Below are 491,867 nucleotides of genomic sequence, written 5' to 3' on the forward strand. Positions count from 1 at the left end.
TATGGTCATATACGCTCATCATATCATTCATTCTATGCACATTGGCTGTTCTCAGCCTCATGTGAATATTCATCATGATTTATAGAAACACAATCAAGGGAAGGGCAGAAAAGTTATTTTTGCATTTAATAATTATCATGATAAAACTTTAAGTACAATAAATGTAAAGATTCAGTCTTTATATGCCTCAACATTGCCTTCTCATATGCTGTCCTCTTTTCACTTTTCAAGAATATATATTGACTTTTGCATGCATAACCTTGCCAGATATTGGCATCAGCAGCAAAAATATTTGTACTCCATGTAAACAGAAAGAAAATTCTTGTGTTTAAGAAATAAATCCATGTAGAAAAGCTGAGGGACATTTTTGGTTTATGTTTATTCAGAGCTTTGTTGAAAAGCTAATGAAAGTGTATAAATTATTGTAGTCTTGTTCACAGTAATTTAAGCAATTAAATATCCTTTGTGCTTTTAAATTCTTTTGTGTTTCTCCTCTTTTTTTTTTCTTTTACTCTTTATTTTCTATTTTTAAAAATCCAGTAGATATTTCATAGCAAAAGTAAAGTCTGTTTTCCTGTTTGGTTTGGATAATGGACTTTGTGTGGGATAATGTGAAAAATTTGCATGGTATGGGTGAACATATCATTGAATAAAGAGGTCTTTTGTTCAAAAGACTCAGTATTGTAGCATGAACTTCATACTTACAAATAGTTTCAGTTGTGCCAGGTTTGATGTGAAGATGGATGCGTGGTGCTCTAATTATTACACATAATTTTAACATATGTTTCACATTATATCACAGAGCGATCTGTTCTTTAATGATGCTTCTTCTTGTGTTACTTTTCCTGTGATACCAATTATTTTAAACATGTATGACAGGTAGCTGGCATCTTCATAGCATCTCAGCAGGTTTCACCAGTAGCACTGTGAATATGAAAATAATATGTTAAGAATCTGTTCTGTGGAAAAGGCTATCATAGACATAGAAAAAGCACTAAGCAACCTTTAAGAAACCCAGCAGTCATTCATGAGTGAAGTGCATCGTTTCTAAGTAATTATATGTTAAGGTTAAGATGTTGCATATTCCAAGGCTCTCTTTCAAAACTGTTCAAATTTAGTGTCATGAGCTCTAGTCAATGCACATCACTGTTAATAACCAAATTAATTAACAGCATGTTGAAGTTCCATAGAGATCATATAGATATACTTCTGTTGCAATTAAATAAAAAATGTGGTTTTGTGTAGAAGGTGGTAAATCATAATTACTAATATACTGTTCTGTTACTGGGTTTTACTGTGACATGGTTATAAAAAAATATGTGGCTACAGAGTGTTTGGATTTTTTTGCACAAGCATCAATGTAAGAATTTTGTACAGAACAATCCTGAGTGTATATAACTGAAGAGGTATAAAACTAGATTTATATAAACATAGACATAAATATCTAGTTATACATAACTATAGTATTTTATACATATTTTTCCATTTATGTTTGTTGTATAAACTATATGTATTATTATAGTCTTATACATGCATGGATGGATGGATAGGTAGATAGATAGATAGATAGATAGATAGATAGATAGATAGATAGATATGACTGAGTCCCAGAATGGGTAAGGTTGGAAGAAGCTGCAGTGAGCCATGTGGTCCCTGTTTAAGCAGGGTCATCCTAGAGCACCTTGCACAGAACTATAACTGTATTTTTTCATTTTTGATGTATTTTTTTGTAATTTCTACATGAATTTTACCTGGGTGGATTTTCCTAGATCTCAGGTTATGACTCAGTCTTTCAGTTTTAGACAGTCCACTACATCAGAGTCCTTTACATCAGAGCTTCTCTTACCGCTGTGGTCCCTGGTTCCTGGCACTGCTGGGATTATGGCAACAGATTATTGCTTACCACAACGTGCTGTAAGGGCCATCCATTCATACTGCATGAGGCTGGTTCTGAGAGCCTGGTGTTATTTATTCTCCACAGAACTGCAGTTTTTGGATATTTATAATTAGTTTGTTACTAAGAACTTTGGATCAATTTGCCAATGATTCACCTCAATAAATTAGTAAATAAAAATGCTCTACATTATCTTTGGCTCAGGACTTTTTCCAGGTGCATCTAGGAATGTAGCTTAAATACAACTTAGAAAAGAGGACTAGTCACAGAACTAGTCAGGGTGCTTCTTTGGTTTGGTGCTCAGTGTCTAGCCCTATCTATTCTGTGCTGTATAACTTGTTCTATGTGGAGGGCCCCATATTGTGAGAAGGTACTTACCTGCTTAGTTTCTGTGCCATAGATTGTTAGGTAAATAATCAACATCAACTCTACATAATGCTAACTCCTCAATGTACAAAAACTTGAGTTGTTGTTGCCTTGGGTTTTTAAGAGTCCTTACCATCAAAAGCAGAGAAATAATGTATATATGGGAAAACTCAGTACCCATTTTTACCATCTCAACCTATAACTGAGCGAAACACAATGAAATTGCAGTTCAGTGTCCTGACACTGAAAACTATTTTTCTGATGTGCTAGGTATTCTTCCCCAGTTCAAAACAATATATCTTTCTTTTAGATGTTAACATAGCAATATAATCACTCAAGTTCCAAGCTGGTAGATCTTTAAAGTTGATAGTCAAAAGATAGGATGTGCTGGATCATTTCAGTGTTTTATCTGACAGGCAGCAGTAAAGTTTTATGAGCTTTTTTGAGTCATTTTTTTTTTACATGAAATAGAATTGATGTTTTCCATCTCTTCTATTTTCCATTTTCTCCCTGGGATGAAAGATTCCATCTGAGAATGTGTAATAAATATTCCACTGACGAGTGGTAAGCAAGAATCACTGTCTGGTTGTCTGTAGAAACCAATGCCATTGCCTAACTCCATGTGTTCCATATGTATTGAGACCTGCTGCCTTCTGGAAAGCCATCTGAGGGGAGGCAACTCTATTGCTGCCCTGTTGCCTGAACCAGAGTCATCATATATTATTTTCTGTTGTCTTCTTCCAGACCCTAGTTAGGAAAAATTGTTTGCAATTTTAATTTTCTTGTTGAAGATTGGCTGCTTACAGATTTTGATACATCAACTTCATTTTCTTACACACCAATACCCTCCACAATGCTTGGGAGACTTTTCCCAGGTCTGTTGTGAGAGCTCTGCTTGCATGAGCTGAGCTACTATAGATTAACTGCCAAAGAGTACATTTTCTTTTAAAACCAGCACACTGCTTATTTGGACTGATTCAGGTGCAACTGATGAATTCCACATCTGAGCACCTTAGAGCTGATCAGGGATGAGCTTGTGTTGCTATTTGTTGCATTTTGGCTGCTATTTTCAGTTTTCCTTCCCGTGTTTCTGAGGGCAGCACTCTTTGATCACGCTCCAGTAAATGAAGATCAGAGCATCAAAGGGAGTTAAATACATTGGCAGTGAGTGTCACCAAGCTTGACTTTCAAGTGTGCAATTCTAAGAATATATTCAGAAATGCTCATTAAGGGAATCAGGACAGTTAAGCACCTAAGAAATGGAATCATGAAGGGAAGAATTTTGAACACAAGATGATTTAAATCTAGAAAAAGGAAATATTCAAGAGAAAGTTTTCTGCATTTTCTTAAATTAAAATACTTTTATTGACAGTTCTAAAGCCATATCTTAGAACTTATTCCTGCAAGCGATAACATAAATAGAAAACACAAGGATGAATATTTCCGGTTTGCATTCAAGCTCTTTTCTGTCTGGGCTTCAAGTGCAGGATTTGTTAAGGTTTATGGTGCAGGTACTCTGATGACACGGATAAGAATGCTTAGGCACTTGGTAGGGAAGTTTGTTTTGTAGTTTGGTAGTTGTGTTTATACCAAACACAAAGTTTATCACATGTGTGACTCAATGGTGTGGTAACCATTCGCCATGCATTAGAACATTTTTAGTATTAAGCCTTTATATTTTCAGTACCTTGCCCTTACATTGCTACAATTATATTTTTAGTATTTATTTTCTTTTACATTTATATTGTCTGTACAGTCAAGCTGTGTATTCATTTGCATGTATGTCTGCACATATATTTGAAAAAAATATATTTACCATCTGGGATTTAAACTTAGGAAGACATATGTTGTGCCTCAATAACATGGGGGAGAGTTTTCACTGATTTTTATTACCCAGTTTTGTATTTACAGATACCATAGGAAATGCTTTTCATGATTCAGATAGAACATGGATGCACAAATCCAGTATCCACACACTTTTCAGGCTGTTGAGCAAATCAGTCTTATGATCTGATGTAGTATTTACCTTGTTTTCCAGAAGTTAAAAATAGGATGCTTCTCATCTTAATCTCTGCTTGTCAGAAGTTTGGAGACAATATTTAGAATTCCTTTGCTGCTTGTTCTGGGTTAACCCAGGTAGGCAGACAAGTTCCATGCAGTCACTCACTGTCCCCAGGCGAGACAGGAAGGAGAATCAGAAGGGTAAAAGTGAAGCATCTCATGACGTAGAGACAGTTTAATAGGTAAAGCAGGAACTGTGAGGGCAAACAAAGCCAAGTATGAGATTTATTCATTACTTCTCATCAGCAGGTAGATGTTTAGCCATTTGCAAGAAATCCAGGCTTCATTATGCATAACAGTTATCTGGGAAGAGAGTACCATACTCTGATCATCCTTTCCTCCTTCTCCTTCCCCAGCTTTTTTGGCTAGCCAAAATCTCATATGGTGTGGAATGTCCTTTTGGTCAGCTGTCATCTTCCAAATCCTTGTGTACAGCCAGCTGGCTCACTGCTAGCTACTATGAAGAAAATTATTTCCAGAAAACTCTTCCAGACAAAACAAGTACACTACTGTTATATGGATCGTATTGATACCCCTTCTAATTCCTGGGTCAGTCAGTTGAATGCATACCTTTAAACAGAAATAAATCCCAGAAAATGCTCAGCTTTTACACTTGACCTATTTTGCTAGAAATAAAAAAAAAAATTGTAGGTGAAATGCAGCTTCATACCACCTTTGTGAAATGCTGACAGCACAATGAAATGAAAACATTTTGTCATGGGGGAAAAGTATTTACACAAATATAGGAAGTGTGCATTTTTTTCACATTCCAACCGTCATCATAACTTATTCTTATCACTTGCGCAATCACAGCTTCATTAAAGGCTCAGAGAAAAATTTTGTAGTCTGTTTAGATTCTTGTTTGAAGAGGAGTTATAGAAACAAAAAGTTGTGTTTGTTCATTTCAAGATATACTGTATCTTTTTCTCCTTCCCTTTTTGGCAGATGTTACAATGTGAACTTTATTGGAATGTGAGAAAGATAAGAATGAAACAAGATTTTCAGATCCTTTTGTTAGCAGCAAGAGCTTTATTCCATGTATCCATTTAATTTACAAAAGCTCTATCTTTATATGTGAAATGCTCCCAACTTTCTGATTATTAAAATCGAAAATAATTTTATAGTTTACTCCAGAACACTGTAAGTTGCAATGCTTATGAAAAATACTGCTTGAAAATAGCTCTGTGTATATATTCTAAGTGCCATTATGTTTGTTTTTCTTTAAAAAATAATCATTATCTTTTCCAAATGTTTTATGTTTATTACTGGTAAATACATTGGCTTTGCAAAGCTATAGCAGTGGGATTTATAGGACATTTGCTGTTTCATACATCAAAAAAATTGCAATTGAAAATTCATGTCAGCTGTGCTGAAGTTAGGTAGACCTTTCTCTTAATTCTCAGAATACATGATCTGTTTTCCACAGTGGCAGAACGTTTTCATGTGTAACCTGAAGGAATCATATGTGAAAGTAAATGAGGTATAATGAACATGGCTCTCCAAAATGCCATTTTTACATTTAGTACTCAACATGCAATCAACACTTCCATATGGTTCAAAGAAATAATATTGCATTTTACAAGTGTAGTAACATGTCAGTCCAGCAGTAGTTATAATAAATATTTTATTACATATAATCTGCATCTCATTTAGACTTTAGGAAAGACACACAGTGTATGACCATACCATATATCACAATGCAAATATGAAAATAATATTGAAGAATAAAAAAATCATCTGTCATATCCTGTCTTGATTTTGTAGTCTACTGAGGTATGCTGTAATGATCATTAAACAATTACAAAATAAAAATATTTGACCAAGGTATTCATAATGTGTTCTCATTGCAGATTCGTGGCTCATTAGAGATCCACTCATATGGAAAGCTGAAGGTAAGATCAAACATCCTATAGTCTCAAGCTCTGGTGGGACCTATGTATTGCATTGTTGTTTTTAAAATGGCACACCACTGTCTAACTGATGGAAGTATATACACTTGTCTACTGGCTTGTCCATTATCCATAGTTTGTGCTGCTGTATCTAATTTATTGTTGCTGCTATAGCAGTGTACACTAAAACTAGTAGCAGGGAGAAATTCACAGAGCACAAACTTTAGGAGCTATAAATGCCTTGTTCATGAAGGAATATCCAGGATGATAAATTCTCTATCTTGTTACCACACTCATCAAGGATAGAATATAATTGAATAAATTATAAAATTCTCAAAATTACTTATTCAATCTCTTGTGAGCATTCTCAAGTTTCCACAAGAAACTACTATTGCCTATGTGTGCCATATTGTGATGCTTTTTGATAATACCCCTCTTTAGGTTAATAATCTGAAAATGTAATTTTTAGCCATGATCTCAACTCAGCTGAAAGCAAATAAGGTCCCAGAACTCTGAAATGGTGTCCAATCAAAAATGTTTGAATTTGCCAGCAATCTGGCTGTGAGCAAACCTTAATATGTCTGATCAGTATGTACCTAGCAACTGCACTGTATTGAGCAAGTACATGGAGTTTGGGTTTTCTTCCTTTGGTTTAACTCAGTGATTTTTCTCAATGGTAACCAAAGTCAAGTAATTTATGGCTTGTGAACCTCACAAAAAGGGTTCATTTGCAACCATATTCTGCATCTTGTGACACCAAATGGAGTGTGTGTTCTTCTATATGACTACAAAAGATTTTAGAACAGCGATCAGAAACGTGTTCTGCTCATTAATGTTTTTACAGTAGCTGCCCTAAAAGAGCTACAGTTTCCTAGAGCAAGTCATTCAGAATTCAGCTACGCTCTTCAAGTTTAATAGGTTGAGCTCTTTGAGTTCCCCTACCTCCTCCTGATTGATGGTTTGTTTCTTCTTTTAATACAAAATTCAGTAAAATTTCCCACAGTGAAAAGGGTCTTTTAATTATAAAACATCAGCGTGTGGGAATGATTCAATTTACACATCAGAAAAGCTCAGTTACTTGACCATAATTTATTTTTTGTGCTGATCATTTACAGACCACAGATTCTTCTTCCTTTGGCCCCCTCTCCTTCTCACTTTCATTCTATGTAAAAGAATAAAAATCTCAATACCCTGTAAAAGACTATATATTGTATCACTTAGTCATCAGAACTAGAGGCTTCATTATCAGACTTTTTTCTACCAGCTTTTATTCCTTTCTCATTTCCTAGTTATGTTGTCATATTTAATTTAAGTGTGTTCTGTAATTGCTGAGTAATAAAGTTTTTTCTGTATCTGGAAAAAGGATGGCATAAGTAAGGAGGGGTATGGTATCTTACTCATGAAACTGTGAGATAGGTGATATTGCCAAGAAAAGATATTTGCAGGTCTAATGTTGCATATTGAACAACCTACCGGCTTTTTTTTTTTAAGTATTAACTAATTAATATTGAAATAAAGGTTTGCAAGGGATGGAGAATTTTCATGTTTCCATGTAGTTTCTCTATGCAGTATTAATCGTCCTTATTTATTGTCAGAATGTAGGACTTGTATTGGTAGGTAAAACAGCTTTTACTAACAAAGCTTTGTAGGTTCTAAGTGTGTTTTTCCTAGAAAAATCAATAAAATTAATCTTACTTTGTGCTTACTATGGCCATAAGAGAAATAAGCACTAAAAATGTCCAGAACACCATTTATACAAATATTTTTAAATCTACTTACAGATATGTTCTTAAATTTGTTTTGGTTTGAATCAAATGTGGTTTGTGACCACATATTATTAGATTAGATTTTGCTCATTTCAAAATGAAAAGTATATATAGAAAACTGCAGGTATGCACCATTTGTTCTAAGTTGTATATATAATTCTGGTTCAGCTGAATACTTAAGAATATTTGTTGGTTGGCTATTTGTTGCTGTAGACATATGATCACAATATCTACACTACTGAAACACATTGCTTTAATTGTTTGCTTTTTTAGCATTTAATTTAGTCTGTTTTCCACTTTGGAAGTGATTAAAAAATATGTGAAACTTGGGAGCAGAGGTCATATCTTCTAATTCTTTTCAGACATTTGAAGATGCTTCTCCTTTACGCTGGAATATGTACTTAAACTAAAATAACCAACACAAATTCGTGTTTTGTAATGTTCCTATGAAAGAGAAACTAAAAGACAATTTTCATAATATCTGTACCTGCTGCTGTTCGGAATTGCTTTTATGTAGAAGCACAAATATCCCTGGATTAGACCTGAAAGCCAAACTAGCATGTTTTTGTAAAATGGACCAGTGTAAGATGTTCTCTTCCATTGTCCATTTGGCCATTACAGGTTAAAGGAATCCAGTTTGGTTTTTAAAATCTAAATCTCCCCTACTGCAGCTTTTTCTAATTCATCTGTAACTTACTGTATCCTTCCTGCTCAGTAAAGGGAATAATCTTGACCACATGAGAACAGTGATACAGGCATGCATCTTAACACTAAGTAAACTCACTCTTTATTTCCAGAAGATAATTTAAAAAATTTTTATGATCCCCCAAGAAGTACCAGGCCATTGTATCTTCCATCTAACTGGCATACCCTGCTGAGTGAATCTCACAAATACTTATATGGAGGATGGGTTGTTCTTCTCTTACACAAAGCTAGCATCAGATATATACAGATATGCTGTGATTTAGCTAATTCTTTTGTTTGTTTGTTTGGATACAATTGAACTCCTTTCTTCTTCTACATCAGTACACCTGAAGCCATGAATAGGTAATGGCTTCAAATGGTTTCCAAGGATGGTACACTATTGAAACCTCATGTGTCCTGAATGATGTGACCAACCCCTCAGTACTCCTGCTGCTGGTGCAGCAGCTGTCCTGTGGTGATGCACCTGGTTCTTCTTGGGGTTCTTTTGGTACTCCCCATAATAACTTCCAGCTCTGTCTCATTGGCCAGGTAGGCCCTGTAGCATTATTCCCAGTAAGTCTGTGTTTCTGCAGTTGTCAGCAGTTCCCAATAGTGTAAGTCCTCAGCAGAAACCTCAACTATGTGGATTTTAAAAAAGTCCTGCAATTTTTAGTATGTTTGAATACATGTTCTTCCAGACCATTCTTATGAGCATTTACTACAGTATATAGTAAGCTAAAATTAATAACTCTGTACAAAACATTACTTTCAATGAAAGTCTTTGCTCACAGTTTTTATCATTACTTTTTTTGTGATCATTTATTTTCAACTTCTCTTTGGCTTAAATATTAGCATTTTGTATTAATTGTATTTAGGACAGTCAATTGGTGTATGCTGTGTTAAAGTTTGCATTTTTAGTAGAGGTTTCAATATTTAATAGGTGTTGCAATGATAAAGTTTTATGGCAGAAGTTATTATTGCCACAGCCTTTCTTTCTTTATTTTCCTTTCATGACAATGAACATGAGTGTTGAGTGTCTGTTAAGATTGCAATGTTCTCACCCCAATACAAAGAGCTTATGGTTTCCACCATGTTGTACAAATTTTTGGGCATCCATGTAATTTTTCCTTTAGTAGGTAAGGATTACAGTGACTTACTCTCTCCTGTTGTAACTTAACTTTGTCTGTGCACTAAATATTACAGCATCCCAATCCTTGCATTGTTGATAGGAGAACCAGAGGTGAATTCCCACCTGAGAATAGGCCTATCCTCCTGGTGATACTATTTTATTTTTTTGTTTTGTGGTTTGCTTTAGTTCTTTTTTCTACAGTTAACCATCTCTGTGACTACTGTTTAAATGTAGATATGATTCCTGAGCATTGCTATCAAGTTTTTGCCAAGCTACCTATATTTATGAGCTGTAGAAAGGCATGCCCAGAGAAATAATTTTTTCAAGTTGTCCTCAAAAAAAAAAAAAAAAAACAAACAAACAGGTATCATGCTCAATCTTTTGAACTGTCATCTTCTCACAGCAATCAGTCAGTCACCATGTCACTGGATGGATGTTGTTATATTTTTACACATTTATATCATCTTTGCACAAAACTGAACTGTTTGATATATTAGTTGCAAATGTGAGGAATTATTTGTCAAAGAAAGAAGTCTTAGCCGTGGTTAAGAAGAAATGGTTGAACAAGAGTTTGAAATCTCTGCCATCAATGCTGAGGTCCCCCGCTGAAGGCCTGAGATGCAAATCAAGTTCAGCCTGGGAGTCTCACAAACCTGAATTCCTGGACATAATTGCCTTTCTAAACACACTATTTCTCATTCTTCCCATTCAAAATCCAAGATGGGATTAGTGATGGTGCTAGTTTCTATCTTTATAAAAGTATTTCCTTGAAAGTGGAAAAACTTGTATATCCTCAAACTCTGAGCTGTAGGAGGAAGGATCATGATTTAGCCTAGTGCTTTGTGTAAATACTTTAGGAAATGTGGATTGGAGCCAGGATTCTCCTCTCCTGGTCAGATTCCACCATATTAAGGGAAATTCTTCTAACATTCTTAGTCATGGGGAATTTTGTGTACCTCCAGTGCACAGCCCCTGTTGAAAATCTCTCCTTGAGATATATTAATTTATTAATTCAATCTCTCAAGACAAAGAAGATGTTAAAGCTATTACATTTTAGTCCGTTATCATTACAATCAACATCATATTTTTAATCAGAAGTGGCCAGAGATGTTTGATCAGTAACAAGCTTAATTTTTTCAGGTTATTAAGCAGTTCCTCAGCATGTCTAACTTAACCTGTTTAATAGCAGAATAAATAGATGCCTCCTTTGTAAAACTCAGGTGGAAATGAGCTGCTAAAGCACATTTTGCCATAAAATCAAGATCCTGAACCTCTTTGGATTGGAGCAGAAAGTGGATATTAGCCCTTACTCTTGAGACTCAGCACAACCTGCTGGCATAGCCACAAGCAAGAGACAGTAGCTGCAGAGATAGTGCTGTTTCACCAGGACAGGATGCCCTAGTGCATACAGGCCATCAAGTGACTCACTATGAAGTATTCTGGGAACTCTATCCATTGCAGATGTGGTGCTTGAGGTTTAGTGGTGGGCTTGGCAGTGCTGGGTTAACAGCTGGGCTTGAAGATCCTAAAGGTCTTTTTCAGCCTAAATGATACTGTGATTCTTTTTTTTTTTTTTTTTTTTTTTTTCCTCTTAAAACATGAAAACTTGTTTTTCTCCTGAGGAATAATTTCTGTCTTTATTGGTAGGATTCTCCGTATTGTGAGGTGCAATTAGCAGAGATTACAGACGAAACCATGGGTTCCCTTCCAGAGTACAGAGCAGTGGGGAAAAACACCAGGGAAGTGCTGCACCAGCACAATCCAGGACTTTCAGTACTATCTTTTAGGACCTATTACCATTTGGCAAAACTTGATTTTTATTCTATTGCTTGTTGGCATTAATAGCGATGTTATTCAGTCCAGGATCAGAGAGTAAATATCCCAGGTGCTAAAATCTAGAAAAAGAAAATAATGTCATTGCCCTTCTATAAAAAATTTATACTAACTGGATAGTAGAATAGTAATGTTTTACTTTCTGTGTATAATATTCTGCATTTCTTTCAGGAAAAATATTTACAGTCAAATAGAACTTGGGGTTTGTCATATGTTATGAATGCAGTTGAACTAGTTAGGCATGGACGTTTTGAAGAGTGTACTAAATAAAAAAGAACAATTCTTTTCAAGCCAATGAACTATTGTTTCAAAAAAGCATTTTATTTTCCTTCAAGAGACTAAAATCTTTCTTGTGGTTTGTTATGGTTCTTTGAACAACCTTTTAAGGCAAATTTGTGATAGATTCTGTACTGTGATTTTTTGTATTTAGTCTATTGAAATAGACTTGAATAGCCCAAGGAAGCTAAGTCAGGAAGCATAGAAATCAAGAAAACTTGAAGTTGGTACTTCAAGCTGAACCAGAAGCTAGTAGAATTCAATTTTGGTTGAAAGAATGAAGTGAGTATTTTTCTTGAAAGAACAAAAGACTTTTTTCCCCCCAGAATTCTGCTTCTATCTTAATAAATTCTAGTTTCTGTATATTTTGTGTAAAATACGAAACAACATTTGAATTTTTGATTTTTCAATGTAGTTTAATAATCTCTATAGGAAGGTGTAGAGTTTTCTGAAAGGGAAATTTGGCCTCCAGACAAACTCAGAAGAAGTTTGAGCCATATTCTTCATTTAACAGTGATAGGGAAGGACATTTTCACGCATGCTACACTTCTGAGTTGATGGCAAACTGGTCTCAGGTTCAGATATCAGTCCAGATATTGAGAAGAGACTTCGCACTAGCTCAGCATGCTTGAGGCTACTGCACAAATTATGTTGTTCACAAAATTCATTTTAACATTACAGTAAGACAAGCAGAAAGGTGAACAGAAGCTTTATGGGTGTCAGCAAGGTGGTGACTGATCTGATTTTCCCTGTAATAGAGAAAAACCAATAAGGAGAGATCATTTCAATGACACAAGTCAATGAACCAGGTGAAACTCACTAGAAATTAGGGAAATGGTTGGTTGTATTTAGACTCCCTAAGAATTTTTCAGCAGTATATAAATTAAGTACCAAAATTTGGATGTACAAAATCCCATGTTAAAATTGTAATGCACTTGGTAATAGCTGTGTCAGACACTACAAAACAGTGCACAATATATGCTAATTTATTAATTTGTTATGTACCAGTCATATGGGTAATGCCTTTTTGTATAAAATTAGGGATCTTCAACAGGGTCCTACTGAGTTTTGGGGAAGTCCCCAAAAATTACAGCTCCAGCACATGTGAAGCTCAGTGTGACTGCACAGTTCAATTACAATTTGGGTTTTTTAAGTGGAACTTTGATACATAGTGTTTCACACCCCAATAGTCAGCAAGAACATTAACTATGCTGTTTTTAAAAGAAAAAAAAAATTAAGTGTAGGATTGTATTCCCCTGCTCTGCTCACTGTGCAGTTGATGAAAGTAGTTATGAATTTAGTGACTGAGGCTGAACCTGCTGTTAGAGGCAATACAAGCTACATTCCACAAATATCTAAAAATAGGGTAACCATGCCTGAGTATGGAAGCTCCAGGTGTGATTTTGGAGACTTCACACGTATTTCTGTTACCGAATACATATCATGTGGAAAAAGTGGTCTAATCTCAGCTGTAAATGCTGACAATTACATGTCACTTCCCTTCAAGCAATAAATGCTCTTTTGTCTATTTAGATTTTGTTATATGTTTTTCATAATAATTCCTAACAGTGCGCTATGTCATTAAAATATCCAGTAAGTCAGCTGGCAATAAATGGAAAAATAGAGATCCATAGCAAAGATTAGTGGTATCTAAAAGTGGTTTATGGGTCCTAGTGGGATTCCTCCTTTTTTAACAACAAAGTGCAGAGTGAAAGAATATGCACAGCTTACTTTGTCTTCCTATTTCTTTTGATCTGAAAGAACAATCAGATAAGGCTGATTTCTGAAGACAGTTCAGAATGAACAGATCTCAGTTGCCCCCAGTGATAACCATCATTGTCAACAGGAGGCATTCCAGGTACTGACACTAGAGCCTTAAATGTTCAGATACTGAACATTTTATCTTTTATTTTAAAAACTACTGCTGGGAACTCTCTTTATAGAATGCAATGGATGATGAGTATTTAGAAGAAGAATGAACCCTGAAGGAGAATAAAGCTCAAGCCTCAGAGACCATCACTGAACACCAGAAGGACAGAATAATTTAAGGTTACGGTGGGGAATTTCATGCACACAGAAAACCTGAAGCTGTGAAAAATGGAATGATAGAACTCAGGAGTTACAGTCTACAAAATGAAAATTAAAATTATTTAAAGGCCGTGGCCCTAATGGGCTTTTGTCCAGGTTGGTGAACATTCTGTCAGAGTTCAGCAACACTAAGTGCTTTTTCATAGGGAAGACTCAGAACTGCAATATTTTGCAAAGATGATAATCAAAGTTGAGGAGTCTGGATTACACCAGTATGCAGAAATGCTAATAGGTGCCTTCTGTAAGCCATATCACTTAAAAGTGCTACCAGTCTCTCTACACACAATCTTCAGCTCTCAATCTTTGAAGAAAATATTGATTTTTGGCAGGGTGTGACAACTTGGTTTTACATGACTGAGGTACACTGTACAAAGCTCACTGAGCAAGGCAAAATGCCAGGCAGTTGCTATGAGAACCGATTGTTTACAAATGTAAGAATTATAATATTTTTTCTAGTTTAAGGGTAATAACACCTCACCTGTTGTACAGTACTGCTGATTTTTTTTAAATTAGTAGTTAACTACCTTTGTGATCATCTAAGTTAGTACTGATAGTTTAACAAACTTCAAAAATATAAAAAATACTATTATCATTAATCAAGGATAACTAGCTTTGAAAGAGCAGATGCTAATGAATTAATGGTCAGAGGTTTTTCTATGTGCTTATCATTGCTACTGCAAAATACTTTTTATTCCTCATCTATTCCTCCTTGCTCTGCCTACTAAACCTGGATACTGAATCTAAACACATTGGCTCCTATCCCCCTGCTGGTGCCATTGTTGCTTTCATGGGTTTTGGATGAAGGCCTTTGTCTGTTTTTACTCTCATAACTGGAGCAGAGTTTAGTTTCAGAGAGTTTCTAAATAGGAGCTCTGTTAACATATTTGTCCCCCCAGCAGAGAAGAGAAATATGGAATTGCTATAGATTGAGTCAAACCATACTGTTATTTCTGAGCATGTGGGCAAAGTTTCTTTTGTTTAAATCTAAGAATATCTTAAAGTTATACAGCTTTTACTAGTGTCTGACCAGACTTCAGTAGAAGGTAGTGAATCTTGTAGTCCAGTAGAATTTATCAGTCAAATTCAGGTGCTGATGAGTTGATGACCAGGTTTGTTATTATGGATGTCTGTGAGTAATAAAGAAGATAAATCAAAACGTATGTTTGAAAGTCACAGTCATTGACAAGTAGAACTAAAGGTCTCTCCTCTTCTTCCTCCCTCCAATACCTGGATTTGTCCCTTCATCCTTGCATCAATTTCTACTGTGTGAGAAGTGCATGGCTTTTAGAACACATTCAGTGTGTCTCCTTGGGTTGGCTCTACCTATAGGCACTCTTGAGGCTACACTGCCCGGTTTCCTAAGCACCCAGGAATGCCTGTTTCTTCCCCAGATTTCCTTTGTTGGTAAGTTACTGCCAGTTCTGACCTGCAAGGAAAATGCAGTTCTGTAACTTCCACATATATCCCTCAAAGTTGATGAAAGTCTTTCTGCAAGCAGATCAGAGCAAGTCAAGTTAGGAAGCACCAGATTATTTTTGGGAATTCCATGTGTGTCTCTCTGGCATTCATTTTTTCTTCACCCAGCAGTGATAGCTGTCAGGTAATGTTCCAGGAACACAGGTGTAAGCAAAGAGTTGTACGCAACGGGAACGTAATTACTTGGCACACTGCACAAAAAAGGTTGCAATGATGGCAGGTGTGGAGTATGATTTCTCATTTATGTATCTTGAAACAATTTTTTCAAATGCAAATATAATGTACCAGGTGCAAAACTAAAATAATTGCTTTGGCTCGTTGTGTTTTGCAGAACAGTTTCTAAATAGATGTATGTGAAGGCAATTGAAAATACTGTATAGAAAACATTTAGGGAATGCCTGTGCACTTTAAGACAGGTTCTAGGTTACATAGAATTCAATTTGTGATGGTGAAGTGCATTTTAAAGAGAAGCACCTTACCTGTAAACCTGAAGAGACTGTTCTCTTTAAATAAGCATTATCAAAACCAGCTGGGACTTTTTGAATTTTGACAAGATTTGTGTTTATTGAGCAGATAAACCATTATGCTGGTGTTCTCTACTACTAGCAAACATGCACCATTAGGTAACTGGAGATTGAAACTGCACTGTGGGCCTCTTTAAAACCAGAGAGCATCTTGCACTTAGAATACATAGAGCAAAAACCTGCTGCAAAAACACCTCCATATTTCCCCTGACCCAAAATGCCAAAAATCTCATAATGTAGTGAGTTTTTATCAATGGCACTGGTCTGAAAGCCCACCTTGCTGATCTTTTTTCATAACTGCAAAGCCTGTATATTGCTTTAATTTTTATGTTAAGTTGTACAGTGTTGACATATTCTGTAGCCCTCCTATGACAGGGCAATATGAAAACCTTTCTTTCCATGCCTACCAAAGAAATCACTGGGGTTAAATGACAGGGCTCTACCAGTGATTTGCCTGTCACAGAGAACTGTAAATTGCAGCCTGTCTCCAGGACAGTGTTTAGACACATTCTGAGATTAATGGTTTTGCATAGACACTTTGGACTTCAAATGATTTTGAGATAAGCTCCATCAAGAAGATTCTTCCAGTTAGAACTCAACTGAAAGTGGTTTGCATTTCAGCTGTGTTTATATGTAACTTTGTTGGTACAGAACAGACAGAATCTGATGCAAAACCGAAATGGTGTATCATATGCTCCAGACTACATAAAATTTTTCACCTCCAGTTTAACTCTTTGTGACAGATTTCTTTTTTATGGTAGTTCTTAACACTTTCAGATAACAGCACTGAGACATCTTATTTACTTGACTGAGCAAGTCATATCTTTTCTCTTGAAGGAGCACAGCTAGGAAGGAAGGTCTGTATCCTAAATTTAGGGAAGAGGAAACTAAAGTGTATTAATCTCCTGGGAAATCCATTTAAGAATGTGATAATTCATTCACTTTTCAGAATCTGAATTAGTAATTGATATGTGTTCTGCAGCAAATGAGATATTATAATTCAGGAACTCTAGACGAAGGTAATAATAAAGTTTCTTTTTTGTTTAATGGGGAAATGAGAAAATGTTTTTCAGAAAAATGTAATGAAAGCAGGCATTCCTTTTTCATGTATTCTATGGTCTCCTGATCAAAAGAAAAAAAAAAAAGAAAAACCCCCCACTCTTTATTACTTTTAATTGGTTTTCAGCTCTTCTAATCTTCTAATAGGTACTAAATGTTGTATGGTTTCAATAGAATAGTAGAGAGACTGATGCCACAGCAGTGGTGGAGCCATGGCAGAATGAGCATTATGGACTAAATATTTGTGTCTTAAGTAACCTGAAGTTCCTCTATACTACCTCTACCCCTGAACTAATACAATCCCTTATTACTTAAGCAGGCTTTTATAAAAGATATATTGTATTATTGACCAGATATACACCAGCAAACTCTGACAGTGTGCAGACCCCTTGTATTACATGGAGTAGCAATTTTCCTGTTGGATGGCACCATGTGACTGCCCTGTTCACCTTAGGATCAATGCAGTTATATAACATCAGGTTTCTTAGTCATATCATGTGATTAGCGCAGAATTAGAAGGTCTTTTCAGGAAAAAAATTTAAAAAGCTCTTCATTGCAAAAAGGCATGCAGATTTATTCCAACATTTATAGAAATGTCATGATTTTTTCATTTCAGTGTTTAAGTTTTTACGTATAATATCTGTGATTCTTGTTTAAAATATTTGTGTGAAACATTGATTAAGATATGCAGAAGACTGAGTTGAAAACAGATGGATTTGAATAGCAGATTGGAAGTTTATTAATTTAATATACCAAATATTAGAGGAGGTCTGTGCAGGAAGTTGCAGGACTCCTTCCATAAAATCTCACTGCAATTATGTACTGTCTTCAGCCAGCCTGCCAATAATTAGGATGCTCTTTCTCCCTTGTGTCAGGTAAATAACCTAGAAGCTGGTCACTACAAGTAGCAAAGACCTCACATTACTGAAGGACCAGTATCCACTAGGAGAATGCATGAAAATTCCCATGTGTGGGAGCAAAACCACTGGAATTTTTTTGTAGTGGGCACAGGCCCCAGCCTCCTAGTGACTGATTAGCACCATACTCTTTAAAAGCCATTAAAAATTTTTTAAAAATTTCTTCCATCCCTGTGTAAGACAACTAGATCCAAACCATGCCAATCAGAAATCAATTTGGGTGTGACAACTGGATAGAGCTACAAGGCTCAGGGGCAGAGCTCCCGTAGCAGCATTATAGTTCAGAGTTCATGTGACAACTAGAAGTGAGGGGTTTCTGAAGCCCTGGGGTGAAGGTGAATTTATTTAGATTATGAATGCAGGAAATTAATGTATAAGCCTCTATTTCCCTTTGTCAGAGAGGAGAAGCCATCTTTCAGGAGAAGTCAGTTTTGTGTTGCTCAGTAACATGCATGATTTCTCCTTTAGAGATTGAGTTGCTCAGATAATGAGGTAACCTGCAATTGCCTTCACTTGCTGAAAACTGGATAGGCAAGTGAATATTTCAGTTTAAAAAAAACCAGCTCAGAACTCCAACATGTCATATTAGTGTCAAAATAATTCAACTGTAATAGCTTAACTTGTTTGTTTTAATGCAGCTATGGAATGTCTTTACACCTTTTTTTTTTTTTTAACAACCAGAGCTGAAGTTCACAAAAATTATAAAGCACTAATAAGTGTACGTAAAAAATCCTATTCTGAATGTGATTAGTGCATGCCCCTTGCTAATGTCGGCAGCTATTTTTAGTGGAGAGCATTTGTAAGACCTGGCAGAGAACTCTTGAAATGTCAGGAGGGTAAAAGGAAGCATAGCAGAAGCCAAATACATAGATAAATATGTTAGAGGATTTTAATACTAAGTCCATCATTTTTTAAAAGACAAAATGCAGCTGTCTTGAAACTGACATGGTAGATCATAGTTCCCCTCTCAAGTCATAGGTATTGTGCAGACGTGAAGTAATGACTTGAATTTTAGAGAGAAGCTTGATTTCCTTATAAAAGAGCTTGTTCTCCCTTTCCCATCTTGTTTACAGAGAGGTGATTGTTAAGCAGCGTGTTTCACTCTACTTCTAAGTGTGTGTTACCCTTATGTAATTTCTTTCTGACAGAAAAATCATCAAGATTTGCCTCAAAATACTTAAGGTTTATATTCTGTCTTACATACCAAAAAATGTACCCATTCAAACCCTCCTGGCAGCTGTAAAGGGAAGGGCAGTTATTTTATAGCATTGTTCGAAAGCTCAGGAACATTTTATCATTTTATTTGATACAGTAATACCTGCTCCTTGCAAGGTATAATTTAGTAACAATATTTTCACAGTAAAATATGGGTCAGATTTGTATGTGGCAGCATTTCAAGCACATCTTTCATCTCATGAGGATTCCTATTTTCTGTGTTGTTTCTAATAACTGATTATATATCTCTATTTGCATAAAGCCAGGAAAGCTGCTGAGTCATTATTGGTGCAAAACTTGATACCTCTTAAGATTAAATAATTTAGCTTTTCAGTAGTGCAGGAATAGCACTTACCTCTTTGATAAACATTGTGCTCACATATTTCATGTCATCCAAGCTCATTTTCACTTACACATTATGCAGAGTTTTTTGTTTGCTGGATAGGTGTTTTCTAAAAGTCCCCTATGTAGTTCCCATTGTAAAGTGGGTCCTGTGTCCTCTGCACTTAATCAGTTCTGGTGTCTTTGCATCAGAACTCTGTCCTCAGAAATTACTCTGAATCCCTACAATTGCTAAGGTCTCTTTAGACAGACTCCAGGCATCAGGGTCACCAGGAACAGAAAGCCTCCAAATACCTTCCTAATATCCTTTTCTCATTGGCTATTGAAAAACTGCAGGAACTATACCATTTTACAGATGTTACATGCTTCATTGGTTTAGTAATGAAAGTAATTTTCATCCTTTGAAAGTAGATCAGGTTATGGAAAATTACATTCAGAGTTGAAGGTACAATGGACCATCCAGGTAAACAAATGACATAGTAATGACCAAAAAAACCAACTCTAAGTCCTCTTCAATTGCAGTGCATGTTCTGAGAATTAAAATATAAGATTTATTGATAGTCTGATTTATTTCTGCTTAAAATAGAAATGACAGGACCGTGGTGGAAAATGGAAAAGAATACCTTAAGTTTATGAATGCAGTCAGCAATTTTAAATGTGATGCATTTTATTGTTTTAAAGCAATTTTTAGAGTGATTTTTTTAAGGTCCCTTAAAAATATACAGCAATTAAAAATTCTGCTTGCTGCCAAAACTTGGAGAATTTGAATAAAAATAAATAGATAAGTTAGGTCAGTAAAAAAGCTGAAAGAACACTATCAAATTTTAGCACATCCAGAATTTGACCTAATATATTTAAAAATATCTATTTTTATATATGCTCTGAGCCTGACAATCCTGCCAAAACTAAAATTCCCATGCAAATAAAAATTATCATCTATGCACCCAGATCACATTAATGCAATTTCTTTTTTGTGTTTGTTGGTAAATTGCCTTTTTCTGTTACTTCCTCCTTGTGCTAAATACTTCAATACATAAATACAATGTTCTGAAGCCTTTTTAAAGCCTGACTTTCTTTTGGTCTACTACAGTAATACAGCAGGCAGACAGTTAGAAGACTTGTATGTTCCCAGAGTCTACTATTATGAAAATTTATGTGCAAATTCCTTTCGATGTTGTGAATTATTTTAGTGATTTATTTCAAAATAGTGTTTCTTTTGTTTATATAATTACTCTGTGAAATTTCAGCTACTTAATATCAAAATCTTTGGATAAATACTGGTTTGGGTTTAAAGCTGTATGAGCTAAAAAGGGGGGGGGAAGACAAAACACAAGACCATTTCTTTTTGTTGCATTTTATTCATACAGAATATTACGAATTTTATTGTTGATGAAGCTAAGAATGAGAGAAGATAGATGTCAGAAGGCAGATCCTTTTGTATTGGTGTGAAAGAAAAATGGCTCACATAAAAATAAATAAGCTTGGAACTATAAAAATATTGAATATAAAAACATTTTTTGTGAGAGGATAGGAATTTATATTTTTTAATGGGGAATGGATAATGGTATAAGAGTGATTGAGAAATTGCTGATGTCAAAGTACTTTTTCAAAAGAAATTACCACGAGGCAAAACTAGGGCAGGGTTCTGAAAATTTTAGAAAAAAAAAAGGCAACCTGAGTTTAGGCTCTATGACCAGATTGAAACCACTTTTATAGTAGTGCTGATATTTGAAAAGTGCTTAACACTCAAGTTTTCCCATTGAGGTCAGTGTTTTAGAGCAATAGGGTCCTAGAAACCAAGTGTGAACATAGGCACTGGAGGCTCCTATTTTTGTGATGCTTCATTAATACCTTGATAAATAGCATAATACAAAAGAAGCTAAGACAACCTGTAGAGGAAAGATTTGTTGCAGGGGAGAGCTGTGCTCTCCATTTGAATCCATGGAGAACCCAGAACAAGAGGCTTAAGAAGATTTCAAGTTGGTATTAGCAAGATCTAGTTACCAGGAAGGAAACTCACTTTTCAAAATGAGTTGTCTTGAAAAATAAATCAGAGATTAATTAAGAGGACCACAAGTGTTGAAATGAGGCAGAAAATCAGATCAAGGTGTACTGGAGTTTGGAGAAAGAAGACTAGAGAGAGAGGGAGCCAAAATAGAATGAAAGAAAAAGTCATAGTGGGAAAAACCTCACCAATATTCGGAGTTCCTATGAAGGCAGAATTTGATCTCAAAAAATGCTGGTTTAGCACAACACTATTTGCCTACACAGTCTGTGCGCTCTGTGGGCCATGATTGCAAAATACAGATATTTTTGATATACACATCTATGATACGAATACATAGTATGATACGGAAGTGAGAGACTTAGGGCTATGAATCTCCTCTTTTTCTGTTCCATATGGCATTCCTGATCTTTACTTATCCAAGTAAGTAATGAATATATCTTACAATAACTTGAATAAATTTTAAAAAGACAGAAAAGCCTTTGGAAATTTTTATACATAAATTTGCAGAGTTTGTCGTGTGCCATTTTGCAGTTCAGCAGATTGTCTTTCAAGGCACTTGGCCCACACTAATCTTTGAACCCAACAGAAGAAGAACACTGATGTTGCAGTTGTATTGCAGAACAGTGAATTATTGCCAACAAGCTGGATATTTTGGATATTTTCTGAGGAAGTTCAGAAATTGCTAATAACTTGGTAACAAAACAATTAAATACTATTATAATGTTGTATAGCTTGTCAAACAAAAGGCATGCCATATCATTTTGATTTTCCAAAAGATTCAAAATTATGCGACTCTGGGAATGTACTTGTCCACGTCATCTACCTGCTCTGCTACTCATTACAATCTTTAGTATAACTATACTTCTGTTGATTTTGTGGAACTAGAAAAATATGCTTCAAGAAAATGTAATAGGTAGTAGTCAGGTTTCTTCTGAGATGTCAAATACCTACTTTATTATAGCGAGAAAGTGACAGTCAATTTAAACCAGAATTTATTGAGAACATTAAGAGCTGGAAGGGCTTTGGCTAATCACTGTAATGTCCTCACAAATGGTAAATGAAAGCATGAGGAAATTGAGTTAACACAAGTTAAAAGTTCACATACTTACTGAATTATATTAAAAACCCTATAACCTAATTAAATTATCTAAAACTACTCATTTCAGTCTGTCCTGTTATTCTAGTGAATGCATATGATGATGTTTTCTTAGATGTGTAACAGTTGACAGCTTCAGCATGAGTCAGATAAAAAGCCAATGAACAAGATCAAAGAATTTATTATTTACAAATCTGCAATATTCTGAATATATTTTTAACTTAAAAGATCACTATTGCCCAAACTTAAATACTTGGATAAAATGCATCCATTTATCTTCCTCTATGGAATTTTCTGGGGGAATTGCAAGAGAGGGTAAAAGTAATACGCAGGATGTATTTGTCTATAGTCATGTGTTTCAGGTATGCTGACTGCAAAAGCTGTATTTTAGCTGGTTTGTGCACTGTCACAATGCTTAACAAAGATCCTCTAAAGGCCTAGATTTTACAGTAAGGTACAACATTAAAGATCATGTTATCTGAGTTTTTATGTTAACTTACTGGAGATAAACCTTTCAATTCCTTTGCTTTGGTTTTAAAATAAAGGAAGAAAATTCCTTCACTAGTATATCTGGCGAATTTTCTGCAGTTCCTCTCACAGACTCAAGTTTTATTGAAAGTAATGGGCATATAAACTTTTTTTTTTGTGCTTTCAGCTTATGGATTAGGAATTTGTACTTAAAAACAGTCGGCAGATCTTCGTCTATGAGAAATTTGACTCATTAGTCAAACAACACATACGTGAAGTATCATTCTCTATGCTAGCAGCACAGAGGACTGTTTTGAGAGAAAAAAATGGATAGTGAATAGCAGATTTTTTTTTTAATTTGTAGAGTTTTTCACTGTATATATTTCCTGGCACTGCTTCCCTGAAATGAGGAAAATCATGCAGGATACAGCTCATCCTTTGGCTAACCACAGAGAGCAGAACCACCATTTGAATACCTTTTCCTTGTAAAACTCAGGCACTGCAGGGGAGTCACTTCTGTCACCTAACACGCAAGTGTGTAAGGACAGTCACTGAGGATAGCACAAGAAAGAGACAGTTCTCACCTCTAGGGGAAAAAATAAGAGATAGTGCGCCTGTAATAAAATATCAAGGTGGCATTCCAACAACATTCAAATTGGATGTGTCCCACAGGAAGTTCCACATTTTATTTTTCCTTGAGATATGTTCTTCTCAGCGAAGAATGTTTGCTAAAAGAGAAAAGCAAATGTACGAATGACATTTTTCCCCCACCATTACATAAATAATTATTTTATTAAGTGAGAGGAGCTGTCCACTCCTATTCTAAGTGCTTGTCTACCAAAAAGAAAGGATATAATTGATTGTTTATTGCCGACACCAAGATAAAAGAAATTTTGTCCGTTTGGCTCCCTGATAATTAGTTTAACGTTATGGCTTACTAAAAAAGAAATAAAAAGCACTATCTTTTTTTTTCCACCCTTAAATTTTTCATACTTTTTCTCCATTAAAAACAAAGAAACATGGTGTATTAAATGTAATACATAATATGTATTTGGAATAAATAATAATTTTTTTCTGTTTAGCAGAGACCTGCTAGTTTTAAAACTGTTTTTCACACAAAAATATACCACCACCAAATAGACAAATACATGAAAAGAAAACAAACTACACTATAAATAGGATACTTCAGCATTTCTGGGTAACCTGCTGAAAGCAGCTTTAGAGAAACCTACAAAAATACGGATAAGTTCACCTCTAGTAAATACAGAAAGAGCTTTATTTAAACTTGAGATATTTATATATATATGAAACAGAAAAAACCCATCAATTTATTAGTCAGAAGTGAATGAAAAGGAAAAGTCTCTTGGCGACCAGCTCAGAAAGCCTGCTACAGTCTGAGATGATGACCAAGCCCAGAGCAATTTTCCAGTCTGTAGTGTAATCTAAAGGCATGAAGAATTATTCCAGTGAATGATTGCTTTGGAGTGCTTTTTTTTTTTTTCTTTCAATATGAAATGCAAAGAGTTGTTTTTAACAAACGAGAAGAAGGAAAGGATAATATGTTATAGCTCTGAAGTGCTTTCTGAAATTCCAGCATTTGTAATAGGTAATCAAATTGCCTTCACTTTGGTGGTGAGCTGCCCACCCTTGGTGATGAATGCCGTGTATCTTTCAGTCCTGAGCCGTCTCTGCGCTAAGGTTCAGGATCCCAGTGAAATCAATGTGCTTATACTGATGTAAGCTAACGGGCTGACGCCTAGTGCCACGAAGGAAAATTCAAAAACTCAAAATTCCTCATGTGGCTCTCAAATAAAAATAGAAACTGCTTTTAAAACTGTTTCACGAAAGACATTTGTAGATATTTTTTAGTGGGATTTCCCAAGGTTTTTTGTCGTAGTACTTTTTCTTTAGGTTGTCCAAGTGTAGGTCAAAAATCCTTTCACTTTGCCCACAGTGGCACATGTGCTCTACCTCTTCGTGCTTTCACAGTGTTATGCAATGGCTTTTGCTGCTGCAAATACCATGCAACACAGAGAAAAACATATTTTCTAATACATAGCTTATATTAAAGCAATAGGACATAGTATGTCAGACTTCTTTGAAGTAAATTCTAATAATGGCTTACATAAAAATGAAAGTATTTGTTTCTCTTAGCTCTGAATTTAAGTGTTGCAGGATCTATAAGTATCTCTGATTGCTGCATAGGCATCCATCATGCTGAAATGATTTGCCATGCCCAAACAAGCTTAAACAATATGAAATTTTAAAGATACTTCTGTAAGCTCATTCTTTAATTTTAGTAAAATAATGAAAATCATATATTATTTTGGTCTGCAAAGCGCTGAAATGCAATTCAGATGAAATGTTTATTTTCTACACATGTGTGGTAAGGTTGTACATGGAATTAAAAGCTTATTTTTTCCTTTTTTTTCCAATTTTGCATATTTTTCAATAAGATGCATGAAGGTGTTAAAATTTTACCAAACTTGCTAGACTTTATCAACATTTTAGGCCATCTAATATACGAATATTGGATATTGCATATACTCAACATGAGTTTAATACAAATATTTGTTGTCGACAGGCAACAGTGAAATAAGTAAAAATTTGAATATACATCTGTGTATGTTCAGATAACAGATGAAATTAGAATAAGAAAATTACACAACAAACTAGAGAGAGGACCAAAATGTTAGTAGGTAAATGGAAAATTTTAGCATAATGAGAACAAAGTAAACATAAATTAATTTTTTTAAATGGCTATACTCTAAAAGGAAAACTATTCCACGATTATTTATTAAAAGTTACACCAAACTGAGTTTTATTTATTAATTTTCTAACTGCCTTTTAGGCACCTTTTTACTATCCAAAATTAAAGAACCTGTTTTGCAGGCACTATCAGGTTGCTCTTGGTGGGTTTCCATTCAGATAACATGTGGTTTCCAAAATCACCATCTCATCAAATTGCTTTTTCTTTTTTTGTTTTAACTAAGATAGTTTTATATTTTTCTCTTTCTTTTCTCTGGCACTTCTCTCATCCCTAGAGTGCTCCTCTCCTCCCACTTGCCTATATGCAGTTACTAGGATTAAGAGTTTATTCTCTGTTGATGTGGAGTTATTCAGGTATATGAGATCCCTGATTTTTTTTTTCCTTTTTTTAAATTAATAGATATTCAAGGGAAAATGTTTTGAGTCTGAGGAGTTTTTGGCTTTTTTTTTTTTCCCTGAAAGTACATCTAACATTGAAACACATAATTTATATGGATTTACACTGGGAATTAAATGATGAACTACCACTTCTGCTTTGGGAATTTCTGTAAGAACATTCTAGGGGTTTGGCTAGTAAATTCAATTACCTAGCTGTAGTGACAGGAATGCAGAGCACTGCATATGCAAAGATTCCTCTGATTTATAAAAATAAGTATTCAGTCTGAGATCTTTATCTGCACAGATTTACCTGACAGATCTATATATTTCTGCTGCTTGTAACGGGCCTTCTTGTGGGACTCAGGATTCTGCAGCGCTTAGGTAACAAACTGGAAGCTTTTTAAGCATAGGGACTTGCATCACTGATATCTAAACATATTTTCTTTTTGTTCTAAATATACCACTGTTTTTTAAAATAAACCTGTTTTTCATGTAGTCAACATCTGTCCTTATGTTGTCACTTTGAGATGACAGAGTCTGAAGAGATGTTACTGAAATAAGTTCTTTGTTAACACACAATGCCACAGCTGATATCTGTGAGCAGTAACACATTGCAGAGTGTGTTGGATTCTCAAAATGAATGCATGTGCCTGTTAAGCACTGGAGCCCTTTGTCCTGTAAGTTCTGAGTGTTTACTGTACCAGTATGCTGTAGCTGCAGACGATACTAATGAAGAATGGAAGCTGAGAAATAGCAACTCTCATTCTTTGCCCAGCCCCCTACAAGCTAAATCCATTAGTATGGCTAGATCAGCATTAATAAACAAGGAGGACAAAACAGCTCTCAATGCAGGGATAGTTTTGTGTGACCTTGGCTACGATGAACTTGTACTTGGTCATTGTGATGCTCCGAGCTGACCTCTGCTGCACTGCTCAATCTGATGGAAGCATAGAGAAACACCACCAGTGCTCCACGCACAACTTCACCAGCTGAGCTGTAGGGGAAAGAAATGTTGAGTTTCTCTGTTTGTATATCATTGTGCTGATTGCAAAAGAGTTTCATCCAGGGATCTCAAGTGTAAATCTATAGAAAATTACTTGTCAGGGTCATTAGGGAAAAGGTGCCGTTTATTGCTTTGTGATAAAAATGAGTACTTTTGTGCTGTGATATGCATAAAGACAATACTGAGTCAGGATCCAAACTCTTTCTGGACATCCACCAGAAGAATTATTTTTAATTCTTAAGGCTCAATGTAGTCCCAACAGATTTCAGCATCTAAAGAATTATTCATCTCCTGATCAAGTTTATACTCCAAGACACTGAGAAATTGCTTGGAGATTGAACACTATACTCCTGATGCATTACAGGTCTGCTGAGAACAGTGTTTTCATGAGTTTTGAGAGCTGCAAAACTTTCAGAACTCTTTTTCTTTCCTCAGTCTGTGGACTGGGGTGGGGTGGGAGGGAGGGCATAGAAAGTGTTATTGGTTTAATTAATTTCGAAGATTGCACAAATGAAACTTTAAATGTAGCTTCCACATCTACCATTTTACCAAGCTTCTGTATGATACTCCACAGCCACACAGAGGGATTATGAATGTCCCACAAAAGTGACAGAAGCATTCTTGCATTTTGTTGTGTGTACAGCAGTAGAAATGACCGTAGTTATAGTGTCTTAATGCTTCAAATCACAGATGGTTCTTGAACCTCATGAAGTAATTGATGCTGTAGAAGAAGGCAGTAAAGGAGGCAAGTACTAATTTTTAAGTAATGTTTAAATAGTCTTTGTGCAAAGGGGCAGGCAGTGTATAGTGAGCCTAAAAAACAGGGCTGAGTGTGATCCTCTAAGGCTGAAATTCGAGTGCTAGCCTCACTTCTTCCCCAAACCTGTTTCATATATAGAGCTACTCTAGCAATTTAAAAACCCTATATTTCTAGTTATGCTTCTCTTAGTACGTGCTTTTTGTGTACAGCTGAAGAGGGCTTGTTTGTGGTTAAAGAGTCTTTGACAATCCTGCACTCCAGAGACTCCTGGGTTTTCCAGGAATTGCATTTCCAGTTTCACCCATGTCCTAGCCTGTAGTTTTTGGGTGTTTTTTTTATTTTGTTTTTTTTGGTTTTTTTTTTTTTTTTTTTTTTTTTTTTTGGTTTTTGTGGGTTTTGTTTGCTTGTTTGTTTGTTTTTTGGGGGTTTTTTGTTTTTTGTTTTTTGTTTTTTTTTTCCCACAACAGCTGAATTTGCCTTTGGTTTTGCCACAACCCCTCTGTGTTCCCAGTGTTGCTATTGTTGGCTGATGTGGGGAAATATGGACATAGTCCTACTTCAGATTGTAGTGAAATCTTAAACTATGACCTTCTTGGAGCAGGGGGGAAATCCTGCTGTATTGGTAACAATGAGTCTGTCACTAGGCAATATAGCTGGGCTCTGAAGAAATTTCCCTGTGTGTGTTTTCCCTCTTATGCATTATTAATACTGCTTTTTAGATCCAATCTAGTTTCCCCTGCTTTTTTTTTTTGCTTTTTTTTTTTTTCCCCCAATAATTCTGTTTACTTTCCTATCTGGACTCTAGCTAGCTGCTTTGGCTGGCTGATGGAGATTTCTGTTCAGAAACTCATCATCTCAGCAGGATAATTCACTGTTCCTGAAGCACCATCTCTGCTGCAGGAGGAAGGGCAGTGCCCCTCCCTGGGTTGAGTCAGCAACAGCTGAGATAAATACTTTTAAAATGAAAATATTTTTTATATATCTAAAAATTGCATTATATTCCTTCTTATGATACAGAACAAATAATTTCAACTAGCTGTTAGCCTTTCACAAAACTAGGGAACATGTGGGAGCCACCAAGTCGAAGTTCTCTTGTTTTACTGTGGGAATGAGATGTTACTGTATGTAAATCACCAAAGAGTTTTGACTCTCCATTTTCAGTATTCTGAAGGAAAGGGTAGGAACTACAGAAGCTTTTTTTTAAGAAAAACTGTACTGATGATTTTATGTGATAGGGCAATTACAGTGCTGGTTTCTAATTTCAATCAAGGGTGATATTAGTTCTTGGCAAGTATTGACTTTTTATTAGTAGAGATTTAAAACTGCATATACAAAAAGTTCTCTTCAGATCAGCATCATTGTGTGAGAAAAGGGGTTGTATTTCACACTCTGTGAAAGTTGTTTTCTGATCCTGAGAGATAACATGGGCTCTGAAATTTGAATCTCTTGCATCTAACTTACAGATTCACTAATGACACCCATTTTACAAAAAGAAATAATTATAAATATATGACTGCATGATTATAACAAAAAAGTAGTAATATCAGAAAGGCAAATACATCTGGCAGACTCAAATATCAGCAAGAGACAAAGATGAAAACAATAAAATGCTTTTGGTGCCTATGCTGCTGTATGCTTTGATTTATGTAAAGATTTACATTTGATACGTAGAATAATGACTGATATTTTTAACCTTCTTTTTTATTTAAAAAATACTTTTATTCACAATGTGCTGAAAGGATGTTGAAGACTATAATACAATTGATCTGAGATGTGCATTACATTATTTTTCTTATCTGCAATCTTAAAAAACATAAGATGTATGAATAATGATCTTATTAAAAAAAAAGTTTATCTTTGCATAATTATACCTTAAACTTTAATGGTTAATAAAAACTTCAACTGGCATGAATTGTGAAGTATTCCTATAAACAAAAAGTAAATGAGCTTTTACATTGGTAAAACTGCTAGCAATCCCATTTATCCATAAAATTCAGGGGAAAAACCCCTAATTTTTCCAGGGATCTGTAACTGAATCAAAATCTTTAAATCCTGAACTTATACTACACCTCCATTCCCTTAAAAATAAGTAAATAAATGGAAGAAGTGGGAAAGGACAGAGAGAAAAACTTGCCTAAATCTCCCAGGATTAGTTTAGGATTATTACTACTCTGACATTTAGGAGCTGATAAACAAATTTAAAGGTACAAATCCCCTGAAAATAAAATGTTTGTCCTTTGTCATTTTTTTCTAAATTCAGGCTCATGTTTTGGTTTTGCCTTATTTCAAATATAATAGAAAGGATTGGTTTCCCTATTTTGAAGTGGGCAATCCAATACAAAAGAGAATTGAAAATAATCATTAGAACAGTCTAAATTCTTATTTTAAAATGGCAAAATTCCCCAGTCCATGTTTTCATTAAAACCAGTGTACTTTTATTTTATGCTGCTCCCTCTCAAAAAAGAAAAAAGTCCTTGGTTTTCTTTTCATGTTTTTTTTTCCACTTCAGAGTGACCAATGTGAAACTAAGAACATACTTTAAGCGACTGTACTACTGAACTACTTAAACATTAAGAACTACCAAACCCAGGTAGTCCTTAAAAAGCAAGCACCTTTCATGTCCTCCCTTAGGAGCTGTTGGCTCTCCTGGGTGAATGAATTAAAACCAAATGTTTCCAGATTTTAAAAATATTGCTAATCTAGACTGATATTCAACTATCATGCACAAGTTATGTGCATTTCTTAAATGAGCTTTTAAAAATAATCACTCTGGGAGAACATTGGGTTTGTGTGACAGCAGCACTGGACATGGTTTCACTGCAGTCCATGCTTCCAGGTGCTGCCTGCCTGAGCTAGACACCTTTTGTCCCCGACTTTGAGTGAGTCTTTTACCTACTCTGTACCTTAATTGGCTCCTCAGTGAAATAAAGATAGTAATATTCTAGCTGTTAAGCCTGTTTTTAAAAGCATGTTTTCTCAAACAATTCTAAAATAGGCTTTGCTATATTCACACTTGATAGTAGTACTGGTAATAATCATAGGGAAGAGAATGTTATTGTGTGAAGATGCTTATTTTGATTTTATTTTTCTGGTCTGATAAAGGATATTCACACTGTATAGTATTTCAGTGACTGGTTTTACTGAATCTGTATTTATTGTGATCTTTGGAAAGTAAGTAATGGGAAGTCTTCTTGTGTATTTGAATCTCTGTATTAAAAAAGAGGCACAACTCATTGTTCATTGTAAATAGTAATCAGCATCACTTAGTCTCGGGTGTGAATCTTAAAACTTGAAAGAATTTTTCTGGGACATCATCTCTTTTTCACATGTGCTAAGCACAGCTGCAAAACCTTCAATCTTGTCTCGTGGAGAAACACAGTCAATTTTGTGATGTGGGCTCAAAATTTTATTTCCTGTCACTGCAATGATAGGTAAGCAATGATAATAAAAAGCACTTGAAATTCCTAGCAACTGGTCAAATTTGCTTGCAATTAAATATATTCTACTTTTTTTTTTTAATGTTTAGGTGTGAATCTAATTTTTATGGAATGATTTTTAGGCCAGAAAAATTAAATTTTTCACTGGAAATACTGTCAGGCCTTTAATCATAATAGCATAAATGCAGGATGGTAAAAGATAAATCAAAGGAGTTTGCAAATTCCTGTGAGAGCTATGCTATGCACAGGACAGAGGGATAAATAGATAGACAGACAGGTAGCTAGGTGCGTATCAAACATTTTAAAGTGTAATTGCCATAGAGCAAAGGAATGTGTGATATGAAATTAGATGCATGTGTTAATGAAGTAAGGAAATCGTATACATTTAGGAGCTGTTCATCTTTCATTCACTTGGATGTGTAAACACACAGAAAATAGTACCTGACAAAGAGCTAAGGGGAGGGTTAACATCCAGTGTGAGGTGGAGTGTTTAATGGATGAACTTAAAAGCAGATAACAATATAGCATCCCATGTATACTTTCATAATTGCGCGTTCCCCCAGAGATAATGGATATCATTATCAGCGGCGCCTGTCCTAAGAAACTTGGCAAGGTTATGATTGTTTGTTACAGCTTTGGTTATATTAACATACACATTAATATTTATAAATATTTGATGTCATGTTAATTTTTCATATAAGATGATTTATGTAATGCTGCTGTGCCCTGTTAGAGGGCATTTGCAGTGTGCTTCATAAGGGAAGAGAATTGATGCATGTTCTTTAAGAGGACTTGCCTGTGTATTACAGTGCTCACAGTGCATTATTCTGGAGAAGAGTGATTTAAGGATAAATTATCTGAATTGCAGATACACTCCATTAACATTTTAAATAAAACATAAAGAAAAGACCACTATAGGAAATAAAATGATAATATCATCATGGGGTTTAGGGGGAAGGGGGGGATGTGTTCTCCTAAATAGTGAGACTCCTTGGTTTGACCTATATTCCAAGACCTTTTTTTGTATATAAGGAAAAATTAATAATTACATTCATTACATAGTTGTACACATTTGGGCAGAAATTCTGCATCAACTTTGCAAATAGTTGTTGAAGAAATAATAATTATAGATTATGTAGATACAGATATCTCCATCCTTTGATGACAGAGATAGGTTACTATAAATCCAACTGCTAGGAAACACAAAATTCAGCTATGTCTAAAGCAGTAAGTATTACTTCAGAAGTGACAGAGATGTAAGTAATTGTGCTGTTCAACTGGACTATTTCTCACTAATAACTTGAAGCACAATCACAAATTATTGAATCTGTGAATTAGTGGATATACAAACAAGTGCAATGAAGGGATAGTGTATTGCAAAATGTAGGGGGTTTCTTTTGGCAAATGTAGCTTCATTTGTTAAATGCAGTTCAGTTGGCTTGTTCGTAATACTTCACACTTACAGAAAAAGTCTTACAGGATATTTATATAAACAATTAAATGTGCATAACCTCACTGCAGCACATTACCTGCTAAGCCTTTGGGAAATGGACAAAATCCCTTTTTGTGCAGTCCCGTGGACTTGGAAGTTTAGTGCAATAGTATTGCATAAATGTTTTTGTTCATATATGTGTTCTTCTGCAGAGAGTCACATTTTTGATCAATTTATTTTACTTTTTAATACTTGGATCATGAAACAAAAAGAATAAGCAAAGGGTTTAAAAGAAATAAAGCTCACAAGAGTTGTTTATATTATTTTTTATTAATTTTTTAACCATGTATTTAAAGTCACTTGCAACTTCCAGAACTGCTTTATACTGATGTGATATTTTTTAAGGTTGTAGATTATTAAAAAAAACCCTAAGAATAACTCCCAAAATATACATGGAATATATTAGTGAGCTCTCTTTGCAGAAGTTTAGATGATAAGAAACTTATGACCATCTTTGATTTGATAATTCCATCACAATGGCTGTCATTATTTGTCTTAAACTTGAGGTGTTTTGATTTTGTCTTTGGAGTGGTAGTATGTGCAGTTACAATGTGGTTGGTAGGGAGCAGTGACTCCAGATTTTGGCTCTGCCTCTCAGATTTTCTGTGTTATATCAGGCCAGTTATTTAGGGTGGTTGTCTCTAACTTCATGTCCTGTTTTACATATGTCTACTCATAATTAATCTGTTTCAATCTGGTTGTGTGAACAGCTTCTGTAGCTTTTACAGAGGCAGCAATCAGAGAAAGCAGCTCATCCCTTCTGAAATAGCTAACAGTGCTGGGACAGAGTGCCCATTTCTTTCTAGTCCTTGAGTGGAAGTTAAGTACAAAAACTTCCAGCTTCACTATGAAGTTATTTTGTGATAATAAAAATGAACTTTTGGAAGTCAGGATATAAAGAGAATCCCTTAGCTCTGCCATCATTGAATACCAATCCGTTCTTTTCACGTACAATGATCCCACAAAAGTACCATCTTTTTTCCTGCTGCTTCTGAGGGGTTTCCTGACTGAGGAGCTTGTTTCTCAACATCTGTCACTAGGACACTTTGAAATCAAGATAGAAATAATCGGGAAAATATAAAGTATTATTTCAGAACTCAGAAATTACAAAACTGGATCTTTCAAAAGGTAGGCATGATCAATGACTCATTTGTTTCTGAGATATGACCTACAGTCTTTTTTACTAGATAATTTTTTTTTACATTATCATTCTATTTTCAGTCTTTATTATTACATCTATAAAGTAGGTTTTTAACACAGGTAGTGCTGCTTTAGTTGCATGTCAGCATTTAACAGTTGGTAATCTGTTCCAAGTTAGTTAATCTGAACCAATAAGAATGTTTTTTATCTTGTAGTCAGCACGGTCAAAGTAACAGCAGTATACAGGACCATTTGCCCAGGGGGAAAGAAAAAAAACTAAAGATTTTATCTCAGTATGGATGTTTCAAAAACCATGTCTTTATAGCTTCAGATTGAATTGTTAAAATATGTTATCTGAGGAACTTCTCTGGAAGATATTTTACAAGTAGTGTCAAAAGAAAGACTTGTTATCAGTCTTAACAACAGAAAGCCAATGCATTTTTTTCACACCAATCTGACTGCACGTCGTGTGTCCGTGCTTTGGTGTAAATCTCTGGAATCTCTATAACCTGCACCACAATTACCCAAACACCCACCTTGACAACTGCAAAGTCTTTTGGCTTTTGAAGTCAGATGACGGGATTTCACTTTAAATCATAGATTTGAATGAGCAGTATCTCTTGATTTTGGGGGCATCTGTTTTTAAGGTATTGCCTCTGCTTGTCCTATGAAATATGAGCACATCTTCAAAACCACATCTATACTATTACATACAATTTTGCCTTTGAGAATAATATTGGATGAATTTGTGATTGGATTTGGTCAACAAAATTATAATATTTTAAAATAAAAGTACAATAAAAATCTGGCAGCACTTTGACCCAGAACTGGATTAGACAATGTCATGATGAGTGTTGTGTGAGATCCTATGCTGAGAGTACTGCATTTAGGCTACAATTGCTTAAGTCCTCTTTTCAATACTAAATGAGAATTTCATCAGAGTTAACTACCATGGAAGGGGAGGGTAAGAAGAAATTATAGAGAATCTCTGGGCTGGAACATGATTAAGTAGTTGTACAATACAATAACTGAAATGACAGTGGACATTAATTGGTCTTCTCTGTGGGAAATGCCAGTGTGGGCAGAGGATGCTGACAGTGAGAAGAAACTGCACATTTGTACAAAATATAAGCACATATTATCTAATGAAAGTCTTGGAATAAATGTGATCATTTCTAAAGTTAAGATTAATTTATGCAGCATTTAAAAATATATTTATATTAGGACAAATGTTGATAGTATTATTAGAAGAGGATTTCACAAAAAGGCAAATGTAAGGAAAAATTAACAAAAATATTGTCATCAGGTTTTTTGGACCACTAAAAACTCTTGTTCTTAATCATGTTTTTAGTGATGAAATCCTAATTTTTGCTACAAAGAATGTGCAAGGGCAGTGGTTTATTAATTTTCATTATTCAAGTTGTGAAAAATTCAAACAGTAGACAAAAATCATATCTAATGACAAGTACATTGAACAATTAGAGGGGCAAAATTGTAAGTAGATTTTGAGTTTTGTTAATACCAAAGTGTGGCATTTGCAATATATGTTTGCATGGCTTCTAGCCTTTTAAGTTTCTAAGTGCTGAAAGCCTGCCTGATGGGTGATTGTAGCTGTGTTGGCAGGAAGAGGAACCAAGTAGGCACACTCCATATTTTAGCTATGAGCATGGAAGCAAGCATCCTATGTTCTGTGTAATGTGAAGTACAACAGCTAATTTCAGATTTTAAAAATTCACACATGTCAAGTGAAGTGATTCAGTAACACTTCTTGTGTGTATAATTTTTCTTTTCTTTTCAGTTGTAATAATGGGTAGTAGGTAGAATTTAAGATATCCAGGTAAGAACAGATGTAGCAGCGTGCACTGGAGAAAATAATGCAATAATACTATTGTTGAGAAGTTACTATCAAAGTGGTTATTCTGTAAGAGAGAAGTTCACCAAGTGATGATACAGTTAGAATGGAGATGATTTCCAACAAAGAGATGTCTGGAACCTGTTCTTAATTTACAAAATAAAAGGTGGATTAAAGTCCTACACTATCCATGATATTATACTATAACAGACTAATGTTGGTCACCATAACGAAAGGAAGACAATAAGTATACAAAATAGCACTACAGTTTTAAAGCAATGATTTTAAAAATTCATTTAAATAAAATATTCTAGTGACTAGAAACTCTTCAAATGCTCAGTACAAATCACAGTAAAATACAAATACCAGTAAAATATTTAACATTTCATTATAAAATGGTAATATATACTGTAAAAATACACAAGCATGAGTTATTAATGCATTGATGGAAAGGCATGCAGCTGTAACTGACATTCTATATAATGGCAACAAAGAAAGGTGACTAATTCCTTCCCATAAACTTAGGAAAAATGTTTTGAAGTAGGAAAAATAGTTAGTGGACCCATAGCAAGGTAAAATTAAATGCTGGTTCTTTCCACAGCACAACTTTTGGATAGGTTTTTATTAAGTATTTTTTAAAGCTGCTGCTAGTACAAGTGAAGTAACTGGTAACTGGTACAAAGTGAAGTTAGTAAAGCCATGCTATTTTATTCTAACCTAAGTGTTTGAAATTCTCAACTAATTTATATTAGTTTTCTCTTAGGCTGAATTGGTTCATTCATTTATTTATTTATTCTAGATTTTTTTTTCCTGCTTAGGAAGTGTTTGGTTTGGGGTTGTCTTTTGGGGTTTTTTTTGTAAAAAATATTAAATATTAAGATTCATGCTTGTTATCCTGGTATCTATTTGTCTTACTATAAGCTGTACCACAAATAATGTGAAAATTCAGACATAAGTGGAGGGAGGCCAAGTTTAAGCAGCATTCAATCTAGTGTGAAAATCAGCCAGTGTGTTGGTTATGACAAGGAATGCTTCCTCTAATTTCATCAATGATTGTGCTCAGACTCACAAGTCAGCACAGCTAATCAAAGAAAGCCCCATAATAAAACATAGATTTCTCTCCCTTGACAAGCACAGGGCAAAGCAACAATCTGGCCAAACAAAACCAGGAAGGAGGATCAGGAGAATGAGAAGCAGAGAGAAGGGTATAGCGTTTTGAACACTACCATTTTGATCATGTGGTTAGATACATTGTTTTCAGGATTGTAAGCACCGCTGATACTTTTCCTCTTGTTCATTCAGGTCTTCCTCTAGACATTTTCACCACGATATATAGAATATATATTATTCTATTTTTTATTTTCTACCACTTGTAGAAACATAGCTAGGAGTATTGTATCTCATATAATATACAATATATTCTATTGAGAGCTTGTGTCAGAAAAGTGAGAGATTCTACATAAAATATTCAAAAGAGTAACTTATTTTATCCTTTGGTGAGCTAAGTTACAAAGCATCTTTTAGAAAAGGTGTAAGATGCACCAAACTAAGCAGTCTCAAATCTATCAGCTCAGTACTAAATGTTTGGCACAGCTGAATGAGAAAATAGCCTAAAAAGGTTTAAAACCAACTGGTTTTGAATACAACATTTCAAAAAATTGACTGTTTTCCTAAAATGTTTCTTTTCCTTTTCTTGAGAATTACATTTAAAAATTAAACCAACTTTCTGCTAGCCTCCTCCTCCCATTTTGCAACGTTCAGAGTTAGTGCAGAAGAGAGATTTTTAGTCACTTCTGTGCAGTTAAGTGAAGGCTAAAATGGTCAGAGAAAATCTTCCACTCATTTTCTCATTATTTTAAATTAAATGGGTTAGAATGATGCCACAAGGTCTACTCAAAGAGTCAAGGTTAAATTGAATCACTTCACTGATACTGGTACACTGTAGAAACTTCTTTTAATGCAAACCTAACCAGCTGACAACCAGCACCAGTGAAGAGGTACAGTGGAGCTGAGGACTGGATAATGTCCCCTGCTGGGAAGGAAATGTCTTCTTTGGAAGGTGAGGTTTCTGAAGATACTGTCTGAACTAAGTATTTCTTATTTGAAAAATTGAAAAAATTTCATCTCAGATATTCTGTCTAGTTTCTGAAAGGACACTTGGTGATGAGCAGTGGAATTTAAAATAAAAAGAGATTTCTTTTTCAACTGTAGTCTGTCTGCTGGTCCCAGCACAGTCATATTTTAGTGAGCCAATGCCCACACATCTCCTGTGGTCAATTAAAGTGTAAAACTGAAGAGAAAGTATTGCAAGTATGAGAGAGCATTAAGAGGAATTTGAGGTGGACAAAGCTGTGGAAAAAAGTCCGGAGCTTAAGTAAGGTGGATTTGTGTCTGACATGTGTGAACTGAGTGGATGTACTTGGGGAGACCTAATGGATGTCCTCAGAGAAGCTCACTGAGTGATCACTGATTTAGTCTGATGTCCAAACAGAAAAAATAAAGAGAGAAGAGTACTATTTCAAGTAGAACTGAAACAGAATAATGGAGAGGTTTAAAGTTGCCAGGGAAAGAGAGTGTGAATCAGTTTGCTAATGCAAACTTTTTTTTCCCCAAGTCAAAAATGAAAAGTCATCCTTCAATTTGATTCTTTAACTTTGGTTGGGGTTTTACTTTCAGATTTGTTTCTTTTTTACCCCTAAGAATGGCATTTCAAACTGAAATTTGGTATTTATTTTATTGTAACATATTCCAAAGCTAAGCATTTAAAAAAACCTGACAGCTGAGATTGAATAGAAAAAGAATAGAGAGATGGTTCTTTTCATTAGTCTACCATCATATCAATTTCTTCGTTGATTTGTTGACCAAAGGTTAACATTTATTAGTACTTGCTGTGAGAGCTAATGTTTATCCATCAAATAAGTTTTTCATTTTTATGATTTTTTTTGCTCATAAGTTATAAGCATAAAATAAATTAATTTTAAAATTTGCAAAACTATATTCTACAAGTAAGAAACAGCAAACTGTGGGTGCCTGTGGTGGTGTTACATGATTTAATTAAACAATTGCCTCATGCACAGAGTGACTCTGCTACAGAATGAAGCACCAGTTTGTGACAAATGGGGTTTCCTTAGAATATTTTTTCCTTAAGTTGAAAAGTATTACTGTATGTTTGTGATGGATTGTAAGGCAAAAGGTGATTTCCTGGTTAGGGAACATAACATGTCACCTGAAGAACACAGCAATCAGTTTGCATCTGCTAAAAGTTTTTCTGTGGTTAGGGGTGAGTAGCTCAAGCCCACCATTCCCAGGTGGTTCTGCTGGGCTAGGTATTTTCTAGAAGCATTGCCAGTGCTGTGCAGCACACTGCTTTCTGTCTCAGGCCTACTTGTGGATTTCAAATTAGGCACACAAAATTTCTATGCTATTCAAAGAATTCTAGAGTTTGAATTTTGTACCCAGTAGGTTTCTTTTCTATGTAACATACTAAAACATTATGTCCACAGTAGTACAGAACTGCCTGTGACAGAACTGATAATGTTTCCATAGAATTATAGAATGCCCTGAGTTGGAAGGAACCCACAAGAATCATCAAAGTCCAACTGCTTTTTATTCAGTGCATAATTCTGGGGACATGTAGTAAGGAAGATCTGGCAAAATCTATTGATTGTAGGACATAAAACTAAATAGTGATTAACTACCTTTCCTCTAAATAAGACTGGCCTCTACAAAAGCCAAGTATTTGATCATTAGAATATCCTTATATCTAAAAGCAGGATACAGAGTTACAGTTACATGGGCAGCCTTGATTATTAATGTCATTGGTTGATTGCTGATGTAGAAATCTCATTGCTCTTTGCATATCGCATCTTATTTTAGGGTGTGCTAAGTATATGTGTCAAAATAGCTTGGAATTTACATGAGGATTAGCACATCCCAGATGCACTTCCTGAAGCCAAAGTAGTCCTTAGTACTTAGTAGTCCTTACACATATAGAAAGCAGAAAAATGAGGAATATTATCAGCAGAGACAATGAACCTATTATCAAATTACCAAAGGAAGTGGTGTGTGAATTTGATTATTGGCAGTGCTGTTACTTATTTCTATTGCCATGGCTTCCATGAGCACTCAGGCTGTGAGAGCTCTCAGACACCCTGCATTAGATGTAGCATAAATGGAAAAAGACTTTTCCGTCTTCCAGGGAACTTTACTATCTAAGCATTAAACAAAAGCAACAAGGCAGTGCAGCTAATGGCAGCACAGCAGCACAAGGAGTACTGGTCAGCACAACCAGAAATACTGTCCAAGCTTTTTGAGCTTACCCTGGGAAACAACATCCCTAAGAACAATTTCTCCCAAGTATGAGAGGAATTGGGGGTGGGGGGGAAAGGAAAAAAAAAGGAGAGAGAAGCATTTCAAATTTTAGGAGTTGGCAACAGCTACTGGTATCATATGCCAGGTTGACATGGGTGTTGAGCTCTTGACAGGAAGAAAGCGGTGACTGGCAGGATGGAAAAGGGCAATTGGAGGATTCTGAAAATGAAGATGAGTAGCTTAAGTTTGGTGCTAGAGAAGAGGCTGCCAGAGGAAGAAAGTGCTATTGCCACACAGTACCCAAAATGGCCAAAGTGGCAGGCTGTACAAATACAGCCTTTGCAGCTATACTCAAGAAAGTCATAAACCACGTAAAAACTGAATCAATAGGTGCTTTTATATATTTTTTTTTAATTTTCCATTATATTATTCTTTCTGACAGACACTACATGTGTATTGTTCTGAGATTATTTTGAGCACTATTTATTTTATAATGGAAAAAATAAAAATGCAGAGCTTAAGTGTTGCCAGCACATGAACTATAGATTTCTTCTGCTGCTTCTTTATCATTTTCCATTTCTTTATGACTGGTGCAAGAACAGAAAAGCTGTATTTTTATAATGTGCATATGCAAAGGGTTTCACTAGTTTTCTACAAGTACTGAATATTTAAGAAATATGAACTATAGCTGTGTGCTTTAGAAAGCTTCCAAGAAGATTTATGTTGTGAAATGAAGCTACTTAGAGCTATTTCCTTTTCCATTTTGCCTTGTTGCAAGTCCTGTTCACAGAATGGTGGAGCAGCTTTTCTCCAAGTTGGCAAACTTTAGAATTGGCATTAGTGCTGAACTGGGATTTAGGTTTTCTAAGATTCAACCTTTTTGTCTGAATTCAGGGACTTGCTGTGATATCATCAACACATCATAGGTGTTCAGTGGTCTGATGAAAATCAGCAGCACAGATATTGCACTGCTATGATAGGAACTGAGAGGTGAAAATATGAAGCTGGAGAAAGCAAAATTGTGGTCTCTGTTGTCATCCTCCATTCTACTTTATTCTTCTATATTTAAATTCTGGAAAAAAGGGAACTCATACATACATACATTTCTTTCAAAATAAAGAACTTATACATCCAGAAGTTGTGGGTGTTTCAGCATCACCTCAACTAACACAGGTTGTGTTTAACAGACAACTGAAAGACAACACAAACAGAAGGTTGAAGGCATATGATGGGAGGGACTACAGAAGTCAAAATTTGTATCAGTCTCAAAACTGTATCAACTGTTGGTGGTACTCTAATGCTGAGGTGAAATATGTAAAAGACTACAGAGACCTAGTCAAACTGTGATATTTGTGCATATGGAAGTCATGTTCTGAATCTGAGATGAATATCATGGAATCCAGGTTTACATCACTTTAAGTGGCTGAAATCAATTCTGTTCTGAACTGCTGTTCGAGGTCAGAATTATATTGTAGACAATTTTTGTTTATTTTTTGTACTTTTGTTTAATTTTTGTATTACTGAAGACATTTGGAGTTTCCATATTTAGTTTCCTGTGTTTTAAGAACTTTATATATTCAATTTATTTATCAACTCTATATATTCCATTTATTTCAGTTTTTAAAACAAACAAGCAAAAAAACATGTATTTTTAAAGTGTTGCGAACTTTTCTTAAGCAATAAAATTAAACACAGCTGAGAAAAAATATTTGGAAATCCAGAATGAGGATAATTTGTACATCCTGATATAGCATAAATTTTTAAAAATTGAGTTCTGGTCTAGCAAAGTTGGTACAAAGGCATCAATATTGATATCTGTGCCAAAGTTTTTGATTACAGTCTGTATTTATCAATGCTTTCCTGTGTCACTTCCTTGGTTTTCCTAAAAGGAAATCTCTTGAGAGAATTGGCTTTCTGTATTAGATTTCTAGTGACTTTTTAAAAGCTAAGGCTGATAGGCTGTGATGCAGTGAACATGCCATATTGACAGAAGTCTTGGTTATAGCTGCCATAATATCACTGGTCTTGCAACAGAGGGAAGGATTGAAACAAGATCTCTACCTAGTAAATTAGGAGTCAGCGTACTCTACCATCTCCACAGGTGGTACCTGGGTAGGGCTGTGGTTCTAGAGCTGACCTACCCTATATCTGTGCCCTTGCTCCACAAAATTGTAGGTAAGAAGGAGCCATGAAGCCTGGAGGATGGGCAGCTTACATCTTGCTTTCTGACTAGCACTCCTCCTTTTCCTAAGTTCTTCCATCATCAGATTGCCCTACTTTTCACAAATGGAAGACCCCATAGTTGCTAACAGCCTGTGGGGCACTACAGGTGATTATACCAACATGTCTAGCATAATACCATATCAACACTGGAAGTCAGCATTTTCAGCCCATTCTCTTTTCTTTCCCACAAGACTCTTGTTTTGAATGCCTAGGGGTACAAGCCATTTCAACCACAACAAATCATTAAAAAATAATCTTTCAATAAGAAGTTACATTCCATTGCTATGGAAATATATAATAAAACCTACAAACAATGTTCAAATAGGAAATAATGCTGATGAACGCAGATCCAAACCCATATGTACTTGCATATATTAATCCTTAATAATATTAATAATAATAAAAAATACACCATTTATATTGCCATAAGTGAGATGTTCTGAGAATATATGAGAAGTGGTTATGTAAAAAAAGAAAACCACAGTTATTTTCTCTGATTAGCTCATATAGTTGGAAAAAGGACACAAGCTTTCAGACACAGAGTTCCTGCATCAGCATCCTCCATAAGTTATGATAGGAAAGTGTTTCCATTACAAAGTAAGACAACACTTGGCAGGGAAAGTGAATATATATGTTTATATTTTTTAATTTTATAAAGAAGCATTGAAACATCCAAAGGTTTTGTGAAATCAAGGGGAAAAAAAGGGTTCTGTCTTGAAGCTGAAAAGACCCAGAAAATTGTGAACTTAACTGGTATTTTTTTATAGTATAAAGTTCCATAGGGTCTGTATGTACACAGAGAGGTTGTAGCCCCATGGTAAATGTGTGATGTGCCTGTGTAAGGCTCAATAATCCAGCTCTTCTGAGGCAACTCCTGTGATTCCAAACCTCTGAGCCACTTCAAAGAACTCCTGTTTTAAAAAGTATCAAAGACATGCTGGGGGAAAAAAAAATTATCCTCTGAATAGAGGACAGTACCTGTCCAGTGGTCCCAAAGAAAAGTAACTGTCATTGTATGGAGTAGGCAATATTTAGGCCACAACAAGTTCTCAGTATTTGCAGTCCCATGACATTCCAAGGGCTTTGTACTATTAGAAAAAGAAAGGGAGAATTCCCTCTGCCAGATGCGAATCAGTGTTTATTTTTGGTGCTGAACATAAACATTGCTATTCAAGAAACAAGAAAACCTCTTTCCAACAATCTATAAACACAAGAATCCAACACAAAAGTATCTTTACTCTTTCAGACAAGTATCAGAAAACAAAAACAAAATTAAAAAGAACACATTATTTTTAGGTTTGAGGGGTTTTTTTTTATTTTGGAAGATATATGCATGAGCCCTTTACAAGCAGAGTACATGTAATAGTCCAAATACAAAAGATGCTGTAACAGCACTCACTTGGAGCACTCTGCCCCACCTCTGTCATGACTTTAATGTTTTGTGTGTATCAATAAAACCAATGAGCCATAGTATTGTGTGCTTTCCTTTCTGGAAGACAAGGCACCAGCATGAGGTTTTAATATATGTACATGTTTTTTATAAACAACACATACATTAGCGAAGATATTTCAGGATCTTGTGGTGCAGCCTTTCTGAGCTAGGGCAAAATTATTAGACTTCAAATTTCCATTAGACTATTTCCATTTGTAGGAAAGTCCTGTAAACACCTTCAGCTACTATTTATTTGTAGGCTGCTACAATTATGCCATATATGATTTGATTATTAGGGTTAGCAGGACCATGGCTAATGGAATCAGTATCATGGCTTCAGCAAGCTTTGTGAATTCTCCCTGCCAGTTTTCTGCATAACTACACTTGTGTCACTCACATGGCACAGGGGTACTCTAAAAATTAATTGTAAACCAGAGAGAAACTTTTAATGGACGTCTTCTTGAGATCTCATGTTAAAAAAAGAAAAGTTCCCATGAGTGAAGTATAAGTTAGCTTTTCCAGGGGGAAAAAAGGAATGAATTACATTTCTCTTCTTGTCCTTTAAATGAATAGCATAGTTTGGGTGAAATTATCAGGCAATTGCATGCCTTTTATGCAGATAATGCTATTTGATGAAAGCGGTGTTTTGATCTGCTGAGGATAATACAGATCCAGGGTTGGATTCATTGGTAAGAGTAAAGCTGTCTTCTGTGATAACTTCATCTCAGCATGAGGTCAGACGGGGAAAACTGGGATGGGGGATTAAAAAATGACACAGTCGGAGCAGTATTCAGTTCCCTGCTGTGCTCCTGGCTGCACACTATAGCTTATGTTTCTGATCTGTTATGGTATTGTCTGCTTTTCTCTCCCAGAGCAGAAAGAGATTGCTTAAAACTTTTCTTTTTTCAGCTAGAGGGATTAGTTCAGTGCAGCTTTTTTAATTAAAGAAACTGTATCTTTTTCAATGTAATTTAAGGCTGTACAAGAAGGCTATCAGCATTCATAACTTAGTAGTTACCTGCAACAAAGCCTAGCCATTCATTTTACATTCAGAAGAAGAAATCACTATGAAGATTTTTGAGGGTTAAAATATGATGATTGTCCCTGCAATTGAAAGAATCATAGTTACCCATTTTTTCCTGAGAGTTTTCTGTGAAAGAACTTCAGTTTTCCTCTTATTTATCTGGGATTTCCTAATTAAATCTCTGTGACATCAGAATGGTGGTTAAAAAATATTCTGATGTGCCAAAATAGATCTAAGCATATCTTTTTCACAAAAAAAATAATGCAAAAATACTCCCAAATATTAAAATGGCATCTACAGAAAAAGGCTCTGTAACATCAGCCACATCTGTATCAGAACAATATTTTCACTCAACAGATTTTCTAAATATGTAACTAGTACCTTTATTAATAAGCAATAATATGCAAATAACTGACACATGTTCATGATACCTAAAATGGTCAGTTTGTATGTATGGCTGTAGATGTAGATGTGTGGTTTTGCATATATGTGAGTGTATGTATCTCTGTATTCATGTAGACACATATAGATTTATATATCGATAGATCTACACACAGTTACATATATTTTTAAGCTCAGAGAGTTGAATTTACAGCACAATTTAAACAAGGTTAATAGCTAAAACCTTCAAATGTTTCAAATAAGGCCCATATGGTGATCACTTTACAAAGCATACAGGGACTGTGCTTAGGTTGCAACATACACATTTCCAAGTAAATTCCATGCCAGATCAATTAGAAACAGTTCTCCTGAGCAGACAGGAACAAACACAGATTGTTACCACTCCACTGCCTGAACTCTGCTCTTCCAGGAATGAAAGCAGTCATCTTGAATACAACATATTTTACTACTAACCGCCTAAGATTTTTATTTTTTTTTAACTAGTGGTATTGTAATAAAATCTCTGTTTAGGTGCATCTGAGCAATTAACATCCAAATTATCACAATAAAATAGCAGATTGCTATTAGAGCTTTTGTTTAGAGAGGTATTTTTCCCAAACTGCATTTGTTAGTGATGTCTTCTGCTAGAAGGAGTACATGGCACAGAAGAAGAAGAAAAGGAAAGAACCAGACAACAGAAAAGCACTTTTGGTTTCTTTTTCCTCACACAATGTGCTTTTCTTTAAATCATCTTTTCTGTACATTTCCTAAATCTGAACATTTTTCTGGTGGGATTTCTTGTTATTTTTTAAATATGTCTTTTAGCTAGAAAGCTAGAAAAGAAAACAAAAATGTTAATTATGACTATGAAGCTTAGGTAAAACAAGGCCTCTTCCTTCTTGTAAATATAATAAATTCTGAATGTGACTTAATTACATAAACTTCTGTATGTACATATGAGGTCTGTGTGTTGACTTCCAAATTGCTATAAATATTCTGCATTCCTCCTGCTAAAGGAAAATATAGATAGTTACACCCAGCTATAGTTGCTGGGAAAGTGTTATACCAGCAAACAAATCTTACATTTTTCATGGCCTTGTGTAGTAACTCACACAATGATGGCAACAACGGCGCTTTGTGATGGCTCCTAACTATGAATACAAGGTGATTAAAGTGATTATGTGCTTCGGTTTAGGGCCATAAGTTTAGCTCAGGCAGTAGTTCCTAATGCAGTGTTAACACAATATGAAAGGCATTTTTGTATTCCAAATCGTATGCAAACTCCTTCAGGTTCTTTCCTGAGGACCCAATGAAGAGGGTCAGCAGTTTTGTGCAGCTGAAGTGCATCATTTTCACCAGAGGTCAGCTTCCCATATAGCTTTGTTTTATGCAGTGGAACACAAACTAATGTAGTGGAAAAGCATGACCCCCATTTAAAGGTTGATTTGTATGATAATCAGTACATTTAGTGGCTTCAAAATGAACGTGTGTAAGGCCCTATCTTGCTTTAATTAAGGTAATTAAGACATATTTCCCTCTGCAGACAGCTATTTAATTTTATGGCTTTGTCAGTGATCAGATTAGAATATTTGTTTTACAATTTTACCGCAACTCGATACTCGGGGAAAAAGTGCCTCTCGATCTGCTGCTGGCGGTGAGACGGGCGAGACAGCGCAGCCCTTCCCGCGGAGGGAGAGAGCCCAGCGCAGCTCCGCGTGTCCGCGGCCGCCCCGCTCCGTCACTCTGCGCCCCCGCGCACTGGGGCTTCCCCGTGACGCCGGGCCGGCACCGGCTGCCCCTTCTTCCCAAAGTTTCCCCGTTCCCACAGAGGAGCGCTGCGGTTCCCTCCGGGGCTTAGGGCAGAGCGTGGGCAAGGCGGGTCCGTCACCTTCTGACCTGGCCCCGGCGCGGTGCGCGCTCGGCGCGGCGCGGGAGCTGCGCGGGCTCAGCCGTCCCGCCCGGGCAGCCGGGGAGGGAAGCGAGGCGGCTCCGCCGACAGCTCGAAAGCGGCCGCTCGAGCGGCTGCGAGCTCGGTCCCTTCGCGGGGCTTGCACAGGAGCGGGAGCCGCAGAGCTGGCCCCGCGAACTGACGGGGACAGTTGTTTCCATGTGATGACCAACCAGCAAGACTGAGTCGAAATAATTTTTTTTTTTTTTTTTTTTAATTAGAGTTCTGATTATGAAGTATTCTGACACAGGACGATGCTGCTAGTTGTTTCCGTTACCTAGGGGCAATCCCTGCCTAGCTGCATTAAAGCGCATCTTGACTCTTACCCCGAAGGAAAATGGATGGTTAGAAACTATTTCTTCCTCCATGAGCTGTAGATCCAGCACCGTTAACAACGCAGAGATCTTGAGATCCGTTTTTTTCAGACTTGCGAATATCCTAAAGAGCGTGGAGTCCTGGAACCAGAAAGTGCCGAAAAGCCAGGCAAAGCCCGAGTTATCGTTTAAGTAGGAAGGACACGTTAAGAACAGTTTAGGGAGTTTGCAAAGAACGTGACGATGTCTTGAATGTGTGTCGTCTTTTGGAGTTACCGGTAGATTAGTGCAGGAGCCGGCATGTCTCGCATCGGAGGACGTCCTGCCCTTTCCCCTCAGTAGCACCTACCGTCCAAAAAGATTTACTGATAGTCCCATCTGAAAAAAAAAAAAATCTCTAAGTCGATGAGGAACGCATACCCTTTTGTTCTTTCAGTATTGAAACAGTGAGCTTACTGGAAATCCAAAAAATCCAAATGAGTAAGGAATAGCTGCCGTGTGATTTTAGAGAGTTTAGTCACATTTAATAGTTGACATTAGGAAGATAGTTTCCTACAAAGCTCTAACTCAGATGTGCCTGCACACTTATCAAATTAACTTAAACTCTGAAGGCTGAAATTTAATTGAATTTTGGTAAGCCTTGTAAGCTGCTTCAGTGATGTCCAAGTTAAGAGTGCGAAAATAACTTGGTCTTGCTCAAGAACTTCAAATGTGTATCAATAAGTAGTTGACTTTTGTTGTCTATCCAGTAGGCTTTGCACAAGGAAAGCATGATGTTATCTTTCTATTTATAATAAAGCAGGATCTTAACTCAGTGTATTTGAGGGCAGTAAAAAGTTCAAAATAGTACTAGATGAACGGATTTAGCAAAGATATTGCAAATAGATGAAGCAGTCATGCAAAATACAGTGCTTTAAATTTGCATTTGCAAAACATAGCTTTAAATATTGTGTTAGCACTGTAAGCCAAAAGAAAAAATAATGTAAGTAAAACCCTGAGTCTACAAGATTGGCTTGTAGTCTAGCAGAAATGCTATTTTGTATAATATGCAACAACAATTACAGCATTTGGTGTAAGTTCAGGGTTGATTGTTCCTGTGTGCCTACCTATAGGCGTTTTGTAACAATGAATTTTGTGCAATTCACATTTTCACACTTCGAGTGCTTTCTTGTAAGGACTAAACTCTTTGTAGTATATTTTATTTGAAAGACAAGGTCATGATGATTCCAGTTCTACCTGTATTGTCTGTGCACTTACCTGCACAGAACTCTCTCTCGTGGTCTCTGGGGCTCCTACTTTTTGAAATTAAATGCCGCCACTTCAGAGCCAGCCACAAAGTCAGTAGAGAGTATTCATTTAAATCCATTGGTTTAGTTGTTGTGTCTTTAAAATACTTTTGCAAACCTCTATTTAAAAGTAGTTACTTTTATTACAACTTTTCTGGGGATGAAGACACCTCATTGCCATTATAAAATACTTTTTTTCCCCCTCTTCTTCCTTTCTGTATGCCCAATATTATGAATTACACATTGACTGTTGACTTAAAAAGGCTTGAAACATTTGTGGTTTTCTGTTGCACTTGCTGTATAACGGTGCTGTGTGATGCTGGCTCTGTGTGTGTGGTACCTGCTGTCATTCCAACATGCTGACCTCAGCACTGTCGAATCAGTTTATATACCCAGGCAACTTGTCTCTCGGGTCGAGCCCAGCAAAGTACAAATGCAAAGAAAAACACTGAAATAAAACACGGGCATGGGAGAAAAAGCTGCTGGACTGATCATAGACAGTTCCCTCGCAATGCCCGTTGGTTACATCTGCAGTAACATTTCCGTGATTAGGAGGTATTTCCAGTTATTTCAGGACAGAGGAATATAGGGATTTTCCTTGGGAACGTTTAAGATAACAAAGTCGTGCATCTTTCATTACAGAGTCGGAGATGTGGTGGATAAAGTTAGGAAAATCAAAGTACTGCAGCGGGTAGCCAGCTAAACGTTCAAAGCTGCTCATCTGTCTACCTTCTCCGCGTGTTTCGCATCTCGTGTGTGAAACGCCTTTGAGTTTAAAAGAGAAGGATAAAGGCGTAAAAAGAGAGCGGTCCTAGATAGGTAGGTAGGTAACATCTCAGTGTGCGAAAAGTTACAGCTACTACTTTGAGCCGAGAGGTTGCTGAGGAGTCAGGCAGGAAAATAAGCAGAAGCGCCTTTGTACACCACGGAGAAATGGCTTTAAAAGCAGATGTTTAAGCTGTAATCAGGTCACTCGGCACCCGGCTCCCGCCCAACTCCGAAAATTGCTGGGGTGCGGCGGAAAGGCCGGGCGGGGGGGCTGCGGGTACCCGTGCGAGGGGCGGGCTGCCGGGCCGGGGAGCGCCGCCGGCACCCTCCGGCCTTGCCGGGCGGCCCCGCCGCGCCGCGCCGCGCCCGGGCTGCCGGCAGCGCCAAAGAGCCTCGGCGGGCGGGCGGCCCGCGGCGCCGGCTCTGCTTGGCCGGGCGCGGTGCGGTGCTGCGGGGGAGCTGCGGATTATTTCCCAATGTTTTTCCCCTCCCCTGATAAAAATAAATAGGTCCCCGCGGAAAACAAAATGCAGCGGAGGGATGCTTCATGCCCTGCCGGGTGGAGGGAACGCGCAGCGGAGCCGTGTAAGTTCATTAGTGTTTGCAATCAGGAGCACGCAGCCACCCTCATCAGGGCAGACAGCGGCCAAGAGCCATTCATCAGCCTGAAGTGCCGCTCGCGGATGACCCCTAAATCACCGCCGGCGTCGTGGATGCGCTGATTAGGCTCAGCGTGGGAGCCGCGCCACGGCACTCCATGCGAGCGGCGGGGACGGGAGGGGGCAGCAGGCTGAGAGTCCGCAGCCCGGTGGGTCGTGTCCCGGCCTAGGGCAGCGCAGGGAAACACCGGGGCCCTCGGCCGGGTCCCCCGCGTTACGGCGAAAGTAGGTGCTGGCGGCGGCCCCCCGGCACGTCGCTGTGCGCGTACCTTCGCCCTCCCCTCCTGCATGAAGAGGGGCCAAACTCCCAGCCCGCCCGGCGGGGGAGGAGGCGGGGAAAGTGAGCTCCGCGGGACGCGTAAGCTCCCGCGGCGCGGGGCGCGGGCAGCAACTCGTGGCCCTCCCCCCGCCCGGCCCCCGGCCCTCCCCTCGCTCTCGCCCGCCCTCCGCTCCCGCCCGCCCGGCCTGACAAAGTGCCGGCGTGCGCCGCTCTCCCCCGCGCTGCTGCCGGGGCGCGGAGGCGGCGAGGCTCGCGGCGTGCCCGCGGTAAGTGGCGCGCTGCGCTCCGCGGCTGTCTGGCCGGCAGCGGGAGCCGGGAGCCGCTGCCCTCCGCCTGGACGAGAGCGGGCTGGGGGCTGGTGCGCGGGGGCCGGAGGAGGTTTTTGCGGCCCTCCGTCTCTCCCTTCCCCACCTCCCCCACGGCGGCACCGTTGGCGGCGGGACTTTCGCCGGGCGGTGGGCGGGAGTCGCGGGGCGTCCCGGGACGCGCGGCTGCGGCAGGAGCGCGGCCCCAGGTAGGGCTGCGCGGGCGCGGGGGAGCAGGAGGATGAGGCCGGGGATGCAACTTAATGTGGAAACTCCGCGGTGCCGGGCGGAAAGCTGAGCGGGGGGTTGGGAGGGGTTTGGGTCTGGCAGCAGCGCTGTGCGGCCTCGGCGGCCTCGGAGCGGAGTCGGGGGCTGCTGGTGTGCGCGCTCCCGGGGGGGCTGAGCGCGCTCCCGGCGGTGCGGAGCGGCGGCGGGACTGGGCATAGCAGCAGTTTCGGTGCTTTCCCAAGTCGGCATCCTCACTTTTGGAAGAAAAACGGAAGTGTCCGCACTCCTGTCTGGTGAGCGTCGCGGCGCGGGCGGAGGCGCGAGAGCTCGTCCGAGCAAGTTTATGGTGGGTTTGGAACTTGGTGTTTGGTACCTCGGCTGTGCGGGCGCGGGGCGCTCCCGCCGGGTCCGGCGTCCTCGGGCGGCGCGTTTGTCAAGCGGCGGCGGGCGGTGACAGGCTGCCGGGTGGTCTGTGCTCCAGAGCTGCTACCGGGGCTATACCTGCTCTCCTGCTAAAGGACGGGGTTTCTGAGGCTCGCATCTGGAATGGTCTAGTCAGTAAACTGTAGTGAAAATCGTGTTACTGTGCAGAGAAAACACATGGCGACCAAAGAAATCGTGTGTCACTGTGGTTTGGGGAAAGGGGTGGTCTCCCCCGCGAAATTCCAAACATTGCTGGTGTCTGGTGGGGTTTTTCTTCACGTGTATGTAGGAAGCAGATCCACTGGTCTGTGGACTTAAAGTTTTATGTTATAAAGTTGCTTTTAAGCAAAGTAATGTAAAAAGAGAGCATACCAAAACTCCCATCTTGATGTGCTCACAGTGTTAAAAGTTTCTGTTAAAAGGAGCAGCTTCCATAATGTGTCATGTAGATGTAGTCTCCTTTAAATATTTACATATAAAATATTTTTATATGAAAACTTTGGCAGTTTTATTTTTCTACTTTCTGAATATCATGTGTCTCTTAAGCTAAGCCTTAGTTCAATGCTTGTTTGGTTTTATTTGACTGCTACCCTTGCATTTTATATATACTTCCTCAGGCAAAGTATTTTGCTTCATACCACTGAAGAGTTGTAGCGATATTCTGTGGCTGTGTGGATCCTAAAATTCTGTCTAGTAAATAATAAATTGAAGTATAAATGTTGTTCATCTATGGTCTTACAGAAAAGTTAATTGTAAAACACTTGAAGACACTCTCTGAAAAATACCACTGCTCTTCCCTTCTAAAATAATCCAAGTGCTATTTGGAATTATTATTGCATTCCCATTTAGGAGGTTAGTTTAATATTGTATGCAGGGAAAAATTCATGAAATGCACTTTGGTATAATATAAAAATAGTTTGGAAGAAGGGCCCCTTTGTAAGTGTGAATATACATGAAAATTGTATCACTCAAATTTTGGAAAAATAGAAGAAGTTGAGAAAAAATATTAGCTTACAATTCTGAAGTTTTGCTACTATGAACTTGCTGGGTTATTTTCAATGGTCTAGTAAATTAGAGGAGGGGAAAAAGCCAACAGTACAGAAATATTAGATGCATACATCTGATTAAAAATGGAAAGGGGTTCAGTCGAGTGAACACTGAGATAAAAGATGCTGTTTGGTATAAGAAATACTTGACCCCGCTGAGATTCTTTTGTTTAAGATGTTTTGAGGAAAAACAATCCAAAATAACATTCATAATCCAGTTAGCAGGTTAAGACTGGTACTTCAGTCAAATCTCTTAGAGCTGGGAGTAATTATTCTCTGTTTAAATGAAAAAATAGAAGAAAAGGATATATTAATAGAAACTAGATTTAAAGTTACAAATGAGCGCACAATGGCTGCTGTAATAAACATCTGTTTTATAGAAGCTCTGTAAGATATTAGAAAATGAAATAATAGCCTGGAAGTATTTTTTGTCATCTCCTAGCCCCAACAATTAACAGTTTATAGTCTTGGCTCAGTAAGATACTCAGAACCTTTACCTTCAGTTAAAATCAGTGAGCATTGTGCAGACTGATGCCCCTGTAGATTGATGCAAAAACTCCCACTAACTTGCATCAGTTTTGGATTAGGCCCAATAAAAGCTGAGAGTGCCCAGCAACTCGGAGGATCAGGTGCTGTTTGTGAAGGGGCATTGTGCTATATAGACATAAAAGACCAGAGATGCTAAGGCTTCAGGTCAGAGCTGCTCTTATATTTATAGTAATACTGTACTTAATGCTGTGTTTCTATTATAGAAAACTCATCTCTCTGTCAGTGCGCAAGAGAAACTATAAAATTCTTATAGAGCAAAATTTTTATAGAGAAATCTTAAAAAATTTTTTTCAAAATGTTATGCAAGTAAATTGCGCTTGTGTAAGATTTAGAGGCTGATTTGAGCTATACTGATACTACATATTAGAGATTCTTAATAAGATTAATATATCTATATAATATTATTTTCTTTTAAGAATAACTTTACTATAGAGAATACATTCTATTAAATGAAGACATATAAACTTATTAGGTTTACTGTTTTAGTAAATGTAGTGATAATGTGACTATCATCTGCAAGTTTGTGCTGTATCAAGGGCAAAAACTCTTATCAGAAATAATTTTAGAGTGTTTATTAGAAAATTCATGGTTTGATTAAATAATTTTTTTACCCCACGCTAACTAGTTAAATAAGTCCTTCCAGGATACCTGCATGCAATTCTTCTTAGACTGAAGAGTGTCTTAAAAGAAAGCATTCATTTTTCTAACAGAGTAGTATTATTTGCAGAATTTTAGCTTGTAGAAAACATTTCAGGGACCCAGAGTTAGGGTTGGGGTTCACACTGTCAGATGGACAATTAAAAGAAAGCCCTAAACATTTAATTTTTTAGATATAAAAGAGGCTTTTTAAAGAATTTACCATTGTAAAAATGTGCCGCTTTAACAGCCTTTCCTTAGTTCTAAAACTGATTAATTGCTGTGTCTTATAAAACCTGATTTATTTCATACTTTTTTCATACCAAGCATTACCATTATGAAGCTCTCCTTATAAGTGAGATTAATGTTTCTGAGCAAAGAAGTGGTTTGGAGGGCTGCATTCATTTTGAGTGCTATTCCAATCAATTTTAGATACAGCATTTCACAATGTATCAGTCTGCATCCGAACCTGCCTTATTATGTGGAATTAACTTGTTAGTGATTGATAGGAAGCCTGCTCCATCTCCAGAGGTGATTTGTTAGAAAACAAGTGTTACAGGTTCCAGGAGTTTGAGTACAGGGTCAGGCGACTCCGGTGCCCATTCTGTGGCCTGACTGAAGCTCGACAGGGATGTTCGAAAAAAATGCTGTGCTGGTTTTTTTTTTTTTTTTTTTTTAAAGCTAAAAAACCCAACACACTCCAAAAATCCTAAAACGAAAACCTAAAACCATTTATATTAAATGGTGTTCCTTACTGTGGTACTGGGCTTCACAGACAGTCTGAAGTGACAGGTATGAGGCACAGACAGTGTCTTTGTGCATCACTACGTGCTGTTACAATGCATGTCTCCTGGATTGTTTGGAGGAATCGCCTTAGCATTTGAAATCAAGACTCAGAAGGCTAGTTTCAAATGACAAGGTGCACACCTACTGCATATTGCGTGCATAGTTACTGAAATACATGCCAATGCTATTTTTTCTCTTTTAAAAGGAGCAAGGATTGTGCTTGTTTCAATAGCTAGTGAGATATTTGCACATTCTGTCTGTGCACCCTTTGGTCTCAGCTTCACCACTGTTTAATTCTTTACCACTAGGCTATGGTCACACACTGCTGCTGAGTGTGATGAATAAACATTTAAAGTCCAGGAAAAAAATAAAAAGCTTCCTCAATATTGAGAGAAAAATAAGTTTAAAAAGGCCAAATTTAAAAAACACACATGAGAAACCTCTAAAAATTGTAAACAATTCTAAGATATAGGTGTATGCATCTGTTATGAGGATAGTACTTTAAATGTAAATTTTAGTTATTTACGTGTTTCTTGCAAGATGTACTAATTGCATTCAGTAAATATTTTAAGTTTGCATATTGGACTAATTACATTAGTCTTTTAGTTCAAGTGTGCATGCAAACAGTAACAGAATGTTGCGACTGAAGCATTGCAACATAAAAGTATTTCTGGTCTTATGCAGATCAGAAGTAATAAAATTGCAAAATGTTTATGACCATCAGGCTCTAAGTGCTCCTCACCTTTTAGTTCAGTCTGGCTTTATGGAATAAACATTATTTGTACAGGTTCATTTTAATATTGCAACTGAAATAGCTGCTACTGAACAAATATGAAGGGAATAGTATCTTAAACATAATAAAATGGAGAGTACAACACAAACTCTATCTCTGATTGCCTTCTTAGATGCAAGTCTGTCTGCGTGTTCCATACTTTCGACTTGTGGGCAGTTTACTCTTGTTTTAAAATACATTTTATGCCAAGCTGATACTTAGATGACACAAGGTTGAAAAGTAGTTTAAGTCTGGAACTGTTTTGTGCTGATATATGCTGTGAGTCTTGCAAAGAAATGGGAGTGCTTTTATAGTTTAGACTGAAATTCGACATGTAAGCTCAAACCTAGGTGACCTAATTATTTTAAATTTTCCAAATTAAGTCTGTAACGGGTTGAGGTTGTTGATACTTGGTGTGTATTTTTGTGTCTACAAAAAAAGTTAATTGCAAACATTAGTGCCTAGATGTATTGAAAGCAAAACAGTAAACTAGAAAAACTGCAAGGTGCTGTACTGAATTCAGCACTGATTAACATACTCTGCAAATCCACTAAAATCAGCAAATTACCTGGATTGTTATGTACTCGTGAACTGGGAGGCTGTAGTAAAACTTTGTGTCAAAATATCTTAATAACTGAAATGTGTGTTAAAGGTTATAGTAACTTTGGTTCACTTTTACATTAGGAGTTCATTAATGCAAGTTCAATCTTTGTATATAAAGGAAAACTTTTCAACTTGAGAAAAGATGTTTTAAATTATTTCTGGTCACTTTCCTGACTTTTATATTTTTATCACACTGCTAGTAAATCTTTAAAATGAAAATCTTAACATGAACTAGCTATGGATTATAATTAAGTGATAATAGAGTCTCCATGCCTCTTTTTCTATTCTCCCCCAACATCCCTCTATTCCATCCCTGGCAAAATCCTGGAATGATTGCAGAAATTTTTACTGCAAAACAGGTTTGCCAACTTGGTTTATTCTTTCAAGTAATTAATTTTGAAAGAAAGGAGAATATTTTCTATAATGATGGTCTAAAATCTGTATTCTGTAAACCTTTAAATTTCATGAGTTAATATCTACATGTGTCTTTTGCATCTGAATTACAGAAGTGTAAAATTGCAGCTTGCAAAAATCTTAAGATATTATTACTTCAATTTTTCCTGTAACAACATTGAAAAACATTCAGAAAGCCAGCAGTTATTATTGTAAAAGCTATCTTGGTGTGGAACTTAGAAAGTGTTGTGCTGAAATCAGTTGTGTTGGTGGTGTTATTTTTCAACATTGTATTGAATTTCTGATAGTATTCTTGACAGCGGTTAAGCCAACATACAAAGGAACTAATGTGTCTTATTTCCTTATTTGAGTCTTGACAATTTTTAGTGTCTTAAGAAAACCGTCAAGGGTAAAATTGGTAAAATACAGATTTAAAACATTTTTCTTGGCAGGAGTTGAATAGAAAGTTGCGTGTGAGAATTTTTAGAGGAGGGGGGAAAATTAATCACCTCTGTGATTTATTGTAATAAAGCAATAGATTCCTAAATCATAAAAGTCCTTGATACACTTTGACTGGTTCATGGAGGGGGGTGGCTATGTAGTGGTTGAAGAAATCATCATTGCTAATAAGTGTTACTTTAGATTAGCAAATGAAAGACTGCATAGTCCTTCAAAGGCCTCATCCATTCTCATTATAATCCTTTGAACATTTGTCTGACCTTTCTAAAGAAATTCTACAGAAACTTTATGCTTGGGGCTCCACATAAATAAACTGACCAGCACTTATCTCAAGAAGTTTGTACTCTAATGACAGGAGCAATAATACATCTTTTTAACAAAAATATATCAAATGTTACTTGCCACAGCAAATTGTTAATTTATTTTCAAATATCACAATGTAATACTTGAGACTAATGAGTGTAAAGCAGCTTATTAAAAGCAAATAATATCACAGTTCTCTAACAAAAATCTAAAACCAAATTGTATTGCTAATATTTTTTCTCTCAGCTTTGTTGTGGTTTATACCTATAGAAAGCTGGGGTAGGTGGGGTAATTTTGTTTTGAAGGCTGAACATGTGAAGGTTTGTGCAGCTAGGACATGCCCAGCTAAAGCAAACCAGCCTAGCTCTGCTCACCTCAGGGAAGACATTGCCATTTGCCTTCTGGGTCATGACATGTAGGGCTATGCTCATTAAACACTTTCAATTTCGATTTTGCTTTAACTCTTACCTTTCTTTCTTTTTTTTTTTTTTTTTTTTTTTTTTTTTTTTTTAATAAGCAGTTTACTTCTTTCATTTTGTAAAATACATGGCTTATTTGAATAGACTTTAGTGCCTCTCAAAAGCATCATGGCTCAGATGGGTTTTTTCCATTATAAGAAAAAACCTCTTATTCTGTTAGTAAACTTGGCAAAGCAGAAAATAATTAATTTTATTAAATCAGTTTTTTAAGAAAGACATTCTTTATTGATACTACTGAATATATTCAAGTATTTGAGGTTTCCCTATTCCTTTTAAGAGAGATTTTTGATTTCAGTGTCAAAAGGTTGAGTGGCAGCATCCAAATCTATGCAACTGGAACTGAGGAAAGATACTATATTCCAACAAATGAGCTGGTTGAAATCTCGGTTACAAGTTGGGAGTGTTTGTGTATTACTTTAGCAACAAAGGCAGAGTCGCAGGAAGTCTTAACATTGAGGCAGCAGTTACTAAATTACCGTTTGTTCACCATTGTTCCCATGCTGGAAGGCAGAAATGTTGTATTTTTAAACCAATGAAGGAACTGGAGAAATGCTGGACCTCTGCAAATGTGAGTGAGCTTAGTCCAGACAAATAAACAGGTAATTGAGAGTGCTAAGGAGTTCTAGGTTATGTTTGGTATATCAGACTGATAAATGTGAAATCCTTGAATTTGATTTTCTTTCATCCATAACTAGTTAGAAAATTAAAAATTTAGGCAGAAAGGAGCCCTTTCATATCGTGTGGTAGGAAGTCTTCTTTTTCAGATCTTGGTAATATGTGTACATGCACACATGTTTTGGATTGTCTAATCTTCAATATTATTACTTTCGTTTTAGTGTAAATTGGTGGCAGATGAATGAAAAGCTTTCCTGGCAGACTTTTTTTTAAATATAGATGTGTATCTGCACATGTACTTTGGCCATTCAATACTGACTTAGTAAACGTACAGTACAAAATTACAGGAGGACTTGTCCTTTTCCCCTCATTTATCTGTCAGTTGCTGAAGTTTGTGATTTCAACACAGGCCAATATGTTGGGAAGTGTCAAAAAAACTTAGGGTCTGAAGTCCACAGTGACATCTCAGTGAGTGCTGGGAGCAGAAATGCTCATCACCTATCAGGAAGTTTTCCAGTCATTTGTGTATTGATAGAGTATGAAAAAAGACCCACCTAGTAATCCAATCTATCTAAAGCTATGGTACCTCAGAAATACAACTATGACTGACTGTGCTCTACAGGAAACCTGGAAGTAATAAGTGATTAGGAAAGCTGGGGTTTTATTTTCTGTCTTGAGTGAAGAGTATCTTAGCATGAAAATGAAATATCAGCTCTCACTTAGCATGAAATAGTTATAATTACATTTAGAAATGTTTTAAGTAGCTTAAAAATTCATAGCTGCTCTTATTAGTCTTTTGATAATTTCGTGTTAATTGTGGATTGATACAGGGTTAATGATATAAAATGTTAGCACTTCTAATGATATGTTTAAGAACAGTGCAGACATTAAATTCAGTAAACTGAATATGTGGCCTCATAAATAAATGCTGAATTATAATACAAAGCACACCATGACCAAATTAATTAGTATGTTTAATCTAGTGAATTCCAGCTAGGCTGCATATAATATGGACATGTATTTAATTTCTAAATTTAATATTAGCTGCATAAGTCAGCTCTTACTTAATCAGTGCAGATCAGTAATAGAAATGTAATATATCTGGGGTTTTGCATAAGCTTTTCTCTTTAAATGAGAAGTTTTAATATGGCTTGATACTTTAAATATTGTAATTAAAAAAGGTATGTGGGTAGGAGTTTTTCCTGTGTTCTCCCCATAATTTGTCGTCATCAGGAGGTAGAATTCCTGAGGTCCAAAATAAAATATTCATTCAGTCAAAATGGCGGCGCTCATTAAAATTCATTCAAGGATCTAGGGCAGAATATTTTGTATTTGCTTATTTGATGCAAAATTTACTGTTGGTTGCTTTGCTGTCATTATTGTTATATCAGATTTTTTTTTATTTGGTTAGAGTTAAAATGCGAGTAGAATAATCTTGATTTTTCATTTGAAAACCTTACTTTTCAAAGAAAGTGCAGAATAAAAGACTGTTTAATTTTTTAATAACCTGTGAGTACTTTAGATTTTTCCTCTTGTGAATTACAAGTATTCGATTTTTATCACGTGAGCCATAGGGCATACAGATTTTCTTGAACTCGTCTTCTGAATTCTTAAATGTGAGTTTAAGAAATAGGAAATTGGGTGGTATTGAGTCCAGTTTTGAAAACCTCTAAATAATCTGTTCAGTTGGTAGTTTCAGGGACTTCAATGAGATTGTGTAGTGAATAGGCATTGTCCCTGTGATCAGTGCTCTATAGGCTTAGGCTCATTGCTTTCAGAGGAAAGTCTGAGAATAATCAGCATGCGTTTTCTTCTTTTTTTTTCTTGATACAGGATTACACACTCTGCCTGTAACCTTTGATATAAATCTACCTTTGCTTTGTGTTCTTTTTCTGGTAAATATTTGAGTAGGAATGAGTTGATGAACTGCTCAGTTTTTATGGAGAGCCCATAAAGCACAGAATGGGCTGGCTGCACTCTGGTCCTCAGTCAAACCTTATTGTTAAATGTGTTTGGGATGGTTTTCACCCCCATTCCCAGCATTTGGAACAAGCAAATCCAATAACTGTTTATTTGCTGAACCTCACAAAGGAGTGCACTTGTCCGAAAGGGGGCACGCCTGTGCTGCCGTGTTAAACACAGCACTGTCACTTTCCCACGTGCTGGGACACCATCATCTATGTGCTTCATTCTTAAAGAGCTCCCTTATGGCTTTTTGATCTGTACTCATTCATGGCACTCCCAAACAATTCTTGGGCATGGTTTAGCAGTTAAGACCAGAGATGTATTTGTTCTGGGGACCATTCCCATTAAGCCCTTTGCTTTCAGCTTCCTAATTTAGAGGTTAAGACTCGTTGCTAGCACAGACCTGATTTAATTATACTGGCTTTAAGTGCGGTTTTGGACAAGATGACCTCTAGAAGTCTTTTCCAACCTAAATTGTTGTGTGATTCCAAGCCTTTTGGTTGCACTCCTTGCAGTCCTTGGGGGTGTTGATTTTAATATTTGGGTGTCACACCTGAATTCATTGTTCATTGCCAATGGTAATTCTATTACTACACTTCCAAAAATAATTGTTTATGAGGCTCAGAATTAAAGCATCATATTTGTGTTTTAATCAGTTTAAATGAACAAATGTTAGTGTTTTGTAAGCTGATGTAGGAGTAATATTTTTTCCACCCTGCTTGTGTAAGATTGTTCCTATTAGCTTAACAAGAGGATTTTTGGGAGTGCACAAGCATAAAAGAGGACTCTCCATGTTAGAATCATTGTTAAGTGCAGTACGTTTTCCTACGCTAGAAACTTGATACAATTAATTTAGATATTAAGTAAAAACTAGCTTCATTTTAGTCTATACACCTGGTAATTATTACATACTGCTCACATGACAGAATTTAAGTTTGCTGGTTTATAATAAGTGCAAAATAGCTAGCTGTTTATTGGCAGTGTCGTGCAAGAAAACCAGATTAACAGCTTTTTTGTTAAGGTTTTTTTTGTGACACTGGATTAAAGATGATATTAACTGATTTATTATGAGAATCAAATCTGTAGGGGTTTTTACAAGTTTTTATTTTCCTTTGGTTGGTTAAAAAATATACAAGAGTAACAAGTTACAATGCTAGTTTTTTTAATATTAACGAAAAAAAAAAATAAAGTCCACTACCCCATCACTTTTTGTCTGTGAAGAGGCTTTGCTTACATCTAGCCTAAACGACAGCTACATCACCAGATATCACATTGAACTATCGTAAACCCACTTGCAATCCCGCGTGGGCTGTGAGCCCAAGAGGCTGAGTGAAACCTAAAGGAGGTTTCTTTGCAGAACCTTCTTGGCAGTGCTTCAGTGTCGTACCCACTCCATGGAGGAAAAGGAACGAGGCAGCCCATAAGGGATCTTCTCTGCCTAGGATTAGGCATCCAAATGAGCTGTCTTTGTGAAGGTCTAAGGCATGTCGTGACCTTCTCCCCACTGCTTTGAAAGCCGGACACTTTCTGCAGTAGCTCTGCTTTGAGATGCCTGAAGCGTAGTCTCACTTTAGTGATTTAAGCTAAACAGACGGCATTTCATACGTGCTGCCTCAATCAAAACTGCATCAACAGCTATGGAAGCATGTAAAAACAGTGTGGAAGCTAAGGGTTTCTTTGACTGGAACTACAGTTATTTTCAGGTTTTCTTTTTTAATAATAATGTTAATTAAAATTTTAGTATTATAACTGAAATCACATTATAGGTGTTTGAAAACTGTAGTTTCATCAATGATTTGTAGGTTGAATATTGTCCGCAGGTTAAAATCGGACCTTGAGTTCTACATTAAAGTACAGGAACTGCATATTAGAAGCAAATGTTGCTTCAAATATGTAGAATGTTTCCTGGTTTTAATATGGATTGCATTGATACTGTTTCAGGGGAAAAGGATTTATACATTATTTGCTTATAAACAGATAAGCACTGTACGTATTTGTATTTTGAATATTTTTGTTAAATGCAATTCGAACAATTTTAAATTAGAAAATGTGCAAAAATAGGGTTAACTGCATATAACGGTTAAAACTGTCCTAGCTCATTGATATTTTCAAAAATGTAAATGGACAGTAGATTGGACTATTTTCCTTCTCATAATATTACCAATATATTTAGTTTAGTTTCATATCCTACAAACCAAAAGTACCAGGGTTTCTAAAAGCTTGGTCTTAATATTTCTTTTTCCTGCTCTCCTGTGCCATTCACACAACTGCTTCACTCAGCCCTGTTCCGTTTCTCCCTGATGGCTGAAAATGACTGTTGGATATCAATTTCAACTTGCAGAAGATGGGTTATATGATTTTTGGGCGACAAGGGCAGGAGCTGCTTTTTCTTTCATCTCCTCTGTGGTGGTTCATAATTGTCTTTAAAAAACAATAAGGTGGTGGCTTGATTAACATTTGAAGGTTTTATAAGCTGTCAGTGCATCCTTTAGAAATAAAAAATTGCCATATTGCATCCTATCCTCTCTGTTGCCCTCTCCATTGTTGTAAAATAAGCTGTTTGCTTATCTGTATAGCGAATTCAGAGCAGCAGAATAGTTAAAAGCAATTTTGAATGCTTAATTTTCAATTTTTATAATTTTCATTTATTTTTTGCTAGGTTGGTAGTAGCACTGACTCAGTTCGACAGACAGCCACAGCATAGTGGTAGGTGTAGGGCTGGAATACAAGGACAGGACTGCATTTTTAGTTTGTTTTAAGAAAGGGAGTAGCACAACACCCACATTTTCCTTACTTATTAAATAGAAACACCTACAGGAGGAAAGTAGGTCCTAGAAATGAGTTGGCAATGTCTGTTTTTGACTCTCTGTGTGTTGCTCTGTTTCGTGCTCAGCATCACAGCAGAAAACCTTTGGGACTAACCTGACCAAGAGAAACCATAAATAAAAGAGAGGAAATTGAAATACAAGACTGCCTTTTATCTTCCCCCCTCCAATAACTGTCTGTGCATTCATGTAGTAGGACCGCATGGTTACTTGGTGGGGTTGTTTTTCCCCATATACACCATTTTATAAAAGGAACAGCAATGATATTGAGAGTCCACAGAGGAGGGTCACCAAGATGATCAGAGAGATGGGCCACCTTTCCTATGAGGAAAGGCTGAGAGAATTTGGGTTGTTCAGCCAGGGAAAGAGAAGGCTTTGGGGTGACCTAATTGTCACCTTCCAGTGCCTGAAGGGATCTTGCAAGACAGTTGGAGAGGGACGTTTTACGTGAGCATGTAGTGACAGAACAAGGAGGAATGACGTCAAACTGAGAGTAGGTTTAGACTGGATGATAGGAAGAAATTCTTGACTGTGAGGGTGACAACACAGCTGAACGGATTGCCCTGGGAAGTTGTGTATGCTCCATCCCTGGAAGTCTTTAGTGTCAGTCTGGATGATGCAGCTCTGAACAACCAGGTCTAGTGGAAGGCGTCCCTGTCAATCACAAGTGGGCAGGAACAGGAAGTTCTTTTACGTTTCCTTCCCACCCAAGCCATTCTGTGATAAGTGATTCTATGCTTCCCTTGCTCTGTATTCAAATTGCATTAATTCTCCAGCAGCAGGAGGGATGTCTTAGCAATCACCACTTGTTTACAGAGGATGTAACAGGGCTGATTTCTTTAGCCTATGCATTTTGGTATTTTGTGTTTTTTGAAATAGCAGACGTTGTCAGTAGTGTCAGCACTATCAGTGCTTATGTTGGTGGTTTGTGCTTTTAGAAGTTTTCAAGGAAAGACTAACCTGGAATTGATTGCCTTGTCTGACAAACAAACCTGAAAGAGAGGAGATGCAGCTATTTATACAGCTTTTGCCTCTGCCCACCTATTTCTCTTTCCAGACATGGATATATAAAGGGATCATAGGGGTTTTCACACTTTAACCCTTCCCTTTAGTACCAGCTGATGTGACAGCAGGTAATTCTGCATTCTGTGATGGACTTATGGTTATGCCTTGTGCAGCCTTGCTGTTTGGAGGCAGCACAATTCAGTTTCCTGGAGAAGGTCATCATCACTTAGCTATAGGTTATGATGCTGATGCTTTTATTTTTCCTGTTGGGGCTGGTCTGTTACCCATGAACAACAGATTCATTGGATCAGAAGAGGGCAAAGAAGGGGGGATGTGTCATTGCAGCCTGATGCTTAGGGCATGCATCTGAGAATAGGAAAACTTACAGCTTCTTTTAATCTTCCAGAAGTGTCCTTTTCCTTCATTCCTGGTGCTGACATGAGAGTTGGTATGACTTTGGGCTGAGCCAGAATTTATCTGTATTAAAGAGCCACATAGATACATACATATATACACACACACAAATATATATTTTCCCCCTGACGTTAATTTTCCTTTTCCTTTTTTGAGTTAGTCTTTGCTAGCTCATTTTGCAAAGTGTCTCTTGGTGCCACAGTGCAGTTGCTAGAGCTGGCATGCAAGAGGAAGGAATCGGTAGCTGAAGCTGGGAATAAGAAATTGCAAAGGGGCCTGGAAATGCACTTTTAAAAGGGATTATGTGGTATTAAAGCATGTGTCTACAGCATGAATACATAGATACTGAAAAACTAGGATGGAAAAACATGACCACTTTCTGCTTTTAAGAGTTGTTACCTCTTTTATAGTCCAAATCTGAAGCCAAAGGTGTGTGTGCCTTTTTGGAGTAGACTTCTGTTTTTCTCTAGAGAAACAATTACCAGTTTGGCCTTTGGGTCAGATTGTGGTCCACATGGGACTAGTTTTGCACATGCAAAGGGAAGAACTATAAAATGAAAATCATGTGGCAAAGTAAACAGTTCCAAAATTAAATAGAATAGATTTTAAAAATTCTTTATTTCTCATGCTGTAAGTGGCACAGTGTTTCTGATGTAATTCAGCAGACTATTCCTGTGTGCATGGGTACCTGCGCCCACCCTCTCATGACTTGCATGCTTGTCCCCTCAGTGAGAACAGAACTGCTGTCAGTACAGGTTGAAACACAACTGATGCTCCAAACCTTTTTCAGTTGTTCATGAATAGAAGTTACAAGTGGTGTTTATTGCATGTCACAAAACCTGTGGAGTTTACCCTTATTTTACAGACCTGAGCACTGAGGCAATGAAAGACAATTTGCTTGTAGGACCACAAAAACTTAAGAGCAGGACCCTCATATAACCTGACTCCTCCTTAGGTGGCATGGAGGATGGTTCATCTTCTTTACAGGCTTATTTTTGGCTTGACCTTAGTTTCAACTTGGTGCATTAATTTGTCTTACAGTTTGCTGGAAGCCTATACTTCTGCATAAAGTGAAGTGTGTCAAGCTGTGGTTTTGAGTTGCCTGTCCTCAAATATGGCCGTGTTTCAAAGGGGAAGACATTTTCACTTCATTCCTTCTGTTTGAAAATCATCACCACTGTTGCTTCCTAGTTCCAGTGTGATTAAATTTCTTTGCAAAACTTTGCTGGGTATATACGAAGAAACAAGGTGCTGACTAACCATGTTTTTAATAATTTTAGGTGACAGGCTCAGCAGCTCACACCTTTTAATACCATCAATTCCTTGCTGCTGCCATCAGTGAAAACAGAGATTGTTCTAAAGTGTACATGGTAGCGCAGGCATGGCCTTAAATTAAGTAGCCTCAAAAATATTCCCATGATGGTGTACAGTATGCCTTGTGAATGTAGATTCACTGCTTTTTTTTTCTCAGCTGCACCTTACCCTGTAAAGCTGTGAATCAAAGATGAAGAAGTCATTGAGGAGAAATGTTTAATATCTAAGGACTGATGCTCATGTTCTTTAGCTAGGGTGGTAGAAGTCTGTTGTTTTGGTGTTATAGAACTGTTATTAGGTAGTTGACTTCACTGATTTGTATAGATCACAGTTAAAATGAGTAGAAAATTTTCTTATTCCATTTTCTCAAGAGTGTAAAAATATGCATTAACAGCAATATGAATGTGTTTTACCAAATTCTATAGTCTGGTAAAGACCTTATATGACTTGGGTTACCTTTTTGGATCACAAGCTTACTTCCCTATGTATAGTTGCTACTTAGGAGAATTTTGATGTTTTTTCAGAGGTGAGGTAGTTACCAAGAAAGAGAAGTATTTGAAAGATAAAGATACGGACAGTATTTGGAGCTTGACCATGCTTCTCTAGAAGGGAGCATTGAAAGAAAAGATGATGACATAGAATAGTGTGTTTCACCCACAAACCAGTCCAAATAACCTTTACAAAAGAAGACCAGACAGTGATAATTCTGGCATTTTTCTGTTTAGTCTCGTGAATCCAAGCTAAGACATATTCTGGTCCAGGTGTGTATTATTGAGACCTAATGTGTTTTTACCCTTACCAGTTTACACACCGGAGTAGTTAATGTTAACCTGATTTCAAACAGTGTGAGCTGAGCTGCGCTGGGTTCAAAGAGGTGGAGTGGAGGTGGCTGAGCTCCTGCTTGAACAGTCCTGGAGCAGGAGGAAGATGGTGTGCAGTGCTCGGCCGCTTCAGGTCTGTACTCTGCATCTGTTGAAAAGTCATGGGGTGGAGGATGCAGCTCACCAAACAGGATTATTATTCCAAAGGGGGAAAACACCTCTAGAGAATTCCCAATAAGGTGATGTTTTCATTGTATGTTTAGAAAGTTCTTGGATGACAACTGAGATGAAAAAGTCATACTCAAGTAGTGTGTAAAACATTTAGATTCCAAAGTCTTTTGTGTTTGTGAGATTAAGGACCATTTACTTGAAAAGAGAGACTGTTTCATCCATCACCTTTCCTCTGATCCAATGTCATTGGATCAGCTCGGAAAAGTAAGGTTAGGGAAGTGAGATTTTTTAAGCTGTCTTTAGAAAGAGAATCATTTGCCCATAGTGAACTGTGAATCATGAACTGCATCTTTGCCTACTGCTTGGTCTGGGGGTCATTGTTAAGAAGGCCCTGGAATGAATGCAGTGTCCTCCAGAAAAGAGAACATTGAGTTTTGGTTCTAAGAGATGTCCTTTATCTTTTGCTGTCAGCTCATCATGAACAATTTGTGGACTGAGATGGCTGGCTTTCATTTGTCCATAAGGATGGCTAGAATATTTTGTGGCTCTTTCAGTTTAACTTTTGTAGGCTACTCTGACTCAGCGCCAGTTTGATTTTAATCCTTATTACTTTCTCCACTTTTCAGTGTAATTTTTAGCAGCTTTCTGATTTCCATGTGCCTTTCTTATTTTGAAGTGGTGAACAAAGCATCTGTCTGACTAGAGAGTTTTTGAGTGTTTAGCTTTACTGAAATATTTAATGCAATACTTTATTCCTTGAAAACACATGATATCTAGTGACCCTGTTTATCTGTTGTCATTATTTATTGTTTTACACTTTGCCTAGCAGGGCTTTGTGCTCTGCACAATGAACTCCCAAGAGCTGGAGTTCCTTACTGCTATTGCACAAGGAGTATGTGTGTTCAGGACAGAATAAAAGCTTGCTCAGTCGGTGTGGGGTTAACAAATGCAGTGGGCAGGAGAAGAACTCATACTGTTCTGGTGCTGATGCCAAGCAATTATATTGGATAGCTTTACAGACTTATTTCACCAGATTTGAGGACCAGATAATTGAATCTGCTGACATCCATGTGAATTGTAATGATGCAGCTCAGTCCCCATGTTTTTTCTGAAACCAGAAGACTTTCTCCTGAGCTGAGGAATTGAGGTGTTTGGCTAGATGGTCTAGTAAAGCAAAAGTCTGACCGTGAGACTCTATGCCTACTGAAATTAATATTGCACAGATATGTACATATTGGGGTGTCAGTGTGGGATGCTGTGACCTTCCTAAGCAATAGAGACATTTTAGTTAAGCTGTCTGGTGTGAAGGTAGGCTCGTGCCTGGGAGGTCTGTGTCACGGCAGCAAGCATGCTTGGAGTAATACGTCTTCAACAGCTGACCTAGTCTGAACAGTGACGGGAGAGTGACCTTGCAATTGTGCATCTGCTCTAACTTTGATACAGGGGTCGTGTTATATGTTGTTTTCTTTGTAAATCAGGTTGCCTGTGCCTTCTGCAGAGTCTACATTTTTCTGTTTCAAAATACTTTGTGCAAACATCATTTTTTACCTTAGATTGCAGAAATACATGAGATATAGGGGTATACTGGATTTGAAAGAAACTAGCTAGTCTTTGTAATTCATCAGCCTATTCTTTTTAGAGTATTATGTCACTAAGAAAATGTTTTACTTATTCATATAGCATGCAAGTATGTAAACATTTACAAGAAAAAATAATAATTTTACAGATACCTGTTCTACCATTTTGTTCTTGTGTTTCTTCCTCCAAATTGTTACTGTGTGTTACAGTTAGGGTGGGATATGTCAGATGTGCAAAAACCCCTAAAATATCAAGTAAGATGGGGTTTTTTTATCATACTGTATATAGCATTTTGCCACAGGACAACTTTCTCCCAATGGCAGGGCACTGAACAGCTTGCATCTGTGGGAAAGTGGTAGCAAAATTGATGGAACAGTCTGTTCCTGCCGATGTTCATTTCAATGCCCCAGAATACAGCTTTCAGCCTCTCTGCTGCCAAGGCATACCCTAAATTGATGGGACAAAAGGAACAACCTGGATTTTCCATGTGTTAAAGTGAGGAAATGAAATTCTTAAATCTCATTTAGGTTTGGAATTAGGTGGATTGGCAATGCCTGTGGAGTTCAAATGGGGAAAAAGATGAGTCTCTTACTCCTCCCTATCACGCAGCTCTCTGAAAGGGGTTGGAAGTATTTAGTGGAGGGTAGAAGCAGACAAGCAGGAGAGCTTTTCTTGCAATAGCCAAAACTGAGTTGAAAATGAAGGGAAAAGGGGAAGACATGAAAGTCTAATAAAAAAACATGTTGAATTTAAAATGTACCTTAGGAAATATTTAAGAGAAAAAAATTCTATGTTATCTTGACAGGAAAATATCTCTGGTGTTACTTCAAACTCTCCATGTGATCTGCTGAAGTGCTGAACTCTCTAGGGCAGCCCTAATTTATCATCTCATTCTTTTGCAAGGCTTTGCAAAATTTCCAATAAAGTACCAAAAATCATGTTGCTTGTATGCATTTTTTTCTTCTGCTTCCCATTTTTTCCCCACAGCAATGGCACCTACCTCTGCTTCCATTCAGGCTGGAGAGATGCCTCCCATCGGTGTAGACAATTTATTTAGGATCTGGTACTTTTTATAAAAGAGGTTATTTTAAACAAGTGTAGGCAAGGAAATTGCAACATTACTTAGAAACATCCTCTCCTACTCACCTTAATGTGAAAATGCCATGGAATAGTAGGCTCAGGAATGTGTATGGAACAGGGCTTTGAGACTTATATGTGCTCAGTGAGGAAAAAGTGTGTGGAGTGCGTGTACTTTCCTTCCTGGCTTTATCACAATGCTTGGGGTTTTTCCTACTGGTCATGAGCTGTTGCTCTGTTCTTCAACCCTATAACAAGGAAATTCAAGTACACAGCTTTGCAGTTGATTGCTGACCTTTGCCCTGTCTGACTTAGGTGAAGACATCAGCACAGTTTTGATTTCAGTCATGTGCGTGGGGCATTCAGTCATATGAAGGACCCTTCCCAAGGAAGATTGTTCACAAGTATACACTTGGATTTACTAAGGTTATACATCATTTGTATAAACTGTTTTTACATAAACCCACACAAAACTGGAACATAAAGGTTTCTTCTATTTTTTCTGATTGTAGAATCATATGACACAATTAAAAAATATTTTAAGAAATTGATAAAAATAAAGCTATCTAAAAATATTTTCTGTATATAGATAGTAAGCTTAAATGTCCCACAAGCCATTTGATATTTTAAAATACCAGTATATGTGAAATTCCAGCTATCTCCCCAGAATTTCTCCAGAGAAAGACCAAATACATTATCTTTGACTTCTTTTGTTGATCAGTGAACTAATAAGACATTCCTATTGTAGCACTGGTCTCGGATGTACCTTATACTGTGTCTTGCTAATAGAGCAGGTTTGTTCCATCGGGGGTTAAGAATATTTAATCCTTTAACGCTGACATATACAACACGCAGCCATGTCAGCTACAGCTGTTTCCAAACATCAGTAACAAAATTATAGATGGTTTTGAAGCTTCTGTGTTGGAAATGAATACATTTGAGGATTCAACTTGCTGACAGTGTTTATGTAATTTAATCTTGCCATCTGGAAGAAAGTAAACATTTTTTAGGAAATTGAAGTTAAGGTAGCAAGCCCCTTGTGGTTTCTGGCTGTTGCAAATAAGTTAAGTTGTACCAAGTTGATGAAAATCTTCAATGGTGGGGGGGATCATGGTTATATTTTAAAGATTGTTATGCAAGTGCAGTGATGCATAAAATTGTTTCAGAATATCTGCATTATTAACTTCCCTGCTTATTCAATAGTTAGATGCCTTTCTTCTCAGATAAAACCAGCATGTTTTTTTTCAGTGAAATGTGATAAAACATGAGAACCATATGCATGCAGAATGAATAGGTGTAACTGAAGCACTTAGATGATTGCTTTTCATCTTACATTTTTCTGATTTTTTTCTTATTCTTCCTTTTGTTTGTTTTTTTTTTTTATTCTGTATTGCATTTTGCTTTTCAAATATCTACTCTTTTTTTCTTTATTTGTGTGCTTTGTTATTTGTTTTTAATTATTTGAATAATTTTTCAAGGTTTTTACTTAGTTTTCTAAAGGAACTGTTTACACAGTCATGTGTGTATCAGTCCCCCTGTGATAATTTTGAACCTGTTAGTCACTTTCGAATAAACGGAGAGCCAGAAGAAGATTCCAAAGGCATTGGATTTGCATAATGTACAAGTCCAGGTGTCTTGGTGGAGAGGAGAAACCGTGCCCTGCAGCATGAGTTATGTGGAGAAAGAAGGAAAGACTAGAGATATCTTTGCGAACCAGAGCTAATTACGTTGTTCATAAAATTGCTTAAGTGCTAGCCCATTCCCTTCTGTTTTCTGATTGAGCAGTCTGATGAGACGTTTTACATGATGGGGAGAAGTCAAGATGCTTTTATACTTGTCATGGACTAGAACATTTATATAAATAAAATATATTTGTAGTGGGAATCAGATTTTAGATATGCATGATTTGAAGGGATGGACAGTTTCAGCCATTTTACACATGGAACATATGACAGTTTAGTTTGCCTTTAGGTTTTGAGCCTTTAACATCATCTTATCTTTTTGAAGGATATTTGCTACTTTGTTATTATTATTTAATGAAATCTTTACATTAAGATCTCTGAATTATACAACATCTGTTCAAAATTATAGGATATTGTGAAAAGACCTCTGAGCACGTGAGCCAATAGTATGGTGGTCGTGCCCTTGGCTCCTAAGAGTAGAAGGACAGGAAAAAATTAGCAGAGGTATGGACTCAGCAGAAATAGCTTGATAATTGTAACAAGAAAAAATAGTTTTCAGCATTCTGGAAAGGGTCAGTAAAACCAGAAGAATGATACAGTCTGTTCCTGCTTAACTTTGGTGTCTGGTGGTTTCAGCTGGTTCTTTCAAACTCTGCTTTCTCTGCTCTTTGAAATTTTATTCACCCTTCGTTCTTGATGTCTGCATCCTCTTGCTTTGCTCTGTTCTGCTAAAGCACTGATTATTTACTTAGGCTTGTGCAAGCATGCTAATGTTCTACTAAAGTTAAAAGTACTGTTGCCATATAGTAGCTGGTCAAATAATGGGATTTTAAACTGAAATATCTAACTTCATATTCAGAGGAAACTGCCCGTCAGCATTTTTATAGGTCTGAATAGGCTTTTTAAAAGGATCTAGCTCTAAGCCTTGATAATTGAACTTAAGCTCGTAAGTTACTTATCTGCTCCTGAAATTTAAACCTGATCCATGTTGTAAAACTGCAATGAAGAACTACATGAAAATGAAATAGGATGTTAATGGAGAATTTCTCATTTAGAATTGCTTCTTAGCAATATAAGCAACAATTTTAGGAATGTTGATCTGATTTTTATTGTCTTGTATATGAATTACTTTATTCAGTGAGCTATTTGGTGTCCAAATCATGGCACATTCCAACTTTATCAGTGTGATCTAGGCATTGTACTGGAAATAAATACACAGACTGGTGAGTTCGTAAACAGTTATGGCTGTGCCCTGTGTTAAATAAGGACTATGCTTTATTTTCATGCAATAAAATTTAATTAGTTGTAAGTCAGGTTTTGCTTTAGTTGTAATTAGTTTAGCATATAATTATTCTGTCTAATAGCAATCTGAAATCTGCAAGCATTTTGATCTTATTCCAAGTTAAAAAAAAGAAACCCTCTTAGAAGTATTCAATCAGTAGCTATAATAGAATCTTATTAGTCAACCATATTATAGACTGTGTAAATCTTTAAGTGACTGAAGCAGAGTTCTCACTGATGCTTGTTATGTATTGCATTAAGAAGATATATAAAAATGCTTTATATTGGACTTGCAACTTCTATAAGATTTGGAAAAAATCAGCAATCTCTGCTTTTTTGATGAGCTTAGTATTTGCTAGTTAGACTTTTAGCTTTTTTCAATTTTTATTTTCAAATTAATTTTAAAGGTCTAGCTTTTGTAAGATATAACTGGGAACTGTTTGTGTGAAAATAATAATATTTCAGTTTTAACAAACATATATATATATATATTAAATCTCATAATTTGCACACAAATATTACTGCTGATTAAAGAGTATTATAATGATTAATGAGTACTTTTTGAAGAATATCTTGTGTCTTCTATCTTTTGGATGTGGCTGGCTGCCATTTCTAAAGCAGTTGCCCTGCCAGGGACTGTTCTGACAGCTCTTCCTATGGATTTCCTTATGGGAACAGCATTAAAGCAAGAGATAAATGCAGAGTCTGGCATGTTATTAGCTGCAGTGGAGTGATGGGGAGCAGAGCTTCTGTTCTCATTTCCACCCTAACCAGCTTATTTTTTGCTAGCAGTGGTTTACAATCTTGCTTGCTAGTAATGTTGTTCTAAATTAAATTTCACCTGTATTATTAATTTTAAGGTTCTTATGTTTCCTCCGTAAAAGGGCTGTCTCTGAGCTGCTCATCATTTCATCAACCTATAGGTCAGGAAATTATGACTAATCAGAGCATAATGAATGGCACTTTTTAAGGAATTGAGCAGTCAACAGCCTTTTATTTGATGATATTTGTCTTTTTGAAACTCTGTGGTCTGATTGGGAGGGATAAATGACTTCACAACTAGAAGAGAGAGACTCAAACATTTACATTTAAAAAGGAATATGTACTTTAGCTTGAGAAGAAATTGCCTCATCTTTAAGGAATAGGATTTTCAGTTACTTCTCTGCTTTTCCAATTACCTACCCTATAAATCTCAAAAAAGGTAGGTATTTCTGTTAACGCATATGATATGCCTGCTAACTTTAACTTGTCACTTTCCCTTCTAGGGTTTCTATTTTACAGGAATGATTAGGGTACAGTTCTTAATTCTGTTTCAGTTTAGATTTTTTTTTTTTTCCCAGAGCATTCATACTGAAATGATCTCACATATTTTAAAAGTGTCTTATAAGAACAAGTATGTATTTGTTGAAGTATTATCACATGCATAATTGTGTGTGTATAAATGCTTATGTATGCAGGTATCATGTAATTATAGAGCTCAACACTGTATGTGTAAGTGTGAATGTGTGCATAATGTAGAATTAAAAGCTTAAAACAGAACACAGTTGTGTAGCATCTTGAAATTGTTTTGTTTGCACGTGCCAACTTGTTAAATAGCATTATATTGGGGCCTCAGTGAAAGGCTATTGTAAGCTCTAATAACAATAAGTTAATCTCTAGGTTAACAGTATGGAAAATACAACTTTTCTTTGTGGTTTGCCTTTTTTTTTTTTCCTTCCCAAATGAAACTAGTTTGAATTATCAAAACAAAAGGGAAAAATAATCTTCCTGATAATAAAGTGGTATATATGTATTTATTTTTTGCTTCTAGTCTACTTTAAACCTTGTTTTAAAACAACACTCTTTAGGCATCAGTGTGTTGAAGTTCATTTGCAACTCAAATGTAATAATAAAACAAAGTCAAATATATTCCCATTATCACTCAAGATGCTGTACTTAGAAGATGGATATAGAAATGGCACAAAATATCCAGCTGCTCTACATCAAAAACTAGTCCAAGTGCAAATAAATACTTGGAAATGTTTTGTCTTTAAATTGAAAGGAGTCCTGAAATAAAAAGTGATTCAATTCAATGTGACAAATGAAGTATGAATTCCATTTTGCAATAAGTAATAGGGAGGGTTTTATTTTTGTTCCTTTAACTATGTTTCACCCAGACATATGAATATTGTATTTAGTACTAAACAGTTTCAGAAGATGAAAGTTGCCAATTGTTGGAGCCTGTGCACATTTTCCAGGCTGCAGCCACTGAACTGACGAGGAAAGCAGAGATGTGAAAATCTAGAATAATAGAAAGCATTCACATTTCATGAAGCTGAATTTCAGCTGAGTGCTTTAAATAAGAAAAGGGCAAATATATATCTCTTCTCCAACTCAGAGACAGTCTCAGAGGGTCTTCCAGCCAGTTAAGGCACTCCCTTTAAGATTTTTATTCACTGCAAATACACACCCCACAAAAAAACAAGAGCAAACAAACAAAAAACCCCAACAACAAAAAAACCCCACCAACTCTGCAAACTCTACTTTAGATTCAGTATGATCCTTATATTTTATGTAGTTTAAGTATCCTGTACAGAAAAGCAAGTATTAAATATCTAAATCAGAATATAACTGCCTTTGCTTTCATTTGTGTTGAGGTAGCTGTGAGCAGCACCATGGGAAATAAAATGATGGTTTAGCTGGGTGTAGTGTAGTAGAGATCAGGAGCAAAGTAATGGGGAAAATCCTTAATTTTTTAACAGGTTTTCTAGAGCAAAGATGTAGTGATTTTATTTCCTCTTGTCCTATCCTGTGAGGATCCTGGCCTGCTGTTAATTATTAGTTAATTATTGAGCAAGAAGTATCAGGTTGATTTATATGGGACCCCTGTTGGAGAACGAGTGTGGGCATTTCCTACTTGGTGACTTGTTTAGGCGTATGGATTGGGTTTGGGACATTACTTGCATTTTTTTTTCTTCCTTTCAGTGTCTAATAAGTTGGAAAATGTTTCAAAATCTGTTAAAATTTGCATGAGATGAAGAGATTATAGGAATATGTTAAGTTTTGAGGACTCATAGTAGAAAAGTAGGTGACCTTCTAGAGAGCAATGGCCAGAAAAGCCAGAGGAGCAGGTTAAGTTATTTGCTAGAGGAGGGTGGAGTGGGCACCAGGTGGCACCCTCTTCCCATAGCAAGCTGGGAGTTGATGGATGGCAGTGCACCAGATCTGATAGGTTTCCAAAAGCTTCGTTTTATTGCCATCACTGGCCTCTCCTCACAGTAGCTTCCCACTTATCCTTTCTTTGGTTTTGGAATTGTTGGCTTTGGGTCAGCAATCTGGGAGGCAGCAGATGCTGTGGTGGATGTAGAGCTGCCAGGGTGCTGGATGGCTTGTTGGTCATGAGCTGACAGGGATGGCCACTGGCCACTTCCCCAGAGCTGCCAGAGGGCAGAGCCAGGCAGGCAAGCAAATGTCTGAATCAGATGGAGAATATGTAGGAAACTAAGTGAGAGGATAACAGCAAAAGGATAGGGAGAAAGGAGGAGTCAGGATTCTATCAAAAAGGAGTAAGTAACTGAAAATCAATTCTGTGGAAGGGGAGTAACATGGAGAAACGTATAGATAAGGATACAATACAATAAATTGGAGGCAAAGAAAATAATGTAAAGAAAAAAAGGCAAGTGTTCTGTCCCTATTTACTTGAGGTCCAGGAAAAGCACCTAAAAAAAATACATTACAAAGAAAGCAAATAGCCAAAAAGAGAAGAAAAAATAAGATTGAACAGATTTTCTCTTGAAATTTTTTTATGGGCAGTTTCTGGACAACCTGCTTTAGGGTGTAGTGTGGGAAGAGAGAAGATACAGTTGAATGAAACAGAGTATTCGATAGCTGATTATACTGATGGCTTTTCATTTGCCCAGCCTAGCTTAAACCCCTGGTTGTTCATGATTATAGAGCAGTAGCTTTTCCATCATGGCCAAGTCTGTGCTCTTCAGATTTGCATCGCCCCAATTTGAATGGCACAGTTGTATTTGACACTTTTCCAGAGAGACTGTAAACATTGAAGCTGCCAAGACAAAATGCGTCCTGAACCTATAGTTAAAAACATCTTGTTTCCTGTTAGTGCTTCTTGCTGAATTCTGAAGCATGTAATATGAATTGCTTTGGAAAGCATTTTGTATCCTTAAGATAGAAAAGCATATTTCAGCATCTGATAACTATAAAGAAACTTTCAAGGCTGCTGATCCAGATGCTTTAAAATAGGCTTGAATTTAGTTAAATTTTATTTCAGGCTGCTTTTACTGACCTTCACTCCCCTTCTCCCCTCGCATATTCCCTTGGTGGTCTTTCAAAAGCCAGGTGTCTGGGATTGTCTCCAGCCTACTCTGAAAACACCCCAGGCCTTGGATTAATACATTAGGGCTGCCTTCTATTGAAGTGCATCCATTTACATAAGGCCTGCTCCGTCAAACCCACTTGCAATGTACAGCCAAGTTGAACCGAAACCTCAGCGGGTCACTAGTGCATGGTCCTGGATTTTACTGACTTTAACTTAGTGTTGCACCTGCTTGCAATGAAAACTGAAGAATATTGCAGGGGTGGTTTGTATTTCTGATTCACAGAGGGATGGATGTTGGAGAAATCTTTGATCTTTGTGTGAAAGAACTGAAGAAAGAACAGTATTTGTAAAAATGTGTTCCTGCTTAAAGGGTGTGAGTATAGATCTAATATCAGAGTGAACATTTCATTATGTATACATGGCATGACAGTACATTGTTAAAATTAAAAATACTTCCTTCAGCATATAGAACAGACTTACCTGGACTGAACCAATGTAGTTCTGTTATACCAGCTTTTCACTCTGAAAGCATTGCCATTAAATGAAAACACTTTGGGTCTCATTTTCTAAATGTAGTTCAGGACTACTGATGTCAAAATCTAAACAAATTTATTGTTATCTTTTTCAAGTATATCAAACTATAGATTTTTTTTTTTTTTTTTTTTTTTTTTTTGTGTGGTTGGTTTGGCCTTTTCTGATGATTCAAATTGTCAGCTTTTACAACTTGGTATTGTTTTTTACTAGAGTCCTTCTCAATCTTGTTGAAAGTGGGTCACAGGACCTGGTTAGCTTAGGAGTGAATGGAACAGCTACAAAAATAGTGAGCCCTGCTTAGACTGTCTGTTCAAAATATTCTCACTGCATTTTGCAAACAGGAAGTATTATTAGTGATTTTTTTCTGCTAGAGGTGATAGCCAAGTTCTCCTCCCTGATTAGCACTTGAATAGTGTGTAAACAAAGTACAGACCTTTATGAAAATAAAAATGATCAGGTAAAAGAGATATTTTAGAATCCCTTTTTTATCACAAGTTTCTCTGAATGAGTGTATTAGAACAGCATTATTTTTCCAGTATTGTTATCTGTTACCTTTTGGTTTTTTTACATGGAAACACATAATTTGTGTGATCTGAACAGTTTGACTCCAGAACTTAGATGTGTGATATTCTTGGTACTTACACAATATATCACTGCTTGATTCCCCTGAGGAGCAAATCGTTGTTCCCTCTACTTTATGTAAGTAATTCACATCTTTATATATTTATTTAGACTAGAATACTGTATTAATAAACTCTTGATATGAGATTATTCTTGGTCTTAGTATACCATGCTATTGTGTATAGTCCTTCAGTGACTTAAAAAATTATAGTGATTACTTTTATGACCATTTTCAGATTTTCCTGTTGATACAGGTTATCTGACTTGCAGTTTTTAATTTTATAGATATTTCAGATATCTATAAAATCACAATTTTCTGTTGCTGTCCTTTGACCCTGAGTTATATTTCTCATTTTGTAAGTTACAGAGTTTTTCCATGAAATTCAGAAACATTTGCTATGTTTTGTTTAGAATTTCAAGATTTTATTTGTACCTGGCACACATGAATTAAGAAGAGACTCATTAGGAATACCTTAAGAACACTCTATTTGTTCTAAAATTTTTTATCTACATTTTATTGTAAAATCTGGAATATGTAAACAGTGGAGTTATGCTGAAAGTTTTCAAAAAGAAGGGAGTATATAAATTATTTGATTTAACAGTTAATCAGATCTAATATGGGGAAGATAATTGCATAAAATTGGTGACAGATTGAGTGTTGTTTCTGTCTTACAGTAAGTGGTTAGGCTAGGAAGAAAAAACTTCAAATCTTAAGATTGATTATGAAAAGACATGAATGTTTCTAAATAAATACGGATGTGTGAAGGTTGTAAATACTAAAAGCGATATTTGAAAGGTTGTATAATAGTGACAAGGAAATAACAGAAATAAAAATAATTTGTAGATTGGAATAAAAATTCAGTGTTTATTGTGAAATAGAAATATTTATTAGGGGAATTGTTATAACAGGACATCATGTTGCTCACTGATTTATGGTTCAGCATGGTGTAGAGTGGAAAGCATAGATGATATTGGAGTCCCCGATGGTATTCTGTAGATTTGTTTTTTTTCTTGTTTAACCACACCAAAGATATCTCAAAATATTATCTCAAAGGTAAATACTAAGAAATTTCTGTGCTCTTTGCTAGATTTTAAAGTTACTGAAAGGGAAAGCCCTTTAGTATGGAGGTACTTCCTCTCTAAAATGTTCTGTCAATACCAAAAATGACTGAATGACAAAATAAACATCTTAATATTTTCATTATAGTTAACAAGCAAAGAGCAAGCAGTGATCTTTTTAAGAGCAAGAGTTGAATTAATCGTGTAGGTCAAGATTTGATGGTGATGCACCTCTTGTGTCCAAGGCAGGAGGAATGCTTTGCCTTTCAAACACACCACTTGGCCCACAGTTTGGTGCTGGCTGTATCAGTACTTTGGGCAGTCAGGAGCCTGGTGTGTCCAAATAATTCCCCTTTGCCAGTGGCTTCTGAAAAGAGTTGTCTAGAGCTATTGGCATGGAGTGTGGTGGACGTCTTCCAGTGCATGATGGTGATGGCTTTCCACCAGCTTTGGCCAGCATCTTCGGCACAAATGCTCTGTGAAGTTTCCCATTACCTTCTGTAAACGCTGAGGCCCTATTTCACTGCCACCTGCCAATCACAATGTCACCATCTGTCATGAGAATTGGTTATGACCTGCAGTGTTTTATACAATACGCTGACACTTTACTCTTCTTATCATTTCTGCCACTTTTTCCTTCTCTGAATAGGCTGGTTGAAGCTTATCTGATGCATCTTGGTTTGCAAGCCTTCTCTAAAAAAACCCCAATTACAAGTAGATCTGATAGTGTGTTAGCAGAAGGTGGGTGCTAAGAACACAGTGCCATTTCAGAAAACTTAGAGAATAACTGACCAAAACAAAAAGGGAGTTGTTTTAATACACTTAGAAATTTAGTTGTGCAACCTTATTTTGCTGCTGCTGCTGAAACCCATCACAGTCCTGGTTTCAAAATGAACTTTAAAGAGATGCGCTTTTTCATTGTATTTCACTAAAGTAAAAAGTCCTGAGTTCAATTAGGTGAAAATAACTGCTATAGAGTGTTCAAGGAAAGGTTGAACTTGTGAAGATTAGCCTGAGGGAAAGGACTTGGACAAAAGTTTGGTCATTTAAAATGTATTGATCAGACAGAAAATGATAAACCATTTTGACTAAAGGTAAAAAGAAGGGAAATACTAGTAATAAATGGATCATTGATATTTGAGGAGAAAGGGAGGTTTTTGTTGCTCATCTGGTGCAGATTTCTAGCTGCCTTTAGCCTGATTTCATGAAGTGGAGAGGTCTTCAGTCAGAACCTCAAGAGAAGGACACTTGTGACTCAAAAAATAAATGTGTTTGACCAAGTGTTTTGTGATTTGAGTTTAGCAGAAAGAATCAAATCTGACAGTCAGACCTTCTCTCTAAATATTTGGGATTTGACAGAAGTATCTTAAACCTCAGAAACTAATTCCTTTGTTTATTATTGTTTGATTTTTTAGCATGTAAAGTTTAAGAGATGATGGTTTGGGTTTGTTTGTTTTTTGGTTTTTTTTTTTTTTTTTTTATAAGTAATGAAATATAAATAATAAGGGGTTTTTTTTTTTTTTTGTTTTTTTTTTTTTTTTTTTTTATAAGTAATGCAATATAAATAATAAGGGAAGGGGCTATTGAAGTATTCTATTTTCTGGGTTTTTTTAATTCTGTGTGTGGGGTTTTTCGGTTTTTTGGGGTTTTTTTGTTGATGTTTGTTTCTTTTTTCTTTTTTTTTTTTTAAATATGTTAGCACTAATATTAAGAATAATGAAACTGTTTTAAGTGTGAGTACTGTAAAGCAGGATCCCCAGTTTAGCCACTTGAAAGGACATATATGCATTGTAAGCAGAAAGCTTATATATAGAACTGACAACAGCCAGTTATGACTGCAGTACAAAAATGATCTATTTCAAAGGGCTGAAATGTGCACAAAATGAAGTATACAGCTTTAAACATTTTAAGTGGTTGTTTTTCAATCTGTAAAACCAATTTTGTTTCCAACGTATGAATTCTTGATAAAAGGTAGGTTTTGTGATTTATTGGATTTAAATTAGTAACATTCAAAATGTTCTGCATTTACTTCTTATCTGTCAAAAAAAATTGTCTTCAAATAAAATTTATTGTAGCATGTTGCACTTTTGGTGATATAAAAATTGCTTAGCAGACTGTGCAACAATATTTAATTCTTCCTTTGTGCTGCACAAAACTCAGTAATTACAAGGGGTTTTTTTTAATAAGTATTAATAAGGCATGAAAACTTCCTCCCCCTGCCCTTTTTTAAAAATCTTTGAGTCATACTGTCAGTTTTGACATTTTCTTAAGCCTGCTTATGGAGGAGATTTTTGTCGTGTTTTGGGTAAGACAGGAAAGTCCTAGGGATACTTGGGAACTGAAAAAGTGCCAGTCTGTATCAAGAGCAGACTCAACAATGTGACAATGGAAGAAAATTGAGCTTATATTATTTTGAGAATAAGTATTTTGAGATGAAGAAAATGTATGGAACTTCCTAACAGAGAAATCCTAGAAGAAGCCAAGCTCAAGGAGGTTGGGTTGTTACTGTTTTTCGTGGCTGGTGTTTTGTAGCAAGCACCAAGGGATGGGTGAAGCTGAAAGTCATGGCACCCAAGTAGAAACTTGAGGTCAATCTGGTTTTTGAAGGATAAAATAGAAGAAATTGATATTTCAGTGTCAGCCTCACACATTCTGCCATGGAAAAAAATCATCACGCTGACAATAGACTGCATATTTTAAATATCAATGAAACAGTGATACCGTTTTGCAAGAGAGTGGAAAACTGCCTTCAAGAAATAGACTTTTAAAATTGGGTAGCTATGTTAAATGTTCTTTTCAAACAATTGAGTTATTTTCTATGTCTTGTTTTGCATGGGCTAAGTTTATGGGTAGTACTGATCTCAGATTAAAAACTGAATCTAATGGATGACTCACACAGCAAAAAATGGCTGGATTTTTCTCTCTGCTGCACAAAAGTCTGGGTTTTATTTTACTTTAAGGTAAAATATTTTTTCAGTTGTAGTGAAAGTACATATTGGATATCAACCCCTTGCAGCTGAAAAGATTTGAGCAGCTAGTAGGAGGAAAGTATTTGATATCCCCTGTTTCAGCCTTTGGTCCTTTAGAATCACAGCCATGCATGACAAGAGAGCTCAGCTATTAAACAAGGTTTGTGCAGGAGCAGGTGGGAGGATGCAAGAAGTGACCAGAAAAAGTATCAAGTGAGTGAAAAAATATGCTGTCATTGGTTTGGATAGAGAGTGTTGAGTGATATGGGCATAGTGCTTAGCTCCAACCTTTTACTGTTTACCTTTGCTAGGCAAGACTTTTAAAGAGCTTTTTGAAGAGACTCAAATTCTTTGTGACAGGTTGTTTAGTGTCTAGGTGTGTAGCTTTGTTTTTGTTTATTTTTTAGGGGGACTGGGGATGAAATTGTTTCTATGTGTGCCTGTATGTTTTTCTGGGGGTCAAAGAGGTGCCTTTATTGTATTCCTTCAAAATTGTTTTAGAACCAACTGACTTATTTATTATCTATAGAATTCATAACTTTATACAAATAATACCACTATATTCATAGTATTTTTATGCTATTAAAAAAAAACCTCTTATACCATCTCAAGATTTTCTATCAGTGCTTAATTTTGATGTATTTAGCACTGCTGTACATTAAGACATTTCTGCTCTGTTTTCTATAGACAGAATTTCACAATGCTAATAATCACATATGGTTATAGGTAACTAAGGCAGGTTTGCAGCTTAGACTGTGGAATATCTGGCTATAAGAGCTTTTTAGCTGTTTCTAGTTCTTAAACATTTCTGTTCTCTACTCTTTCTATTTTAGTTTTTGTTCTTATTGTAAAACTGTGTATCTGAATTGATTAACATCTGAACGGCGCTTTTGTACCAAAGATTAGCCAATTGTGTGGAATAAAGCAGACTGCTGTGTGCACTTTTTTTTTTGTTATCCTGTATGTATTCTGTAAAAACCTACTTTCATTTCTTTCATGAAAATGAATACTAAAAGGTTTAGAAATGAAACCAAAGTGCATGCCACAATGATTTGTTTAATTCAGTGACATTGTTTAAATGGTTACTTGAGCCAAGTAGTTGCTTGAGCCACACAGTACATTCATATTAATGTATGTGCATATGTATAGATGCATGTAGTCATATTCAGCTGTTAATTGAAGGTAATAAGGTTTAAATTGATGGTGCAGCAGAATAAACAGCACAGTCCACAAACACTTGAGTTTTTGACCAGAAAGTGTTTTCCATCGTTGCAGTGATCCACTGTAGAGGCTGTGTCATGAATCTGACCAAAGCTACTGAGTCATGCACATGGCTCTGACTTTCTGATCATAAGATCAGAGTTTGAGTGAAATCACAGATTGCAAAAATACTTTCATTTTTACTGAGACAACAAGGACCTCTTAGCCATTGCTGTGTAGTTAATGTTTTCTGAGTGGTCTCCCAAAGTACTTCTTGGTTACAAATCCATTATTGCTCTTCCCCATGGTCTGACAGCTCTGTGCCCTTCAAATGGAGGAGGGCAATGAAATACATCACGTGCTGTAAGTGTCCAGTTGTATTCTCTGACCAAGTGAAAAAGTGATGTGGAAGATCTTAAAGCAAAATCCTTTTCAGAAAATTTCCTGCTTCTGTTTACCAAATTCATCTGTGAGTGAAACATGCACTGTGTGTACAATTTACAGTCCAAGATCAGATTGTCCGGAAGAAAATACTATTTGCCTGTGGCAAATGCACAAAAATATTCTGTATGGCTTATCCTTTAAAAATAGCAATGTTTTCAGTATGTACTGCTGCAAGAGGAGATTTCATCAGGAGTTAAGAATCGGTCTGAGCTGTAAACCCTAACATAATTAGAATAATTGGTCTCTAGCCTAACATGTTGCTACTATGTAGCTAGATAATGTGAGGTAGTCATGTTTCTTTGGTAAGTAGGTGACTTAGAAATAAAATGTGTCAATTAATTTGGGATAGTCTAGAAAAACTATGGGTATGAAATTCCAAATATATAGATATCAAAGAAAATGATCCAGCTGTTCAAAAACATTTTCAGATGCTTTAAAAGAAAAAACTACAAATAAGAAAAAAAACAAGAATAGCATATTGATGATGTAAATAAACATTATTTCTAATTTTAAATTGTTTTCATCGTGATGGAAACATACCCCAAGATGTACTGGGCAGCTTCTTTATTCAGTACTTTCATTGAACTAGTAACAGATGTTAGGCCTTTCAGGTACAGATGTTAGATTTATATAAAACTAATTCTATTTAAGTCTTCCATATTTTGAAAAGCAGATTACACAATTTCAAGGTATTGTATTTCTTGCATCTAGCACATTCTTGGTTTTGAGGTGCATGGAAAGGAATGTTAAATATCAGCTCGTTCAATGTTTACAAGTTACTTGGGTAAAATTAAGCATGCTTCACTGGAAATCTTTATTAATATTAAAAATCAAACAATTAGCATTTAAAGATATTGCATTTTCTCTGTAGAATGCAGTAAAAGTATTGTAATTATGGACTTTGATTCTTTTCATGCCTGCCACTGAGTTTATGAAAATAACCTTTCACCCTGTTTTTTCCATTTATGAAAAAGGAATAATCCCAGTCCTAGTCAAGTGCTCTGATGCTTGTGGAAAATAAATCTCCTTTGTGTGTGTGTGTGTTCAGTGTTATCTCTATGATGTCGAGAATTCCTTCAGGAGAATATATTTGCAATGGCAATTTTTAAAAAATTTTGGTTACGTGGTTATTTTGCTCCTTTGAATAGAAATTTAAGGCTAAAATGGAGCTCATGTCGAGAGAATATTTGATCAGCAGAATGCCCTCTGCTGAATAATAGTGTGATGTATATAGCACAATTCAATAAAATTAATAGGAATTAGTTGTTTGCTAATGTAGTTTGCTAATTAGTTGTTTTGAATGTAGTTCATGTAGCTTTATGTTTAACACCTCAGTCCTTGCAATCAGAAATTTGTCTTTCATTTGCTTCTTATTGATGCTTTATTTTCATAAGTGGAAATACAAATAACTTTTGTGTTTGATCGCAGTCAGTATCAACCTTCTGAAACAACATACTAAGCTTAAACCAACTTCTATTAAGTATGTGTATGTTAGATTACTTTTAGATTTCTACTTTTTGATGCATTGTGGGAACAGGTATATTGGGGGGAAAGAAATATTCACTGACATGCCCCAGAGATGAAAAATAGGCATTTATAGGAAAAATTATATTACAAATAATAATGTAAGAGATTAAAAGAGATTTCCAAATGGGATGGAAAAAATACAGCTATGCTTAAACGATTATTTTTATCTGTAAAGGAAAAGGTTTTAATTAGAAACAAAACACTAAAAAAAACCAAACTGAAAAAATCCCTCACCTACCTCTCCCCCATCAAAAAACCCAGCAAAAACAAAACACCCAAGGAAAAAAAAAAACAAAAAAACAAAAACAAAAGAACCCCAACAAACCCAAGCTTCACATGCTCTCACATGGCCTCCCAGGAATCAGTTACTGAAAACATAGATCAGGACAACTAAGAAATATCCTTGTTTCTATTGCTTAGCTGGAACGTAGAGTAACCAGTATCCAAGTTGAGGAGTGGGTTTTGGAATTCTTAGGTAGAAAAATCTAGTACTTGATATCACAGTAATTGGTTTGGGCTACTGCTCTTGTATACATTGAGTCTTTAAGCTGTATAAAGCTGTGTGATAAGGAACTGTAGCTCTGAGCTGGAGATGTGAGCAGATCAACTACGTGGTTTTATCTTTCTGGCAGTAAATTATACAGTAGGCTAATAGATAAGACCCAAGGTTTGGGTGTTTTCTGGTAGAGGAAAAATAAACAGTGATAAGTTGCAAATCAGAAAATATGATAACCACTAATAAAAAGTTGTTTTCAGACTTCTGACAGAACTACTTTATCTGAAGGGTTCTTGGGATGTGAGGATCACTCTGGGTTGCAAACAAATGTTTTTGGTCATTAAGTAACTGTCTTTAGATTTTGGAAAACAGTAAAATAAGGACAGTCTGTTTGATTCCTTAAAATACTGATAACGCTGTCAAATGGGAACAGAAATGGGAAAAGTTAATATCTTTGTTAGCTAAAATGTTTTATAATATAATTGCATTTTTGCTAAATGTCCTAGCATGTTGTATTTTGTGTCAAGAGTTGAAATTGATTCCTGTCCTGGTAGGACAGCTACCACCATAGGGTCTCTTGGGTGGTTTAACTATGTAGTTAGGAGAAAAATACTTAAAGAAAATCTGGCATTTGTATATGTGGTTTCTACAGCACAGAAACTACCTGAACATTCTAAGATTACTTTTTTTCCCTGCTAGTTTGTCTTAATTTGCTTCCTTCTTTTTTATATATGTAATTGACAAAAATAGAATGTGCCATTTGGGTCAAGAAAATGCTCAAAAATTTTAGTTAGGCCTTGATGAGATATGGTACTTATATAAATGCTGTCAATTCAGATGAGGATTGCACTAGTTAATGTTGAGTGGGCTGCATGGTATTTAACAAACAGAATACTTTGTTAATGCATCACTACCAAAAAAAAAATAATTTTCCATCCTCCGTAACTGAGTGTGCATAAGCAAGCCATGTTTGTTGTTCTGGACCGCAGGTTTGCCTTTTCAGTCTTGCTAAGTTACAAATCCTGTTAATTAGCTGTACCAGTATCATGTATGTATGACAAACGGCTTGGGCACCAGCATTCAAAAATCTCTCAAATGGGCTAAACTATATTAATGTCTTAACAGCGGTATGTTCTTGTGGATTTCTGTGCACAAAGTGTCCCACACTGGTACTTGCAGCAAGTGTTTAATCTAAAGCAGTGTTAGGTGTGCTTCTGAAGGGGTTTGCAGCTGAATGTGCCCTACTGCTTGTCCATCTGAACAGCATAAACATGGAAAAATCAGCTGCAAGTGCAGAATAGGAGAAAGTAATGTCTTGCCTGCTGTGATGCTCATGAATGAAGAGATAGTTTATGTTAATGATTCCTGTACTGGAGATGAGTATTGTAAGCCTAGACTTTTGATTTGAAAGGTTGCTGGAATAAAAGTTGCTGGAATACTGAGTTGTTTCCTTCTTCATGAACAGATGTGGACTGACAGGTTTAATTTTGTGGAAAGAAAAATTTGTCATGTTAGTGCTAAATTTAAGGGATTGTCTCCTAGATGCATATTTCTTTTGCTCTGCCATTGTAGTCTAGATTAACAGTGGATATTGATAGAAAATCTACTTATGAATTAAGATTTGCAGCAGGATTACATGCTACATAGAGATTCATACAGGAGGGAAGAAAAAAGAAATTTTTCACGGGGGTGCCTAAAATATGGAAACATTCTCTGGAGTGGTATTTCATAACACTCTAAAATTTATAATTAGACAAAGCAATCAATCTGCTTTTATACTAGCTTGTAAATTTCCTGGATAATGTGACAGAACAAAAATTATTTCTTTTCTACTATTTAAAAAATAAATGAGAAATAATTGTTATATCACACACACACACAAAAAAAGGTTAAAAAAGTATTCTCTGATTGTATATGAATAATTATTTAGGTTTGGAGGGACCTCCAGAGGTTTCCTCATTCATCTTCTAGATGAGCTCCAAGCAGGCCTGGTTAGGTTGGGTTTCTCAGTGCTGGGTCCAGCTGATTCTCGAATCCCGTGACCTGTCTGAGCATCCTGTGCCAGTGTTTGCCCATGCCTGTGCTAAATGCTTACCGGTTTTTGGATGAACTAGCAAGCAGGAACTGACTGCTTCATCTTTCTGTTGCTGGCCACTGAATCCTTATCCTCTTTTCTCTTTATGTTGAACCTGAGCATAAACCAAAGAAACTGCTTTCATCCTGCAGCTCTTGCTGGACTGCTTTCTTCTCCCCGTAGAGGAGAACACTTCTTACACTGAAATATTTAAAAGAAATATGTAGTCTGATTGTAATTTTGTGTTAGAGAGAAAGAGCACACTTCTGGTTGTTTCTGCTTCAATAATTGGCTTTCCATTTTCCATAGGAGTCTATTGCAAGGTGAAAGAAAGTCTGTGAGACATTGGCAACAATCAGGCAACTATTTCTTTATCTTTTGAGGTAAGCTGTCATTAAGTGTGTTGTTTGGTATCGTATTGGAAGGGAAGTGAAAGGAAACTGGAAAAATAAGAGTGGTGTTTAAGAAACCTGACATTATCATGTATAAAACAGTTTGCCTGTTTCTGTGGATGTTTATACCCAGTAATATTTGTGCTTATCTTTTACCAATATTGCATACCTTTTACCCTTCATCCATTGGACTGCAGAACTTCCTACTTCCCCCATCTCTAGCTGGCAAATATTTTAAATAGTTGTTTCTTCCCTCTCACTGGCAGCAGAAAAAGTACTTTAACTATTTGTTCAGTTATACAACCACGATGATAGTGGATTTTATAGGAGTGTATATCTGGGAATCTAGTTTTTGGTTGGGGTGGCAAGGTCAATCACATTTTTTGCCAGGACAGTATTTCTCTGAAGTTTCTTGCTGTGAAAAAACTTTATTGACTGAAGATGGGTTTTGCCTGCTTTCAAAATACTGGAGCACCAGCCCCTGTACCTCAGTTTTGAAGGTCGGGCACTCATCAGTTATAGAAGGGTGGTAGTAACTCTCTCCTTACTGGGGAAGGTAGGACTTACCAAGAGAATGAAGTATTGATTTTGTTTTTTTACATCTTAATTACATAATTTATTAAGTAAATCTGTTTAAATTAAATCTGATCTGTTATTCTAGAAATTAAGGAATATGCTGAAATATAAATTTTAGTAAGATTCTTTTCAGAGAGGAACTGCGTAATATGTTACCGCACTGTGGAATGCTATCATTTACTAAGGATAAAGGATATACCAAGAGGTTAATTGTGTAGTATCTTTTTCTGTGGCGTTTTCTTCTAGGAATAGCTGGTTTTAAGCTTTTCATTCCAATTTCTATCAACTAGATTTCTACAATGAGCAGCCCAAAGGAGCATAAACAGGAGCTTCTGTTGTGGAATACAATTCCTTTTAATTTTAAAGCGTTGATTAACCCTGTTAAAATCTTTCTTTTGATGTGACCGGACAAAGAGACACTCATATATCCCTTTGGGATTTGCCTGCAATGAACCTTCTTCAAAAATCATGACCCTGGCTGTCCAAGTGACAAGGCTCTCAAGTTGTTAAAGTAGATTTAAATGAGAAGAAAGCAGGATGCTAAATATGCATTGCTGTAGCTGTATGAAGCAGTACTTTGTACTAGCTGAAGCACAAGTGAGTGCATCAACCACACAGGTTGTTGCTGACAGGATGGAAACCAAATCCACCAGCATGCAGTGAGACACATACAGCAATGTTCTCATATCTGAACATGCGAGCATTTAATACATAAAAATGAATACACATTATGCTTTTCTTTGTCTGGAGTTAGGAATATCGACAAAGTCTTTCTTGGTAACAAGGACATTCTTTGTAATGTAGATATATGTATACCTTTGTCTTTACAGTTATAACAACTTCTTGTCAAATGAACCAAAAAGTCCCAAGTGAGACTTTCCCATCATGATAGAACAAGAACTCAATAACTTGTTATTCAAAACCCTGTGATAGAATACATTTCTGTCTTCAGAAATTGGGTTCTTTGCGCATTTCCCTGGGAAAAAATGCACTCCAGTGATTGTTTCAATGTATGCACTGGGTTATAAAGGGAGTTTCAGAGATACTGTACTTATCAGCTGCACATGAACAGTTTGTGGTTTGAAGAGGGAACCTGGGATGGAGAAATCCAACCTTCTGTATCCAATTTTACCCAGTGGAATATGGCATTAAACAATCCTATTGTGTTTAAAAATTCATTTTGTCTGTTGGAACACTAGACCATATGGTTTATTTGGAGAAGCTTATGGATGGTTTGTTCATCTTTGTTTCCTTATTTTCTACTTTATATATCAATAATGTGAGGAAATGTATTGTGAATATCAAAGGTAACCCTTGAAGTTCAGCATGGTGTTAAACTGTACCTCATGTCTTATTTATTGTATTAGAATACAAAAGTTGTGTCTTTTTTATTTAGGTTGCACATTTGAACTAAAGTCAGATTAAGCTGATGTATAAAAATCCAGTAATTGTAAAATATTTAATTAGAAAAGTGTATGGATCTTGTGTTTCACAAGAACTACTTGAAGAATTGAACAACCTCAGGAAAGACACTTTGTGAACCAGAGTTGAGCGATATTTTCTGACATCAGCCAGTCTTTTTGAAATTTTTAGAAAATCCTGGTGGTGGTGTTTTGGGTTGGGTTCATTTTTTTGGTTTTTTTTTTTCTTTTCACTGTAGCCAACAGTTATTTACTTGTCTTATTTTATACACTTGTTTCATACAATAGTGTACAAATGGAAAATTTTCTTAAGATATGTATTTAGGATATAGCATAGTTAACCTGTAGAAGTGCTTAAGTTATGCAAATGTATATGCTGTGTGAGACACACTAGAAGGCTGTGTATCTCTGGTTATTTATATAGCTTTTAGCATTCCTGTGTATTGAAATTTATTTAGATCCATTTTTGAGCATGTTGCATTGTTTCTTGCTTCTGAGAGTTAGTGGAACAGCCTCACAAAGAAATGACCTTTGATGGTAAGATTGCAAAGTAGGAGTGAATGAGCAGAAGAGGAGTATGCCAGACTATAATAATGTTTGTAACATTAATTAAACTGTTTGTTAAGTAATATATTCAGACAGACGAGTGTTTCCCAGCTTCTACATAGCGCATTATGTGTTCTATTAAATTAAAACTAGGAAACCTTTGTTGGAGTTATAGTGCTCAAACTGACATCTAATTCCCCCAGACAATAGGTACAAGCCTGCAAGCCTCTCTAATTCTTTCCAGTCTTTACATTTATTGATTCTTTTGTAAACGTGTTTCATCCAATCTATTACAAACAGCACTGGTTAGAAGTGTGAAGTTTACCACGTCTGACCTAAGGCACATTAAAACCAGCAGCTATCTGCCAGACAACCATACAGTTGGGCATCCCAGATTTACTTCCAATCACTAGAAAATTTGGACCTTTAATGGCTGGTTTGGTTCTTGCTTTGTGTAGAGGGACTGACATGTTAATTCTTTGATCTGTCTAGTTTGCAACTGAATTTAGTTCAGCTATCATTTGTATTCTAGGTTCTAAATGTTTTATTACTTGAGTTGGCTTATATAAGTAGTTTATTTTGATTCAGGACTTCATTTTCCCTAGTCCTGAGTAATGTTTTGCATATACAGATGTACGTTGCTTACTGCAAAGTATGCATTTAATCCCTTTTTTCCTTAACTTGTCAGGTTTTCTATGTCTTATTATTACAAAATTACCAAATAATTAATACATAATCTCTAAATGGATATAGTAAATTTTAGTGAAATGGAAGAGTAAATTTTAGTGAAATGAGCACAATGCATTTTTATTATTTTCTTCCATCTTATACTGTAAAACATATGTAATAAATAATTGATAGTAAACAAACATATCTTATTTTTTCCTACCATATTCATCACCAGTTTCAAAGCTTTGAAGTTCAGTAAATAATTTATGATAGTTGTTAGTGTAAGGAAATCTAACTCTACTCCTCATCCTGCTTGCTTTTTGTCCTTGTTCTTCTCAAGCATAACTTTGATTGGTAGCCAAACTGAATGATAAAGAATGTATGAATAACTGATGGGATTAATTAAAAGGCTGAAAATTAAATCAGCTATTTTTAATTTTAAAAAAATAGAAATGCATAATGAAATTTTTGTGTATCTTAAATTTATTTTGTTTTTATTTGATATGAAACACATAAGACAATGAAGAAGTGAATGTTTTTAATACAAAGTGGAACATGTTTTCAGCCTGCCTTTGTTCTCAAAACTTCAATCAGGTTGTCTTTTAGCCTTGTTAAATATCTTGCTGAGATCTGCTGTATTTGCTGAGAATGTAACAAAAGGTGTGAGAGTACAAAAACGAAGAAATACATGCTTTTGACCTTAACTGAAATGTTCCATAAAATGTTTTAATTCTTTTGTTTTCCCTTGCTTGCATGGAAAACTCAAAGATTTTGGAGAGATTTTTAAGTATTGAAGAGATTTTTTTTCCAGGTCATTCAAGCTCAAAAGGTTAGCTTTTATTTGTGTCGTTATAAAAGCTCTTAAATAATCCAGTAATATATTGTGAGTCTTCAAATATATTCTGACTTATCTAAAACTTGAAATAAAGCAGGAAAAAAAAATACATGACTTCAGGCAGAAAGGTACAAATACTGTGTAATTCTGTAATTTCCAGGTACTGGTTTATGGCATGTCCAGTTTAACCCTCAAAACAGAGTGAGATCAGGTCATAGTAAAGTAGTTTGAATCCATCCTCATTTGCAAAAAGCAACGCAGTGCAAAACCTCTTATGGAGTTTTGTCAGACTGAGTGGGGAACTGTGGTAGAAGTTTGATGTACCTAATGTTTTAAAAAAATTAATTAAATAAATTCTTGTGTGCATATCAATGGAGCTGCGTGCTCAAGGCGACAGGACTGCGTGGGAATCTCTGGCCATTCTCTCCCTGGCAGGCTGCAACCCGCAGTGCTTGTCTTGCTGTGTAGTTGTGCATATGTGGAGCCCCAGGCCTTTGTTCCTGACACGGGTGGTCTGGAGAGCACGGGGTGTAAATGGGTTCTGTTTTGTACAGCTGTAATTACAATGACGCATCACAGTGAAGCTTTAAAGAATATTTTCAATGCAGGGCTGAATATATAAGGCACTAACAGGAGGAGGCTGTTATTCCGTGGTCTGGGGTCTTCTGGGTCTGAGGTTTAGGCTGGTTCGTGAGGCTTTCCACTTAAAGGTGATTTATAGGTATCATGAGCCAGATGTTGTCAAAATTACCAAGAATAGCAAGAACCTGTTACTGGCTTTCAGAAATTTATTGTCTCTCAAGGTTTCCTGTACACCACTGTTATTTCCCTTGAAATCAGTGTGGGACTTGCCTTGTGTTGGCAAGACCACATTAAGCTATTATTGTCATTAGTTCACTAATTTTTCTGGTGTGGCAGATGACAGAAGAGGAATGTTTTGGGAAGTTTCTGACTTTGACCAATATGGTGATAATTTCACTTGGCAAAGGCATGTTACTACTTTCTCCCTATTGAGTAATAAAAACCTTCTCCAGAAAATGAATCTGTTAGATTATTTCAGGGACCAGAAAAAAAGGCCACCATCTTTTATAATTAAAAGAGTTAGCCTAAATATAGATGTTACCATCGACTGCTTAGTGTTGTTTGACAGTGGCAATTTTTTTTTCCTTTAGAGGTCTGTAAATGATGTGATGAGCAAGTATTCAATCTTCACTTGGTAGCTTTAGCTGCTTCTTGAAAAGTGCTTTGGTTTGGTTTTGTTCTAAAAGCTCTTCTTTTTCTTTCCTCCCATGGTTTTTCATGTTTGTTTTGTCTCTTTTTAACTGCTACACTGCAAAACCAGTGATAATGATAAGGCTAATGATGAACACCCGTATTCTTTTGGAAGCTTTCAAATTGTTAAAGGATTATCAGCAAATAACTTTACATGAAACGTGTGACTACAGTGTGATCTCATGCATGTTAATTTTTCACTGCAACCTGTATCTCTGGCTTCATAGATCACCTTGAAGGATTGGGGCTTGCTTTTTGTAAGGAGCATGGTTTGCAACAATACATCACCTTCGTTTCTTTGCTCCTAGAGAGAATCTGCTGACAGCAGGGCTATGATAGAACAGGCCACATCCACCATTGACTTTTTCCTTTCAGTGTCACCTTGGGACATCATGTCTGGTTTCCAAGTGATGATAATTTTGTAACAGTGTTTTAGTACTTCGGCTTTTTTGTCGTCTTGTGCAGCTTACTGGCTCTTTAGGGGCTAAGTTCATGTGTTGCATAAAGTGGGTGCAAAAATGCCGTAGAAGAGGAAAAATCTCAGTCATTTTCAAGCTGCCTTATTTTTTTTTCAGTCAAGCTTTGTAAACACTTAAAAATTGTGCAAACTTTTATTAAATTGTAATTTGGTTTTGTAAACATCTGGATTTCTTGGCAAGGATGATGAAGAGAAAAGGTGGAGAAAAGATAGACTTCAAGGATAACAGCAGTCTTAACTAAAGGAAGCAGGTTAGCAATTATGTGTGCACTGCCAATGTTCAAGATAGAATACTACTCACACACAGAGCTCAGTTATCTGCAGAACAAAGGAATAGCTTATGTAACTCTCAGAGAGACCAGGTAGTAATTTTCATGACCTCTTGTAATCTTGTAAAATTGTGAGGTATTCACAAATTCAGTGTTTGGTTCTGCTTGTTGAAAATCTTTGGAATTAAATTAATAAAACAAACTTGTGTAGCTATCAGTGAATGTCTTTGTGAACAAAGTGTTCCTTTTCAGGTCACTAGAATTGCCAGTTAAACCATCAAAAGCAGTGTGCTTTAATTAAAATAATTATTTTTTGTGCAAATCTACTTGAAGAAATAAGTAATTCCTGGTAAAAGATATGAAAATTGGAATCTGACAGATGTGTATTTGTACATAACCTTCCCATAAGTACTGAACTCTGTCTTTAATGTGTATTAGTTGCTAAATCAAGTCAGATGTCTGAGGCGAGAGCTGGAGAGCTGATAGCAAATATTCATAGTGGAAGCTGATAACAGCCTTAATTAAGCTGCTGCTATCTTTCCATGATAAATTTAGAACTTCTCCATAAGTCATCTGACTTTAATGCTCCATTTGCATCCAGGAGTGTTTGATTTAGATCAGTGTCTCTGTTAAGAAATCTGCAGATGTCTCTTTGATAGCCCTAGCTGTCTCTCAAGAAGAGCCTGGGAGCTTTGTTTTCCTGTGTTGCAGTGTAGAGATTGAGGTGTACATTGACCTAAAGCTGACCTTCCAGCATTTAGCTTTTTCAAGGTTGGCATACCCTGATAAATACTTATTTCTTTAATGACTAATGCTTTCTCATACCATTTCCTGAACCCAGAATTCCTTAACCTTTTTGCTACTGTACTTGCTTAATTCGAAGAAGCTTTACCAGGAAAACTGGGTAAAACCATAATTTTAGAATAATTCTAAAAGCTTGGGGGGGGGCACAGTTCAAGACAGCTCTATTCATGTAGTTAATTGCAATTAAACAGAAAGGTTCTAAGATAACAAATGATGTGGTGAGTTTTTATTGTAGCAATTTCGTATTTTGTCACCAGATTGTTTGGATGGATTTGTTGTCTCTGCCGATTTTGCTTTCAGCATTTGTGTACATTGTAAATGCCTTAATCATCAATGACTGAACTGTCTGAGACACTTCTTTTTTATTTTAATAATTTTCACGGCAGGGAAGAATAACTTGATTTGAAAGTTAATACTTGTATTAGAATTTTGTGATCAAAAAATAAAGTGTGACCTTTTTTACCTGTCTAGAAATTCTGCCATTATTTGTGAGCCAGACATTTTAACAGGATTCTTCTTTGTAGTTAGAAAAAATAATGGGAGAGTGAATAGACAGTATTCAGAAATGGTAATTCTTACAGTTGTCTAAACTTGAGATAAAGTAGATCATTAAGTTGATGTAAATTATAAAAGTCATCTGCATGTTTGTCTAGAAGTCCAGTGTTCATGTATTTTGTGTGAAAACAGACACAAAACAGGGGAGTTATTTTACCAGAACCTGAGAAGTGGTGTGAGAAAAAGGAGCTCTGCATGAGAGATGTGGAGGTTCTGATGTTTATGAGCACTTAGAACAGTCAAAAGAAATCAAGTGTATTCTGCTGTATTCCTGCTGCCTGTACTTGTATATGCTAGCATTTTTTCCTAGCTCTTATCTGGTTTTCATTTTCTCCTTTTTAATTTTTTTTTAACATGGTATGCCTCTGGATGAATTTTTACAATTTTTTTAAGAGGACCTTGAAAATTCATTTAAATGTAGTTCTTTTCCTGCATGTGTGCACTTAGGCATCTCTGTTACTCTGTGGTGCTGCTAATTTAGCAGTATTTCATAACTTCTGGGGTGTTAGGATTTCTTGGTGTCATACCTTGGGGACAGGAGGCAGAAACAGTCAAGAAATATGAGCCAATGTGCATAATTGTGACGTGCTTAAAGTTACAAAAGTTGTTCTTTGGGCAATTGCCGTTTGTGAGAAACTGATGGGTAAATATAATATTGGTAGTTTTCTTATCTATCAGTCACTAAGACAGTGGCCAGTTGAGTGGAATTTGTACCTGGAATCATAAATTTTTGAAATTACATCTCTGGATAGTTAGTATAGTTAGATAGTTACACATTTTTACATATTTTTAAATAGTTTTATATATACCTGTAGTTATATTGATTGATAGCACATGTAATGAATTAGCTGATAATCTGTCACAAAAGTAGCTGAAAAATACTTTTCCAAAAAACTAAGAAGCTAGTGTTTACACTTCTGTAGTCTATTCTGTTGTATTTGTCTGCTTGTAATCACATTAGTTGTATTTTAAGGAAATTAAAACCAAAATTGTAGATGCTTCTCTGTGCAGGGTTACATTACTCTGAAGTACTAGGAATGTTTCTGGACAAAATAAATATTCTGTGTGGGTAGTTCTGCATATCAGCAAGTGTAGGAGCATCAAGCTGGCGAGTGCAGATCCAGAACACACATCTGGGGGCTTACATTATCTGAAGACATTCTCTACTTTGTGATTAGAAAGGTGACACATGTAAAAACCTCCTACAGATGAGTGGATATCAGTGTTGCTTTGTTGCCTCACTCCCCTCAGTTTACATACTGCCCTCTTTGCTGCAGTATTTGCAAAACACTTCACTGTAGTAGCTATGTTTCCAAAGTGCTGCTGAGTACAGAAGGAGATGGCAGCTCAGTCATTTATCCATCTTGCACTATTTATTTCTATTATTTCTCTGGAAACAAATTAATTGATGTTAAGCTGTTGCTTCCTATCTCCTGCTTCTCCTGTTTGCTCACTTTTTATATTTTAAGAGGAGAATATAGAAATTATGTCGGGTTTCTGTTGATGGTTTTCTTTTGTCCTTCTAGTCACAAATATTTACATGCTGTAATGGAAGGTGACATACCAAAAGACTAAAAATTAACTAAGACAAATTAGTTTCTTCTGTTTCTAGAAGCACACATGTCAAGATGATGATAAGAGGATGTCTAAAATACAAATTAGGGTTGAAGGTTTGTGTGGGTTTTCTGTGGTCATAGGGAGACACCACCAGTCCAACTTCCTTCCATTTTGTGTCCTTTTGGATGGTGTGGGTTTTCAAAGACTTCTGATGACTCCTCATGTGAAATAAACAGCTACTTTCCTCTCCAGCAGAAACGGTGCCAGGTGGATTTGGCACTGCTTGGAGAACTCTGCTTACAAAGGTAACTATCAGTTATTCATTGCCTGCATGGAAGCTTGTATCAGGTTAGGTCTTGTATGGTGACCTCAAACTCCACTGAATCTTTTTCTATTTGTTTGTTTTTATGAGATTGTGGAAAAGACTGTAACATTTTTTTGTACTTAGTTGTCAATCCTTTAGAATATGGTCAGAATGAAATAATTTTAACAAAATCAATTGACAGTCTGTTCAAAGAGAAGACTTTGCTCTTCAGAAGACACCTGTTGGAAGTACTAGACCATCATTCTGTGTGGACACGTTTAATTGGGTATATTTAAATTACTGCTGATGGGCTGGAGGAATAAACTAAATAAAACCAGGGTGGTGAGCATGCATTGACCATGACTGTCATTTCACTAAAGAAAAATATGTAAGGCTAGAGTAGATCCCATTGCCTTAGAGCTGAGAGAGAGGAGTTTAAAAAAATATAAGCAACCCCAAGGCTGAGCTGAAGTTTATGTTGCAAGCTCTATAAGCTCATCAGTACTGCAGAGACTTGAGCTAGAGTTGTGTGTCCTCTGTTGGAGGACTCTACTTTCTTTAAGAAAAAATATGATCACGCAAGAGCCATGTAGGTAGACTTAATTTATATGGATTGTTAAGTGTGGAGAAGATGGTGAGGAAGAGAGACCATTAAAATGGGTTCCTGCCCTTACCTCTCTGTTTGTGTGATGGTCACACATTGCCCTCATACAAGTTTGTGGAAAAGGTAGAGTGGGAGAGCCGGGAACGGTGTTGATCCATTGGTTTAAATAGTCCCTGCAATCTTCTGGATATGTCTGATTTCAGCTAGCACACTGCCTTACATTGGTGCTTCCTGCTGTTTGGAATGCTTAGCTGGTGGTGCTACAGAGGGAGGCAGAGCTGACAATTAGCTGAGCTGTTACTCAGGTGTCTGCATGGTGCTCCAGTTCCCAGACAGACACAGTAATCTGGGGTAAGGAAAATGCATTTTCTGAAACGTGGCTGCGTATTTTGTTTGGGTGTTGCAAACAGTGTGAATTTCACCATGGGTTTATGTGAATGGGACTACATTTTATTACTTTTTCCACTGTCTTTCTTCAAACCCAAATCCTGGTCTGGAAAAGGAAAGGGCACAATCCTGGACTGGTTTCCCATAGCACAATCGTGAGGAAGAGGATGGTACTGTGAGACTTGTGTATGCCTCTGGGAAACTGAGATTCTTTCTTGGATCAGATATGCAAAGAACTGTGAATCTCAGAATAATATTACTTATAAATTGCCCTACATTAATTTCAATTCTGTGTAGCACATGTAAATGAAAATCTTGGAAACACGTTTGCTAAATCATGTGGTAAATGGTCCTGTTGATGACTGCAGAGTTGCTCTGGGGTTGGAGCTATTAAGCCCTTATTATGGGAATCCAACAGGGCAAATTAAGAGAAACCTGTGTGTGTGCTTGTTATTTTAGGACTTTTATGCTTTCTTCTGAGAGACCTCATGTAGGATCCCATGACCTAAAAAGACTTGATATCTTTTAGTCAGAGGTTAAGTTTTGAAATCTCAGTTACTGATCTATCAACAGTGGAAACAATCACCTTCAAGGGAGGGTTTAGTGTTCTTATTCTTTAATGCTAAAAAGCTGAATATTGCTATTAATAATACCTGTAAAATAGTTTTCTAGCATTCTGCCTAGTTGCATGTGGTGTTTTCACTTATAACTGTGTCTTTTTGTAAATTGGGGGGGATAATTTATGTTTCATTGTAAGTAACTGCCCAGTGGGTTTCTTATTTGTTTGTAACACCATTGTGTAAGCATTCTTTAATTTGGGAGAGTTCACATGCTATACATGAGTGTTCCTTGGAAATACTATTGCAAGTACACAAAACCATTGTGCATGGTAGAATTTGCCATTATAATAAATTCTATCATAAAAGAACTAATGCATGGCATTTTTTGCAGGCTTTAACTTTTACATTTCAAGGCTTAAATGTGCAATCCATTGAAAACAAGTATTGCTCCTGTTTATAATGCTTGCTGGATACCTCCCCAGAGGCAGGATTTTAGAGATTTAACAATTTTTAATGCCAGTATATGAATGTATGCTTTTACATAAATTTCAAATTTCACTTTGAATCAGGTGAATCATCTTTCTCACTATTTCTTTTCCTAACTTCACTCAGCTTTTTCTGGAATATTACCTATCTGAAAAACTGTCATAATCTTCTAATGCCATTTTTGCCAGGATCATAAGTGTTTTCAGTAATGTTTGTGAGCAGCATTACTGACAGAGCTTGAGTTCCAGCTGAATCAGTTTAGTCTTTTGATGGCATAATTATTTTGCCAGCCGTCGCTCTTGTAGCAGTGGAACTCCCCTTTGAGGAAAAATGAGGTCATTCATCTTTTGTAAGATTCATACATGAGCTTTATCACTATAGTAATAAAATTCATTGCTTGGTCGGTAACCACAAAGGACTCATACGACTGGAAATTGTAACTAGGCTTACATACATTGCCATGTGCGCAGTTAGGTTGCTGTTAGAATAAGCACATCATAATGCACCTGTAAATAAAGAGGGAATGCGTGCTTTGGATTAATTTATGGAATGTTGGGCAGTTTGAGCAAAATCGTAAAAATACCTGAAACAATATTCTGTCCTTCCTGCATTATCTCAGATTTCTTTGGTAAGGTTCATAAACCTTTTTTTTCTACTTATTATATGCATTTACAACTAATAATCTGGGATCCTCTGTTGTCTTTAAATAGTATTTTCCCACCATCCTTGCCAGTTTGTTTATAAGGCTATGTTATCTGCAATTTGCACAGGCTGTGCTTAGATGTCTTCTCTGTAAACTATATTCTAACTATATATATTCACTAGTGTTCACTTTTTTTTTTCATTTTCATCTTTGTGTTTCATTTGAAATATTATTAAAATGATCCAAAATTATTCTTACCTGTGGTTACAGAATGATTTAATAATTACACCATGTAGTATCGGGTCTGACTGACTGCATTGCCATTAAGGAATGATATTGTCATTCAGTGATATTTTGGGAAGTTTCTAATGCTGTGAATGAATGTGTTGGGCTGGGGACTGTGGTAGCTTTGCTTTGGTGCATCTGCTTGTGTTGCTACTGTGAATAATTGTTATTGAGCACAGGGGAGGGCTGTAGAGGCTGGGCAGTGGTGCTGCTTTACCTGCAGCTGCCAGCCTGCCCAGACCTGTCTGCTGCACAAACCACAACGTCCTCATGGCTTGCAAATCACACTGCCTGTAAAGCCTGACAGTGCAGACAGATGAAAAGAATAACTGGAGTCTAAAAAAGGTGTGTTTAGGCTTTTTTTTTGCCGTGGTGCCAAGCGCTTCCAGTTTGTATTTAAGGAAAAGGGTGCATAGCATTTTGGAGGTGGCATGCAACAGCATGCAGGGATGCCTGGTAACAGCAATATAGAACTTTCCACTCCAGAGGACTCCTGAAAGGAATTTCAAAGGCAGCCATAGAAAGGATGAGTGAATGGGCTGGAGCAGAAACAATTTCCTTTGTTGTATGAGTACATAAAAAGTACTTTTTAAATGAAGATTTTTAATTAATCCATTCTTGTTAATGTATCACACGGAGGTTCTGCTAGGCTCATCTTTTTTAAAAAAATCAAGGCATTTGAACACATGCATCCAATGTGCACTGAATGCTAAAGCGAATGCAAGTCATTGACTGCTCTTCTTAATGAAGAAAGTGCTGGTGGTGGGAAGCCTAACAGACAATGCTTTTAATGAAATTAAGTTTGCACATAGTCCCAAGCATACTAATATCTCTAGGTGATACCCATCTCCTTAACTCCAAGATTTCTATTATTTTAAGAGCTATAGGTATCTAAAAAGAAACCATAACATTAATTTTGTACACCTTCATTTTTAACTGTTTGTTTTCCATCTCTTTCCCTCTTGGATAGAAGCTGATTTTTCAGGAACCTGTTACCCTTATAACTGGATCTTCTGCTAAGGTTTTTAAAGCATCCCTGAGATCATAATAAGTAATGCAAAAAGGAGAAAGCTTATATTCCTGCAGACTACAGCTGCAGTGTATTTCAGAATATTGTGTAACAAATTACTGCAAGCTATTCTGTACAAATGATGAAACTGGATAAAATACCATATGGTGCTGTACAGTACTTCAAAGAATTATTTCAATATTATGAATGGGCTAAAATATCACATGCAGATTTATTCAGTCTAATTGGGACTTCACAGTTGTACTGTTGTAAAGGAGAATATCTGTGCAAGCTAACTTGTGGGCAGGGGAGGTGGAATCAGAATATAGTACAATATAAACTGTATGAGAATTAACTTTTCCTAAAATGCATAACAAACATGATCATCTAGCATGCTGTTAGCAGCAGCACAGTAGGTTTTATGGTGCTTTTGTAATTTGGATACTCTGATTTGGAGTCTGATTGGGTTCCTGGGCAACACTGAATGGCAACATTCTTAAGTTGTGTAAAGACTATTTGAAATAATGTGATTGACATTAACCTTTTAAAGTTTCTTTTTAAAAAATCTGTTTGAAAAGATTAAAAAATAAGCTGCAGAAGAAGCTTAGAGATTTCAGGAAAAACTACTCTTGTGTTATAGACTACAGACATTGATTCTGATTGGCTCTGTAATGGATAAAATAAATTTGTTTGGGTTTTTTTCCTGACCTCCAACTACAAGTATAAACCAAGGGGTTAAAGAACATAAAATTCAACCTGAAAAAAAACAGCTGGCTTGAAATACAGCAAAAAAAATTTGTCATTTAGGAATTCAATAAATACTTACAGAAAAACTAAAAATCAGGGAGGCGCCATATATTCAATGATTTTGTGTTTCACAGAGGAGATACTGATATAGATGCACTGAATACTTCTAGTTTTGGGGAAAAAAATGTGTATTTGGCTTTTTTTTGACTATAACTCACATTTGTGAGGCTGGTGTTCTGTTGTTGTTTAAGCAAAAGTAAGGCAGGGGTGCACTCTTTTCTTGTGTCCTTGCCTGTGCTTATATAAAACAAATCAAGGCTGGTTCAGGATGCTGTGCAAAGCAAATATTAACCTTAAGCTGCTTTTATTTCCTTCAGCATTATTACTTCTTTCTGAAACTGTGCACCTTACAATCATTAAAATGTCAGTGCAAAGGAGGAATTCTGTGGATATGGCAAGGGGATGAACAGAAGTAGTAGCAACTTTGATTTAAATTGTTACAAAGTTCATTAACTTCATTAGACTCTGTGATACTTGTAAGTCTCATCAGTGTGTGGCTGAAAGGATGCTGTGTCAGGTAATCTCATGTCTTCTGCACATTGATTCTGTTTTCTGCAAGGCTGTGGAAAATGGACAAATGTTGGGCTGAAAACATGACAAGAAATAAAACCCACCAGTGATGGGGTGCAAAAATTTTTACCTGGCATAGCCCTAATGACGATGTCAATGTTTGCCTTTTAAAAAATTATTATTAAAAGGAGCATCTTTTACAAAGCTGCTGGCTAAACTGATTTTTCACATTTGAACTCAGAAGCAGTTAATCATCTTTTAAGAGGTTTAGAAGACATTTCTGAGTCTGATCTACAGGTCATCATACAAAGTGAACTAGGAATTCTAATAGGAGCAGTATTTCCTAAAGCACTGGGAAATACCTGGAGGAAGGAGACATTTGTTTAATATGGCCTCAGGGGAGCTGAGGAATTCCCTTAGGACAAGAAAAAGCTATGTTAAGAGAAGCTTGGATGTGCAAAATAGCTTTGGCTTGAGCAGTTTGTTCCTGCTATTGCAGAAACTGAGGCAGGGAGATGAGTGTGCCTGTACAGTTTTGTTTGTGTGTGCATAGATTTGCTTTAACATTATCAGAAGTAAAGACCCTGTTCTGGAATCACTGTGTTTTAGTGGTATCCTTTTCACTCATTTTCCTTGTGGTATGACTGATTAATCTAGAATGCCTTCAAGTTTTGGAGCCATGTGAAACAGTGCCGACACAGTGAACAGGATTTTATGAGGTCAGGCTCTTGCTAGGAGGCTTAATCCTCTCTGCTGCAATGCCTAATTTAAGGGAGGAATGGGGACGTTTGCCACTGCGGACAAGGAGAGGGACTGTGCCAAAGTCTCTTCAGAGCCTTGAGCTCCTGGGACCCGCAGTCCTTTCTTGGTAACCCTGTCAAAATAGTGCATCTCTATTAGTTCACTGAAAGATATTCCATCTGACTTTTGACCAGTAATCACCTTTCCAGGGTACTATATAATTTTACTTTATTTTTTTCTTGTTTGGGAAACTCATGATTCGGGTCATTAATGTGTATTTTGTAGTTCTATCAGTTCTTATTAGTGTCTCATTAAAGGGCTCTCCAGTGTGTCTCTGGTAAATTGGGGAATAATTACAGTTGTAGGGGTATTCTTCAGGTCATGTAGTTCAGCCCCTTGCTCAAAGGAGGGCTTCCTTCAAAGTGGAGTCAGGTGGTTGAGGGTGTTTTTAAGTCAAACTCAGAAATCCCCAAGGATGAAGATTTCACAGCATCTCTTGGCAGGCAGTTCCAGCCCTTAACCATTCTCATTATGAAGCTGTGGGGGTGCAGGCTGGGGTGTCTCATGTTTTACTTCTGGGTAAGATGCAGATTAACTGAACACACCAAGCCTGTTTGTTTTTGATCTAGAGCTCTTAAACTGATGCACTCTAAGAATACTGAATTGCTTTTAAATCAGTGTTGGGATTTTACTTGTTGGCATCTGTTTTGATATATTGGAGCTGCGAGGGAGTGTTTTGTAACTCATGAGGTGTTGAGTTCTGTTACCTTATAACACAGTTTACATACATTTATGTTTTGTTTCTCCTGTTTGTAATCGGAGTCTGCATTCTTGGCTGAGATGAGGAGCTTGCATCTCTCTGGTTTTTCCACCTATCTCTATAAAGGGCTATTATTTTCAGCTGTCTTCAGAAAAAAAAGAAACCAACTGTTGTAATGTGTGCATCAAGTTGCATAGCTTGAGAATTGTATTATTCATAAGGGAATACATACTCTATAGAATATAGCGTCTGAAAGTAGTTGATAATCTAGTTAAAACATGAAAGTGCTGTTATGTGTGTTCTTGAATGGAAAATAAAAGTGGGAAGGTGTAGGGTTTTTCTCATGTAACCCTCTAGCTAATCAGGAGCTTCTAAAATTACATAGGTCATTGAAGATGAAGTTATCCAAAAGATTATATCACTTTTCATGTCTCTGAAAATTATTTTTCTTTCTGTATGAACACTACTATCTTTTGAAGAAAGGGACTTGACTGCAGTGCTAATGAAGTGTAAAGAACTAAAGCTGTCACCGCTGCAAATGGTATTTTCAGGAACAAGAAGTTAGTTTACTTGATACCTCATAGCAAATGTCTTCGAAAGTCTAAGGTGCTGTCTGTGTAAGTTAGGATGAAAGTGTTGAGAGAGGAGGTGTTTATGTAGTCTGTCTGGTATGTCTTTTCCAAAATATATCTTTGGGTATGTACTTTGGGAAGGTATTTTTAAAGCAAAACCAATGTGATTGGTATACTTCCCTGACTTAGAGGAACTTGCAACTGGTCAATTACACCAGTCATTCCAAACACGTGTCAGAAAAACCCATCCATGTACTGTGCTCTACAAGTTTTGACCAATTGACTGAGAAACTGGTTTTAAAATATTGTAAGAAATATTCTAACATTACTGTTACTAATTTTATATATTTTAGAGAAAATTTTGTGGTGTATTTTTCTATCACTTCTCTTTTTTTTAAATATCCTTTAATACCTGTTCATAGTAGAAGTAGAAATTAAGTCTTCTCCGTAAACTAAACCTAGAAGTTGGAATGGATTGTGATTTAGTGAAATATTACAGCATTTCTGTTCACCTAAGGTTAACTTGGTAGGTCACTGGATCACCATTAAAAGGGACAAAACAAACAACAGCTATGTACCTGGTATACTTAGATTTTTTTTGTTGGTCTCTGATCCTGTTAAAAGCCACTTGAACTCAAAGTGCTTGAACTGAATTGCCAAGCATGGACCTTGCCTTGTAAAAAGGGAGCACAGCCCCTGTTCTGAGTTTCAGTAATCTCTTGTCAAGAGAAAAGGGTTAAGATCCTGTTAGGTAGGAATCAGGCATTTGGACTTTTGAGAATCCCTGGATACACCCTTCTGATATCTGCAGGACCCTGTGTGTTTGTAACAAGTGTGCTGCTAATTGTCTATTGATTCTTGTCTTTTTGTCAAGTATGTGAGTATCTATCTGTTCATATATAGTGTTAAAAGGAAATCTAGTACATGAGGAACTCCAGCCAGCTTTGTGAGCCCAGGCTGAGAAAGGTGGAATATAGGTTGTTAACAAAACCAGTTGATGATTTAAAGATTTAGCTGTATGAGAAAAATTTTCCTTTAGATGGTCCTAGTAAGTACACTATTACCCTAAACTTTTACTAAATATTTAATTGAATCTGAAATGCTGAATAGAAATACTTTTTTCCTGATAATATAGTATTATTTGTATCTTAAAGGATATGCAAGTAAATCTTTAATTTATGCATGTTGGTTTTATAATGATGTTTCTTGAAAATATGAATAGATGTCCTGATCTTTTATCCAAGACTCTTCAATATTCCTCTTCTTTATTTAGTCATCTAAAGCTAGGGAAGATACTTTACACTTGTATTCACAGTCATTTGTTATCAGTTGTTAAAATGCGACATAGTCATTTGTTAGAGGGTTAAAATCTTGTTTGGCCATTTGTTCTGGAGAGTTAAAATATTGGCTGCAATGTAAGAAATTGAACTCTGCTTGGATTATTAATATTCCCCCCTAACTGATGTCTCAAGTGAGAGCATTGTCACTTAAAAGTAGTGAGCTTCTTTAGCTACTTCTCATGAACTCCTATCCACAACAGAATTGCATATAATGAATAACATCAGAAATTTGGGTGGGGAATTAATAGCTGTAATTTGCTTTCTGGTTATGCTGCCTTTTCTTTCTGAGAAAATACATGTGCTTTGATATTTATTGCAGATACACATTCTCAAGCGGCAATTAAGTTATGTTTTCTTTTAGTGTGTAAAAAGTAATAAATTTAGTGGAGATTCACTTGGCAGTGTGAGAGGAAGAAAGTGGAGTTCTAGTTCTACATTTACTTCACCTTACCCCATCTCCTTGCCACCTGCTCTTCAGCCATGGCATTGAGAGCTTGCCCTCCAATTTGCTGCTGTGGCTTCTCCATAGCTCCAGCCCTGCGTGCCAGCTAGGCTCTGCACATCACATCCCACTTTCCATCTCTTCAGTCAAATACCTCTGTTTCCTTGTCTTCAAAATATCTTATGGTTTAAGAGTACAATAAATCACTCACTGGAGTATCCAGTACCCCAGTACAAGATCAAAATACAATTCTGAGTTGATAGCAATTCACTCCTCTGGGTTTCTTCTTTTTTACTTCCCAGAAGCAGTTTTATGTTGACATGCATGTCTCTTATCCATACTGTTCTGACATGGTGCAGGACAGGGTGGTCTTGCTTGCACTTGCCTAAGCTCACTCTGGCCAGTTTGGCAGAGGTAGCAGTCATTTTTGTTGAAGTCAAGTTTGTACCATTAGACAATAGAGCAGTGCTCCTCTCTGCTGCCACTGTACAGAGAATCACTGCCTTGTTAGCCTAGTAAACATTTTTAGTTTGAGTGCTGGCAGCTTATTGTGTCAACCATTGACAGAGGTAAATTTCCCTCCGTATAAATGCAGCAGGAAAGTAGCCAAGCAGGCATTTTTCTGCATTCTTTTTTACAGCCACCAGCAACAGCTACAAACTCAGCCTTTTGGGTGTGATTCTGTGGAGTTGGTGTTAGAATTTCTGAAGTAATCAGAAGTTATGAATTCTAAAAACAAATAGACTAAATAAGAGGTATTGTAACAAATTCATTTTTTTTCTGTAAAAGTATAGAATTGATGACAGCAAACTGTTTTATGACTTTACTGTACAGCGTATGGTTAACGTAAGTCAGCTTCTCTGATTGAAGATATCCATTGTGTGTTCTTCTCTTGGGACATTCCCTTTACCTTACATGTTATAGGGCATGTGGCTTTACTGTTTAGGGAAAGAGCCTGTTTTAAAATTTTGCAGAGGGAATTTGAATTGGCATAGTCCAGAAGGTTTGGTTTGTCATTGGGATGTTGGGGTTTTTGGTTTGTTTGTGGTTTTTTGTTTCATTTTTGTTTTTTTCATTTCCCCCCTTGTCCTTCCTCTGCACACTTATTTCTCTCTTTGTGCCTGTGTCTAATTGAAAAATACTGTGCAGTCATTTAATGAAGTCTTACATTTCTGTGAATTGCTATATTCCCTTATTTGTGTCATATACTATATGGCATAATTGTAGAATTGATCCAGGAAAAAAAGAAAATGCCTTTGCTTTTGGAGACTTCCTTTAGATTTTCAGTCACTGATGTAAAGATTGGCATTAGTGGTCAAGTTGGATAGACTTAGAAGATACATCCTAAGAAATGAAACCTCTGGTAGACTGAAAACCACCTTAAAATCACTATCTCATTTCTGTTATTTATGTACACTTTTTTACGACAGCATTAATTTTTAAATTTCATAAATCCTGTATATAATACATTTAGATATCAAAATCAAATACAATAGACATGAAGTTTAGGAAGTGAGAAAATGAGAGAGTGATGCTGGCAGATACAATCTTGCTACTGTTTTCCTGTTGTATCAGTCATGGACTTTGTAGGAAACACATAATTAAAGATTGCATCAAAATGCATGAAACTTAAATAATGTTTCTCATTTTATGTATTAATATTTAGCCTTAAATGGGAAATCCACTTTCCATCATACACATTTCATTCCATAATTTTTAATGGTTACCTTGCAGCGTGGATAATGTAGTTTTTAAATATGGGTTTTGGACTCTTAAATCCTCTCCATTGCGGAAGAGTCTGCCATACAGAGTCTGCCATGCAGAAATATTTAACAAACACCTGGAAAAGGATAACAAGTTTAGATTCAGGAGACAGATGTGTTTGAGAGATCTGGTTAAGTCTACTCCTTATTTCAGTAGTTTGGATGACCTCTATTACTTGAAGGGCTCAAAAACTGGATTGGCAGCACCCTATGCCAGACTGAGTTTCCTCAAAGAAAATCCTGATTGCTGCAGGTGTTTACCCCAAGATGAAAAGAAGATTCCTCTTTCCACTGGTGCAGACTTCATACATACTTGCGTTTTAAGAAGCATAATCTCTCTCCTGTACCTGCAGCTGTGTTATTACACTGTTAATTGATTTGGGATCCCGGACGGTATCTTTAAGGTGTACTGATAGTATTTGTGGAATATGACAGAATTTTACTGATCAAGGCATGAAAGAAAATCAAGGTTTCTGACAGGTTATGTGGAAATTAGCTCTGAAACAGCTGATCTGAAGAAAGAAAAGATATTTCTGCAGCTTGAGAGACTTATCCATTCAGAGTTTCAAAGTGACTCTTAGCCCTGTGGATCTATCTTCAAAAAGTTGCCATTTTAATTTACTGTGACACCTGGTAGGCCACCAACACTCCAGGTATTCCCCAGGTCTGCTGTTCCACTTGGTTCTGTCACTGCAGGAGCAGATTCTTGCCCTCAATTTGGCAGAGGATCACCTTCAGGAACAAATGGGAGTCATGTACAGCTGAAATAATGGTCTCTGTGTCACTTACACTATTACCTTTGGTTTTGACATTTACCTGGTGAGAAAAAGAATATGCTTAAGTAGAGTCTTCCCTGCCATAAAATATTTGGTTTTCTGCCATAAATTAAAAGTAGTTAATAGGGAATAAGTGTCTTAGCTCTAGCCAGCTGAGCCGCCTGTTGCTATTGGTCTGATGGTGTAATAACTCTGGCAAGTTCTGTGAGCTGGTAAAAATAGTGAATGTCCCTTTATGTGAAGATTTCTCAGTTTATTGAGAAATTTCTAGGAACAAGATCAAGTTCCATTCTTTAAACATATTTTAGTAGTACATATCACTGAAAAAATTTTCAGTATGATTTTTTAGTCTTGCTGCAGAGTTTCTTACTAATGTGTTTGCTTTCTAATGGATAGTTTTGGTTGGAAATCTGTGGAAAAAAAAGCACTGTTACTCTGACTTAAGCATTTTAGAACAGCTATTTCTACCTTTAAAAGAGGTAATTTGAGAAAACTGTAACTTTCCTAGTGCTCTTTCCCATGGAAATATGTTTAAAGATAAATATCAAGGGTAACTAGAATATGGTACAGAAAAAAAATAATGTGAGAACTGAGAATTCTGTTCTTTCTTGGCAGCATCTAAGCCAGTCTGACCAAGAGCAAGACTACTCCCATAGCCATTGCTGTTAAACTGTTCAGGCCCTTGGCAGCTGGATCATTTACTGGCCCTTCTCTTCATGTGATTTCTTCTGGGATCAAACACAGCAGTGCCATGCTGAGCATTTCCCAAATGCAGGAGGACTGAACAAGAGGCAGACTTATCTTAGATTGACGACTAGATTGATGGTAAGCAGCGCAGAAGGTTCAAGCCTCATGCTAGTATAAAATCATTTGACAGATAGAAATATTTGCTTATAAATTGAAAGAGTAGGTAATAATAGTGGTTTTTTATGATTACATTACATGATATTTTGTGATTACATAGACTAATAGCTAGCAGATGGCAGAGTATACATTTTACTTGTTTACCAAGTTGATGGATGGCAGTGATTGAAAAACATTTTTTTCCTTGTTGCATTACTCTAAAAGCTTGTAGCGGACAGGCAATTTACAATATGAGTCAACAATAATTTGTATCTGCTCTAGATTTTGGGGGGCATCAGTTATTCTCTTTATTTTATTTGACTTCTCTCAATGATATTTTCTTCTTAGAGGAATAGGGAAAAAATGAAATCTGCTTTGAAAGCTAGGTCTTTAAAGAGATGCATGTGTGCTTGCAGCCTACATATACAAATAGTACCTATTTGTATGAAGAATAAATGGTGGGAGGTTTTCTCCACTGTTCTATTTCAATGTTTATCATATTACTTGGACATTTTAATGTAGAGAGATATGCTCTGCCTTTTGTTTAGGCACTTCAGCACAAATCTACATTGCTATATTGCATGTTACCAAGAGAGTTAAAACTATCCAGTCACAAATACAATTGCAGTGGTTTTCATCCCTTCTTTTTAATTGGTATTGACTTACTCATATTATCTATGTGTATATTTTAGATGTATCTCCTCTTCAAGTGTTGTTTGTTTGGTTTTCTTTCTTAGGTGCAATGACTTGGGAATACTCCATAACTGTGCAGTTGTTTAATGAGTAGCAGACCTAAAACCTGACTTTCTTTCTAGGTTCATTCCTTATGTATTTCAGTCCCCGCTGTTAGGTGCCCTAGCTCCCTGCCATGTTCCTCAACTGCGCCATTAATTTTAGTCTCTTCCAGTGTTTTTTGGGGGTGTTAGGAATGTCGTGATTGTGGTTTCAATAAATAGAACATGAATTTTGATTAGTAGTAGATTGCCTTTTCTTCAGTGGAAAAGGGGCAAAGCTGCGGTTGCTCTTCCTTCAAGAGTCACTGTTGGGTCCTGCTTTTTTCTGTGAGGTTTCTGTCTTCTGTGAAATTCATATTTGAGACATCTAGTGTCTTGCAAAATTTGATTGGACTTGGACAACATGGTTCAAATTTTATGATTTTGTGTTTAGTCATCTCATAATAACATTTTTTTCTGGAAAAATCAAGCTAAAACACTCAGATGGAGCCAGAATGTCATTTCTGCTGAAAGAATCCAATAAGACCGTGGATTTCTTCCCCTTGGTAAAAGAGGAAAGGAAATCATTGCAAGAATTACTTTGACTGGACAGGATAAAACATAACTTGAGATACTATTTTCAAATAACGAAACTTTTGCCTTTCAGCCACAAGACACCTCACAATGTATATACCTGTTTGTAAAAGAAATATTGAATCTGTTTAAAACTGTCCCTTGAGTTCCCTTTATGAATTTACACGCATGATAAGACCTGAAAATACATTATTATTACTATGTTCAGTTTTACATCAATCATGGATAGATCCACTAAGCCTTTGTAATTCTGCCTTACAACTACTGTCTGTCAAAGGGTTTTCATTACACCAGACTGCTAGTGGCCTTTCAGCAGGAGAAAGGCTACGATATTGTCTTATCTTGTGTAATGTGGGGGGAAAAAAATATATTCAGATAGTTGCTGGTTTAGTGAGCTTGTTTGTCATAGGTCCTATTCCCAAGGTACCCTTTTTTCCTGGGCAGTAATTGATCCATTTTTTATTTCCTTCATCTTCTGCTTTTCACCACTGCATTCAGATTTTTGTGGGAAATATATATGTATATGTGTGTCAACAATTACTGTCTTGTTCAGTTTCCTGAATTTTTATTTTGCATTCTCCATGAGATCCAAGTTTCAGACCAGTATGATAATGTGACATTTTCGAGCTTGTATCAGTAAAGATGAAATGCCTTTGGTAGTGTTGCCTAACTCTGGTTGCAAAGAGGAGAATAAGAAATAAACAGTAGAAATCTAGCTACCAAGGCTCCAAATTGATTTTTGTATGGATGCCTGACTTATGTTCTGAATGTCACTGGTAAATGCTTGAGGTCACCAGTGCAGGAGAAGAGCAGGAATAGACAAGAAAGAGCAATGCTTGTCTGTCCTCTGTACATTTGTATGGTGCTCTTGTTGGGAGAAGATGAGTGCTTCAGCAAGAAGTGACTTTTGCATCAGAAACAGTTTCCAGGTCTGGATTCACTGTGTAATGCTTCCTGGATTCAGATGATGAAGCCAGATTATAAAGTGAGGGTCATGGTTTCATGAACGCTGTCAGAGTCCCTCCTGTGCCTACACCTGCCTGCCTGAGTGTTAGAGGGGATGAATACAGATACAGGCAGGGGAATGGACCCACCTTAAAACTGACTTTATGAAAGTAAATATTTAGCTTAGGTGAGCCTTGGTAACAGGGACACCCCAAACTTTGGGATGGGACAAGGAGCTGGGCACAGTCCTGGCTAGAAATAGCAGAACATAGGGTTGCTGCCCTTGTGTAAAGTTTCTTGAATACTAATCTTAATCCTATTGTGGAAATACATATACACCTTTTTGGTTAGAAGATGACAGTGATTGACATGCAAGTCCTGTTAATGTGCAAATTCCAGAGTTTTGCCAGGATTATAGATGATAAAGTAAGGGATGGGTCCTAATTAAAGAATATATAAAACGTACAATTTACTTCAGTTGTCTTTGCTCACATTTTTGCTTGTAACATTGATTCTTACTTATGCATGTAGTCTGCAGACTCTTCTAACAATGCAATTCTTCCATTAACCATCCTCAGTATTTGCAAACAGGAGATTCATTCACATTGGGTAACAAATAATTAATTTGTTCCTTAGAACTGTCTCAAAGAATATGTTGTAGCTTTTTGTACCAATTAATCTGATTTGTAAGATGATGTAAGTATTGACCAAATTTCAAAACTAAACCTCTGTAATTGGGGAATGTAGTGAAAGTTAACTGCAGACTGTCATAACTGATGTGCTATGTATTTAGTTACTGAAGTGTGAAGGCTTCTAAAAAGGCTATGAACTTTTACCTGGTGATTTTCCAGAACCATCAGTAGATGGTTCCAGGTAAATCTTTCTTCAAAAAACCTTAAGAGCCAAGGGAAGCTCTCAGACAGGAGGAAAGCACTGTTGTCTGTTCAAAGCTTAAGCTACTGTGCATGCTTACTCTCAGATTTGCAAGCATTGGTTCAAGTACCTGCATCTGCTGATTTGTGTGCTGCTACCGTGTGTGTGTCCAAGGAAGGTGGTTCAAGTGTATCTCAAAATTAGAACAAAAAGATTCAGGTTTTCTGACAAAAACTTTCTACTATTCATGATTTAGCAATAGATTTTTCTTCGGTGTGGGAAACAAAATACATAGCAGTGATTTTCACCTCTTAACTGTTTACTAAATGATACAAGGAAAATTTGTTACTTTTTTCTTAATTTCTGATTTTGCTTTGGTTTTTAGAGAAGACTGTTTCATTACTGCCTATTTAATTACTGCCTCTGTGCCAAGGAGCATGCTTTAGCTTCTAACCAAAACCATAACTGACGGTATTTTAAATGGGGCACTGCTCCATCACTGTTTTCATACGTCACTGTATCAGTCTCTTCTAGTTGATTTAGGATGATTGCTCTTCAGATTTGTAAATCACTGCTTCATAAGCCACAACAGTTTTGAGGAGGTCATGGAATGGGTGGGGTTTATTCTGTTTTGATTTAAAAAAGCAAAAACCTATTGGCTCTCTTTAGCAATTAAAAAAATATTTACTGCCTGGCATATGACAGTGTTTAAGCACCTGATTCAGTTTAGAAGAAATAATTTGCAAATAGCTTAATGTTATGAAATTTGGAATAGAAATTACTCATATTTTGTTTCGTAGTCAAAAAGCACTACGTTCAATAGCAAGGCTAACACAAGGCTTTGAGATGGTATTTATGAAGGTTTGAGGGAAAACAAAAACCAATATGACAGAAAAGTAGTTCATATCTCCAGGAGACATATTTTTAGGAACAAAAAGACTAGAAGACTTTGTTCTTTCAAGCATTGCTTTTTTAGTCACTTTTCAAAATTGGGCACTGCTATTTGTGGTAGATTTTAGTGGAATTGGCATATTGCATGCAGAAAATATAGTATATATGAAGCAGCGTAGGTATATTAATTTATTACAGCAAATCACTTTAAAAGTATGAAAATTGTACAAATAACACTCAGCCCTGTACTTAAAAAAAAACATAAATAAAAAAAAAATATTAGAAGATTCTACTTTTGTAGATCCCCAAGAGTGACTAGAAAGAAGGAAGGAAAAAAATTATTTTTGTTTCCCCTCTGTTTGTGTCATCTGCGGACTCCAATGCCCTCTCCCCTTGCCAAATGACACTGATTTGTTTACATGTTCTGATTTGGAGCCCAGGCTTGATATGGTTCATGTTCTAGATGCTATTGTTTGTCAGATAGGAGCAGACATCTTGCTCCAGGTCACATGAAGCAAAATCTTTTTCACCATGCTGAATATAAATTTTTTTCTCTCCTCTTAGTTCCATCTTTACCCTGTAAAAAGCTTGTTTGGAAAATTGAGTAGTATCCATTTGTACTGTCAGTTTTCTGTGAGAAAAAATTCTTAGAATGAAAAGTAGGATATTGATCTGGATAACATCCCTATACATAAAACATTCACTGACATATCTTCTGTATTTCCAGACTATCCTTACAGGGAAGATCACACTTCTTCCCTTTATTTAAGAATAAATAATAATTTTAAAAAGCACTCCTTCCCCACATACACACTCTCACAAATGATTGACTGTATTTGTTTAGATCAGTTGCACTGTCTTGGGGAAGCTAGAGGGAAAATTGGAAACGCATCTACTGTATCTCTTGTGTAAATTAGTTTCTTGATCGTTTTGATAGAAGATAATTGCTTAAACATGACAGTTAATTTGTGTTGTGTTCCAGTGTAGAAGCTTCAGAGAAAGTGTGTTACAGCATGTACAGCTGACTTTACTTTCAATTTTCTTGACTTTATACCAGAGGCATTTTTATCTCTGCTAGAAGTACAGTACATGTTTTTTGCAGTATGCTAATATAGCAATCTGTGCAAGGAGTAGAATCTTGGTTTTAATCTTACTTTAGAAGTTACTGGCAGTGACCATGTCTTAGCTATAAAATATTACAAAATTGGGAAAATGTAATATTTCATGCCTGACCCTCAGGGTCTTAAAATCTAGCTGAAATCAGTTTTTCCAAGCAATGAAAAATACACTTTAATCTATTTTTTATCAATAGTTTATAGGAAGGTTAGGTTAAAAGGCTTATTTTTAACATATTGAATATATATTTATATTTATTTGTTATAGTACATGGATAATTTAAAAAATATATATATATTTTTTGCTTCATAAGAAAGCCCCTAGTATTCTAACTTGAGATTATAAACAGGCATTGGCTTTTGATGAAATAGTAAGTGATTGAATAATCATATTGACAGTTCTGGCTATAAAAGAAGAAATCCAGAGACTAATCAGAGAACTGATTAGTCTGTCCAAATCAGTTCTCAAATTCTGGTGTCTGACGTAAATTGAAGCGATTGAATTGTAACATAATGCTGTGTTCATTACACCTCAGTCTTAAATTGTGCTTGTACTCCAAGTCATTTGAATAAACTGGGAAATCCCCACGGAATTGATGCTGTTATTAATGAGAAAGTAACGAATCACTGTATGTTTGATCACACTACAGTGTTGCAGAAGAAATGGAGCAGGAAAGAAGCTGTCTGAAGGAAACAAAACAAGCAAGGAGCTGCTATGGTATTGGTTTGTTGTAGAGGCTCTGCGTCCCTGCCTTGGTGTGTCTTGCTAGACAAGGAATGCTAGTGGCATTTCATAACAGCAAAAATCTGAGAGGATGATAATATGCTGATGACTAGACACTTGCTCAAAAGGAACACTTTCACTGCTGCTTTGTTAGGAGAAACATAGCCAGCCTTAATTGTTCTTAAAGCCTGAAGCAATTGCATGAAGAACAAGTGTAAGGAGAAGTGTTAGGCTTGAGAAAGCACTGATAACTTATGTCCCGTGTTTAATGTTCGTCATTTTGGATTTCTGATTTATATACCGTTGTCCATAACGCAGCCAGTGGCTGTGATGGGGCAGGCTGTGCTGCTTAACCCCGCTTGGGCTCCTGGTACCTCATGGTCCTGGGGTGAGCCTGGTGGCTCTTCCTTCTCTCCCCTGCCCACAGTGAGCGTGCAGTCAGCAGGACACGCTGACGAAGGGCAGAGCACTTCAGCATTTGGAGAATAAGCATTACTTACCCTTGCTGTGCATATCTTGACATTGCTGCACTTGTGAGCAAAAGCCTCAGTAGTGGATATAATGGTATTTTATATTATCATAAAAAGTGTGTTTAATGGTGATTTGTTTGCTGCTGTGGCAGAGTTAGTGAAGCACCACTTCTGCTTCTTTTCCTGAAGAAATTTATTCTCAGGTAGGCTTTGGTTCCTGGCCTTGAATACTCCATGCAAATATCAGAGTGGTGCTGTCAATTAAAATACATCATTATTTCTCTTGCTACCATAACATGATAAATATGAAGTTAAAGATTTTTAAAGGTACACATATATCTTCCCAAGAGACAGATTTTTGCAAATCTGTCTCCATTTACTCTCATTAGTATTAAATCAGTACAATTGATAACAAATGTCAGACTGTAATGTTTCTGGTGAAGCAGACCATCTGCCTGTTTTGTAATATGAACATTTATGCTTACAATCAGTATACTTCAACAACTGGGCTGGAAATGCCAGGTAGTAATGTCTGTTACTTGAGGTCTCTGAATGCATTATGTGTATTGGAACCATAATTAGTTCTGTGCGTTCTGGCAAATGTAGTTATTAAAGCAGATTTCTTTCTGTGGATTGCTTGCCTCCCTTGAAAGTACCATCCTCCTCTTAGCCTCTGTTTTACTTCTCTGTGATTGATTTTTTCTTACTAATGTATTTACTTCTCAAGCTAGTTTTGTCTCTTTGAATAACTGGAGTTTTTGAAGGCTGACTACCAGCTAAAGTAATATGATATTCAAACAGAATTATCTTGCCATCAGCTTACCACATTGGAAAGTTTTTGATTAAAAACAAACAGTAAACAAACTAAAAATACAAATATCTGTTAAATTCCTCAATTAAAGCTTTCAGGAGTGAAGAATAGCTTGCTTTTCTTCTTCAGGGAGCAATGGAAAGTGAAAGATGACTTATATTGCAGATGACTGTTTAGTTGTCCTTCCCGTGAGGATGGAGCTGCTTTTATTGGGTTGGGTGGATGATAATGGGCTTCAGTCTCTTTAGTTTTCCATAAGTCTGATTTCTTGGTCAGCAGTTGAAATCCGTGTTTGTAGTCTGACATTAGCAGTTCTTGGTTCACATGGCCACTCTGTGTCTGTGTGTTGTGAGAGTGGAGTGAAGCCACCACGTTAAGGAGAGCTGGGCTGAGAATGTTCCTGTGCCCTTTGGGTCCTGCAGCATGGATGGCACAGTGCACCCACAGAAGCTGCTGTGGAGGAAGCAGGAAGGGCTTCAGCACTGGCCATTATGGTGCTAAGCTGCCCAGAAAATGGAATGCCCATCTGGACAGTCCATTTAATTAGTAGCATAGCTTCATGAAAATCACTGGCAGAGATGAAGAGAAGATGGGAGAGGGATATCTCTGCAGTTCCAATTTTTTTCTCATGCCTTTTTCATTGAAGAAGAGAGTCTTTGATGTCTTTGACTGTGGAACCTATTGAGATCCTGGTACAAAGTAGGGAGATTGGGTTTTTGAGACAAGCATTACTTTTTCTGAAAGGAAACTGCAGAATTGTGGTATATTAATAGCAAAGCTCTATATGTTATGCATACATTTTTTCAGCAAGAAACACTGTAAATAAAATCAGTGAAAAGATGTTAGATGCATTCTTTATTCTGTTTTACAGTAACCATTTCAATTTGAATATGGAACTGATGTTAGTGTTATACACTTATAACAGAGAAGATTTGCTGATTTATTGCATGCATAAACTGATACCTGTACTTATTCCATTGTGATTTGAGAATGAAAGATAATTGAGTTATTCTTTTGTTTTTCAAGATCAGCTGACTTGAAATAATGTTTGATAGAAAGAAACTTGGGTTTTTATTTGTCGTTGTGCTGCTGGTTTTCAAACACTGGCAAAGCTACTTTCCTACTTGTGGCATATGATGCAATCTGTGTTTTTAACAAACTTTCCCTGTTTTGCTGGTTTATTCAGTGTTTTCAGAGCAATATGTTACATTCCCAGCTTTCATGTTTGGCTTGGAAACCTGCACTGTTTAAAACTTGAAAATAAGGAATATTCATTCTTTCATCTTGGTTTTTTAATCTAGTACTGCAAGATTATTCTTAGAGTATTATGTCTGAGCAGCTACACATGTAACTTGTAGGTACATATATGGTGTATATTCTTGAACATTTATTCATGTTAGGTTTTTACATAAGTACTTAGCATATGTTTGTCTTTACCAGTTGCGGCAGGATTGAAAATCTGTCCTGTAAAATACAAATATCTGTGTTCTGTAAGATATTTGTATTTCTGATTTTTGTATTTCTGATTTATCCACAGAGTCTTGGTCTGACAATACAGCAGAGATGTCTTGTGTACTGAACATTAACAATTTTAGATGCTTCAAAGCATCGAGATTTTTAAGCAGAGGAGTTCAGAAGTGAGAAAAATCAATTGAACAAAAACTTTGCTTGAGATTTCTGTAGTATTTGATGCCATGATTCTAAGCAGAAGGTCTGGTAATGTGTATATAGAGTTACAATCCTACAATAAAATCAGAGCCTGCATGTTCTCCCAAGGCTCTTAGTAAGTATTCTGCAGAATCTGTCACTTCGTGTTGAGGAATGCAAGAGGCAGCAGCCATGCAAAATTGCAGCAGGTTTTAGAGCTATAGAACTTCTTCACAGGAATTAAAATGTTTTTAAGTCACAATGTATCATACACATATCTTTATAGAACACTAAAATGTAGTAATATTAGGATGTTATGTATTTATGTGCTCTGTAATTATGTGCATATTATGCATCATTGTGATTTAAAACCTTTAAATCTTCATTTAATTTTTTGTCGTTTTTTTAATTGTTGTTTCAGTTCTCCTGATCTCAGTAATAAAAGACAGCTTCTAGTATTCCACTTTGATGTGGGTTTTTTGGAAGGCAAAGTTTTGGCAAAAGGATGCAGGAGTTTCCAGGTTTACAGGCATGCTTGTTTAGATGGCCTCTGCTTAATTCAATAAGAATGCAAGACTGAAGAGACCTCTCCCTTTTTCACCTCTAACCTGTGTGTACAACATACCAAACAAACATAGACCATAAATGTGTGTCTGTTTTCCAGGCAGTAAAGCATCCCCTAATATTCAACCAATATCTGCATAGTAAAAAAACAAAACAAAACAAAACAAAAAAAAAAACAAACAAAAAAAAAAACACCACAAAACAAAACCCCCAAAAGTGTTTTTACCAAAATGTGCTGTTAGTTAAGACTTCTTTCTTAAAACAGGTACTATTTTCTTACTGTTTAAGTAGGTTTGAGCAAGTTGGTAGTCATTCCATTTTCTCATAAACTGTTTTTTACTATTATGTGATTATATTGTATATAATAATTAACTGTTACATGTTTCCTGTGATGACAACTTAGTTGCTTCAGATATTATGCATATTCTATCAAATCTTTAGTTTCAGAGAAGCTGAAGAAGGTAATCTAGAAACTGTTCAGGCTCTGAGCAGAACCCTAGGCATAGACTGAGTTGCTAGTTAGTCAGATGTTTAGACAGTCTTCTAGTTTGTTCCTGAAATGTGCAGCACCATTTGTAGCTGATATGTGCTGACAAGTGATATTCTTGCATTACAATTTCTCTCCAGTTAGGTAATTCAGATAAATAGGTAAATGTACCCAGTATCTGGAGTGAGCTATTCTGCCTGCTGCTCTTCTTTCTAAGAATTGGCTTAGATTGCTCAGTTAATAAAAGTTTTAGATGTCATGTCTCTAGAAAGCCCAATTTTATACTATAAAATTCCTCCAGCTAAGGAACATTTTTGTCATGAATTGTTTCATAGTAAAAGGAGAAGTCAGTGTTAGTCTTTATTCATATTCTTTTCTATAATAGTTGTTAAGAAATTACATTTGAGATTGACCTAACTCAGGATAATGATGACTGCTCTGAGAAACTATGTGCAGTCTCTGTGCAGGTATTATTTCTTTCATTTTCTTCTCCTTATATAACTGCTGTATTTCTGCAAATCTCTCATCCAATTGCCTGCCCTATCCTTTCATTGTTGACATTTTTCTACACATCTCTTAAAAAATAAAAGGTGTGTATTTGTTCATTTCTTAAGTGACAAGACCCTTGCTCTCTCGAGTCCATCTCACAAGGGTCACTGCTTGGCCATTTGCTATTACTTACACACAGGATCTAAATTATGCTGCTAGCTGACAATTCTGTGCTTGTGATTTTCAGCTGTACATATTCCTTGACACCTTTAATGACTCTTCTCTGTTCTCTTTGCCTGCTGGTTCTGACTTTCCTTCTAAATAGTTCCCATGAATGTGTTTCTCCTGGGGACAAATCAACTGTTCTTCTTGTGTAGTTGCTATTTAGACTTTCCATGAATAACCTTGCTAGTGTGTTTGATCCTGAACTTCTCAACTGATACTTTTCCTCTACCTGGAAGTGTCATTTACTATATATAACGTTGGCATTTTTTTAGTACCCTGTGGTCTGAACTTCCTGTCTTGACAGTTTCGTTTCTCTCCATCGCTTCTTTGTCTCTGTATTTGCAGTGTAAGAAGCATTCATTCTTTTTCTGACTGTTCTATAACTTGGCTGGTTTCCAATTAATTTCAGGAATCAATATGAAACCATTCTCTCTTGCCCATAATCTGAATATGCTGTCTCATATATTTTACTTTCAGCATTTTCATTTTAGCACATCATGAGTCAGTGACTGAGTTACATGAGTCAAGTGAATTTTAATAGGAGCTCTTGTGTCATGCATATGCTTAAAAATATTTTTTAGGCTGTTTTATTGCAGCTACTCTATCATCTTATTTGGGTGAATAATTTTCTTAAAACTTCATTTTAAGTTGTTTGTGGTTGTTCTCATTTGTTAGATTTTAAAGTGCAAGTAATTTATCATGATTAATACATGACATTTCATACAGTCCTTCAGCATTTGGATCTTGCAGCAGGGTGGGAGCTGCCAGTTTGCACCACGAGCAAGGGGCAAGAGACAAGGGAGCAAGCCCCGAGCTGTGGTGCTGTGGTACCCCTAGAGCTGAGCAGCCACAACAGCTCTAGCTCTGAATTGAATCTTACCTGTATTGACCCTGTGTCAGTTGTCACATCTGTAGAGCTGATATAATGTTCCTACCATCAAATTCCAGCCAAAGAAAGTGTGGGGCTTTTTTTTAAGTGTCAAGGGTTGAGGCATTTTGGAGATTGTTGAATACAGGCGAATGGGTCATTAGTGTGTTGTTGCTAGCTACAGCTGCAGAACTTGGGAAGAGGTGATCAGCTCTGCAAAGGTCAGAGCCTATTTGGAGGCTTGTGTTTGTTTCAGTCAAAATGTTTTAGCTTCAAATGTGAACTAAGGAAAACCAGTTCCTTCCAAAATGGTGTTTACGTGTCATGACAAATTCACTTAGACGTCACTGACTGACCAGAGAGCAGCTCTGAAAGCTATTATGTTTTGAAGTTAATTCTGTCTAAACCTTTACAAAGTGTTAGCAAATTTTCAAGTACAAGTGACAAATTTTATCCAGAAGCTTTTGAGAGACATTAAAGTCTCTTACTTTGTTTGAAAGTTGAAAATTTTGGATTTTGTTGGAACATTTTTCCACTTTAATGTTTTGTCTATCGTATATAGTATTTCAATATTTTATGAGTATGCAGAGATCTGGATGGTTTTTTTCAGATGTAATTTAGTATCTCCTTACATAGCATATCCATAGTGCAGGCATATAATTAGTAAGAGAAGTTATTGTTGGGATTAGTCTTCTAATTTGCAGAATGAATGTTCTCCTTTTAAACAGAAAAGTAGTTTAAGCCTTCTTAACACAGACCCTGCAAGGCTCTGACAGTGATTTCTTTATTATTTAGATATAAAGGCAAGAATGATAAGCTATCTTTAAGACCTGTCTTGGAATAGTTGGGGGTCAAAAATTATTGTCATAATAGGAGTATGAAATTGTGATATCTCTGTCAGCACATGCATGCACTTAGTATTTTCATGAAGCTTACCTGAATACTGACTTACTTTGAAATAAAATTTTAGGTTTAATATATGACAAAGATTAAATTAGTTTGTATTGTCATCTGGAATATTGGTTTATGTTGACTTTACATTTTGGGGTAAAGAAAAAGCAATTCATTTTATTCTGTTTTCATTATTGGTCTAGAATGGGATATTCTACATGTGAATACTGGCCTAGAGGAAGCAGACAGTGGATAGCTGAACCTCCCTTATTCTTTTCTGGAAATTGGTATCTCTTGCTCAGTGACAGCCCTTTTTTTTTTCTGAGTTAGGGTTTTTTCCCTCCCCTTTGCTGAATTTCTGACTTGTTCATGTTTTTTTCTCACCTTTTTCTTTCTTCATGCTGTTTCCCTAAGAGGGTTGTTCTGACAGTCAAGGTAGCCCATCATACACACCAAGGTAGCCCCTCTCACTGTGGGGCTTGGATACAGTGGTGGATGCTCAGCTTCCCTGGCTGCTTGCATTGCTCCTGCCCAGTGTCTGTGCTGTCCTTGGGAACACGTTCTCCCTCCTCCTGGTGTGTAAGTGGCATATTGTCGGTGGCAGGGCTGCAGACACCAGTCTTTGCTCCTTGCCATCACTTTGTCATCAACAGTGTAAGCATCTTCTCAGCTCTAGAGAAGCTGCTGTTGCCCTCTTTCTACTCCCCATAGGAGAGCTGCTCCTACAGCGAGCAGCTGTGTGCATTGCCTGTGTTCCCATCTGCTGGCAGATGCTGTCACAGGCAGGATCACTGGAGAATCTCCAGCAGCTGTGCTCAGAACAGTGCTCTGCCTTCGGCAGGTGTGACTTGCAGCGCTCCTGGCTAAAGACACCTCGGTATTTTTCACATCCACAAAGTTAAAGGTGCTAAATGACTGTGACATGCTGGTGTGGCTGGCATCCACACCTGGGCATCTGGGATCTGCAAGTAAGCAAGAGGAATAAGCTTCCTCCAGTCTGGACAAAAGGATGTCAGTAATCTTAAGTGTTCTTGCTGCCTTCTTGTGACCAGGATCAATGACTACCAAACAATTTGTGTTGATATTGATAACTAGATTTACAAAATATGTATATATATGTATATATTTATGGAAGACATAAAACTTTTATTATGGGAAAGAATCTGGGATGATATTTGTATTTGGTTGTTATGCTATTAGACATCCATAAGCAGTTTTTGTTTTCTTTAAAAAAGTCTTTTGAAGTCTTAATGCAAGAGACTCACACAGACTCCTCAGCAGGCATCATACAGAACATAAATATAGAAGTATTTCTAGTATGGAATATTTCTAGTGTATTTATTAATAAAGAACAGCAAAATACTTTTATTAAAGCAATCATTAAGCTTGGGGAAATTAAAAAAAATAAATATGCAGTGTTTTTCACCTAGTCTGTCTAGGCATCCTTTGCCTGAAGGCTGTGCTAATGCAAGTGTTTTGCTAGATTTTTCATACAAAACAGACAACTCTGAGTGAGTGTTGCTTCAGATGTGTGTTCTTCTGAATATTCATGAAATGAAGAAATTAGAACTGACACTTTTCATGCTGCTGAAATTCTACTTGGCCCCCCAAATCTAAGAATTATTAATTTCAGGAGGACTGAACACAAGTATTTCTTTTAAACCATAGTATTTTGTTTGTCCATTTCAATGGCATTTCTCCTTGAAATGTATTTAGGAGGTTCAAAGGAGGTAGAGCAGTCCTTTGTCCTTTGTTTATCTTGTACTGAATTTTTCCTTTAAGCTTAAAGGTTTGTTTTTTAAACTCCGAGTTCAAGATGCACTTTGCAGAATATTGTTAAATAGATTAAATCCAAATACAAATAGATTTTTGCAATTGCTTAATTTTTTATTTCATTTTCTTTTAATGTGTGCAGTTTTCCTATTAATAGTAAAAATAGTACAATACTGGAAAAAATATTGGCGCTAGAGTAGATGTGGAGACAGAAAATATCTGAGTAAAAAGATAACCTTGCTGCAAACAGACTTTTCACAACACAATTTTCTATCCTACAAGTAGGAATTAGTACAGTGAATTCATCAAAATATCTTAATTAGAGCTACAGGTATGATTTGCTCTTTCAAGCTAGGTATTGATAAGAATCCAGCACTTAGAAATTGAACTTTTTTTTAATCTTACAGCATTCTCAAAATGAAGACTGATTTGATCTGCCAGCATGTGACCTTTACAAATCACAACACTACTTTATCACTTGATCCTATTTCTGAGGAAAATCTACGTAGATAACACAGCTTCCATTTATTATTATCTCAAAATCAATACATTCCTTGTAAAATTCTCTGCTTTACAGAAGTTGCTGTAAATAAAAATGTTTAATATGGAAGTGATTTCTTTAGTACAATATTTGTGAACATAAGATTTGATAAATGTACAATATTTGAAGCAAAAAATTAGATTTGAAGAGTCATCTGTTACAAAGAAGTTACAAGCAGTAGATTTTACTTTGGAAGTGTGGAGATGGAAATATTTTTTTCAGTGGATACCTATTTTTATCCTGTATGTCTCAAATAATGAGCAGTACACAACTGTAAACCAGCAACATTGCATGTTAGATAAATATGCTTTTCAAGCTAAACAAAATACTTTCTGCAAGTGAATAATTTTAATTTACTTTTGAGTTTTTAAATTTTCTTCAGTTGTATTCTAGTCTTCATTAATTTTCCTGACTTTATACAGAAAAGTTAGTGGTTTGTGACTATTATGAATAATTTTAATAGAGTATTTAACCATGTTCTTTCTTTTATATATGCTGGTGTGTAAGCAACCAAACTTGTCCACCACCAAAAGAGACCTTTCCATGAGCTGTGCCATTTCCCTCACTCCTCACACCAGCTCTGGTATTGAGCATGGGGAAATTCCTCAGCTCAGTGACCCACTGTGAACCTGTGTTAGTTGAGGAGCTTGTAATAAATATATTTATAATCTCCTTACCAGAAGGTCAAAGTTATGAGATTTTCCATTTTTCAACTGTTTTTTCCCAACCACCTGCTTGCTAATTGCATCTCTTGGAATTTTTCACAGGACAGAACTTATTCTAAGTGAAGGTGTGAACCCAGGTTCTCCCCCACCTCATATGCTGCTTCTGTGGACTCACAAAAGACAAAGCCAGCAAAATCAGCTGGCTGATTTTCTCTCTCATCCTGGTGTACAGCTGCTACATAAAGCACTGCAAATGTGTGGCTTGGGTAGAAGGGAAAAAGGGTACCACATTTGGCAGTGGCCTCTTTGCAGTTTGAATTAAGAAACGCTGTAGATTGTGCTGCTGCAAAAGCATAAAGAAGAAAGGTACTGGTTGGACCAAGCATTCAGCTAGTTTACTATTCTGCTTCCTTCTGTACTCAGTGTGAACAGGAATGAAGAAACTGCTGTTTCTTTAGTTGTAAGAGACAGTGAATCGTTACATCTTCAGTCTCTGGTTGGTGTTTTTTAGCACAACTCTGTGGGACCTTTCTCCACAGAGAAAATGTTTATTTGTACCTTATTTAGCTATCATCTGTCTATTGCTTTCTCTCTAAGAATATTTCTCCCATTACACCACAGCAACTTAGATTTTTGGAGTCTGTCTTTAAAGAAACTTTATCAAATGTCTGCTTTGTCACATCATTTTACTTGTCTAAAAAAATGTTCTAGAAATTTGAAAGATCTAGAAGAGAGAGAACTGTACAATTGTGTAAAACCAGAAGTTTGGATATTCTCCACTGCATCAGCAGAGTATTCTTCTTTTCTGTATGGTACTTCTATAATTTCGTGGCAACTACCGCTACTTTTTAAAAATCTGAATTTGATAATTTTAATTCAGGGAGCTACAGAGCTAGTTAGGAGTCTAAGATCTGAACATCTTTTCTCTAAGGCAGCTGTCTGACAGAAGTCTCCAGAACATGATTCTCAAATATTATCAAATTTTTTTGAGTCAATGGGAAAAAATAAAATCCTTCCATCAGGTGAATTCTGATTTTCCCATTAGATGGTCTCTATGCTTGTGCTTTATTGTATTTACAGTCTTATGACTTCCTAATATTCTCAAATAGTTTTCATTTTGGAAGGGTTAGAAGATAATCAGGCATAAAAAAAATTTCTGTGCCTCCTTTCAATTATGTTATTGTTCCTGTTGGTGATTTTTTTTTTTTTTTGAGGAATCTTGCTGCGTGTAAGGAAGAAGTTGATTTTCCTAAGGTAATAGTATTATCTTAGAAGATCTTCTAATATAAATATTGTAAAATATTTGTTGTTTTGCTGATCAAAACATTCTGAAGGAAGTTTTAATTTTTTCCAGTTACCCAGAATGCTCAGGGCCAGGTGATTGGTCTCGTCTTCAACTTTATTATCAAGAAGCTGATAGAAAATCTTAAAAGTCACCTTTTCTCCCCCCAAGATGAGACACGGTAGCTATACCCAGAATATTCTGGGTATACTCAGAGTATGATCAAAATGGGATCATCCAGACCATTTGCCTGGGAGGGAAAGGGAAAGTTTGGAGATCACTAATGAGAAGGCATACATTTTTGTAAACTGAGCAAGATTTATATAGCAAGTAGTGAGGGATATTGATCTCAGCAACTCCTAAACAGAAACCACCTTCTTAACAAATCCATTGGGTTCTGTGTCTGTAACGTATGCCTGAAATCTTTGTGCTCTTTACCCGAGTTAAATTCAGTAGTTAGTAATGAAACCTGGAGACTACATGGAGCTGGAAGAGCTGTAGGAAGAGAGAGTGCTGGCAGCCCCTTTTCTGTGAACTTGGCTTTTGGGCTTCTGGCTTGTAGCAAACCTTGACCTATTCTTTCTTTGACCTTGCTATGGAGGAAGGGAGGCAAACTCTGCTTCCTCCAGCTGCTGTTGCTGGCTCCTGCTGGGAGAAAAATCAGTGAAGATGGTATATAAATTGGTAAAGATTCCAAGACTGGAAAAGAAAGGCTTCTTTTGGCACATAAAGGTAAATTTTTATATATTTAAATAGTGCACATTTCCCAAGAGAGTGCTTCAAGTCATATTTTACATGTTGCTTCTTTTAGTGAAGGTGATTGTTCTCTCTGTTTGAAACATGGGTTTCAAACCCATGCACCAGTGGAGCTTCACTGACAAGTATTTTTTACACTAAATAAGCTAGCTATTATGTATTCTTTATACAGTTTGTAATAGAACTTCTAAAAATAAAAAAAAAATGCCATAAATCCTAATCTGTGTTGTCTACTAGGTTTGCTTTGTTGTCATGAAGAAGTATGTTTGGAAAACTCTTGAGAGCACCTTATGAACCTGAGCAGCTAGATATAAAAATATTAGGGGGGATTGAACATTTTCCTACAATCATGTTCAAGATTTTTTTTGTAAAGAACGCATAGTTGCATGTGGATTGAAAATTATTATAGGAGACAATTATGAAAGAAACAGCTTTGGTAATTATAGATAGTTTCCATAAAGTATGTTACAACAGTGGGGTTTTTTTAATACTTATCACAGATTCTGAGATTCTGACTAATCACTCTAAGGTGATGCCAAAGCTTGCTTAAAATTGGAATACTGGAATGTAAATCATTCAACAAGAAAAACAAATTTTTCATAGTGATAGGCTGACTCACACATGTGTCTGACCTTGAAAAATGTATGTGTAATTTTGTTCCAGACATTAGACCCTTCAAAGTAGTAAGATTAAGTGTATATGTAAGTGTTAGCAGGTTTAGTGGCATATGGCTGTGTAGACACTCCAAAAAATGCATTTGGTTTCATTTTTTATTTAATACTTGTTTTCTTCTGAACCTGGACCCTAGTACCCTCTTCCTGCCTCCTCCACCCTCCAATAAAAATTAATGAACAGTGTTTTTTACTGCTACCAGTAATGTTTAATGATCTTAGTAGAAAGAGGCAAGCAATTAATTTGTGGAAATTCTTCCGGGTTTTAGCACACAATTCAGAGTATGAACATATTAGGAGGAGACAATGGGAATCTCATAAATAACAAATGCAAATACATTTTCAAGACTTTATGTTGATAATGCATTCACAGAGCTTACAAACTTTAGAGCAAGTAACAATGCAAATCTCTCATGTAGGTATTTTCCATCATTCATCAGTGTTTTCAAGTTACTTTTCTACTTAGGAATGACCCTTAAACTGAGATGATTTAATTGGTTTGATTTGTTACAGACAGTTGTGTGATGTTTCCTAGATGTTTCTCACAGTCAGGCAATAATTTAAATACAAAAATTTAAAAAATATATCAAAATGGATAGTGTCTTACATTAATGTTTCTGTTGTATGCTTTGGATGTGTTTTAACAACAATTTAGAAATATTGAGTTGATTTTTTTTTTCTTAGTATAATTTGCATTGGTGCTTGTTGTGCAGCATATGACACAATAAATGTATTGTACATGGCAGTCATTATGCCGGTTGGTATTTCTTGTTTACAGATGAAGATAAATTCTTAGCTCTCCATTTTTGTTTGCCTTCCTTTTCAATATGGTGTGCCTTGAAGATTAGTGCTGGTAAGAAATTCCAGTAAAAAAAATCCATGTTCCTAAGCACTGGTTATCTGTGTTCATCACAGCAGCCCAGAGAACAGGAGTCTGAACTGGACAGGTAAACCTAATGGTATCAATTAATTTGAATTAATTGCCCTGAATGAATTGTCTTTTTTGCTCTGATCCTCAGGTTTTTTTCATTCATCACTAGCAGAAGTGTAAGAACCCCAAATTTTTGACTTCCTTTCCAGCATGAAAAATCATCAGCAATTTTACAGAGCACAGTGATGTTATTGGTTGTTATTGCCTTGAGACAAAACACTTGAATAAGAGAGTTATTTCCTTTTCTTAGTTAAAAGTTTTGGTCTAAATAGGAGTTGCTATGCCTAATGATAAGTTGGATATAATCTATATTGAGCTTTATATAATGTTTTTTTGGTCTTTTTTGTTTCTATCATGTTTTTTGTTGTTTATAAAGCAACAAAAATAGCTGCAGTAATTTGTTGCACTTCTGGTATGAATTTCTAGATATATCTTCTGTATGCTGGTCATTTTACTCTGCTGTGGCCTTTGGGGAAGTATTTTGTCCTGAAGAGTCAGGCTGGCTTCTAGGGCTGAAGTATTTGTTGAAGATGAGAATCAACAGCCTCAAGTTTTAAGCTGTGCTGGGGGAAGGGAGTGTTTAGATTGGTTATTAGGACAAATACATTACCAAAAGGGTTGTCAAGAACTGGAAGAAGCTGCTCATTCAAGTGGTTGAGTCACCATCCCTGGGAGTATTTAAAAAAATGCAGATGTGGCACTTGGGGGACACATCTTTATTGTGGGCTTGACTTTGGACTCAACGCTCTTAGAGGTTTTCTTCAACCTTAATGATTTTTTGATTCTGTAGGTTGTGTGGCTAAGGAGAGCCTGCAGCTGCTTTTGTGATCAGCAGCTTACCTGATTCCCATTTGCAGGTGCAGTACCTGCTCTGTTAATTGATAGAAGAGCAGCCTAACAGTCCCCAGTATTCTCTCTGTATGTGGGATGTTCAGGCAGGATGCCTGAAGGGAAAAAAAATCCTTTTCTTAAAATTGCTGTATCATTTAGAATAAATGGATATGTAAATTTCAGCAAAATAACAGAACAGATATTTGAATTGCTCTCTTTACCAAACAAAATAATATCTTTTTTTTCCTGGAGTTGTGCAAAGGAGCTTAGGTGTTTATTAGAATATTTTAGTACCTGACATAATCCAAAACTTCACGTGGTAGTAATGTAATTTTTTTTTGAGAGATGCTGAGATGACCATATAAAATGATCAAGAACTGCTTTATGACTGTTTTGATTACTCAGTTTTGCACAGGATGTTTGCAGTGGGAGATAGCAGACATGCAGCATTTGAAAGGTGGGAAGTTTATAACCACTTTTGACTCTTTGGCATGCTGGTGATAGTCTGTATAGACTCAAGATATATAGGGAGATTTTAAATTAGAAACAGGGGCTTTGTCCTGCTGTCAGAATGACAAATATCTATTTCTGGTATTTTCTCTCAAGGAAGTATTAAAACAAAATTTATGAGAAGTGCAAACACATAGAGGTTTGTTTGTTAGTTTTTTTGGTTTTTTTGGGGTTTTTTTTAATTTTTGCGAAATTGATAATTTTTAGCTGTGTTAGGGGGACGTGGTTCTGAGAGAAGGGCACTTGGGACAAAGATTACCGTCCTCAGGATAGAGTGCTGCTCTTCTTTCTGCTGAAGCCTGAGAGAGGAGTTCATTGATCTCAATAATGAAGACATTGAAAAGTCCTTCAGCAAAACCGGGAGGCCAAATTTGACACTGTGATGTATCTAAAGTTATTTGGTAAGGAAGAAGGAAATGGGGGAAAAGATGTCACGTAACAAACCATGACCTGCTAGACCTTATTTGAACACTAAGGCTTTGGGGAGTGGGTTAGTTTGTTCCCTGCAGAGAGTGTTTGGGGTTTTTATGGGTTTCACTTTTTATTTAAGAAGGAGAGTGTCATAAATCTTTCCATTGCATTTAGGTGGTCATCTTCCTTGACAATTCAGTTGATTTCAGCCAGAGAAAGAAAAGAATTAAAGAGATGGGTAAAAATGCTTAGGGTCAAAGGATACTCTGGCTTTTCTCATGGTTAAATACAAACTTGTGGATCAGTGCATGTGGATTGTGCATTCAATACAATGTTAGATTTTTAAGTCATCTTTTTTTGAAAGATGAAATATTCACTATAGTATCCTTTGTGTACATATTTAGAATAAGCTTGCTTGGCAAAATAAAAAGGTTATTTAAGTGAAGGGAGGAGAAGTTTCAAGTAAACAGTAATTAATCCTTTAAATACTATGTTGCATGAGTCTGTCTTGCTCTGACAGATATCATTTTCAAATAAAACTGCATATTGTATGGTTATAAATTGACAGCCTTCCGTGTCCTTGCTAATCACAAGATTAAAGAGGAAGTAGAACTGAATTTAAAGTCTTTTCAAAAAAGGCTTGGAGCAGTGTGTTTTAAGTGTTAGTCTTTGGGAAACAGGTGATTATACTGCTCATACTTTTGTTTAAGAAATGTTTATCAAGTACCACTGCTTCTGTGCATCAGTATCAGATTGCCTGGTTACAATACATATGCTGGCATCTATTTTGTAATTAAGCATTAGGCCCACTGTACATTAAGTATCGGAAATAGCTCCTGCAAACGTGAGCGCTGGTGCTCTGTGTGTGACTGCTGAAACTTGTCAGTCCTTTGTGCTCCTATTATTTCTGGAGTCTAAGCTAAACAGACTAACTGCTGCTAAGAAGCTGTCAGGGGATGCATGTCAAACACTCGGTGTATCATGCGATCAGACCAGGGCTGGGGTACATAAGTCAGTGGCTGGAAGAGGGAAAAAAGTGACCTTTTTCTCTCAACATTGTCTTTACACTGAATGGAACAGATGAGTTTCTGAATTATTCACAGTACTGGAAGCTTATAATCATTAGCAATAGTGGCAGCAGCAGACGATGGAGACAGGGTTGAGTATTTTGTTAAAATGCCTTATTCTGAAGCTCATCAAAGGATTCATTTCACAAAACAGTCTCTGAGAATTTGGGTATTTAAGATCTGTGGGAGAAACAGTATTTTCTTCCAAAGAATCGAGAAGGAGAATATTTTCTTCTGAATTTTGTAAGGATCAGTGTTAAGATAAAGGTTAATATTAATCACAGGTTTTACACAGTAATGGAACAAAGAACGTCTGTGAAAAAGGTTTGCTATTTCAGTGAGTAATCACAATGAGTTGATTAGTGTTAGTAATAAAGCAGACCTTTTAACCCATAATGTGATTACTAGATATATAAATTACCTCTTTATCTAAACAAATAATTTAATATCCATAGTAGCAAAATGAACTTGAAACAAAGATAGTAAGATTGTCTTGGTTATAACTGACATGCAGTGGAAGGTAAGGCTTTTCTTGATGTCGTGAATAGTTTTGCCTACCTAAAATACAGACTGTTTATAGTTTCCTCAAAATTGTTAGCTTCTAATGATACAGTCTTTAAAATTCTTTTGTTTCAGCAGGTCAAATTTAGTACCATATTCTCTAAAGTTTCTTCTTTTAAAATTCTGTCATCTATTGATGCTTATTATTATAAATCTGGAAAGTAGGAACTTGGATGCAGTGTGTAATAATTATGCCATGGTTTAGTATGTCTTTAGTGTCCTATAACACACCACTCATCAGTCAGATGCTATTTCCCAAATCAGAGCTTGTGTGGCTGCATCCATTATCACTGTCACTCTCTACTGCGAGCTGCTAAAGACAAAGGTTTTGCATATGGAAAAAGTAGGGGGAAAGCAGTGCAAAGGGACTGGAAAGTTAATGTCCAAACCTCTCAGGAAACCAAGTTTTTAAAAATCTTGCAAAGCTTTTACAGTTCTCTCTTTGCTTTTAAAAAGTGTTCCTTGTGGATAGGAAAGGGCACTTTGTAGATACATTCTGAATCTTCTTCACTTAAAATGCATGTGCCATAGATAATGAACTGAGACTTTCCTAGTGGTCCAGTTAATATTTCAACATTGTTACACTCCATAGAATGTATAAAAACATATAAGTATCTGTAATAATACACTTAAGGATGTTAAACAGAACTTCCAAGTGCCTGCCATTTTTGGTGTTAATTGTTCCTCTGGGTTGTGAGGGTGGAAATAAACTGGCAGGTGGGGAGGTGTTTCCATGAAGTCACCAGCATTCTGTGCCTTCCACTGCAGAGAGCACGGTGTTCACAGTGGGTCTGGCATCTTACTTGATGTTGGTCCACTTAGGGCTGGTTTTATATGCTTTATTGTAGACTGCTTTATTTCCATAAGTCCCCAGCCTGGGTTTTAAGGTTTGCTTCAAAGCCTTCCCCAGCCTCAGGTGACACAAAGAGTTCTTCCTGTTACCCGGTGACTTCTACAGGGTGTCAGATGTTCCCTCTGTGTTTTGGGGGTCAGGCCAGGCAATAATTGCTCAACCACCTGGCAACTCTTAAAACCAGATAGGTGAAGACAAGTCCAGACAGCTCTTGAGACCCCGTGCTGTCCAGCCAGTGCAAAGCCTCTGGCCTTTCACCAGCATTGACAAGAATCCTATTTATTATGCTACTTCATATATAGAAATAAAATTAGATTAAAGCTTTCTGAAATCATGAGCATCTGTCTTGTATTTTCTGTCTGAGAGAACTGTGTCGGTCAACACTACCAAATGCACTCAAAACAGACTGACTGAAGTCATAGCTGCAGGTCAGAAACTTAATGAAATCTGGCTAAGGAGGTCTTTTTTTTTTTTAATGCTAAAGCAAAGAGGATACAAGCAATAAGCTAATGCTGTACTGCTTGTTTTTTCCAAACTCTATCAGACCCTTCTTTGTTGCTCCCCCAGCCTCAGAACCATCCTGTGCGCTTCACCAAGGCCCAGCAACAGCAGGAGAGGGGTGGGATTATCCCAGGGCTGCTCAGGCCCATAAGGCTGCAGAGCACCAGGATCCAGGGTTGGTCATCTTGGATGAGTGTTTGACTGAGAGCATCTGCAAGGGGGAGAGAAGGGAGGGGATGGCTATTATAGTTGCTGTTGCTCCTCGTTGTGCTTTTTAAAAAGAACAACTTTTCCTGCTTACTTTATTTGTTTTATTTTAAATAAATTTTAAACTGAATTTCTTCTAAGTATCTGCCAAATTCAGTTTGTCTCGTCTTCAGTCCATAGGGAGAACATAGACTCTCTCAAAAGACTCCCAAGCCTTTTTTTCCCCTCTGGTTGCATGAAGACCCAGATTCTAGAATTTTATCACCAGGATTCTGGCAAATGTTACTTTGTGCCTCTGAACTATGTCTCATGAAGCCAAACTGCTTCATGATTCATGGATAAGGCATTCAGAAATTCAATTGAATTCAGAGATTGAGACTGACAGACTGCTTTCTAAGGAAACTGCATTGTGTCCTCTCTCGAGCATGGCACGGACTGAGCTGGTCTGTGCAAGCGCTCAGGACTGATACCCTGGTGAGGTAAGGTGCTACCTCATTAGTTCTTATATTGTAGCTGTTACTGAGTCACTGTGGCGCAATCTCTAATTTAACAATTTTGCAGGACAGGTGCAATGTTTTTGACTTGCTGATAGACAGTATTTCTCAGGCAGCAGCCCCTGATAAATCTGGCACCTTTGCCAAAAGCTTCTAATTTCTCCCTTAGGTACGGAGGAGCATAGCCCTAAGGGAATAACAGGTAAGGAAATACAAAGCAAAACATAATTATCAACATTTCACTATTTTTAGTGATGCTGCTTTTGTTCCCATAATAAATTTTATTTTAGTTGACTAAATAGATAAAAGGAATTTGGAGACAATTAATTTTATGTTTTTCTGGCTTCAAAGTCCAAAACCAGCATAGAATTTTTCTCCTCGATGGTATTTTGCACATTTTACTAATGGCTTTGTAACCTATATTTGAAAACTTCTGCACATTATTTTTTTTAATGGGGAGGATCTCCTGTTATTCTTCAGGGGAGACTGGAAGAGTAACTACTGAAAAACTTAATACGTGTAAGAACATTCCTGCCTTGTCCCTCCAATGCTCCCTGGTGGTCTTGATTTGGTCACTTTTACCATAAATTCAGGAAAATACAATTTATCAGCATCTTGGTGGTTTGGAATGTACAGTTGCTGAAAGCACAGGGGAGTTAGATTAGGTACGTACACTTCCCAAGCTCTCTTGACTTAGGTTAGCTACAGAGTGGGCTTTTTACTTTAGATTTAGGAGAAGAACACTTCTAATATTACTTTCCCCACAGCATGTCTTTCATTGATGGTTTTTATTCATATGTATGAAACATCTATTTTTGTATGTACATGTATGTGCACATACACATTTCACGGCTTTGTAATGTTCAATTAAGGTTTTTAAGCATTAAGTAAGAGCTGCAAATGGGATAAGATCTGATGGGTATCTGTTTAATCATTCCACAGAACTATAAAATAGCTCTTTCCAATCTCTCTTTTACCTTCTTTGCTCTAGTCTCCATCAGTATATTTCAGACTCTCGGTGCAAGTCTGTCTTTCTCAGTTACAGCTGTGGTCTTTTTTCTGGGTTTTGTTTGCACTGCTTGCTGATTGTATGTAAGAATTCTTTGATTACACATACTTCTATTCAGTTATTTGGAGGCCCCAACTGACAAACAGGAATATTAAGATTTCCTTTATCTCTCCTGTTCCCCCATATGAAAGATAAACTCTCCCAGCACCAGCAAAGAACCTCTGTTAAATCTTTTTCTTTCTGAAGCCTGCTTCTTGGAAGCCTCAATTAACTTCAACACAAAAATTATATTACTAATCCTACCCGGCAGCTCTGTGCAGCACTACCAGGCAGTGTGGGTATGAATCGAAGGTGTGGAGCAGCACATTCATTGTTCCCAGCTGAATGAGCCCTCCCCAGAAGATGAGTATGTCCAGAAATGATAGCCGAGCAGTCTGAACCCCTTCATTCACCCTGCTGGGTGTGCTCATCCTTTCACCTGGGTGCGTTAAGAGCCTATGATATTAATCAGAACGGCTCCAGTCTCAGAGCTTATCTACATCAGTGGTTTTAAAAGTGCACTCTTCTGTCAGCATTGCTGCATCTGCACAATAGATTTTGCTAGCTTAAGCTATGACTTCTAGTAAATTCAACTGTGCTGCCAGAATTTTTCAGTACAGACCAGATCTCTCATTACTGATTTTTTTTTAAAGTATGTTCTTGACCTGTGCAAATACAGAGACAAGATTTTGATGCCACCAAGTTCAGGTACAGGTGTAAGAGGTTTCCTTCTTTTCTAAGGTTTCCTTCTTTCCTTCATTTCTTCAGTTCTGGATCACCCCTCAGGATCAGTTTTTTACTAAAAGTTTTCTAAATTCTTCTGAACATAGCTAACATAGTTAAAGAACTTCACCTTGGATTTTCTACTATTCTAGAGTTCTTCACTTTAGGAGAGACATGAGCCCCTCTGCTGCATTGTGTAGATCAAGGAAGTTTCTAGATCCTATCTTGTCATGCATCTCATGCCCTCTTTCTGTTTCTACAAAACTATCTCCAGTATCTAGACAATTCAGCAAAAAGTTAATGCTTGGAAGTGCCTATACTGGAACTGATGTTTTTGCCCTTAAATACAGAATAAGAAAATCACAAGTAGTTTCATATTAAGTATAAGGCCATGCAAAAGATGGATGATCCACTTTGTGTTTCATATTAAAAAGGAATTATAAATATTTGAAAAATAATAGGAATTAAACTACCTGCTCATCCATCCATGTAGTCCATATGGACAAGGCATCTTGACTGTCACCATAGGAAACACTCTCTTCCTTCTTCTGCATGTGTCTTCTGTGTCCTGTAAATGAGTGGAAGCCTCCAGTATTCCTGCCTTTGTCTTGCACCTCTGCTTGCTAAACTTACTTGATAAGAAATACAATTACATATTGTTTACTTCTGGTGTGACTGACCTGTGGAACTGCTCTACAAACTCCTATTGGATCTAAAAGGACTTAGTTGACAATTGGGAAATATTTTTATTATTCAGTTACAGTTAATTGTGCATGTGTTTGGAGACCAAATTTTCATTTATGTTGATAATGATAGAACTAGCCCATCCTTTAAAGGTCACCTTCAGATCTTTTGCTGAAGTAGATTGTTACTTTAATTAGAAGGATGTTTAATCACTGTGTGTACTGAGATATTCTGAGTATTATATGAAGTGGTAATTTGAAGATTTTAAAGAAGCATAATATGAAGGTGCTCAATACTTCCTGTAGAAGCTTGTGCTTGTTTTGCAGAACTGGAATAATTTGGCAGTAAAGCATATTTTAAAGTTGAGATTGGTTCTCTGACATGTGAGTGCAGGTGCTGTCACTGGGCTCTCCAGCAGCAGGTCAGCAGCAGGGTCAACATGATTGAAATTTAGTGGCATGTGGAAGCACAGCCAGGTGCCTTACCTGGTAACACACACCAGGGAAGGAGGAGGGCAGCAGGAGGTAGTTTTTCATCCTACTTCCCTAGCTTCCTGAAAGAGGCTTTGAATTATTGAGGGTTGATTGTTCTTTAAGTAGTTATGAGAGAGGGTCTTGGTTGGTAGTCAGGTAGGGTCATGCCAGAGGAGGCTGTGTGGGCACTTCCAGAGAGCAGTGTGCTCCTCTGAACACAATTGCTAATTACTGTGGGAAATTTTGTGTCTCGCATAGTTAGCCAAAGAACTTATTTTAAAACTGCATTATTCTTTTGTTTGCCCTAATCAGAGTCTTAGTTCTGTTGAAACTGGAGACAAAACCTGGGAGGTAAGAGGGGAATGGGGTAATTACAGGACAAAAAGTTTTTGTATGCCCTTTAAGGTAAGGCTAAAAATCTGATGCAATGAAAGGGATGCTTTGAAGGAGTTAGAACAGGGATTACAGAAAGGAAGTGATCCAGCAGGGCAAACAACCTCCAGCCTTTACTGTCTGCTGATGTTGGATTGTGCTGAAGAAGAGACAATTAGAGGTTGTGACAAGAGGACACAGCTTGTGCAGAGAGGGAAGCAGGAACCTGGGGAGTATAGAGGAACACATAACAGCTGATACCATCTGAATAGATGGGATGCTTAAATACAGTAGTAGGGATTGCTAATATGAACATAATCAAGTTAAGCAGTACTTTACTACGTCTTATGGTGGAATTTGTAAATAATATTTTATACTACTTTATTCGGGGTAGTAAGTGAATGTTGTGACAGTATGAATACAGAGTACTCATTTCTATGGGGATTTTTCATTATGTTTGGGAATTTTCTTGTTTGTATCTCTGTGGTTTTGATTTGTTGCTATTTGAGAAGGTCATCCAGGGGAGCAAGGGGATAACTTTGAACAAAACAGAGTTCTTGAGCACTAAAACAATTGTCAGTATGCCTTAAAAATCTTACTAGTCCTTCTTTATAGATATGAGTCTAAATAATTCTCCAGATTACCAGGCTGCAACAGTATCCTCATTATAATGACACTGGAACTGAAAAATCTGGTTACCTGTCAGATCATAAGGGAAAGGAAAATCTTGTGAATGACTCCTGTTTATATGGAATTTCAGTCTTCACTATGAGGAGCTGTGCTTGGAAACCAAGGCTGATGCTGCCTGTGTATCCTGTGTCATGCAACCAAAGCAATAGCTTCAGCACCTACGCTTAGCTATTTTTCACTTCCCTCTCCCATGTGTCTGCAATGACATCCTTGTTACAGTTTCCTCAGGTTCTCCTTTCATTTCCAGACACCTTCACAGTAATATTTTCAGCTCAGCCTTGTGACTGTATGCCCAGCTCTTGCATGTCACATGTAATACACTTCATTTCCCTTACAGTGACTTGAGAGATGTATTGTTTTTGAAACCTCACTACTGTCAAATTGTTTGAAATTAACTCTGAGTTGTTGAAGGGGGACTTGAATGATCGACAGTCTCTTCAGATGGTGAAGCTGACTTACTGATAGCTTTGTTCTCCAAAAAGAAATACAGAAATGACTGTGCTGTGCTCCCTGCTTGGGGACACAGGGACTGTAGCACCTTTGCTGATGTTCGTGGTTTGTTATATGTTGTTCTTGTGTCGCGTTCTCCATCCCACTTGTTTTAGTTTTACAAAATCGCTAGATTTCTGTATATTTGTTCCACAACAAAAGAGGACTCTGTAGAAGAGCTCTAAGCAGGTGCAAAAGTAGATTTGGGAGACATGATTCAAGAAGGAATTATGCTCGTATATATTAGGATACCATTAAGATAGCTTGAGTAAGAACACAGTGACGGAAAAGGAGTGTGTAAAGGATGAGAAGGGAAGGAGATGATGGCAAAAAGGATGAATTTCAAGTTTAAAGGAGTAGAGGGAAGTACTTGGGCCTTTTTAGTTGCTGCTGAGTAATAAATTACCCAGTGCTGACTCTACAAGTTTAATACTCTGTGCTGAAGTAAATGAGTCACAAAGTTCTTCCCTTCTGAAGTTTTCTTTGTTCTCTTCCTCCACTTGTTTTTCTCTTAAACTCTTTTCTCTTGCCAGGTTTTCTGTGTCATTTGTCTTCCCCAGTGGTGCCATGAGTGCTACTGGGTACTTCTCTCTCCTCTTTGTGGCTTGAGCTTGTTTTGTTATTAATTTTTTCTTTATACTCCGGCATTTCTGCTCACTTAACTTCCTTCCCCTCTGTCTTTTCATCACATGTTCTCACCCTCCTTTTTACTGAAGGAGCACACTGTATTATTAGTGTCTTTTGGTCTTCGTGTTCTCTTTCTCACGTAGCTCTTTCAGCCCTTGAGATAAAACACTTTTTATACAAATTCCCCACATTAGAGGTAGATGCTTCTCCTCAAGATCAGGGTTCATGACAGTTCCTCCAAAGGAGGAGCAGAAGCTGTCAGTGTGACCCTGGACCGAGTTCCTCTGCAGAGTCTGTTCCAGTCGGTGCAGTGGCTCAGCCCTCCCTCCTTGCACGCTGTGGGTTTTCTGCAGGGTCTGCTGGTGATTTATTAACCAGCACAGCCCCAGGCTGCACCTGTGGGGCCAGCTCGGGGTTATTTTCAGTTTTGTCTTAAGGTTTGTAGCCTTGCTGTGCAGGGGCTCCTGGCATGCAGAAATAGCTGTAGCTCCATCTCAAACACTGTTCTGTGTCCTCATACCCTCCCAGGAAAATGCAATCCTGAAATCTGCTCCCTTGGCTCCCATCATTCCATTTTGTCTTTCTGCTCATATTAGGGAAAGTATGAGGTGTACTTTCCCTCTTTCCCTCAAATCCCAAGGATTTAAATTTTAAGTAATGGCACCAGTATTTTTATACAAGCATCAATGTCTGTGACTAACCAGGATGCTGCAGAGGTCTTTATCTTGCTGATTTTCCTGACTCTTATTGCAAGAAATTTCTGTAATGCACACAGAGTACATTTATTTGTTGTTTATTCTGTCTCTAATGTAGTTAAGATTTTTAGATAGATTATGTAAAGTAACTTTTATATTAACATTACATCCTGTTGTGATGGTAGATATGAGTGTTCTGTTCCTCTGGCTGATGCAGAAAAATACAAAATAATTTTTACTTGTTTTACTTACTACTCTTTTTTTTTTTTTTTTTTTTTTTTTTGCATGCATGTTTTTGTTAGGGTTTTTTGCTGGGATTTTTTGTTTGTTTTTAATTTGATTCTAAAATGTAGAGTTACTTAGTGACTTCAAGAGGCTTCTTTTAAATTGTAGTTTGTGAACTGTCTGACAGGCCATCTGTTTCTCACTCCCCCTTAGGAAGGCTGACTTGGGATATATTCTCTCTAGTTTCTACGCTGGAAGACAGACTTTTTATATTAAGTGAGTTTCTAGATATGATGACCTGAAATGTCCATGTATTAAGAGTCATCAGTTTGACTAATGGCACACCATGGCTACAGATCATCCTAAGCACCTCTTCAAAGTGTCATTTTTCCAGCTCAGTTGATTTCTGACATATCTCACTTTATCAGCCATTGAAGTGGAAATTTCATCACTCTTTTATGCTTTTTGAGTTTTTCTTAGTATTTGTTTGTAATAGGTTTTATGGGTGATTAGTTGTGCGAATTGTGACTTTTTTTTTGTGGACAGAAGATTTTCTTAATTTTTGCGTATTGTACCTAAGCATTTTAATCTACCTGTTAGCATGTATCAGTTGAATTTTGCTTTGTTCTTCTGCTGTTAAAAGGCTGTGAAATACTATACCTAGTGCAATTTGTAACTAATGCAGTATTTACATTCATTTAACCTGGTCAACAATTACAGGTACAAAGGAAATTATTATTTAATGAAAATAATGGCACTTGCAGACATGCATCTGTTGAACAGCACTACTTAGATGCTATTTTCAGCAACTGTTGTCAATGCTGAGAATAGGCACTGTCTTAGCTTGCAGCCTGTAAAAATCCTCTGCTCTTATTCCAGAAAGAAGCTCAAGCCTGCTTCTTCTCCCAGAAATCTTAGGGTTCTTGTACTGCTTGTGTTTATGTAGAATCGTGAAAGCAGATTTGGTCCTCGTCTAAGCAAGGGTTCAGACTGCTTTCACCTAGGAGGCACTGTGGAAGGATCAATGACTCTTCATTTGTAATAATGGTAATGAATAACAAAAATAACAATAATTCAAAAATAATGTAGGTCTCTGGAGCTGGGAATACTATGATTCTTTGAAATGTCTAAGTTTTTAGATGGAGATGTTGGGAGGGAAGTTTGTGATATGTAATATGACAGTTCCTTCCATGTCTCAGTTTTCCTGGCCTCGGGGAGGGGAGAAGGGCTCAGCTCCAACAGCATGCTGCTTTCCTTGCTGCTGCTTCTCCTTGAGACTGAGGAGGAGAGTTTGTGCTTCCTTGTATTTCAAACTCTCTTACTGTTCTCCTGTGACAGAAAAATGTACAAATTTTATCTTTCCTTTTTTTGAAAATTTTCTATTCCAGCTCTGTATATATTAATGACTCTCATTATTTAGAATTAGAACTAATTCCAGTTTTGCTTTGTATGTTTAGAAATGTCTAAAATGGATATAGATGTTGAAAGGGACTGTAGGAGATCCATAAATCAACCTAAGCAGTGACATAATCTTTTCTATACAATTATCTTGTCATTTCAATAACAAACATATTTTATTTCTTACCTGTTTACTCTTTCATGCTTCTGTAGATTCTTAGATATCAAAGGACATAAAATACTGAGGTATATTTAGTCTTCTTATTCAGGTACATTGATGTTCATTGAATCATGTTTAATGCTGGGAGAAGTTTCTCCAAGTGAGAGGTGGGGAGGGAGCACTGTGTACCTTGGGCACGATTGCCATCCTGCTGCTGAACTGCAACAGCTCTTTGAGGAACTCAGAGTTCAAGGTGTTGAATGAAATGCAGTCATTTTCTATAACATTTTAAATGCCTGCAGGCATGCTAAAGTTGTACCTGGGTGTTTTGGATAAGTCTGTAGCATGACCTTAATGCCTTTTTAAGTCTTACCAATTTAAGTATGTCTGTGGTACTTTTCTGTGCCACAGTGTAGAACTTAACTATCAAGTGTTTTTTACTGAAAAAAGCTAAGTAACTGTGATTTGGTTTTTGGTTGTTTTCTTTTTTTTTTTGTTTTTCACTACCTCAATTTTATTTCATGTTGCCATAGATGACTAAGAGAAACTGATGAAAGGCTGTCCTGGTAAATTTTAAATGCAGTGTAAACTACACTAGTAGTCAGTTTTGTCTGTATCTGAGACATCAGTCATTGAAGCTTCTGTGGTAGCTTAGACACTCATGTGTGAACATGCCTTGTGCTCAGTTTTAGTGTTTGCACTTGGTGTCTCTACAACACTTAGAGTAAAAGAAGGAATTTTGATTGTTTATTTGTTTTAATTATTAATTGCACATAATTTATCAGACTTGGTAATTAAATATTGTGCTAAAGGTGTTAATGATGGCAGAGGTCTAAAATGTAGCTTGACTCATAAGGGAATGCGCTCTTTGATCCCAATGACCTGATCACAACAGGAATTGCTTCTCTGCTTCTTCTCTCCTTCCAAAATTAAGTTGAAAGAAATATTTAAATATTATTTTTTAAATGGGCATCTCCTCTTTATGGTTTCAAGCTGTTTTAAAAATTTGGAGTGAGACTGGGAAAGTAGATTCTGAGTGTGCAATCAGCTGAGCCGTGTAGAGGAATGGGCTGAGTGTGACTGTATGGGAGCTGACATGTCAGCCTGATGCTCAGTGAACACCCTCCTGTGGAATTCAGCCAGGAGCCCCTGACTCTGCAGAGATCACTGAAGAGGTCATGGGAGACCCCAATGCTCAGTGGCACAGATGAGCATCCTCAGTTTTTATACTTTCAAAAGTATTGCACAGGAACTTGAAGTAGTGGCACGCACCAGTGAAATATTTTTTTTATTTTCTGCAGTCCATGCAGGCTGTTTCACGTTAGCATTGCAGTATAACACAGCAGTATATAGCAGAGCTGGACTGCCATCCTTTTGTGAGTGTGTTAGTAGTTCAATACCTTTGTAAATATTGCTCTGTGTAAATTACTTCATTTAGTTGGGGTGAAGCAACCTGATAGACCATAAATATTGACATATGGGCAAAAATTCTTTGCAGATGAAAGCAAGTGTTTTATAATACATCTGAAACTAAGTTTAATTCTCCTTGGTTTAAGATTTTAATCTGATTTTTTAAATTAGTTGCTCTGCATTTGTCTATCCCCGCCAAGACCCTGAGATGCAGCTTTAATGGTGTAGGAAAGAGAAGAGAAGAAAAAAAGGAAATATGATCAAATCTGTGCAGCAGTGGTTCATTTAAATCTGTGAAGATGTGAATGGGAAGTCTTGTTAGTATTTTAGTAGTGGCCTTTCAAAGAAAGGGGCTGAGTAGATGCAGTGACAGTTTGGGTTTTTATTGAAATAATTTTCTCAAAAATTGAAAATACTTCTCTCATTTGGGTGTGAGAAGTGTTTCTAGGGAAGAAGAAGGGGTGATTCATAATGTATCAATGATTCAAGTAAAGATGTAGTAAAGCCATCTGCAAGTCTCCTTTTGTTTGACTTGTCACTGCTGACTTACCCTACTTAAACATTAATTCTGATATTTGTTTCTGTGTTCTGCAAATATGTTTGTGTTCTCCCTTTCTGCTTGTTGTCTGATCACAGTAAAGAACATTTATTTGTAGACAGTTCTTTAAGATAGCTTTTATTCTGTCTTCTATTAGGTATGTGTATTAATTCACTGATGAAATAATTCAGACACAAGCCTGAGGATGTTGTTTCCTAAGACTTGCTGAGACATGTTATTAATTTTTAAAGTTAAAGGCTACTGAAAGTAAACAGGTGATTTGTATAATGCCAGATTCAAAAAGATCATGTTCTTAAAACCTAAAAGGTTTGTTGTATTGTTTGTGTTGTTATTTTGGTGGGTTTTTTTTTTTCAAAAATGCTCACAAATAATCCAGTAGTCCTCATTATTCTGGCAGGATAATCACTGCTGAAGTGTCTCTGTAAAGTGGTGCTGTTAAACAGCTTGTATTTTTTTAACCTTTTCATTCGTTGGCTGAAGAGACAATAGGTAACCCAGAGAACTGCTTTTTGAAATTTTATTAAATTCATTGACTTTGGTGAGAGGCAGATCAGTACTTCTTCGTGCTACAGCATAGATTAAATCTTTGAGGATTTCAGCTTGGTATGGTAACAGTGTGTTCTGCAAATAAGAGTTTGGTTGGTTTGGCTTTTGTTGTGCTTTTTTGTTGTTGTTTTGGGGTTTTGTTTTTTTAACATTATAAAGGATTTTGGAAGCTTGGATAAAAATAAAAATTATTTCTTCTTTGATGGTGAATAGTCATGATGATGAATAGTGTGTGTCAGTTTTCCCATGGTGCAGTTTAGAAACACTAGGAATTAGTGGCCCTTTAAAGTCTTGACATGCTTAGATGAAAGGGGAGGTAGGCTTTGCACTGCAAAAGAATTCCTGTGTGTATTTGTTAATAATGATTTTTCAGCATCACAATTCAGTTTAATATTAATAAAACACAGAGTTTATAACATGTCTCGTAAAGTGATTTTTCCTGGAAAGTACTTGCATTTATTAGAAAATCAAATGTTTTAAAATCTGAGTGTTTCATATAAGCTAGAAAGATGTGCTACCTGGGCATGCAAACAATTTAATAAACTGTTGTCTTGTAAAACTTCTTTTTTTGATCATGTAAAAATTTCAGTTAACCACTTAAAATTTGAAAATATAAAAGTAGTTTGTTTCCTTAAATGGAAGTGTTTGGAGCTTTATTCTCGAGTCTAAACTGAGCTTCACATAGGCCAAGAAGTGCAAAAACCTTTTTGGAAAATTGCAAAACAAAATTATAAAGGACTGGCTCTTGTTCACAAACTTGAATTATGGCTCTGTAGCAAACTAAATACTCTCGGAAAATATTTTAGGGAGTGACAACTAATTAGTTTGATATTAAGTGTTTAAATAAGTGAAGAGTTGTAAAGCAACCTTATTTTTGCAGAAAAGAGTGCAAATGGAGTTTGCTGCTGCTTTGTGATATGTGTTGCTGTGTGATATGCATATACCTTCTCAGCTGCTTAAAGATAAAAATTATATTCTTAACTTTATTTTAGCATTTCTATTTATAAAACAAAAACAGAATTTCCAGGCTTTCTTGCTGAAAGATAAGATAAAAAGATATTTTGGTTGAGGGTGCAGGACCCAAGAAATTAAACTGAGATGTCTGGTTTTGAAAACTGAGAAGTCTTGTTTTGAAAACACGTGAATTAAATATTAAAGCAAAGTAAATAGTAATAGAAATATGATTCTTACTGTAATATTATTTAAAAACTTGAGGGGGGAAAAAAAAGTATTTCTGACTGTCATTTGCAAATCAAATATTTTCTTGTCTTCTAGCACAGCTTGCATAGAATATACTGGCTTGGATAAACCTTTCTGTACATCACCTGTGTTGTTTTTGTAGCTTGCTGTGAAATTATGTGTACATATTATCTGATGAGAATAATTTTCTTAGAATAGCAATTACAGTAAGAATTATAGAAGTCTAAAATTCTACAAAAAAGTATAAAACCCCAAACATTAAAACCACACATTTCCAACAAGCAGAAGAAAGCCAGATTTGCCATTTAAGCATGCAGGCTTCTCAGAAAAAGAAAAAAACCAGCTTAACTGCAGATAGATCTTAGGCAACATATTCTTAAAGCTGAAAAACTACTGTTTTTCCAGTCTGTTCTCTGCTCCAATCACTGTTGGCTTTTGATCTTTTAATCTGTTGTATAAAAATGAGTAATGTTGTGGTGATGTTTTTCCCAAGAATGTTTTTGCGAATGTTTTAGATCAGGGTAGCTCGTGCATGGAATTCTGGCAAATGTTACAGAAGTGCTTCTGACCCATTGCTGAGCAGGTCTTTCTTTCTTTCTTTCTGTTCCAGACAGTTAGGGATCAATTACAGCCATTAGAGATCATTGTAACACATCAGTGGTTGTCTTTCTAATTTTATTATAGGTGAATGTAAGCTGAATGTAGAGAAGACTTCCCAAAAAGCTGGACTGATGTGCCCAGAGAAGGAATGAAGTATGGATGTGAAGGAACGTAGGCCTTACTGCTCGCTGACAAAGAGCAGACGGGACAAGGAGCGCCGCTATACAAATTCTTCTGCGGAAAATGAGGAGTGCAGAGTGCCTACTCAGAAGTCTTACAGCTCCAGTGAAACCTTGAAAGCTTTTGATCATGATTCCTCTAGGTTGCTGTATGGAAACCGGGTAAAAGATTTGGTCCACAGAGAAGCAGATGAGTATACCAGACAAGGTAGGCAAGATGTTTGAACTCAGAGTGTATAATTCATTAGTTCCAAGGCATTCTTGCTGCAGGAAGAGTATGTTATTTTACCAGTTTGATCAGTTTGGTAAGACTCCACACACGTAGTACACTTCCCTCGTAGCTCCGTAAATGTTTTACAGAGATGGGGAAGCATTGTGTACCATCTTTGGAATAAACAATATATGATGCACAGGAGGGAAATGGCCTGTGTTGGGCAGTGGGTCAGTGACAATATTGCAGAGTCGAGTGTGAAGCATTCAGGCCTTACCATTTAAAAATAGACCCCCAGTTATTTGGCTCATTAATAGGTTGCCCAAAAGTTTGCCATTCCACTATATCTAAAAATGTAAATAGTTTAGAAATTAATAAAAAAGAGATAAACACAAGTGTTCCAAGAAGACCAAGCCCTATGAATAGATTTGTGGAAACATAGTGTGTCTGGATGAGCATAAAAATAATTCATTAGCTCAGTGCTTTTATATTTTAACTTACAAGGGCTGTAAAAGAGCACTGTTCAGTGAGTAAGGTAAATTAGTTCACAATTTGTTCATTTGGGTGTGTTGGATTATTTTTTTAGTGGTTATCCCTGATATGTAACCAGATGGTAGTAGGTTGCTAAAGCTCACTGTTGAGTTTTTCAGTTCAGGACTGGAGTGACATGAGAAGTCTAAATATCCATCAAGATGCTCAAAACTTGAATGAATATGGTTCTCTTACTGTAGCTGACTGTGCTTGAGCACAGGGTTTGGACAAGATATCCCAAGAGGTCCCTTTAGATCTAAGGGTTCTGAGTGATCAAACTCAGCTCCAATTAGGGTTCAGCACTTACGCTGAACTTTTGGATTCAAAACTACAGTGTCTGGAATTGATACTTCTACATTTCCACAACTAAGCTACTTAATGGAAAGAGAAAAAAAAAAGTTATTAAATGTGTAGAGTACTTCAGCCCAGCTATCTAAAAGGATAAAGCTAGGCCAAGAGCTGTGTGAACCTATGACTCAGGTTTCTGTTTAAAGCTATCTCCTATTTTATGCGGAAACAAAAGTAGATTTAGAAATCTCACTCCTGGTGAGACAGTCCTTGGTTTTAATTTTAGAATATCTAAATCATTTTTTCCATTGATGTTTTTTCTCAGTTTCATTTAGAATAACTTTACATTAAAATTAGAGCTGGGCAGATGGTGTTGACTTCTTTGCCTACTAGTGTTTGCAAGGGAAATAAAAATATTTCTCTTATGCACATGTAACTGAGGCTTGCTGCTACTCTACGTTCTGCTGTTTATTTTTGGTTTCTGTGATGTGTTGAAACTTCAGGTTATCACTGTTTTCTACTTTTTAAGTCATTAGTCACCTTGACATCATTACTTTAATGAGGTAAAATCAAGAGGAAGTTTTCTAAGACCTGTGGGCACTGTACTGTGTGTACAGTACTGTGGGCACTGTCTTAGTACTTAGCATAAAATTATGTCAGAACAGGCACCATTTATTTAATCAATTCATAAACTGTCGCCTGACTAGAATATTATTATTTTTTAAATAGCGATAACAAACTGGAAGAAGTTGTGGTCTGGCATGTCACATATGATGGTGCACTGCAGCTTCATTTTTGCTCCTTTTCACTTTCTTTAGAAAAGCACACAGTATTTAGCTAATACATCTTAGCCAATATGCAATAAATTGCATGTCTATAGGCCTAAAATGGCAGTCTAGGATGGATAATACCCTCTTCACCTTTCAGTGGTCTCAGCACTGTCTTCTGTGCCCATTTAATTTCCCTCATTGTCCTTTCAATTCTTTTTGTATGGCTTATTGGCTTCCTGTAGTGCAGACCAGTTTGGCCCCTTTGGGGACTACCTGCAGGTTTGATAGGTCAGGTAAATAAAGGGCTTGTTTCAGGTAAAATGGTACAATCCTTTGATTCATCTTTGACTGAGAATTTACAGCTTCTGGCATTGGAAGTATTTTGTGGAAAAGGTCCTCAAGGTCATTTCAAAGGTTTTTAAATAATATATAAAAGATGCTTCCCTGTTATTTTTTTCCTCTCTGCCTAGAAACAGTATGAGATTTGTGGCTTTGTTGACAGTGTAATTGACAGCCTCCTAATTCAACAGGAAATTATTCTGTAAATAAAAATGGCAACCTTTAATAAATACCTTTAATTGGGAATGAATGTTAAAAATTAATCATGACCAATATTTCACTTTCTGCCCTGACTGTGTAAAACAAAAATATGAAATTTCTGGTGTCAGCTGGAAAGTTACTGGAGCAGTTATGTGAGGTTCTCAAGTCTCTCAAATGTGGAGGAATTCAAATCATAAAATCATGGACTCTTCTGAGTTGGAAGAGATCCAATCAGGATCACTGAGTTCAACTCCTGGCCATGTGGAGGACACACCAGGAATAACACTGTGTTCTTGAGAGTCTTGTCCAAACACTTCTGGATCTCTGTCAGGTTTGGTGCTGTGACCACTTCCCTGGGGAGCCCGTTCCAGTGCCCAAACACCCTCTGGGTGAAGAACCTTTTCCTAATACCCAGCTTAAACTACTTGTGATGCAGCTTCAGGCCATTCCTTGGTCTCCTGTCACTGATCGCCACAGAGAAGAAAGAGATCAGTGCCTGCCCCTCCTCTTCCTCTCACAAGGAAACTCTAGAGTGCACTGAGGTCTCTCCTCAGTCTTCTCGTCTCCAGGATGAACAGACCAAGTGACCTCAGCTGCTCCTCATATGGCTTCTCCCCAAAGCCCTCCAACATCCTCATTGCCCTCCTCTGGATGCTCTCCAACAATTTAACATCTCTCTCATGCTGTGGCACCCAAACCTGCCCCCAGCAGTGGAGGTGAGGCTGCCCCAGTGCAGAGCAGAGCAGGACAGTCCCCTCCCTGGCCTGGCTGGTGATGCTGTGCCTGATGAAGGGCAGGGTTGGCCCGCCTGGCTGCCAGGGCCCTGCTGGCTCACATTTAAAATGTCAGTATGTTTTTTTATCCCTGATACTTTAGGGTAAATCCCTAGAAAGCTTTCTGCTAGTGAATCAGACATTTGCTGTCTCTTCTTCCTGAGTTGTTTCAGTACATGTTTTTTGTGCTTCCTCTTTCCCAAAATCCAGTGGCAGGAATTCAGAAAGGGATACTGCTGTTGGAGATAGGTGTGCTTTATTCATGGTAGCTTTATTCCATGAGATCTTTTCTTGTGGAGAGGAGATTCTCCAATTGTCTGTTCCAGTCTAATGATATTTTTTTCCTCATGAGTTGAATTTCTGTTGCTTTAGATTAATTACATTAATAGAAATATGAGCCCAAAAATAGATATGATTGTCATTATGATTCTCAAACCAGCATTTAAAACATATTGTAAAGTATTTGGACATGAAATTATTATATAACTGGGGACTATCTTGTTACTTTTGAAACCCACCTAATAGAACTAGAAGAGCAAGTCAGCTGTTGGCAATTGGAACTACATCTAGGCAACAGGCTTTCAGTTAACATCCATGAGAGATAAGACCTAGTGCCATTTCCTCTTTTTCTTCAGCCCCTTCACCTGTTGCAAAACTGGTTTTGTTTTAAACATTTTAGATGAGGATTATTTAGCCTACTATTTTTAGAACTTTTAAATTAGTTATTTATTTTCTCTTTGTTTATAAACCTCACAGGAGAGCATTGTAAGTGAAGGTCATAAGCCTTTTCTTTCCTAAAGTTAGTTTCAAGAAAGACACTCAATTTTGTATTACTTTGAGAAGATACCTAATCTCATGCTTGACAATGGCTGAAGCTCCATGAAAGACTGTTTACTTTAAAGGTGTGGTGATATGATAGTCTGTTTATGTGTTAGGGAAGAAGATGACACCTGTTTTCATATACTTTGACGTATCCATCTATATAGAGCAGCCTGATTTAAATGTGCTTCTCTACTTGATTTAAATGTACTTCTCTAATTGAATTCAGCAACTGAAATGCTTGTAGTTAGACCGGGGCCATTGGTGAGGGATTGAAACTAGATGATTTTTAAGGTCCCTTCCAAGCCAAACCATTCTGTGACTGATTCTATGATTGTGTAGTGCATTATGCCCAAGTCTCTTGCTCAATTCAAGATTAAAGCTGTTAGTATGAAGATGAATTTCTCTTTTGTACAGAGAAAAGTTCCTGTGTTTAGAAATTTTGTAGTGCTTCCTGTATGAAGTGATATAAATGATAGTACATAGGAGACTGCTATGCAAAAATATCTGAAAGTGTGGCATGACTACAGTGTGGGTGGGAAGGATGGTAGAAATACAGAAAGTTAGCAGTATTTTTAAATTGCATTTGGAAAAAAAAAATTGAAGTAATACTTTTATAGTATTAATATAATTGAAAAAAGATAATTAATCAAACCTGGACTCACAATAACTGAAAAACTTTGTATTTTAGTAAGAAAAATGCAGGCATGGAAAACCTGTGTTTTATTTACCATTGGATACATGTTAAAGGGAAGAGGGGGCTATTAAATACCTCTCCAGTAGTCATTGTTCCATTTCAAAGACTTTTGTAATTGCAGAACAGGGTAGTGGTCCTACAGAGGGATCCATGTATCATGTCAGTGAGATTTTGCACAGGAACAGAAGCTGACCCACAAGCACGTGTGCAGAATTCAGTGCAGGTTTGTGCATGTTTATCTCTTCTTACAAAATAGTCACAGCACTGTTTGCAAACTGTGTGAATTGGAAAACTGAGTTGTTGGACACCTTTTTCTATTAGAAGACCCGAGGAGGTAGTTTGAGTCAAATTTTTACTTTTTGGAAGTTTGAGTCAAATATGATTTAGACTGCGGGTAAAGTTGTTTAGTTTTCTTAGATGGCAGTGAGAATGACTTCATTGTGTTTATCAATCAGAACAGTTCATTGTCAGCCAAGTCTCAAGATCAATTTAATTGCATTTTATCCCTTTCAGTTTTGCTGGAGAAACCATTCCTATGCACAGTTTTATACCTTTACTATTCTGGAAAACTTAAGTGCATAAATTAGATTAAATGCCCTAAATACCTTCTTGAAGCTGCTAGAAGAGAGGGCAACTGTATCAAGTAAGTAAAGAAAAAGAATTCCTTTCCTTCACAGCATGCTGGAAGCACAGCATGCTTTTTAGCACCCAGGAATGACCCAGCTCATTCCTGAGTGCTAAAAAGTAGAGCCATGTGCAGTACGTTACAGTGTGTGGATGTATCGCAGCTACTGTTCAACTGCTACTCCCATGAAAATTAGATTTAGGTGCTAGAAAAATATCACCATTCAGCAAAAGAGGTACCTGAAAGAGTGATATATATGCTTTGAAATTTTTATTTTATTACATAAGATATTAAATACTGTCAAGGATACATTTTTAAGACCTTAGAAACTGGTATCTTAATTGCAACTACTATCTAATGTAATATGACTCCAAAGTCTATTGCTTTAAATTCTAGCTGCTCAAAATGAATTATTTGGATAGCACAATGTTTAATGTTTTTAGTCACTGTAAATGTCAACTGTAGGATGAAGGGATTTAAATGGTCATGTTTTTAAACCTAAAGGTTGAGTACTTTTACCTGTCCGAAGCAGTGGAAGGATCGATACCTAAGAACATTTTGGCTTTCCACTACCTGGTCTTTATTGATGAGCTCATTTTGCCTATTGGGTAGGCAAGTGTGCCTCAGTAGAACTGCATCAGCTTACTTTGCAAGGTATTTATATGAAGGTATGAAATAATATATTAGTGACTTTGTGGTCTCCCAGTGAGCAAATTAATTACCATTCAGTGACACGGCAAGCGCTGTCTCTCAAAATCCAAGGCAGATATTAGAATCAGTGTTTTATGCTTCCTGGCTGCAGTGCAGGATGTGTCCTGATTGTCATCGTGACAGATCCTTTTTTGTTCTGCTGAAACATGGCCACCTGCAGTGTCTGTCTGATTTCAGTGGGTAACTTCTGTAAGCAGCATACGGCGCCAGCATGTTCTGGATAATTTTGTGGCCTTGAGCTAAGCACATAACCTTCTGCCAGAGGTGTTTTTTTTCTTTTTTACCTTGTGTAATACAGGAATAATAACACCTACCTACCTCACAGGCATTTTAGGAAGATTAATTAGTTTATGTTTGCAAAATGCTTTGAAGATGAAAAGCACTGTAAGTGCTAAGTAGTATTATAATCTCTCATTGTTATACTAGTAACTTCTTACAGCAACAATAAGAAGTTAATTGGTTTTCAGGTTCCAGGTGATAAGGATATGTTGACTTTTAAAGTTATTCTATTAGCTGCAAAGTGGTATGAAGAAAAACATTTCACTTTTATTTGATTAGGAGTATATTTAGTTCACGCTCAGTGATATGCACACATGCTCTAAGGTATTCATCGAGGTGAAATTGGCCCCTTGTGGGTCATGGCCTGTAGATGAGCTACAGATCTAGAGACGAAGGGTAATTGTGATTCTCCAGGGAGAAATCAGCCTTGGTTATTGGCAGCACACTGTTTGTTCAGGCAGTTCTACAGACACTACAAGTCCATAGAGCAGAAACCTTGTCTTCAACTAGTCCAGTTGCAAAATAGGAGAATTAAGTTCTTGATCATAATGATTAAGTATTTATAAGGTGACCAAGAGGCCTTCACAAGGATTTTCAGCCTCATGGAAAGGAAGATAATGTAGAGGGTCTGTAAGCGCTTTTATATCTTTCCATAGCTCATGTACGGAGATGTATGTGCTGCTTCTGTTCATAATAAAAACTAAACGGTGGACTGGGGAGATGAATGGATCCCATGCATGGCTATAAAAGATGACTTCAGTATGTTAACATCTACAGAGAGGATAAAGCTAGAGCAGTGTGCAGTTAGAGATGGGATGAGGAGAGGAATGAAAGAAGCTGAAGAGTCCTGTCTCTCCTGTCTGTTGATTTAGTGCTTAGGGCTGAGAGTCAGGGCTGGAGGCCAAGCTGTGAGTGATTGCTTATTCCATCACTGGCAAATAAATGCATAAAGTGAAGCAGAGATGTAAAATGGGGGTAATTTCTCAGAAAGTTCCTTGATGCTTTTTGAAATTAGTTTGTAAAGTGTCAACTTACAGGCTTGAGAGCCAGTACTCGGTGTTACTGAGCTTATTAAAGCCAAAAGAGGAAATGGCAGAGCCAAGGGAGCACATTTGCTCCAAGCTTTTTTTTTTTTTTTTTTTTTTTTGTGCCATAAATATTGCTGAGTGGTAAATCCTTTCATGTCTTCAGTATAATGGACATTTTGCTAGAACATCTAAATAGAAACATTGCTATACTACAATTATTAAGGGGGTTCACAGAGTGGAAAGCCTTTTGGGGGATTGTGACGGGAAGTGTGAGTGATAGAGGGAATAAGAGGTATTCATTTCTGCAGAAGCTTGTGGATCAGTATTCTGTGTTATTGCTTCCATTTAGCTACAGCAGTGGTCTGAGCATTTCTTTCTGTCCATGCATTGAAGAGTCAATTCTCATACATGTGGAATACTGCTGTATGAAATTCCACAAACTGAAATGTATGGGTGGCTTCAAATAGGCACATTGGGTTTGTACTTTTTACTTTGTACCAGTTCCTAGCCTGTAGAACTAATTGAGTTTTCTGCCATGCTGAGAGACATATCCCTCTGGGTCTGGTCCATCTGGTCACTTGTGGTGGCAGATATGCTTTTCCTCATGGAAAGGCATAAATAATAGTAGAGTTTTATCACTCCCCTGTATGCAGGAATAGCAGTAAACCTGAGCTCCACTTTGTGTGCATGCTTCATGCTGCCTCCCTCTTCCTCACCTTGCTTTCCCATTTCAAGCTGTATGTCATGTCATTAGCACCGTTCTGGCCCTAATGTGGCAGTTCATACCTGCCAGATCTGTCTTTGTAGGCTCCTTGCAGACTGGATATCCATCATCTCTACATTGCTTACCCTTGGGTCATATTTTCTCCACATCTATCAAATTTAGGCTTTTTGTAATTCTTATTTTGTAATAAATGGATGCTTGAATGTTGATGTTTTGGTCTCAGGATCCAAAGATTAAGATAGAGGCCTAAACTGTCTGTACTGTCATTCTGCTTGTGATCAAGATGTTGTGTTCTTTGCTGCTTTTGGAGTTGTATTTCTTTTCTAAATCCACAAATCCTTTTTTTTTCACCTCTTGCAGCCCATGATTGGAACAGCTGTGCTGGATTCTCTTAATTTAGTTTGCATATTGTATAAACATAGTCGTAAAATCAGATTTTAATATAAAACCCCCAAATTTGGAGCCATAATGTTTAAATTATTAATTCATTTAGTGGAACATGTTTGCTTCCCAGCTTTGAATTGTACAATTGTGAAATTATTTTCAGCTGGCTTTAATCTTACTCTCTGGTAACTTCAGATGGGCTTGCTGAACAGCCCTTTATCCTTATACTGGTTTAAGAAGTGCTTCTTATATTCTAGTCTGAGGATTAGGACTGTAGATCCCAGCCACCTCAAGCCTAGCAGGGAATAAAATTATGAGTTTCCCATACTGCACAGGAGAGTCTGTGTGTTTGAACCATCATTTGGTAGACCAGTGACAAGAAGATGACTGTGTTTCATACACATAAATTCTTCCCTACCTCTGAAAATAAAAACTTTCCTAGGCTATCTTTTCAATTAATGTTTCCTTGTGATTCTGTAGTAACAAAAACACATGTCAAGTTTGAAATACTGTATTTCCCACAAGTATGCGGATATATGTGGAAACTTTTAATTTTTTTTCTCAGTAATTAACTTGGGGTTTGAGTCTTGCATAAAGCTCTTCTATCAAGAGTAACACAATAAGTAGAGCTCAGAGAATTCACAGTATCTGGCACTAACCTTTGCAGAAATCTCCAAGACCATGACTTATGTCCCCAAATGCTTTCAAAAGTCCATAAGGAATGTGAGAACTGTGATTAATATTTGTTGAGAATAATGAGCACTTGAAAACTATATGCACACTTGATAAGATTTAATGTATTTCAATCCTCTTTGTTATTATGTAGTTTACTGGATATATTAGAGAAGCAACTGTCTTTCATATGAATCTTACAGCTCCACTCTAAGTCAGATAATGACAAGAAAAGGAGGTTAAGATGGAAAAGTGAATAGAGCAGAAAGGTCAAGAAAAAGAGATTAAAAGGTGACAAGGAAGATGATTGTGATGAGTGAAAAGAAAAACACAGGAATTAACAACAGGAGGAAAATGTGATACAGTGGATTAGGATGGTTTAAATTTCACAGATAATTTGCACAAAAGCAAAAATTATGCTAAATAACAAATACAGCAAATCAGAAAGAAAATGTTAGCATAGGGAAAGCTCAGTACTTGTCAGTCTTCACTGCAGTTTCTTTCATCCTAGTGAACAGAATTCTGCACATACAGCTTTCAAAACTCCCTTGTACTAAATGTATTGAGAAGTTTGTGTGAAAGAATGGATGTATCACATCTGTTAGTCATTCTCTTTTGTGCAATTGCATTCTGCCCACCTAACATTCTGACTTCTGGAGACAGTGTTTTACACTCCTTGTCAGAGCTTTCTAGAGCATCTAAAGTATTTGTTTTGCTATTTAAAAAAAATCTTTATCCTTTTGTTTTCAACAAATTTGTTATCCCACTGTACATTTATTTCCATGTTCTTACTCTCAAAACATTTCCTTACAAGTGGCCTTATTCTAAGTGCATAAAGAGTTTCAATAGGAGAAATGTATCCCCTACATAGTGTCTAAATATGAAATAAAAAGGAAGTAAGTACTTTTCCCATATCAGAGTAGCAGAAAACAGTATGGTCCTTGCAGGAAATCTTTGATACCAGTGCTGCTTATACAATAAGATCATATAATAAATGTTCTATTATTGAGGATGTATTTGTATGCAGTAATCTGCAGACAGAAAATAAAAACTGGAGAAAGATATTTTTCCTCATTTGCTTTCTAAAGAAATGAAACCTACTTTTAATTAAAAAGAAAAATTAGGATTAAGTAGCAAGTCAAGGGATGTGATGGAGAAATTTGGTTTTCCTAAGGACCATGATCATTGTTTTGCATCTGTACATCTTTAGATGTTTCACAGTTTTACCAAATTTGATATAAGTATTTTTGTCATGCATTATCACGTAGTGATTATAGGGGAAATGTGCTTGGTTTTTGAATGCCTCAAATGTGTTCTAGGCAGGTAGAAAAAGGTAAAATACAAAGAAGGAATAGATTAAAAAGGGGACTGACAAGTAATGAATGATACAGAGAGAAAGATATGGTGTGACACATTATCAAGAGCCGAACTGAACAGAATTTAAAGTATGAACTTGGATATGTTTGGGACCTCTGCCTTTTTGGTACTGTGTCCGAACTGTTAGGACAAAACCAAAGTCAGCAAAGACACTCAAACTCTAATTCCTCTCTTTAAAAGCTAAGGGAGTTGGGTGTATTTTTATGCTAACTAGGCAGGTGCTTTGGAGGCCTTTTAGATTTTTTTTTTCTGTGGTCTATTGTTGCTAAAACCTGACTTGTCAATTTACCAGTAGTTAATGAATTAGTAAGGACAGTGATGATGGCTGGAGATGCTGACAAATGTTCTTTTGGCAACTTTTTTTTCATTCCTTCTGTTTGATTCTTTCACCTTTTCATGGTTTTTAAGATAATATCTTTGTGTTTATATTTAGTATAGATCCAACTTAAAGCAGACACTGACAACTGAAGAACCATGGGACCTTTTCTTTTGTTCAGTAATCCTCTTCAAAAACCCATTTCCACAGATAACATTTCCAGATTGAAACTTAAGTTATTATGGAGGTCTTTGAAGGACTTCCCCAAAATAGGACGGGGAAAAAAGTGTAGCACAAGTGCAGCAGGTTTCCATTTAATTCCAGCTTTTAACTTACAGCTTTATGAAGAGCTATGCCATTTCTGCATATGTCAAACTTTCTTATAGCAGTATTTGATTAAACTATTAAAAAAAATATCCCACCACATTTTAGATGATGTAGCCTATGTGATTCTGGCAGAGGAATATATATATGCACATTACCTTTTCGGAATAATAATTCTATATATAGACATATATGTATTGAAAGTATGTTGGAATCCTTTTTTGCATAAGTGGTGTAGTTAAGGAGGTGCACCAATCCTACGTGGATCATTGCTTACACAGAAAGTTGCAACATAACAGGTAGGCATGTATGCTGCACAAGCTTTAGGAAGTTATTTTAGAGTTGTTAATTAATTAGTTTTGCTCTTGTCATCACAAATGTCAGCAATCGTTACAATACCCATAAATTGATATTCCGAGACAGGAGAAATGCAGCAACTAATGGTTGAGTAGTAGTAAACAGCATTATGCTGAACATTAACTTCATGACATATCATCCCAAATAGTCCAAAACCCTCAAAGTGTCTGCAGAACAAGTCTCCTTGAAATGTTGTGTCTAATTTTGTTTCTAATTTTCACTTCATACATTTTTTAAAGGAAAGGGAAAAAACCCATAAAGCATTATGGTACCTGTTTATTCTGTACCTCCATTTTTTTCTCAGGAATTGGTTCATTGCAATGGCCAAGCTGTTTTTAAGTCTTTAGGAACTCTTGAGGCACTTACTGTCAGTGGGAGAAAGTGCAAATGTTTAAATGTAAGAAATTGTTGACTAAATCCCTCACATGGAAATCATTCTGGAAAAATGAATTACAAACTCTGAACACAAGAAGAACATCCTCACTTCATGCTGTTTTTTCTCACTGAGCTCATACAACCTCTTTTTCAGCTTTTAATTTGATTTCATAGTGTTGTTCATTATCAGGTAAAAGCTCCCAACTAGTCTGCTACCCACTAGGTCTGCATCCCAGCTGGATTGAGCTTCCCCTGGATCCTGGAAGATTTCCTGTTTTCATTGTTCAGAAACCTTAAGACGATATAAAATTTTTCTATCACATGTGTATGATTTCCTTTGGGATTTGAATTTTTGAATTTCTACAGAAGTAAACATTTTATTTTCCCATGTCAACTTATCAGTTTGGGTTTTGTTTTGTTTGGGGTCTGTTTTGTTTTGTTTTTTCATTTGTGTAGGCAACTTACATGGACTACAATCCTCTTAGTGAAGCTTTTAGAAAGGCTTTAGGTCAGAAGATTATGTGGCCTGATGATTCTAAAGCTGTTACAACAATTCTGGACTATGTTGTAGAACTTCTGAGTGTAGTGGAAAGCTCTAATATATTGAATGGGATGAGAGGGCAGTATTCAAACCTTCCCCCTTTTCTGTTTTGGCTGTGCAATGTCATTTTGTGAGGTTTTTTACTATTCACAAGAGAGGGGAAAAGAAGATATTTTATGTGGAGATAGGATGTTGTAAAATTCAAGTTAAAAATCCATGACTAGATGGTAGGTGGTATGTTATGGCTGAGACCAAGTCTACTATGAAGCTCCTGAAGATGTTCTGGAACGCCTCAGGTGGTTTCACTTAGATGCTTATGATGAAAAAAGAAGTGTGTGTAATAATCTTTTCAAATTGCTGTGCCTGAGTGCAGGCGCATTTTTGCAGTGGGGGGAGCAGGAGCTGTGTGCAGCAGGCTGCTGGGGAGCTGCAGGGAGTGATGCTCTGCTGCTGCTGCAGCTGCTCTGTGGCTCAGGGGGCAGCGGCTGTGTGTGCATCCTTCCTTGCCTTCACCTCAGCCCCATGAGCCTCGGGGGACCACAGCTGTAGCACCTTGTCCCATTGGAGTCAACAGTGGTTTTGTGACTCAAGTAACCTTGTCTTTGGTCAGAATACCTCTTTCCTTTCCATTTTTCTTCTTCTCAAAAGGCTCTTTTTAGAATAAATAAGGTGTTGCATGTGCAACTGTGTTTACACCTTATCTACTCCATGTGTGTGTAGAGACACCTCTATACATATACATGTGCACAGAGGCTTCTTCTGTATCTGATTTTAGGCAACTGTTTGAAAAGGTAGAGTCACATACTAATGTACCAAATGCATAAACCAGTGTTCTAAACTGTCACCCTTAGCACAAATCTACAAAAATGCAAAATAATAAGCATTTTAGACACTTTACTACTTTCAGCTCTGTCCCTATTACCACTGGGTGGTTTGTTTGGCCTGTTTCCTTTGCTGATTAGTTTCAGCTCTCATAAAACCCAAAAATTCACATGGCATGACAGCTTTAAAAAACTACAAGATACTATCAGTGTGCATGATAATCCCCTTTCTTATACCCTTGACACTGTTCAGACATAGTCATAAGTATGCTTGCTCCTTTATATTTACCTCCCCAACTATATTTTCATTCGAATGTCTATTCACAGCTGCATAATAACTAGTCTGATTTGGACCTAATTATAGTAATTGATTTTCATTATTTATGAAAGTCATTGTCAGAAATCATTTATGGTTCTGACTGTGAAGAAACTTGCAGCAAAAGCTTCAGGTGACTGCAGGAATAAAATAATTAACCAGATCACTTTTAAAAAGTCAATGACCAGTGCATTAACTCTCAAGACTTCTGGAATTATTTGCACTTCTGTATTCATACTTTTGCAATTTTATTTCTTTCTCATGTGTAGAATTCTGTTCTTGACGTATTATAAGTTTTAATTATCTTGCTAGTGTGTTTTTATGTTAAATGACTAATTATGGAGAAATTAGGATGCCTGTCAGATTCAAAAATTGAATGTGTGTCCTAATTTGTTCTCAGAGCTGTGAAATAATTGTGGGCTAGGGTGGAAAAGTATTATAGATATAGGTATGCAAAGGAGCTTTCCAAGTGTCTATATATTATAAAATGTCTTAAATCTACAGACATAAAAGTGGGATGAAGACACAGCCATTAAAAAGGCAGTCATTTTTTGAGTGTCGCATAATTTAGACACTGTAAATTATTGAAGTGTCACAAGTTTATTGCACCTAATTTATTAATACAATCATTGGGATTCACTTATGTCTCCTGCTCTGCCCCAAAACAGGCTAAAAGTCTGTTAAAATGCACAGACTCTGTTTTAGCAGTAAAAGTGTAAAATGCTTCTCAAAATACAGTGACACAAAAAATAACAATTTTATTGTAATACTTGGAGGTAACAGGTGGCTGTATTTGTTTGTATTTTTGTATTAAAGTAGGACAGGGAAATCAAATAAAACCCAGGGGAATTTGTTCCTGTGTAGCTTTTCCATTATGACATTAGGTGATGTTTGTATGGGAAAAATAGCCTCTTGCTTTGGCCTCTAACAAGGACAAACAAAACACTCTCCCCAAAACCACCCAAGTAAAAATTCTGACAAATACCTTGTTAAGTGCTTTTATACTTGGAAAAAAGGAAAAGTTTATAATTTTTTTTTAAATCCTTTCATGTACTGAATTGGCTTTTCTCAGTTAGGAGGTTCTGCTTTGTTTGTTTGCTAGCCAGGATCATTTTTGATGCATTTGAGCAGTTGACAAAATACTGCTGAGGGGAGCAGGAGACAAAAGAATCCACTTGATTGTAATACAGGTGGAGTTTTGACAAAAGACCTTATGTGATATCTGAGACAATTATACACATGAAGAGTTTTTACTTTAAAATTCTTTAAAATAAAATAATTAAAAATTTCTCATCTTTTGTTATCTTTTTTTCCCCTAATCAGGACAGAATTTTACCCTAAGGCAGTTAGGAGTTTGTGAACCAGCAGCTCGTCGAGGACTGGCATTTTGTGCGGAAATGGGGCTCCCCCACAGAGGTTACTCTATCAGTGCAGGGTCAGATGCTGATACTGAAAATGAAGGAGTGATGTCTCCAGAGCATGCCATGAGACTTTGGGGCAGGGGGGTCAAATCAGGGCGCAGCTCCTGTCTGTCGAGCCGTTCCAACTCAGCCCTCACTCTGACTGATACCGAACACGAAAACAAGTCCGACAGTGAAAATGGTAAGTTCTTGTGCATATGCCCATATATAAATGAATGTTTATTTGCTGTTTTGGCTGACACTCAGTAATTTTAAATCATTAAAGGAATGGCCTTGAGTTATTTGCCTTCTCTTTTTTTTTTTTTTTTTACCTTCTCTGTTTTTTTTTTCCTTTCCTCTTCCCATTAAAGTCAATATTCAGTATCAGTCCTAACTAATGCAACCTTTGGGTATGATGCTTTAGCTGTAATTTTGAAAGAGTTGAATCACAAAAAAAGGTTAGTTCTGTATTTTCTCAGGCCATGTCACCTGTTACCCTCTGGGGAACAGCTAAGTGATGATAAAGTTTTTCCCCGGGTTACCTTGCATTCAAAAGTTTCATTGTAAACTGTTCTTCAAGACTTCTTGGAGAAGTTGCAGAATCTTAGAATGGATGAGTGAACTCAAAGAATAGCTTATTAACAGGGCTCATGTGATTGAAAAGGAAATTTGATTGTGCTTTAAACTTCTTAGCTGATGAGAGCAATTGGAATTGTGGTGAAGAGGGACATGTGGCCTTTGATGTGCCTGGGGGACTGGATTACTGTGCAATTAAAATCTGCAACAAAAATCTTCGTAGCTTTGTAGGATGTGGGGTATGACCATTGTATATTAAGTCTTAGAGTTTAAATGAAAATAGGTTAATACAATTGACTGATTTCATTTTTAAAGCTTTTCAAAGTTGGTTTTTTTACCTCCTCTTGAGGTTATGAACAGAATTATTTGCAGAAGATTTTCAGCTTTGCTATAATTAAAACAATTCTTCTATTAACTTCTTGACTTTCTATGTGAAAAATTAAAAAGAGTAATAAAGAAAAATGAGTAACAATGAAAATTAGTGATGGCTATTGCCTGCATGTCTACATGTCATTTTATTAATTTATTAAACCTGTCTGCTCAGCTGTACAAAAATTAGGGCAATTTTATTGCTGTCCTCTGGCAATGCCTGTAACACATGGTGGGAAACAACTACATAGGTATGTATGTATGGAAATGCTTAAAAAAATTAATGCACATTTATTTTAAACTACAAGCAATGAAATTTACTCCTTCCTGTTTATTATTTTAACTTCAGTTTGAGAAAGCAAAACCAAAGCTATAATTTGCTGTTATTCATACTTATTTTTCCGCTGATGGCTGTTTCTACATGAAGATACCTGTGCAAAAGCACTGTCTCAAATGGGACCCTCCTTTTGTATTGGATATAATGCTACATGGTACCTGAGCAGCTCTCATTGTTCACAGGTGTCTTGTGTCATGCTTGGAAAATTTGTTTTGAGTCAGAGGCAAGTTCTGAAAGAGGAAGACAGAAGTACTTGCCTACCACCTTTTGGCAGTGGAGTTTGTGTGTGATAAAGTTAGTATTTCAGCTGCAGAGCAATCTAAAATAAGTTGTTGAGCAGTCCTGTGATTTTGAAAGGTCTGTAGTGAAACAAATTCTCTTGACCCTTTTGTAAAACCCTTGGTAAATGATCTTGAAAATACATTTTTATGTATACGTGCATGCACACACTATTTCCATAGGAAGTCATACCTTTACATTATCGGAAAGGTGACTGCTTCAGAGGTACCACACTTTTTAATAAATTTTATACTTACAATTTTTTGAAAAGGAAATTATCTGATTACAATGTGCCAAAACATCCTCCATCAGCTGAAAGTCAGAGTGTTTTGTTTTTGCATGTGTGAGAAGACTGTGAATATGTTAAAAACACCTTATTCTGCAGTGGTTAAAATTATGGAAAGAATATCTGGTGTTTGATACAACTTCAACGAAGAGTTTAGCCACTGAAAAGGATTACAGTTGATTTATTTATTAATAGGAAGGCCAGCAGTCCAATTTAACAATGTACTGGGACTGCTGTGAAGCTAATGAAATTTTGATGGCTTGAGAGTTCCCTAGGGTTATGAAACATCTATAACTTGGACCGTGTCATGGGTCGCCGTTTCAGTGGAGATGTTAAAATGGTGAAAAGCTTAATCTCCTTTGGTTTTTTTTCTCTGAATTTTTGTTTCCACCGAACATGGAAGACTTGGCTGAGAAATTACTTTGTACACATCATTGGAACTCAGTACGTTTAATGTTCACAATAGAACAGAAAATACAATTTAAAGCCAGGGAAACGGTATCGCCCTGGCAGGCACAGGTGCTCTAATCAAAGGTGCAGGTGCAAGTTTTGTTAATTTATGGCCTAAAGTTAACAGCTGTGCCAGTGTACTGTTGAAATCTGACAAATCTGATGAGGCTTTGAAACCAAAGTGAGAGTTATGAGTCCCCTGTACTGCATCCCCCTCTGCTGTGTGGGAAAGATTCCTGACTGCATTTTGATGGAATTGTTTTACAGGTAAATGCCTTTCTATGCAGCATGTTTGCCTCTAAGGTAAAAAAGGGGCAACTGGTGATGATAAGCAAAGCACAACACCACCAGATCGTACTTCCCTCATCTAAAGGTCTCAGTGTTTCAGCAATCCCACTGTTCACCCAGTGAAACTACTCACTGTTTAAATAGTGCACTGCCATCATCAGCCTTATTGGAGTTAATGGGACTTGTCAAGATGATGAGAACTTTGACTTATCGTACGGGTTTATGATCTCAGGATTAACAATTTACTGAATGTACTTGGAGTTTTCTTTCTTGCCAATTAGGCAGGAAGAGAAGCTCAGCATCAAAATAGCAATTCCTTTCCTTCCTTGCAACTGTTACGTACTTGCTCTTCTGGATTGCATATCCCTCAGGAAGGCAAATCTTCCAATTCTGCTGCATAATAAATAGTTTGTTGAAAACACTAACCTTTTATTTGTCAAAGTATTAATAGTATGTTTCTGAAATCTTATAAAAGTGACTTAAAGTTTTAAATCATCTTGGAAGGTTTAGAGGTTACTTTAAACAAATAACATTGCACATTATGAAGCTGGAAAATTTTAAATATACTAAGAACATAATGTGACTGCCAGCAGATAATTGTTTTCAAAAAAACAACAGAACACATATCAAACATAGGGTTAATAGATGTACTCTCACATCAAAGGTTGTTTTAGGATATTGCTCAGTAAATAATTCTGAAAGGAAATATTTTTCTTTGACTTCATTCAAGTTCCATGTATGACTCTTGGCATCATATTCTGAGAGATTTGTCATGTCAGCCTGCCTGAAGGAGGGCCTGCATCTGTTAATCTGGGCAACCAACCAGTGTCACGTACGGTGTGATGTATCAGCTGGAGCACACTGAGCATGCACATGCTTTTTCAGGCTTTCTTCTCTATTCTCATTACAAGTTATTTCATAAATGCTGCATCAAGAAATTTATGTTGGTAATTGTTCTAGGAGCTGTTGCTTTGAAATACAAGCCGGCTGTCTCTTACAAGCTTGCCAGTAATTTTATGTTGTTAAGCTGTTCGAAGATTACTAAAGCTTGTCTTTTAAACTGGATAAATACTCCAGGAGAGTATGAGCTAGAAGTTGTAGTTAGGCTTCAAATGGCCCATTTGCTTAAAGGGTCAATATATTTTTAAGGTATCTTAGAATCCATTTCTATATTTAAATTATTTTTTAAACCCATTAAACTGCAATCCCTGACTTAATGAGACATCAGAAGGTTAATAAGCAAAACACAAAAGTTAATTGAGCAAGTTACTTCAGGAGTGCAGCACCTTTTTCTTTTTATTTATTTATTTATTCCTTTCTGTAAAATTATATAACTGGTTTTGTTTGTGCTTTTTGTGTGCTGGCCTGAAAGTCAGGCTGTGGCGATGATTCTGACTGGAAAGTCACTCATATAAGACCGAAGTCTTTGGTCAAGTCCATGTCACCTTCTAGTCCTTTGGAAGCAGTAGTGATGGTGCTTCTGAAAAAGGGTGTGGGCACTCCAGAGACATGCATGCCACGTAGCTGACTGCCACAAAAACTACCTGGGCACACAGAAAGTAGTTCTGATGGCATTACAATGTGGGCTTATTTTTTACTTTGTTTATTTGTTTAGTGAAAGTTTTTACTGATTGGTGTTTATTAGAAAACCAGAAGAGATCAGGATATAGCAAAATAAAAAGAATAAAGGAAAAGAGGGAGTCAAGTTCATGGCCTCAGGCAGTCATTCTGAATTGGTTAGATAAATGGTTTGACACTTAGACCAATTTTTCATGGATACAGAAAAGTAGATATTGCTGGTAGATTGTTTATTGCTGAGGGCTCCTATAAGGAGAAAATAGCGCTTTGTTAACTGCATGGGCACCTACTTGCTTCCTCTCCAACTTCAGACAGTTTCTGAAGATAGAATTCTTGTGAACCTAATACTGTCTTGTCTTTCCAGAGTGATGAATTTACTGGCATTCAGATCTCTGAAACCCAAGAAATACATTGATAAGATACTTGCCAAGACATTTTAATCTGTTTTCTCTAACCCAGTTCATCTATAACATATAATTGAACTCTGTATTATTAAATAATGCACATAATTCAGGAAGTAGTGTCACATGCTTTCACCCATTTAACGTCTTTCTTTATGCTAAGGCACAAAACTTGGTTTAAATGGATCCTATTGAATAGTAGCTGCACCTGCTAGCCAAATGCTGAGCCTACTGATCAAAACCAGCCACATAGCTGGTGAATTAATCCTCATCTTACTGCTATACCACCAATTATTTTTTCCCACAGATTTCCATCTAGCAATTGTCTGCTCCTCATTAAGCATGCCAATATGCCTTAAATCTTGCTTTGATGCCAAAAAAATTCATGACCAGGAAATCAATCTGTTTTATTTTTGACAGAAGTCAGCCCTGAAATAATATTTAATATTTAACAGGCATACAAATTTTTCTTTGGTTATGGAGACATGTAGCAGAAATCCATAAATAAGAGTAATTTTCTGGTTTTCTGAAATATTATAGGTTTTCTGTAGTTATGCCAGTTTTCAGATTCTATTATGATAATAGTCCTGTGGATATATTTCAGTTAATAATCTAATTTTCACTTGTCAATGCAAGTGAAAATCAGGTTTATAATTCCTTTGACTAGTGGTAGCCAAAGAGGCAACAGCTGGGCTGACCTTTTTGCAGTAATTTTGTGTGATCTCCTGGGTTTCATAGGTCTGAGCATCACTGAACTTGCTGTTAAGGAAAGGCATTAGATTCCAAAGGACCATCCTAATTATGGTGGAGTCCGGTGTAGACTATCAGGCCAGGGGATGAGGCTCTTTGGCAACACTTTGATAAATTTTCTGATGTGCAGGAACATTGGTGCAGCAACAGCTGACACCAATGAAATTAGAATTGGGATCTGCAAGGAAAAACAAATCAAAGCAGAAAATATCAGAGAATTCGCTCTTGGCTCTTAAGTTTGTAAATCTTCCTAATGTGAAGGAGTGGTAAAAGAGGTGTTTAAAGACCAACTGTCATATCTCAGGATTTCTCCAAAAAATCTGAATTTTAAGGGAAAAACAGCATGCAGAAAAACGAAGGAAGGTCAAATTTCAGAGGAAGAGCTTACTAAGATGTTTCAGGAGGACCTTAGGAAGGTCTGGACATACAAATAAAGTTGAGACAGAATCAGTAAAAAAGTAGAGTTGTATAGAAACATGAATACTAAGAGAAAGAAAAAGAGGCCATTGATTTATTACATAGTAATGAAAGAAGGCCATATTGCTGATATGTTTTCTTCTGGTTATTTTTGTTTTTCAGGATTTGCTACCTGAGTAACTGAGAGATAATATTTATGCTCTTAAAGGATTAGAGGTTGCTTAGATAAATGATTTTTTTCCTGTATGTAGAGTGTCTACAGGTTCTGGGCTTTTAATGATTCATGCATGAGAAATCATTGATGATGGATATGGTTCTGGAAGGTAAAAACAAACAGAACAACTTCAGAAGGGACAAAGAGAAAGGAGGAGAAACCTTTCTAATCAGTTAGATGGCAAGCACCCTAGGAAAAAATCTTTTAAAAGTTTATGCTTTATAACAAGCAAAGAGAGACATTCTACATCATCTCAGGGCAGCTGTTCTGGTGCTTAACTAATTTAGTTGTGAATTTTTTCCCCGTTATATCAAATCAGAGTTTCCCTTGCTGCAATTGGGACCATTGCTTTGGGTAATGGAAAACCAAAGTTAGATTTCTATCTTTTGCCTTTCAGGCTCACTGAGCTTCTCCTTGGGCAGTCTTCACTGAATTAGTTGCAATTTATCAGTGTTGTACTGGCAAGCCCCAAACAGAAAATTGTCATCTAGGTGTGGCCTTCAAATGCTGAATAAAAGGGACTAATCGCTTCCCAGGGTATGCTGGCTCCGTTCTTCTGAATGCAGCCCAGCATGTGGTTAGGCTTATTGTTGAAAGGGCACACTGCTGAATTTGTCCACACTGACTGCCCAGCTCCTTCACTACAAAGCTGCTTTCCAGTGGGCTCCCAGCTAGTACTGTTACTGTGGATACTCTGCCTTTGGAATTCATGAAGTTTTTTTCAGCCACTTCTTACAGCCTGTTGAGATCCCTTCAAAAGGCAATCCTGCCCTGCATTGTGCTGATCAATCTTTCCCAGCTTGGTGTCATCCACAAACTTGCTAAGGGCACATTCCATCTTACTCATTCTCAAGATGTTAAACATAGTACATAAAAACATCATTCCAATATTAGCTCCTGATGAATGCTATTAATGTTGACCAAGAGTTGCTCTTTGCACTACAGAACGCTACTCTTTCAGCCTCTTCATACAACCAGTTTTCCACAAGATGTTCTTTGCAGCTCACCCATTCAGCTTGCCTACCAGGATACTATGGGAGCTCACTTTGAAAACCTTGCTAAAGTCAAGGAAAACAGTATCTGCTGCTTTCCCTTTATCTGCTGAGACAACCAGCTTTTTGTAGAAAGCAGTAAGGTTGTTTGGGTATGATTTGCCTTTGGTAAATACATGTTAGCTGTTGTCATTCATTTTTCTTTTCCTAGAAGCCTATCCCAGCATATGAAGAATAACTCCACCAGTATTTGTTCTGTCATCTTCCCTGGGAGACCAGGGTGGGGCTGGCAGCCTCTGCTTCCTTGTATATTCCGTGCCCATCTTGAAGATAAGATGACCTTTGTCTTCTAAAGAGTCATTAGGAGCTTTCCCCCATTGCCATTCCATTTCAAGGAATCAGACAGTGGCCTTCCAATGCCATTGGTCATCTCTGCCAGCACCAGTGGATGCTGCAGGTCTGGGCCCCTGGGCTTGTGTATGCCCAGCTTGCAGAAGTGATGCTTTACAGCTCCCACTTCCCCTGCAGTGCAAGGGCTTCTCAACCCTCATTGAGCTTTGGCTTGCCCATCCCCATCCTGCATGTCCAGGAGACATTTCTGTTTCCTCCTGGGTAGACATCACCTCAGGGTCACAGTGCTCATTGGGCAGTGCTGTTTGCTGTGGTATGTGAGGGTTTCTTCCACAAATTTACAATGTGCCTTTGTATGCATGCATAGCACTACTGGAATAGTCTGGCTGCTGCACTCAGTGCAGTGCTAAGACAGAAGTGGTGTATCCATGACTGGTTTGGGGCTACACGAGGTAAATGCCAGCCAGTTGGAGGGTAGAGCAAGGTTAACAAGCAAAGCCAGAGGTTTGAAACACAAGACACTAGAAGAGACTGGGAGAGAGCTCAGCCTGTTGCACCCTTTGTGTCCTGTCTAGATACTGCCGCTGTCACAAGGGCCACAAATGGCAAAAAGGACCAGAAGCAACCAGTGCACGTAGCAAAAAGCAGATGTTAACTCAGACAATGGCATTCCTAGAGTAACTCAGAGAAATAGATTGCTGGGGACAATGTGGATATTTGATCATCTAATGTATTTTCCAAAACAATTTTTAAATGCTGCTGTAGTTGCTCTCAGTCCCTGATGAAGCAGGTCATCAGCACAACAGAAATTCTTCACTTCCTTTCAGTTTTTGTTTTTTGTGAGTCAAGTGTCTTATTCAACCCAAAAATTAGTCAGCAGGAAGCATGTTGATAAGATCAAGGCTATAAAAATGCTGCTCTGCAATTTAATATAATACTAATATTTATATATTGTTTTTCTCTTCTAACTGGAAATGGTTAACTTTTCCTAGACTTTTTTTCCTCCTCATTTTAATTTTTATATAAAAATACTGCTCTTCATTTCCTCTAAACCATATGTGTTCTTCTGGATGTGCAAGGCTTTATATGTGAGGTTGCCATAAGAGTAATGTATGCTTTGCACATCTGTAAGCTGATGATCTGCTGTTTTGATTTGGAATGTGGTTTTGATGTCCTTGAAAAATCACATTAGCAGCAGTAAATTCTTTTAATTAACGAATTAGAGAGCAGCAAATTTGCTGAATCAGGCTTATCGACGTAATTATTACTGAAATATAAAGAAGGAAAAAAAAAATCTGTCAAAGCTGTGAGATTATTTGGTTACCATTAGAAAGCAAGTTCCTCAGCTACTGCATCCCTAATTTCCTGTATAGGTATGTCGATACCAGGGTGGGGATGTATATACACACACAGATATTTATATACTCATCAGCTAAAACAAAATAAATGGCAGGGATGAAGTCTAAATAGTAGTGAGCCTATATAAAAAGTAGGATTATTCATATTCAGTTGTTTTAAAGGTGTTTTTAAGCTTAATTTAATTTTCATCTGAAATAAGATTTTAATTGCATTTCCTTTTATAATTATGTCATATTGAGAGATAATCTAATAATGATTTCAACTTTAAAATAAATATAAGCTGTGCAATTGTAAGAGTATCAATAATAATTATAGGTAACAGCATTTGTATGCTGGTCAAATAACAGCTGGAGAAAATTTGTCAAGATTTTTTTTTTTAACAAAAAGCTGCAAAGGCTTTTGGAATAGATAGTTCTTTAAATTCATTAAAACCATCTAAAGACTTACTTTGGTGGGTTTTGAGTAAAGGTTTTTTTCAGTGATGCAGGTGAGAATTCAGTAAAAAATAAAGTTTCAAGCCAGAGCTGTTCTGGGTGTCGATAATATGCTGCCTCATCTGTTGGCAAAATTTAAGCTTTTTTTTTTTTTTTTTTCTTGATTTAAGGTAAGAAGAGGGTGAAGTCTCAAATCTTGGGAAAGAAATGCTTGTTAAGAAGCTGTGGGTTTCATTTTTATTCCACACTTTCCCTCTCATTCAGTATACCTTTTTCTTCCTAAATTTTGTCAGGTGTTTAGCTATCCATTGTTTTCACCTGTATGTTCTAGAGAAGAAATGTGGTTTTAGCTCACTGAAAATAGGAATAATAATTGTTGGGTTTTTTTTGCATTCCATCTTAGAAATCTTTCAGTGGAAAGACCTTTGATACCACTGTGGTTTAGTCCAGGTTTCTGTATAGTACATGGAAATTTGCAAATTTCTTATCAGTATCTTACTTTGGTTTTTGTTCTTTGTTTTTGTTTTTTTTTTAGATTTTACAATTATGAACCCACAGCGTCCAGTTAGGAAGAATGATCAATGTAAATTAATTATGGATTAAATTACAAATATGCAAATGTTTACTAGGTGTGTATATCTCATAACTGCTGTAATAACATCCATAATAGATAATCGTTTTCTCAGAGTTTGACAATGCTAGTGCAGCTGCTATGCCAGATCCATACTGCTGCTGGCCAATCCCTCCCTGGGGCACTGTGGCTCCTAGCTAGGTGCATCTGAGACAAAATGTGAGCAATTCCGTCTCTAGTGCAGTATTCACAATAGAAAAAGATGCTGCTGACCTGGGAAACCCAGGACTGTCAGGCCATGACAGAGTAGAGACAGACCACAGGCTGTTTTTCTAGTTGACTATTTAATGGTTGCCTTTTGTCCTTGTGGTGAAATAGATTCATGAATGTGTGTATATAGCCATATATATGCATACATAGTCATCCTTACAGCACCTTTTCTTACACAGGTTTTTGTCATACACATAGTCTTCTTAGAGTAAACATACAGAGCTGAGGACCAGTTGTTTCTTCTTCAAATGACCTAGAAACTTTGAAGCATTTTCACAGTGAATACATGTGCAGTCATGAGCATGGGCAAGAGAAAGTCATTCTGGTATTTCACATCTGCCACTGAATTACTGTATGCTGCAGAGATTGATTTTCCTCCCTGCCCCCAGTCACTGGTGTTTTATTAATGTAATATTTCTATAAACGACTTTAAAGTTACAAATAAATTGCTTTGGATAAGTGCTGATGACTAATGCTATGGAGTCTCAGTCTGCACCTGTGGCAGACAGTCTAAAGAATTTAGGTTGTTTTGTTTCTCTACAAAACTTGAGTTTCTTTTTGCAGTGAGTTTCACTGAACTATGTTGGTCACTTGTGCAGTTTGGAGAAAAACAGCAAAAGTGAGAAGTGTAAGATACTTTGAGGCAAAATTTAGTTCTTTGAGAAGGTTTCAGAATTATTTTCTTCCTGCTGTTGAAGATTAATATTGAATTTATCAAGGTATTTTATAATCTTTGAATTTCTTTTCAATATTCAATTTTCAATATTCAATATTAAAAGATGCCTGGTTCAAAATTACTTTGAAAGAATATGACCTTGGTTAAACAGATAGTATCCAGTCTCCTTCCATGTAGATGGACCTGGGATATTTCAAGCTGCTAAGTTCTTCACTGCATGCTTGCTGTATGCTCTATAAGGAGATTTATTTAAAATTGCTTAAAAGCTGCACTCAGTGGGGAATTCTGCTGCTCCTTCCCTTAACTACTTTAGCTGCAGAGAACATATGACGTCTTATTCATTAACTGTCTTTGCTGCTGGTTTGCTTTCAGTAGAGTTCTAGGAGATTGTTATATTGTTTTGTAAACTCAATATTGCTGGATCCTGGCTGCTTATGGCAATTGAGATGAGATTAGATGCTTTTGTTAACAGGCCCCAGACTTTAAATTTATAGGGACGAGGCACCATCTGTTCTCAATTAAAGGTCCTGAGCTCTGAAATTAATTCCTTCCATTGGTCCATTAGACTCAATCTTTTGACCTGCAGTCATGATAAGGTTATATTAGCCTCTTGGGTCTTGGAAAAGTGAGGAGTTCACGCAGGGGCAGTGCTGAATATTCTTTTAGCCCTTGTGTCAGTGTAGTTAGAGGGCAGAAAGCAATGATTGTTTTTCCATTTTACAGGTAGAGTGAGATTTTTTTTAAATCACCCTGGAGATTGAGAGCTCACATCCTCGCAAGTTGTAATAGGACTTGTGCTTCTAAATCACTGAAGTACTATTGAAAATCTTTCCCAGAAAAAATCAAATTAATATAGAGAATGTTGACTAAATTCACGGGAAAACTTGATATAGAAGTGGGCTGAGTGTAAAAGTCCATTGTTGCAGGCTTACATTTGCTCATTAGATTAGCTGTGTTGTGCTTCAGCTGTCTTTCATTGATTCCTTCTGCAGCTGCAAAAGGATGGGGATCTTACCAGAGGTCCCTGCCCTAGAACTGTTCAGCCAGGGCATTTGCTGAATTTATATCTGCCCTGTGGTGAGGAGAAGTTGCAAAGAACAAATGGATGGATGGATGGGTGGATGGATGGATGGATGGATGGATGGATGGATGAATGGATGGACGGACAAACGGGTTCACATTTTTGTGGTTCTAACTCTCCATTCTTTCTCACTTGCTATCTACATTTTACTGAAAATTGAGGTTTTCTCTGTGAAAATACAGCAGGACAATACTGTAGAGTGGAAAGAACTTGTAACCACGAGATTTTTAGTTTCAAAGGAAAAGCTCCTAGGTATCAAATAGCTATGCTGGTTACTGGCAGTTCCTATACACATGAAAATGTATTTTAAAGGTTTCAGGATCTGGTAGTTCATCAGCAGACTTTGATTTTATTCACACAGTGGTAGTAATCCCTGGAATAGTTTGTAAGAGTTTTTGAGACTGAAGGCTCTTCAGTGTCCTGTGAGTGTTCCTGTCTCATCCCAAAATGCAATTTATTAGAATGTGCCATTAGGCTATGAGTAGAAATCAGTAAAGAGAGAGTTCATATGCCTGTTTTTATTTTATGCAACAATCCCCATGACATAAAAAACACAGCTAGGTAAAAATTTTGTCTGCTCCCTGCAAGTAGGAGTTCATAAAGATTAGTAACTTGGAAATTAGCTATTTTTCAACATTACTTAAACTGGAATAGTGTTGGAATCCCCATGATACAAGGCAGTATTTGTAAAGTGTGGCTTAGATGGCTCTGTGACCTGTGTATATAGATTTCAGAACTCATTTTCAGTTGTTACAAATGCTCAGATCCATTTTTGAAAATAGAAGTTAGAGTTCTTAAGTTTTTCCCAAATGTAGCAAATAATAAAAAACTATTAATGGAACTTACCCAGAAAATACTGGTGTCCAGTTTGTAAACATTAACAACATTTTCCTTATCCAGAGAGTCATCTTTGCACTTCTGGGATTTAGGGAACACATTTAAACTACTATAACAATATTGAAAATATGGTGACAGAGTCTGTGTACTTTTAGTTAGCAATTTGCTTTTAAAAGAAATTAATTTCTAGTTTTCTTACAAATTCTTTGTTCTTTGCAGTATCAAATGCATTGATTTTTATAAAAAAGTTAATCAGCTTACCTTCATTCAGAATGGATTTTTGTTCCTCTGATCAGCTCTACACAATTGAATTTTTCATCCTCTTTTCTGAGGTATTTCAATGTTATGAAAAAGTATTAAAGAGAGTTCTGATAAATTATTCCTTTAAAAAAGATTCTGTTGCAATGTACTTTTGTTGAAGCTGGAGAGTTAATTGAACTGAAGGATTTCTCTTTTGTTTTCAATGATAAAGGTATCTATGCTTGGTAAATACAAGAGACAATCTCTCATAGGGAACGGGTTCCCTACTGATTCTGGTTACCCCAGAATTTATAATATGAATTTAAAGTAACCATTTAGTTTTGATTATCTGAAAATCCAGTTTTCTTTCTGATTTTAGAGTTAGTACATTTAGAAATAGAAATTTAGAAATAATATGTTTAGAACAGGTAATAGAAAAATAAATATTTCTCGGTCATATTTAAAAAAAAAAAACAAAAAAAAAAAAAAAAAAAAAGAAAGGCTTTCTGTTTTTCTATCATGCTGTCTAATTCTGCTTTTATGGAACAATGGTGGTCCTTCCCAGAACCTGTAAAAAAGCCAGACAATGTAATATGTTTTTATCCGAATGCGTGATTATGCTGTTTTGCCTTAAGAAACAAACAAACAGAACAAAACAACAACAAACAAAAAAAAAAAAAAAAAAAAAAAAAAAAAAAAAAAAGAAAGGAAAAAAAGAAAAAAGCCCAATCCTTCCCCTCCCAAAAACCCACAGTCTTTTTTTCCAATGTGGTTCTACTTTATTTTTCCTTGTTAAATCAAGCTGACCTAATCTTTTATGAGTTGTTTGTGTGTCTGTATTACCTCAGGCTGTGCTCTCATCAGACTTCACAAGCTAAGTGGACTTGAGTTTTGGATAGTCTGTAGAAATAATCAAAGAAAATGTACCATGCTCCTGGATGTGATGATAATGGCTCATTATGTCCATTACATTTAGTCCTGAATCGGTGCTGAGTGTTCTGCTGTGAGTTCCAGTTAGACCCGTTGGACTCTGTGTGCTGATCTCTTGTAATTACTAAAGTACAACTGTTAGCTCAGCTAAACTCCAGCTCCAGTGTCTTTCATTCCGCTTATCAATTTCTTCTGAACTTTACATGTGGGAAGCCTTCAAAGTATTTGCTTTGAAGTAAGAGACACTTCAATAAAATCTTGATTTGGTCACTAATTTGCTGTATCTGCATTTGCACACTGCTTAATTTTTCTGGTTTTGTTTTCCTACTTATAAATGAGCATCATACTGCTTATTTTCCATCAAATTTACTAACTCTGCCTTTTTAACTTCTTGAACTTGAAACAGTTGGGAATATTTTTGGTGTATATATATATATATATATAAGTGTGTGTGCATAAATATATATAAAATCAAAATACATTTGCAGTAACCTTACAAAGGGCTTACCTTGTATAAATTTAGAAGTGCTTCTGAATCCTGCAAATAATCTCTCTAAATTTTACACAATTAAAAATACCAAGGTGGGTGCAAAAACTTAGACAATTTCTGGTAATTTCAGATGAGATGCACAAATTATAAGCATTTTAAGGTGTTTGTATGTGCACATTTTGAATAAATGCAAATATTTTCATATGTTCTTAAATTGTATTGCTATTGCTAATTGCTATTACTGGGAATGTGTTCTTTATCTACTTGTACTGGGGTAAAAAAGCAGAGGTTGCTGTCCCTTCTTCGGTTACATGCATCTTCCATTACAGAAGAGTACAGCTGAGATGGTATTCTTGTACAGGCTTTGGCTAAATTGCTATGTACTTTCTGGATTAAGTCTTTTGATTTTTGATTATATCAGTACTCTTAGATCAAGTTCTGACATTTTTCACACTCCTCTACAATACCATTTTTACATTTTCTCTTATCTCTTGTTCAGGGCTCTTCAACCTGAGGCTTCAAATTTTATTGATTCAGTGACAGATTAATTTTCTTTTTTTGGAAAATGGGCACAAGTGCCTCCATCTCCTGTTTTGGAGAGCTGCACATACTGCCTTGTTCAGTGTGTTTGATATTTTTCCACAGGATTCACAAAGCATAAGGGAGAGGAGGTGAAATCAACTCCCTGGAACTATCTGAACCTGTCTCATCACATCTAAATGAAGCAATGGCCTTTCCTCCACTCTTCTCCCATTCCACCAAAGGCATGGGAACAGTTTGTTATCAGGTAGACAATCCAGATTCTGTTCCTGCCCAAAATAAACGTGCCACATTATAGTCAGCCACTGATTCTTGGCAATGGAGGTAGATGCTTGCACTTTTGGAGTCATAGGTGGGTATCAGGAAGAAGCACACTCAACCTTGCAGGGACACTGGATGGAGATAGACTCCTTTCCTGTAGTGGGTTAAGGAAGAGGAAAAGCCTCTAAATTCCACTGGTGACGGAAGGTCCAACTTGGCTTGCATTCTACCAGCCACGTAGTATTGGGACAGCTGAAGCAGCTGCTGGCACTAGGACACCTGCCATTATGTGTGCTGGACACGTGTGTATCACTGCAGCCCACTCTCCACTCCAGATGAGCTGGTCTGCTGTAGAGTAAGGAAATATCTGCCCCAAGTTTGGCAGTTGAAACTGTGGAGAGCAAACCCAGGCTTAACTAGGTGCAGGTAGCAGCCCTGTCTGGTCAGAGCATTGCCTTTCTCTGCTCTCTGCTCTGACACCACACTAAACGTGTCTGCTGTGCTGTGTTTTCTCTGCAGTACCTCCCCAGGAGCTCCTCAGAGCTGGCTGTAACCAGAAGTGCCCTCATTTGTTTTGCAGCTGTGGAGGATGACACAGCAGAATTCAAGAGAAAGTGCTTGTGTCCATAGTATTTCCTCATTCTGAAATGTAGGATGACTTTAGCCTGTCAGGTGTCTACATTTGAAAAGAGTCAATAAATCCATACATTTCTTACTAGCCCTTCTCATTTTGGTGCTTCCATTCTTCAGACTCCTCTGGTGCACAGCTTTTTATCTTGCAAGGCTCACTTCTGCAACAAGTATTCCATTTGCAATTTCACTGCGTGGCATGTAACACGGAACACAGGAATAAAAGGATTTTCCAGGCAGCTAAGCATTACAATATATCAGCTGTGGAAATGTGCTTGAGGAGGGACCGAATCCTTATGCAGATTGACTGACATTGCCAAAATTCGTGTAAGGCATGCTGCATCAACTAAGGATCTCATGAAAGCTGTAACATATCAGCTCATACTATTCTAGATTGTAGAACTTGGTTGGAGCCATCACCAATCAGCAGACTGGGAGAGGAAAAAAAAGTGCAGGCCTGTGAATATGGATAGCTGGAGATGTGAAATCATGCATGCATATGTATTGCAGCTTTCAAGACTTCACTCCTAACATCTACAGATTTGGCTTGAGTTTGTGTACTGCTCTTCCAGGTGCCACCTGAGCAGACTGATATTATGGATCAGAATGATTTAATGCAGCAAGATGTAGCTTGGTGGCTGGATGCTTTTGGTTTTTTCCCTGGTTGTGACTTTACATCAAATGCACTAGTCAGGGTTGAGAAACTTGCAGATAGAAAGGGAGTGAAGTTGGGATGAACACAAGTTACGCAGTCTTTCTTCCAGTTTTTGTACTTAGTCAGACTATCCCACAAAGTGCTCTGCATCTCATTTTTATGCCTTGCTTCAGAGAAGAAGTCTCGAAAAACAAGACACTTTTAAGCTAAAAGGATGTGACATTGATTCATCTCATCTTTGCTAGGAAGGAGTCTGCCTCAAAGGAGATCTTATCATATAAACTCTATTTCCATGGGTTCTGCATTTTCACAGTAGTTAATTGATGACTTAGGTGTGGCTGTTGAAGGGGTTTGCGTGAGCAGTGTGAGATTCATTGGCCACAGAAGAGAACACCAGATTAATAATTTCTTCTTTCTATCTTGTTTTGTTTTCTTAATTGTCATAGAAGTGTATCCAAGCTTAGCTGGACAAGGCTGCAGGGTTCCGGTTCCGGAAAATTTAAAATACCAGAGGTATCATCAGTTACCTCTTGTACAACTGTGTGTTGTATTTAGGGCATATTCTTCAGAACCAAGGTCCTGTCTGATCCAGCCTTTTGGGCTTACCTTCAGTGTCAGTGGCTTGAGCAGCACTGTGAGTTACTGTGCCTTGCAGATTCAGGGAATCCCTTTTCAGCAATCATGAGACTTCTTCCCTAAAGTGGATGGATTTTACAAGTGAGATTTGGAATGTTTGGATCCAAATAGAGTTTCTGTAACACAGAACCTAGCCAGGCAGGAGCTAGTTTCACATCTGCAGTATCTGATGGTGAAACTCTGACACCAGGTTTCCATAGGACTTTCTCTCAAACAAAATTGGAGACAGCTAACCTGTGGAATACTGTGCTTAGTATTTTTTTCCTAGAGTTTGCATTTTTTAAGTAATATATATGGCTAAATTAAATGTGAAGGCAATGGACTTTTTTATTCCACTTTAGTCTTACTGTTTTCCCTGGAAAAATGCAATTAAAATCGGTAAGCATATAGATAGATTTGAAATACATCAGTTTAAAGCCTTTGTTCTGAAGAACTTCCAGCTAGAAGTCTTTAAAGTAGGCAATAGACTATTAAAAGTATAAACAAAGTGCTGACTAAATTCATTCAGAAACTAAATTATTCAGCAGTATCCAATACACATTGTCATAGCATGAATTTATAACTACCTACTCTTCTTGGGAGCATTTTGTGTAATTGCTCTAAGAAGTATAGTAGGAACTGGATTATTCAATCACATCAAACTGATCTGCAGAAACTGGATATGTTTGCCTTCAAGTTGCTGGCTTTTTCAGGTGTGAAGAAAGTATTCACTTATGTAAATGTGAATATATGCAGAAACTATTCAGTTCTGTAGCCTATATGACTTTCATGATATTTGCATGATAGCATGCTTCATAGAAACTCAAATATGAATTCTAAGATCTGCAGAATTCCTGAAGGATATTTAAAAATTAGTATCTACACCTTGTTTTACTCAAAGACCTGTAATAGAATTATCTAGTCTTTTAGAACATTATTCACATATCATACTACTGTATTTAAGGAATTTTAATTGAAAAACTTTATAGAAAGCATTTTGATGTGTTGGGGTATATTAAAAACTCAATATTGAAGAATGCATCTAGGAGTAAAAAAGTTAGCAAAGCACTCCCCTGTGCTGTGATTAATTTGTATATTATCAAGGTCTTTATTATGAATGCAGTTCCTAATGCAGGCCTGTAATAAACAGAGTGTAATTGAATTTTCAATATTTTGCCATCAGGGAGTGATTTTCTTGCAAGACCTCTGCTCCATCTTCTGGCTAATTGTCAGCAGTTACTCAGTATTACTGCTTTAATGTCACCAAACAGTGAAAACAGAAGTTACCTGCTTCCATTACGTGGAAGAATGTTCCAGCCCTTGCCTATTTACTGATTTTGTTTAGTGTGCCATTATCACTTGCACCTTTATTAACATCATTCACTTTTTTAAAATTTCAGCCTTGGAGCTGAAAAAACTTCTCACAAATTTCATATAAGGTTTCAATCAATGTATGTATTCCACTTAGTGAAAGCAGAAGCAGCCACAGCATTGTGATTGGACTCTTGTGATCTGAAAGGTCTTTTGCAACCTAAATGACTGAATGGTGAGGATTTTCAGATGCACTAGGGAGAACAGCCTTTCATGTAACATGAGTGAGTGTTTTGTTTTGTGTCTTAACAAATGGAGTGATACATTTGGAAATTTTAGAATATACATTGCCTTTCACTTCCATTGCATGCTGTGTTATACTGCAAACAAAAACTAACAACAAAATTTTATTAGGAACAACAAAATTACAGACTGCTCTATAAGCAGAGGAAAGGTGAACAGCTACCAGCTAAACAACCCGGGGTTGAAGTTTTGTGGAGATGTGGGTTCCACTCCTAGTCAATATTTTCATGGAGGTCTTTGAATGCTTGGAGTAGTTTTATGAACTTTTGCTAGCAGTGCCAGGCTAGGAGGAGCCTCAAACGTTTGGCTGGAAGGGATTAGCACTACAGTCTTCATATACTGGGCTTGTGAGCATGAAACTGCAGTTAATAAACTGCAATTCAATTTTAAAGTAGCAATAATTAAGTCATACCTTCAGGATGAGAGAACCACTTGACTGGCAGATGTTCTGTAGAAAAGAGACTAAGTACTGCAAGGGATTGTTCATAGATGGGAATCCACACAGTAATAATTTTTTGAAGGGAAAGAAAAAAAGAAATCTGTTGGGATGCAAGCCTGAGTGTCATATGAAATAATCATAAAGCAATTCCCTCTGCATCTCTCAGCACTTGTAAGGCCTCACCTATAGTGCCACTGGGATTCACAAACCAATAAAGTTTTGGACCTAACACAATGGAAAAGTAACAGAATAAGTTTAAATCAAAAGTGCAGAGTGTTTCCTCTGAAGAAATAATGGCCTAACTGCTGGACTTTCTCTAAAGAAAGGAAATTAATGGAAAGATGTTGTCCTTTTCCTGAAACCTACAAGGCTAATGGTAAGGAGCAGGGGACAGCAGTGTGGGTCATTCTGGCAGCAGGTCAAGAAATAATGTGTTAATTCTTGCAAGAGAGATGTTGCTTGGGCATTAGGGTAGCTAAGCACTGTTTGAGATGTCTTGGGTAGACTGTGAAATCTTTCTCCCAGAGGTTTTCAGACCAGGTTAGTGTTTTATTAAGAATGGATAATCCTTCTCACTGTCTTGTTCATTCCCGTGAATCTTATCCCTACAGATTTCTATAAACAATGTGCAAAAAAAAAAGGGCATATTTTGAAAGCTGACAGAAGTAGAATGTCTAGCATATTTCACCTGTCTTGGTTAGCTGCTCTTAAAATAGTGTTTAATAACAATGCATATCTGTTATTTTTAACACTTTTGTAAGCTGGACTGTTGAGAATTGTTTTTATAATTTATTTATTTTCTCAAACACCTGCTGGTTTGAGAATTTGCCAGGTTGCTTGGCATCCAAGTGCTGTATTTTAGATTCCAGCCCAAACTTCTGTGTTAATATGAGAAAAAAATAATCCCAGACCAGCAAATCTTTTTTTTTACAGGATTCTACTGGCAAATATGCAAATGCTGCTCGGTGCATTTACAACCTAACAAATGAGCATCAGTAACTCTCCTCCCACTTCCTTCCTTGTAGGGGGAAACACAAAGAAATGTGAAGACAGAGAAAGTGCTAGAGCAGGAATTGCTACCTCTACTATGTTTCCTCAATATACCCCAATATAATCTCTTTCCACTCTTTTTCAAGCCAACCACCATTCAGAAATACTATACTGGGGAAGCAGCAGTGAGATGAGTGCTGAGAAAAGAGGGCATAAACAAAGGGAGAGAGAGAATTAATTGGAAATTCTGCCCAGGTGGTTTGGACCATTGGCAAAATGGGGGCTGATACTTGAACTTGAAGATGTGAATGGATTCAAAATCAGGTAACAGAAGTTTTACCTATGCACAGTCCTTGAGAAAAGGAAGAAACTCAGGCATGTTTGTAAGATGAGAAAGCTGACAATTCTTTTTCTAATGAAGAATTGAAATAATAACTTCACATGCAATTAATCAGCAATATTATATGATGGTATTGTTGTTAGTCGTGTATAGAAGATTAATTTACTTAAGGCATAGACTCAGTAGCTGGATCATAGCTGTAATATCCTTGAAATGTGTCCAAGGTAATTTTGAAGGTCAGAATTAGGTACAGAGGCCACAATCTATCTCCTTGTCATCCATTAAGAATTACTTGCACTTTGTTATTCAATATAATCACTATAATTGTAAAACATGCCCCTGAAATTCTGTGTACTATATTGTAATTGTGCCTGAGCTCTTCTTCCAGCATAAAGAATCTGTATGCTTTGATTCTTTCAGATTATTATGCAAAGAATATTTGCCCTGAAAAGACATTATAATAACTCTATAGTGTTCACATGCCTCCTGGAAAGCTTACAAAAAGTTCAAAGTGAGGAAATGCCTTCATTTCCCCCTGGTCTCTTTTGGCATGAGCACTAGGACTCTGCTTTTATCAGACCTGTCAGGACTCATGATTTCAGTGGGAGACTGATTACCTCAGAAAGATTCCTCTGCCATTGCTTTTGTATCCCCTGTACAGGAAAATAGTGCTGGAACATCTTGTGGTGCTGTAATGCCTTGGCTGATGTCTACCTTTGATGGATAGGATCCTGTAACAGTCTTACAGCAAGTGAACAGCCCTTGAAATGGTGTGCTGCTCTACTGTGGCATTGCATTGCCATTCCTCTCCCCTTGTTATGTTACTGTCATCTGCCTTGTATAAGAGCTGGCATGTTTCATGAATTTCATCTTTTAGATTGCTTATAAATCCTCTTCCCAAATTTTCATATTGACAAACATACCTTTTCTGTTTCATACCTTTTATCTGTGAGTTTTGAAGTGTTTATAAATTTATTTTTTTTAAGGTGTCACAATTCATCAGCATTTCTACAGAGCAGATGGTGGTATGGCCCTTCTTCAGATGCACAGCAGAAATGTAAATACTGGTTTACTAGTATGGCCATGTACTTGTTATAGGGAAAGCAACTATTGATGAGGTTAAAAGTATTGTCTTTTTCAGCTAAGGAGTTAAGAATTGCTTGTCAAGTAGTACATGGACACGTGGAAGGCACATCTGAAGATATATGTGACGATTTTAGATCTGGTTCTTAGATGAAAAGTGGTTGCTGAAAAATGGGGAGTGATCTATTTCAGTTGAGATCTATCCACTTATCAGTAATAAGAAAAAAAATCAGTAAAAATTACTGCAAGGTTTTGAGGTACATTGCTACAGCACCTCAGCAGCAGGATGGTTTTGGTAGCTAGTAGGTAGGCAATAATTGGACTGAAAATTGGACTGTGAGGTCATTTATGATGACAACACATAGAGTGAGAATTACTGCTTTGGTTGTAAGTGTACAGTATAGTTTTTAAGGAAGATGTAAATTGGAAGAAAAATTTGCAAGTGGTCAGAGGCTTAAAATGGCTCTTGTTTTCCCAGCCTGATTCAGTTCCATGAACGTGGGCTGTGTCAAATCTGCTGGGAGTTTCTGGAAATTCTCAAACTATAATTATATCCTTGAAATGCATTTGCATAGCTCCTGTTGAAATAACAAGGACATGCAAATATCACTTTGAGATTTAGATGTGTGCTGGGTTTTTTGCTTTTCAGGTGGATAATGAGTCTCTTTTGGCCCATAGGGTGAGAATACCATGATATATAACGCAGAGCCGACAAGATCAAACTAGGAGTGAGGTGCAGGTTGGGGGAATAGCTGAGCTCCTCAGGGCCAATGCTTTACAATTTAGGTCTACTGTGTGTAAAGGGACATGACAAAACCCCAGTTAAGAACTCAAAATGTAAAGTTCAGCAGTTAAGTGAATACATTTTTTTTCCAACATTACTTAAGTGATGCTGCTACAAACATAGCACACAATACGTACTTGGTATCCAGCTTCTGGAGCAGGAAGTATATCTCAAAAATTGTCAGTAAAATGTGGAAAAAAACAATTCCATAACAAATAATCTTGCCTATTGAAAGCATAAACTGCTCTTTACTTGTCATTTTTGAGGCTTGAAAAGGTATATTGAGAAAATAGACTATATTGAGAAATTACATCTAGCTGTTTCCAGATATTGTTATAAATAAATACACAAATAGATCTTGTGCATTTCTTGATTGCCTTAAGAAATAGTGTTATTCAAGCAGTAGTGAAACTGCCTTGAAAATAAAAGCAGCTCTGTCTGTTTTCTCAATCTCCTTTATTCTTTCTCTTGAGGAAAGTGTTGGTGTAAGTGTAGTCTGTGTTTTCTTTGGTTTTAAGGTTTAAGATGTCAGTAAAGATGATGTGTGTTTGAAACCACTTGCAGTTTTTTGCATTGCTTTTTCCCACTCTTTAAATACCATCTCATTGTCTCACAGCATCCCTGAGCTGTACTGTTTTCTAGGTCCCTGAGATCTTGTCTGTATTAGCACAGTACCTCTGATAGATGGTTTTGTTTCATATGCTTAACTAATGCTTTCTAAATGTATTGAAGCAGATGGATGTATTCTGTTTGATGTAAAGGATCAGTATAGCTGGGATTCGTGTCCCTGCATGAGTTCTCTGTCAATTCTGTCTTCTTCAGCAGATATTGTTAGAGGATCCCACACACACGCTCTTTTTTTTTTTTTAAGTAATTTTTGTCTTTTTTGTGAGTATGCAATGAACTGTGATCTTCATATGCTTTATCTCTACCACAAAAAATAGACTAATGATTTATTTGTCATTAGATTTATGTCAGCTGGTTTGGGGTTTTCTTCCTTATTGCTATATTGTTTTGTGTTGCTTAAAAAAAAAAAAATCAGTGATTTCTTTGTTTTCACATCCAGAAGTACTTCACAAGCATAAGTTCTCCATGTCTTAATGTCAATCTTATTTGGCAAAATTAGCTCAGGAAGGATTTGTCTGAATGGAATCTATGCATTCATGATCAATGGAGAGGAACTCTAGAATGTGGGTCAAGTATTTTGCGGCAGATGTAGATGCCAACGTTGATTTGAGATGAAATGTTTCTAACTCTGTGTGTCTTTGACTGTAGAGGAAGCATTAAAAAAAAAATTACACCTAAGTTTAGTTGTGTGTCTGGAGTACCAGGATCTGTAGTCAGTTCAGATGAAATATGTTATTTTTGGTTTATTTTCCTAGTGTAAACTGTCCTCTTTTTCTTATATGGACAAAAAGTTCCTCCAGAGGTTGGTTGGGAAAATGTGATGTTCAGAAGTTACACTAGATGAGCTGAATAAATCTGTGTTTAACAAAGTGCAGGAAAAACCGAAGAAATCAAACACAACCTTTCTCCCTTACAGCAACCACACTGACAAAAAAAATTGAGAAAGCTGTGGAGAAAATAAAGGGTTAAAGGTAGTACTGATACTGAAAGGAACATTTATATTTTGCAGCAAAAGTATTATTGAAGTGTAATATTTCCAAAGACTGAAAATAGCAAAATATGAACAAAAATTCACATGTACTGTAATTCCAGCAAGGATTACTTCAAAGAAAGCCATTAGTGTGAAGTCTTCAAACTTGTAGTGGTTTCAAGGTGTGGTCTAATGTCTTTCATAGGCTATTTGTAATGTTGACAGCCCTCCAAACAGAATTAAATATAGTTTTATGAGTGATAGAATAGAAATGTTATAGTGTTCAGTAAAAAATGAGAGACCAATAGAGAGCCTTTATATCTATGTACAAAATTATTGGAAATATTAGCAATATTTCCAATCAATTTGGTTTCTGCCACCTGTGAAATGTAAGATGGTTTTGCAGCCATTTCCTTACAAGAGGATGCTTTGGAGTGGCCATGGATCTTCAGCTGCACAAGTACATGTGCCACTGGCACCTTCAGCATGTGGCATGCTTCTTTCTGCTCTGGTTGTAATTGCTCAGCAGTTGAAATTTGGAGCCCTCTGCATCATGTCAAGCTAAGAAAGAACAGTTTGGGGGCGGGGGGGGGTTGTGGCCAATGACTTTTCAGGTTTTTAGCTCTGAGAGAGAGTTCTTTCTGAAATGCTGGTATTATAATCAATTTTTTTCCCATCACACAATATTAGGCAATAGGCAAGAGTCAGGTCTGCTGCAAATATAATGTTATTTGATTTTCACTTGTTCTGCTTTAAAGTATGTTTCTAGCTTGTTTTTCTTTTTTTGCCATTTCTTCCTATGTAATTTCACAGACATATCCTCCATTCCGTGTCATACACATACTTTTTACTTTGGTACGATCCTAATAAAAATTTCTTTGTTAAGATAATAAAAAGAATCATGATTGTTTATCATGTTCCTCATGATAGTAGCCATCACCCCAGGCTATTGTTTTTTTTTAATAAAATAAGATCATGGATTTGGTTGTTCTACTAACAAAAGAGTTAAGAAAATGCTTCCACAGGCAATGCAAGTTTGATTTTTAAAACAAGCAAACAACCCAAATAAGTTTCTAGGCTTCCGTTGTCTCTGAATAATCACTGACTGCTATAAATTTAAATTAGTCACCTTAGCAACTAATACCTGATGTGCTGAAGTGTGAAAATATGGAATGCAAAGAAAGCACAAACAAATACATACATGCATATGTTAGTTCAGCAGAAAGAGTGCCAACACAGTGCATGTGTGTCATTAGGAACAAATCACACACATCCAGGCATTTCTGCAGATGCAGGGAGCTGTAGTTAATTTTCTATCAGAAGGTGACTGTTTAAAGGTCATTTCCCAAAGCATAAGTCAGATTCTTTGGGGATGCATCCTTTAGCTTCATCTAATGTTTCATTGGCTGTATAAGCATTAACCTCAGGGAGAATGACAGGCTGTAGTAAGTGGATCCCAGGTGGGCCTTGGGATCTGCAGAGGCAGCTGTTCCCCAGCCCCGATAGCTCTGCCAGATTTGCAGATCCTTTTGCATCTGACATGGCATGCCAGGCCTTTGCACTGCCCACTGCTGATGTTTTAAAGGGGAATGGCTTAATAATTTATTAACTGCTACATTTCCTTTGGGCTTTATCTTTGTGATGCTGTTGAGTCACTGAGATGTGTAAATAATAGAAGTTAGCAGGAACACATTTTTTAAGAAAGGCAAAGCTTTTAAACTTCTTTTTTTTTCCTTCCCCCCTCCCTCTTTTTTATTCTCTAAGGAATTCTCTGAGAATTGTTGGTTTTTCTTTTGTAACAAGGTAAAAAGTTCTGCATTTTAGATCTTGGCTGAAACACATTTTGAGCTTGTTAACATCATGCCCTCTTCAAAATAATGATAATTAATAGTATAATTACATGATTTTCCCATTTATACACATTGTAAGCTAGTGATGTTTGTTCAGCTTAATACCAGTATCCGTCTTTTTTCATGTCTATCTCAGCTTGTAGTGTGTACATTTATCAGGTTTTTCCCTTCAAATTCATGAAACATATTCTTGTCCATTACCTGTGCATTTGTAATATGTTAGTATAGGTTTTTGCCAAGTCTTTAAATCTCCCAAAGGCCAACTGCTCCACAAATCTAGAAAAACATGATGAAAAAAACATAATAGTTCTTCAGCATTTCTTGGCTAAGAGGAATAAAACTGTCTTTTGGTTCCCTGAATAAATACAGTAAAAAATGCCTAGAGATGCTGTATTTTGATACTTGCTTCTTTAATCCCTCCTATCCACTTTTGGAAAATCAAGGCATAATGCAGTCTTATACATGCATACAGATCTATATCCATTTAAATATCACTCCATATCTTCCATTCTATATTTAACACTTATGACACAGAATTACAGAGTATTTGATATTACTGTTTTCAGTAGTACTACTCTCATAAGCTCGAGTAATGCAATAGTGAATTTGGATCTTGCCAATATTTATTGGTCAGATACAAAACCAGTATAGTTATTAATTTTTTGAAAAAAACCTAATATATTTGTTTAGACATGTAACATAAAAACCCCTCAAAACTAGAGGTATGAAAGCCTACCTTTAAATAGAGTTTCATGTCATTCATTATCCATATGTTTAAAAAAAAAATTACCAGCTAGAAACTTTTATAATGTTCATTGCCCCCTCTCTTCTCTTCTATCAGGACTCCACTTAAACTTCATGGAGGTGCCAGTAGGTATTGGGAAGCAAGGTAAAAATTTTCCTGTAGAAGAAGCAAAAGAAATGGGCTTTTTAGGTTTGTGAAAATCAGTCAGAGAATATCTGTATACCTGAAAATATGTGGTAGAATAAAATGCTAGAAGTTATATGCTAGAAGCAAATAGAAGAACATTATATGAGATAATGGAATGAAGTTGTATGCTAGAAGTAAATGATAGAATAAAATGCTAGAAGTTATCTTGGTATGACTAACTTTTCCTACTCCAGCTGGTGCAGTCACTCTCTCGCTCTGCATCCCTAAGTTTGGGGACAATGCTGTGCAGATTTTCAAATGCTACAATACTGCTTTTATTTCTGTGAAATCACCAATGCTTCATTACTAAAAGAAGCTGAGATAATGATTATGGGGCACTTGCAGACTTTATGCTGACTTGAGAATCAGGATCTGATAGCGTGAATTGTTTTTCATCTGTTCAGCAGCATTCAGGCTCCGTGGAGGCTGAGAGCATTGTGAAAGCTTTTCATAGCTGAAAAATAGTAGACCAGACCTGGTAAGTATCAACATCGAACAGAACTGGTTCCTCACGGAAAGAATGAGACATCCTTTTCTTTAGATCAAGCAAGAGAGCAGGTGCTGCTGCTGAGAGGCATTCAGGATGCCTCTGAACAGGCTTGGGTGTCCTGCTGGGGGTTTGGTGTGTAGCTCCAAGGAGGAAAGGGGCTCTGTGTCAATGGCTGTTTCTGACTCAGCTGCTGGGAGCTTTATGAGAGCCTACAGTTCACATTAGTAATGGCAGTGCTGATTTATAAAGCCTTTGGTCTTGCAAAGTTAACATAGCTTTGGATTACTGAATTGTGTATTGGTCTGTCCTGGTCTTGCTTATAAATTAACAAAACTAGGTAGCTTTAAGTAAATATTTAACTCCTCTCTTCATTGCTTTCCCGAAGGTGTTCTCAATGGTGTTGCGCTGATGCAGCTGAGACAGAATTCACCAGAAAGAACAGATCTGATTTAGATTCAGGAAGAATTTGTAGCATTGACAACTATAAGAGATTTATTCTTTGTAAAGGCAACAAATGCAGCATTGAAATTAATGAAGACCAATTAATCAAGTGTTTACATATGCATCTTCGAACCAAAATAATTTAATATCTTTTTTTGAAACTCACATTAGATTGCTTTGGGTTTCCACAATTACCAAAATTATAATTGGCTTTACAAACACCCAAACAAAAATAAAAAACTATCAAAGAGATGATTACTCATTAATTCATTCGTTATTTGTGTTCAAAAATTAACAACTTTTTTTTCTTTGTGAATGGAGTTTACAAACCAGCATTTTTTAAGTAGATTTCTGACACTGTTAGCACAAACATCACTTAGAGGAGACTCCTCCTACAAGCATGTGTCTCATACTACCTATCCCCAAACCAAATAGAAACTTGATAACACAGTTAAAGAGCTCAATCATTTGTGAACTTGAAGCAATTTTTAACTTGAGGCAAGTATTTGGTTTGACTCTCATAAAGAAAGCAGCAGGTACTAATTTTTTCATATTTGAAGTAAATAAATAATTTTAATACATATTAAAATGGAAAACTGTGCATGTCCAGTAGGAAGTAAAATATAAGAGAAACTGCTGGCTGATCACAGATTAGCTTGCCCAGGTAATTCTTGGATGGACAAAAGAACAGAATGGAAATAGTGAATGTTTTCTTCTGAATGTAGACCTGTTCTGGAGGGGGGAAGAGGCACCATAAAAAAGGACAGTGCTTTACTTCTACTGAAGTTACTCTTTGCTTCAGTAGCTTTGCTACTTTAAAAGTACTGTATTACTAAACAAAGTATATATGTTTATTTTGTAAGTGTAAATCAATCTCACTTTATTCAGTAGAAGACTTTAATTTGCTGGACTTTAGATCAGGTTCCTATCTTGATATTGCTTAACTGAGCCCCTTAGAGAGGTGATAACTATGGAAAAAAATTATAGAAATAGAATATACATTTCTTTAAGAAACTAATTTTTTCTCCCCTTTGTTGTATCACCTACAGATTATTAGTAAGAATAATGAAGCACATGTGAACTCATTAAAAATTAGAATTAATTAACTAGTATGTTGTGCCTGGATATGTCTACATATACCAGTCTCATTGTCTCTTGTGGGAGTAATCAATATACACTGAATAACATAATTTGGTCCCTTCTTATTTATGTTGTAGTAACCCAATAGTGTAAACCAGAGAAGTTGCTTTGTCATTTTTAATAACATTCTGTTTTGATTTAGGCATGCTTAATTCTGTTCATTTCTGATCCATTGATCTGTAACTGGGCAGATATGAAATACACTTATGAAAAAGAAAGAAAGTTTTCATCTTAATCACTCAAGCACAGCCACCTCTGGACCACATCAGTTTTAGTCAGATAAAAAATGTAATTAGTAATGTAAATGTAATGTCATTAGTTCAATGCACAGGAATTAGTATGAGAGAAAAAAACAGAATTGTAAAATCACAAATTTAGAAGCAATGATTAAGATTTTTTTTGGTGGATTTTTAGAAATTATTTCAGTTAATCTACAAAGACAGAGTGGATGGAATACCTGCAGTAAAGTTCAAACACCAGGCTTTTTGTGACTAGTTTAATGTTGACAGAATGTTTCCTTGATGAGACTGGTTGGAATTTGTGTTATACACATGTTAATAAACACTACTGACACCTTATAAATAAAGAGCAATAATCTCAGTCAAGAAAAGCGTTGTCCCTAAGCAGGGATGCTAATTTACAAAGTCCAATTAGATACCATGAAATAAATGGACAGAAAATTATCCTTGAAGTCAAGCATGGCTGTATTTTCTCTCATGATTTGGCAGATTTACTCTTAGCAGGTAAATCAGTGATATTCATTGTTAATTGTTTGCTGTGTGTCTCCCACCATACTGTCATGGGCTGTTTGCTAGTTTATGAGTTTAGCTAGCACTACCACATCAGCCTTAGCACATACCTTCAAAAATTCTTTGGTTCTGACAGAAGGCATGAGCAAAAAAAGATTTGAGTGATCTCTGAGGTCTCAATGACCTTCGGCTCCATCAATCTTGGTATCACTATGTGCTTATTATATTGATTTTTTTTTCTTTTGCAAGGAAACAAATACATTTATTTTGAAAAATAAATTGTAAAATAATCTCTTAGCCAGTCTTAAAAGTGCATCAATCTGATAGGGTTTTTGGGCTGACCAGATTTTCAGAGTGTTTTATTTTCGTTTTGTTGATTAGCAAAAGCTTTATTTCTAGTCACCTTGCCACTGTTGTTTAGAAATGTGTTTTTGAAAATGGAATTGATTTTTTATTAAGAAGCCTTTACTTTCAGCTGTGGATAAGCCAAATTGACACAGAATATTCCTAAAGCATATGCAGCGGATTGTCTGAATTGCTAAGCTGTCTTCTCAGGTACTTTGCTAATGTGGCATTGATCAATCTACAGATTCCCAAACTGTAGAGAAGTGATAGGAGTATTGGCCACAGATGCACCACGGACCAGAAAGATAAATTGTTCGGGTTGTCTTTTTGCAACTTTAAGGTCACAATTCATTCATCTTGTTACTTTTCTGTATCCCTTTAGTGGCTTCAATTGCAGAATTAAATATTGAATGGTGGCAGATCACTCAATATATGGCTCTTCCACTTTGGCATTAGAAGGCTTTTCACGCTTAAAAGGGAACATTGTGCACACAGAATGCCAAAGGTAGTCGTGCTGATGATCTGTTCTGTAAGATTAATCCCACAACAACATTATCAGGCAATTCTTAACACATCGATTTGTTCCTGATATGACACTTCTGAAACAAATGGATAAATGCTTGGCATATACTCAGCATCCTAGGAGGGAGAATGTGGAATTGAACCCTCTACAGAAAAGATCCATATTTAAAATTAACCCCTTAAAAGCTTAGTCAGGAAAATTTTAGACTGAAATTCAAGGCTACTCGTGCAAAGATGGTCTGTAAGAATCAAGAACAAGGTAAGGGAGAGCATTCTTCCCCAGGGAGCAGATCATGGTCTGCAGATTTGCCACACACCTTGTGTTCAGTAATAGTTGTGCCATTATATATTTCAAGTAGAGAAATGCTTCATGTTTCATGTTTTAGTGCCTCTGGCTTCCCTCAGAAAGGCTCCTCTCTGCCCCCCTGACGGGCTCTGCTCCGAATCCCCCAGGAAGGTGCAAAACCCCTTGCAGACCTTTGCCACACAGCTCTCCTCTTACAGCTGGTGAGCAATGGCAGGCTTTGCAAGGCTTTTCTGTAGTCTTCTGCACTGGTGAAAGGAGCAAGAGAATTTTGCCTCCAATGATTGTTACCTGTACAAACTGCATAAACACCTCCTGTGCCTTCAAAGAATATTAGGTATGGCATGTGAAAAGCAGCACAGCTGTTGAAGGTGAGTGCATTTGCAGGTTTTCCAACCAGTATTACAATTGTAGTACAAACCACCTAAAGGGAGTTGTATTGATTGTAGCTTTAAAGCTGTTTTCTATAAGGTTTCAAAATTGGCATTGTATTTTGTATGTTATGGGTTTTTTTGTTAAATCTGTCTGCAAGTTGAGCGAGAGGCTGGATTTCAAAAGCACATGATAACTTCAGCAGGTAAGAAGTATCTTCAGAAGTGTAAATTTAGTTTTGCTTTTTTAAATTATATCTAATGATTAAATGTGTATTACGTATGAGTTTGGACAAAAGTGAGATCCAGTTTCAGTCCTGCATCTGACTTGTGGATCCTCTGTCACTGGGTGGAATCCAAAGCCTCAGGTTAGGTGCCTGCACTTCCTAACAGTGTATCAGTGTACTGCCTGTACAGATGTCTTATGCTGATATTCACAAAAGGCTGAGCCATCAGCATCACTCATGTAGCCAAGAAGGTGCTGCAGAAGTAATATCCAGGAAGGAACTTGTGCCCATGGCTGTAAGGTGACACCAGAGCATTTACATTTATAATAAAGGACTTTTTCCTTTGGAGATGATTTTTCCAAGCATATCTACACTTCCTTGCAAAATTAGAAGGAAATGCCCTCTCTGATTTTGTCTTTTATCATCCCTCAAAAATGACCACAGCTTATTGACACATAGATACATATATCTAATACATGTATGTATTAAACCCCTCTCTTTCCAAAATTATTTAAACCCAGGTATCTCTTTTAAGGAACTTTTGAAACTCCTGGAGTGTCAGTACTTCTGGCAGTGATCCAGATTTGATATGGATGTGGAGGAGTCTGCCACATGTGACTAAAAGTTTTTTAGGCAACAATTTTAGAACAATTTTAATACAGAAGGCTGACAGAGATCTGCCCAAAGATGTCCAGTGTGGTAGTCAGCCCATTTCTTAGAAGCACATTTCTTGGAAGTCAGAGATATATTTTGTAAACACTTTCATAATCAAATCCTCACCGAGAACCATTCTTGTACCATGTAAGTGGCATCAGAAGGATCCTCTCATTCACTTCTTTATGATTCAGTTTGTGTGTGTCCAAAGTGAAGTCCAGTGTGTCCCTGGGAGCATTTCTCAAAACATACATTTGCCTTGTTAAACAGATGAGTTTAGTGACAACAGATGACTAGAGATGTTAAGACAAAATTGTTTCTGAGATTTATTCAACCATCAATTTGGGTTGTGGTCTTAAGTATGAAAACCATACAGTAGACCAGATTGGGTTCTTAGATGGGTGTTTTTTACTGTGTTGAATTTATAGAAGTATTAAGATGCATGAATCCTGCTTGTCTGTTGGCCAAAACTTCATCTGGATATGGTTAATAGAATCTATGTTCATGTGCTAATGTCTGCAAATATTCAGGCTAGCTAACTAGACTGTTGCTTTCTTTGCAGTTTCTTCATGTAAGTGATTCTTTAAACTGCCCATCTTAATACATTTGGATTTTAAAGATCTGTTAAAATGAATAACTTGAATAGAGAGTTTAAGCTTTTTGATATTCAACATCTTTTCTTAATGCTAGTAAAATATTTCTGTTCTATGCAGCTCTTTTTACAGTTTGTTTTAATCTGTAATTTGTTTATTTTAGTGCCAGTAAAATAACAAGCATACTTAGCAATGATTTTTTTACTGGAAAATAGTGTGCAGGAAATGCTCCAAAGCTGACCATTTGAAAATGTAACCTATATGTGAATAGTTGTTTAGTTATGAAATCTGGCATCCTGATTCCTCTGAATTTGGTGACAAGTGAGTACATTCAATGATTTGTTATAAGAATCACAAATGGTCTTGAACACAGAATGAAAAAGATACATATATTATTTGGACTTTCTTTTCTTTAGCCAAAATCCATGTTTGTACCAAAGGGATATTTTAATTAGTTTGGCTGCTGTTCACATCATAATACCATCAAAGTCAAAATGAAATATGACCAAAAGGTCCTGTTGGGGCATTAGGAGTCTGCTCCAGTATTTGTGCTGAGATTATTTCTCGTACTATCCACCTATCATCATGCAAGATTCTTTTTGATCTCACAGAGAATTAGACATAAGAATCACCTGCAGTCATGTAGTAATTCAGATTCAAAAGCAAAATCTCTCCTTGGTGTTTGAAATACATTTTTTGGAATATCTTCCGTTACAATTACATTCCAGATGAGGACATTCTTAGATGTGCTCCCTAAGTGCATGCTTACCTCTAACATAGATTGCAGACAAATTGCTGCATAGGTGTCATGATGTAGACACCAAAAATTTTAATGAAATTCTCTTTTTTTTAATTGGTGAAAATGTTTCTCCTGGGCTTGAAGATGAAATAGCAAAGATGAGAAAAACAGCATGTTACATTCTTAAATCTACAGGATGATAAAATCACCGATTACTTGAAAAGTTGGCTGAAATGGTATTCCTTATTTAAAAAAAAAAAGTTGATTTTTCTGCTTACAAAAAGATTTAATATGCTCATTTCCTCTTTCTAGATTTTTTTTTTGGCACTGTAAAATTATCACATACTTATTGGCCTTATATGTTGTTGCTTCATTTTTGCCTGTTACATTGGCATAAAATTCAAGGTGCAATTTTGGAGGTGAAAAGCATCACTGGCCTGGAGATTTTGACTTCTGATATAAATGAATATGTGAACCAACATCCTTCTGTTGATAAGCAATGTATGTGACCCATGACGGGCAGCTTGCTGTTCTGGTGGAGCAAAATATTACAGCTAGACCATGCAGGCTTCTGCTCCACTGGACTTGGAATAGATTAGTAAAATATTCTCCCAGCTTGAAGGGTTTTACTTTGGAGTATTTTTTCCCCATGATGGATAGATGATAAACTCATATGCAAGTTTATTGCAAGATTCCTTTGAGACCCCTAGCTTTTTATGAATGGAAAGGTCATTTATAAATGTTCAACATCATTGTATTTTATTACTTTTCCCATAGGACAAGATCAGTGTGTTTTCTGTTAGAGAATGCAATCAGATTTTACAACCACACAGATTTAATGTTGTACATATTACTTGTGTTCAATAACTGAAGACTCTGTAATGAAAAATACTTTTGATTTCAGCCCATGGAGGTCTCTTTTACTCGTATGTTACAATCTTCAAACCAGAACACAGACTTTAACAAGGTCAGGAGCCTTCAATTCTAAGTTTTGATACAGGGTCAATCTTTGCCTGGACTGTGCTTTTCTGTAATGCTAAAAACTTCTATACACTTTTCTCTGAAACATCTGATATTTCTTTGTCAAAGTGGCCTTGAGGTCTACTATTGGTAGATCTGTATTTGAACCATAGGATGGTCATAATGATGCTTGGTTTGGTCACTTAATTATACTTCATATTTGTATTTGCTGAGTCTTACTCCTTTGGGCATAACACATCTTTTAGTCACTAACATCTAGTTTGTTATAATCTATTTTGAAAGCATTAATGTTAAGTAGAAAAATCTTTACCCAGGGAAAGTCCAGGACTTGAACATGCGTGGCCACAAAAAAATCATTATTGTAACATAAAATGTCAATTAGTAAATTGAAGACTTAAAGCCATAAAAACAGCTCTGTGATCTCTGTGATCTGATTCAGCATCAGGCACTGAAATCCTTCAAGCATTTTTTCTCTGATTTAAAGCTCTAGAGGCAACTTGGTTTTTTTTTTGTAAGGCATGATAGCAAACTCCATCCCTGTATTTGCATTATCACTGTCTCCAGCAGCCCCCCTCTGTCTCACACCAGAAGAGACACCATTTCCAACTGCAGAGCTCTCGATCAGCATTTAAAGGAGAATCACTAAAGTTTAAAAACAGTTTCCCAAAATCTTGGGAAAGGCATGGGAGTAGGATGAGTTCCTCATCATGGAGTATTTTGCATATGAGAGAGGAAGAAATTTTTCCATATTCCAAATCGGACAACTGATGACTAAGAGGCTTGTGTGGAACATGTTCTCTAGCATGCAGGTGTATCAGTGACAAATTCCATGTTTTGCATTTTTTATATAAAAGAGAATGGTTGGAATGCTTTCAAAGTCCAAGGTGCAGGACTGTATTTCTACCTCAAGGGAATATTAAATTCAGAGTAGGAAGGAGCATGTGAAGTGTCACACACATCAGTGTGGGAATAGTGTGCAGTTCAGACTCGTGGTATTTCCTTTTAAAAGGCTTAGGAAAGATCATTTCTCTTAAACTAATAGGTGTTTTTGTCAGCTGTGTACAGCTGTGTAAAGTACCAACTTCTCTGTAAAGCATTCAGTGGCCTATCTAAGAGGCTAAGATTTGTAGATTGAGCTCAGTGTGTAATGTTGGACACAGATGTTGGATAGCTCTATCATATTAGTATTTAATTGGTACATAGGTAGGACTTGGAAGCTTCAAATTGGTGTTTTGACACCATACTAGTGCGCTCAGCCTGCACAAGACCATATTTTTGGAAACTGTTTAACACGATCTATTGGCCAAAGAGAAGTGAGTCTGCTGTTTTCACAGTGGGGTCTGTTATTTCACAAGGTAGTTCAGTGGTTCCTTGTTCATTTGTTAGTGTTCTAGGACAAGTTGATTTATTACCCTGAAAGGAGGGCATTATGGTCTGTAGTATATTTAATACATTCAGAAACATCACTTTATCATGTACAAAATCTAGTAGCTCTTTTCTCTGAGAGGTGTCTCCAATTTTTGCGTCACAGTTTTGTAAATACTGGGGGTAGATGAGGTTCTTGTAAGTACTCATAAAAGATTACTTTGATAAGACATTCTGAAGCTAAATGAATTTGATGTATACTTTTAGAGTAGTATTGGCAATGAGAGTACAGTAAGACCAAGGCAACTGTCAGTTGGCAAAAAAAATCTTGTTATTCAAGAAACTGTCACAGGTGACAATATTTGATAAGGATAAAATGAACTGTTTTCCTCACCCCTATGCACTTTCCATAGTTTGTTGTCCATCTAGCAATAGACTAGTTTGTTTCCTTTCAAATGCCTGAACGCCACCTTGCACAGAGACACATGCCTGGTTTCTCCTAGTGAGTATCTTGAGTAGACAGGATATGTAACGGCATTTTTGCAGTGTCCAGAGAATTACTGTCCATATTCCCCTGAAAATAACATGATGCACTTTCTGAATAAGGATAGCTGGCATTCATGAGAATGTCCAGGATAAAATATATGTACACATGCATGTATTGTGTGTCTGAAGAAATCCATGATTCCTGTAGTTTGCAGTTCATGTCTCCTGTCTTTTTAGAAACCTCACCTGTCAATATGGGCAGATACACAGTGGGTTATTGTATTGCAAATGTGTAAGTTTTTTGTTCTCTCTGGTACTTGTTCATGTTGTTGCACAGAGATGAATATGGGAGCAAAAGAGAAATGACATTTTTTGTCACAGCTTAGTTTGCATGTTAGTTACCATCAGATTTCTTCCTCTCTTTTACTCTCTTTCCCTTCCTGCATACTAGTGAAATTTAAATTTGTTGTCTGGGGAGTTCGCTGGGGAAGTGAGGTTTACCATGGAGCAACCTTACATATGAACCAGACTGAAAGTTCATGGAAGTTCAGGTATGTAGTGACCGTGTAAACTCTGTCCAAAGCTGGTTCACCACCTCCTGTGTGCTGTTCATCAAGTGTGCTGTAATAAGACAGTGTTGGGCAGGGTTCCTCCTTAACACTCCCTCACCCTAGGTAAGGTCTGTTTTAGCTCTGGTTTTACAATTCTCTTTTCTGAAAGTCAAGTTGTAATAAAACCAGCCAAGGCTTTCTCACGTAGTTCAGCTGCTTCTACAATGTACCCCTCAGGACTGCTGATTCCACTCGGCAGTCTGCGGTTTTCAATTACTGGCCACAGATGACTTTTAAGAGAGCTGGCAAAGCTAACCAAGAAAATTGAGCCTGGCAAGATTAAATTTGCTGTATAGGAATCTTCATCTTCACAGAAAAATTCTTAAAGGCTCTGTGAAGAAAAAAAAAGGAAAAAATTAATTTAAAAGGCTGAAAACTACACATACCTTGTCTAAAAGTGACTTTTATATCATGATAGTTCAAAAAAATCATATGGTCTCCAGCTACCAGCATATACCAAACTTTGGAAGGTGGAAGTAAAGATTCTTTAGTATGTTATTAGAGTTACATTTATCTCAGTTACATAGGTTTCTTCATTCGATATGAATTCATGTCAGCTGAATTAATATTCACTAGATGTTAGCTTGTTCTAAAACTGAGTAGCACATTGATGCATCTGGTGTCTTAAGGTGAGACACTGTGTATCTGAAACATGCTTTGTCTCCCTTGCCCTTTCCCAGTTACGGGTTTCTCATTCTTAAAATGATGAATATGAGAGCTGCTGTTTTATCTCAAAGCATTTGTATAGCTATTGTGCATGTGGTATCGGGTTTATGGAGCGTATCCTTCGGATGCTTCTAAACTAGTGACATGGACAGATTTTACATTTTTCCATTAGTTCTTTCCGTGACTTGTCTCTGAGCTATTATTGCAAAATACAAGAATATATTTTGACAGCCAAGCTGCAGGAAGTGCAGCTTGCAGCTTATAGCAGAGTTGTAGTATTTTGCCCTAACAGTCTAGAAAATTACATTCCCAGAAATCAGCAAGTGTAGTCAGAATGCAATTTGCCTACCTACAGAAAGCTCCGCAGTTGTTTTTTTCAACAGCTGGCAGCCTGCAAGCCTGAATCATTATGTCTTCTTCCCTTCCTTTGTCCCTTGGGCCTGACCTGCCTTGCTTGGAAAGCCTCACTCAGTAACACTTGGTGTTTGTACCTGCTTTTATTCACGGGTTCCACCAGTATTAGTCACCAAAGACTCTGGTCTACCATGCTGCTGATTGTCCTATTTATATTTATGGCTGAATGTAACAGAGGGAACTACAAATTGAACTTAAGATACCCTCAGACACACCTGCCTATAACTCCTGAAATATCTGAAGTGGTCATTGCAAGACTGTATAAAGTACCAAGAGAGACATCTGCGAAGTCCTGAACCCTGATCCAGCAGAGCCCTTCGCAGCAGTTTAAATACAGGTTGTTTTCTTTTAAATCATACGTTCAACTATCAGGAACAGTAGATGCTTATATATTCTATAAAATAATATCTTTATTGCCCCTCCAGTTAGTGTCCTAACTAATTGGCTTTTTGTACATTCATATTGTTGTACTTGAAGTTTAATATTTAAACTTTTTGACATGCTAATCGATTTGTAGGGGACCAGACCCTGATACAAATTTTTTATCATGTAATTTCACAGACCTATCTGCACCTAGTTAATCTTTTTCTTTTGTGAATCCTACCAAATTGTTTATATTTGAAGTATTTGTAGTTCCGTAAAGGCACAGATTTCCAGTGGAGCTCTGTATGGGTTAGATCTCTTACTGGTGGATAATTCTGGACTTTTTTTTTTTTTTTTTAATGTGGTATAGTCCTTTCGTCCATCAGGGCAGAAGATGTATGAACTAGGGCATAATTTAATTAGCCAGACTTACTTTTGAAACTGAAAAGGATTGCTGTTTCACAACTTGGTACAATTATTTCTTTCCAAATATTGTAAGGCTCGAATTCCAGGCCTAAACTTAGCAAACTGTTCTTCTTTAAAAGAGCTCATCATACTTTTCAGGCAGCAAGTCGATGTGAAAGCATTTATGTGACTTCCTCCTCAATAAGCCCATTATATCTGTCTTTGGTCGTGGATTTGCTCTGTTAATATGTCATAGACAAAGCAAGCAGGTTAGTAATCAGAAGGTTAAAGGTGACTTTGTGAAATGGAACTACCTAAGCCAGACTTAATGCAAAAAGACAAAGAAAAGCAAGGAAGAGGCAAAGGAGAGAGAACAGTAACAGCTTTTTTCTATGATCTGTGGAGCATGGGTGAGGATAAGCCTGCATGTTCCCAGCCTTTTTTGGTCCAGTTTGCCCTATTTCAGCATACCTGAAATGAAACTTACCTATTCCAGCACAGGTTATTTTGCTAGGTTTCTATCTAAAATGAAACATTTCCTTAAGCCTGATTTGTATATTCTTCCCTATATAATTTTTAAAAGTAAAGGGAGCAAAGGCAGCAGTGTTTCAGAGAAATCCATGCAAAGACAGAGCACGTTTTCCAAGGCCCAGCAGCTTGTGCAGAGCCTGGCTGATGGATCTGTGTGTTCCACAGTAACACTCTGCAGTCGTGCCACTTTGGGTGCAGAAGTCTGCCTGCATTAGCCAGGAGCTTCACCCAGACTAATAGACCTTGTCAAGAGGGACAGCACAGTGCTAACATGCTTTGATGTTTTGCAGCTCAGAGGTACTTGCATACTTGCCAGGTCAGGTATTTCAGCATCTGTATGAAGACATCCATCCTTAGATGTGTATAGTTTGAAAGATGTTTATATAATAAATGGAAGGAAGGCATGTTCCCATTTCACAAAACACTAGCACATTCTCGAAAGCAACTTAAGGGGTTTTTTGAGCACATTTGTTGTTAAACCTGGTCTGGTTTTGAAAGCAAAGAGTAATCAAGAAATTCAAGAATCTAGATATGAGTTTCAGATTCTTATTATATTTTCGTTACCATAGTTAATTGCAGATTGATTATATAGTAATTATTGTTAATGTCTCCCTGATTTTACCAAGAAATGAGATTTGTTTTCCTTATAGGAATTTAATAAAATCCAGCCTCTTAAAACTCAGACAGAATGAAAAACACCCTTACCCTTTTTATCGTGTGGTATAACATTAATAAATTAGCATTCATGTAACTAGTGTCTATAATATTCTTTCAGTCATTAAAATCATTATGAGAGAATAATGCATCGTGAAAAAGCATTATAAAACAATCTGGAGCCTTTCAACTATTTTCTTTCATGTCATTTCATTCAATTTAAACCAGTTTGACATTGTCCAAGTTAACAAGTTACTCTTTTCTGTTCAGCACCTGCTGGTGGCAACCCAGAAATCAGCATCTCATCCAGAAGCATGAAAGACCTCATTAAATCTAATTTTGTGTGAGTTAACAGATCTCCAAATTAACCCTTCTTTAAAAATAAAGTATAACAAGATAGTAAAGGTCAGCCTTCTTATACGACAAAGTTTGCTGACCACAGAGATTTTCAAGCCTGATGGCACATTTGACTGCATGGTTGTCTCATCCTTTTGGCAGTGATCTGTTTGATGCCAGTGAGGAATGCTAAGACACTATCTGTATGAAATATGTTAACATGTACATTTTTTTTTAAGTAGGAAATAGAGGTAAAAGAGGTGAAAGAAAAAAAAAAGAAAAAAAAAGTTGTGCTTTTTTTTTTTCAACATAGTAAATCATTGATGTCAAATGACTGTTGCTAACAATTTGTGGGGAGAATTGCTCATCTCTTCACTCACTTGGCAGCTCTTTGAAATGCAGTACAATCTTGCATTCTACACTTGATTTATTGTGCTATAATTCTCTTTATTTCAGTAATAGATAAATACAAATAAATATATTTAGACACAGTAGTTGTAGAAGGACTACGTAAGAAAACTATGCCTTACTTGAACACAGTTTCAGGAAGCAAAAAATAAGCCCATATATGCTGATAGACCTAATAACATTCAGATGTGTCTGAAGATGAAGGGAAAATTTATTTTAAGGCTATGCTTTTTGAGTATAGGGTATAGAAAGTAATGTACTTACAACAGAAATCACAAACGTAATTCGCCTACATTATACATAAAAGACAAATGACAAACATTTCCAAAATTGCAAATAGGAATGTCTATAAATAAAAACAGTTCAGTAACATCAACTAAAGGTAGAAGAAAAAAAGGCAATAAACTATTAAGAAGAAAAATGAATATGCTAAGAATACAAATAGCATTTTAGTAGGAACATTATTACAACAATATCTATACTTCATAGTTTTTCTGTGTCTTATAGGGAACTACAATCTGATTATAAAATATGTCAAGTAACACACAGTGCAGAGTGCCAATATTTGTAGTAAGGTGCATGACAACTTATTTATGATATTGGTTTAAATTACTGATTCACTGAACAAACTTCATTTTCTTCTTGTCATTTTTACTTCAATTTGCCAATTTACATAACATATAAAATGTTTCCATTGAAAGACTGCATTGTGTGGCCAAGCTGGGTTTTTCCACCTTTTTGTCACTACCTAATAGAACATGTTAGCAGTAATTGAAGTATTTGGGGTTGGTTCTGAAATTGTTCTCAGTGTTGAACTTGATCAAGTATCTATGACATAAAACACCAAGGGACAATATGACTCTCTAAGAACCTGCCTATAATATCCAATAGGAAAAAAAAATACCTCTTATCATGGAGACTAAATGTTCTGTATGGCTTAAGCTGACAGTACTAAAATGATTCAGACATTAGAAAAATCATAGATATCTAAAATATTGGTGCACTAAATTCTTTACTAAATGTATATTGATGGCTAAAAAAAAAGAAAAAAAATCACAGTTAGTTTTGTCTTAGATGAGTGAACAGATTAATTTATGACTCCTACATAGACAAAAATGAAAACAGGCAAATATTCTCTGTATGAAAAACGGTGATGTAAAATCTCTCTTGGTAAACTAAAAACACACATTACAAGCTCAAAATAATATCAAATTCAAAACTGAAATGATTTTTTCAAGTTTGTGTTGAAAATTGCCTTAGACAGGAAACAAAAGGCCCCGTTAAATAAATCAGTTTGAGAGGATGTGTATTGAAAAACAGCTGAAGGAAAGCACAATTTGATGATAATTAGTATCTATCAGTAAGAAATGCAGAACACTGAAAAAGCAGAAGGAAAAATTAGGGAGAAAGCCATGACCACAAAGTTTGGTGGTGTTTTTTTTCTTCTTTCCTTTAATGGGGCAGATGTTTGGCTTCTTGTTGTAGCTGTTAAAATGAAAATGAATGAATCGCAATAATGTTAACCAAATCTAGACAAAACTAGAAGAATTCCCCAGAGTAAGGCAGAAAATGCTGAGGTTTTCAATAAATATTTATCTTATGTAGTTAGATGGAGGAAAAGGTGGCAAAGAGGCTGTTAGATCATATGATAAAATATTTACTTTTTCCATGGAAATACTAAATTGCAGCTATTAGTACTGGATGTTTTCAAGTGCTCTAGACAGATAACTTCATTCAGGAGTGCAAAAATATGTAGTAAAACAATAGGTGGACATAAAGCAGATGAGTTAAAACTGCAAACATTGATGCCAATTTATAGTAAAGTTCCATTAAGGATATTAAAAGAGCTGTCTCAAAGGCTCTTGCAGTTGTTAATGCTGACTTCTATACAGTTGTTTAACACAGGCAAACTTTTAAAGAAATGAAGTAAGACAGTGCTGTTCCCTATGCTCTATAAATACTGACTATTTATAATTTTACAGGGCTGACTTTTTCTGGCAAGATAAGTGACTAAATGATGTAGAAATCATTCATGCAAATTTTAACATGAACATTTTACATTCAGTGGCTTTTTAGCATCCAGACTAATTAACCACTGAAACCATCTCTGTGGTTTTATGAAAGATTTCTAACTGCCAGAAATTTTAATCATTATCTTTTCTCCTAAAATGAAGTTAAACCAAAAATTTAACTAGTGGTAGTTCTGTGGCCAATGTTCTCTGTGCTTGCAGTGGGATCTTTGAATCTGGCTTCCATTTGTATCGTGCAAGACTATGAACCTGCCAAGGTTTATGCCATATTACAATTGAATTCTTTATTTAAAAATCTTCATGAAGAAAGGTACTAGGAAACTTTTTCTATAATGTCTTTTATTTCCAGCAGCTGTCTGTAGGCTGTTCTTTTACAGCCATAGTTAGAATAATTGATATAGAACCTTTTGAGGTGGTAAGGAATGTGATACTTCAGACCATCTGCAAAATGGTGGCCTTACAGTAAAAATGAAATGAATAAAAGAAGCACCAGGTACTCACTATATTAATCTTTTTTTTCTCTCTCTATGATCTTCTTTCTTTTACCTGTAATAGAGCTCTAACCTTTAAATGTTCTCTGAGTTGAACAATTTTTCATGATCCAGCTGTCTCGGGATTGTTTTAGTTCAGTTTAATATATCTTTTGATTCACTGCTGGGTTTTGGTTTTTTGGAGTTATTTATGGAATTTAACTCCTTTGCCAGATAAGGGTTAATAAATCATAATTTGAATAATTACCAAATTATTCCAGTTGAATAAATGAATAAGACCTCATTAGGAAAAACTCTTAAGGCCACTGGTTTTTTCCAACCTGTTGGAAAATGAGCTGTTTAATGTTACTTTTCCATATCCTTTCTCTCAATAAAACATACAAAATCTCTGATTCAAAAGATTAAAAAAAAAAAAAAAAAGCTGAATTGCATACTTTCTTGATCTATTGATGTAACAATTTTTCCCCCCACAGTATCCAATCCAATATCCATATGCATTGAAAGGGGATGATCCCATCCCACTTGACTCCAAACAAAGGCAGGGGCCATTTCTTTTGCAGCCTTAGCAGTTAATTGCACAGGCTCAGAGGCTGTCAGTTCACTGGATGATGCAGGAGTGATGGTCGATGGCAGTGTAGGCTCTGCTGGGGCTGCCTTGATCCTGAGTCTTGCTATGCATGGCTGTTACTTCTTTGTACTGGGACAGGCTTTCATCCAAATTCTTAATGACCTAGCTGAGGCCATTGAGCCAGCAGAGTATTATTCCCTGATCCTCTCCCCACCCCCTCTACCCCCAAATTCTTTGGATAGTTTCCCAAAGATTTAGTGGCTTGAACTTGCTCCCTGCAGAGTCAGACAAACAGCACGGTTGACAAAACACAGGAGGCAGGTTTTGGAGATGGACGTAACTGCAGCAGCACTAAATATTTTAATGTCAACTTTAATGGAACTGTATCCTAACCCTGAAAGAAATTACTTTACATCACCAGCCAGCTGAACCAACTCATCCTGCAGCTGTACAGGCTGATCTAACAAAAAGGATGGGAGGGAGATACGCACCTCCCCTTTTGGCAGCTTCAGACTGGCATAACTGTAATACAAAAATGCTTAAGGTTTACTGAAGACTTGGAGTGTGTAATTTAGTTTTACATAATCTAATTTGTCCTCGCAGGTACTTTCCCATTACATTTTGTATTTACATGACAAAATTAGTTGTGAAGCAAGAAAGGAGGAAATTAATTCAAAACCAAAATTTAAAAGTGCAAATAGGACTTTCCATAAATAATTAACCAGTCAAAATATACATGTAAATTTATTTTGGATCCTGATAGTGTCCCCAAGACCCCTGTGCTCCCTCTTCTATTACACCAAGCTTATTGTACATTGGTACCTTCTTAGTTGATCTCCCTTTCCTAGGGAAATGCACAAGGCATAACAGGAATTCACTATATGTTCACTTATTTGTTCCATCTTTATTTTCCCAGCCTTCAAAAGCTGGGTCTCAAGTTAGAGAGAACCATTATGGTCTGGTGCTTGGATCAAGCAGGAAAGAGTAACTAAACAGGAGGGAGCAGGGCTATTAGGTCTGATGCTAGTTTCTCCTGCTTGAGAGTGTCATTGCCTCTTTCCTTTACTAATTCTCTTTTGTGTTTGTTTAACCATTGTTCATCCATTTCAGGAAGACACCTTTCTTCCCACAAGCATTCTTAGCACTGCTGATGTCCAGGTAGGCTCCCAGCTGAGTGGGCTTGCTGACAAACAATCCAGATGTTCCCACATGTGTGAGCAATGCATGGGACTTCACAAGCTCTGTTCATTGAAATGTGCTGGAGTTGATCTGCTTTGGGTAAATCTGACGGTGTCAGGAGAGATCTGAGGAAACGCAGCTCATTCTGTTACCTTGTTTTTTCTGGATGCACTTACGATTTTCAAGCCATGAAAAGATTGGCTGACTTCAGCCTAGTCTAGCTCACAAGCTCTGTCTGGAATAAAGTATCTTTCTGACCAGGTTATACAGAAAGGAACCTTTTATTAGGGAAGGTGAAGAAAATAAAATTGCTGGAAATTATGGTCTTAACTTCCTATCCAGAAAGCCTTTAATACTTAGCTTTTAATACCTACGTTTGTAGGTTTCCAGGTTACTTCTTCCCTGTCCTGGCAGATACTGGAACACCCATTTGAGAGGTGAGATAGCTGTATGTTAGTCCTCACATACACATTGAATTATGAGTCAGTGCTGTGTCATCTAAAAGCAGCCATAGAATTTTTGAAATTATTAGAAGTTGCTTTGTTTCCTTCCTTGTTCATCCCAAGTTTGAGTAAGGAGGGAGCACGTGATGGTAATTGTACTTTCAGGTATCTGAAATTTCAGCCTCGGGTTTAGAAATTACTGGTCAATATTATGCTAAAATAAGAAGGTCACTTTACAACTGAGAACAAATAGTGTATCAAATTAAAAATAAACTTGTTCTACTGTAAGGTCTGTTCAAATAATTTTACTTGTGGTTTTGTGAAGCATGCTGGGATGTGCACCAAGTCCTGTACCTAAAAGATAATAGTCACTTACTCTCTGGAGAAATAATGAACTACTGAAGAAACAATGTTAAAATTATTTCTTCTCTACTAGTTTTGTCAAGCCACAATAATTACCTATATTTCACCAGACAGCATTCTTGCTTTTCCCTAAGTTTTGACACCATGACAGGTTTTATAGTTAGAAAATTCAATGCTTTAGCTCTGTGTTTTTGAGAATTAAATGTTTTAATTTATCTTGAGTCTGTAATTCAATATTAATGGAAACAAAATCAGTAACTTCAAAATTAGTAATAGAAAATATGATTCAGCGAGTGATAAATTTCTGTCTCCAGTCTATAACAAAGTAACAAATTCATTAGTACATTGCTGCAAATATAGCCTCTCCTCTTATGTTTTTAAATTAAAATATTATTGTTTTCTACATTTCATTTTCTGCAAAAGTGTTATAGTGATGTACAGTCATTATTTATACAGCTGTTAATATCACTGGTGTAAGGGTTTCACAGTGGTAAGACCCTGCCAGTTGGTTCAGGCACCAGGCTTTGGGTGAACTTGGATTCTCCTTTTCTTCTCATTTTAGGAAGGAATAGTGAAATCTGAGTTCATCCTCTGGGTTAGGCAGTCGGCTCCTGTACCATATCCAACATAACTGCATCATCTTGCTATTTTCTCTGGATCCCATATTCACCTACCTCTGCCTGTGGCCTGAGCCACTATACCCACAGAAGTGTTTCTGCCCTTGCTGTGAGCTTATATGGCCTTATCATGCATATTTTTTTTATGTGAAGGGACTTTTCTGCTAGTACTTAAATGCAGCAAGAGATTTCCCACAACAGAAAGGGATGATGTAATTCACTGAGGAAAGGAATGGCAACAGTCTCAAAGCAAACAGAGTTCCATTTTCACTTGGTTAGGTAAGGGTACTCCCGGGCTCTGGAAATAAATATGAATTTTTCTGTGTGTATATATACACATTTAGGTGTCTATTTGTAGCTAAATGAAACGTTGAAAGAGCAGTAGTGTTTGCAGCTAAAAATTTGGCTATGAGCTTTCTCAGTACTGCCAAGTAAGAATTCTTTTCAAATGCTGTGCACCTATACTTGCTTGTAAACTAGTAGAGCCGAGATAATTTATGCTGCCTGTCACTTGGCTGTTTTTATCAGTCAACCATGCTTTGTCATTAGTTCTCTACATACATCACTCTATATGGTCTTTTTTCCCCCGTTTCCCATACTATTCACAGAAAATGTAGCTTAACCCATTAAAGAAGAGCACTGTTACTCTTTTACACAGAAAAAATAAAATTAACATTCACATTATTACAGTCCATATGCTCCATTAAAATTAAACTTTTCACTGGCAATTTAGCACAACACAAGGAAAGAGGTGTAGATGAATCTAGGACAGCCTGTAAGTTTATCTGCATGTAGGCTACTGGTTCACAACTAGATTTATTTTGCAGTTCTAGCCACAAATACAGTAGCTTTGTTAATGCACCATATCTTTTAAAAAACCCCAAATCCTTGCAAATCAGTTTTTGTTTCTCAGATCACTTTAGCACCACATGAATGTATAAAAGAAAGTATGTAGGTAAACAAATGAAGAATATTGATAGCAGTATGACTCTTTATCTTCTTTTTTTTTCTTCTGCACATATTGTATTTTGTTTGGCAAGATACTTAAAGAAGAAATGGCAATTTGCGGATGAGAAACAATAATTCAGGATGCAGAGCTGTGTCTCAAGCAGAGATTATTTGAAATAATTTTCATCAAGGAAGATCTCAATCCCACCTCTTAGTTTTTTTTGTTTGTTTTTTTTTTTTTTTTTTTTTTTTTTTTCTTTTTAACATCCAGACAGAATATCCCCTGAAGCAGCTTGGACCCACAGACTCTTGTTCTTTCACCATGCGCCCTTTTGAAGAGAGTACCTCCATCTTCCCACTAAACTCTTTTTAGGTACTGGGAGACCTTTATTAGGTCCCTGTGAGTCTTCTCTTCCCTGTATAGCCAAAAGCCTTTCTTCAAACTTCTCTTCATGTGGCAAGTTCTCCAATATTTAAATCATCCCAGTGGCTCTTCACCAGACTTTTCTCCAGTTTTATCTGGAGGGACCAAATTGTTGATATTTGTCTGCAATCATGACCATGAAAATATTTGAAGAGAGCAAGGTATATGAATTTGTGAAAGCTGTCATTTTAGTGCTGCACTCTGTGTGTTACCATATACGTGGTTTAAACTTTTGAACTTTTGTTTTTTGTAGTCTTTGTATAAGAGATTTCATTCATTTTGTCTAAAGACATCTATGTTTTGTTGCAATGTTTAGTAGCTGTAAAGCATCTCAGTTATGTATGTCCATACTTTTTCTTTTGCACTTTATAAGGCATGAGTATTAGGGTCTGGAGAAATGGAAGACGTAGATGTTCTCTTTTTTAGCAAAATTAAAGGGAAAAAAATATTCATTTGCTCTTTTATGTTTCCCACAATGCAAAAGTAGTATTGTACCAACACGTGCTGAACAGTGAGTGGTAGCTTTAAATAATCAACTGCATAATTGAATGTATTTTGAGGCATGAACACAGCATCCATAGGGTTGTGTACTGGAGTTGAACTGTGAACTGAATCCCAGAAGTAACAGAAAAGATATTTTTCGAGAAAATCCAACAATCAAAACTGTGCTATTGTCTTAAAACAGTGACTGACAGCATTTGTATTTTTTTATATATCCTAAACTCTAATGTTCTCTGACTCACATTAACCTCTTTCACAAGGATCACAAATCTTCAGAGGATCTCCTGTATCTATGTAATTTACTCTCTGTCAAACATACAAAAGAAATCTCAGTAATACTTTCTGTTAGGGGAGGAAAGGAAATCTCTGTCATGGCTGGCCCTGGCAGTTAGACTGTCCATATGAAACAGATGTGAAAATCCAAGTTTCAACAGATAACCATAGTTAGAGTGACTCTTGGTTAAATGCATTAGCTCATGGAGTCTATTTGTTGTGGGGTAAGCTTCAGCTTTTTTTTTTGTTGTTTGTTTGGTTTTTTGAGGGGGTGGAATTACCCTGTCACAAGATTGTTAATAGTTACATTTTTAGATTACATTAAATAATCCAGGGTAAGATTAGACAATAATTACTTAATCAGAGTAAGATTAATTGTTTCATTTTAGCTCCCTTCTAAAAATAAAATCAGTAAAATTCCTAGACAGCAAAATATTGTTGCTTCTATTTCTTTCTTGTTATTGTGCCAGGCTTCACTTTGTAGCATATCCTACTTCACTTATAGTTATAGCTCTCCCCAATATCTTCTCCATATTTCTTGGTTTGTAATGCAGATCTTTGCTTCTGAGTACTTAACTTTTGTGTTCTTACACAAAGTTAGAAATATTTCTGTGTGATGATCAATGGTGCAGGTAGATATATTTTATCTATCTTCTTGCCTATCAGCTTATTTTTGTCCTTTTTGCTATAGAAGAACATGTCTATCTTTGCCTTAAAATGTAATTATTTTAACAATATGTTCATCTATTGTTTTGAATCTCAACTCTGTTGGCATTATAGAGTAGAATTTGACAACTGGGTAAGTCCTATTTAAGAGCATATTTTGCTAAGAACTACTTCCTGCAAAGAAAAGCAGAAAATATAGAAGTCCCATTTAAACTGAAAAACTGAAAAAGAACAACACCAGCTTTATTAAACTTCCTTTCCAATACACAATGTCACTTGGGATTACACCCATAGCTTCATTTCAGACTGCTGCATTTTTCTTTGCATTTTGGCTGCATTAGGAGGAAACCTGTTTAGATTCTGGCTGGTTTGGGAAGCAGAGAAAATGTAGAGTCTCTCCTCACTGTGAGGAGCCCGGTTCACTGCCTTCTTCAGCCAGTCTGACCTGTGTAGAGTCCAGCCTTTAATCTCAGCCCTACTTACACCACTTGGTCACAGTATCACCAGACCAATTATAGCAACATCCAGGCTTATCAGAAGTCTTGGCAGAGCAACCTCTGGAGCTATTCACTTACCCGCAATGTTGCAGCGGTTTAAATTTGAGTGTTCTGAAAACAACCCCACTGCTGCTGCTGCTGTTACTGTAGTGGGTGGTGGACAAATGTAATTTTAGTGTCTGACGCTGTCATTCTGGCATCTTTCACAAGCAGGAATTGTATTATGTAGAAATTTAATCTGTAGTGCCGTATCTTAACAGGGTGGTAGTGTAGAACACAATGCTTTTTAAAAAAGAAAAATAAAAATTGTTGTTAGAAGAGACTTAGGGCAAAGACTCCTAAAAAGTTAACTGTGAGAGGACAGACTATTGAAAGCCAGTGCACAGTGTCGAACTCTTTTATTGAAAGGTTTTGGCTGAAATACTGGGATATATAGATAATACAGTCTCAGAAACTTTGCCAAGGAGAGACTGCAGTCAGAAATGTAGGAAATTGTCCAAGATTAGGCCTCAGACATGCTGCATTCATTACCAGCAGCTGTGCATATATGAAGTGTTTCTTTATACCATAGAATCCAAACCACTGTGGCCTGTCACTGTCATTTTTATAGCAATTTGCTGACTTGTTAAGAAACAGGAAAACATTTAGCTAAAACAGAAGTTGAAATGACTGATAGAAGATAATTTAAGGGAATTCTAATAGCTACTGATTGTGTACCTTAGAAATATGCTGAAAGGCACATATATTTAAGACTTTATTTAATAAAACTCACTGAGAAAACAAAATTATGCTAATAGCAGTTTAATGTTTATTTTAAGTCACAGAAGCATACCTTAAGATATCTCTTAAAAAGCCAGAAAGGTGAATGTGATATATCAGTGGTATTATTTCTAGCAATAGGATTTACAGATATTGACATTTTCTTTTAAGATAAATTCAAATATGCATCCATTAGGGGGAGTTACACATTCATCACTAAGTGTTTCAGACTTTCAGACACTGTTTCATATGATAGGTTTTCTTGGATGGTTTTGTTAACTTTTAAAATATTCTCTTTCTAACACTACCCCTTCTTCCTCTGTAGTCGGACATGTTTTAACTTGTTTAATCAGCATGCAAAAATTGGCAAAAAAGCAGAAGGTCCAACTTTCTGAATGCTTCAGGGGAAAAAAAAAAGCTATTACAATAGTGACAATATCTCTATTAATTGGAGAATTTTCCAGATTGAAATACAGATGATAGGATTTAGAAAACCTGAAGCCAAATTCTCTCTCTCAAGCAGTTTTTCCTTTGCCCATCTTTTTTTTTTTTTTTTCCCTCCATCTGTGAAACGGCTTCTGCCTCAGGGTAGTTCAGGAAATCTATCAGTGTCAGGTGTGTTTACTTTAGTACAGGAGGGTTTTAAACAGCAATGTGACCCTTGTGCTGGATGTTAGTATGAGTGTTCACCAAAAAAAAGGGCAAAAAATACTGATAGACTTCAGTTGATAAATTCTTGTGGCAGGCTTTAGAGTATAATAGTTTTAGATGAGGTATTGAAATCACATAGTACCTGCCTAAGCACTCTGCATCTAGCTGTCCTGTGTAACATGGATAGCAACAAATCCCTTTCCAAGTATACTTGATATATTTGGTTCAATCCTGAGGACTGAAAACCACAACCAGTTGAATTCTTTCTGGAATAAGTCCACTTTGCATTTCCCTACAATCACAGCAAGTGCCACTATACCTCAACATAGCCCTTGGAGTATTTTTTCCAGTGCCTGTGGTCCAGCTGCAGGAAGCACTGACTCCTGGGAAATTTCAGAAGAATTTCTGGGAGGCCACATAAGTAGAAGCAAGGATTTCCAACACCCAAGATTCTGGTATACCACATTTGAGGGCCTGTCTCAAAATGAGTTGCAGTATCAGTGCTCTGCTCTTCAGCACAGAGCTCTTACTGGAGACTTTCTGTATCACCCCCACAAAGTTATCACCAAGGCAGGTGGACAAGATGGGGAAGGACAATTCAAAGGAGGGATGAAATGATGGCAGTTCATTTTTCAACAATCACTGCCTTTGCCTAGATAAATGACTGAACTGTGTATGTATACATCACCCCTGTTGTAGAAAAAAGTATTTAGGTCTCTGGGTGCTGGACACAGAGATGTGAGAACAACATATCTACAGAAAGTGAATTGAGACCTTAAATGTGGACTAGAGATCTTCTTGTAATAAAATTAACATTTTTTCGCTAGATTTTCCATCCAATTTTAAGAACAAGCTGTTCTCCATACTATTCTACTCTTTTGACTCTACCAGCTAAATACCAGGGAAATGCAGTGAGATCAGAATTTCAACTTTCAGGAAGCACAAGCACCCCCAGGAAACGGGAAGGAAGGAAGAAAGAGTAATCCCAAAGTAAGGGAACATCCAGATTCTTGAGAAAAGGCTGATGATGCTTCTTGTAGTATAATAGCAGGGAGAAGCAAAGGCAAATAGAGTCCATGTGGGAAAATACTTCAGGAAACACTGCTGTAGAAAGAAACGTGGACACTGAAACACTGGTTATGCTGTACCTGCCCAGTTACCAATACTCAGGATAGGTTTTATAAATTCAATTATCTTCAGGACTTTTGCAATAAAAGTTGCATTTTTAATGAACATTGGCCTTATCTTTGAATCCTTCACTAGCAGGCTGGGATCTGACCTCCGATTTTTGGCCTCAAAATTGATTCAGTCACATTGGCATTATCAATGCTAAATGCAGCTTCTGTATTCCATGTAGTTTTTCATTCAGGGTTACACTTTGCATGCTTTGCTCTTAAGTCAGCATATGGTGGGTAGGGAATGGGGGAGGGGGAGGGGTGTGTCTTTTCTTGTATATACACACTATATTTCATTTCTTGATTTTCTTTGAGAAATACTTCTGAGAAGTACTTTTTAGGCTGAATATTCTACCACTTGTTCATGTTTTAAGGGCTCTTGTGTAAGAGAATTCAGCTGGACTTTGAGTTCCTTCTCTTGGCAGATAATACCAAAGCATGCAAATCTGGCAGTGCTTGTGGGAAGGTCTTTACTGAAATACAGTTAACAAAATCATTTAGATGATGGAATTAGGAAATTATAGTGATAAAGTTGGCTGCTGTGAAAATAGTAACTGACTGACAGAGCCAAACTGTGATTTCTGGAGCTGTTGAACACACATGGATCCATGGCAGTCTGACATCTATGCAGAGGCATGCCAAGCAAATAAATAGAGTATGAGGAAGAAAGTGAGAAGACTTTTGGGAGTATTGCATCTGATAATTTCTATGTAATATACTATGTTCTGGAAACCTGTGCAATGGTTAGCCTTCCTTGAAGTAAGTCAAGCCCAAGTGATTCTTGTAAGATCTGTGGTACAGCCTCATCCTCTGTGTGTGAGCACAAACTATTAAGTAAAAATATTTTCTTCTCCCTTCTTCCCTTTTAAGTAAATGATAACTTTAAATTCTTAGAAGTATCCACACCCTGTTTCTGAATATGCAACACCTGCTGATACAGGGAAAAATCATTTCACTAGCAGTTTGGCATGTTAGCAAATATTAGATGTGTTGGGCAAAATGTAGAAAATGATCACCTTCTCTCTAGGACAATCAATATCCAACAAATCACTTCAAGGTGTGCCATAAATGCAATTCTCGATGCCCTGCAGCACTTAGTCTTGTGCCTAACAACTCACCTATCACAGGCATTCATCCTTTGACAGAATGTTTACCACAGGAAGGTTTGTTTATGTACACAGTTCTGAGTGGACTCAAAGTGCATATAAACCCTATTCTTATGCCTTATGAAAACCTCTTTTTTTTTCCTCCAAGAAAATGTAATAAGGTGTCTACTTAACAACGGCCTAAAGTGGTTTTCTTATATATATATGTAAAAGCAGTTTAATATTTTGGAAAATACTGATTTTATTTTACATTTATGATTTGTATAACCATTTTGTATATAGACCACTTGCGGGAGTATGGCTCACACCAGGTGTCAGAGGAGTGTGAAATAATTTTTATGCCACCTTTCCAAGGCAATAAATGTCATATAAGCACACCGAAGTGCAGATAGAGTACTTTTAGATGAACATTCTCAAACTGTATGTAAGAAATCTGTTTGACAGACATACCCAAAGGATGACACTTTTTTCTGATCTTGCCAAAGCAGCAACTGTGTAAAAAGAAAATTTGCTCTGGTGGTTGAGTTTTTTTCCCCAAAGAGTTATGATGTAAAGGGAGCGAGGAGAAACTGTAATTAGGAGAAAATAAATGGTTACTTTCTACTGAGAAGAAAAGAAATTTCTAAATGGCATAATTTTAGAAATTGCTAAATGACATAGGAAGTTTTCAGTCATCTTTCCCGTAAGACAAAGACAAAATAGAAGATGGACGGCAGCAGCTGAACCCACAGTCCCAGCCACATAGTTTGTGTCATGATCAGTATAATGCTTATTACAAGAAATATGTGAAATATTTTTTTGTTCGAATCACACGGCTATTGATTTTTGTGTGTGTGCCACTGTTTTTAAAATATCTTTTTAAATATATTATTTCAAATAAGTACCTTGAATAGGTTTGGTTTTTTCCTTTTTTCTGTTTTTTCTTTTTCTTACTATGATCAGGATACAAGCTAAAATTTTCTAGAGGTATAAAATTCTAGATTTATCACTAAGAATACAATGGTTTTTCATAAAACTGATTCTCTTATACTGATAGGATTGCCCTGCTGGTGGTCTTTACCAGTTCTAAGAGATTCACAATAGGGTAGTTTGTTCACAAAAGCCAATTCTTTTTGACAGACCTCTATACAAAAATATTTTACTCTAAATGGATTGTTTCAAATAGTCTATACATACCTTTTCTGTTAAGAGGTGTCCTGTATCTCATGAGTTTACATACCAAATTTATCTCTTTTTTCTTCCAGTTACATTTTTATGTCATTTTCATCTGCAGTAAATATCTTCCTCTTTTCTTTCTGAAAAAAAAAAAAAAAAAGTGTAAATTTTTAATTTAAAAAAAATAATCCAGCAGTGCAGAGGGATTTAGAGCTGTGGACCCAAGTATTAAATGTAAACCAAAACTTAGTCAGTTGGAAGCTGCCCATTATGAAGATTAGACACTCAGTCTGCAGTTCAGAGCATTAGCTGTGGAAGCAACAGCTTCTTTGCCTTCTTTTACAGATGACAGCAGTGAGTAGCAGCTGCTGATAGAGGTTACTGAGAAAAATGGGAAACCATAAATTGAGGGAGGAAGGGATGCAACTATGTGGTTTAGGATCTTTCAGGGTCCTGATGATGTGTTGAAGTGAGTCTTGCAAATACAAACAGGTTTCAGATTTGTAGAGAGTTCAGTTTAAAGAGAGATATAAGGTTCAGATTACAATTGGATTTTTCTTTCTTTAGGGAAGGGTTTAAACTTTTCCCTAAACTACTAACTGCCTTTTGTTCAAGAATTAGGTAAATTACATGAAAACATTAGAGCATTATTTTTTTATCACTTCATCTCATTACTGTTATTCATATAGCAATTCTTCTGAAACAAACAGAATTAACTGGGTTTATTTTTTTTTTTTTGGGGGGGGGTGGAATATTTCTGTCAAAGGGTTCATTGATACATCATCTAATCTCCCAGAACTTCCATGAAAATGTCCTTCTCCTCCTCCTCACTCATTGTACTATAAGATAAGGAAAGCATGTGTGCTTTGTGTTTCCAAGAGCTGTGTTAATCATTCAAAGCATATGTGCCCTGTTTCTCTGCTGACTGACTGGTACTGTAGGTATTAGCACTTAGGTAAAAAAGTACCTAAGAACTATATAGAAGTACTATAAAAAGCATCATAATTAATATTTACGTCTTTCATATTTCAGATTTTGGAGATCGAGGTATTCCATCTGTAAATTTGTATTTTAACATACCTTTATACATGACCAATTAGTGTAGAGTGGGATGATTCTAATCAGGGCAGTCTACTGTTAGGGAGCAAAAATCTAGGCACTAATAAATAGAAATATTGCACATTTTATACTTGGCTTCGCACTGCATTGAGCTTGCTGGGAAATTTGACAAAGAACAGAGGAACATTATTTACTTCAATATATGAATGTACAGCTCTCAAAAATCACAGTACAAATGTACACTGGGTAGTTTTGGGTTGCTTCTTAGGAATAAAACCCCACGTTACCCACTTATTAATTCAAGAAATGTGTCATAATTCAATCCTTTTCTTGAAAGGACTGTATTTTTGCTATAACTCTTGCCCTACCCCAGGTACATCTACTTGCTTACAATTTTCACTTGTATTTTTAGGGAGATAATGATTTGAAACTGCAAAATTCTATATGCAGTCTTGGAAAGGGTTATAAAAATAGAGTTATGATTTGTCTACGTAAATGAAAAGGGAAAAAAGTTTATTGTTTTCAGATTTGAACATAAAAAGGAAAAAAAGTTTATTGTTTTCAGATTTGAACTCTGAATCTGTGAGCTCATTATGGTCTTAGTCTGTTCTAATTTAAATCAGCATCATTACTGCATGAAAAATGGCCCATCTTAATCTTCACTTGAGAGAAAAACTACTCAATGTAACATACTATTTAAATGCTTAAGAACTACAAGATGTTCTCCATTAAATACATTTGGGCACATGTGCTTTCTCATGGGAACACATTATACTGCTAATCCTGTTGATACCAGATAGTATTCCTAAGACTAATTTCTAGACATGAATTTGCCCCTTTTTAAAAAAAAATACATTTTCAGCCAGAACTGGAAAGCTATAACTATTACTCTATTTGTAAAACAGACATGAGACTATATGTTGCTGTTATAAATGACACCATATCTGACAAAAATCCTTCTCTTAGACATTGTTTAACTTTCATAACTTAATACCCTGTCTTTTTGTAGGGTTGTAAGAGAAACTGGTTTCCAAAGTGATACACTGATGATGTGAAATTTCAGCTTCTAGGTGGATACTCCATTTTTACTTCTTTGTAATGAAGACAACCCTAACTCATTAAAGTACACCTAACATCTCAGTACAAGTGGTTGTAACACTGATTAACTGTTTATGATAGGATGTCTTAACAGGGCACTTAGGCTATTACTGTTCAAATAGGTGAATGAGTATTTGGCTAAAAAAGTGTTTGTTCCCTTTTAATAAAAGGCACTGATCATCATGAATGTTGATAAATAGCTGAAATGATTATTTTGATGAGGAGAAGAAAGGCTCAGTGATTAGGGTAGTCCCCAGAAGACTATGTGAGGCATCATGTTTTCCCTCCTTCATGGTACTGCTTTTGTGGTATTGACAAGTCACCTTTGTGCCTTCATTTGCCATGTGAAAAACAGGCACAATAAAGCTTTCTCCTTTGACAGGATGGCACTCAGAGAAGGTAACAGTAAGGACTGAAGTGTTATGTGCTGCAAGGAGCACAGCTTCTTGTACCTGGGCCACTCTGGTCTAATGACTACCCAGACTCACCTCCAGTGGACTTCTTAAGTCCTTTCCAGATGTCAGCTATGAGTGATGGAATGTGTCAGTTCTCTGTGATAATACCTACCTTTATCAGAGAGTGTATATATTTGTTACTACCTTTAAATTCCTGAATATCTGACCAAATTCAAATGCAAATATCAAAATTAATCATTGTGACTAAGCTGCAATAGGCCTCCCTCCTCAAACAAATGCAAAAGTTTAAAAGCTGAAGCACAGCCGTGCCTCCACAAACTAACCACATCCACAATTCTCCTGTTTTCAGGCACTCTGGAAAAATATGAACTATGCAACATGCTATGAAGGCCATAAAATTTGAGCTCTTCTGGATCAGGCAAGAGGAATCTGTTCCAAAAGCTTTAAGTTCCCACAAAGAACATCCTGTTGGCAGTTCCTCACCCTTTTATACCAGCAAGGCCCCTAGCTCACTTGTTTTCGCTGATCTAAATTGTGGCAATATGACAGAGAGAGTGTGAGAGTGAAAGAGAAGTTCTTTCACATGTGTCAAGGCCAGCTGTGAGGTACCTTTCAGTTCTTCGAAAAAAAGGTAAGTTTTTAGGTGACCCTGCTGGTGACCTGAAAAGGCCACCATGACTTGAGTTCAGCAGGGGATGAGTGTTTGTTGCCCATGAAATGCAGCTTCCAGAAAGGAGAGTAAAACTGGCTACCGTAGTGATAAATGTACCTGCAGATAGCTGCATGGATTAACATGGCCCTAATTTATTCCACATTAAGAAAAAGGACTATAATGAGTTATTAATAAAGAAAGACTAAAGATGGGTTCAAATTCAATGGTTAATGCTCTGCATAATTTACTGCAATAATCCTTCTGATGAAATTTTTTTTAAAGTGCTTCTCCCTTTTTGTATGAATGAAACACATATGCTATTCTTCCCCCCAGCCCCTCCAGCTACCCCCAAGGTTTTGTTTGATCTTTCTTTCTGCTGTTTGGCCATGAGCTGTGTTGGCATAAATTGTGATATCTGTGCTGGAGTTTGCTTCAACCCCCGTTTGTCTACTCCATAGAAATATTTTCCTAAGCAAACATTTATGTTTGAGATGTCTTTAGTGTTGCACCTAATAGATTTCATAAATCATTTGTGCTGGCATTAATGGGACAGTGGAATCTCAGCACAGGGGGCATCATAGCAAAGGAAAATTCCATTGCAGCTGGCTGAAAATGGGGAAAGTGGATGCATGCAGTGACATCCAGGTCCTATTTTTTGACAGGGTGCAGTTTTCATTTACTGAATGTAGAGTGATACATATTTGTAGAAAAATAGTATAGAACATACAGTGTGGAAAATTTTCCTTTGAAAATAGGGATTATCTAAATATGTAATTTCTTCCATAGTATCTGGCTCTTGGAGGACGCAATATCCTGCTTCCTTCACAGGTCCATGGCAGTCTTATGTAGAAGGAGTGCAATTACTGGTGCTCTCTGAGGGCAGAAATTCAAATGTGCTCTAAAGCTCTGCACAAGCTGACTCTAAGCATCCAGTTCCCCTTCCTCCTCCTTTTAAGGTCTGAAAGGATAGATTCCTAAAGTAATGAATTACTTAGTAGGTTTTTCAATGACAGAAAGTGCTTATCCATAGGTACTCCATTCAAGCAGTTTGGAAAAGCATATTTGTGTGATCTAATACCCCATTTATTGCAACTAGACCCCTTGGAAGTGATGCTGAAAATATGAATGTTGCTATGGAATTGCTAGAAACTTGCTTCCTTAAACTGACTATATTAGTTCATTATTTCATCTCCTAGCTTTTTCTTGGCTGGTCTTGTAGCTATCACAGATAGGACTCTGTCCAGAATTTGAACTGCAAAAAGCCTCCCATTTTTACTAAACTGCCCCCAAACTTGAGCAGAGTTTGTCAGTGGTGACTATATTAAAGCTTCTCCCTTGTGCTGGTCAAAGCACACAGTCTGTTGCATATCTGACTTGAAGTGCTTCAGGTCAAGATGTAGTATTAGTGCATTTTTTCAGGATTTTTCCCCACTGCCAGCTATGATTGCCCTCATCAGGACCTGGCTACTTAGACCATTATTCACAGAATTCTACTATTTCAATCTGTATAGTCTTTGTTTCAATAGGAATTGTGTGAGCTTTTTGGATAGCATTAAATTTCTTATGAATAATACATCTGAAATATGTGGTTTTATTGCAGCCTTCTACAGAACAGTGTTGAAAACATATTCTGGAATGATGTTATTTTCCCTGCAAGTATTGTATAATCATTAACAATGTCTTGATCTGATTTTTGGCAAAATGTGGCTTCTGGGCAGCTGCTGTGATAACTTGGCCTGAGTGAGCAATGGATCTTGTAATAAGGTGAGAGAGAGTTAAGTTAGTTGTTATTAGCAAAGGTCCAAGGTGAAAAGAAAAGCATAACAGAAGTTTTGTAGACATTCCTATGTACCCCTGCATTTTCTAAGCCAGCTCAGAAGGGTCTTTGTGTAGTGACATTAAGAATGAAGTTGGAGATATCATTCCCACAGACATTTTAAAAGAGTTCCATGTTCCAAAAGGAGGTAGTTAAAATTTAAAACAAACAAAAAAAAAAAAAAAAAGAAAAAAAAGAGACAAAATAATATTAAAACTCTGGTTCTTTTACTAAAGACAGAGGCATGAACTTCAGATTGATTACCAGCTGAAAATAGGCTTTTCTATTTTGAATTAGTACATTGGTATCTGCATATTCTGTAGGCATCTAGTTCTTGCTCTCTACAGTATTTCAGAAATTAATGGAGAGTCCTGCGAATACTGTATTTTGTATCTATTATTCGATAGCTTTATCTGACAGCTATAATACATCCAGATCAAGCTGGAACTCCAAAAGCTTCATTAGCAGAGGACTTCATCATAGATTGCCGAGTGTTTTGAAGTAAGCAGAGTGTATTATATTCATGCCTCTATAGACACGAAGAAAAACTGTCTCCTACGGTGGTAAACGAAGGGGGAGGTGTTTCTGTTTCAATTAAAGCCCAGGTGGTGCGTGATGAGGGGGCCGGTGTCACATCTGCGCGCTCACAGCTGCGCTCTGCTCCCGGCCCGCTCCGTCTGCTCGGCGCGCTGCTCCTCGGGCACCGGCCGCGGCCACGCCGAGCCCGCCTTCCGCCAGCACCGAGCGGAGCTGCTCTCCCCCGTGCCTCCCGGCTGCGGCGGCGGCTCGCACGGGAGGGAGCAGGCAGGTACTTTACGCTAATATCCCAACTACCTTGCACGGCAAGGAGTTTATTTCGTGTCTCAGGAAATCCCCGCTTCGCGGTGGATGCCCGCGGCCCCGCGCCGCCCGTGAGCCGTACGAACAGCGCCGCGGCAGCGGCTCCGCGCTCTCCGGGAAGGCTCCTTCTGCCCTTCCCCGGAGCTCCGGGCCGTACGCGCTCGCGGCCGCTCCTCGAAGCCGCCGCCGTCGCGGCCCCGAAAGGGTTTCGCGGAGCCGGGCCCGGCCGCCGCCGCTTGCCGTGAGGGCGCGGGGCCGCCGCCGGCTGTGTGGGGCCTTTACAGCAGTGCAAATTATGCAAATAAAAGTATGGGGGAAGAATCAGCCCAGATTCATTTCTAAAGGATTGTAAAATCCTTAATTTAAAGCTTAGTGTAATCTTTGACATTTATGTGGGCACCTGAAAAAAAAAAACCAGCCCTAAAGCAGAGCTTTGGTATGGAAGTACATTGCTGCTGTGAGCAGACACATTTCTGTCTGCTTCTCATTTAAAGTGCCAGCTCCTTCTTTTTTTGTATACCTAATACACGATACGCATGGACTATACAGCTGTGTCACAAAGTCATTCTGTATTCTTAAAGCTTAATATAATCAAATTCATTGCCTAAAGATGGTGTAGTTGAAGATTTGATCCTTTTTCACTGAAGTGGAAATACTTTCAGTAATTGAAAGCAGGCCGGGGGCGGCGCCGCCGCCGCCTCATTCCGCGGCTCGGGCAGCGCTGCGAGGAGCCGCGGGCGGCCCGCACTGCCCGCCCTGCCAGCCGAGGGTGGCCGAGCCGGGAGGGAGCCCCTCGCGTCCTGTGTCTGGCCGTGCTGCTGAAAGAGCCCGACCCGGTGTCTGGCTGGGATGCGGTAGGAGAGATTCGCGAAATCGGAAATGTAAGAAATGAGAAGTTTTTGCATAATTTGCATCTGAGGTATCGCATCTCGCTGCGGAGTGAAGCCTTCGAGCTCCCTCGCCCGACTCTTATGCTCGCATAATGGGAAAAGTATAAAGTGCCTCTGATTATTGTGCTTCCTAGGGGATGCGATACCTGCTGCACTGGGGGGAATGTGGAAGAGGTTGTGCTCGCTCAAAAGTCTAGAAAGAAAAATGTAACTTTACAGCAGTGCAAATTATGCAAATAAAAGTATGGGGGAAGATTCATTTCTAAAGGATTGTAAAATCCTTAATTTAAAGCTTAGTGTAATCTTTGACATTTATGTGGGCACCTGAAAAAAAAAAACCAGCCCTAAAGCAGAGCTTTGGTATGGAAGTACATTGCTGCTGTGAGCAGACACATTTCTGTCTGCTTCTCATTTAAAGTGCCAGCTCCTTCTTTTTTTGTATACCTAATACACGATACGCATGGACTATACAGCTGTGTCACAAAGTCATTCTGTATTCTTAAAGCTTAATATAATCAAATTCATTGCCTAAAGATGGTGTAGTTGAAGATTTGATCCTTTTTCACTGAAGTGGAAATACTTTCAGTAATTGAAAGCAGATTCATGTCGGGAGTTGTACAAGCCAAGGTTTTCATTTTTAAAATAAACCTTTTGTTCTTCAGCTTTAAATATTTCAGTGAGCCATCCGGAGACCTATGTTAATTGCTAGAGTAGACTTTAAGGAAGGATTGAGGAAAAAAAAAACTGAGAAAGGTATGTCAGCAATTAAATTTACTTAAAATAATAATGTCTGTATTGCAGTGCATGAACATACCATTGCAGTTTTTTGTGCACACTGCGTTTTAGTTTTCCTGTTCATCCACAGAATCCGAATTTGAACGCCCCATCTGTCTGTGGAGTTTTTTTATTTTAAACTATCTTCACTTATGCTCACCTTACTTAGCCCGTTTGCCATTTTTTAACCGTTTATTAAACAAAACAGTCGGAACTTTGAAGATTTGGGGAAATACTGATCTACTCCAGTAAACAAACCTGACACTTTGTGGTGATAGCTGTCCTTTGTTAACTTTGTGTCTGCTTTCTGGCTGATCCTGTGGAAAGCTTTCAAAAACCTTGCTTTTCTAATATTTTAGCAGTGGGAAAAGAAACTTAGGATGTGAACTATCAAACTCCCAGACAAAGACTGAGCTGCTCTGGAGCTGTTTGTTAGAAGCTTTGAAGGTAGAGAACAATGGAGGCAGGGGAAGGGAAGTACCTTTTCTCCCCTAAGATCTCTAATCCACAGAGTAAATTCGCTGAAAATGTGTAGAAAGTTACTGAAGATGGCAAGAGTCCCCTGTGCATTGGAAAGTGTATTAATTTCTTAATAGACACAAGGCTCTAATTGCCTGATGTTAAGTATAACCTATCATTAAGATAAGAATTTGTAATTTGTATAATGGCACTAAATAGGCTAGGTTTATTCTCATGAACTTCTAGATGGTGTGCACGCAGCTGGTGGAGTGCACTTTTCCTTCATTCAGAAGGTAAATCTTTTCATACATCCTCAGTAATTTCTGGTGGAAATATTTGTGTAAAACCCAGGAAAGTGCTCAAACAAGAACAGAAAAAAACTAGCTTACTTTTTTTTCATCCATCAGATTGGGGTTCAAAACTGTCAAGCAGCTAAGTAGCTACAAATGAGATGTTACAGAATTTTTTGATTAATCGTTCTGCAATCCTGTGTGGAGAGTGGCCTCATATTTCGCAGTATAAGGGTATTTTTCCTTTCAAGGAGTTTTAAAAGGGTGTGTTGGAATTTAGCAAGAAACCTACAGCAATAGGACCTTAAAAAAACCATGTTATGTTTAGATGGCTTTGTCTTCTCATTTTTGCTTTCTAACCTTTCTCAGACAAGAAGTTGCATGTTCCATGCAGCATAGGGTATATTTTTTTTTCCAGTTGAAGAAAAGCAGCCGAAGTGGTAGCTGTCTAGGAAAAATTGATAATTGATGCCACAAAAAAATATCAAGTGTCATGTCAGATGTGTGTTCATTCTACAGGTCCACAAGGAGAATGCTGCCATACACCCATCAGATTTGAGGTCTGATTTTTTTAAAATTACAGATAGCAAGTTAGAGGTTGAACATTGAAATTAACTTTTATAATAATGGCAAATTTTAGTACTGAAGAGTTTGTCCTTTGGCTTGAGAGATGTAGAAATACCTGTACATTTCAGTATACGATGCAAATGGGCCGCGCTTAGGGAATTGATCTTGAGCTGTATTCTTTCAGTTTGGGCATGCATCTGTGAAGATTTAACGTGACTTCTCAAATTACCAGAATGGTCTGATAAGCAATTGTGAGATCAGACTTCATAATTTCTCTTCCTGTAACTTCTGTTGCTTCCCAATTCACTTGTTGAACTAAACAAAGAAATATAAAATGTCTTAATATGTATGCTTTGTTCAACATAGAGTGATGATATGGGAAAATAGGACTTCACTGTGTCATTGTCCAAAATAAGAAAAAACATTAGCTTCCTTTCCTTTCTGCATGTGTTCAAAGATCTTATTGTTAGTTATATTAATTCTAAATATGTCTGTAGGCTACGCTGTGTGGGTTTGAAGGACTTTTTCCAGAGGTAGTTACAGATTTATGCATTTCAGAATAGCAAGAGGGCTTTTGTATGTTCAGTAATGTATGGAGTATGATACTGTGAGCTGGTGACCTCACTAATGGTTTGAAGATGTATATATCTTGTACGTTTGAGGATTTTTATACAGAACAAAAGATCAGGATGAAATAAAGTAACTGTACTAAAAAAATGTTTGTGTGGTTTTCCAGTTAAGTTAATCTTTTTAAATGTTAGGGACAAGTGTAAAAAATGGCTCTTGTGTTCCTTTAAGAAGTGTCATTCACATTAAAAATTCTGAATAAAATAGGTAGGTGGCTGAAATACTCTGAATGAGTAGAAAATAGTCATTCATCTTCTTTGTCTAAGATTAAGGAATTCGAAGTGCAATTATACATGAAAACTTCAGTACTCACTCAAGGTAACAGCAAGGTGTGTAGTCTTCTTTTGAAATTGACTAAGGCCACCGTTTATCCAAACTTGAAACGAAATAATTGTTTTGTGTAAACTGCTGTGAAGTAGATTGTTTTTGAAGCAAGTCTTTTAGATGTAAGAAAAAGGTAGACTTCTCATATCTGGAAACAGTAAATCATTCTAGCTCAGAGTAAACAGCTTGTTATTTACAGCAGAAAGGACTTTGCATAGTTTTGGTATAGAATCACTGCAAACTTCATGGTTTTGATGCTGTAATCACTGATTTTTGTATTTACTACATGAAAGTGCCTTTACAGGAGGTTTAATTCCTGGTGTATTCAGAATTCAGGAGTTGAGTCTGCATTAAGAAGTGTTACTGCAAAAGATTAAGCCAAATGCATGAACATGTTGAAATTTGCACAAACTACATCTAAAACTCCAAGTAATGGTGGCCTGACAAAATGGCAGAGGTGGATTTCTGTAATTTCTGAAGAACTGCATTATGATCAAACTGATTAAAGACATGTGACAGGGTTTCTGCATACTTAATTTTCTGTGGCAAAGGAACAGCAATTTTGGCAGTAGCAGTAAGTTAACATATCTAGTATCACATCAGCTGTGAGTTATGTGTTTTTATCTTTCTGATACAACTTGCTGTTTTGCCATTTTCTTGCCTTTGAAGGAGATTGAGACCTATACAGCAATATTTCTAAGATGATTAAAAGAAAAACAGATTTAGAAGAAAAAAAAAATATTCATCTAAAATAAGATCTCTTGCATCTCTGCATAACTAATATCCAGCTGCTTTACCAGCTTTTTTTTTTCTTTTTACTCTGTTTCAGTTGTTATTAGTCCAAGAGCTATTGATATGGAGCTTTTTTTTCTTGATATCAAGAGGAATTAGTGTCCTGGTGAGCTGTTTGGAATATAAGAGTATATATGAATCAAAATTTTTTAAAAAAAAGACTGCTATTACAGGATGATATTATTTGGTTGTTTTTCATAATTGTAAAAATCATAAAACAGCACTACCTTAAGATTTCAAATTGTCATAATTGCCAAGCTAATTTTTAAACTGCTTTAATTTTTATCTCTAGTATAGTTGCTGGCCACACACAAAGGGGAAAAAAAAAAAAAAAAAGAAATGGAAATGGTTCTTTAGACCAGCTTTTGGTTTAATCATATAGACCTGCTTTTTCATAAAACATTATTGTAGCCTTGTATGAAATATAACCAGTTTCAAATCTGGAGAAATTTCGGAGTTGTTAATTTTTGCAGAACATTTTTTCTCTTAAGTCAGAAACTGCATTAAAGAAAAGACTGTTGTCCAGGGAGTTGTAAAAAGTAGCCTGGAAAGCCTCTTATGTTCTTTCTTTTAACTAGAACAGAATTGCCTTACGTAGCAAAGTTAACTTTGTTAACCTTTTACAATTATTTAACCATTATTTCATTTTTTCCCCTGCTTAAACATTGTACATTAATGCAATAGACACCTGGCTGTGCTCTTAAAAGTTTATTTGTCTTTCAATTCCTGTGATAGTAGGGGGCAGTATATCTCCTTAATTATCTTTGTTCAGGGAAATGTTGAAAGGCCAGGGTAGTTAAACAAGGCCATTTGGATTTGCAGTAAGGTCGAAGTCAGATGCAAGGAAAGTGGTTAAATGCATTATCATCTTATTGAGCACATCATCAGTAAAGTGACCTTGATGGAGGTGGAAAAAGCCATTTGGCTATTTTATGACAGCCACCTCTCTGCTGGCTTTATCCCTGCCAGAGTGTTCTTCAAATAGCTTTATCACAGTCTTCTCTTGTTGCTTTGAAATCTGATTTTTCCTAATTACAGGTAACGAATTAGAGGCTGAACAATGAAATGAACTTTCTATTAATGGCAAATTTTACTGCTGAAGAGTTTATCTTTTAGCTTGGGAGATCTAGAAATATCTCTAAATTGACTATTAAGGTGACTTTTATGTTAATTATTATAAACCTGCCTTTAAGGATTTCATTAATAATCACTGGTTTTTATTCATTACTCTCCTGCTTTGTAGACTGTTTTTTAAGTTACTGTGAGGACAAACAAGCCAACTTCCAGCCTTAGCAGCAGGGACATTATTTGTTTAAATATGTGTATATGTATATTTTTATAAATATACTCAAACACTGGGAGGCCTGTGGCTAAGCTGGAAACTACTAGTTTAGAAAATATATAATTAATGGTTAAATTTCTGTCTCACTTGTGTTTTGTAATGGTGGTCAGTATTGATGTCTTAAAAGCTTATAAAAGTATAGTTCTAGCTGCTGCATGTTAATGTAAGTATTTAATCAAAATAATCTCAACTGTCCATCTTTCTCTCTTTCCTTTTTACCTGTCTTTTCTCATTCAAGAAAGATTTCTTTCATTTGTGTAAAACTACATTGATATTAAATAAACAGGATAATTTTCAATTTTTGGCCTTTAAAAGAACTTTGTGATATTTCTTTTTATAGTGCTCCCTGTCTAGGGATTGGCATAATTGTTAAGGGAATTTAAAACAAATGCACAAAACACGAGGAAAGACAATAACAGGAGAACTGAATCCAAATTTGACCACCTGAAGGTACAGGTTAATTGACTGAGACTTACAGCAGAGCATTAAAAATTATTGGAGACTAGAGGGAATGATTTTATAAGAAAATATGAGAAGAAAGAAAAAAAACAGCAGCATAGTCACATGGAAGAACCACCTGAAAGATTTTTAAAGACATTGTGCACTTGGATGATGTATCTAGGTGCAGTAAGATGAATTAAGGACCAAAAAAATGAGCTGCATTTCAAGGCACATTTTGTAATGGTAACATCCTGGAGGCTATGGAAAATATCTCAGCACAGTTCATAGAAGTTCCGATTTTTGAAATACAAGTATTACTTGTTTTGTGGTAGTGTGTTGAGTCGCTGTTACACCTTTTGTTCCTAAGCTTTGATTATATGTTGCCATTTTGAAGGTAAATGATTTTAACTTCCACTTTGCAACCTATGAGCTCATTTTCTTCAAGACATAGGTGATTTCCTAAGAAGAGAGCAGGATTCTTCTTCCCATTATTACTTTTGTGTTTGGACCTGGAAGGCATCTCATAGCTGTTGCCTCTCCAGTTTTATATGTGTAGTTTTATACATTACCCTTGGGTTTGCAGTATTTCTCTAAGACAGGTTCCTTGGGGCAGTTGAGATTTTAAAGTTGACAGTTGGCAGCAGTGTTTTAGTGTGGTCTTCAGTACAGGATTGTAGAGTCAGAGTGTGTTCTCAGCATGGGGCAGCATCGTCCAGATGGAGAGAGAATCTCCCCTTTCACTCATGCCAAGTTCCCCTAGTTCCTCACAAGACTTGCCTGTTGATCTAGTTGCCTGTATGATAAAGTGCCCTTTGCCTCTGTAGTCTAAAGAATTTTCTTACATTTTTCTTTCTGTTTAATTAATCTTGCTTCCTCCCCAGCTCTCTCCTTGTACTTGTCAATCATGTTCTGCAATAAAGCAGAATGTATGTGTGTGTGTTTCCATATGCCCAGCCAGAAGACAAGCCTTTTGAAGGCAGACACATAGAGTTTGAAAATGTAATTCTGTCAAACTGTCTTTTTTATCGGATTACTTCAAGAAGGTTGCCACACAGCTAGGCCTATCCATTGTCTTGTAATGATGCTGAATCTTAGGATCTCTCCTACCAAGCAAGAGACAAGAAGTAAGGTGATGCATCTTGGGCTGAAGGTCTCACTGTCACTTGGCAAGAATGCTGAAAGTACTGACAGTATTGAAGCCTTTTCTGTAGACTGGAAGTACCTCAGTACCTCAAAGTTCTTTTCCTACCCTGTCTGCCTTTTCTTTTGCCCCTCCTTGACGATTTTGGTTTATGGAGCTGAGTACATATCTTATTGCCAGGAGAGTTTCTTTTCAGCAGCTGTCCTTTCTCCAAACAGTACAGAAAGGTTCGTAACACTGAATGGGTATCTTCAGAGCATTTCAGACAGTCTTATTCTGCAAACCCTGCACTCATTTGTATGAGAACCCAGTGTTTACCACCCTACTTTTCCCCTGAGGTCAAGGAATCTTAAACAGACTTTTCAGTCAGTGGGTTCCTCTCTGGATGTAAACCCTTCTCCCCTGATGATTTTCCTGTCAGTGGCATTTGGATAGTATTTCGAGTTATTCCTCAGCAGTTCTGCCAGCTTTTCACACAAGAGACCTGTGTATTATTTATCAATTCTCTTTTCTCATTTCTGCCCTCCAGCTTGTACATTACCCCCTCGTCCTAGTCCTTTGCACCTAATCCTAATTTACTGCTGATCAGAGCCATGGCATCAGAACCAGTTACTTGAGGTGAAAAAAGAGGAATAAAAATAAAGCCTGCATCAGACAAAGTTATGTTTTTGCCTTTGAGGCAATTGGTTTTGCTTGCAGTGATTTTGGTGACGCCAGGCAGAGCTGAACATTCTTCATTCTGCTTGTATTTTGTTTGCTTTTGTTTCCTGTAATGCAACTGTACCTCATAAAAAAACAGGTAACAAATTGTTCATTTTGAGTTTTGGGTTTCACTTTCCAATGTACAGCAGATTTTCTGCTAGAATCAGTTATTTGATTATTTTTGTTTATGTGTTTAATTTCTATGTGCTCTTAAGCCAAATGTGGTCAGTATGCAATGGAGTACATGGGGATGTCCTGAGTCTTATAGCAAACTGAATTACCATTGCTTCAGGAAAGTAGGTTTATTTGGTATAGTCTGTATAGAAAATACAACCTTTATAAACATCATTTGTAGACTGAGCTGTGTTAGTCTGGAACAGCATAAGCATACATGTGTATAGTTTGAATTTTAGCCAAGAGTCCCTGCATTCAGCTGGCTGATTTTCCACTTGTGTTTGTGGCTATAACACAGCACCTCTTCAACATCCTACCTGAGCGTTGAAATGGAGCAGGCCATGGTTGATGGTAAATCCAGCAAAGCAGTAATACTCGAGAAGTATTGGAAAGTATCAGTTCTGCTTGCCTGCTGAGAGCTGCCTGCAGCTCAGAGTGGTCTGCTGCAGGCTAGCACCTATTGCCATGACATAGTCCCTCCTTTCTTGGGTTTCCCAAATTTTGCAACATGGTGGAAGAGGGCAATGAAAGAAGAAACCAGCCAGGTCCCTTTCTTTTTCACTGTGGAGAGAAAAATTAGATTGCAGAGGAGAGATGGGTGAGTAGTCTTTGTGTGCAGTAGCAAAGGGAACAAACCAAGGTCCATTTCCTGTTACAGCTCAAGTATCACTGATGTGCACAAGTGCTTCACCAGCAGCCTGGGGACCTCATTCATTCAACCTCCTGTGAGCAGTCCGTGGTTCATACCCTTCCTTGAACTGTGTGGGTGTTATCTGAGAGAGCACTGGTTGTTAGCCAAAAACTAAGGTGGGAACAATACTATCAGTTCCCAATTATTGATGATTTTTTGCCAGTGTTTACCCTTAAGCTTGCACAAAACTGCTCCTGTTGAGTTAGGGTAGATACAAGCATTGAGCCTGAGGCTCGTGGTGGAGAAGAGAGGGGAAGGGTAAAACAAAGGACACACCTGTGTCTCTAAACAAATTGGTATTTGACAGAAACCACTTTCAGCATAACATCGCAAATTTAACAGCAAATTCACCCAGTATATTTATCTCAGAATATTTTTTCACGCTACCATTCTAGTTAGGTCTGGATTTCTTTGGTTTTTTCCTCTGGTCATTTCTGTATGGGCCTGTCAGGCCAGGGCAGGTAGGAGCCCTTTAAAAAGTGATCCTGACAAACCTGGAGACTCTCTTTTAAAGAGATAGTAGTTATCTCCATTTTAATAATTCTTTATTCCACAGATTTACTTCCTGTGCTAAGAACATTTAAATTATGCTTTTGCTTCCAGGGTTTTTTTGTCATGTAGCTCTGAATTTAGTATAATGAGGGTTTTTTTTAATTGCTTTTAAAAAAAATAAGAGAAAACCACACAAGAATATGAAATATCAGTTCCCATTCAGCACTCAGCTGAATTGAGAGGCTGCATGCATAGCTACCTTGCATGTACCTGTTCTTGCCAGATTTGTTGCTCCTTTATCAGTGAAATCAGCTTAAAAAATGTTCAGTTTTACCTCATTTTCATGTACATTTCCATATTTTTTTGAGACAAGTAAAAACACTGTGACTCATGTTAGTGGTCATACTCAATTAAAGTGAGATAACTAAGTAATTAGATGTGTTTTGGTGTGTTTTCTGCTGGATGTAGATGTATGCAATATGGTGTTTTAGTTCACAGAAGTAAGTTCTTCCTGTATGCACTCAACATTCTAGGAATAATAAACCTTTGTATCATGATATTCCTATTCCTACAATCAAATTTTAAATTGGTTGAAAAGTGTATAAGTAGTCCATTTTTCCATTTTGAAGAGCCTGAAGAAATGCACTCATTTCTGTTGTAAGTCAGTTGTAACTCACACTAAATGTCTTTCTGTGGCAGAGGAATGACCTAGCTAGCTTTTGCTTTGGATGGAAGTACATCTCCTTTTAAAAAAGCAGCTGTTGTTTTTTTAAAGAAAATTATTAGCACGGATGCATAGAAGACAGATTTTTTTTTTTTAAAGTAGTGGACTGCCTGCTGATCTGTTAATCTTTAATCTGTGGCTCTCCCTTTCACTCAAATGCTGATATGAATTCTACAGACAGACCTTCTACCTTTGCCTATCATAATTCTGGAGAGCTCTTCTCCACCTCGGTAGGATTAAAATGAAGCAGAAAGAAAGTATTTGTTTACTTTTCACAGACAAACAGGTAATAGGCAATTCACTGTTACTGTGACAGTGTCATGCTTTAAGGTGACCCAAGGTCTTTGACTGAGGCAGATGTGTGTGCACTTGCACAGTTCATGTGCCTTCTGTCTAGACAGGCTGGTGTTTTCAAAAGAGACTTCTGTGGTAAAAGTTTCATGGGCGTAGTGGAAGAAGGGTTATTTTACTGCTGTGGTCATTTGGGAAAATGTAACAGTAGCATATTATATATAGATATATAAATTAACCATAGTATTGTATACTGTTCTCTAAAATTCCTGAGTTTTGCAAGTATCTGTGGTGTAGTGAGTAAAGCAGATTTTATTAGGTTGCTGTGCTCTTCCACATGGTCAAACTTGCTTCTTTCCTTTGTACACAGCATAAGTTGATGTGCCAATGCAGGGAAACAGTATAACCTTGTTGAAGAAGAACATAAGATTAATCTGGAATAAAATGTGTAGAAAATTTTAGCATTTTTAGTGTTGATGGTACATGCACTGAATAAGAGCCTGAATGAGAGATACAGGACTCCAGGCAGCTCTTCAAAATGCAGTTTATTACATCCAGGACCTTTCAGCAGTCCAGGGTCGTGGACAACAGAGCTCTGTGCCTACAGCTGTCAGCTCCAGCTGCAGACAAGCCTGAAGACCCTTTAATTTTGGCAACAATGCATTATATACTTTTCTTTGCTGAGCATCCTAATACAGAAGAACCAACCTTAGCTTTTACCTATAACCTATCATAACTACTGTAATTACCATATTCGTGTTACTATTCTGCTGTCACTAAAAGTTGGTACTTTACAGTTTAAGCTAGAAGTGGTTTTTCAGTTTTCTTGCAGTGGAAAATTCTGAGATTTTTTTTTCTACTTGCAACATCAGCAGTCTTGTTTGCCTGTGCTATCTTTCTGCTTGGTAAAAACATCTTGTTTGAGGTGGGTTTATCCTTTGCTCTAAGTCATAAAAAACCCTTCTAACTAACATACATATATGTAAAATATATTGGACTCACAAGGAAGAAATACAAAGCTTTTCATTTCCCCCACTTCTTCAGAGGAAATTTGTGTGCAAGCTGACTAATGCACCAAATTTCAGAGAGCTATGAATTAAAACCACTAAGCTATGAATGCCTGAGAACAGAGTGCATAGTAGAAATGACAGATGCAGCACAGGAATGCTGTAATAACTTAATATAATAAATGCAATAAAATCAGAAATCAGCACCTTCATGTTTCAGAAGGAGATTACGACTAGACACATTGCTTTTGTAGACAAATTCCCTGCTATGTGGCAGCTGTAGCACTAGCAGGTCTTTACATGCCCACAAGAGCAAATCAGTCTTTAAAGAGGTATTGCATTTGAAACTGGCAATCAAGGTTTTTATTTTTTATATCTTTATTACAAGCATATGTAAAGTTTGAAGTGCTGTCTACTTGAGTAGAGTTCCTTGGAACACATATCTAGTGTGTATGTCAAATGTGTAATACCTTTCTTGGCCCTTCTCAGGTTGGGAACTCTTAAAATCCTAAGGTAACAAAATGTTTCTTTATTTATTTTGAGTGTTATGTTGATGTTAAATGCAGCTACCTTTCAGATGGCCAGTATTTGAGAACTGTTATCCTTTTCGTTCTATGAAAGCTTTGAGAAAGAAAAAGCCATTTACTGAGAGACTTGTTAGTGTCCTCTCTTGGCTTCCACACTTTGTAACTGATAACAAGCACACAAATGTGGGATTGTGGGGTTTTTTTGCTGTCATGAAACACTCTTCAAGAAAGGATTTGGAAAGCAGGTTTGCAGGAAACCAGGTAATGGGAGTATTTTAAACTCCTAAACTCCTTCATTCACATAAGGGAAAAGGGTGCTTCAAGTTGTTACTTGCATTGTAATGTGTGAATAATAACATACTATCAAAACTATTAGGCAGCTGACTACAAGCTGATTTTATTGGATAGCAATAAATTACAAGTGTGGTTGCATTTCAAATCATAAATAGGTACAATATTTATGATAATAAATACATTGAAAACAGTAGTCTTGCTATCCCTTAGACAATATTGAACAGTTTAATCCCAAGATGCTTAGAAATACAAGTATAATGGGATATGCTTGATAGGGAACATACCTCCTGTATTTCCTACAAAAATTTAAATGTCATTTAAATAGTATCTTTTCTAATGTCTGTGACTGATGTTAAACCTTATATCTTACATGTTAAGGTGTTAAAACTCACATCTGTAGCCAATAAAATAAATAATATCTGATAATAGGAATGGAAAATGGGTAATAAGTTTATGTTCATTAGTAATGAACAGAATTTAAATGTGTAGGTCTCCAAAGACCAGAGAAATGTTTTTCCTTCATCATTTCTAAAAGGCTTTGTGTAATGCTAAAATTCCTGCATGAATAGGTATAAAAAAATCAGCTAATCAGAAAGTCACACTAGTCAAATGAATATTTTGAGTAGACAGTATTTTTCTTCTTGGATTCTTGAATATATCATAAAACAATCTTAAAGTTGTTGAGGAATCTGTGGTTTAGTAGCCTGTGTAAATTTGCATCAATACTGGAAAATTATGTATTTGCTACTATGTGGAATAACAGAATTTAGATTACAAACTTATAAATGTGAAGAACATGTTGAAACTCTGGCACCTTTTCAACCTGTAAAACCTCCTCACTGGCTACTACAAATAGATTTTCATAATGAAAGGTGGATAATTTCTTGTAAGAAGTTACAAGGTTAGAACTATTGCAGAAAACATGTTAAGAATACAGTGAAAAAAACCCATAAGCTGCTTGCTCTCACTTGTGGTAGACCAAGGCTGTGACAGGACCACAAGTTACAGGCTTACTTTTTCCAAAATATTTGCAGGAGCCATGTAGGTGTATTGGCAAGCCCTGCACCCTGTTCACAGTGGTAGAAGCATCTGTTATTTCAGGGAAATTATTTTGGCTTCTGTTATTTTAACTGAGTTCTGCTGCTGATACAGTTATATCTGTGGTAGAACATTTACTGGCATAAATGTTTGTTTAAAAGTGTCATTAGGGTTTTTTTCTCCATTTCTGTTATGAAAACTGGTCTGCCATCATATGCATGTTTATCAATTTCTTACAGCTTTTATAACAAATAATACTCTCTTAGGCGTAAATATGTTGTCAGCTGTTTCACATTATTATTTTCCCTGGGAACTCCACAGTGGCATTTTTAATCAAGAAAAAACGTAATTGGCTGCACGGAGAAAATACTGACAGTAGCCACATGCAGAGACATTGTCAAACCAAAGAGGTATTACCCTATGCTCCTTACATGTATTGAGTTTGCTATAGGGGTGCTCCAGTGACTTGAAACAGGTGCTTGCAGAGAACAGCTGAGCATGTTACATTTTCTCCTGCATGCACAGTCCCAGTTATACACAGCCCTGAAAGTCTTATTTCCACTATATTGGCAGTTCAAACTTAAGTTTTGTCCCTGAGGCTTTTCAGCCTCCTCTGAGCTAAATAATTCTGATTCAGCTGGTTTCCTGGGGTAAGGTGGAGGGTTGTAGCACATGGAGGATGAGGAAGAGGAAAGCTGAAGTTTGTATTGCTGTGCTGTAATAAGGGTGCAGTATCTGGGTTAAAAAATTTATCTAATGGTGATCCATGAACACTTGTGTTGCTGCTTTGTGTTGGGCATGCTGTTTCTCAGGGTGGCTGGCATAGCTGAGAGAGGTATTGCTGACAGACTCTGTTTCAGATATGTTTGGTGTAGGCATTAGTTGCCTCTGTTATGAAAACATTTTCTGACAAGATTTGTCTGTGTTTGATTTTTTTAAATTATTGTTTCAAAAAAAAAAAACCTAAACAAATCAAAAGCAAGACAAATCCAAATAGCTGGAACAAGGTGCTGTTTTGGAGACTGTATAATTATTTGTAGCACAGTGGGCTGGCCTGTATTTGTGTGAAAATTGTTACAACATGTTTAAAATGAGAAGAAAATAGCAATATATCTGGAAGTTAAAACCTCTTCCCTGCATGTGGCTTACAGTGAATGTGATAATGTGCTATGCATTCATTAATTTAATACAAAAACACCATCTGTATGACAAAGATCAAAATAACTTCTGTATTTTCTTCATATTGAACCAAGTAGCTTCCAGATACTCCACAGCAGGAAGAGCAAACACCTTATACCACTTTTCCCCACCTCTGGGATACCATTTCCTTTTGTATTCTCTCCTTACTGGTGTCTTACTGGGCAGGGTGACTTTTCACTAAAGGGCAGCTGATTGTGTATTTCTGAGCTGTGCTTTACTCCCTGACTGCATTTTGTTAGCTATGCTATCCATTCTTACCGGTGTGGAGGGATAACTCCTCAAGAGGAGAGGTGCAGCCCAGCATACTTCATGCTGGAAACTCACTTGAAGTGGCCTCATGGCAGGGTGCTTTTTCCCACATACCTTGTTCTGAAATCTTCCTAATTTTCCTATCCCTTCTTGTTCATATTTGCTCTGATTTGATAATTGCTTATTTGTTTTCCCATGGACTTTTTTGTTTGCTTGGTGAGCTGTGTTCTTTTGTTCCTCGCTGCAGACTTGGGCTCCTTTTTGGTGCTTTTTTACCATCTCACTGGAGCTAGCAGAGCTTTTGGCTTTGGCTTATCTGTGACTGCACTGAACCACTTAGTTCTGATTTAGACTAGAAATATACACTTTAAAAATATCTAGAAACATTTTTTAACTAGACATATTTTTGAAGCAATCTATGCTGCTTTAAAGGGAGAAAGATGTGGGGCACCTTGAGTTTTAGGGAGATGTGAGCATCAGTGTCTCCTCTCCTTTAGCCTGCCTCTCCATTTCTTTCTCTCCTAGTTGATAATCACTTTTTTGTTAATTTGGTTCAATCTCAGTGAAAGCTTGAGGATCAAGCTCAAATCATTTTCAGAAAACCCCCTCAAACTGCATTTCAGTTCAATGCTCTGCTAGAAAACAGACTAATTTATGGGACTACAGAAATTCACATAGACCCTGGCTTGGGTGCAGTGCATGTCAGCAGACAGAGAACAAGCCACGTTTAGGCTGTCATGTGAGAGTCGGTCATACTGGCTTCAGCAAGAGCAGGACAGGTTGCAGGATTAACTTTAAAGTAGTTTCTCACTGCTTAATCTGCAATAGCTGCTGATGAGATGTTTGGTGCAGCTCCTTTTACCATTACTGGTCTTTTGCTCAGATCTGGCCTTTCCTAATCCAGAGTCAGTAATGGTGTGGACAAGAAGGTTGGAAAGCATCGATTTAGGAAATGAAAAGTAGTTTACTTGCTATCTTAGGGAGTCAGGACCTTGGCACTTTACACTGCAGCTTACATTTTTATTCTTTGCACTTTCAGGTTGATGTGAGAAGATGGATCAAATCCTTTTCGAATTTCAGATAATTACTAAGTAACTTATTCTAAGATTAAATTTTCATTCTTACAGGAAAACTATGAACCTTGCAATATGTCAATTAGTAATACTTTTTGACTTCAAAATGCTTTTGGATTGCCCATGACAATATCTGAAGAGATAGTGTGGACGTTGTGACTAATTATGAGAACTACATGTCAGCATTGTAACTGGCTAGCTTTGCCTTCCTCAAACATAAGAAAGGATTTCTTGCAGAAAGTCTGTATCTGTGAAGAGCAGTAATCATAAATGATTGACATGTATCTGAGCAGTTACAATTTTGGTATCCCAATTCTAGAACTACTCTGTTATTACTTCCTTTTTTGCTTCAAAACCTGACTTAGAGCAATAGACTGACTTGCATAAAATAAAATAATGGAGCTTGTTTCCAAATGAAGGTTGATGATGTGCTTTAACATGAAGATAACCAACTGAACTTCGCTTGTTCCCCGAATCACTGCAGTGCTGCATAGATCTGAACACCTCATACTTCAGTATCTTTGAGGATGTTGTTTTAAGGTGGCTCTCTTTTAGTTTCTAGATGGCTATTTACTCACTTGTAACTGCTTTTCTAGCTTCTAGTTGCTCTGCAGACATGTGGGCTGCTCAAGGCTTTAGACTTAACCAGGCGCTGTCCTGTTACCCTGTCCTGCAACTTGGTAACGTTAGGTAGGAATTAAGGTTTCTGCATATGTCAAATTTAAGCAAAGACCCCACTTACACTGGCAGTGTAAAGAAAGCAAGCCACAGGGTCTGGTACTAGAACAGACAAGTTCATCACTAACCCACATTTGAAGGGGCACAGTTTTTGCAAGTGGAACAAGATTTTGTCAAGGATTCAAAGCCTTTCCATTACATAGAAGTTCTCAATATGAGTGTAATAAACAGCATTTTCAATTATTGTACTCAGGGACAGGAGAGGATAAAAGAGGAAAGTTATTCCTGCCACTGTGACCCTAAATCTTGGGGTAGAGTCATTCTCTAAGACTGTAGCCAATCTTGAGCCAACAGTTCACTGCTGCAGAAAAACTTAATACAGAAGGAAACAGAAAGAGTGGTAGGGAGGGTGATGGTAGAGAAACAGCGTAGTTTTATGTTGGGTTAGCTAGTCAAATCAATTCCCCATGCAGATAGATGGGTAATAAAGGGTAGAGAGGGGGAGGTGGGAATGGCTTGCTGTAGCAGGTGGGTGGTAGGGTGGGGTGACCTGTTTTTGGTGTCAGGCATTGTGAGTAGCTCAGCTTTAAACTATTACATCAGCCGTTGTAGCACTGATGTCGAATACATGTGATCTTTTAAAAACCTGTATCCTGTTTTGCATCTTTTTCAGCATTCAGCTGAAGTATTGGTGGTGGCAGACTGGCTTGAGTTTCTGCAGGGATGTATCTCTTTCTGTGCTCCACCTAGGTCTCCTGTTCTTTAAGGTGTCTTCCTTGCACTTGGGATATATGTAGACATATTATTTAAACATGTTAATTGATGATTGCAGTATCAGTGAAAGTGAAGATTTCAGTGCTGACTTGCAGTGTATTTGCCACTTACTTTTTAGGATACCCAGTGGGATATGAGAGTGAACTTGTTCTGCTCTTATGCAAGCCTCAGTATGCTTACTGTGCACATTTGTGCAGTTGCTCTGAAGAAAAAAATCCCTACAATAGTCTGTAAACCTGAGCAGTTGTAGTGGCTTTCTCTGCAGAAAAATGAAAGGATTCTATCCCAGACACCCTGTGAGTTTGCTCTCAGTGTCTTGCTGCAACTCTGCCCTGGCAGCACAGGAGCATAGTCCTGCCTGACAAACATGCTGCAGTATAATCTGGGCTGTGGTTGGCCCTCTCCCCAAAGCTCTGCTGCTCAATCTCATTGCCCTCCTTTTTCTCAGAGACTATTCACTCCTTAAAAACACCTCTCAAACAGCTGCACAAGGTGCACGCAGGCAAGCACTTCTAAATGATACGGATCCTTTAATAGTTAGTCTGCAGAGCAGAGTGAGCTGAGCCTTTTGATTTTCACAGAGCTGGATGTTTTTCACTTCTCTGTAGCACACACTTCTATGGGAAAGGACAGTCTGCAATCACTGTGGCAGTGCTAGATGCCATGTGTGTGTCATACAGTATCCACTTTGGTTACTCACAAGTTAGCAATGATGAGGAAGTATTTTGAAAGAATAAGAATTTAAAGGCCTGAACTTGATCTTAAAAAAAAAACCCAGAAACCAAACACAAAATGCTGTGCTCTCAGTGTATGAGTCTCTTTGCTGTTGCTTCAGTGCTATGGTGATTTTATAATCTGTTGAACAAAATAGGGGAATGATGGGCAAAACTGGACAGTGGAGCAATAAAGAATTAATTGCTGGGTTTTTTTTAAGTTTTTTTTTTTAGTAAGCAAAAGGTTTGAGTCATCCCAGCTTTCTCCTCATGCTTCATTTTGCATGAGTTTGCGAAGAAGATGGAGAGATGCCAAAATTCAGGGAGGAGATCCCATGTAATCCTGTAGTGTGCCAGAGAGGAAAGGCTGGGCAGAAGGATTACATGTGCTCCTGATGTGTTCATTTATGGTAATGCAGCTTTGCTATTTGCCAACCAAATGGATACTTAAAAGAGGAGATTAATAGTGGAGAACATCGGCTCATACCTACAATGGCTCTTTGAAATAAGGTTTATCTCATAAACAGTATTTCTGTACAGTCATTCTTTATTTTAGTTGTTTTACTGCAGGCTCTTGCTAGCTGATTAGAAACTTGGCTTGTGAGATCAGGTTTGTTCTGTGGTTTTGTTAAGAGTGAAAGTGTTAGATGTGGTGTGAGGCTGTACAGCCTTTTCGGGCAGCAAATCCCTGCAAAAAGGCCTGACGTTATCGGTGTCACAGGGATACACCTTTGATGTGCACTTGTAGCCCTGGGGGTAGGGGCAGCACGTGGCCTGTGGGCACTGAGCCTGTGCTGCTGCTGGGTCTCAAACTTGCTTGAGTTTTGAGCAAGTGCACGAATCTTCAAGTCCAGTTTGTTCCAAAACAGACAATGCCCAAAGAAGCAAATCTCTTAAGGTATTATTTAGCTTCAACTATTTAATTCGTTTTACTGACAGTAAAGGAGAAGTGGGTGTGATATGGCAGCATACAAACTGAGTTTTGTTTTGAGAATGTATTATTAATAATATTAAGAAAGGCATTGACTTACCTGTTGTGGATCCCTCTTCTGCAAACCGAAAGAGTATCTTTGATGCAATATAAGCTTTCATAAGCTTTGCTGAGATTCGTATCAAGTGTAAAGAATATGATAAACTGTTTTGCAGAATTTAATAGGAGATAAACACCAGTTTTAGTGCATGGAGAGATGGCTGTTTGTGATAAAGCTAAGATTACTATCAGCAGATATTTTTTTTTTATTTTCCACAATACTCTTTGTTTCCCAACTTTAATATAAAATGCTGTCAAAAAATGAACTTAAAATGTAACTTGATTCAACTGGGGGGGGGAGGAATTAGGAAACAAGAAAGAAGTGTATTTTTTAATACTTTTTTGTTGTTGTTTAACTGGTTTTTACGTGACTGTTGGTTTGTAGTGAATCATCCACTCCATTTTTCAGTAGAACATAGATATTAACTCTTGCTTTTAGTGGGATGAAAAAGGCAACTTTATATGCAAAAGTTAACTCTTAGTAAAACAGGAGGTATTTGTAAAGAGAGTAGATAATCCAGATAAACTGCAGGTTCACAGTAGCCTGCCTTTTACTTAATCTTTGCTGAGAGTAGATTAGAAAACAGCTTAAATCAAACAAGTGTGCTTTCATTTCTGAGGCTTCATTCCAGGCTAACACTGAGCATGAAAATTGCTGGTTGCCATTTCATGGAGTGAAGGTTGCCAAATCCACAAACTCTTCCCAGACCCTTTTGCTGGCGTACAGGGACTTATTGGCAAGGCAACGTTTCAGAAATGCTCCCACATCCACTACATGAAGCATGTAGCAAGTGCCAATGCCCCTTTAGATTTCTACATGATAATTTTTTGTGCCATTTTTTGTAACCAAACCTAACGTTATCTGAGGAAGAATCTCACAAATTCCCTGTCATAATATTTTACTGTGCTGTAGGTGGTTTCACTGCTGGCTCCTAGCAGCTTTGCAGCAGCAGACATTACCCTCCATTTTGAGAGGAACGCATGGTCTCCTTGAAATGGGAGCTCTGGAGTAGATCACTGGGTGTTTGTCAAGCCACATTTAAAAGGAAAAAAAGAAAAGGTGGGGGGTTCAGAAGCTTTCATAGGCTCAGAGTGGCCATATTGTACAAAAGGTGGAAAACTTTGCCAGACAAACATTTCTCTAAGGCTTTTCCCCATCAGCAAAATCTTAAATTTTCCTACCAGCACTTGGGGTCACTCAGGCAGTGTCCGTTAGCCCCTTAAGTCTGAGTGCCCTCAAAAGGCTTTGAATATTCCTTGTTCTCCCTTTGAACGTTCCCTGTTGTCAGTAGGAAATGTCTTTGTACAGCACTAGTGCCTCCATGGGCACTCCGTGTTTTTGTTGTACACCAGGTGCTGCTGCTGTGGCCCCAAATGGTGGTGAATCCTGTGACTCGGGCCCCACAGGTGGTCAGCAGTGTGCAGGCTTGTGGGGTTCGTTTTGACACATCACCTTCATTATTACATATTCTGAAATTATTTTGTGTTTCAACCATGTTAAATGTTCATCTTACTGAGTTCAGCACTTCATGAAGTTAAATCTCCTGAAGCACGCCGTTGCGACACAAATCCGCAGAGGGAAAATGCATTTCAGCAGGTGTCATCCTGAGGTGTTTGCTGAAGACCTTTTTGCAGTACTCAAATGTTTCAGTACCCAGGTAGAGTAAGCTGAGTAATATGGGGAACTCTAGTCTTACTGCTATTAACTGCCTAATTGTAACATGTTTAGCAGTCAACAAATTTAGTACTCTTTTTTGAAGGGCTTGTAGGTGCAGTGACTGAAGGGTATGACTGAGAAATGGACTCATTTTGGGAAACCTAATTATAATGGCATAATTTTACTTTTCTATTATTGTTGCTTAATTTTGTCGTGCTCCTAGTGTTGCTATTAATGTCTTCCTAAATGTCAAATGCAGATTGCTGATGGTGATCATCTCATGTCATATTGCTAAATATATACAGGCTGTTGTGAATGTCTGATGTAAATGTTATGCTAGACCTTCTACATATGCATATTAGAAAACTCGTTATGCTAAATACCTACTATAAAGTACCTACTTAACTATTTTCCTCAGTGGTATACAAAACAAATTGAGACCTTTTTTTTAGGAGTCATCATGCTATTGTATTATTTTTTATTATTTGTGGTAGGAAAGATCTCACATCTGAATGGTTGTGACACTAAACGATGTTAAGTAAGAAATTCCAGATATATCTTCACTTTCAACTGAAAGCTAATGTCATTTCCTTATAAATGTTTCTCTGAGAGATCTGAATGCATCAGACTACCACCTAGCAGTCGAACGAAGAAAAGCAAAAAATGCCTGAGGGACATTCTTAGTAAAACTTCCTAATATATTTTAAAAAAGATGTTCCTTCTAGTCTGGTAAATTCAATACAGCTTCAATTATTAATGTTAAATAACTCTTTATTTCTTTTTACTGAGTCATTTTGGAAATGAAAAGTCACTTTCAGACATAGGTTCTTAGGGCCTCTGAATTAGTTGGGTGCGTGTGAATGAACACTTACTGTGTGCAGTGTAAGTTGTGTTGTTCAGTTTACTTGTTCCTGGAAGCACCTTGTGCAAAATTTTCCTCTGATATATATTGAATTTTGTGTGTTCAAGCTATTTGAAGTGTACAATATTTGTAATTTGGTTTGAAACATAAATTACCTGCTGTTGGAGCTGCTCTTTAAATGCTTTTCTTTGTAAGAAATCACCTGTAGCTTCACTGTGTAAATAAGATTGCAAACATAACTGAAAAATTAGTATCTTGTTGCTACTGAAAATGGTTGCAAATGACTGTGAAGATTACATACCTAGGGAATAAGATTTCACCTTTATCATGGTTTTGTGATGTTTGCAGTGGCCTTTAACATATGCCACTATGCTATTTTCATGGTTCAAAAGCAAGGGCTTGAAATTTTAGAATTATAAATGTAATTATTATATTTCCCACATCCGCCAAAAAAAGAAGGCTGAATTCTAGCACATGAATACATAATTGTGGGATTTCAAAGTGCCTGTATCCTGTTAGAACAGCAAACCTTTGCATATCAGTTTTGAAAAAATGAGGGATGCCATTTGTTTTTATTAAGTTGGGATTTGAATGGTTGGAAAAAGCATTGGGGGAAGCATTTCTTTTGGAAATGGGAGTAATATTCCATTTGTGATGTTTAAAATGTTATTTTTGCCATAGTCACAATCTTTAGTAATAAACCTAGGAAAATGTGCCTAAAACAAATATGCTTGTTTTCCATTTCTACTTATAACTTTGGCTTTTCATTATTTTAATTTTCAGGGTGTTTTCTGTGTAACACCAAAACCAAAATTAAATATTCTGGTTTCTAAAATTGTTTTTTTTTTTCATGGAAAGGGCAGTGTATTGATTAAGAATACTGAGACATTGAAAACTCTTCATTCTATTATGAAGTCATAAGGGAAATTAGTGAGTGATGTTTTTCAGTCAAGGAACTTAGGAATAAAGTTAAAATTAACTATTTTAGCTGATCACAAACAAAGAAAAAGAATAAAAGAACAAGCTTGCAATTCAGCCATTTCATCCCTTTTTTCTTAATTCAATGAACATCTTTCCATCTTTTCTGGAGCTTTCCACTCTTGTCTGTTTGCTTAGTCACATATTCCAAATACCAAATTTGGGTTAAGACCTGGCTTATATCCCAAGCAACTTTCTTCACCACAGGAAATTTTCATTCTTTTTGTATTTTTCAGCATCCGACTTTGATGCATTTTGTACTATTTCTCTAATTATGCTTATGAAGTGACATTTGGGAGTCCTTAGGGACTATTGGGAAACATTTTTATAAAGGTTGCTGTTCAGTATAGGATATGGGAATAATTAGTTCTTTTATGGTGGGTTGTGTTTGTTTACAAGGAAATTATATCTTACATTTAGTAAGGTAAAGCTAGTGCACTCTTCTTCATGCAGTAATTGTTGTCTTCCAGTATAAAATTAAGTCAAGAATTCAGTTTATTGTTATTCAGTTTATTATTCAAATTATTTTAACTCAGGCTTATAATTTTAGCGGATTTTGTGTTCATGGTGAATATTATTATTTTTAAATATGTTTGAGATTAAGGATGGCTTTATGAACTCATCATTGTTGGTCTTCGTTTTATAAAATGTCTTGTGATTCAGCATAAGTGTGAGGATGATTTTGTTATGAGGGATTCTTGCTAGAAGTACTTGTGCTGAAGATGATATCAGTAGTGTGGAGAAACTGGCAAATACAGAAAGATGCAAGTAGCAGAAAAGGAAAGAAAATTTTCTGAAGTGATGTATATCCAGTAATAACAAAAATAAGGGAGGAAATTACAAGTACATATTGAAAAAATGTGTAGGTTGGAGAACAAAGTGAGAATAGCATTCCTCTGGAGAAAGTTGTCTAAGTCCTAAATTTTTTTACGAGTAGATTGGGCAGAGCACTGAGAAATATCACTTATGAAAGCAAAGAGAGGAGGGGGGTAATTTAGTGTGTTTCTGCCTCTAGCTTAGAGCTGTGGCCTCTGTGTGAGATTCAGTTGAACATGGAAGCTGTGCCGTAGATTGAAGTGCAGTGTTCATTCACCGTATCCTGAACTGTGAACCAGGAGCTGCTGAGCACAATGACCCTTTCTCACTTTGCAAAAATCAAATTAGGACATTCAGTAATTTCCTTACAGTAATTCAATATAAAAATTTTGGTTACAAGTGGGGAGGATTGAACCTAATGGTAAGAAATAAAGCGCATACCTGAAACTCATAGGAGCCCTTTCACTAGAGCATATGGTGCAGTTGAGGATAGGCATTATTGTCCTGTTTAACTTTTTTGAGTTTTCTAGTGCCAGTGCTGACTTTGTCAAGCCTGCATTTTGTAGTGTGAAATACAGTGAGTGGCAGCTGCCATGTACAGCTGGTAGTGTGCCAAGAGGACCCTCCTCCATGCAGGTTGGATGGATCTACAGATATAAGTGTCTGAAAGTCCAGTCTTTCATCTTTCTGAGCATTCCCTCCCTTGCTAAGATTACACCTATGACAGCCCCACAGAGATATTTATTGCTGCTCTTGATATTGTTAATATTAAATATTAAAATTAAGTATGATATATTAATATTTTAGTAGTCACACAAGTCTCCACACATCTTTAGAAACTCTTTGTACTAAGCACTTTTCAACCATGTAGAGGCATAGCCCTGTTGTGAAGAACTTGTAATATAAAACAAAGGATCTATGAAAAAGAGGGAAGAGTGACTCAATCACATACCTCTGTAATATATTTTTATTTTATTTTATGAGTAAAACTTGAAGTGTTCCTATTTTCTCTTCAGCCAAGCTGTTGGTTGGCTGATTTGGAAGGAGAAACTGCAAGTAGGAGTGGGTTTGGGTTTGATTGCCCTTCCCATATACTTAACCATATTTCTTTAGCTTATAGAAGCTTGTCGCTTCACTTCTAAATTAAAAAAATAATAATAATTTCAATTGCAATATTCAAAAATATTAAAGAGAGGTAAATTTATAGGTCATGTTCCTGGCTGCCCCTCACTTGCATTTCACCATCTAAAGAGTATCCCAGTGCTACAAATACGCCTTTTGTAGCTAAAGTTTACTGCCTTTAGTCAAACTGGCAACAGTACAAATTGATTCCAGACTGAGGATCCAAATTTATTGTAACTGTTTGAAAACAGATGCTGATTCAAATTACTGCATTTAACAGCTAGAATTAAAATGCCACTATCTGGTGGCAAAGCGTTGATTTGGATGACTTGGGGTGTGGAGTGAGCTGCTCCAAGGGGAACCTCTGCCGTGCCATTTGTGGCTGTGCTGCACAGGAGAGGCAGTGGGGCAAAGGCACATGGAGGAGGCCATTGCAGTAGGATGGCTCTGCCACCTGGCTTGTTTTGAACAGTGGGGCTTGGGAAGCCCCATCCAGGAGGAGGCTCTGTCTGTCTGGGTAAACAGGCAGAAGTTGGGCTGTGTTTGCTTGCAGTTGCACTGACCAGGAATAAAATTTGTTTAGATAAGATTAACTGAGGCTAGCCCCTTTTTTTGTAGTATTGTCTGAGCAGAAGCAGCTCTGGGAAGAGAAGTTCTTTATTTGTAATGAATTGTGAAGATTATTGTGGTCCCTAATACACAAATCGTCACAATGCACTCTGATGATCAAGGATCTCTGTCATGCAAGAACTACTGAACTCAATCATACAAAATATACACTGAGTAGAAATCTATACACCAACATCAGTAAGTATCATAGACTGGTGGGTCATGGGCCTTGGAAGTGCAGCTTTTATTAGGATTTCTCCTACTTCTGAAGGAGTACCTCAATGTACAGAGACAGGGAGAACCTCCTGCGTGGGCATCTGGTACAGCTGCTGCGTAGAGGTGGGTAGATGATTCACTTCTGCATTTTAGCTCTAGTTGCCTTTGTTATTTAGCCCACATACTCTGGTGTCCGCTACAGTGTGTCTGGCTTTGAAGGTTTTTCTGTCTGTGTCTCCTTGCATGGAATTCCCTAAAGAGCTTCCCCTGTTCCATTAGAAAGTGAATCGCTCTGCTCCATGAAATTAACAGGAATACAGTTTGTTTCCTTTTGCGTTTTTATGACAGTATCAAAAGTTTCTGACCAGTTTCCCTGGCCTGCTGGCAGATGTGTCTGGTTTGTCTTGCGCTTCATCTTCTGCCCTTGGTCAGAAAGGGGCTCAGTCCATCCATGCTGCTGGCTTTTCTGTGTGCTCCACTGAGTGTCATGTTCTCCCGCTAACTTTAACCTCTCATATCAGTGCTGTAAAAGTTGATGGTTTCTTGAAGTGTTTCTGCTTTCTGGGAAACCTACATTTGAAAAAGTGGGTTTTTTTAAATACTGTGTCTTATTCTAGCTACCATGTATTTTCCATATATTAGTCTTTCAGATGTTGTCTGGTTTTGAATGTTTTTAGGTTTTTCTAATTTTTTTTTTTACAACAAACGTATCCTATATATAGCAACTGCATAGTGGCATTACCTTTTTCATGAAATACATGGCAACATTTTGTATTCTGTGCTCAAGGATATATCTTACTTCATGAAAACACTGTATAATGTTTAAATGCTTTTTGATTTGGGGCTTTTAAGCATTACCTGTTTTATAATCTATTTGTTTATGATAACATGAGACTATAATTTTGTGATGTTCTACATCGACTTCCGTACATACATTATTGCGAAATATAGTTTTGTGATCTCTGTTTTTGCCTGCCCAGTCCTTCAGATAAATCACTATGGAAATAAGGTTTAATATTTTAAACTGACATGTTTTCAAATTGGTGTCTTCTCAAAGCAAAAGAGGATCATGGCCACTCTGTCCAGTGAAGCAGTATGCTGCACTAGTTCATCATGGTGTCACTCTCCCTTGTTTCTTTGCTTTAGTTTCCATGACTGGTTGTTATAATTTTATTAATTCTTAAGAATGTGTATGGTCCACTCTCTCTGGCTCTTTTCATCACTCCTATTACTATAGTGTTACACAATTCCATGGTGTTCTTCATGTGTTTCCATGTATTCTTATAAGCTCCAAATCAACTAGTGTTACTGAACTCTACAGAGCGTGGCAGAGCTCACTGGAAAACCCATCACACTGTTGTAGCTGTAGAGGTACATGATTTGCTCCAAAATTATTGGTGTCTCTAGTTGTTGCCCATTTCATTTTCTCCCTGGTGGAGACTTCCTCCAGCCCCTTCCACACTGCTGTCAGGAGGAGAACCTTGTGTTTGTGTATTTGTTATTAGCTTGAACGGGGGGCTAGAAAACAGTTCAAGTGAACTTTTTGCTCTTGACAGTGGCTCAGTCACTGGTGCCCTAAGGGTTATCTTCTTGGAGCTTTTGTTTCCCTTTTCAGAGTTAATCAGAAACATGAAGACTGTTTTGTCCTGAGACCTACAAGCACTGAAAAGCAACAAAGGATCAGCACAAATCACTAAACTTCTTATGGCATACAAGACTTGGTCATCTCTTTAAATATTAATCTATACTCTCTTTTATTTTCTGCACCTGTCATGTTTCTCAGAAGGGACAGGGTACCTTATCACCACATCCACTTGTTCTTATGCCTCTTTGTGAAATAGCAATGGGAAACTCAATCTATTTTAGTGAGTCAGACATAGAAAAATTCGTGTTAGTTTAACCATTTTTCACTTTTCCAGGAAAATCTCTTGTTTGCCTAAGTATGACAAACCTTTGTTGTACCTGAATTCTGTTTCTGATGTTTCTCTTTGGATTTTTTTTTAACTCTCTGGTTTCATTTTGGGGTTTTGTTGGGGGGAGGGGGGTTGGACACATTGTTGCTAGCTTCTAGTCTGCAGCATTAATATGGTTTAAACATGTACATAATGAGATATTTCCCTTTTGCAGTCCTGCTTCTTTTCTGAAGAAAGGATTTCAATCTCCGGAAATTTATACCTGATTTTGTACTGATCTGTGCATCTACTGCATGCAGGTTCCTGTACTCTTCACGTTCTGTTCTTGGTTTTGAGCATGATTGAAGCCTTTACTGTTGCCAGTGAGTGCATGGCTCTTCTGCCATCTGGGTCACTGAGTGTTTTAAAAGTACTAAACTTCAGTATGTCCCAAAGAGTACTTTCTGACCCAAATGGAGAAATGAAAGTACAGGTCTTGGAACTTGACTGCAAAAAGGAGCTAAATTTGTCTACCAGCAAGATCTATATGTACTGAAGATTTATTTTTTTAAACTTGTTCCCATAGGGTGAAATATTCAGATTGTTTTCTGTATTGTGTAGCTTTTGAGGGTCAAAGCTGTGCTTTGTTTTTCTATGCTACTGTGCATTGGAACATCTGGCTTTTCATAAGCTATTATATGTATTCATGACTTTTCTAGTTTTGTTTTGGAAAGCTTATAAAAAATTTTAGAGAACATGTATGCAGAGCTCAGTATACACACAGCATCTTTTGATCCAGACTCCGAATTACTAAAGCTTTCCCATGCTTCTGGTTCTTTGATTTTGTCAAGAGGATTGCTGGCTGCTCACTTATGTATGTTGATGTGAACATTTGTATTTCAGTAATATTGTGTCCAAGGTCTGGTATTCATTCCCTGCTACAAGTCTTTCCCAGCATTCCTTTTGTCCTGTATGATTGAAATACTGTGTTTCACCTGTACGATTGAAATACTGTGTTTCACTTTGTGGTGTTATACTGAATATGGCTGGTGAAACTCTCCGCTGAGCTACAAGTAGAAAACTTTGATCATATTTCTGTCTAACATCTCTGTGCTTCAAACTGCTATCTTGATGCATAGCAACTATTAGGTAGCACAACTATTAAAGGAACTGCATTTAAAATCCATAACATTGCTGTTGGCATTAACTTTCTATTCTGGCCAAAAATTTTGGCCAAAATTTTACTTTATTTATGTATTGAAAAGAAGACATTTTCTTGTGTATGACTGATCATTTGGCATCTTTTTAAAAATTATTTTCTATCCTAATTAATTTATTCTGATGACTGATACTCTGCTTTTTGTAAGTTCAGTGAGTAGCTTATCTCAGAAATGCACAGTAAAATGCAAGTAGATGAGATTATTTCTCTGAGTAAGCTAAAACAAGTTGAATAGAGGAATATCCTTGTCAAGGAAACCTGAGAGAAAATTTTATATCTGAAATTGTGAAAGACAGTTTCAGATGTCAGCTGTTTTGAAGAAAATAAAAAGTTGAGGCCAGAAAATAAAGAACATAAGCATCAGCAGTTGTGATCATAAAACCTTGTATGTGATTCTGCTTTTTTTCTTCCCTCTCATGTGTTGTGAATATTGACACTGGACATAATACAAAAATTTTACAGGAGTCTTACGAGAACCTTTACCAGTGCTGAAAATTTATTTCCAGAATTGTTGTCTAGATCCTCTGTAGTGCTCAAGTCTCTAATTAAATTCTCTAATTTGGTGGCAGGTGGGTGAAATTAAATTAACTTCAAAATATGCTTAAACTTAGGGCTAGGAGTGAATTAGGTCCTGTGTTCTGGGCACAGCAGACTTGAATGGCTCCGTTGAAGGAATCCTACCCTAGAGGGCTCAGCAACTTCATCCTCATTAAAACTAAGAATCATAACTTGACCTTTGGCAATAGATTCTGTACGTGTTTGACTGTTTAGATGAGGCCAATAAATGCAGTGCTTTGGATGCTGCTGCAATTCATATGGGGTAATGAAAGAAAATCTTGTTTCCTTCTACGTAAAGACATTTTCACTCCCAGTGTTGCTACTACACATTCAGGGGCACTGACGTAGAAAAGAGTGGCATTACCAGAGTCAGCAAGACCTCAGGGACCATTGTTATTCTACAGCGCGACAGAAACATGCTCTGAACAAGGTAAGAGGGCAGCAGTCTGGAAACTTCTCCTGGCTGGCCCTTTCCCAGCCGCACAGCCGCTAGCGGGAGGTGTCGCCGGCACGACTTGGTGTTGGCCTTTGCAGGGCGGGATGGCTGCAGGCAGCTCTCATTATTCGCTGCAGTCTGCGGGTGGCACAGCAGGTAGTGTCCCATAACAGTGCCGCTCAACTTCACAATTTGCTTCCCGCTCAGAGGTGAGAAGGGCAATTGAACAAGAGCTGTAGGATTATTGGAGGTGTTGAGAGGAGCTGCTGCCTAGAGGGATGACTGTTTTGTGAAGGTGTTTTCTTTTGAAAGCACATTTTAGCAATCATTTCCGTATTTACTTCACAAAATATTTGAAACTGTATCTGTTTTTCAGGTAGAAATGTCTGTAAAGTGATTTCAAGATATTTACCAAGTCTTTGTGGGTTTTTCCTATTCTTTCTTTGTCCTCTTTTCATCTTCCGAATTGCATTTTCTGGGAACTAAATAATAATGGGTCTGTTTTGTCAAAACTCCTTAGCCACTGCAGTTTGCAGCCCAAAGAGAGTGTGGGAGCCTCCAACAGTACACTGAATTTTTTTGTCTGGTAATTCTCAGGCACAAAAGTATTATTTCAGTTTCTAAAATCTCAGCTGCCATATTTTCACATAATTACTGAGAAAAAATCATCTTACTGTAATGTGAATTGGTGACTATATGTACCCTTATTTTCAAGTACAAGTAAGTTTAGAGAATGCCTCATATAATACGGCTATCTGCTGCTCTTATATAATCTTTAGGTTCATATAACAGTCTTTGTGATGCTATTTCATCTCCCTATTCAATTTGTGGGAAAATTTGGAAGCTTTTGTCCTGTTGGAATGCATAATTGAGTTTTCACAGCTATATCTTAATTTTATTGTCTTCCCCTTTTTTTTCAGCCTTTTTCTCCCTTACCTACTCTGTTGTATATATCCAGTCATTACAGAAACAGAATTTATGGTATTTTGTAGTGTCTCTACACCATGATGTGCATAATACCATTAACAAAGTAACAAAAAGTCAGATGGTGTTTTTAGATGGTGTCACCCTAAAAATTACTGCAGACATTAAATAGTAACATTGTTATGTGCCTCTGATCTTGACAGATACTTGGTCATAATTGTAGCCTGTCTACAAAGATTTTGTATCTCATATTTAAGGAATAAAACGTGGAAAAATCATCAGTGCATTTGAAATTCTTTTGTTTATTTTAGTACTGTTAATACTTGTTAACATAAAGTTTGGTGCTTACCAGTTTCTAAATATTTTTTTTAATTCTGGTGAAGATGAGCCATATATTAATTTTTACATTCTTGCAAAAATGAAGAAATAAGAGATTATTTTTGATTTTGGCTTGGCATGGGGCAGTATTCAGATCTAGGTTGCTTTGCTGACTCATTTGCAGGTGACTTCTGCCTTTGGGTGTGCTGTTTGGTTTTCCATTCTCCCAAGGCTTAGGCAAGCAGCCCCAAGCCTCAGCTTCTCTCCTGTCACTGACAGTGCTCTCTGTAGCATGGCAGGGACGTGCTCTGTCTTACTGTCATTTTAAGGTCCTACAGATTTCACATTTAGCACTGTCTTAAGTGTCACAGCTTTCATTAGGTGGAAAAGGATTTCTCTGAATAATTAAAAAGGGTCGTGTTTCCTCTCCTGGTGCTGATTTGAATGAACAGGGAATTGTGCTGAACTGTGTCATTGGCAGTGAAGGCTGCACTCAGACAAGTGCTGCTGGCAGCAGCAGAGCCACCTAAGAGGTTTTTGCTGCCAGCTGCTTGTCCAAGCCTTCCTCTGTGTGTGCCAGCTGAGTGCCCAGGTAGCTGCTCCCTAACCTGGGCTGTCCAAACGGTCCCTCAGGCATTTCCAATAACAAAACCTTTTTAGCCTGTGATTTTGACATTGAGGGTTAGGAAATGAGTGTGGTGTTGTGATGTTTAGTGGTGTTGTTCCCCGCCCCCTCCAACTCCCTGGGCATTGAGCGGCTGGAAGCAATGACCTCTTCACCCCACTCAGATGCATCCGGGGCAATACATCTGCCGATGGCCTCAGGCACTCGGAGCTTTCTTACGACTTGAGAGCCTCAAGGGATTCTGGTCAGTCTCATTTGTGAGTAGCGAATGGCCTGGAGATGCAATATGTTCAGTAAGAGTAAGATAGAGATAATGCTAAAATACTCAGTAGCAGAACTCAGGAAGCTCTTGCAGTTTTGCTGGTGAAAACCTGGACTTCTGTGAGTTCTCATGCATGTAAGGTAGGGGTTTCTCACACTGAAGTGCAGAAATTCTCATTGTAAGCATATGCAAGTTTTTATGGCTCTTGCCTGAATTGCAGTACTACCGGCTGTATAAGCACTGTGATGTAACTGTGTGCCTGAGGTATATACTTCTAAGCAGACTATGCTACAATTCATTTTCCCCTTCTTCATTACAATTTGAAGTGTGTTACATGAATGTCAGGCAATAGAAATAATCTGCATAACTATTCTGAATAGCACTAAAGAAAAACAGCTTTCTTGTTTCAGGAGGAGTACTTCCATTCCGAATCAGGACAAAATAGAAATCCTCAAAATTTTCGTGACTGGTAATACAAAAAAAAAAAAAACAACACCAATTTTACTGTAGTTCCTTAGAAACATTTCCCATTTTTTAATTCTTTGTTTTAAGTTATTTTATATAACTTGTAATGCTGATTGGATTACATTTGGAATCAATATATTTTAAATGGGCAAATAGGAGCCTTTCTGAGATATTTCAGACTGATGACTGATGAATGCTTTAGAGTGCAGCTTTGTAGCACCTCCAGAAACCTTTGTAAGCGAAGTGACTCCTCCGAAGATAAAGAGCTCTTGAGGATAGCATTTAGGACTTTTAAATCCCTTCTGGAAAGAGGGTTTTGTTACAAAAACCAAGACAGGAGTATTGCAATGCCATTCATTTAATATAGGGGCACTTCAAAGTACACAGTCTAAAGCTGCAGATTTACAAAATACTGTTTCAGAATATGTGATGTTGGGTTGATTGGCACAGAAATGGGTCCATACTGCAAAAAAAGGCATATTTAATATTGTTGCATAACTGAAACTTGGTAATTGTTTTTTTCCTCTTCACTTTGTTCCTCCATTTTTTAAATTCTAAGTGTTCTAAGTACAGTAACATAAAATTATAATAAATGCAACTAAGGTAAAATATCTGTTCTTAAAGCAGGCAACATAGATTTACCATCACTTCTCTCTCCTCTTTGTTTTGGACTGTAACAAAGCAAAAACAGTCCCTTCTTTCCTGGCTGTTGCAGATTACCTGTATCAAGATGATTTTACATGAGAGGTGTACATTTGCTTGTTACCTTCAGAAATTACAACTGAATGCTGAGGTGAAAAGGATGATTCTTATCCATTCATTTCATATATTTGTCAGTTAGAGAGTCTCCTTTCGTAATACTTAGATGAGAGCTTAGAGAGGTCACAGTACACTGAGTTTCAGAGGTTGAAACCAAATTTATGTCAGCGTGTGTTTGCATCCATATAGGGAATCACTTTGATACTTTGGGGGAGAATTGCAAGTAGGAGGATAACACTGTATGATTTCTTCTTGTATACCAAAATGTATGTGTTTAAAAACAAAAGCTTTTTCTATACATTTTGATATAATACATCAGATTATTTATCTAAATTCTATTTTACTGAAAGAAGAAGAGAAGCAGGGAAAAGAGGAGAAGGTGTTTCTGCTAAAGCTGTTCTCTGAAGGGAGGCTATTGCTGCAATTTCATATTCAAGCTTTTAGCAGTGCTCATCAGTGTTTGTTTAGGTCTACTGAGCCTACAGTAACAGTAATCTTATTTTATCCAGTATTGGCATTGTCTGACAGGCTTATGGTATGGCAGCAGGCTAGTGGCTTCTTGTGGCTGCAGGGAACAATCTTAGTGTAGCAGCATCCACCAGGACTGCTGTGCACCTGAGCTGCAGGAGCCACTGAGACATGGCTGAAACTTTTTCCCCCCCACTTGCCAAATATTGGTCAATATTAAAAACTAATGATTTACAGGTAAGAAAAGGTAAAGTATGTTATTTTTTTCTAAAATTGTGGGCTTCATGCTTTGTTTTAGTACCCACCTTTTTTGTCGACTGTGTAAAAGGAATTTGTTCTTCAGTTTAACAAGACACATCTGTGTCTTCTCCATATAAGGCTGTAGGCAAAGCTGATCAAGATAATCTGAACCTTCGTTTTCAGTTTTAACAATTTGGCCACACGCATATTCACGTGTGTGTTGGTAGGAGTTGGTGTGGTAACTACATGGCATTAAAAAGGCAAAAAGGAGGCAGGTCCACCTAGACCTGCGTCTCTGCTTCTCTAGTTGAACAGAGCCCCTGTCTATACCTTATTGCTTCTGGGATTTTAATGACAATAAAATAGTTTTGTTTAACAGCACTTTTCTCATGTATGTAATTTCTGTGAATTAAAATTATTTTTCAGTCTTTAGGCTGTATTTATTCACCAGAGAAAGTAAAGCAAACTTCACAGCAAAGCAAATCCTGTCAGAATGAAGGGTTACAGACCAAAGGAGGAAATCCTGAATATTTACCACTGCTTTTCGAATAAAAATTCCAAAAATTCACTATACCTACTCACAAGAGAAGTATTTAGAAATTTTCCCTAGTGCTGTAAGTGGTTTGCTGGTGCTTGCAAATCCAGATCTTCGGCAAATGGCTTGAGCAAGGAAGTGGAGAATTCAAAGTGCTGAGCTTTAAACCAGACAGGGGTGGTGGGTTTGGGGAAGGAGGGTTTTTATTTTGTGTGGAAATTTTTATTTAATTTTTTCAAAATACATTGATGAAGAGAAAGAAAATAAATACAGTCAGTACCTTTGCAAATGGCTACAGCCATGTGTAACCCACTGAACTAAATGGAGTTCCCTACAGGCATCAAGATCTGACCACATGGAAGAAGATTTGGGATTGACTCATAGCTAGAGTTAGAATTTTTTTTTTCCTTTTACATTTTTGTTCACTCTATTTCTTTTCATTTTCTTTGTGCTCACACCCACATCTCCCAGGATTCCTTTTTCCTCTTTGTAAGTTAGAATGTACTGTTACCCAGTCTTGTGAACAAAGCTACAATTACCTTGTTAGAAGGAGATAATCTGTGTGAGCATACATGATCAGATCTTTGAGCATGTAAGCAAAGGTGAAGCAGGGAGGCTTACATATGAAAACAGAAATTATGCTAATGATTTCTGAGAGCAATATAGTTTTCTTCTGATTATCTCGTGGTTTTTATTCTGATTGTTGTGTTAAGAAATTTTATTTGAAGTTGAAGAGCTGAGTGGAATATGGAATGTGTTTATATATAAAACAGGATCTCAGATCTGTCTGAAGAATAGAGGAAGAATTGTTCTGCTTATGATGGAGGCAGTATTGCTTTTGAGGCTTTTTATTTCCATTCTTTTTCCTAGATTTATGCCTGACTTTTATAGTTTGGAAAGCTATTTTTTCATTTCAGCTGCACTTTTTTAAAGAATAATTTGTTAAAGCCATGAAGAACTTATGTTTTAGACATTTACAGTCCATTCAACAGAAACCAACATAAAATATTTTCTGACTATACTCTACCTAAGATGGTAAATCCAAACTAATGAGACCTTGAGAGTAAACTGTTCTGTTCTGGCTTGCTGGACTAAAGGAGACGAATGAGCAGAACCAGGCAGGCTTTTTAGCCTGCTGAAGAAAAAGAAAGTAATCTATTTTTTTCAAGCTTTGTCGTCTTGTCTGGTCATATGGTAAACCAGGCTTGCTGAAAGGCTCATGCTTCCTTTGCTTTCTCAAGTGGATAGGTATCTGGCAAAGAAATGTGTGGCTTAAAAAAACCAACGCTCCATTGATGATATTAATGAAGCCAAAAAATAAGTGATGGCTAATCTTAAGAAATATACCAGCTTCCCGAAGTACAACTAAAATTTAGAAATAGCAAGCACAGTGCTTCAGTACTATACTATTTCAGTTTGTTTTCTTTTGGTGTTTTAATGGCTATCTGTATCTCCTTCAACATTTTGCCAATTTGACAGTATGATCAAGTAGTGTAGGAATGTGCAGGGCCAGACACAGATTTTTTTTTTTTCTGAGTACAGTTCCAGTATAATAGTTTGTAGTCTATAAATGTCTTTTTTGCCCAACACATCACAGATGTGGTTTTTTTCATACAAGAGGTTTGTGTTTCAAATTTGTATTTTAATTTAAATGCAGTAAGATGGAATGTCTTGGAGAGAGCAGAAACATTTTATCCTTCTCTGATTGTGAAGGGGAGAAAGGAAAGCTTATTATTTAATCAGACATATTTTTAGCAGGTTTCCTTAATTGGCATGAGACCCTCAATCTAAGTACTTGTTTTATAATGGAGATGAGCTGATCCTTTCATGTTCACTGGTTAGCTGGAGCACAATTTCAGTTCACACAAAGCTTTGATACCCTCTCCTTTAGGAGGGTTAGTGCCTAAACAAGGTCCAAGTCTCTAATATTATCAATTCTTGTAAGAAATTACATGCTTATTTATTGTGATAATTGCACTACACTACATAATTCCGCTATTCTGGTTTGAATTTTTAAATTAATTTTATTTCTCTTTCTTACTCTGGAATCATTAATTAAGTTTAATTTAATTAATGTAATTTAATTCAGTTTAATTTATAAACCTTGATACATGTCTGCCTTGGTGCTGCTTCTCCACACATTGCTACTCTGAGTAGATCCAATTAATCCTCTAGTAATTTGTTGTAGAGGTACTCAAGCTGCTGCCCCAATCCAAAGTAATGTATCCATATGAGCTCACTCCAGTGCCTGGGGTAATCAGAAGCAAGGCTTAGTAGCCTGTGTTCAGTACTGCAGTGAGGTACTTGAATTGATCCCAAGATGCAAAGTACTGCTTGCACATTTGGCATTGTGACGAATTGCAGGAATACACTGGCTCCCTCCAACAGCATTTTTTCTTACTGTTTGTGCTGCAGCCCAGTGTAATGTAGAAATGATCAGAGATAGTCCAGACAATTGTTGCCTATTGAGAACATTCACCTCCATTTTAATATTTAATTCAAGAGCATGTAAATATGAAAAGCTTCACGGTTGTGGTCCAAAATAACTGGTTTTTGATTGAGAATCTGAGCTGTATTCTGCCAAAGAAAACATAACATGTATTTCTATTCTAAAAGATTAATCTTGTGAACCAGAAGTTCCACAGGAAAGTGTTTTTTCTTGATGCCTGGCTGAAATAAGTGCAGCCTATGGCTGTGTGTTCATCATGCATTCCTAATAAGAAGCTCCATATTCACTGTCAGACTAAATTAACATAGTTTGAGAAATGTCTTACAGGTTAGTTTTGAATCAGTGTTCATTTGTCAGCTACTACTGTTGTCTCCTGCTTGCTTCTCAACCTTTTAATCAAAACCAGCTCAGGCCGGGTAATCAGATACTACTGTGGATGACAGTGACTCAGGAAACTCTGCCCAACTTTAAACCTTCTCGGCTGCTTCAGCAAAGAGAAAGTGAAACATCTTCACCTCCCTTGGGTCTTGGAGACTTTTGAGGCTATTGGACTTGAATACAGCAATGAATAAAACAGAAGCACTGGGAGTTGCTCGTGCATAGGGCTTTCTGGTTTCGTGGGGGCTTTCTTCTTGTTTGGAGCAGGTTTTTTTGAAATAAAATGTCACCAAATTTCACTCCAGTTCTCCATGTGGAATGGCATCTTGTTTCTCACTGAACCACCCTTTTTACCCAGATATGTGGTTGATAACTAGACAATTGTGTGTTCAACTTTAGCAAATATTGTTAGTAGCATTCTTCCAGGCTTAATGTTTCTTAATGTCCTCCAGAAAACTTTTTGTCTCAGCTTCCCAACTCTTCCCAACTCTGCTTCCCAACTCAGTCAGTGGGAGACTGACCGAAATAACTATTTTGAACTAGAAGGTGTTTACTGCTTTCTCTGATAGCTAAGAATTCTTAAGTGGCAAATCACCTTCTTTTCTTTGAGATTTGATATGTAGTCATCTCATTTTGGGGTGTTTTTTATTTAGGTTTTCAATTAGGGAAAAAATGTTATAGTACAGATCATAGGGCAAAAATACTTTCAGCCAGGTTTGTGTGCTTTAATCTAAGGTAATGCACCAAAAGTAATAAAAGATTAAATGGGCATAAACTTTAATGTCAGATTTAGTACTCATTAAGAACTTTCAGGTATTCTGTAATCATTAATTCAGTTCTTGGTTCATTAAAAAAAAATTGTAGTTGTTTGATTTGCAGTTGGAATGGAACTGAAGAATTATTTTATTAGTTGCAAAACTTATATGTGTGTCTGTGTGTCAGAGGTGCCATTAAGCATTTTCAAATGCAACCTTATTTACCAGGCACAGTCACTCTTGTATTTAAAAGTTCTTTTTCACAAATAAAAAGTGCCACTAAAACACCTGGATCTAGAGCACTTTGGAAGCTATGCATTTCTGTCTGCCTAAGAGCAGACTCCCACTTTCCCTCATGCCCACAAACCCTAGCATGATGCAGTGATAAGTCAATTATATTTTTTTTCCTGAAGATTTTGCAAATAGATTTTTGTGACAATGTCAAGGTAAACTTACTGAGGACTAATGTAACTGTTCATATTGCTCTAGTTTTGAATAATGTCTTGACCAGGAGTTCCTCTGGGTTTTTCTTGTGTTGAATTGTCTTCAACAGCTGTTGAAGGGTAAATAAGTTAACTGAATATTCAATGTAATCAGCCGGGTGTTCTATTCAGGTAATCATTCTATCAGTAAAGTCACATAGGTATTTTGGAAGATGTTGTATTTATTATGAGAGAATGTACAGTAAAGAGATGATCAAACACTATTTTTTTGAGCTGGTGCACAAAAAGAGTTTTTATCAGATACAGACATTTCCTAGTACGTGGTTGTTTAGGAATCCAGAGTACCTCTTGAGTGCTCTGAACTGAAATATGAGGCCTGAATTCAGAGCTAAAATATCTGGGCTTTCAAGAACTTACATAACTAATTCAGTTTCAGTGTAGTGATTTAGTAGATTTCTATAACGTATTGATCTGAACATAGAGTTTTACCCACACACACACACACACACAAATCCCTTTCTTCCATGTTTGAAGTAAATTTTAATGAGGAAGAGCTCATGAAGGTACAGAAGAGTTGCATAGATTCTAACACTTTGTGTTTAAAAGCAATTTCTCACTTAATCCACAGTAGGTAGAACATGCCCCTATATTTGGTATTAATAAAAACCAGTGTGTTTTCATGGTATGATGCAGCCATAGTGTCTTGGAGATGCAAATAGTCACACAACTGCCAAAATACCCCAACTTTGAGTGAAACAGCACTTGTGTTTGATTTCAGTACGTCTCTAGGAATTTCTGTAAGCTTTAGGAATCTTATTTTTAGAGTGCCGTTATTTCAAATTTCTGTATTTTGGGTTTGTCCTTCAAAGAAACACATGGTATGATATGTGTATATACATATATGAGTATTCTTATTGATTTATGTGGTTACAAATATAAAATATTCATACCTTAATAGAAACTAAAACCAGTCTTTATTGAGTTAAGTTGTGAATGTGGACACCAGGCTGCAGAAATGATTGATGGTTTTCTTACCACATATAATAGCCTAACAGGATTTCACAAAACCTTTGTTCACACACTTAAAAATTATCAGAGCATTTCCTTAAAATAAAGAGCGGATAGTATAACCTTAAACTGCTGCTTCGGAGACATCGTCTTAAATGGTGCTTCAAAAAACAGCTGTGAAATTTAAGGACTTTATAAAATTTTCTTTTTATAAATAAGCACTGTAGATTGCAGTTGTATACAGATTGATACATGTTGTGTTCATTTTTGTTGGCATTTTTTTAACAAACTTTCCAACATAGACATTGGAAGTAAGTTTAAGTATAAATTACAATTCTATTATATTTTTTGTTTCTGTCTGAAAATTACCTGCAGGTATATTGAGAAGCAGTCACAGACAGATTTCACAATTTAGTTTATAACCTCCTAAACCTGCACAGCTACCTTTTCCTGTTAAGGTCCCTGCAGTTGTCACTATTGCTTCCTTGCCCTCTAGTTTACTGGAGTGAACTCTGCAGCTCACCCATGATGTTGTGCATCCCCTCTGATGTGCCTGCTTTAGCTGTGTTGTAGTGTTGTTCAGGAGTGAAACGCTTAAAACACAAATCCCAAGGCCACTGGGTTCTTGGCAGTGGCTGCTGCACCCAGCAGACCTGCTGCCTCTGGCAAGCTTTGCTTTGCAGTGTGTCATGTAGCCATGGACCCTCAGCCCTGTGTCCCTGCTTTAGGGGGACCTGCTTTCCTAGTACACACAATTGAGATCCTGGAAGGAAGAGTTTGAGAGGGGACTATTTAAACTGAGTAATTCATGTCATTTTTTGAAGAGGTATATTCATGTTGTATGCTGTGATCACTGTAATTGAGGAATATACTATTCTGTTGTGGGTAGCACCCTCCTGGTATTTCTTCCCTACCGCTCCTTTTTCTTAGCCTTGCTAATCCTCAGGAGTAGAATTATTCATGGTCAATGTACTTACTCCTGAATCACCCCAGTAATTTACTACAACTTCTCTATTCCTTGTTCCCCTTTGATTGGCCTCTCCATGTAGTCATATAGCACATAACACAAAGATAGATTGTATGGCATTCTCTGCTGGGTAAAATCAACACATAGAGCAGGCTCACTGCCAAGATGCTCATAATTAGACTGTTGCTATGGACAGGATTACATCAATGTTTCTATCAATCATTTGCTGCAGTTTTGTGGCTATTTGTATTTGGATTTTTTATGTTTTAGATTTTATCATCCTTTTACTTAGTTTTCAGTTGAAGTGTCGCAGCATATAGAGGAGATATAAATAAAAATAATTATTGGAAGATGTAGGGGGGAAAAAAAGATAAGTCAATGCTATCGTTCAAAGATTGTGTTTGAAGCCAATATCTTTGTGAGGTGTTTAAGGTATTTCAGCTGTTAGAAATGGCCAGATGCAGTCATTTACATTCAGTGGTCTTCATACAGTTGTGACCTAAGAGTCTGATGTAAAACTGCCATGATGTCATAACAGTCCGTACAGCCAGAGTGTTAGAAGTTTACCTTAAAATGCTGCAAATTCAATAAAACAGCAGGTGTCATAGAAAAACAGCAGCAAAGCAGTTTTGCTTTGCATTTTTCTTGTGTCCCCCATCCCCTCTGATCCATGTGCAGTAAGTTGTGAGATGGACTAATGACAGAATAGCATGAAGTACACTGATGGATTGGAACAGCTTGCTTGCTTGTGCTTTACCTGCTGCTGTATCATTGCTACTGTTATCCCCTATGAGAATGATCTTGCAGCAATTAATTCCCTTTGGTAGCCCTCAAAGTGTTTGGTGTTGGAGCTAACTAGTGTGCAGTGCATTAAATGTAGAGAGGTGCAGGATTACAGCCAAAATAAGGTAGTCTGAGTGGTAGCAAATGATATCAAGTGCAGCTGCGATCACTGTAACAACATAAACAGTGTGGTGTCACAAAATTGTCTCCCAGTTGACAAAAAGATCCATATTTTATAGATTGCCTTAAAAATTGAAGAATGGAGTCAATTATAGCCAATTATGATGCTACATTTACTGGAGTATCCTTTGGGGAGAAATAAGGAAACGTTCAAGGCAGTCAGAAAAAGCTTTTGCATTTGCTTCCCTGTTTTATCTGAACAGAGTTTTTTCCCATTTCTTCAGGTGAAAACTGTGTATGAAAGCTGGGACTGTATTATCTTTAGGAAAAAGGTTTGGGGTTTTTTTTTTTAGTTATTTTCACTTCTTCATGTTGCACAAAAAATTATGATAGATAACACGGCAAATAGAAGAAGAAAATCGAACCTCAGCTCCCCCTAGTTACATTTGGGTTTACTATAAAGGAATTGTAAAGGCAGCCTCGTCATGGCAAAGTGTGCTTAGTTCATGGTGACATGTTGAATTTGACTTGTTTCTTTCCCAAAAAGGAGCTTTCATGTCACTGAAGAAACACCAAGTAAATACTGCATATTTTCGTCTTCAGTCTGTTAAAGTGCAAATAAAGGAGCAAGACCATGAAATGGTTTGCTCAATTGTGCTCAGTGCTCAATTGCAACCCACAGTTGCTTTTTAGTGAATAGATGTAAAATGGGATAAAAAAGCAGTGTATTGAAGATGGACAGACAGACATGCATGTTCTTAAAAGATCTGAGAGGTTGCTTAAATGGCTGAGGGGCAAGCATTTCTTTAATGGCATTTAATCTGTCATGTAGATTTTCTCCCTCCTCTGTTTGGATTCCCAAGAAGCGTGCTGGGGAGCTGTGCATCCCGTCTATCTCATGCTGTAGTACTGACCATGAGGAGTAGTTTCCCTTCCCTAGTAAAGCATCCTCTTGGTAATTAGTGGAAGATTCAGATATATAGGCAAAGGCGTATTGAGAGATGAGAGCTGACAATAAACAGGTTGTTTGAGTAGTGTTTCCAAGTGTTATCCTCCCCCTGTTCAGGATTTCATTCACCAGCTAACTTCAGAGGGTGACCTAGTACATGTGCCAATGACAAAAGCTACTTGTAACAATTCAGATCATGCTTTCTGCTTTATGAAATGGGATTGTAAAAATCCTCTCAAAAATGACATCTGAAATAGCATTAAAACACAATTTCCCTTTGATAAGGTTTTAAGGCACTCATATGAAATAAGTGACACTGCTTTGAGTAGCTCTATGTCAGCATTATGCAATGTGTTGCACATAAGTGACATTAATCCATTAGTGGTGTAAGGGTCACTTATTTTTCTCATGAAATCATTAAATACCTTTATTGATTTCTGTTCAATCAGTTGCATTCTGCTCAAATACAGCAATCTCTAGACATGCTAATAGAGCTGTTTCTAATAATGTTTATAAGCCACAGTTTTAATGACAGATATTGCACTCAAATAAATTATCATGCCTAAGTAAAACACAAAGGAGCTTAGGGAAGCAATAATTTTGTGCTGTTTGCAAATTACCTGAGCCCACTTTATTGCAAAAAAGATGATTTTGTGACACAGATATTCTAAAATCCTTAATTAACCATCGTCAGTACATTCTTTGCTTTTTCTATTAGTACAAAATTAATTTGTGTCTGTTTAGACTGCTTCAACTGTATGATTTTTTTCTTTTAAAATCACATGCAAACCCAGAAACCCCGTCATAGTAAATATAAAATCTGTAGTACTAGCTTTTATGCTGAAGGCTGTTTAAAACTTGGATCATAACAAATGCTGTTTACTGGGATGGCATGTGCTTACTGTATTACCAGATTATTTTGTCATAGGAAGCAATGTGAGTGTATGGAGAGCTGGTAGATCAAATACAAGTAAGAGTACCTTTCTTCGTTTTTTTTAATAATGCAACCGATCTCTTAGGAGGAAGTACATGAGACTCAATTAAATATAACAGGTGCTGTATGAATGGATGCATACTAGACAAAGGAAAAAAAGAAAAAAGTAAGTAATTTTCTGTCCTCCCTGCTTGGATGCTGTCCTAATGTCTTTATCTTAACAGTTGGCCTGAGCTTGTTTCCTTTCCTTACAGATCACTTCAGCTATATTTTCTAGATTGTGGAAGACTTGTGATAGTCTTGTTAATTTTTTCAGTTATCTGGTATTGTAATTGTTGCTTTTTACCACACCTCTTCTTGCTTTTTTCCCTTTGGATGCAAACAGTTCCTCAGAGTAAATTGCCAGCTTTACCCTGAGCATAGCAAAAGCAGACCGGTACATTTATCTCTGCAGCTGAAGTTTTTGCTTCTAAGCAGTGAATTACATCCTGCTGAGGAATTACTGTTTGGGTTTTTGAGTTTCTTCACTAGGAGCCTTAAGGGACTCTGACAGGTCTTGTCGAATAGCGTTGGTCATCCTTGTCTCAGACACCAAATGGTGCCAAGTGCTGGCAAGTTTATTGCATTGTGTCTGGAGAAGCTGTTGTTCACTCAGCATTTTCTTCATAGGATGCCTGCCTGATTTCATTGAAGGAAACCTGAGCAAGGCTGTGTTATTAATGAATTATGACAAGCCTTTTGCCTGTCAGGCAGAGAGGTTCCTGCTATCTCCTTTTAAGACAAAAACATAATGGAAGATGCTCAGCTGGGCAAGCTCTCTGATGATACTCCTTAAGTGCTCATCCCAGGCTGATGCGAATACGCAGGGAGCCGTGAAGCTGCAAGTGGCAGCGTTTAATACCATCTCCCTCATAATGCCTGAATAATTTTCCGGAGAGCGATCGCCGCAGCTGCCGTGAGCGTGGTTATTTGTTTATTTTTCACCTCGTCCTGGCGGACTGCTGACCGCGCTGATCTGCCGCACGCGCGGCGCTGCCGGCGGCGGGGACGCGGCGGCGATTCCTCGCTCGCAGCTCCAGCGCTCTCCTGAGCGCGGCGGGATCGGCAACCGGAGCCCGAGACAGGCTCCCGGAGCCCGGCACGCTTCCATGGGCTGGCTCCCGGGGCCACTCTGCGAGGGGAGCTGAGCAATGCTGGCGAAGGATGGGAAGGAGGCAGTGAGGGAGCCGGCTTATGTTTTTCTTGATGGATGTTTGTGAGCAGGAAGGAGATGGCGTGGGCTGTCGGGGTGAGTTACGGAGCGCGTTCGGCGATCTCCCTCCGGTCGGGCGGCTCATTATGTTAAACAGCGTAGCTTTTAAAGCGCCGTAGCTCTCCTTTATGTGCCTTGGCCTTCATTTGCTGAAATGCTTCAAGTTCACAGTGCTCAAGTAATTTTGGAAACGGGATGTAATTACGAGGGTTTCTTATGCTTACCAACAGCTTTTTTGAACCAGTGTAATTATCATTACTTGTGGATACTGTAAATTGAATACCCCCTCCCTAATTACATTCAACTCAAGGGTTGGCTGCTTAAGCAGCCAAATAAGAAAAGTTCACCTGTTACTATAAATAGCAAATTGTTCTTTTAGTTCTGCTGACCTTTAAAGCAAAGTGCTTTTCACGATGTTGTCAGGTGTACATTATAGAGAAGCTTGTAATTAGAGCTGTAATGAGGAATTCTGTTAGAATGGCTTTCTGTAAACTTCATCTATTTAGTGTTTTCTAACTGCATGAAGAATTAAAGTTTCAGGGTGCTTTAGGACTTTTAAAGGGCAGGCTGCTGTTTTGTAGCTCACCTGTTCTGCCGGTGATCTCTAGCTGCCCAGTGCTATTGCCAGTGCTCAAAGGCAGCAGCTGCAGCAACTTAGCTCTGCCCTTTGAAACCAACATGGGCTCAACAGAATTATTTATCTAGTGATACAAGGGATTCTGTGATTAATTAATATTTCTTCTGTCACTTAGGAGACAGACAGTCACTTAATTTGTTGTGGGCAGCAGAAGAGAAAGAGACGGTGGTGGTTGCCTGGTTGGTGGTGGTTGATTTTGGTTTTCTTTGGACAACTAAAGTGCATGCAGTCTTGTTGAAATGTTGTCTCATCTAATAGATGGACATGGAGCTTGAGTTAGTGAGGTGATGTGCCTTGAACTCCCTTGAGTTCAGTCTGCATCCTGTCACAGCATCACCAGTTCTGTGCCTTGTCTTGAGAATGCTGAAGGCATTTCTGTGAGAGGTTGGATTGACTGTTATTTATTTGTGGTGACTGAAATTTTTAGTGCATTGCTACCAGCTAATATTTACTTTGTGTTCTTCATTCTACTTTAATTAAAATAATACTGTTTATTCCTGTAGAAGCATTTTGTTAGTTGAGATAACTTATATTTCCAGATCTCATCCTGCTGAGTGTCCTTCATGATGTGTCTTTAAAACATGCTTGGGCAGCACAAATTGAAAAGTGCCTTCAAAAAAGAAAGAAACTTCAATTACTTCAACAGTAGAAAATTACAGCTGTAGGAAAAGAATTAAAAAAAAAATCTTTATTTCATGGTGTAACACTGTAACATTTGAACAGAAATAATCACTAAGGGATTTTTAATGCAATGTAGGGCTAAAACGAAGGCAAAAAATAGTTTTTATCTTGATCTGTTTTAAATGTGTTATTTTAATCTTCGTCTGTTTTAAAATATGTTAGCAACTCTTAGCTAACAGTTTAAGCTAATTAAATAGCCCACATGGCTTTATTTCTTGTTGAAAAATACTCCTGTTCATATTTGATACATTTGTGAGTTTAAAATTAGGTAATAATCAATTATCACAATGCTGCTTTTTCTGCCAAGGTATTCTCTCTCTTTATTTATTCTATTACATGATAGGCAAAGCTACTGTAAAGGTTGGTTATAAATTGTGGTGAGAGTATATTTCTCCTATACACAAGACTGGGAATATGTGAAGTAAATAGACAGTATTTTGTGCAAGTAGAGGGTACACTATAGGTAGCTGCTACTGATAGACAGAATTTGTGTCTGATGTGTAACAATTCAAATAAAAACCAGAACATTGTTGTGGCTCATGAAATTCGACAAAGATACAGGTAATACCAGTCCATTAGCACACAGACAAGCCTTTTCTCATAAAAGCAAGAGCTAGATGTTGTAGTAGAGATGTGTAGAGATTAGCAAGAAATCTGAAGGCCTAGACTTAATTTAGTTGTTCCCTGTTACAGAACCTCAGTAGGTAAAAGTGATTTTCTGTTGTCAAGCACCAAAAGACTGGTTCCAGCAGCATCTTGAGCAGGCTATCTGATGGGGAAGAAAATGAGGAAAAGAGAGCAGGGAGTAACACAAGACTTTGAAGATTTTTAGTTTAAATTGGTTTTACTTACCCTTTTGTGGGCACTTGTAGCAACCCTTAAGGCTTAAACCTTGTTGCTTCAAGATGACATGGCAAAATGAATTTTAGTTGGTTGTATGCTGCTACAGTGAAGGCAAATCTTCAAACTTGTCCTTTCCCAGGGATTTCAAGTACTGGGTAAAGCTTGTGCACTTAGCAGTAGCTAAGCTTTTGATGTATAGCAATGCCTTATAATAGAGCTCATTGGTTGTATGTGGGTAATTCATAATTCGTGTGTAATCTCTTTTTTTGTATGGTTTATCTGCAAGTATGTAGAAGACCCTCTGCTTGAGTTTTGGATACAGAGAACTCTTGTGCAACTGAGATGCAGATAGTGTTGAAACTGCTGTCTTTGTACCCCTAATTGCAGGTCACTCTTCTGTTTTAAGATGCTTTCTGGTTTGCTCCAATTTTTTTTAAAAGTAAGCACTAAATACTCAGTGACGAAGCATGTCCCGAAACATATCACTGGGAGAAGAGACAGTGTATGAACTGAGTGACATTACAAAGTGGCATAATTGTGTTCTCTGCTTTGCTTCCTGTTCAGCTCCTAACAATACCTAATATTTGGGCTGCTTTCTTTTGGCAGCTGAGCACTGAGCTGACATTTTGATGGCACTATTTATTGTAACCTCAAGGTCTCACTCCTGAGTGATAATGTTCAGCTCAGAGCCCATCACTGTACATGTGAAGTTAAGGTTATATTTTCCCATGTGCATCACTCTACACTTATCCACACTGAATTTAATTTACCATTCCATTGTCTAGTCACTCAATTTCATAAGGTCCTGTGATTCTTCACCACTTGCCCTCATCCTTACTGCTATGAATAAATTGGTATCATCTGCAAACTTGGTTGCTTCAGTGCTCAGTTACCTTTCCAGGTCAATTACAGGTATGGGAATGGGAGCAGATCCCAGTGCAGATCTGTGTGGTGTTCCCCTAGTAGGCTGCCTTCACTATGCAGGTTTGACCATTTACCCCTAATTTCTGGTTATGTCTTTTAACCAGTCATGTTGCTGTGCAGAGACCTGTGTTTTGCCATGGGTGCTTAGTTCCTTTAAAAGCCTTTGGTAAAGTACTTGTTAAAAGCTTTTTTGAAACTGATTGACTGCATCACTGGTTTCACATGTTTGTTTGACCTATTCAAAGAATTGGGTTAATTTTCTAAGGCTTCACTTAATGAAAACTGAAATTTGATTCTTCTTAGACCCCACTTAGGGCCCACTTAGTCTTTTTGCTATTATAGTTTCTATTAACTTCACTAGTGTATAGATGTCAGGTTTGCAGGTTGCTGTTCCCCTGGAGCTTCTCTGGAACCTGTATTAGGATTTGGCAGCACATTAGCCACATTGGAGACCTCGAGTAACAAGGCACTGTGGAGAGGGATGTTCATTAGTAATTCAGTTATTCTCCCTTATCATTTTGCACTCTCAGGTGAATGCTGTCTAGTGCCAGCCATTTCTTACTTCATTCACAGAAAAATTTGGGGGCTTTTTTCCCATACTTCTGTAACACCCACCGTAGCAGAGTTCTTGTTTCCACTAACATAATAATAATTTTAATAATAAATTAAAACCAGATCAGTTATTAAAAGCTGGATTTTAAAAATGCAGGTCTTCTGATCTTATTTGCAAGTAACATACTATTATGTTTTCCTTTGTTTGATTTTGTATATTTTCATTTCCCTTACTTGTGTTTGAGAGAATGATGCAAACAGTTGAAGGAAGGGCAAGATTTCATTTACAAAGAAAAAAAGTTTAAATCCTGAAAATTTATAGAGTTGTTATTTCAGTTATATAAGTCTGAGATGTTATTTCAAACCATGGTCCTCTAGAAAGGAAGCAGTATTTTTAATCTGGCAATTTCTTTTTATTGAAAACACATACGTCCTCTATCAGTAATTATCAGTCTTAAATTACATTAGACAAATTTTAGCTCGCGGGTTATAAATGTGTGACAGCACCATATGTGGTTTCCGAGTGAAGCTTTTGTCATATTTCATTTTGGGGGGATATTCTTTTGACATTCCTCATTACACAGCTCCCATTCAAAGCTGAATAAAAAAGTGACTGAAGGATACTTCTGGGGTCACAATCTAACATTTCTTTGGACAAAGCTGTTTCAGTGTTTGTATTATATATTCAGATTTTAGGGATTTGGAAATGAATTTTAGTCACACTAGGCTTAAATTTTGAATCTCTCGAGTTCCTGAGTTCTTAACGCGCTTAAGTGGAGTTCTCACTCCGTAAGACAGAAGAATGTGGCAGGTGAAATCCTTGACAGCAGGTCCTTTTGCTTCTTGAAAGCAAAGAGCAGGAAAGCTTCTCAGGTGTCTGCGGAAGCGTAGCCATGATTTCACTGCAGAGCTCCGCTGAGGACAGCTCTGTCCCACTCAGTCCGTGGAGGCAGAGCAAGAAATTGTTCTTGTGTTTTTATCTCACAGAAATAGGCTTTGTGGTCCTTTATAGAGTCCCGTGTGATGGAAAAACTGGCAGCTCTGATGCTCCAACTTCACTCTCCTCTGTGTTTCACATCCTGTCATTCCTCAGTGGGAGAAATGACTGATTCTCTTTTTCTTCTTCCATGGGCATTCAGGGGCATGAGATCTGATTCATCACAGACACACCACTCAAGCTGATACTGCCATTGTGCTCGCATTGGAGGAATGAGAAAAGAGTCTGTTTTAACTGGTATTACAGCATTTCTCCAGTTATGCATAAAGACTTTGCCAATTATAGGAAGAAACAGTTTTTGTATTGGCATGTTTTCAGTTTGTCAAGCTGAAAATAGGTGAGGTGAAGAGAGAGAAAAACAGGGCAAAAATCACTAGTTAATGAGGTAAAATGAATTACAAGTAATACATGGAACTAACATGATGTGATTTTAATTTAAACAGTTTGGCAGGCTAAGATAAAATAAAAATTTACTTGTAGAACTGAGAACTGTTATGTGGGATTCACATAAAACTCTTGATGGTGATTTTGTTCCTGTTCTTTCACTTTTGAAAATTACTGTGGACAGACCAGAAAACTGAAGTACCATCGTAATTCTTCACTAGCACAGGGAAATAGCGTGTAAAAGAACGGCCAAGTTCTAGTCCAACCCTACTTTTTTAATGATAAATACATGCACTTTACAGAATTACAGGTTTCAGGAAGACTTCCCCACATCTCTCCCCGCTGTATTCATAATGTCTAGGGAAATTGTTTTGATTTTGCCTTCTGGAAGATCTCTTTGGCAAAGTATTTTGGCAGTATCATAAACAGGGCAAGGAACAAGTTGGATATCAGCTTTGGATATCAGTTTGCTTGGACATTGGTAAGACCCTGCTGTCAGATTTTGTATTGAGGAAAAAAAAAATCCCTCACAAGCCTGAATGACAAAAAGCTTTGAGGCTTTTCATCTTAGATTGTGCTTTTAGGCAGCATCACCTGCCAGGATTACAGAGATATATTTACAGCCATGTTAAATCTAGTTCATTACAGGGATCTTGAGCATTGGTCTCCTAAGGACTAACATCTATATAAAAATAATTTGAAAAAGTGTAGGAGAGAAACTGTGTAACAAGAGGATTTTTAAAGTTTGCTTCAAACAAAATAGATACAGAAAGACCCACAAAGTACTTAAAAAAAAAACCCAAAAAAAAAACAAACCACAACCAAAAAAACCTAGAAAAGTGGAAGTATGGATGATAAGAGGCATTATGTAGAAGATGGTCTGGTCTTTGGGAAATTTCTGAGGATATGCCAGGGACAGGCATGAGCTGTTGATTTGTGCATACCAGCAACTGACAACAGCTGATTTAGTACTAACATTGCCTTCTTTGTACATAGCATATCCAACATAAGACTGTGTAATCCATACATACTTTTTTACACTTGCATGGAGTTTCTGTAAGACAGCAATGTTGATCTTTAGATCTGATATCAGGCTTGATGTTTTCTGACCACAAATTGGCCATTTGTATTTCCTTTCTAAGTATATAATGCCAGTGACTATAGTAATAATAATGGAGCATTGTGGATGGAAGTGCTCTTAGAGTTTGCTCTTGGTAGTGAGTAAGAGACTCTGGTCGATGCTTTGTGTGAGGAGATGGGGACGAATGAAGAGACGTGAATCTTGACTCCATGTTTCAGAAGGCCGATATGATATACTAAAACTACACTTAAAGAATGGAGAGAAAAGGATTCATCAGAAGGCTAGAAAGAACAGGAATGGAATGAATAACAAAGACTCCTGACTCCCAGAGAGTCCAAGCCAGCTGACTGTGATTGGCCATTAATTAGAAACAACCAGCATGCACCAATCACAGATGCACCTGTTGCATTCCACAGCAGCAGATAGTTAATTGTTTACATTTCTTTCCAGAGGCTCCTCAGCTTCTCATGAGGAAAAATCATAGTAAAGGATTTTTCATAAAATATCATGGCTACAAGAGACCTCAAGATAAACACCAAAGCTTGGTCTATTTTCAGACCTCCTATGGAGAGAGCAGCTACAGAATGCACAGATAAACTGGGAGTGACCATAAAATGATTTCAATAGGTGACTTAAAATCCAGATAATTTATTTAAAGAATTTTTTCTGAGTGTTCTCTCAGGGAGTTTAGGGAGGCACAGCTCATAGCCTATGTGACAGGAAGATTTGCAGCCCCGTGGTTAATTCAGTCAGTTGTCTGCTGCCCTTAATGGCCTGGCTGAAGTCTTTGGATGATTGGCCTCCTTTCCTCAAGCTCCCACTTGTTCAATGCACAGCAGCAAGCCAGTCTAGCTCACAGCCAGGACGCTTTCTGCTCCAGAAAGGCTTTTGGTGAGGGGGGTAACCAAGGCCAAGTAGTGTGAATTATTCTTCAGTCATAGTCTACTCCCAGCTGTCCTCTTTTCCTGGCAGCAAGGGAGCAGGCAGGGCCTCCGTTGGGCACAAACCCAGAGGTAATGCACATGCAGAATAGCCATTGTGTGCGTGTTTAGTAAATCCAGCTTTTCTGGATCCACCCTATTTGGCTGGATCTTTACAGCCTGCACACAGTGCTGCTCCTGCTGTGGTGTGGAGCTGAGCCCCACTGTGGTAGCTGCCATGGCTTGATGCGTGTGTTGCCAAATGTACCATCATTTCACTGGTGACACTGAGAATAATTTCTGAACTTCACTGGTGTAGGCACTGTCTACTTAAAATGTAGACTGGAGGAACAACTAGCAGATTCCTCCTTTTTGCCTGTTTATTTTAGGTCTTAATAGACTTAAGTATTTCAGGACTCTGTAGTAAAATAAATGCCTGAGGGAGTCTGAAATGTTCACACATAACTAGGGCTGGCAGGAGAACAAGAATTCAGTGTGATGAAAAATTTAGCAAGCTTGGCATTCATCTTGATGAGGAACTAAACACAATTCTTCAGAGATTTTAATGAAAAAAAAGAGGGATAACAAGTTGCTCTGCTATTAGCTGCAGGCTCATTAGCTGGGGCACTCACCTGGAAGGCAGGAGACCCAGACTTAATCTGGCCTGAATCAAGCAAAACATTCAAGTGTCTTTTCTCTGGTTAGCTGCTGTCTCTGCTGGTTTGTCACCTTTACATGGCCCCAAAGTAGGGGATACCATCTGAGATACCTCTTCAGCAGCAGGTGGGAACAAAGGTAGTTCTGAGTGTCTTCTGGTGTTGAAGAGTCTGCAGGTTCAGTGAGTGGTTGTGGGACAGCCCATAAGAACTGCTCAACTGTCTCTACTTAACCCATTGTTTTTTAAACATGTCTTGAGTTTGCTTTCATGAAAAGTAAGCAATGACATTACCAGTATTACTTGTGTCCTTATGTTATCCTATGTACATGTCCCAAAGTGCTGTAAATAATTTCTACGTTTATTTTAGTATGCCAGTGCTCTGCATTAAATGGCATAATTCATTAACTAGTGCTACAATCAACATGCCAACATGTTCTTGTCTTGATAATTTTTTCAGTGGAATTTTAGTGGAATAAATTAATGAATTTGTCACAGAAAAGGTGTCTGAAACTATAATTATGATGGGAGGAAAAATAAAGAGTGTTCATTAAGTAAATAAAAGACTAAGGAAAGGTAAGAGGGAAGAAGGTAGAGATTTCCTTAGTTGTAAAAGGGAAGGCCAAGATATTGGGACGTCTTGTCTCTAGGGGGTCAAAGGTGCAGGTGGCACTGCCTTGGCTTCACATAACGTTGTGCAGTTCTCAGAGGTTTGTTTCCAGCCGGATTTGCAGCATTCAGTTCATAACCTTTGCAGGGGATTGGAGGCATGCAAGATAAAAATACAGTATTTTGCAAAGCTAACAGAGAGAGAACATGCATTTCTGCCCTCAAACTGGGATCCTGGTAGGAGATGTCTGAAGTAAGAAGATAATTTGATGCACTCTGTCCAGTAACTTTATATTCAACTCACATGACAGCCCCTCCTTCAAAGGATGTTTTTTCGTTTGGTTTTTATGGATAACATCAATGAAGACTATTTTGAGCTGGGGATGGGAGGGGAAGAGGTGAATGCATTTAATTCAATAGATTCCATGAAAAGAGACTGTGACCATAAAAACATCAAAAAAGTAGTTGGGTATTGTTGTTTGTAATGAATTGTTTTCTGCTAATCAGGCATTTTCATAAATGTATTTTCCTTCCAAGTGGATATGCCGTTATTCCCATGGAGCAGCTGCAGTAACATATCGTACTGCATGTTAGGATTTCTTTCAAATGGAATGATGTATGAGTCACTAATGCCTGAAACATAGTAAAACTTATTATGCTATCGTTCATACCACATCTTCTGAAGTAAATAGATACAAAAAGACACTTGCAGTGAAAGTTGGATTCCTGAGAGTTTGTATAGGCTGATAAATGTTATGGGCTGATGAATCATTTTTATTCAGAATAAATTTGTGTATGGTTCTTAATATCCCTGCCTGCTCACCTCAGCACGCATAATCTTAACATCAGTGAGACAGAGGGATTTGTATTAAACTGCATTGATTAACAGCCTCCTCTAGTCGCAGGATCTGACTTTGAAGTATCCCGTGGTTTGTTTTCTGCTTGTGCATGTAAAGATTCTGACCAAGAATTGACTTTGCAGGCTCTAACTGCTTAGAAATGAATGGTAACTGCATCAGAAAACATGTAAAGAATGAATATTTGAAGCACTACCAAATATCTCAAAGATAAATAACAAATACAAACAAATCACAAAAAAAAAGGTGTCTCAGATAACTGAGCAAGAGAGCTAAGACTATTCCTTTATCTCTTCATGTAGAAATCATGACATTTCAAGTGTAGGAGGTTAATTTAAGTTATATGTAGTAACAGCAACTGCACCAGAAATCTGCATGTGTTAGGCATTAACATGCCAAAGAACAAAATTAGTGAAATGTGGGTAAACATTATTTCAGTTCTGTGTTTCTTCTTTTCTCCATGCTTATAAAATTGTATTTTGTAAGGTCTGATCCTTTCAGAATGAGCATCTTTTAAGTGTTGCTGCATAATCTCTTCCTTACATGGTGCCGCATTATCAAGCATTGTATAAAAGTAGTTATTTTGTGTTGATATGAATGCAGACCAAGTCAAGCCATTAGCTGGGTTTTTCAGGAGCTGCTCTCATAATTGGTTGCATTACATCTTTTCATAAAAGAGGCATTGTGTGAATACAAATGTAATCTTGGCCAAGAACCTGTTAAAAGTGTCTGTTTCAGAGGGGAAAAAAATCTAGTCAAGTAAGAAATTTGTTAATGTCTTTTCTTATCAGTAAGTACTTTGGTAGATGTTTTGGCACTAGACATTTGTGAAGGTTGGTGGAAGGCGTGGATAGTCTTGGAAAGCATGTGCCATAATATGTGTGGGGAATTGTAGTTTTACAGGACTGGACTTCCAGACCATTGTTCTAAATGCTTTCTGTGTAATAACTGGTTTTTATCCGGCAGCTTTTACTGGTAATGAGGGGGGAATCTTGAAAGTAGAATACATCAACATTAATAATTTTTTTTTCTGGAACTCAGAGACTTGTACATTTTCTGTTGGCAATCCTACTGTTTAGCTGGAGAGCAGTTGTTTCAGAGTTTGCAGAGCACTCACGCAGCACTTTCCTTTCATCCCTTTTCAAAGAGATGGATAACCTCTGCCTGCTGGCAGATATGGATGGCCCAGCTGGCGTGTCCCTTGTCCCTGGACCAAGGCCCAAGGATTCTGGAAGCAGCTTGGTAAAGAGGGTTTGTTACCCATGGCTGCACTCAAGCATAAACAAGTTTTTTTTTTTTATTTTGGAATTTCCTCCCAATCTTTTGGTCCTTTTTTATTTTCTTTGACATAAAACCTCTTCACAGTTACTTGTGTGGTTTACTTTCCTTCGGTTTTTACTATTCTGAAGTGGTCGAGTTGGCAAAGAAATAAAGATTATGATATTACTGCTGGATTTCATAGCTAATATTTCATGAAACATTATTAGAATGCCCTTCTGTTCATTAGCTCATAACTTTATGAAAAGCACTCTTGGACTGAAATTTTCTGTGTTTAGTCTGAGGCCAAAGGTGTTTTTTTCAACTCCATTTAGCATTTTGTGACCCACCTAGGCTAATGTGAGGGGTTTGTATATTTATTTAAGAATTGCTAAGTCTGTATTCTTTTGAACTTCAATGGGTAACTAACACTATTTGAAATTTATCGTATTAAATTATACATATTGCTAGCGCACTTATCCAGTCCTGTCAAGTATAAACGCAGATAAAATGTTAAAAAAATAAAAGCTAAACAAAAGGTTTATATGCTAGTCAAAATATATTGTATTTTAGATAGCAATAATTTCTTACAGTGGAAGAATGACTAAAATATGCAACTTTGTAGTTCTTCACAAAATTTTCTCATCAGCTAATACATTATTGCCTATATCTTCAGGCAAAAATAAGGGACTTTGTGGGGTTTTTGTTTAATGCTGAATTTCCAGAGACACCTAAATACAGAGTCCAGCTTTCTCTCAGTTCTCAGTACCTTATAGATTTTTCTGTTCTCAGTTTTCTAAATAATCCCTCAATGAGGCTTTATCAAAAATCTGGCCCCAGACTCCGTCCCATTTCAACACTGCTGCCTTAGCAGCTTTGGTAGCGAGCTGACTTCAGTGATCATGCAGTGGGTTTTCATTTAAGCTTTCCAGCTTCTTGCCTGTGGTGGTCTATTTGTTTCTAAAGTAGAAACATTTTCTCCACATGGGCAAAACTGATAAGTTCTCTTCCAGCAGAGAAATAAATTACATACTAGATGTAATGAGACATCAATGTCCAGTAAATGTCCCATTGCTTGTGAGAGTGGTACTGTGTGAGACAACAGTCAATTTTCTGGTAATTCTCTAATTCCTCCCCTCCCCAAAATTCCTTTGTTAAGGAGTTACACTTAATGTAGCAGAAAAAAGCCCTAACAAGAAATAGAACTTGAAAGTGCTGCAGGAAGGGAAGGGCTTTTGATAATGAAGCAGCAAGGAACTAACAAGAATACCTATTTTGGTGGTGTTACCTTCAGGCCGTTCCAGAGTTCACTGCTGGTTGGGTAAGTTTGATGTTTCCTTGGCAGGATTGCTTTCTCCTTTCTTATCGCTAAATGCGTGCTTTTGTAGGCATGAGTGTTATGGGACATTTTATTGGTTTGCCTCAGTTTATTGGGAGAAGGCAGGCAGCAGCAGCATGAAAGGCTCTGGCAGTAGTGCTGCTCACTCTGGTGCCTGCTCGGCATTGTGCTGGTCCCTGCAGAGCCGTGCTGGGAGGCACACAGAGCTCACAGGGGACCATGTGTCACTGGCTGGGGCAGCTGGCAGTCAGAAGCTGGTGAAGGTGACAACAATCATTGTATCCTTCCTTCTTCTCATCTTCGTTTGCAATGCCACAGGTCTGGTCTTTTGAAATAGCTAGAATGCAAAAAATGCAGCTCACAGGGATATAAATAACCACAATAAAAGAACTAATTGGTTAGAGCATGGTGCTAATAAGGCCAAGGTCATGGGTTTGATCCCCATTTACTTGAGATAGGCTTGGTGATCCTTGTAGGTTCCTTTCAATCAGAATATTCTGTGATTCTTGTGAATAATAAAAAATAGGATTATTTTTGTAAGCAAGGCTGATAGAACTCTTTTTCAGCAGTTTGTTCCTCTTTGTTCACATCTATCAAAATCTCTTTAAATTGCTATGTTTCCTTCTGAGAAAACTAGTCATATTCTGTGGTCTGCAAGCATAAGCAATTTGATGTCATTAAGAAGTTCTCTGGATGCTTTTTTCAAAGATGTTGTTCCCTTTATGGCAGGCTGCAAGGCAGTGGCCACACTGGTAGCAAAAGGAGACAAAACTGGTATCCCTGTCATTGCTTAGACTACTTTCCTCATATAGGACCCAGTAGAATTAAGAAAATCAAATTTAGTTAATTAGTATTTGATTTCACTCCTCTTTAAGCTGCTTCTTACAGGAGTGGGAGGAATGAGAGTGGGAAATTACCTGATTCTAAAAACTGAATGATTTGTGAATCATTCTCAGAAGGTTTATTTCCTCATTAAGAAGCCTCTCTCCCACTCCCTTGCAAAAAAACTTTCATGTTGTCTGATGTTCTTCAAGATGCATTTCCTGTCCTGTTCAAAAAAGACATTTTCTGCTCCCCCTAATTTAGCCCAAAGCAACTGTGAAAATACAAAGTGCATCGAGTACCACTGAATTATGTTGGAAGAATGATAAACCAGATGTGACATGGCTCAATCCATTTCACCTCTAATAATAAAAAGTCATGGATAGGAAGAACAAAGAAGCATTTCTTCAAAGGTTGCTTTTATAGGTGATTACTCTTTATGAATTGTCATCTGAAAAAGTATCAGCATCCAGAAAAATCACAGTCTTTTACAAAGGTCAGGATTGAGAGTGGAAACTTGGTAAACACTTCAGCATCATTGCTGAGTGAATATAAGACAGACTCAGAGTGGCTAACCTTGCTGCATTGATTATAGTATCTGCCAGCTGCTCCATTTTTGATGCTTGGTTCCATTTCTGGAAATGCAGGAAAAAGAAAGAACCCTGGTGGGTTTTTTTCCTGGTTTTAGCTTGTGTCTGTGGCGTGTTTATAGTATGGGTGTTTTGAACATGAAAATCCTGGCAGGCTTTTGAGAAGGGCTGGTTTCTTTCTCACAGCACTGTGTAATGCTTAGTTTGGTTTGCGTGTGAATCGATGAGTAGCGAGTAGGGAGAGCGCCTGGCTGCGCGTTCCCCCTGCCTGAGATCTCTCCTGCCCTGCCCCTGCCCCCGTGTAGCGGTCAGCGAAGCAGTAGCCCCAGGCAGGTGTGCACAGCCCAGGAGGGCTCTTACTGAGGCAGAAGTGCTTGGCCATGCACGGGTGCCTTTTGCATTGCTCAGATGCAAAGCTATGCATGTGTGCCTGCATGTGGAGCAACCATGCACCTCTGCCTCTTGACTGTGCTTCAGCAGGCACCAAATGCTGTGGTAGGAAAAGGCCAGGTTTGGGCCAGGTTACACAGGAGCCAGATGGGGACCCAAGGAGCTTCCCTGCATGCACAGTCCAAGTGCTGCGGGCCCTTGGAGACCTTCTGGCTCTGATGCTGCAGCTACCAGGGCTGTGTGCTGGCTGCCAGGGCCCACAAGTTGGTTGCAAGTGGCACTTGGCTGGGCCAAAACTGCAAGTGTGGCACTTGTACAGCCGGGTTGGTGGCTGAGCAGGTGTCTCCTTGTCCTGGCTGTGCTGTATGAGACTCCCATCACAAGGCAGAGGAGTCTGAGTCCCAGCAGATGCTCTAAGTGGAGAAGTGACATTTTCACGTGAGAACATCTACGTCTCAAGTGAAGATAGGAGTTAATCGGAATATTTTGCAATCTGGCGTTGATTTCAGCTTGCTTCTGTCCAAAACTGCGCCCCCAACCCCCCAAAAAAGTTGAATGTTTTTCTAAAAATAGAGACCTATCACTTGACATGATTTTCTGAGTAGAATGAAGATTTTCAGTCTTCTGGGAATAGCTCTCTGTTCCCTTCCAGTATTTTTCATGTGTACTTTTAATTAATATTGGGGGAAATAAACTGGAAGATTCAGTTGAGCTCAGCAGAGTAGCTCCTAAAAAAATAAACCCTGGAGCTAGAGATCCTTGAGGTTTTGGTTCAGCTTATGGACTTTGTGCCTAGGTGAGCGGACCTTTGCTCTACGCCTGACTCTGAATTTATAAGGTCATTCTTTTTGAAAATAATAATAGTAAAATAGATTTTTTTCTGTAGTAAGAAGAAAGATCTGTGTATTTTGTTTAGGATACTCTGTTAGTTAAGGCTCAGATTCTGCAATTTCTTTACAGACAAAACTCCCATTTAAAGCAAAAATGAGCACTGCCTGAACTCAGGACTGAAGATGGAGCTGTTGTGGTCATGCAGTCTGACCCCTGTAAAAACAGGGCACTCCTTTTCATTTAACAATCTGCTGAGCAGCAGCTGTTAACTTTTTGAAACAACCAAAATGCTTCAAAACATGAAGTGTTTGCTTCAGAAATGTGTGTCAGTTCTAAGGCATAACCATTTTTCTTAAGAAATCTTTCTCTTTTTTAGAAGATAATTGCCAGTTTTATATTACAGAGTCTGATTATTGTACTATACTTCCAAGAGGAAAAAAAAAAAGGCAAATTACCATATTTCAGGCCATTATTTGTCTTGCTCTCTAATAGATTAATTTTGTTTTTCAAATCAATATCCTTTGATTATGGTTTTGTACAGTCTTAGCTTTCACAGTCTATAGAAGTAGTTGCAACTTTGTAAGTTAGAATACATGTCAATATAATACATCTGTTTTGTTTAGAAGTGCTAACTTTTTGAGGAAATACAGGAAAAATAAGTGTCATTTGTGTTTAAAGTTTGCATCTGACATGAAGGCACAGTTCATCAGCACTCAGAAGGATTTGAAACTTCAAAAGTACACCTCCCAGTTCATAGGTAGAAGGGTCATTATCCATTATGCTTACAAACAAAGCAAAACACAAATGGAAAATCCACAATAGATCACAAGCATCATTTCTGTGCATTTGAAAGCATTTATTTTTAAAAGAGTTCTTGGCGTGTAATTTCTTCTCACTGCAATGTTTTTCACTGTAGATGGATTCATACAGTTTTATTTATATGTGTGTGTATATTTGGAAGTCTGTCAATGCATGTATTTCCTTGGGGAGGTCTTCACAGTAGGTACTACAGTGGTCAGCTCTGGTATAAACACAGAAAGAGAACCATGTTGGTTATAAATAATTGTTCTTACAGAGAAAAAAAAAGTGCTGTACAACAGCACTTTTTGGTAGTTCCATTTGCATGTAGAGTATTAATTAAGAGATAACTGTCGCTGCAGGTTGGCTACAGAAGGCTGCAGGATCCAGCAGAGAGATAAATGCCAATGCCAAGTCATACAGGTTGGAGAGCATACAGGAAATCCATAATGAAAAAATAGTTTAAAATTAAAACTCACTTGTTACTAACTTACTGGTTTATATGCAGAGATGAAAAGGTCCAAAACGCAGTCGTTAAGGGTTGGTTGTACATACCAGGTGCAGGGGCTTGGGGCTTTTTTGGGTCAATATATGTGATACACTAGAAATGGAAATTTTGGGATGCAGTCAGTAAACTTGTTAGGAGGGTATAGGTGCCCTTTTTAACAAGAGTGTGTACAGCTTTCAGCACACTGGGAAGCCTTAGAACAGATTGCAAAGAGTCATCTCAGCTTGATTCAGAAGCCTTGTAAGTGTCCTTCATGTTTGAAAGTGTTTTGGTTTCTAATTAATTTAGCCAGAAGACATGTTATTTCTGACCTTCAAAAACCACTGCCTGTCTCATCCAAGTTTTACAAGATCCTTAAACTGTTTTATTTAAACAAAAAAAACCTGAAAACAAAACAAAACCAACAAAAAAAAAAAAACCAAACAGCAACCTGCCTTGTCCTGTTGTGAGCAGCAAAGTACAAAATAGAGATATATAGCTATTCTTAGTGATCCATTATATATATAACATGTTTTTCCACAGTGTGGGGTCTGGGTTTGGGTTTATATGACATAGTAGTGCCATTTAATGTAACATGAAATCTTCATTTCCGTTAACTCACCAGCAAAAATCTCATTAATTTCAGTAGAGAGATATCTGCTTTGCAAATTGTAATTTAATACAAATTTCTTATTGACACTGAAGTCAATAAAAATCTCTTTACCACTTCAAAATAAGACTCTCCTTCTGTGTGCTTGGGATGTAGATAGAGGAATTTTTTTTCCTTCAGTCTCAGTGACCAGGACTGCCAACACTGTGAATGGAAAAATGCACTGTTCTGCCATAGCTAAACAGCCTAAACAGAGCTGTCTGCTGTTGTATTGCTTTAAGCAGTCATCAGAAGTTGTACAGAAGTTGGGTATAGGATTTATGCAACCTGATTGAGATGAAAATAATGGCCCTTCAAATTTTTATAGTGAAATTACTTTTTCAAAGTACGTAACTTGCAATGCATCTTATGGAAATAAGTTGATAATGCCAGGATTTTAGGGACAGTCTAGATAGATGAACAACAGTTCAGCATTAAAGAAATTCATGAAGCAACGAAAACTACACATTTTTAAGATCATATTTCAGCTCAGGAAAGTTTTCATTTTTTCATGAATTATAGTCAGAAAAATTTGGTTTATAATAAGAATAGAAAATAAACAAGTTTTTTTTTCTTTCTTCTTAGTATCATGGCCACCAAAGTCTCTCTGCTTTGAGTTTGAATCTAGTGGGAAGATTTCATAAGTGCACGTGTTTTAAGGCTCCTCAGAGACTTTGGGTCATCTATTTCAGCCTGCCCACCCTGCAAAGCAGGAGGTCATTACTACTGCTTCTCTCCTATCCTACTTTTCTCCTAAATGCCATTTTCTAAAAGTGTCTAGCACTACTTTCTCTAAAATACATCTAGTGGAGATGCAGTTCATCCAGGCACTTATTGGTGGTGTTGAAGCAGTGTTTCTCTAGCAACTGGTGACCTATAGAGGATGAAAGGTGAGCAGTTGTTGGGTTCATTCTTTGTAATACCATGTAAATAAGCTTAAATGCTGCCAATATCTTCTTTCTTTTACTTTTTTTAAGGAAAGGCAACTTCTGCATAACTGTGAAGTGGGGGTTGTGGCCAGGTTGAAGTGCCTGAGGGTCTGGGGTTGAAGGCACAGCTCTGCCCTGCTCTGCCCTCAGTCCTTCCTCTGCAGCAGCCCCATTCTCTTTCCCTGCCCTGATACCCAGTTGGTGGTGTTGGGCAGCACCAACTGACAGAGGCTCAGCTTTAGACTTAGTTAAGCCTTAATATACTTAAAACAGAAATTCCTGTACATTACTACCAGTCCATTGTTGCAGTCTTCTCCTGCAACAATCTTTCCCCTAAATAAAATTGTTTATTTGCTATCTTTTTTATGGGTTGCACTTAGCATACTTTTCCCTTTGAGCTTTTCGATATGTGGCATCAGTTCTGCTTCCAATTTTTAATTTGTACCGTGTTTTAAATCAGTGCTGATCATGGCAGAGAACACTGCAGGTTTGGGTTTTTTAACATAATTACTTTGTACATATGTATTTAATGTAACCATTATTAGCTCAGGTATATTTATTTTTCAATGTTCTTCTTACAACCTATTTTCTTTGTGTTTTACTTTGTTTGGGACTCATATCCTTAGCAAATGTATTCATCTCTTCACATACTGCTATATCGAATCTGTTCTTGCTGGAGTTTGGCTATATTTTGCATTTTAACATAGTTTTTTTGAAGTACAGAAAGATCATTTAAAGTCATATGTTTTCAATTATAAAAATAGCAAAAAAATAAAGTATGTTTTTCCTCATAACTGACATAAAACATGAGATTTAAGTACTCTTAAGTCCAGTATATTTGCCTGTGAAAAATATCTTACTGTTGAATCAAATTCACATATTAAAAGCAAGAACTTTTGCTTTTATAAAATACAAGCAAGAAAGTCAAAGCAAAACAACCAAATGTTTTGCTAGGTGGATACCAAAAGAAGCAGAATGGGGAGAAAATCAGAAGTAGTGCTTTTGTGGGTTTTCTTAGAATGAGCTGTTCTTAGTATTATATGCTTCTAAGCTGTATGGAAAAAGTGTTACAATCAATCTAATTGGCTTTTGTCATACTTAATTATTTTTATGATTCATAAATTAGTTTGTTAGGACTTCAAGAGGGAATATTGCCAAATATTTTTAAATGCCTTTCATTCAATGTAAAAAAGAATTGGAGGGGAATATGCACATCATTTACAATTCCTCTAGAAAGTGTGTTAAGTATTTTTTTTTTCTTAATGTGTAGCTTATTCTATAAATGGCAGTATAGATAGCTATCTCTTTTTTCACTTGGAATCAAAGAGGAGCTCACTGCAAAAATCTGCCAGTTCTGGATGAAGTTGTACAGAAATAGGTGTCCCAGCTGGTTGGCCTAGGGTTCTTGTGAAAAATTGGCTCATATTATATGGCTGGCTCCCTTTTCTCTGCAGACCATGTAACTTTGTGACAAGAAAGCAACAAAAGTAGGGCTAGGGAGAATAGCCATCCTTTATTGGTGAAGGGGGAAAATATACAGTGATGAAGAATAAGGAAGAATCTGAGGTAACTTAATACCTTCTTTGCCTCAGTCTTTAAGAGTAAGACCAGTTGGCCTCAAGATTCCCAGCCCCTTGAGCTGGGAGCCAGGGACAGGGAGCAGAACAAAGCCCCTGTAATCCAAGAATTAGTCAGCTATGCAACTTAGACACCCACAGGTCTATGGGGCTCAACCCAGGGGTACTAAGGGAGCTGGCAGAAGAGCTCAGCAAGCCACCTCCAGTCATTTACCAGCAGCCCTGATTAAATGTGGATGTCCCAGGTGAATGGAAGTTGGATAACGTGACACTTACCTACAGGAAGGGCCAGAAGGAGCTTCCAGGGAAGTTGAGACCTGTCAGCCTGACCTCAGTGCCAGGCAAGGTCATGGAGCAGATCATCTCAAGTGCCATCATGCAACGTGTACAGGACAAACAGGATCAGACCCAGCCAGCAGGTGTTTACAAAAGGCAGGTTCTGCCTGACCAACCCGGTCTGCTTCTGTGACAAACTGACCCACTTAGTGGATGAGGGAAAGGCTGTGGATGCTGTCTACCAAAACTTAAAGTTCTTGACACTTTCTCCCACGATATTCTTTTGGAGAACCTGGCTTCCCATGGTGTGGCCAGGTGTCCTCCTTACTGGGTTAAATCAGACTGGATGGGCAGGTCCAGAGAGGTGGTGGTAAATGGAATTGCCCTCTGCTGGTGGCTTGTCAGTAGAGTTCCTCAGGGCTCAGTACTGAGGCTAGTCCTGTTTACATTTTTTATCAATGATCTGGAGGAGATCAAGTGTGCCCTCATTCAGCTCACAGATTACACCAAGTTGGGCAGGAATGTTGGTCTGCAGGGGGTAGAAGGTTCCGCAGAGGGAGTTGGACAGGCTGGATCAATGGGCTGAGACCAATTGTAGGAGGTTCAACACGGCCAGGTTCTGGGTCCTGTGCTTGGGTCACAACTCCATGGAATGCTACAGGCTCGGAGAAGAGTGGCTAGAAAGCTGTCTGGCAGGAAAGGACCTGGAGATGCTGGTTGACTGCTAGCTGAACATGAGTGTGTCAGGAAAGTTTAGCTTGAATATTAGGAAAAATTTCTTCACTTGAAGGGTGATCACAACTTGGAACAGGCTGCCCAGGAAAGTAGTTGAGTCTCTATTCCTGGAGGTGTTTTACAGACGTGTAGAGGTGGCATTTAGGGGCATGGTTTAGTGGTAGACTTGGCGATGCTGAGTGTTAAAGGTTTGACTCAATGATCTTAAAGTTCTTTTCCAGCCTAAATGATTCAACAATTGTAAGACCTGTCTGCTAGAATTAGGTTTATTTATAAAAAATTGCATAACTTCCTGGCGATGTTACAGCCATAATCAACTGATTTTTGCTGTAGCAGAGATCTGTCCCTGCTGAGTGTAGTGGTGGGAGCTTTGCTAATACCCTTGCACTTCCACCCCACACCTGACACACAGTGTTTTCTGAACTGAGAAATTCAGTAAGCCAGGGCACCCAAGTGGTGCATGTTCCGGATGGCTACTCATCAGTGCAGTGCAGTGTCAGCTAGCCATGTAGCACTGAGACAATTAATAGATTTGAATAAATGAGGGAGTTTACAAAACAATTAAGGAACCTTGGACACGACACATTTTCAGGCAGCATGGTATTTTGTCTGATTATGATTTGTGCAATCAAGGCTCTGTTATGCCTGAAAGGTAATGAGTGTAAATTGAGAAGGAGAAAGGAAGCATATTGAGAAGTGTTATATATAAAGTCCAAGGATATTACTGAAATGTTGACTTGCTTCAGACAGTACGTATATATCTGGAACTTATTACTGTAGCTCTCCTCTAAGAGACGTCAAAAGCAAGTAAAAGAGGTTTATTCCAAGATAAAAAATAAATATTACAAAACCCCCTTTTTTTTATTGGAACCGTTCAAAAAATGAAATATAACAACTACCTAAATCACTTTATCATAAATAATGCATTAAATATTCCATCAAGAAATAATCACAAATTCAGGTTACTGAAGCAAGAAATGTGAAAAATCAAGGTGTAGCAAGAAAACCTATTGGCATTTTATCTCAAACTACAAAATGTGCCCATTCCCTACTTCTAAATTCACAAGTTGAGCCCTGTAAAATGTCATTCCCCCATACTTTTTATTTCCCTGATTGTAAACCTTGGGTTTTACACAGGAGTTGCTTGACTAATAGTAAGTGCTCACTTTCCTTCCAGGACCATGCCTCCATCTTAAATTATAATAATATGTGCTATTCACTACGAGAAGGGGTAACTGATATGTGGAGGTATTAAGTAAATAGTTTGTGGTCAGGCTGTCATAGGTTTCTTCCCAGGAAAGCCAGTTGGTAAGGACTTAGCAACATGTTTTAGAGACATTTAAGATACTATATGATGGTATAAACTGAATGTGAAATAAAAAAATGTAATAATTAGCATGATTCTAGCAGTGTACAAGGGAGGTGGAGGGAAGGTAATTCAAGCTACTGGTGCCAGTATGATTTATTAACATTGAGAAGCACAGCACCTCTGCAGCATAACTATACTACTAAGTGCCATAAAACCAAATCATTATATGATGAAAAAAAGGCCCTTTTCCTCTAATTTAAATTTAGATTTATAGTTATGAATTATAACCATGCAGATTAATCTAATTTTGGTTCTAACATAAATTATGTAATATAGCTTCTTCATATTCTAGCACATTCCCCACCTACAGGCAACAACACTTATTTCAAAAGTAGTCCAGCAATCTTACTCTGAGTAAGATCTGTGCTCCCTAAGGACTATAAAGAACCTATATATTCACAGGGCAGATTAGGTAATTCTTTCTCTCTTGCATTCTGGTGTAATTATTGTTTCATTGAAGGACTAAATGCATTGTTATGATATTCTAAGGCTTTATTTAAATCTGTCTTCCTCCATGATGACTTTAAGATACTTTCAAGATGCAGGAGTGGGATGTAGTCATTGTGTATGCACGTTTTAAGACAACTTGTGCAGATGGACACAAGTTTGACAGGTGAAACATTTTGATAGGTTTTAAATAGCATATGTGTCTGAGAAACACTGCTGAAAACTAAAAGTTCTGTCGGAGTAACTCCTGTGGTAGAAATTTACAGCAGTGAGTTTCCCTGTATGTGTGAGCTTGGAAAACTGGTCCTGTTTCTCTGTCTCTGTGCCTGCTTATTTGTATTACTTTATTTCACTAGTAGATTTTAGACAGGAGTGTCCTACTGAAAGAAGCAATCCTGTATGATAAACACTGTTCAGTGAAATATCAATTCATGGCATTTTGTTATGGTTTCTAAAACACTTAAACCAGTTTGTTTCAGGCAATTGTCATATTTTCTTTGTCCATCTTTTTTTCTTTGAAGTAGAATATTCATCTTTTGCTGATACAAGAAATTAATTATTTGTTTTTCATATGGTATCTTGACCCATATTTTAAATGCTTTTTATTTTTTTATAGGTCCTCCCATGCCATCCTCCTCATCTAGTCCATCAGTTACTGAACATTTACACTCCCCTCCTCCATCACCCAATCTCCATGACAACCAGAGGTGGTTATTAAGTAATAATGCCAGCCAGCCAGTTCAGGACTCTGATACAGATGAGGACTATACTGCCGGCTCATATCTAGTACAGACCAGTGATAATCCAGTATCTGTCCCAGGTCATGGTAAGAAGAGGACACTTTGTCCATAGTTTAAATACCCTTTTATTTTCCATCTTCTTAAGAAATTGTGTAATAAAACTTAACTATATCAAAATGACTGTATTTTAAACTGATTTTTCCTTAAATGACACAAATTGTTTCTCTTTTACTGTAAGATAAGCAAGATTAGAAAATAACTGCTAATATAGAAAAGCTCGTTTAAGTCATTTAACAGGCAATGCTTATATGAAGCAGTAGCTGTTAATGATTTATTATGTAATGTAGTTTTTAGCAAGTGACTAACCTTTAGTTGTACTTTTTAAAAGGTTGGCTGAAGTTGGTTAAAGTGTCATGATATTTAGCATCAGAATAATGTAAACATTTTCTTTACTGCCTCATCAAGTTCAGCAGCTTCCAGCCGTTCCTTTCATTTCCTAAGGGAAGGAGAGCAGGATTTTTTTTACTGGATAGGGCATTCAAGACTGTGGAAAAAAGTTTTAAGGAGAGCTCTGAGATGACAGAAGGCCGTGGTGGCTTCTGAGAAATGTTTCCATGTTTCTCTTCCTTCCAACCAGTAAGCAAAAGAAGTGACATGCTTTAAACATCAGTGCCTGCTTGTACATTGTGCCCAAAGAAACCACTTCTTTTCTTTTTCTTCTTTTTTTCTTTTTCTTCTTTTTTCTTTTGATATGAGAAAATATATTAGCCACAGGTTTCCATTTCTGTTGCATGACTGAACAGATTTTCTTGGTGTAGGCATAGGCATACCGAAAGAATATTTTTTTTAGTTCACAGCCCTTCTCAGGTTGATCAGCAAAGCTTGGAACAAGCCACTTCATATTCTAGGAACCATTCCTGTGTTTTGATTGTTAAAATCTCACCTATAGATGAACCACTAGAGGGGGTATGGAGAAATATTTTTCTGCAGATTGCACATCAGCTGATTGGACAGAATTATTTTGCCAAACATAACACTAAACTTAAGCTTCTCTTCTTAGCTTTGAGTGGCATTTTGGTGTTGTGTCTAAAAGGCCAGTCTGCTAAGAGCACTCATGTATGTGAACTTGACACATTTGGGTTAAGATCTTTAATGATAACTATATTTTTGTATGTTCAACTTGCTGAGTATTTTAGTCTGTGAAGAACTCAAAAAATGGTCATGCATTGTTATAATCAGGGTATGCTATTCTTTCTTTTATCTCCAGGAATATGAAATCTGTTAGAAAATATATGCATTATCCAAAAGGTAGCCTGATTTAGTTCAATAAGTCAATATATTTAGATTACTATATCTTTCAACCCTTCTTTTATAAATGAAAAATGCAAAAGCAAGACAAAACTGCTAAAATTTTTGAATAATTGGGATGATCTGCTTGCATCTCTTAGGAAGCTAAGTGATGTAAGTGTTCATCATTCCTCTAGATTTTAGTCCCTTTGCTGCCTCTGAAATTTTGAACAGTTGCTTGCCAGTGAGTTTACCAACCTTCAGGAATGTTCTTTAACCTGTTTCGTCCCAGACAAGCTAAATTAATTTCATCTGATTCTGTGTCAAGTCAAGTCTTGGCCTTTTAGCAGAACGTTTAGCAGTGGGGTTTTGATTACAAGTAGGACAGGAGTTAGCACTGTGGGATTTGTTGAGACGGTTGTTCTGTATAAGACTTCTGCTAAGCAGGAGGAAAACCCAGCATACTCTTCAAGTATGTGTTAGTTTTCCTTTTCCCTCTCTCTTCCCCCCTATATCCTCTACCTGCAGATGTCTGATATTCACCCCTTCAGTGTATATATGTGGTAGAACTGTTTACAGTTCCTGCTGTCAAATGATCTTTCTCTCCACAAGATTAGACTTGTTTTTAGAAGTGCTTCAACTTGCTAACCACGTATACTGTATGTATAGTGACTGCCATAATTTAAGTCAGGCTTGTTGCTTTTCTGCTGGGTAAAGAGAAGATCTTAGGTGTTCAGGTAGTGGACTTCCATTTCCACACTCAGCTGCAGAATGAGGGTTTGTGTTATTGGGAGAAAGATTCCTTTCACTCACCACATAAATGGATATTGCTTGAAATGTCGACCTGATTTGCTTATGGTTGGTTACTCATAACATATGCTGATGGCCTGTTGGTGAGGGAAAAGTATGTTCATTGTAAAACAGGGAAAAGCAGAGTTTAATAAGTAAGCTACAACTTCCTTCTACTTGATGGTATGTATGGTTGTGTAGCATTGCATTGTAGTATGTGGATCTCTCCAATTCTATCCTATCAAGTCAATATCATTTAATTGTGGCCTTTAGTATGCTATTATTTGATTATTACATTTTCTTTAGCTAAAATGGTAAGTAATACAGCATATGTACCACTTTCACCAAAAGAAGGGGTTTTTTCACCAGTTGTCTTTTCTTTTGCATCTTCATGTAAGCTTTCAATGCTATCTAATCTTAATGCGTTCAATGTAAGTCCAGTGCCACATTCAAGATGACTCTGTCCAGTGTTTTTGTTGGCAGAGGGTGGGGGATCACTGCTGAAACATTTCAGGATAAAAAAGGTGCTGACTGAAAACAATTATATTGTTGAACTGCTTTCAGTTATTGAAATATTGACTTTATTTGAATAGCAAGTTGAATTAACATCTTCTTAGTTTGTTCAAACATCTGATTGTTTTCCTTTAGAATGAAGTTCATTTGATCAGTGTATTTTATATGATTGGCTCACTCAAAATTTAGAGTATCTGAATATGTCTGTAGATTTGTATTAATCTATGATGCTGGGTTTGATTAGCTTGTTTTGTTAACCAATGGGAATTAGCTTCATTTTCTGGAATTAGCTAAAAGAGCAAAGAGAATTAGTAAAATGAGTTATAAGATGCTTACCATGAGAAGCTAAGGTCTACATTGAGGTATTACTAGTACCTTTAAAAATTCAGATCAAGTGAGGGCTGTTGTGGACAGCTTAATAGGAATAATTTAATTTCTCTAAGAGCAATGTGTTAGTAAGTCATGAAATTCAGGAGGAGATAAATACTATGACCATCAGTTGCAACTCTTCTTTTATGTAGCATCTCTGATTAATTCTACTTGTTCCTCTTCTTCAGGGTGCAGCTCAGTGTATGAACTGTTCCAGCAGTCTGTTTGCCTACTACTATCAGAACAATTTATCGCATTTATTGTTTTTAGAAAGAGCAGCAAAATGGTTTATTGTGAACAGGGACATCTGAATACATATGTGGGGAAATGAAACAGTTGTTAAAGTGAAAGTAGAGTGAACTGGGAGCTGAGAGGAAAGGATTCTTGAATGTGATTGAGTTGGAGGGTTTCCTTATGTCACTAAGTCTGCTTATAAAAAATAGAAGTCTTGTAGTATCCGTATTTAGGCTTCTTAAGAAGAGTCTTAATCTTTTTCCATGAAAACTTATAGATTAGTTAGAATTTGGAAGGGAATTTATTGAAATTAGTAGCAGCTTATCTTTTGACACAGAATTTAATATAATGAAAAATAAAGTGCTAAATTCTTAGTTTAAGCACAGAGCATGAAGACACAGTATAGTTAATATTTAATGCTTGCTACTGACAATGAAATCGAAGATTCTGAATTAGAAACTCAGATTTGAGAATTTTTACCCCTAAATTGGAAATACTGTGGGAGAAGCAGAAAACGCAAAATAGAGAAGGGTGTATTTCACAGCAGCGATTGTATAGTGTGTTTGAGCATCAAGGTTCTCATGTTTCTTAATAACAATCTGTGATGATAGTTTATGTAATGGGAAGATCTGAAAAAAATTCAATATAATATAAACTGGTTTTCAGTTGTCCTTGATCAAGGATCTGCCAGGTAATGCACAATAAACAAGATTTTGCTCCAGCCACATGGGAATTGCAGATTGATGGGCTTTTCAGTTCGAAATGGCTAAGCCTTCCTACCAATTTGGAAATCTAGAGCATAACTCTGAATTTAAACTTGTGAAAGAGAAAAAGTAATGTAATAAATCTGGTTGAATGAAAAGGTATTTGAGCTCTCTGCATTCGGAGGTCTCATTGTAGGACATCTCAGTCTACAGACACCAAATGTGCTGTGGCATAATTCTCCTGTAAATTGAGGACTTTAGTTCGTGATGATTCCTTAGAACTTGATGGAAGAGCTTATGCAAAAGTATCTGCCATACAGAAATTATTGTTTTTTGTTATCCCACAATGTCAAGAAGCCAAGGTCAGAACCTTTTGCTTTTGTAGAGGTACCTGAGGGAATAGGTGCCCAATGCTCAAGGCTGGCACTAGTAAAGACCAGATATAGCACTTGTACAAAGCATAGGTGTGAATTTTATGAGGTGTTTGTTAGGGTTTTTTTACTCTTCAGATTTTCCCTCGATCTCTCCTGTTGTCAGCATAGATATCACAGTTCATGTGTAAGCAGCATAACTAAACAATCTGCCTCACTTCTGCCTTTTTCTTTTTACCAAGAGCAAAATGAAATGGAAGTGTGATTGGAGGTGCACACAGGGATTTGTGCTATAAGTTAGTGGAAGATGCTAGTGACTTTTAAGGATTCTTTTCTTCCCTTTCAGCTCCTGTCAGGGTGGGAAGAGGAAAATGGGATTTTTCCCTTAATACTCAACTGGCTTGTGAGAAGGTTGGAAATAACCTGTGAATATTGAAAAGGCCCATGGCAGATTAGGTTTTAGCCAATGTGGAAGTACCTTGTGTGGCTTTCTGGTAGTCCTGCTTTAGTGCCTACTAAACACCTCCCAGTCCTTACTCCATCTCTGCTTTGCACAATTATTCCACAAAGGAAGCTGCATGTGCTGGTAAACCAGAACTTGGCAGCCAGGCTGTCACCTGCCATGTAATTTCACAGAAGGAGTTCTTTTGATTTAATAGAATATTCTTAGTAGGAAGAGACCCGCAAGGATCATCGAGCCCAACTTTTAAGTGAATGGCCCACACAGGGATTGAACCCACAACATTGGTGTTGTCAGCACCGTGCTCTAATGAACTGCATTTTAGTAGTTCATATTATTGGGGAACAAAAGGAGAGGGAAGGGGGTGTGGAGGTATTCTAGCACACAAGGAAACAAACCTGAGTTCATGAGATTAAATGCTTAAGAGCTCTTTAGGCTTTTTTCAAAAAGTATATTTACTTCTTTTCCTTTTCATCATTCTCAGAACTGTCAGTCATCTGGAATCTCTGAGGGTATCCACATGCCTTATTTTCATTGTTGTCTTACACATTGTTTAATGAGATTTTTATCTCTTATCTCATAATTCATGATAAATTAAATTTTGTCATTGTTGTATCGGTACACACAATTTGTCCTCAGGTCTGACACTGGCCCTAAGACATGTTACTTGAAAAATTATCTCAGACCTGTTTGGTTTGAAATACTCTGCAATAATAAATTAGGATTAATAGTTCAAACTGGGAGGAGTTGTAGTGAAGAACATCATGGGGATAACCTATAATCTTGGTTTTATTTAACATCCTCATTAGTTATATGGATGATGGAGTAAAAATGGCACTAAAAATTTCCCAATAATACTAAATAGCAAGTGTTCCGAGTGCCAACTAGAGACAAAATGTTAATAGAAGAGGGCAAGGAAAGATCATTAATTGTATAGCCAGAAACTAATAAAGTTAAATTATAACTGAAAAATATAAGCTGATCTGAAATGCAGTGTATTCGGGAAAAATCTAAGGAGAAATGGTCATAGAGAGTTTTAATTAGGCATTAATCTGCAGCGTGGTCTGACTCACGAGTACAGTTTGAGCTGGGGATATAAATATATCAGCAAAGAGGGATTCCTAGGCATAGCATCAATGGAATATCAGTTTGGAATTCAGACATCTTGCTTCTTCAAAGTTCCTGTCAAATTCTCCTATTGCTCTTTATTTTACTGTTCAGATGTATGTGCATGAAAACAGTTATGAGGTTAGAGGTATTACTATATGGGAATAGGTAAGAGATTAAACTTTGGCTCAATACGTGTCCTCAGCAATAATTAATTGCTGGCAAAGAGAAGCTAATAACCAAAGATAGAATGGAACATGTTGCATGCGGTGTGGGGATACAATTAAAAGTAACAGGATGAAAATAAGGAAAGGAAAGATTAGGCCTGTGGTTAGGAAAAACTATCTAACAGTCCCAGGGAAGTGACAGAAGCTCTGTCACTTTGTAACATTATGTTAAAACAAATAAAAATATAACTTGTACTGCTGAGGACAAACCTACATTCAATTAGGAGAAGGTGGACTGAGATAACCTCCTGGAGCTTTTCTGGTAGTACTTGTGTGCATTTCAAATCAGGTATATATGAGCTTGTAGTTTATGACAGAGATTTTCTCACTAAGCTGTGGCTACGCCTGGTACGTTGGCAGCCTGCATGTTGAAATGCATTGCCTGTTTAAATGTAACAGAAAAAGATTTGTCCTGTAGCCCAGACCTCACTGAAATTGTCTAGACCTTCCACAATAAATCGTTTGCAAAACAGCTGCTTTCTCTTCCCACGTGCTGGACCATTTTATATCCTGCAAAATTACAAAATAAGATTCCCAGTTCTCAGTGAAAACTGCCAATGTCTTCTGGGCATGTACATATTCATGTAAATATTTTGTAAGCAAAAATGTTTGATACCCATAAATTCACAATGCCCGCGATGCTGAATAGAGGTACTTGACAAGCTTTCTGTAAATACAGAATAAGTTCATGTTATAAAAATACATGCTGATTTTTTTTCTCAGGCCAGAGACAGTTTTGTTTCAGTCAGTGTGTAGCAGTGCTTGCTGCCTTCCTTGGTAGCTACAGAAGCACATAAATCTCTTATGGTCCAAAGTCAGACATTGAAGGAAGGCAAATATCTTTCAGGAACTACAGATCAACAGATTTGTCTGTTCCACTTGCTTGGGGCAAATGTAGTTGCCTTAAAAACTTGAAAATTATGTCTTGAATGCTAGCCAGTTTATTTTTTATCTCTTTTTGATATTTGATTTCAATTTCATGAATCCATCTTTTTATCCTCTTTCATTGGTTTTTAAGCCAAAATTCTGTCAACATTGTTCCCTTAATGTACAAAAATGTACATTTGTTCAGTTTAATTAAGCATTCAGTCTGTTTGCCAAGAGCAAATTACAGTTCCCCAATCTCACCCTCACCCCTCCAAAATCAAATTTTGCAAAGTGGTGGGCAATTACTTCTCATATCTGATTGTTGTAAGTCATGTTTTGCTCCTAAGAGATTTTTGTAGTTTTTAATCTCTTACTATGTTAATTAATAGAAGAGCCAAGACCCAATTATTTCTCCTCAGATTGTGGCCTTTGTAGCCTTCAAAGAACAGTCTCCCCCACACCTCCTGTATCATTAGCTGCAAAATATCTTTCCAGAGATGATTTTGGCCTTTTCACGAATCAAAGGATTCAGAGTGACAAATTATCCATCTTATACTCGAACGCATGCCAGATGGGACAACCTGCCAACTGTGTATCGTAGTGCGGATATGATCTGATGTAGAGACATTTCCTCCACTCCTCCTTCTCCATCAAAAATCATATTACAAAAAATCAGGCAGTTTAAGAAAAATCTGTGAAGATAAATTCATTCTGAAATACAGCGAAACATAAAGGCAGAATATCGTTTTATTGAAGGAAGAACGCTGTGCCCAAATGTCAGCTCACTTGAAGTGAACTAACGTGTACCTGGCGCGATGGATGAACACAAGAGTCAAAAATGCGTCCTTCCCTCTTGCCAGTGCTTGCACACACATCGTTTCCTTTGACTGCTTGATTAAAGAGCAGACATTTCCTAATTGCAAGATAAGGAGCTTGAATTTAAGTTCTGTCACAGTTTAATGGAAGAATCCTGAAGTCGCAATCAGGAGCGAGGATGTGCTGCTCTTGTGCAGAGAGGAGTCTGTAAGAAATTTATGGTAGAAATTAATCTGTAATACAGAAGGTAAGAGGACAAGGAAACTGTTACATAGGGGGTTTATTTTCATTATAAATTACACATCTGAGGACTTCACCCAGGTGCTGCTTATACTGACTTCCAGAAGAAGAAATGTTATGTGAGCACACACAAAATAACTTGTATAGCATCAGGAACAGATGGAAGTGTGTCACATCATCAAGCGCTTTTATTTTGATTTTTCATTATTTTATTTTGGGGAAAGGTCCAGTATTTTTAACTCTGTACTGCAATGCAAAATCTTTTTTCAGAAGCCATTTTTAGAAAGGGAGGACTCAAGATCTTACACATGTTCTCATGTGTTCATCACTTGGTGGCAACAGTCTGAATTTGCAGTTTTACAAGCCTTTCTTATGAGCTCTAATGCTTACCAATCCTTGATGGATTTGTGAATACAAAAGTTCTTCCAGAAACATAGAATGAGCTGAAGACTCTGAGGTTTTAATAAAATCTTAGTTTTTTGGGTTTTTTTTAGTACGTAGTTTATTCTATAGTTCCAATGATTGCTATGGCCTGATTCTGTGCTTCTGAGGAATTGCTGTTGGATTAAATGGAAGTTGCTAGTGGAGATTAATACAAAAACCTGGTAATTCTGATGCAACTGCTATATAAGTTTTATTCTATAGTGTTGAAAAGTTTCTGTAGCAAAAATACACAGATCATTTGACGAAAGTTTTTTTAAATTATGATTTTTCTTCTTATTGCCTTTTGGTTTCCATTTGAACTCTGTTCTCAGTAGATGTAAGTTGGAGGATCATGTTTCGTGCTTTAAACCTGCTGCTTGCTGAAAGTAAAAAGGACTCTCAGAAATTCGGCTGGCAGATGCTTGTTGCACCTTTCATAGGAGGAATGCTAAGGATTTTGTGTTTGAGTCACTAAGCAAAAAAAAAAAAAAATGGTGTGCATTGATGATTGTGAAAACCATTTATCTCAAAGTTGCTTTGAAAAGTGAAAGGCTTATAAGCATTTGTCACCTTTAACGTCCTTTATCTTTTTAAATATTATCGATAGTCTTAATAGCCTAAGGACTGTGCTTAAAGCATGAGTTTTCTGCTCTTCTCTCTCATATACAAAAAATGTCTCCATTTAGTATCTTTCTGTGTCTGACGTAGCATTGACATGAATTTATTTGTCACTAACCCATTAGAAGTACACAGGAGTAGTAACCCCGCTTTTTAAGGATGCAGAGATCTGACTAGAAGGCACATCAGCCTTCCTTTCTCATGCAAGGCCAAGGATTCCTATTGTCAGATGCAGTGGGCATGAAAGCAGCAATTTTACAGCACAAAAACTCCAATAACATTTACTGCGGTTGGCTGAGATTGCAGTGCACACAGGCACTGCTCAGTCTTGGTTGCTTAAGCACCAGCTTCCCTTGGCTTTTTGCCAGCCTGCACGCTCCAAAGAGACAAGTCCTTTAAGGCGAAAGAGTTTTCCTTGTAACTTGCTTTGGGGTAAACAGACCATTCAGGCATAGTTTATTGCATTACATACTTGACTATGCGTACTGGAATGCAGCAAAGTAATTGGTAGAATTATTTTAATCGTTAGAATTCATAGGTACGAGACACGTTCTCTCAGCCAGGAGGGAGGGGAAAGAAACAAGTAAGGATGTTTCTGTCTGCTAAGTTGCTGATCATTTATTACAAAAGACTGAAAATATTCTCTCCATGGGATTCTGTATGTTTACACTAGTATCCCTGCTACAGTTACAGAAAACAGAATTAATTTGCCTCTTTATTGCTATTCTTCTCTTGAAGATAAATCCCTTAACAGTTAGCAGCAAGATGCAGTGTCAAAGAACAGTTCTGTTTATGTAACAGGATACTTTGTTGTCATTTAAAATACCAAACAAAACAAAGTCCTCAATTTGGAAATACTGTAATCGCGGAATACTTGCAAATTAAAATGAGTCAGTTACTGTAAGTTTTGCCATTAATCCGACTCATCTTTGTGTTGAAAGGTACTTTGTTTTGCAGTAATCAGCAGTAAACTTATCCCATTATTGCCATAACCTGGAGACTCCAGATGAAATTATCTCTTAAATATTGCTTTGTATGCATTTCTTGAAGTTTCAATTTAACACTGCAGTAGCTATTCAAACAATTTACAATGGAATTTATTTGTAATAAAGCATGTTATATCTGAATATACAGGAGGCTGACTTATCACTGAGTACAAAACATCAGCCGCTGCTGGTTGAGTCTATTAGTTCATTCAGAAAGGTTCAAGGAAGAATAAAGCTTTCCCTTGATTTTGTCACTACCAGTTGGTGTGAGGGGGCTTGTTTTTCTGTTCATTCTTAAATGCATAGAAACCACAAGGGATTTTTTGTTGAATGCTTCCTTCTTTCTCCTCAACAGCATCCTACATTGTGTTCAGGAAAGCTTTAAAATACTGTCTGTGGGATTTCTTGAGTCTCTGGGTTACTTTCCGGTAGCCTGTCCTCTGCGCAGTGGTGAAAAGGCGAGGCTAGGGGTGACCTTGCACCCCCATCTCTGTGTACACCAGCTTCGAAATTGCTTCAGAAAACAAGTGAAGCACTTCTAATGAATTGCGCTTTTGATTCTTTGAATCTGCACAGCGTCTCCATCAGGTTTTTACAGCTGGACTCTTCCTGTAATTGCTACTGGGGTGAGATGCACAACATGGGGTTTTGGAGCCAAGTACTTACATTGTTTTACTGGCCAAAAATATATAACGTAGAGGGAGCGACAGACTTCATGAAATTCACACTTATATATCTTCATGTTCTTCAACCCTTTCCGACATGCTGCTGATTTGCCAGCAGGCGCTCTAGATGGGGATTAAAGAAATGGAAAAGCTAAGATACAGTTTCTTAAAGCAGCAGTGTTGCTTGTTATTTGTGATACATAGTTGTTTGTTATGTCTGATACATGTCAAAGATCTGTTTATTTTTATTGGTACTGAAAAATTAGAAAGAAGCACTTCACTGTTTTAATCTTCTTGACATTGGAATATATCATAATGCTCAGGGAAAAAAAAAAGTATCCACCAATAGAAACAATAATTGATACCTTAAAATTTTCAATTTCCAAGTACTTTAGCTCTTAATGTGCCTTCAGATATTCAGCATTTGTGGCATATTTACCTGGATAATTCAAAATTAATAGATCTTTTTCAAGTCTTTTTTGTGCATTTTTCAAGCACTACAGTATAAAGTTGTTACTTATGCCTTGTAATGTATGGTTTTCAAAATTTCAAAATTCACTGCAGTATTTTTCTTCACGTGTCCTTCTTGATCTATTTCCTCAAGGCCTTCAATCAGTGGTGTGTAATATGGAATATTTTTCTGTTTGTTTATAGTTTTATATGAATAACTCAAAATAATTGGCATCAGAATGCACCACAGCATCATATATGGGTCTCTTCCTCGCTCAAGTTGAATAATTTCTTCTTTTAATCTAGTCTCCCATTTAAAAGTCTTTGATGTCTCTCCTAATTGTAGTGAATTCTGGCTACTGTTGTTTACCTGAGCCAGTAAACAGAAAGGCAGAGATGGAGAATAGGTTAGATATTTTTAAAACTCCTTTCTAGCTTCTAGAAAGCCCTCCAGAATAAACTGCTTTGCAAGCCTTCTGGACTGGAGGCCCTGAGGGACATTCCTAGGCACAGTGGAGGAATCAGCCAGTATACATGCATTGTTCTGAGCCTGAAAGGAAAATACTTCCTTGCCCTATTACAGAGATTTATACTGTTAGCTAGACATTTAAAATGGCTGGTTTTGCAGAGAAAGACCAGCAGAATAACAATCAAGTAAAACAGTACAGGCTGCCCAGATTCATTTAGTTGCTTTATCATTAGTAATACTCAGATCAACATTTGTTAAATAAATTTATCTGAAAGTTGTTTTGAAACGGTCTTGAGCTTTGAGTGCAACTTTGCGTCACTGTCATATAATAACTTTCTATGATCATGGCCACAACAGATCGGATTTTTTTCCCCTTTGTCTATATAAAATTCCTTGAGAGAGGGTTAAAATTCAAACTAGTAAAGAATGGAATGTTTAGACACCTATGTCTAAAAGTAAGTGCCCTGTAAGTAAGTTTTGTGTTAGGGAAGCTGGGGGAGCTTCCTTCCTCCATGCGTGCTTTAGCAGTGTTGGTGTTCTTGTATGGTGTGCTGCCCCCGATTTAATCTGTTCTGTCACATCTTAGGAACAGAGAGTGGCTATATATTTTGCATCTGGAAATCTTAAACTACCATGTATTTATGTATTTTTGAGTGATGGGTAGAATACTGCTACTACAAAACGTTCAAGAAATTTGAACACAGAAAGAAAATCCGGAGAATGATTAAAAGATTGTTCGAGAGGGGGCTGTGTATGGTTAGTAGTATATAATTTTTCTGACACTAATCCTGAAATAATCAAATGTGAATACTAAATAGTCTATAAACAATGCACTAACCTTTCATCTTAGTGATGATGATTAGTGACTCTCAACTTGCACGAGTGCAAATAATGTCTTATATGCTGGCAGAATTAAGTTGTAGTTAGAATACAGTATGCATGTGTTTCTATTTCCTGTTACTGTACTACCATGATTGCAACAGAGCTGAAAACGTATTTAAAGAAATGTGAAAAGCATATTCCTGTGGTTACAAAGACTTGAACAACTCAGTGGCGTTTGCAGACAGCCTTTGGGAAAACCTCTTGAGACGTATGAAGTACAGGAACCTCTAGATGCAGTGCTCTTTCGCAGCTGCATCAGTGCTGCTCTAGGGCTGTTTGGTTCTTTTGGAGATGTTGAGTACTAGAGGAAAAAAGTAGTTGCAGATGCACTATTTCTACCACTCAAAAACTTGCTCTCTGCTGACGAAGTACCGGGCAGCTCCTTAGCCATGGTTTCTGCCTCCAGGTGCAAAGCTCTGTGCTTTGAGGATTAACAGTCCTAAAATGGTGTGCTGTTTCCATTGCCCCTTGCCATAGCTGTCTGTTAATAGTGACTGTGAGATATGAGTGAAGCCAAGTGGTGATGCAGCAAAGCCTCTGATTTGAATCCACAGAATACAACTAGAAAACTAGATCCCCTTTTCTTGGTGTATTACTTGTTTGCTACTGTAGGAATAAAGATTTCCATTGCTGCTGTGGAATATCAGTGGAAAACTAAATGTACAAATAATGGAGACTGCTCATCTGCACCCCGTATCAATTTCTAACGTTGTTCACGTGGCTTACTGAGCAGCAGACATGACTCCCCCATTCCACTAGAAGCATATGCAACTGATATGGGGACATTTTTTTCCAATACCGTGCATCATCTTTGAAAAAAAGGAAAGGAAATGTTATTTTCAGGCTCTTTCATACCCAAACTGCTGGTAGCCACCTTGAGGCAAAGCAGGAAAGAAATTAGTGTGGATGAGAAAGCAGAGATTGTCCTGGACTCCTCTGCCCTTAACTTCATCCTTCATGACTCATCTGTTTAATGCTCCTTAAGTAGTCAAAAGTGCTGAGGAATGCCATATAGTCAAATCTACAATTAAACAGATGCAAACAGGCATGAGCCTTTAACTCCCAGAAGTGATCTGTATGCATGGATGTGATTTTTTTTTTTTTTTATTTTTTGCCTTTTCATTCTTTGGAGAGGTTGGGTATTGGGTTTTTTCCTCTTGTTCTTAGTTTTAATCCTTCTTATCCTTTAAGTGTGCTCTTTTCATTTCCTCCTTTCCCTGTTTTTGCCCTTCTTCCTTGAAAGCCCTTCTTCTTTCTTATTAAGTGATTTAACCTATATTTGACCATACCATGCCAGTCCATCTTAGTTACTACTTTCTCTTTTATCCCTTTTCTCTTTTTTTTAATGGGCTCTTTTCCTATCATTCTCTCCTTGTTCAGGCTTCCTACATCCCCTTCCTCATTCGCTTTGTTGTTCTCTCCATGGGACAGGTATATCTCATGAAAAGGTGCTTTGTTCAGAATGTATCTGCCTTGGGGCAGCTATTTAATGAAAAAATCAGCTTCCACCCCATGCTCCTATCCCTCTGAAGCCCGACGCAATAAATGCCAATTACAGTTCTACATAATTAAAGTAACCATGTCATATTTCTTTTTTAATATTAGTGTCTTCACATTAAAGGAATGCAATGCTATGCAACGTGTATGTTTTATGAAGCAAAAAGGTAACAATTTTGCTTCTAATCCATATTACAACAATTGTAATCTAGAATTTTCTTTAACCCTTCTCTTCTGTCCTGAGAATAGTCCAGACATCTGTAGAAGGATCAGCAAAAACACAAACATGAATACTTAAAAGTGTAGCTCCTTTATAATTGGGGATGAAAACTAACATCCTGCCTGCTTCTGATCCTTCTTACCCTCTTGTGGCAGGAAAGCTATTAGAAGAGATGAAAATTGATCAAAAAAACCACGCAGTCTTTTCTCTTGGTGGCTGCTTTGGCTGTTGGGAGAATTTGCAGCTGCAGACAGGCCAGAGAAGTATCAATCTCATGTGGTTTTAACAGAGCAGGATAATCTTAATCTTTCGGCTGCTAGGCTACTCGTCTGCCCCAGGGAACTGAGATATGCCTGGATACCTTAATAGCCTTACAAGAGGATTAAAAGCAGAAATTATTGAGATGTTGGTACTGGTAATGGCACTAATTTCCACAAATGTGACCATTTTTGCTATAGAGAGTAGTTGGTTACAGACTTCTTGGTGAGATGCTCCCACTTGACCTAAAATATCGGAGTCTTTAATGTGTGTGTTTGATATGAAGTGGCTCTTCACACTCACTCTGTGGAAGTTAACATCTGGATTTGTGCTTTTCTCCAACCATTTTCTCCATCTTTGTTGCTTCCACTTTATACAGTTTTGTATGCCTGCTGTTAATGCACAATATTGTGCAAATGGCTAGATTTTAATAGCTGAAGGTAACAATTAGTGCAGAAAAAAACCTGTTCTAGAAAGAAGGATCTTATTCCCCCCCAAATGTTGTTAATATTATTAGGTTGTATTTTAAAATTCATATATTTAACAGACAAATATCAAGTCTGGAATTTCAAATTTTTCTGATGAAATTATTAATATAAATGAAAGCAGTATTAGGAACAGTGTTCTCTGTAGTGTTTCATGTTCACTTCATCCCATTAGAGAAAGTATTTTTCTTCAAGAGGTGAAAGACAGTCAGCAATCAGGACTTCAGCAGAAGTGCTGTGTATAAAAATGCTTTTTGCACAAGTGGAAGGACATATATTAGAGTGGCATCAGGATATGATTGCAGTGACAGTGACACAGTTGTGTCTGCATGTCAGATGAGTGATTAACTGTTGGACAAAGGATAAAAGAGTTTAAAAGTGCTAGAAAAAACACACAGCATTTTACCTACAGTATGGAAGTTTTTACACAAAAAAATAACCTGTCTGGACACACACCGCTGCCTTAGTGACTCTCACATAACACACAAGTGAGGTCACACCAGAGGGTGTTTTCCACCCCTGAAGGTATGAATGTCCTCAGAGAGAGCCAGTTGCATTTCATCCAGCAATTAATTCAAAAGTTACCTCCCAGCAGCCCAGCTGGTTGTCCAGCAGTGTCTGAGGGCCCTGTGCTGCCTTCCCACCTGCTCCAGGTGCTTCCTCTCGGGTGCCTTTGTCCTTCCCTTGTCAGTCTTTTTACTCAGTTTTATTTTAAACATCTTTCACCATTCTTTCTTCAGTATTTTATTATTCTCTTGTATGCTAGTAGAAACATCTTCAGCATGTCTGAGTGCTTGTGTCTGCATATTTGCCATTGCGCTTTTTTTTTTCCTTTCTCAGATGTTTGCACTTTTAAGGGATTTCTTTGCATAGGGGCTATTTCTTTTTTTAGAAGGAGAGCAATATTTAAATTGCTTTTCTTAAGGCACAGGGAAAGTAACTTATAATTTTTTTTCATCTCCTGTCATATTTTAGAAACTTATGAGAATTTTACTTGTGATTACATTATTGGTTTATCAGTCCAGTAAATTCTCTGTCATATTTCTCAACATGTGTACGGTGCAGTAAAATTCTGTGCAACAGAACAATGTGAATTACCTGGGGTATATTAAGATTTACAATGAATCACATAAAGAACTGTGGGGAAAAAAAAAAGTAGTAGTTTTCTCATTACTATAATACTTCAAATCTGTATGCCCCTTTAATTTTTTTTGAATTACAGATATTTTCTTTTGTAGTTTCCTTAGTCAGTATATGGAAAGCAGACACACTGACTCTACAGAAATAACGACCTTGTAAAGGAAAGACCTTACAAGAATGTAATTTCTGTTCATTAATACAACATTTTGATCTGATTAATGAGACCAATATAATTTTGTATCTCTGAACTAATAGCTTGAGTTATTTTTTCAAAATTGTTCATATTTTATTGGCTGTTTATTTTCTATTACATTGCTTTTCAGATTTATGGAAAGTACTTGGAATTATTATATCCTTCATTTGATGCAATGAATATATTTTACTGGACAGCTTTATGCATTCAGTGTTGCATGTTTTCTTTTGCAGCTGAAGACCAGTGTCTTAATTGCTCTTGTGCATGTAGTTGTTTTGAGGTCTTTTTCTAAGCTGCTGTGATTTTTTGCATTTACGTGTTAGATGTGGGACTAAGTCAATGATTTTACAAGTTAAAAGTCTTAAGCAAACTTTCATTAGCTCCTCTTGTAGTTTTGAAGATTGCAACTTGCCATTGCACCATATTGAGCAATTGAATTCTAAATAATAATTCCTAGGTCAAAACCCATAGCTGTTAATACAGAAGCAAAATATTTGTGGAAACTTTTCTCATCTGTTAATTGAAATTTCCATGTTACCTCTGCGCTGCGAAGAGCAAGAACAAGAAAGGAATACTTTTCTGCCTGGGGTTTTGTGATCATATAGCATAGATATAGGAGCTGTATACAAATTTAACTTTGTCTTTTATAGACAGCACTTTGTGTTTAGTCTGAACCCAATGATTTTAAAACATCATTGTAGGAGTCATTTTTCTCTTGCAAGTAATAAACATGCCACATCCTTAAAAGACAAAGTGTGAGACATAGCTGTAATTGCTCCGTTTTGGTGCCAATAATAAGTGGTTTGAAGAAAGCTTAGCACCCTTACCCCTAGGGAGATGTAAATTATCACAGGCAACACCAGACACAGTAACTTCTCACTTGTGTGCTGCTTAACAGTAGGGACATATCACAAGTATAAAAGATATTCGTAAAGTAATAAAATGTATTTCTGACATGTATTTCTATTTTTATTAACAGTAAGTTTGTATGTATATGCACAAATACCTAGAGTATGGTGTAAAATATTTGGATTCCAAGAGCTGTAACAGTGCTGCAAGTATCAAACACAAGATGATTTGTTCTTCATTCTGTAAGAGCAGATGTCTTTCCTAGAGCTGTGCTCCTCACTGTATTCCTATGTGAATGCAAAAAGAATTGGGAGTGAAGAGAGACCTTATTACTGTAGTAGTAGTAGTGAGATTGAACCTAGTAAGTACCTTTCTTGAATGTTCTTTCTTGATGTTTACTTTTCAAGTTTTTATTTGCTCAGTAATGATTCTCATGTGTGAGTTTCCCTGTTTCCGCAAAAAAAAAAAGGTAAGTAAATGCAGTAGAGGAATGGTGGATATGGTTAAGCTCAGGCCTTAATGAAATGGCCTAATTAATAGACAGTGAGGATACTTTAAATGGGGATAAACTCATCTGCATAGAAACTAGTCTGCTGTTCTCTCTTGCTCTGTGTGCACAAACTGGAAAACTCAAAGTGCGTCTCTGTTTAGTGGAAGTTGTTGCTGATGTGGAAGACACACAAACCAACTAGTGTTGGCTTTTACAGCTTAAGGACCAGTAACTAGAATTACTGTGTTCTTATCAATAAGAAGAAACTGTTATAAAGCTGTTTAAGAGTACTGGTATTAGCAATTGTCTCCACCGTTAAACAAACTGCTGAGCACTAACTGTAGAGGGAGTAAATGTGGCATCTTTGCCTATGTTCAGCAAAGATCTGTACCAAGTACAATGCAATTTGGAGTATCTGGAGAGTTTATCATTTCAGAGGAGTTCGCACATCCTGTTGTACCTGATGAATTGACCAGCTGGGACTATAAAAACTGACATGAGATTAGCTGTACATGTAACTGTTATAGAAGACAACATGGCATGAGCAGCAGCACATCAGCCATCAAATTTATTTCTTGGGATTTCCTAAAGAAAAGGTAGCATAATCTCTCACTTCAGTATATGAGTCGTTTATTTTGATGGCCCAAATGATTTTCGTCTGTATTCTCACAGTGTGACAAAGATTCAGTAGTACCCCCATGGCCTACATTTGGGTGAGGATTGAATATAAATAGTCATAAAGCAAGAGTCATGCCTCTGGCAGATGTGATGTTTTTTCTGCAATTTAATGTTTTGGAGACATGATAAATAATAATAAAATGTCATTTACTTAAAGAAGCTACAAAGCTCCTACTGGAAACAATGAACAAGATTTATGTCAGGTCTCTGAGCTTGAATGAGGCATGGGCCCAGGGGCATTGCAAGTGCCTTCATTTTATATACTTTCCTACTAGTCTGACTCATCCCCCAAGTTATTGTCAGAGCTAGTCAAAACCAGGGCATGTTCATCCATGTGATTGTCCGCTGGCCAAGGGTAGACTTTTTTCATGGCAGAAACCTCAGCCAGCTGGGTTCTAGAAAAAGTCTATCCATTGTGATTCATGGGATAAGGGTGTAAGTTTCTTCTATCTAGACTTCCAACATATTGAGGTCTGGCTGGCAGCTGCATGTCATGGTTTAACCCCAGCCAGCAACTAAACATCACACAGCCACTTGTTTATTCCACTATCCCAGCAGGATGGGGGAAAGAGAATTTGTGACAGGAAAATGGAGAAGACTTGTGGGTTCAGACAAGAAGTTTTTTAGTTGACATAAAATATAATAAGAAAGACTAAATTGTAATAAAAAGGAAAATAACAAAGATAAAGATAAGTAAAGCCCATGAAAGACAAGTGATGCAAATGAAAAGAATTTTGCTCATCGCTGACCAACTGCTGCCTGTCCCTGAGCAGTGGCTTCCCAGCCAACCTTACCTCTAGTTTATATGCTGAGCATGACACCCTATTTCATAGAATATCCTTTTGACCAGTTTGGATCAGCTGTCCTAGCTGTGTCTCCTCCCAGATTCTTGTGCACCCTCAGCCTCCTCACTGGTAGGATTTAGAGAGGAGCAGAAAAGGCCTTGCCTCTGTAAGCACTGATCAGTAATAATTAAAATATTGCTGATTTATCAACGCTCTTTCCAGCACAAATCCAAAGCATAGTCCCATACCAGCTACTGTGAAGAAAACTATCTCTACCCTGGCCAAAACCAACAGACTTGCAGCTTCTTTTTCCATTTAAGTCATGTTCAGGTCTCAGAAATTCAGTACATCCTCATTAACTATGATCCCCATTAATCATCATATAATCATAAAACCATAGAATGTTAAGAGATTGTAATGGATCTGAAAGATCATCTAGTCCCAATTCCCCCTGCCTTGGGCAGGGACACCTCTCACTAAACCAGGTTGCTCAAGGCCTTATCCACATTGGCATCAGACACTGCCAGGGTTGGGGCATCCACAGCCTCCCACAGCAACCTGTTTTGGTGTCTCACCCTCAAAAAAAAAAAAAATTCCTATTATTATCTAACCTAAATTTCTCCTCTTTTTATTTGTACCCATTATTCCTAGTCCTGCCACTACAGTTCCTGATGAAGAGGCATTCTCTGGCTTCCCTTTAGGCCTCCTTCAGATACTGGAAGGCTGCTATGAGGTCTCCACACAACCTTCTCTTCTCCAGGCTTTCTCATCCTGTCTTCAGTGCTCCAGTCCTCTTACCAACCTCATGGTCCTCCTCTGGACTTGCTCCAACATCCTTCTTATGTTGGGGAAACCATAACTGTACACAGCATTTCAAGTGGGATCGAACAGAACAGAGCAGAGGGAAAGAATCTCCTCCTTTGACCTGCTGGCCACACTACTTTTGATGCAGCCCAGGGTTTGCTTGGCTTTCTGGACTGCAAGCACACATTGCCAGGTCTTGTTGAGTTTTTTGTCAAGTATCATCCCCAAGTCTTTCTCAACAGGGCTTCTCTCTACCCAGCCTGTAGGTGTGCCTGAGACAGCCCAGGTGTAGGAGCTTTGATACGATATAGAGATACAATTGCTTTGGTCCATGGATCCACCCCTGTGAAGTGTCTGTAAAAAGTCCACAAATGTCCACTGAGTTCCTTTAGTCCATGACGCCGCGTCATGGACTAAAGTTCTAGTGGTCACTCAGGATAGGAGAGGGGATGTGCTGCATGGAGGTATTGGGCACCAAAGGCAACTCAGGTCTGATCACTGTTGCATTGCAAGTGCTTCTTTTAAGGCTTCTCCTTCATTGGTTTAGTTAGCTAATACTATTGTAATTCCTATAAAACGCAACTCAGATCATGGGTTACAGTTTAAAGGTATATGCATTTTACTCTTTACCCCTGAGCCTTTTGGGCCAGTTTATAGTGTTTAAAATGGCAGTGAACTCCCCCCCTTGCTCCTAGCTTGGCTAGCAACAACAGATTCCAGATACAGCAATTCCCATAGTGTGCCAAATAAATAATCACTGTTTTCCCAGAGTCTGGTGCATGATAGGGGATGTGATATTCTCCCACAATGCCATGTGTCTATGAGATTGTTTTGGAAATGAGTCCTGTTTTCTGATTCAGTTCTTCGAGGGTGCTGTGTATGACCATAAAACCTGCTTTTCAGAGCCCAGGATAGTATTCCAACCAGTGGCATGGGTCACACAGCATGTTTTCAACCATCCAGTGTTGCTTCTACCATTGTAGGCAGATTGTTAAAAAGATTCATGGTAGTGTGATATAATCAGCCAGGCTTTTCCATATTATTTCAGCCTTCACCCTTTATATCAAAAAGCCTTTAGCTGCTTTACTAGTTTGATTATGGGGTTATGGGGCATATTTGACATTCTTGGATAACCTGTGCAATGGCATCAATTCCCCTTGGCCACAAGCCCATTTTCTGTTGCATGCCTTCCTAAATGTCCTGATGTGTCTGTCATTAGCCCATCAAGCTATAAAAATAGCCCACCCAGTCCAGCTCCATCTGAGCCACTTCAATTCTAGCAGCTTGGTCACCTGTTCACTCTTTCAGTGTTCTTCAGTGCCCCAACTCTTGGGTACTTGAGCATCTTGTGAGGTACTGTTACAATCACACTCTCTACCTGCACAACAACATCTTGCCATAATTCAGCAGCCCAGAGGGGTGTATCACACCACTGTCGGTTGGCCTGCTTCCATTATTGTAGCCACTGCCACAGAGAGCTTGCCATCATCCGTGAGTCAGTACAGAGATAAAGGACTGGCCACTTTTCTTGTTCAGCAATATCTAAAGCCAACTCCACTTTAAGTCACTTCTGCAAACTGACTTGATTCACCTTGTCTTCAGCATTTTTGTGTCTTGTCTTGTAGGACTCCACAGTCATAACCAGTATACAGTAGGGATTTTGAAGATAAATTCTTTGTCTTTTTCAGAAGTTCTGTACAGCTAGTAAAGGTTCTGAATATAAAACACAATATGAAAACTCTTGAGATTTTCCATTTGTCTCTAAAGAAGAGCGTATAATACATGTAATGTGCCATGAAGAAGTCTGTACTTAGCAAAATTCAATAGATCTTCACCAAAATTTTACTCAGCTCTATAAAATATTTTGAAATCTATGCTTGAAGTTTGTGATGCTATGGAAGAATATTGCCATGTAAGCATCTTATTTTGTAACTGTTCTAGCAGCTCAAAATAGCTCTTAGTTTTGGTTCAGTATTTCAGTGGTACTCAGAGATTTGAAAAGTCTTGAGGATGCTAGCTACAAAGTCAGGTTTTTACTCCTAAATATTTGAAAAAAAATTTAAAAGAGCAATTTGATTCAATGATTATTATTAAATGATATCAACTAAAAGAGGAAATCTTGGAACTGAAACATACCTATTTAAAAATAAATACTCACACATACAGGGCTCTACTCTGTTTCATTGCCAGTTTAGGCTACACAATTAATCAGTGCTTCTGTTGTCTTGATAATCTGTCTGCTTGCTGTTGTAAATAACTTACACTTCTGGTGAAGTTGCTGACAGCTATTTAGGCTTTCAGCTTTCAAAAACACTTCTAATTGTACATGTTTGCAGCTTCTTAAAAGCATTTGGTTCTGAGATAATTTTTGCAGCTAATGTACCTCCAAGTCTTCCTGTTTGTATTTATTTTCTTTAGAGCTATATTTCCAAAGTGTGAATCTCTCTAATAGATTCAATTCACCTGAGATTATAAAGTGACCCAGTAGCTCTTCATGAAAAAATGTTACCTTGTTTGTGTGATTGGTGGTTTATCTTTGTGGAAGACAGGACATTCTCCTGTAATGCCACATGTAACCCGCAAAACCTTGCACCTTGGGTAAGGATGTGCAGATGAAATTTTCACACTAATACCTGCATGGAGCCAGGAAGTTGAGCAGCAGGGAATTCTGTAGGGAGCAGGTGGAATGGGTTACATGTGCTTCCCTACCCACGGGTGGTGGAAACTTGACCTATATCAGAAAAAAATCTAGTGTTCTGAGTATCCCCTCCCATTCCCCGATCTGGCAGCAGTGTGGAGTCAACGCTCAGCAGAACACAAAGCCTGCCCTCCTCCACCTCTCTGCAAACACATTTGTCTGTGCGCTTCTCCTTGTAAATTTGTTCTGAGAGCAGAGGGCTTTAACACATACAACATCTACCATTTCAGGAGCGGCAAAGAGCTGTTGGGTACATAATTGATTTCAGCAGCAAGACCGCTGGACGTAGGTAGAGGCTCTCGCTTGTGATCATACCACTGGCTATGCCAGGAGTAAAAAAAGAGATTTCCTGACATGCTCTGCTGCGATCTTACCATGAAACAATTCTTCCTCCTGAAATGTTTGGTTTTAGCCCCCGGTGGTAGTTATAAAAGCATGTTAAATACCAGACTTCTCAGCTTGAGACCATCTGTTTCTCTTGCAATCATGTACCACCCCCACACATGGGTTCCTTGTCACCAATGTTGCAGTTTCAGTAGAAGACAAAAAGAAAGGTATTTTCCTATATGATAGTTTAGGCAGAAAATGGACCTGGGAAACATGTTTAGGCGGAGAGGGTGTGATTATGCTAGAAATAGAGGGGTTTTTCCCCACGAGTGGAAGGCAGCAGGCTTTCAGGGAGTCCAGTCATTCAGATCTCTGCTGGCTCTGTGCCTGTGTAAAATCTTGTCCCACTTGACTGGGGCATAGCTTGCTTCATAAATCAGCAGTGTTACATGGTGAGCAAGCTGTCTTCACAAGTGCTCTCCCAGCATACCTAGAAATGCTTTTGCCAAATTTGTTACGGGTGAAATGACAGCTGTTAGGTTTAAAGGGAGTTTACACACTTCCTCTACATTAAGTAATTTGAAACACAAATTCTGCATATGTAGAAATCAGGTTACTATTAGGAGGTTTCAGATAAATCTCTTTTTTAAGAAGTAAACAGTATGTGGAATGTATAATGCTACCAGAAGAACATAAAATTGTAATTAATATTTTTTTTTTAGCCTTTGCTTAGCCCAGAAGAAGCAGCAACATCTCTTTTGCTGCTGAAGTTACTTGGAAGTCAGGAGCATCATGGAATGAATTCAGCTTGCATTTGTTAATGATATATGGGAGATGTTATCACATTTCACTGCACCATGGTGGTGATATTCTTTGTGCTTATTTGTGTGTATTTGCAATTGTTTCAAAAAATTTATTTTCAGAAAAATTACTTAAGCTCTGCTCTTCTGGGATCTTTTTGTGTATACTATCTATCTGGCTATTTAAATCAAAGGGGGTAGTAGTGAGCCGTGATTTCTCTACCTTTTACTGGTTCTGTCAGTGTCTGAGAACTACAGCAGTGTTATTAAGAGGAAGAGCTTACTATGACATGAATCAGCCGTGTTTTTTAAAGGAGTTTGGCTTGGGCAAGAAGCTGTAAAGTTTTGCTGAAAACTGATGTGAAAGGTCATCTGCTGGAAACTTTGTAGCTTTGTAGCAGCAACACAACTAGGACATAATGAACATACATACCAGAAAGACAAAGCTTACAGTCATTTGTGGAAAGCATATATAGAATTTAAGTATATTTTAAAAAATCAAATATATTTTAAAAAATCTGATTTTCTCATTTTTCTGTTTTATAAATTCTTTTAAAAATGATGAACTTTTACCCCCAACTTTGTGTTTAATATTGAACAAAATTGGTTTTTGTCATTAATTACAATGCAGTCTTCTTAAACTGTTCATAGTATTCACAGCACTTGCAAAATAAATAGTGAACATATAAAAATGTCAATCACTCTCCATGTCCACTTACACCTCTCAATTTATAGATTTGCTTAAAATGCTGTGCTAGGTAGGGGAGAGTTTTGTTCATAAGTTACATGAACTGAGGCAGTCAGGTTGACAGGTAGTTTTTGTTTCAACTCTTAGAAATTCAAAGTCGGGGTTTGATTTGAGGGTTAATGACTCAGTCTTGCTACTGAAAAGGGAAGCAGCTGTACTGGAAACCCAGAATACCTTTTAAGAAATCTTTTGCAATGGATTTGTTCTTTTGATTGATACCTAACTAGGTTTGATTGTCATTAGAATAGAATAATAACTTACTAAAATCAAGAGTGGTTTTGTTGGGTTTTTTTTTCATAAGGAGGAAGAGGAAAATTCTAATTCACATGTAAGCCTAAAAAGCTTATTTAAAGTCATTAGAGAACAATAGTTCTTTAGTTTGCTCTTGTGGAGGCCTCCCCCTATTATGCGTTTCTCTTCCTTGACATGGTTAAGAGAAAAAATATTTAAAAGCTATTTTCGAAGCTTGGTTCCCTATTCTTTTTCTGTCTTTCATAATCTGCTTATTTCTTATACTTGATAACCAATCAATTAATTGATTTGGAGACAAGGATTCATCTGGTGATGTACTGCTTTATTTCCCTCTTGCTCTAAGGCCCAAGCCGCAGTCTGTAAGAATTTTTGCTTTGACTTTAGAGGCCAGGATTAAATTCCTTTTTTAAAGTCAAGCCAGAGTAAGAATCTCACTTCTGTGTTTTCCATAAAATTTTGATTATTATGATTTTTCTAATGAAAGTGTATATACTTTCTCATTTTTCTCAGAACTTTCCTCTCATCTCTTCACTTTGTGAGGTCTCCTCTGTGTATTATTCATTCAACCCCTTTTCTGTGCAATTCTACCGCATTCCCCCCGTGGATTTCTTTTCATGTCACTGCCCCGTTCTGTTTTCATTTCCTCCAAAGCAAAACATGAATCCCTCTTATCTGAGTTCTTTCAAATCTGATTAAACAATCTCACCTGTTTTTGCTTAGAAGTTTTATATTGTGTGATCCCATTCCTGGCTTATCTTTCACAGATTTTATTAGTGTGGCCTTGTGTGTATGGGCAAGGGTTGAGCATGCAGAAATTGGTAAAGAATTTAATTGCTTATAATGAACTAATTTTAGCAGCCTGTCAAGCTGCTTTTGGATTTGTAAATCTGCAAAATGTTCAAGGCATGGCATTAACTATTGCAAGTCCATGACAAAAACTTCAGTTGACCTATTTAATGCAGAATTTTTCCTCTGGCGCTTGAATTTGAGGAAGACTAGGAGTTTGCTCCTTCTTCATGAATGTCAGCCATATGTCAGTATAAGTCAGGTTTAGTAGTGAAGCTTTAGTTGCTATTTTATTTATTGGGCAGAAAGCAGGCTTTTGCAGCACTGGTTGTGTCAACTGTAAGCATTACATAATCATGACTTGTGAGTGTATTTTTTCAGGTTAAAAGTTTTAAGAGTTTAGGTTTTCTTAACCTGTACGGTAGTAACTATGCTTCTAAAATAAATAGCTTTGGCAAATTGTTTTTCTTGCAAGTGATAAGAAATAAAATCAGAAGACAAAGGAAAACATACACATAGCTCACTGTGGATTAATGATTTTGGATAGGAACCAAAATTAGCTAACACTTGAAAATGCTAAGAAATCTCTTAAGAAGCCATACATCAGACTTTGCAATGGGAACTGGATTTAACTCTAGCTCATCATGCAGTATGAGTACGTATATGTACTTAATGTGCTGTGACTGAATCATTGTAGAACTTAGCCGCTTACAGCTGAAACGTGGTTCTACTTTTTGACATTTATTTATAAATGACAATTTTTGCAGTCAAAATTAAGTGTCTGTCTGTATTTGGTATAGGCATAAGGTGCAGGGTGAGCAAAGTGGGAAATAGCATACTCTGAATCATTTCACCGGTGTTTTACAGGCAGGTTTTGGCTATGTGCTTCAAGGTTTTTCAAATTCATTCCCGTCCCCTGTCACCATTTTGGAAAGCTGAATTTTTCTCTCTGTACAAAGTCTTTCAGCTGGACTTCTCCGTTTTTGTGTCATGTTTTGTTTTCTTTCGATGGAGACCTCAATTCTCTGATTAACGAGTTGACCTTCAATTTGTTAACTGAAAACGTTTCTCTACTGATTTCCATGAGTTAGCAGCAAAGATGATTGTATGAAGCTAACAATAATTGCTTTCTCACTTCAGATTCTAAGTAAGAATGAAAGATGATTTAATTTATGAAGATAGATCTGCTCTGATTAGAAAAAGCCATGACTAAGTGAAGCCTCTGGTCTTGGTGATCCCCTTCGTCACAGACTATTTGTCTAGGAGACTGCTGTACCCCAGTGGGGGGAAAAAAACCCAAGCCCACAGTCATGCAAAACATCTGAACCCCACTGTGGAGAAGCCAGGCCAGGAGCACACCACTGAAGGCTGCATTATTATATTTTGAATCTCTGGATAATATAAGCTGAGTATCATTTTTGTGTCTCAAGTGAGCAAGCTTTTCTCATTTCTCACAGTGTGATACCAACTTTTCCCAGTTTGATATCCAGGTAAATTGTTGGAAATAAGTCAATGACATTTTACCAGTGGAGGATTTTGTTTGGTTTTACAGACCTCGGGTCCTAAAAATGTCTATTAGTATCCTTGCTAACTACTTGTGTGGGTTAGACTGGAGTGGAAGGAGATGGCATTTGTGTAGTACAACAGCAGGATTGGAAGTACACTATTCTCATTCATCCTGTGTGCATAGCTGCCATCCTGGTTTTATATCCTCTGTTTTATTTCATTTTCTTGTAAAGCAAAATCCTAAGTATGTTACCGCAGCAGGTTAAATTTCAATTTACTTTAGCTGTGTTTCTGTATTTTTTCTTTTTTCATCTTTCTTCTTAAATCCCTCTGGGGATAAAGAGGCCACTATTAGGAAGATTGTTTCCTGAACTAGTTTCACTAGTGCTTTTTCACTGAAGCTGAAATATATATCTCAGGTTCAGCTTTCATAAGGTGATTAAGCTTCCACAGTTCAGTTGAAAACTGGCAAAGTGCAGTTTACTTTGTTGTAGTAAATGTCTGCCTTACACATAGAAACAACATCAGTGGTTTTCCTTGATCCAAGTGGTATTTGTTCTCCAAATCTGAGCTCTTTCACCCCACTTGCTTTTGTATCTACCTTTTATTGGTTGGGCCCTTATATAGGTACTAGATAAGGAGACATTTTCTCTTTATGGGAGTTAAACAGATTTTGCCTGCCATAATATTGACTGTGTGTTCCATATGTATTGAAGGGGTTAATGGAGTGGTTGCATGCTGGAGGTGTTTATGTTGGAATGCTTTGAGAATCGATTCCAGCTAATGGAAAAAAATGCTTTAAAAGTGAGCTGGTTCTGTTCCCACAGTGAACAACAGAGAGTGGAAACAACATTTAATAAACCTTTCAGAAGTAAATCCTGTGACTTTTCCTTTCACCACCACCTGTGGAAGAAATGCCCACTTTCTTCTCAATGAGCAGGATTTGTTCCTGCAGTGTATTTGCCTTACTCTGTTGGGTATCAAGAGAAAGTCTTTGGACAAAAACACTAGAAAAATAGGTTTTGCTCATGTGTCATCTAAGGCCTAAGTTTTATTGAATTTGCAGATTTTTGCTTAAATGGCAAGTTGACCAAAAATAGCCAGCCTTAAGATTCCTGCTCAGTTGCCCCTAACTATCTAGTTTTCAATAAATTGAAGAAATTTGACCATATGCATCTTGTTTTACAAATATGTGTACCTGGATTGCAGGGGAATGTTGCATCTTCTGTTCTACCTGTGTGCCATCTTTATTTTAAAATTATTTCAGGGCATTTAGAAGATTTGGCAAACATAACCCATTTCTTATGAAACTAAAGCATTGTTACATTTTCTTTTGTTCAGAGATTTTTTTTACTCTAGAATTCTCATGCAAAGTGGAGGGTCTTAGAGCAGAATTTTTGCTTCGCGAATTAAGGTGATTATATACAGATTTAAATTAAGTAAGAGTTTTGTTCTGTTGATAAAGCCTGCTGAAAAATCCAAGGTTTATTTTCCATCAAGAATTGGCATGATTTTAAATGCAAGGCATATTTGTTGTGAACCATGAACAGTCTTTATGAGACCTGAAGAAGATTTGTGAAAACAGCCTGTAATAAAAATCACACATGCTTCATAAAACACTACTTGATAGATATCACTTGCACCATTAAGAACTAAACGACAAAGGATGTAATTTCAGTTCTGGCATACAATATTAATCGAAAGGCTTTAAAGCATCTTGCTGATGGGAACTATGACAACATGACATTGAAGAATAACAAACTGGAGACATCTATCTTAATCAGATTTTCAAAGTAAATGTCATAAAATAGAAAGTTATGTTATCTATCTTCGTAGGGTCACATATCATATAGGGTACAGCTTTTCAGCTTGTTTATTCTAAAAATACCAGGGTCAAAAAAATGTGCCTTTCAAGTAAGTTTGAAGCTCAGTTAATATTCTTTACAAAGTTTTTGGGAATGGATTAGTAACTGATGCTTTCTGTTTCTGCAGCAAGGTTATAAAACATTAGGGAGACCTGAATTATAAAACAGCTGAGAATGCACAGGTATTATCAGTATGAAGATGTTGAGGGGAAAATATTATGCTCAGTGGATGTGAAATAGAAAGACAAAGTTCCAAGTGTACCTTTAACTGGAAGTATAACACTGCTGTAGATAACACAGCTGAAGGACATGAGTAAAAGTATTTTTCCTTCAGTTCCTAAAACTTGCAGTTATTTTACATGACTAGTTTCTTTGTCTTCTGTGTATATTTATCTGGTAAAGAAATGTATCCTTATAGCGTGTGGGAAATTATCAACCTGTACTTTGTGTTTTAAACACCAATGTTGCATGTTAGGGACTCCTGCTGCCCTCCAGGGAGTTCCAGGTACTTCTCTCCATTCGTCTTCTGGTCTTAAACACCACATGAGAACCATGGGGTCATTTTGAGTTTCTCCACAGTCAAATAAGTCTTTCCTCCCTTTCAGGACAGAAGTCTTTATTTCTGTTTAAAAAGTAAAGTCATGTTGCAATCTAAAGGAAAATGACAAAATTAAGGTTTTCTTTATTATTTCTCCCAAACAAGTAAGGCAATGCAATCTTTCAGCGCTTATCCTGCATTAAATTCATTGGTAGTTTCTCAGTCCCAGATAGCTTGACAGGTTTTCAGACCCTACAGGCATTGTACTGATGAGGAGACAAACGCTGGCCTGCTTTGATCAAGCTACTTGTTTGACTTTTGCCCCTTTTATATTATAATAGTATACACACACACACAAGGTGCATATCTAGATCAAAGTGTCCTTGTCACTTCTCCTTATGCTTGTCACCATGTATCTAGCGCAGGAGCACAGAGGAAGTCAACAGCAGTGGCTGTGGGTTAGTTCTGTTTCCATCTCTACATCCATTAGGTACAAACCAAGCAGAAAAGGATGGTCAAGCTGACAAGAAATCAGAGTGAACGGGCTCTCCTCTGATGGCAGGCAGCCTGTCACCACAGTCCCTGGGTTGAGTGTGTGGCTTGTATCCTTAAAGCATTTGGCAGAGCATAGCAAATTTGGATGTGAATAAGACTAAGCAAATACTTGGGATTAACCACAAAATAAGCACATACAGCAACTTGTTTTAAATTACCCCTATAGCTTGTAGTAAATGATCAGAAATGAAGCTTTGAGCCTCGCACACCCTGGCAGGAAAAACTGAACTAAAGCAGTGGTTCATTCAAAAGACAGATCTGCCTAATTACAAATGGACATTTAAATACTCAATTTTTTTTCTGAGCACATAACCTTCTTTATGTTTTCATTAATTAAATGTAGTTTCTCATGGATGGTGCTCCCAGACCAGAGACTTCTGGAGTGGTTGGTTTTACTTGCCCTTAGGATCCCTGAAGCTGTGGCTATAGTGGTGCAGGTAGCCTGTCTTACCCCTCCATAAGCAGGAACTTAAAAAAGTGCTCCTTTGGGAGCTCTAGGAATAATTAAGCCATAATACCCACTCTTTTCAATTTGCAGGGACTTCTGAGGTAAATCCCACTACTGCTTACAGTACTTTTGGAGATATGACTGTATGTCAATTAGGTAAAATTTAAAGTCCATTGAAGGGTTTTATTGAGGAAATCAAGCCAGGTCTTATAGAAATTACTTTTTATTGCTAGCAATCAAGGACTAGCAGACCAGGGACCAGTGACCTGCAAACAAAAGGCTGTATTTTTTTAGAGTTTTCTAAACATTTCATGTGTTTTCTAAAACATCCAGTCTACTTCAGATTCTTAAATCTAGTATGTGTTATTTCCTTTACCATGGCAGAGACTTTTCTAAAGAGAGAATAGAAAAGGAGCAGCCTGACCAGAAGGAGTTAAGACTTTTGTATTGAATAACATTTTGTTCACCTTTGAAATGTTTATATCATGATGGAAGACTTTGCTTTTGTGTTTGTCATGGGAACTCTAAGTTCACATTAGTTATACACTGTTTAAAAGTCTAATCTTTATGAAATGGAAATCACCTCTCTTTTTCTTAGATGAGTAGCTAGCTGACAGGTCTCAATGACCTATCTGTTATAGAAAGACACAAAATATCAAACAAATTACTTTTTTTCATGGATGCTCGGTCTGCTTTTCTGCCTCTGAATGAGCCCCTTTCCCTCATATGGCTGTAGGTATCATAAATGTCTCTCCTTCCTATGCTGTTCAAATTCTATAACTATTAAATAATAAAAATAATTAAATGTAGATTACTTTTTGAGAAATAAAAGACTGAAAGGTTTTGTGAAAGGCTACAGAACTACATATAATTTACCTCTGCAATTGAAATTGCTGCTTTGCTTCACTGTGATTCCCTAGGGTAAATAACAATTTAAATATGTTTTGAAAAAACCATGTAACTGTAGTAAGACAGCTTTCTACCCAATTTCTTGTGACTTTTCCAAGTTCTGTGCATATGTTCACACACATAATTATCGGATGTTGACTTACTTACTCAACAAATACCTTAAAAGTGTGGAGTTTGTTTGTTGCACCTGAAGAACTTTGACAGACTGGTTGCAGGGCCAGTATACGTTTGCTTCTTGCTGCAGAAATCTTCTCTTTAAGATGTACAGGATTGCTCTACAGTCATTAAGGTTTAAACCAGACAGGAACGTTATAATTAAAACTTTACATCTTTAGACCTAAGCCTACCTGTACCTACTGCTTAATTTTAGTGTAAATTAAACATTCCCATTTAGATTAAATCAATTAAGATAGCTTTTAAAATCCAATTTAAAGCAAAGCAACTGTAGCTCTCTGGAGTAGTTTTTAAGCATTTCAACCCAATTGTACTTTATCAGATTTGAATGCTTTTTTCTTCTAATAAGTGGTTTGTTGTGAGGGAGCTGGCCACGTCCCAGGGCTGCTGTCTTTTCAATAAGCAAGGGAAGATGTATTTCCCTCTAGGACTCCAGTGGTTGATAGGGAGGAAAGAGGAGTTACAGGGTCCTGACACTCGATATTGTGGCACATGGAGGGCTGTTGTTACAGGGAGTTGTGTCCAGTGCTGCAGTGATTATGAAGTACATATTGTGTCATCCCACTGTTCTTATAAACTTCTTAAGTAGGAAAAGCAAGAAAACTGAAACTATTCTGGCAGTAATGCTGATTTCTCAGGAGAGCAGTGTGAATCACTTAACATACATGTCTCCGTTTCCCTGCATGTGCAGTGAGAATATTTTCAGTGTCACAGGGATGTTGAGAGGTTCTTACTCCATAAGACCAATAGATTTGTGTGAAAGCCTCAGGAATATTGAAAGCTGTTCTTTAAATCTTAAGTCCTGAAAACAGTAAAAAAGGAAATCTGGCTCCAGCTTATGGCATTCAAAACATGACCGTTGTGGTGATTCTCTCTTCCTCACAAATCAGTGGTGCAACATTAGGGTTTTGTTAGAAATTGTGCAGCAATCAGAAGAACTGTGTATTGGGGAAATCTGGCAGGTTGGAGAAAAGATCCAAAAAGCAGTCCTCAGTGATCTCTCATTCAGAATGACAGTGTAGGACTGAGTAAGTTTAGAGGAGTATGGATTTTAGCTCTGTTGATTTATGGAAAATCTAACCTTGTTAAATGCAACTCTACCTGTAGCTTTTGCACAATTAGAAAAGAAATAAATCATTCCAGACTTTTCAGGCATTTTTGATTTTGGGGAAGCTGTAGATTCTCTGCCAAATGAAGCCACCCTCAGACACAAGAAAATGTCACTTCTCAACATTCTGTGGAGCGAGAAAATGGGATTGGAAGACAGGTGATCTTTGCGAAATCACACTTGGATGGCCTTATAGCTCCCTTCTAGCCTCTTAATTTCTATGTTCCTCTGTATCTTCAGTGTCAATAATGTTTGTATGTTATATAGTAGAAGGGCCTTTTGGTTCACAGTAAATTTATAGAGAAATAATCTAAATCCCAAATAGTGGCCTGTGTATCTGGCCTATGGTCTGAGTAATCCAATTTCATTCTTCCATCGTATTTTCAGAGAAATTATTAAATCTGGGCATTTATTTGTGGAGTATATAAATTCCCTCTACAGAACTTCACTATCTTCCTCACAGGGTAAAGTGTGTGGGAAGGTCTGACATCTACCTGAGACAAGCCTGGCGCTCACACCCTCCTTTGTGCAAGAGAACAACGATGATCAATCCTCTGCTTTGTCTTTAGCAGAGAATTCTGCAAGACCTTTAGCACTAAAAATGATAGACTGAAAGATTGATTTTCAGCAGAGACTGTAAATGAGAAGAGAAATTAATGAACAAAAGGGATGTCAGAATAACATTTCAGCTGGTAGGAGCTGCAGTGGAAGAGTGTTTTGCACTGATCATGGCAAAACTGTCCAAAAAGGCTAGGCTGGTAGTAGAGTCAAAAAGGGGAATAAAAAAAGTCTGATCCTAAGAACAATTTTAATTTATCTATCCAATTAAAATAAATTAACGTGAATTACTTTGTTCCACCTGCCATTTTTCTGTAATTTTAGTAATTAAATCTTAATTAATAATTTATATGTATATATTTGTGTATAATGTGTGTAAATACTTACAAGACACATGCACGTATATAATTTTTTTATATACACATGCACCTATGTATTACAAAATGTAAGACCACAGTTAATTTTGCACCAGCTGGTAAATAGCTTGTTATCTAAATCAGATAAAATTTTAAGTAGATATGGGGAAAATCCTTTGCTCTAGGGTTGGTCTGTTAACTTTCTTTAGTTGGCTTGTTGAAATGTGGCTTAAAGCCCTTGACAGTGATTGTAATCACATGCAGTGACAGCCTTTGTGTCAGTGTTGGTGAAGATAAAGCTTATCAATTGTATCCTACCTGGATTGGAATTTTGCATTAATACATCAGGGATTTGGTGTTGAAAATCTCACTAGCAGTACAAATGCTGTTATTCTTTTAATGAGAGATTCAGAATTGCTGTTGTTTGCAACAGAAGTCATGTTGACCACACAAAATCACTGGAAAGAAGGATGTGATTCTCAGAAAGGAAATTATTCCAAAGACTTGTTTTTTCTGTTTATTTCTTAACATTTTCATGTTTTCTTGTGATCGCAACCTTGGAAATTGCTCACAGTTAAGTTAATTTTGTAGCAGTCACCTGTAAGTTATTGGAAACACCTGTTTCAACAGAAATACTTTTCCTGTGTTCTCTGTACCAGAGTTTTATTATTGAGTTTGTAATAATTTGCAATTATTACCAGTTCCAAAAGGGAATTGCTTATGGAAATCAAACAACTAATTAAAAAAACTACCTGAAAGCTTTTGCACTGTGAGAAAAGTGCATGTCCTGTATATTCTGCTCTGCTTAACACTTGCATTTATATTATGAAGTATGTTCTGCTACATTAGTGTAAGAAATAGATTGCAATTTTAATTACATAATTGTTAAGTGTTACATGTTTAGGTGTCATCAGTCATTGCTAAGTTGTGGTAAATTAAGTGTCAAGGTTTCTCTAGTTTTGTGTGCATTGTGTTGTAAAATATTTGTGTTATATTTATGACTTATTTACCAGTGATTTTATGGAACAGATTGCTAAAACCTAACATTGATGGAGGTATTTGATTGCAGGTTTTGCTGTTTTGAGATTTTGAGTTTAAGCTTTATGGGTGTTGTGTGCTTTGGTTAAGTCAGAAAATATTTCCTTTTGTTTCAATGGCCTGACTCTCTTATCACCTGTGACTTCCTCCAAGCTGTATTTATATTGCATGGTGTGAAATTGGAAAATCTGTTCTGCGTGTGTTCTAATGGATGTGACGGTCATTAAGTATATGAGTCTTCTGACGTTGTAATCAGATGTGAATCAGTCTGTTAAATATCCATGAAGCAACATCTGTTTCACAGAGTGACCTTCTGCTAAAGAATACTTAGCATCTATTAGCAGATCATAGTGCAGATCTGCCTTATTTGAAATGCACTAAACTAGAGTAGTCTACTGCTGTTTAGCAACTAGCTTGTAATACTTTATTGCAGTTAAATACAGCTTAAAAACTCCATTAAATAATTATAGGGATTATATGCATTTTGAAAACCTTTGTGTTCTACTGAAATTACCCATTTAATTTCAGGGTTGGTTTGTTAAAAAAAGCTGAAGTCTAAAGGCGCATTAGGGGATCTGTCAGATGCTATTTTCTGTAGGTGTTAATAAAACCAGATTAAAAAAAAAAAAAAACTGAAACAAATTAAAACCAAAAGCAATTTTACCATCTGTTGTGTATTAATTAGAACTTGGTGTATCAAGGGTAAACTTGCTCTTACAGAATGTCACTGAATGTCTGCTAATAGAATAATATGCAAATATATTAGATGATAGGATTATATTGAATTTCTCATTCTGCTTTGATCGTAGCAAATGCCAAGATGTATAACGAACTTTAATTTTCTTTCTTCTTAGAACAACCTCCAAATAACCAAGGCCAGTCGACCCTGCAGCCTTTGCCACCTTCTCACAAGCAACATTCAGCACAGCATCACCCATCCATCACCTCACTTAACAGAAACTCACTGACAAATAGGAGGAATCAGAGTCCGGCCCCGCCGGCTGCTTTGCCCGCCGAGCTGCAAACCACACCTGAGTCAGTCCAGCTGCAGGACAGCTGGGTGCTTGGCAGTAATGCACCTCTGGAAAGCAGGTAATTACTTAGATACTACTACAGACTGTGCCAGTGCTAAAGAGAACATTTAACTTAATGAAAGTTGACCCACAGCTAATACTTCCCCTCATTCAGCAAGCAGAACTGGAAAGTTTTCAGTCCTGAAAAGTATGTCCTCTCTCTAAAATCCTCAATGGCACTCTTCTCTCTTACAGTCCTATTCCAGAGTAATTAGAGTATATTAATTTTTCCAGACAAGCATTTTCCTTCCTTTTCATAACCTGTGACTTTTGCCTGTTTGAAGAAATTTCTTGCCTCGCTTGCCAGAAATGTGTCAAATATGTACTGTCATACAGATCAAATGTCAAATAACATTCTGTAATAGGTTTTAACTCTTGTACTTGGTACCTTTAAAGAAATACTTATGTGAAGCTAGGTGTTTTTAAAGGTGCTGGGATTTGGTGAGACAAAGGAACTCAGTTCCAGTGTGATGATAAATTTGTCATTGATAACTGCCTCTAGGAAAGAAGCAGTTAATATGAAGAGTGACACTAGCTTTTTTAGACACAGAATAATCTATTAAAAAATTGATAAGACTTACTGGCACAGAGCTGAATTTACCTACAGTGATTAATTAGTACTCATGTAACACTCAATCAGCACTAATTTTGTATTAAGGAAAGCCATAATATTCCAATTTAGTTATTAAACTGAGCGTTTATTACTGTATTGAAGTTGACAGTAGTTCTTGAAAGTGTTTATGAAATCCCTTCAGTTTATTCTTTGAATCCCTTTAAATTATGTTTTATAACAAAGTAAAGATTATTTTGACCAATTTAAAACATACATGACCTTAAGATTCTCTTAGTTTTCTTGGACTCTCCTGTGCTGTTTGAGACATAAGCACTGTGGAACAGCATTCCACTGAAGAGATTTCATCATCACATTCAACCAGTTTAGTACTTTAAGAAAGAATTTTCTTTTAGAACAAATAAGTTTGTAGTGGGGAAAAAGATGTTTGATGTTTTCCTGGTAGAAGTTAATCTTAAGTAGGTGGATAAGGTCTTTGATGTTTGCTTCTATTGCCATGTATGTTTTTATTGTCTTTATAAAGGTGTAGGACTACTTGAATTAGAATGCCACTTCCAACCATAAGCAGTTTTTGCAGAGTAAAGTCTTTTTATCTTTTAAATATTTCTGATATAAACCTAAGGGTATTTCGAGTGCAAGTTTTGAACACTTGTGAATGAGATAAAATGTAAAACTTTAATGTGAAAATTGACAGAGCCCTACTACTGTGTTTTTTCTAATAGTCTTGTTTAGTTGGAACTGTGGAAGTGTAGAACCCATCTTATTTGTCATTGATTTTTTCCCCTTCTGGTTAAGGTTCCCTACTGAGTGTGATTTTTCAGGCTCAGTATCAACTGTATTAACAACTTTGTGATAGGTCTCTTCCTTCACCCTTTTCTTGGACTAAAAAAATTTTATTTCCTCTTTGGCAATATTTTGGTTTATGCTTATTGTTGGGGCTTCTTTTTCTTCTCTCTTTTTTTTTTTTATTATTTGGCTTAGATGACAGCCATTTAGAGGTAGGGAATGTGAATGTCAGCCTATATACACAACTGTCTTTCTAGCTCTGTAGGCTCATAGTGATGATGGGTGGCATAAAAATGACATACAGTTTGCTGTCATGTATAGCTGGGCAGTGAATTGGCTGGGTTTGTGTATGTGCATGTAGGAGAGAGGGATGTATTTGCAAAGCTTGGGGGAGGTTTTAGTCCCTATCGCTCTGCAGTAGTAGTGAAAGTGATTTCAAAAGATATATATTCCATAATATTGGATTCAGTTGTGTTTTTAATAGGATATATGGCAATTTGGCTCTGTGCAAAGTACTATCAACAAGAACTAATGGATTTGTGTGAAACGTTGCTGTTACTGGCTAAAAAGACGAACTGTGAGGTTACAGATCAATGATGTCCAACAGAAACTCCAATTCACATGTTTTTAAAATATCAAAAGACTTTTTGCTTAAATGTTTATGAGGACCTAAAACTGTAACTTGAATGAATTGAATTATGTGAATGCTTTAATCTTTAATGCTGTCTTTAAATGACAATGAGGTTACCAAACAGAGGCAGAAATTGTCTTCCCTCTATTTGGGCTCAGTAAAATCTACATTAATAAAAAACGCAAGACAGTAGAAGAATATTTCCTGTAGGTTTCCTGCAGACTGCAGGACCTTTCATTGAACATTTAGTGATCTTTACTATTTGACTGTTCCCTAGCCAGGTATAAGTTGGGTTCATTTGCAGAGACAGTAGATCTGCTGGAGGAGCCAGCACTAGAGATTAATATGAACTTCTGAAGAAATCAAAATCTTTCCATTTTTTTCTTTGAATTGAAATGGTTGGACAGCCAGAGTAATGTAAATATATGATTACATGTCAGATGTCTGAATATCATAAAAGATCATTTAGTAATTAAATATTAGTGGGTTTTTTATTATCATTGAGCTTTAAGTTTTTATTCAGCTACTAGTTTTAGTAATGATTTCTTGATTACCAGTATCAATAGTAACATTCTCATTACTTTGAGTTCTAGCAAGATCTAAATTACTGATATTTAAAAATACATAGTAAATCACTTCTTTAAATGCTCTCTCTGTTAAATATTTGAATGTGCAGAATTTTTTCAATGCACAGTCAATTATGAATGTTAGAGATGCACACTGGAAAAGTATGTTAGAACTCATACATTTGTAGATAAAAATAAGCTAGTAGCATCTCTTAGTGCATTTCCTTGGAAGTATTTCATTAATTTCAGTCATTGAATGTAAAAGATCAATTTGTTGTTAAGGGGAAATTTACATATTCCAGTCAAGGAATAAATCTCTGAGACTATTATGTAGCTTTATTCAGAATCTGTGCTAACATGCCAGTGAATCAAAGAAGAGCTTTGCTTTTTCTTACTGGATTTGCTGCAAAAATACCTCATTTGAAAGATGGCTGCATTTTGTGTGATGGACTATGACTTTTTTATAGAAACTAGCCAAGAAACTAACATGTTTTTCATAGTTTATACAGATACTGCTTGGTCTTCTCTTACCACTTAGTATTAAAAGTAGAGTTGTAGGAACATTACTATATTCAGCTACTTAGCCACTTATTTTACCAAGAAAAAAAGAAGGTTGAAGAAATACTTGATGACTAGAAAATATTTTAGCATTTTGAGGAACTTAATTAAAGTACTGGAATACCTCAGAAATAGTATAGACAAAATATTTCCTGGAATGTGTTATTTCAAAACTGTTCTGTAAACTTGATTCAAAATTCATTTTAGAATATGAAGACTTTAGAAACTCCTAAAGTGTGATGAATATACACATGTCATTCTTGGGGTGGACTGTCAATGATCCAGTTGCCTTCAGTATTGATTAAGGTGTGGAAAGGGTATTGATAAACACCCAGGGAAGTTTTAAATCAATTTGTGTAGAGGCTGATTGATTGTCCTCAAAAGCACAGTGTTAAAGTCTGCTCTAACCACCTATTTTACACATTCCACCCACTAAAACAGTGCCTGGTTTAATCAAATTCAAATTGTTCAGGTCTGTAAGTCTTCCAGGTTTTTTCACACATGGACTTGATTAGAGATGTTACTTCTGTTGAGAAGGTGCATGGTACAAAATAAAGGCAGAAACTGGGAATGGAGTTCAAGTCATGCTCTTCTGAAGACCCTGTTAAGCACTGTGCCCACATTGCTGATTTGCAAGTTGAAGAAACAGGACTCTGCTTAGATTGCTGACAGCATGAATGCATTTGAAAAATTGACATGCCATAATTATGGGATCGTTATATTCAGACATTAGAAATTAAGTATTGTTTTCCAATACTAAAGTCAAAAAAGTTCTGTTTTCTTCTGACATTCTCTTACTGTCAGTTCTCACTGAGCATCTGTTTCAATCCTAAAACACCAAGGCCATATGCTTATAAGCTTTCTTTGATGTCAATAGTGCCTTACTTTAGATTTTTGCTTGATCCCTCTGGCATCTTTCCTGCTCAAATATCCCTTGCTGTCACCATAAGTACTTGGAATTTGATCATGCTGTGTATTTTGTCCCCTGGCTCTTAGGCAAGCACCAGTAGTCCAGAATTCAGTAGCATTTGCACAGTGTTCCGTGAGTTTATCATTCCCATTTTCAGAGATACACAGTCATTGAACTAAGAATGGACTCAAGTATTTTTTTTCCCCACATTAATCATTCCCTGTTTTAGATAGGACAAAAGAAATAGACGGTTCCAAACAAAATAATAGTGGCTTACTTCATTTCTCCCCCTCATTTCCTCACTATTCCCTGAGAGAACCAGAGACTCTGATGCTTCTTTTGCCTCTCCTGCTGCTGTGCATTGTCATTTACAGAACGTGAGATTCCCATTCACTCTGGTAGCCAGCCCTCTGCATATTTTTCTTGCTGGCTGGCTGTGCCAGATAGCCAGCAAGAGACTGTCTTTTAATAGTCTCAGTTCAGTTTTATTACTTCATTTCTGATCCAGCCTCATCAAGTAAATAACCTCCCCCACTATGCACTGCTCAGTCCTTAAGCATGCCTTGCCACAGGCAGCAGTCAGGAATTTTATTCAAGGACTTGCACGTAAATAAGGGATCAAAGGGTAATGACCACCTAAAGGTAGCCTTATAACACTGTGTCTTCAGGTTACAATCCAGCATATAGTTCAGAGGACAGCATGGAAGGCAGAAAAATCCCGCATTCAGTTTTGCACAAAGTTACTCAACAGAATTAGTATATTCTTGTTTGTGGGATCATCCCGTTCTTTAATTTGAAATTGCACCTCTAATTTCATTTTTTTGTATCTTTATGTATAGAGAATTAGAAAGTCAAGCAGTCCTTGCAAATGGTCATGACAACCTTATAGAGATGGATGTGTTTTCTCCAACATATCACGATAGCAGTTATGGGTATGTGACTCTTCAGTGTTTGCATGATGCTAACTAATGACACAGAAGACAAAGTGTGGTTTTAAAAAAAATTATTGCAATAGGAAAACATCTGGAACAAACGTACTCATCCTTATGTCTGATTTTTAAAAAATTATCTGAATTATTTGTGATACTGACTCTTAGCAGGTACAAAATAGTAAGCTTTGACTGCCAAATCTTGTTTGCTTTGACTTAAGGAGAATGCAATTGACATTGTATTAATTCTCTATGACCCAATTCTGCAGGCTGTTGCAAACTATTTGCATGATTACACATTTGCCAGGTCTGATCCTTCGTTTGTAATGTATTTACTACTTGGCAAATATTGCTTTTAGAAATATTATGATATATATTATAGCATAAAGAATGACCAATCAAAGAAGTTAACAGGAGTTACATACCTAATCTCTAATATTTTTACCCGATAGTTTGAGATTGAAACTGCTGATAAATATGTAACTGTAAATAGAGAATTCCACATAAATTAAAATTTCAATTTGTTTAAGTAAAATTTGTATTTTAGAATTGTTCCATATCTACTTAACTTTGTCAATAATATGGGTCTAATTTTTGAACTATTTCTTGGTATTCCTGTGCCAAATCAGTAGAATTCATTTCTGATCCACACACACAGAGGAAAAAAACCCTGACAAAGCAGTACCATTTCAGAATTGTTAATCATAAATTTACCTTTTTCTGTTAGTTTGTTTTATACTCCACTAAAAATCAGACTTTTATGTCCAAATTCTGTTTTGTTAATGGTAACTCCCAACTTCATAAAAGGGACGATGTGCTATTTGATTAAATGAGGAGATCTGCAGTTGCCTACTAATTAGTCTGTAATATATATTGACACAGTACATTGATCTGCTTCTCCCAAAAACTCTTAAGTTTTCACTTAGCCACAAATTAAAATCAACAGCAGGAAGAGGATGGTATGTTAAATTCAATTAGTCAGTCATTATCAGCAAACTCAAAGATATTGCATATATTTGCCAGAAGATCTCAATATATTGTCTTCAAAGTAAAAATTTAAGCATACTGTATTAAAAGAGAACAAAGCCAAATATTATTGTTCCCTGTAGAACAATTACCATACAGTGCTGCTTCAGATGCATAAATGCTGTAGTATAGTTAATAGAACTGTGCCTGGTTCATGCTTTGTGTGTTTGTAATAGGACCAACAAATGTAAGTATTTTAGCAAATGGTGTATGTTATATGAAATTTCTGTTTGCTGAGACTAATTCAGGTAACAATACAATGGAATTTATCTTGTTTGTAATGCCTTCATTTTTAAAATTGTGCTAGCAGGGATCATCTCCTGGTGTGAAAGTTGTCCAGAGATAATAATACATCAGTTCCAAAGCATAATAGATTTGAGACTACAACATGCTATCAGCATGAAGATTCAGTTTATCAATGTCACTAACATACTGAGTCACAGCTAGAATCATTATATATTTGTTTCTTTGTTTTCATGTCATGTGTTATGATATACTATTTCTTAATTTGTATGGCTTATGGGGAGAATATGAATCTAATCAATTTGACAACTTTATTGTTAAGAATGATTATAGAAATAGACATTTGACATAGAAATTCTAATGTTTCATAGGCCTAGACCCAAAGAATAGTTGTTTATAGCTTCAAGAGATGTATTGACTGTGCATTAATTATCATAAGACAGCTGGAAATCTCAATATATTTTAGTGGTATGTATTGTTGGCTTTATTCTTTTCTCTGATGTACAAACATATGTTAGTGTACCTGTGGACAAGCCAGCTTAGTTTGAAGTAAGAAGTCTGCTTTCCTTTTAGCTAACCTGATAGTCCTCTTCCCTAAGTTACCTAGGTGTCAAAATCTGAAAATATGTAAGATTCACTATCAGCAAATGACTGTATTTACATTATTTATAGATAGAGCTTGCTAGTATTTTCTATTTCTGTATTTTTCTATATTGTGTATTCTCTGTTTTCTGTTGCCCCCACATTTTTTGAAAATTTCATACTTTTGCAATGTTAGAAAACTTCTGTTGTATTTAAATAGGAATTCTTTGTGAGGAGGTTGATTCAGAATTTTTGTCATCTGTTTGGGAGAGCTGAGTTTAGGGCATGCTGTATTAAACTTAATAGTGGTAGAGGAGAAAGCTGAAAGAGGCTGAGTTCAAAAGGGGTAGGAGTGGCTGTCCAAATGGGTAGATTTGGAGTAGTCTCTAGAAGAAGTAGCTAGATGGAGTAGTCTATAAGAAGGAACTGAGACTGGTAGGTTAAGCAAGGTGGGAGATGGATGGAGGATAGAGATAGCTAGAGGACTAGAGGCTGAAAATCTATGATGAAAACTGAGATAATTTCTTGTCCTTTACTGCTTGTGATTATTTGTGAAATCCTTTTGAATAGTGTGCATGTCATCACCTGTGGGACTGACTCATCCCAGGAGAAACCTTGGCTACTGGCATATGCTCTACTAGTGCCAGAGGCCAGAAATAATCAAACCACAGATTTTCTATCTGTGATAGCCTATGCAGATGAGAAAGCTTTCAACATGATTTCTAAAGTTTCTTCAAACTTTCTTAAATAAAATCACAAGTTAACACTTCAGTTAAAAAAAAAAAAAATCATAACGCTAGCACAAAAAAACTTGCAAAATTAAAAACTATCTTCTTTCTGCAGTTGCATGGCTGCAGCTGAGCTTGCCATCCCAGTAAGTGCAGGTCAAGTTGAACCAGAAGGGTATTTCAACAGATTCTGGAGATTCTTTCTGTCACATTAAAACAGGTGAGGAAACAACACCAAATGTCATGACAAAACATAGACCTGGAGGATTGTATAGTGCCTGCATTCAGCATCTCTGATGATGCTGATTGCATGAAGAGAAGACCATCTGCAAAAAGGCGTGTGTGAAAATGAGTACCATAAAATATAAAGCAACACCCTCCTCTGGGCACAAGGTCTAATCCTCTGCCTTTGTGAATCCATGAATGGTGGTCTCTCAGTTCTATGAAACTTGGCATGTGAGAGACTATGCTCAGTCAGTGTAGACAAAGTTTCTACCTTTATTCCAATTTCTGAATTAATCCTTGGGTACATAATGCAGCTCTGGATCACTCTTAAACTATATTTCTTTTTGAAATACTCTCCGTGTGCCTTTTGAGACATTTAGAGAAATTGTTCTCTTTCAATTTTATGAAGACAGCAAGGGTAGTAAAACGATTGGAGGAGTAGCTGTGCTCTACATTCCTTTGATTTTCTGCTTGGAAATTGTAACTTAGTCAATATATAAGATAGGAACTGGCTAAAGTTAGAGTGCCTCAGCTCAGAGATAACTTTTCCTGACTGTCTTGGTAGCGGTATGATTCCAGAAGAGCAGAGAAGATAAGGAAGTATAATATAAATCCTTACTGCTCACATAAGCATTTCAGGTCCTCACTACAAAATTCAGATGCTCTCCTCTGCTCTCCCTTCCTTTGGAGAGAGGAGAACTGTAATAGCAGGACTATTGCATCAGAAACACTGAATTCGGTATAAGAAAGTGCAGTAAAGGGCTGCTAAGTTCACTCCCAACTGCTGCCTTCTTTAGAAGTGAACATCACCAACAAATCAAGAGCTGAGTCACTTACTTAACATAGGTGGAAGTCTGTGTAAGTACTAGTCCTTTGAGAGACCCAGAGGAAGCCTGTAAGGCAACAGAACTACTTGATATTTTTCCAGCAATACATAGATCTGGTTTCACTCTTACCTGGAAAGTAAGAAGTGGGATAGTCCTTCAGTGAGCAGTATGAGTGGCTACAACTGAGCCAGGTCTCTTTACTTGTTCACCCAGCACAAAGCATTCTTTGCATTGGTCTCGCTTGCTCGTTTCTGCAAAGTGTGGCTTAGTATTGTTTGTTCCCCTTGTTCATCTTCACAGAGTGCAGCATAGCAGAGGAGCACAAAGGAGCAGCCTTGGCAGAGCCGTCTGATTATTCTGGTTGTTTTGATTCTAGATATGCAGAAACTAACTACTTCTTCTCTGGGGTCCAGAACTAGCAGCCCAAATCTAAATTTGGAGAAACAAATAAGAGCATAACAGGTGCCCTTTCCATCCTGTAGAACTGTATTCTTTCTTGTACCACCAAGAAGGTAGGGGTGATGAAAAGGAAGATTTACTCTAACATACCAAAGGAGAGGAAGTTTGGGGCTTTTTTCAGCATTCAGTCCTTCAAGTCATCATGTCCTCATGACTTTGACAGCAGATTGGAACGCTGTCTTGTCTGAATTGCTCTTTGAAGCTTCAGCTGCAAGTTGCTGTGCCTGACTTCTCCATTCTTTTTCCAGCAGCCAGCAGTGGAGCTGTAGCCTGCAGGAGACAGATGTGAAAGAACACACAAGCAGTGAGGAAGACACTTTAGCCCTAGTAGGACTTTTGTTCTTTCTTGGATATCAGTGTTCAGTTTGCAAAGAAGGCAGATCCTTGGTGTAAACCGAGCCAAATTCAAGCAAGTGTTGCCATATGTAAAGTGCTTTTCTGAAACATTTGAATAAACTGGTAGAAGGGGCTTATCTTCATTTCCCACAGATGTTTCCTCTGTTTTTATATATGGGTAATAGCTGGGATAATAGCAATCTTCTCTTTCTTTCTTTCCCCCAAACTTTGATCATCATTTCATCTGCTGTGATCTTGAAGCTTTTTCCAGGGTTGTGATACCATGAATAATGACTCCAAGGAAGCGGAAATTTGCTTTTATTTCTTTCTAAGAATTTTTTTTTAATTGCAATTCTGCCCAGAAAATAAACAAAGACAAATTCACAGCATAACAGTTTCTGTGCTGGCTTGGAGTTACGTTAAATGCAGCCATATGGTTCTGTGGAAGTCAGTCATAAGCCTGTGCTAAGGGCAAACACCACCAGCTACAAGGTTTCATCTCAGAAGAATGTTAAAAGAAGATGAAGACAGGCATAAAGTGTTCACAGAGAAACAAGAATCCAATTCCTGCTAGAGCCTGCTGGGAAAGCTTTTCTCATGCATCAATCAACCAGAGTTCACATGAAACCTAGCCAGTAATTTCTGTTATCTTTTGCATCTTTCCTGTAATGTTAGTCGGCAGAGATTAATCTTTTCTTTCTATCTGTTTCCTCAGCTCAGAGCAAGGAATCATATTTATTTATGTGATCTATCCATTAGTGAATCAGACAGAGGTCTCTAATGTCAGGTGGCAGGTGAGGGTCATGGTTTCTCTCAGACAGCCCAGTTGAATCCAGCATGAATAGGGTCTGTCAGCAGAAAGAGGGCGCACCAGTCAGTAGGTGCAGTACTGTGATAGATCATGGTCTTAGACTACTGTCTTTTACACATTTAATGGTTTTCTCCTCATTCTGATGGGTAATGTATGTCATAGGGTTTTTTGAACAAACAAAAAAGGATGATAACCCACTCCCAGGAGGGAAAAAATCATCTGGTTTTAATTCAAGAAATTCAGGGAGAGACAAAAACAAAATCTTAAATGAGAGAAGTAGTAGCAAACTATAATAGCTGCAGCTGGATTTATCCCTCCTTTTTTTGACTTTCTTAAGACTAATTGATCTCTTTGTATGGAAATGACAAATAAACCTCTAGGTCTTTGCAGAGAGATAGATGTGCACTATCTCTGCATGTGTTGGTGTGATATATTTGAGGCAGAGCTCCCAAACCATAGAAGTGTGTTCTGTCTGAAAGTCTGTTCTTCCCATTTGAAACATCAGAAAAATAAAAAGATAAAATTTTAGCTAGCCTTATGTCTTATTTGCTTACATTGGCCTCATGATGCTGCCAAACTTTTGTAGAAAGTTCCATTATGTTATTGAAAAGCAGAATTACTTATTACTTCTATCTCTAGATAGGTGCATTATTAATTGAGACCATTCGGGGGAAAAATCTGGTGGTTTATTTTTAGTTCAGGTGAGCAATCACAGTTTTATTTGTTACAATACAGAATAGTTAACAGTTTTTATTCTAAGGTATTCCACAATACCTTTATATTAAATGTCAAACCTAGGTCATTAGGAGTAATATTGAATTCTAAGGAGAGGAGTTAGGTCCTGATACAGAAGTATGCCACTGAAACATAAATTCCCTAAAATCTACATTTCTCTCAACTTGCATTCACTCAAAGTGGATTCGATAGAAGTTTTTTCCACCTCTGGAACCTTAGGAGAATGAAATTGATGTATTTCTAATCCTAAGTGTCTAAGGTGTATTACCTCTTGTGCCTTGGAGTGAATCCAGGCTAACAGATTGAGGACCTTCATGGAATGCATAAGACATTTTGCCTGGGCTTGCTTAAAAATGTGTTAATTCATGTGATAATGTCCACAGATTCAACACACCTTAGAGGCAAATAGATTATTTTTAATAGAGTTAGATACTGGCAGATTTGAGTTGGTTTGGGGGGAAGATTAACCTGTGCTCCACAATGTGAAAATTGGTGTGCCCATTTCATAAAATATGTAATTTGTGATTACAGAAAAAAAGAATGCTATTGCCTTAGCTGGAAGAGTCCAGTAAAGTACAGTGATCTTTTGAGTCAACAGTGGTCTTCTCTGCTGGTGATTGCTATTGTGTCCAGAGGTTTTCTCAAATTGCAAGGACAACAGATGAGTCAAATAAAACAGATTAGTGGACTTTTTGCTTGCATGGAAGAAAGTTTTTAAGCATCCCAGATATTTCTAACTATATATGGATATTTTGATACCTAGAGGTAAAAGAAAAAAAATGCAGAAAATGTTAGGGATAGTTTTTCTTTTCTCTTTCACCTCTCTTCAAGTCAGTTTCTATTCTGTCAACTTCCAAATGTCAGTTTTGATTTATTCTGCACTGAAACAACAGGTATCTGAAAATAGCTTTCCTCATCTCCACAGTTGCTTTTGCCTGACCCATAAAAAGCCTAAATTTTGCGTTTTTGCTTTAGGCAATTAGTTCTTAATGCTTTTGTGTGTTTTACCCTAAAAATAAAGTGAGCCAAACAGTAGTATTATAAAAACTTGTCTTTGTGTACTGCGGGGAAAACAGTACATACTCATTATACAAGAACAGGGAAATAATCAGTTGAATTTAAATTGAAATTGATATAAGAAAATACGTTTTGATATAGTGCATGTTTAGCCTGCAGAACAAAATGCCACAAGACATCAGTGAGAGCATGAGTTTTGGGCTGCTTAGAGAAAGAGCAAGCTGTTAGTGAATAAACAGACTGGAAGGCATTCATCCCTCCCTTTACACTGGCCACTTTCAGACTGGGTGTTGCTCTTGATGGTCTACCCTACTACAGTAATTCCTCTTTCTGCTTATGTGGTTACAGTTTTATACAGCTTTTGTAACTGTTCACTGTCAAATAAGTTATCTCTTTCTCCACCATTTTTGGAATAAACTAACTTTCTCATTGTTCTCCATATGCTTTCAGGAATCCTACCCCTTGCACTGCTTTTTAGACAGACACCTTCATCAGAAGTACAGAGATCATTTCTAACATTGGATTCCTTTTGTAGTGCAGTCTTCTGAGTGTTGAAGCAGTTCTTCCTCTGTTTTCTTCTAGCAGTGGGCTGTAATGATCTTTAGAGCCATTTATCACTAACTGGACCATCGTGGAACTGACCAAACATTGCATTTTGGGCTGCAAGAAAACCTATAGCACTAGGACATTTTTTACTGATCACAATGGAATCTCTCTACTCAGAAACATGACTAAATTAATAGATTTATTCTCCTCCATATTTTTCAGATGCTGTTAGTGTACAATGATACACAAGATCCAAAGATTTAGGATTAAATTATTAGAGTTTTTAAACATATATATTCTAAATACGATTTTATTCTGGGTCAGTGGTATTATAGCTCATTAAGATGAGGAGTGTTTAATTCTTGTATGCATAAGGCCTAGCAATACTGGCCTTTATTCTGTGATAGCAGACATCAACTAAATAATAATGTTGCACAAAGAGTAGCTGCCATTCAATATCACTGGCAGGGTGATAAAATATGATGCATATTCTGATGTACTGTGAGAATTTCTGTACAATTTTGCTGGGCCTTATTCACAATTCCATATTTAGTATGAGTTTTGTTAAAGTCCTGTGAGACTTTTAATATGGTGTGACATACTTGTCATGTGATTCAGCACTCTTTTGGCAGGGTTGCACATTATGAAATCATTTAAAACATAGCCAAAATTATGCCAAAAAAGTTTTTTGAATTGATAAGGTAGGCTGTTTTACATCTTCCAAGTATTGCAAGGCATTCTATATGTATGATGCCCAAAATTAGAGAAATTGTTCTTTAGCAAGGTGAAGCAACTTTAGCATAAGCTAAAAAAGTCACATATCTAATGTAAAAATTACATTAGGAATGTTAAAATTATGCAATAACTCTATTCCAGTTGAGACCAGTCTATTTGTAAAGTAATGTGTAATATTCCTTTTTTGCTTGGTGATAGTTTATTTATATAATATCTCAGCTTCTGGCAATCTGGAGTCTAGGGCTTTCCAGATGTGTTTATATAATATTGCATTCATTGATGCATAGTATCCATTTTCTTCTGAACTGTGGTCAAAAGTTCTTGTCATCGATCCTTTCATGAAGCAAGTTATTCTAAATCACATTTCTGTTGCTGGACACTTGACTATCTTATATCAGAAGTACTGGGGCTTCTGAGCTGAGTTTCACTGTCCTTGAATATTTTGATAGTCTATCTCCATTTCTATAAAGACACAGTTTTCAGTTAACTTAATCTTTCTGCCAAACTCATGGATGGTTTTTATCACTTTTTTGCCCCTTCTGTTTTTCTCTTTACTAAATTTAGTAGAGAATGCTTCAGTTTTATTTTCCACAGAGGAAGTGGCAGCACAAAAAAAACGCTGTGAGCCCTCTCTCCTCACCACTGTGAGAAGGGAGAAACCATCTGCATGTCAGCCACTGCACATCAGCACTTGGTGCTCAAAGAGTACTGACTAAAATTAAAAACTTTATTATTTTACTTTTGTTCACATGCTTCTGTTTTCTAAACTGACACCTTTGAGTTTTTTGATGCTGTATTTCCATCTTGTTTTGTAAGGGCAAAAGCTTAAGTAAAATGCCTGACATTTGTGAAATAAGGGTACTTCCCAGATGTCTTTGCATCCAAAGATTAGTTTATTACATAACTTCGTATTTTGTAGTTTAGATTTGTTAGGTACTGAATACTTCCCACTTAAAATGTTAAGATTAGCTGACTTTTTAATAGCAACATCTGTTGAATAAGTTGGCAGAAATATATATTGAATAAATGTAAGAGTGGAATATTATTTGCTTTAAAATTTGAATTATTTAACAATACAGAACTGGCTTGTCTTGTAAAATATTAGCATGATTCACTGGAGTTTTGTACTCCATAGCTTAATAAAATATTTAAAGTGCTGCTTACGTGAAGATGTAGCAAGTGCATGTTATGTGATCAATTTTGAAGGGAAGATACACTATTGCAGATGCTATAAGCTCCCTGTGAGATGAAATATAGTGTAATTTCCTGTAAGTCAATGCCTGGTCAAGTAGTGCAAACAGTTTAGGCTTTAGAAATTAGCTATTTGAGCTGCATAGTTTGAAAAGACAGGGTAGATAGATATATAGATAATTTAAATAATTTGTGGATAGATTCTATTTCAAGAGCATAAGAATTTCAGCATTATCTGGAAGCAGCCTGGGTTTGTTGTCAGATGCCATATCCTTCCAAGAGTCTCATAGGAGCAGTTTGGCATGGCTCAGTGAGGCAGACAAGATGTGCAAGTCTGATAGCATTACACTTAAATACTTATCACTCAGAGTTAATGTAGCAGGAGAGTCTCTGACAACTTTGTTAGTAACTCCACTCATTAGAAATAGAGATATCCAAACAAATTTTCTTAACCCACATGAAGATGCCAGACTGACTTTTCTGCCATTTTTTTTCCCTTAGCGTTCAGCCAGACAATGCAACCACTCTGGCATTGTATTAATGGGATTCAAAATAAAAGAGAATAGCTTAAGGTGAGGAGCTGTGCTGTGTGCTGCCTAAGACAACACATTCCTGAATTTCTACTGCTGAATTCCCACAGCATGCTCCTGGAGTAACTGGCTGATCGTGCCGTGGACAGGTGCACTCTTCACTGGGTAGAAAAGTGGCTGAATGGCTGGGTCCAGAGGGTGGTGAGTGGAGTTACACCCAGCTGGTGGCCAGTCATGAGTGGTGTTCCCAATGGCTCAGTATTGGGACCAGTCCTGTTTAATTTCCCAGTATCAGAGAAGAAGCTGAGTTGGAAAGGACCAATGAAGATCATGAAGTTCAGCTCCTGACCCTGCACAGAACCATCCCCAAGAGTCACACCATTGCCCAAAAGTGTACTCCAAACACTTGCTGAACTCTCTCAGGTTTGGTGCTGTGACCACTTCCCTGGGGAGCCTCTTCCAGTGCCCAACCGCTCTCTGGGTGAAGAACCTTTTTCTAATGACCAACCTAAACCTCCCCTGACACAGCTTCAGGCTGTTCCCTTGGGTCCTGTTACCAGTCAGAGAGAAGCGATCAGTGTCTGCCCCTCCACTTCATGAGCAAATTGTAGACTGCTGTGAGGTCTCCTCTGAGCCTCCTTTTTTCCAGACTGAACAGACCAAGTAACCTCAGCTGCTCCTCATATGGCTTCCCCTCAAAGCCCTTGACCATTCTCATGGCCCTTCTTTGGACACTCTCTTATAGCTTTATAACTTTCTTATCTATAACCTTCTTATTTATAACCTTCTTTGGTGCCCAGAACTGCACACAATATTCAAGGTGAGGCCCCAGCAGTGCAGAGCAGAGCAGGATAATCACCTCCCTTGCCCGGCTGATGATTCTTTGTCTATAATCAACAGTCTTTATCAATGATTTATTAATGGAGAGATTAAGTGCTCCCTCAGCAAGTTCACAGACACACCAGGCTGGATGGGACTGTTGATCTGCTGGAGGGTAGAAGGTTCCACAGAGGGATCTGGAACCTTGATTGGCTGGATCAGTGGGCCAAGGCCTGCTGTGTAAGGTTAAATATGGCCAAGTGCTGGGTCCTGCACTCGGGTCACAAAAACCTCCTGCACCACTACCAGTTAGGGGAAGAGTGGCTGGAAAGCTGTCTTGCAGAAAAGCCCTGGAAGTGGTTGACTGCCACTTGAACATGATCCATCAGTGTGCCCAGGTGGTCAAGAAGGCCAGGTGGCTTCCTGGCCTGCCTCAAAAATAGCATGGCAGCAGGATCAGGAAAGGATCTTCCCTCTGTACTTGGCACTGATGAGGCCACACCTCAAGTGCTGTGTCCAGTTCTGGGCCCCAGGTTCAGGAAGGACATGGAGGTCCTGGAGCAGGTCCAGAGAAGGGCAGTGAAGCTGGTGAAGGGTCTGGAGCACAAGCCTTATGAGGAGCAGCTGAGGGAGCAGGGGTTGTGTAGCCTGGAGACAAGGAGGCTTGGGGGGGGGTCTTACCACTCTCTGTCAGCACCTGAAAGGACATTGCAGCCAGGTGGGGGTTGTGCTCTTCTCACAAGTAACAAGCCCTTGAACATGATCCATCAGTGTGCCCAGGTGGTCAAGAAGGCCAGGTGGCTTCCTGGCCTGCCTCAAAAATAGCATGGCAGCAGGATCAGGAAAGGATCTTCCCTCTGTACTTGGCACTGATGAGGCCACACCTCAAGTGCTGTGTCCAGTTCTGGGCCCCAGGTTCAGGAAGGACATGGAGGTCCTGGAGCAGGTCCAGAGAAGGGCAGTGAAGCTGGTGAAGGGTCTGGAGCACAAGCCTTATGAGGAGCAGCTGAGGGAGCAGGGGTTGTGTAGCCTGGAGACAAGGAGGCTTGGGGGGGGGTCTTACCACTCTCTGTCAGCACCTGAAAGGACATTGCAGCCAGGTGGGGGTTGTGCTCTTCTCACAAGTAACAAGCCATAGGACAAGAAGAAATGGCTTCAAGTTGCACTAGGGGAGGTTTAGATTCAATATTAGAAAAAACTTCTTTGAAAGGATTGTCAGGCATCAGAAAAATCTGCCCAGGAAAGTGGTTGAGTCATAATCCCTCCAGGTATTTAAAAAATGTGTTGATGTGGCATTTAGGGACATGGTTTAGAAGTGGACTTGGCAGTGCTGAGTTAACAGTCAGACTCAATGATCTTAAGGGTCATTTCCAACCTACATTTTTCTAAGCTTCACATATAAAAGTTACAATTTTCTTTCATTACCTTGATGCCTGAGGTGGACTGTCAGAGTTATGACAGCTCACACCATCGCTGTCATCTCTGGAGTTTATCTATAGGAGTAATTCCTCAAAGACTTTGAGAATATGGATTACATTCTCTAGTAGTCTGTGGTCTACCAAGGCCAGCATCAATTTTCACTTTCTCAGAGAAAATAAAAAAGCAAAAATATCAGTGGCAGACTGTTTTATTGCGCTATTTTCTTAAAACTTATATTGGAGTTCTAGTCAAGTGCTCATGTAATGCCAATTCCCATTTTTAGTCTGTTGAGTCTTACAGCAGAAGAAGGAGAGTGTGAAAATTGCAGGCTGGTCAGGCAGCTTCTTATTTTTAACAGGAAGCTCATGTATAGGAGAATTGTTGTATCTATCATATGGCTTTCCTTCTGTTCCCCAAAACAATACACATTCACATGGAAAGGGAAACAGCTACCTTTGTGTTTCTAGGGTTTTTTTGGGATCTGTTTGTGAAATATACCCGGACATTTGCCATATGTAGCCAGGAAGGAAAGAGCAATAAAGGTCAAGTGGATAAGACACTTATCAGGACTTAATGAATTTACATGATTCTCTGAACCTGTACAATCCAAGTAATACTGTTGTAAATATTTTTACATAGGGCTAGTTATTAATTTGGTCTTTGCTACATTGAAAATGTCACAACTTTTAATGGAGTACCTTCTTAGACAGGATTTAAGCTACCAGGACTTTGTCTTTTGAGATTATTGATTATACTCTGAGCTCAGAAGCTAAAATAATTTGGGGTGTGGTGTTGTGCACCAGTAGATCTGGTGCATAAGCTTCTGTTGTTGCTGCCATCAAGTTTAATATTGTTCAGAATGAAGTAACCTATGTAAAATATTTCATGGGATCATGTTTGTAATGCAAATATTTTCAAGTAGAGGGCATGTGCCAAGATGTTGTAATTCATCCGTTAACCTCCCATAGCAAAATCACCCGTAAACAACAAATCTTGCTTATGAACTGCTGGTATTTTTCTCAGGCTGCAGTGGGGCAAATTAATTTCTAGTGTCTCTGCAGTGTAAATTGGTCTATTACTATGCAAGAATCCAAGCATTTGTGCCAGAGAATCAAAGTCCCGTCGGCTAAGAAGCAGCTCGGTGCCATGTGGTGTAACCAGAAAGGCTTTTCCCCTGCACAGCTGGCTTAGTTAGTGCTGGATCCTCTGAGCTGTGCTGTGTAAGTGACAGGCACAAGGCAAATACGGCAGGCACTTACCTTCAGGAGGACCTGGGTATCAGCAATTCATGAGTGTCTCTTAGCTATGACAAAACCCAAACACCTTTCTGGTTCTATTTAGCTGTGCGTTGGTAAGTTCAAAGTCTCCACAGTATGCTTTCTTACCATTTTTAGATATAATGTATTCATTTTTCTGGGCTTAATTAGGCAAGGGCAAGCCATATGCTAGAGTTACCAACATAACAACTTAGTGGGAAACCTCTGGTGCAAAGACCTTTCTTTGAATGAGGTTTTGTTGTTTGTAGAGTTGTGCATGTGTATCTGGAGAAAAACTCCAGGTAGAATGTGCCATGTTGAGAGACTCTTTCAAAGTAATTACGATTGCATGAACTGAAAATAAAGGATTCTACCATATAGAAGCTCAGGGAGTAATACTTCCTTTGGAGGTTTTAATTGAAAAAATAAACTGGTAACTTGCAGTGTGCTTAACTTTGACTTTGCTTTTCATATCTGTTGCTGGTCTTTGGTCTTCTTGAACACTTAGTAAATATATTTCTTTAGACTACTTCTAGGCTGTAGATAGCTCCTTGTATCCATAATCAGATTTTTTAATGGTAGGAATATGTGCAAGTAGATGTGAATTAGTGAACTGAATACTTAGGAAAGACCCCAAAAAAATTTTAGCTGACTGTTTTTGAAGAAGTTGCCAGAAATTTGTAACTGAGAGATTACTGTTTTCTTTGTACTTAACTTAGGAAAGCTGTGATAAGTAGTGTGGACTGCAGTCACATTGCTCATTATTGACTTTTTAATGGAGTTCCCTGTAGTCTGTTGCAGAAGCCAACACAAATAAATAGCAGCAGAAAGCCTGTCCCTGCTTGTCTCTCTCAAAACTCTGAGAGACTTCCTCCCTGCTACCCTGTATTTTGGGTAGTTCTGTTTCCTGTCTGGATGCCAGTGTATTATTAATGTTTGGGGGTCTTTGGTCTTTACTTAAAGGGAAAGTGTCTTTTTCCATGTGAGTGTCATGACAAGTTATTGCTTCTATGACCCTTTGTAGATTGGATGTTGTTAGCTATTTGAAAAATAGGCAACATCAAACAAAAGAGTTAGGACTGCCTGTGCTCCAGCTTGATTTACTTTCATACTTTACCATATGCTCTTTCTTTCGCAGGCATTTCCTATTCAAAACAGGAACAGGGACCACACCGCTGTTCAGCACTGCAACGCCAGGGTACACGATGGCATCCGGCTCTGTTTATTCCCCTCCTACTCGGCCACTACCTAGGAACACTCTATCCAGAAGTGCTTTTAAATTCAAGAAGTCTTCAAAGTACTGTAGCTGGAAATGTACTGCACTCTGCGCTGTAGGGGTCTCAGTGCTGCTGGCAATACTGCTGTCCTACTTTATAGGTGAGTCCCATTTTTTATAATTGTCACTATGATCAGTGGTGTGTGATGGTACATGGACTGTGACATACTAACCTTTAACTAGCCAAGTCTTTGGTAAAAATAAAAGCAACAAAGATTTAATGAAAACCCACAATTGTTCAGAGAAATCAGAAAATTTTAATATTTTGCAAGCATCCTGTAGCTTGATGGTCAGTGAATTAACTTCAAAGAAGTATATGAACTGCAATTAAATTATGTGGGGTCACGTTCTTATAAAAGTATGTGTAAAATATAGGCTGTAAAAATTCCATGATGTGAATATAACTTTCAGCATATCTTTGGAACGCTTTTCCTCTCATTTTTGCTGAAATATTGCTAATACAATCTTTAGGAATGCTAACTGTCACCTATTCCATCATTACATCCATGTATGTTTGTGTATAGAGCTGGAGCAAAAGTCTAATACAGATGTTTGATTGCGAAATAGGGAAAATAATTGTCCAAAAGACAGCATGCAGTGAAGATTTAGACTTCTTCCTCTCTTGTGGGTTGTTTATTTTTAATTAATGTCACTTTCCTCTATTTGTTTGTTAAATTCTGTTTTCCAAATTTTAGTTTAGATTTCCTTCATTTCTTCATCTCCTTAATTATTTTCCTAAATGATCACTGTAAATATTATGTAATTTGAGTTTTAGGCAGTTAATAGGAGCAATGGTTGGCTATGAGAATATGTCCTTGACTTCAGTAAGGGAACAGAACAGGGTTCTGCACTCATAACTTCCTTTGCATCTTTGTCCAGATTACAGATTTTTTCATCTCTTGAGACCATAAATGGTCTTCAAAGACTTTCTTTTAACTGACTTGTTAATTAGAAGTTTAGATCATCACAATTACAGAAATATAAATATAATGATCTGGTTTTTGTTACTGGTTGGACACAAGTTTAGCATCTTGAGGAGTGGAGGAAAGAAAACAGAAAGAAGAGAGTCAGTCTCTCTTTCTTTCCCTCTTTTTAAAATCAGTATTAATTTATAGTAGAGCCTAGAAGGCCTTAAGATCCTTAAATCTTCATGTCGTTGTTCAAACAACCTTGGTGCATTTCAATTCAAGACACAGCATAAGCTCTATAGAGCCTTTGAAGTAGTTCTTACTGAGTTGAATCTCCTGTGAACAATGCAAGAAACTGGGTTGCTGAGTAGCTGGAGAAATTCCCCTCTGACCCAGCAAAGCTGAGCCCCCTGAACACCCTTTCCACCTCAGCTGCCAGCCCCAAAGAGCAAAAGACATATACGCAAATGTAGGGCTTGCCACTGCCCTTCAGCTTCCTTCAGTCATTGGATTTGTGGTTATTTTGTGTCAATGTGCAACGAGTTTGAAGGTGTGGCTTAGAGTTAAGTTTTGACACGAAATCTTTTTTTAAGTAGGATTGAAATAATCCCATTTATAAAATACATTAATTGTGCTCAGTGTCTGTAATATTGCCTCATAAATCATCAGAAGTAAACATCTGCTACTAAATAAATGCATAAATATGCAAGAAAGAATTCAGCATGAAGTATCACTGTCAGAAGCTGGGAAAAACAGCCATACATATAGTAAAACACTGGAGACCTGATTGTGAGCTGAGCTGTACACTTTGCTAGCCCCAAAGAGCCAGATTACTTATGAATCTGAGGGGCACGGGAAGATAGCTGTACCGGATTATTTCTCCCACGGGCGCATTAAGAAATATAAGCATGTCTAATGCGCCTCTATTCCTGTATTCGGGAAAAAGAACGGAGCTTTCCAGTGAGCAAGGGCTGAAAGCTCCACACATCATTTATTCACATACCCTGTAAAGAAAAGATAGCTGTACAACATTTCATTTCGTGGGTGCACGCCAGCTCACATCCTAGCTGAAATAATGCACAGCAGCCTTCCTCTGCCCACAGTCAATAGGGAGCTCAATGCCTGCTGGTGATACTACACATATTTCAGCTAACTCAGCAATCTAAATGTAAAATTCAGCACTCAGAGATGCTCTCTAGAGAACTTTGTGTCCATAAAATGACGAATGGATTGCACTCATTCATATATGTGGTTTTCCCATCTCTGCAGATGTAATATCAGAAATATTCCCCATTTAATAGGCCAGCCAAGTATAAATGAGTAGAAATCATTAAGGTAAGATGGAAGCACTCCTTCATCTTAGTTGACCATTTCATAGAATGGTTCGGGGTGGAACAGATATTTAAGGTCATTTAGTTTCAAACCCCCTGCCATGGACAGGGACATGTTGTGCTAGATCAGATTGCTCAAAGTGCCATCCAGCCTGACCTTGAATACATCCAGGGGCATCCATAGCTTCTCTGAGCAACCTGTTGCATTGTCTGACCACCTCACAACAAAGAATTTATTCCTAATATCTAATCTAAACCTGTCCCATTTCAGTTAAAGCCATTCCCCTTTCTCCCATCTTTGTGAGAAGTCCCTCTCCAGACCTCTTTCAGGTCCCCTTTAGGTAATAGAAAGCTGCTGTAAGGTCTCCCCAGAGCTTTCTCTTCTTCAGACTTAACAACCCTACTCTCTTTTAGTCAGTCTTCGGAAGGGACTTGTTTCATAACATAGGTGTGAAAGGGAAATGACTGAGTAGGAAATTGGTTGTAACAGAAAAAGAAGGGAAGGATTGCAGGGTTGCGTGACCCCTAGCATCCTGTGATATGCCTCCAATACAGTGGTCTGGCATCTCTGCTGAAGTTTACAGCAGCTGAAGGGGCATGTCACATTTGTATAGCCAGTTTGAGACGTGTTTTGAACTTCACAGAGATATGTTGCCACAAGTGTGAAAATGCTACCACCTTGTAGCATTTACATGAAAGAATGAATTCAATGTGAAGTATCACTGTCAAGAGCTGGGAAATCACCCGTTTTGCAGCAAGATTGTGGCAAAATGTACCAGTACATATTGATAAGGTGGGGCTGATGTCCATTGTGTGCCTGTGGCAGATGCAGACAGAAGGACTAATGGACTGCTCTTCCAGTGAGTGGTGGTGTAACCCATCCCTTCTCAGAATTGCAGAAATGAACGTGTCATGCCCAGGCTTATTTTAGTTACAGTGAGTATGGGGTAGAGAAAGTGACTTGAGATCTTGCTGCCTCTGCTCAGGCGACATAAGGCAGAAGAGACAGTTTGCTAGACTTCATGTCTGCCTTTGCAGAGCTGCTCAGTCAATTACTGCTCCGTCAATTAGCCCAGCCAGAGGAAGGAGCTGCATCAAGAGTCTGGTATGTCTTGCACTTCTTCCATCACTCTGACAGGAAAGACTCCTACGTTTACAAAGTCTGCAAAGATGAGGTGAGAGCAGAGAGTGTCAGCATGGGTAGAGACCAGAGCAAACACTACACTCTAAAGCCACTTAAATGCAGTCTTGGAGATCACAAGGAATTGAAAATGTTATTTCAGTCTAAAGGAAAGTCTTCCCATGCATTCTGGCATTTCTAGCCCACATGGTCTCTCTCAACCACTCTGCAATGTAGAAAATATTTAAACTTAAAATTCCTGTCAATTAGATCTGCTAAGTGAAAATTGAAGGGAGTTGTAGAAAATGTTGGTCCTTTGATTAGAGGCTTCATTTACTGTTAAATGGTTGGCAAAGAAGTAAAGCAACAGAAACACTCAAGTGCTGAACCAAAAGCTATTGCAGCGACATACAGAAGATAGGAATTAAAAATAGCTCTAGTTTGAAGTCAAAGATTCAAGGAAAAGCTCCTTAAAATAATGGATTACAAAATGGGGAGTAAATAATTTAAACTGCCTTGTTTTGGGATCAAGTTTACACTGGAATTGCTTTAAGCTGCTCATTTGCTTAACTTTTGTCTGTAATCAGATTTGCAACCAAAGAAAAAAGCAACCTTTTGTTTCCAACATGAAGATTTTAGAATTTTCTTCCCCTGTTTGGAAGACTAGGAAGAGCAGTATTAAATATAAGCCATTAAAGAGTAAGAAGAATGAAGTTGCCTTTGTTGGACCTCTTTCTATATAGACATTAACAGTTTAACCAACTTGGTACAGAGAGTCTGTGTGAAACCAGAAATAGAGTTCAGTTTTACTATGTGGAGACAGCACAAGACAGGACTTAGTCCTTTGTTTCCCTGTGGCTTACTGCCTCCTTCAGCATCCATCACTTGCAGTGAATAAATGAATAAAAGGAAAGTTCTGGTGAGCACCTCCTAGGTCAAAAATGAGCACCAGGTCAAAGTTTCATATGTAACCACCATTCTTCAATTCCACGTTTTGGGATTTACCCTGTCCACTTGGGTTTTACTAAGCGAAGGAGCTTAGCTGTTCTTGGATGGGATTTTTCCTAACAGAAGAATCCACTGTGTAATTATAGAGAACTAACCAGTTAGAAGGAGTTGTTTCCAATATGTTGTTACATATCACAGACTCTGACCAGCTGTATTAACAAACTGATTTGTAATGTACTAATTATTTCTGCTGTAGTGTGGATTCAGCAATTAATGGATGAAATTAATGAGAATTTGGGGACCTCAGAACCCCTCTTTCTTCCCCAGGAGTCACTCTAGCAATTGATTCTCCATTCCCAATGGTACTGTCTTGACATTGTCTAAATCAATACAAGAAATTACTGCCATTTTCACTGTACATGGAACTGAAGAGGAGAGCAATTCAGTTCCTCAGTCAGTGCTGGAACTGCACAATACCAGATTCAGTCAACTAAGCATGAAGAGCTGTACAGTGAAAAATTGCAGGCGTCTGTCATGAATTTTGTCTTATGTCTGCTAAATAAGTTTCCATGAACATAAAACATCATTTGAATGCACAGTAGGACCTGAGCTATTTATTAGTCAGGCCTTTCCTGTCCTGACTGCTTCACAGCAACCTGTCATACTTGCAAGTCATTGAGCACTTCACTCTTTGTCTAACTTGGGATTGATCATCTTGTTAGCCTTATCTCAGCAGTCAGTGGTCAGAACAAGAATATACACCAATCAGCTATTCATTGTGATAAAGCAAGTATTTACAAGTTGGTGATAACAGAAGGGCATCTCTTCTGTAGGAAGAAAAGAAAACCAAAAACAAACAAAAAGTAATTTAATTTCATTTAAAAGGCTGCATGATTATTTTTGTCACTATTGTCTTCATCACTTCACCACTTTCTTTATCTATCAGTACTTTTTTCCTACTTAAGCAAATTCAATTTGGACAGAAAAGAAAGCTAATATTTAGATTTAACGGATGAAATATCTTATGTGAAAACGTGTATTTTAGTTGGTACTTCATTCTGTGGGAAACAGTAGAAAAACTTGGGTTCTGGTATGACACAGGTAACCATACAGTCATGATGAAAGTTTCAAATTAAATGTGAATGGAAAAGATACCAGACTAGAAAGCCATGTTTGATAATTACAGAAAATTAATATTTTCTACACTGTATAAAAATAGCTACATTGTGCTTGTTTTAAAATTATTGTAATAAGCACTCACGCTTTTTGTCTGTCTAAAAATGTTACTGTTTTGTCATCATACCAAAATATTAAAAATAAGCTGAACATTACGTGCCAGTATATTTCAAATAATGGACAACTGTCTTCAGAGTTATGTCAAAAACTTCCTGAGAATAGGAAGAGAGCAACCTAAGAGGTTTTTAGGTAGAAAGAGAAGGAAGTGTCCAGGAAAAACAGCAATCAAGTTTCCTTATTAGAGGAGACTGATGCATCAGAAAGATGTGAAGTGTGAAAGATAGTGTGTGACTATCCGAGGTGAGTTTTAAGTAATTGTTAAAAATTATTTAATTGCCTCTTTCTGTAGACTGGAGCTAACTTCCTATGTCTTCAGTGCTATTTCTGAGTTTGTTGGTGGTGGTTCTCCCATATTGGTCAGGATTTAGTGTGACAGCTGCTGACATTCTCAGATCTTCCCAGATTGTGGAGGATCAGCTGCCCTCCCTGTTGGGTTCAGTGGCAGAAGTCATAGTAGGGCAGAACCACTCTCCATAACTAATTGATTTACAGCCATGACAATTACAGAACTGAATTTTGTGACTAAAGCAATGACTAAATATACCTAAGAATCTATTTTACTTTATCAATAAAGAACAATATAATATTTCTTTTTGATTGCAATGCCAAGTTAACGTTATTCTGCTGTTTGTAAAGCTCAGTTACTGCCAGGAATGAGGAAAACAACTTAATTAATAATGCAATTTAAATGGAATTTTTATTGCAATACCCAGCATAGGTATTGTAATGAACAGGCATGAGGGAGAATATGGTTTAATTGCCATTAATCACCTTACCTTTCATTATGCGTTTATAGAAACTGTTTTTCTTTCTGACATACATTTAATTTTGGGTATTGTAATGCTGTTGTCACTGAGAGTTTCATCAACAACTTTTGGCTTTCTTCCTTCTCTTCCCATTTCTGTCTGCTTCACTCAGTTTTGCTGGGACCTTAGCTATGTCTGGAGCTTCACTGAGGTGTGTGGGTTGAAAATATGTTCCCTGTCTACAGATATGTGGCAGATTTTTACAGTTAGCTAGGTTTATGCTCTCAGCCAATTTGTTTTTCCAACAAAATGAAGTCATGAGGTAAACAAATATATTTATATATCTGATTCTTAAAAAAAAAAAAAAATTGGTTTGCCTTTTGCTCTGCTGTAATCATTTGAAGGAAATGCTCTGAGATTTTACAGTTGGCCAAATCTACCTATCGCAATCAATTCGAACTACCATGCAAAAATCTACAGCAGGGAAACTTCTCTTATATAAACCTTCCTGAGAAAGCGTGCCAGCTATCCAAGCCCAGCTCTTTAGCCTTGTATGATTGCAGCACTTAGCAGAACCACATTGATGTTCTCATGTTCTTGCTCACTGTGTGCCCGTATCTGGATTTTTGAAGACAGCCAGTGTCTCCAGCACTGTAGAAAGTACATCACTTGTTGCAAAGTGTAGACTGACTACTCATTTTAACAATCCATGGGGCTTTTAGGGGGGTTTTCATGTGTCCCTTGTGCATTTGGAGGCAGCAGCAATGTTCCTTGCCATCTTTTGCTCAAAATTAAAGCTTGGTGGGATTTAGAAGTGGCGGTCTGTCAAATTAAGAATCTTTGGATTCGGTACATAGTGATGTCTCTCTTCTGTCCAGAATGGATGTTTCCAGCTGCGAGTGTCAGGGGCAGCCAGAAGCTGGCTGCCTGTGATGCAGAGCCATGTGTAGGGCTCTGCCTTCCCAGCACGTGTGCTTCTGCTCTGTGCCTGACAAAATCTGCCTGCCTGTTGTTTTAGACATCAGTGCCACATGTTGCTCTCTCCTGCTTCAACTGAGCCTTCAGTGTGAGGTCAGATACCCAGCACAATGATTTAGCAGCTAAAAAACCACCTCCTGAAATTTCTAAAGGATTCAAACTCTTGAATGGACCTTAGAATAGTCCCTGAAATCTGAAGTACTAACCTCCAGCTTCCATTTCAGTACTTAAAAATCTTTAAAAATAGAATCACAAAAGCCAGATAATTAGATAATTGATAAATGTAGCCCTTGCCTTACTAATAACTCATACTGGTTCAGGCAACTCTTTTCACTCACTCCTGACATGTGCTTGGTAAAGGACAGTATTCAGATACAAATGTGACTTTCCACACTGGTGTTTTGCTTTTAAATGAGGCTTAACATTACAGCTAGTACTTCCATGACGTTGTGCATTACAGAGGTTTTCAGCTCTGCTAACATGTGATCAAATTATTTTTCTTAAGTATCCCAAAGCTATGAATTTTAGATATCTGTATGAGCTTCATATGTTTACAGCATTGGTGATGAGCTCATTGGTCTTCCTTAGAGTGGAAATATTTTTGTAAATAATAATGTAATTTCTTATGTTGACCACATTCTTTCTTTCAAGACTGGGAGGCAGAGATAGAATGACTAGTCCAAAAATGAAGTTGTTGTGCTTTACCACCTTATTGGGCTGAAAGTGTTTTTAACACTTTTTTTGAAATAGTACAAAATCTAAACATGTTGAGCATGTGTCATGAAGCATAAACATGAAATATACTTTCTTGCCTCTCGCAAGAATACTGTTGTGGTTAATTCCTTTGGCTGATGTTTTTAAAGCAAAGACCTCATTGCTGTGTTCCAGATTAAGTGCAAAGCATAATGTTACTGTTTCAGGAGTGCAGGGAATTCGTACTTGGTTGGTGTTGTGGATGTCACTTGCTATTATCGTTTGTGGCACTGGGAATAAAACGTTCATTGAGAAAGATAATCCTCACACGAAAGGATGTAGGAACATGTAATTGACAATCAGGAGGTTAAAAGAGACTTGACAAGATTTCAAGGGATTAAAACAGTTAATCTGTCATGGCACACCTCTGCTCCAAAGGCTTGTATTCTAATTAAGATTTATCACAAGCTTTTTGGCAATAGTCCTGTCACCCTTGCACTTTTACCCAGTGGAGAAAATTGAAACTCAGTAATTCCAGCAACATGAGAGGTGTAGTAATAATCTGCAAGATGACATGATGATGATATGTCGTTGCCTGTAAGTCCCACACATCATATTGTGAAGCAGTATGATGTTTTCTCAAGATCTGGATGCTGCTTTCAGGAAAACTGAAGTCTCTTGCAAGCAAGTTTTGTAGAGATGTGTGTCCTTGTGCACTCCTCCTATAGTCTTCTGACAGACTGGTTTTTGATAACAGAGCAAGCTTAGAGTAGTTTAAGAGGTGTTCTTTGTTTTTTATCAGTCCAGGTAACATGTAGTATATTTTAGTAGTAGGCAAACATGTGTAATACTTCAAATTAATGCTTATGTTTAAGAGATTTTACAAAGCAGATATTTGCTTGGGTGATTACTTGACTTGTTGTGGACATAGGATTAATCTTCTCTTCTTTGCTGGTAATTTCAATTAATTTCTAACTCATATCTGTGAAGAAAGAAGCCAAGTCTTAGACATGTGCTATCTGCTGTTGTATTTGAATTACAATACATATGTTAAAGCTGGTCATTTTGTGTATAAATTGCATCTTTTCTGTAAACTGCAATATTTTCTTGGTTTTTTTCTTTGAAGAGAACTGCTTATTCTCCTTTTGAATGCTTTAAAAAAAGTCATGTTGTTAAAACTATCTGACTTAAATAAGATTTTGGTAAACCTCTCCATAGACAAGCACTATAGAATGAAAATGTCGAGTACACGTGTCCAACCTTGCTTCAAGCAATACCATTTGATATTACATTTATGGCTGAGATCACAAGAACACATGGATTTTATATAGGTGTAATTACCCCACTGGAGGGATTAATTATGGATGAAAGATATCCTCTGAAGTAGACAGGAAATTGATGCTATTTCTGACAACTCCATTCACAAAAAAAATACCCCAAGCCCACTGTCCCTTAGGAAATGTCACCTTTAGCAGCATTTGTAGTTTTATAATCCAGGAAAAAGAAATGTGCTACAACTGTTTAGATGACATGGACATTTGCATTTCAGAAGCTTATTTTTCCTCAATAATAAAACAAATAAAACAAAACTAGTGTGGTTTTGACAATATTTGGTAAAATAGGAGCACACAAATGCATGTCTTTTACTAGTTCTACAGAAGCAGTAATGTGGGGGGGTGTTAGGTATATGAATGAATATCAGTTACTTGGAAAATTACTTAGTTCCAGTAACCTCTAAGTATATAAATAGGAATGTTTCCTGTAGGTTTTTGGGTTTTTTTAATTTTAAAATACTTCTAAGTGACCCTTATTATGGTACAGGAAGAGTAGTATTTTTGTTTCAGTAATACTCGTTGAAAACTAAAACAATGTCCAGCTGCATGGAGTTAGCCTACTGCTAACCACTGATTTCCTGAGGTATAACACAGTAACTGGGTACAATAAATTTATCTTTAAATTTATCTTTTTTGTGGGATCTCCAAGCTTATCTGTTGTTTTACCTTCTCTTTCATCTTTAAAATGCCAAGTCTCACAGCCCTTTTTATTGAGGCAATTTTGCTGGACAGTGGGTCCTCATTTGACTCACTCCAAATCTTTTCACACTGCTAAGTAAAAGTTACTTATGTTTTCAAATTATTTCCCAGGTTTTTAATTATTTCTCCAGTGACTTCTTTCCTGCCTCCTGTTAGTACCCTCTAGTAGAGGTAATGAAATTGAGGTATCCACATTTGAAAATGAGAGATGCAGTCCTTACTGTTATTTCAATTCAGCTGTGGCCAAAATTAGAGGAAAATTTTAAAACACATCCTTTTTACTGATCTAATGTCTTTTCACACATTAAAAGGAGTAGTTGGTTTTCTCTATCAATTTTATAAATGACTATTACTTAGAGCTAATACTGGCTATTCTTAATATCACCTGTAAGATTTTATTATGCAGTGTTGTGGCTGATTTACTTTTAAAGGGAAAAAAAATCAATGTGACGCTTTAATCCTAACTTGCTTTTTCCAAGGCTTAGATAATTGATACAAAATACAAAGTGGTTTACAAATAGATTTGCAAGCAATTCACTGGCTTTACAAACAATTAACAGTAAGTTTGTCGTTATGTCACAGTTTCCCTTCATAAATCATGTGTGGTAAATTGTTTTTTCTGTTGACAGTATTTTTCCTGTACCTACAGTATAACTTTGCTCTCAGGAATAGTTTCATAAAAAACACATTTCAGCTTAGTGGAGGAACATGGTGTGTTATTCCAATGCACATAAAACATATTAATGACAATACAATAAAGGATGCCCTATTTAATAGCCAATCCCTAGAGTGGTGGTGGCGTTTCAATAAGAGGATGATTGCAGTCACTGAGCTGTTGTAAACGCTGGGGTTTTGAACCAAAGGTTTGAATGAGATTATTTGCTTATGCAGATAGCTAATGGCTTACAAGTTTACACTGGAGGTAAGGTAGAGTTGTTCCCCTTGAAGGTGGACTAAGCATGTCCGTGCTGTGTTTTAATATGGATTGAAGAGGAAATTCTGTGGGCTTGCAAGGTGATCTGCATGTAGTGGTTGGCTTATGCATCTACATAATTGTGCCGTCTGGGTAGATGAGTGATAATTACCATGGAGAGGTCTAAATCACCATGAAGAAGTTTTGTAAAGAGGTTATAGGTTGTTTTCTTTTGGCCTCAATCATGTACCTTTGATCTACAAGTGGACTGCTGTAATTGTGATATCACGAAGCCTGAAAAACAGCAAAGGATTAGAAAACCTATATATTGACTTGCACGTTCAATCAACTTGCATATGATCTCAGCAGGAAATTCAAAACAAAAGCTAATTTATGGAAAAATATGGAGTTCTAATCACAGTTTAGCTCCATGGGGTTCCAAATAACATACTACAATCTCTACATGCAGATGCTTTCATCTTACATTTCAGATTTGGTGACATTCCAGAAGTTCTTATCAAGCCTTATTATCATCTTTTATTAAATCTTATTACATTTATCCTTATTGCATGTTTGCTGTAATATTCTATCATTCTTAATATGGAATAAAAAAAGCTTTGATCTTTTTTAGCCAGTCATGAGATGGAAATATGCAACACAAGTGTTTCACTATACAGTATAATCTCCCAGCTCGGTGTGTCCTTTGAACATTGCTTTAATTGGCCCCTGTTTCTTTTTCCTTTGGTTCGTAAATCTTTTCATCAGACTGCATTTCTCTGTGCCATCAACATGCAAATAGGCTATGCATGATCATATAGTGCCACTTAATTATATCCCTCAAGAGGTTTGTGATGGTTTTGTTGGATTTGGGTTTGGGGTGGTTGGTTTCTCTGTAATAAATAAGGCTTTTGAACTGTAAGAATGGTTGGATCACTTCATCAATGCTCTTACCTAAGAAAGGTGTTTCCAATTATTTTTCCATTAATTTGGTGCTTCCATTAATTTTGAGACATTACATTGTCATTGCTCTTCTTAACACTGTGGGGGTGTGATCTAAAGGACAAAGCAAGACTTCTGTTGGAGTTGTGAAAAAAAACTAAAATAGGTAAAAAAAAACCCCATAACATGAGATTCAGCTTTTTTCTAGAAAGCCAGTTCAAGGAAGAAAAGGAAAGAGTTATAGAATGAGAAGCAATAAAATAAAGAAATCCCTGAAGGAATGCAGAAAAGTTATTAGCCTGTGGTCTTAACCTGGTCTTGACATGTGTAAATCAGGGAAATTTTCTTCTCCCCCATAATATTTAAACACATTGATTTATGACTATTAGATAGAAACCCAAAATTTACAGAATTTGTATGAACAAAGCGCAACCCTTGCTTCAAAAGAGTCTGTAATTCAATATGCACTTCCCATAATTTCTGTACTTGTAATGATTTTTCATAATTTTTTTAGACTGAACAGCATTAGCTGGGGGGGGAGGGCGGGGTGGAGAAAATAAAAAATAAAAGTTATGTTGAGGCAAAAGCCCAGGATAATACTAATGACTATTTTGGTATAGTAGGTATAGTGGAGACTATTACCAAATGGAGTTGGTTTGCTGTTCATCACAATAAATGGGCAAATCTGAAACCAGACATAATAGATATATTTTATTTAAATAAGAGACTACTGAAAAATTATCTTTGTTTCTGTTTTAAGAAATCTGGGTTCTCCCTTAAGCTTTGAATGTGCCTTGTATAATGCAGTTGACAGAATCAGACCATTGTTACATAAAAGTCCCTGGCTTGACAACTGAAATGAGACATCTAGCCATACAAGTTTTCAGAGAAATAAATGTTCCATCTTGGGGTGAATACAGTAAAAATATTTACACCAAGACTACTACACATCTTTCTTAACAGTTCAAATGCAACAATACTTTAAAGTGCCATGTAATCATCTTTGATTAGCTGTCAAAGAGAGTAAGTTTATCCACAGGAAGTAGCTGATACACTTTTGTTGGTATCTTTTTTTTTCTAGGCAAATTTTTTTATGTTTTGCAGATTCATTGTTAAGAGGTTCCAGGAGAAAATGAGGAATAGACTAGACTGGTTGGATTTTTTTTTGCGATGAAACAGTAAAATCAATGGACCCATTCAACTATTCAGGATAAAAGGGAAAATACCAGTTTTTCAGTTACTATATTGATCGTGATAGGTATTGCTAAGTTTTTCATAGAGCACTCTACTAAAATGTTTTACATTCAGTGTATATGTTCAGCTACTTTCATATGATGCTGCTGGTGAGTAATCTTTTGAAGCTGCTCAAAAGCATGTACTTTAAAGTTATTTTAAATTTAGAAATAACAGGGGTTTTATTGATTTGAGAAAAACAGTAATAATTAAAGAACTTGTCTTTGCAACTTTTAATTCACTTTAAGATTTTAATTAACTATTTTTAATTCACTATTTGATCTGCAGCAACATCCAAGGTATCCTATTATCTTAGAAAAAAGCAAAAGAATGCAAATCACTGACAGTTCATTTGCACATCTTCTGGTCCACTTCAGGTCCTTCAGAATAAAATAGGTTTAGATTCTAATTATGTCTGCAAGAAAAATATATGGAAGATAATTTTAAAAACCACTTCAATGTTCAAATATTTCATTTTAAAATATATTGCCAAGAGGGAGATGAACTAGAAGATAATCCTTCAACAAGATTGAGCAATAATTGCAATTTGCTTAGTTTAAATTATAATATTCTTTGCATTGCTTTAAATATAAATTATGTTCACTTTTCCTTACGTTCAAGCACGCATAAAGATTTTTCAATTAATTCTAAGGAAGCAATTTTTAAAATCATGGTTTCAAAATATCAGCACCCAGATATATGTAGCAGTGGCAGTCCTGGAACACGAGTTCAATTACTTAGCAAGGAGCTCGTCTTCAAGCACAGCTTCATGAATAGTAAGACTTGATTACCATACCTTGTAAAACACATGGGAGAAGGGAAGGAGAGTCACCAATATCATGCAATTCCTCTTGCCAACTTCCCCTACGGTGTTGAGTTCTTTATGTTCATAGAACATATGCCATAGGCCTTGTCTCCAGAGGTTTTGGGGAGATGCTTGCTCTTTAGAGACAGACAGTGTTTTTTCTTTCTGCTGTCTAGTGTTAATTTTTCATCTGTCACTGTTCTAAGAAAAGCTGGAGGAGCAGTGGAAGTCCATTTCCCAATTTAGGCAACTCTCTTTCTTCTTTCTACATAAAAGAATCCTCTTACCTCTGAATTCTTGTTCTTCTGAAACGCCCTGTGTCACCTTTACAATTCTTTCCTGCAAAAAACAAATTGCCATATTCAGAATGGAAGGTCTTGAATTGCTGGCACTTCTGACTGGTACTTCAGAGTACTTCTTCCATTACAGTACTACTTCCATTACTGCAGGACTGCCTCTGTGAATAAAGCTTCTGCTTGTATGTGTATGGCTTTGTTTGTGCATCCTTATGATCTGCATTTGTGATTTTTTCACCTGCACAGCTCACAGGGTGTTTGCTATGCCCTTTGTATTTCATGTGAGCATATTTGTCACTTACAGTACTTTAGAAAAAGTTGCATTTGATCCTGGTGAGTTATGATAGAGACAACCTTCAATTTTGATGAGAGCAATATATAAGTTTCTCTGGCTTTTACTGTATATTGTTACCCTTTTCTACAAAGAAAAAGAAATTCTGGTAGTCATACCCAGAATTGTGTGTATATTCACATGTGATCTAAACTTTCTGTTTTCTGTTTAAAGTTGCACTGGATACTGGATTATGCTAATACCTGTCAATTGCCTTTATGAACTAGCTGTGCTGTCCTCATAGCATTCAAGTGTCTGAGAAGAGGGAAAAAAATTCAGACAAGTACAGATGATGCTAAATGGTAGAACAGGTACATTAATTGGTGTTCTGTTACAATTCTTTTTTGTGCCTCTCATAATTTTGGCAGAAGAGAACTTTGGGATATTAAGCAAGGCAGCAGATGCAGCAGGTATGCAGTCAAATGCAGCAGGTAGTTGTCAGCCCTCACAGTTCTAGCTCTGCTACTTAGTTACATAAATTATCCATCTTACACCACCTACTAATAAAGGACTGGTTTCTTTTTGGATGGAAGAAAGTCTTGGAGAGTGTTTTGAAGTGATTGTACAGTGTATTTCTCAAGAACGAGTTTCTTGTAAAGGCCATGCTTAAAGCACTGAATTACTAGCTTGAGAAAGGAGCATGCACAACAAATGGGCAACTTCTTCCTGAAGATTATTGCAAAATGTTTTACACAGTGTAAACTAGTGATGGGTTTTTCCAAGTGTTTGCTGTGAAATGTTTTCTTAGTTGCTATTTTAATTATTGAGCGGACCTGGAAGGTTTTGTAGACTGATTACAAACCAAAAGAACTAGGCTCCTGTGATCGCAAGATTAACCAAGCTTGAAAAAGCAGTTTTAAGATGGTTCAGAAACTCTTCAGTGAACTGTGTGGTGACAGATGGCAAGATTACCCAATTGTCTGCAACAAATTATAACATTTTTGTGTTAGCATTAAGGCTGCTGTTGGTACAAATGCATTCCTTTAATTTGAGCTCTGAATATTTGAATATTCTACTCCATTGGCAAGGCCAGGGGAAAAGAGGAGGGTAAGAGCCCAACTGTGAATTTGGTTACTGCTTTTGTGTTTGGAATTTGTTCTGATGAATTTAGTCATGTTCACCAGCACCACACATACACACAAACACTGGTATTGTGTTTATGCCAAGAGCTGCTGAGATCTGAGAGTTTTCTCATCTCTGAGTCTCTTCTTTCCGCTCTGCTAGAGGGAATGCACTCCTCGCCAGTTAGACTATCACCACACTCTAAAGGCTGGCCATGCAGATAATTTGTCCAGTAGCAGTACAAATGTCGCCTTAAACGACTCAGTCTAAAGGTAAATGCTAGCAGAGCTTCAGCAAATTAAGAATTCTTGGTAGCTAGAGATTACTTTGCAGATCAGATGTAGGGACTGAAACAGCAGAATAGATAGAAGATCCTAGAATCCCAGGTTAAAGATAGTAGGTTTTTTCATGAAATTAAGTTAAAATTAATAAAATTAATTAAGTTGGGTTTTTTTTGAATTTACAAAAATGTAGCTATTTAATCATAGGTTGAATAGTTAAAGATAGAAAATACCTTTAAAATCATCAAGTCAAATCATCAACCTAGCACCACCACCATGTTCACCATTAAACCATGGGCTGAAGAGCCATATCCACAGGTTTTTTTGGGATAGTGATATCCTTCCAGGGATGGTGACTTCACCACTTCCCTGAGCATGTTCCAATGTTTTACAATCCTTGCCATGAAAACGTTTTCTCTTAATACCTAATCTAAACCTCCCCTGGCATAATTTGAGGCCATTTCCTCTTGGCCTGTTACTTGTTACGTGGGAGAAGAGATTGACACTCACCTCACTACAACCTGCTTTCAGGTAGTTGGAGGGGTTGTGAGGGTCTCCCTGAACCTCATTTCTCTGGGCTAAGCAACCCCAGCTTCATCAGCTGCTCCTCATAAAACTTGTGCTCCAGACCCTTTACCAGCTTCATCACCCTTCCCTGGATGTGCTTCATTACCTTAATGTCTTTCCTGTAGTGAAAAGAGCTGGACACAGCACCTGATGTGTGGCCTCACCAGTGCCAATTATCCAGGGCAATCCCAGCCCTGGTTCTGCTGGCCACACAATTTCTAATACAGGCCAGGATGCCATTGGCTTTCTTGGCCGCCTGGCCACTGCTGGATCAACCTGCTGTTCAGCTGCTGTCAACCAGCACTTCAAGGTCCTTTTCTGCTGGACATTTTTCCAGCTACTCCTCCCCCAGCCTGTACCACTACATGGGGCTGTTGTGACAAAAGTGCAGGACTCAGCACTTGGTCTTCTTGAACTTCCTACAACTGGCTTTGTCCCACTGATCCAGCCTATCTAGATCCCTCTGCAGACCGTTCTTACTAAATCAAACATGCACACCTCTGCAGTCTGATTGCATCCTTCTCCCTTTGGAAATTCAGAACTAGTCCATACCATTTGACTTGAGAGTCCCAGCCATCCCACTGAGGTATACCAGTCCCAGGTGCTGCTAAACAGATTCATAATAGCATCAAAATTTTTTATCAGATGCCTCAATGTTCTTATAAAACTGATAAGGATGTAAAGTTTGCTTGTATATTGATGGCCAGCTGTGAGAAGACAAATTTTAGTTGGCACAATAGCGCCTGAGTTTGTCTTTGTCAGTCGATTTAACCATATTCCTAAAGTTCATCATCTCTAAAGAAATTCTGCCTTGCAATTTGATACTTTTGCAATAAGCCTGTTTCTTTCATGTTTGTTGTAAAAGGAGAATTCCCTAAATTCCATAGCACTAACTCAGAGAGATTGTGTAGTTGAATTATTTAGTGTATTAGTACACACTCTAAGTTGTGTCACTGGAATTGTCTAGCAACAGTTTTTGTCTCCTTAAAAAATATTCCTACATTCCCAATCTGTGAAACAGCTGCATTTATCCATCTGTTCATTTTCATTAAACATTGTGTATTGAACTTGTTTCTAGTTCATTGTCAAAGCTGAGAGAGGAATAGTATATTTGAGGGCTACAGCTAGCACTCCCAGTCTTTGACAGTAAAATACAGTGGGACTCACATCAGTACAAAGAAAAGGTAGTTGTCACTTACATTGTAGAATTGTAGTTATATTGATGAAGTCAATATTGATCCCACAGTTCTTGCCTTTAAAGGCTTCAAATTCCAGCTGTTTTGAATTACAAGGGAATGGCTAGAAGGTCATGTTGGAGCTTCCCCTTCTGATCTCCCAGTGCATGAAGAGGCACAGGGCATGTACATAGCACCAGCAGATGTTAATGATGTTCTAAGCTTCTGTGTTTCTAGAGTTACAAAATGAATGTCACTTTCTTTTTTTTTTTTTTCTTCCCTCCGGAAGAGCTAATAAAAGGTATAAGAAGACAGCAAAATTAAGAGAGGTGATTTAGATCTCTGGATTTGAAAACAAGGAATGTACCGGGTTTAAATCATGAAATATTTAGCTACTTGCAGTCTTTCATTGCTGCCAGTGAAATGAACAAGTATAACAAATTGTAGAGTTTGACCCTAGGGATTTTATTGAAATACATTAAAACAGATACATTCATCAGGTGATTAATACATAAATAAGGATTTCAGCTGAGGTAGGGTCAAAATAATGATCGCTAATTCTAGTGATGTGCCAGAGATGGTGGTGGTCAGATTTATGGTTTAACAAGAGTTGAGAGGGGATAAAAGAAAGATGTTTTTAGGGTCAAGGAACATGCTGCATTATCAGGCTTTGACAGGCAATTTAAAGTCTGGGAAAGAAGTGTAATAGTAGAGTCAGAGACTTAGAACAAAGAGAATATGTCATCTGTAGTGAGGATTTCAGTCTTTGAAGTATTCAGTAACAGGTCTTTAGTTGCATTCTGGTTTTTTGTTTTGTTCACATTAAGGGAGAGGCGTTAAGGCAAAGAACGTGGCAGGCAACCTCTTAATTTGGCAGATTTCATTGCTGAGCTAACTAAACTTCCATTTATGCCTGTTCATCTTAAGTAAGGGTTGCTGTGGTCAATACCGAGAGATTTAAAGATCAGAGATGAAACCAAATGGGATGAAGAATTTATTGTCATTTGCATAGAGGGAATTAATAAATTAGTAATGTTGACTACAGTAGTAATCTTACTTCAGACAGAGAGAAGTAACAGAAGCAATAAAGTACAGTGAATTATTTTCCTTATATTTTGCACTAATAGTTAGAATACATGAGTATGGATTTTTTTTTTTTTCCCAGTGTATTTTTATTCCCTAGTAGCACTGAAAGACTGTTTTAACTGCTTTGCAGATAACTGTTGTCATGGAATGAGCAAAACTACGTTAACCCAAGCACAAAGTAGAGTAATTACAATAAAATTAATTTTGGTGGCATTGTAGAGACATTGGAAGAGAAGAAAATAATCCACAGACAGTGTGAAATTGTATGACAGTATCACAGTATAGCACTAAGATAGGGGAGTTTTTTCCTATATTTTTGCTCTAAAAGTTTAGATGCTGGGTTCATGCCTTAATCCCTGGTGGTCAAGGTTCCTGAAATTCCCCGTAACACCATGGAAGGTTGACTCTGTTTCATAATTAACTCAGCTAAACTCTTTAACATGGTATCAACTTTCAAATGAACATGGTTGTGGGGAATTAAGTAATTCTGAAACCTAACTTATGCATTACCATTATCAGAGCAAAGTGCCCCAGTGTTCCTGGCTCTGCTCATGGCCTTGGCCTCATTTTGTAGACTAGTGTGAGGAATGAGCCTGTAATGGGAGGTTGTGCAGCGTGTTGTTGACAGCATGAAGTGCTCATGTCTTAGGTTAGCCCTGCAACATCCCCAGCACCCTCCTTCCTCTCGTCCTGTATTTTTTCTTTTCCCTTTCTGGCTAACCAGGACAGATCCATCTGCTGGGAAAATAATTTATTTTAGTAGGTCATTTAGAAGTTCACTTAAATGATTTGTCTCTTCAGAAGGATCAAAAATGAAAAAAAAGAGAAAAGAACATAATTACTGCCTATCCTTTTGAACATTGATTTGGGACCGGTAAAAGACTCAAAATGAGACTGGTGAGCTTTCTGTCAACTGCGTTCACTGAAAGCACTGTATCATTAAAGGACAGGGGTAGTAATTGCTTTGTGCCGTTGCTGAACTATTAGTCTGCAAATGCTTGTTCATGTAATTTAATTTTTTTAATGTATGTGTTGCTATTCCACTACGAGGCATGGAAAGTCGTTACTTGTGCAATTTGTCATTGTGGTTAAAAGCATCAAATAACCTGTATCCTCTGCCACCAGCAATGCATCTGTTTGGCCTCAACTGGCAGTTGCAGCAGACTGAAAATGATACATTTGAGAATGGAAAAGTGAATTCTGATACTGTGCCAACACATCCTGTAACAGTTCCTGCTGGAGACAGTGGTAAGTGAAATGGGCACCATTTTTTCCCCCCTTCTTTTGGAATATTTCCTTCCTTTGTGTCTTACATCATCAAACTTTGACAGTTTTCCTCCAAGATGCTATATTTAAAGCAGGTACAGAGCATTTTAAGTAATAGTAATTTTAAACAGATAAACAGGAACAAACAGTTTCTCCTGCCTAGCATGTGAAGGGGCCTTTAGATCCTGAGCAGGAATGCTGATCTTACTAGGAAAGCTGACTGTCAACCAAAATTCCTCACAGGAATTTACATGTGATATTTGATGAGGATAGGAAAGCTCTCATCATATCCAGAGAAGCAGAACCTCTGTTTACTCTAAAATACATGACAATACTTTTTTATTGTTGCTGTGGAGTCCCCAGAGATAGCAGGAGGGTGCTGAGGCTGGCTCTGACCATCCTGCCTTAGGGACCTCGTGTTGAGCAAGTGGCCACAACAAATCCAGGGGCCCTGGCTGGTGTCAGGACATACTGTTTCATAAGGGACACCTGATAGCAAGAGTCAATCTTTGGGGCTTTCAACAAGCTCTCAATAGTTTTGGACAAAAGATTACATGTGTATGTTCCATCGTAATCACTTTTTCTGAAGTTTTTGCTCCAGAGGAGGCATTTCAGGAATAATTTGCATATTTTTGAAGCTTCTCTCTTAGCTTCTCTCTTAGAAGGCAACTCATGATCAAGGAGCTTTGTGTGGCATGATGACCTCACTGTGGAATATCTTGGGTTTTTCTCTACAGAGGTTGATGTTTTCTTCTCTTTTATTTTTTTTAAATTTCTCTCTGAAATTTAATAGGTCAGGTATAATATGTACATTTGTTTTCTCAAAGTCTCTGGCATATAATGTTGAGTCTGAATCATCCAACCAATATATAAAGCAAGGAAAAAAACTTTCTTAATTTTGTTGTAAGAGCTTTTAAAATACAAACCACATAAAGGGATTATTTTTTATCGACCTTTTTCCATGTTGCCCTTTAAGATTCTCCAAACATTTAAGAGCTTGTGCACTTTTGGCTAACAGAGGCTTCAAAATCAATAGGTTTTGAATAGAAACCTTGATTTAAATGGTTGATGAATGCAGTGTGTGCTTCATTACACAAAAATCCATTTTCCCATTCACAAGGTATATCTGACCTCCTTACCACTGAGAAGGAGGAAGCCTCTGCCAGCAATTGACATCTTGAAAATTTTTCAAGTTATCACAGCTCCAAGTCATAGAAAAGTTATAGCTCAGTTCCCTCCTTTTGTCATTTTTGTAAGCCTGTGAAACTTCTCCAGTAGGACATTTTCTTCTCATTTCCTTTACCTTCCTGCCTTTTTCTTGTACTCAGATAATCATTATCACTTCCTGTTTTCTTCTTACTTGTTTTGAATTAAGAGCAAAAAGGCTACTTTGTGGTTATGAATATTGATGCTGCAGTGACAGCTTTTCATCTCATTGTCTTCTGTATTCAATAGCCAGTATATTTTATTTTATAAAATACACTGATGTTTTTGTCAATATTTTATAAACACTTACTGGGGTTTTTCCCTTGATAATTTTTTAATTTTTTTTAACAAACGAAAACCTGTTATACACTGCCTCAAAAATAAAAGAAAATAATAAGGATATCAAATACATTTTTCCTTCCTTATGTCCCTAAATACAGTTCAAGAGATCAGGGTTCATTCCACCTACTTAAAATGCTGTCCTCTGCAGAATATAGTACATGGTCATTTATCAGCATGCATCAATACTGAACAACAGCCAGAGCAGAGAGTACACATTTTAAACCACAAAAGAGGCCCCAGTTAGGCAGAAGGGAAAGTGTGATGACTAGATGTGAAATGTGAGGAGCAAGGCCCCTGTGCTATCACACTGGTTACTGAAGACTGTAAGGAAGAATCAATGAAGCCTCTATTCAGATATTTTGACAGCTGAACAACTTTCAATACCACTCTTCTCTAGTCCCCTGGTAATGTCCTGATCCTCTGATTCGGATTTGAGAAATTTCAACCACCCTAATAGTAAATGTGTGTGAACATGAAATTTCATATTTTGGTTTAAAGCTGCGTATAAGAACTGTTACTGTTTAGAAAATGGAAAGGAAATGATGACAATATGAAGATCTTTCTTAGGCTCATTGAGATACAACAGAGATCAAAAATTAATTAACGCCCTAACCTTAGGGTGACAAACAGCTGCTGACAGCTTGGAGAGAGGTGTTGGGGTGCTAAAGGGGCACGTGGCTACAAAGTACAACCATCTTTTGTTTCAATGAAGAACGTAGGAGTGTATTACCTGCTGGGCGTTGAACCCCAGAAACAGGCATTCCTGGGAAGTTGGTTAATGTATTTGATAAAACAGCACTTACTCAAGCTGTCTAGCTCATCTCTTCAGTAGTACAAGGCAGTTATTTTTCATTTGAACTGTACAAATAGGGGAAGTTGCAGATCAATACAGCAAACAAGTGTTTATTGTTTAATGATTACCCATCATCAGTGTGTGAATTGTTCAACACAGTATGCTTAAATTTGAAGAAAGAAGTAAGAAACAAATGCTTAAATAAACTGAAATACTGAATACAGATCCATCTTCTAGAATAACACCCGAATATTATGAAAGGTTAAGTCCAAATTCAGAAAAACATTAGACTCATCTTGAAAAGTGTTTAAAAACTGGTGTCTTTAAGATCAGATATTTCACTGTCTCTTCTCATCAGCATTCTGATCAATGTGATAATCCTGTGAGACATTTTCAGCGACTGCAGAGCCGTTGTGACACAGCTCTGATGATGATACAAGTTCCCACTCAAGGCCTCTCAGCAGTGCTTCTGTACCTGTTTAATTCAACAGCAGTCTCAGTTCATCTTGGATGCGCAATAAGTGGCGAGGATCAATCTGTGACCTCACCTGGCATTTCAGATTTTAATCTAGTTTTTTTGCAGTCTAAATGTTTGCAAAAAGGTTGTGTCAGTTTCCTCCATGAAATGATGAATAATGTAGAATTTGAACGTAAAAGGCAAGGCTGAATTGTCAATTCTTCAGAACACTTGTATGCAAACAAGTGAGCATCACATGAACATGCTTATCACATTTAGATGGATTTAGTTCAATCTTTATAATAGACTAGCTGATGAAAAGAATATGAATTGGTAAAAACACAGCAAACTCCAAGACTATAGTGACAGTTCCATTTTTCTTTGTATTGTTTCACTCAAGCCTCACCTTTATGTGCCAGCTGCTTAAATACAGCATTGCTTGCTTATACAAAACCAAAAATAGGTAACCAGAGCTGTAGCATTTGTTAGGATTGAATAAATGCTCTGATATTTAATATAGAAATTATTATATTAGTTCTCTTGACTACTTGTGTTTATGTATCTATTCTTAAAATCTGTATGCTGCATTTTGCTTTTCCTTTTTTTTTTTCTTTTTAATGTGAGACTTTATTCTGAGAAACCCCAGTTAAAATGCTGGTGAAGAAAAAAATATAGTTTCATGTAGATTCTAAACCATTTCCATAATGCTCCTCCTTAGGGATGCTACAACATTTTTAGTATGTAGGTATTTGTGGTATCTTCGCCTTTTTATTTCCAAATGATTGAATTCCTGGGATCTTCTATTCAAAAACGTTGTCAGATAACATTTTTCTGCGGTAATTCTAAATATTTGAAGATATATATGAAGGACAATTGAAAGCCAGAAAGGAACACTAATTTTTGATCTCCTTATTATTCTAAACCATCAGGAAAATTAGGAGGATTTGCACAAGAAAACAACACTATAGATTCTGGAGAACTTGATATAGGCCGAAGAGCGATACAAGAAGTGCCCCCTGGGATTTTTTGGAGATCACAACTCTTCATTGATCAGCCACAATTTCTAAAATTCAATATATCCCTTCAGAAAGATGCATTGATTGGAGTATATGGTCGAAAAGGCTTACCACCTTCACACACTCAGGTGAGAGCTGCTTGTGTTAAAAGTAGCACATTATTGAAAACCATGATCTTGTACCTTTTGTATCTTTTTTCTCTCTCAGGATTACATTATTTTCCATTTTGCTGATTTTTATTTTTACTGTTTATACTTTATTGATCTCATGTGATGACCAGAACTTTGGTAATACTCTGTGTTGGGATCTAGAATGGGGTGTGTGGTATTCTTATTTATGAGCTATTCTATTGCCTAATCAGCGATTCTTCCGATATGGAGTTGTTTCATGCAGAATTTATAGGTACTTTTTTTATTCTTTGCTATATTCACATATCTTTAAAAACCTAAGCAAACTAATATAGAATCTCATGGCCACGCATCAGGTGTGGTTGATAGTTCCTGCAAACAGCGCATTAACCAAATTTCCAAACAAGAAGACAAGCAAATACTACAGTATTTACAGCTTGGTGTCTCACTAAATAAAAACATAGAAGAAAAATATATAATATGTATCTACAAAGATACAGTGAATTGGTGTTATAAAAGTGTCAGTCTTCACTGGGCATCTAATGTCTTGAAACTTTGTTATTAAATGTGCCAGAGGGTTTATTCTGTTCCACCCCTCAGAAGATTTCTAATGACACCTTGTATTGTATATGGTCACACTTCTTAGTAAGAAAAAAGCACTTTTTATCCATAGTGATAGAACAGTTAAAGTATAAAAAAATGAACAGTCTTCTGGATTGGCAGGAGAAACAGAGAATCAGTGCTTCAGATGGTATTTTAGCATTAATTGTATTCATATTATTTTAAAGATTTAAGACCCTCCAAGATTAGATTTCTTCCAATGCAGAATTTGTCCAGCTGCTGGCTCAGATCCATTTTTCCATCTGAATAGGTATTTCAGCTCATTTTCTTCTACCCCATTTGGAGAAACATCTTAGTGACTTTTATTTTGAGTGTATGGGTTTGCCGTGGACACAAATCTAAGTATAACAACCAAATTGTATAATTGTATCAAACCTTGACTGATTATATCTGATACACAGTTGTAGCAGCAAATCCATAGGTTTAAAATTCATACATTTTAATCCAGTCCCATTTTTAAAATTTTTTTATTTTCATGCTACTGCACTATTTAAATTTCTCAGTTTTTTTTTTTTTTTTTTTTTTTTATTCAGGTATAACTTTTAAAATATGTGCAATATAGAAATATATTACTAATATATTAATAATGATTACACCTACTTAACAGACAAAAACCAGAGAGGAAGGGTCAGCAAAGCAGGTAAAGTCATGGAGTGTTACATTAACTTTATTTTGTAGTTTAGTTTCCATTAAAGTATAAACATTTTACTGAATGCAGAAAGCACACTCCTGTTTACTTAAAAATTTGATCTTTATAATAATGATTAAATGGATTTTCTTCAGACCTTCACGTATGAACACCCACCCTCAGGCTGACAACAACCACATGAAATTCCAGCGTAAAGGAAATGGATTCAAAAAGTTATCAGCCATTTGAAATAGGGGTTTGGAATACAAATGCCATCTCAATGGTAACAGTAACAGGAGTTAGGGGAATACCTGTGTGGCAAAAGTGAATAAAACCGAAGAAGCTGATCTAGACTATGCATTTATATGAGAAGTTATGCAAGTAAGTACGACTACTAAAAAAATCATCTTTACTTGATTCCTTATCCTGTCAAAAGATTAAAATAGGAGTGCCCTTTATCCAAAAACACAGAGACTACTAAATCTGTTTCCTGTCCTCTGTGTTACACAGACTCCAAGCTCTTACTAATGTTTAAGTATGATACACAAAGAATCATATGTGTGTCCTGCTTGACATTTTGGATATACTGTTCCCAAGATATAGGTCCCAAGCTCTCTTGTCCTATTTTTGCCTGGTATATAATCAGAGTATTTTTTACAAACTGTTGACTGGCATTTGATACAGTGAAAAATTGGGCATGCTTACTTATGCCTACTAGTGTGCTACTGAACTTATAAGGCTGCTAAAGCTTCTCAAGGGTACAGGTTTATCAGAATGTTGATATGGCCTTGAACCCAATGATGCCCAGTTAAATGTCTGAGATAAAGCATGTACGTAATCTAAAAATGCAGTTTCAGTAAGCGGTTGGGGTTTTATTTGCGACCATGCTCCTTCATGTGGGTAAAAAAATGGAGTAAAATACGTCTTGACCATTTAAGCCTTTCTCCAACAAAGTCCTAACACAGGACTTTGATGAAGACACAGCTCATCCTGGTAAAATACATATTCAACTGAAGTAGCTTATGTAAACAAAATAAGGTACTTTGGCAAAAAGACATCTGATGAAATAGAACACTGAGGGATTACAAGCGTAAGTCCATTTATTTCTTTCTTATTTCCCCTAACTCTTATGGCTTGTACCGACAGAAGTTCCTAACTGCAAGCTGGGCATAGGTAACAGGGACAGACTAACAGCTGATGTTTGGCTTCACTGCATCCTTCCATTCCACTTCCATCCTTTACTTCCATCCTGCCCATTAGACAAGGCAGCTCACTCATGTGACTCCAAGTATCACAAGAACATGGCAGACAAGCACATGAATGTCCATGCTGAGTTTGGTCAAAAGCCCATCTAGCCTCCTGTCTGTGATGGGGGCCATGAGAATACACAGAGAGATCAATAAATCAGCATGATAGTATTGTAGTTACTCTTCCCACAATGTGCTTTTGGCCTCCTGAGTTTTAAGGCCGAAGGACTTCGCTGAGTCAAAGATGCTGTCTTTGATTTTTCTACAAATCTTTGATAGTTTCTTTTTTCCTGTGAATTTGCATAGTCACCTTTGAATCTATGGAAGCTTTTAGCATCTGTGACATTTGCAGCAGGGCTTAACTACGCATTTCACACTGTATTCCTCAGTGTGTTTTGAGACAGTAGCTTTTCTTTGGCACACTGTTGGTAGCATTTTGGAAGAGGCAGAGCAGAATTTCTCATTAATTTCTTCTTCATGCTGCCCTTGATTAATGGATCTCTGGTATTATCAGTGAGTTGTATTTTTTCCAGTTTGTTTTGTCATTCTTTTATGAAAGCTTTTTCAGTCCTTTGGCTATCCTTTTCTGAGAGTTCTCCTGTTTTAATTCAGCCTTTTCAAGGTGTGGAGACCAGAACAGCACAGAACATAAGAAGTGTTTAACTATGATGGTTTCATTCAATGCCTTAATTATGTCTGCTTTCCTTTTTTTTAATTATTGAGCTCTTATTTCCATAATCTGTCTACCATAGCTCAAAGAACTCATTCTATAATGACAAAAGTTGGCTTAGAGCCCATCTTTGGATGTGTAAAGCTAGGGTTGTTTCATGAGGACTTCGAAAAGTAGGATCTCACTCACATCTATCACTTCATGTCTGTGTCTCTTGAATGCTATCTGCCCTTGTCTTCTAGTCACAGAATGACAAGTGCTGATAAGAAAATTTATGGAAATGAGCAACTGCTGCTTGTTTCTCAAACGTCAGTATTTGAATTTTCAGGTCTTACGTTAAATAATAGAGAACTTATTACTTCCTGCACTCTGCCAGTATTTGTAAAGTTGCCTTGTCACCTGTCCTGCAAAATCTTTGCTCATATGCTTGTGATACCCTACATGTTGTAACCATACAGCACAATTTTCTTTAGCTCCCTCCTTACACCTTAGGTATTTCTACCAATGTCTGTCTCCTCTTTGTCACCTTTGACTGTAATGCAGAACTTGCCTTTTACATTTGCCACCTTGTTTTCCACTTCTCTCCTGTACCCATTGCCTGTTTATCCACTTCTTTTTTGTACCCAGTTAAAACCTGACAGCGAGTAAGAGGACACTGTAGTCAATATCTGTCCCTAATTATACAACCTCTGGTGTCAATTATCCTACTATTGCAGGGGACATAATAAAAGTATGATAGAAAATAGGTTTGGGAGAGATTTCAAGAAGTCTTAGTTTACACCCTTGTCTTGTAATAGGATTAATTGTGTATAAACTATTCCTATCAATTGCTTAGAATTCTATTAATTAAACAGTAAGAGAATGCAGAAAATTTAATGCTTGTTCTGTCCCATGATCAAAAATAACAGGAATATAGCATGTAGGAAATGCTTTGATGTATCGTATTCAGGACAGAATTTTTGGTTGCTTTGCTGTATTCTCTTTAGGTATCAAAATTAGTCTCAAGCACAGCTACTATTTGTGTGTCACAGACTGATCTGAGATGCATTGTTCTCTTTCTGGGGAATCATAAATAAATCAACCAGAAATAATTGACGGTGGCTGTCCATTCAAAACCCAATCAATGCAAGCCTGAAACTCTTTGTGACACTTTCTAAAAATGTCAGTTCCATTGCAGTCAGAGAATCAATATGTTTATTTAAAGAGACTTTTAAGAATAAAAAAGATACTTTGGTTTAAAGCAAAACTGTATGGAATGGTAGGGCAAATCATCACATTTAGACTCAATATAAAGGAAATTTATTTATCCTCATAGAAGGAAAATAAAATTGGTATGGTTTTGCTTATGAAGATAATTGTTTTTCCAGTCTGTTTTTGTTGCCATGTCCCAAATATAAAAAAACAGCCTTTAAAAGGGCTAGTTAAGATCAATTTTTTTTTTTAATTTGCTGGGGGACAGAATGAACAGTTATTTTCCTTCTGTATGGCTTTTTAAGTGTAGTGTAAGATGGCGTTCTGATAACAGCATATGTCCTTATTACAGTACAAATACAAAATCGTGAATTGTGCTGTGCTTGTCAGCCATTAGTGGCCAATCAAGTGGTGTAGCCTCTTGTTCCTGTATCAAAAATACAGTTTTAATTTGAAATTGTCCTTCTACAAGAGTGGTTTCTTGTCATATTCAAATTACAAAGTCACAACTAACGTCTATGAATGACCTGTTAAAACTCAGAGCTCCCTGAGCCTTCCCTTTTTAAAAATACTAAAATCACTGGAGAGGCAGGAGTGAAAAAAAGCCAAAATTGTTTCTCTCTCTCTCACACAAAATAAGATAAATATTTAATACTCTGACAAATGAGAGTGTTGAATGGTTTTGAATAATTGCTCTCCCAAAATGATCGCATTTGTTTCCATGTGGCGCAGCGCATACAGAGCTGCCGCTCATCCTAATCACATTATCTTCTATCCTGCTCATTCAGACATCGCTGGAAAAGCGTCTTGGGTCTTGACAGAGTCGTATTAACTATGCATTTCCTTCACATCCTGGCTGGTGGGAAGATGATTCTGCATACTGGGGAGGAGCAATCTTACAATACCAGTGAATTTTGGCCTGCAATTTCAAGAAGAGAACACAAGTACTTAAACCCTTGTTCTGGGATAAAAGCTGTCATATTTTCTTTTGTCTCAGGAGTAGTTTCTGAAGGTCACAAGTCAGGGTGGAAAATCACTGATCCTCTGGTCCTGGGAACTGATCTTATCCCAGCTCAGGTGAATCAGTGGTTCACATGCTGGTCTTTACTTTAAAAGGCCCTGGATGTAATTTCATTTGAGAGAGATCTTCAACATGTGGAAAGATTGAATGTTTATGTGCTACAGTTCACTTCATATGATAAACATGTGTCACAGTAGAACTGAAACCTTGAACAGTCTTAGCAGTAAAAGCAGAGACCCTCTGCCACAAGCAAGAATGCTCTTCAATTTTCCTACCTTTTTAATTTTGCTCTATATGTATTATCTTTACATGTTCAACATGCAGAAGACAACTTTCAAGGCATGAGAGCAGACTCCAGATAGTGTAAAATCAGTGCAGGGCCTGGAGCAGATTTAGCCCTCCAGGTGCCTTAGCCCTAGTTCAGGTGCATAAACATGCATAGCATGCATGAAAACTTGTGCTGTGTGTTTGCTTGTTTTATCAGCTCAGATGCTGCTATATTTTTCCAAGCCCCATGTAGTTGTTAAAATACAGTATGTGCTGTCCATTGGTCTGAGGTACCATGGGACTTGGTCAGTTTGTCATTTTTGATAGTTGCAATGTTTTCTGCTTTCCTTCTCCTGTTTTGAGCTTCTGTGATGAGAAGTAAAGCTCTTTCTCTCCTTCCTCAAAAATTCCAGACTCTACAAAAGGGGGATTGAGCAGTTAATCCTTCATCTGAAATTAAATGAAGAAAAGTAGATTATTGGTATTGTATATTATTATTAGCCCATATGTATGTAACACAGTTTGAAAGTTAGCTCCCACATGTAATTAAGGTGCCAGTCATAACTGCAGACTCACTTCAACTACTATTTTCTTCCCCCAGTGTATGCAATGGGTTCATTGACCACTTTCTACTGAAAAAATCTTTCTAGTAAGCATGAGAAGTAGTTGGTAATTTTATTTGAATGCTTAGCAAGGAGCAAAGAAGAAAGGGTTGGTTTCAGCTCCTTCCCTGCTCCAAAAGGAAACTTGGTCTAAATACAAGCATATTGTCAGGGTGGTGCCATGGTCATCCTGTGACTTGTCAAGCTCTGGTCTGTGCTTTGTTGCAGTATGACTTTGTGGAGCTCCTGGATGGCAGCCGGCTGATTGCAAGGGAGCAACGCAACCTGCTGGAGTCGGAGCGAGCCGGACGGCAGGCGAGGTCTGTCAGTCTCCACGAGGCAGGTTTTATCCAGTATTTGGATTCTGGCATCTGGCACCTGGCCTTTTATAATGATGGGAAAAATGCAGAGCAGGTGTCTTTTAATACCATAATTATAGGTAAGCATAATCTTTAAAGCTTTTACCAAACACTAGCTTGGGGTCAGGTTTTTAGGAATTAATAGATAGGTTTTCATAGTTAAATTAGCATACTATTTTTTTTGCAGGCCTCACATTTATGTGTTTCTTTTGCTACTCAGAGTAAAACACAGAGTATATATTTTAATTTCTTGATCTAAGGCATAAGGGTTTTAATTTCTTAGTCTAAGGCATAAGTACTTCTAATGAAACAGTGCTTGAAAGGAGGATGCTCTTTTGATTATTAAATGGCACGGGACTAGATTTTAAGTATGGAGCTCATGTATAAGTTTTACACTTATAATTTTAGCCTTTATTTTGGAATATAATGTCCTAAGATACTGGGGGCATCAGCATTAGAAAATCACAGCTATTCATGCTCTTTGAACAAAACAAATCTAAGCACTTCTCAGAGCGAGAACAAGCTGTCAGTTAGTAGTGGCTCAAATGATAGCTACTTCATGCAGTGGGCACCTGAGTTATCCTTCTCTTTTTCCTTTTAGAGTCTGTGGTGGAATGCCCCCGAAATTGCCATGGTAACGGTGAATGTGTTTCTGGATCCTGCCATTGTTTTCCTGGGTTTCTGGGCCCCGATTGTTCGAGAGGTAAATCAGCCCAATGCTTTTCTCAAGTCAGTTTAAGTGACCATGAAGACAAATTCATCAGAAAAGCAACATCTCAGATGTTCTTTGGTGAAGATCTTTATTTTGATTGTTCTGCTGTGTTCTGTTTCACAGCAGCCTGCCCGGTGCTGTGCAGTGGCAATGGGCAGTACTCCAAAGGACGCTGCCTGTGCTACAGTGGCTGGAAGGGCACCGAGTGTGACGTGCCTACGAGTCAGTGCATCGATCCCCAGTGTGGGGGACGGGGCATTTGCATCATGGGCTCTTGTGCCTGCAACTCTGGGTACAAAGGAGAAAACTGTGAAGAAGGTAAATATTTTTGCCAGCACCAGCTGTTGTTGGTCAGGTTAACAGCTGGCACATCTGGCTCTATAAAGTTTTCTAGATTTAGATCTTAAGCACTAACGCTGTTTCTTCAGAAAACATTTTGCAATACTACAAATCAAGTTTTGGAATCACTAGTATCCCTGAATTCTACCGAATTATTGTACTCTGTTTATTCTCAAGTAAGCAGTGGGAAAATTCAAAGTAAGGTGCATGTAATGTTTTTGCTTGCCAGTACATTTGGGTTTCATCTGGCTGAAATCAGCTAAGAAGAAAGCACATGAAACACGTATGTAGGAATTCTTACTGAATTTTCCAAGTACAGAAAAATCATTAATTTATTGCATTTGTTAGTAGTCTTTTCCACTGACCAGATTGTGGAAAGTGCTGATTTGAATGCATCAGAGGGAAAAATGAGGCATTATTCTTGTGTTCCAGAGATATGCATAATAATTCATTCTGGAATGCTGCAAAATGCTGTTCATTTTCCATTCTATTTTTTTAGGGAGTAAAAACTGCTATTTTCTTCCCCAATCAAATTGATTTTATTGATCTCCACATACAAAGTAATGCAATTAAGTCTCTGGAATTAAATTTTCAGACCATTGACCCTACAAGTGTAACATTTTATTGAGTCAAATTGCTGAATTAAATCTCATCATCTAAAGCACAAGTGAATTAAGACAGATAGACAGTATGCAACTCATTCATTTCTGAAACAATTTGTGGGACCTTTATAGCTGCCAAAACTATGTGGTAGTGGATTGGGTAAGTAGTACCAGGGAACCGTGCTGCAGAGAATCCAACACTTCCTCCATTATGATTAGGCAGAATCAAGATCAGTTGCCCAAGACCCAAAGCCAATCTTGCTGTAAGTCAGAAAAATGAGCAAACCTTGAAAGATTCTCCATTGATTCAGTGGTAACCTCTAATTGTCTTGATGTCAGTTATGTGCATGCACAACATTTAGAGGATCAGAAAGTGGTGTGAAAGGGAGGTGTTCTTGCAAGGAAAATTGCAGCTATCTAAGAAGTGATGACAAAGAGTGATTTACCTTGTAGCCAGAGAAGGGAGTCTGGCACGAAGAGATCTTAGTCCACTCTGTCTTTTCCTCATTCATTTTCTCTCAGCTTCAGTGTACTAATGTTTGCTTTAAAGATGGGTGCAATGCTGCCTATTTCATAAGGTCTTGAAATGTGAATGAAGCCCAAAAGTGCTGTTAGCACCTCTGGGTTGATTACTGTTGTTAGGATAGACAGAAGCTGATCTTTCTCCTCTCCCTGCAGCGGATTGCTTGGACCCAGCGTGCTCCAGCCACGGTGTGTGCATCCACGGCGAGTGCCACTGCAACCCGGGCTGGGGGGGCAACAACTGTGAAATCCTGAAGACAATGTGCTCTGACCAGTGCTCTGGCCATGGCACCTACCTTCAAGAGAGTGGTAGCTGCACCTGCGACCCCAACTGGACAGGTCCAGATTGCTCCAATGGTAAGAGTTAAAAGCACTGGCATTTTATAAAATGTTGATCTCTTGAATAGGGGCATTTTAATGGCATTACAGTGTTAGGACCTGACCTGCTGAGCTGATTGATCTCTTGGAGTTGACTTCAGCATGAACTGTAAATTGATTCAAAGGTTCAAAATAATTGATGAGTTTGAAGGATTTGAAAATCAATGTATTTGTTTGTAGCTTTTAACTGCCTTCATCTGGTAACTTCAGGTATTTCGCAAGCAAGCTCAGAATGTTCTTTGCATGATATGGATGTTTCCTAATACATCTACTTAGAAATTTAAAACTATGCTAGTGAAACCAGGGCCATTCACATTTTAAGAATCTCTCCAGCTAATTTGAGGTAATTTTCCTGAAAAGCAGCTAGCATTCAAGTTTGAAGGCAAAGGGAATGCAAGAATGAGTCTTAAACAGCTTTTGAGGCAGGGTGCAGGCTGCCAGGGTGGAAGGAGTTGGTTGGAGTGAAGAAGCAGAGGAATTTCTTGAAATATGGAACTGAGCTTATTAAAGCCATAGTCTGAGCTTAGAAACAAAAGGAGAAAACTAGAGGTACTAGGACAGAGAGCAGAATCTAAATATTTATAAAGTATGACAGCAGCTTTTTGACAAATAGGAGTTTTTTAGAATCTTGTTTGGTAGCCACATATCAAAAAAGAAATCATGTCTAACTGTGAGACATGTATTTGTCTAAAACAGTTCATCTAAGAACTCAGACGCTTTGTTAATGAAAACCGAACACATGGGCTAGCTGGGTTTATGCCAGCTTATGAATAAATATAACTTTTTCATGAGGAACCATCTTTTTGAAACAAATGTACTTCCTGACCAGGATCTGTGATACTTCATAATGGTGTATGCATACGGGAGTGATTGAGTTCCAAACACGCTAGAAAAAGGTGACAAAGAAAAGAAAATGTTGTCTTCTGTAAATTTTGTTTAGAAGAAAAAATCCTTTTTTGTTTCTAGCACTAAAAATGACTATTTGTGTTAGACCCTGTCTAGTTCTCAGGCAAAACATGGATCCCCTATTTACTGACACGTCCTCTGTTCTTCTTTTGATGGCCAGTTATGCTCCATCTTTTACTTATGTTTCATGGAATGATTTATCATTAAAATAACATAAAATATTTCTGATCTCAAATATTTCAAGTGTGTCAGACTCGCAAAAGAATGCTTGTAAGAACATGCAGAGATTATTTGCTGAAGCTGTGCAAAATGACCTTCAGAGCAGTACACGAAAAAAAGTAAATCTTACCCATAAACATGTTGTTAAGCTGTTAGATGAAGAAAAGAATGAGTTACTTCCATCAGAGGGTTTTATAGGTTTGAAATCAGCAGAGCTTTCCTCTATCTTCATCAGCAGTTTGTCCGTTAATTAGCCCTTCAATTCCACTTCAATTAAATTAACTCTAATTAATAAATTCATTACAAAGATTGACGCACCTTGCTCAAAGCTGGTGTGCTAAAAGCTGATAAACACCTTCACCCTAATGAAAAATTGATTAGATTGAAGAGAAATAAACCTTTCTTTCTCAGAGCTGCAGTGACGTTTTGTGACTCTGAAGTTAATCAAACCGTCTTGCATCTTTTAATCAAAAATTTAATTCAAAGTAGATATAAAATGCTATATAGTTGGTGGGGGGGAAAGGAGGGGGAAGTTACAGCTGTCTTTCTCCATAAAGGTTTTGGGCTGTTTCTTACAGGAAATGTCACAGCTCCTTGATACTGTGTTTAATGTTCTACAGCACTTTGAGACAGCAGAGAGAAAAACACAGTTGAACAGGAAACTGGAAACCTTTCTTGCACTGAATGCAAGTTTCTTTTGCTATTAAAAATTATTTTGGTCTTTTATTACTGAACTACTTGCTGTCTTTTACAAGAAAAAATAAAAACTAAATATAGTATTTATATGAACCATACATGGCTACAGCTAGCTGTATTCCAAGGAACTAAAAAGTCCCTCAGGCTGTATTGTATCTGTTTTTTTGTTTTCTGCTTAGCAGAAGTAAAGTTTGCTGGAGTCTGACTAAATGAACCAAAATGGTAAATGCAAAATCTGGCAGTGTAAATTATCATCTTGTATTAGCTGAGACTTAATATGTGTTGTTTGGCCTCCGACTACCTTTGGCTGTTAACATATTTTTCAATTATTCTATCAGATACGAGATCCTGTTACTATATGTAAATGACAAGTTAAATTGCTGTATGTTGATTTGTTTTTTTAACAAATTATTATTGAACCAGACTGTTCGTACCTGTCACTGATACAAATTTACTGAAAGTAAAAGAGTAAAATGATCTTTTATACTTTACAGATGTGTCAGTGTGTCAGCATAGTGCTAATTTGTCTCACTAAGGCTGATTCTTTATAATGAAAAATGTGTCAGTAATGGCACATTTCAACTTTGAATGAAAGCAGGGAGAAGAGTATGGAGTGGAAACCTTGCTAATTTGAACTTTGTCATACTAGATGTTCACTCACCATAGACAATGATCTAGGTATACCTTACATTTTGTCACTGTGAGTACAGTGTAACTTTTGGTAGGTATGAGTGCATATAATCTAAGATACAAAAGGTTACTCTTAAGACATATGTGACCACAAAGAAACATGCTTGAAAATTACTGCAAGCTAGCAAAAGAGATGTGAACACTTGAACATCCCTTAAGTCTGCCAGCTAACTAAAAGAGCATTAGCAAAGAGATAGAACTGCTCTCTATTCTGTTGAATCTTACGTGAAAATGTCTTTACAGTACATTCCTTTGATTTAACTTTCAAAGATTTTGCCTCTCTTATTCTTCACATGTTGAACTGAAATTTAGCTCTCCTAACTCCAGTATTCCCTGTCCCCCCCCGGCGCTGGCCGCGTCCCTTTCTCCGCAGAGATCTGTTCGGCGGACTGCGGCACGCACGGCGTGTGCATGGGCGGCTCGTGTCGCTGCGAGGAGGGCTGGACGGGCGCAGCCTGCAACCAGCGCGCCTGCCACCCGCGCTGCGCCGAGCACGGCACCTGCAAGGACGGCAAGTGCGAGTGCAGCCAGGGATGGAACGGAGAGCACTGTACCATTGGTAGGCTGCCTGTGCTTTACCCTGTCCTCGCTGCAAAGTGCAAACAGCCAGCGCTGCTGGCCGCCTCGGAATAAGGAGTGTGGTGCTTTGAAGAATGTTTCTTCAAAGCGAATATTTGCATGTGTCAGTCTGTGAAAAAGAGTTGATGATTTAAGAAAGGAAGTGGTTATATAATGGCTGGTCAGTTCTTCATACCTAGTTTGCCATGAAGAGAACATGGAAGAATTTCCTCTTCAATCTTTTCCCTTTAACTGCCTTTCACTGAGGGGGAGGTTACTTTTGTTTTGAATGGTAAATATACTATTTGATTTGTGCTTTTCTATTTTTATGCAATAGCTTTATGTCTTTTGGAAATGAAGCTTCCTACTGTTTTTCTTTCTTTTTTTCTCTTTTAAGGAGAAGAAGCACTAAAAAGTGACTTGCCTACATAAAAATGTCACTTTCACCAGTTAAAAAATGTTATCTAACTGCCCAAAATTACCTTCTTGTCAACATAATGTTCTATTTTAGAGTACTATCAAATTTCTTACTTGTCAGTAACGTAATGGCATTGATTGGGAAGAAGCCATCCTTATTACAGTTTCTGTGTTCCTGTAACCAAGTTAGTTCTAGTGCCTGAAAACCTTTGGAAGTTACTATACCATTATCAGTGGAGCTTTTCTTACCCAATCATTTACAGACCATATGTCCCATATAGAGCAGCATATCCTTCTCCACTACACACTAGGCTTTGACAGTGAGCTAGCATGAGGAATCATGCATGTAAAGAGGAGGACTAAGAAAACATGAAGCTATAGTGCTAAGAAATTCTCTTCCACACTAATGCCCCTTTGTGCAAGATGCTTCAGGTCTGTAACCGTGGAGTAGAGCTCTATCCAAACAATTTTTATCTTGGCAGAACCACAAAGAAAAACTTCTGCATGACAACAGGTAGGAAGCACAGGCAGAGGAACTGGCAATAGTCTGCATATAAGAGATGACTAGTTTGTATTTTGGTGAGTGGAGAGCATTGCATGAAGTTCATTAGAGGCTGTGCCAGGACTCACCCTGCGACTGAAGTGTTTATGTGACACATCTCCCAGGTACGAGAAGCATCATGGCTAAGCACTTTGAGGTGGATTGAATTGGCAACAAAAGAGGTAGCCACAGGTCACACAAAGGCAAGCATAACACTGCGTGATGAGGAAATCATGGATAATCTGAACAATCAAAAAAAGTCTAATTAGTAAAAAAAACCGCATGATTCTGTGTTTGGATAGATGTAGAAGGGATGGTTAAAAGAAGTGATGTAGCTGAAGCAACAGGATAGGACAGTAAGTCTAACTGCAGTGGACCTGATGGATGTGAATATAGCATGATTTGCTTTTGCCACAAGCTAAAAAGAGCCTGGAGAATTTTAACTTTCTTGGAAGTTTTGGAAGGGCTCTGACTCTGAATGTGTTAGCACAGCTAAGCCATAACAGGGACATGAGTATCTAGAAAATAGCAAAACCCAGGCTGTGCTCCCAGGTATTTTACAGCCCTGGCTGAGGGGCAGGTGGTGGTGCTGTAAGAGAAGCAGTGGTAAGAACTTTGGGGACAGGGAAAATGAGGGCCTATTACAGCTGTGTTAATTAATACCTACATCATTGTACCCAGAAGATGAGGCAAGGTTTTCTTTTTTAGAAGGGAGTCAGGTGTGAAAGTAATAAGATTGACTTCAGAATTATTTTTTACAGCAATCACAATTGTTTTTTAAAGGTTGGTTGGTTGTTTTGGGGTTTTTGTTATTTACTAATGAAATTGCTTGAACATATGAGGGAGAGGTAATCAAGATGCATCTGCAGAATCACAGGGAGAATCAATAGGGTTAACGTTTTTGAGGAGCTTCCAGAAAACATGCTGACAAAGAGAGCAGAGAGGTGGGGAGAGAACTGCTTTCTGAACAATAAATGAAAGTAAATATTTAGAAGTCGGATAAAGCCTTTCCCTTGACTGCTTTAACTTGCCAACGAGCAATTACTCAGCAGATCACTCTGCTGTTGGTCTCACTGACCTTGGCAGCATTTCAAGGGTTGTAGTTATACACGGATGAACTGCTCTTGAACAATTTTTCCAACATATTAAGCACAAACAAGTTTTTCCTCAGCACTGGGCAAGCAGGTCTGTCTTCCCACCTGTTTATTCTTTAAATTGGTGTTTACTTTCTGGCTGCTGCTGTAAAGATAGTTTGATTTGTTTATATTGCCCTTACAGCCTCCGAGGCAAGTAAAGAGGTACAGGCTTTAGCCTGCTGTTACATTTATTTTTTTAGACCTGTTTCTTTCCATGTTACAGAGAATCCAAGTCATTTTATTGCTCATTTCCAACAGTATTTCGACTTAGTGGGGGGGAAATTGCTGCCTCCTTAGCTTGGCAGATGAAGAGTCAATTTGCTTTTCTCTCATCTACCCTACAGCAGGTAGTAGCTTTTGCTTTTGCTTTTCTCTCATCTTCCCTACAGTAGGTAGTAGCTCTTTCTGAGCAATAAATTTCAAAAAACAAGGGACTTCAGAATGTTTCTCTGTGCAAACCAATTTTTTATTGTCACCCTTCATATGTAATCCAGACATTTTATGCTACCTACAACTCTCTATTAGTAGCAGAATATTTGCATAATTTGTGCTATGTGTATGAAAGACCGCCTACTCACTCCCCCTTTATATGTCTAAAAATAAGCAATTGCACCCTTCTTATTTCTAAGAGTCATTAGCCGTTTAGCTGAGGTACTGTGAAGCATTTTAGAAATGCAAATGTGTTCTTTGTTGCAGCTATTAGCTGGAAGCCCTATGAAGAGCAACAGCCAAAATTAACAGCTTCTTTGAGAAAGGAATATTGCAAAGAAACTGTTAATCTTAAGGGCATTTCACTTCACTCACTTTTGGGGAAAGGAATAGCCCTCCAGATCTCTGGCTGGATGTTCAAAATGTGCATGCAATTTCTCAAGGAGGCACTAACTGGAATATGTACCAAAGCATCTCAATCCATAACTCATTTGATCAAAGAATTTGTGGTATTTATGTAAAGCGTGAGTGGCATTCAAAATGGCAAAAAAAAATGTTTTGTACCTCAGTTGACAATTTTTATGTATTCTTAAATGATAACTGTCTGTCCAGTCTCATTTTCAGTTAGCCCACTGTTTGCCCATTGTAAGTTGACATGTGTTAAAACATAGAATGAAGGAAAAAACCAAACCTGTCTCCTTATTAAAGCAAGGTAGTCCTTAGATGTGTTTCTCTCTAATATCATTTAAATCTTAGATTGCTTCTTGAATTATGCTGATTTTTACATATACTTCAAAATATTTAAATATAATTTAGTCAGAGGAAATTATCATTACTCTAAACTGCCAGATACCTATTTAATTTATTTTTTTTTTTTTATATTTTAATACCTCAGGATGTTGGGAAGAAAAATCGTAGGTGATTGCAAAGGTTTGCTTTTTTTTGTTCAGAAAAAATATTTAGACATCTGCTTATCTGGCTTCATCGTCAGGGTTTCCCTAAGGCTGAAGATGACAGGACTGGATTGGAGAAATAATATACTTATGTATTTTATATACTTTGATCTGTGATAGAGAACAGAGTAGACTAAATAGAGCAGGGAGCTGGGGAGGTCTATTTGTTTGAAGCAATGTGTATAGTAAGGTGGACAAGATTGTTTGAACTAATGCAGTAACCCTGCTGTCTGTTGCTGATATCCGCTGGTCTGTTACGGGCCTTTGGCACAGGGCAGTGCAACTTTCATACCTCACCTGGTATCAGCCACACTTGTGAGCCACTGCCTTTGCTCTGAATGCGTACTTCCACGTATTTATGTCAAAGATGTTCAGAGATAAGTACATGCTCAGCATTTTGATGAATGAATCTAATAGGAATTAGCAAAACTCAAAACTTGGTGCTATTTTTTAGTGTCTTAGGGGTTTGAACTATATATAAACAATGTATGTTTCAAGTACTAAACAATTTAAGGCACCTAAGTTGCTTGTAATCTCTTCCCTCTGGAGAACTGTAGTCGTAAAATCATAGGATCATGAAATAGTTTGGTTTGGAAGGGACCTTTAGAGGTCAACCCCCCTGCAGTAAGCAGCATCATCTTCAACTAGATTTGCTCAGAACCTCATCCAGCCTGGCCTTGAATGTTTTTAGGGCATTCACCACCTCTCTGGGCAGCTTGTTCCAATGTTTCACCACCCAATTGAACAAAACTTCCTTAAGTCTAGTTTGAATCTATCCTATTTTACTTTAAAACCATTACACCTTGTCCTGTCACAACAGGCATTGCTAAAATGTTTTAATGTAATGTTTCACAATTTCCTGTATCCCCATGAGAACGTTAAATCAGTTAAATCAGCAGTTCACTGCAGAGCTATGGAAACTCACTTGTCAATTGTTTATTTGGTCTGCAAGTGACATTCATGGGTCTGAGGTGAGCATCCATGTATTATTTTTTGAAGCTCAATGGGATACGAGACAGCAGATGCACAGCTGGTGCCCAGGTGATAGCCTGGATGAAAATCTGCACTGTAATTAAGTTTTCATAACTGAGTTGTGATAAAGTATGTTTTTGTTTCCTTTCTGTCCTGGCTTGCAATGAGTTCAGTGACCCTCTCCTGTCTGAGTAGTTGTTTTGTGAGATTGGAGCAGATATTATTTCAGAAATATCTATTATTTTTTGTGATATAGCTGTCATGTACCATGAGTATATAAGGTAACTGTCATAGGAAGCCCATAAATATGAATACTTTTCCAGCTGCTTTTCCGTTAAACTCTGTTAGCTGAATGAAATTAGTAAATAATTATGTTGGTGGGGAACCTACTATGTTGATGTGCTGTGTAACAACTCACTTTTACAATGCGGCCTAATTTTTTCTTTAGATTAAATTAGTTTTATCATAATCTAAATTGCAAATTTGCCAATTTGCATTAAAACTATGCCTTCTTGTTCAGAATTGTCAACACCTCTTTTTTAAAAGTCTTTAGCATTTAGCATGGGTGGGTAAGACCATCTGTTTATAAAGCTTGCCTGCAGCTCCATTACTTAACACAAGACAGGTTACAGCTGTTTAATTGTTACCATGTTGAACGATTATCTTTCAATCCAAAATTAATATTTGTATATGTATGCATGGAAAGCATATCGCTAAACAGAAATGAGCTAAATGTGGATTAATGTCATTAAGCATTCATATTAATCCCTCAGGAGGGCTAAAGTTAGCATCATGGTACTCCATGCTACTTTTGAGTGCCACATGAGGCTGCTTTACCTGGTGTGCAGAACTGAAAATCAAAGCTACTGGTGGTTCACTGAGAAGTGTGCAGCTTATGTTTATACTCCAGTGAGAACAGGGATCTAATTAGTCTATTTTCTAAGAATTTCGCCTAAAATTTAGTTGAGAAAAAAAAAAAAAAAAAAACCCCAAGAAATAGCAAATTATTTATTTTAACCTTTTTCTTTGCATGAAAAACAGTAGCATTCAAATCAATCAAATGAGAAAAATTAATTTTCCTCAGCAAGGAATTTCTAGTTTCATTTATTTTAGCCAGAAAATCAGAAATATCATCTGGTTTAGATATTCAGAGTTATTAAAAAATAAGTCTAGAGCACTTTCCCATAAGTGTGCTTCCATTAGCACAGACTGTTCTGGAGACTGATTGAAATTGTTTTCTGACTGGGGACTAACACAAAGGCATCAGTGTTCTGGTTTTCCGTGTGACCACAATCAGGTCAGCATAGGCACCAAAGTGTACAGCAAGTGTTGAGGAATGCTGAGACGGAATCTCCTCCATTAAGTTAGATGGCCTGCACCTGTTCCCTTCAGCACGTGTTTAGCTTGGGGCTCCTTATACTACAGATTTCAAATATGACTGCAGGGAAATGACACTTTATCTCTATATAAAGATCAGAGAGCAAGTAAAGACAAATGTGTTCCTTCAGTTAATTAAATGAAGTGCTTATAGAAAACTTGATATGGCTGTATATCATTACACTATACATTTTTGACACACGGGCTCAAGAGAGTAAGTCATGAACCAGTTTGAGGGTTTGATCTATCTTCTCTACATTTGCACATTAGCAGCACAGATAACCAGTACTGTGATGGCCACTGTCATTTCAGTGCTGATGCTAATTGTCAAGCATGGCTCACTTTTCTTGGAAGTTTAATTCTTGATGATATTCACATTTCAGAGCTGTTTAATGTGTCACATATTTATTGTACCTTATTGCATGCACAGGAATTTTTCATAAATTTTATGATTCTTTTGAAATTTTTTGTCCCTCAAATTGTAATAATTACTTCTGTATGGATATAATGTGTAATTATCGAAATTCCTAAATTTATGGTTTTCTTTAGTTATGGGTTCATGGAATCATAACCCGAATACAAGTTTCATCTTAAAAATAAGATTGTATCTGAATGAAGGTATGACCTTTGACAAACAGTTTTTATCAGATAAAATCAACCAAATATTCAAAACTAGTTATATCCAGTATCAGTTAGTTCACCACAGTATGGTGAGTGAAACCCTACTTTCAGAACACCTGACTGCTTTGCAGTTGGGATTTTACAATAATATTTATACCTATACCCTCAATGCAAAAGCCTACAAGGAAGAGATTATGACTTTCTTGGCATCCAGAGGACTGATAATCACAGTTTAACAAGATTTCATGAAATTTAGAACAAATTTGGGGTTTATATTTCATGTGCCTAAAGGGCATGTTATTAAATTGCCAGACCAAGCTTTGAATATGCCAAATATCTGTACATTTGGTAACCATAAAAATACTCAATTACCAGGTGAATTTAAGATGGAGTATGCATTTTTGGAGCTATGAAAAAAGTGAGTTATTGGTCAGGCCTTAACACATTTCAAGACTGAGGATCTCAAATACAAATTAACTGTTAGCATACTTTAAATTGCTAATTGGTTAATTTACATGTAAATGAGGACCACATGTGAAGTTCACGTTTTCAGAAAGCAGCAGAATCCTCTGAGATGTGAAGAATTTTAAAACCTGTTGTGAAGCTTATTTGAGCTGAAGTGGCCAGAGAGTAAGTGCTTTTGTACATTGTATTGTTGCATGCTGGTCAGACCACATTCCATAAATACTTTCAGTCGGGGAGAAAGATGGAAACTATAATGCTTCCCATCCTGATCCATGCCCTAATGTGTTTTCAAGCTAAATTTATCTTTCGTGCAGTTCTTAATGTGTCAGGTTTTTACCTGTCTCTGAGGCAGGTCTTCACAAGTTTCTTGATTCAAATGAACTTTTTCAGCCTGTACATGTGGGATAGTTTTAACCTCTTAATGGTATATAATCTTTCTTCTAAATCCTCTTCTAGCTAAACTAATATTAAGTAGGAAACAACACTGCTCATGATCTTAGCAGTAGTCCCAAATTTCCTGTGTTTACTACATCTTTAAAAGTAACTGAATCTTTTATTCTAATACATATATAGCTTTCCAGTAGTATTGGTTAGAAATCTTACTTTACAGTAACATTGGGATGGTCTCCAGAACAAAAAATATAAATGATAATGTGTTTATGTGCCTTTGTATAGAGATCTCATAAATGATTGCTGCAAAGAACAGTTGCAGTTTGGCACGGGATAACTTGCAGTATTTAAAATGCATAAACTATTAAAAAGATATGAGTTCAGGGTGATAACAGTGTTTTAGCTGTTGCAAGGAGGAAAAAAAAATTGTGTGAAACTATAATTCCATCCATGTGGTCTCCTTTACAAGAAGGGCAAAGGGAAATTTAGGAGTAAAAAAGTATCAAAAGGGGAGAGTGTAATCCTCCTCTATTGGCAGCAATGCTCTGAACATATGGTCTGTCTAAGACAAGGTTCTTACAAGCTCAGAGGATGGATGATGACTATGAGCTTCTTACAGTGGAAGAACATGTGCTTTCAGTACTGTGCAGTGACGAATAGAAAGAATTGCATTTGCAAATGATACCAAAGCCTGCTGCCCCCAAGCACTTTGGAAGACAGGACAAGAATTTTAAATTACTTTGACAAATAGCACAGACTATGCAGAAAAACAAGGTGCAATTCAACAAATGCTGGCTTCCATCCTTAAGAATAATCAGCTGCACAAATCCAAGTTAGGAAGCAGTTTGCCAGGCAGAAAACACTGTAGGAGATGCTGAATTTGACATGAGCAAACCTTTCTAAAGACAGGCTACAAGAGCAGCTTTAAAATTTTGTGAATTCTGGACTTCTGTAAGTTTTTGGTAGAGGCATGGAGCTCCTCTGAATTTGCATATGGATGCATGCTTTTTTTAGTCATTCTTTGGGAGGGAAAGCAGTTGGCCTAAAAGAATAAGTATGCTATTCCATAGGTCTGCTGTAAGATAAGAAATGCTGGGTTTAGATATTAGAAGGGTTATTTGGGTTTTTATGTTCAAAAGGTGGTTTAATTGTCAAAATAGTTAAAATGTGGCTGGGTAGAAATGAGAGGAAATAAGGTTGATCTGGTAGCCACTTCAGGAGGAATAAACCACCACGGACTGAATCTTGAGCAGATTAGAGAAGTCAGACCAGAACTGTCAGCCCTGAGTTTTGTACCAGTTCCCCCAAAGCAAGCACCAAAACTTGTTTACAAACTGCATTCTCCCTAAAGCTTGCAGTGTTTTCTCTTCTGCTAGCAAGTACCTGTGAAACCACTGATAAAGTGTGTGCCTCATCCCCTGCCATTGCTTGGCTTCACAGGGAGTAAAAAGTAATGTTCTTAAGAGACTAGTGTGCGGGATGAACCGGTTAAGGATGATTTTGAAGACCTGGATTCCATCCTTGATTCTAACATGTATTTTCTGTTAGTTGCTCACAAATACAGACTTTTAAGTTCTCTCTCACTGTTCTTCACTTTCTGGGAACAAGATCTGCACGTGTGTGATTTGCTAAAATGTTGGTTCATGTATGAAATGCTATAGAATTCTGAGTATTCCAGAAAATCACATCATAGGTGCTTGTAGTCAGGTGAATGGAGATTTCTCACTCTCATGTTTCTATACTTTAGTTACTGGTAAAATGAGGTTCTCTTCACACCACTGGTATGAAGATGGTGTGCTAAATAATTGTGACTTAGGGAGGAAGGTGATAGGAAAATCTGAAAGAGAACTGTTGCTTCTGTGTTTAGGTTAGCATAGTGTGCCTGCTACTTGGGCATCAGCTCTTTGTTGTTTGTGAGAGAATGAGTGCTGAATGAGGACTGTGAGCTCTGCACATTCACAAGGGAAGAAGTGTATAAAACTTGCACAGGTAGCCATAAACCCATCACTGCCTAAATTTTGGATGCTTGACATGACCACTGTCATGGTATTCTTCTAATGTGTTCAGGGGTTTTGGGCATATGGATTGTAAACAAAGTTTCATACAAATACTAGAAATGAATGAAAAGTGAAGATATTAAAACTTTCTACCTTTAAACAAACAGATAAATGTGTGGAAAACTTAAGGGAAACAATATGGTAACGATATAGCATAGTTTGCTTATGGTCAGTTTTTATTCCAAGAAAAACCTGCTGTCTTCCTGTATGACACTTGGTGCAAGGTTTTGTAGAAGTACAAACATGAGTGATGCAAGGTATGTCCTTCACATGTTCCTGTAGAGGATGGGCATCTGAGAGCATGAAGTTTGTGTGAGCAGCAGATATACTTAGGCAGTCATTCACCAGAGAATGGGAATTGCAGTAAGGAGTTGTGGGAGATGAGGAGAAGGAAGCAAAGCAGAGCTTGCTCTGAGAGGACCTATGTTATTATTCTTTGTTGTTGCTGTTACTGAAATTATTTCTTCGTCATTTCTCCTTTCTTTTCTTCCCTGCTTTGGTTCGTTCCCCCCCCCCCCCCCCCCCCCCTTTGGTTATCTCTTTCTTTCTATTTTCTCAGTTTTCTTTTAGAGGAAGAGGTGGGTGGTAATGCAGTAAGGAAGGGAGAGAGCTGATTTTATTAGTGGAAATGAGGCAGGGGTTTGACTCACACTTTCAAGGTGTTGAAAGTAAAAAGAAAACTTTAAAAAACCTAGTTTTTTATTTAGACTGACCTAGGTCAATATGTCTTTGGTCATGTTCATTTGTGGTTTTGCTTCATGTCTGTGATGCTATGAGGTTAAATCTGCTCTTAAGCAAAGTAGTTCATGACTCTTGAGCTATTGAGTTGACACTGTAACAGACACATTACAAAAACTTGGGGCATGTTACAGTCTAGTGTACAGATTACAAAGATTATGATGGGAGAAGATATCTGATGGAGAGTAATGGTTTAAACTAACAGAGATATAAATTCACTGTACAGCATTTAGAAGCATGTCACCAGTGTAATCCCAAATGACAGAATAATCAGAATAAAGCGGTGCTATAAGGACCAATTAAGGAACATCAAATCAATGGGTATGTGACTTATGCTGATTTAAAGGATAGCTGATTGGAATAAATAGATTTAATATGTACTTTTATTCTTAGGCTATTCTGTCATACCTGGAGGAAGCAGTATATGAGTAAGGAAGACACTGACATCTCTGATAGGAAACTAATGGGAGACATTAAATAATATTTTTTTTTAAGTCAGGGTTCTGACTGGTTAAGAAATACGCTATCTTAAGTGTGAATTTGCCTGACTTACCATTTCTTTGCAAAATCATTTATCTGCTACAGAGTTATAGAAATACCCACACAGATTGATGGCATAATTTCTGTTTTATTTTGTATGAATTTTTAATGCCACTTAGATTTTCTTGGGCTTTGGGTAGCTTAGAAAATTTAAGCATCTTATATCTTCATTTTTGTTTTTCTTTTTTCCACCTGGAGTTATATGAAGTCCTTCTTCTTCTGGAGATAATAGAAAGATTTAAATGGCACAGTCTTAAACTGCAAGAAAACTCTTGTAGGTATATTTTCAGGTCTATAATTAGACTTTTTAAGGACATACGATAACCTTTATGTGCCAGATGTGTAAATATCTTGCCAAGGTGTGCCTGCTGAGATGCTCCATCCTACTGAAGTGCTCCAAATCCCACCTGGAATTCTCTGTACAGAGTGGGGAAAAGGTATTTTGTATTTCCACACAGGTTCATTCCTCTTTCAGTTGCGGTGCCGTGAAGATAAGGAAGACAGCATGATTTTTTTGCAAACTTCACTGCAAAGTTACACAGTTTTTGGTCATTCATTTTCTGCTTTGTGGTTTTTCTACAATAATGTGTATTAACCAAAATAGTTTCTAACATTGTCCTTAATGTCAACTGACTGTGAGTAAAAGGATGCTGGAAGGTGGAACTTGTTTTTTGAGAACTACACTTCTGTGGTTTGGAGCTGACTTCTTATAAGACTGCTGGATAAAAAAAATCTTAAAAGAGCATTTTCTTAATCTCTCTTGTGTTTGGGAGGTTTGGGGGGGGTTTGGTTTGCTTTGGGATTTTTGTGGTTGTTTGTTTTTTTGAGGTTTTTTAATGAAGATTGGATTCTGAAAATAAAAGGGGAGGGGACGGGGAGGGAACTTGGAATTGCAGGGACTGTTTTCAGTTGCCTAGGAGGTTTTTTTAATGTTCTGTTACCTATCCTTACACTTGTAGAGGCATTTAATGTTTTACTGGTGGATAGATGCATTCCCCAGACAGACCTGATTGCTTTCATTTTATGAAATAGAGCTTGATTTTTCCTCCACACATACTACACCATGTTTTAAGCTGTGTAGGAGCAAGGGGAATTATACTGGATGAGCAAGAGGAGAATTTGATCCACCCTGAAATGTAGCTGTATCATATTTCTTTTTGTCTGAGGTTAATGTAAAAAGCTACCTAGTTTGTTGCTGCTGTTCTAAATGTTCTGTAATTGATGTTTTCATCTTACTTTGTGTTGCATTAACACAATGTTTTTCCCATTATAGGGGAAAAACAAAAAAAGCTGTGTAGTGGACACCTGACACTTTCTTCAAGAAAAAGGAGCTAGAAAATTTTCTCCTCTTAGTTGTAGCAGTGATTGTGCCTCCTTGATATGTATCACCTCCCTCCTTGGAGTCCAGAGCAGCTTTTTTCTGTTCATCCAAACTGGAGGAAAGGCTATAGCTGGAAAGGCCTTTGTTACCCATCCAAAGGGATCCTAGCAATGACACAGAACTTGCCAGACAGGGGCCATCATCCATCAGGGATTTAGGAAAGTCAAATTTTAAAGGAAAGAGAGGCTGTGAGGTCTGTGTTGAGAGACCTTGTCCCCAGCAAAACCAGGGGATGGAGTCCAGCGTTCCTGGCTCAGCTTGGCCTGTCCCCACTGCCGTGGTCTGTAGTCTCCCTTCTCCTTGGAGTGGGGGGCTGGCTTTGGTAGCCTGCAATGGACCTGGTGGCTTTGCTGTATGACATTAACCCCTTTTCACACAACTGCAGTTGATGTCTGTTTCCTGGAAGGAAGGAGGGAATATGTTACCCATCTGTGCTGTGTCTCATGTATTAAAAGTAGGCCCTGCTGCTTGAAATCCGTCTTATGCTCTGTATGTCATTCATCCATCTGCCTCCTCAAATCTTTTGTGAAATCTTAAGTGTCATAACTTACAAAAAGAAGTCTTGCTGTTCTTATATATACCATGTTACTTATTTTTATGCATCTAAAGCTTACGTTTAATTTTCACCTGCTTTTCAAAATGAAATGGATCATCACGCTACTAACCCCACTGCGCCCTCTTCCATCCTGTATTTACAATTCAGCTTATTTTACATACTTGGTTTGTGTGCTCAGAAAAATAAGTGTGACTGAATTGAAGCAGAAGAAAAAAAGTCCTCCTAAAAATCCTGTTAATCCATTGAGAATTAAGATAGTGTGCTGGTTATGCTGTCAGAGTTATGAGTGACCTGCAAATCAAAAATCTTCCCGTGTGGTTAGTGTTTTAAAGCTCATATGCTAAGGAATTGCTCTTATGTTGTGTTGAAAATTGAATTTTTAAGCTAGCTTTGATTATATTTTTGTTATACAAAAAAAATCAAAGCATGTGAAGAAAAGTCAGAAGAAAATGTAGTCTCAGAAATGTAGCTTCCCTTTTGCTTCTGCAGGCCTACTTTCCAGAACAGTTTCATTGATTCATGACGGTGCTTGCTGAAAAGAGAATTTCTTGCATTTTTAAAAGCCTTGAAATACATTTTCATTTTGTAATGTAAGACCTCTCATGTCAGGTGCACCTGCTTGATTTGCATGTGAATTCTGAACAATTCTTGTTTCATGTGACACTTCTGAAATGTCTGTCTTGTTTTTTTTTTTTTTTTTCTTTTTAATTCTCAAGCTCACTATTTGGATAAGATAGTGAAAGGTACTGTATATTTGCTCTTTGACATGCTTTTATCTACATGTTTGGGGTTTTTTTTTAAATATTAATATATAGTTAAAAACATACTAGTCTGGGCAAAAGAATCTTCTCTTACATACATTCCATGGATTATATATATAACTCATATGGCTTTCAACTCATCTCAAAATTTTGCTTCTGTTGTATGGTAACACTTTATCAGTAATTATACATTTATGAACAAACTGTATACATGTATTAGATTTAATATGAACCAATAACTGAAGATAGTGTTCATTTGCTGTTTGGAACCTTTTTTTTGTTAGTTTTGTCATTGGACCTCTACCTACAAAACCCTAAATATTAAGAAAACAAAGCAAAGTGGTACTCTTGTCACAGAACAAGTGTCATTAGTTCTAAAGAACAGATTAATTATAGAGATGTGTGTGTTTATATACTGACATATCAATAGAATTCATGAGACTTTTTAAGCTTTTGATTATCTGAATGTAGAAAATTTATAGGAAATTATGACTTGTATTTTGTATGAATCTAGAAAAATCTTTTTTAGCCTATGCAACATTTCCAATTAACAGGTTCAACGATGCAAAAGCCTAACATGAAACAGCAAAGATTCTTGTATCTTCAGTTACGGTGAAAAATTGATTTAGAAAAATGTTTAAAATATTCCTACCCCTCTTTCCCTGAGTATCTTCCCCTATTCCTTGTGTTTTTTCATTAGAATATGGCAATATTGATGGCAATATCCAGGCTTTCACACAATAAGTCTTGAGTGTACCCAGTTGACTCCTAAATTGCTTTGTCAGTATTGCAATTATATATGTAAGTCTTTCGTAAGTCAAATAGAAGAAATTTTAAGAAAAAATAGATCTCAGTAAATTAACAAATACTATTAGCAGCTGCAGTCTGAAAGAATAAAAGTAGCGAGACTAATTTCAGCCTGGCATGATGGCACAACATCCATAACTGTAGCATCCCCATCCTTCCTCGCAAGAGGTTTTCCTGATTCTCTGCCTTCTAACAGTGATTTGACAAGAGTTAGGCACCCTTTATAACTTTTTTCTTTATGTTTGTAATTTGGAGCTACAAGGTTGAAAGGAGTCAGTAAATTCAAAATTCTTTAGAAGAAAAAAGCAACTTGCTTCTGAAAAACTACTCTAAGCTTAAACAAAATGGATCAGTAGGTTAGTTGACAGAGGTAGATGTTCTAAAAAGTGAAGAATTGTTTGCCCAGTTACTTAGGTTTTTTGGATGAAAGTTTACAGAGAATTGTTGTATCCAGAAATATCTGATTTGTAGCCACCTTCTCATAAGATAGTTAGTGTCATATCTGTACTTGCTTCTGTCAGTGTCTTATCACAGTCATAGATAAGGAGCACCAAAATCTACATATTTATAGCGTTGTCATTCTCATACAGATCATGTTGGCTGCATGCCAGATTTCATCACTAGGAAGTGACAGATACTGTTTTTTTTTTTAATGCAATGTTAGAGTGAAAACAATTATCGATTTTGGATATATTAAATTATGTTAATTGTTTCCCAAATTTTCCCTCCTTGGCCATAAAAGCAGACAAGATAGGATATAAAGGTAACAGCACAAAAGCCTTAGGGAGATTGTCACAAGAAATCACTCTCTGCTATCTGTCTTGAAGCACGTCACTACCGTGTTTTTGTTCAGTCTATCAATGTTTATTGTGGTCCTTATGGTATTTCATTTTGTCCGTCCTAAGTAATCAAATACGCACAGCTATTACATTAAGTTGGAAATCCTGTTGGTCCTGTCCCATCCGTATGCAGCCTGAATCCTAATGTTTGTTAGAATAGATGCTAAGCTGCTTCACTATTCCTGGGCTTTGCTTATTCTGTGGAAAGGAATGTATTTTTGGCATAAAGTATAGTCATTAAAACTGGCCTATACTTTGTGCAATTATTTAACGCACTGTAATTTCACATGAATACACGGCAACTCTGAGACCAGATAAAGCTAACCTTCTCTTTTATTACTTGCCTAAATCGTACCCATTTTCCTGCTTAAGAATTTGGAGGGATTTGTTCATAGTAACAGGGAGCTTAATCATTGGTGCCAATAATTAATCAATGCTGCATAGAGCAAATAATGATCTATTCTGTGAGCACAGAAAAATGTATCATTTTACACAGCTGTGTTTGCACTATGCACTCATCTCTTTTTGCTTTGAAAAATAAAATTTAAAAAACCAAACTTAATTTTGTCTGGCCTGCAGGTATTTAGAGGATTGGTGCATTTATTTCCTGCCTGTACAGGTAAGTGGTGTCTCAAGTGTCAGGCCAATCAAAGATGCCACTTTGTTAAGAAATACGTTCCCCAGGTAATGTTGCTGTTCCACTCCATGTGCAATTACAGTATTTGTGCTGTTCTTAAGGCCTGTTCCCAGTAAGTGTCCCTTGTTTGTTTTTTTTTTTTTTTTTTAATATTGTTACAATATTTAAATCACTTGTGCTTTTTCTTTGTCTGTTTCAACAGAGGGCTGCCCTGGTTTGTGCAACAGCAATGGGAGATGCACACTGGACCAAAATGGCTGGCACTGTGTCTGCCAGCCAGGATGGAGGGGAGCAGGTTGTGACGTAGCTATGGAAACTCTCTGCACTGACAGTAAGGACAACGAAGGAGGTAAGAGACACCAACTGGATCTTTAACTCTGGGGAGAGCATGTTGAGGAACAGAGATTTTTCAGTCAGGTGATTAAATGCTGCCATGAGAACCATACACACATTTGACTGGCTCTTAGGTCTGTAAGGATATGTCATGGTCTTCGGTGCTTCTTTATGGCATATCAGCACAGCCTAACAAGCTGCATGTGACAGGTGAGATGTGTACTTAGGAAAAGAAAGGTGTCACCTTTGTTTCCCTGCAGTGTTCTTTTATACTGGGAAAAAACATAGCTTCAACTCAGTGAACTGTTGTAGAGGGGAACAAAAGGAAGGAGTTCAAAATTTCAGTGACCTCACAAGGAAATTGTCCCAGGAGAATAGGCCAAACTGGAAGTTAACATTTTGAACTATGATGCAATTGCTGGAAACAATTGGTTACCCAGCCTAGAGATATCTTATCTCTCTATAGCTTTTGAATGTTCACATAACTGACAGGATGCTCCCAGAAGTCTTTCTTTTTTTTTTTTTCTTTTGGCTTACTTTTCTCTAGTCTGTCATTCAGGTGACAGGTAACAATCTGCAGCGAGATGCAGGCAGGATTGCTAGCCTAAGGAATCAATCTGTGATTATTGTTGTAGTCTAGGGATGCTAGAGGGGCTGTGACTTAGCATGATTCCAGAATCACATAAAAAACCCCACAAAAACAAGATTAAATGTGAATGCAGTCTAATATTAGATTAGCATAATGCTTTTATTGTCTGTCTTTTCTTCTCTCATCAGTTCTTTTTGCTTAACACCTTCAGATTCAGAGAAGAGATAAAAACTCCATTAGGGCTTTTAGATGATCATAAAGTCATCTGGGACTTTATCTTTCTGTTTTAGACTGCGTATGCCTCTGCAATTGCTGGTTGACTCTTTGCTCTCATATCCCTACTGCAGCTGGGATCTTAGACATCACAAACTATAAATAACAGCAGCATTTACTTCCTGAGAAAAATAAGTAACACAGTTAGAACTGTGCTGCTGTTTATTACTGTCCACATCATTTGGCTTGTCATCCTTCTCCATTGCCGATTATATATTTTGAGGCAGTTTTCCATGCTTAGGGGGCTAAACAGTCTGACCCAGATTCCAGCAGGAATGGGCTTGTTTGGGGAATTAAGTTCGGGTGAGCCAAGGTATTACAAAATAAGGAAAAAAGAGAAACCTGCAAACAGGGAGAGAGACAAAGAGAGGAGGAGGAGAAACTAAGTGGCAGCATAAACAACTTGGAGAAAACAATAGGTGATGTAGGGGGGTAAGAAAAGGGAAAATACATTAAAAGTCCAATAGTAGACTAAAACAGATTCAGTAAATGTTAATGGTCATATAAGAATGTGACATATGACAGAAAGAGTCAGGAGCGGGTAATGGAGCGGTAGGAGGAAGAAGAACACGGTGAACAGGAATTGATGTAAATGGAACAAGAGAAAAGAAGTTGCTCCTTCAGACTGAAAACAGTAATAGCTTTTTTGGAGGAAAAGGAACAAGGAATTGGAGCAGAACAATCTAACAGGATGACTTAAGGAAGAATGATTTTGAGGAAAAATAGCTAATGCTGATATTTTGTTGCTTTTTTTCTCTCTCTCATTTCCTTTTTTCATAATGCCTTTATGGACATCATTACGCAGCTATGCATGAGGAAGGGGATGTCCAAGCTCTTGTTTTGCTGTAATTGGCCTGTATAATGCTGTTTGTCAATGGCATTTCTCTTTTTTAAATTTATATGCTTCAATACAGTGCATATTCACTTCAGTCTCTGACTGTGGCCGAGGAGAAGGGTTAAAATTTAACAAATGAAATTAAAATTTGAAGTATCCCTACCAAAATGAGAGAAAGAAAGTCTCCTTTGTAAGCTACCTGGAAAGAGAAGAAGTATTACTTCCCTTTTGTGCAAACAACCCACTAATCTCCAAGCAAACCATTAAAATTTCAGACAGCTACAGGGAATGGCACAAGTATTCTTCTGCTGTATTTGTTTATCATGGGAGATTAGGGTATCTGAGCACTTGTGCTGAATTTATAGTGTGACTGTGGGTAGTGTGATGTACATCTCACTAGGCTCAGTGGTTATATAATTAAAGTTATCTCAGTTGTTGTCTGTTTGATATGCTGTGCTTAGTGTGTATGCTTTATCCTACACTGGGTAGAATATATTTCATGTATTAATATGAGCACAGTTCATTAATAAAAGTGTCCGCTGTTCCTTTGATTCTTAGCTCTTTCTGGGACTGATTATTCAAATTCTGTGAACATGAGCATCCTAAGGATCCCAATGGGAATATTCTCCATAGGAAATCCTAATGGCATCAAGGCATACCTGAGTATTTTCCCTTCTAGATATTATTGACATATGATGGGATGATTATTGCTTATCTTCCTTTTAATACAGATTTTTCAGAATCTTGGAAATCATTTCCATTCTCGTTAAGGCTCACTTTTTATTTTCCCCTGTGTTTGACTGGATTTTTTCTTTACATTGTAGCAGCCCACAAGGAGAGTGTGTGCATCAAGCAGATCTTAGCCTGAATTAAACTTCCAATGACTTTGTGAGGAGAGGGAAGTCAGAGCTGTCTGTGGGTGGAATAAGCCTAATTTCTTGGGGAAAATAGGTGTCACTATGATACTTGAACAAAGTGGGCCATGCTTTGTTATCACTGTAGAAAGAATACGAAACAGGAAGAGTTGCTGTTTACTCTTTAATTTAGATGGGTCCTTATTGAACAGATTCCTTAGTTAAGTTTGCTTTTTATTAGCTCCTTTCCAATTATTTAGAGTAGTTACAGGTTTCCACAAGCAAGATTTAAGGGAACATTAATATTCTTTCTTTGCTGAAATGAAAATAAATACTGTAATAAAGCCATACTTAGCACTACTGTATTTTATAATTACTTGCATAGTCTAGAACAGTCTGTTTCTGGCAGATGTCACAGGATAGTACAAATTCAGCCTAAAGATTGTCTAAACCAGGGCCTCTTCTCTGATAATGGCTAATACCTGTTGCTTACCAAGACATTATAATAGGGTAGATGTGAACTTATATTTTCTTTTGTATGCTAACAGGCTGTGAATTAAAGTGAGGAATTACTGCCTCAGAATGTTTTGAATATCAGAAGAGTTGCTAAGTGCAAAGATAACCCAAGCTAAGGAAATCTCAGGAAGTATCTACTTGAACTAGGAGTGATACAGTAGCATGCTCAAGTTCTCTGGCTTGTGCTCTGACACTTCCCATTATTCTTCAGCTTTTTGATTGCATCTGTGGTAGCTGATGAATGCTGGGTTCATATATCATGGGACTTATCTACAGTGCCTCCAAGATTTCTTTCTGGAGAACTCATTTGGTGCCCCACATTTCATATTTTAGGCTTCTTCATTCAGCAGCAAAGCTGAATTTTGCTCCTTGCACACTGTTCAGGAATAAATCAAGGGCTGTTTGTGCTTTTCTGGCTTTTCTGACCAGCTGTTCCTACAAGCAGTCATTTTGATGTCTATGATTGAGTCCATTCATTATAGCCTGTTGCAAAACTGAGGGATGTAAGGATAACTGAGATTTGGTTATACAGCTTTCTTTCCTTTCCTGTCTCTTGCCTTAGTTTGCCAGTCACCAAAAAACTGTCCCAGTAGAATGGCCAGCATCATAGTTCCAAAACTATATTCTTTCTGTGTAGGCACTGAATTTCACTCTATGGAGATTTTTGTTGCTTACATATATAATTAACTTATTTACCAAGAATAGGATTTATGTAGGTCCTTGGCTACCATCTCCTCTTGACACTGGCAGATCTTTTGTCCAGGACTTACTTTGTCCCTCTACTTTTCTTCCTTCCAGCAGTTTTATTCCATTCAAAAGCAAGCAGTCCCACTGACACATCTTATTTTTTAGACACGCATCGTGGGGATCCTCTGTCTTGACTCCTCTGATTTAATCACATAAAGAGAGCGTGGGGAAGAGAAAATTGGGTTGAAAGTGACCTTAAAAATCATCTAGTTCCAATTCCCCCTGTCCTGAATAGGAACACCTTGCACTACACCATATTGCTCAAAACACCATCCAACCCGGTGTCAAATACTCCCAGGGATGGTGAATCCACAACTTCTCTGGGTAACCTGTTCCAGTGCCTCACCTCCCTCTCAGTAAACAATTTCTTCTTTATATCTAATCGAAACCTGCCCTCTTTCAGTTTAAAGCCATTCCTTATTGTCCCATCAGCATCTGCCCTTGTCAAAGTCCCTCTCCAGGTCTTGCAGGCCCTCTTCTGGTACTCGGAGGATGCTACAAGGTCTCCTTGGAGCTTTCTCCAGCCTGAACAACCCTGAGCTGCTCAGCCTGTCATCATAGGAAAGGTGCTCCAGCCCCCAGTCATCTTCCTGGCCTCCTCTGGACTCACTTTAACAGGTCCTTGTCCTTCTTACACTGGGCTAGAAGGACATGGACCTGTTAACAGAACTCCAGGTGGGGTCTCATGAGGGCAGAGTTTTGATAGTTTTATGAATCTCTCCAAATAAGTGATTTTATCAACAGTCCATGCTCCACTGCAATTCAGTGCATTTTGCAACAAAGGGAAAAGTAACCTTAGTCAAGATTGTTACAGCTAGACGTTAGCTTCTGAGGAAGAAAACAATAAAGTAGTCATTACATCTTTTGTACATCTACAACAAGAAAATATAAATAGCCTTCTGATAATGACTGTCCAGCTGCCTGTAGGAGTTTCTATTTTCTTTATAATTTCACTGTCATATTTGAGTGATATAACTGACAAGGCACTGTTGAGCTAAGTCTCATATTTTTCAGGCTAAACAAAATTCATCCATAATTTTGCAGAGCCATTTCAGAAAGGAAATTTTACTGTGCTTCACACAGTGCAATAGAGTGCTTGACTTAGTGGTACTAGATAGCTCTAGCCACATAAGTACAGAGAAAGAATGAAAAATGTTTTCTCAAGTTATAAGGAGCCAGATTCATAACCATCCGTCACTCGCCTGGGCAAGTTACTGATAAACTTCACAGGAAAATAACAAACAGCATATCCCTGTATCTTGGCTGGTGAAAATGAGATTCTTTCTCTGATTGATGTTAGTGGAGAGGCTTGTAAAAATGCATTTCCAGCTGATTAGTTCAGAAGGTGTCATTCTCATGCAGTTTTATGACCTGCAGACTATACTCCAGATGTACATTTGCTTTTTATAAACTAACAAAGATGAATGGAGAAATTTGAGCATTTCTTTGGCAACTGCACCAGATATTGCATGGGGGACCATTCAGATAAATAAAACCCCAAAAATATTCTTTTAACCATCAGTACCCCCAGCTTTGACACTGATCCAGTCTTCTGGAGTTAAAACCAACAAGGGAGGTCAGTACTTCAGCTAGGAAGGGGTTTTATATTGTACAAGAATGAGACTAGAAAATCACAAGAGTCACAACCTATTTGTGGTTGGAAATGCCTGTGGAAACCATCCAGTCCCACCCCCTGCTCAAAGCTAGATTAGCTTTGAGCTAATTAGCTGGATTAGCTAGAGCAGGTTACTCAGGTATGTACCCAGCTGGGTTTTCAATATCTCCAAGGATGAAAGCTTCACAACTTCCCTGAGCAACTTGTTGCAGTATCCAGCCACCTTCACAATAAAAAACATTTTTCTGCTGTGTCCATTGCCTTTTTCCTCTTGCTGGGCACCACTGGAAGGTGCCTTTTTTACAACCTCCCATCAGGTATCTGTATGCATTGATGAGATCTTTCCCAAGTTTTCTCTTCTCCAGGCTCTGCAGTCTCAACTTGCTCAGCCTTTCCATGTAGGAGAGATGTGTCAAGCTGTTAACAGGCTTCATGGCCCTTCACTGAGCTTTCTCTTATGTCCATGTCTCTTGTACCACAAGGCCCAGCCTGCACACAGAGCTGTGTGCTCCTAAAGCAGCCCAGGATGGTGTTGGCACCTTCTTTGCTGCAAGGGTGTGTTACTGGCTCGTGTTAATTTTGTGTCCATCAGGACTTCCAAGGTCTTCTCCACAAAGCTATGTTACAGTGCAGGAGGTTGTTCCTCCCCAGGTGCAGGACTTAGCACATCTCATTGTGGAAACTGCATGTGGTTCCTGGCAGCCCATTTTTCCAGCCTGTCAGTGTCTAGCTGAATGGCAATGTGACCCTCTGGTGTGTCCTCATCCCAGGAAAAATCAATGTTCTTTCTTGTCTCTTAAAAATGTTTAAAGTTTTATATACTTAATGGTGCTTTTTTCAGCCCTTTTATTTTCCCTGAACTGATTTCAAAGTCAGGCAAGTTAAATAAGAATTTTAGATGTGCAAAAGAACAGAAATCCCACTCCTTTACTATTTTGCCAGTCCTCTAATTGATCCACATAGAACAGCAATACTTCGAAGAATACCTTTAGAAGATCTCTGTTTACTTACAGTCTTTCAACATATGATTGAACAAAAATGGATGCTATTTTTCCCTTCAGAAAGTAGTTTTACTCTAAAGGCAGATTCTTTTGTGAGACAAGCTTACTCTAAAGGCAGATTCTTTTGTGAGACAAGCAGTCATGGGTTTCCTTCAAGTGCTCCATTGGTATATTTTTCAGTTCAGTGCAGCAAGCAAGCTCCCTCTGTAATCTAAATGGAATAATAAAATGTTTGAGCTATTTCAGTCTTGCTGTTCTTTTGGGGAAACGATTATCAGCTCTGTGATACCGGATTACATTCATCTAGAAATTTTCTGTAGCTGTCATTTCCAGGCTCATTTTCCTTATGACTTTACTTACAGCAAATTAGTTGTTATCAATTTGATCTTGATTTTAATCTTTGATCAAATTGGATTTCCAGGGATGTGACAGATCTAGTGTTCCACATATGGGAATATTTCAGCACATAGCGATAAAAGCACCCATGTGTTTAAATCTTGTTTATACTGGCCAGCATTTCCCATCCATTTATTCAGAATAAAATCTAAATGTTAAATACAGATTTTGTTCTCTCATACATTTTCATGTAAAAAATTTGTGGAAATTGCCTTGCCGCTAGCAACAAAATCTTTCTGCCAGGGTATAAAGGAATCCACCTTGATGCATGTTGTAAAATATTTAAAGCTACTTCCAGCATAGATATTACTAAAGAAACTTGAGGAAAACAGCAGAGTGGGAGTTACTTGTTTCTTTTCTCCAGCAAGTCAAATAACCTCACATAAAAGCTAATTAGATCCACCTAAAATGTTTAATATTTATAAGTTAACAGTGTATGCAGAGCCTGAGTGCCTTCATTTTCTGGTTTGTTCAACATGTTTTTAGAAAAGTATTGAATAAATAGGTTCATTTTTACATGATACTGAGTATATCAAGTATATTCAGCTTGCATGGATTTCCATGGGAGTTTAAGAACTCAGTGGAAGCAAACTCTCTTTCTTTAATTGAAAGTGAATTCATTAAAATCTTAATTATGAGTATTCTTTCATACTACATAATTTTTTTCATCTCTCTGCTGGCTGGCTCATTCCAATGCACAGGGGCAGGAGGAAGAGTTTGTTCATTTGTGTGACTTTCTGCCAACAGATGGGCTAGTTGACTGTATGGATCCTGACTGCTGTTTGCAGAGTTCTTGCCAAAACCAGCCTTATTGTCGTGGACTGCCTGATCCCCAAGACGTCATCAGCCAAAGCCAACAGTCGCCATCTCAGCAAGCTGCCAAAGCGTTTTATGACCGGATCAGTTTCCTCATCGGAGCAGACAGCACCCATGTCATACCTGGGGAAAGCCCTTTCAATAAGAGGTGAGCAGGACTCGTCTTGTACTCATGAACACAGAAGAAGCTGGAGAGGGGGATTCATGTGAGGAGAAGATCCGCTATGACTGCGAATTTCTGGTGTGGATTTTGGGCAAAGACCTTTTAGCTTAATATATCAAATTGCTTGTTTTGTCTCATTTCCTGCAAAATTCGATTTACCAGTGCCACTAGGTTACAGAAGGTACTTGCCATGCTTAGTATCTGTATTCTAACAGGGCACTTCATTAATGATTAAATAAATCTTTATTTAACCAGTTGATTTGGGCTAGCACAGTTGGAAATATATCAAAGCAATGAAAACACTTCAGAAGGAAAAGCAAAGCTGCACTTTTTAAACTGAGCTCACTAAATAATATAAATTATGAATTAATGTAATAGAACTGTTAAGTGCACGACAGTATAATTGCATAAACTATTTGACTGGTGCTCTATGAAGCAGTAATGACCTGAAAATAAGCCAGTAACAGGAAGCAGGTGTCTGGGATCTCACTGAGTGAAAGAAGATGATTTACACTAGAACTACTGCGTTTGCAGTAATTTAACAGCATTAATGTGTTTGGGCACAGCAGTTGATTAAAAGTTGTTTCACCAATGTTCCTTATTGCTCTTTTAAATTTTATATTTCATAGTCCCTGCAGTTTTACAGATTGCTTTGATACTAATTGAAAAGCACATTTTTCTTTAAGAGTCTGCCAGAAATATGACTTATGGTGAGAACATATAGAGTTTATAAGTTCTTAAAATTCTTCAGCTAATTTCTGGTCTTAGTAACACAGTACAGACAAAATAAACCAAAGTAAAATCAACAATACTGAAACAAAATTATTATCTGCAGAGTCTAAGGCATTTGTTTTTACAGTGTAAATTATATGAACTTGTAAAAGGGTTAGAATCTGAGGAATGTTTTCTAAATGATAGTTGATAGCATGTGGAGAGGGGTGGGTGGGTGGGTGAGGGTGGATGTATGTGTGTTCACTCACTAGCTTTTATTCATGCAAAAAGAACAAAAAGCCCCAAACTTATAATTTGATCCTGCATCTTTTTCATAGTCTTGCATCTGTCATAAGAGGCCAAGTATTAACTGCTGATGGGACGCCACTCATTGGAGTCAATGTTTCCTTCCTACACTATCCAGACTATGGATATACAATCACTCGCCAGGACGGAATGTAAGTTCCTTTTGAAGCACTTATAAGTCATAAAGACAGCAGAGGTGTTACTGAAGAGCTACTTGTAAAACTGAGATAATAAAGTAATGGGAAAAAAAGACATTAGGAAACTGATTGACTAAAGTTGTACTTTGCACATTCTTAAAATGTAAAACATGCTGATTATTATATACTTTAGAAGTAGAAGGACTTGCTTAATTTAAACGCAGCATCCCAAATTCTTTCTTCTCTCTGTGCAGTATAATGTAATGTAATTTAATTGATTTCTCCATTGTTCCCAGTAGAGCCATTCTGCATTCAGAGCAGTACAATGGAATGAAGAATCAATCAGTAAAATAGAGGCTGTGGATGGCTTTGGGAATTTGCTGACTAGCTAGCCCTCTTGGGGTTTTTCCCTAGGTTTGACTTGGTAGCGAATGGTGGTGCCTCTCTGACACTGGTGTTTGAGCGATCACCGTTCCTGACACAGTATCACACAGTTTGGATTCCCTGGAATGTCTTTTATGTCATGGATACCCTTGTCATGAAGAAGGAAGAGAATGACATTCCCAGTTGTGATCTAAGTGGATTTGTGAGGCCAAACCCTGTTATCGTATCATCGCCTTTATCCACTTTCTTTAGAATTTCTCCTGAAGATAGTCCCATCATCCCAGAGACACAGGTAAGGTGTGCTTCAAATAAACATAATCTTATGCCAAGCTTGTGTTCAGCAACCAGAATGAAAACTGTGCGCTGCTATTCAAAAATAAGTAATTCTGAGTAAGTGCTAGGAATTTGCAACATGTCCTTATTTTCAGACCAATTTATTTATTCTGTGGGATGATTTTAAAAATTTCATCTGAAAATGGAAAGTAAGAAAGCTGTGTGTACATGAGTACATTTGTTTGCATCTCTTAATTTACAGAATTAGTGTTTAGCGTTCAAGCACTGGCCCGTAAAAAGGGTACTCTGTGGTACATTGGCCTTTTAGGATTGCCCTCTTGTTAAAAGTCACCTCAGAGACTGAAAACAAAAGGTGTTTTTCCACTGTGTTCTAAAGATACACACAGTTTGCATTATCTGTTTAGTCCTAATAAATAGCATGGCACACATATTTTTATAAAGTAAAAGAACTCTCTGCAACACTGAGGACAAGCCAGTGAGCTTGTGGTCTAATCACCTTCTTCAGAACTTGTAATACTGAAAGTAAGACTTGACATCCAAACCTTGACTTAAATGGAAAAAACTACAGATGAAATGGGAGGTTTTTAAAATTTTTTCAAGATAGGTGTATTAAATTCTTCCATCTCAAATAATAATCACTAATACAATGAATAGTCTCTTGGCTCTTAAAGCCTTTCACCTGCATTTTAAGAAGTAATATATGTCTTAGTGTTGATTTTCAAACTTTTCCTAGTGAAACAATCCTCCTTCTGTCTCCCGCTTTCCCTCTTTCTCTTGCCCCTACTTTCACAATGTCATAATTACATAGAGCACTCTTTTTCACATTCACTAAGAAATGTCCTTGCCTCTTCAAGAGAAACACAGAAAATGTATTCAAATGTTTTCATGCAGATCTCTTAAGAAAAGAGCTAAATCATTAAGCAGTTCATGGTAGGAGCAAGTTTAAAGGAAAGATGTAAGAAAATTACGACTAAACACTCATACAAATCTAGACTGTGCTAGGAAATTGTTGCTTTTATCCTCACTATCATTTCTGTGCCTTTGATAGCTGCAAGTCAATTAAAAGAAAGTATTTTCAAAACAGAGCCCACTGAAAAACAGCTCTGATTTACTTGTTTTGATTTACTTGTTCTGGCAACAGATGATAGATTCAGTTCCTGAAATTGTGGAAGATAGCTTGGATAAATATAAATCAAGAAAAAAGTTATGATAGAAGAATGTCAAAAAATACAAATTTTAAAAAACTCTTTGTAGTGTCTAGGTAAACAAGTTATTTCATGAGTAGTGGGACTAATGAGGTCTGGGTTCCTACTAATTCCCACCCACTGCGGTAATTCCATCTGTCTGTCACATCCAGTCCTTCCCCACAGGCTGCATTCAGCCTTTTCTTCTTTCTCATGGGAGTCCCAAATTGACTACTTCTCCCCTACCAGAGCTCTTTTTTTTTTTCAAACGTAAAGGAACTGAACTATCTTTAGAGATTTCTACTGTTACTTAAATTGTGGTTGAAATTGTCTACAGGTTGAAAATTTGTGAGGTGGGAGGTCTGATAGGCAGGACTGTTGGGTCAAGTTGTCTCCCTAGGAAACCAGCTGGAAGGAAAGATATTCTCAGTGGATCCTAGGCAGCTGGTGCTGCTGGGTGATTTATGAGGAGGGAAAATGGTACTCTTGTTATGTATGCAAAAATCCAATTCAATACTGTGTAAGAAAACATTAAGCAGTGCTTTCTTCTATATTCTTTGCTTATCCCACACATAAATTTCCCACGCATAATTTTCTCCTTCAGCAAGTGGGAGCTGCACAACTGTGACTGTCATGTACCCCTTCAGGTCAGGTTCCCCTCACAAATGCATAATGCTCAACGATCTGTCACAAAAAAATTACTCCTCTCATAAGAGATGGGCAGAACCAGATACTATTCAAAACTGTATGTTTGGCTCCAGAGGAACTGCTGCTGATCTTTTCATATAAAAAGGGGCAATGCCAGTTTAAAGTCTGTGTGCCTGGAGGAAAGCACAGAGAAAGAAGTTGTTCCCCATGTTCTTGCAGTCAGTATTAGCCACCCTGTTTGTGTGCTGTGACAGCACTCACTATCACGTACTGCGGGAGAAAATGATGAGCTGCTGTAATCATCATCCCTTCAAGTGCTTCATCATCCCTTGGTGATAATGTTTCCAAGAGTGTACTTAGTGGCTTATGAATCCCAAATTGATCAGAGGGGGAATTAAAGTCTGTGCCAAAGGAGCAGTATGAAAGACAACTAAAAAAAAAAAAAAAAGGGCGAGCAAGGGTAAAGAACAAACACAGTGGGTAAAGAGGTGATCACAGACCTAAGAGATCATTACTCAAGAGGGTTGATAATAACATGTTAGCTAAATTTGGACTGCTTAGGCATGATTTTATCTACTATTAATTGCAAGTTACCATGCTTTGCCTAGACTTAAGTAGCTGAGATTAATCGGTGTGGAATGAGGCAATAAACTGCATGCAGATGAGGGAGTTCAGGTTAAGCTGGAGCTGCTTTTATGTATTAGGTAATATTGTTACCCTCTTTTTCCTAATAATTTCCTAAAATGTCTGTTTTCCATATATTGCCATGTGGTCTGGCAGAAGCCCATGTGAGTCACAGTGAACACTTCTGAAACTGAATATTTGAGGGTTTCCCTCTCCTAAACTTCTGTTATCCACTGTTCCATGTGCTTGCAAGATGCCTTTTGCAGGTGCTGAGCCTCTTGTTTCCATCACTTCAAGTGTATGAGAGAATGAAAACTGGATGTTCTCCTTCAAATTATATATTCAGGCTTCTTCTCCTCAGACTCTCACTACTGGCAGTAATGCAGCAGAACTTGGCAAAATTTATTTACCCAGAGGATAAAATATGAGCCTCAATGACTTAATAAAAATAATTATTGGTAGTTTCAGGGTGGCTTGATTTTCAGCAAAGACATGAACTTATTTTAACCTTTAAGCTAACATAATAGGATATCTAAAAATCTTAGTATTCTGTGGATGCTGCACCCTAGTTTCACTTCCTAAAATCTTCAGAATTTCAAGTTCATACTGAGAAAAAAACGGGAATTATTGTAGAATCAAATATCTCTATTTATAAATCTCTTCTTTTCCAGCACGTTTCATGGTTTTCTTCTCTTTTGCTTTCTGTTTGAGACTTTATACATGCCTTTTTCTTTATTCTGTTGTAGACACATTTTTATATTTCTATATGCATGTGGCTTTTTCCTACCCCTCTTCTCTGTGATACCTAAACCATGTTTTACGTCTAGAAAAACCAAGTATTTTTACCCTTTTTATTTCTCCTTGGTTTAAATAGCAATTTAAGACCCTCAATTGTAGGGGAAGGCTTTTTTTTAAAAAAAGGAAAATATTTTTTCTGCTTGAAATGAGCAGTTTCAGCTTCTGCTTAAAGTATAATTTTGGTACTCCATAATCTCAGCCTTTATGTAATAGCAGCAGTTGCTAGTATCTAAAAATGCCATTTTTACCCCTCTCAAACCTAGATTATGTTACATTTTAATGCAGCAGCTCAGCTGTTATTTCTCAGCAAACAACCTTTTTCTGACACTAGGACTAAAGTTTGCACTCATTTGTGAAATTTGTCCTCAAATCCTCTATGGAATTTGTTCAATTTGCCAAAAAAAAAAAAAAACCAAAAAAAAAAACCAGCAACACAGCAGGCATTTCTCCCCCTAACTGAATTACTTATTCAGTGTTCTGAATACCATCAGAGCATGTCAGCGGAATCATATCATATTTTGGAGCAGGAAAGCATTCTAGAGCCTGAACAGCTTTAGTCCTGCTGGCCATGAGAGACAAGGAGCCTTGCACAATTTATGTGTCTCAGACACCAGCTCGAACTCTCAGGACAACAAACCCTGTAAAAATTGAGGTGACCCTTATCTCAGTCCCCTATGTTAAATATTTCACAGCTGTCCTTAGGAGAAGCTTGATCATCCATAAGTAAAATGTCAGCCATTAGAATTTGGTGGTTGGGCAATAACTCAGTCCCCTTAGGGGATCAGCCTTTCTGAAGGTAGTTTGATACTGAGTCTGGAAAAGGTGAAGTACAGACAGCTTGGTTGTGTTGCTGATTCCTGATGTGACTTTTATTCCCGGTAACTTTCCCGACTGCTTTACAATTGATGTGTTGTCATGGCTCCCATAGGAGCTCTCTGCTGTGCCTGATGATTTACCTTTTTGGATGAATGTGAAACTGTTTAATTCTCTTTGTAATGCTTGATTCTGGGAGAGAGATTGAGTTGCATAACCTTACCTATACATTTCTTAAGTTCTCTAGAAAATAAGTTACTACAGGGGATATTTTATGGAAAAAAGGAAGTTATAAGTCAGATTTCCAGCAGGCATTTGAGGCTTCTGCAGAAACTAATAATAGGGGTTTAGGTTTTCTTTAAGCCTCGCTGAGAGCTGCATGAGTGTCCTAGTTTCTAATTTGATAGTAATCCAAATACACAGTGGAATTTCTTGAAAATTGAAACTTCAAGGTGTCCTCTTTATTGCCTGTTATCTCAGGCAAGAGTACTGGAAGACCACCTATGTGTTTAACACTGCTCTTCCACAGTTGCAGTTGTAAAAGAAGCAATGGTCATAACAGGAGACCACTGAAGTCCATTAAATTGTGTCCTATTACAAGCATATTATTTCTTTTTCTCCTCTTGCTTACAGAGACCTCCATCTGTTAGACTAACTTGAATGTGCACTATATGAGAGTCCTGCTGGTGTCTTAAGGGGCGTTTGTCTTTTGTTCCTGGGTGGTTTGTGCTTTTCCTTCAAAGTCTCAGAGAAGGAATGTGCTCACAATCACTTAGTTCTCTAGAGAGAGGTGGTTTTGTTCATGTAGAAAAGATTTGCCTGTTCTCTGGATTAGACAGTCTGTATATTGAGCTGAGGGAAAACAGACTGGATTTACAAAGAGAAATGAGGCCACACTCACCTCCTTCAAGGTGACTACTTGTCATTTCTTTTCAGCCAGGTTCTTGGTGGGGAACAAAGAAATATTCAAAGAATAAGAATTAAGAATTTAAAAATCATAATTTTATTTGTCTTGTATCTTCCAATTCATACTTTATTTCCTACAGCTCTGTTATAGTCTTACTGAAGAGCAACATTTTTATGTCTGCATGTATCAGATGCAAATAATTATAATGCCAGACAATGAGTCAAAGTAGTATTTCTGAAATTTTGTTGCTGTTATTGGGAAAAAATAGATATAATTAATTCTGTATAAACCTTTCTGTAGATCCAACAATAATGCTAATATAGAGGATGATGTAGTGTGTGTTGTCCTCCTTGAGCATCAACCACATTACTTCACCCTATTCAACACAGTCAATTTTTTAGAAGCAGTGTCTAAGGATTTCTCTGGCATGGAGAGCTAGCAGCACTTGTTTACTAGCCAGGTTTTGATCCCTCTGAAGTCTTAAGTCTAGTATTTGTGACAGTGCTCTTCCTGAAGTCTGCTTTCCACTAATACTAAATCATGTTTGGTCTTCAGACTTCAGGACCAGGAGATGGAAAAGTAGAATAAACCTTTCTTAATTTACTTCCCAAGAGTGTTCCTGTAACGCCACTGAGGTTCTGGGCTTGTGCTTCAGCATCCTTTGAACTCTTCACCAAAGAAACATTACCTTTACAAGTGTGTCTAGATACATTTTTCTTCTTTTGTTTGTGTCAATAAACCAGGATACCTGGTAGCTGTTCACTCCAAGTGCTGGCTGCAGTGTTTATGTTCTGACTGAGACATAGAAGAATATAGGCTGCTTTTATCCACATTACACAGAAACATTTCACATCCATCCATCACCCACAAAAGCTTCTCAGCTCAGAGGCAGTGACAAGGTAGAGGAGGGGAGGAACCTTTTAAAAATAAAATTGACTCATTCCACCTCTCAGAAATGTGAAAGTGATAAGCTGATACCTGGGTAGTGAATATTGATCAGAAAATATGGAAAAACTTCCCCTGAGGCATCCTACTTATCTGTCTTCAAAATAAATGGAAGAATGGTCTAGTTGAAAGTATTTAGAATCCACTGGTAATGCAAATATTAAAATACCTGGAAGTTCTTTCTGCTCCTACAGGAGAATTTAGGCATCCCAACCCAAACCTCAAGCTTTTCTGTCCTTAGAGCCTCTACTGCCTTTATTAGACATGCCTTTATTAGTTGGGACATGGGTGGCAGCACAATAAGGGACAATTTTCACTTAATTGAAGGACGCTTTTTTGCCTCTTCAGGAAAAAAAATCAGTTGGGAATGTTTTCTCATGCTTCCTTTACCCCCCATAAAAATAAAGGAGGTAATTTTGAAATGCTTGAGCAGAAAGTAGCAGCTAAGCAGCTTCAATATAATGAGGAATTTAGACTTGACTTTTTATAAAAAGTTTTTTATAAAACTTTATGGGTTTTTTATAAAACTTTATGGGTTTTTTAACCATGAAGGCCAATATAGATGATATTTCCTAATGGATTGTCATGTAATATGTTAGGCAGCCTTTTATGATAGCTGCATTGTTTTGTTTAATTTCCAAATAATTTTAATACTGTATTTTTCTCTTAACAATGCATAGGTGCTTCATGAAGAAACAACAATACCAGGGACTGATTTGAAGTTATCATACTTGAGCTCCAGGGCTGCAGGATATAAATCTGTCCTGAAGATTACTATGACCCAATCTGTTATACCTTTTAATTTAATGAAGGTTCATCTTATGGTGGCAGTCGTGGGAAGACTTTTCCAAAAATGGTTCCCTGCATCCCCAAATCTAGCCTACACCTTCATATGGGATAAAACTGATGCATACAATCAGAGGGTCTACGGATTATCTGAAGCTGTTGGTATGTGTTACAGAGGATTTTTGTAGTTCTAGCGTTGTCTTGAACGTAGGGAAGCACACCTCAAATGCTTGTATCCATTAAGAAAATGTTTTGCAGAATAAAATTACATCAGTGGGTATTAAAACATATTGAAAAATACCAATCTAAGCTTAGAATTATAAGAAAAAAAATTTTCTTCAGAAGGAAAAAGAAACCATTTTTCATTCTCATGAAAAGTGGCGTTTTTAACTTTTTTCCTTCCCATGAAGTAGCTCTCAGCCTAATAATAATGGTGTTTCGTCTGAACACTCTGTGTACTTTAATTAAAGCACAATGGCAGTACGACTTACATCACAAAATGGATTTCCTCTATACCTGTCTTAATTACTCTTAATAACTAAAATGTTTTAATAGCATGAGATTCTGGTTAGTGTCTTCAACATGTCTGTGAAGCCATAGGAATTTTCATGTGTCCTAGGAGAGCAAAAGAATGTGTGTAGTTTAAGGAAATCCCATTCTTCAAACTCTTCTGCAGAATGAGATCCTGTACTTAATGAGGACATGTGCTGTTATTTCAGTGTCTGTAGGTTACGAGTATGAGTCTTGCTTGGATCTGACTCTCTGGGAAAAGAGGACTGCCGTTTTGCAGGGTTATGAGCTGGATGCTTCCAACATGGGTGGTTGGACATTGGATAAACATCATGTATTGGATGTTCAGAATGGTAAGCAGTTAATTTTTTTCTTGCTAGTTTTACTGTCCTACTGTCCAGCACTTCAGGTCTCTCATTCAAACTTTTTGCTATTTGCTCTATTATTTTTTTTAAATGAAATTGTAGAATATTTTGCAAATGGTAAATGCTTTGTACTTCCTCACTCCCCAGGGAAGTGGTCGCATCACCAAGCCAGTCAGAGTTGGCAGAAAGTGTTAGGACAGTGTTCTCAGGCACACAGTGTGATTCTTGGGGTTTGTCCTCTGAAGGGCCAGGAGTTAGACTCAATAATCCTGTGGGTCCCTTCCACCTCAGAATATTCTTTATTTCTATGATTTACATTGAATGTCATGCTTCTGCATCCTAAAAATACATATGCATGAATAAATTCATTAGTCTGTGTTGGATATGCTGTGGTGGGTTGACTCTGGCTGGGCACCAAAGCCACCCAGTCACTCCCCAGCTGCACAGGGGAGAGAAAATAGAATGAAGAGCTGATGGGTTGAGATAAGGACAGCTGTCTCTCAGCAGTCACTGTCATGGACAAAACAGAATTGACTTGGGAAAATTAATATCATTTATTACCCGTCAAATCACAGTAGTGTAGTGACAAAGAAAACCAATCTTAAACAACTTGCCCAATCCTCCCTTCTTTCCAGGCTTAACTTTACTCCTGAATTCTCCACCTTCTCCCTGCCAGTGGTGCAGGGACACAGGGAATGGGGGCAGTGATCAGTTCCCCCCACCCTGTCTCTGTCACTCCTTCCTCCTCAGGGGAAGGACTCCTCAGATTCTTCCCTGCTCCAGCATGGGCTCCCTCCCACACAGACATCTCCATGAACTTCTCCAGTGTGAGTCCTTCCCACGGGCTGCAGTTCTTCACAACTGCTCCAGTGTGGGTCTGCTCTGTGGGGTGCAGTATTTCAGGAACAGTTGGCTCCAGTCCTGGCAGCAAACCTGCTCCAGCACAGGCTCCTCTCTCTGTGTGTCCAGAGGCCCTGCCAAGAGCCTGCTCCAGCATGAGCTTCCCACAGGGTGTCAGCCTCCTTTGGGCATCCCCTTGCTCTGGCATGGGCTCTCCAGGTGGATATGTGCTCCACCATGGGCGCCCGTGTTCTGCAGGGTCACAGCTGCCTCACCGTGGTTTTCTCCCATGGGCTGCAGAGGAATCTCAGCTCTGGTACCTGCAGCACCTCCTCCCTCTCCTTCTGCAGACCTTGCGGTCTGCAGAGCTGTTGCTTGCTCATATTCTCACTCCTCCATCTAGCTGCAATTTACTGTTGCACAGTAACTTTGGCATCAGTGTTATTTGTCAAGCACGCTGCTCAGCAACTGTTTGAAGGGTGCCATGCTAAGGAAACCTCAGCTCAACACTGAACAGGAAGAAATTTGGAAAAACTTGGCTGGAAGCATGTAGGAAAAGTTAAATAAGCAGTCACATAGCTTAAAGTAGTAGTTGGTAGCACTTGGTTTTCATGCAAGAGAGGAATCTAGAGTAATTATCCGGAAGATAGTCACTTCTGCAGTACTTGATGTCCCATGAAGGTCTCCCCATAGTACACAAGCTTATTATGTCTGACATGGTAGTCGAAACCTAAAGCATTGCTTCTGACTGTGAGGAAGCAAGGTAACCAAATCAAGGGAAAAGGTGTCATTGTACCTAATTTAAAACTAAAAAAAAAAAAAAAAAACCATCAAAACAACTGTGCAAATTACTGTGAAGTAATCCATCTAAAATTGTAAAGAGCTATAATTATAAATCTACATGTAAGATTGATTCTGTTCACTGGGTAAATTGATGACGGCTTTAAATTTTGTTGAAGAGTACATTTGACAAGTAATGACTTTTCAAAGTGTCATGTGTCTAATTGAATAAACCAAGTGGAGAGTTGTAATGACAAGGTGGATGAGATGCATAAATCTATTCAGCAGAAAGTGCAGACAGTGTTTGCACGGAAATCCAAACTACTGCGTAAATAGTCTAATGTACATCTTTTACTCTGCGATAATAGAGGAGAAATGTGAAGGACCAATTTTTCAAGGTAATGACAGAATAAATCAGGTGCAATAGTGCACTGTGCTGACTTCTAGAATTCCTCTGATGAAAATTGTAGAACTCAGCTATTTCAGGCAAAATTATAGTGCCATGATTGTCATAAATGATGTAATCATAGGAGAGGGGATTTCGTATACTGTTAATGCATTCTGGCTTTAACTATTCATGAAAAATACATTCTTCCTCTTTTGATTTAGATTACTTATTTAGATTACTTGCCATTAGGTTTCCATAAACCATTTTCATTTTTTCCAATTTTATCATGTTTCCAATTTTATCGTATTGGTTTTACATTTATAATCTCTTGCATTCTATAACATGAAAAGCAGTGAAAGCACCTAAAACATTTAAAGAGGAAAGCAAGGTATTTTTCTCCTACCTTTCAGTACAAATTGTGCACTTTGGGAGTGAGGAGGGAAAGAGAAATACACCTTAAATTTCTTCTAAACTTCTTAAAAGATTACTGTATTCCTCAGCTCCAAATTGCATGGAACTCTGGGCATGCAATCAGTAAAGCCCAGATCTCTGTACAGTACAGTGACATGTGGTTTACATGGATTATACCACGGAAAGACATAAGGTGACTTACAAGTAGAACTGTAATAGCTGACCATTTGTAGAGGACACCTTAATGCATTCATCATGAGATTGAGCAATGAGGGTCCTGGCAACACTTTAACATACATTTTTTTTCCCACAAGACTGAAGATTTAACATAAAGCATCCATTTTTCCTCTCACATTTCCTACGTAGGCTATAAGGAAGAAAAATACTGCTGGCATATTGCTTTGTCTTCACAAAATTATTGTTTCTTTCATGCCTCAAAGCAGAATTAAGTTTTAGAGGCAGGTTGGCTTGGCACCACATTTTTTTTGTTGTTTTGACATTTTTAATAACTGCCTATAACTGCAGATATGGTATTGAGGCAGACTTTGTTGCCAGAGGAGCTCTTTTGTTGTGAGCTGAGTAAAGAATCTTTTACAATGTGAAATTGAGGCAATCGACAACTTTTTGAAGTGGCTCTTTAATTAATATGTACAATTTGCAACAGTAATCCACTTCAGATTACATTTGACATGATACTCATAATTAGTTGTACTAGGACTTTCGGAATACAATTTGCAAATATATTATTTTTCATTTTTTATAAAGTACTTTAGAATTTCAGTCTTTTCTGGACTATTTCAGAACTCCAAAGATGTAGGAACACAGACCTTCCTTCCATTAATATGCTTAACATTTCCTCCAGCATGACAACTTTTATTCTGAATTATAACTATAAAAATCATTAACATTTAAAAATAACAGCTGAAAACATTTCGGGGTTTTAAGAGCTACAATATTTAGTGTTTCTACTAAATTTTGTGGACAAGATAAGCTAATGTTTTCATGTTTGTAAGCTAAATATAACTACAGATGTTTTAATGAAGTTGTTATCTGTAGTGAGGAAAATATGGTGGTGAAACAATAAAAATTCACTGAACTTCCACTAACTAGCTAAAAGAATGTTTAAAATACTTTTGCATCATTTTATGTGTATACATTCAGAGTTTTTATAAATATTACTGGATTTTAGTTTGGTTTTTTTCCTATATTACCTGGCAGGAATCCTCTACAAAGGGAACGGTGAAAATCAGTTTATATCTCAGCAACCCCCAGTTGTCAGTAGCATTATGGGCAACGGGAGACGACGCAGCATCTCCTGTCCAAGCTGTAATGGTCAAGCTGATGGTAATAAATTGCTGGCTCCGGTTGCCTTAGCTTGTGGCATAGATGGCAGCCTGTACGTGGGGGATTTCAACTATGTTCGGCGGATATTCCCATCCGGAAATGTAACTAGTGTTCTGGAGCTCAGGTATGTCTTTTTCTCATCTTGGACTTTTGGAGTTATGAGTTACTGTGGCAAATTAAAGTATTGAATAAGTTTCTGACATTGTGTAAGTTTGAGTTTGCAAATGCTTTTGGGAACAAAACAGAAGTTGAGTCAAAAGATTTTAAAAGTATTTAAAACTGAAATGAAAACATTTTACCCTCATAAAATATTGTAACTATGTTTATCTAAATGTGAGAATTTAATCTACCCAAAGTAATAATTCAGCAGATTTTATTTTTAAGGGTTAACATATGTGTTCAACCTAAGTGGACAATGAACAATCATTCAACACTTCACTAATGATAGATGTAAATGTTGCCTTCTTCTCTCTCGTCTTTTAACATCCTTTCTGAATGTTTGTCTAATAATGTTTTTCTGTTCTTTTTTACTTGCTCCCACCAAGAAATAAAGATTTTAGACATAGGTAAGCATTCCTTAAAGAAGATTTATATTTTTCTAACTGTTCTTCTTTCTTTTTTAACAAATGAATGCTTATAATGGGCAAGTCATTTCTGAGATGTATTACTAGAAAAGAGGAGTATTTTTCAAAAATAATGAGTTCATATGTTTTAGTTATGTCAACTGTCAGGCTGTATCGTCCTTTCTGATGAGTTCCTCTTTTCTCATCACTCTCTGTCCACAGTCAGGCTTCTTGTTATGCTTGTGTGTGCCCTCCTTTGCTGTTCTCTCATCTCTGCTCACTCCTTGCTAGCAGCTCTTTTGCTGATCCTATCAAAACTCACTCTTTAATCAGATACACCAAATATGATGAGAATGGCATATAAAAGTATCAAGGGAGTTCATTTCATTACCCTTCTGATGTTGAATCTTTTCAGGCTCTCATTTAACAGATTTGTTTCTTTAAAGGTGAGCTTCTTTTAATAATGGAAGTTGAAATAACGATAACACAACTCCAGGAGTTAAGATTATTTTAAAATACACCTAGACTCACAGAACTGGTCATAGAAACAACAGTAATCAGAGGATAGTAGTACAGCATTCATCCATCTTGGCATCACTACAATAATGGCAAGAACAGAAGAGTAGGTGGATGCTTAGAATTGCTTTGCCACAGCAGCTGGTGCTGATAAGGAGGAAAAAAACAGTCATGCTAAAATCTTGCTGCAGACATGAAACTCTGCAAACATTTGTGGCAGAACTGCTAAGTATACTGCTCAGCAGGCCCACTGGTACCTTTCTCTCCTTTTTGCTGCCAGTAATTTTCCTTCCTTGTTTTTAAACAAATCCCAGAGTTGACATATCTCTGTTGTCCTTGTTTTTTAAATTCACTTTTCTTTGGACATACTTCTGTGTGAGGAAGGGTTTTATGTTTTCAAAAATACGTTTCAGATGTGTAAGGCAAAAAATTCCATTACTAAATAAGGTGTCTGCATCAGTGCTAATGATCAGAAGTTTTTTGTGGTTTTTTTCCCAGGGATGACTCGAAGGCAGTCTCTTCTGTTTGGTGGGTTTAGGGTTTCACTATTACAGTTAATTTGTTTGTGTTCCACCACTCTTAAAAGAATTATATCCCTTGTGGTATCACGAAATTGTGATTGCATCTAGATAGGACATTGTCTTGGCAAATATATAGAATGTGGAGTAATTCTTAAAATGGGCATGTGGAATGTACAAAAAGGGATTAAAGAGTGGATGCATATTGAGGTTTGTTTTGCTGTGATTTAGCAGCACCACTCTCTCCTGCCTCTGGCAGAACTGTGGTCACAGCCTCGACTGCAATGTTTCAGAAACTGGATCCCTGCACGTAAGAGAAGTTGGTGAGGGAGGGAGAATACTGAATCTTTTCTGTTTATTGCATGTCTAAACATGCAGAAGCTCAGGGCAGCAAAATTGCAGTCATACCAAACAAATTAGTGTAACAGCATGGGCCCATATAGCAGCTGTGAAGTGGGGGTTCCTTCTGGGGCAGAAGGAGCTGTAGAAGACTCTGGAGAACTGGCTCTGCAGGAGCAGCTGTGGAGCCAGTAGGCAGGAGGTGTGGAGCCCAACACGATTTATTACGAGTCCGAGTTTTCTCTCACATCATACAACATTTTCCCAATGTCCACTCTCAGCCTTAGAGATTTGCTGATGAGAGACTTCCTAAGTCAAGAGTGGGATCTTGATGCCTAATATCCCCCGGCAGCTTTTTATTCTATTCATTTAGCTGCCTTTTATTTAAGATGTGTAAACTTTTAGGATCCACCAAATCCTCTTGCCACACAAGTGTGTCCTTGCCTCTCCAGCTAAGGACACACTGCGAGACCAAATACCTTCTTCTGGCTGCATGAATTCGTGCAGAGTCCTCTGAAATGCTGCAGAGGGAAGCACATCTGTCTGGCCTGCAAAAGGAGAAGGGAGCAAATGTCCAGTTTCACTGGCAAGCCTTTCAGACTGCTGAGGAGATTTCTGCTTAAACTGCAGTTTGGAAAAAAGCCCTCAACAGACCACTTTGCAAATATAATTGCTAGGTATTAGAAGAAAATGCACTAAAAAATACATTCCCTAAGTAAAACTACTGAATGAGGCTAAATGCTAGTTCAGATCTCTTGTCTATTCAAGCATTCACCTTTCCTGGCCTATAAACACAGTGCTTCAGCAGAGTGTGATGTATCTTCTACCTCAAGAAGCCTGTACTCTATTTTATAGAGAGAGAATGCAGATCAAATTTCTCCTCTCATGTACCAGTGACCTCACATTTTTTCAGTCTCAAAGCTGAAATGATATCTTTATACACACTGCTGCCTGTGGGTGATTAACGCTGATAGACATTCATGGAAGAAATAATTTGAAAGAAAGAAAAAAATTCATGGAAGGACTTTGAAGTCAGGGAGGTCTTTTGGAGGCTATGGCACTATCCCAAATCTATAGAGAGCCAGAAAAAAAAGTCTAACAAAGCATAAAAACAGCTTTGAGGGGATATATGGTGTAGAGGGCACACAGTGAAGGCAAGAAAGACAGGGGCTGAAGCAGGAGGAGTATTTTCAAAAAATCTGTACGTGGAGAATAGTCCAGGTGATCTGACAGCTGAAGAATTAAAAGATCAGCCTAAGTAAGATAAAAGCAAAGGGAAATAGATCCTTACAGCTCTGTGCATGTGTGTGCACACATTCAATTCAAAGCACTTACTATTCAGCATAGACAGAACAAGTTAATTTTTAGACATTTGTCTTTACAGGAGCCAGTGTGGGTATGTAACTCCATGTTTTGCTGGCTACTGAAAGTGGTTAGGCAATACTGAATGAGTCAATAAGTCACAGGCTGGGGATTTCATTTCTTTGCATTTGTTGTTATTGGTAGAAGGCAGAAGCTTAATTTCGTTTCAGGGTACAATGAAAGTGCATAAACTCTGCAGCTTTCCAGCTGCTGGCTGCTTATGCCTGTACTTTTGAGATCTGCATAGTGCTCATGGATGTTTTCTGGCTAGAAAACAAATGTAGTTTTCACTTGACATTTATTCAGTTCCTCAAATTGTGCCTTTCTCCCATCAGTTATTGGAGGTTTCTATTGGCTAAAGCCTCCTCGGCTGTGCAGCCTTCACCTGAAAAAAATGCTGAGGTTAAGCCTGTTGTATCAGCTCAGAAAGGAGGAGCCATTAGACATCTACATGTGGCAGGTTGGAGAGTTTCTGTTCATGCAGGAGTAGTATCTTATGCACTTCTACTCCCTAAGAAAATGAGAAAATGCATTTAGATTATCAGGTGTATTTTTTTGGTTTGATGAGGATGCGGCACTTACCATGAGAACTCATCCCCTGATTTCTTTTTTTGTTGGAATTAATTAGAATGTACATCTTCATATTTATGAAGAAAAGAGCTTTAAAATTTCTTTTTGGAAATAAATAATTGTGTTCAGCATAAATTACTTTTTGATTTGATGACTTCTTATTCCAATGGCTGAAAAATATGATTGAGGCAATGTTAGATGGGTTGAAGAGAGGTACTTTAATTTAGATTTCAGTAGTGCAAGGAAGAACTTTATTTTAAATTACAATGAAATAAAATTTAATTGCACATTTCACATCTTGCAATGTGTTTGTATTTGAAGTGTTTGCAAAGTTTCTTAAAGACCAAAGTAATCATGTAAATGGGTATAATTTAATTTGCAGTCTATGGAGGTATAAATAATTTGTATATTACATAGTGATCATATTAAATGATCGCTGCATAAATTAAGGTTTTGAAAATACCTGCCAACTATTAGCACATTGGCAATAATAGATTTGTAACAGACAGAAATTTAAAGTAAGCCCGCATTTGATTGTTTTCAGACATGCTGTACAACACTCAGTGCAATAGCAGAGCTTTTAAAGAGGTGCTAATCACTGTGTATTTGATTTCATTAGTCTGTTTCACTTGGTTTCATTCGTTCTGAACCAACATGTTAAAAGTCTTAAAACCAAATAAAATCCTATTTATGCAACACATTTTTTTCTGTGTTTTTGTAATTGGATGGCTATAAAAATCTGTCCCTGCTAAAAGACATCATTTGTTCACAAGTTGTTCCTGTTGGTCTCTGTTGCATTTTCCAAGTGGCAGTACATAAAAATGTGTTACATTAGCACAGTTACGTATTTACAAAACGTGAAGTGTAGCATTCTCTGAACAGATGTTTGGCTACCACCAGACTGGTAGATCTGTTTAAGCAGCGCTTTTGCAAACATCAGAAGTGACTGTTCTGACACTCTGCTTCAGTCCATGAGGGGAGCATCTGAAATTACCTCATGTATTTACATGACCTTATTTCAGCTCTTCATGCCATAAATTAGGTCAGGAATCCCAACTCCAGTGGGTTAAGTTTCTACATCATAATATATCAACACAAAAGGTAATCTCCAGGGCTGTTTTTTTCACCAGCAGGGAAGAAAAGACAGTAATTCTCAATTATGTGGCACCAGTGGAGAGGCAAAATGTACGGTTCTGGGAAAATGGTTAGCAATATATATTTTCACTGTAATAAAGACTGTGCTGGCATAGTTAGCGGTTTTCTGCCAATGTGTACAGTTATTTGAAATATGACTCTGACTTAAGAAGAATGGAAAAGCTCTGCTTGGTCTCTGGTGGAAGAGATGACATTTCCTAATGTGTTAAATCATGCATATCACGCATTTGAAAGCAGCGGATTAAACAAATACTTATGAATGATGTCTTATCTCTTTCCTGTGAACTCATCATTCAAACTCTGTCTTATCTGTTTATGAATTACATAAACCACGAACCCCAGCAGCCTTGTATAAATTATAATAAAACAGATAGGATAATACTAACAAAGTGGAAGTGAGGCCTGGGCTCCTGCTGCAAAATGTGGGACTAGATCAAGGTTCCCAGAACTCTCAGAAGGTTTTAAACTCCAGTATTTTGATTTGGCCTATTAGAGAGACATTTGCAGTCTCTAATGAGAGAGCCTGAACTGGCCTGAGAGCATCAAAGACGAAACGGACCTTCTTTCCCCAGAGGATTAATCTAGATGGGGCTGCCTGTGACACAGATGAGAAATGCGGACCAAAACCATTTTGGGGCCATGACCTGTGCTGCCTATGCATGGAGCATCACCATTGACTTTAACTCTGTCTGCATTACTGCACACTGAGTAGGAACTGAACCATTTTCTCCTTGATCCAGTGTTAGCTGCAGTTAACTACAGCATATTGCAATGTGTTATTCCATTTTGCAGCAACAACCCAGCTCACAGATACTACCTGGCAACTGACCCTGTGACGGGAGATTTGTACGTTTCCGACACGAACACACGCAGGATTTATCGGCCCAAGTCGCTCACTGGTGCAAAAGACCTGACCAAAAATGTTGAGGTTATAGGAGGAACAGGGGAGCAGTGCCTGCCGTTCGATGAGGCAAGGTGTGGTGATGGAGGCAAGGCGGTGGAGGCAACTCTCATGAGCCCTAAAGGTAAAAAAACAGTTCTCCCTCTGTAACATTCAGAATAATACAGAAGTTCAGAGCTGGGGGCATGATCATGTTTAATTACTGAATTCAATAGTTGGCTCAAAAATTGGAGATTTGAATAATCTTTTTTTACAAGCAGAAAGTCTGTAGAGGAAGAGAGCTACAGGGGACTGTTTTTTTTTTAAATCAATTAGGGTTGATTTTATAGGAAGTATTTGGCTTAAGTGGTTATTGAGCATTTTTAAACACTCAATAAGAGCATTTCGATTATGTGTTTGGCAGGCAGCAGTGAATATCTAAAATGAGCATTGCTTTTGGTTCCATTTATCCCATGTTTAAAGTTAGCTTAAAAGCTAGTCCCTTCCCAACACACAAAAGCAAATGAACAGCAAATGCAATCAACAGTAGTAGATTTCATGCTGAATACTGGTTTGTCATGAAAAAAAAATTAACAAGCTGTATTACTACCTGCTGCCTGAGACCAGATTTTCTGCCTACAATTTCCACTATATACATGCTACCTATACCCTTAGTTGTGGATAGTACATTCACTGTAGTACAGCAAAAAAAACCCCTAATTTTTATTTGCTTCACTGAAGGAATAGCAATAGACAAGAATGGGTTAATCTACTTTGTTGATGGGACCATGATCAGAAAAGTGGATCAGAATGGAATAATATCGACTTTGCTTGGCTCTAATGACCTTACCTCAGCACGACCTCTAACCTGTGATACCAGCATGCACATCAGCCAGGTACTTTTCACTTGCTGCTAATTTGGAAAGCTGAGCTGGGGATAGAAAATGAAATGCAGCTTTCCCACCCCTTAAAGTAAAACTGGGTGGAGTGTGATGGATATTTAACAGCAGGTTTGGGGGGAAAAGCAACCTGTTCTATGGGAGTGAATTGCACTGTATTCTCTTAGCTATAAATGCTGCTGTATTCAGTTTTTCTGCCCATAAAGTTCAGTTTGGTTTAGAACAGCAAAACTATCAGCAGGAAACGTTAAGCCTGGTAGTAAATACTGGGAGAATGGCATATCTGTTAGAACTGTCTTGGCATGTTGATGTTTTCTGAATTGCTGACATCCCTAGCTTACTAGAATGAATGACAGGATTTACACAAAACCCCTGTATTTTTCTATTTGTCTTAAAAACTTGTGTAGGTAAGAAGGGACATGTCAGTAGTAGAATGTTCCAAAAATGGAGTACAGTGTTTCACAATCTGGAAGATAGTACGTTATTTTTGCTACTACAAGAATAAAAGATGAATACTGTTGATAAGTATTTAGACATTGATATCTGTCTCTATAGTTATTTATGCATTTTTGATGAAATGAGGGGAAACTCAGCCTGTATTATAGTTTCAATGCAACTGGCTTTCTTTTCAATAAAATGGATGCCTGAATATTGTTCCCCTTGCCTCTCTGGAAACTTTAGTTTGCTGCATGTATTCATGCAAGTTCTTCAGTCGTGATTGCTTACAGCAGATGGAAAATATCCTTACAGCAGTGTCTAAAACTGAAGGTTAATTAATTCATTTAATCTGCACCGGTTAACTGTTTAACAAAACACTTCTGTTTGTTTAGGTTCGTCTGGAATGGCCTACAGATTTAGCAATCAACCCAATGGATAACTCCATTTATGTTTTGGATAACAACGTGGTTCTGCAGATCACCGAAAACCGTCAGGTTCGCATTGCTGCGGGGAGGCCGATGCACTGCCAGGTGCCCGGGGTGGAGTACGCGGTGGGCAAACACGCTGTCCAGACCACGCTGGAGTCAGCCACCGCCATCGCCGTGTCCTACAGCGGGGTGCTCTACATCACAGAAACTGATGAGAAAAAGATAAATAGGATAAGACAGGTCACAACTGATGGAGAGATCTCTTTAGTTGCTGGAATACCCTCGGAGTGTGATTGCAAAAATGATGTTAACTGTGACTGTTACCAAAATGGAGATGGCTATGCTAAAGATGCCAAACTTAATGCCCCTTCCTCCTTAGCTGTGTCTCCAGATGGCACCCTGTATATTGCTGACCTGGGAAACATTAGGATACGGGCTGTGTCCAAGAACAAACCCTTAATGAATTCAATGAACTTCTATGAAGTCGCTTCTCCAACTGACCAAGAGCTGTATATCTTTGATGTCAATGGCACTCACCAGTACACTGTGAGTTTAGTCACCGGAGACTACCTGTACAATTTCAGCTACAGTAATGACAATGATATTACTGCAGTAACGGACAGCAACGGGAACACTCTTCGGATCAGGCGGGATCCCAACCGAATGCCAGTAAGAGTGGTCTCTCCTGACAACCAGGTCATCTGGCTGACCATAGGCACCAATGGATGTTTGAAAAGCATGACTGCACAAGGACAGGAGCTGGTCTTATTTACCTACCATGGCAACAGTGGACTTCTGGCAACTAAAAGTGATGAGACTGGATGGACCACTTTTTTTGAGTAAGTACATAAAATAAAGTCAGATGCCTTATAGTTTTATTGAGTTCTACAGGACCATTTGAAATGTTTCTGGGTCAAGTAACTGTAAAGTTCACCCTTGATAACAAAAAGAACAGAAAGATACTTTTAATTTCCCATGCTGTCTTCCTCTGTCTTACTTGTCTGACTTCTTCTGAACATTGGGTCTGAATAATTTTGAATTCATTATTGTGAACTTCAGTTTTATATATTGAAATAATAGTGAGACAACATTTCACTCTTGTCAAGAAATTTGTAACTCAGACAACCATGGGTTTGTAGATTTGCATCAAAAACTAGATTTTCATCCCACTTGCTCATTAGATTGACATTCTTCTGCTGCAGATACTGACAAGAAATTTGTCTTCGCTGCTCTATGTTTTTTTTTTTTTTACACAAAAGCATTTCTGCATGGTCTTTTGCCCAAAAATAACATCTGGGTGGGTAGTAAAAGGTAGCGTTTCACTGAGTGGCAAGTATGCAGGAAGGATCTCCTGGACAGCACAGCAGGCTTTCACACAGGTGGACCCAGTTGGAGGAAGCTGAGAAAAGAAATGTGGGCCATGGGGGAAGTGTCATTCCTGTAGGAATAGACTGAAAACACAGAAACCACCAGCACCATGTCATGTACAAGTGCAAGCACAACAGCAAGAGGTATTACTGGAACAGTAGGACTTGTAATTTTACCAACCTCAGAAAAAATCTTTTCAGTGAATTGCTTTAGCCTGTGTTACACTCATTAAGTCATCAATGCCTGTTCATAACAGACAGATTAGCAAAGCGTTTTACAGAATCCTCAATTATATTGACTAAGGAAGATCATGACAATTCATAGATAAACTAGTAGAGCCAGAGAATTCACATACAGGCTTTATCGGCAACTTCATCTCCAAATGGTCTGAGCTGCCAACTGATATGCTAAGCAAAACGTAACAAAAATGCAGCTTAAAACAGAAACCATTATTTCAAAAAAGGTCAACATAGAATTAACACAGATTTTTTTTTCAGTTGTCTCTGCCAGCTGGAAAAATATGTGTATTTTTAACTCACATAAAAGACATTATGAAGTTGGGTAAGAAGGTATGTATGAAGGAGTGGAAGATGTAGTGTTAGTGTGATAAGTAAAACTGTTAAGAGGCCTCTAGCTGAACTATTCAGGATTACAAAAGGCATCATAAAAATTCAGTAAGTCCCTCTTCTTTTTATTTCCCCCTCTTCTTTTCTTGTATCTTTATGATGAAATGTAGTAGCAACTGCTGCCAAGGTCAGGGCTTAAAAAAAAGCTTTCAATTCAACACACATGATAAAGAAAATAAAGTGCCAGTGTCAGGCAGTGGCAGCAAAGCCAAACATCTGTGTTCTGAGATAACTTCATATTTCTGTCAGTGTACATTTGGCTGAGGCAGTGTGCAGGAGGACTCTGAGCACCTGTATCTACTCTCCAGCCTTTACAGATGCCCATCAGAGACACAAGAGCAGCAGGTGCTGCTTCAGTGCATATTGTGTCCTGAAGTGGAGACAGGGCTGGAAATGCTGATCCCTGACAAAGACAGCAGGTGGGATGGTACTGCTGCCAGTTTTAAGGTATTCTTACAATAATCTGTAAATTGGCAGGGCTTTGGTAGCGGGCACCTTCCCAAAGCATTAGCACACATCTGTAATATTTAATTGTGCTTTGGTGCATCCGCTGTGTATCTTTTTAGGTCCTGCCAAGAGGACACAGAAGCACAGCAAGGGTACACAGAGGAATGAGAAAGTGTTTGATTGGGAGGGCAAGTGTTCTCCTTTTCTTGAGTTAGCCCTGTCCTGTATGCTGAGAGACCAAAGCACAGCTTTAGGTGGGCTGGGAATAGCCATCCATTTCCACAGAGAGTAAAGTCAGTGTTGAACTGTGACAGACACTTGTTTCCAATAGGCAACTTGGGCAAGACAGTCAGTTTGGGGGACAGTGAATTCCCATACAGAAGTGAAGGCATCTGCTGGGTACAGCAGGCACTTTTAATCATGCTGGCATTCATACTGGCTAATTGAGGACCTAGAGTTTTAATCAGGGCAGTAATTTCTCACCATGTTGGCTGTAGTTTCTGTGTAGCCTGCTGTGGTGTACTGCAGTAGCTGGTGGCTCCTGAACGTATCTTAATGGTGTCTGCCTGATCGCAAAAAAAATGGATATTCACTATTCATTGGGTGATAAGTCTGTAGTTTTTATCATAGGCAGAATTTAGAGTACTGTGTGTCATGAAGTACACAGCTATTTCCTGACTCTCTACATAGCCATCTTTCACACCTGATCTGCTTTCATGCAGACTTTCTGGTCTGAATTAGGTTATGTCCAGCTGACTTACAGAGAGCCCAAAGGGCAGGCTATTCCCCTCAGTAACTATTAGTATTATTTCCAAGCTGCTGCTTATGCACTTCCTAAACAATTACCTCCAACCAATGTCTCGTTAGAATTCCCAAGCTGAAGTAATTATAGAAAAAGCTAGGCAATTTCACTCTCCCAAATTTGCAAGTGTATGAGGCTTCTGCAGAAGCAAAGATATTTATCTCCTCCCTGTAGCCATGGTGAAGTAGTAATCTGTTTAATTGCAACAAGGAAGATTCAGATCAAACATTTGGAAGAACTGCACGGTGAAGATTTTGGAGCCCTGGAGCAGACAACAATGATAGTGACCCCTTGCCCTTCACAGACTGTCTTTAAAAACAGATCAGACATCTTTCAGGACCAATGCAGGAAGAGCTGATCCTGCCCTGGGGTAGAGGTTGGACTGCATGACCTCTCAAGGTCCCTTCCAGTAATGTTTTCTATGATGCTCTGTACAAGTTAAAACCAAAAATAAAAAATTGTACTGCTTATGTAAAGCCACAGGGAATAAGGGGCAAGAGGAAGGCACTGTGTTATTTTTCTTGCCAAAACAGCATTCTTAAAAACATCCATCAGTCATCATAGCTGCTTGCTTCTTTTGAACATAAAATCCCCATGCACCAAATCTGTGTCTGTATATTTCCCTTTTGAAGGAAAAATAATTGTGAACACAATTCTTTTGCCATTTTTTATTATAAGATCAAGTATTATTGTGACTTTTTGGTGTTTGTGATTTGTAACATTAAATCTGACAATGCTGGATTTCAAGAGGCTTCTGCTACTATTGCCAAAAGAGATGGAGCCCATGAATTATCACAGAAGAGTTTGTGTGGGGGTGACATGATGTTCAAGAGTGTATCTCTCTCAGCTTCTGCATATTCATGTTTGTGGATAGCATGGGCTAAAACATTACCAAGTGAAATGTTTTCTGTTGAAAAAAAATGAAGCCTTGTTAAAATGGAAAGGTATCCCTCAAACATCGAGTGAGGAATAAGAAATTGTGAAAATAAATAATTCTGGCTTCATAGCATAATATTTCAACTTCATTGCTGAATGCATTTTCTTTTAATAACACAGTTAATTTGTGTATTTTATTTACTGTGTTACTCAAATTCTCAAAATAGTTTGAGAAAAGGATGGAATTTGTATTCCGTGGTGAATCCAGACCTTCTTCCCACTCACAGTTAAAAATGTTCAACTGTTTGAATGTCCAGTGGACCAGATCTGGCTTTTGTCAACTAGTTTTGAGTATAGTTGGGTTTTTTCACCTTTCGATTGTCACACGTCTGTTTAAGTAGCTGAAGGAAAAATACTGTGCATTTAGTAATAAAAAGTTCAGCCTTAGTACCAACTCAGAAATAGCTTTGTTAACTATTCTCCTGTGCAAGTCTGGTTGGATAAGTGGAGCATGGATCCAAATAACTTATTTCAGCTGAGTTCTCAGTGGTTTGAAAGCAGGTTTATGAAAATGATTCAATCTTTCTTTTTTCCTTTTCAGAACTTTTCAGTACAAAAGGGAAATATTTGCAAAAACACTGCATCCCAAAAATTGGCAATCACTGCTCTGGCACATACCAAAGCATTTGGTCGTGTTTCTTTTCATGGCTTTTTTCCACAGTTTAAATCACACTAATATCAGATCCAGAAGAAATTTACTTTTTTATTTACTTTAGCCTGGACAGTAATTAATCTATAGTTTATTTTATTTAGTCTCTTCTGTCCCTGAAGAAGGGAAGGACTAACACACAAGAAATTTTTTTTACATTCTTTTTTTGTTTTTACAGTGAAATTGTAAGTACTAACTTGAATTACTTAGGATATAATATAATCTGTTTTCTTTGTTTACAGAATTGGGGAATTTTTCAATTATATCTTCATGGCAAAATGGATTTGTAAATTTCTATTTTGCTAAGGGTTATTATAGTGTACTGATCAAAACTGACACCTTATATTTCAGAAATGTGTACTTTATTTAAAGCACTGTTGCTCAAATTCATAGTAACTGTTATCTGTTTTCATAGGTCCAAAACTTGCTGAATAAAAATGATGTTAACAGAGCATTTACAGAAATGACTGAAAATGCATGCATACTGAAAAACCAATGGAGCCATATGAAGCTAAAAGTTGCCCAGATTAGGGTTTATAATTAAATTATAGTATTAAGCAAGGTATAAAAGTAATCAGCCTAATCAAATTCTCTTACAAAATTCTGAGATCTCTGAGCTGGAAACTATTAACTATAACTGCATATTATGTATGCATAATATGAACATTTAAACAGATAAATCTTAAAAGTTAAACTAATTATCTGCATATTAGAATTTTGGAAGTGACACTTCCTAGCTAGCCTGTATGGCATTATTTATATGCAGCAATTTCCATTCTGACTTTACTTTAGATAGCTAAGCCAGGTGCACAAAAAGAGCATTTTCTCTTGACCTAGGTTTTGAAATACCAGAAGCAAATGCCCAAAATGCCTTGTTAGGTGCCCCTGTGCAATCGCCCAGCCCACAACCTGCAAGGTCTCCATGAAAGCCTGGCATTCCAGCAGCTGCCAGGCAGGCAGCCATGCCAGCCTGTGGCTGCTTTGTGCTCCTTGGGCTGCCTGAGGAGCTGGCAGAGGCTGCTGTGCCAGGAGAATCCCTCCAGGACAGGCAGCCGGCAGCCAGGGCTGCGGTCTGTGTGTGCCCGTCTCTCAGACACACGGAGTCCTTCCCTGCAGCTGCTCCGGAGCAGGTCCTGGTCAGCCCAGTGCTGGGCGTCTGGGATCGTCTGTCCCTCTGCAGTCACAGCCCCGGTGCTTCTGCAGACTCCTCTGTAAAAGTACAGCTGCTCCTTCCCCTCTCAAGCTCTTAAGGAAGGTTCAGGCTGCCTGTGCTCTCTTAGACATGAAGTGATCCCAGTAGCCACTGTTCCTTATCTCTATTCAGCTTTCCCTCATTTTTCTTCCTCTTCTTTTAGAAGCAGTATCAGCAGGCAGAGATCTGTTCCAGACAAAGGTGGCTCCTCCTCTCTGGAAATCCACTGCCTTTCTTCCATTACTCCATTTTGCTCTCCAGACCTCCTACTACGTTTCCTTACTTTCTTACCTTGTATCTTGCTCCTTTCCACATCTCCCATTATTTCCCTAAGGTGTGTTTGACTTTCCTGCTTTTTCCTTTCCCAGCAGTGAATTTCTTCACAGTCCCCTGTTGTATCTCTTGACAGTCCATCCAATGTTTCCCCTGACACTTCATGCCCTGAGCTCATTTGTCTTCTCCTTCCCCTCCTCTCCCTCCCTCTCAATCCTTGTCTTCAAGGCAGTGCAACAGGAAGCAGGGAGAGTGACATTAGCAAGCAGAGTTCTTACAAGTTTACTTTGCTCCCACAGTTAAATTAATGAGCTTTCCAGCTATTCTGGAAAGGTAGTGAAATCATGTAGAATGTGAAATCCTTACAGTAATTTATGGACTCTAGAGAATCACAAGCAAAAATCTATTTTCACTGTATGCTGCAGAGTTTGCATATTATGCTTTTATTAGCATTGCATTCAGTGCTGTGGTTTCCCTAAAACTCTGTGATACCAAGTCAGATATTGCCTCTGGCTTGGACTTGTTTAGTTTCCCCAAGTACCAGGCACATCATCTGTAACTGTCAACAGTTGGCAACAGAGAATAGAGTGTTTTGCAGTTTTTCTTTTGCTTCATCTTAATACATTGCCTGACTTGGAAACAGTGAAATCTGGCTATGGAAAAGTCTGTGGAACTTATGCTGAAATGCAGGTATTTAATTTGATCAGATTAAAATTATACCCTAATAGTAGTGTCAGTTCACTTGCACTTTTACCGTATATTAAGAGGTTCAAAATCCAGTTTTCATAATTACTGTTTCTATACCATTTCAGGTAACATTTGTGGGGGGTTATTTTCCTGTAATATTTGTGTTTCTGTGTTCATTTTTCTATCCCATTTATACTTCAGTAAGAGTATTTAAAAATGCCTAGGGTTCTCGTTACTTTCAGTTTTGGGGCTTTCATTCTAATTTGATTCTACTTTTTTAGAAATACCAGAACTTTGTACAAAACTGTAATCTGGATTTTTTTATCGCTACTAAACGACACTATCTGAATGTCCTTGATATCATAGTGCTTTTTCGGTCTTTTTATATCCTTTTACTATCAACAGCCTTTGGTACCTTCTGCTTTTACTGCTGCTGCTTCTTGCTTCATCAGTGTAAAATGTAGTGGCTATAAAATAATTAAACATATTCATTCAAGCACTTTTGTTAAGCCAATTACCATGTTCTTGCATTGACTTTTGTGGAATCACATGAGCCCTTGACTGCAAACTGTGACATAGAAGTGCAATGTCTTTAATCTTCGCATACTATATATACTCAAGCAACAAAAAACATATTCTCTTCGTTCTTAATTGTTTCCAAACTTTTTGGGAATATTTTTTTAAATAACCAGTCCTTAATAAGTGCCTCTGGATCTACATTGCCTAGCACAATGCAGCATGCAATACAGATATTTCTTTCTTACAGCATATTTGCTTCTTGTCCTCTCAATATGACACAAATTGAAGATCTAGTAGCCATAACCCTCTCTCCCATCTTCATGTAGACCCATGGAGGCAAGGCTGGCCAGAAGGCGGTTAAAACTCTTCCTCTCTATTCAAACAAGCTTGGAATGCCCCCTACCCAAAGAGAACTTGTAGGGAAAAATATCAAGCTGGCATATTTAATTTGGGGTTTTTTTTTTAACTTTACACTGAATACATCAACAGTACACAAGTAAGTAACTGTTTCATGCAACTTGCAATTTCTGAGAGGAACTTAATGATGGCTGTGCTTGCTGACAGGACTTACCATGTTTCTTCTTAAGATAAATCATCAATAATTTTTTTAAATTTCTGTCTTCAACTTTAGAGGTTATGTCTCACAGTTTTCTAAACCAGAACTGTAACTCAGTGTTACAGTAGCTGTCATAGTACAACATTATATTATTTAGTCTTACAAGACTTGTACTAATATTGGAGCACAAACTTGCTGTTTCAAACTCATTCTGCTTAATAAAAAACAGCCATGTTAAAAACAATCCATTAATGTATAACATTAGATAGGAATGCAAAATTTTAGAGAACTGCAGTGTATCCTCAAATTGCCCTGATAGCAGTAGTATGTCTCATCTAATAGACATTTACCCATTTCTTCATTCTTGAATGTTACTGTTTCTTCTCCTTAGAACTAGGCTATGTAATAAATGCAGACCTGGGAAGCCATTGAATAGATAATAATATCAACATCAGAGTGCTGAAGACACATTGCAATATTATTGCATGTTACATGTATGAAAAAGGAAGAACTGCTTTGATTTCTGTCAAGAAAGTCAGCATGTGATGTCTCTGGTTTCAGAAAGCACTTAGAAGTTAAGGATAGTTCCACAAAATACACAGTTTTGTTTGTATTAATGAAATAAATGTCCTGCACTGTCAATCCAGTCAGGTCTGCCCAGGCTCCTGAAAGTACCTGTCTCACTTCTGGCTTATGAAGGACTTCACAATTGTTTGTTTAGTTATTGACGTGTTAATAATCTTGTTTCGTGTTAGTTTTCTTTGTCAAACAGAAGTGAGGGAGGCCAGAGTCAAGGCGGCTCATCCTCCTTCACACTCCCTTGGCAGGGAACCTGGTGTGGTGAGGGTGGAAGGGCAGCTCAGGACCTCGTGTGAGAAGGCTAATCTCTGGTCTCAGTCATGCTGTATTCAAACGTGTTTTCAAGCCCCATCAAGGGATTCGGTCTTGCTTCCAGTGAGGCCAGACTGATCAGCTCTCTAGAAAGCCTTCAGAGGCCATGCATTTTAAAGCCTTACCTTTGGAGGCTCCTCCAAGAAGGGAAAATCTCTCACTTCTGAAGCCTGCATTAACTGGGTGTGAATTATACTCTGAAGGAATAAGGTTGTTATTCTAAATTAACCACAGAACCTGAATCTAACAATTATTGTTTACTATCTTGGCATTCCACTGCCCTAAAAGAAAAGAAAATACACCCATATAATTTTGTTTTCCTGTTACTAAATTTGCTTTTCAAACATAATGTAATTTAATAAGTTGATTTACCCACTTTTTGTGACCCTGTAAAAACAGCTTTGTTGAGTTTTTACCTTTCAAAATAAAAATTAAATCCCCATCCAACCACCAAATAAGAATTAAGGGGGGAAAAGCAACATTACAGCTTACTCTGTGAACAAAATATCTGGCCAAACAGACCAGCCTTACATCCTTTTTCCATTAAAGGCCTGTACACTCAGCTCTTACAGTGTAAGCAGACCTTACAGCAAGGAACAGTATGTCACACAAAGTATATATACACCAACATTTCTCTTAGTTGAAAGGCCATACTCTGATATTTGTATCCACAAAGCACACAGTTTATTTGTGCAGTAATAGATGAGTTAAAAAGGTGGGGGAGGTGACACACAGAAAAGGCAGCAGCCCCGAGGAGCCCTGAGGTTAGGGAAGCTGCCCACTGGCACACCCTAGCAAATCCAGAATCCTTCCTCTGTGCATCCCACAGGGCTCAAGGGCAGTGAATTCCCATTACAGGGAAGTTGAAAAGTGAGGGATGAGTGCTGAGGTCCTGTAGATAACAGGCTAACTACTATATTTAGTCACATCTTCATAAGAACAAGCCCCCTTGAGTTACTCCTGAATTGGCTGCACTCACTTTGAAATAGTGTGAGCTGCTGAGGCACACCCCAGCCCTGGGAAGCTGCTTCATCCCTAGCAATGCCTCTCATGTAAGCCACACTGCCTACATCCCTAGCAATGCCTCTCATGTAAGCCACACTGCCTGCACCCCACTGCTCCCAGTGCATCCCTTCCCCAGGCACATGCCCTGGAGCTGTTCTTCCTGCTCTTCAGAAAGCAGTGGCTTCATTAACACTGCTCATTTGTGCAAGTTTGTGTGCTTGTAGGGTGCATGTCAGATACGAGTTGTGAGGGACTCCTTGGTTTTGGGGCTCCTTATGAGAATATAGCTGGCAGATGTTTGTTGCAGTCAGCACAGCATGGAGGCCTGCTGTACCATACAGCAGTGGGTGAGAAGTTTGGCAGTATTCTGGCAAAAAGTTAAGCATCCCCAGCATGGTAAATTCATGCATTGCTTCTTTCTCCACAAAGCACCACTCCCCCAGAATACCTGGTTCCAAATACCTGGAAGTCATTTTGGACTGGGCTGTGAAAGTGGTCAATCTTACACGGCACAAGCACTGAACTCAAGCTTGTTTGTGTGATTGTGCAATGAAGTGGAAAATGAGCATCAAAACCTTCTCCGTATGGAAGTGAATGAGCTATCACAGGGAAAGGTGTTGATTCATTCCTTTGAGCTCCCTTTCCAACAGACACATTTCCTGCAGTGATTCTCGTTTAGAGTGTGCCTGTTGTTTTGCAGATGAGTTATGGCTGTCAAGAAAGGCCTATTTAAGGGAATTGTTCACGTCTGGCGTGCTGAATGTCAGTTTACAAAAAAAGACTGAAAACTGTCCTTTTAACATTATGACAAAATAGACACACCAAATAAAAGCCTCAAGAGCTGCAGTTTTAACAGGAGAAGGTGAAAAGAGAAATTGCCAATCACTTTCCAGCTGAGGAAATCTCTTCATTAAACCTAGACTAAAAAATTCGTCCTGACCACGTTGCTTAGATAAAAGACCATTACCTGAATTATTTAACCAGCTGTGCAAACAGTTTTATAAGACTTCACCAGATGAAAATAGAGTAAAGACCCTTTCCCTATGGAAAAGCCATCAGATGAAGGCACATCAGAAGAAGGAGTTCTCTGACAGTTGGTTGCACAGGACAGATAAATGTAGCTGATACTAATACTTTTAATGACCTTCTAACTTCTGTGATTTTCTGAGTTTACATGTTCTGCCCAAATGCCATTAAAAACAAGTAGGCATATAAATTTCTGTCCAGAATTGGGATTCTGGCTGTAGTTTAGCTCTTTCTTAGAAACACTCCTGGACCTATTTTGTGTAATTCCTGTTTATCCACTTTTTTCTCAGAGCTAGGCACAACAGAAGGGAAAAGGAAAATAAAAATGGACAGGTGAAAGGAAAAAGGAGAGGGAGGGGGAAAAGGAATAAAGCAGGAAAGAAAGGGAAAAGAAAGGAAATTTTTTTAATATATTTAGAATTCTGTAAGATTGGAAAGAATATTGAGTTTTTTCATAAAATCATAGAATATTCTGAGTTGGAAGGGACTCACAAGGATCATCAGTGTCCAGCTTCCAGCCCTGGCCCTGCACAGAACAGCCCCAAGAGTCACACCATGTGTCTGAGAGTGTTGTACAAACAATTCTTTAATTCTGTCAGGTTGGTGCTGTGACCGCTTCCCTTTCTGAGCCTGTTCCAGTGCCTGACCATCATCTAGGTGAAGAACCTTTTCCAATATAAACCATATCCAACATAAACCTCCTGTGACAGAGTTTCAGGCCATTCTCTCGGGTCCTGTCACTGGTCACCACAGAGAAGAGATCAGTCCCTGCCCCTGCACTTCCCCTCATGAGGATGTTGAAGATCACAATGAGGTGTCCCCTCAGCCTCCTCTTCTCCAGGATCAACAGATCCTGGAGTGTGACCTCCAGGATCACACTGTGACCTCAGCTGCTCCTCATATGGCTTCCCCCCAGAGGCCTTCTCCATCCTCGTGGCCCTCCCTTGGATGCTCTCTAATAGCTTTATATCATTCTTACATTGTGGTGCCCAAAACTGCCCCCAGCCCTCAAGGTGAGGCTGCCCCTGAGCAGAGCAGAGGGGGACAATGCCCTGCCTTGCCTGGCTGGTGATGCTGTGCCTGATGCACCCCAGGACATGGTTGACCCTCCTGGCTGCATTTTTTTTCATGCTTAACAATATTCCAGATAAGAAAAAAAGGAAAAATGCTATCATTTTTTAGATAATAATAAAATAAAATTTTAAAAATCCACTTGTCATAGTTTACAGGCTACTAATATATATCAAATTGTAGTTTGCTTTCTTCTTGTTAAGCAAAACAAATTATTAGGACCATATATATACCACCATATTCTTTATTGTTTGGGTTTTTTAAAAAAACAACAGTTGTTCTATCTCCAAGGGAAGTCATAGTTTAATATTTCAGGTTTCCCAGTATAATTGTAGTGTGAATTCACAAGCAAGATGCTAAACCTTTTAAGATACAAATACAAATGTATTGTGTGGAAATAAAGGAATATGTGCAGGTTATATATGAGTAGTTATGGATCCACTGAAGTGTCTATTTCAATCAGACTAAATAAGAAATGCAAAAAAAAAAAAAAAAAAAAAGGAGAAATCATTTCTGTCCATGCATCTTCAGATTATTTTCACCTTTTTTACTCTTAGCAGGCTCATTCAGTCTCTCTTCAGACATATCAAAAGCAAAAATGCATATCAAAATGAGGAAAGCAATGTAAAAATTGAATAAAAGGGAAAAAAATGCAAAATTCATTACATTCAAGTTGAAAGTTTTTTTCTTTCTTTCTACAACCCACATAATGGTTAAAGGTGGCCAAAACTAGAGCTTCCAGTAACTTGGCATGCCCAGTTCTAAATCAGTGGGGGACAGGAGAGCTTCCTACAGGTGAAGAAATGCTAATGAAAGTAATGATATATGAACCGTGGGCTTCTTTCCTTTTAATCAGCATTTTGATACTGGTTGAGCACACAGTGAAAGTGCTACTAGAGTGGGTTTTCTTTGCCATCATTTTCCAACTTTGAATTCACTTTCATTTGGGAGGGACTAAACCTGCAGTGTGCTAGGGAGGCTGAATACAAGTGAAAGAATGTATTTGGAAACCAAAATTCTGTCATGTTAAAGACAACACTCTTCTATGTAAATGTAGCTTAAATGGCCTCGACAAGCCAAGGGAGACATTTCATTGCCAGGTTAGGACAGATTTTTCAGCATGTTGCCAGCATGGTATGCACCTAAAAAAACAACACATTGCACTCCTGAATGCCAACCTTGAACCTTCTGTTCTCACCTGCCAAGAGGCAGCACTCTGGTATAAAAGGCTTCCCATTAATAGTTTGAAATAAGTAGGGTAATGTTCCATAAATTTTTTAGCCACTCTTGGTAATCTGAGATGCAGAGAAAATACCTAATGTGAGTTGAGCGAAAGTATAACAGTACCTTTCTACTGTCAAAATTATACATGTCTATATTATGAAATGTATTCATGCTTCATTTCTCTATTACAGTATCCCAACTAATAGTATAATCTGTAACCAGTCTTAAATACTTAATATGCATTTGGACTGCATGTCTTGTTATCTGAAATGTGCTGGAACTGGTGTGCTTTGCTCTTCAACCTGACATGTTTACAACAGGAAAAAAAAAATCACAGAATTTATTTTGTTGAGGGATTGTGCTGCAGAAGTCTGGGGAAAAACAGTATCAGTCATAAGTTAGCAATTGGCTTTAGGTGTAGCCTTTACTAGACACTTTATTTCTAAAGTTCCCTATTCTACATTGAAATAACTTCTGATATAAAACATTAATAATGCTCTGCATGTTGGGGTTGAGCTAAACGTGCTACAGACTAAGATAAAATACACTTGAGAAACAAGTCAAAAATAAAGAAAGTAGGACATTTCCGTCTGTGGCAAGGCTTACCAAGAAGTTATTACTGCAAAGTGAAGTGTGCTACATAGCCTAGAACAGAAAATGGTTTGGGAAGGCATGTAATTAAAACTGAAGGAGATGAGCAATGGAAGAGAGACTTCCAGCAGGTGAAGAGCAAAAGGTCGAGAATCTGGGAAGCTGATAATCATTATCTCTGAGAAATTCTCACTGCTGAAGTGGAAAACTATCTGGCAGTGGCAGCTCATCCTAAGGAAGAAAAAGGATTTGATCTAAGGCGGACTTCAGCTAGCGATGGTGGCAGCTGCCCCCATTGCTGCCTTCATAGTTATTGACCAAATATGAAGATTGTTCGTTATTGCCAACAGAAGTGAGCTGAGCAGATTAATGCACACAAGGTCACGTCCAGGGAGCAAGTTTCTGGTTTAGATTCTTGAAAAGTTTATGTGAGACTCACTCTTCAGGAACTGAAGAGGTTGGTGGAATGGCTTTGCTGTGGAGCCTGGCAAAGGAGAAAGATCAGAGGGCTCCATGGTAACACATGTGCCTGAGCTTGTGTTTGGATGAAAAGATCAAAGAGGCTGTGAAATGCCAAATACAGGTGCTCACCCTCTAGACTTCAGATCTCATTCCTTCTAGGGCAATTTCAATATTAGAACACTAGGCAGATAAAAAGAAATCGCTCAGTCTAAAACTGACAATCTTGGATGAATAAATTCACCTTGGCAGCAGAATGCAAGGATATTTGAATGTAATAAGAAAAATGGCCTCAGAATGCCCAAAGGTATGAGTGATGTTGCTATGGTGTGCATTGATAAGGCTTTGATTGTGGGCAAGAAGATAGCAAGTATAAAGTAAGTTTAGTATTCGATGTACAGTGAACAAAATGAAGGACACACATAGCAATCTGTCACCAAATGGAATATGTAATGAATTGTAGAAAGGCCTATTTCCCCTTTTTCTTTTTGTTCCTGGCTATAAAAGTATGAGAAATCCTATTCTTACCTTTCACATCTCAGTCGCATTTTCTTCTTGCACTAGGATGCCTGAACCAAGCAATCATGGCTTTTAAGATTCTTTCAGCTTTAAAGTCATGTTTTTAAGAACATTAATGTGTAACATGATTTCTTGCTGGTCTTTGAACTCTCCCCCACTGTAATATTAACTGCTTATCTCAGGCTCATGATGTGCCTTCCCATGTTTGTGAAAGACAAGACCAGTTCAAGAACTGTAGGCAGTCAAAAAATAATAATGTGGAAGCAAGAATGCATAAAAGAAGCATAGTACAGTTCAGTGCTGTGTACTGCACTAAAGCCACAGACTGTGCTGAATACTACTGATGTGTAGCATTTTCCAGCTCAGGTGGTATACTGAGAAATATGGTAATTAGTTTCTCACAGATACTATGATTAAAAAGGCAAAAAGTTCTTACAGGGAAATCTTACCATCTGTGGCTTTAGTAAGCATTGTGTGAAATAAAGACCAGTACTCGACTACTGAAATCAAAGGATGGAAGTAATTCCCAACAAAGTAATTTGGTACCTTTTTCAAACATAAAGCAGAAGATAGAAAAGGACACTAATTGGACAATATATGCTCCCCAGGGAGTTGGAAAGGGAAGTTGTGCATGAAAATAAAATAAGTTCTTGGAACTGAGGCATGAGACTGAAGGTCATGAATAGGCTAGCAGTCACGTTCATGCACAAGGAACTTAGTATGTTTGTATTGGTCTCCTGCATAAATGGAATATCTCAGCTTGCCAAGTCCAGGATGTGAAAAAGAACTGCAATTAGGGACAGAAACACACTGGAAACCCCATTATCTTGAAATGTACTTAACTTCAAAAAATAAGTTTTCTCACTTGACTTCCCTGGCTTGCAGTATGGTTTCTGATTTTTAAACATTCTTTTCTCTTGCCTGTTGCTAAGTGAAAGTCTTACATAAACAAAGGAAATCAACTGTGCTAAAACGATAGAAATGACTGTATGCAAAAAGCTGTCAAATCTACAGAGTAAGCAAACTGGAAGAAAACATTTCTTAACTTAATCCTTTCAGTTACAGCAATGATGTGCAGTACTCACGCTGTTCAGAGAAAGTTAGTGTTGTGGGTTACAGCTGTTAGGATTAATTCTCTCATTTTAAAGAAAAGAGTTTCTGTGGCCTCAGTGATATGCTTGGGGCTTTTGGGGGTCTTTTTTTTGGTTTTGCTTTTCTTTTCCAGTAGGAGCAATTTTGATGATAAATATCAGCATGAAATGTCTAGCACACTGTGAGGACCTGCAGGGTCATGTTCTAGTTACTTTAAGAGACTAAGGTGTTGTTCAGCTTCCCACTACATGGTCACAGGAGAGGGATGGAAAACTAAGAGCACACAGGTCATAAGTGGGCATGAAATCATCCTTTGGATGCTTTTTTCTCTCCATTGCAGCTACAGGCAGGCTATACTTCAAAACAAGGAGCTTCAGCTGAACACCTAGGCTGACAAATCAAGACTCTAGCACTGGAAGAGCTAATCTTAAAGACAACCTTTATGACCAGAAGCTCACACAGTGCTTTACCTCTCCCTGTACTGTGACCAAAATGCATGTTTGGATTTGGATTTGTAAGCATGGTCTCTGGTCATGTACCAAGATCTACTTCAATTACAGAAATTCTCTCTACCTATTCATATTAAATGGATATATAAGTGTTGGTTTAAATAAATGTCAGTAGACACAGGAAAAAAAAATCTCAAGTTTTGTGTCACAATTCTCAAACTATGATCCACAAGCAGTTAACAAGTTAGAGATGCTAGCTGTTCTGGTTTCCAGCTACAAGCAGCTTAAGTAGATTAAATATTACCTCAGACTCTGCTCATAGTAATACAAGGGACATTAAGGACTCAGGATTACAGGTGTTCTGCATACTCATTGAATAGGAAAGGCCCAAGAGACACTCTTATTAAGATACTCTTTTTTCAAAAATTTTGAGGATTCCTACCATAACAGCAAAATCTACTCCAGTAAGAGGGAATAAGTACAGAATGCTACAGCATTTAGTACCAATAAATTTGCTTCCTTTGAAATGGTGAATTAGACGTGCAGCAGGATCTGGTCACACTTCAAAGAATAGTATGTAGAGCTGAAGATCCATCTGTTTGCTCTTCCTATCACCATTGAGGCTGCTGTATGTTAAGCAGTCTTTTGAGTACTTCAAAGCATGTTTGAAGTCTTTGCTATGCCTATCCCATGCACACAAAAAAAAGCAAAAGTGCCTTAACAGTATGAGTAGCTGGTGGTTTTGTTCATTTTAGTTGTAAGTGAAAACAATTTGTTCCTGCTATATATAATTTCTGGACCTTTTTTTTAGCTATGATAGCGAGGGCCGTCTAACAAATGTTACATTTCCAACTGGAGTCGTCACTAACCTTCATGGGGAAATGGAAAGGGCCATTACAGTGGACATTGAGTCATCCAGCAGAGAGGAAGATGTCAGCATCACTTCCAACTTATCATCAATCGATTCTTTCTATACCATGGTTCAAGGTACTGTAAACAAGATTTCTCAGCAGATACTGGCCTGAAAATTGTTTTCTTGTAGTACAAGCAGCTCCAAATAGAAGTGAAACTTTAGGGGCATAGTGTCTGGAGGAAGGGGGGATACATATACAGTTTTACACCTATACAGAAACAACTGTTCAGGAAAAACAGTAGTATTGCAACAAAAATAGCATTAAGTAAGTTTTCTAACCAAATTGGTTTTGCAAGCAGCTATGGGAAGTAGAATACTTACTTTATATTAAAAAGGAATCTTGGAAAGAAGAGATGGATTGAAAGGGAAATAGGTACAGAAATAGTATGAAGCGATATTTTAGCTTAAAAACAACATGTAATATCCCAGCAACCCCATACTTGCAAAAGTGAATAGTCATAGTATGCTTAGGATTATGCCAAAAATGACTAATGAAACAGCAGAGAATATGTTTTGTGCCAGTCCAAAGAATATACTATGAGGATGAGACTTCCTTAAGTCTTTAAGAAACTTTGATGATAGGTCCTAAAGGCATTTTTGCTCCTCTGGGATACACGTATTCTTAACAATCTCACCCTGGCTCTTTATTACCATTGGGTCAGTTATGTGAAGTCAAGATGCACATATTGCATAAAGTGTCCAGTACAAAGGCAGAGTCTTAACCCATGTAGGTAACCTGTAATTCTCTTTTTGACCTTTTCAGATCAGTTAAGAAATAGCTACCAGATTGGTTATGATGGCTCCCTGAGAATCCTGTACGCCAGCGGCCTGGACTCACACTACCAGACAGAGCCACATGTCTTGGCTGGCACTGCCAACCCAACCATGGCAAAGAGAAACATGACCCTGCCAGGGGACAACGGGCAGAACCTGGTGGAGTGGCGATTCCGGAAAGAGCAAGCCCAAGGAAAAGTCAATGTCTTTGGCCGAAAGCTTAGGGTAAGCACACAAGCATGAGTGGTATCTACTGCATTCTCATTAAGGAATGAGGAAATGTAAATACATTCCTGTAGGTATTGCCATCCAGCAACCACAGAATATTCACTGTAGAAAAGCTGACCATAGGTCTGGAAGTACTTGTTTCTATTACTTCATTTATTGGCTATTTTATTTATTAATTGCTCTTTTCTGTGTGTCGTGTTTAACCCCGGGCAGCAGCCAAGCCCCACACAGCTGCTCACTCAGTCCCCCACCAGCAGGACTGGGGACAACTGGAACCGTAAAATCCAGAAAACTCACGGGTTGAGATAAAGACAGTTTAATAGGGAAAGCAAAAGCCACACACACGAAGTGAAACAAGGAATGAATTCACTGCTTCCCATGGGCAGGCAGGTGTTCAGCCATCCCCAGGAGAGCAGAGCCCCATCACACCTAACAGTGACTTGGGAGGACAAAGCCATCACTCCAAACATCCCTCCTTTTACATACTGAGCATGATGTCACATGGTCTGGAACATCCCTTTGCTCAGCTGGGGTCACCTGTCCTGGCTGTGTCTGCTCCCAGTCTCCATACACCCCCAGTCTGCTCTCCAGTGTGGCAGTACCAAAAGCAGAAAAGGCCTTGGCTCTGTGGAAGCCCTGCCCAGAAATAATGAAAACATTTCTAGGTTATCAACCCTGTGTTCAGCACAAATCCAAAATATAGCCCTGTACTAGCCTCTGTGAAGAAATACCCCAGCTAAAATCAGCACTCTGTGGAATTTAAGCTGTTGGGTTTAGCTTGGAATGGCTAAAAATAATCATTTTCTGCTTTCCTTCACTGTTTTTCTTTCTGGTACTGAATTCATGTAACTGATTCGGAATCCTGTTTTAAGTTATTCTACCATAAGTTAGCACGATCCCTGGTTTTTATTTCTTTTTCTTTTTTTTTATTTTAAATTAAAATTGTAGTAAGACTTATGGTAGAAAGGTTTTAACTGTGTGTGCATGAGGATGGCGTATTCCTCTAACATGTGTCTTTACCATTTTGTTGGCATTCCCTCTTCCTGTATAGTGAGTGAAATACAAGTAGGAAGCAAACTATGATTTATGACAGCCATTTGGTAAAGACAACAGATTAAGCATTTGAAGTTGTGTTGCCAGGAGACCATTTCAAGATCAAAGGTTTGACTTACTATTAGAAATGAACTCAGTTCTTTAAAATAAGGCCTAGGCAGTGTATCAAATGAAAGTAAGTGATTTCAGACCACTTGACTTCTTGCCATTTGAAGTCTTATTTTGTATCTTCCATCGGGACAAGAAAGGAGGGGATGTTGTTATGCAGGTTATATTCCTCTCAACTACTTCCTCTATAAGAGGAATGTATTTTTTTCCAAGAAGGAAGAACAATTATGCACAGCAGCAGCTGCTTAAGAACAATATATTAGTAACTACCTGTGGCAGCTATCTTACATTGATAAGGAAGAGGGAAAGGAAGCCATAATTCTAAAGCTCATCCTTGTGGCTCTGGTTCATAGGCATGTCATTTTATACCACAGTGGTATAATACACCTGCCAAGTCATTTGTGAAAGAAGCCCAAGAGAGGTTTGGCAGTGAAACAAATCACCACAAGTACAGTTCTCAGAAGTGACACTGTTTTGGCATTCAAGTGCAGAAGTGGTAACAGTTAAAAACAGAAGGTAAATTTGTCATGGGCAACTTTAACTTAGAAGAATTAACACCCAAAAAACCAAACAAAAGAAAAACCCACAAAAAAAAAGGGAAATATTTAACACAATAGGAGGGAAAATGAAAGATTACAGATTAGGATAAAAAAAATACTCATTAAATTGTACATAGAAATGGGAGAAGTAGGGCATGTGGAGAATGAGCTAATGAGAGGCAAATGCCTCAAAAAAAAAAAAAGGAAAGAAACTTGTCAGCAATGAAAATAATAAAAAAATATGAATGTTTTATGAAATTGATTTACATGGAAAGTTATTACTGAAATGTCAGTCAGGGGTGGATGGGGGGGATGTAGGAAAGCAGAAAAAGAAAACAGGAATAATTTATGGAGCTCATAATTTCTATGTACAGACAGATACGTCATCAACATTTTTCTGCAAAGACCAATGTAGACAAGAAACAGTGACAAAATGTATTGCTAGTAAAGGTACTCATCTCTGTGACACTCACTGTGTTATTTTTGTGCAGTATCTAATGTTAAAAAGTACGCTGTCAGGTACTCTCTTGCTTTTCTATCTTGTATTAGTTCTACCCAGTACTAGTAATCTTTCTAAAGAAATTAATTAGGAATTATATTGCCCTTCCTCAACAGTCTTCAGTCAATCTTGCTTTTGTTCTGACTTGGTCTGTAATTGTTCAATAAGCCAGTTCTACTCTGGAGCTGTATGTTTGGTCTATGAGGTGGTCATAGGCAAAGGTCCTGCCAGTCCTCTGCACGAAACAGCCTTTTTAGGGCCTTTGTACTGAGGGTCTCAGGGGTCTCAGATAAAGGAGCTACTACTCCTACTCCTATATTCCTACTCCTAACAGAGGAATCACAGACAGATTTCGTACTTTTCACTGGAAAGAAAAACAGGAATTAAAGTAGAGGAGGAGAGATGGAGACATAAATTACTGAAACGTATCAGGACAGTGGGTAAAGACTGTCAAAAGACTCAGTTTTGTGTCATTAAGTGTTCCTTCACTGGAAATTTCCTCAAGGACAGTTTTTATCATAATGAAATCCATAGGTTTCAAATGTATTTGGAGTGTGGTTATCTTGGACACAATAAAAACATTCAACTTTTCCCCTAAAAGTATTTTTCTAGCAGAGATGTTATTATGTAGCACTTTAGAGGAAGGCACTGCTTGAGCTGTGTTATTCCAGCCCTACACTGCCCAATGAAACAAACTATATCACCAAAACTCATTGTTACTCTAATTGCCATCTCTGTTGTGAGATCAGGCAAGCACAGCCAAAATTTCACCAAGGGCTCACATGCCTGAATGCAAGAGCTCTGTCAGCAAAGTCTGAAAGCATGAAACTGGCTGGAACAAGAGTATTTCCTTTCCTTCCCCTCATATCCTGCCCTTACACAGACCAGACAGATGGGAAGTGAAAAGGCAAGGAATGTTATCATCCCAGTTAGCAGCTAGGGCAGTGAGACAGTGGATTAAGTACTTTGTTGCAATTTATACAGGAAGGATGTGCTTAGCCAAGAAATTAACCACAATTGCTTGGACATCTGCCTTAACCATAAAACCATCCTTCTTTCTTTGCCAGTTCAGAAATCAGAAGTGTCCATTTTAACTTCAGTGTCTAATCCCAAGAGGTGGACAAGAAAATTGATAAAAACCATAATTAAATGTAAAATACGGAAGGGGAGGTGGAGAGAAAGGGAAGGAAAAAAATCAGAGAAGCAAAACAGGCAGGGACATGCAGAGATGAGTGCAGGCAGACACTGGGAAAAAAAAAAAAAAAAGCCAAAGAAAATTTAAAAATTAATGTAGGTAAATGAGCTAATATTAGATGTTGGAAAATTTAAAGAAAAACTCCCTGAAAACAAGTAAAATATATTTACAGAAATGGAGTTGAATGGAAGTACTTCACACCTAAGTTTAACTTACTTCTAGTAGGTTAAACTTGTAGCATTAATTTTTCAGATTATATTTAAATAACTTTTGATGGTTCATTAAATAGGTAAAACAGCTATTCTGCATCTGCTAGACTTAGTGTTCTTTAATTAGGAGATTTACATGAAAGTGTGATTTTTTTTTTCCTAAATTGATAGTGCAGATACTTCTCATGCCAGTGAGTTCATATCAACAAAGAGAAAGGTATTGTACATAAACAGAAAGACAGACTGAGCAAAAGAGAGCATTTGGAGGAACTTTTTTCCTATTCCAGCACTTTAGTATTTTTATACCAATAATAAAGGATCTGATTTATATTGATCTTTCAGAAGCTGATAAACCTCAGGGTTTAAGTACCAACATCCATGGCATGTGGAGTTTTGAAATTTCAGCCTGAAAAATCCAAAAATCTTCCAGTCATTTCTTTGGAGTACCCCTGTCTATTCTCTTATTCTTTTCTGAATATTATTTAGCCACGTTTGTTTACACTTTGTAATGCATGTATGAGGTACTTGAAACAGAGTTTTTTAAAAATTTTTAATACACATAGCTCTCTGTTCATTTCTACCCTACTTCCCACATGTTCATAAAATACAGTGTTGAAAAAATCTCAGTTATCAGTATTTCACCCCACCTGAAACAACTTTAAAAAGACACAGCAGATAAAAAATGGCTTACAGATGAACAAAGAAACCCTTGAGGCCTGTTGGAGAACACTAAAGCACAATTCAGTGCTGAGAGGAATGGAGAAGTGCAAAGATACTGATATAGGAAAAGAAAACCAGACATTTTCCTTTTAGAAATTCAAAAATGAGAGCAAATTCAATGAAATTGAAAGTTGACATATATTGAACACCAAAGAGAGGTGGGGGTGGATTTCAGTGTAAAAGTATTACATAGAAATCACTATCCATCACTGTAGTTTACACATATCAATAACAAGCTTTTCAACATAAATGTATCTATGGCTTTATTTAATAAAGCCTTAGTAATGCTAAGGCTTTATTTTCAAATCAAAATACTTATAAACTTCAAAGCATTTTTCACTGTTTTTCAATGGTTCAGTAGTCTTCCAGTCAATTATAGCTTTAAGTGGTCAGTTAACTAGGAAAAAGATATAATCCTCTACTAAAGATTTCAGCCTTATAAGTACATTGCAGCAGTGGACAGTATACTGAGTTAAATTTCCACTTGATCCTGAAGGGGAATGCCTATGTTCTAAAAACTGTTTAACCTTAATTTGAAGATCTAACATGCTTTTGAAGATCTTAATCTTGTATTTGCTATTTCGAAAAGTACTTGCTGTGAAGGACTGGCATTCGGTTCTTTCTTAGCATGATTGTCATGAATTGGAAAAGTGGTTGCTGGGAATATATTTTGACAATTTGCTAGATATACTTCAGAATGCCTGTAAAAGAAGTAGTTTGTATTGAAATGACCCCATTTATTACAAAAGTTTTCAGTACACATCTTTCAGTATTTCCTTAACAGTTCACTAAGCATCAAGAAAGAAAGCATTGCAACAAATTCTGAGCCCTCTCTTCATATAACCAGACCTTCTAAGGTAGATACTATTATAGTGCCTTACAGTTATATCAAGAAGTTGCTAAAATACTTTACACATACAGCAAATCAATCACTGTAAATGGTATTTAAAGAATAGCTAGCTTTGTGGAAATAACAGGTGGCTGGGGTTTGAACAGCATGATTTATTGTGTCATTTTGTTTGCTTTAAAAAGGTTAATGGCAGAAACCTCCTTTCAGTTGACTTTGATCGAACCACAAAGACAGAAAAGATCTACGATGACCACCGTAAATTCCTGCTGAGGATTGCCTACGACACGTCAGGGCACCCCACCCTGTGGCTCCCGAGCAGCAAGCTGATGGCTGTCAATGTTACCTATTCATCCACAGGTCAAATAGGCAGCATACAGAGAGGCACGACTAGTGAAAAAATAGAGTATGATGGACAGGGAAGGATAGTGTCTAGAGTGTTTGCTGATGGGAAAACCTGGAGTTACACATACTTGGAAAAGGTAAAGAACACTCAGGTTTTTAAAAATGCTTGGAATGTGCTGAAATCCTGCAGCACCTCACTCACTGCTGCATACAAAGCAAAAATAGGTAGTAGAAGCACATTGCAATTATTCTAAGTATCAACATGTGATTCCAAGGGGAATGTTTCATTCCACAGATATGTAGTCGTGCTGTAGGTAATTGCTAGGAATTTATGTGTTTTTAAATTATTTAGGCCGCTGACTAACAAGAAGCATCTGCATTTACCTTTTATCTTAACACTTAAAATAAGGTACAGGGACTATCTGCAATTCAATTCAACTGAAAATAATTTGTTTGCAAATGCTCCGTTGTTGTGGGCTTTTTTCACTACCAAGAAAAGCTCTTTTTTCTAAATAGTTACAGCTGTCAATTTGTACTTGCTATATGGTGTAGTGTCAAAATAAGGGATAGGCAAAAGATTAGAAATCAATACATATATAACAATTGCTGAATGATAGCTCTCCTTCTAGAAATATGTGTGAAAATCACCCTTGTGAAATATGCAGAAAGAGAATCCATTTCTTTTAGGGATTTAAATATATTTCTGTTGAGGATGTTCCTCAGCAAATACTGTTTACTAGTTACCACAGACATAATTTAATCAAGACCTATGATACATAATAGCCACACATTAGGAGAATGTCAGAATAATTCAAGTAGCTCCTTTCAGTATGAATAATCAAACTGTTGTTTTGCCTATGTCTCAAAAGCTTGCAGAACAAGAACAGAGATCTTCAGAGTATTCAGAGATCTCAGGCTAGTCAAATTCTTCAAAATCATCTCTAATTGTAAGAGAGAAATTGTATCTCCCATATGTTGTTCTCCTCGTGAGTTAATGGCTCTAAGACAGTTTTACTTCTTCCCATATTAAACATGACTTATCTGAATCCATTGACAATCTGCTGTTTAGCTGTGAATGCTTGATAAAAGAGTGATACAGTCATAACAAGTAGCAAATTATGAATGTGGAACTACTAATTACAGAACCCCTTACAATTAAGCATACAAGTAAATTAGGCAGGGAGATGTTAACAACATGTAAGGTCAATGATAACTCAATTAAAGAAGAGATAATTTTCTCAAGTGGGAATGTCACGTTTTTGTGAAGAAATAGTATCAGTATATGGTAGGAGGGGAAATACTGCACCATTTGTCATATGATAAAAATCTGTTCTTAATTTTCAGTCAATGGTTCTTCTGCTCCATAGCCAACGGCAGTATATCTTCGAGTATGATTTGTTGGATCGGCTTTCTGCTGTCACCATGCCCAGTGTTGCTCGTCATACCATGCAGACTATCCGCTCCATCGGCTATTACCGGAATATATACAACCCCCCGGAAAGCAATGCTTCTGTTATAATGGACTACAACGAGGAAGGGCAGCTCCTGCAAACTGCTTTCCTGGGGACAAGCCGGAGAGTATTATTCAAGTACAGAAGGCAGACCAAGCTCTCAGAAATTTTATATGATAGTACAAGAGTTAGTTTTACTTATGATGAGACAGCAGGAGTCCTGAAAACAGTAAACCTCCAAAGCGATGGTTTTATCTGCACCATTAGATACAGACAAATTGGCCCCTTGATTGACAGACAGATTTTCCGCTTTAGTGAAGACGGAATGGTAAATGCCCGATTTGACTACAGCTATGACAATAGCTTCAGAGTGACTAGCATGCAAGGTGTCATCAATGAAACCCCATTGCCTATTGATCTCTACCAGTTTGACGATATCTCTGGCAAAGTTGAACAGTTTGGAAAATTTGGAGTTATATATTATGATATTAACCAGATCATTTCAACAGCTGTAATGACATACACAAAACACTTCGATGCACACGGGCGCATCAAGGAAATTCAGTATGAAATATTTCGGTCATTAATGTATTGGATTACAATTCAGTATGATAACATGGGACGAGTGACAAAAAGAGAAATTAAGATTGGGCCATTTGCCAACACCACAAAATATGCTTATGAATATGATGTAGATGGTCAGCTCCAGACAGTTTATCTGAATGAAAAAATAATGTGGCGATACAACTATGACCTGAATGGCAACCTGCACTTGCTCAACCCCAGCAGCAGCGCCCGTTTGACACCACTTCGGTACGACCTGCGAGACAGAATAACTCGACTGGGAGATGTACAGTACAGGTTGGATGAAGATGGATTTCTGCGTCAGAGGGGTACCGAAATCTTTGAATACAGTTCAAAGGGCCTTCTTACTCGAGTTTATAGCAAAGGCAGCGGGTGGACAGTGATTTACCGTTATGATGGACTTGGACGACGAGTTTCCAGTAAAACTAGCCTTGGGCAGCATCTCCAGTTCTTTTACGCAGACCTTACCTACCCAACCAGGATAACTCACGTATATAACCACTCAAGTTCTGAAATCACATCTCTATACTACGATCTGCAAGGACATCTTTTTGCCATGGAAATTAGCAGCGGAGATGAGTTTTACATTGCATCAGACAATACAGGGACGCCACTGGCTGTTTTCAGTAGCAATGGTCTCATGCTTAAACAAATCCAATACACTGCCTATGGAGAGATCTATTTTGACTCTAACCTTGACTTCCAGCTGGTAATTGGATTCCACGGAGGCTTATATGACCCACTGACCAAACTAGTCCACTTTGGAGAAAGAGATTATGACATACTGGCAGGCCGGTGGACAACACCTGATATTGAAATCTGGAAGAGAATTGGGAAGGATCCAGCTCCTTTTAATTTGTACATGTTTAGAAATAACAACCCAGCCAGTAAAATACACGATGTGAAGGATTATATTACAGGTAAGAGAAGGCTACTTGATTGCAGCTTGGGGATGCTGAATCTACAGGCGTCCAATTTAGAGGGAGTGAGACTGTAGGCAGGAAGGGTCCTCTTGTGATCAGTTTAACACACCAGCATCACAGAAAATATTCACTGGAAGCTGGTTGATATTTTCCAGTGTAGACTTTTGCAAGACTGCTAATGTAAATTGCTCAATAAGCTCCAGGGCTAGCACAAAGTAATGCGTACACAGCCAGGTGCATGGAAGGAGGAGTAGGATAGTATAGAAAAATGATTGACCTTTTCTTTTGGCAAAAAAAGGTGCTAACATGCTTACTTTCGTATCTCAATTCTTAGAGAACCTATATGCTTCTTGTTGTTCTAGAGTTAGTGATGTGTAGTGTTTTCCGTTATTCTACATACCAAAAATCTGACTAATGACACCAGAATTTTTTGAAAAATGTATGGCTCCGATACATTTGATTTTTTTGTATTTGAATTACATGGAAATAATCCAAAATACATAGACATTGCCAGTCTACAGGAAGGGCTCAGCCCCACTTACTTAGGAGCTGTGAGACTACCACTTAGAAGAGCATCCTGGGAATCAAGTGGGTTTGCATTCATTTAACAAACAGCCACTATTAAGTGGGTTGCTAGCAGGCTGCCTGGGAGTAAGAATAAAAACAGACCTCTGAATCTGTCCTCTTTTAGCAGCATGTGCTGTAGGGCATGTAGTTGGAATCAGATTCTTTGTGCTATTGAAAATCATGCACTTAGTTCAGAAATTGCCCTCAAAATACAGTTTTGGTTCTTTTCTTAACGTCTCTGATGCCTAAAATGCACAGGCAGACACTGCTTATATAAGGTTATCGTTACAATTGGTAATTTGGTGTCTGGCAGTTTTAGATGCAGCACCTCATGAGGCATAGCATTTATTTGAAAATGTTGGAAATTATTTTAAGATAAATACTTTTTATTCTTTTAATTTTTGGAAAAATCTACTTCCTTATTCCACATATTGTGAGCTTTCTTAAATAAAAATTATTAGGCTTGGTAAGGAGCACTCTGCAAACCTCTAAGCTTAGTTTTTGTGTAAGATAGCATGAAAAAACAGAAACAAGGCAGAGCACTCTTTCTTGCCAAACAATTCTTAACTGATTGTTGGCACCCCTAATTTATTTTTAAAAGAACATATAATGTATCATAAATAATGTGATCTAACGATAATTTGGTATCCTGTCTGCTTACTGATGCATTTCATTAGCTTTTCATTTAATCAATCCCACATCATCTTGAAGAGGAGCAAATTTTTCTTGAATCAACAAAAAATATCTGCCAAATCATTCAAAAGGTCATTGGCTATATAGGTGCTATTTCAGGAGTAGTTTGAAGTCATTACACACACCAAAAGGAAAGGACATGCTCTGCAGTACTTTTTTTTTTTTGGCTTTGTTTAAAAGTATTGATGATGAAGGTATGACATAAAGCACGTTTAACCTCACCATGAAATTCCAGTTAGTTTGGGCTGTGTGACAAGGAAATATCCTCTTAACTCTGCTGCCATAATTGTTCTGGCCATCAGAACCTGATTGCTGAACTCTGCAATACCTTTCAACTGAGCCTAGTGCAACTCATATATAGAATAGACATTTTCTTTTAAGTTTAGAACTGTAAGTTTCCTGTATAGGTTTGCTGTTTCCATACGAAAAGAAATCAACTATGCCAAAAGATATTATATGTAAAAATAGTGTGGTTACAAAATACAGAACAATTCTAATATTTTTCTCTTTTTTTTTCTTATAATTATTCCCTTTCAGATGTTAACAGCTGGCTGGTGACATTTGGCTTCCATCTGCACAATGCCATCCCTGGCTTCCCTGTTCCGAAATTTGATTTAACAGAACCTTCTTATGAACTTGTGAAGAGCCAGCAATGGGAAGACATACCAGTAAGAAACAAAACTAAACATACAAATTGAACAAGACAGAATGTTTCCTTTTATTCAGATCATATAAGGCATGGATAATTCTGACAGCCAGGGTTTTTGGCTAAGTTCAATCCAAACTTAGTACCTTTATCTAGTTTCAAAAGAATTTAAGAAATTACTGGTGGAGGGATTATTACAGATTTGCTAAGTTGAGAACTTTTTTATATAAACTTTTGTTTGCTTTTAATAATTACAAAAATTTTAAAAGACAATAATCAGTGAAAAGTTTAAGATGCTCTAAAGATGTCTAATTTTCATAACAGAAACTACAAAGATTATATGTGCACTAACATTCTACTTGAAGACAGTAACTGAACACTGTAGTAAAAAAGAGATGGTGAAATGAACAAGAAGAGGTGATATAACATACCCATACCAGGCACCACTATAATTTTGCTTCTTTTTAATATTAACCATGCGTTATGGACACCATATGTAAAGATAAAATACTGAAACTGAAATTGCCTGAGGTAATTCCTACTATATCACATAAAACTCAGGTGCTTATTAAGTTCTTTGAAAGCAAAAAAAAATGAACTTTCATCCTGAAAACCTGATGCGATTTTAAATAATGAAATAAATGCATGTGGAAGTAAAATCTGAGTCTGCCATTTAAGAAAATTGTATTTACAGATTAGGCTTACACAAAGAACAAATACCTGTGCCCTCAAAAATCCTATAGTTCTTATAGTTTTTGCTTTAGAAGGAAGAGACACTAAAATGGGTGCTCCCATTCTAAACAAAGATCTCTTTTTTACAAGAATCATAACAGAGAATGTTACAAAAATTAAAGATGATACAAACTTTAAAAATCCTGCAACCTAATGTAATCCTTAGAATGGTGACCCAGCAGAAGGGAATGGAAGCTAACTTTGCATTCAAGAAGTTAGTTCATTAGTTAGTTAGTTAGTTAGTTTGTTTGTTTGTTTTAAACAGCAAGGAATTGAGTAATAGGGAGAGACTTTAGAGCCCAGCATGAGACTGGTGTCTCCCATGAGCAACAAAAGCAGTGAAGGAGGAGCATGGCAAACATTCCAGTTGTATTGGGAGATAAGAGACCTGACATCAGGCATGACTGTGAAGAATGATCAGAGGTTGTTTAGATCTCAAAGCTAGGTCTCAAAGGCTAAAGAATGAAATCATTCTCTAACACCAGCAAAGTCATACCAGGAATAGAACCAGACTGGTCAAAGAGATGAGGGCAGACAGCTAGTTGACAAAAATCTTAGGGAGAGAGCTCAATAACATGAGGAATTGCCAGGAGCACGTGACATGACAGAGCGAGAAGGGTGTGCCAGGAAAACAAAGATTCAGAACTCTCATGTAGGAAGAAGCTGCAACTCTGATATTCACTGGTGAAAAAGCAAATGCAGGAGGCAGAAGCAAACATACAAACCACTTGGTATTTTGAAACATTCTGGAGTGAGTGAGCTTTACTGAGCTCTGAGGATGTTAAAAAAAACAAACTTTGTCATTATGAAGTTGCTATAGCATCTTGCTGTTCTCGCTGATGATTACTGTCTACAATATATTTTGTGCTAAATAGCTTTCATGTAGGATTTACAACAGCTGAAATCCATACTCATTAGTAAATGCAGACTAAAATCTGCCACATTCAAGAAGAATGGAGAGTCCAAGTTAATTCCTAATTCCCTCAGGAGTTATCCCCTCCAGAAAGCTACCCTTGTGGCAAAAACAGAGAAGCCTTTGCAAACTTTTTGCCAAGCTTTGATCAGCAGCAAGGCTGAATTAAGGTTGTATGAATCTTAATGATTCCAGTTGGTCTCCCATCCAGAAATTTAGGAAAACAAAGCAGGCTTTTGACTCATTTGTCAGCAGTGAATCAAATGGTTTAAGCAGTATTTTACTAAAAGGAGAAGGGGTCAATTGGAAGATAAACTGGATCATCATCAAAAACCAAGTACTCATTTTCAAAAGTGCAGCCAAAGCTATTTAAATCTTTGTTTCCTGCTGAGGCAACTGCCAGGGCAGCTGTCTGCTCCCTCCCTCTATCAGCACAGCTCATTCACAGCTTGTTGCTATTAAGGCCCAGGGTTAGACCGATAAGACATGTCTGTTCTGCACAGTTGTGAGATCTCATCCCAGCCACAGCTGACCCTGTAATTTGAGCTGTCCTGCTATCTAGGTGCACTAGCTAACCATTCCTGCTAGCTACTCCTGCTCTTTCAGCTGTCCAGGCTAACCACTGCAGTTACGCTGACAGGTCCCATCCTCTCTTTACCAAGAGTGCATCTGGCATAGTGGGCTACAGACAGCTCTTCCATGACATTCTGCCATCCTAGCTTTTCCATTAGACTGGCATATTGGTTCTTTTCATACATTGCCCCTTGTCTTTGCTAGCTATGAACAAAACACTGCTGTATTCAGGGTTGCGCCCATCTAAAGCTCTTGGGGAGAAGCTCTTCTAGGCAGGAAGCTGATACTTGAAGTGAAATGGAAGGTCATGCAGCCCAACTGGCCACAGTCTTTTCACATATCCCCTTTTACCAGTTTCTGCAAGTACTTGCATGAAAGGGTACGAGTCCCCAGTATTCCATCTCACTGGTCCATACCATTAGCTTCCCTCTCTTTTACTGTAAAGACTGTCATTACAGTTTGATTTCCCTCATTTCTTTAGCAGCTTGAGGGATTACGAGAGCCTCCCTGCAGTTTGGTCTCAGGCTGCGGCTACTTGAGAGATTCTTATCTCCTGACTCAGCGTAAAGAGAGGTTTGTTCCAGTTCTAAAGCACAGCTTCATAACCTGACAGCATCTCCTCAGTTTGACTGGACTCATGGTAGACAGGAATCATAATTGAACAAGCTCAGAGGAAGAGATGCCACCATAGTAAGATGACACTGTAGTAAGACAGGTCTTACCTGTATTAACATGACATGGCCCTGGCAATGTGCACTGGCAGCCTAGAAGGTCAATCCTGTCCTGGGCTGCATCAAAATCAGCACAGCCAGCAGGACAAGGGAGAGGATTTTGCCCCTCTGCTCTGCTTTTGTGAGACCTCAGCTGAAACACAGCATCCAGCCCTGGGGCCCCAGCACAGGAAGGACATAAACCAGTTCAAGAAAGTCCAGAGGAGGGCCATCCCATTGATCAGAGGGATGGAGTACCTCTCCTATAAGGAAAGGAATTGAGATTGTTCAGCCTGGAAAAGAGAAGGCTTTCAGGTAACTTTATTGCGGCCTTCCAGTACCTGAGGGAACTTACAGGAAAGATGGGGTAAGACTGTTTACAAGAGCGGGTGGTGACAGGACTAGGGAGAACAGATTCAAATTAAAAAGAGAATAGGTTTAGATTACATATTGGGACACAATTCTTTACTGTGAGAGTGGTGAGGCCCTGAAACAAGCTGCCCAGGGAAGTTGTGGATGCCCTGTCACTGAAGGTCTTTAAGGCCAGGTTGGATGGGGCTTTGAGCAACCTGGTCTAGTTGAAGGTGTCCCACAGCAGGGGTTAGAACTAGATGATTTTCAAGGTCTCCTTCCAACCTAAACCATTCTGTGGTTCTTGTGGTTATGTATTGGCATTGCAAGTCTGTCCTGTGCGGCCCAGTAAGTAGCCTCTGAAGTTAAAGACAATTTTTGTGCAGGTTCTCAGGGAGACAAAGAGTAAAAGCAGTGAACATTAACAAAATAGTCTTGTAACTCAGCAGAACAAGCAGTATGCAGATCTAATTAACTCCTTGGCACTGTCAGTTGTGGCATATCCTGTTGTTGTCCATGGGCAGCACACCAAGAAATCCTGGCTGTTTGGCATTTAGGGGGCTACAGATGGCTGGTAAAACTTCTGTCTGTTCTTGTTTACAGCCAATTTCTGGAGTGCAACAACAAGTGGCGAGACAAGCAAAGGCTTTCCTTTCCCTTGGAAAGATGGCAGAAGTGCAGGTCAGCAGACGGAAATCCAGCGGAGAAAAGTCGTGGCTGTGGTTTGCCACGGTGAAGTCTCTGATTGGCAAAGGGGTGATGCTCGCTGTCAATCAAGGCAAAGTGCAAACAAACGTGCTCAACATTGCTAATGAGGACTGCATAAAAGTGGCAGCTGTTTTGAACAACGCTTACTACCTAGAAAACTTGCATTTCACTGTGGAGGGAAAGGACACGCACTATTTTATCAAGACCACCTCCCCTGAGAGTGACCTTGGGACACTGAGGCTGACAAGTGGGCGTAAGGCCCTGGAGAATGGCATCAATGTCACTGTTTCCCAGTCCACCACTGTGGTGAACGGCAGGACTCGTAGGTTTGCTGATGTTGAAATGCAATACGGTGCTCTAGCGCTTCACGTCCGCTATGGCATGACACTTGATGAGGAAAAGGCACGGATACTGGAGCAAGCCAGGCAAAGAGCTCTTTCCAGTGCCTGGGCCAGAGAACAACAGAGAGTAAGAGATGGAGAGGAAGGCGCCAGGTTGTGGACAGAAGGAGAAAAGAGGCAGTTGCTAAGTGCTGGAAAGGTACAAGGATACGATGGGTACTATGTACTCTCTGTGGAGCAATATCCAGAATTAGCAGACAGCGCTAACAATATACAGTTCCTCAGACAAAGTGAGATAGGAAAGAGGTAACACACTGGCTTAGCTCAGGCTGCCAAAGAGACTGCGTACCAGTGTCTTCTAAAAAGGAGACTAAACTGTTTTGCTGCATTACTACTTGAGCCTAAGCTTACATCTTTGCTCAGATTTTTTCTGTAGCACAATCCAGACTCTGTAACAAAAAGAGCGCCTTCCAGAAGAATGATAATGCTAATGACAAAACTTTTTTTTTCTCAATGACCTTAAAGGTGATCTGCTTTAAAGAATATGTTTACATATGCATATCGCTGCACTCAAGTTGGACTGAAAAGTATTAAAAAAAAAAGAAGAAAAAAGAAAATAAAAAGGCCTACAGATTTTGCAACAGGCTGTTTCTTTGAGGCACTGTATTTAATTAAGATACAGACCCATACAGTGTTTCCAAATAGTACTGAAATTGTTGACCTTTGCTTACGAGAAGTAGTCTCTCTCTTTCTCTCTCTCTTTTTCTCTCTCTTTCTCACTGCATAGGATGTGGTATATATCTGTTAATTTTAAAACATGGGGCAAAAATTACTGTTTATAGACAACCCAACTGCATTAAACTGTGCTGCTTTCTAAAAGGACATTGGCACAAGTGACTTATGCTACCATGGGAATTTAATAATGGATTTTACAATGCTGACATGGTTTGCCTTGGGGGGAAAACGGCAAGTAGAATCCTTGTTGCATATAAGCAAAGGAAACCCTGATTTTTTTGTAAATTATGTGAGACAAGTTGTTTATGGATTTTTATATGAATTACAATTTACTGTACATCAAATATTAGTCTCAGAGGAGTTAATTTATGTAAAGTGTTTAAAAAAGTTTATACTTAAAAATAAAATGATAAAAACATGTGCTGTGTGTGATTTTTTTTAAAGAAAAAGGAATTGCACCTTTTATGTTATAGCTGTACAGTATAAAGGATTATATTGTAGAGATATAACAGTGATGACTAATGTCCAAAAGTGTTAATATTTTTGTATTAGGTTTAAAGCTGTGCATCTATCACTCTGCTGATAGGATGGGACACTCCACAAAGGGGCTGGCTGAATCAGACCACAGCTCCCTCCCTTCCCTCTCCTGTCACCCAGGCCAGTGCCACTTCATCAGTCATTGTTAGAAGGCACAGTAACCAAATAAGTCTCATTTAGTATGATGGAAGACTTTAATAGGTTGGGGTTTCCTTGTCTTTTTCCAGCCCTAATGTAATAAATGGACATTTATTCATACCAGGTGGGGTTTCTGTTGGTTTTTTAGAAGCTTTGTTTCACAATGGAGGAATAGTGTCTCAGGTGCTTGGCAAATTATATGTAGAAGAAGAAGAAGAAATGATGTAGTTTCATCCAGTTATGTCAACTTTGTCTTCTGTATAATACAGCTCTTTTAGGTGTTAATAACTCCAGATAGAAGAAGCGTACCTCTGACCTGATGCTACAGAATTGCTCTTTAGGCAGGCAGGCTGTTCAGTAGGTTCATCTCCTGGCCTTCAGCTGGCAGATCAAATCTCGTTACTGTGAACACAACCTGGAGATGGAGAGGAAGGTCCAGTTCTAGTGCCTAGTCTGCATCTCCACACCACTGCATAGATTTGGCATGCTCTGTTCCAAGGCCCAGTATATTTGCTGCAGGAAGAACTCAAGTGTGCAGCTGGTTCCTTATAGGAAGCCTGTGGTGGCATCTATGGCATCTGTTCTACATCTTGGCTGAAACCATTCTTAGAACTTTAGTCTCATGAGCACTAAATTCAGCCACAAAAATAAATATTTTTAAGATGAGACAAAATTGGGGGTTTTGATGTTCATTGAAATATACACAGTATTTCTATCCATGTATTATAATGACAGAACATAGTAAGTGAACGTGTCTTAACTATGAATGGTTCAAGTGGATGTAATAAAAATAGTTTTCTAACTGCTTTGTATTCTGAGAGTCTATGGTATTACATACTCTAAATTGCACATTAGGATTGTTTGATAAACAGATTTGAATTTCTCCCAGCCAAGTCGCTACCAAATCTACGGTATCAGTGCTATTACTGTATGTGTGTATTTGGTAGAGCATACAGAACTAATTACACATATAATGAATGCTAATCATCTATTAGAATTAAAGCACAGATTAGTTGTTAGTACTTTTACCCTTGAAGCTTGAGGGCCCTAAATTTAGAGAGGATGGTATTTCAGACCCCAGAGGTGTGTCATTGAGCTACATATTCTTTTTAAAAGATGTAAAATGCTAGGTGTTTGCAGTTCTGTTGGGTGGCTCTTCCACAGCACTGTATTTAGCATGCTGTAAGTGCTCTCTGTTGAAATAGGCTCATATTCTAAATTATGTCCAATGTTTCTGTTCTGTTTGAATATGAAAAGCTTGTATAACATGTCAACATTGAAATATATCTTCTACTTGGCGCATACCAGTCCCTTCTCCTTTGTTCTGGCACCAATAAACAACAAATTATAGAATCTGTTGGTGATCATTTTAGATACAGTCAAATCAAGCCAATTAGTGGCCTTGTTAGTAGGTATAATGAGCCTATTTCTTGCTAAAAAAGACTTGTGATCTGGACATGTTCCTGCAGGAAATAGTGACCTTGGGGAATATAGAAACAAAAGATCTTTTTAAAGAAAAAATATGCATAATTAAAGAAGCATATTACAAAAATAAGAAAAAAATAAAGGAGATTCTAAGTATTTTAGACAATGCCAGTCAAAATGCTATCCTGATATTTTGAGATGTATATTTCGTCTGATTTGTATTGTTCTTTTAATTTGCCTTCTTAACTTTATATGTGTCCTGAATTTTCCACAAATTGATAACTATAGATTGCATCTAGGCTTTCCAATAAAAGCCAACCCAACGTGTGTGTGTGTGTGTGTGTTTGTATTTGGGTTTTTTTAATCTGTATGTCAGATATTGCACCTGTGCTGCCGCTGTTCTCGTAGCGAAGAAACAAAGTGATCCCCTTGCACTCGTATTGATTCATTTGCTTCACAGTTGGCAGTATCTTGTTTTGACTCTATCCAATGGCTTCATGTGCTAACTCAGCAAAGTGAATTACTCCATGGGATTTCTCAGGGGGCCTACTTTAGAGAAAACATTAAATATACCTCCACAAAGCCAAATCTTTCATAGATAAGGAAAGCCAAAGAACAAAAAAATCACTTAGAACTGTTTTCTCTCTTATCCTCCTGAGTAAAAATATGACAAGAAGTACTTGATTACAAAGAATTAGATTGGCACTCGTAGTTACATATATACATACACAGAAGAGATCCTTCAACCTGCATTTAGGCCCCTTTTGCAGAAGCTGCTGACTTCAGCACTGGTCTTCATCAAGAGACTGCTTTCATTTTAGTTGGAACAGGCAGACTTCACCACACCCACTTTGAAGTGACAACCTTGAGTTGGTAACATGTTGATCCAGCACTAATCAGGTCACTGCTTTGCTAACTGTGACCTAATTTTATTTAAAAAAATGGAGTAAGAAATCTTTGTATGTTCACACTTGGGAGGTGAGAGATTTGCATTTGACAAGGGGGGAAAAATGCCAGTTACCACTGCCACTCTTCTGAGGCATTTCTAAAGTGATGGCTGAAAGGCTGTAAAAGAAAAAACTACATCAAATAACAGTTAAAATTGTCTATGAGAGAATAGGCTGCATTTGCAGAGAATCAGATGACAAAATGCTTGAATTATGTTTTCAGAAAAAAAAGAAAAAAGCTTCTGAAAGTGTTGATACCTTGATACTCTGCTATGTCCAGAAGGGCAGGCAATGGCTTTACATACGGGCAGCTTGAGAACCTTTAAGAAAAAGAGGAAGAAAACTCATGCATAATTCTTTGGGGATGGCACTTATTAGAAGAAACAGCTTCTAAGCAGCTTATTAGAAGCTGCTTATTTGACACTTATTAGAAGCTAGCAGGGTTAAAAATAAGCCAAAGCACAGAGCATCATCTCACAGCACAAACTGAACAGCACAGACACAGTGATATCATATCCCTAACTGCAAAGCCACATCCGAACCCACCAAACTAATCAGCTTCTCATCTACAACCAATCAGTCCTAAGGACTAAAGAATAAGATACAAGCCTTATAAAATTAAATTGATCTTTACACAAGTTCCTGGAGTTCAGTGATAAGAAACAAAAAAAGACAAACTAAAAGTGATAAAAAACAAAATGTAAACCAGGTAATTGATGAGTATGTGCCAATTCTTCCCCCTGGGAAAAAAGGAACCCGTGGTCTATAGCTCTCATGCTGACAGAGCTTACGACTTCATTTTTTACCTCTGAAGTTTTTAAGCTTTGTGGCAGACTAACCACATAAGGCAAATTTAACTGTGTGAGTACCTAGGCTAGACCTATTCAAAAAGCCAAAATACTAATAATAGATAAATCCCTGCTCAAACACACACACACACACACACACACCCATTCGTTATGCCAGCAGAAGTAACATAAATAAGGATTCCAGGTCTTAATTAAGTGCACCACGAAAAGCTGAAAAAAATGCAGCTTTTCTGTTCACCCATCCCAGAAACCCGAGTATTTGTTATGGACCACTAGAAGTGTCTTAGGCCTTTCAGGGTGAAGGGATGGTGGAAAGGTTTTTTGTTATGCCATCTCCTAATCACAAGATAGAATACTGGCAATTGCAGGTGGCACTGTGAGGGACAAGAACATGCTGCCCTGCTTTAATAACCAGATGTGCTGGGGACAACAGGGTAGGGAGAGCAGAAGGGAGGTGAGCTGCCCTTAGGTGGTCTGAAACACAACAGTGAGAATGAAGTCACACTACCACACAAATAGTGCCATGAGGATCATCAACTGCAATATTTGTATGCATGTCTTTTTTAAAAAAAATCTTGGCCTGATTTGTAGTATCACAAATGTATGCAATTCTGAGCAGCGCAAGCATGACATAAAATGCATCAATAAATAAAGATAAATATGCTAAATATGGGTCTAAACAAAGCAAGCTAAGCAGTAACACCATCCCTTTCTTTGAGTACATGAGAGACGTATATGCAATTTAAAAGGTGAAGAATAAGCATAATATGATGGCAGCTCATTAAAGTGACATGTTGTCACAGAACCTGCTTTATTGCTGGTAGACTCTCTTGCTGTTAATTACTATAACTTTGTAGGTAAATTGAGTAAACCTTTTAATTTACTAAGTTAAAATTCCATCATTGAGGAATATAAGTTTCTAGACATGCCTACAATTTTTTCCCTACTATTAAATAAGTCAATGCTATAGTAATATAATTATGCAGCTTAGAGTTAATGGTTCCCACAAAGCTGTCTTAATAAAGCCTTTTGGGATTTAGGAGGAAAAGGAAGAAATTCAGAAACTAAGAACAAGGCTGGAAGGCGACAACATGTTTCAACTGGCTCTAGTTACTCAATCACACTTAAGCTGTCTGAGACAGCAGGGTGAGTGCCATGCATTACAGAGGCACAAGGGAAAATTGTTATTCCAATGCAATAAAATATTTCCAAATTTCAAGACCAGGAATCATTTTAAAAATGAAATTACAAGAATGGCTATCTAATGAACCAATTAAAGTTACAGCAATAATAAATAAAATTAAAGCAGCATAAAGAAAGATAATTGAGGAATCAGTTAGCAACGCAAATCTGAAAGTAACTCTATATAGGCGTGTTAGAAATGCTGTAAAAAAAAGTATGAAAAAGTTCATCCATTGTTTGCAGATAAAAACCACTACAGAAGAATGAGCTGGGGAGGGTGTGGGTGTACAAGCCCATAATGCCAGAACCAGGTATTAGTCACCAACTTACACAATGATGGGGAAGCACATATTAAAAAAAAAAATCAGTCATGCCAGTATCTGCAGATGACAAAAATTAATGGAGTGGCAAATAATGGCTAGGACAGAGCAGTCATACAGAACAATATGGATCACTCGCTGAAGTGAGCCAATTCAAACAAAATGCATTTTAATACAGGCAACTCCAAAAGTAAAATATCTCAGAATAAGAAATGCAAATATTGCTATGAAAGGTACATACATGCCTTCAAGAAAGCACTGACTGGAAAGAATGAGGAGTGCATAATGGATAAATAACTCATTGTGAGATTCCAGTACAACAGTGGTGGCAGTGAAGAGCTTTTAGGGGTGGAGAAGCTTAATGAGATTACTGGCCTTGTTAAACAAGGGGAATAGGAAGGCAATGTTATCTCTGCATATGGTGCCAGCAATAGCACTCTTGCATACAGTCCTGATGCATGCATCATGAAAACCCTGGAGAGAGCACAAGGTGACATCACACATAAATCTGAGTCTTGGAAAGATTAAAAAAAAAAAACCAAAAGAAAAAAACAGGAAAGGCACAAAAGGGTGCCACGACAATTGTGTCTAAATGCCCTCACAGGGAAGGAAAAAAAAAAAAATCACAAAAACAAAACAAAACAAAAAAAAAAAAAAAAGGCAACCCAAACACGTTGTAGCAAGTGCTTCCAAACAGGGAAGGAGGGAAGAGAAAGTGGGTGGGAACGCAGTTCTAGTAACTGACTATAGGAGTAGTTTCCAAAAGCTTTTGGCAAAACAGGAGCTATAGGAAGGACATGTAATGGATGCAAGTGATGTGAGTTTAAACTTAGATTATGGCACCATTCATTTAGCTGCACAGGAGACCTCAAAGTAAAACCTTTATAACTCTGGTAAATTCCAAAGGGTTTGGGTTTGTCTTCTCCTTATCACCTCCCCTTTAACAACCCTGAAATATCCAAATTAGGTTGACAAAGACCGAAGCCAACAAACATCACCCTAAAAGTTTCAGGTTTTTTAAACAGCGAGTGCAAGGCTGAGGCATTTTAAAAACATCCCTTGGTTTACTCAGCAGAGATATGTTGTTCTATTACCTTCTATAGCAGCTGATTATTAAAACTAACTAAAACAAATCTCCTCAATAGCCGGAGCCAATATGCCCTCATGTATATGTTTTCGAGGCATCCACAGGCAAGTGTTTATGTTAAATAAAAAACCAATCAATCAAACAAAAATTTTAAAAGAGTAAAACCTTGTCTGCGCCAGCTGTGACCGCACTCTGCCCTGAGCGCACCTCGCCCTCAATGACCGGCACTCGCACCCGGGTGTTTCACGCTCCGCCAGCTCCGCTGCGCTGGGAAGCACCCGGTCCTTAACCGGGAGATGCAGCCGGGCAGGCGCGCTGCCTCATCGGGAACAGCAAACTGCTCTCTCCGCTCCTGACCCGCCTCACAGCGCACCTCAGACCGACGGGAAGGGACTGAAGTGCGCTCCCGGCTGCAAGCGAGCCGCTCCCCGCCCGGCACGGCAGCGGGCACGGTGTCCGCCCGGCACCTACACCGCTCCCGCAACCACTCGATCCCTTCGCCTTCAGCGCACCGCCCCTCAGCGCCCAGAGCTGCAGCGCGGGCCGGGGTAGGCGGCGGGGACCGCTCCCCTCGCTCTTGCGGCCCCGGCTGTCCCTTCCACCGGGACGCGCCCCGCTCCTTCGGCCGGGCCGTCCCTTCCACCGGGACGCGCCTCGCTCCTCCGGCCGGGCCGTCCCTTCCACCGGGACGTGCCCCGCTCCTTCGGCCGGGCCGGGCCGTCCCTTCCACCGGTTCCACCGGGTTCCCGCTCCGCCGGCCGGCCGTGGCTCGCGCGCCCCCTGGCGGGCAGGGGAGTGGCGGCAGCTGCCGGCGCGGGGCCGTTGGGGGGGGGAAGAGTTGGCCGCCATTTTATCGGCTCGGCGGGGCCCGCGGCGCGCCGGGGATGCGCGTCCTTGAGGCGGGGTCCCAGCCATGTAAATAAATAAATACATTGATATATACGTACGTACGTACACACATAAGTGCATACATACTGCCTTAAGATGCCGTGTCCCCTAGCAGCACCTGGTGCCAACCCGCAGCATGGAGCCCGGCTGACCCGAGCGCGGCAGGCAGCCTGGCACGTCCTGTTGAGCCAGTGCCACCTCGCGTCCCCTCTCCGGTCTCCCTGAATGTGCCATTCCCGGGCTCTGGGCGGTGGCAGGGGCTCCACAAGGGCAGCCCCACAGTGGCTGCTGCCCGTGGTGCTGCCTGGCCTTTGCCCAACCCCTGCTCCTTCTCACACCCCGATGGCGAGGCCCGACTGCCGGCCCAAAGCAGAGCCCGGCCCTCGGCAGGTTACCCCATGACGAGCAGTAGGCTCAGATCACCTTGTTCCTTCTCCAAGGCAATCAGAGGGTGCCAGCTTGACTGCTCATATATGCATTTGGTAAAACACGCGGGGAATTTTTTGTTTGTTTTTAACCGCACAAAAGGTGTTTTCTGACGGCTTTCATCTGCAGACAGTGAAATGTACCAGTGCATGGAAAAATTGCTTCGAACAAAGCCCAGCCTGTTTCTCGGCCCACGGTCACCGGTGGCCAGCAGTGGCCGTGGGCACTGCCCCAGCTTCACACCAATGCTGGGCTGGTAGCTCGGCCAGTGGCTGGGGGCAAGAGCCACCCGGCCAGGAGGACAGAGGGGAAGGGATCGGTCTGGCATTGTGCAGCAAATCATGTGTGTGCACATGCCTGGAAAGTTAATTTGTAATTTTTGCTCCTCAATAAATCAAGACGGATGCCCCTATAAATCCTGCTCCTCAGGAAGGAAGCAGAAGGGCAGGAACTGCATGGAGTAGAGAACAGGGCTATTTTTCTTTTCACTGCTAAGAGCACATCGCTGACACAGTGCTGTGCTGGGTCAGGCCTTCACCCTCTGCTAAGTTAATACCAACAACTCCTTCTTCTAAAGGGCAGATAGTAACAGTGAGGGCCCCCTTGCACTTTTCTGCCTTTCTTTCCTCTCACTGCAATAGCAGTAGCCTCTGAAGGAGCTGCACTAATTAGTGGCTGTTACACTTCTTGGGTGGCTGGAAGAACATACTGCCTCTGACCTCATGCTTTGCAATGTACCTTAACAGCTTATTACTGCTATTGCATGGCAGCAATGGTTCATTTTATAGTTACTTTGAAAGATCCATTCCTCCAGTGCTGAAAAATAATCTAAGACTAATGCACAGTCTCTCCAGAAGACTGCTGTTAAACTGTCTATAACCAAGTGTCCAAACACTGTACGAAGCTGTTTCATTTGCTTAACATCGACTCACTAGCAATTAATATGCCTGACATAACAGCACACTACAAGGCCCATAAAATCTGTAGCAGTAGGGGAGTGAAATGATTATAACTTTTTTTTCTCTTTTCAATAATAGCAGACTGCAGTTTGGGCACTGTAATCTTTTCAAAGCAAGAAGCTGAGCTGCATTTGAACAGCTGTTGTTTACTGAAGCAATAATTAGCAAGGAACAAGTCAAAATACCTGCTACCTTCTGCAGCAACTCAGCACACATTTGCAACCTGTACCTGGAAGCAGAGAGGCTATCAGCTTCATATGTAGACTATATGTATTAAAAATCTCACCTCACTAACTTTAAAAAAGGAAATGTTTATAATGGCAGTGTCTGCCAGCCTTATGCATACAAGTAATCCCACTGAATTCATCGTGAGCTGGGAGGCACAGACCACAGCTCATACCAGATGTCTCTAACACAGTGGTTTGCATCTGGCGAGGGACAGCACATGCTGCACGTGCGGGGTAGGACATTCTGCAAATAAGGTGTTAGGCACAGTCCTCCTCAATGTGCTCTACTGGCTCCAGGCAAGGTCAAGCTGCACGCCTGCTCCTGGGACTGAAACCTTTGGGAAAGTATGTCTGCAAAGCCGTTTGTCATGTTTGCAATCTTTTGGTCTTACAAGATTTTTTTAGCTTAGCTTGACAGAGCAATGGACCAGCAGTAAAAGAGAGCAAGAGGGCTGCAGAGCACAAGGGAGCAAAGTGGCAGGCACATTGAAAACAGACCTCCTGATTCCCCACCTGGATGAAACCTAGTGATCTCTGTGTTTGCAAGCCACCCAGAAGTAGCCCTTCGTTTCTTAATGAGGGCTTGCTGCTGGTACATATAAGTTTGCAACCAGGAATGGAGCCTGAGTGTTACACGTTTCCAGCTTTTGGTTACTGGCAACAGTGGTATATGTATATATTCCCTGAGATGGAATGAAAACATCTGTATAACTCCCGGGTAAGTCTCTAAAGAGGCTTTAGTTAAACTATTGTAACTGCCCGCTCCTGTCCAAAAGGACAGTCATATCCCTTTCACCCACCTCTTCCCAGCCAATGTCTTCCATTGCTTATGCCAGCTCTTACATACATCTGAACCTGTTAGGAGCCACTCTAAGGACCCAAAACCCTACTTCCTAGAGATTCATTCTCCGTGGGTCTTATCTCTCTGATGTGCCTTCAGGCGTGACTCTGGGCCTTAGAAGAGGATAGGAATGTGCAGTTAGGCTTGGTGTGAAAAAGAGACAGAGGCAGGATCTCACTGACCAGAACCAGTTTAAACAGCTGTTCCATAACAGTTTCAGTCACCTGCTCCCTCTGTGGCCCAATAAACATTTAATTATTTAGTTAAACACAAAATAGAGCTAACTCAAGTTTGAGTTAGCCATACTCGTACTAGCAGCAGCATTCTGGAGTCCTCCCTATCGGAGCATTAGAGGGAGAAGTTTAAGTCTCCAGGCTGTCAGAGCACTCTCCAAGGAGCCAGGGAGGACTGCCAGCTGAACTAGAGGAAGTGGGATGCTCTGCAGGTAGACGTCTGCCCTGCTCCAGAGATTCATTCTCTGTGAGAAGACTTGCCTGCCAAAACTGATAGGTACATTTTCACTAACAGTTGTCAAATCAGTGACTCCTGACTAGAGAAAATAAAAACATTTTGACAGAAAATGCCTGACCAGCTCTACACAATAAGCCAGAAGCTGACTTATCTCATTACACCTGTAGTGCCTTAGAACTCCATTTTCTGGCTAGTCAAGGTGTCCTTTTGAGATGCAATGCTGATGTTAGAGACACAGGGAACTGGGACAGTCATCCATGAGCTTGAGGACTTTCAGTAAAATGAAAGAAAATACACTTTAAAGTTAAATATTTTGTCATAATTACATTTTTTCATATTATTAATAAATGATAGCTATCACTCCTGATAATGGAAATCCAAATAGAGTCACTGAGCTAGCAAAAAAAAAAAAAAAAAAGATGAAAGAAAGAAAGTAGGAAGCTAGTAGAGACCAGTACAATTTCACTGAATGAGCTCAGCAAAGTAAGAAATGGCAAAGTAAGAGTGGCCATGATTTTAAATAAGGTCTTCCAGATTTAGATGATAGGAACCTAACTGTCCTTTCAGTGAACTTGTGAACTTTACCACCCTGGAGCTACAACTGCAGAAGTTCAGTCATTTTAAAGTAAACATGGTATAAACACAAATGTAAATAAAATCAAGTCACAGCATGCCATACCTTTCAGGCCTATTAAGACATACCTCATGTGGTGCTGTGAGGCACAAGGCCAAATAAGTTCAGCAATCCAAGAAATAAAATAGTGCCCACAAAGGGGCTCGCATGCAAATCTGGAAGCAGGAGGAATTTGTATTTCCTCATTCCTGTTGGCATATACGTAAATCACTGCAGCTCAGTAAAGAAGCAGCACTGTTTTTTCCAGAGCACTATTTCATTTCTCAGTCAGAGCAGACAAGAAACATGGAGCCAAAACACTATGGATGTGATGTTAGGTGACAAAGAAAGGGAAATGTAGAGCTGGCAACCCAGAGCTAAGAAAGGCTGCTGAGCCTGGGTCTTGCAGCCCACACATTGCATCAGATCACATCATGCCTTAGCCCACCAGAACACACAGCCAAAGGAGCTCAATTAAAAGCGTATCTATACAAAGGAGGTACAGGCTGTAATGGTGCTGTAGGATTTCAGGTGGTACAAGCCCCATCAAAGGGTTCATACAGGTTCAGCTGCTGTGACTAAGGGGATTTATACAACCTTTGATCAAAACAGTTCCATTGCCAAAACATTTTACTGTACAAAATTTGTAAGACCAATTAAGATATGACAAGCTATCCACTGAAATTCATGGATAAAGTCGCAAGGTGAGGAGTTAAAAAAAAAAACAAAGTCAACTGCATATTACAGTCAAAACCTTCCATTATCAGTTAACAAGAACAGTACAGTGGTTAATGTTGATATATATCCCAACTCAATACCTCCACCTTGAAACTGCTTGTGTAGTGGATCTTTTTAGGCAGTAGGAGAGGCTGAGGCTGTAGAGGGGATGGCTTGAGCAGTATAGCATTGGCTTTGCACTGTCTTCCAGACCAGAAGACTCTTGCACATAATGGGAAAAACCATCCAGCTTGCTCCCTGACTAGAGTGACACATAACGCCTGGTGCCCAGGGGGAGCAGTTTCTCTGCACCATATTGCAGGCTTGGGACTTCAAAAGACCTTGCTCTGTGAATTTGCTTCAGGGCTTGTCTGGAAAAAGCTAAAATCATTACTCAAGATCATACTGTGGCATACGTACTGAGCCACGGGTCAGGTGGAAAAGCAGGGGATGTCCTAGAGCTGGTGACAAACACAGCCTAAATAGGAGAGGGAAAGCGAAGTGGGAAAAAAACCCAAAAGGAAGTACTAACTAAAGGAGAGGCCATTGATTAAATAGACCACCAGTGGCAAGTAAAAGAGCAGGAAGAAATCCTCTGTACCTCAGTGTAGAACACAGGAGGCAATGTCGCAAGGGTTGGAGCAGAGAAAAAGGATGGAGGGCCTGATCTTGCAAGCAGTCATATACCAAACAGGACCTCTTCTCCATCTGCCCCTAGGTACTGCCTTCTCTCCCTAATATGGCTCCAGAAGTTAAAAGAATAGGCACAGTTTGAAGACCAGGGTCACTGATCTCCATAACTCTGGCTATAACCAGAGTTACAAACTTCTGTTTGTCATTTCCAAGCAACCTCAAACCTCCATGGAAATAACAGAGGGACAGGGTCCTTTTTTCCAGTCTTCAGACCACCAAGCTTTTCCCTTAAGTGCTTTTGCAAATGCCTGAGAAGACCTACATGCACTACATGCTCACAGGAGCAGCAAATAAATCTTGTTAATGGTATCTTGATAATCTGCATGCCCAGAAAGAGCACCTATTACCTCCTCAGGCTAAGAAGCACCATCTAAGAGCTTTCTTCTCATTTATTTTAGCACATACTCTCTTGCTACTCTACTGGGGAAAACCAAGGTGAAACTGTTCACTCTTCCCCCTCAAAAATTTCTAATTCGGGCTGTAATAACTCTGGAGCAGTATCTGTCTGAGGTATTACCCTAGGCCTAGGAGGAAAGTTTCCTGGGGTGAAATTATACAATTACCAGCCCACTGCTCCGTGCTCCCACTGGGCAAGCTGGCCCCAGAAACAGCAGTGAGAGGCTCCTGAGACTGCCTGGGCACCTTTCAAGGCCACAGGGGCAATGAGGAGGTGAGAACAGCAGAAGTTCCTAATAAAACTTCATTCTTTTGAAACACAGCACTTTGGAGCGCTCATAACAATGTACAAAAGAAGCCAAACTTAATCCCTCTTTTACAGAGAGATTATAAGAGTTACAGGCACAGCAGGCCAGAGCAGAGTCAATAAACAGATCTCAGGTCTCCCAGTTTCTACAGGCCTAGTTGTGAGAGCAGGCTGTAGTCATGGGAATCGTCTCATAAAGACAGTATCTCCACAAAGGCTCTGATATTTTAGCACTAATTCCAAAAACATTTCAACCAACAGCAGTGGGAGACTTGAATGCTGATGTAATTTTCATGGAAATTAGGTTTGAAACAGAATCCACAGGTTCCTGCAAGAACCTCAAATGTTAGCTTATATTACAGCTGTCTTTCAATGAGCATTCAAGCCAGTTTCTAAACATCAGTTTAGAAGCTTTCTTAGTGAGATATGTCTTCAACCAGTCAGCAGATGCTCTTAGGAAGTTTTCCATTATGAGAGATCCTCTGTACAAAGAGGAGATCTTCAAAGGGATAACAGTGTCTACTTCTGATTAAAAGCCTAGCTTAGTACGATGATTGAACACCACTGGGTACATCTTGTGTAACACATACTGATCAGCAGCACATTGAACATTCAGAAAAAAAAGTTTTCTTGTCCTGTTAGGTTTTATGAAATTTAGTATTTTCAGTGGTTCTTGACTGAAACACAAGCATCTAGCAGGCAGCATGCAGCCCTGGACTGACTGTTCAGAAACAGCCATTCCTGCTCTACACCCCTGTCCCAAACATACAAGGAGTCATGGCAAAGATCCTCTAGTTTTCCACTGTGGTTAGAGGCATTGGCAGTGGTTAGCTGTCAGCAGCTTCCAGAACTTGGAGCAAATATCTGGAAAAGCCCAAGTCAAATTTTATTGTCAGTGTTGAATGCACTGCTGTATTTACACCTCTTCCATTCAGTGCTGCACCAAAAGCTGTGCCACTGTAGCAGGAGACCAGGTTCCTCACATTTCTCAACGAAGATTTGAAAGTTTATTCAAACCACATCATAAAAGAAGTGACCTGTGCTTCTGTATTTTAAGCATCAGATGTGATTTCCTTATGAGCTGCCACCAAAATCTTCCTGGTCTCTTAGGTAACCTGCCTACCTTGTTGTTCCATAGCAGAATCTTCAGTGCAATACCCCGTGCAAAGGGTGCCTTGTTTCATGTCTGTGTCTGCCCCAACATTACCAAGAGTCCAGCCAGATCCCCACATCCCACAGCAGTGCTGACTTCCCGAGTGATTTGGGGGCCTGCCTGCGTGTTCATGTTAGGCTGTTAGGAGAGCAAATCTCAGCTGAAGCATAGATGCTTGTTTTATTAGCACAGATTTTTGTGCCACTTGTACCACTTCTCTGGGGAGGAGAGAGGGAACTATCTTCCCTGCAAATACGTCTACTATACAGACTAAGTTTTAAGAGCACATAAAAGCTGCTGCCACTGCTTAGGAAAAAATAACAATGGTATAGAATGACAGGGGAGACGTGGTACACAGTGAAACTTGGGCAAGCTACAGAGCCTGACACCTAATGGAGAAAGGGTCAATGAAGGCAAAAAAATAATACCTTGGGAATCTCTGCGTTGCTTTTAAACTAGAAATGTTGCCTGTTGCCAGTAGCCTTTGGTGTAGTTTTCACTGTGTTCATATGGCAGCTATTCATTGTTGGGTAATTATCTTGTTTTATTTTTCTACTTATTTATTGAATAAATCAAACTAATACAATTCCAACCCACGATTGCCATGGGAACACTCCAACAAGGACAGATGCAGTCTATAGCTGCAAGGAAAGAAAGCAGACTTCAACATTATTAAATTATACACAAGACAATCAATACAACTTAACACAAACATCCCTTGCAGGCGCTGAACTAACTATCCAGAAGGGTCAGCCAGTTACTTTAGAGCCTCTTGCAACACCAGACGTTAACAACCACCATCTCAAGTTTCTGTAAGGGCAAGTGCTCCAGAATGCAGTCTTTCTTGCCTTTCCCTTGTGTCCTGCAAAAGGGAATCACAGAAATCATGTAGTCTAGTTTTCCACCCCATAGAAATGACAGGTATTTTTCCCTCCTTAAATCCAGTAGAAGTGTTGTTTTAGCATTTCCAGAATTTTCATTGAAAATTTAGTCCTAGTGAAAAGAACACATTTAGAAAATTTCAAACAGTTTCCGAAAGCAGAAATCAAATCAATTGCAAACAAATCTAAAAGGCTGTTTAGCTTAACTTGGTCACTGTCTCTGCAAAGATGGATGACAAGGGACAGGAAAATAGAAGGCAGAGAGGAGAGGAGATTAAAGCGATAAAGCGCCTACAAAGCTCATAGCAATTTTTCTCCTTAATTTCCTCGTATTCAAGGTAATGCCACTGAGAGGAAGCCAACAAAAAGAATTACATGCACTGCCCAGACTGTGTTTGTAAAAGGCAGTCTCATCAGTCCTGATTCTTTCTGTCACTGGCAGTGAGGGCTGTCTTTCTGGACACTGCAGAGAGAGAAGGTGCCAGGCATTTGATTAAACCAGATCACAGTCTCCTTAAGTCCCCCAGCTGGGAGCCATCTGGCAGTAACTCACTCTGTGCAGGTCATCCTTTCTATTGCAATGCCTTCCCAGCTGCCAGAGTGCTGTGATTATCCTCCCTGCTTATATCCCCTTAAAATTTTCCTAGCAGTGCTGGCAAGACCGCCTCACCCCTCATTGCAAAGTTAGGAACCAGGCTCATCTCCTTTCTGCACTGGGCATCCTGTAGCAGTCCTAAGTTCTCTTTCTTTATTTGTAGTCTTCTTTTCATGACAGTTTTTCAGGAATCAGCTCTTATGATTGAACAATTCCTATAAAAACTTTGCAGCAGAGTGAAAGATAACATTAATTTGCTTTGCTCCCTCCACCCAGACTCTGCCTGGTTCTGGCATTTGCTATTTCATTTCCAGTACCTGCAAATATCATCTCCAGTCCCTAGTGAGAAAGATACACTGTTTCTGCGTGGCAGAACTGCAGCACCAAGTGTGCAACTTCAGAACAGGGTAGACATGATCTTCCCTATTTTATTAACCTTCCCATTCCTTTTCTCTGCCCATGCTCTGTAGCAGCAACTTGATGATTATGTGGCAAGATATATATTTTTATACCAATTTAGCTAAAACCAGTGACTGACTCAAGGACAGCAGCCTGCCCTGGGAACCCTAGGAAGGTGCTTACTTTCTTCATTGCAGTGAGGGTATTTAGTTCAAATGAGGTTTGTCAAGTAGATCAGAATGCTTGCAAAGAGCAGAACAGAGCCAATAATAGAAAGTACTGTTAAAGGGCTGGCAAATCTGAGGAAGCATTGATCTGTAGCATAACTTTACAAGGACTCCTAGCCTGGAACCAAAATTGAAGCCCTGGAAAGCCTAGAACTCTGCAAGTTCACATCTGGGTCCAATCAGACCACTCAAGCCCTTTTCCATGCAGAGGCAAACTGAAAGGCATGTGGTGTGCTGGGGAGACAAACCACAGATGTTTATTGTACTCTTGTGCCCTCAGCAATTGTTTTAATGGGTTGGAGCTCCTGGGAGGCCATTTGACTTCTGTTCCTGTCTATACTGTTCTCTTGTAATGCTGACTGTGCAGAAGCCAAAAGCTGTCAACAATCTGTTTCCAGTGTTATTTCAAGAAAAGGAAAGTAAAGTGACATCTGATCTGCTGAGAGAGGATGGGGAGGAGGGGTATTTTTAAAATATAAAGCAACAAAAATCTTCATGAATCAATATTAGAGTTGATGCCTTCTATCTCTGGAAAGCACAGCTTACTATGAAACAGAGGTTTCCTCTTTCTGTGTTGAAACAACTATATATTAAAAAGACTCATACTTACTTTGCCAAGACCACATTGTCAGTAAGTGTTTTGAAGCTCTGCAATAATGGTTTTTGTGCAATATTGCATTTTAATAATTCAAATAAACTGTAGAACATTATGATCTCTACAGCTAAGTAAATACTTTGTTGCAACTCTAGCCTTTGAAAGCATCATCCATTTCAGTGGAATGGTCTCTTTGCAGAAAGGAGCATTTTGGAACCATTCTTTGCCTTCACAATGAGCAGCCCTGGCTGCTGCTTATCTCCTCCAGTCTGTGCAGAGGGGAAAATTTATGTGTGTGAAGATCGTCATCATGTGAGGAATTTTCTTTTGCTGTCCGTTGTACCGCAACACCTGTGCGAGCAAGAGGATCCATCCATACCTGTCAGGCATTTAGCTCCTTTACTTTATTCTACAATCACCAAAATACAGTTTGGGGCTAGAACCTAGACAATGCCTACAAGAAGTACCTGGCTGTTCAGGCAGGAACGACACCATGGCATTTCATTTTCTAAATGATGCTATAGGACCTTGGTTTAAGACAGAGAGTGTGAACTGTAGAAGTTACTGGGGTGAGGTATTAGTTCTAGCCATGAGTTTCCACAGTTCTTACATCCAAGAGTCAAACTGGGCAGAGAAGGAAAGGGCCTTCCTTCCTCTTTGAGACAAAGCACAAACGGTGAGACACAGCACAAACAATGAGACACTTTTTAAAGGGCATTAGTGAAGGATGAGTGGATCAGGAAGAGAAGAAAGACTCAAGGAAAGTGGAGGTGACGAAATGCTACAATTTCACAGGAATAAGTAGAGCCCTCCAGGAAAGAAAAGAACTAGACAAAATTAGAAAAGAAAATAGAGGTCAGGACTGAAAAAAGAAGTGTGATTCCTCAAAGGAATTGGTTTCAGGGGGAGAAGAGTTCGAGAACGTGTTGCTTAGGCTAGAAAGTACACTAGGGAAGGCTGTCAAATGTGAATGTTAGCTATGTAAAAATATACTGTTGGTATTGTTCATCTGGACTAACATATGGCACACAAATTCCTGGATCTCCCAAGTCACTGTGAATTTGACAGACTGCTTGAAAAGCATGAGGATTTCATTTAGTGTTTACCTTAAAGACAACCCTTTGTGGCCACTGAGATTTAGATAGCAATAAAAGTGCAAATTCTCAAAAAGCGAAGGAAAAGGTTTTCTCTTAGTGAGGATAGAAAGCTTTCTTTTAGTTCTTACACAAATGTGACAACACAGAGACTCATTTCTCCATTTGTACTCTTAAAAGTATGTTCCATAATTATACTACTAAAATTTGGCAAGGCTATCTGATCTATTTAGAGTGGAACAGTAAAGACAAAGGACATTTTCTAATCTGCTCAATCATGTAGCCCAAGGATCTCTCCATGTTCTGCATGTAGTTTTCTACAACCAACCCTCAAAAGATAAGGCTAGATTAGATGGAATATTATCAAAATCAGAATCACTAATCACTAGAAATCACTAGAATCACTAGAAAATGAAAGAAGTTGCTGTCTATGAAAGTGCAACAAAACTACTAAACTGGAAATGGGTGACTGGCTACAATAAATCAAAGATTAATAAGTCTTTAAATCTATATAGTTTTTTATTTATAGCAGGGAACTGAACAGGCTAATATTTCTCATTCAAATTTACATAAAAATGGTTCTTTACTGTCTGCTAGGACAAGCTGGGCCCTGGTAGGTGCAAACTTAATTCCCCTGGCTTCTTGGAAGTCACAATAGCCATGCTTTTGAGCATTGTGTTGCTATGACAAACAGCAGAGTCAAAACTACTCTGACAGGTAGAAAATTTGCATTTCCATTAGTGGGGCCTTTGTCAAATGAAATCCCTAAAGGCAGTGAAGAATGTGTGTGGAAGGAAAATGCAGTGTATTAATTTACCGCCCCACCTCCACCTTTCCCTACACCCTGGATAGTTCAATGAACCATAAGTTAAGATAAAAGGTAGGAGGAAAAGATTTACATTCCTGATGGTCATACAATAAAGGGATAGTAATTTATGCATGCTTTTGCCACCAGATAGCCCAGAAAAGAAATTATGTAGAATAGCTTGGCTGAGCCACTTTTCTCTTCTAAAAAAACCTGGCCTACATGCTCAAAAACTTGGAAAAATGAGCCAAATTTTTACCTTCTTTTAAAGTTTATCAAATATAATGGTAGACTTCAAAGGATAACACCTAATCTTTATGGCTGATGTCTTTTAGAAATTAATGATTTTAATTACTGATTTTAATGAGATTCCTGTTCCTGTATGCTCTGTGAACTCTGGTTTTCGTGGATTAAATACTTACTAGAAATTAACAAATCATCAACGGAATTACAGATAAAACAAAATATTATTTAATGTGAATAAAGACATCATAAATTGGTTCTAAGTTTAATTTGGCTAGCCTTTAAAACACATCAATACTTTCACAAATAACCCTCATCATTTTAGGATGTCTATATCATCCTGCATTTGTTCTTCATTTATATCCAGATATTTATCATCAAAAGTCACTTTATTTTGAGACTGTTGGAATTAAATTCATGGATTTGGCATGAGGAATGCCAAAAGAGAAAATATTTTATTAGTTGATATTGTTTTTCCCAGATATGTTTGAGCATTTCAGGATAATATAACATTATTTAAACTAATTTGAGAGCATACAGAATGTATGTTTTCAAACTTACTGGTTTACTAGCGTGTTCTTGCTCACACAGCCCATCCCACCAAGAATTGGCCCCTTCCTCAGCACTACTTTCCCTTCTGACACCCCTTCCTTTATTCTGGTGCACATGGCTGTACAGCATGCTAGCAGAGCTTACTGCAGTCCTGGCCAAAATTTACTTTAGCTTGTCCACATTATTGTTATCATTCAGTTGTGGAAACAGGATCCCAACTCTGAGTCATTCAGGGAGAATATTTTTGCATCTGTGAGCACTGTCACTAGCTTTAGGAGAACGTGCAATCTCTACCATTTCAGCTGCTAATGAAAGTACATTTGTTTCACCAAGAAGTCTTTTCAGAAACAACTCAGATATTTACATTCTCCTTTTCATGCAAAACTCCCATAGGTTGACTTTGTTGATCACAGCTCAGAGAAAACAAATGCCAAGGAAAATTATAGTAATTCTTGATCAGGCATACTTCTAGTTTATTCCTCCTCCTGTATACAGTCATGTTGAGTAGCCACATGTCCCTGTATAGTGCTTGTAAACCATTCCTTCAAAAGAAAATCCCAAAACTTCATTCCAGCCAAGATGGTCATATTGGAACAAAGGTGATGGGCCTCAGAAGCATAAGTTATGAGTTAATGGGCCTCAGAAGCATAAGTCTTAATAATATCTTCTCCTGCAATTGGATTTCTGCTGTGAAGTCATCTAGGAGCTTTCAAACAAGTTTTTCGGAATAAATGAATATGTTGTGTGACCATCACATCCTTCTCAAAAAATCACAGCCCTACCAGAGTGACAGTGTATTTTACAAGCTTCAATCAGTATGTATGTGATGAAGCTGTACTTTCTTCACACTGGATCTGTCTCGATGAATTAAAGAACCATGAGACCATGCACAGTGGGTACGATAGCATCCTGTCATCTATTTGCTCAGAAACAGGTGCAAATTGCTTTCATTATGTTTTTATAAAACACTGGGGTTCCTACAGGCTCTACTAAGTATTACTTTCTGCTTTGGGCTCTTTCTGCCTCTCTACTAATTTATTCCTGCCTCACTAACTTTATTGATAGTAAGATTTTTCAGCATTTCTTTCTTATTTTACTCCCCTTTTCATACAGCAATAAATATTATTCAATTCAACAAATGCATACAAATGATTTCCATTAGAATTTTAATCTACTTTCAAAATGAAAGAAAAGCTTTGTATAAATCTTTTTAAATTACCGGAACATAAATTCAGACAGGGACATCTCCACCTAGGCTGAGCTGGGGAGTTCACAGCCTGCTGTCCTCATTCATAAATTAATTGAGGTCTCTAGCTGCTGTAAATGAACAGTGCATCCTGCAAAAGATTATATCTGTCAAGATTGCAGATTGGTTTCTATCAGAGTTTACAAAAGTCAGAGCTCACAATGCTTTCATTATGTCTATGAGTATGGCTTCCCAACTGGAAAGAAATGTGTTTTGTTCTGTTGGGCCAAGATTTACAGAAAGCAATTTTCCTCCACGCTCCAGTTATAACAAAACTACTGAAAAATGTCATTTCATGATTTCTTTCATTCAGTCACCTTTTTACTGACAAATATGTATTCTTTCTGCTCCATGTGTATGCACCAACTGTGACATTTAATGGCCAAGGAAGGTTAATCACAGGTGGGTACATATCCCCCTTGGATATTGCAAGATATACTGCATTCACTGCCACTTATCCATTATAAAGTAAGCATGGCTTTAGCTAACTCACACAACTACCTGTTTTGTATTACAAATTCTTACATTTTTAAAAGGCTCTGTAGGATTCAGAGCCCCAGACAACATATCCATGAATACCTCTTAGACATCTTAAATTGCATTAAGGTTGTGACAGAGTGTAAAGAGAGTCAAAGGCAAGGTGGATAATACTGAGTCCTTGGTTTCTTTCCCTTTGATTTCGCACTGTTAATCTGCAAGCATGTGAGGGATGGAGTAAAGAAAAGAGAACATCAGTTCCCAAAGTTTGGGAAGCAGATGTTTACTTTTGGATCTTATTTAATCACTGCCATATTTGAGAAAGATGTCAGGGACCCTTTACACATAAATACCAGTTTGTAAGAGATTGAAAATTAAAAGGAGGGTAAGACTGGCCAAAACAGCTCTTAACACAAGTGAGTAGATTTGGTCTATTTCCATTTACAGGTAAGGGACTAAACCCCAAACACAGCACATGCACGTATGTCCTTCCTTGCTTTTGTCAGCCATGCTGGACCTTCTCTCTTCCCAGCTGAAGCTGTAGAGGAGGAACCCACAAATCACCTGAATGTCAACTTTCACTTCTACCTCCCTAAGAGAAGAAAAACTTCCTTGTTGGGGTATGCTGAGCATGGCAATTCTCTGGAAACAAAAGAAAGGCATCATACCAGCTCTTAAAAACAATGGGGAGATTTGCTACAACTACAAACACTGGTCATAGAGAGGTCCTGGTGATCTTGGTACACAAAAGAATAGTGAGGAAGGCCTAGAAGGGCATGCTATGGTATTTTCTTATTTGAATACACACACAACCTTTTAAAGAATGCAGATTATTTATGTGCTAAGTGTTAATCTGCTCATTAATCTCTGTTTAAAGGCCTTAGCCTAATAGTGCCAACCAGTTAGAAAGGTGGCTGCCAGCCACAAGAGCTAAATACATTCTCAAAATTAATTACTTACTTGGCAGGCTCAGCAATCGCTATATTATCAAAGCAATTGTGACAATTCAGCTAATTTATTAAATACTCAGTATTTCTGACCTGTGTTGCACAAGTGACATTAGGCCATCCCAAGGTTATGTTGTTGTCCCTTCCTACCATGGGACCACCACACTGTCAAACCCTTCTCCAGGGAAAATACTGTCAGGTGGAAACATCAGCAGTTATCCTGGTAATCTAGTTTATAAAGCATTTAGAATAAATGTTTTAAATGTACAGCTGCTCTGCACTGGGACCAAACAGCAGGAGGGGAATTTCCAGCTGGAAGTTTTATTGCAACAAATTGCAGATGCTTGAAGATGTGGATTGCAGTGGAAACTGTGGTAGCATGTTCCATAGCAGGGACAAGTCAATATGGTGCAAAGAAAAATCTCTCCTAAGCAAAAACTCATGCCAGCATTTTCTGTTTTATCAGCCCATGTCTGGTATATACTAGCATGTAGATATGTACAACACTCCACTAAACAGCAGCAGGAAAAGGAATAAAGAAAGAAAAAACCCTCAAACCTTCGAGTATCTGTTGGTTTGGAATACAAATCAAGCTAGAGATTTTTGTGCAACAATGGTCTGGTCCCCAAAGCTGTGTTGCTGCTACAGGTTTGCAGTGACACTCTCAGAATAAAATTCCTCCACGTGTTTAATTTTCCTCCTTTTTTTCATTTTACCATACTTAGTCCCTTAGTCCCATAACAGTCCACTGTTACAGGCTTCTGGGCCAAGTAGTCCCCCTCTATAACTTCAAATATTTGAGAACATGTAGTGCCATTCAGGCCATTTTGAGTTCTCCTCTCATCCCTGGGTTTCTAATTATCTTTACATCCTCTGTGTAATACCTAAAGCTGAAACTGCCCTAGACAGGACCTTAGCACCTACCAGTATGCAGGATACCTTGCAGAACAGTCCTGTGAGCTTCTTTCTTCTCCATGACATAGTCCAAAAGTCACACTTGGGTTTTTTTTCACTGAATCTTATTGCAAACTCATCTATTGTGTTCTGATGGCTAACTCTTACACTGCTTAATAACCTTTTCCTATATTTCTCCCTCACAGAAACTTTCAGTGTTTGAGATGATTTTTTTCCAGACTTCAGTCTTTTATCAGGGTAGAGAAGAGTGGGTTGTGGAGGCTTGCAGTGAGTCAAGGCAGACTTGAGGGCAATTACTTGTGTAATTGCTTGGAGCAAGACCCAATCAGCCCAAGTAACTCCTCATTCATGCTGGAAGTTTAACACAGCTGATGAAAGAAACGATCGCTCAATCACACTTTGGACACATTAGTCTCATGTACCACTTTGGTTAGAAGTGTTTGACCTTGATTTGTCCACAACCTGAGAAAAAAGGGGGGAAAGTCAGTGAGACTTAATGACTCTCTTTCCCTCCTGTCCCCTTTTCCTACTAAGCACTGGCTGTGAATATCTTTGGTATTTACCTTCTGGTGACTAAGTTGCATCTTAAATAGACCATATCAAACTGAAATCTTGAGACAGTCAATGGTGATGCAGGATAGAAACCAAATAGTAACTGCCTGAGTCTACAGGAACATAATCTCAGTAATAAGCTGCTATATGTTTGTTCATCAGACTGGGGGGGGAAGTGTGTGTGTTAACTGATATAATGCTGATCCCCATTAAAGTATCCACCTAAACATACCGGAAGTGTATTTGATTAGATTGCTGACAGATTTGATGGTCCAGACAGCTCCCCTAATGAAGGCTATGCCTACCAAATGGATTAAGACCTCATCAGCTCCAGACCCTGGCATCAATCCCTTCCTACCTTTATTTTCAGCAACAGTCTCATGGTGATTCCCATCTCAGTAACTCAGAAGTTCTAATGACCACAAGACAGAGGTAAGTACAGAGTTATGCATAAAGCAAGAAATTAGTTCTATAATTTTTAATTCAAAGGTGGTTGATGTGACTACCATGACATTTTTATTAAGTTCTTGCTTAAAAGGCCTTAGAGGAGATATGTAAGAGGAGAGCTAGCTCACACAACTGGTGTGTGTGTTTTTGTCCTTATAAGCATTCTTTGAAAGTGGCAGAGAAAGGGATTTGATTATCTTGACCACTAAAACAAACAAACAAACAAAATTAAGGGAGGGTGCTTTGTGCATGTGTCTGTATTGGGTTTGTGTGACAAGGCTTTGGTAGTGGGAGGGGGGCTACAGAGGTGGTTTCTGTGAGAAGCTGCCAGCTTCACCTTTGTCCAATGGAACCAAAGCCAGGCAACTCCAAGGTGGACCTACCACTGGCCAAGGCTGAGCCTATCAACAATGGTGGTAGTGCCTCTGGGGTAACAGAATTAAGAAGAGCAGGGAAAAACCCAAAATGACAAATTGAAGCCCAAAAGAAGAGGGAGATATGAGCAAGAAACAGCTCTGCAGACACCATAGTCAGTGCAGGAGGGGGAAGAGGTGCTACAGAGATTGCCCTGCAGTCTGTGGTAAAGACCATGGTGAGGCAGCTGTGCCCCTGCAGCCCATGGATATCCGTGGTGTAGCAGGTACCCACCTGCAGCCTGTAGATGACTCCACACTGGAGCAGGGGAATAGCCAAAGGAGGCTGTAACCCCATGGGAAGGCCATGTTGGAACAGGCTCCTGGCAGGACCAGTGCACTGATGGGGACAGGAGCCCATGCTGGAGCAGGTTTGCTGCCAGGACTCATGGCCCCATGGAGGACTCACACTGGAGCCATACTGCACCCCACAGAGCAGACCCACACTGGAGCAGTTGTGAAGAACTGCAGCCCATGGGACGGACTCACACTGGAGAAGTTCATGGAGATGTCTGTGTGGGAGGGAGCCCATGCTGGAGCAGGGAAGAGTGTGAGGAGTCCTTCCCCTGAGGAGGAAGGAGCAAGAGAGACAGGGTGTGGTGAACTGATCACTGCCCCCATTCCCTGTGTCCCTGCACCACTGGCAGGGAGAAGGTGGAGACTTGAGAATAAAGCCTGAAGAGAAGGGAGGGGTGTGGGGAGTTGGTTTTAAGATTTGTTTTTCTTTCTCATCATCCTACTGATTTTCCGAAGTCGAGTCTGTTTTGCTCATGATGGTGACTGCTCCAGGTGAGTGATCTGTCCCTGTCCTTATCTCAACCCATGAGCCTTTCATTCTGTTTTCTCTCCCCTGTCCAGCTGGGAAGGGGAGTGACTGAGTGGCTTAGGTGGGCACCTGGTGTCCAGCCAGGTCAACCCACCATGGTACCCTAGGAGTATTAGAGGGATTCTTTGTCAGGAAACTGTATTTCTTTTTGGGAAGTTTCCCACTATTGCTATCTCTCTGATAACATCATCATAATAACATCCTCTTCACTGAAGCTCCTATCCATAGTTTTCAACAGAAATAGGATTCAGGAAGCCAAATTTAAGAAATTAATCTACACCCTTGGCTGCAGATACACAGACTGTAACACCATCCCCCTTCAGGAGCCTGCATCAAAATGTGCTCGCTGTAGAACAGAAAGCAAATGTTCACATCAGTGCAGGTAAATTCTACAGTTTGGAATAAAATTACAAGAGAAAGAGCAGCTTTTTGAATATTATACTGCTCTCACTTAAAAGCAGAGAGAAAGATAGAATTTTAGTCCTTTTTTGAGGGAGCGTGTACACCCAGCTGTCCTGTGACACAGACTACACTAATCACCAACATCCAGCTTCTAGCAAGCAATTAATCTCTCACAATCTAGCTTTTAAATGGAAGGTGCCTGCTCCTTCTAAGGTTATTGGATTGTGTTCTGACAATAAAGTTAAATTACACAAGGAGTATCTAGAATATTTCCACACAAAATCAATGTGCATTATTTTATATTTTGCTTTCTCTTTCATAACTTGCATACTCACACACAGGTCTATGAAAGTTTGTGTTCAGTAAGAACACAATTTCAAAAATCTACTGCTGCCTCAAGGAAAATACTGAAATATATTCTAAGACAGAAAGAACTCTATTTATCAATCATTTTTCTTCCTCACCTCTTTGCTATTTAGAATATTTGCATGAAAATGGGATATTTATTTCCCAAGGGTTCATCAGCTGCTCCTGATATGATATAATTTCCATGGATACCAATTGTATGTGATGTTGCAAGCATATGATGAAAGGATATGGAATAAGGAAAAGAAAAAATCAGCTGCTCTACTCTTTGATTATGCTTTTGAGCAACTCCGTAAGCAAAACCTAAAACTTTATCTAATCAACCCATCACCCACACAAATAACCCACTCAGTCCCTTTTCCTTCCAAGCCCTCTTGGCAAAAAGATCCCCACATATTTAAATGTGTTCAGTCTTTCCAATATTATCTGCTACTCAATGAGAACAAAACTCAGGAATTTAGAAGGTGACAGAGGAAAACAAATATTTAATTTGTATTTTTAAGCCTAATTTTAAAACTTGTTAATTCAGAAATTTAAATGTTAGATGTCTCCATTAAGAAGTCTTGGTCATTTCAGTAAAATGACTAGTAAGAGAGAATTATTGTTACAATAAAAATCTATCAGAAATAACAAAAGGAAACAGCAAGTTTCAAAATGTATTTGTTTCATCAGTAGGTACAGCTATTTAATGCAATGTGCCTGAACAACTACAGAAGACTGAGCTTCTTCACTGTCTGATGAGGATTTTGATACCTGGGTCTTTTAAAAAATCTTTTGAAGAATATCATATCTTTCATTTAAAGCCGTTTCTTATAACAGGTTTTGGATGAACAAGTTTTCTCACTTTGTAAGTACACAAAAAACATTTTTCAGTTAAGCTTGATCCGACTATGACCCTGGGATTTCAATTTAGCTCAGAAAAGAAATGTCTAGAAGCAAATGGCAGAGTACAGCTGTAGTCTCCATTTATCCAAGGAACCCTGATGTTACTCACAGGCAAGACCTTGCAGTATTTTGATGTAGTGGTACTGTGCACACCCATACAAATGCAGGAAGAGAGTCATAACTATAAAGCCTTCACCATTTTCTATGATCCCTCTTTCCAATATCTCAAAGGAAAGGAGATGTTTCACAGGGAGGGAGACACATACAATGAGATTAAGAAACCTGGCCAGAGTCAAAGGCAGGGTTGGAAGCAGAGAGGGGTCCCACCAGAGAGCACTAACCCCAGAGGCACAGTTCTGGTCCAAGGGTGGTCAGAACATGGCAGACAGGAGCACCAGGAATGTCTCGATGTGTTTTTCCAAGCCCTAAAAACATCTCACCCAGTCACTCCTTAGTTACACTTTGCAAACAGAGTCAAACTTCTCTGTGAGCAGCTAAATGTCACTGACCCCTCAGAGTCCCCACTATTTTGATTTTGTCTATCCCAGGCTCAGGCAGCATGCTGAAGGCGACCACAACAATCCTCCTTGTAGCTTGCAGGCTCCTGCCCAGCAAGCCCATGCAGTAGCTGAGGAGCTGATGATGTTAACCCTCAGCTCCAGCAGAGGAAGAGCTTTCTCTCCTCTGCCACAGAAGGTTCACTGCAGATCCCAGGCTGGGGCAGCACAGGGTGCCAACTGCTCAGCCCCCGGGGCAGGCGTTGTCCTGCAATTTTGTAGTCTCCTCCCAGAATCTGGAAGTCAAGATATGCATGCCCTTGCACACAGGGACAAGGCTCCAAGTGTGCAATTTCTGATCACTCTACTTTCAGTGGTCTTAACATTATCTCTGGGTTAGAGATAAACTTTTTTTTTAAACTTTGCTCATCTGTCAAGTCTCATTGCCTGATATCAAGGAGATCAATCTGCCTTCCTTAAACACAACTCCTCGCTCTTTTGAGAGGCTTCCCTTTTTAGATGTTGGCCTCCTAAGTTCCTCTCCACAGCCTGTCTCCCCTGCTGCATCCTTCAACAGATTTTTTCAAATCAGAACAGACAGCCCAATGTAGGCTGACATGCTTTTTGCAGTGCTCACTGCTCATATCTGAATGTTACTGCCCTGTCTGCAGGCATTCCTGGGCAGCACAGCAGAGGAGAGCAGGGACCAGAGGTGTCTGCTACATGTGTATAGGCAGGCACGCTGGAAAGGACTCTTTTTCTGCAGTCAGAAAAAACAACATGGGTGAGGAAGTTCCTAAGTATCACTGCCAGAGAGTTTTAAGTACCAGGAGCAGAAGCTGTCTGTTGGATAAAAAAAAAAAAAAAAAAAAAAAAAAAAAAAAAAGAAAACCAAGAAAAAATCCCGCAGATGTTATCAGAATCTGCCCTCTGTCTCTTTTGGAGATCTTTCTTTAGAAAAAATCACATTTGGGTGTGTGAATGCATGACCTGCTCTCCCCTGAATGCCAAATTTTCAGAAACATCATTCATTTTACTTGATATTCCTCCTCTGCCTGAGGTGAAGTCAGTCAGCTCTGCATGCCTGATACCAGTAGTTTTGCCTCATCATTAAAAAGCAGTTGAAATAAAACAAAAGTGAAGCTCCAATTCCACACAGGAATTTTGACTTTATAGGGAGTTACCCATTAGAGAAAACTGTGACCTGAAACAGCTCTCTTTTGGTCTTCCCCAGTCCATTTCCAACCCTTCTGGGGATATGTGAAAGAATACCTTAGTTACTTCAGTCTAAGCTAAAAGTGCATTTAAAATCAATCCAGGTAATGTGTAGGCTCACTTGAGGGCAGACTCTCAAATTGGAATATTTATTACTGAGCTGTAAAGCTCTGTTTTCTCAGACTTTGTCAGAAAGGAGATATTTGAATGCCAATAGGGACATCAGGCTCCATCTCTTTATAGACCTTGGGTCAGGAAGGGATGTAAGTACATCATCAGCTTTAGCCCCACTGACTTAAAGGATAGTTAAGCACATATTTTTTTCTGTCATGAACAGGAAATATGTAATACTATATTCATCTTAGCTGCAAGGGGAATATGCAAACTCACTTATACCAGCTACCTAGCTCACAGCAAAGGGTAGGTGCAGCTTTTCTTGCACTCTAAGCTATGATCAGAAAAAGATCTGGCCAAAAGTGAACAGTGAGATCAGCCTATTGAGATTTTTGTTCAACACAAATGTATGAAAGTACCATTTTATTATGCCACACAGTAAGAACCATCCCTGACATTTTTCCTGGTGGAAAAGGACCTGGAGATACTGCATGACATCTGTTTGAACATGAGCCAGCAGTGTGCACAGGTGGCCAAGAAGGCCAGTGGCTCCCTGGCTTGTATCAGGAATGGCATGGCCAGCAGGACAAGGCAGTGACTGTCCCGCTGTACTTGGCACTGGTGTGGCCACATCTCAAGCTCTGTCTTCAGTTTTGGGCCCCTCACTGCTAGAAAGACTTTGAGGTGCTGGAGTGCATCCAGAGGACAGTGAAGCCAGTGAAGGGTCTGGACCTCAAGTTTTATGAGAAGCGGCTGAGGGATCTGGGGGTGTTTAGTGTGGAGGAAAGGAGACTCGGGGGAGAGCTTCTGGCTCTTCACAACTATCTGAAAGGAGATTGTAGCCAGGTAGAGTTTTTGTCTCTTCTCTCAGGTCATAGGCAACAGGACAAGAGGAAATGGCCTCAAGCTGTGCCAGGAAAACTGCACATTAAGGGAAATTACAGAAAGGGTTATAAAGCATTGAAACAGGCTGCCCATGGAAGTGGTGGAGTCACCATTCCTAAAGTGCTCAAACAACATGTGAGGAAATACGGTTTAATGGTGAACATAGTGATGGTAGTTCTAGGCTGATGGTTGGACTCCATCATCTTAAAGACCTTTTCCAACCTTCGTGAGTCTATGGTTCTATGATCAGTGACCTCTCTCTGGGCTTGTCAGCCCTAGGGTGCCTAGGATCCCAAAGGCCCAGGCTCAGGCAGATGTATGCTGGGGAGTGACCTGGCTCACCCGTGCCCATACAGGAGCATTTCCAACGGGAAGATGAGCCAGCATGAACAATGAGGGGAAGAGCAGTAGGGACATCCTGTTTCTAGAGCCATCCTACCTGAACCATGGTGTTGCCCAAGAAGAGGAGAAGTGTCCCTCAGATGGAAGCGCTCACCATGGCTCCCACTATTCTGAGCACAACATGACCCTGCAGAGGCAGCTGTAGTGCTGCCAGACTCCTTATTTCAGAAAAGGGCAATGAAAGGAGCAGAGTCCTACAGCCCTGCCAGGTGAATAATGACCCATGCTGACCCATGGCAATGCCACTTCAGCCGCAATTCCCTCTTGCTCACATCTCTGTAGAAATCCCTGAAGGAAAAGAAGCTCTGGAAAAGATGATGGGGTCTGCAGGAAGACACAATGAGAGGATGTAAGAGGACAGGGAGAGGAGGAGGAGGCAGTAGTCAAAGCATACACCTGGAAGTCACTGTGGAATCTACTGGCCAGTTTCATTTTCAGGGTAGGGATGTGGCTCTCAGTGGGATACAGTCACCCTCCTTTGCAGTCCCTGAAGTCACTGTATGTGGGACTCCGTGGAACAGAGGCTGTAGTCCAGCTGCATCCAGCCTACACAGAAATTTCAGTGTACTCCCACAAACCAACCACACACATGCTCTGCAGTGATCTCTTGGTGACCAGGCTAGGAGCACTTAGGAAACCTGTCCAAATCAGAAGAAAATTACTCCAGTTAGCACAAGAGAAACAGGGATTTGTGGCATATATATTCCCTAGCCACTTTGAAAACTCCTTCAGTTTAGAACATAGTTGTCTGACAGACTCTCCACCCTCCGTGTTACTGCATTGGTTTTTCACCAAATCACAGGGAGGTTCTTTCCCCCTACCCTGTTTTCAGACAAGTTTCCTTTGGCCTTGCAGAGTCTGACAGGTAACAGACCTCTTGTGCAACCACACGCTTCTTTTCATCCCGACTTCAACAGCCCATCACAAATTTATTGTGCTGTCTAGGACTCTCTAGTCTCCCTGTCCTTCCCTCAGGGCAAGTCTCCAAGAACCCACCAACACTCTTTTACAGTGTTTCCACACCTAATTAGCGCCTGGTTTTTCTCCTCTGGAAGCTAGATAAGCAATGTTACAATAACAAGTAGATTCACATAGACTAAAGCATGCATGATATGGCTGTTTGTTACAGTGTGATGTCTCCAGTTGTCAAAGAAACATTTCTTCTCCATAAGATTAAAAACAAAACAAACCATATCCAATATAATTAAGTACAGTCAGTCACCCTTGAAAAAAGAGAATACATGGAAAACAAATCCTGGCATCTAAATGTGAAGCTCTTAACCAAAACTTGTCAGTGCTTCAAGAAATAAATATGAAAACCATACCACAAAAACACTAGATGCATTATTAGTAGTATCTTTATTAACAGGAATAATATTAAAGTGCCATATTGTTTACAACACAAAATTAAAATTTTAATTTTAATCAGTCCTGTTTACCCAGCAACATTCTGATTAGCAGTCAGAGTTGATTGAACAGTGGAGGAAAGAAACCCTCTCACAACAAGATATGCCACATAAAAGACTTGGGCACGAGTCAACAAGCAGCAACAGCAGAGTTACACAGCCAGCTAAAGAATGTACCCAGGTCTCTGGCAAACCAAGACACAACTTGTGCCTCTGAAGCAGTGATTTGAATATATTTCCTTTCCTCTCCTTTGGTGCAGGGAGCCTTCCTGAATATTTGCATGGCAGAATTGACGTACACATTAGCTTGAAACAATAAAGGAGTGGGGAGGTACAGAACTGAGTAAGAAATCCCAAGAAACCGTTAGCAATTTCTTCTTTATTATGCATGTTTTGCTGCTGGAGCACATTATGCTCACTCTCCTCAGGGCAGGGTTTTTTTAAGAGCACAGTATATAATGTCAACAACTAAAAATCCAGCACATCAAGTTTGATTTTCTGTCTTTTGCCTCATATTTAGCAGGGGGAGTGCCCTGGCAGAGGCAAGATTTTCCAGCACAAATCTGAAGCATACAAGACAGAAGTAGTAGTTTGCCATTCCAACCCCTACGTCTTAATTCCGCCTAAAAAGAAAAAAAAACCACCCAACAGGTAGATGCACAAAACAAATGATGGCAATTCAGGTACCCTGTCACACACATCTATCTCCCTTTTAGGTGCTGCCCTTCTGCTGCACAGTTCAGAGCAGGCTGGTGCCCTTCTCGTTGGTTATTCAGAGTGAAGGGCAGCAGCCCTCCCACCACAAGTATCTGGTGGCGCCTTCCAGGCATGGAGCTGCCCAAGGCTCCTTCCTCCTGGGACACTTCCTCAGCAGGGAAGGGCTCAAAGCTCAGCCGCATCAATGTCTTTGAAGCATTCAGACGACATAACACAGCTCCTGAGGATGAGCAGTGTTAGGAAGCAAGCTGCTGCAATTAAGCTCTTACTCCAGAAAAAAAAAAAAAATAAAAATCAAATGCTGCAATCTTCCATAGCTTGATTAACCACATGCTTCATTAAAGCTTTCACTGCAGTTTAACTGAGCTGTAAATGCCAGGAAGGCAGTGGTTTCTTTGAATGAGACAGAGACAGTTCATGAATTTTTACATTTTTTCCCCTTTCCTACCCCGTCCCCCCCATTTCCTTCCAACCAAAGAAAGTAAACAGAAGCATTAAGTGTAAGAGGAAGGGAACATGGATTTAGGTTTCATGTAGGGTTTTTTAGTCAGCTCTGTCCATGCTTTTGCACTGTGCCTTACAGTAGTTCCCAAGGCTAAAACCATGTAGTAGATGCAGACTAAGCACTTGAAACAAGTTTTACCCCTCTGTTCTCAAATCAGAGAGAGTTTTACATTAGATAAACCTGGATTTTAAAGGGAAGGGAGATAAATCTGCTAAAAGAAGCTATAGTGGTACAAACCCTTTGAGCCAACACCACTGAAGAAAGAAAGAGTTGGTACCTCACAGTTTCAGCCCTCTATTATATAAATCCTTTTCTTACCTGCAACTGAGAAGAAACAGCTGCAAATTAATGGCCTTTCAGCTGTGGTCACTTCTGTACTTCGTTCTTAAGTGCTCCCAGTGCAGCAGCAACCTAAACCAACCCTGCTGGATAACTAGAGCACCGCTGCCTGCTCCTTTATGAGTCTCATGCTGCTCCACAGCCATTTCCTGGCTCCCTAAAGCCCACCTGCTCCCCACAGCCCCCAGCTGCAGCTCATAAACTTATCCCAGGCACCAGGTGAGAATTAGCCCCAGCCCCCTGCAAGTACTGCTTCAGGGCATCAGGTGAGGCCTCTGTGCTAGCCCCACCTCGTGCACTTGCATGAAGACCCCTATGACCCACCTTCAGAGAGAAAAGGGTGCCAAGCCAGAATTTTAATTCATTTTGCTTGTTGTCAACAGCTTAAAATCCCTGCAAGATTCATTTTGTTAGCTGATGAACTACTGCAGCTTCTGCAGTTACATACATGGAGCTTTTAGGCTGAGCTATTGCCAGAGTTATCACAGGCTATTTGAGAAATCAGAGCAACTGCACTGGTCACAGCACACTTTTTGTAATCTTTGTGAAAATATTCCTAATATACAAAGCAATAAAATGCAGTCACCGATGAAAGCTCCAAAGATGCAGATTGTGCTTCTACTCAGTATGCCAGGCTGCGAAACCACCCTTAAATGAAATTTATGTAAATAAGACTGCCAGTTCCTTGGGTTTTCTGACAAGGGAATGGTCTAATATTTGTAAGGAAAATCTAGATGTTGGCAGGATTTAGATTTAACAGTTAAGACAGCATTATATTGAACAGGATAGGATCTCAGCATTTCATTGAATGTGACTTCTCCTAGTTAATGGTACCAAGGTAACTAACAAAGTGTTCCCCAGAGTCTCCTTTCAGGCTGCTGTAGCAGGTTTTTCAAGCCACCCCTGCAGGCCTGAGCCTGCAGTCAGCTCCCTTTCCCAGCAGGCTGGGGGGTGGCTGCTGTGGGAGCGCTGCTGGCAGCCACAGAAGGACCCGTGCAGTTTCACGTGGGTGAACCATCAGGCTCAAAGGGCCAGTGGTACAAAGTCCAGCTGGAGTAGTGGCTGGAGGAATGAGCTGATGGCAACTTGATGAAGTCCTGCACCGGGAACAGAACAACTCCCAGCTGGCTGAGTGCCCAGTGGATGGAAGGCAGCTTGAAAGAACAGGATCCACCTGGATCCCTGCATCCAC

The 491,867-nt window shown here is 37.8% G+C and overlaps 1 protein-coding gene across 1 annotated transcript; it reads left to right on the forward strand.

Annotated features, from left to right (window-relative positions):
- Nucleotides 1-50,619: 50,619 nt before the first annotated feature.
- TENM3 (teneurin transmembrane protein 3) lies at nucleotides 50,620-458,010 on the forward strand. Its single transcript, XM_041479936.1, has 33 exons — nucleotides 50,620-51,062; nucleotides 87,830-87,903; nucleotides 109,499-109,708; nucleotides 146,071-146,373; nucleotides 160,968-161,246; nucleotides 287,627-287,836; nucleotides 323,147-323,384; nucleotides 328,227-328,319; nucleotides 342,940-343,178; nucleotides 362,944-363,066; nucleotides 366,812-367,026; nucleotides 373,502-373,712; nucleotides 374,234-374,335; nucleotides 374,468-374,662; nucleotides 375,964-376,164; nucleotides 379,070-379,255; nucleotides 395,074-395,220; nucleotides 402,778-402,994; nucleotides 404,059-404,178; nucleotides 404,578-404,839; nucleotides 411,441-411,708; nucleotides 412,266-412,409; nucleotides 416,059-416,308; nucleotides 416,730-416,750; nucleotides 422,000-422,232; nucleotides 422,829-422,983; nucleotides 423,817-424,691; nucleotides 441,046-441,221; nucleotides 441,911-442,146; nucleotides 447,505-447,801; nucleotides 449,009-450,620; nucleotides 452,421-452,551; nucleotides 456,412-458,010. The coding sequence occupies exons 4-33, from the start codon at nucleotides 146,142-146,144 to the stop codon at nucleotides 457,165-457,167; spliced, it is 8,424 nt and encodes a 2,807-aa protein (XP_041335870.1). The 5' UTR covers nucleotides 50,620-51,062; nucleotides 87,830-87,903; nucleotides 109,499-109,708; nucleotides 146,071-146,141; the 3' UTR covers nucleotides 457,168-458,010.
- The last annotated feature ends 33,857 nt before the right edge of the window (nucleotides 458,011-491,867 follow it).

Source organism: Pyrgilauda ruficollis, unplaced genomic scaffold (genome assembly GCF_017590135.1).
Source record: "Pyrgilauda ruficollis isolate IOZ18807 unplaced genomic scaffold, ASM1759013v1 scaffold5, whole genome shotgun sequence".
Taxonomy (NCBI): Eukaryota; Metazoa; Chordata; class Aves; order Passeriformes; family Passeridae; genus Pyrgilauda; species Pyrgilauda ruficollis.

Bases quoted from the DNA above. Each gene is read 5' to 3' on its own strand.
- TENM3 (XM_041479936.1), top strand. From the start codon at position 146,142: ATGGATGTGAAGGAACGTAGGCCTTACTGCTCGCTGACAAAGAGCAGA. The intron at 424,692-441,045 runs GTAAGTACATAA...CCTTTTTTTTAG, and splicing joins GGATGGACCACTTTTTTTGA to CTATGATAGCGAGGGCCGTC. The intron at 450,621-452,420 runs GTAAGAGAAGGC...ATTCCCTTTCAG, and splicing joins TGTGAAGGATTATATTACAG to ATGTTAACAGCTGGCTGGTG.